This window comes from Sphaerodactylus townsendi, linkage group LG05 (assembly GCF_021028975.2).
Source record: "Sphaerodactylus townsendi isolate TG3544 linkage group LG05, MPM_Stown_v2.3, whole genome shotgun sequence".
In the NCBI taxonomy this organism is placed as follows: Eukaryota; Metazoa; Chordata; class Lepidosauria; order Squamata; family Sphaerodactylidae; genus Sphaerodactylus; species Sphaerodactylus townsendi.
Genome location: NC_059429.1, coordinates 98138429 through 98653927, shown reverse-complemented (window position 1 = coordinate 98653927; position 515499 = coordinate 98138429). Strand labels below are relative to the sequence as shown.

General features: G+C 43.8%; 8 protein-coding genes across 21 annotated transcripts; 4 read left to right on the top strand and 4 right to left on the bottom strand.

Annotated features, from left to right (window-relative positions):
- The first annotated feature begins 67207 nt into the window (after positions 1–67207).
- On the top strand, positions 67208–142138 carry LOC125433876 (adenosine receptor A1-like). 2 transcript variants are annotated; one of them, XM_048498796.1, is made up of 3 exons: positions 67208–67503; positions 71598–71967; positions 141176–142138. In XM_048498796.1, exons 2-3 carry the CDS (start codon positions 71627–71629, stop codon positions 141813–141815), a joined length of 981 nt encoding a protein of 326 aa, XP_048354753.1. In that variant the 5' UTR covers positions 67208–67503; positions 71598–71626; the 3' UTR covers positions 141816–142138. The 2 variants fall into 2 exon arrangements, with proteins under 2 accessions (XP_048354753.1, XP_048354754.1); XM_048498797.1 differs by having other exon boundaries at positions 67208–67513.
- A 19480-nt stretch (positions 142139–161618) lies between these two features.
- On the bottom strand, positions 161619–191410 carry MYBPH (myosin binding protein H). The gene is given in 11 exon segments (XM_048499056.1): positions 161619–161954; positions 162999–163050; positions 167036–167222; positions 168304–168440; positions 169211–169370; positions 174693–174832; positions 175602–175809; positions 178122–178210; positions 184264–184431; positions 186469–186603; positions 191086–191410. Coding segments are annotated over 10 exon segments (1404 nt in total). The 5' UTR covers positions 191255–191410; the 3' UTR covers positions 161619–161954; positions 162999–163039.
- A 25126-nt stretch (positions 191411–216536) lies between these two features.
- DENND2D (DENN domain containing 2D) lies at positions 216537–256081 on the top strand. Its single transcript, XM_048497438.1, has 12 exons — positions 216537–216815; positions 225805–225983; positions 230525–230637; positions 233869–233938; positions 241733–241816; positions 243118–243258; positions 246964–247112; positions 248125–248302; positions 250610–250651; positions 251651–251735; positions 253858–254097; positions 255567–256081. The coding sequence occupies exons 1-12, from the start codon at positions 216740–216742 to the stop codon at positions 255626–255628; spliced, it is 1419 nt and encodes a 472-aa protein (XP_048353395.1). The 5' UTR covers positions 216537–216739; the 3' UTR covers positions 255629–256081.
- Positions 256082–257409: 1328 nt separating this feature from the next.
- Positions 257410–288005, bottom strand: CEPT1 (choline/ethanolamine phosphotransferase 1). Of its 3 annotated transcripts, none has more exons than XM_048497016.1 (9): positions 287898–288005; positions 285081–285487; positions 278224–278371; positions 275051–275192; positions 265377–265461; positions 262056–262187; positions 260639–260797; positions 260162–260287; positions 257410–258404 (listed from the first exon to the last, which is right to left on the bottom strand). In XM_048497016.1, exons 2-9 carry the CDS (start codon positions 285417–285419, stop codon positions 258285–258287), a joined length of 1251 nt encoding a protein of 416 aa, XP_048352973.1. In that variant the 5' UTR covers positions 285420–285487; positions 287898–288005; the 3' UTR covers positions 257410–258284. The 3 variants fall into 3 exon arrangements, with proteins under 3 accessions (XP_048352973.1, XP_048352972.1, XP_048352971.1); XM_048497015.1 differs by having other exon boundaries at positions 285081–285491; positions 287898–287991; XM_048497014.1 differs by lacking the exons at positions 265377–265461; positions 287898–288005 and adding an exon at positions 272670–272754.
- A 49-nt stretch (positions 288006–288054) lies between these two features.
- DRAM2 (DNA damage regulated autophagy modulator 2) lies at positions 288055–304496 on the top strand. 2 transcript variants are annotated; one of them, XM_048498401.1, is made up of 9 exons: positions 288055–288191; positions 291333–291432; positions 292910–293054; positions 298033–298100; positions 298489–298628; positions 300522–300693; positions 301920–302002; positions 302989–303081; positions 304044–304496. In XM_048498401.1, the coding sequence occupies exons 2-9, from the start codon at positions 291411–291413 to the stop codon at positions 304146–304148; spliced, it is 828 nt and encodes a 275-aa protein (XP_048354358.1). In that variant the 5' UTR covers positions 288055–288191; positions 291333–291410; the 3' UTR covers positions 304149–304496. The 2 variants fall into 2 exon arrangements, with proteins under 2 accessions (XP_048354358.1, XP_048354359.1); XM_048498402.1 differs by lacking the exon at positions 291333–291432 and having other exon boundaries at positions 288056–288191.
- A 3912-nt stretch (positions 304497–308408) lies between these two features.
- Positions 308409–321637, bottom strand: LRIF1 (ligand dependent nuclear receptor interacting factor 1). 3 transcript variants are annotated; one of them, XR_007244648.1, is made up of 5 exons: positions 321417–321637; positions 313774–315271; positions 312619–312873; positions 310986–311582; positions 308409–309361 (listed from the first exon to the last, which is right to left on the bottom strand). XR_007244648.1 is itself a non-coding variant. In XM_048498400.1 (5 exons), exons 3-5 carry the CDS (start codon positions 315091–315093, stop codon positions 311133–311135), a joined length of 2025 nt encoding a protein of 674 aa, XP_048354357.1. In that variant the 5' UTR covers positions 315094–315271; positions 319704–319968; positions 321417–321560; the 3' UTR covers positions 308409–311132. The 3 variants fall into 3 exon arrangements, 2 of the variants coding, with proteins under 2 accessions (XP_048354357.1, XP_048354355.1); XM_048498400.1 differs by adding an exon at positions 319704–319968 and having other exon boundaries at positions 308409–311582; positions 321417–321560; XM_048498398.1 differs by having other exon boundaries at positions 308409–311582.
- A 67-nt stretch (positions 321638–321704) lies between these two features.
- UBE2T (ubiquitin conjugating enzyme E2 T) lies at positions 321705–339166 on the top strand. Of its 5 annotated transcripts, none has more exons than XM_048498403.1 (7): positions 321705–321903; positions 326920–327032; positions 329509–329578; positions 330064–330169; positions 330585–330683; positions 331723–331806; positions 338758–339166. In XM_048498403.1, exons 1-7 carry the CDS (start codon positions 321875–321877, stop codon positions 338881–338883), a joined length of 627 nt encoding a protein of 208 aa, XP_048354360.1. In that variant the 5' UTR covers positions 321705–321874; the 3' UTR covers positions 338884–339166. The 5 variants fall into 5 exon arrangements, with proteins under 5 accessions (XP_048354360.1, XP_048354364.1, XP_048354363.1 ...); XM_048498406.1 differs by lacking the exon at positions 321705–321903 and adding an exon at positions 326043–326339; XM_048498405.1 differs by lacking the exon at positions 321705–321903 and adding an exon at positions 326043–326373.
- Positions 339167–342310: 3144 nt separating this feature from the next.
- LGR6 (leucine rich repeat containing G protein-coupled receptor 6) lies at positions 342311–506973 on the bottom strand. 4 transcript variants are annotated; one of them, XM_048498394.1, is made up of 16 exons: positions 506606–506973; positions 451753–451824; positions 445618–445689; positions 426273–426344; positions 402641–402856; positions 387718–387789; positions 360804–360872; positions 359559–359630; positions 358452–358523; positions 356998–357063; positions 356194–356265; positions 354452–354523; positions 352564–352689; positions 350596–350756; positions 346978–347058; positions 342311–346227 (listed from the first exon to the last, which is right to left on the bottom strand). In XM_048498394.1, the coding sequence occupies exons 1-16, from the start codon at positions 506824–506826 to the stop codon at positions 344978–344980; spliced, it is 2766 nt and encodes a 921-aa protein (XP_048354351.1). In that variant the 5' UTR covers positions 506827–506973; the 3' UTR covers positions 342311–344977. The 4 variants fall into 4 exon arrangements, with proteins under 4 accessions (XP_048354351.1, XP_048354352.1, XP_048354354.1 ...); XM_048498395.1 differs by lacking the exon at positions 356194–356265; XM_048498397.1 differs by lacking the exon at positions 402641–402856.
- Between the last annotated feature and the right edge of the window lie 8526 nt (positions 506974–515499).

The following is a 515499-nucleotide window of genomic DNA, read 5'->3' as shown; positions in this document are numbered from 1 at the left end:
AGCATGTGTTTTAACAAGAACCTTACAGTACAACCCTAATCAGTTATACACTTCAAAACTGATTGACTTCAATAGTCTTAGAAGAGTGTAACTCTGGTTAGGATTGCACTGTGTCTTGCTTGGCAAGAACTCAGGACATTAAACTATATTATTTATTCTTCCATATGAGTCCCTCCCTTCCTCAATGACCCTGATTACTCAGTCTTTATCCTCCCAACAGTCCAGGAAGTCAAATGACTTGCCTAGAAAGTTTCATGACTAAGTAGAGACTTAAACCCAGATCTCCTTTCTTGGTTTTGCTCTATACCTCATCCCAAGCAAGGCTTTCATTTTCACGTTCTCACCACATTGCTCTCCTGTTCCCTAGGAAGCTAAGCATTCTTAACGTGAAGAAAGTCCCATTGACCTCATTGGGACTTATGAGTGGTGTAGGAACAGGGGTTGTAAGAGTTTTCCATCCATCCATTTCTTCTGGTTTCAGCATTCCTCTAGGCCAAATACCAGTCATGGGGCTGGTCAGTGGAAAGAATGTCAGCAAAAAAAGGTGATAATATTTTCCTTTCCAAATTCCCCCTCCCATTGAGAGAGTCTTTCTATTTTGCTCACATTTCTCAGCCCACAAGCTCAAAGGGGAGGCACTTGGGACAGATTTCTGACATGTTTCAAGTTTGCCCCTGCCGAGTCAGAAGTCACACTGGCCTATGATTCATCTTATAATCCTTTTTTTGGAAATTCATAACTGAGCTGCTGAAGAAGTCCAGAGTTTTATGTTTAATTTTAAACAGAGCATGAATAGTATTTCCTAGAGAATGAGTTACTCCCCATACCTGAAATTCTGGCTGGTTTCTTCTCAAGACTCTCCCTTGGGCCTTTCGCTCTGGTAGTCAGATGTTTCCTTTTGGTTGCAACTCAGCAGCAGGGTCCTCACTCAGGTTCCTATTCTTAGGATCACGCAGGGATTGGTCAGTTAAAAATGAGATTGATTTATTAGCCAGGAGAGACAGGTATGGGAGCAACTGTGTCCTGTTACACTGTGTGTAACAGACCTCCCTGTGTGATACACCTCTGAAGATGCAGGCAAAACATTAGGAACAAGATCCACCAGACCACAGCCACACAGCCCGGAAAACCCACAACAACCAGTTGAATCTGGCCGTGAAAGCCTTTGACAAGACAAGAATAGATATTGATTAGGGTAAAGAAAGGAAAGAGGTGAACTTCTTGCTGAAGCCTAGCAACTGAAGACCAATACCATGGTAAAAACTAAGACCTGGAGATACGTTTTACCTCATTACATGTTTAATTGCTGTGTTATGCTAACCTCTTACAATGTCACGGCATCTCAGCCTTCGTTTAAGGAATACTATTTGGTTGCCTGAACCATAACCTTGGATTTACAGCATTGGTTCTCCAAACCCGTATGTTTTGGACCCAGAGTGAAACATTCCACACAGCCGTCCTTTCACTTCTGGTTGAAGATACTGTGTCTGTCTGATCTCTCTTCAGTTCTATTGTACTTCACAGTAGTCTGTAGAACTTGGAAGAATCTCCCTGGTTTAAAATGGACTTAACTCTATGTCTAGTGCCTTTGTAACCCAATCCCCAGACTCAAATCCACCGTCTGCTCAGAAAACATCACATCTGACATCACAATGCAGACAGTTTTACAAGGTATGAAAACCATGAAAGGACAAAAGGAGTTTTTAAAACAGCCCAAACACCGCACTTCATGTAGAAACTGCCACTAAGATCAAAATTCCTTTTTCTTGAATAGTTATCCTAAAGGGGAGTTTGCAGTTTGTATGAATCATAATACTTTGATGATAAATTTTTCCAAGGTTTAGCTTTATGATACACAGGAAATATTAAGCTTATGTAATAACTCCAGGGGGGGTAGCCATATTAATCTGTTGTTGAAAGATATGAACAGGTGTATTCCAGTACCTTAAAAACTAACACAATTTTATTCCAGCACAAGCTTCCCAATCTAATCAAGAAAAATACAGAGACTGTTCACTATTTATGATAAACTAGTTAGCACCTGTAACAAATGAGAAATCCAAGTTTTACAAGATGATGAGATAGAAATCCCAAGTCCAAGTGCATTCAGAGGAGGGAGGTGGCATAAATGGTATCTTGGGTTTTCCAGAGCCTGGCTTCTGGGTGTGTGTCATGAGCCAGCATCTGGGTTCTTACCAGGATACAGAGGACTCTGAGGCAGAACCTGACAACACGGTGCAGCCAGCCCTTCCCTGCCTGATGATGTGCAGATGGAGGAGCCTGCAGATCCTCCTAGGAAACCCAGTAATGAGTCAGCTGTGCACAGGAGGCAGAAATAGAGGGCTGCTGCAGAAGCAAAGGAGGAGTGCTTGTATTGCAGCAAGATATAGGAAAATAGAAGTGTCTGTATCTGATGAGGATTAACTCCTTGCAGAATCCCAACCCCTTGGACAAGGCTCTCGATATAAGCCTCGCTGTGAGCTTGCTTCTGCCTGGGTGCAACAAATGTGTTTCCTGTTGACTCTGTGTGCCTGGTCTACTGCTGATTCCCAGCCTGTTTACCTGATCTCTTATGCCGTGACCTGTTGAACTGACCTGTGACTATGCCTTCACCTGCTGCCTGCCTTGACCCATTGGACTGTCTTCTGACTACACTCTTGTCTGCTGCCTGTTCTGTCCTACAAGACTGGACCTGACCACGCCCTGTCTGCCTGCAGCACAGCGTATGTGTTTGTTGGGTATTCCACTGTTTAAGAAGTTATTTTTTTCTGTAAGCAAGGAAAGTCCTGCCACCTGTGGTCAGTGAGAAAGAAGTATCATTGTCCACAATGGGCTGTATATAACTGATGACATGTTGAAACGGTTTGAGCTGGGATCTGAAGGTGTCAGCTAGTGGTATTCTGTTGTTTATCTCTTCTGGGTCTATCTTGTAATATGCTATTTTTGGATACCAATCCAACGATGTTGATCTTTCTTCACTACTTTGAGGGGATACTGTAATCCTAAGAATGTCTAAATCGTTGTCTTTACAATAGTTTAAACAGCCATAGAGAAGTCTCATAAGGCCAATCTTAGCATTAGACAGAAGAACTGTATCATCAGCATAAAGCAAGACTGATATGTGGGAGAGACCAAGTTTAGGAGCATGACTATTAATTTGGAAAGGTGCAAAATTAAGTCATTTACAAAGATGCTGAACAGGATGGGAGCCAGGACACAGCCCTGCTTTACTCCCCTATATGAAGGTATTGCTTTGGTTAAACATTCACGATTGCATTTAATCTGGTAATTAGTATTTGAATGTAATTGTCTAATCAAAATTAAAAGCCTCCTATCAATTTTTAATGCAAGCAGTTTCTTCCATATCTCTCTGGAGATGAAGTCAAATGCCTTTTTCAAATCTAGAAATGCCATAAATAATTTCCTCTTTTCTAAATGTTACAAGGGTGTGGTTTTGCCCTTGCAGAAACCAATTTGCTCCGGGCAAAATATCTGTACCTGGGTGATGCAGTTTTGTAATTTAAGAAGAAGAAGATTGGCATAGATCTACAGATAGGAGACTAACAGCATCAGTTGGTTCACCTTTTTAATACATTGGTACCAATATGGAAGAGAGCCATTTGCCTGGAATCATGCCTGACTCATTAATATGCATAAAGAGGGCAGCAAAAAGTGGATCCCACCAATCTATCTTTTACTTTAAAATTTTGGCTGTAATAATATCAGATCCAGTCACTTTACCGGTCTTTAAATTCTTTGTAATATAGCAATTTCATCAGGGAATAAGATTTGTTAAGTTCTCAGTGTCATAAAATTCTTGTCTGATTGATGCAGAACAAAATAAACTGTAAATTAGTAATGGCTCAGTGACAACACATTGAGTAAGTCTTTCAGTATTAATTGGCATCCACAACTGTGGTATGGAAAGCCATATAAAACTGAGACTGGCTCTATGCACAAAATCAGTTTTTTTCCTCCATTGGCAACACATAACGTATATAGAAGTTATGATGTGTACAGTGCTAATAAGGTGACAGCTTCGTTCACAAATGAACGCAAAGGGTGTGTGTGTGTGTGTGTGTGTGTGAATGGAAACATGTGTGTTATTCCTCCACTCCAAACATTTGTATGTTCTATTTGCAAACAGGCTGTATGAATAAGCACAAGGGCGATATCTGCTTGGGCTGGAAGAAGCATACTATAGTGCAGGTGCATGCAAACAGAGTCCCTGAAAGCAGGGAGGCTAGGCTGGGGCTGGGAGGCACAGCTTCATGCACTTTCCTTCATGCATCTATTTGTACTGCCCCACCTCCCCAAAATGTGTCTGCTGCATCCCAGCCCCTGATGCTGGTCGTTTGATAACATCAGTAGAATTTGCTGGTTCACAATCTGCCTGAGCTAATTTGAGGACTGTGCAATATAACAGGGTACATAATTGGATGGGCAGATTACAAGAATTCTAAATAAAGCAAAGCTAGTTTTACTAGGACCTTTAAAAAGCAGTATGACATACAGAAATGAGGCAGGTGAGGCATTTCCTGCCATGGGCCAAGAGTACACAGAAAAGTGCCGCCTGCTATATTACAACATGCCAAGCTGCTGTTGAAATCCCTATAAAAGCAGTTGGCAACCCTAGCAGGAATCCTCTGAAACAGTTTAACAAGCATCATACTTCCACATAGAATGGTGGGATGCAAACTGGGCATTTGTTGGCATAAAATGGCATTTCTGGCCTCCCCCACAGTAGAAATAGCATCTCATTGATGGCCATATGACTGGTGACAGTGTGGAGAGAAATACTGCTAATGATTTCTCACAATCCCACAGCATTTGTATTGCTGGCAACATTCTTAACATGCACATCTGTTTTCAGTTGCATCTTGCATAATGTGGGATAAGATGAATCAGCCCAGAATTAAAAGTGTACTTGGCTTTATCTAAACCAACATGCGGTTCATGTTGAAATGGGCAGGGGGTGCCCTGTGCACCTACAACTTGGAGAATTTGAAGAAGAATTTGAAGAAGAAGAGTTTGGATTTACACCCCACTTTTCTTTCTTGTGAGGACTCGCAAAGCAGCTTCCAAAGTCCTTTCCTTCCTCTCCCCACAACAAACACCTTGTGAAATAGGTGGGGACTGAGAGAGCTCTGTGAGAATTGTGACTATCCCAAGGTCACCCAGCAGGCTTCATGTGGAGGAGCAGAGAAACAAATCCAGCTCACATGAGTCTACCACTCATGTGGAGGAGTGAGGAGTCAGAGTCAGTTGTCCAGATAAAAGTCTACTGTTCTTAACCACTACACTATGCAGAAAACTCCTGTCACTAGACTGGCACATATCCATTTGGGAACTGCATTTGGGAATTGCTCTTGTTCCTGATTCAGGTCTAGTTCCAAACTGCAGGGAAATATCCTTACAAAGAGACCAAACAGGAAAGTTTGATAAAAGTTTGTTCTTAAAAGCAATACAATGCACATAAGTACCATTGGGATGTGTGGGCAGATGAGCTAATTTGCCAGTTACTGCAGGATCTAAGAAAAGGTCTCATGCGAATAGACCATCTAGTCCACTGATCTATTCCCATAGAGACCTTTTCTTATATCTTGCTGTAATTGGTGAAGAACTCAGGTGGCCCCAAAAGTCCTTTAAGTAGGGCATGGGGCCAAAATCTCTCCCTGTTGCCTTCCATCAAGTGCTGTTCAGTTCCTCCCCTAGTTCCTCCATCTCTGCTTTCCTTGCTTTCATGATCCTAACTTTCATTGATAAATTAGCAAATGTCTTCTCTGCAGTTCCTTCCCATATGGCTTCTGGTGGAATGCAAGGAAAAGCAATTGGGCAAATGGAATAGGAATGCCATATAATGTAATAGTCAAAGAAAGGGGGGGGGGCAGGTCCAACCTGAAAAACAAATTCATCTGATAGGTGTCTGTTAAGATATATTAAATATACATTTTATTGCACTGTGCTTGACTCATCAATAAAAAACTGTACATAAAAATGTCAATAGAAAATGTACATCTATATTTAAAATCACACACAAAGTATCACAAAATATACTACAAATAACCACAAGACATCAATTGCTAGGGTCATACACAAACTATCCCAAGATTAACCCCCCAAAAATATGATGTATCTCAATCCTATTGGATCTTCTTCAGAGGTCAATAAACAACTCCCCCCCCCCCACACACATACATAGAATTAATATCCACCCATACAATCTTACTTACAGTCCAGCATGTTAAATATAGTTCAATAATTTAATGGTGTTCATATAAATATCAAAGGTTTTATACAGAGTTCACATTCACCAAGTAACTTTCCAAAAGGACATCATTTTGCAAACTTGCCCTGGATTGAATGAAATCAACTATGGCATTTTCCCACTGACAAAATATCCTGGGATAGACCCGGGATCATGTATCCCAGGGAATTTTTATCCCGGTTTCTCCCTTCGCACAGCTGCCTGTCAGTGCGTTCAGGCTGGGAAGAAAAACTCCAGTGTATTATGCACGCTCAACCGGTTTATTTTCATTTTCCACATGAACTACGTTTACGTAGTTTGTGTATGTTTACATAGATTCTGTTTTTCTGACGGGATAAGCTGGAAAAATAAACTGGCCCATCACCCATGGTGTTTGCATGGGAGTGGGATTGGCATGGGCTCTTTCAAAAGAACCACCAATTTCATTGTTTTTTGAAAGCCACGGTGTAGTCGACCCACGCGGTCAGCGTAAGAACGAGACGAGACGCGGAGATAACATCTGGTGGAGATCGCCAGCAGCGGGAGACCGGAGGTCCGTGTTCCTAGCGAGTCTCGGCCCGCCGGGTTCCTGGCACCTTTATTGTTATCCTATTGGGGCTGGCGGTGGGAGGGAGGACCGGGGAGTTCCGGGAGGAAGCGTGGGAGGTCGGGAGAGATCATCATGCGATGCATGATCTCATCTGGCTACGCATGGAGAGGAGCCGTAGGGGCTGCCTGAGCCTAACTCTCACCTGCTGGGGCAAGACCATTGTCCCTGGGCGCCCGTGATTGAGCCAGGCAGTTCATGACCCGCGGACTCATGGGTATTGAGGAGGGGGGTGCGGTGGGCGACTACCAGCAAGGTCAGAGGGTCCATTCACTGGCCCCTAACGCTCTACTCACGGTGCTGGGCTGGGTCAGCAGTGCATTACATTACATCTCTCCTTTTTTTTTTACATTTTAGAAAAAGGGGCCGTAAACGCTTTAGGGCATGCATTTAAAGGACGCTTTGTCTCCTCCTCTACCGCTTCGGTCAAGTTTCGACCTCAAGCCGCTTGTGTGTAACATTAGAACTTGGCTGGGCCAAGGGGTAAGGGAAATTCGAGGGGCTTCTACACACGCTACAGGCAATATTGTATACTTACTTGAACGGAAACAAGATCCGGAGCAATGAGGCATACAATTAAACCAATGCAGAGCTGTACAATAGCACTAACTATCCTCCCGCAGCCAGCTCCAGAGAGGGCTGACCACCACTGGGGCAAAAACATCATAATTTCCTAGATTAGATAGCTGCTAACTTTGCAGCTCACGTGACTTTCACATGTGAATCAACTGGGAATTATCAGGAAAGATTAAAACAACATGGCATATTATGTACATTCTCACAACCTTGGTGGTGTGTAACAACAACAAGCAAATCAATAGCGTAATGCATTGACACCTAGGGTCGCTTGACGAAGTTCCTGCTGCCAGTTCGAGGCCAGGAGCTGGTTCAGAGCAATGGAGGTAGAATTGACGGCTTCTCAAGAAGGGCACAGGCCAGCCGGCCAATAGTCTTGTGTGGCAGGAACAAGTCCGGCCCGGCTCCACAAGGGAAGTTATGAGGAGACAGGTTCCGGGCCTTGGAGAGGGCTTTTACCGCTGGCCGCTTCGACAGGAGGGGACTTAAAGGCAGAGGCTGAGCTGGGCGCTGGGCGAAGCGCGCTCGGGCTCCTGGGGTAAGCCTGGGGTAGCAGAGAGAGTCCCCGCAGACACAGACAGGCGTGGAAATTTGCGCACACAATAACAAATAACATAACTCCCCGAAAATTAGGGCATGCAATAAATTCAAACCAATAAAACATGGCTAAACGATACATATAGGCTGGATGATGTATCGGAAGGAAGGCAACCCGCGGGTTACATAACTGTCCAATGCATGGCTACTCTTGATGCCTGGACTACCAAAAGCTACAGAGCGATGCATGCTAGGAGTCCATGGATTTCTCAAGAGCCGTAGGGAGAGCCATCACTGATAGTCTTTTAGCATTGCAGGTTCAGCGGATTCCTCAGGAGCAAGGCTGTGAGATACGCAGTTCCAGTCATCATTCAAGCTGCCGGGCTGAGAACAGCCGGAGAGTTCCAAGGGTTAATCTATCAGGAATGTCCCTTGGCTGTAACTCTAAGCCTCAGCCAGGGCGGCAGAGAGGGAGAGAGAGAATGATGCATTGACAGATGAGGAGCAGCAACACGCCGGGCATCAACCTCTGAGCTACAGCTGGCTCCAGGAAGGCTGCTCCCAGGTGGGGTGAGACAGCAGGGGCTGCGTGGGATCCTGTGTGGAAGAATGGGTGCGTGCTGGCTCCAGAGAGATCCCCTCCCCATCTCGCCCCAGGCTGGGGCAAGCAGCACCGGGCCCTCTCGGACAGGCTGGGCGGGCGTGGGTCGGATCCCTTCCAGGGAGGCCCCCCGCCCATCTCCGGGATGGGGCTGGTCTGGCATACGAGCTGGACTCCTGTATGGAAGAGAAAAGACAAGCAAACGCTTTTCCCCTAGGGTTTTGCAGTGGCGCGGTTGGCTGGAGTTAGTCCTTATAGATGACAGTGGGAAGGCTCAAGCCCTGGAGTGGGGGGGGGCTGGGCAATTTTTTTGGATAGAGAATAGAGAAGAGTACTTTGGATATGGTGGTCTGCTGGATGGAGACCTTGATTGGGTCAATAGGGGAACTACTCCCTTCTTTCACAGCTTGTTTTGGGCCAAGCTTTCAAGAAATGCAGCTGGCTCCATTCCGGCTAACGCATCACTTGTAAATATCCATGCTACAAAGTATGAGATACAAGGCAGGGAATTCGCCCGGGTTGGCTTAGGAGAAGGGAGAGGTCATATCCAGGCCGGGATGTTTGTTTTGTAAACAATCCCAATTCTGCCTTTCCAAGGTGTGGGTTTTTGCAAAGCAACTTGAAATAATTCACAATTATAGTCATATCGCATTATAGCCGCCTATAGGAAAGATATAGAGAAGGATGCAGCTAAGAAAACAGTTCCTGGGCTTGAGGTTTGATCACAGGAGCAAATTGAGAGGGTTTGCAAAACCCCTTTATCAGATCCTAGATCTAGAGGTAAAAGGCCAGCCCATTAGAAAGAGGGAGGGTGTGCAGAAAGGAAGGCAGGGGGAAGGGTTTGGAAGTCAGCTCTACCTTCCTCCCGTGAAGGGGACTTTGGCCGTTTGAGCCTGCTTCCTACCTTCACAGCCGAGGCTGTGTGTAAGATAGGTGTGTGGGCTGAGAGACCCCCCTTGGCACTCGTGACTCAGCCAGGGAGCGCTCAGCAGAGAATGTGGTTAGCAAGGAAATGATTTTGGTTTCGATATGTAACTTGGCGCCCACGCCAATGTGGCAGTGTAGGCCTTCGTGATGGACGAAGGAAAAGGTTCTCAAGGAGAGGTTTGAAGAAAAGCTCTTTGAAGGTTTAAACTAAGATGGAGGTGTTTCTAAAAGCAGGTCCCATCGGGTATCCTGGGGAGCACGTGACCAGCCGTGTCCCCATGAAGGCGGATGCTGTAATGGGCTAAGCCTTCAAGGCATTGGCACACATAATCAGAAGGAGAAAAACTTTAATTGAAGCACAAGATAGCATAGCTTAGAAGTAATGGAAAAATCCCCTATGAGGGGAAAAAACTTTAGGGGTCTCTTGAAAGGGGGGCAAGACATACATGAACATACATAGGCATACAGAGCACATATAAAGTAAATCGGTGAGACTGCAACTCTCGATTTGAGATTTTGCTCTCTGAGGTAGCTTAACGCATTTTGCTGCCACTGGGAGAGCTTTGAGCTTAGGGCTTTGTACAGGCTCAGAGGCTAAGTGAGATCTGGCTTGAACCTTACAGGCTGAGAGAGGCCAAGGGGGGGCCTTCTTTCCTTCACGAAGCGACTTTAGTTTAAGGCCATTGTGCGAAAGAGATCTTCCCTTCCATGCCTCTATTGTCCTGTGGTAGATTGGCTATGGGGCATTCTGAGGAGGGCTCAAAACGGCAGTCCTCCTTCTTCCGGCCAGGCATTCCTTTCTGCTGCAATTCAGTGACTGTGGACTCTGCAGAGATTTTGGAAATGCTGCTGCTATCTCCCTGGGGCACTACGGAGGCATGGGTGACTCTGGACGAGAAGGCTATCATCGAGCAGGAAGTATAGACGAGGGGGGGGAGCAAGCCGCAAGACCTCGTAGCCCAATGGTCTCAATGTGGGATGGGATCACTATACTCAGGAGCTGGGGCAGCCGGGCGATCTCATGGGGGAGCTCCGGGGAAGGGTTTGGAGGTGCGGATCTTGGTTCCGGGCTGGGGAGATGCCCGGCGCTGGGCCTCCCCAGCTGCTGGCATTGGGAGCGCCTGGGTCTTAGACTTTCCTGGGGGGGTCTTCGGCCCTCTGGGAGAGAGAGACCTCCTCCGCCAGGGTTGTAGGTTGTGGCCCCCCTCACTGGCAGCTCTTACAATTCCCTCCGAAATGTCCTGGCTTGGCCGCAGAACTGAGACACACTCGCCCTCGGGCTGTCTCATGGCAGCGGAGAGTGGGCGGGCGGCTAGGAAGGCTGGCTTGATGTGGGCGTAAAGGACCAGCATATCCTGGCAAGCTTTGGAGCATGTCGGGCCAGCTCTCGGGTTCCTTTCCTATAGGCCTGTGGACGCTTTGGCGGCATTCTCCAGCGGAGGCTGCTCTCCTTGGCAAGTTAGCGCCTTTAAGGAGTTCGCCCGGGCCTGGCCTCGTTGTCAACTCTGCTCCTCTGGAGGGCCTCCCTGGAGCCTGTTCACAAACCTTCCAGCATAGGGGCTTTTGAGGCTTCTGCCGGGCGCTGGGAAAACTTCTGGGTTGGCTGGGTTGTCCGCATTGGGGACTTTCTAAAACGCCTTCTTGTAGGCTGCGATTCAGAGGCGGTAATCGCAAGGGCATGGCCACCGCAGGGATCGAGATCTGATTGTTGGGTTTATTGAAGGCACTCAAAGCCGTAGGTGCTTAGCCGGTGCTGTAGGCCGGGCTTCGAGGCGGCTGCCCTGCTGCCAGCTTAATTGTTGGTGGAACTCTCGCTCGCTTCTCCCAGATCACAAATTGTGCAGGGGCTCAGGAGCATGCGGAAGGTGGTCTTCCAGTCGTCCGAACCATTAAGTGATTCCTCAGCGAATCGTTTCTAGCATGCCTCTCCTCTGCCATAGGGGCTGGTGACTCTAATAGCCCCAGCACCGGGCTTTTACGGAGCTCGGTGAGGATATTATAGCTCATAAGGGCGGTACTCGGCTAACCCGCCAACTATGCCATCCTCCCCACGGTATTCGTGGAAGTGGACGGGCACAATGCAAGGATATCGGCATCGTACCTTCCGCTCATTAGGGTTTCTTTCTTCTGCAGATCGTGGCTAATACGCCTCTGGCGCAGAGTTTTTTGAAACCCAAGGCCATTACGCTGGGCTTAGCATCGGATGTGCAGCCGGCTTCGAAAAATGAAGGCGAGCAGGAGGGGCGGCTGAGCCATGGGAGAGAGTTTGGGATGGGCCGGCGAGCAAGTGGGGCAGAAGGAGTGACAGTAAGGCCCAATTTAGTGGTGGATAGAGAAATTTCCGGGCTTGAAATTGAAGGTGAAAGATCGAAAAGGAGGGCGGCCTACAGCAAGGGAGCCATAGGTCTGCAGGTGGCTGATGGCTACATAACATTGTTCCTTTATCAGCCAGTAGCATGGCTATATCGGCGCTACGAGGCTCTGCAGCGTAAGAGTGCTACCATGTTCTCCCAGTCCTTAAGATTCAATGTCCCCCCCTCTGCAAATTCATGGACACTGAGCTTCCAATCTCCTCTCGAACCAATTTGGCGCAGGCTCCCTTCTTTACGGGACTCCTGCCGCATTTCGCTTAACGCCAGTTCGCCCGGCCAACGTACGTTACTGCCATAAGCCCTTGCTTTTGCAAGCTCCCATACTCACCGTGTTCCGGCCGGACGAGAGAGTGTCCTAGGATCGCTGCGGTCGCCCTGGATGCGCCTTCGATCCAGAGGACAGGGCGATAGTCGGGGAAACGGGTGGTCCTCCTGGATGCGCCTCGATCCAGCTGGACTTCGTGGTATCACGCTGCCCTTCCCCCTGGTGGGCGACATGAGCAGGGGTGGGTGGAGGTTCCGAGTGGGATTCCCGGTTTCGCACCAGCCAGGGGCTTCCAGTCGCACTCCACGGGTCAGCTGCGAAGAATCCAGACGAGACGCCGAGATAACATCTGGTGGAGATCGCCAGCAGCCGGGAGACCGGAGGTCCGTGCAATCTCTAGCGAAGTCTCGCCTCGGGGCCGGGTTCCTGGCACCTTTTATTGTTATCCCATTGGGGGGCGGTGGGAGGGAGGACCGGGGAGTTCCGGGAGAGCTGGAGGTCGGAGATCATCTGCGTGATGCATGATCTCATCTGGCTACAGGCATGGAGAGGAGCGTAAGCTGCCTGGAGCCTAATCCTCACCTGGGGGGCAAGACCATTGTCCCTGCCTACCGTGATTGAGCTTGTGGCAAAGCTCTATGACCCAAGTGTGACTCCATGGGGGGATGAGGAGTGGGGGGTGCGGTGCTACTCAGCAAAGTGGCAGCCTCGTGAGGGTCCATTGGTCTGCCCCAACGTTTCTACTACACGGCATGTGCCAGCTGGGCTGGGTCAGCAGTGCATTACTACACACGGGATAAGGGAAATCTTGCGGGGCGCCCCCAACTTAGGCCTGGAAGCCATGTGGAAGCCATGACCGAACTGGGATGTTTCTCCTCCTTATCCCAGGATATTTTGTCCATGGGGAAAACGCCTATGTGTGGTCAAACATAGGGCAAAGAGGCATGCTTCTAATGCTATGAACTGTGGCTGCAGGGCACGTGGCTAATGGGGTTCATAAGCAGGTCCTGTGGTTCAAATCTGCACTGGCATTTATCCCATAAGGATGTGTCCCTGTGTCTTTGGACATTTGCAAGTGCTAGGGTTGCCCAGTCTCCCCTGGCCACAGGCAGGGGATGTGGGGGTAGGGTTGCCAGTTCCAGGCTGGGAAAGCCCTGGAAATTTAGGGGTGGAGTCTGCGGAGGACAGGGTGCTCAGTGGAATACAATGTCACACAGCCCACCCTCCAGAGCATCCATCTTCTCCACGGGAACTGATCTTCATTGTCTGGAGATGAGCTGTAATTCTAGGAGATCCCCAAGTCCCACCTGGATGCTGGCTTCCCTAGCAAGTGCAGATGGAGATGCTCCTTCAAAAAAAGAACAAGTTCCATAGAGAATGGAATACAGTGTGGAATTTCAGGAACATGAGCCTTATTTGCCATTTTGGCCTCAAAGAATTGGAGCAGTAAAGAGGAACTAATCTTGCCATGCTTTTCACCAATGGGAGTAGGGGTGGTGGGGGTGGTTTAAGAGATGTCACCATAACTACTGGTGCCAAACAGGTTCTCTTAGAGAAGCTCCTGCTCAGGGTCTTCTGATGCTGAATGTATCCATTTGCCCTTCGATGCAAGAATCCCACCTTTCCTTCTAAAATGTGAGAGACTGGGAACTTGCGGAGAAATATATAAAACCCCAAACCAGGAATTGATTTTGCAATATGATTTTTTTTAATGAAAAAAGCCCACCACATTCTCTGAGGCCTTTCCTGAATTTTCTTGCCAGTGTTTTCCTGCCTGGATTATTTCTTTGCCTTTTTCTTACTGTACATTGTAAGTGCATCTTCAGCCAGCAGACCCCATGGGAGTATGTTGCTGCATCATCTAATTGTCACATGATTGGTGATGCTAATTGCAGATATCCTTTTGTGGTGTTGGAATACATTACCCTTTCACATCCCCCATCTTCTTCATGCTCCACTACCTTTGGCTACAATCCTCTGAATCTTTATTTAGCAATAAGTCCCACCGAAGTGAATGGGGCCTACTTTTGAGTAACTGTGGATAGCAGTGCACTGTTTTCCCCATCTTAAAACTGCCACAGTTTACACATTTATCCATTTTTCATTTCACCAAATTCTTTCCTCCTCCTCTCCTTTCCTCTCCCTTACACAGCTCCTGGCTACTTTGCAATTTCCACAATTGTTTCATAGATATCACGACTCTCAATATATGTACATGTGTGTATGATAATCACATAACAATGTCCATTTTCCCTACACTTGTGTTTATCTGTTGAGGTAAAATGCCAAGTGTGTCCTCCTTCATGCACACAGCAGGCAGTCCAGCCTTCAGCTAGCTTATTGTCTGAGCACACAGCAAGGTTGAGGGACCTGCAAAGCTCATCGGCAGCAGAGAAGCTGGAGAACCTTTGTCCGCATCAAGATGAGGCAGCTCTGTGCAGAGAAGGCTCCTGTAGCCTCGTAATTTCAAGCTGGCCTGGGGGATTAGGGCTCTGCTGCCGGCTGTCAGGTTAGACCATGATGGATGGCCACTGATGGTAACAGCACAAAGACAACACTGTGTGTGCCAGAGGCGAACGTGTTCCAATCTGTCATGGGCTGACATTCTTGTGTTAAAAGAAAGGGGGGCAGCCAGAGGGCCCTAGGTAGGGGCAGCTCACAAGCTCGCAGTCAAGGGGGGATTGCAGCCAGACGGCAAAAACTGAGCCCTGCCTTCAAATGGCTCAGGCTGTTGAGGAAACCTTAGGGAGAAAAGCTGGCTTTTAGGCCTTGAGGTGTACTCCAATTTTCTGGAGGTTCGCAGCAATGCCTGTCAATCTGTTCCTTCAGGCACCAGACTTGGATGACAGAATTAAAACAGATCCAGATTGATCTGCATGCTTCCTAGGAACGTTCTGTGAAACAAATTCATAAGCCTTGCACAGCTAAGATGTAAGGAGTTTGGTTGCCTGCCTTGATCTGCAGCTTTAAATCCCATATTTCTTTGATAAAAGCTTCCCTTGATCAGTTGGAAGATCTTTCCTGAATTTCGTGACGCAAACTCCGTTTCCCCCATGTTTTAGGAACATTTCAGCTCCCTTCAAGCCCGGAGTGTACTTTTGAAAGCAGGATATAAGCTTTAATCCAATTACTTGCTAGATTACTGTTGATTAACTCAGCATGAGCCATTTTTTAAAAAATGATGGCAAATCTGAATGGGAAAAGTAGTAATTGAGGCACATTAGTACATGTTTCTTCAATAAGGTATTTTTGAAAGGGATAATGAAGCGGGGGCTTAGACGACTAGAGCGAGTGTGGAGGAAGTCTCGTGACGAAGCTGCGCGAACATCTTATAGGACGCTTATGAAAAGCTCTATGATGATGCATGGCTGACGAAGCGAGGCGTAAGAGGGCTTTCTTCTCCTCACTCCACTCGCGTCCCCATTGCCTCGCTTAGCCCCAGCACAACTGTTTAGCGCGATAATTACGGCTGCTTGACACTCTCCCTAGCGTGAGGAAGATCCTCAAACTCTCAATTGAGCATTAGCTGTAGAGGCATTTATGAGCTTTTTTACGGATAAGGATCCACGTGCGGCCCGCCTTCATGACCTTCCGCCATCCACGCTTCACTAAGCAATTCAGCGAACTGGAGACTCCTCTTGGCCCGTCTTCGTGGGTCCTTTGTCTGGACTCCAGTTTTCCCTGCTCTCTGAAATGCCGGGCTGTTGACAGAGCCTTTAGCTGCTAAGTTAGACTCTACGCTACTCTGTCCTTCTTCTGATCCGCGGTACACCCGTCCTGGCCTTGTGTGAAAGCCTGCCGGGCGGAGCTAACGACCCGACATCTGTTGAGCATAATCAACGGTTCCCTTGAAGGCAAGGAACCTTCCCTGGATGGGTTGGAAGGAGGCAGTGGTCCAACCCACTCTTTAAAAAGACCATCAGCAAGTAGATCCTGGAGATCTGGCCAATTACCGCCTGCCGTCTCGAATCTTTTCGTTTCCTGGGGAAGGTAAATTGAGAGAGAGTGGTGCTGGAGCAGCCTTCAAGGTTTTCTGGATGACGACGTCGGCTTTTTGGACCCTTTCCCCAGTCCCCAAGCTTCCGTGCTGGGCATGGGACGGAGACTGTTCTCAAGTCGCCGTCACAGATACACTCCGTGATTCAGCTTGACTCAGGCGGATCGGCGCTCCGCTGGTGTTGTTAGGATCTCACCGCCGCGCTTTGACGTGGTCGAACCTCACTCGACCTTTTGGGCCGCACCGCTTCTGGCCAGCCTCCGAGAGTACGGGGCACTGTCCTCCAATGGATAGCCGCTCGTTCCTCCGGGCCGGACTTCAGCAAATGAGGTGCGGGGACCAGGCCTCCCGGAAGTGCCTTCCACTTCAATGCGCGTGTTATTACCCCTAGGGCGCGTTATTGTCCCCTGCTGCTATTTAATATCTACATGCCACCCCTCTGCTCCAGCTGGTATGGGAGTTTTGGGCTGATTTGCCATCAGTAATGCTGATGACACGCAGCGCTCATTCTGTTGATGGAGGGGGGAGCAGCCGCCGCCCCTGGGCGTGCTCTACAGCACCTCGTCTGGAGGCGTGTTGCTGGTTGGTTCGCGGACAGAGCAGGTTAAAATCTCGAATCCACCGAAGAGCGGAGATCCTCTGGCTTCGGCCACAGGGGGAGGGCGGGACTCCTGTTTCCAGAAATACCGCCCGGTTCTACGGGAGGGGGGGCCACATTGGCGCTCGACTCCTCCTCCGGCCCGCAGCCTGGGGGTCCACCTGGATTTGTCTCTCTCTATGGGAGACTCCCAGGTGGCCCATACAACCCGGCCTGCTTTTTTCCACTCTTCGTCACAGGGCTCCGGCGGCTGGCCCCCTTCCTCTCCCAAACGGATCTGGCCTCTGTGATCCATGCTTAACGGCTTCACCTCCAGATTAGACTATTGTGAACTTCGGCTTCTACGCTGTGGCCTTCTCTCCTTTGGCGCTTTGATCCAGAGGATTAAAACTGTGGTTCAGGGGCATGCGAAAGCGGCGCGCTTGCTGACAGGGTGCAGCGCCGCCTGGGAACACATCCAGCCTGTGCTGCGCCAGCTGCATTGGCTTCCAGTAGAGTTCCGGATCATCTTCAAAGGTACTGGTGTTGACCTTCCAAAGGCCATTCATGGCCTGGGACCATCAGTATCTTCGCAGACCGCATCACCCCCATATGTCCCTACACGGCCTCCTCCCGGATCCGGGCTGGAGGCCAATTTACTGGTGGTCCCTGGCCCTTCAGTGGTGCGTGCTGGCCTCCACATCGAGGCCAGGACCTTCTGACGGCTCCTTGGCCCCGGCCTGGAGTGGAACGCTTTCTTCCACTACAAGCTGTCCGAGGTCCCTCTGCGGGACCTTGGGGAGTCTCCGCGAGGGGCCTGTAAGACGGAGCTGTTCCGCCGGGCCTTTGGAGGAACCAGCCGCTAATAGTGCCCCCTTTCTTCGGCTCCTTGACAACTGGGGCCACCTGTCTCATCCAACAAGACTTCTCACATGCCTCCCTCCCTCTGAGGGGGGGAGGGATTTTTATTACTGGAATGCTGGACGTTTCACCTTTAATTTGTTGAGTTTTATAATTGAAATAGGAATGAAAAAACTTTTTTATCGCTGCCTTTAAATTATTACTTCTATTTTATACTGTATTTTTATATGTTGTGCACTTTTTTAGCCAGAGCCCTTCGGGGATGGAAGTATATAAGTCCAATAATAGCCACAATAATAATAATAATAGCAAATAATAATAATAATAATAATAATAATAATAATAATAATAATAATAATAATAATAATAATAATAATAATAATAATAATAATAATAATAATGATAATAATAATAATAATAATAATAATAATAATAATAATAATAATAATAATTAAAGGCTTTTTCATTCCTTCTGACAACAAATGGTAGTTTTTGTATATTAAATTGTTTTCTTCAGTATTTAAAATAGGCATCTATGTTGTAGTTTTGTTACCATGCAAATATTTTAAAATATAACTAGCATGCCCGGCCACGCGTTGCTGTGGCTTCAGTCTGGTGAAGTGGAAAAGAAAGAAAAGGGAAAGCGAACGGTTCGAACATGTGTCATTGAACAATGCTTGCAAGGGAGGGGATGGGCAAAGGGCCCCTCGCTCCCCTCCCTCTCTCCTGTTCCCTTGCATGGCACCCCACCCCTCCCTTTCTAACGTTCCCCTTTCTCTGTTAGGGTGGGTGGCCCATGTCCAGATGGCGGACCCTGTTCCTTTCATTCCGTTCCCTTGCAGGCGAAGTGTGTTGCTGTTGACGTCCATGAGATGGCACTGTTGCGGAACCATACCATGGTTCCAACTCTCACAGGTGAGGCAGGTACACAATACCTCTCACAGTTTGACTGAAACCCCTAAGAGATGTGTGTATGAAAGGTTATCCGTTTCTACTTGGCTTCGGTTCCTATGTGTGTGTGTGTGGGGGGGAGAACTGGGTGGAACGTAGCTTGTTGTCATGGTTTACCTTGGCCAGTGTGGTACATGAGCTAGGTAAGTAGCTTAAAACACACTGGGAGGCATGAGTTACGTTGTGTTCAAATTTCAGAGCGTTTGGTCCAGCAAAACCCTGGACCCTCCGTCACCTTCTCCTTCCTCCGCTAGGGTGGGTGGGGCATGTCCAGATGGCAAGACCATCTCTTTCACTCCAGATGGCAGCGGTTTTCAAAGAAGGCATGGTTGTTTCCCTTGTATCAGAGGGTGTTGCTTTGACGGCCAGCAGATGGCGCTGTTGTGGAACAGAACTGTGGTTCCAACTGTCACAGGTGTGGCATGTACACAATAACTGGCACAGTTGTGACATGTACACAACAGGAGGTATGGAAACAGTATGAAAACCTGGCCGCACGCGAATGCGACATTGTGTGAAAATTTCAAAGCAATTGGTCCAGCAGTTTGGGAGATTACCTGTCAGCAGAAAACACACTGATATATTTTTATATATATAGACTAGCAGGCCCAGCCACGTGTTGCTGTGGCGATTGTCCTTCTCATCACAGTCCGCAACCCACACAGATGTCCATGCAGGTCCAATGATCCCCAGCATAGCCTTTTGGGGTGATCAAATGGAATCCCTCTTTCCCTTTTCAATACACATCGTTATATGGTGCTGTCTTGTTTTTTTAGTGCAAGGTAACCCTTCCCATTCCACAACGGAACTATCCAGAGTGTGAATCCCGCTGTCCACAAGGCTGGTTGACACACACAGTCCTGGCTTGGGTAAGGCAGAGCTGGGGCAAGGAGGCTATCCCAGTCAGGCAGCAGAGGCAGGGTGGTGAGGCGCTCAGATCGAGGCCAGCTCCCTGGGTTCGTAAAGGGCCATGTGCAAAAGAAGCAGAGGCAGTAGTGTAGGTTCGCCCTCACCCCGCGGATTTTCTTAGAAGAAAAAGGCAAACTCCAGCTCACTTTTAGTAAAAGAGAGCTGTGGCGAATATGGGTGAGGAAGTGGGTAAGTGGTGGTTGGATGTGAGGGAGGGCAGAGGGTGGTGTGTGAGGATGAGCTGGATGTGTGTTGTGTGGTAGCAGTGGGTGAGGCACAGAGAGTGAAAGTTACCTGTGTGTGAGGGTGGGGAACGCCACCTGACGTCTCTCATGGCAAAGTGTATATGTGTTTCACTTCCACTCGTATTACCTAACAGTATTACCTATTTACTGTTTTAACTGCTCATCTCTGCCCATCTGCACGAACATTCTAAGCCCTCAGGCCACAGACAGACAGGCTGCACGGACATTCTAAGGGTGACAGTTAAACACAGCCAGCTTCATGGCCTGGTGCACCAGGAAAAAGACGTTTTACCTGGCTCAGGTATGGACTTTCGGCAGTTTGAAGGTCCGAGTACCTGCCAGCAACAGGGAGGGACGTCCTGTGAAAATTTGGGGGCGACCCGTCCAGCAGCTTCTGAGGGAGACCATCAGGGACAAACACAGTTAGATTAATGATCAACTAACTTTTCATTGGCTGACAGTCTTAAGACACAATTGGATGTGACAAATATCTCTGCCTGTAAAAGGAAAAAATAACACCTGCACACAGCTCAGCTCAACTTTGGATCATGGCTACAGTAGAAGGAGAGGAGAGTTCATTCTTCAAGTCCTGTTTAATTCTGCTAATGTGAAACCAGATTCTTTAAGGCCATTTACACACATATGGTCTCCTTTGCATTGACTCTACATTCCCTTCAGATTTGATTCTCAGTTACACGCTTTCCCCCCCTCTTCAGAACTCACTGCATTCTCAGATCTCTCTTCACAGAGAAAATGAAGATCACTGTGTGTTAAGCTTTCTTCGAGTTTTCTTGCACCTCCCCATCTTCCCCACCTATAAAGCAGAAGTTTTTCCCACTCTTCAAGCCACCATTTCAGAAAAATCAGAAAGGTTTTCTTTCTTTCATGAAAGATGGCAAAAAAGAAAAGAAAGAAAAAAGGCAGAGGCCAACCTCCTCAACTGAGTGTGGCTTGGGGGAGAGGTAGATACCCTCTTATATCCCAGTTTGGGTCTGATCCGAATAAGGACTGCACACATATGGGATTTGCCTCTTACAGACAAATGTTCTGTGATTTTCATCATGTTTTTTTTTTTGCCAGTTCTTTCTGCCTTTCTTCCTTTCTCCCTAGTATGTAATTTGTGGTCTCTCCAAACTCTCTTGCATGTCATTTCCATCTTTTACCAGAGCCTAGTTTCCTACTTTTTTTTACCTCTTCCTGCTCCACTTCCTTCTGTTTCTATTTCCTCTTCCAGTCCCAGGCTGTTGTATTTTTCCAAGTCCTGTTACTTGTAGCGTTATGTAGTCTGCACAATGAATCAGCACCTGTTCTCACATACAGAGAGTAGTGGGATGTTTTTGAAAATAACATCCATAAAGGCTGTGATGCAATGTACTGCTGACTCCCCCCTCCCTCCAACTGGAATATCATTGTGCCTAATACTCGCTAACTTATGTCAAATGTTTGCAGAAAAAGTGATCATTGTACATACCTGTTGGATGTAGATTGGAGTATAGCAAGAGCAACAGCGTGAGACTGAAAACATGCTTGTGCAGTAAGGGACAGGAAGACTGAAATCTGATTATAAACCTGAAACAAACAAAATTTAATCTACTCTTGTTCATGCATGCGTGACATGAGTGGGAGAAGATATGAATGGATGTCCTGAATGGATTTGGCTTGATAGTTGCTATAAAAGCCACTTGGAGTCCATTCAGGCAGATGGGAATAGCTGCAAGTTTCCTCTCCACTCCATACTGAGGGCTTTCTAAGTGTATGTTCTGTAAGATAAGGGTGCAGAATGGGGAGTATTAGGAACATTGATTTGTTAAGGTCCAACAATGAGCATTGTTGTCCTCAGAGCCTCAGACAGTACAGCTTTTCAGATATGTTAGAAACTTGAGTCATTTGCTCCATGCCTGCTCATGCGCCACAGGGAATGACATGGTGGATCAACAGGCAACACTTGATTTCATGTGGCTCATAAAGGAGCTTGAATGCCTGCCAGTTTTAACAGGAGGCTGGTGCCCATTCAGTTGCAGGTGGGCAATCATCATCATATGAATTATTCTTCTTACCATATAAACACATCAAACTACCATGCGCAATTAACAGTGATACAATTGGAACAGATCCCCAAGGACAGTTCCCTAGCAGCCCACTCTTAATGCAAATGAATAGCTAACCAAGCCACTTTAAGCAGACTTGTATACAAAAAGATACATGAACATCTCCCCAAGGAGTTGCTGTGGCCCAGTGTCTAAGAGAATGTGCCGTAATTTGGGAGGTTGTTGGGTCATATCTTACCTCTAGGGATGCCAGCCTCCAAGTGGGACCTGGGGATTCCCCAGATTTCCAGCTGATCTCCAGACTACAGAGATCAGTTCCCCTGGAGAATACTGATACTTTGAAGAGTGGACTCTATGACTTTGTATTCCACTGAGCTCCCTGTCCTCCCGAGCAGCGGCATAACTGCCATAGGGACATCCGGGGATAAATGCCCTGGGCACCACTCTGGGAGTCACGTGGGGTGTGTGTGGAAAAATCACACCTCACACTTCCGGGAAGAAAGAGGGGTGTGGCTGAGCCTTGGCGCGACATATACGCACCACCAAGGCCTACCCAGGCAGCATGAGGCCTGTGCTGAGGCCCAGCAACGCCCCTCCTCCTTCCCAGAAGTGGCTGGGCCTCGCCCCTCCGCAGCACCCCCATGGCATCCTGCCCCCGACCCCCTAGCCCCCCCCACTTACCTGAGAAAAGGTAGCCTGGTGGGAACCACACTTCCCAGGAGATCTTGCAAGGCAGGGTGGGTGGGGGCGCTGCAGAGGGGTGGGGGCGCAATTTGCCCTGGGCGTCATTCCCCCCCTACACTACTGCTCCCTAGGCTCCATTCTCAGATCTCCAGGAGTTTTCAAACCTGGATCTTGCAACTCTACCCCCAGCCCCTGCTGGAGGCAAGAGGAGACCTGGCAACATTGCTTTACCTCAGTTAAAAACTTGTCACTCTTTCTCAGCCTCACATCTGCTCCCATTTGCAATAACAACAGGAGTCTGTTAAAAGGCTTACTGTGGTGGTGGATAAAAGCATTTTAAGACCTAAGGGTGTGATATAAATGGTAAATATTTGTATAACAAGTTTCCCTATGTCAAGACGGACCATTTACCCATTTAGGTCGGCATTGTCTGCCTTGATGGGCAGTTGTTGCCACCAACATTCTATCTCCATTAGGTAGCCCCATTCTCTACTCCCCTTTTGTCTGTGCCCAATTTACCAGTGCTGGCCTGCCCTTGTCTAACAATTGTTTATCAAAAGGATCACATGGACCTCAGTCAGAGGGTGTATGCAAGGCAAAGGAGAACAGATTGTCCAGGACCAAGGCAAAAAGGGATGGCATTTACATGCCTGAAGGTTACTCATGGAATGTAATGATCAACTAATTTGGATGCAGGAAGGTTCATGGGTACAAAAGCCAAGGAACAAAAGAAGAGGTCTCTAGGGCAGGGGCTGTTGGGAATTGTAGTCCATGAACATCTGGAGAGCCGCAGGTTGCAGACCCCTGCTCTAGAGAGACAGTCAAGCTTGGCTGGCTACTGTTCAAGAGCAGCCACCCCACAAAACCAATGTGGTGAAGTGATTCGAGTTAGGATTGAAAAGGATTGAAAAGACCCAGGTTAAAATAATAACTCCACTGGGGTGACTTTGGGCCAGTCACACTTTCAGCATAGTCTACTTGACAGGTGATAATAAAATGGAGAAGAGAATGATATAATGTGCTTTGGATCCCCATTGGGGAGAAATAAGCAGGGTATAACTGAAGTAAATAAAATAAAGACTCATTAGGAGAATCCCATCCTTTTATTGCCCCTTCCACTTGTTGCCTCAATGGGCTACCCCCCTGTTGGCCAGCCCACCCACCTACAGCACCACCACCAATGGCTACATAGCTGGAGGTGGAAGTGAAGGGGGAGGGACAGTAGTAGTTCTGAATCTCCCCTGCTCCCCCTGCTTGCCTGCAGCACCACTAATTCCATTTGTTGGTCTAGCTCAACTGGCAAGGGGAGGAGCAGTGGTGGCAGTGGCTCCCATTCAGAAATCTGTCCCTCTGTCCCTCTATCCCTTGGGTCTTTGTACTCCTTTTTATATATTTTAAAAATATTTTATTGATATAAATATAAAGAGAGACTGTGTTGTGTAGTAGTTAGGAGTGGTGGACTCTTATATGGAGGACCAAGTTTTATTCCCCACTCCTCCACATGAACAGCAATCTCTAATTTGGTGAACTGGGTTTGTTTCCCTGCTCCTCCACATGAAACCTGCTGGGTGACCTTGGGCCAGTCACAGTTCTCTTAGAACTCTCTCAGCCCTACCTACCTCACAAGGTGTCTGTTGGGTAAAAAGGAAGGGAAGGAGTTTGTAAACTGCTTTGAGACTCCTTACAAGAGAGAAAAGCTCTTCTCAGAACAAAAAAGGAAAATGCAATCAAAACAGAAGCTATTATCAGTTCTAAAGACTTAGAAAAATAAAATTGTACATATAATATTATTAAAAAGCAATAAACAGTTGCTAATAATGACTATCAATGTCAATGATATCCTAATGACAATGAGATATTGCTTATTGTAATAACTTAATTAAATCATAAAATCCATATAAAATATCTGATTGACCTGGCAATAATATTGAAAAATTCTATAATATAAATTCAAATATTCTAAAATAGATAAAAATCACTAATGGATGGTTACTATTATAAATGTCTAGAAATTTTCTCACATAAAAATTGAGTTGGCATATTATCTTCTTTCACAATATGATTAAATGTCTATCAGCTTCTCTTCAAAATGTTTCTCAATATAATAATTATAATAAAGGTTACCGATCATTTATGTACATCATTTCAGTTATATCCTTCGGAATTCTTTAACAGTATAAATAATACACTTTTCATTTATCTTGAAACTCTTTGATTGGTTGCTTATTCAAAAGGTTTGCTAATTTTGCCATAATCTATATTCTGCTAGTTTCTTTCCCCAATTCACTTAGGCATGATGCATCTGCTAATAACTTGCAGGACCCATTTTGTTTTTGCAAAACTTCACTTGGAGAAGAGATATCTGCTTGGACTGAAGGCAGGGAGGTGCTTCAAAATCAGCTCCATTGCTCTAGAAATGCTATGTCTCTTTTTGCCTTTCCTTGCTGTCTTGCTGAAAGGCCTGTTGCTTTCTCTTTGTCAAATGTCTGCAACCTCCCCCCCCCCCCCCCCTTGTCCCAGTAACATGTAAAGTAACCACCCTGTCTTTTTTGTCTTGGCCTTTCATCTGCCACCCTTTTCTTTCCAAGGTCCAGGTTCCTGCTGTTCTCCACCCACTTAGCATATATTATTGCTTCGTTGACAATGACAAGTTGCAACATATTTTGGAGCAGCTGCTCTTATCCTGGCCCAAGATGCTAGGCTGACTCCACCCACCCCCACATCACCTCTCGAGGAATGTAGAACAAACCCTTGCCCTGTACTCAGACATAGCATTTCCAGCCGTGCTTGCCCAGGGGAGACACAGTGGAGCCTGCAGTGAAGGGAACAGATGCTCTTCTAAAATGTGCAAAAATAGTCTCTTCCTTGGGACCAAGTTGCATGCCCAGGTAACATTGTTTGACACAACAAGATATGGCCTATATGGCCTATAGTGTTACAGTCCAAACAGCCAGTGTTAATTACCTTTTCTTAAATTATACTTCACAGAAGTTTACATTAGCAATTCTTCAGATTTAGGATTAAATCCCACATTTTCCTCCCCATAGCAGTCCTTTTGCAACCCCTGAGTTGCAAATCCAGAGTTGCAATACCCATGTGAAGCAGTGGTGGGATTCAAATAATTTAACAACCGGTTCCGAACTTGTGGTGGTGGGACTCAGTGGTGGGATTACAACTGGTTCTCCAAACTAGACAAAAAATTAGCTACCGGTTTTACCGAATAGGCACGAATAGGCTGATTCCCACCAATGATGTGAAGTAACAGCCACATGGGTTGGGAGCAGTGGTGGGATTCAAATAATTTAACAACCAGTTCTGGTGGTGGGATTCAAAGAATTTAACAACTGGTTGTTTACAAGCACCATTTTAACAACCGGTTCTGCTGAAGTGGCGAATCTTCTGAATCCCACCACTGGTTGGGAGACTGCAGAAGGGGAGAAGGAAGGGGAGGAAATCTCTCTTTCTGCATCTTCTCTCAATATATCTCTACTGATGGAAGAAGAAAAAAGGAGTGATTTAACCTCCTCCACTGCCGCCTCCGAACCTGAATGTCGTGTGACCCAGGAATAAACTTTCCTAGAGTAAAAAAAGACAGCTGGGAGAAGGAGAATTTTGGAAAGATCTTGATTCTTGTATTCATGAATCATGGGGTCCAGCACATGCAGGGGGAGGGATTTGGGAAATTGGTGTGGACTCATGCCAGTGCAGGTGCCGACCTCACTTGTGTGAGTGGAAATGTGCACCAGCAGAGGAGGCAAAGAGGGTGGAAGGCAGGAGCCACGCAGCTCAATGGCACCTAACCCAGAGGTGGGCTGGGCGTCAGAGCTGTGCCGGCCCAAACCTGGATGACAGTGCAGCTGAGGGCAGGCGGGGGCATTCCCAGGGGTGGAGGAGCCTACTTGTTGGCTTCCACTAGGCTTTCAGCTTGGGAATGCCCTCAGCATAGCCCTCAGAAGTCTGTTTTGCCCTATGGGAGCTTTTGAGGCAGCCAAGGTTTTTCAGATCTTCGCTGCCTTGTTGCACTGCCCGGAAGACCTCAGGAGGTGGTGCAGCAGCAGTGCTATCCCCAGCCACCCCAGCCCTCTGGATTGGGCTGTTAGACCATTGGTTCATCAAAGTCAAAGTTATCCATTCTGCTTGGCAGTGGGTCTCCAGGGTCTCAGGTGGTGGTCTTTCACAGAGCCTACAACCTAATGCTTCTGAAGATGCCAGGGATTGAACTTGGGACCTTGTGTATGCCACACAGTTGCTCTGCTGAGGAGTTATGACCTTTCCCTGAGAGAGGATGCACACTCAACATTATTTACTACAGATTAGTTATCCTTCAACAAGTATGAACCACCCTTCTAAGCAGGGAGGTTAAAGACAGGTTGAAAGGATTAATTCCCCCCATTCTGTCAATTCCTGCTGATGGACAGAATGTCATTTTAAAAGTGTTAGAGACTAGATTGGCTGTAAGCCAACATAAAGTTAAGTGTGATTAAGTCACAATTGATTTCAAAGCTTTAAAATGCTTGTCTCTTTGTTGGATTGTGGCCTGTGAGTTTCTATATGCTTTGAAGTGGGAAATGTATCCATCGTGTGCGGTTTACCAAGGAATGATTCACATGTCTCTTTGGTCCGGTATAGCCACCTTGCGGTTCCATTTGTGGAGGGGGTGATAGTGGTATAATGGCCACTCTAGTAAATCCTTTCTGTATTTGTTGTGATCACAGTTTATGAAATCTGAACTCCGCAGGTGTTTCAAATGCATTCCAAAATGCAATGAGCTACAATTTTGAGATGGTTCAAGGCTGGGTCAAAGAGCTGATACAAAAGAGATGGTTTTGTATCAGCAGAGGAGGTAGGCTTTCATCCAGCTTTCATCCAACCCACACTACTCTCAGTCCACACTGCATTCCTCACTCTGAACTGGCTTGGTACAGGGCTGATTGGGAAGACCAGTCATCATAATGGCATCATTACCTCCGGGAGTGGACGGTATAAAAGTCGAATGAATGAATGAATGAATGAATGAATGAATGAATGAATAAATAAAAAAAAAACTTTGTTTCTGGACATCCCTAGAATTGTTTCAGGACGTCTTTCTATTTTTGTATGAAATGTTTTATCTAGAACTAGCGAGGCCTGGCCACGCGTTGCTGTGGCTTATTGTGGTGAAATGGGAAAGGAACAGTAGCAGCAAATCAATTGCAGAGGCCTGCAGTGCTCATGGAAATGCGCAGGCTGATAGTGTGTGATGTCATTGATGTGTGTGACCATATCCTCCCTCACTTCCCTTCCCCTGCATGGCACCCCTCCTTCTACCTCCCTCCCCTTTCCCTTTGCTAGAGTGGGTGGGTCATATCCAGATGCTGGGCCCCCTCCCTCCCCTCCCTTGCATGCCACCCCTCACTCTCTCCCCTCCCTAACTTCTGTTCCCTTGCATGCCTCCCCCTCCGTCCCTTCCCTCTCCCACCCTCTCTTCCCTTACATGCCACCACTCACTCTCTGTCCCCTCCCTCACTTCTCTTCCCTTGCATGCCTCCCCCTTCGTCCCTTCCCTTTCCCTCTGCTGAATGTGTATGAGAGTAGGTGTGTTGTGTGGGAGTAGTGGGTGAGGCATAGAGAGTGAAAGGTATCTGTGTGTGAGGGGGGGAACCCCACCTGACGTCTCACATGGCAACGTGTGTATGTGTTTCACGTCCACTCGAGTTATTGCCTAAGTACTGTTTTCACTGCTCATATCTGGCCATCTGAGCGAACATTCTAAGGGCACGGACATTCTAAGGGTGACAGTTACACACAGGCAGCTTCATGGCCTGGTGTGCCAGGAAAAAGATGTTTTACCTGGCTCAAGTATGTGTCTGACAGCGGGAGGTACGTAAAACACAGTCTGGGGAATGAGTAAGTGTCTGTGAAATTTTCAGAGCATTTGGGCCAGCAGGTGCAGGGTTATTCTCGAAGCAACAAACACATATCTTATTCTAAAAGGTCCTTATTTGACGACATTCCCACCACATATGAATGAAGGAACCCACTTTCTTTTTGCATTTCCAACATTTATTTTCATCTGTCTTGTTACATTTGGCTAGTTTAGCAGGGGTGTAGTACCATCTATGGAATATTTTTATAAAATTTTCTTTTAAATTGATAGCTAGGGTAAATTTGGTATGTCTTTCCCAGCATTTGTTCCATTCTTCTAGTGATATTGGCCGTTGAATATCTTCGGCCCACTTTATCATTACTTCCTTCACTGTTTCATGTTCCGTTTTGTATCCTAGTAGTATTTTATACATTTTATTTATCAATTTTGTGTCATTTTTGCATAACATTTCTTCAAATTCATTAGCATCCCAATTAAAGTCTACTTTTAAATCTTTTGTAAATTTTTCCTCTTAACTTTTTGTAAGTATTCCAATTGTTAAGAATACCGTTTTTGGTAATTCTGTTTTATCCTTCATTAATGTCTTACCATTTAAATGTCAGAGTAAGTCTCTGTAATTAGGCCAGTTTCCTTTTTCTAGGAAATCTTCAATTTGTAACGATTCTGCCCTAGATAACCATAGTGGTGTTTTGTTGTAAAATTTGTCTTTGTATTTCATCCATATTTTGTATATTGATTATCTGATTATGTGTCTATTTAGTGGTGTTGTATTTATTTTTTGTTCATTTGGCCAAAGATAAGCATGCCATCCTAATGTTATCCAGTCTTTTAACCAGGTCATTGCTCTGCCTCATGATAGGTTTAGAGATCTGGGAAACCCAAAGCTCCTCTTAATTTGACATCAATTAAATTTGTATAATTTATCCTTGCCTTTTTGTTGTCCCATAAAAATTTTAATAGGTCTTTCCCCCAATTATTTATTGGGTTGACAGATAAGATTATCTGTTGTTCAGCGCAGTTGTTGAAGAGAGCAGCTAGCCAAACGCTGTTCTTTCCTCTTCCCAGTTACTGCTGCTCTGAAGGAAGATTGCTCAGCTCTTCCTAGATTGTGCAGTTTCCAAGTGAGATAGTTCAGCTCTTCCAGCTAACAAGTTTACTCTTTCTGTTCAGTTCTTTCCAGATCCAAGCCTGTAAAACATGCTTTGCTCTTCAGAAAATACTACCTTCAGTGCTCCTCCATCAATACCCTCTTGTTTTTTTAGCTAGCCAGTCCTGCTTATACAGACTTTTAGTGTTGTGGTGCTCCTTTCAAAAGCATTCCAAATGAGCCTTTGCCAAATATGTAAACTAACATAAACCCATGTACACATCAGCTATCTGCTAGTCTTTTCTGGCCTAAGGCCTATCAAAACATCTCGGCAGACTCTTTGTTTTCAGTACAGATTACACTTGTATTCTGACTAAATGATCCCAAGGCAGGACTGCCCTTGAAGGTGGTTCAGAAGTTGCAGCTTGAACAGAAAGCTACAGTCCACTTGATGGAGGATATGCCAGGAGGACATGAGCATTTGGATCTATGCCCACTACACTGCTTTTTGTGTCTAAAGTCCACTGTGACCTTGGGGTCATCAATGCTTTGACACTACCTTTCCCCATGCAAGTTTTTTTTTTACTGAGAGCCTTGCTCTAGAATCTCATGGGTTGGGGTGGGTGGGTGCCACCTGAAAGAAGATTTGTTTTGCAAGATTTTTTTTTTAATGAGAGGGACTATATTTTCTGACGTTATATTTTCTCCATCTTGTGGGTGATTTTATTGTACTGGTTCGGTATATGTTTTAATGAGGATTTAAGCTGCACTGAGTGGCTGTGGAAAAGCAGGACTAAAATGTTTTAAATAAATACAATTATTCATTGCTGCCAAAGTGAAGGGTGTACGAGGGAAAATGAACAAGAAAGTGATACTATGCGTTCTGGTATAGGGTTGCAGAATTGGACAGATACACAGTATTGGTAGTGCAGAGATCTGAGGAAATTTACACAAACTGGAATGACTACCAGTAATAGTGGTCTACAGGTTACAAGAGTTATCAGGTTTTTAACAGCACACATTAAAATGATCACAAAAATGTCACCTAAAATAAAATGTGACAGAACATTGGTTTATCTCTGGGTGAGCCAGAGCAGTTCTGACAAGTCTAAAGTAATTTCAGGGGAACACCAGTGGCTAGTCACTTGATTGTTGCCTGGAACAAAATATGGAGTAAATTTGGAGGTCCAGCACCTAAATAATTTTAAAGGAAGCTAAGAGTGTTTCAAGAGGACTCGCAAAATGGTTCTTCAGTGTTCTGCTTATTCATTGTACATGAAAGTCCTTAAATCTGATATAGGCAGTAATAAGCACACAGGGAGGGAAAGAGATAACTAGGCTTAGCATATAATGATACCCCTTATACTCTTTTTGGGAGTGGCACACAACACCTATGACTTTTCTGTGAAGAAGTCTCCTGCCCTGCCCTTGCCACAGCCAGGAGTCTGATGGGAATTCCCCATGCATTTTCTCTTCCCCTAATCATCTCTCTCGATGGGGCAGCTGCGTTCCTGCCCTCCCTCACAGATCCAGATCTTTGGAATGATAACTAAGCTTCTGAATGTGAGCCATGCATTGGGTTCTGTCCTATACAACACAGTGCATTGTAAACATACTGAGTCATGCTGGGATTCTCAGCTGTTGGGTTGCTGAATGTGGTACCAGTGCCAACCTGGAGTCTAACTAATGCTCCAGCCCTAGTCACAACAGTATCATCCCACCGGTCAAAGCAATATTTCTGCCAGGGCTGAACAACCCCTTGCAACTTTGACTACTCTGGAAATTGGAGGACCAAATGCAGAGACAACTACTCTGGCCACATCTGCACACCAAATACCTGATCCAAGGGAAGGTGTAGCTAGCTCAAAAATAATGTTCCTTAGTCATTTTTCAAGGGTCATGATGTGTTTACATTCATCTCACTGGCTTTTATAACTGTGCTGTAGGCTATGATGTGAGCTAGTGAGACATCAGGCAACCTGGGAGCCTCCCCTCCCCAGCCTGCATCTACGGATCCAGCTCATGGGCTTATTTCTGCAGTTGCTATGGATGCCAGGAAAAGAGTAGAAAGTGCAAATGGCCCTGGAAAGCCAAGCTGAGAGGTCCCTGTGGGGCTACAAGCCAGCACTGCAGGGAGCACCCTGCTTAATGGAGCAAACAATGAGCACCAGTTCACTTACTGTCTTCTGCAAACATTATTGACTTGATACCAGCGACCATCGTTGATGAAGGGTCTGAGCCAAATAGCACCTGTGGCACTGGCAGATTGTGATTGGCACTGCTTGCTTTTGGCAACTAGTGGCCTTCATGGGAAGCAGTTGACTGAGACATTTCCCAGTAACTTAAATGGCCAGCTGCCCCAAAGGATGCAGTACTGAGGAGATGATCAGGCTTTTTGCATGACCAAAAAATGTCCTGATTGCCATGCTGCCCCACAGGTGAGAATTTGAACCAGAGTGTATAAATATCAGGATTGTCTAAAGATAGTCTCCCATGCAAGCATCAGGTCATTACCAACCCATGGGTGACATCACATCACAATGTTTATTGGCAGACTTTGTTTACTGGGTGGTTTGCCATTGCCTTCCCAAGTTGCCTGTACTTTCCTGACCTCGGAGGGATGGAAGGCTGAGTCAACCTTGAGGTGGCTACCTGAAACTGACTTCTATTGAGATCAAACTCAGGACATGAAGAAAGTTTGGACTGTAGTACTGCACCATACCACTTTGCACCACAGGCTTGTCTGGACAACCATGTATCTTGCTCACATTAAAAAATAAGCTGTGGGTGGGGTGGTTGGCCTGCAAGTTTTAGTGGAGGGAAAAAAAGAGGGACTGCTTAATCTTTAGCCTTCCCCCCACTCAAAAATTACTCCCCTCCCAGCTAACTTTCCACTATAAATATTATATTTGTAGGGGAGGCAATTCTGAATGTAAGAAAAAGGGCCAGGCTTCAGAGTAACAGCTCAGCTCAAGAGATAACTTTTATTAGGAATTAAGTCTTTCCGACACTGACTGTGACTTAAACAGATACGTCCGCATGTGTTGCTTGGGCTTTTCCCCCTTTCTACAATCCTAGCCCAACTGTATTTTTTCTTGCTAGAAATCTTTGCTGTTAGATTCAGATTTTATATCTTGGAATCTGTTCACTAATGGTCTGCTATTATCACATTTTGTAATCTGCTTACTAAGTGACTGAAAGTTTTTATTGTACTTGTAATCTACTTTGGATCCCAGTGAGAAAGGGGGACTATGGTTGACAATAATACCAGTCACATTCTTTATAAATAATTTTCAGAATCTACACCATATTAAGCACCACCCACTTCAAGTCATAATGTCCTCACAATAACGATAAAATTCTCATTTCGACTCTTTCTACTGCTGAGAGCTGTAATCTTTTGGAGCTCCTTTTTAAAACAGAAAAAAATAAATTCTTCTGACCTAACCATGAACCTCTAAGGTTTTTGGAAATTTCCTAAAAGCATGAGAACTGAATGATTTGTATTACTTTTAAAACTTTCAACTGAAGCTGCAATCAAGGCCCAACTCATTTAGCCACAGTATCCAAGTCTAGCTTATTTTAAATACTTTTTGCTCTCCAGCTAGATAGATGCCAGAGGCGGTGATGGTGATTTTTTGGTTGTTGTTTTTTATTTATTTTAATTCAGCTGCAGCACTAGGCAATTAGAAATTTGCCATCATTTGACTGAATTCGCACATAGCCCTTTTAGCCCAGCTACAGTGCCTGGCACTATGCAGATTGGCATGCATTTTTTAAAATATAGGATGAAGCAATTAGATCCAGCTCCTCACACGCCCGTCTACGTAAACACAGCTGGTGTCCCTGAGAAGCAGTCTGTCATTTCTAGTGCCCTCTAGTGGGTACAAATGCCATACTTTTATACTGCTTTGGCCTAACCAGTGCACATCTCATATCTCTATGTGGCACTTATGCATAAAACAGATCGCATCAAAGAACCCCCATGGATCTGTTTATTTGTCAATAGTTTCATTCTTCTGTGGGTTTACACAGGGACACAGGGTTTGAATAGAACTACTGTCAGGACCATGCCTGTCAGTATCTTGATGTCTTGCTGTGTGTGATTTGCAATTGTTTCCCTGTTTCCCTTTTCCCTTCCTAGCAATCTCCTGTTAACAATCTCCTGGCGCCAGCCCATCTTCAAAGAGATGCGAAAGGTTCCCAGGTCCTTTGTAGCTTTGTAGTAGAAACTGTAATGGACATTTATTTATTTATTTATTTTTATTTTATGAGGCTTTTATACCGCCCCATCCCCGAAGGGCTCTGGGCGGTGTACAGCAGGTAAAAGCAACAACACAGAATTAAAACGTTAAAAGCAGCGAACAATATTTAACAAAGAAATAGGAATACAAGTGGCGTCCAGCAGCTTAATTTTAAAATTCCCTCCCCACCCCCACCCCACCCCCCAGAGGGAGGCATAGTGGTCTCATTGGTTGGCAAACGACCCAGATGTCAGGGTCGGACGAGGGCCAGGAGGGCCAGGATGGGGGGCACCACATCAGCGGCCAGTGCCTCCAAAGGCCCGGCGGAACAGCTCCGTCTTACAGGCCCTGCGGAACTCACTGAGGTCCCGCAGGGCCCGGACCGCTGGAGGGAGAGCGTTCCACCAGGCCGGGGCCAGAGCCGTGAAGGCCCTGGCCCGCGTGGAGGCCAGCCGCATCATTGAGGGGCCAGGGACCACCAGTAAATTGGCCTCAACCGAACGGAGAGGCCGTGCAGGGACATACCGGGTGCTGCCGTCTCCAAGATACGATGGTCCCAGGCCGCGTAAAGGCCTTAAAGGTTAATACCAACACCTTGAAAATGATCCGAACTCTACTGGAAGCCAATGCAGCTGGTGTAAAATAGGCTGTATATGTTCCCAGGTGGTGCGACCCGTCAGCAGACGCGCCTCCGCATGCGGGACCAGTTTTAATCTCCGGAGCAAACGCAAGGGAAGGCCCGCGATGAAGCGAGTTACAATAGTCCAATCTGGAGATGACTGTTGCGTGGATCACGGTGGCTAGGTCCGCTTGGGAGAGGAAGGGGAGCCAGCCGTCGAGGGCCTGTCGGAGGTGGAAAAAAAGCAGTCGGGTTGTATGGGCCACCTGGGTCTCCATTGAGAGAGACAAATCCAGGTGGACCCCCAGGCTGCGGACGGAGGGGGTCGGTGCCAATGTGGCCCCCTCCCACACCGGCAGCTGGAAAAGCCCTCCCTCCCCCTCGCGGCCAAGCCAGAGGATCTCCGTCTTTGATGGGTTCAGTTGTAACCTGCTCTGTCGCAACCAACCAGCAACCGCCTCCAAACAGTGCTGTAGAGCCACAGGGGCAGCGGCTGCTCCCCCCTCCATCAACAGAATGAGCTGAGTGTCATCTGCATACTGATGACAAATCAGCCCAAAACTCCGCACCAGCTGAGCAAGGGGTTGCATATAGATATTAAACAACAGCGGGGATAATAGCGCCCCCTGGGGCACACCGCATTGAAGCGGGCACGTCCAGGAGGCCTGATCCCCTCTCCTCACTTGCTGATTCCGGCCCTGGAGAAACGAGACTATCCACTGAAGGACAGAGCCCCGCACTCCGGAGGCGGCCAGGCGGTGGGTCACAAGGTCATGGTCGACCATATCAAACACTGCGGTAAGGTCTAATAACACCAACAGTGCTGATCCGCCTCGGTCAAGCTGGATTCGGAGTGTATCTGTGATGGCGATGAGAATAGTCTCCGTCCCATGCCCAGCACGGAAGCCGGACTGGAAGGGGTCGAAAGCCGATGCGTCATCCAGAAAGCCTTGAAGCTGCTCCAGCACCACTCTCTCAATTACCTTCCCCAGAAACGAAAGATTCGAAACAGGGCGGTAATTGGCCAGATCACTCGGATCTAACGATGGTCTTTTAAGAGTGGGTGGACCACTGCCTCCTTCAACCCATCTGGGAAGACTCCTTGCTCAAGGGAACCATTGATGATACTCAACAGATGGGGTCGTAGCTCCATCGGACAAGATTTCACAAGCCTGGATGGGCACGGATCCAGAGGACAGGTAGTAGGTCTAACAGCTAAGGTCCTGTCGACAGCAGCTTCAGAGAGCAGGGAGAACCGAGCCAAACAGAGGCCTGAAGACGGCAAGGGAGTCTCCAGTTCACTAATTGTAGCAACCGTGGGTGGAAGGTCATGGCGGAGCGATGCAACCTTATCCGCAAAAAAGCTCATGAATGCCTCACAGCTGATATCCAATTGAGGATTTGATGATCTCTCCGATAAGGAGGTCAATGACCGAATTATACGGAACAATTGCGCTGGGCGGGAGCTAGCGGACGCGAGGGAGGAAGAGAAGAAAACCCTCTTCGCTTCCTTCGTCGCCATCTCATAGGCTTTCATAAACGTCCTATAAGATGTTCGCGCAGCTTCGTCACGAGTTTTCCTCCACACTCGCTCCAGACGTCTAAGTCCCCGTTTCATCCGGCGCAGCTCCTCAGTATACCATGGAGCGCGCCGAGGAAAGCGAAGGGACGTAGAGGACGCCGGGGGGCAACAACATCGATGGCATCGGAGAGTCGGGCATTCCAGTCCTCCACCTGCTCATCAAGTGTGCCGGCAGGTTCAGGGTCCCGAAGAGCGTTCAGGAAACCAAGTGGATCCATAAGTCTCCGCAGGCGGGCATAAATCAGCCCGTCGCCTAGACAGGGGCGGTGTGGCAAGTCCACCCGGACCTTCAAGGCATAGTGGTCGGACCATGGCACTCTATCAATAGAGGATACGACCAAATTTATCCCCGACCCAAAGACCAGATCCAGCGTGTGCCCAGCCTCATGGGTGGGGCCAAAGTTTATTAGGGAGAGGCCTAGCGTCGCCATGGATGACACTAGGTCCGCGGCCGCTGTACATGAAGCGGCATCGACATGGACGTTGAAGTCCCCCAAGACAACAAGTCTGGGGAACCGCAACGCCCAGTCCGACACCACCTCCAGCAGCCGTGGCAGGCTGTCTCCTGGTGCGCTAGGCGACCGGTACACCAGAAGGACAGCCAACCTCTCCGAGGCCAACCACTCCAGGCCGACACACTCCATGCCAGCGATCTCCGGGACAGGGACTGCCCTAAAGGGAATGGACTCACAGATGAACAAAGCCACACCGCCTCCCCGCCCTGTGTTCGCGATCGGTGGAGACACGCTGAAACCTAGGGGCGACGACCTGGCCGCACGGTCTCACCTTCGCGCACCCAGGTTTCCGTGATACATGCCAGGTCCACCTGGTGCGCGCCGATAATATCTCGGAGCACCGTGGTCTTATTATTGATGGACCTGGCATTAATTAACACCAAAGACGAAGCAGAGTGTCCCTGGACCCAACCACCATCGTCTCTCGGGATAGGTCGGAGGTCAGAAGGCGGACAAGCATAGCTACATCTCGTGCGTCTTCTATCATATGGCCGCCGCCTACCGCAATATCTACCCCGTCCCATCAGCACAGGGATCCCCAGCCCCAAGGTGGGTGCCCCCATAACTCTACCAGCCTCCCTCTTGTCTAACAAGTCTACCCAATGTCCCCACTAAATAATCCAGCTCAGCTGGCTAAACTAATCTTATCTACCAAATCCCAATCTAAGCTCACTAAAAATTTTTCATACAGATGCTGGTGGGCTATCTACAGTTTATACTATGAAACAGTCTGTAACAGTCAAATTAAACAATCTGGTGCCATCTAATTATGGCACTTAGGTTACAGAGCTAATATCCAGGGGTCGGGAAAAATGTCAGTTAAGGGGTGCTAGGCTATAGCAAGAGGAGACGACACCCCTTGGGGAGATGTTATTACTGCTTAGCTCTCAGTAAAATCAATGGGCGGTGATGAAAAGGTTCTGCTATACTAGAATTCCTAGTGTTAGTGGCTGGACCGGGGCTCACACCACCCGAGCCAGCCGTAATTGCACTATCCCCTCCACCGGGCCCTGGCTTCTTGGTATACCACCAAAGGCCGTTTCCGCTGATATTCGCCAAGCTCACATTGTATATGCACGATGAACAATTGCGTCAACAGCACAGCTCCTGCAGTACCAAGTTCGGCCACAGGGCCCAGCTCTCTGCCGCCACCTGTGGTGAAACACGGCACTGTCTCTGTTATGCCAAAAGTTGTTGTCCTTTGTTGGTATTATAATGCCTGGTGTTCTAGCCGGGCGGCGTTACGTGTTAGAAGGCAGGAGGGGGTCTCTCCCACCGACCCCCAATCCCACAACCGCCAGGGCTCTATGGCGTCAGTTCTAAGCACCGCTCTCCGCTGCCCTTCGGGAACCACGTTGCAGGGTCCCTGGCCGGGAGCGTCCATGCTGGAAGATGGAAAGGGGCTCCTGCCACCAGTCCCTCGGCGACGCAAAAGGGAATCTCTGCCACTGATCCCCCGCGCCACAACCGTGACCGCCGGGACGCTCCAAGGCTCCGCCAAGCCGCGTCGGGTTCAACTCTAACTTCGGGCGCTGCGCTCCGCCTCCCCTGACTACGGGGCTCCACGCTCAGTTCTCTCTGGCTGCAGGTTTCCCGGCTCAGCCAAAACGCATCGGTTTCGACTCCAGCTTCGGGCGTTGCGCTCCGCTTCCCCCGGCTACGGGGCTTCACGCTCAGCTCTCTCTGGCTGCAGGTTTCCCGGCTCGGCACAACCAAAGCAAGAAGAACAGAGAGGGTCGCTGCCACCAATCCCTCGTTGTCAAATTGCCTGTTAGCCCCGGGCCCGACCGCCAGCTCGATAGTTCTGAGGGGGAGAGCGTTACAAAGAACCCGGCCGTGGAAGCGAAAGTTGTCGTGAAAGCACAGAAAAGGCAGGTAGAAGGGGCGAGGGGCCCAATACCTCATTCCGTCGTCTCGGTCTGTTTCAGCTCAGTCTATTATTATTGCACGTAGTCCGTTGTTATTGCACTCTCCCAGTAGACATACAGTCTTCAAAAGCCCCAAATCCCCTGCCCAGAAAGTATAAAACCCCAGTGAGAGTAGATGGAAGTCTCGCTGTGGGCTAAAACGGAGGGAATTTAAATTTAAAAATCCAATTGTTGCGGAGCTCCGCTGCTGAGCTCCGACGTGGGCGCCATCTTGAATACATTTGGTGTGGGGCGAAATGGGGAGGGGGGGATTAAAAGATATAAGTCCTGGATCTGAGCTCTCTAGCTCAGATCCTGCTTTACACTGTTACTCTTCGCATCACCTGGAATAAACTGCTTTTGGACTTTCCTACGGTCTCTGTTATTTCCACGTTCGAGAGTCTGACACTACATCCATGGTTACAGCACTTACATAACAAATAGATGGGAGTTTCTTGATGAATTCAGGCTTGATAATAAAAAAAAATATTTTGGAACCCTTATAACAATTTAAAGTTTACATGCAACCAACTCTGACTTGAAAAATAACTGAATATTTATCTTTGTACGTGTGTCTGAATTTTCCAAGACCATTGAGGAAGGCCTAAGAGCTAAGAACACATCTGGTCACAGTGGTTTTATGTGTGTTACCAAACTGTATTTTATCTATAGGATGGTTTTAATGCCTCTGTGATGCTTTGGCTTTTAACCTTTTAATGAATTTGTACACACAATAACTAACCTATTGTTTTGCTCATTGATGCTAGCTCAACCTTTTTGGGGATATGCACTTTAGCATAGAATTTGGGAATATACACATGCTCTAGAGAGTCAGTACTACAGAAATACCATTGGCTTCAAAAATAAAGAAATTCAAGTGTGAGAGGCAGTGTGGGGTATCGGTTAGAGCATCAGACTAAGATCAGGGAGACCCAGGTTTGAACTCCTGCTCTGTAGTGGTAGTTTGCTGAGTGACTTTGAGCCAGTCACATACTCTCAGCCTAATCTACCTCACAGGGCTGTAGTGAGGATAAAATGGATGAGAACAGAATGACACATGCAGCTCTAGGTCCCTGTTGGAGAGATCAGTACAAATGTAGTAAACAAAGTTCAAGGCCTATCTGAATTGAGGAAAAGGAAGGTTCAAAACATTCAAAATCTCAGAAGAGCACCCCCAATCCGTTTGTCTATGAGTTTCACTCTTACAAGGAAATACCACAGCAGCGGCTCATGGAAAAGCCTAGTAGCTTTTGACTTTGATGACATATTGGAAGGAGAAGCCATCTTTGGTACAGAAAGGAGTAAACACTTTCACCTGTTTAGGCTGTACAGGGACGAGTCCTTCAAACATCCCAGAATGTTTGGATTAACCGTCCCACACTTTATAAAAAGAGCTGATTTTTATTTGGTTGTTGAGGTTATATAGATTTGATAGCCCCATGTCAAACTCATTCATTACTGGGACTAAAGTTTCTTTGTTGCTAGGGTTTTTTTTTGTCCAGATGAAAAATGCAGGAGATTCACTACTATTTTCCTTAAGCAACTAGGATCAAGCATATTCTATTTTACTACATTTTAATCTCACCATCTCCAAAGAGCTAAGAGTAGCGGAACCATGTATGCTACTCCTCCTCCTCCTGTGGAGGAAGGATAAACAGGTCATCGATATTCAAGCCCAGTGTTCAAAATCGTGCCTTGAATCTAATTTGAACACAGTGTGGATTTGTTGCTTGCATCAAATCAGCAAGGCCTTTTGCTTTAGATAACAAAATGGAAATATAAATGTATTCTTGTTTGGGCAGAAGTCTAAATGTACATTTATTATTTAAATATACATTTAGTGTTTATTTACTTCATTTATACCTCATGTTTCTCTTCATGGGGTCCCAAAATGGCTTACTTTATTCTCTTGCTCTCCACTTTATCCTTACAGGAGGAACTCTGTAAGTTACGTTAAAAGACCAAGAGGATGCAATAACTCGAGGTCACCCACCATGCTTCCACAGCAGAGTGGGGATTAGAACCTGGGGTTCCCGGATCCTCATTCAGCAATCTAACCATTACACGAAACATGCTTGCTTATTTATTTATGGCATTTATAGCCTGTCATAAGAGAAGTCCACTTCCCAGGTTCCCAGTGAGGAGGTGCCTTTTCAGGTAGTACAACATGCTTATGCAGCAACAAACAGATCCTGGATGTCATAAGTCAGGGCATTAGTCTTAAACCTTCGCTTGGTGTACAAAGGCTTCCTGCTGGCATGCTTTGGAAGCAAAAACCACAAAACCTTATCACTAAGTTTTGCTGTTTCACATGATACCACTAGAGGGTGCCAGCAGCTTATTGAAAGCAACTGAAGGTACTGTCCTTGTAGTCCACTGCACAGCTCGGTGGACTAATGCTTTAACTGGAGCCCAGATACGCATAGACCCTTGGCCATTTAGGTGAGGCGTGACCCTGTGGACACAGAACCTGGCAGTTTAACATTAAAATATAGATTTCAGTGGCTTTGTTTTGGAAAACATGGCAAACAACTTGCCTTTTACTTTAATAAATGGTTAACATTTATGGCAGAGTATGAATGTCATGATCTAAGTATGTTCTTGGATTTGATTTTCAGAAGTTGTCAGACTTGGGAAAGAGAGTTACTCTAGCAAGCCATGCTGGTTTATCATACTGATGATAAGCCCATTATCACTTGCTTTTCAAGACCAGTGAATGTTGCACAGAAACATGGCAATTTGCTACCCGCTGCATCTTAGAACTCAGGTTCCTACTATTTTAATAATCCCTAGATTGGATTACGCTCAGAATCAAATTTAGTTCAGGTGGAAAGCAACCCCATGGCCCCTTTCCTCAGCTTCCTGCTCCCCAAGGTTCTCTTGCCCCAATGCCCATGTCACAGCTGATCATTTCTGATCCGTTTGCTTAATTGTTTTTTATGAAGAAATTACTGGTGGGAGCAGAATTTCTTGGCAACCAAAGCACCTCTCAAGGTGCTTTAAAATGAGCTGGCAAACTGGAGTGCAGCTTGTTCCAGGAAAGTTGCTCTGACTCCCCTCTTGCTATGGACAGTAAGGATTTAAGCTGAAACAAGAAAGCATGGCTGGCATCATGGGTAGGTTTAGGTGGGCACCAGCTGATTAATGAGAGCTGCTGGTGGGCCCTCTCACAGTGGCAGCTTCCGTGAGTGAGGGAAGGATTATGGTGAAGGAGCTGATGGAGGGAGCCGATTCCTGAGCCGATTCGGGAGAGCGGTATATAAATTGAATAAATACGTAAATAAATATCCCCTTTACCCCTCCTTGCCTCCTTTTCCCTCCGCAGCTTTCTTCTCACAATCTGCTGTCAACACACAGCATTTGCTCTTCTGTGCTTGGGAGGAAGCACATGATATGTATTTACTGTCTCTTTTGGAGCCTCAGCTTCAGTATGATGTACGAAAACAAAGGATTGCCCATTGGGAACAATGGAAGAAGTCTGAAGGCCTATTGGATATAAAGGGAGCCAGGTATGCCAATTGACTTGCATGTGTCCCATTGAAATACATTACAGTACAAAACATTGCAATGAAAATGCAGAGTAGATTTTAATGACAATCTCTCATTCCAGATAGACTGCTCTGGGATTGGAACAATGGCCCTCAAGTGTAGCAGAAATGTTCTGGGCCTGGAATGACAGCCCCCAACGTGGAGTGGCAGTCCCTGTGATTGAGATCAGTGCTCTGTACCTGTAATCATAAATCTTAGAGTAGAATGAAACATCTTCCCTCTCTCTTTTTGTGTCAAGCCCCACAGGGTGTCATGGCAAGAGATTAGCAGATGTGGTTTGTCATTTCCTGCTTCTATGTAGTAACCCTGGTATTCCTGGTGGTCTCCTATCCAAATACTAACCAGGGCCAATCCTGCTTATCTTTAGTGATCAGGATATATTTTAAGTAATATTTCTGGAAGTTGTGTAGCCATCTGTGACTCAGCTCCGCCTCAGTAGTCCTCCTGCTTGGAGCTCCTGTTTCCTGTTAGAGTCATGATATTGGTGTCCGCCTCATCCTGCTCTATTGACAAGTATTAAAGCTTGTCCTTCTCACCCTTCCTTTTCTTCCTTAGAACCCTTCTGCTACTGTCATTCCACTCTAAGGGCTGTCATTCCAGTCCCACAATACCTTTCTTACTTTCAGAACCATAATTCCATTCCTTGAACAAGGATTCTTTTCCTAGGAACCATCATTCCACTCTGAGTTCTGCTATTCCCAGGGGTCATCATTACATTTGAAGGGTCTGTCAGTCCAGACCCAGACACTCTGACTGCTCCTAGGGGCCAGCATTCCACTTTGAGGGCTGCTATTCCAATCCACGAACACTTCTGCTACTCCAGGGAACAATACTTCTGCTCTGAGGTCTGTCATTCCAGACCAGAAATTCAGGTACCTGATGAAACTCCAAGATCTGTACACAAAAAAGGCTGAGATTTTTCAGATACATTGTACTTTTTGAGATTACCAAAATCTGAGACATTCTGAAGTAATTTTAAATTGCAGATCTATGATCAAATTCTGAGAATTTTTTTAAAAAATTCAAAATCTAGCTGTGACCATGAATCCTAATAAATTGGGCCTTTCCCTGTTATTTCTGTTTAACATTTTAATGAGCTAATATGGCCCATGAGATCTAATTTTTTAACATTCTAAATGTGACCAAAACATTATGCAATCATATTCTTTTCCATATAATAAAACACTGACCAGTAATTGTCAGTCTTTGAATTAATTTATCTACAGCATATGCTGTATTGAAATTGAAAAGCAATTAGTGAAAGACACTTGATGATAATGTTAGGCATGGACCTATCAGGCTACGTTTAAAAAATTCATCACAGCCTTAATCTAGACTCACTGTATAATCTTGACCAAGTTACTGCTGCTTCTTCTAGATTACCTCTCAGGGCTTTGAGATATTTGTTTATTTACTTCATTTATATCCTGCCTTTCTTTTTAACAGGGGCTGATTTTGCACATTAAAAGTGTCCTGTTGTTGGCATGGGGAATGCCCTGGCACAATGGGGAGTTCCCCATGGCACTCTGGCGCTGCAGTGTGTCTGCCACGCTGTTGCCCTGGTGCCACCCTACAGCAGTAGCTTTGCTACAGGGCTTTCCAGAACTGCAAAGGTTGGTGACCTTTTGGATGCCCCTCAGTTGCTCTGGTGGCTTCTGCCAAAAAACCTCCTCGACAGCAAAACGAGGCCATTTTTCCTTCTTCGCTTCTCTGCCCCCCCACCAATGAATGGGTGCCTTCCCTCCCCCTTGCAGTGGAATTAAAAACACAGAGGAAGAAACCTTGTAAAACCCTTTTGAGAAACCTTGCAGAGAAGCAGTGTGTGAAGGTGCTGCAAACGGGAGGGAGGCGATTCCCTTCCACACACAAGTTTAGACAGGGTGGGGGCATTTGAGTACCCCAATTCCCTCACACATGCAGGAATTTTAGATGGGGGGGGCAAGGGTGCTGATCCCCAGCGCCTCTTTTGTGCAGAGTTAATTAAATTGGTGAAAGTGAGTGGTGGGAGCGGGGGAAAGAGATTCGTAGATGACATTGCAAGTGGAGGAGAGCCGGGGAGCAGTGCAACGTCAACAGCAGGGTAAAGAGCATCACGGCAGCTCCGCTCCTGGATGTAGAATGGGGCGTTTTTCCTGTGCAAAATCAGCCAGGGACTAAAAGTGGGAAAGGGCCCCCAAATATATTTTCTTGCCCAGGGCTTACAAAACCTGGAACTGGCCCTGCAAGCAAGGTGTCATTCCCTTCTCTCATTCAACATTGACATCAATGCTTTCTGACCCAGAAGTCTCCTAACATATTCCTCAGTTAGTAGATTGCACTTCAAAATAGTAAAAATCTGAGAGGCTAAAGGTAGGATGAAGTTCTAAACATGCAAAAGATTACAGGCAGTAAAATGTCCTCTTTATTTCAACAAATTTTGTTTGGTAATGTATTGTTTGGTAATGTATTTGGTAACAATTAATACAGATTTGGGGACAGTTTTAGAGATGTTTTATGGGTCACACATGAGTATTCAATCCCATTTACTGATTTAAAATATGAAGGAAAGAAGATAAATCTTTTATGGCCATACAAATGACCCAGCTCCTACACTCAGCTATTTACCCTGGGGCTGGGTGTTCAACAGTGGAGGAAGGTTAAGAGAATTGATGGGCAATTCAGGCTGAGGGCCAAACAGTATATACTTGTTTTTAAAGAGTTGGTTCCTAGTTCCCCAGACCTAACTCAGCTTCCCTGCAGCCACAAAACTCTGGGAATTGCTTTTAAAAAGAAAGGAGAGCTTACCTGGCAGGTGTTACTTATTTCCCTATTTTTTGTTTCTCCCCGGGGAATATTATGTTCACAAGAAGCAACAAAAATGGGGAAATAACTCCCCAACCCCAGTGCTTTTTCTACTCAAGAAAACGGCTTATGAGGGAAGAGGCAGGAGTCCTTCCTTCTCTTGTGCCAGCATACCAAGACTGTTTGGACTCTAGTTTATTTTGAAAACAAGAACGTCACATTTGGCCCTGAGACTCAGTAATAGGAAAACAGATTCCCAACAGTATACAGATCTGATGAAATTAATATAGTGATTAGAGTGTTGGACGAGGATTTCAGAGAACCAGGTTTGTATCCCCTCTCAGCCATGGAAGTTTGCTAGGTGACCTTGGGCCAGTCACATGGTGTCAGCCTAATCTACCTCATGAGCTTGTTGTAAAGATAAAATGGAGGAGAGAAGAATGATGTAAATAGCTTTGGTTCCTCATTGGGGAGAAAGGTGGGGTATAAATGAAGTGAGTAAACAAACTGACAGCACAGTTTCACTGGGGAGCATCAGCCTCCAGAAATCTCTAGGAATTCCACTGTTAGAAAAGCAACATACCTGTAGAATACCATGTACTCTCTTGTTCCAGGTCACTCCTCACCCTGTCCATCTGCTGCAGAGAAAATCGTGTCTTCCTTCTCCAAACCTGAAAGAACTTGCCAGCTTCATTGAAGCACTGTTTTGATTTGAAACACAACTGTTCTTTTGAATATGTGACAAGCCAAGACGAGTTCCTGGGAAAATCAGGTCAGCTTCAGCCACAGATCTGCTCCAGCTCACGTCTCAGCAAAGAATCCCACCAGCTACTTCACTTCTTTGTGTGTACTATAAAATATGTGCACTTAATGATAGGAAATTCTTGGTCTGATTTTTGAAAGTCCATCTTTTAGAAACTGGTTTTGAAAGGAGCATAAAATATGAGCATATGGTTTTGAAAGGAGCATAAAATAGTATCCTTTGTTAAAGATCTCTGTCACCCCATTGCACTCCACTCTTTGCCATACTATAGATACCAGAGTTCCCTAAGAGAAAACAGGACCTGTTGAACTAGTTTAAGCCTGTAGGGCAGATAAATCCAGAAATTCAGCTGCTGTCCATTTTGTCTGATTGTGCAGAAAGGTCATGACTGCTAAATTAAGCCAATTTTCTATCACAGCTATACTGACCAGGGGCCAGAATTGTGCTCAGGCTTCCCACATTAAATGTACGTGTGATGAACAGTCAATTTGCAACTGGCGTAGAGTGATCCCAGCAAGGGGCTTTCAAGGCAAGTGAGAAGCAGAGGTGGTTTGCCATTCCCTTGTCACTCTGTATATACTTGGTGAGAAATCAAACAGGCTCACTTGAAGGACGTGTTTTTTCCTGACAGGGAGCTGAATTAAAAAGTAACAGGAGAGAGACAGCCATAGCTCAACTGATGATTGCATATTACTACCATTACTTTCCAATTACTATTCAATTTTTGCCATTACTATCCAATTTTTCAATCATGAATATTAATGTTAGAATACTTAAAATATGCTTATGCCCCAACAGATGGGGAAGAATGAGATTGCCAAGGGTTTTTGTTTTGTTTTGTTTTGATTTGTTTCCCCTGGTTGGCCCTCTGTAACTTCAACAGTGGCATGAAAAGAGAAAATTAGAAGCTTTACCCATTCTCCGTTTCTCTCCAGACCAGTAAGCCTTCACTTGTTAAAATTCTGAATGTCTTGCTGCAGCAAAAAACGTGCCAGAAAACGTAGGTAATACTAATGAATTTCTCTTTCTTCCTCACCTGTTATGTGAATTCTATTACAATGTGAAGGCAAAGGACCTTCGTTTCTAATGCACCTTTCCTAAGCAAATCACATGGTTAATCTCAGAAAATCTTTGCTGATATTTTTCTTTCTAAAGGTTTGCGTCACTCAAATCCTTTTTTCCCAGGGAAATCATTCCTCCTTCAAAATGAAGTCTAGAGCACTGTAACGCTCATCACATTCATGCCCAAAGGTCATCTGATCATGGTTTCTATTTTGCACTGTTCTAAGTCTTTAAAAATATATGAAAATAATATTATTACATGCAGCTTGTTGCAATGAACTCATTTATTCTATAAACTGCAACATGCTGATGCTTATGATGGAAATGTTTGGCCGGCTCTTGCTCGGCACCAAATATTAAATTTGTTATATACAATATTAGAAATAACTCTTGGAATCATTCCCAGTCCAATAAAGTTAATAATGTGACCTCTTCCCAGTGAGGGCTGAGATATAATAAGATTACATGATGGAAGCCATCCACAGTGCCTTCCTAAGCAGAATTAACCCTTCTAAATCAAATGAAGCCCAACCTGGATAACTCAGGCTAGTCCAGGGGTCTGCAACCTATGATTCCCATCAGCCCCTGCCAGCATGGCCAATTGTAGTCCATGAACATCTGGAGAGCCGCAGGTTGCAGACCCCTGGGCTAGTCTGATCTGGTCAGATCTCAGAAGCTAAGCAGGGTCAGCCCTGATCAGTATTTGAATGCAAGACCACCAAGGAATACCAGGGTTGCTACTATGCAGAGGCAGGCAATGGCAAATGACCTTTGTTCATCCTGTGCCTTGAAAACCCTGTGGGTTCACCATAACCTAGCAATAATTGGCAGGCAAAAAAAGGCCAGTTGAGGTCAGCAGACTCAGGAAGGTATAATTATGTTTTGGATTAAAGTCAGAAAGATAAATAGTTCTAGGGCAGAAACTGTTGACTTCTGCGGGGGTTTGTTTCCCGCTAAATAGTCTTCATTCATTCTTTGTTTCAGAATTCTCAATTCAAAGGAATGTCATGCCTAGGAACGGATGAGATAAGGATTTATTTTTGTAGACAAATCAAACAGAGCAAACCCACCCCAATAAAATTGATTTCTGATTATGGGAAGGACAGTGCCAAGTTCTTGATCGTGCCAAGGACATCTCAGGCTGAAAAGCTGCAGTATTTGGCATGTTGAAAGTTTCCTCGTTTTCCATTAACTTAGCAATTGTTCCAGACCTTCTGAGATTCTGGAGGGCATAGTGACCAAATGCACACATGGTTGCTTTACTCCTGTGCCTAGAGGGCACATGAAAGAGCCATTTGCTGAAGCTAAGCAGAGCTGGAACTGGTCAGAGCCTGAATGGGTGCCCACGTGGGAATGTTGTGTATCCCACCTCAAGTTCCATAATAGAAGAAAGGCACTAGATAAATTAGATAATTTGATAAATTACATACATATCAGGTCTCCTTTCAGTCATAGATGCTCAGCTGATGTAATGTAGTTGATCCTTATGGTAGAGTTGTCGTCTTTCCTGGAAGGCAGAAATGAAATGATTGAAGCATATTGTGTCATGGATTTCTATGCTGGGTAACTTTGCCCTTTCTAGATTTGAATCCAGTAGCACCTTAGAGACTAAAAAAGTTTTCACAGTATAAACCTTTGAGAGTCAAAGTGTCTGATAAAGCTTTGATTCACAAAAAACTCTTGTTCTCTGAGGTGCTACTTGAACATTTCTGATCTCCTTTTAGCCATGATTCCTTCTTTTGGAATGAAGTGGCATTAGGTCATATGCTGCTCCCCAGACATGAGCATGCCTGCCTTCTACAGAGAGAGACTTGATTGAATATCTGGTTTGCAAAGAGTAGTATGGTAGGAAGCATGCTGAGTTGTGCTAAGATGTTCATTAATTAAAAGATACTTAATTTGTTTAGATTGTGTTGGTTTCAAATAATGGATTTGATGACCCCTCCCCCCAATATTTATGATCCTTGACCCTTTTCTGGTTTGGTTTAACCCTTTTAAAAAGCTATCTGTGCTTATAGCCACCACTCAGTCCATTGGCAGTGAATTCCACAACTTAAATTGCACATTTCCAGCAGGGTTGAAAGTGGTCATGGTGAGGTCGCTCTTGAAAAACTATCACTGGATCCACTTGATCCATCCAATTACTGCCAAGAGCCACATCTTCCGTTCCTGAGTAAGGTAGTTGACAGAATGGCTGCAGAACAGCTTCAGAGTTTCCCAGAGGACACGTCGGCTCTGGACCCATTTCACTCCAGCTTCCAACATGTCCATGAGATGGAGATAGATTTGGTTGCCCTCAGGGATGATCTCTGGATGCAGGTTGAGCGCGTGTGTGCGTGTGTGTGTCAGTGCTGCCGTAATTACCTGATCTGACAGCAGCTTTTGACACAGTTGATCATGATCTTATAGGATTCATTGGGATTCATGTGACAGCCTTAAAGTGGCTCATCTCATTCCTCCAAGGCTGGGGACAGAAGGTAGTACAAAGGGAGAGGTTGTCACTGTGTCACTCTTTGGTGTGTGGAGTCCCACAGGAAGCAGTCCTCTCCCCCAATATTGTTTAACATCTACATGCACCCTCCTGCCCAGCTGGTTTGGAGTTTCGGGCTGGGTTTTCACCAGTAGGCTGATGATAGACAGCTATATCGATTGATGGGCAGGCAGCCAGATCCCTCCATATATTGGCTAGTGGTTTGGAAGCCATGGTGATATGGTTGAAACAGAATTGGCTGATACTAAATAAATCGAAGAGGGAGCTCCTATGGCTGAGCCAAGGAGACTTGGGGATGGGTTCAACTCTGGCCCTACTCTGGTGGAGTGCTCTTTCAAATGGCAGTCAGGTCCTACAGGATCTGCTTCAGTTCTGCAGGGCCTGTAAGACAGGGCTGTTCCACCAGGCTTATAGCTGGAGGAAGCAATGGGTTTCCAACTGATTGGCCTCCCTTTCCTTGCCCCGTCTCGTTTTAAATTTTCTTTCCTCGGATATTGATTATGTTCTTTTATTTCTGCTTATTCCTTCCACCTATTAGTTAGGGTGCCAATATATGGTTATGGAATATGTTGTGATGATAATAATTGATTTTACTGCTATATGCTACAATTGTTGTGATCTGCCCTGATACCACTGACAGGAAAGGTCAGCCTGTATATCAAATACATAAATCAGATAATAAAATCCTTAAGGCCCGGATAGATGCTGCCATGCCCCCCTGTCTAGACGACGGGCATATTTTAGCCCACCCGCGGAGACTACTGGACCCAGAGAGGTTCCAGGAAGCTCTGCGGGAGACCCCACCCACTGGCGGAACCCTTGATGAGCTGGTAGAGGGCTGGGATAACAGGCTCTCTGAAGCCATTGAGGCTGTCGCGCCAAAGCGCCCTCTCCGCTCCCGCACCAGACTGGCTCCTTGGTATACTGAGGAGCTGCGACGGATGAAGCAGGAACTGAGACGGCTGGAGCGTGTGTGGCGGCGGACCCTTGACGAGGAGACAAGACACTCGTATCGGACGTTTATGAAATCCTACGAGGGTGCCGTGAAGGCTGCAAAGAGGGTATTTTTTGCTTCCTCTTTAGCAGAAGCTAGCTCGCGTCCAGCACAATTGTTTAGGGTGATCCGGTAATTGACGACCTCAGCTATGGGTCCTAAATTAGAGAAATTGGCTGTAAGCTGTGAGACATTTGCGAGCTACTTCACGGACAAAGTGTTGGCTCTTCGCCAAACCCTACCCGCGACAGTTGATACAATAAGTGAACTAGAGGCCCCTTGGCCGTCTTTGGGTCCTCGTCTGGACCACTTCGACCGACTTGACTCATCAGATGTTGACAGAACACTGGCAGCTGTACGGTCTACCACATGTTCTTTTGACCCGTGCCCTTCCTGGCTGGTGAAAGCCAACGGAGAGGTGCTTCGGAGCCACCTGTTGGATATTATCAACAGCTCTCTTGAGCAAGGAGCTTTCCCGGGTCGGCTTAAAGAGGCAGTGGTCCGCCCGTTCCTGAAAAGACCGTTGTTAGATCCTGAGGATCCGGCCAATTACCGCCCAGTTTCTAATCTACCATTCCTGGGCAAGGTAATTGAGCGAGCGGTGGCGGAGCAGCTCCAGAGATTTCTGGATGAAGCACATGTGTTGGATCCCTCCCAGCCCGGTTTCCATGCTGGCCATGGGACCAAGACGGTGCTGGTTGCCGTTGTGGACGAACTCCGGCTTCACTTGGACAGAGGTGGGTCGGCGCTGCTGGTGTTGTTAGATCTCACCACAGCGTTCAACATGGTAGATCACGACCTTTTGGTCCACCGCCTCGCTGATATTGGGGTCTGCGGGTCAGCCTTGGATTGGCTGGCCTCATTTCTCCGAGACCGGGGACTGCAGGTGACATCGGGGGGTGAGAATTCCAGGCGCTACCCCATTGAATGTGGGGTGCCGCAGGGGGCGATCCTCTCCCCGATGCTTTTTAATATCTACATGCGCCCCCTGGCAAGTTTAGTCCGGAGTTTCGGGCTGCGGTGCTATCAGTACTCCGATGACACCCAACTCGTGTTCACGATGGAGGGCAGCCCGTCTGCGGCCCCTGGAGCTCTCCAGTGCTGTTTAGAAGCCGTAGCTGGGTGGTTGAGAGCAAGTCGGTTGAAGCTAAACCCTGCAAAGACGGAGGTCCTGTGGTTGGGACGAGGGGAGAGACCGGTGGACTTTTGCTTGCCGCCGCTAAACGGCGAGGTCTTACATCTAACCTCGACTGTTAAGAGCTTGGGCGTGGCTTTGGACCCGACATTATCAATGGAGGGCCAGGTCACTCAAACTGCCCGAATCGCTTTTTACCATCTGCGACAGGCGAGACAATTAGCCCCGTATCTGTCCCGTTCTGACCTGGCCACAGTGATCCATGCAACGGTCACCTCTAGGCTGGATTATTGTAACGTGCTCTACGCTGGCCTGCCTCTGTCGGTGATCCGGAAATTGAAACTCGTTCAACATGTGGCAGCCAGACTACTTACAGGAACAGCTAGTTGGGACCGGATTACTCCGCTCCTATACCATCTACATTGGCTGCCCATCGAGTTCCGGGCCATCTTCAAAGTGCTGGTCTTGACCTTTAAGGCCATTAGCGGCATTGGGCCTACATATCTGAGGGATCGCATCTCCCCGTACTGCCCTACTAGGGCCCTCTGTTCTTCGGAGGAGCGCCTGCTGGAAATCCCCGGCCAAAAAAAGATCCGGCTGGCCTCTACAAGGGCCAGGGCTTTTACAGCCCGGGCCCTTACCTGGTGGAACAGGCTCCCTAAGGAGACCAGGGCCCTGCGGGTCCTTCAAAGTTTCCGCAGGGCCTGCAAAATGGACCTGTTCCGCTGGACTCTTGGCCAGCCGGGATAACCATCTGACCCCCATACCATCTTGGTCTCCCGTGGGCGGGAATGGGGTTGGGATAAGTCGCCATCTGTAAATTGTAAATTGTAAATTGTTTAAATTCTATTAATTTAAAATTGTTATAGATTGTTTTATATTTGTATTATGATGTTGATGTACACCGCCCTGAGCCCTTCGGGGGAGGGCGGTTTAAAAATGAAATAAATAAATAATAAAAAATGTTGACATAATTTACTGTTAGTTGCTAAGGCTTTTTAAACCCAATGCTACTTTCCTTATCATGCACTTAAGGGACAAAAATGCTTAACTTTTACAGGCTGCCTCCCGGGACAAAAATGCTTAACTTATACAGGCTGCCTCCCATAGAAAGCAACTGTGAAAAGATGCAGATTGGTCAACTTGAATGCCACAGAAAACATCTCCCCTTGCAAGCATTGAAGACACATTGTGACAGTAAGAGGAACATAGTCAGGTGAACAGATGCACTTTGGACAAGAATGTTGTCCAATCTGAAAATGGGCATGAAAACCCCAGCAAAACTGCCCAGCCCCTCCTTTGAATTCCAATTACCTAATAACAGTTACTCTCTCACTGGTACAACTATGCACCCCCACAGAAAACAAACTCTGAAGTTCCCATGAATGTCATTCCATAACAATGTCATTCCCATGAATGTCATTCTATAGCCAAAGCATTACAGATAAATGAAAATGAAAGTAACCACACTGAACACAGATAGGCAGTTCCCCTGATAGAGTCCTCATGCTTCCACTTAGAAACTCATGACAAGACCAGACAATCAGATCTTGACGCCAGGGAGAGAACCCTTCTGCTTTCAGTGCAGTACATAAGAAGTCAATAACCTTGAGGCATAGTACAGAGTGGAGGTGGGGCCTAATATGGCCCAGAAATACTTTTCATCTGTCTTTTTCCTACATGGCTACAAAATGTCATATAGACCACATAAAGCGCCTTTAGATCCTTTCCACACCGATGATCAGGGGAAAACTCAGAGGAAACCTTTGCTGATTTCCCTCCTAGGCTGTTTTTTCACAGCAAAATTGCACCTGGGTGGACCCAGGATCTCATGTACCGGATCAATTTTGCCCTGGTCTGTGATTCTCCACAGATCCCCGCTTCTGCCCCTACACTGCTTCAGCTGTTTCTGCATGGACACAAGGTTTTTTTCATTTGCCCCACAATCTATTCTGTGCATGCGCGGACAACCTCTGTTTCCCACATTCTGATTGGCCGCTGGTTGTGTCACTCAAATGGCATCATTCTCCCCCATTCCCCCATTCACTTTCATGGAGGGAGAAATTGTGGATTTAGAAAGAGAAAGGGGGGGAGGGGGAATGAAAAGCAGTCTGCCTTTTCCAGGCAGGATGGGAGAAAAGTGTGTGAGCAAGGGCAGCAGCCCTTCTGCAACAGCTGCAGTGAAAGACTGCACTTAGGAGAGGAGGAGGGAGCCCTTTTGTGCAAATGGCTGGGAAGCCACAATTCCTTTCACGCTTACCTCTTCTCCTCTTTGCCCCCCAGCCCGTAAATCTCCCCCCTCCTCCAGCAGATGGATTTTTGCCTCTGTGGCTCAGCAGAAGGTGTCCCCCTCCCGCCTCTTTGTGATGCACACAAGCCTCTACTTAATGTGATCAAAGCACACACACACCCCTCCATCTTTGCCATTTGTATTTCCGGCTCACACTTTTGGTGTGGAAAGCATTGAGCGGGCCAGAATGGCAAGACAGAAAAAATAGAAAAGTTCTGCCCCAGATCTTCTTCTGCATTTTTTCCCATGACACTGGGGTCTCACAGGGGTATTTTAAAAGTACCACCTTGCTAGCAATTTCTGAAATTCATGGAGCAAAGGCAATACCGTAGGGCGGCTCTAGGGCCACACCGGGGCAAACACGCTGCAGCTCTGGGAGATGTGAGGAATCCTCGAATGCACAGGTATATTCCCTGTGCCCACACTGGTGCAATTTCTCCGTGAAAAACCAGCCCTAGAGTGAACAGCAACAAACGCTGCAGAGTTTTTCATACAGTGGAACAGTCAACCAAGAGCAGCATTATGTGATTTGATCATGTAACATGACCTTTAATAATAGCCACCAGTGTAATGACTGGTGGTAGGACAAAAATCACTGAGGAATGGAAGGCTGAAACTCATTCTAGTGTTCAATGGAAGTTTCAGGGCTACCAGGAAAAAAATGCGCACGTTGTGGGGAAGGAAACCTCTGGAATAAATCAGGAACATTGTGGTACCTCTTCACACAAACAAAAGCACAATCAGTTTGGAAGTGATCCCCCCCCCCCCCCAATTCGATAGCACCAACAGCTTCCCTGGTCTGAGACCAAAAGCGGATTAATTCCAATGTTTCCCACTAAAGGCAAGACTTCCAACTGCCCTTCAAAACTTTTCTCCATCTTGATAACAACAAAAACCCCTCCTACTAAATAGCTACTCTACACAATATGTCCCTCTTTTCAAAATATTCTCCCATTGTTATCTGCTTTTGCTTCACTCAGTAGTTGTATTCAGCTGCTGGTTTTCCTCCAGAGTTTCTCAAAGCAGTGAAAGGTGTTTGTATGATGAATGGGCCACCCAGACTCTCACAGAAGTCTATTATATAAAACAGCCAACCCCAAGCTAATGAAGAATTTACCAACATAAGCATGGTGATTATTTTATTCACACAATGCCCCGAATTACAGACACTTCCCAAGTAAGCCAAAAAGTAGGGGAGGCCTACACTTTTTCAATCATGTACTATTTGATTGTGTAATTAGTGATGTCTGGCACTTTTCAGAGCAGCGTAAGCAGCACAAGCGAGTTTTAGAATGAGAAGATGGTCTGTGTGTTGGGAGTGGGGGAGAGAAGCAGAGCAGCACCCCTTTGCCGTCTCTTATGAAGCTATCAGACTGCGTCCACCCGTATAAGGTCAGTGTTATTCACTCTGACTCAGAATGGCTGTTTTGTGGAGGTCTTCCAGATCACCTACAATATCTGTTTAACTGGAAATTCCAGGGATTGAACCGGGAACCCTCTGGGTGCAAAGTGGATGCTCTGCCACTGAACATAGATTTTAAGCTCCTCGGAACAGAAAGTTCTGTTTTTAATGTTACCTTGTCCAGTGCTGGGTACAATTAAAGCACTCTATCACTAAGTAATACTATTTGCAATAGTAAATGTCAACAAATGCAGTTACACAGATCTAGATTATTTTCATTCTTTGGTTTACTATCTGTAAAATGGGGGTAATAATGGCCTGTCTTCCAAGACTACAGGAAGGAATGACAAAAGAATGACAAAAGCCTTCGACAAAGCCTTCGACAATACAATGACAAAAGACCTTGGAGCTTTGATCACAAAAGGTTAAAAGCAGTTTCTTTATGCACTCAGCAAGACCAGAATAAGCCAGTGTGGGAGCTGTAGCATATGTCATAAAGGGGCCCTTCCCTTGTCACAAGCTCAACACAGTGGCGCAAGTGCACCCTCCAGTGCTGTACCAGCACATGCTGCAGCAGCTTGGGAGCATGGGAGATAATACAAAGGACACCACACATGTGCACACGACACAACAAGGAGCCAACACATGCCTGCACACATGCAGAACCCACAACATGTACCACGAAGCCTGCAGCTCCCCCAACATGAAAACAACAGCATTGCCAAATCATGAGAATACAGCGAGATGCCCGTTTCACCAGACAGCTTGCAAACATTTAGTGTGATTGTTCTCAAAAATGCAATGCCTGTAGCGCATGCTACTTTTGCTACTAGGTTAATCCGGCCCTGGCACTCAGTATTCTGGATTGAATTTTAGACTCCAGTTAACTGAACACCCATCTCCACACTTGGGTGCCCCGCTGGGCAGGTGTCTTGCTTCCCTGGATAGAACACCTGGCTGTGGTCATCATAACTCTACTCAGCTCTGGATATGATTCTCTCTCCTGAGACTGGACAGTTTACCTGGTTTCTGCTGATGATTTTCTCCTCCCATTGGTGCCCCTCCTACCACACAGTGCTATAATCTGCCTGTGTGTGGGTCATGAATAGAGCAGATCAACTTGCGAAATTCCTGGAGATTTGGGGACAGAATCTGGAGAGGGTGGAGTTTGAGGAATGGAGGGAGGTCAGCAGACCAGACTAATTTCTAGCCCAGAGTCTGAGGCAGCCATTTTCTCCAGGAGATGCAATCTCTGTAACCTGGAGATCTGTTGTAATTTCAGCACCACCATACTCTCACCTGGGGGCTGGCAAGCCTAGAACCTGTGAGATTTTAATGGGATAAAGTTAGGTGAATTGAAACACCTAACACCTTTAGGTGAACGGATTTATACATTTCCCCCCTGAAAAATTGATGATTGCCTTTGACAAGACTGAACAAAAAAGCTTTTTGAGATTAGCAAGGACTTTGGTGCAATTTTCTTGTTTTATCTTTTGTAAGGTAACTGGATTCATTCAGCTTGGAGGCCTATTTCTGGCACATGCTGTCATAGTTCTGCTCACTCCTGACCTAGTTCCTGAAAGAAGCATCAGCTATCTGAGTATTGCTTTTTCACAAGGGTCATTGACAACCTGATTAAAAAAACCAGTACTGGCAATTACAATGCAATCCTAAGCATGCTGTTACTCTCCTTAACATGACTTCTATGAGTAATAACCTACACAGGTCTTTTTCAAGAGGTGTTCATTAATATTGTGTATTGGCACCTTTGGGGGTGCTCCCCTGTGTCCTAAGGGGGAAATTGGGGGAAATGGATGAAAACTTAAATATGAGTACCAGCATTCTTTCTTTCTCTCTTATTTTTAGAAAACAAATACTGAATTGACAAATGTTACAAATGTCTCCTTTTAACAGGGAGGGTACAGGAAAGAGAGGTGAGACCAAAGTCTACACTACCATATTCCCTTTCATCTGAGTAAGCATTCGTATAGTGAAGCATTAATTTGTTTCATATGAAGAAGGGTTTTCCCCATTTCTAACCTCACTTTACTAATGTACCCTACTCCTGAAACCACTCCAGACAAAAAGGTATGACAGATCAAATAAATAAATGAGGCACAGAGCAGATTGGCAAAAGCTTTCAGCGGTGAAAACAGGTCAGAGCAAATCATGAATCTGATTGAAAATCCCAATTTGTAGGGGGAAAACACAATTCCAGTTTGTCCAGGCGTCTCCACTGGGATGCCATTGCAAACTACAATTTGATTGAAGGCTTATTACAAAAACTGGAAGGTCTTCAATCATGTTCCGCACACCAGAGGAAGGGAGAAGAGGGAGAATTCGAGCAGAGAAAGAAGCCAGGTTTGTGGGAGTGGGCTGGCTGTTTCATTTACAGGACTGTTGTCTAATACGGAGAAAACAGAACCAAGTCCCAGCAGCTCTGCCAATGCTCGAGGAGCCGCTTGCCTTAGACCATTCAGAGATGATGACAGTTTCTAGCCCACCTCTATTTGCTTGTGGAATCTAAATGCAGCTCCTTTCTAGCCTCACACAGATCTCTGCCCTCCCTCCTGACCTTCATCACAGGAAAGATCCTTCACAACTACTCTTTTTTTAAAAAGTATTCAAGACTGCACATTTTTACTTCTCTGTCATTTTCCTCTCCTTCAACTGTTTCAAAGCCTCTCTGTTACCTTGTCTGTCACGACCTGAAACGTTATCATGGCACTTAATGAGGTTGTGGCTTTATGTTTATAGACTATGCAAACTGTTTAGCCAGATAACAGTACATTGAACAAATGTAATCTCTGTAGTCTGTAGACCAGGGATGGCAAACTCTGGTGCTTCAGATGTTCATGAACTACATTTCCCATCAGCCCCTGCTGGCATGGCCATTAGGGGCTTATGGGAATTGTAGTCCATAAACATCTGAAGCACCAGAATTGGACACCCCTGCTGTAGACTATCCATTAGTGGTCATGGTCACTTTAGATTGCAGGGCCTAGATGAACACTAGAACTGGAGTTGCCATGTCCAGGTAGGACATGGAGGTTTCCAAAAATTATATGACCTCTAGACTACAGAGATCGTTCCCCTGGAGGAAATGTCTGTTTTGCAGTCATCTTTATACCCAACTGGGATCACTCCCCTCTCAAACTCTCCTCTCCCTAGGCTCCATCCCAAGTATCCAGGAATTTCCCATCTTGGAGCTGGCAACCCTAAGTCTTGAGCATCTTAAAATCCAATTTGATTTAAATTAAGCAACATCAGATTTATATGCAAGGATTTGTGTGTATGTGTGTTTCCAGTTTACTTTTGGTATTCTCCCCCTATGCCTTCCTATACCGTTGTTCCTTCTTACCATCAAATGCCTGGATTTGGGCCTGAAGACAATACTAAACTGACATTGGGACTGACTCAGCTTATGGGATTTCCATATAAAATGATGACATTAATGATGATATGCAGATGGAGGCAAGTTTCTTAGTGAGAAAATAAAGATATTTCAGTTGAACAAGGATTGGCTGTTTAAAACATTTGCAGCCCACTTTTCTCTCTGAAAAAACCCAAGGGGTGGGCATGTAAAACACTAGTTATAGTTCTATTGTAGCCAAGCAATAAGATAGGAAGTCCAGGCACATAATGAAGAGGTCAGTAGTCACTGTTGTTAACCATCCTCAAATGCCCTCCTAAATAGCTTGGACATTGAGCTGATGCCTTCCTGACCTTCTCAATAAGAGTGTTCCTATTTTCAGTTGTGACTTATTGGTCAATCTGTATTCTGTATAAAAACTGCTTGTCTATTCTCCACAGTCTTATTTGTTTTCAAGAAGCTGAAAATGAATTTGTGAACTAGAAAGGTAAGGAGCTCTGGTTTCTGCAAGCCCAATTCCCTCATTAAAATTCTTTTTTCATTAAAATTATATTTTTCCATCCCCCTTTAGCTTGAACACTGCAGAAAAGAACACAAGCAACCTCCCTATCAAAAGGAAGTTATGGTGGGTGTTAAAATTAAAGTATCATGGTTTAGGGTGTCAACATTTTTTACCAATCCCTAGGTGGACAGAGATTGTTAGCAGGTAATAATGCTTACATCTGAAATGCTTTACCTGCCATTTTCTGCTGTTCAGACATCTGTTGTAGGCATACAAGGAGGCCAAGTAAGGTTCAAGCACTGGAAGAAGGAAGAAATGTCTATGAAGGCCCCAGAGATCCAGAGGGCCCTAGTCTGGATTTCAAGCCCGTAATATTGAAATAATCTATTTAAGAAACAAAATCATGGTTCCAGTGGCTGTAATCCTTTGCAGGATTTTGCCCAAGTTAAATCTTGCGGAGCTGCTTTCCTTTGAGCCTATTTAAACCTTGGGCTGGTTGGGGAAGCTTGCTGGATCAATGTGTAAGTCTAGTGCTGCCAGTTCCCCAAGCCTAGCCAGCCCTACAGATAAGGGGCTGGTATCACTTGAGAACCTCCTGGCTGGCTCAGTCTGCAGTGTAAAGAGCAGTCTCCTTTCCTGTGTGGGGCCACGTGTCTCTTTCCCCGTGTTGCATGCCATCTTTCCGAGATCATGCACTGCCATTCTTGCCACTGGATTGGGATTCTAGGGTGAGGGGAGGCAAGAGATGGATCCACCAGAAGAAGTCTGTGGTCATAATACCCAGTCTGCTCTTAGTCTGGAGAAATTATTTTTGAGCTCTAAGGCTAGGCCTACCCTTTTCTGGCCAGATGACAGCCTCACTCAGAGTAGCAATTGTCTTCAAAGATTATTTGCTGTGGAGTACAATTTACTGATCATTGGCACCTGGAGTTTCATGTAGGGAATTTAATTCCCAGGTATGCCCAATTCATTGTGAAGGGAAAGAAAAGCTTTCCCTGCACACCATTTTCCTCACCTGAAAGAACCCAGGGAAGGTTGCTATTTGTCCCACTGGGAAACACACACATAGCTATCAGTCCATGGTAAATCTTTCCAATAGGTATGCAGAGGTGCCCTGAAGCCATTCTGGTTGGGTATGTTGGAAGTGAAGGATGATGAAACTTCTCTTTGTAGCAATCACACCAGTAAAAAGGGAGGGGGTCAGTAGAACCTACAAGGTGGATAGGTCAGCTCCTTCTGTTTGTTTTCTTTAGCCTGTTCTGCTGGTATCTCTTTGGTACGTAGATTGCTAATCATATGAGCTTCCTACCTTCCAGTTGCTCCTCCTTACACTCTTGTTCTCTCCAACTTCCAAGAAGGTAGCACACACTCTCTGTCTCTCTTCATTAGATAGTCAGTTTGAATGCCTGTCTCACCTTCCCTATCATGTCGCGGATTTCTGTATCAATAAAGAATATTGTTCCCTTTCTTAAATCAACAAGCCTTTATCTAAAGGTAGTCCCCCCCCAGCACAGCCAAGTCAAAGTAACAGGTAAAATGAGGGGAGGGAATGAGAAGGCCCCCACATATCTAGGAATTCAGTTTCCAGAAGCAAACTTCCAGAATGGAAGGAAGAAAGTTAAAATCAACAAAACCTGACTACCTGTACTAAAAAACACCAAAACCAAACACCAGAAGACTTTCCAAACAAAATTCAACAATCTACCAGATGCTACAAACTTCTTTCCTCCCCCCACTCCCCCCATTGCTCACCTCCCTCTGATTTCTGAGATGAGTCACACTCGTTCAAATCACCAGGACACCCGCATGCAAATACAAACTTGCAAATACAACTGTAAAAGAATTCCACCAAGACATATGCAAATACACCTCACCCCCATCCAACCTCAGAGGTGGACAAAACAAACACCCAACTACAAAAAACACTGCTCACTAAGCCACAGAGAGAAGCACACATCACCATGATTTGCATCTGAAGATGCCATCCCTAGATGCAGGTGCAACGGTAGGAGCAAAAACTGCCAGACCACAGCCACAGGGCCTGGAAAACCTACCACTGCCAGTTCCAGAATGTCTGTTGAACATTCATGTGAAAGACACTTAGACTTAGCAACATGTGAATGAGCTCTCATTATGTGCCAGTTTTATATCTCAGGTGGATCTCTTTTCTTTTATTCAAATTGGCCTCCCTTTGAAGCATCCTGTTCCTCCTTTTGCCTTTTGTTGGTTGCAGCTTTCAATACAAGTGCACCTGCCTAAGAGATGAATGCCTCATGCATATGATGAAGTGAGTTCTGACTTGTGAAAACCTATGCTGGAATAGATTTCATTAGTCTCTAAGATGCTCTGCACTCGTGTTTTATTTTACTGCTACAAACAAACACAGCTACCCATTGTCATCATTCAATCTCTTAACTGTACCCGCTGTTCCTTTATGAAACCCTTGAATGTTAATGCATATAGGATTGGGTCTCAAACAGGCCCCTGAAGGATTCCTTCATACTTCAACATCCTCTGATTAATAATTGTTGGGGGGAGTGCCTATGACCTTTTCAACTGGCACTCAGTTCCTTAATAGGAGTTAATTTTATACTAAGATACTTTGATTTGCTTGTGAAAATATGTCATGGAAATACTTTAAAATTCTTATGCCTGCTACCTCCCAATAGTCCATTAAGATGAGTCCTGGTTGGTAGGGTGACAAGAAGTCAAGAAAGATGGTGATCTTGCAGCTTTATCTACTTCTCCTAGGAACTATTCTTCCAGAACTTGCAAGGTCATCCTGAGCAGAGTTATGCCCTTCTCACTGAAGTCAATGGACTTAGAGATGTGTAACTCTGCTTAAAAGCACACTGATAACACACATTATTTATCTATTTATCTATTTATGGGATTTTTATACCGCCCAACCCCTGAAGGGCTCTGGGCGGTGCACAACACAGATTCCACATACAAAATATACAGACAAAAACCCCATTAAATTAAAAGGGATGCAGTGAGATGGGGACTGCACAGCCTTCTTTTGTGAAAATCAGTAACAGACTGTACAAAAATCTTTCCCATCTGGACGCTGCTAACACGAATGCAGCGTGTATAGTGAAACTTGGCACAAATCTCATTTGGGTTGTCTGCTGTTGTAACCCATTCTTGATAATTGACATTTCATCTCCAATTACCATTCTGTCACTTATGAATTTTCATATCACCATGAAAACTAATTTGCATGAAGAATGTTGTTCTGCATGTAGGCATCCAATGACAGTTGAAGCCCGATCTTCCATCGATTTTCTTTGCTTTCTGCCTTTTCCAGTTAAAATGGAATCAAGCTTTGTCATATCTTCATAAATCATCTTTTGACACTTGTTCCTACAAAGAGCATCAGGATCTTATTTGTCAAACAAGTTGCTACCTTTTTTTAATTGGCTTTTAGATGAGAGCTCACCTCAGCAATAATGCTTGGTTTGCTCTTGAATATTGAGGACTATCTCAAATAAAGTGTTAGAAATGGGAATTGACTGGATCAGGACTCTCTGGAACATCCTAAAGCTGTCTTGTGAATGCTTCAGCAATTTTCCAGCTTGCAACTCAACCTGCATTAACTGTCCCACCAATAAGCTACTGAAAATAGGTTGAATAGTGAAGCAGAAAATGTGGGTTGGATGATAAATGAGGCATGTGGTGAAGCAATCATCCAACCATTTCATCACATGATTTGCTTTGCGTGAGTCCACAACTCATAATCCCCAGCTTGTTTAGCTATAGGATGACTCCTGATAAGTAGTTTCAATAAAGTTTGGTAACATGGCAAATATGAGGGGTCTTAGCTTTTGAATTCATACAATACAGGCATAATTACCCCCAGGCATGTACATTACTTGATGTATGTAATATCCAGTAGGGACTTGATTATGAGTCTTCAAAGATTACACAACATAGGGTTTTGACATTTCCTCAAATGCAATGCTTTTCAAGCACTAATCGAGATAATCTGAACAAACCCCTGTGTATGCTTTTTCCAAAGATCATTTAATTTTGAAAATGTTCATCCAGTGACTGGGGGTGGAGGGGGGAGGTTTAAATGGGGCCTGTGATCAGACAACACTGGGGAAGCTTAGAGTAGGTATAGCAATATATTTGCTGTGATCCTCAAATTATGGGATTGTGGATTTGTGTTCCCAAAGCACTTAAAATTCCTCCTTGCCAGTGTCTGTGGTATTTATTGACAAGGAGGCAGGGGTTAAAGCTTTTTTGAAAAGTTGGGGAGGGGGAATAATTTTCTCTGGCCCTTTCCACACATGCACAATAATGCATTTTCAATCCACTTTCACAATTGTTTAAAAGCAGATTTTTCTATTCTGCACAGTAAAATCCAGCTGCAAAGTGCACTGAAAGTGGATTGAAAGTGCATTATTCTGCATGTGCAGAAGGGGCCTCTGTGTGCCTAGAGTTCTGATTTTGAAGTCTGCAAATTTTATCAAAGATCATTGTATTGAATCTCCATAAATGATAATAAATCTAATCCTATATAAGATGGAGCTAAGGGAATATGATCATCTTTTTTTTAAAAAACATCTTGATGTGATATCTGAAGGGATGTGTGTGTGACATTTTCCAAGCAACAAAAAACTATGATTTGAGTGTAGGGAATCTTACTTTCCTGAATTTGATGGAAAAAATGTCCTTAGAAGAAAAAGTCTTCACTCCTTGCAGTGAATAAAAAATGTGTATTCATCTCAAATTTAAAAACTGTTTTAAGCATGATCATATTACTTACTTACTTACTTAATTACATGGAGTATTTACACCCTTCCTTTCCTTTGTATAGTCATGCATACCCCATTTCTTCAAGCAGTGAGAATTTCCAATGACAGTCATCCTGGGTTTAGTTTTCTTTGGATGAGAAAGCACTGATGTCTTGAGGAGAGGGTATTTAATTAAACTCATTCAGATGGAGGCAAAGAGGAACTCTTACAAGTATTCAGATTGAGTACCCCCCATCAGCACTCAGGAAAGAAAGATCTGGCTCTCAAAGAGGCTTCACCTTTTGGCCAATCACAGCTCTGTCTCTCTGCTTCTCTATCTCTGTCTTTGAAACTCCATCATTCCCTCAGCTTGAAGGAGGGGTGTCACTTTCTCCAAGTCCTGATGTGTACTTGAAAAACAGAGCTATCTGGTGACCAGCTTCTGACAATTTAGTGCCCGTTGGCAAAATAGCTACAGCAGTCAAGGCATATAAACATTCTTGGGTCAAAGACCCTGCATTCAATGATGGACGCTGCAGTAAATCAGGATACTGAGAACAATATATAAAGCAATCATAGCAGCTTCCAATATTGTAAAAAAAAACTTGAAAAGTATTAGAGATAAAAATGAAAGTCGCCGCACATTTAAACCATAGTTAGAACTAATAGGCCAAAGGGCAGTGCAATCCTGAAGAGCGGGGTAATTGCAACCTGGCTGGGGACAGCATGGCTGCTTGCTATGCAATGCAGTACCTTTCCCTGAGCAAGTGGTCTATGCAAGACAATGGGTGACATCACTGATTTTGCTAGTGTAAGTATGCACGGGCAAATGAGGCTATTCTCAACCCAAAAGGGCTCAGGAAGCTGACTAAAGCCAGCTCTGTCCCAAGAAACGCCCCCTTCAGCACCGGTGTAAGTACCCCTGCACCAGTATAAATGCCCCTTTTGCCAGTGTTATTGGCATTTATACTGGTGCAGGGGTCACATCACCTTCTCAGCAGTTTCACTGCCCTCCTTTGGATTGCTCTGTTCATCGATAATGCGAAGTCATCATTTACCTGTTTCAGATGTTTCTCTGAATTCCTGGTTTTTCCCCCAAAAAATAAAGTCTCTAGCTTTATTAAGGTGCTGTTTTGTCTCAATAACATGGAAAGACTCAGGGGGAGGAAGCTTAAAATGGCTAGAGGGATAATGTTTGTATGTTGATATTGCACTATGGCTGATTTGGCACACTAAAATTGCTTCTCTGTTGGCATGGGGAATGCCCCAATGCAATCGGGAGTTCTGCACAGCTCCCGGTGCTGCAGTGTGGCTGCCATGTTTCTGCCTGGAGCTGAACCACAAAGGTTGAGGACAGGTCCTTTTGAAAACCCTTTGTTGTTCTGGAGGCTTCCACCGCCGTGCCAAACTCCTCCGTAGCAGAAACGGGGCCAATTTTCTCACCTTGCCAGTCTGGCCCACCCTACCAATGGACAGGCACTGAGAAGTGGCACCCCCCCCCCCTTGTTAAAAAAAACAGAGGGAGAAACCTTGTTTTTTAGGAAGGAGGGAGAAACCTTGGGCACAAAAGCGGCGTGTGCAGGCGCCGTGAACAGGAGGGCGGCAATTCTCTCGCACACACAAGGATTTTAGATTTACATTTTAGATGCGGGGGGTGGAATACCGTGATCCCATCACACATGCAAGAATTTTGGGTGGGGGGTGGGGGGTGGGGGTGAGGGGAAATGGTGGGGGAAAAGATTCAGCCAATCCAAATGCAGGAAATGGAGGCTGCCCACATATACGCGAAAGAGATTATGGAAGAGCTCGCTGTGCTTAAGCAATACTAATGGGAAAATCCGGGCTTGTGAGGAACCATTCAGGGCTTTCCACACCAGCCCTGACTCAAGTGAAGGAAAGAGCCGGGCAGCCGTGAAGAACGACAAGCAGAGTGAGAAGCCCCGCAGCAGGTATCCTCCCTGGCTAAGCCACGGAGCATCTAGAAAGTGCACAATCAGCCTGTCACGATCTGTGGCCACTTATCTATTTCAATTTTTCATACAACTGTTGTACTATAGTACAGGTGTGAAGAAAGCACAAGACAATGTTGGTCAGTCACCATGGCAGTGAGAAAGACCATGCCTCCGAAAACCATAGCAGAGCACACGTGGAAGGGGAAAATCAGAAAAAAGACAGGAAAGTGATCAAAAATTATTTGTGGAAGCCCTTTTGCCAAACAACATACCTCTGTATTTGCAGCAGCAATGAAAGCTGGCATGGAATGCTACTTAGAGTGTTGGACTGGGACCTAGGACAGTGATGGTGAACCTTTTGGGCTCAGCATATTAAAAATTCAGAAAATGCCTAACTTGACTCTCCTACAGCCCAATAGAAATTACACTGAAGAAGGCTTGCAGCAATTGCTGTCTGTTTTCAAATAAAGTTTTGTTATAGGTAAATTGTAACCAAAATTACCAATTTTACAAAAGTACTACAAGGTATCTGAAAAACAGATCCTAATCACATAGATAGAAATCTTGTGCAGTACAAAACATCCACTAAACTAACCAGAAGCCAGATGTGCACCGATCTCAAACAAGCTTCATGGCTTGTAGAACATAAATTCCATATGTCTGTGCTTCCAAAATGCACAAAAGTTTGTTAGAACGGCAGTGATTTGAAACCGACAGGGACCACAGTCCGCTCTGAAAATTCTGACTGCTGCAAAATGTCCGTTTGCAGCACAGGAAAAAGGTTAGAATGAAAAGGACAGGTTAGTCTCCTTGGCCAGTCATTTCTATAATTTGGGTGCAATATTCGAAAAGGCCCATGATGAGCCCCCAATCACACCCTTATTACAGGGCCCATGTAGAGCAGAGCACTACAGAACACCAGGGGGATATTGATGTCAGTGGAAGCCATTTTTCAGATGCCCCAGTCCTAAGCCATTTAGAGCTTTTAAAGTGAAGCTCTACCATTTGAAATGAGTCTGAAAATATATATTAGAGAACAGTGTAGCTGCTTATAATAGTGGAGCTATTATATTGGTCTTTCTTTAGAACTGTAGCTGCAAAACAGGTTCTGCACTAAAGTGTAGCTTCTGGACATTTTCAAAGGCTGCCCAGCACAGAGTAATAAAAATTACTCCTGGCCCCTTCTACAGCCTTGTTATCTAGAAGGTGAACCAGATTTTTGAGCACCTCCAAACTGTGAACCTGATTCTTAAGGAGGAGCACAACCTGATAAAAAACAGGCCGTCCACTTAACCCTTGACTGGTTTGCTAGACTGATCTGGCTAGTTTCCTAGATTATATTGTTTGGAGGTACTGATCTGTTGCTCATTTCAGTTCCCTTTGTGATGAGTTAGTGCAATCTGGTTTCAGTTCTGGAATTATGCTCACTCCATTCCCCTTCTGTACTCCCCCCCCCCCCGCCCCACGAGTCTCCATTCCTCTGTCTCCAACCCATTAATGCAATGAGGGTTTTTTAGTTAGCCTAACCCCCCGCCCCCCACCTTAACTGAGCTCTGAAATCCTTTGTTTTTCATCCAGGGGCTAAGTCTTGGAATTTGTGAAACAAAAGCAAACAAAAGTGTGTCTGGACATCCCTTTTCCTGGTAAGGAGCAACTACAATCACTTTCCTTACTCTCCAAATCAAGCAGGAGAGTTTTCTTGTCTTCTCTGCAGTCTTGAGAGTCCAGCAGCTTTTCCTAAAAACAAAACAAAAACCAAGTGCTGCAGCAGGTACTGAACTGGCTGGCAACCAGGCAGAGGATTTCCGTTCCCCATCTCAGGTGGGGTTCTGCCTCCCTGGTCCAGCACGTTGTTGCAATTCAGAAAACTAAGAGAGAGAGGGGGAAAAACAGGCCACTACCTCTTTAAAACGTTGCAGGCAGAGTGTACAGTGCAGTGTGCTGGACCATGTGATAAAGGCAGTTAGAATCTGCAGGAGGAAAGCAGATTGAGGCACGGGAGCTGCCTGCATCAGAGCGAAGATTCACTGCAGTGAAATAAGTACCAGCTGCAATTAAGGGAGCCAAAGTTCCCGCTCTGGAGAGGGCAGGGCAGATTGAATCTCCAGGATGCCAAGAGACTTGGGGGTTTCTAACTGATGAGCCACCAGAAAGCAGAATGGTCCTTGTGCTTCCTCAGCCTGGTTGTCCTCCCGGGTGTGAAGTATTTGCTTGGAGGAGAAAACAGTAACATTGGAGCCTGGGTAGGTCAATGTGAGTCTGAATCTTTCTGGTTTTTGCTTGCTAGTAATTTGTGTGGGGTTGTCTCTCTGCAGGGGTGATTCTTGAATTGGTGGAATTCAGCCGAGCAGCCGGGAAACGTACACAAGCAGCCAAGGCAGAAGTCTCATTCACTGAGGCGGTCGCTGTGAGGAAAGGCAGTCTTTGTTGTTTAAATCAGACCTCCTTAAGTGTCAAAAGACTTTGCTATACCTTTTGGGCTGGTAAATGTGTAGATGAGGGTAAGAAATTTTAGGAATATGGACTAGCCAGGAAGCCAGAGAGACAGTAAGAAATCCGTGAGGGTGAATGGTGAGGCAAAGTAAGTACAGAGACCAGGTGATGGGCATTATTGTGGAGGGAATTTCTTCTCTGACCTGCAATGTGCATTTTATGTACACTCTTACAGCACGATCATGCCAGTCCTTAGAAATATTGCATTATTATTTGCTTCAAAGCAAACCCAAATGGGAGAAAAATGTCAAAAGAACTGTAAAAGACAGCTGAAAAACATCAAAGGTGTTGTGTTATCTTTAAAGACTAATTGGCTTATTGAAGCTTGAGGTTTTGTTCTACTGCAAGTCAGTGTACGGATAATTATGTCCCTGGAACAATGGGAACAACTTATCTTGCTGTCTCTGTAGGTGGCACTAGCCCTGATCCAGCATTGATAGCATTATGAATGTAAAAACATAATGGAGAAGGGGGAGTGAGAAAATCTCTCTGCAGGAGGGGGGAAAGACATGTGCTCCCAGTTGGCCCTGTTCTCCTATAGAATTAGTTTAACTGAAATTGACTAGACCAGGAAGAATTTGATCTAGTCAATTTCACTATTTATTTAGCTTCAGCTACTTGAGGGAATAGGAGGATTTGCATTCAAGTGCACCAACCCCACCCCACCCCACTTTTCAAACAAAAAAAAATTAGGTCATTAGGTGTGAAGAAATGTGTGTCACTTCCTATGGCACTATCCAATAAGCACTAATGATGATGACAAGGTAAGAACAATATGTCTGTTGCAAATTGCTTCCCATACTCTTGGCAACTTGTTTCAAGGTACAACTACTTGCTTACACAATAAAACTGTATTATTCTTATTTTTGCCCTGACCTGGACGTTTCAGACTAGCTTAATCTCATCAGATTTCAGAAGCTTAGAGATTTGGCCCTGGTTGGTACTGGAATGGGAGACCATCAAGAAAGTCCAGGGTTGCTTTGCCGAGGCAGGACCATGACAAACCACATCTGAATGTCTCTTGCCTGAAAAACCTATGCATAAGTTGGCTGTGACTTGATAGTACTTTCCACCACAACCTTCCTTATTTTGGGGAGCATGTAAGCATGTCCTCTCATCATCGCATGAGTATCCAAGCACCCACAGCACAAAATATACCTGAGATCATTTCCATACCATTAACTGATATTGTGATTGATGTGTGGAATATGGTCCAAGAAATGTCTTAGATGGCAAAGATAGCATTACTAGCCACCCCTTCTGTAAGGTGCATCGAGTATATTGTACTATTGAACTAAAACTCCAGCCCTTGTTAGAAGTGTGCACACACAAAGAGAGCAAGAGCGAGTAAAGTCCTAAGGACACTTTCCCAGGAATAAGCCCCACTGAATAGACCAGAGCAGGATTCTGAATAGACTGGATTAGGATTGCTCTTGCACTCATGTGTGCTCCGTTGGCTAAAATGCACTTGTGGCATTTTTTCTGGGTTGAAGCAGAAGGATACTGAACCACCCCACATGGGGGGAAGGTCTTAAAGAATAAGGAGACAATTGCTGACCCAGGTGATGAAACTACCTGATGGATCCTAGAGGGAGACATGTTTTCCCTTAATGAAAAGTCTGGGAAGTACAGTGGAACCCTTTGGGGGAGGGCGGTATAAAAGTGGAATAAACAAACAAACAAACAAACAAACAAACCTTGCCTTTTGTTGATAATCCATCCGAAAAGAATCGATGGAAACCGAAATTGATGAAAACCGAGGCAAACTTTTCCATAGGAATCAATGTAAATCCAATTAACCCGTTCTCGGCACTCCAAAAAACATACTAAAAACACATTTTTTTTTGGTGAATAAACGTAGTGTTTAATGCTGAAAACAGTAACAAACAATAACACTAGGACCAGCTTCAGAGCCAGCGGACCAATGTTGCACCAGATTTGTCTGAAATGGGGCAAGACATTCGCATTAAACAAGTTGCAGACATGACCTGCAACAGCTTTGTCTGGGTGATTTTTCTCCACAAACCTCTGCACCTTACTGCAAATCGATGAAAACCGAGGCAAATCGATGAAAACTGAGACAAATTTTTCACTTTAAAAAATCGATGAAAACCAAAACCGATGAAAACCGAAGGCAATGAAAACCGAGGTTCCACTGTACTATTTTTTATGGTATACCGAGTTCAAAAGCAATGTTAAAAATGGCACAGGCTGGTAGAGAGACCAGGCAAACTTGCAAAAGTGAGCAGACATTGTCTGCAATATAAGATTTTTTTTTGTATTTGGGGCAAATGCAAACTGATTCACACGTAGAGTTGTATTGATCTGCTTGTTATTCCTGTGCACTCTGAGTATGCCATTTGGACGCTATTCCCATTGATCCTGATGAGACTTCCTTCCAAATGCAACTGAGACAGAACAGATTTAGTGCTGAGTCATGCGAACCACGTTTTGTGTGGGTAGGGATCAGGGACTCTGTTATAATAAAGTCTGTGAATCCCAGCAGCCTTGCCATCACAGTGATATGCTAAACTGGCAGCAGCTGGCCTGCTGTTATGGGAGCATTACGTGAAGCATCCATGCAAAGGTTAGCACTGAAAAGAATGCAAAAAAAAGGCAGCAAAAAAGGATCCATTCTGCACATGTAAAAAGTTTCTCAGGGTTTGTAAGTGCTGAATTTGGTCAAATTTCAGGGCCAATCTTAGGTTTTTCACCATTAATTTTGTAGTAGCTAAAGTAACCGAAGGTTTCTATGATTATGCCCTCCAAGGATATTGCACAACGCATCATACAGTGGTTGTTCTAATGTGATTGGTGCTATCTTAGACAAGATTGGTCTGTCCTGGAGTAATCACTTATGTACTCGTGCGGTGCGTGCCCACAGTATCCTTGAAAGCACATTTGCACTTTGCGGCCACTATAAAACCTGTGTGAAGGTTAAGATAGCTGGTTCAATGAGTTGTCAATACGGGACCTGCATATTTTAGCCTTCACTTTCTTTCTGCAGTATTCTGAAACCAACCTCTAGTGAATAACGGAAGGATGAAGGAAGGTATTCCCAGGAGCTCCTGACTTGTTTGAGAAGTTTGCTCAGTTGTGAGACTCTTATGGAACTGAAGCAGAGTATTTCTTTTAAGCAAGAATAATTCCTTTGTGAATATGAAGGCAACAACCTTTCTTAAGGACTTTTTCAGGACAGTTCGGTGACCATTCAGTGCTGCTCTCTTGGACATTACAGGACAGGTGGGGAATCAAATGAGGTAACAGGAGGGTCCTAATCTTTAGCTGAAGCAAGCAGAAGGGACAGACCCATTCTCTGTGCAGCAGCCCCGGCTCTATTGTTCTACCTTACATCTGGGTTGGCAAGGGATAGCAAATCTTTTCAGGAGCTGTGTTTTCAGCAATCCAACCACACGTGACCAGAGAGCATGCTACCTACGATCCTCCTGATACACACAGGTGCTCTTTTGTGTGGATAGAGTGTTACATGCTTGGATATGCAGGAACTCTGATGTGGATTTGTGGTTGTACATTCTAAAGCTGGAAAATACGAACATTACCCTAGTCACAAAAACAGTGACTGCACCTACAAGGAGTATCTTGGGTAGTGTGGTTGGAGTGTCCAAGATGTAATAACTGAAAAGGCCTAAATCAGAGCAGGCAACTGCAGGGCTCAGCCTGTGACTTGGGGGCAGTCTCTACTGTATGGGGAAATGTGGGATGCAGGAAAATCTTGCAAGGATTCCCAAATGTAGAACAATGGGGTTAGGCTATATGAGAAAAAAGGTTCTGTGTACTTTGGCGGCCTGTCCGTAAAACCTTTGCATCCTCTAATCATTTCCAGGACACTGAAGGTTTGGACCTGGCAACACCATGTCACAAAACATCTCCGGCTTCCAGGCTGCCTACATCACCATAGAAGTTCTGATTGCCCTTATATCCATACCTGGGAATATCCTGGTGATTTGGGCTGTTAAAGTGAACCAGGCCCTGCGAGATGCCACTTTCTGCTTTATCGTCTCACTGGCAGTTGCAGATGTTCTTGTGGGGGCCCTTGTCATCCCACTTGCCATCATCATCAACATTGGGCCACAGATACGCTTCTATAGTTGCCTGATGGTGGCGTGTCCTGTCCTCATCCTCACAGAGAGCTCCATCCTGGCTCTGTTGGCCATCGCTGTGGACCGCTACCTCCGAGTGAAGATCCCTACACGGTAAGAACCACAGCCAAGCAGATATAATATTATTGGGGTGGTCAGGACAGAAGCAAGAGCATCTCACGGCAGGAAATCTATGCTTCCGCTATGGAAGTTAGGGATTTCATCAGCATTTCTAAATATTTTTATTTAACGGACATTTCTAACTCATGGGTGTGTAATCATAATTTTTATTATTCAATTCCAGCATTTTCTGCTTAAAGTTCAGAAATGGCACAGCAGTAAGAAACAACTTTGAGCAACACAAGTCCTGTTTTATGTGAATAATGTTTGGTACGGAATATAAGAAGTATCATAATCTGCAATTATGTTCTATCCATTTAAGCAAAAAATGACAAGCCGTATGCATGCATGAATGAAGCTTTCTGAGTGAATGAGGCTTCAGATATTTGTAGGTGACTTATGCATTGATTGTAATATGTATTTATTTATGAAAATCTATACCCTGCCTCATACCCACATCTCTAGGTGGCTTACAAAGGTTAAAAACAGTTTTAAAAACCACAATAAAACATAATAAATAAAAATAAAAATAAAAACAACAGTAAAAATAAAAATAACCCCATCTCTACACTGGGGTCAGCCCCAGTTTGTTGGCCCTCATCCAGGCCATAACTGTTTCCAGGCAGTTTCCAACTCATACAGTCTGATGAAATGGAGAGATAGAACTGGATGCCATCTGTGTATTTATGACACTTGACTCCAGATCCCCTTGTGACCTCACCCAGCAGCTTCAAGTAGATGTTGAACAGTGTAGGGAACAGGACTGAGCCCTGTGGAACTCCACAAGAGAGCTCCCAGGACTGTGAGCATGAGTTCCCTCAATGCTATTTTCTGGAACTGGCTCCGAAGGTAGGAGGGAAACCACTGTAACACAGTGCCCCCCAACCCCATTTACTAGAGCCAGTCCAGCAAAATACCATGGTCTATGTTGTCAAAAGCTGCTGAGAGATGTTGTCAAAAGCTGCAAGGAGAATCAACAGGGTAGCATTCCCCTGTTCTCTCTCCTTATTAAGGTCATGTGTCAGGGTGGTCAACGCCGTTTCCATGCCATAACCAGATTGATATGGGTCCAGAAAATCAGTTTCTTCAAAGTAAGCCTGCAACTGAGTTGCCACCACTGACTCCAGGACCTTGCCCTAAAATATGATGTTGACAACTAGATGATAATTGTCCAGCACCAAAGGGTCCAAGCGTCCAGGGGATTAGTAGTAGGCTGCATCCCTGCAAGCTACTTGTTCATGTCCTCAGACCTCAAATTGAAACTGGTCTAATAAAACCAGACTAGACAGTGCTCCAGACACCCCCACTGGATGCTGTTCAATGGTAAAGTCCAATCCCGTACAGATCTGAGAAACCTTATCCCAAAAGGACACAGCAAGATCATCACAGAAGATACCAGGGGGCACCCAACAAAAGTCCTCTGAGTAGAGGACAGCAATCTGTTAACCATCCTAAATAACTCTGGTGGATGGCTGCTTGTGGATGCAATGATGGTGAATAAATACGCCTTCTTCACACTGCAACTGCCACTTGGTAGGTTTGATAATGGGCTCTCCCCACTGTCCAATCAGATCCACAACACAATTTCTGTCGCCTTCTTCTTCATTGCCCTCAGATCCCCAGTATACCATGGAGCCCGAAGGGCCCTGCCAGTGGGACAAGGGTGCTCAGGAATGGTCATGTCAATGGCCTTCCTGATCTCACCATTCCAAAGGGAGATCAGGGCCTCGACAGGAGCACTGGCCAGGTTGCCAGGAAAATCCCCCAGAGCTCTTAGGAACCCTTGAGATTCCATCCTCCTCCAAGGGCAGACTATCTTAATTGGTCCCTCACCCCTGAAGTGATATCTGCGGCCCAAACGTCACCAAGTAATGATCCATCCATGATAAGGACTAGCAGATTGCCTCCAACCAGCCTCATCGCAATGACCAGGTTGAGAGCACATGATTCAGCTGAATGTGTTGAGCCAGAATAAACTGAGACAGCCCCATGGTTGCCATGGCGGCCATGAGGTTCCCAGCTGAACCATGAGAGGCATCCTTGATGTGGAGGTTGAAATCCCCCCAAACAGGGAGCCTCCAACACTACGTCCAAGACTGCCTCCACCAGCTCAGACAGGGAGACAGCTGGGCAGTGGTGTGAGCAGTATACCAGCAGCAGCCCCAACTTGTCTCTCTGGCCAAGCACCAAGAACAAACTCTGCACCCCGACCACAAGGTGGGAGGGTCATCTGGTGAGGGTGACGAAATCTCTATGCACCACAGCCACTTCCCCACCCCACCAGCATAGGCTGGTGCTGCACACAATAACTGGGGGCAGAGCAGGTAAGAGCTGCCCACCCCCAGCTTTCCCACCCAGGCCTCTGTGATGAATACCAGGTTGGCCCCCTCATTCAGGGCCAGGTCCCAGATGAGGACAAATTTATTTTGGACTGACCTGGCATTCACGAGCAGCACCACCAGGCCTGTGGGCTGGATGACAGCTCCGCTCCTCTCCCAGATCTGGATCTTGTTTATTCTGTACTGTTTAATTAAAATTCTTGCTCATAGTGTGGATGCATGAAGATATTCACAACCCAAGAAAGCAGGTGATGATAACAAAAATGTAACAAATGGGGGGATTCTCATGCTTCCCTATAGAGAATCAAATCAAAGCAAGCAATGGAATATGTAGAAGTAATAATTTTGAAAGCCAGTTCTATCACCTTCAGTGATAAGTCGTTAGCCACCTTGGTGGCACTGATTGGGCTGAAAGGCAGGATATAAACCTTGTAGATCAGAATATAGCTTTATTGACTGGAAAACTCCCCTGGCAGTTATATACATGCCCTACAATGTATATCAATTCCTAGTCTAAAGTTGGCTGTCAAAATTAAAGGGAAAGTTGCTTCCAGTAGGAGCAAAGTGGAAAGAAAATTCTTCCACCTTCTTAGGCTTGGCAGGCACAAGGGGATAATTTACTTCTGTGTTGCCACTGGGAATGCTCTGGCATTCATATCAGCAGTGAGTGCACAGTGGGGAATTGTCCTTGAGTGGAAACAATTTTTGAGGCACCAGGTAAAGGCTGGTTAATTTTTTTTGCTATTAGTGAAACCTACCCTTTAGATTTGGATATCATGCTTGTACACTCATCAGCACATGAAGCTGACTTTGTTTCCAGTTTAGAAGTTACAATCCCTGTAGAGTTTACCCTTGATTTTTCTTCGTACATGCACTGAGTAATTTTCATGTTACATTCAAGGCATGAACAGTACCTCCAGGTACTGGTTCTCAGTTTCATTTCTAAAGTGAATGTGTGTTGACTGTTTCTTATGAGCGAGTGTATGCATGTATATACATTCTGATTGATAAAGTCTCTCCAGGTTCTCTCATCTTTCACATCATGTACTAACTCATCCTTTTAACTGGAGAGGCTGAGTACTGAACCAGGGATTTTCTGTATACTGCTCAGATGCTCTGTCCCCAGGGTTGCTTGCTGTGAGTTCAGTTACAAAATACCTGGAGATTTTGGGGGTGGGGTTTGAGGACGGGAAGGACTTCAGTGGCATAGTCTCTCTTCCAAAGCAGTCATTTTCTCCTGGTGAAATGATTGTTGCCTGGAGGAAAGTTGCAATCCCAGGAGATCTCCAGCTACCCCCTGGAAGTTGGCAACCCAGGCTGTCACTAGACCATGGCCCTTCCCCCGTGCTGTCATAAATCCCTCTAGTCTGTTAAACAATTCAGTAAAAGTCATTAGTCCACAAATATGTGTATTAGTTCATCTGTTCACACAGGCCAATGGAAGTCATGTGTGTCTGATTAAAAACCTAAGTGGATTTATGAACTGATACCATATAAACAGATCAGTAAGTTCCCATGTCCTGGGGCTAATCTTCTAATTTAAAATGGATTTTTGGGCTCTTTCTTCGGAAAAAGAAAGTGTGATTTTTTTGATGCGCAGGGAAATGTTTTTGTGTAGAGGTGTTCCGACTGAGCTTTTTGTACACTGTGACAGAGAAACGTTTGCAGTGCCCAAACACCCAGCCCATACTTGGGGAATCTGGAGAGTTGGATCTAAGGAGATGATGATTAACCGGAGATAAGGACCCTTTCCTTGAGTTGGACTTCAGTTCAGAGGTTGTTCTCTTGATTTTAAATCCTTTTAGGTTATTTGAAATGGCAGCTCAAGGTTGATCTTTCTACATGAAAGGCTTTGCCATGAAGAAGTTTAAAACTCTGGGGGAGAAGAAGATGAAAGAAGCTTATTTATTTATTTATTTAGAATATTTCCATGCTGTCTCTTCAGAGCCCAAGGTGGCTTGGCTTACAATTAAAACAATGTCACAATATTAAAAACAAGCCATTTAAAAGCAAATCATTACAACCAAGTCATTATGCTAATTCTTGTAGCAATTAATGTTGCTTGCCATACTTTAAACTCCTTGTAGTCGACCCACGTGGTCAGCGTAAGAACGAGACGAGACGCGGAGATAACATCTGGTGGAGATCGCCAGCAGCGGGAGCGCGGAGCTCCGTGTTCCTAGCGAGTCTCCCGCGTGCTGGTTCCTGGCACCTTTTATTATGATTCTAATGGGGGCGTGTAGAGGGGCGGGACGGGAGAGTCCGGGAGAGCGGGAGATCATCATGTGATGCATGATCTCACCTGGCTGCTACGTGCGGAGAAGAGCGTAAGCGTCTGGGCCTAATCCTCACCTGGGGGCAGATAATTGTCCCTTTGTCTGGGACGCCCGGTGACTGAGCCAGATAGTTCATGACCCGTGACTCATACGGGGTTGAGGAGTGGGGGTGCGGTGCGACCAGAAGGCCGTAGGTCCGTTGGTGTGCCAACGTTCTACCACGGTGCTGCTGGGTCAGCAGTGCATTACTACACTCCTTTTGTACGCATTCACTATGGGGATAGCTGGAGATACATAACCATTTGGCGGAACATGCCAAATAGTTCAAAACACGCTAAATGGTTCGAAGGCTTCAAAAAACATTTTGTATTATAGGAGCATTCTTTTATATGTGTCAGGGGTGTTTGCTTAGGATCATTGACCCCCTTATACACACATAACAAACCTTGTCAAGTATAGTTTGATCTTGTGCCCTGTGGGATGAGAACTGCTGTCAATTATGGTATCTGGAAGTACTCTTGGTTGTTGACCCAAAAGCTTGTATAAGCACCACTGCTTGCAGCATTGGAATCTAATCATCAAATTAAAATTGGCAACTGAAAGTTCCTTATAGATTATATAGCAAGTTTGGCTATCTAATAAAAGGTAAGATTTATCCACAGATTTATAATTTATTGCTTCAAAGCACAAAGCATCTGATAAATAATAAGAATACAAATGGAACTATATTAAAGATTAAATTTTTCAATTACAAGCACTCAACCATAACATTAAAACACTCAGCTTTAAACAGAATATCTGTATCAGACTGACTAAACTTGTTCCAAAAGCTAAGTAGCCTCTGCCACCTCCAGCCTCGCTCCATTAAAAACCAGACAAGCAACATATTCAAGTGAATTTCCTCAGGTGTGCAAGTGTAAAGCTGCTTTGCACAACTTCAGGTTCTTTGTGCCTCTGCTGGCAAACCATTCCACAGGGTTAGGAGTATCATATGAAATGTCGACCTTATGGAGGCTAGACAAACAAAGACCTGATCACTAATACGTGACCCTCTGACCACCTCAGCTGATGTTATGGTTGTTACACTTACAAGCGTACAGTTCATTAAGCTAAAACATTAACTAATACAGGTCATTAACCAAATATTGACTCAATTAAGAAAACCACGGTCCTCAGTTTGCAAGACCTGAGCAAGCCTGTTAATTAATGACAGAAAACTTTGGCGGTCATTAATTCATCTGGTTGCCATAAGTCGGAAGTGTCTTGAGATCACATAACACACACAAGCTAAAAGTGTGGCTGCTGTGTACACTAACTTGTTACAAGAATGACAGCTTTGCTTTGACCTTTGATTTGGGGGAGGGGCAGAGTAGATTTAAAGCCCCCAGAGGTGCAAATTTTACCTTATACCTGTATTAAGGTGAAATGTTTGGCCATGCTTTAAGGTGGAGTTGGAGGCGGAGGCAGCAATAAAACTAGGTGGTAGTTGCTGAGGATGGGGTGTCGAGCAGTTCGTTTTCCTGTGCTTCAATCCACACAGTTTGTGCTCTGCATTAACACCAAATTGCTAAAACTACAAAAGTTGCTAAAACAGCATTTGGATTGTTGTGAATATTAAACACATATGGAATTTTTGCTCCCTCTTTCCTGGGGCTGAGAGAAAATAAATCTCCATATTTAAGACATGCAGTTAACGTGGGAACAAGTTAAATGTTTGGCTAATAAACATAAAAGTGGGATGGTTTTAATGGGGGAAGGCACTGGACCAAGAGGGTTGCCTACATATTTCAGTGCAACTGAGATGCTCGGTGAAAAAGACCAGTCCAGAAAGAGCCCTGTATGGATGCAAGTTTGGTACAGAAGGAATCTATCTTTGAAAGCAAAAGCAGCAAAGACTCCTTGTTTGAGACATGTTGGGTGTCAATAAATACTGAGATCTTTCCTATAAGTCCTTTGAGCTACAGGTCTCTAAGAAGTGGCCATGCATGATTGCCATGCCATTGGTTTCAAAGGAGCAACTTCCCAGTTGCTAGTCATGTAGCCTATGTAGTTTATATTGTCCTTCTCTCAAATACCTCAGGGCAGCATACTAATCTTTCCATTACCCCTTTTATCCTCACAACAACCCTGAAGTGAGGCCGAGAAAGCATGACTAAGCCCAGATAACCCTGCAAGGCTTCATGGCATTGTAAGGATTTAATCCTGGATTCCCCAGATCTTAGTCCAACTTCTGTACACAGCACCATGCTGGCTCTCTGGTCCTCAGTATACTGGAGACACCACATATGTATTCAGTGATGCCAACCAGGACATTTTACCTGAGCAATAAACATGGAAATAATAGATTCAAGCTTTACATTTACATAGCACTTTCAAGGTGCTCTGTGCTGGCAGGGAAGTCAGTATTATCACCCCCGCCTTGCCAAAGAGAGGCTGACTGTGTGGCTTGTGTGGCACTACCTAGAGAATACATCATGGCAGGAGCCTGAGTTAGACAAGGCGACATCTTGATTCACAGCTCAATTAGTTAGCCAGTACATTACACAGCTTCTCAAATAAATGTGGAACAAATTAATATCCATCGTTCTGATCGGAAATGTTAATCTTTTGCGTTGTAACTGTCTTCTTTCCCCCAACTGTTTTCTCAGCTGCGTGGCTTCTAAATGGATAGAGGTGACAGATTTTTTCCAAAAAAAGATAAGCGAAAGTTTAATGAAAGAACCACTGTTTCCTGTGATATAGACACATACCTGTGTATCTTTTATCGTGTTGTCCCCACTGAAAAACCAATGTTAGCTTTTAAGCCCACCCCTGGGTGGTGTACATGCGCTATTGGCATGTAGCATGCGCATCAGAAGCCTCTCTATGGGGCCACTTTCAACACTGTGGCAGCTGCTATCATTCCGTAGCTGTGGGCTCTGATCTGAGTTCTGTGGCTCCTACTATGTGGCTGCTAGACAGGTTGTGAGGGACTGTCTGCTTAGGTCCCAGCTTCCCATCACCACTGCCCTAAAGATAGAGACGCAGGGCTGCAGGGAGAGGTGATAAAGTGAGTTCAACAGAGCTGTTTGTCATCAGGACACCTCCACTTCTTCGCAGCAACGAAATAATTAACTGCTCAGCCGGTGACCATGTGATGAATATTCTCCCTCGTCTGGCTGACAACCAGCAGTATAGATGCATTTGTATGGATCATTCATACATTTTCTCTCCTCATCCCCCACCCACTGACTGTTTTTTAGATGTCTAATTGAATGTTGTACAACAGCCCTGTTGGCTTCAGGCCTAAGATATTCTATTACATTATTCTCAGTGTCAGCAGAATTAATGTTTTTACTTCAGGGCTTGAAATGCTTGGCATAATACAAATTAGGGTTGCCAGGTCGCCTCTGGTTATTGGAGTGGAATGAAGAGTAGGGTTGCCAGATCCAGGTTGGGAAACTCCAGGAGATTTGGAAATTGAGCCTGGTGAGGACCTCAGTGAAGTGCGGGGCCATAGAATCCACCCTACAACACATCCATTTTCTCCGGAGGAACGGATCTCTTGAGTGTGGAGAGGAGCTGTAACTCCAGGGGATAGTTGGCATCCCTAGTACAAATATATTTATCATGCTGCTTGGAGGCTTACCAACCCTGGGTTGTGAAATTCTAGGAGGTTTGGGGTGGAATTTGGGAGCGGGAACTCAGCCAGGATGTGATGTCATGGAATTGATCCGCTGAAACTGCCAAGGGAACTGATGTCCGTGGTCCTGAGACCAATCATAATTCTAGGAGAACTCCAGGCTGCACCTGTAAATTGGCAACCCTAAATTGGATAGAGTTTTAAGCTTATCTTCTTTGCATCTTCTCAAAGCTTTTGAGAATGAAGGCCTGAACTCTGATCTGACTTAATGGTAGGATGTAGGGCTCCCCCAAAACAGTAGCATCCCTGAGAACAAAGAGGAACATGTTCAAGGAAGAAGGACAATTCATCCCCCACCTGTATATATTTCAGGCAGTTTTTATGCTGCTGACTTGTTTTCAATGACTGGTTTTTAATATCGATTATTTAGGTTGTTGTGTTTATGGTTTTATGGTTCTGTTTGTACTTGTGAGACACCTTGAGCAGGATTCTGGAGGAGTAGCATATACATCTCCTAAATAAACAGTAAAGATCATTGTAACTTTCTGCCTTAATGAACTCAGTGCCTACTTTTAAAATGCTAGAACCCTTTTGCAAGGGAAAGGGGGTGGCTTATTGCAGGTGGTGCTGCCTGCTCTTACTCCACTGCCTAAATCTGCAAACATAGATGAGGCAACATAGATGAGGCAACAGCCAGAGAGCTGAATGCAGGATTTCTAATTTGTGTATTCCGGTCAGCACTGCTCCAAGGCTGTGAGGGGCAACAATATGGCTGGGTCGTGAGAAAGAGTAGGGATTACACAGAATTGCCAGCAAACTAGAAGAGGGCAGATGGGGAACATGGCAACATGCTCTAAGCAATGCTTGTGTGCTCCAGCAGGTAGCTGGGAATCAAAAGAATAAACAGCAGGACAGGATCCTGAAATCCAGGAAATGAAAGCAGCGGCAGCAGGAGAGCATCAGAAACCCAGCAGTGATTCAGAGCAGCATTGCAAAAATGTATGCTGAGACAGGCTCCTGCTTGGGAAATTATCTGGGTGCAGCTCACAGCCCAGCTTTTCTTCACGGGCCTCATCCAAATGTTTCTCTTTGCTTGTGCTTGTCAGGGAAGGGGCTTTTGAATGAGCACTAAAATGAGTAGTAGCACAAAACGGCAAACAGCAGGGGGCACACCCATTGTCTGCCAACATATGTATGGCTTAAGTGCTGGTATCATATCCTGAGCTGTGTTGGAGCCAAGCCTGACTGAGAAGGAGTACAGTTGGCTCGTGGCCTTTTCTACAACCACCAACTCAATAAAGTGCTGTGGCTTTTCTGTATGGTACCTTTTCCACATGAGTTGTTACAACGTATCTTGCCATCAAATGCTACATTTTTCCTTTGAACTCTGCATGTTTGTTCTCCACTCTAGGTAGTTACCCAACCTCCTCTTCAGTCATTTTCTCCTCTCTCCCCACCCCCTTCTCTGTTTTAAAAAGGATTTAATTTTTTTCTCTTTGTCATATCTGAACTAGTGATGTTCAGGCAGAAATACAAAGAAGCAGGCAGGGGCGATTTGATCAGCTTTGATAATTTCAGATTGAACTGGGGATATTAACATTCAGGCAGCAATACAAAGAAGCAGAGACAATTGGATCAGCTTTGTCAATTTCATATTGAACTAGCCATGTAAGGTTAGGGCAGAAGGCAATTTTGAAGCATGGTCAATTACATCCGTGATAGAGCACTGAGATGCTGGGGCAATTGAAAAGAGTACTAGAAATAATTGCTGCATGTAATCAGGGACTGCTGCAGTAATGATTACAGCGGTGTGTGTTACTGCAGATCAAATTTGTGATTGGGAAGCTAAGTGTTTCTGTTCCTTCAAGTGATGGCATCTGCTCCAGGAGTTGTTTTGGCTGTTTTGAGTTGGTAGTTCTTCATAGCAGAAACAAAGGCTCATTCCGCACACGCAAAATAATGCACTTTCAAGCTGCTTTCACAACTGTTTTTGCCATTCCGCACAGCTTCAAAGAGCCCTGAAAGCAGCTTGAAAGTGCATTATTCTGCGTGTGCGGAATGAGCCAAAGATTGAGACATTTTTTACTTGCCACTTCAAAATGTAAACCGCTCAGTAACACTAGAGTGCCTGTGCAAAAGAAAAAAAAATGGGTGAGGATTGTTCTTCTGTGTCATGGATGACATGCCGCCACCATCAGGAAAAAATATTTTTTCAGAGTAGTGTGTAGAATAAATGGAAGGGACAAGGAGGGAAACCCCCAAAATGACTGGCGGTGGGAGTGGGAAATGTGTGGAATGGTTTCACAGAAAATGTTTCCAAGACAAGGTATGACCGCTGGGAAAATCTGTAGTAAGCTGTTCATGTGCAAAAGGTCATGATTTAGAAGTGGCGCCACATTTCCTGTGATGTTTTCATGTGGTAGGAGGCTGGGAGTCCCCGCTCTGATCCTTTGCCTTGGCCATCGGCTGCACAAAGGCTTGCTAATCGTCACAGACTCAGGAGGTGTTCCCACAGGAGCAGTGCTTTTGTGACGCATCTGCTTGCTGTCACATCCAGGTCCTTGTGAGCAGCCCAAAGTACAGTAGTTCGTAACCAGACAGATGCACAGCCTAAGGCAACAGAGCTCGACTGGCTTCGCTGACTGAACTCTGCTTGGCATTTCATGAGTCACCAAGGAGCACGGGCTCCTTGTGCTTAGGTTTGACTGAAAGGTTTGTTTCTCTGCGCATGGTGACCTTTAAGTGCAAGCTGGCGATTAAGCCCCACTGGTACCAGTGAGGGATGCTGACATCATAGGAACTGGATCATAGATGGAAAACAGAAGGCCCGAGATCAGTGCCCCCAACCTTTTGCCAATGATGTGTCACTGTTCAGGCACCCAAGAGCTCCTCCTAACAGCTGCTTTTCCCACCAACAGGAGTGTCAAATATGAGGTTGGATGAAAACTAATGCAAGAAAGAAGTATGAATTAGCACTGGGAATAGATGTTTCATCCTGAATGACCTAGGTAGTCTGTTTGCACCAGCACCATAAGAACTGACAGAACATTAAGCAGGTTGTAGGTCTTCACTGTGCCAAATCCCATTGATTCTGTGTGCTTGTCTTTGGCCAAAACCTCCATCTGAAGCACTATTAGGGTCTAACAGCATTAGGGGTGGGCAGACCTTGCTCGCTTCTCTCTCTCTCTCTCTTTTACAGAGGCTTACCAATATGCTAAATATTTTTAAGTGAGAGTGCATACTCTGGAACTCTTAATACTTAAGGTAAAACTATCAGCGTGTAAGCAGTTGAGTACAGGTTGAATCCACATGGGGAAATTCCCCATTTTGCTTTCATTGCCATTGTAAATGCAAAAACATTGAGGGTGGCAGGCCTATGGAGAGAGATTTTGTGCCTGCTTTTGCCTCAAGCAGAGTTCAGTCAGTGAAGCCCATACCCAGCAGGCTTTTTGCTGGGTGCAGTATGATGATCGATCCAGTACAGTGACTATTGCAATATACCTACTACATACCTTTTTCGAATGGTAAAAAGCCCACTGGTGGGGGAAGTGGTGGGTGTGAGGGCAAATGGCATTGGTGTGGCATCAGAAGTAGGCAGGAAGGTGTGGAAACCTGAACCTTCCCAATCATAATTTCCACAAACTTGCTTTGGGTATGATCATCACTCAAAGATTGTACCAAAGTAGGTTTGTAGAAACCTAGCACACTTGGGGAAAACCCAGAAGGTGGGCTCATGCAGAATGATCCTATGTGGAAATCCGAATAAAAAATGCTGCTGTTTGAAGGGGAAGTTTGGAGTAAGAGCTGTGTGTGGAAGCAACCAAAGTTTTGTTTAAGCCCATACAAACATAAGTACCTTGTTGAATCAGACTAAAGTTTGCATACTCTAGCAGCAAGGGAAACTTGCAGAACCTCAGACTATGCCTTTTCATGACTTTTTGTCACCCAAATCTAGTTGCCCCTTGCTTGCCTTCTATTCTCCATCAATATATCCCTCCAATGTATTCCTACAGATATGGCATGGAGGGAGAAAGTCCTTCCCTCACTGACCCTCATTTTCTTACATTTCCAATGATGCTATCATGTATAGACATTATATTTTGTAATGTACGATACTGACTTTGTAATGTACAATATTGTGACTTGTTATTTTGTTGACTTTATTGCCCATGTCTATGAATTTTTCTTGTATATTGTGATGCTTATTGATGTCTGCTAGTATTGATTTTGCTGATATTGATATTGTTACTTATACTATTGTTGTGCGCTGCCCTGAGCCCTTTGGGGGAGGGCGGGATACAAATTGAATAAACTAACTAAACTATATAGGGTTGCCAGCCAAGTGCTGGCAGCCAGCAGGAGTTGTAGAGGGCAGGGACATGCAAAACAGGCATCACATGAATTCTACATCACTTCTGGCACAAGCCCAGAAGTGATGTCAGCGCAATGTTCTAGTATTCCACCCAAAGGTCTATGGTTTTACCATGGTGTTTTAGTAGAATCCAACAGCATCATACCAATATAGTCATATCGGTTCTGGGTTTGCGCCAGAAGTGACATTGTGGCTTTGTTATGATGCCCATTGCTGGTCTACCATGCAGCTGCATCCACCCAGGCTCCAAGATGGAAGGTATCCCACTATATCAGAATATCTAGCTACCTTATGAATATACCAGGAGATCACACCATGCATTATTATCTTGATATGCACAGCCACAATTTTGTCTGACTCAGCAATGTGCATATATGCTGATTTGGCATGTATAGGCATGTACCCTGAAAATCAGGGTTTCTGATTGCATGTACCAAAACCAGTATGTAGACATATCACCTATTCAAACAAATCAGCCATCATCACATATACTGAGATGATTGTGTATACCATTCTCCTTTGGTATACATGGTAGAAGTTCTGGAAACCTTATTGAAAGGTACCTAAATCCTTCAAGGTCTGGTTTGTTAAGGCAAGATTTTATGATCTACAGAAGAGCTACAATCTGCACAAGATCTGTGCACCTAACATCGTTTTCCTCACCAAACAGGCCTAACAAGGATTGCAGGTTTGTGTGACAATGAATCTATCAAACAAGGCACAAGGAACAATAAAAAAATCCAGCTGCAGAGTTTCAAATGGAAAAACACAGATCACTGATGTCATAAATATGTCAGCCAATAGGAGAGATTTTTCTCTCTCTCCAGTTTCCAGCCAAACTTCAAAAGATCCTTTCATGAAAACTGAACCAGTTTACAATAGTGATTCTTGTGCCTTTGTTAACTGATAACTAATTAATTGATGTAATTATCAGTTAATGCTTATAGTTAAAATTTACGTTCAATCCCTATTTCAGCAGTTGCAAGCTAATCAGGAAAATCCTCTTTAGGGATCACAGAAGCTTTGGACATTTCTCCTCAGTGGCCACCTTTTTTCCTTTCACTTCACACAAATAGGTCATGGACAGTCTTGCTGGAAATGACCCAGTGTGATAAGCCCTTTCTATCAACTAAGGGGGGACTCAGACAGCCTCTTAAGTTTTGGGCAACCAGGCTGAACTGTAAACTTTCCCCTCAGTAAACTTTCCCCTTACAAATTGTTCTTTGAGTAGCTAGCAAGTGTGAAGGCTGCCATATATTTTGTGGTGAATGAGTGAGAAGAACATGGAGATTACTGATACAACAGTTGTATGTAAATAACAAAGAAGATTTGTTTATCTACAGGTTGTTTTTTAAAAAAGACAGATAGCACAGGTCTTCAGACAGTCAAAGGAGAAACCTGGCTGAGGCACATAAATTAAAGCTAGTTAAGCTAGGTTTTAGAATGTGATTTGAATTCTCTTTAATGTTTGCTGGTACAAACCGTCTTTCACTGACCCATTATGGATGGAAAGCTTACCTCAAGGCTCTTCTCTTTTCAGTGGGTTTGCAGTGGGCTCTTCTCGCGTTTTTCTGCTTATATGCAAGGAGTCTTTCCCTCCTCCTGGGCATGCAGTTTTTAAGGTCACCTAGCAAGTTTCCAAGGCAGAGTGGAGTATCAAACCTGGGACTCCCGGGGTATGCTCCTTCACACTAACCACTGCATACACCCAGTTTCTCCTGTAATCTTATTTATATCATCTCTCCATTTCTCTTTCAATTTATCCTGTGTATGGTTCTTTCGTTCCCCCCTCGTATTATCTTACTTATCCATCCACAACTTTCTGGCTCATTCCGCACATGCAGAACAATGCACTTTCAAACTGCTTTCAGTGCTCTTTGAAGCTGTGCGGAGTAGCAAAATCCACTTGCGAACAGTTGTGAAAGTGGATTGAAAACGCATTATTTTGCGTGTGCGGAAGGGGCCTATGTATCCTTCCATCACATTCTTGCCATCCTTTCTTTCCACCACCCCTTCCCCCAGGAAAAGGACAGGCCCTGGATTCCAGCTCCCCTGCCAAAATATTGGATAAGGAGCAGTCCCACCTGCTGAGAATCGCCACCATGAAAAGAAAATGTAAAAACCAACCAAGATGCCCTTTTGTGAGGGGTGGGTGTGGCAGGCTGCAGAGCAACAAATAATCAGGGGCTGACATTGGATGTAGCGCTAGCTGCTTTGCCTACCAAGTAAGGCCAGGTTGGAAGGGAGAATGCACCACAGCCCAGAGACCTTCCCTTCTGCAGCACAACTCACAGTTAAACTGGAAAGCACATACGGTTGAACTGTTCAGAAGATGGTTTCTGTATCATTTTATTGACAACAGGGGTGTGAAATAGACAAGAAGGGCAGGCAAGATGTGGTGCTCAAGGGCAGTGGGAGAGGTGACAGCCATGGCAGTCTCCAGTCTGCTTGCATCCCCACCTGCCAGCATGGCTTTACCTTGACCTTCCCTTCCTCTGGGCCATGGCACCTGCACTTAGGATGAGGAACAGCAGGATGTAGCGCAGGCTCATTCTGAATGGTGCGGCCAGACAGCCATGCTCCTGAAGTGGAGAGGCCCAAGCTCAGCTTAGCCTGCTTGTCCAGGCTCAGGGGCTGGCACCACCTTGGGGGCACCTCCTTGTCCTTCTCCTTCCTTGATTTGAACTTCCTATCTCACAAAGGGGTCATCAGAGCACTTCCAGCCAAATGGCACCTGGGGCATGCGCCCTACCCTGCCCTGGATATGCACCTGGGTAGAGCTAAACCACTCTGCCACACAGCTAGGAAAAGCTACCCTTCAAACTGTCTGCTCTTTTACTGAGGCAGACCCAAACCATGACTGCACCCAGGTGGATTTCGCACGGGCCATAAACAATGCCCCCGGAACAGTAAAAACGCTGTTCCGGGGGCACCATTTGTATGGATGCCGCCTTCCAAGTGAGTCAGTGCTGTGCTCCCCCCTGAGCTGCTGTTTTTGAGACTTGCAGCAGCGTCTACCCAGTGCTGAGCAACTGGGTGGAAGCTGCCATTTTTTGACACACCGCATTAAAACAAACTTATCTCCTCTTTCCTGCGCAGCTCCATGGGGATGAGGGGATGAGGGGACACGCCTCCCGGCCCCGACCCCTGAGGTGCCAGCATGGCCATTGGGGCAAGTCCCCTCATCTCTGCAGAGCTACACAGGGAAGAGGAGGTAAGTAAAAAAAAGTGGTGTGCCTCCATGCATTGCGGCAGCTCCAGGGCCTCATGCACAAAAGCATGCGAACGACCCTGGGGCTGCATCGGCATAAAGTATGCCAGTGCACACCACTGCTCTTAAGGCATAACTGAGGAAGACCTGAACTCCCATTTGCTCCCCTTCACCATTCTATGCCCATAGGCTCAGGGATGAAACAGCTGTGTGGCTGTTTTTCCCTTCCTGTCTGTCCAGCACTCAGTAAAACCTTTGAGAAGGAAATCCTACACATTCACTGACCCTCACATACATAAATGCCAACTCCTGCTTGAGAAATTCATGGAGATTTAGAGGTGGACCTTGGAGATGGTGAGATTTGGGGATGGGAGGGACTTCTACAGGTCATAACCATATAACCATATGCCATAGAACAAAGCATCTGTTTTCTCTAGAGGACCTTATCTATGTAGCCTGGAGATAAGTTATAATTCCAAGGGATCTCTAGGCCCACCTGGAAGTTGACAGCCATATGATAAATTGGAGAGAGGAACAAAAAATACTTTTTTCTTGGGGCAGTAGGATAGTTTGAGATGGCACCCCCCCCCCCCGCCCCAGTTCTTATCCAAGGAAACTGAGCTTTTAAAGGCATGACGTTCACCAGTGGATATGAGTGAGCCACAGCTTCACAGCACTCTTACTACTTTGCTTCCCCTGCCATGGCTCACTGCCAAAATCCTCCAAGCTAAATGAAGAGATCCACTCAGTGCTAATATCCTGTGCTTTGGAATGCCTGTAGGCCCATGTTTGAAGGAGAACAGACTACTGGCAGTAGTGGCCTTATCTGCTGCTCTCACAGGAAGTTGATAGCTGGTATTGTGTTTATTTATATGCACCCTTGCTTCAATCGCATCATTAAAAGCTGACACATATGAAGGAAAAATCTGTCAACTCAGGAGAAGGTGCCGTCATTCCAAGTGGCCAAGTGGAATTCAGGGATGTTTCTTCTCTGCTTTTTAATTCTGGGCAAAGTCAGACAGACTGATAGATTCTTTTTTTCAGTTCTTTGACCAGTATGGGGTAAAGTCAACATTTTAAGGAGCTCCAGGAGCTCTGCAGAGCATTTTTTTTCCTTTAGAAAAATGTGCAATTTTGGCTTACAGGTACTGAATTATATGCAATGATCTGCGTTGTATGCAAACTGATGAATTTTTAAACACATAAAATCCTCTATTAGAGGACTAGGAGATAGGATCCAATAGCACAACTTGTGCAAGCAGGCTTTAAGGCTTTTGTGCCCTAAATAAATGCCTCCCAACCTCCTCTGCTCGGCCAGATCCTCTCCCACTCACTGCTAGTTTTGCTACCACCAGCCAGCCCTGCAATGCAGTGTCATTTACTTATACAACCCTTTGCATGTGGAAAATGAGACCCATGCAGAACAGCAACAGAAACCAAGGCAGCAGGAACAAAATGAGCCACCCTACAGCAGCAGCCATAGTTCTGTCCATCATCATTTCAAGGCCAGCCCTGATACTGGGAAGTAACAGCCCTAGAAGAAGAATTATTGACTTCAGTAGGGAGACAGGGATGAAATGCAAACTTCTGGGGTGTTCTCCTTGTAATCTTAGTAGAAAGCAGAGTGAAGATAACTCTTAAAAGTAATGCAATTGGTGGGGGTTCCCAGTGCCCCTTTTAATTCCATCATAACTGGATTCAAGTGTGTAGTCATGATGGTCTGAAACAGTAGAAAGCAGTTTGAGTCCAGTGGCACCTTGAAAGCCCACGAAGGTTTATTCTTGGTACGAGTTTTCATGTGCACACACAGCAAAAGGCATTGGTGTGTTGGCCCATCCGTCTTTCCCTCTTCTCATTCTTGCATTTCTACACATCTCTTTTGATCCTTTGTTCAGTGTGATGTTCTCATCATCAGAACTTCATGCCCATTTGGACTGATTCATTTTAAATGCAAGGAAGACCTTGAGGTGGTGGATGTCTGCTTTTAAAGAAATCTAGTCCATCCTGAATAAATACACAGCCATACAGATTGGAAGGGGGAGAAAAGTAATGCTGCCTCCAGCTGGCGTTTGTTTGATGTAAATGAAGAAAGAGGCAGCGTAAAGCCACCAAAGCAGAATAGCCTTTGCTTGGTATTTTGCAGATTGCAACGCACAGCTGGTGAACAGCTGCTGACCCCCAACAGACATGTTCCTTCTCTGAGGAGACAGTGATTGAGTGTCCTGCGTTTGCTGCCACAAGGATCAACCTGTTTGTCTGGCCATTCTCTCTGTCAGGTCACTGATGAGCTACAGTAATGATATTTATCAGACTGAGTCTCTGTTTTTAACAGTGCAGGTATATTGTGGGGATATTTGCAAGCTGGGAGGAGGAAGAAGCATTTCTTAAACTGGCACGGCAAGGCAGACGAAGAACTGAATGAAAGTGAAGTGTTAACTGTCGCACAGGGATTGGTTACATTCTCTCTACATGTAGGACTGTCTGTAGGTTTACAAGTGAAGATGTCTTTCAGCAATATAAATGTTGCTTTTAAATAACTGAAGGTCTCTTCTGTCTCTTGGCTGCTCTTCCTGTGCTGATGCCGTGCTGCTGAATGAGCATATAAACCAAGAATATACCACGTTTTTGAATTCAAAGCAGGGGATAAAGTGATAGGAGCAATCGCTCAGGAAGAGCTTGTAACAGGAACCTGCCTCCCTACCACATTGTGCTGCAGATCTAGGATGTAAACACCTAGAAATGCTTCTTCCTTTGCCTTTGTGTACCGGGTAAATCCTGTCATTGCCTGCAGGGGTCTCATTGTTTGAAAGGAAACCACCCAGCAGATTGAAAATGGCATTTCAGGTGTGTGAAAATAAATAATATAGAGGGTTGTAATAGTACCTCTCTATTCTGCATTTGTCAGACCAATGAAGTACTCTGTCCAGTTCTGGGCACTACAATTCAAGAAGGATATTGACAAGCTGGATCAGGTCCAGAGGAGTGTGACCAAAATGGTAAAAGATCTGAAGTCCCCTATGAGGAGTGACTTAGGGAGTTGGGTATGTTTAGACTGGGAAGAGAAATTTAAGAGGTGACTTGATAGCCATGTTTCAGTATTTGAAGGAATGTGATGTTGGAGCAAGCTTGTTTTCTGCTTCTCCAAAAACTGGGACAAGGAGTAATGGATTCAAGGTACAGGAAAAGAGATTCCACCTAAATATTAGGAAGAACATATTGACAGTAAGGGTTGTTTGACAGTGGAATACACAGCCTTGGAGTGGGGTGGAGTCTCCTTCTTTGGAGGTTTTTAGACAGGTTAGATGGTCATCTGTCAGGAGTGCTTTGATTGTGTGTTCCTGCATGGCAAGGGGTTAGACTTGATGGCCCTTGTGGTCTCTTCCAACTTCATGATTCTATGATTTTTATCACTATGGGCAATGAAGCCTTTCCATTTTCTTTAAAAAGGGTTGTCAATGTGCAGCTGAAGTGTGTCTTACAGTTTGCTCTGTCCCAAGCTAGCCCCCAGATCTCTCCAATACAATTTGCATAAAATGCAAATATATGTAGCAATCATGCAAATAAAGTAATTTCAAAGAGCATGCTTAATTTGTGTCATCTCAGGCAGGTGTTTCATCCTTTTCTCTCTCAATTATGAGAGTGTCAGACACAAGTTACGCATGATCCTTGGAAGAGTCATGTGTCATTGCCCCAAGGCTGCATCTGTCTCTGTCTCACCCAAACCGAAAACATCTTATGCTGGAACAAATAAAATGTTGTTTGTCGCTAGACTTTTAATTTTAAAATTGCAGCAAGCTAGTGCATCTGTCTCTCTTGAACTATTACCAAAAATGCCAAGGATACAATCCAAGGTCCTGGTGGACACCTTATGTGAAGATCTTGCCCCACCCGCAAGATTATAAGACTGAAATTTCAGAGACCTGGCTAATAAATAGTTTCCATTTTGCTTAAAGACAGGGGAAATCTAGGATCCACTGATACAACCTGTTTCAAAAGGGAGGGATCCCATAAGGTGAAACCACAAGCTTTGACTCATGAAAGTCTTCAGCATGCCACATTTTGCTTAGTTAATATCAGAATACACATGTCATCAGGCAGTGAGATATCCATTGATTGTGTAAATATGAACTGGCCCCTTTAAAATGGCAGACAAGAATCTTCTGATTGTGAAATCTCATTCTATGTGGTTGAAGATCTTGTATCATTCTCATTGTCTGTTAAACTGTTTTGGCTATTAAGGTCTGTGCTAAGCAGGATGCTAGTCTGGGAGTGGTCATAACGGTCCCTTCTATCTTTAAAATCTTTTCCTCTATGAAAATGAGAGACAGGAAATGTAAATCTGATTATAGAGAGATACACATTCAGCCATATCCTGGAGTACAGAGGAATCAAGGACATTGAATCCCAGAGTTTATCAGGGCTTTCAAAAGGACTGAGCTCTGTAATAAACAGATGGAGAATATCACCTACTGGTGTGTGTGTGTGTGTGTGTGTGTGTGTGTGTGTGTGTGTGTGTGTGTGTGTGTGTGTGTGTGTGTGTGTGTGTGTGTGTGTGTGTGTGTGTGTGTGTGTGTGTGTGTGTGTGTGTGTGTATCACCTTCCTATGGCAGCCTTTAATGACTAAGAGGAGCTGCTAGGAATGATCCATTTTGAAATGTTTGTCTATTATCAGACACCTCCACTTGAGTCTTCAACAGAATCCACATGAACACTTTTTTCACACAGTTTGCTTGGCTTGTTGATGTTCCTGCGAACCAATGTGGTGTAGCGATTAAGAGCATTAGTTTCTAATCTGGAGAACTGGACTTGAGTCCTTACTTCTCCACATGCAGCCTGCTGGGTGACCTTGGGCTAGTCACAGTTCTGTTTGAACTCTCTCAGCCCCACCAAGGTGTCTCTTGCAATGCAGGAAGAGAAAGTGATCGTAAGCTGCTTTGAGACTCCTTATGATAGAGAACAGCAGGGTTTAAACACCAACTTTCCTTCCGGAATAAATCACACTGCATTATTTTAGCTTAATTCTTAATTTTCTTACAGAAAATCACAGCCTTTGCCATAGTGTAGCAGTTGGGCTAGGGATTGGGAGCGGCAGAGTTAAATCCTCATTGCGCTGTAAAGTTCACTTGGTGATCTTGGGCCAGCTGCTTACTGTCAGCTTAATCTACCTCACATGGTTGTTGGTGTCAAGAAGTTCCACTAAGCCAAGGAGATCCTCTTGGTCACCAGACCTTCAGCTCTACCCCAAAGTTGGGAACCAGAGCCTCTCTCCAGCCATATAGCAGGAAGGATTGGTCAGTTACTGGGTAGCGTGCACCTCAAGGGTCCTTCAAATCAAATCAAATCAAATCAAATCAAATGTAATGGATGGTCTTAGACCAGCAGCCTCAAGAGTTCTTCAATATGTACGGAAGTCACAAAAAAGTACAAAGCTTATGAGTGATGAATTTATTTAAGTAGAGTTCAAGTAACTAGACAGACCAGGCTCAGACAACAAGAAAACAAATAACCTTACTACTACCAAGTGAGGACCTTGTTTAAACACAATATAGAAAAGGCAGGCTTACTCAATAATTACCCTTTGTCTACTTCTCCAAGTTCTTGGCTGGCTTTGTGCAGCTCACAGCCTGGGCCCCAATCCAGACAGCCCTTTGGGAACTCTGGAGCTTAGTCCAAGGCCTTACAGCGCACACCTCATCAGGTATAACTTCTATTTTTATCAAGAAATCCCATGTGTGGGAGACAATCATGAGCCAATCATGAGCCAATCATAGTACTTGACTAATCTAGGTAGAATTACTGATGACATACCTTTGGAATGTCTCCCCTCTCCTAGGACATGCAAGAATCAAGATGTCATGTAGGCCAAATGGCCAACTCCCCCTCCCGCCACTGGAATGAGCACATAATTTACACTATACTACTGGGCACCAGTCCACTACAGGAAACAAGAGTCCAAGCAGATTTTCACAACTGCGGTCCTATCAATGGAATGCATGAATGTGCAAGGTCAGCCTCCCAAGGTCAGCTCAACCTTTTGTTAATCACAAGACACTAGAAATATTTACAACTCCAACAATCCTCCCATCATCTGTGATACAACAGACAGTATATCAAGACAACCCAGTCCTTATCAGAAGAGGGGAAGAAATAAATCATAAAAGGTTCCTTTGGAAAAGAAACTTTGTGACAATGAGCACTACACAGAGGAAGGGAGAACCATGTATATTGGCCACAATTCCATAGAGAAACGGCAGGATATAAATGTGAAGATGTGCTCTAAAGGGTACCAGCCTTTGGTATGAAGAATCTTATACTTCCCCTCTGCCTGGACACTGCCTCATCTCTCCCCCTTCTCCTCGGCTGTCTTGTAAAAACACTGTAACTGATTATGCATCACACCTCAAAGCATAGCTTTTGCTAGCAGACAAAAATAGTATTTGAAAAACACCTGCTTGTTTGCGTCATGATTCCGAAACCTCTTCTCCTCTCCTCTCCTCTCCCCTCCCAGAATTAGGCCAGTTTAGCTCCATTCAGTTGGATACTGTATGGACTCTGGACTAAGGTGTACTCTTATTTATTGCCTTGCTTTTCTCACAGAGGTGGATCACATGATACAAAGACAATGTAAAAAGGCAGCATAACAATGCAGAAGAGCTAAGATTACAAAGATTAGGAGAAGATGCAAAAGGAAAACAGTTTCAGAGATGAAACATCATATGCTATGCAGAAAATGGGATTCAAAAAGCAGAAGGCAATACTGTAGGAAAGGGTTCATATATACAATAAACACTGGGACAGACTACTATCCTGTTCCTTTTATTAAAGCATCTCCTAAACCCTCCGTTCCTATTCCCCTTATAAAATTTCTTCCTGAACAGTTTCATTTTGCATAAACTGTAAAACAACAGAAGTGTAGGAGCTTTCCTGAACTCTGCAGGTGGGCCATTCCACAAGGTGAAAGCTACAACAGAGAATGCATATGTATAGGCAGCTATCAATTTGACTAATTAGCAGAATTGTACATTCAGAAGGTTTTGCTCAGATGAGGAAGTTGCGTGCAGATAGGTAGAGTTCGTCCTGTTGGCACCCAATAACCACATAACATTAGCTTGGAATAAAATGGACCGCAGCCCGTTTATTAATAGAACAGAAGCTGGGGAGCGAGAGGGTCTCATCCTGCATTGGGCCAGCATCCCCCTGCTATGCCTGGACCATCCCCAACCATGTTGAGGATGGGACAGGAAGTTATTGGATGCCACCTGGGTGCAGACCCATTCGTGGCACCCCTTCCTGCTGGGGTGTCAGGCTCATTTGCAAGCACCGCGACCTGCCCTGTGAGCCCGCCACGCCCCACCCCAAGCCTCTTAAAGAGGCCCCCGACCATGGAAAGTCCAGCTCGCAGGCTTGGATTTCCAATAGTAGGATGAGGTCCTCTGCCCAATACCACCAGGCTGCGACAATTGTAAAACAATAACATAACAATACAGAACCTAAGAACATAGGGAGGGAGGATGGGGGATCCTTGATGCTCAGCCGGAGGAAGAGGCTGTGGAGCTCTGCGTGCCACCTTTTAAGGTGGGCACGCCTCTCCCCTCGCACCTGACTCGGGCTCCCCTGAGTCATGCTGGCTTGTGCGCAGCCGTGTTCCTTTCCCAGCCAGGAGGTGAGGAGCCAACCGTCTCCTTCCTGCCACAATGGCAGCCCCCGGTAATTCTGGTGCTGCTATTTGTTGCATAGCAGGAGGTGCTCCTTCAGATATTGAGTCTAAGGTCATGAAGGGCTTTGCCAGTGACACTGAATCCAGTAACTGATAGATAGTCAATTGAATGACTGCAGAATGGGTGTAAAATGCATACTATGGCTAGATCCCAATAGTAACCAATCTGAGGTATTCTGTACCAGTTTCTGAATTGACTTGAAGGGCAGACCCATGTAGACTACATCACAATAATCTAGTGTTGAGTGCATTGTGCAACAGATCAATGTAGCCAAATCAGATGAGTCAAAGTAAGGGAACCATCCTTTGGGCTAAACAGAAAGCCTCATTGTGTGGGTTAAATTTGGCCACAGCCATTTTATTGGTATGCTGGCAAAAGGAAGCAGAGGTGCAGCATAGGAGATGGATCCAGCACTGGGCAGCACGTCTGCTGTCCCCCAGTAATAACTTCCCCCCATCCTGATGCATGGGGGAAAGTTGTGTGCTATGGAAGCTACTCCTTTTCCTGATGTCTGTAGGAAGCTATATCACCTCCTCCATCTACATCCATCTTTGTACACTGAGCCAGCAGGGCTTGTGAGTGTGCCAGGTCTTCCTTCTTGGCAGGCTGCTGGTAGAAATGTTGAGCCTTCTGATCCAGCTCCTTTTTGTGCATTGCTATGAGTCAAGTCCTCTCTTCAACCTTCCTCCGTAGATCAGATTTTTGTTGAGCACTCTTTGCTGCCCATGATGGCTCTCAGGAACTCTTGCTTTATATGAAGATTCAGAGCATCTTGCTGAGATAGCCATTGTTGCAAGTGTTAAAGGCAGTCTATTCGCCATGCAACCAGATATACTAGTAATCTAGTCTGGATGTTTCTAAGGCATGGATCTCTACAAAAAGATCATTCTTTTTCAACAAGACTAATACTTGATACATCAAGCAATGATCTGAGCTAGAGACACCATTTGTGCAACTATAAGTAGTATGATATTCAATAGGTTCCTCCAAATTCTGATCCTGACCTTTTAGGGGCAGTGCAATCTTATCCAATGTTTTTTGGATACCATCTCCATGGTCCAGTGTTGCATATGAACAATATTTCTGCCTTTTCTGAATTAGTTTTCAATTTATTCAGTCTCATGATTCACTTCAGATACTGATTCAGAATTTTGAATCTTATCCGAGGCTGTTTCTGCAGGGCCAGAGGCAGCGGCTTCCCACTGGCTTAAATGAATCTGGTGGAGCATTGGGACCGTTCGCATTGTCCAGTGCGGGCAGTCCCAACGCTGATGCTGCCCACAGGGGCGGCTCCGCACGGAGCTGCCCAGGGTGTGTGCAAGGGACTTACCTTGCCTTCCTGTGCAGCTCTGGGCAGCTGGAAAGACATGCCCACACGGCCCTCTGACCCCTGGGGTCCCTTGCACACACCAGAGGGGCCAACAGCGGCGCCCTCATGAGCCGGTGCGAAGATGCCGCTTTTGAAAAACCTCACTTGGGGAGCGTGGTTTGGAAGTGGCATCTTCGCGCTACTTGGGCGGGCCCAGCACAGCGCTACTGTGATGCAGCAGCACCTGCTGTGCGAACAGTGTCTCAGGGAATGTGTTTTTACTATCCCTAGGGTGCTGTTTTCCGCCAATGCGGAAACAGCCTAAGATGAAAAGGCAAAGCAGAAATGAGCATATATGCATGCTAGTTCTGATCACTACTTCCAAGCTTTCATGTTAAATAACAGGGGCAACAAAAGAGAGCCATATGGAACTCAGTAGCATAAATGCTCTAGTGCAGAACAATAAGACTCAAGCTTCACCTGATGGAATCAACCCACCACTCGGATTCTGTGGAATGCAGTGCCACCAGTTTCCAATTCTCCAAGGTGATCCAGAGAATATTATGGTTGACAGTATTGAAACCTGCTGAGAGATCCAGGTCAACCACTAGGGTGCTTATTCCTCAGGTTTCTACTGACAGAGGTGATTAACCAGAGCAACTAAGGCTATTTTAGTTGCAAAACCAGGCCAGAAACTAGGGTGAAATTCATCTGGATAATCTGTCGAATCCAAAAATGTCTGGGTGGCTTTAAGCGACAGATATGAAATTGACTTTAGAATAGACGTGCTGGTTTAAACAGCAGAATCACAGCTGAGATGTCTCCTGGGTGTATTTCTTATAGCTCAGATGAATGTCCCTGTATATTTACAGGGATGTAGATACTGGAAATGCAATAACAGCAAAAGAGAGTCTGATGCAAACCTCTGCCGTGTAAGAGAGATTATGCATCAGTGTATATATATGTGTGAGGGTCTGACTCAGGATTAGTCCTTTCCTGTCTCGCCGGGGTTTATTTTTTTTAATTATTAAGAATTTATTTGGTATTATCAAAAACAGAAATAGCCACATAGCAGCAGACCAAACAGCCCATCCTTTCATCTATCCACAGAAGAATGGACGAAAAACATGTTTTAAAAGGCCGCCGGCAGCCAGAAAAAGCAGCCTGATGCAGCAAAAGATAAGAGAGAAGAGAAGGCTGGGTAGATAACAAGAAATAGAAGTATAGGGAAAGTAAGGATAGATAATTCCATGTGGAACCCTTTTTATGCTGCTGAAGGATTTCTTTTTGGCATTAAGGGGGCAAATAAAAGTAAAATCAGGGTTCTACAGAGCACTATATATAATACAGTGCTATATTTCCCTGGGAAATATAACAGTACTTGTCCCAACTATTCTTCAGCAAAAATATCTCTCTTCCTGCATGATTCCTTTTATCACTTTGCTTCCCCTTAGTTAGTTAATTAGTTCTCCTAGTTGTCTGCCTTTTGTGGTACTTGAGATTGAATAATTAATTAGTGCTTGCTTCCCCAGTATAAAAAACTGGGGAGGAGGCGTTAACAACTTAGATTCTGCAAAGTAACAAAAACAAAACCCCAAACACTACTCCCTCTCCCCACACACTTGATATTAACCATTTATTCATGAGTACTATATAGGGTTGCCAGCAACCTGGAGAAAAAGGTCCAGTCGCTTTAATGGAGGCTTAATGACTGGAAATGGGCAGCTGAAGCTTTTAATGCCATTTAGGTAAATAATATCCCCTAGTACATAACATCCCATGAAACCTCCATCGAAGAGATAAAAGGTAAAGCACTACAAGCACTGGGTCATTGCTGACCCATGGGGTGACGTCACATCACAACATTTATTAGGCAGATTATGTTTTATGGGGTGATTTGCCATTGGAAGTGTAAAATCAGTCCAGAAGTGGTTAATTTGACTTATGGAAGAACATTTTGCCATTTTGAAATGGAATATTTAATTCCAAATTCCACAGGCTGCAGCAGATAATGTCAGGCTTAGTTGGGTTTCCAAGAAAAGTATGATTAATATTGTCTACTTTGGACATTTTTCAGAAGACCAAATCACGAAGGGAAATTTCTGAAGCCGCAAATATCTTAGGGCTAACATCAGTCAAATGTGCTGCTTACCAGCCCTAGCCAGAAAGCTGGGTTTAGCGTGCAAGGGGTCAGAAAGCTTGACATCATTGTTCTGTCTGAATACTTGAGATATAGTCAAAGCTGAAGAATCTTTCACAAAAACTTGTATGGGCCTTAAACTGATTTCAGAATTCTGCCAAAAAATTAGGTCCAGACACATAAAACTCAGTTGTTTACCTGCCACATGCCAAACCAACCTTTCAAAGGAAACTTCAAATAGATTCAGTTTGAAGAGCAAACATATGTGACAAAGATCATGGGGCCTTGTCAACCTTAAAAAATATAAAACGTGCATACATGCAATCAACTTTGAATCAGGGTCATGCAGGGGGAAAAAAATCAAACTTTAAAAGGATCTGTCTTTCCCCCTTTTAAACCAACTGATGACAGTGGGGGAAGTCTGAATTCAATTTCTGAAATCAAAAGGAGCTTGAAGAGCTTTATCCACTCTACTGTTCCTCTTTATATCTCCAGTTTATATGCAGTCCAAATCTGAATAGTGGATGCATACACCTATCATTTGCTTTTAGCAGACTGATGAACAACTGTGATCTTTATCAAGTCTGTTTAGCTTCCAAGGTTTCTTTCATTTCTTGAGCAACCAGTAATTCCTTGAGCAGAATTCAGGAGCTAGTACCTGACTCTAGAGAGCATGAGAGCTAAATTATATTGGCATGTATTAAGAAGATTAAATTCCTTCCTGTCCTACAGGAAGTTGAAGCAGTTTACAAGCAGATCTGGGATTTATCTATTGGGTCTGATATACATTTTCTAAATATGGAATCTAATCTAATTTTAAAAACCCACATAATGAACTAGCAGCCCACATGATGTACATGGGATCACTTAGGACTGATTTGTCTCTGCAGACTCATTGTCCAGAAAGCCCCTCTGTCTAGAACTCAAGAAAGTTGATCCAGGATATTCTTCAAGTTGTTCTGACCAATGGACTGAATATTTTCCCAGAATACCCATACCTAGATTCTGGATGTAAAAGGAGGAAGCCTTTCTCTACCTGTTTCCAGTGGTACTGACTTTTCCAAAATCCAAGACTTGTTCCAGGCTCATAAACTGGTTACCAAAGCACTCAAGCTCTGACCATATGATATGAGGGCTGCTTTCACATGGGGACAATTCCCAGTTGTGTGGACTCACTGCTGCTGAGAATACAAAGTGGAACCTCTTCACAGAACAAGTCTCCGTTTTCCCCTTTTCATTCTTTCACACATGGCATTTTCCACCCTGCACACAGGATGACTTTTTTTCTGATAGTTTTTAATTGGTAATATATGGAACAAGAAATGCCAGATGTTGAAGCTGGATTCGGAAAAGGAACAGGCTCCAGAGATTATATTACAAATTTACTTTAGTTAATGAAGCATACAAGATAATTTCAGAAGAAAATTAGCTGGGGTTACACCAAAGCTTTATTCTGTGTAAATCATGAAAATTATGGTTGGTTTTAAAAGAAATGGGTGTGCCACAACATTTTATTGTTTTGATTCACAATCTGTTCTCTGGACAAGAGGCTACTGTTTGGAAGAATATGGAGAAACAAATGATTTCCAACTGGCAAAAGTGTCAGACAAGAATGTAGTTTATCTTCCTATCTCACTTGTCTATATGCAGAACATTATAACAAAATGCTGGTTTGGATTTAGATGAAGGTGGAATTCAAATTGATGGCAGGAACTTTAACAGTTTGAGATATGACACTACAGTACTGGAAGAAAATAGCAATGACTTGAAACGACTAATGCCGAAAGTTAAAGCAGGAAGTGCCGAAGCAGGATTACAGCTGAACCTAAAGATGACAGTTGTAATGACTACTGGGGGAAAACACTTTAATGGTGACAATGAAGAAATCAAAATAGTTCAATATTTTCTATTCCTTGATTCCATCATCAACCAAAGGGAGACTGTATCCAGAAAATCAGAAGGAGATTGAGAATGGGAAGAGTCACCACTAGGGAGTTAGAAAAGATTTTTAAGTGTAAAGATGTATTGCTGGCAGCCAAGATAGAATAGAATAGAATAGAATAGAATCTTTATTGGCCAAGTGTGATTGGACACACAAGGAATTTGTCTCCGGTGCATATGCTCTCAGTGTACATAAAAGAAAAATACATTTGTCAAGAATCATAAGGTACAGCACTTAATGATTGTCATATAGGTCTAGTAAGCAATCAGGAAACAATCAGTAGTAATGAAAACATAAAATCAAGTTAATTGATTTTAAGATCAACATAAGATCAAGTTAATTCATACCACAGTAGTCCCCATTACTATGTATAGGTGTAAAAGGTGAACAATGAAGACAGCTGACAGAAAGTAGAATGCTTTGAAATGTGGTGTTATAGGAGAGTTTTAGGGATACCATGAACTGCCCCCCCAACCCCCCAAATCAGTGGGTTCTAGATAAACTCAAACCTGAACTCTCCCTAGAAGCTATAATGATAAGGTGACCAGATGGTCACCTTTGTGAACTGGGATGGGCGGCCGCGCGCGCGCATGCGCACACAACCGCAGGAGCGCACAGCCTTCTGGGGTGCTCCCGTTTCCCACTCTGTGACAGGGCGGGAATTGGGAGTGCCCCAGAAGGCCGTGCGCTCCTGCGGCCGCGTGCGGAAGGCTGCCGCACTGCCTTGCGCTCCAGAAGGCAGTGCGGCAACCTTCAAAAAACCGGGACACTTGAAAAAACCCGCGGGACGCGGGACAAATTGTTTGAAGGCGGGACTGTCCCACCAAAAGCGGGACGTCTGGTCAGCCTATATAATGATTAAACTGAAGCTATCGGTCGTTGGTCACATTATGAGAAGATAAGCATCACTGAAAAAGACTATATTCTAGGAAAAAGTGAAGGCAGAAGGAAAAGAGGAAGACCCACATGAGATGGATTGACTCAGTCAAGGAAGTCTTGGCTCTCAGTTTTCAAGACCTGAGTAAGGCTGTTGATGATAGGATATTATAAGCGTCATGAATTCATATGGCTGCCATAAGTCAGAAGCGACTTGATGACACTTAACACACTCAATAAATATACCTCATGGGAGTAGACAGAATGGTGAGTGCAAGGGAATGGGAAGGGAAGGTGAAGCCTGGTGTGGAGGTTCAGAAATCTGCACCTTCCTTTCCACACACAAACTAATTCACTTTACATTTGAAGTTTCTGGAAACATCCAAATAAAGCAGCTTTGGGAACCATCAGCTCAAAGAAAGGGAAACTGCAGAAGGAGAGTGGAAAGAGGATAACATTGTGTGGCTCTTCTGGGGGAAAAAGTCCTGCAGTCTGAAAGTTGGGGTAGAGCAGATCATCTTCACAAAAGAAATCCAATTTATGTCACAGCCCCAGACTTGCTCAGAGACAGGAATCAGTACTTTAAAAGTAGAATTCTTGTTTTATTGATGAAAAGCATAGTGATAGCTTATAGTTCTATTGTCTGAACTGGTCAGACCCTTACAAGCAACAGATTATATGTTGTGTTCCCAGCAAAAATACGTCAGTTCCTCCCCATCCCCCTTGAGACACTACCCAGCCCAGTAGACACACACACACACATATACACAGTTCCCAGAGGGGAGGAGACAACGGAGGAAGGAGGGAGGATGAATGGGAAGAGGGCAGAGGAAGGTCACCCAGATATACACATTCCAAAAGCAGATAACATTCTTAACTGGATAACTCACTTTCCCAGGCTCCCAGGTCGAACGCACAAGAGGGTCCCAGTAACAAAAAAGATGGCAGGAGCTGAGCTAACACAGGGAGGGTCATGGCAGTTTATACTCATGGCTCTACTATGGCCCCTTAAAATCTGTAGCTTTTCTGATAGCACACGCATCAAACAACATAGGTAAGAGAGGGGGCTCCTAGCATTTATGCTGTGGCCCTCGAGGAAGCTGTCAGATCAAAGACCATTAAATTATTGAGAAAAAGATTTTCCCCTTTATCCAAGAAATGCGCTCTAAAGTGTACTGCTCAAAAGCTCAGCCTATCAAAGGCATTTCCACTTCTTAAAAACAAGGCCAATGAGGGAGTCATACTTATATTCCATACCATCAAATGTCAATATGGAGCCATGTCTGAACAGCACCTTGTCACTCTGTGGAACAAATCCCAATTGATTCAGATGAGACAGCTTGTGAACACTGTGGCAAAGGTGTTGTCGTCAACATTTATCAAAGACATCAGCCTGTAGCTAAAACAGGTGAGAATGCTTGTCTGGTTTTAAAAGAACTTTGAGTCATATGCTGATCCTGGTAGGATACCAGATTTTTGTGCCTGCTTTGCAATCTAGGCCAAGAGAGTATCAACAGATTGCTAAAGATGTTGAGATGGCACATCTAGATGGACAATTGTTGGCCGAAAAAAAAGCTGAATGGAATATATTGAGCTGCTCATGTACCACTTCCTAAGTAACATGGGCCCTTTGCAGCAATATAACTTCTGAATATCTACCAAAGACTAAAAGCTTATAATTTATCAACCTTTCTACAGGATTCAGTAAGTCTGTTAAAGACAAGTCAAAGCAAATTCATCTTTCAAGGAAAGCAATTTGTTGATTTCGTATATATTTCATCCTGTAATTTTGAGAGATATAAGTAGTGTTAATTTGTGGTTTCTTTGGAGTTTCAAGTTTATTCAATTTTTTATTCTATGGACTCCTTTCGTGGGAAGCATAAACATTAATGAAACTTTGCAAATATGCTGTACATATATCCCAGAGAAGAGATTACAAAGGTTTGTGTTGACATTGATAATTAAAAGCCATCAGTTTGCAATTCTGCATGAAAGCCTCTTCACAGAGAAAGAATATATTTAATGTAAGAGAAAGAGGAAAATGATCAGAAGTATTGCATATATTAATGCAGCAGGAGAGCACAATGCAGGTCTAATAAAAATATCTAAGTGATGGGAGGAGAAGATGTAAGTGCAGTCCTTTCCCATGGGGCAGAGTAGTTGACTCATGGGATAGAGTAAATACAATCTCAGATGCTGATTTTGTATTGGTGGAGCTGCATCATGTTTTACTATTTTGTTAAGAATACGATTTAAGACTTCACTAAGGTTCCTTCAGTGATCACAGAATAAAACTTCAAATTGCCTGAAAATTCTTACAATTATATGAGGGAAACAAAGGTCCTGCACAGGTTCTATAAATAATTAACAAACATAAATTTGATCTGTCCCTACTGTACTGGCAAACACAGGTAACATCCATTATTCCTGTTGCAAAATAACTTGGTCCCTTACACTGCAAATCCAGCCCAAGCTAGAAACCTAAATGGAGCTTTTAGAGGAAAATGTGATGGGGACACTGTGCTAGTTAGCAATACAAGCCTTTTAAAATTCTCCTCTAGTCTCCAACAATGCAGTGTTTTATTCTAGAGGGAATTGCAGAGAGCAAGATAAAGTTCAAGGCAGCTTTGCAGTTAAATTGTGGCATGGGAGAGAGTCTAGCCAAACAGCATGCCTCTAGGTTTTACTTAGCAGTCTCAGAAGGATGATGGAGCATTAAGGATAGTATATAATGAGAAGGCAAAGTTTGCAGATCAGATAAATTGATTCCAACTATTTTTTTAATTGTGGAATCCAGTGTCTTAGATAGGTAAAACTTCAAAGATTGTCATTTGTGAGGACAGGCCCTATTCAAAATCTTACTTTCCCATTTCTTTAAAGAACCAGTATGATGAATATTGGGGGGAATGGGTAGTGTGGTTTATACATACATACACAAAAAACCTCTCTGTGTGAAATATACAGGGGAAAATCCTACAGATTGTAAGAGATTTTGGTCATTTTGTAGCTCTGACAGAGCTTTAATTTGATTCTTCTGGAAATTCCAACCAAGCATCAAAGGAAGGCAGATTTCCCAAAATAAGATTCTTTTAACCACCACATTCAATTTTTCTTCGTCTGTTCTCTTACTTCGATGCTATCTTTGGAAGAGAAAAGCTCCAAAGCATCTTTATCAGTAATACAAACAGATCAATGAGATGTTCCAACATTCTCATTCTGGACAGGATGACTAAGAAATGAGAGCAGCTTTCATTCTTGACCCACCAGGACTGGTTAGATGTTTACAGACTTACTCTTCACTGTGGCTTGTGGCTTTTCATTCTGAAGCATCCGCTATACAATGGTTTTACTTGTTTTGCCACCCAAAGATTCCCTAAAAACATGTTTTCTGCCTGATCTGAGATAGTTGCCTGGTACCTGAGACAATCTATTATGACGATCCGAGATTCTTATCAGAAAACCTTTGTTGGACTGTTTGGTACTGGGCCAATTCTCCCTTGGAAACAAGAATGGTGACCTCATAGGTAATTTGTATTCTGTGAGAAGCAAGTATAAAGTACACAAGAGGTCTGGTGCACACACAGAAGACCCTTTAGCTACTGGTTGTGTCCTATAATCAATGATTCTTGATTTCTCCAAACCTATTGAGGTTCCAAAGCCAAGATGAAAGGCTGCAAGGACACAGATTATCAAAGCTAAATTCATTTTTGACCAGCATTGGAATGAGGATCTTGGAGAAGGAGCTTAAAGTTGATTTGCAAGCAGAGCCTTTCTGTGGTCACCAATGTTTTCACAAATGTCCTCACAGAGAAGTTTTAGGATTATTGTCAGGCTGCTTGGGGAAGGCAGGGGAATATCTGACCTACCAGCTTTTTCGGTGAATTCTTCCAGTGCACACAATGAATAATTTCTATTTTCAGATTCAGTCTCTTCAGATTCAACTAAATTATCACTTCCCTTCCTCCCCATATGCCCTGTCTAACAATTTCTGCTGTTTTGCCTCTCTAAACTCTTCCATGCAGTTCTCCCATATTTTCCATTAATATCCAACCCCTGCCAACAAAAAGAATACCTTCAGAGACAAAGCACTGCAACATTCATGCAATATAAAAGGAGAGTATATGCAGTAATCATTTTTGTTTTTACACGCCCAGTTTGAGAAGTAGGCAGAGTTTGCTAAGAAAAAGCTAAGGGTAGAGGATCAGGAGCAACTATGAGCCATAGGTCAACTTGTCCAATTCAAATCACAATGTACGAGCATAAAATATCACATGTTGATATTTGTATTAATATTAATACAAAACATCTTTCAAAAGCTATCTGAGACAGATAAGCATCTTTTTATCCCCATTTATTTCCCCATCTTTTGCCCTTCCTTTCAACTGGCCTTTGAAACTTTGTTGTTGGGAGATAATTTTGTTCAAATGCCCAACAAGGCTGGAAGAAGTGAGCTTCCTGCCCAGCAGGAGTGAGTGGTCAAGTAGGGATTTGTTGTGGATGTTAGAAATTTCATGTTGAATATATTCAACAGTCACTCTTGTTCAACTGTGAGCTGATTAGCCTGTCTGCTTGGTTCAGCCCTGAATAAGTGGAATGCCTGCTGCATAGGTTTCAATCAGGTTTATTTAAAAATTGTGCATGAGCCCCACCCCCAAAAACACTGCATATCCAGACAAATCAGCAGCATTGACATCACTAGAGGCTGCTTAGACTAACGCCATATGGTAGGATTTTTAAGCAGTATTTATTTGTGATTGAGTTATATGATTTGTGACTGCTTTAACTGTCTGTCCAAATGATTCCCTACTGAGCAGAGCAGTTGTATTGCAAGGAAAGAGGGAAGGAGAACTCATTTGGGCAGTGTGAGACTATGCAAGTGTGAAAAGTCAGTTGCATTGTGTTGTATTAGGAAGGGATATGATAAAACAATCAAAACAACCATGAACCCAGGGGCGGAGCGAGGGGAGACTGCGCTGGTGCACACGTGCACCCTACGCCCCTATTGCAGTGGTGCCCTCCCCACCCCGGAATGCCCTAGCCATGCCCCCACACCGGGGCCCGCCCAGGGCATTGAGCCCCCCTGTCCAGTGGGTGCTACGCCACTGCATGAACCAGTGGACAAACTGATAAGTAGTTTGTCAACAAATTGATATATACTATATCAATGAATGTTAGAACATTCCTAATGTTTGTTTGAGAAAACATGCTTTCAGTGTTTGCTCTTCCAAAGGGAACCAACTAGTCCCTGGAATGCCTCACCACTCAGTGAGGAAGCACACAGCACTGTTTGCCCCCAAGATTGCATGCACTCGTGCTCTTTTATACACAATGAACAATAAAATCAAATGAGAGGAGGGAGGGAGGGAGGGATGGTGGGGACAGGTATGTGAGCAAATGGGTTGGAGTATTCCTGAACAGCATTCTTAATTGATTACTGAAGCAGGAGACAACCTTCTAGCTGTAGTCTTTTGTAATCGCTTTCCTGTTTCTCATCAGATAGTTTCTCATCTTCTTTGGCTCCATCTTCACTCACTGTGGTGATCTCACCCAAACATTGGTCATTAGGAAGAATTAGGCTGGAGACAGACCGTAGATTTCAGGAGAGCAGATGGGGAGATGTCAGAGGAATCATTTCCTGTGATGAATATCTGCATTTCTTTCATGCCACTTTCATCTCCAAACAAACAGGCTTTGTTCATTATCAAAGTGCTCCAGATACTGCCATAGCCTGCAAATGGATATGCCAGTGAGATGGGTGTGTACATCATGGCCTTCAACCTTCTGAAAGAACTGATTTATGTCCTATGTGATAATTCATAGATACAGTTTTGGGAGCTCCATGGGAAAGCTACCGTAGTCACTTTAAGCCACCTCATAAGGTGGTTGTGAGGAAAAAGTTGGGAGAATGGACGATGTGCATCTCCCTGAAGGAAAGGTAAAATAAAAATCTAACCAATAAAATAAGGGGTGTTGTGAAAAACCCAGTGGCCAGGTATTTCTCTGCACAGGAACAGCTGGCAAACGTGAACATCCATATCTCAGGAGAACCTTATATTGTTTTTACAGACCTGTGAAGGCCCACTTGCACATACAAATCATCACTTAACTGACACATCCTCACATGATGAACATGTGTACTATGTGTTGAATTCAGAGCTTGCCTATAAAAAGTAGTGATTTCAGGCATTTTGGTGTAACCCTGCACCAATTTCACTCACAGTCATAAGCCGAACATTAGGTGGATACTGTTGGCTCACTCTTTCTCCTTGAACAGCACTCCACGTCAAAGTGCTGTGTGTAACTGGTGTGATTCACTCTGGACATTTTAATGTCAGAGATTAAACCTGTCTGTAGGGCTGATGAGACACAGCATGAAGAAGCTGAAACTGTGCTGTAAATGGAGCCCATGGAGGGACTTGCAATTTTTGCTTCTCTGCACGGAAACATTTTTGATAGTCATGTTTAGAATTAGGTCAGTTGTGAGAGCAGTTGAGAAAGGGAGAGATTAATCTGTACTTTAATAAGGTCGTGTTCACATTGTAATTACCTGAGATAGTTTTCCCCTTTCTATTAACAAGACTTTCTCTCGTGCAAGATACAAGACATGAGTGGCAGCAAGTGGATCGGTAGGTGCAGTTAGAGCAGGGGTAGGGAACCTTTAACACTCAAAGAGCCATTTGGACCTGTTTTCCACGGGAAAAGAAAACACTTGGAGCCGCAAATAATTTTTGACATTTAAAATAAAGATAACACTATATATATATAGGGTTTTTTTTAACCTTTTACTCCGCTCATTCTGAGAAGCGCATGGATGCACCCGCCCTGCTGCCTGCAGGGCAGGCAAGGATGAAGCCGGCGGCTCGGCCTCGCCAGCTGCCGGGAAAGCGCCCACCCCGCTCCAACGGGGTGGGCGAGAGGGGAAGCACGCGGCCCAGTCGGCCGTGGGCAATTGGTGCGCCCATCCCTGCTGCCTGCAGGGCAGGCAAGGATGGGGCCGGCAGCTCGGCTCGTGGAGCCACAGTGCAAGAGCAGAAGAGCCGCATGCGGCTCTCAAGCCGCAGGTTCCCTACCCCTGAGTTAGAGGATGACTGAAGGAAACGGTTGTTGTTTCTTCTTGCTAGTTTCAGTGTGTAATGCTCGAAAATCCATAGTGCATGATCCACCCGTCAGGATAACTGTCCTCCCTCTGCCTCCCATACCTCCCTTTTAAAATGTTGTTGGCTAACTGCCAGTCCTCCAGAACTGAATTTAATTTTAGTGATCGTATTCGTGTCAACATTGCTATATATAGTTTAGACTTTTATCTTGCTCTTTCTTTGAGGAGCTCAGAGTGCTGTATATATGGCCGTTTCCGCACGGAGGCGGAAGGGGTCGGGTTGGCACAATCCGTTCGCAATCCGTTCGCAATCCGTTCGCATGGACGGTCCCAGAAACGGTAGGGACGACGGCGCAGAGCTGCGCCGTCATCAGAGCGACTCACCTGTCCTGCGGCCCTCCGGCACGTGGCCAAGTCCAGGGGACACGCCCCCCTGCCCTGCGCGACCGCTCCAGGGTTGCAGGGCAAAGGGGGCATGTCCCCAGTTCTCGGCGACGCGCCACAGGGCTGCAGGACAGGTGAGTCGCCCGGTTGGGGGGGGGGGAAGGGAAGGCGGCTGGAAGCCGCTGCCGTTCGCACTCGCTTGCCGAGTGAGGTCAGGAAACGCCGGCTTCGCGCCGGTTGGGCGGTGCGAGGGTGGCGTGGCTGCGCAGCAGCTGCGCCCCCTGTGCGATTGGCTCCCTGGGGACGGCGTTTTTGCCTTCCCCAGGGCACCATTAACCACCCGTGCAGAAAGGGCCTATGTCCCATTTTGCCATCACAGATATTCTGTGAGGATCATTAGGCTGAGTGAAAGAGAGAGGGATGGAGGGAGAAATCAACCCAAGGTCACCTGGTAAGTTTCATGATCGAGTGGTGATGATTTGAACCCAGTCCTAATCAAACACTTTTTTGGGGTCCTCAGTTGGGCAAGGCTTTATTCTAGCCTTTTATAGCTTCTTGCCGGTGTTTATTAGCCATGCTGGCACCCTCCCAAACTTGTTTGTATCTGTTCTAATCTGTAATATACAATTCGATCTGTGTGTATATTGTAGTGATTTACAATGCCATCCATGCATTCTGAAGAAATTCAACCTACCAAACGCTTTCTCTCAACCTCCTTTAATAAGTTTCCTCTTTTGAAATTAAATGTGACCTTGTTGGACTCTGGAGCTGGCAGGGTGCCACCACAATGACACTGTCCCTGCCTGTCTGGGACCCTGGACTGGGCTGCCCAGAATGACATTTTCCAAATATTACATAATATTTGGTATTTAGACACCTGCCTGCTTTAGAGTCTTCAATTTAAGTTCCAAGTCAAACCAAGAGAGAAAGAAAAAGAAATGAAAGTGACCAGTCATCAGCAGAGTATGACAATTGTGTTTCAGAATTTTTTTCTCTTTCTGTAGTGTTTTTATTAAAGGGTTCTGGATTAGGGAGTGCCAGGAGATTGACAGAATGAGTGAGACTGTTTATTCTCTTGGACCTTTCAGCAGCTTTTGATATTATCAAGCATTGTATCCTTCTGAACTTCCAACATGACCTGGGACTGGAAGGCTCTGTTTCATAGTGGTGGTTCTGTAGGATTGCTGCTCAACCCCTTGGCCTTTGTTTTAGGTTCTACAAGTTTCCATCTTATCCCCTATGTTCTTTAACATCTACATGAAACTGCCGGGTAAAGTCCTCCAGAGAGTTGGCCATAATTGCTATTAATATCTAAATGATACAGTCCTATTTTACACTTCCAGCTGATTCCATGGAAGCTGTAGAAACCTTGAACCAACAAGGTGAAAGTGCTACTAGGGGGCAGAATGTGTGACCTGGGACTTAAGGTGTCAGCCATTCTGGATGGGGTTGCGCTCTCCTTGAAGAAACAGGTTCATAATCTGGAGGTGTTTTTGGACCCAGGCCTACTGCTGGATAAGCAGATGGCAGCTGTAGCCAGGTATGCCCTTTCCCAGTTTTGACTGGTTAGCCAGCTGTGACCTCTCCTGAGCAGTAACGATCTGCCCACTGTGGAACATGCCCAGGTTATATCTATTTTAGATTACTGATATCTGCTCTTCACAAGGCTGTCTTTGAGAACTGTTCGGAAACTTTACTTAGTACTAAATGCTGCAACCAGAATGTTGACTGGAGTGTGATATTGGAATCATATCACTCCAGTCTTAGCTGACCCACAGGGGCTCCCAATTTGTTTCCAGGCACCATTCAAAGTGCTGGTGTTGTCCTTTGGAGCTATATATTGTTTGGTATCAATATATCTGAAGGACTGCCGGCTCCTTTATGAACTCTTCCAAAGTCTTTCTGACATTAGATGGGTGGCAATCCAGGGGAAGATCCTTTTTCATCATCACACCACTGCACTGGAATTCTCTCACCAGGGAGATTTGTCTGTCCCCTTCTGTTGCAGTCTTTCACCAGTGGATGAAGCCTTTTTAGTTTCATTTGACCTTTCTTTCTTTCTTTCTTTCTTTCTTTCTTTCTTTCTTTCTTTCTTTCTTTCTTTCTTTCTTTCTTTCTTTCTTTCTTTCTTTCTTTCTTTCTTTCTTTCTTTCTTTCTTTCTTTCTTTCTTTCTTTCTTTCTTTCTACCCCGCCCTTCCCCAAGGGGCTCAGGGCAGCACAGTATTTAAAACAATCAAAACCACATACTCAGTTAAAACAATTAAAACAGTAACAACCGATTTTGAAGATAAATACCACACGGTAAAAACAGATGGCGATAAAACATACAAATGGGTGCTGTGTGGTTTCCGGGCTGTATGGCCGTGTTCTAGCAGCATTCTCTCTGTCTTAGGCGCATTCCGCACGGGCATGGGGAGCAGCTAGAACAGCTAGAACAGCTAGAACATGGCCATACAGCCCGGAAACCACACAGCACCCAAGTGATTCCGGCCGTGAAAGCCTTTGACAATACATAAAACATACAAATATCTGAACAGATAAAATATAAAGTATACATTGATAGGTTCTGATGCTTTGAAAGTTGCATAGCTGCTGTGTGACAGTGGTGTGTGAGAGATGGTGGGTATAGTTCAGTAGGAGGTGTCCCTTTCTCCCTTCAATGTTAGTTGTATAGTTCCAGTGTAGATCTTTCTATTAAATCTATTAAATTTCCAGTGGGTTTCTTCCCCACCAAGGAGACAGTGTTAGGGAGGGGTGTCTGTCACTAAGGTGGATTCTGAATGGGCTGAATACAGTGGTGTGCAGCTGTTAAAAATGACGTTATAGGGGAGGACTTTGCACAGCTGTCGCCGGAGTGAAACCACAACGATGTTATCCCCCACAATGGTGTTTTTCTGACTTGCTAAATGAGCGAATCTTTTGAAAAACAGTGGTGTCCACCTGGTGCTGAGTAAACGGCACTGGGTGGAGGACGCTGTTTCTTGGCATACCGCTGTTTTAAAAAAACTTACCTCCTCTTCCTGCATGGCTCTGTGGGGACAAGGGGACACGCCTCCTGCCCAAAACCCCCAGGGTATTGCCAGGGCCATGGGGGCATGTCCCCTCATCCTGATGGAGCTATGCAGGGAAGGGGAGATAAGTTTGTTAAAAAAACAGTGGCATGCCTTCATGCGGATGTGCGGATGCGGGCCATGGCAGCTCCCAGGCTGCCACACACAAATGTGCAATCGGCCCAAGGCCTGCACCGGTGTCATGTACACCGGTGCACTGCTGCTCCCCATGCCCGTGCGGAATGCGCCTAAGACAGGGTTGCTGTTTTAGAATTTCTTGAGAAGCCTATGTCACCCTCTGCCTCCTTCATAACTCTGCCTGCTTACTTGAGGTATAGCAGTAAAGCTCCATGCTTCAGTAAAAAGGCTACTTCTTCTAAATGGCTTGTCCATGGTATGGTGTCATTGTGATATCACTTTCTATGCCTACATCAGCATCAGATGAAAATGTGAAGGAGAAGTAAGCAAAGGCCAAAATTATAATGTCACATATTACAGGAAAGAGAAGCTCCCTTCCTTTAGTTTAGAACAATGAATTGTTTCTCTGTAGCTCTCTACCATACAGCTAGATGCTGTTATTTTTCAGCTGTTTTGTTTAGCATAAGCTAAACCTGACTAGTTAATTGGTCTCTAGTCCTGGTAGACATGCTCTTGCCTCCCTTTTGAATTTAACTTATATCAAACTGTTTTGATCCAAAGATTCCCAAGCAGGTCATGATAATGAAAAGCAATTTAAGAGAGTCACTAACAATTTAAAACCTAACTTATAAATATAGCAACAAAACCAGAACAAGAGCTAAATTTAAGAAAAAGAAAAAAAAACAGCGGAACTCTCCCTCCACATTATCTGTCTTCTGAAAGGCATCAGGGAGGGGCAAGCCAAATCAAGTCTGCTGGAGGGTTATGGAGGCAAAATAAACATTTATTAAGGGGAAAAAAATCAAAGCCCCCGTTCCAGAAAAATATATACAGGAAACAGATTTATTTTTAGACAGTGAGTGAGAAAGGTAAAATAAAATTGTGATACAAATGTGGATCGAGGAACACTCTGAAACCTTGCCTCTGTGATTAATTGTGTGTTGTTTCAGTTCCTGATGAATTTAGTTGGAAATGGGTCTATCCTTTAAAAGGGATATGAGCATACATTTAAGTCTAATAAGGCCTTGATATGGGATTTAGCAAAGAGGATGCTCTTAAAAAGAGCCACTCCCATCTTGTAATTGAAAAGATGTATTCCATTGAGGGCATTAGTTTGCCTTGAAACATTGAAGTGCCACAAGAACCAACCAAAGATTGTAGAGTGGAGTTTTGCCTCAGGATTATTGCCAAAGACCTTGTTCCTGGCCAGTGTTCAATGGAGAGGAAGAGAAAGGAGGAATGGATTGCAATTTAATATTCTTGGGCTTCTAATTACAATCCAAGTAATTTCTGTCAACTTCAATCAAATAATAAGCAAATAAACCCAAGCTTTCAGAAATCGTGAGGGACCACTAAGCACAGTCTCCTCTTTAATATATCAAGACTGGCTAAATTGCATTTGGCTAAATTTATCTCTTTTAGAAGCAAGTCCAATCTCGATCTGATGTCTTCAAGTAGTGATAGTTAATCTTCCACCTCCCTCTGCAACTAGTTTTGATGGTTAATCAGTCCCAAGAATAAATTGTGCTTTTTTCATAAATTGATTGTATTTAGCTCTGCCTCCCAAGGAGTGTGTATCATTGGTTAGATTTATGAGGTTGCAAATATTAACAAGGCTTGCAAGCTCTTTACATTTCTTCCCTGTATCATGAACAATGTTTTTGGCCATGTGAATGTTCATTCTTTATCTGTAATTAGTCTATGTGCTGATTCTTTTTTCAAATATCAATTTTATATTTGATAATTTTATATTTGATAACTTTTATAACATAATATAAAAGTAAATAAAAGAACGGATAACAATAGTGGAAAGTTACATCTAAGTATAAAATGAATCACGATGGTTACATTCTAATTTTAGAAAGCCTTTCTTAGCAATCATCCATTAAACAAATGTTGTTCTATTAATTTTAACTTTCTTTTAAAAATATCTACTACTTATTAAATGCACTGACTATGATACATACATCAGCAGATAATAAAATATCCTAAGTCATACTAGTTCCACAATTAAAATATTTTACCATCAATATTAGTGTGTCACTATACCCCACATATTTTAGTTATCTAGTTTACAAAATGTATTGTTAAGACATGTCAGCACAATACATAAAATATAACTTCCACTTCGCATAAAACTCCCGTCTGTTACATGGCTGGTAAGCTTTGCCATTACAGCATAGTATCTTATATTCTCTTCTTCCCACATTTCTTGATCCGGACAAATTTCTGCTTTCCATGTAGATGCCAGTGCCACTTTGGCTGCTGTTAATAGATACAGGAACAGTGGTTACAATTTTCCTGGTAGGTCCTTTGGCAGAATTTCCAGCAATATAGTCTTTGCATCCATTTGAAATTTAATTTTTATTTTTTTTATTTTTGCATGCATTTCTTTCCAGACTTTTTCACTTTTTTACAAGTCCACCACATATGGTTCCTTTAAAATTTTTATTCATTTTCACAATGTCTTTTGGAGTGATGTACCATCTGTAAAACATTTTATTCCAATTTTCCCTCATCTTGAGCCTGACGTTGGTTGGGAAAATTGGGGTATAAGTCTAATAACCAAACAAACAAACAAACAACAGTAATAATCGACACCCTGGGGGCCATTCTGAAAGCACTAAGGCTGCACTAGAAACATCTTCAAATTGACAAAATCAACAAGTCAGAATCAAAAGGCAGCCCTTTAATCCACACAGATATTACATTGATACATTACAATGTCCTGAGCCTCTGGGTGAGTCTTGAATTGTAATGAAAGGCCAACAACCAGCTAAAGAACTAGCAGCTGTGATATCAGACAATTTTTTTTTTAAAAAAATAACTCAGATGTGTTATAGGATTGCCAGCTAGGAGTATGCAGGGGTAGAAACTTGGAGAAATGATGCAGCCTGAAATCATGATATCACTTCAGATTGAGGGAAATCCAAGAGCATCATTCGGTGTCTTGATGTCACTTCCAGGTTGGGAGTGATGTCATAGCATTGTGATTACCCCACTCCCACTGAACACAGGGAGGACTGGAATAGTGGAAGCAGAAGTTTTCCTGCTGCTGCTGCTGCTGATCACCTGGTAATTCTGCCTAAAGAGCATCACCATTAGTGGGGGGCTTGGCTCCCCTGAAATATTGCCTCCTTCTGCACTACTGACAGTTGGTGATGAGAAAGAGGAGGCAACAGGTGAGCTGGCACCAATTATTGGCATTGCTGGACAAGTCAGAGCTGAATGGCCCCAGCACTGTCAGCCTATAGCGCTGCAACCAAGCACGTAGGTAAGGGGGGGTTTCTCGGGTTTGAACCCCCCCATTCATGTCCGAAGCTCCGCCCACCCGTTTGTGGGTTTTTAAAACATTTTTAGTGTTTTTCGGTTTTTGGCCTGCAGGGGGCGCATTGTTTGGGCTAGCAGCACCAAACTTTCAGGGATTGTTTGGGGGACTCTCCTGATGATACTACCCAGGTTTGGTGAGGTTTGGTTCAGGGGGTCCAAAGTTATGGACTCCCAAAGGGGGTGCCCCCATCCTCCATTGTTTCCAATGGGAGCTAATAGAAGATGGGGGCTACACCTTTGAGGGTCCATAACTTTGGACACCCTGAACTAAATTTCACCAAACCTGGGAGGTAAAAGTTTGGTGCTGGTAGCTTAACAATTGCACCCCTGACAGCAGGCACCCCCCAAATTTCCTTTTAAATCCACCCCCTTCGGCATGGATTTAAAGGGAGAATCTGAGGTCCTCAGTTTAGAAGAAGAAGAGTTTGGATTTATATACTCCCTTTCTCTCCTGTAGGAGACTCAAAGGAGCTTACAATCTCCTTGCCCTTCCCCCCTCACAACAAACACCCTGTGAGGTGGGTGGCGCTGAGAGAGCTCCGAAAAGGTGTGACTAGCCCAAGGTCACCCAACTGGCCTGTGTGGGAGTGTACAGGCTAATCTGAATTCCCCAGATAAGCCTCCACAGCTCAAGCAGCAGAGCAAGGAATCAAACCCGGTTCCTCCAGATTAGAAAGCACCTGCTCTTAATCACTACGCCACATTGAAAGCGATGCTGTTTCATGGTGGGGGATAATCCACCACAAAACAGCATCACTTTCAATGTTATTTAACTGGGGACCCCAGATTCTCCCTTTAAGGTGGATTTAAAAGGAGAATTTGGGCTCTCTAGTTTAAACACCATTGAAAGTGATGCTGTTTGGGGGTGGATTCTAGCATCACAGCGGCTGTCCGGGGGGCAGGGTGGGGTGGGGACTCATATTTTGCACCGGGCTCCATTTTCCCTCTACGCCTCTTCCCAGAGGGGAGGGCAGAAGGAACTGCTAGCTGCCGGCTGGGAGCCCAGCTGGTGGGGGGCAGGGGAGGGCAGGGCGGGGGAGTCTGCTGTCCCTGGCCTTGGAGAGCTGCTTTTATAAGCGCTAGGCCGGGGGCGGGGCTTGGGGAGGCGTGGCCACACCCTAGGGGCAGGTGGGGGTGTGGCCCCACCCCGAACCCCCCCATAAAAATCTATACCTACGTCCCTGGCTGCAACAGCCACTCAACTGGATTCCCAGTCCATCCATCCTAGGCTGTGTTGGTCCTTCATATCTACCTTATCCTGTCTGTCTGTAACCTGACCTAGAGGCCAAAATGGGATGTGTCTCTACCATTGAACTCTGCATCTGACTTACTCAGGAGTGACAGGCATTAAGCTGGATTTCAAAAAAACACAAAACCTAACTGGGTAAAACAGTTTCCTCTGGATTTTCATTTCTCATAAAATCTAGCAACAGAAGTATAGATCATGACACACAAGGATAAATTGGCCCTGGTAAAAAGAGATTTAGAAAATGTCAAGTTAGCATAAGTGAAATTGCAATCGTTTAGGAGTACCTAAAGGAAGTTTGGCTGCTGTACAGCTATGAGTATGAAAGGTTGATTAATGAGGGGAACTGGCCTCTGAAAGCAGCTGAGCTATTGCAACATTAAGATACTGTTTTGGAAACACAGGAAGCCAAACACCTGAGAGTACACCAAGAAAAGTAGTCAAAGCCACACAACTGTCGCCTCCTTTGGCATGGAAAATGGCTTGGAATTGGAAGGAATAAGACAGCATGGTGTAAGCCTTTTTGGGTCCCCACTGGGGAGGAATGTGGGGGGGGGGGGAATACATAAATAGATGAGCATATAAATAAATAAAATGTAATCTTGCTCACTGAGCCAAATGTGGACTGCAGGACTACAGCCTGTTCCAGTGCTTGATAACCTCCTTGTTTTTACAATCTGAGGTGAGAGTTTTTATTGAGCCCCTGCTGGGCTACCTTACATGGTTGATGGGTCACATGCTGTGCAGGTCTAAAATGGATGAATAGCAGAGGAACATTATCAAGCATTATCCAAATAGAACAAATAGAAACCCATGTTTTTCAAACCAACCACTCATTGGTTGCATATTCAATTCACATCAGTTTCTCTCCCTCCCCCACATTTCTTCACCACAGAGCCATTTCCCCAAAGCACATAAGAACATAAGAAAGAGGCTGCTGGATCAGACCAGAGTCCATCTAGTCCAGCACTCTGCTACTCGCAGTGGCCCTCCAGGTGCCCTTGGGAGCTCACATGCAGGAGGTGAAACAATGGCCTTTTGCAGCTGTTGCTCCCGAGCACCTGGTCTGTGCACAAAACTACCCTGAAAATCATGGCTATAAGGAAATGTGTATGATATGGCAATTTAATAAATAAAGTGCAAGACAGTAGTTAGAATCATAGAGTTGGAAGAGATCCCAAGGGCCATCAATCCAGCCCCCTGCAATGCAGAAACACACAATCAAAGCACTCCTGTCAGATGGCCATCCAGCCTCTCTTTGAGTTGAGACAGGTGGTTAAGTTTGCTCCTTGAATAATTCACAAGTTTCTATGGAGTTGGGAATTATGTCGATCAATCATAGATGATAGAAAAGGAACATTAAAAAAATAAAAAGGATGTCGCACTAAAGTTTTTCATTCAGCAGTTTGTACTTGCTGAGGAAAAAATGCAAAGGACGAATCCCCCGGGGCTTTGTGAGACATTTCCCTACTCTGCCGGATGCCCCCCCTGGGGAGCCGGTGGAACAAATTAATCTTGTAACTGCAGTTGGCAAGGTGGAACTTTCCTGGAAGCAGAAGAATGGTTCTACAGCATGCTCAGTAGTAAATTGGCAATGACATCTGTGAACCTTGAGGAGGCATAAAATATCCATAGAGACTGGCGGCAGACTAATAGCGTTACTTCCAGAGGCTGTCGATCAAGATGCTTGGTAGTGAAAACCCCTCATTTGCGACATCTCTAATGAGTATAGTCGCATTTGCTGAGTCCCTTCTATTGTCCTAAGGGCTCTAAATGTATTTCATTCTTAATTCTGTAGTAATAGTAGCAGCCAAATGAAACCAAAAAAGAGATCGATAGTTTGTACCCAAAGGAATTCCTTCCATTTTGAGCAACTAGTAGCTGCTGGAAGAATTTCATTTAGTCCCATGCATTGATGTTGATTAGTAGTGAAAAAAGTTTATCAGGAGAAAGAGACATCAGGATTAGAAATGGTTCTCTCAGGAAGGAATTAGACTTTACATTTGGTCTTTTACCTCTTCCTCAATCCAGACCATTCTTGCTCTAGTGACTGTGTTAAGACACACACACACACACAGATGTGTGATGCAAAAGATGTAAAGGTGGTACACAGTGGCTGACAAAACTAATAGCTTTTGCTTGTAATGAATGAATCATAGACCTCCCTGATTGCCAAGAATGCAGCACTGCTGTAATCTGAAGGGGGGGGGGGGGGGGGAACCAAACCACCATAAACATTGTGATGTTATGAATCAGCCTATAGTATTATATCGTGTGTGTTCCACTGCCTGAGTCACAATATAGCTCTACTCGTTCATTTATATATGAGTATAGTAGCTAAGATGAGCATCTTGAAAAAGTGGAGAATATTTTAAATGCACATTTGTGTGTTTAAAACATGGAATTAGAAAGTATTTCTTTCTATCAGGCTATCCTGCCCTGCTGGGAGTGGAGATTCAAGGTGAATTCACCACTAGGTGATGGGTAAGTATAGCCCAGTACCCTGGAACCATTCCTGGAGAACCCCATATTCCCTTGTACTCTTTCTTTCAACTGAGCAAGTGTGGTATAGTGGTTAGAGTGCCGGACTAGGAACTGAGACCCCATTTCAGATCACCGTTCTGTCTTGGAAACTAGCTGAATGAGCTTGGCCCAGTAGCTCCCAGCTAGACCTACTCTACAGGGTGGTTGTTAGGATAAAATGGAGGAAAGGAGAATGATGTTTTAAGCCTCTTCAGGGACCCACTGGAGAGACAAGTGAGAATTAGATAAATAAATGGGTGCTACTGTGTGAGTTAACAACATGGCTTAATACAACTTGCATCTTTGATACTGAATAATAGTTTCCAGACTGTGGTGGTGTAGAGGTTGAGACTGTGATGTAGTGGGGGCTCTTAAGAAGAGTCCATTGGGCAGGAAAAAGAGAGAATATGATGTAGTGGTTAAGAGCCAATAGATGGATGCCATCATTCCGATACAGTGCAGGAAGGCGAAATGAAATGTCCCAATGGGTGACGCACCTGCCCCCTAGACATTGTACAAGGTGTGCCACTATCTCATTGGTCCTGCGTCTGGCCAGGTCCACTTTCTCCAGGGCCAATGCCCCACGCCAAACTTGATGCTCCAATAGGTGTGACCAGAAAATAGTAGTCCCTGGCAACCAGTGTGCCATGAATTCCATGTCCAACACTATGTGGTGAGCCAGCAACATGCTCTTTTCTGCAGGCAGGTCATTCTCTCCCAGCTGGATGATTGAGGCATGAGGTGGTCCATCCCTTGCAACTGCTCCATCCAGCATTTTTGCAGCAAGGCCTCCCAATGCATCCCTCTCTGCCCCATCCAAAACACAGTTGCATGGCGGGTGAGGCCAAGGTTTCTCCCCCAACCAGAAGATGAGGCATACTTGGCAGCCCAATAGACAATGCTGTGGCTGACAATCCAGATAGTCCTGTGATGGCTTGAAAGGACTGAAAGATGAGAAACATTAGTTCTCAAGCCAGAGACTTTTAATAGAATGCGGCGTTTTAAGAGGTCACCCTGAGCCTTGGAGTATGGGTGAACTGTGACCATTCAGACCTGGTCATGGATAAGGTCCCAGTACGCAGTTTCATCATGGAATGCACTTTTTCTAAAGCTTCATCATAATTAATGGCAGCAGCATCCCTTAGTATGGATTGAGCCCATAAGACATTATATATGTGGGCTGCGAGATGCCAACCTCTGTTGGGGTAAGCAACGGAGATTAAGGCCTGATACTGCCTATAACCCTACATCCAGTTATCAAAGGTGCACTCTGCCCCCTTCTTTCTGGGTCCCTTGGCAGAAGATTTTCCTGTAGCCCCATGGAACCCATTGGCCTTCAAAAGGAAAAAGAAATCCACATAATAGTAATCTAAAGCCCACTCCCTAAGTTTGCAAGGTAGATAAGATCTGGGTGGGGGGGTGGTCTCTGGACTTACTTTCCCCAGAGTTGGGGGGGGGCTGGCCCCTGGGCCCGCTGTCAGAGTTGGACCTTCTATGCCTGGCTAGCCAGTGTGGCAACCCAGGAACTTGGACTGTAGAGGCTGGAACTATCATGGGCTCATGAATGGCAGTTGCAAGAAGCAAAGTCTTTATCCTTTCACCAAATCTGCAGGGTTCAGAATCACCTGGGGCACCTCCTCCCTTCCTTTGGACAAATTACATAGATAGCCAGAGGTGAGTCAGGACACAACTGAATGTGCCATCCAGTCTGAGCAGAGTGATTCATGGAAGCCTGGTCACATGATCCATTGATATATAAACCCTGATGCGTCAGTTGTAGTAACTGTCAACCATCAGTATGTTCAGGAGCTTAACCAAAAAGGCTAAGATTTGTCAAAGCCCTACTCCTCAGAGGAAAAAAAAAATGATGGAGCTCGCAGGATGTCTGATGAATGGCCAGATCCTTTTACCTTTCCAGTTTGCCTGTCTTCTTTACAACTAAATACTTTCCCAGCCATGATAGCATCTGTCCTCACTCCCAGAAACAGAGAAATACATCTACAGAAGTAGAATCAGTTGCACTGTTGCAGAGTGCCAGCATGACTGCCTCACTGATATAAAACCAGAGACCTTTTCAGATGTTCAGTTTTTGGTGTTCCAAATGGGAACATGAGCTATATGCAATTCTCCTAGTACATGCAGAGGTCATTGTGTGTCAGTCTATATATATATAAAGCAAACTGTGAGTTTGTTCGTGATGGTCTAGCACAGGAACTGCTGGGCCAATACCTCTGAAAATTCCCAGCCACTGTAGTCAGCCAGGTGAGAGTGCTTTTAGATGTTCACATACCTGAAATTTCACACCTGGCCCAGATAAAACTCCTTTTTCCTGGTGCTCTATGGTGAAGGACATGAAGATGGTTATGTGTAACTGTCAGCCTTAGAATGTTCGTGCCCTTAGAATGTTTGCTCAGAAGGCCACATATGAGCAGTGAAAACAGTACATAGGTAATAACTTGAGTGGAAGTGAAACACATTCACACACATAAACACGAGGGAGAGGGAAGGGAGGGAGGGGGAGGGGTGGCATGCAAGGGAAGGGAGGGAGGGGGAGGGAAGGGAAGGGATGGAGGGGGAGGGGGAGGCATGCAAGGGAAGAGAAGTGAGGGAGGAGAGAGAGTGAGGGGTGGCATGCAAGGGAGGGGAGGGAGGGGCCCCAGCATCTGGATATGACCCACCCACCCTAGCGGAGGGAGAGGGAAGGGAGGGAGGGAGGGGGAGGAGTGGCATGCAAAGGAAGAGAAGTGAGGGAGGGAAGAGAGTGTGGGGTGGCATGCAAGGGACAGGAGGGAGGGACCAGCCAGCCTAGATTTCCTGAGTACTGCGGTTTCAGTTCAGAAAACCAGGCATGCGTTACTCAGGAGTAAGCTCGTTAAAGCAACCGTGACATACTTTGAATGGCTGCGCCATGCCCCTCAGAGGGTTTACTCAGTAGCGACACCCATTGCCAACAGCCAAACTTACTCCCAGGTAAAGGATCGTGACCAGTCAGTCTAGATGTGTGGGAGGGGTGCCTTTCCATTCCTCCCCAAGGAATGTGGTCAAACACATCAATGACATCGCACAGTATCAGGCTGCGCATTTCCATGAGGACGTACTGCTGGCCTCTGCAATTGATTTGCGGCTACTGTTCCTTTCCCATTTCACCACAATAACTCACAGCAACGGGTGGCCGGGTATCGCTAGTGGAGTAATATGAATGTTTTCTAAGCATGTGTACCTTGAGTATACACAAACACATTTCTTCAAAAATCTGGGATTTTATTAAGATGCCATCTTTTCACTTCATTTCATCTAGCTTCCAAGCAGCTAGTCCTTCAGAAGAACTCTGTTTCTTCTCCAGTGGCATAGAATGTTCATGAACATTTAATGTCTGAGGGTGAAATTGGGAGCAGCAGAATGTCTGTAGTTCAGCTTCAGAGAGGGAAGCAAAGGTCAGTTTGTCTGGGGACCTAAGAGATATGAAGTGCTTTGACCAGTTTTCAGAGGAGATAGCAGAAAGTAGAGCAACTAAAAGAAAGCAGGGTGCCTAGCAAATCATGTGGTTATAGGCATTCAAATGAGAAGTCTGTGTTTGGTGAAAAGATGAGTAGAGGAAGCTGAAAGGGGAGAACCTTACAGCTAAAGGATGGAGAGTTCAAGAAAAGGTAGCTGGAAGAAGTCCATTCAAAGCCAAAGTATCAGAGGGTTCAGGTTTCACACTAAAGAAGGCATTTGCCTGGCAAGAGTTCTTCGAAACTTGTGGGCAAAGGAGCAAAGGGGGTAGACAGTTCTAAAATGTACTAAGGGAGGATTGGGTCTAGGTCCTAGGAGCATCAGGTAGAGGAGCATCAGGTTTGACCCAGCGAGCTAATTGTAATTTTCATAACCATTTTCTTCTGAATTTTGTGGATCTGTGCTAAAAGAAAAGGGTTGTGGCCTTGAAGAAGTCATGTGTTAGTTATTGAGCATTTGAGACTGTTACTGTTGTCAGGATACTCTTCAAAATAAACTTTTTGCAAGCACTATTATCTCAAAACGTTTTCCTCGTTGCATTACTCGTGATGTGAGCATCTGATGTCAAGTTCATTGATAACATTTTGAGATTTCTCCTTATGGCTTTTTGCAAGTATCTTCCTTTTTTTAGTAGTGAAGCTATAAAGCTCATCTTCCTTAACAATCATGGGTGGGTGGGTGGGTTATGAAATCTTCATGTCACTCCTCCTCCTCCTTCCTTGTGAATGCCACTAATCATGATAAACTTTGGAGCATTTCTCATTGCTTGAGTGGTATGTTACCCACATGTCTATCTGTTGCTTCCACTATTTATGTCTTGTTTATGTATTTGTGTGGGATTCCAGAGCTAACCATTCTTTTCCCGCTACAAGTTGTCATCTTCTTGATACATATCCCACTGCATTCTGGTCTTCCTTCTATTTACAAGTCTTTTCTGATCACTCAGCTTTGGTAATGTTCAGAACTCAAGGGACTAAGTTTTGAACACTGAGTATTACTGGCACACTGGCCAGTAACATGAACATCTGCTGGACCATTGATGCCAGGATTGATAGACATGTTTTACTGGATATTCATCACAATGTAGTTGAAAAAGTCACATTGTGATGGCAATATGAATCCATCCTTAGCCTTTTAAAACATGTCAGGCATGGTGAGCAGCTCCTAGGTCAGTATCCTTTTCCACACCAAGGAGATGATATATCCTTTGCACAATAACTTAAGGTGTGTACAATGTTTTGCGACATCTTCCATTCAGCATCCAAATGTAAGCAGGTGATGTAGGAAGCCAGTGATTTGATTACAGAGGTGTAGCTCCAAGGGGACGGGGGGGGCAATGTACTGGGTGGTGCCCCTGTGAGGGTGTGGTGAGGGCGTTCTGGGGGCGTGGCGGGACGGGGTGGGATGAGGCGGAGGACACACCGATGCACCAGGCGCTTTCCCCCTTCCTACGCCTCTGCTTGATTAAGCCCACCAAGAAAGCAGCACTGATGGTTTAGCTTACCTAATGATTGCAGTTCTGAGCCAAACTCTTGTGCCAGAAAATTCGAGATTTATTGAAGGTACTCTCTAAAAGAACCTAAAACATCACATCTAGTACAGCAGGAGATGGCAACATTCACCTTAATTTGAACCATGGCTTCTTGGTTACCCTTAGACAAGCCTGTGACAGATCAGTACAACACATTCCTTGTAAGGGAAGGGACTAGTCTGGCATGTGGAATTTCGATCTGGGTGGTTTTACTGTGCAGATACTGAATGCAATCACAAAGCCTGGACAAGCACCATCAGAGTCAGCAAAACTATGTTGCCTGCAGTAACTAATTATGATTCTTAGTGGTTCCTGGAAATGATATGGCACAGTACTTTTCATTAACTTTTGATCTGCGATATGCTGTGGCTATGGGGTTTTGCGACATCCTAAATTAATCTTGCATTCGTTTATGTAGCCCACTTCATATTGTTTTCTGAACGTTTTGTTTCTCTAGTTAAACTATAGGGCAGAGATGATGTAAGCTTTGTGGGTATATGTAGCTCCGAGTCTCACCATTGACAGAATCAGGGCACTCAGAACTTCACGCTGCTAGAAATAATGCTTTCACAGCAATGACATTTTCTTTGATTTTCATGAACTCATTATGCATAAAGAAGCCCTGAGGGGAAAAAATCAATAATTCTGCAGATCGGAGAAATCATCTCTCATTAGTAGTTGTTAACTTCCAGACTGCACCAAGTTTAAGCCGGGGACGGGTCCCTCCCGATACCGAAATCAATTAAAGCCGATTTCATTACACATTTCGGCTGCTTCTACATGGCAAGGATTCTTGGTGTTGCTTCCATCACTGCAGCAAATGCAAAGGCCTTAGCACTGACAGCAGAGCTTCCACACAGGATTTTTCTCCGCACACCTCTGCCATTAGTCCCTTGTAGCCACCGCTGTCCCTGCCGCACCACCAGTGAACATTTTGAGGATTAAGAGAGAAACTAATTGCTATTGAGTTATAGGAATTACAAAGTGTTATAGCAATTATTGATTTCTAAAAGTCTTTGAAATGCCTTTTGGAGAGGAAAATGGAGATCTTAAAAGGCTTACAGCGAGAAAATGGTGCCAGTGTGGGTAGAACATTGTATCTTCCTGACCACACAGAGTGACAACATGCTTGCATTGCATTTTTTTGGAAAAGGTTGAAGTAATGCAGGAAAAGATGAAGGCAGAAGGAAAAGAGGAAAACTCAGTACAAGGTGGATTGACTCCATCAAGGAAGCCACCGCCCTCAGTCTGAAAGACCCGAGCAAGGCAGTTAATGATAGGGCATTTTGGAGGACATTAATTGATAGTGTCACATAAGTCAGAAATGACTTGACGGCACTTAACACACACACAGTATAGGTTGATGGAAAGTGTACTACGCATATGGAGAAGACCTGGAAATGGGACAATTAGAGCATAATCCTGTGTGAAGCAAAGGTGGGGCAAAACCTCTGTGTGCAAGCAACCTTTGAGAAGGCCTGCACAGTTGCATTAGTTCAGCCTCCAGGAGAACTTATCTCTGTGATCTGCAGATTGGTCATAATTTTGGGAGAACTCCAGCTCCACTTGGAGGTTGGCAGGCCAATTCTGCTTAGCTACTCAATATGATTTACTCCCTTTCACTGAAGCTCAGTAAAATGCTATTTGTCTGTAAGAAACATGAATCTTTCCTTATTGCTTGATTAATTCTGGTGCATCATTTTTAGTCATTTCAGAGTACAGTAAATAAAATGTTTTTAAACTGCAATGATTTATGGAAGGCAACAAGTGCATTGTTGTGAGTTCTGCTAGGTACCCTTTTCTGTTGTGTAGAAAGATTTAGTTGTATATTGTGAATAGTATATATTGTATATTGTGAAAAAAATGAATGCTTCTTGGGATGTCTTATGGTTTGTTGGGAAAACAGCCAACTGTTTTTCCAACAAACCATAAGACATCCCAAGAAGCATTTGTAGAAGTCACAAGGAGTTTTCTGTCCAAACAAAGACTTAGGTTTAGAAATGGACCTGCATCAGTATCCTTAGAGCATTCCTTGAGCTGAATCTTATGGGTTCAATAGACCAAACACTGAGAGGTCTGTAAGGTATTGATAGCATTCCTATGGGAGCCATGACCAAGATGATTCAAACTGGGAGTATGCACAGGAAGAGTGGAGTTCAGCCCCTTCTTCTCATGCAGCAACTTTTCTGACCTCTTGGGGCTGCTGGTTGCCACATATACACCAGTTTATTCTATTGCTAGATATCAGGTGCTAAGTATATCATATGACCACTCATAAGTATATCATATGACCACTCATAAGTAAAATCTCTAATAACATTGGACTCTAAATTATTTGTATAACTTTTTAGGACCATGTGCACCAGAAAGTGATATCTGACATGAAGACATCCTGCTACAGTTTAAGTGTTTGTCATTACCAGTAGCTTTGTTGGGAGATGGGGGTGGAAAGTCAACCTTTCTGAATTAATTTTTTGTGTTTCCAAGGCACTCAAAACTGTGTATCCTATTTCCTATCCTTTGGGAAAATAGGATGTTTCCCCAATATGATCTTGTCGGATGAAATGTAGTTGCAACAATAATTGGCCCCTTCCGCACGGGCGGAATACGGTGGCCTGGGGACGGCAAAAACGCTGTCCCCAGGGAGCCGTTCGCACAGGGGGTGCAGCTGCTTCACAGCCGCCGTTTTCCAACCTCGCTTGCCCAGTGAGGTTTTTGGAAAATGGCGGCTCCACGGCGCCTTCCCTCCCCCCATGTCCAGGCGACCTATCTGTCCTGCAGCCCTCCGGCGCGTCGCCGAGGCCTGGGGACACACCCCCTCTGCCCTGCGACTCTGGAGCGGTCGCGCAGGGCAAGGGGGCGTGTCCCCTGGCCTCGGCAATGTGCCGGAGGGCCGCAGGACAGGTAGGTTGGCCTGACGACGGCGCAGCTCTGCGCTGTTGTCCCGGGAGGTTCATGCGAACTGTCCCAGAGGGGTCGGGTCGGCGTCATCTATGCCGACCTGACCCCATCCGCCGCCGTGCGGAAACGGCCATTGTTTCATGGTACCTGTGACATAAGTCCTGCTGAGCAACTCAACTTCACTTCCATTCTATACGTCTACTTAACTTCATATTTGCTCCTTATTTTGTTTTTTTCTAGATAAATTTTTATTAAGGTTTTTACATCTAGAACTACAAAACTAACATAAAAGAGACATAACAATTGTGACCCAGCAACTCTAGTCTACACCAGAATGATATAAACAAATATAATCCAAGAGACCTAAGAACCTATACCTAGATACTCCTATGTGACTTTCCACCCAAACACTGCTGTCAAAGTTATCTTTTTTCTTTGTTTTTTTTTACTTTGTTTACAAAAATGAAAACCTAAAGCCCAACATGCATTCTTCATTTTACTTGATCCTTTTAAATACATAGATTAAATTGAAAGCTCACAGCTTTAAACAATATTAGAACTAAAAACAAACTCTTCCTAATATCCCAGTAATTAAAATTACAGCTATAAACTAATAGTTCTGTTGTCCCTCATTATCCCTCTTCTCATCTCTTACATATCACATATCACAATTCCATTTTTAGTTATCTTTAAAAAAACATTATTCAAAGACAATCTTTAACTAGGCTGACTGCCCATTTTAAAGTAGCTCTTTTTTCATCTTCTTGTAGATCTCCTGGGCGCTTGCTACAGATATAATTCTCTGCTGATGTCCTTTGTAGGTAATGAACAAGCCTTCCCATCTGAGTCAAGAGAATCTTATCTGGTTTTTCTTTAAAATGTCCACTAAAAAAGCATATTCTTTTCTTTTCCGTAGGACTCTTAAAGGTATCTCTCTCTTGTCACAATGATGTCCTTATATTCTTGACTGTAGATTTCCTGTGAATTTCCTGGATTTGATCTGTCATTTCCTTGGAGGAAAAATAGATGACAATATCTCTACACAGTCCTTTTGTCTTTGGATTTTTTGATGACTCTGTATATTTTTTCAATTCTTCTGTTGTCTTTAGATAGTCGGCTAAGGCTGAGGGGATCTTCTTTATCAAAGCTTCTTTTAATGGGTCTTTTTCCTCTGGGAGTCTTAAAGCCTTCTCTCCGATCAAATATTCTAAGTGAAGAATGGTTTGATCCTGCAATTTAGCTTCAGATTGTACGAAATCCACCATTTTTTAATTTGGGGTGTTTTCTTTTTAATTTTTCTTTTTTAAAAAATTCCACTCGCAAGTTTTTGTGTGCATTTTCTCACTATGATGGAGCAATCCTTCTGTGCTAGTTTTTTAAAAAATTCTCCAATTTGTACTCTCTGTCCTCATTTTGAGAGAGAAGGTGGCATAGTATAGCTCAGTCTCATCAGATCTTGAAGTATAAATAGATTCGACACTTGGATGGGAGACTGCTAAGGAAGTCTCTGCAAAGGAAGGTGATGGCAAACCACCTCTGCTTTTCACTTGCCTTAAAAGCCCCTTGCTGAGATTGCCATGTTGGTTGCAACTTCACAACACATATGTACATATCTCCACATCCATTTGATTGGTTTTCAAACTGGGTTTTAAAAGAATTCCTTAAAAAATACAATAAATTCCTAAAAAAATACAATAAAATATGTGAAACGAGTACTGTATGCATCATTCCCTCTCTCCTGTGTTTAATTGTCAAGAGTAGTCTGGTTACCCCATCATTTCACAGCAAGACCATCAGCCTTTGCAGCCTCCCCTCCCCCACAACTCCTTCTGTTATCTGAGATGGGACATCATGTAGCTGGCAAATGGGCCAGAGCTAATTTGAATACAGCATTATGGGAAAATCCATCCTTGTCTAGATAGGCTGTAAGTGATAAGGCATCTCTGAAACTAAAAATGAAATAGGCTGTTTTTTAAGCTGACTCCTGTTTTTCTTTCCCAAATCCTACAGTGAGATATATGTTGACTTTTATATACACAGATTCCTTCTACTTATTTCCCCTTTGGTTTTTAGTATTAGGAAGAGGATTCATTGATAGCAATGACTGAGTTATCCAGTTAAAATGCACTGCTGTTTCTGTAGCTTGGGAAAGGTGCTGTTAAATCAGAGAATCAGACAACGGGGAAAAGGATATAGGAGTTCTGAAAGTCCTCTGTTTCTTTCCTTTGCACTGAGTCCTCTTCTCTAACATGTCTAAAGATATCAGAAATTAGAATTGTTCTAATAACTAAAAATAGAGAGGGAGGGGGTAAAATGAGCATAATCTAGAATAAAGAGGTGATGTGTGAATGCCTGAAAGAACAAATGATGAAGCATGCCTAGAACCCTGAGCAGATGGAACCAAGTCGCTGAAGAACATGTGGCTTAGCACTCTGGAGCAGGAGGAAGGGGGATGTCATGATGCCTTCTGATAGGCTGCTGGGTCCTAATTCCTATGGTGCATTCTTCCAACAACAATTGCACATTTTCTTCCTGATTCCATTTCTCTGCAAAGATGCTCTGGGTTTCTCTTCCTTTAAAAAAAACCCTCATTGCTTTTAAGCTGAAACAGCCCTTGTGCTTTGCCTTTGGGTTTTCCAGCACTGAACAGATGACTTTATTCCCTTGAAGCTCATCATATGATTGCAGCCGAAGTTTCTTGGTTGGAATTATTCTTTTTGCTTATTGTTGGTCCTAAGATTTCACTATCTCTTGACTATCTTTAAAAAGTTTGAGACCAAGTATTATTATTAAATATATATTCAGTCTATAGCTTTTAAAAAAACTTTATTTTATTTTTAATTTTATTCAATATGTAGGTCACCATTCACCTTGCAAGCTCAGGACAACTGCCTACAGATGATGAATACAATAAAATTAGTCATAACATATTCAGCAATCTACAACTATCTATAAAATACATCCAGATGGTGGTTACAGATTCTCATAAGTTAAAAAAACAATAACGTTTCTGATCTTTCTAAACAGAAAATAGGATGGGAAGGAGTGTGGGTGAGAGAGGATGGGCCATTGGATGGGAAACCACTGCTACTTCAGCCATAGGCCTGGTAGAAAAGCTCAATCTTACAAGCCTCGTGGAACTGCATCAAGTCCTGTAGCGCCTGAGTCTCAGAGCATTCCATCAGACTGGGCCAGGGTCCAAAATGCCTTGGCCTGGTTGAAGCCAGCCAGATAGCTTTTGGCCTGAAAATCACCAGCAGATTGTTGTTACCTGAGTGTAATGCTCTTCAGGAGACATACTGGGAGAGGCAGTCCCAAACATATGATGGCCTCAGACCATGTAGAACTTTGAAAGTAAGTGTCAAAATTTTGACCCTGATTCCAATTCGGTTCTCTACTCCAGCCAATGCAGCTGGTGAAGCACCAGTTATGGCTTATTGTTTTATTTTTCCAGCAGTCCAGAGACGAAAATGGTGTATCTCACATTCCACTCTCTGTGACATAATTTTCAAACAGGTATCAGGTTCAACAATTTGCAGGCTTCACTGAAAGTCACACAGGTTAGAAAGGATAGGTTTACAGCAGGATATTTGAGTGCAATCCATTACAATTTGTCCTGTAGCAGCCCTATTTAAATCAGTAAAAATTGTACAAGAGCAGGGCACATTGCCATGTAATATCAAGATAGCTATAATCCTTTTTAGACATTACATCCATGCATATGAGGAGCCCAGCAACTACACATATAAGGAGCTCATGCTACCCACTCCTGATATGTTGTCTGGCTCCTGATATGTTGTCTGAACAGAAGCAGCACATGTATTTTGCACACACATGCAACTTTAGTACATTTCAACCACAGCCTTGAAAAATCCACTAGTCAGTATGAGCATACCACAGTTGTTTGTGCATGCAAAATTATGTGTGTTGTCTGGATTCAGACAACATGGTGACTACACATATTGAAAGGATCTACATTTGGTTGGGATTGTCCTGGTAGACGTCATTGTAATGTCTTACCAAAACATGCAAAATGTACTCAGATGCCATTTGCAGTCCTTGTGGGTTAGGGCAGGATTAGAATGGTTGTATGAACTGAATCAACCTTCTTTTTTAAAACTGCTGTTGTGTGAATGGGTTGCGAGCTTCTGACTTCCGAGTAGCACGGCACATATCTGAAGCACAGCCAGAAATAGCAGCCAGCAGAACAAATTCCTGACCCTGAGCTCTAACAGCCAGGCTCTTTCCTTGACCCATCCCTTATATCTCTCAAAGGAATTTACAGGCTTCCACCCAACATAGCTTCAAGGAGTCCCCTGCTCATTAACTATCTTGGTGCTATGTTTATGACTGAGCAGCTGAAGTTACAGAGATTATATATAACTCAAAAGATGTCCTGTTAGCCTCCGCTCTGTTTCAGGAACAGAGGAGGAACAGACAGCTGTGAGGAAGGGGCCCTCCTGGGCTGTATCAAACAATCCATAGGAAGAGAAGGAACCCCTGGTCAGAAGTGTAAACAGCCTACAACAAAAGCTTGCTAATCTTCCTCCACCATACATTATGTTGAGCAGAGTGCATGTGGCACAGCAGAATTTGCACCCGGTTGCTGCCTAGGAACTAAAGTTCACATGGAGCCTGCTTTTATCTGTAGCAAAACAATATGCATTCTTTATTTAAAGGAACTCCATTCATGATTGGATAGAGGAGAGAGAATTCTGATCTAACTAGCTATACTAGGATTGGCAGAGATGCATGGGGCATGTCCCGCCCTCATGGCTACAAGATGGATAGAGTTTGAGGAGGGGCGGGAGGGGATGTTGGCCAGAAGGAAGATTCCCTAAGAGCAGCAGTCTACACATCAAACGGATATCATCAGAGAAGTAAAAAGGAAAGGATATACAGGACCTGACCCATCTATCACTTTTGTTCTCTAAAGTCCCCCTCTGGACTCTGAAACGAAGAGACAGCGCAAAGCTCTTTACTTCTAACACATTGCATGTGGCATATATCACATTAATCGAGGACTTTTCCTAGGCTTTCAGACAACTGGATCCCCAGCTTTTATCAATCCAGGCAATGCTGCTCACAGCAGATACAAAGTACTCCACTGCAGACATTCCCCAGAACAACTGTATCTGTACTACAGTCTTAAGCAGGTTTATGATTCCCACACCCCCAGGAAATTCTTGGAAATGGTTTGGAAAGAATGTTAAAGATTTTTTAAAAACAAAGAAGTTCCAAAAGCTCATGAAATTAAAACTACCAGATACATTTTTATCAGTTTCAAACAGTCGGTACTAATTGCCTGATATTTTTCAGGCCCCTGCTTGAGTCTGTGCTGAGTGTCCAGGAGACATTTCAGATCAGAATAAAAGATATGAACAGTAGAGGGAACAGAAACCCCAAATGATGCCAGATCAAGAGATCTCTTTTGTCAAGAGATTTCTAGATGCAGCAAAGTCTCCTGTTCAGCCTTTGGAGTTATAGAAGCATTGAGCTGCATTTCAGATCTGCTCCACTTTATTTTTGTTAAATGAGCTTGGAAGTCTTCACAGATGCTGAAAGATAGGAATTCCCATGCTGGATCACTCTAACGATGCATCCAGTGTAGTATTTTGTACTGACTATATCTATGCAGATTCTTCAGGGAGTTTCATGCACATGGCAGAAAAATAGTCATCCCACTTTTTGTAAATCCGCAGCATTGCTGAATGTGGAGTTTATTTGGGGGGTGGGGAAAATCCCTATAGCAACAGTAGACCCACCTTCCATGAAGAGGTGCCATGTTAGGCTTCATAGGGGTGGGGTGGGGTGGGGGGCTTTGGGGGTGGAGAAGGCTCTGCACATTCCAAAAGCCAGTTGTTGGATATAAAGTTACATTGTGAAAAACAATATATCTTTAAGCATGTTTGTTGTGGTTCCTTTTTATATCCCATAATAAAGACAGCAATTATCTCTGCTTGGAACAGGCTGTCATGTATCCATTTCTAAAGAAGCCTACCCTTGACCCAGGAGGGTCAGCCAGCCTCTGATGTTCCATTCCTGAGCAAGCTGATTGATTAGGTGGTAGCCGGGCACCTGCAAGCTTCTCTGGATAAGGCAAATCCTTTCCAATCTGATTTAGATCCTTTCCAACCTGATTTAAAGCCCAGTTGTGTGATTGAGACCGCCTTTGTCACCACGGTGGATGACCAGCTCTGGAAGATGGATAGAAGGAGTGCACTGCTGTTGATTCTCTTGAACAGCTTTTGATACCATCAATCGTGGCATCCTTCTGGATGGCCTTTCCAGGCTAGGATTGGGAGGCACTATTCTGCAGTGATTCCAGCCCTTCTAGGAGGTAGGCTTTTGGAAGTGATGCTGGGGGATTGTTGTCCAGCCTCTTGGCCTTTGGCAGGTGGGATCTGGCAAGGCTCCCTCTTTTCTCTTCTCTTTTCTCCTATGCTTTTAAACTTCAATATGAAATGGCTGGATGAGATCATCAGGAGATTTGGGCTGTGTTGTCACCAATATACGTATGACACTCCGTATTATTTCATGCTTCTAGTTAATTTCAGGGAGGCTGCAGAAACTCTGAACAGGTGCCTGAAGGCACTTTCGGAATGGATGTTGGCTAATAAACTGAAACTTCATCCAGAGAAGAATGAAGTGCTAACAGTAAGCAGGTGTTCTAACCTAGGATTTAAAGCATTACCCATTCTAGATAGTTTCAGAGGCAGCTTTGTTGGTATGCAGTAGAACGGTTGTATGTGAGTCCAGTAGCACCTAGAGACAATGGTGTATCTAAGAGGGGACGATGACTCATTCACCTGGGTCATGTGAGGGGTGCATTTTGATCACCTGTCCCTGCCCCCTCCCCCTCTCTCCCCCCATGCCCAGTCAAACTCCCCCTGCCCCCCCACTAGCCCGTGCCCCTGGACTCCACCCACCCCTGCAAGAAAAATCAACAAACTTTTCCTCCAACCACGTGGTGCCAAGGTTGGTAACACACGGAGGGAAGGAGCAAGGCCAGGGAGAGCCCGCTCCTTCCCTGGCCTTATCTGCACCTCCAATGTCTTGCTGGCCTCAGTGCAGTGCTGCTCATATGGAGGAAAGTAAGGTGAATTTTAAAGTACGCCACTGTTTAGAGATCAACAAGAGTTCAGAGTATTCTAGATTGGGTTGCACTCCCCATGAAAAAACAGGTTCATATAGTCTGGAGGTGCTGTTGGACCACAACGTACTACTGGATAAATGTGGAACAGGAACCTTTAAAAAAAGACAAAAATATTTTTGCATTTGCCATTTGAACTTATCACACAGAGTCAAATTTTTATGACAATGTTGTGTGGTACTAGTGTGTTACGGAGGGATGTAGGTACTCCTGGGACATAATTACTGTGAACAAGAAGGGAGGGGGTAAACTGGCTTTACATGAGCATATTATGACCCTGCCTTAAATGGTGTCAGACCACTAGTTTATCAAGGTCAGCATTATATACCCTGATGGCAGCAGCTCTCTTGGGTCCTAGATTAGAAGCCTTCATGTCTCCTACTATCTAATTCTTTTAACTGGAGATGTCAAGGATTCAACCTTTGACCTTTTGCATGCCAAACAGATACTCTGACTCATGGCTGCTCCCCTGCCATCCACTGGCTCCATGTATTTATTTAATTTGTCTGGACTCTCTTAGCAGCTCTCTCTATGAGTCCCTTGGCTTTTATGGGAAGAAGTGACCCTCAATAGAAAGTTAATTGAAGAAATGGCCTTGCATGCTCTGAAGGAGGAGAATTTAACATATTCACTCTGCCCCTGCCATTCATAATTTTATAAATTTTGTATTGTACTTCCTCAGGCATCCATTTTTGACAGGAAAAAGGCCCAACGGTGCAAGTTTTCCAAAGCTGATTTTATCCATTTTCATTAAGCCGTCGCTCCTGTTTATAGCACTGAATTTTATTTGTATAATGTGACAGACTTTACTGCTTATTTGCTGCAAGCAACGATGAAGAAAAGAGGTTATATTTGAATAAATAATAAATTTCTTCTTCAAGTAGATGACTTTCCTCTAAAGGAGAGAAAGGGGGGATATAAATCCAAACTCTTTTCCTCTTCAAAATTACTGTAGTTGCCAGTGTCACTTTGACACAGTTTTACTGGTTAGCCCCACTGATAAATTACAGAAGGTGTGGCCTTGTATGTATAACTGAAGCCCCTATACATGAGATGCCCTGCTATAAAGGCGTTATTCTCATAATAGCAGAACTAGAAAGGAGCTAAGAGATTGATCTCTGAATTGAGAGATTCCATTTTTTTTAACTTCAGCCAGGAACTCTGAAGATGGCATTTGGCAATTCACTTTTGTAGTGATGCCAATTTCCAGGTGGGAGCTGGAGATCTTCCAGAATGACAACTGAACTCTAGATGACAGAGATCTATCCCCCTGTAGAAAAAGGCTACTTTGGAGGGTGGACTGTATGGCATTATATTCAACTGAACCCTCTGCCCTTCCTAAGCCCTGCCTTCCTCAGAATCTACCAGAATCTCCAGGGATTTCTCAATCTGGAGTTGGTAACTCTACACTGTTGCCCCTGTACCTGAAAAGAAACTTGGGTTTAACAAGACTACATAGCTTTATAGACAGATCTGCAGCATAGCTCAAACAAACCTCTAAAACATTACAGTGCTGTGGGGAGTTGAAGAGGCTAAAGGCTACCTCCTTTAGCCTGTCTTAAATTAATTAGAATGTATCTGCCTGGCCAATAGGGCCCAGATGTTGGTATTCCACATTGTGCTTCCCCATTGACCCACAACTATGTCTGGAATAGTCAGGTGCTTTTCCTGGACAGTGGCCACGTTCAGGGAACTACGAGTCAGCAGGGATCCACTGGCAAAGAGGAACACTTGGTATGTTCCCAGGGGTCAAATACCCTCTGACATCAATATGCCCCCTGATTGAATGCCCTGTTTGCAGGCTTACAGTCATTTGTACCTCCCCTGGAGTCAAGGCAGTATTTGGGGGACATATGGGGCTGTAGCAGGAGGGAAGAGACAAGGCAGTCATGTCCCATGGGCAGAAACTTCCATTGCCCAGCCAGGCCCTGTGCACTGGTGGAGCCGCCAGTGGAGATATGCCATGTTTTTGGTTTTGTAATTTTTTTGTATTATTATTATTATTATTATTATTATTATTATTATTATTATTATTATTATTATTATTAATTATTATTATTATTATTATTATTATTATTATTATTGAAATAAATTTTAACACAAACATTTCATTATAATAACAACAATAAAATAACACATGAAATTGCAAGAAAGAACACCACACATCCATACATATAAACATAGCAGTACTTCTTAACTCAATGAGATGTCTATAACATATATATTATTATTTCATATATAAACTATTAGTAAGCCATAGATAAAACATAAACACCCTTCTCTTTCTTCATATAATCTACACATTCTGCCCAATTCCCTTCATTTGTTTCAAAAGGTAAGTTTCTAATTTGATGATTCATTCTGTGAAGCTTTGAACTTTGTTTTTCATGGTGTATCTCTATTCGCCCCCTAAGGGGGATTCTCAGATCAATTTAAAAAACCTTTTTGGGCCTCTCACACTGCGGGAAAGCCTTTTGGAGGGGATGGGGCTGAAACGGAAAGTCTTCATGTTTGTTGGGGAACACAAGGACTTTTTATCACATGTTCAATGGGAGTTCCGTTTCTTCCAGAATCTCACCAGCTCTTTTCAGTTTGTGGCCACACTTTGCAGGGAGAAATGGTTGTAACTTCTCTTCCTCCCACCCCCTGCTATTTTACATCCCAAAACTGCCTCATGGTGCCTACTGTAAACTAGGTCATCTATATGGTCACACGACACAATAAAGCTGATTTTTACTGTCTCTCAGTGCTTAATCTTTATAATTCTGGATGTCAGTCAGTTCCATTGCTACTTCTTTCTCAAACCTCCAGTTCTACCTTTATTTCTTACCTCTGTGAACGATTGCAGGTTTGTGGCTAGTGCTGAAGTTCAAAGTTCCTAGCACTCTGGCTACTTCAGCTTAGAAGCTGCTTTCGAAGAACATCTTGCTGGTTGCTGCTGCTCAGAGTCAGCATCATGTGTTTCCTCCCACCTCTAGGAACATGCAATAGATAAGTGTATTTGACTGTATTTGGTTGCAGGCACAGAGATAATAAGACAGGGAACGATGTCACTGGGTCTGGACGACTGCCCTTTCTGAGACTCTGAGCAATCTGATATTTGGCTTTTATTTACCATGCTGAAAACAATTTTAATTATTCCACACTGAAAAAGCCCCCATCCAGAACAGTCAGGGACCGTGACCTGCAGTTAGGTTTGGGGAATAAATACACGTCTAAGCCAATTTGGCTTTAACCACACTTCCGAGACCTTTATCCAAGTAAATACGCAAACAATATGTATTTTTTTAAAATGACAGGTTATTCAGTCATTTGGAGGCTAGGCATTTATAGAATGTCGTAGAAACAGATGCTGCACTCATAGGCCTCCCCCCACCCCCCGCAAATAAAATTCCACAAAGAGAGGGGGTGGAACCATGAAAATGAGATGATATTCAATTCACGTAACTCCCACTGTCACACGTGACTCTGCCTTCTCAAGAAAATAACAATGCAAGGAGATCCAGGATAGCTAGAGAGGCTCAGGGGGATTTATACCAGCTAATAGCCTGGCATCAGCAGGGGAGAAACCCATTGTGGAAATGCAGTCAGGTGACTTGGCTACATGCAATATCAAAGGCACTTCAGATTGTAATCCTTGTGAAAAGAGAGTCCTTTAGCAAAAATGAAGCTCATTAGCGAGTGAGATAGATGCAGGACCAGCAAGCATGAGAAGACAAAGGCACTACATGAAGGATAAGTAGGGGGTATCCATAGTCCTAACACACCCAAACACACACCTACTCTCTTTTATGGTGTCTCGAGGCATGGACTAGGGGAGGAATTAAGGCACTGGGAAGCTTAGGCTTCTAAGTCCTCTTTCTATATCAGCAAAGTAACTAACACTGAGGGCTTCTCACATGGAGAAATTTGAAAGTGTGGGAGGAACCAATGAGGGAGAAGTAGCTCATTCAGTGGGAAACCTGCCCAAGCCATCCGTCCCCTGCTGCAGACCTTCCCCTACAGCCTACAAGGAGCAGGGGGTGGGTGTTTCCTTAGGACTCTTCTCCCTAGTCTCCTTATTACCTTTTAGGTTACATGGTTTTCCTCTGAAACAATGGCTTGCCAAGCTCCAGGTGGTGCCTGGAGACCATCCAGAATTGCTACTGATCTCCAGGGGTAGGGATTGGGTCCCCAGGAGGGGATGGCTGTTTTGTAGAGCAGTCTCTATGGTATTATAACCTGCTGGGGTCTTCATCTCCCCCAAACCCCACTCTCCCTAGACATCATCCCAAATTTTGTAACCTAAGACCAAGCAACTCTTGAAGGCAGACTAAGTTGTTGCCCATCAGGGTACATTCTCCTCTGTGCTGGTCAGGCTTGATGGTTTTTCTTCTAGATCCCCCCCCATCCCCTAAGGCCAGGACTATTCTGCTTTTTTTGTATGGCACCCAGCTTCCACTGAGTCCTACTACTCACAGTTAAAATGGTGCCCAGGGTGAGCCCTGGGCACCACCTCCATGCCGCCCCCATCAAGCTGGTGCCTCTCGCTGCTGCTGAGACCTAATGCTTGGCACGCCTTCGCTGCCAGCACCTTCTCAGTCTTGTCCACAGCATGCCCTGGCCAATGGTAAGCGCAGTTGTCAGTGGCAGCAGCAAACTTCGGGCAGCAGCAGAAGATAGTTCGGGCTGAGGAATCCTGCTGATGCAGTTACCACCGTCTGCCATTTGCTTGGGTAACAGGTGTCCCCTGGCAAAGGTCACAGAGCTGAGGGGAAACTTAATTCCCCACCTCAGGCAAGTTCCACTTCTCTCTCTCTCTCTCTCTCTCTCTCTCTCTCTCCCCCTCCCTCCCTCCCTCTCTCTCTCTCTCTCTCTCTCTCTCACACACACACACACACACACAAAGGAAGGGGGAATTGGGAGACTCCCCTTTGCAATGTGCCCTCAGGCTGGGTGCCTGCTTTTTGGGCACAAAAACAACTCTGGAAGAATTAGCAGACTTTTGCAGAGAGAAAAGGGGGAACATATCTAGTTAAAATGGCTGATACCACTGCCCCACCCCCACTGAGCTCGCTTGCTCCTGTGGGGAGGACTGGGCTTCTGCCAGGCCAAGCAGGAGGGTGCCTTGCTGATGCCACTGCCCTTCCGGGCCCTTCTTGCTGCTAGGGGGAGGCTGGGGGGAGCACCCCCCACATGACACCCCCCACGTGACAATTAAACGTGGTGCCTGGGTCGTATGCCCCCTCTTTCCTGTAGATACGCCATTGACTACTAGCAATGTTTCTGCTGTACTCTCCTGGTTACTGGCAGCTTTCTGTACTACTCCCAATTTATCCAGTGTTGCAAAGGGAGAGAGGAATAAGGGGGTCTGCAGGGGGAGCCCCCACCCCAAACTGTGTAGCTTCACATGCATGATAATTATTTGGCTCAGCTCAAATCAGCGGCCTCAAATTCATAGCTTATGTTGCCACAGGCCCTTGTCTGTTAGAGATATTGAGTGAAAATAGCAAGTTTGAAAATTAGCTTTAGTTTTCAAATTTGCAAAACATGTATAAGTTTTAGCTTTTCAGCTATATTCTCAGTTCTGTCCTTAGAAAAGAGATAACTTTGAATAGATGGCCCAGAAAATCTCTGGACAGGTTGATTTATGAGTTTGCAGTTTTGATACATACATTTCTGTGAGAAACTTCTTTTAATCTCAGGGAAACACTATGTCATACAATTAGAAATGACAAATTGGAAGGTGTTTGATGTAATGAGATGGCCACATCCAAAACACCCTCTAATCTCTCAAACGTGGGTCATGTGAGACTATCTCATCTTCTTGAAAGGTCTTTGGTGAGAATTTTGGAAAATGTATTTTATCTTTTAATCTTAAAATACATGGGACAAGAGATGATATGAATGTACTGCTGTTTCTGATCTCATTTATATATGCAAGTATATTTTATATCACTATGATCCTTTCACATGTATGTTATTGTCCCTCTACCATACGTGTTCATAAACATTGTTTTCTATGTATTGTCGGAGGCTTTCGCAGCCGGGTTCAACTGGTTGTGGTGGGTTTTCCGGGCTGCGTGGCGGTGGTCTGATAGATCTTGTTCCTAATGTTTCGCCTGCATCTGTGGCTGGCATCTTCAGAGGTGTATCACAGAGGGAAAGTCTGTTAAACACTATGTCCAGTGAGAAGGGAATGTTTTAGTGGGGTATATATTGTCCATGTCCCAGGGTGGGGAACCAATCAGTAAGTGTTTGAGTGGAACTTGCTATGCAAAGGTGTGGTTCATAGTATTGTTTTCTATGTCCATATCTTGTTGCCTGTCCCTTTCCAGATTACATGAGATAGGTCATTTCATGGAGTCAGCTTTCCATCAATTTTTGTGCACACTAACATCCAGTGATTTTGAAAATGTATTTAAAAAAAACACACACAACACCTGTAAGGAAGCTTAATTATTTGAGACCTGGTGATTTTAAGAATTTCTGGGGTTGTAAGAATTTACTGGAGATGCTACTTTCCTACTATGTAAGATCATAATGTGTGTTTTCCCTCTATGTCCACAGCTACAAGAGTGTTGTGACTCCCAGGCGTGCTGGGGTGGCCATTGCTTGCTGCTGGCTGGTTTCTTTCCTTGTGGGGCTGACGCCTATGTTCGGATGGAACAACTTCAACGAAATGCAGCGAAAGGCCCTGGAGGCAAATTCCAACCAGACAGAGTTCACAGTCAGTTGCCAATTTGAGAATGTGATCAGCATGGAGTACATGGTCTATTTCAATTTCTTTGTCTGGGTGTTACCTCCGTTGGTCCTCATGCTTCTCATCTACTTGGAGGTCTTCAAGATCATCCGAAGGCAGCTTAACAAAAAGGTTGCATCCAGCACAACAGACCCTGAGAAATATTACGGGAAGGAGCTGAAAATCGCCAAGTCCCTGGCCTTGGTTCTCTTCCTGTTTGCGGTCAGCTGGCTGCCCCTGCATATGCGCAACTGCATCAGCTTTTTCTGTACATCCTGCAAAACACCTAGCGCCCTCACCTACATTGCTATATTTCTTACCCATGGGAATTCAGCCATGAACCCCATTGTTTACGCCTTCAGGATTAAAAAATTCAGGACCACATTCCTGCAAATCTGGAACCAGTATTTTTGCTGCAAATTGGACAAGAACATGAACAATATTGACAACACTGACATTGCCATCTAGGAAATCAGCCAGGGTCGGGCTGGCCCGGAGCCTTCAAGTCATATGGGGTGATCTATAAAGCATCTCTTTCATTGTCCAAATGGCCAGATTGGCTTTCTCTCCATTGTACACAGCACCTGCTCTTGGACAGGGCAGGAGAGGCCCTGGGCCAGCCAAGGGCGTTATTTATTACTAGCACCACTCATTGTATCATTTGGTATTTTAGGAACTGTTCTTGCTCTCTCTTTTTAATTTTTAAGGTGACACATATTGACGCATTTAAAGGAGAAATATATCAACAGAAAGCTGTGACATCTTTCATTCCAATAAAGAGGAAATATAGATCTCTGTGGTTTTATTAGCAGGGATTTGTTTTTCTGCTTGGCAGTAAATAGTTTATTTTATATTGACCCACGGCCATCTCAAATAGAAAACAGATGATTTACATTATATGTACAAACAGCAGAAAACGAAATGCCGTATTTTAATGAAACATCACCAGGAAAAGGGGGGGTGGATACTGCCTGCATCTAGTCCACAATCAATAGCAGAATCATCCAAATGGCTTTGGCAGCGTTAAACTGCAGCTAAAGCAAAATCATCCGCTGACCTGCTAATAACCTTACCTGGATATGCCAATAAATAGTCCATTATTTCAAAGTCTGAGCAATTAGTTTGCCTTTTCAGAAACTGAGGATGATTTTTCTCTAATATTGAACTTGAGAATAAATACCAGAGTGTGTTTTCTATAGCACGTTCCCCAAAATAAAAAAGCCAAATGAAGTATTGCACTTCAGTGCGCTATACATTTTCCATAATTAACAACAGGTGGCATAAATGTCATTCTGAGAAAGGCCTTCCTGAGTCAAAGTAGACGACGTCATGAGTTTTTTAACTTGGTGTTCAAGGTTGTAGGCGATTCAGACCACATAAGAGAATCAGAAAGAAAGGTGAGGGCAAAACAAGAAGTAGACTGACAGCCCCATCCAAACTGGGGGGGGGGGAGAGGGGGAGAAGGGCTCCAGGGAGCAGTGTGGTTTTGCACAAGCCCTCCCTGGGGCACACCCCAGTGGAGGGGGCAGATACACCAGTGGCCATCCATCCTGCAGCCCCACCGCCGCAGAACCTGGAAGTCAGAGCTGTGGCAAGTCTGCATTGGCATCCTGTTCAATTGTCAGAGTTGGGGAGGGGCAGGCTTGAGTGTTGGCCCTCAGATCCAAAAGGGTGGCCTGTAAACCCTACGGGGTTTTTCAGTGGCCAGGGGGGGGGCTTTTCTGTGTCCCCCACACCACCAGAAAGCTCTCTTGGAGGTGGTGGAGTTGGGCAGTGCCACACTGGTGCCGCATCCCAATCCCTCTGGGTTTGGATGGGGCTGCTGAGATTTTCCAGGAGCCAGACAGGAGGAAAACCCTGCATTTGAACACATCAACCACCCAATTTCTGGTTGCCAGGCCCAGATCTGTAGACGGAACTGATGAGCAGGAAGATGAACATTGCACTTCTGCTGTAAGCCCTTAATACATTTTTGTCAGATTGTTCTTTCATAGAATTGATTATTGTTCTTCTTTCCAGATGGATCACATGACTTTTCAATTTAAGGCAAACAGGATATTTACAGGGGAGAATTCAAACAGATTTTCTTGTTTTGAAAACAAGCACACAATAATTATTATGGCAATAATTACATAATGCTAAAGTAAATAATCTATCATTTGCTGGCCTTAATGTATCCAATAATCCTCGGCCCAAGGCAGCTGCTTTGCTTAAAGTTTGTAATAAATGTAATGTTGTCCAGGATGCTTCCAGTAGTGGAACTGCAAATGCTTCCATTGGTGAAGCTGGTAACATACTTGCACATTCATTTTTGTATATTTACAGCACAATCCAGAGCTGTCAGACGGGTGGGGACGGTGCCACTCCAGAGGGATTTCCCAAGGCGCAGGAAGCCCCCAAAATAAAACAAATGCCAAGAATCCCCACTAGGGGAAAGCAGAGATATGCTATGAAAATTGTGGCATATATCTGAGGCCGGCTCTGCTGTCACAAGGGAACTAAGGAGGCAATGGAAGCTGACTAAGGTTGGCTCCACCCCTGGGAACACCCCTGCCATGCCACCATCATGCTGACGCAGCTCAGGACAGTGCTGGAGTGCTTATACAGAGCTGGATGCCATGGCTGGGAATCCAAGGGCTGCTGCTGGTGGATTTGCCCTCTGCTGGGATAAGTGCCCCAGGGAGGGCAAATCTGCTGGTGTATGCCCGTGCCACCTGTAAAGAGAGATTCAGGGTGGGGTGGGGGCTCTGGATTGGGCTGTTAACTTCATAAACAGATTTTACTAAATATTGTCAAACATTTTTTAAAATTCTGAATGTATCTCAGTAGAGGTCTGAAATTCATCTCCAAAATGTGAAGATTTCAGATCTCACTACAAGAAAGGTAGATACATGAAACTTACATTGAGTCAGATCAATCATCTATCCAGGCCATTATTGTCTGCTGTGATTGGCAGTGCTCCCCAGGGTTTCAGAGGTCTATCCTGTCTCATCCTTTTCAACTGGAGAAGTTTAGGATTGGAACTGGGGCCTTCTGCATGCAAAACATCAGAAGGCGTTGTTCACCTCACCAATCCATTTTGACAATGACAAAAGGAGAAGCCTAATAAAGACCCCAAGTAATGAAATGATGTATACAGATCATATCATGGTAATCTGTGTGGAAAATGAATGAGACCTTGCGCCAGTTTGCAAAGATGTAGAAGCAGATGCCCACGTGTTGCATGGTTCCAACAACTCATCATATAACATGGCCCCAAAATGACGACAAAGGGAAGCAAACAAAGGACCCCCAACAAGGTCACTTCTAGACTTAATGGGACAATCTCTGCAGCTACTGTATCACTTTTATGTCCTCGGCCTATTATTGAATATTTTCAACTCCCACAGAAATTGCAATTTTCCATCCACATGGCAAAGAAACGATATTTGTAATATACAATGTGGCTAACATTAGACAAATACCTGCATTTGCTACCATCTAGCCTTTTATCTCCACTTTCATTTGTCCATACAATCAGCACAATGGCCTCAGGCAATCAGGAGTTACTGACCTGTAGGTCAATATAACTTATTCCTGCAAATTGAAAGAACAGTAGTACATAGAGCATAATATTAATGCAGACTTGCATGTATTGAATTGCACCTTCCTAAAAATAGATGTCCCTGGCTCCAGAGCATGGATTCAATCTTATAGTTTTAGGCAGAACATAACAGAGAACAAACTTATTTTCAACAGTACATTTTCTGCCAGAAGACAGGAAAGGAAAATATGAAAATAGCTAATTATAATGAATGCCCCTCCAAATCTCTTTTACCTGTTACTGAAGTAGACAGCTTGGAGAATCTTCATGGGTTCCAACACTAACCAGGGAATGCGGAACCTGATATATTGAGGCCTCAGAACATGAAATTAATGTGATGTATACATAAATTATGCTTACACTATGGACCCAATTAGCAAGTTATTACATTCTGCTCATGTCTCTGTTTGTCAAAGGTAGTCCCATTTGAATATTATGAGTATTATACCTCACATTCAAACACCCCTCCCATTTAATTGCCTTGACTCAATAAATATCTCTCCAGAGTATCCTAGTTGCATATGGTAGCACTTTTTTTGCCTGTGGTAAGAAGGATTGCTGTCAAGCTGTCAAGGAGAAATTGCCCAAGGTACTGAAATGAGGAAAGGTGCCATCAAATGAAAATGCTCACTGACAGGTTGAAAATGGTCTCGCAAGCAAATGAATCCAGCATCCCAGTTCTAATTAGCCCTCTGCAAATCAGCTGGGGCTTAGAAGTAGGTATCAGCTTGTAAAGAGGGTAAATGGATACATCTGGAAAGGAGCAAAGAGTTTGGGTTTCACCACTGAGGGGGGATAGATCTTCATACTCAAGCATTACAGTAGGATTGAAGTGTGGGAATTGTATGTATCCACTGTTCTGGACACTGTTGGTGACAGCTTGCTGTTGCTGTAAAGTCTCACCTTTTCCACAAGACCACGGTGCTATTCTGTTTAAAAATAGTTGATCCAATGCGGGCTCCTCCATGGCCACCATCTGTTCAGTGGGATTTGTTTAAATTTGGATTTTATTGTGCAAAGCTCATGCAGACATGAGAACTGAGAGATAATGTTGGTTTCTTAGGAGGTTTGTGCATGTGTGAGAGAGCAACATGTACTTATACTATAAAAAAAGAATCTGCCCTTCACTAAAACAAAAGCACAGGATTAAAGGTGAAGCAAAGATAAAGCATGTGAGGTATTGACAAAATAGTACCAAAAGAACACACAGCCAATATGTCAGGATGCAAATAATTCTTGTTCGCTTTAGTTACCCCTGACAAATTAATACAATCCAGCCAAACAATATGATGCAAAACACAGGCACTGGGCAATCTATATATATAAAAAGCTAACAGTGATTTTGTTAGTCATGCCCTAACAGTGCATGTTAGTCATGCCCTAACGCCAAAACGCCTGGACGGATCACCCCCAAATTTTCACATGACGTTCCTCCCTGTTGCGGGCAGGTAATTGGACCTTCAAATCGCTGAAAGTCCATATCTGAGCCAGGTAAAACATCTTTTTCCTGGCGCACCAGGCCATGAAGCTGACTGTGTTTAACTGTCACCCTTAGAATGTTTGTGCAGCCTGTCTGTCTGTGGCCTGGGGGGTTGGTATGAGGGCTTAGAATGTTCGCGCAGATGGCCAGAGATGAGCAGTGAAAACAGTAAACAGGTAATACTGTTAGATAATACAAGTGGAAGTGAAACACATACACACTTTGCCGTGTGAGACGTCAGGTGGGGTCCCCCCCCTCACACGCAGGTAACTTTCACTCTCTGTACCTCACCCACTGCTACCACATAACACACATACTCTCATAAACATCCAGCTCATCCTCACACACTTCACTCTGCCCTCCCTCACATCCAACCACCACTCACCCACTTCCTCACCCATATTCGCCACAGCTCTCTTTTACTAAAAGCGAGCTGGAGTTTGCCTTTTTCTTCTAAGAAAATCTGTGGGGTGGGGGCAAACCAACACTACTGGCTCTGCTTCTTTTGCACACGGCCCTTTAAGAACCCAGGGAGCTGGCCTCGATCTGAACACCTCACCACCCTGCCTCTGCTGCCTGACTGGGATAGCCTCCTTGCCCCAGTTCTGCCTTACCCAAGCCAGGACTGTGCGTGTCAACCAGCCTCATGGACAGCGGAATTCGCACTCTGGACAGTTCCGTTGTGGAATGGAAAGGGTTACCTTATACTAAAAAAACAAGACACCACCATATAAAAATGTGAATTGAAAAGGGAAAGAGGGATTCCATTTGACCACCCCAAAAGGCTATGCTGGGGATCATTGGACCTGCATGGACATCTGTGTGGGTTGCGGACTGTGATGAGAAGAACAATTGCCACAGCAACGCGTGGCCGGGCCCTGCTAGTTTTTTAATATTATACAATGAAGTGGCAAGATGAAATGTCACTGCAGCAACTCACAAAGTTCTCCTCTGCCAATTTGGAGTGCATGGCAGGGGCCTCCAAAGCAAAGTTTATCTGGAGGTTTAATTAACAGAGAAAGAAGAAAGGCTCACACACAAGGCCTAAGTGGAAATGTTAACCTTCAAATGACATTCCTCTTCCACTCTTATTTGCCTGCAGAAGACAAGGTGTCTATGCTGCCAGCTTCTCATTTGGAGCATTTTCTGCCCAATGCAAACTATTTACATTCCCACAAGCAGAGTTTGCTATGACCACCATGAACCGCATGCCTCTTTTTTCTCATAAAACCAGTTACCAATCAAAATACCTCCATGATGTCAACTGGTGTGCATGGGGTCTATGGCATTAATCACTTCCTCTTAATAACGTGTGAGAAAAAGGTTAAAACATGGGATGTGATCTAGTCAAGGTTAAATACTTCTAACCCCCCCCCCCCCCCACCCCCCCCCCATTTCCCCCCCCCCCCCCCACCCCCACCCTCCCCCCCCCCCACAACCCCCCCCCCCCTCCCCCCCCCCCCCCCAGCCCCCCTTTTCCCCCCCCCCCCCCTCCACCCCCCCCCCTCCCCCCCCCCCCACCCCCCCCCCCCCCCACCCCCCCCCCCCCCCACCCCCCCCCCCCCCCACCCCCCCCCCCCCCCACCCCCCCCCCCCCCCACCCCCCCCCCCCCCCACCCCCCCCCCCCCCCACCCCCCCCCCCCCCCACCCCCCCCCCCCCCCACCCCCCCCCCCCCCCACCCCCCCCCCCCCCCACCCCCCCCCCCCCCCACCCCCCCCCCCCCCCACCCCCCCCCCCCCCCACCCCCCCCCCCCCCCACCCCCCCCCCCCCCCACCCCCCCCCCCCCCCACCCCCCCCCCCCCCCACCCCCCCCCCCCCCCACCCCCCCCCCCCCCCACCCCCCCCCCCCCCCACCCCCCCCCCCCCCCACCCCCCCCCCCCCCCACCCCCCCCCCCCCCCACCCCCCCCCCCCCCCACCCCCCCCCCCCCCCACCCCCCCCCCCCCCCACCCCCCCCCCCCCCCACCCCCCCCCCCCCCCACCCCCCCCCCCCCCCACCCCCCCCCCCCCCCACCCCCCCCCCCCCCCACCCCCCCCCCCCCCCACCCCCCCCCCCCCCCACCCCCCCCCCCCCCCACCCCCCCCCCCCCCCACCCCCCCCCCCCCCCACCCCCCCCCCCCCCCACCCCCCCCCCCCCCCACCCCCCCCCCCCCCCACCCCCCCCCCCCCCCACCCCCCCCCCCCCCCACCCCCCCCCCCCCCCACCCCCCCCCCCCCCCACCCCCCCCCCCCCCCACCCCCCCCCCCCCCCACCCCCCCCCCCCCCCACCCCCCCCCCCCCCCACCCCCCCCCCCCCCCACCCCCCCCCCCCCCCACCCCCCCCCCCCCCCACCCCCCCCCCCCCCCACCCCCCCCCCCCCCCACCCCCCCCCCCCCCCACCCCCCCCCCCCCCCACCCCCCCCCCCCCCCACCCCCCCCCCCCCCCACCCCCCCCCCCCCCCACCCCCCCCCCCCCCCACCCCCCCCCCCCCCCACCCCCCCCCCCCCCCACCCCCCCCCCCCCCCACCCCCCCCCCCCCCCACCCCCCCCCCCCCCCACCCCCCCCCCCCCCCACCCCCCCCCCCCCCCACCCCCCCCCCCCCCCACCCCCCCCCCCCCCCACCCCCCCCCCCCCCCACCCCCCCCCCCCCCCACCCCCCCCCCCCCCCACCCCCCCCCCCCCCCACCCCCCCCCCCCCCCACCCCCCCCCCCCCCCACCCCCCCCCCCCCCCACCCCCCCCCCCCCCCACCCCCCCCCCCCCCCACCCCCCCCCCCCCCCACCCCCCCCCCCCCCCACCCCCCCCCCCCCCCACCCCCCCCCCCCCCCACCCCCCCCCCCCCCCACCCCCCCCCCCCCCCACCCCCCCCCCCCCCCACCCCCCCCCCCCCCCACCCCCCCCCCCCCCCACCCCCCCCCCCCCCCACCCCCCCCCCCCCCCACCCCCCCCCCCCCCCACCCCCCCCCCCCCCCACCCCCCCCCCCCCCCACCCCCCCCCCCCCCCACCCCCCCCCCCCCCCACCCCCCCCCCCCCCCACCCCCCCCCCCCCCCACCCCCCCCCCCCCCCACCCCCCCCCCCCCCCACCCCCCCCCCCCCCCACCCCCCCCCCCCCCCACCCCCCCCCCCCCCCACCCCCCCCCCCCCCCACCCCCCCCCCCCCCCACCCCCCCCCCCCCCCACCCCCCCCCCCCCCCACCCCCCCCCCCCCCCACCCCCCCCCCCCCCCACCCCCCCCCCCCCCCACCCCCCCCCCCCCCCACCCCCCCCCCCCCCCACCCCCCCCCCCCCCCACCCCCCCCCCCCCCCACCCCCCCCCCCCCCCACCCCCCCCCCCCCCCACCCCCCCCCCCCCCCACCCCCCCCCCCCCCCACCCCCCCCCCCCCCCACCCCCCCCCCCCCCCACCCCCCCCCCCCCCCACCCCCCCCCCCCCCCACCCCCCCCCCCCCCCACCCCCCCCCCCCCCCACCCCCCCCCCCCCCCACCCCCCCCCCCCCCCACCCCCCCCCCCCCCCACCCCCCCCCCCCCCCACCCCCCCCCCCCCCCACCCCCCCCCCCCCCCACCCCCCCCCCCCCCCACCCCCCCCCCCCCCCACCCCCCCCCCCCCCCACCCCCCCCCCCCCCCACCCCCCCCCCCCCCCACCCCCCCCCCCCCCCACCCCCCCCCCCCCCCACCCCCCCCCCCCCCCACCCCCCCCCCCCCCCACCCCCCCCCCCCCCCACCCCCCCCCCCCCCCACCCCCCCCCCCCCCCACCCCCCCCCCCCCCCACCCCCCCCCCCCCCCACCCCCCCCCCCCCCCACCCCCCCCCCCCCCCACCCCCCCCCCCCCCCACCCCCCCCCCCCCCCACCCCCCCCCCCCCCCACCCCCCCCCCCCCCCACCCCCCCCCCCCCCCACCCCCCCCCCCCCCCACCCCCCCCCCCCCCCACCCCCCCCCCCCCCCACCCCCCCCCCCCCCCACCCCCCCCCCCCCCCACCCCCCCCCCCCCCCACCCCCCCCCCCCCCCACCCCCCCCCCCCCCCACCCCCCCCCCCCCCCACCCCCCCCCCCCCCCACCCCCCCCCCCCCCCACCCCCCCCCCCCCCCACCCCCCCCCCCCCCCACCCCCCCCCCCCCCCACCCCCCCCCCCCCCCACCCCCCCCCCCCCCCACCCCCCCCCCCCCCCACCCCCCCCCCCCCCCACCCCCCCCCCCCCCCACCCCCCCCCCCCCCCACCCCCCCCCCCCCCCACCCCCCCCCCCCCCCACCCCCCCCCCCCCCCACCCCCCCCCCCCCCCACCCCCCCCCCCCCCCACCCCCCCCCCCCCCCACCCCCCCCCCCCCCCACCCCCCCCCCCCCCCACCCCCCCCCCCCCCCACCCCCCCCCCCCCCCACCCCCCCCCCCCCCCACCCCCCCCCCCCCCCACCCCCCCCCCCCCCCACCCCCCCCCCCCCCCACCCCCCCCCCCCCCCACCCCCCCCCCCCCCCACCCCCCCCCCCCCCCACCCCCCCCCCCCCCCACCCCCCCCCCCCCCCACCCCCCCCCCCCCCCACCCCCCCCCCCCCCCACCCCCCCCCCCCCCCACCCCCCCCCCCCCCCACCCCCCCCCCCCCCCACCCCCCCCCCCCCCCACCCCCCCCCCCCCCCACCCCCCCCCCCCCCCACCCCCCCCCCCCCCCACCCCCCCCCCCCCCCACCCCCCCCCCCCCCCACCCCCCCCCCCCCCCACCCCCCCCCCCCCCCACCCCCCCCCCCCCCCACCCCCCCCCCCCCCCACCCCCCCCCCCCCCCACCCCCCCCCCCCCCCACCCCCCCCCCCCCCCACCCCCCCCCCCCCCCACCCCCCCCCCCCCCCACCCCCCCCCCCCCCCACCCCCCCCCCCCCCCACCCCCCCCCCCCCCCACCCCCCCCCCCCCCCACCCCCCCCCCCCCCCACCCCCCCCCCCCCCCACCCCCCCCCCCCCCCACCCCCCCCCCCCCCCACCCCCCCCCCCCCCCACCCCCCCCCCCCCCCACCCCCCCCCCCCCCCACCCCCCCCCCCCCCCACCCCCCCCCCCCCCCACCCCCCCCCCCCCCCACCCCCCCCCCCCCCCACCCCCCCCCCCCCCCACCCCCCCCCCCCCCCACCCCCCCCCCCCCCCACCCCCCCCCCCCCCCACCCCCCCCCCCCCCCACCCCCCCCCCCCCCCACCCCCCCCCCCCCCCACCCCCCCCCCCCCCCACCCCCCCCCCCCCCCACCCCCCCCCCCCCCCACCCCCCCCCCCCCCCACCCCCCCCCCCCCCCACCCCCCCCCCCCCCCACCCCCCCCCCCCCCCACCCCCCCCCCCCCCCACCCCCCCCCCCCCCCACCCCCCCCCCCCCCCACCCCCCCCCCCCCCCACCCCCCCCCCCCCCCACCCCCCCCCCCCCCCACCCCCCCCCCCCCCCACCCCCCCCCCCCCCCACCCCCCCCCCCCCCCACCCCCCCCCCCCCCCACCCCCCCCCCCCCCCACCCCCCCCCCCCCCCACCCCCCCCCCCCCCCACCCCCCCCCCCCCCCACCCCCCCCCCCCCCCACCCCCCCCCCCCCCCACCCCCCCCCCCCCCCACCCCCCCCCCCCCCCACCCCCCCCCCCCCCCACCCCCCCCCCCCCCCACCCCCCCCCCCCCCCACCCCCCCCCCCCCCCACCCCCCCCCCCCCCCACCCCCCCCCCCCCCCACCCCCCCCCCCCCCCACCCCCCCCCCCCCCCACCCCCCCCCCCCCCCACCCCCCCCCCCCCCCACCCCCCCCCCCCCCCACCCCCCCCCCCCCCCACCCCCCCCCCCCCCCACCCCCCCCCCCCCCCACCCCCCCCCCCCCCCACCCCCCCCCCCCCCCACCCCCCCCCCCCCCCACCCCCCCCCCCCCCCACCCCCCCCCCCCCCCACCCCCCCCCCCCCCCACCCCCCCCCCCCCCCACCCCCCCCCCCCCCCACCCCCCCCCCCCCCCACCCCCCCCCCCCCCCACCCCCCCCCCCCCCCACCCCCCCCCCCCCCCACCCCCCCCCCCCCCCACCCCCCCCCCCCCCCACCCCCCCCCCCCCCCACCCCCCCCCCCCCCCACCCCCCCCCCCCCCCACCCCCCCCCCCCCCCACCCCCCCCCCCCCCCACCCCCCCCCCCCCCCACCCCCCCCCCCCCCCACCCCCCCCCCCCCCCACCCCCCCCCCCCCCCACCCCCCCCCCCCCCCACCCCCCCCCCCCCCCACCCCCCCCCCCCCCCACCCCCCCCCCCCCCCACCCCCCCCCCCCCCCACCCCCCCCCCCCCCCACCCCCCCCCCCCCCCACCCCCCCCCCCCCCCACCCCCCCCCCCCCCCACCCCCCCCCCCCCCCACCCCCCCCCCCCCCCACCCCCCCCCCCCCCCACCCCCCCCAGGCTAGTCACAGCTTTTCGGAGCTCTCTCAGCCCCACCCACCTCACAAGGTGTTTGTTGTGAGGGAACAGCAGGAAGGAGATTGTAAACACCTTTGAGTCTCCTACAGGAGAGAAAGGGAGGATATAAATCCAAACTCTTCTTCTTCTTCTAAACTGAGGGACCTCAGATTCTCCCTTTAAATCCATGCCGAAGAGGGTGGATTTAAAGCGAGAATCCTAGGGGAAGTCTGAGGGGTGCCACCTGCTGTCAGGGGTGCAATTGTTAAATAGAAGCGCAAACTTTCCAGGTATCTTTAGAGGTCTCTCCCTAATGATACCACCCAGGTTTGGTGAAGTTTGGTTCAGGGGGTCCAAAGTTATGGACCCTCAAAAGTGTAACCCCATCTTCTGTAGCTCCCATTGAAAACAATGGAGGATGGGGCACTCCCTTTGGGAGTCCATAGCTTTGGACCCCCTGGACCAAACTTCACAAAACCTGGGTAGTATCAGTAAGAGACTCTCCTGATAATACATCCCAGGTTTGGTGAAGTTTGGTTCAGGGGGTCCAAAGTTATGGACCCTCAAAGATGTAGCCCCCATCTTCTATTAGCTCCCATTGGAAACAATGGAGGATGGGGGCACCCCCTTTGGGAGTCCATAACTTTGGACCCCCTGAACCAAATCTCACCAAACCCGGCTAGTATCATCAGGAGAGTCCCCCAAACAATCCCTGAAAGTTTGGTGCTGCTAGTCCAAACAATGCGCCCCCTGCAGGCCAAAAACCGAAAAAGCACTAAAATGCTTTAAAAACCCACAAACGGGTGGGCGGAGCTTCGGACATGAATGGGGGGGGGGGTTTTCAAACCCAAGAACCCCCCTTACCTACGTGCATGCCTGCAACAATGACACTGATCAAAATGGGAGAGTATTGTGAGCTAAATTCCACATTATGAAATCAGTCATGAATGCCCAATATCAAATAAGTCAGGACAGCCTCGCTGACCCACAGATCCTGTTCTGTCATGCCCTTTGATGGGCCTGGGCACCGTTGGTTATCCAAGTCTCTACCTGACACTATTCCAGGTTTCCCAACCCTCAGCGGGAGGGGGAATTTCTTTGCCTCTTGCAGTATACCTGCTGCCATCATCTGCCCTCTAATCCTGTTTAAACAATTTGGCTCTCACTGGGCCTTTCCCCACTTACCGTAAGCCCCGCGCTACTTGAGGAGAGTAGCGCGGGGTTCCTCCTCCCTCCCCACGGCAGGGGCGGCCACAGCGCAGCCGCCCCGACGCTGCCGCTGTCGCGCCCCCTTAGCACGCAGCATCCCAGACGCTCTTCCGAACGGCGCCTTTTGACGACCCCGCACAGAGCGCGGGATCGTGGGGACGCCTGGGCACGCGCCTGGGATGCCGCGCGCTGAGAGCAGCGCGCGGCATAGGGGAGATGGAAGGGAGTGGGGAAAGGCCCACTAACTGGAGATGTTTCTTTTGGTAATGATACAGGCAAACCAAATGGTTTAACCACCTAAGGAGAAAATGAAAACAGGAATGTTCTGGTTCTCTGAGAGGCTGAGTATGTTCAACAGAATAGGCCTAACAACTTGGAAAGATGCATAATTTAATTCTATGCTAGTCCATCATTAAGATTCAAACTCACAAGGGGACACAAGTCTGGAACACTTGGGATAATTGTAGGAATTCAGCATATACCACCAGCCAAAAGGCCAGTCAGATTGGCAATACGCTCCTGAACTACAATAGGCCCTGCCTGGACATGTGACAATAGCTACCCCACCCCCTAAGAGTGTTCAGACTAGGCCTGTTTTTTTGGTTTGAGTAATTAGAAAACAGTTTGTTGATGCTCCTTGCCCCAGATATGGCCTTTATGCACCTTTCTCTGCATATGGGCTGGACTATGTGGTCAGCTTGGTGAGAGCTAGATCTTTACAAGCTTGGATATAAAAGAAAGTGTCTGTTTTAAAAACTGGCTTTTCCTGTAACTCAATCCAGCTGAGAACTTTCCATGTTCATTATTCCTTCCAAGTTATTTGTGGCATTCACTTTACCTTAGAAACAATGACAAATAAAGGAGATAATGTTAGAAGATCAGGGCAGTTTTATATACTCGATTATGACCCATAAACATAGTGAGCAGAGCCATTGATACCAGAAAGAAATATTTGTGGCTGGTTACTTTTGTTGTTTTCAATTGAGATACTTTGCAGCTCACCATACAAATAAATGGGTTATCTTCATTCAAGGTTTCCTAATCAGAAGTCTGTAAGTCTAGTTCTTTAATAGGATTATGCATGAATGCTGCCTCTTTCTCACTACTGTGGGGGTGAAGGAATCTAAATCAAAATGAGTTCATGCAGCGTACAGGTGTCTGACTTCATTTGCAGAAAGGCAGCTCTGACCTGTGAAGTACCTGATGCATTTCAGCAGGGGCTCTCCCTCAAGCTGTTTTCCTTGTTTGCAGTGCCAACATTGTTTAAGCCTTTCCATGTTCAAGCCAAATAAGTTCTTCATAACAACCGGCAGGGCCCATGAGTTCTGTGATTGAAAGCTATGGATTGTGTCCCCCCCCCCCTCCTCCGTTCCTTGAAATGAAATCAAACAGTTGGGAAAAACTGATGTTGTAATTCAGCTCATATACTGAATCAAATTATGTGCTAATACCCTTGATAGGAATATTAATCAAGCAGGAACAGCTTCGTCTCTGGAAAAAAATAAACATTGAAACATATTTTCCAGCCTTGTGCAACAATTCCCCTGCTCTGTGAAAAGAATGATGAGGTCCAGGGACAATATCAAGCCTTTCTTCCAAGTCTGTGTTGACTGGAATAGGTAATAGTTTGTTTCCAGCCTTTTTCTATCACAAATGGTATTCTCTACCACATTTCAACACACATAAAATCATTCCTGTGTCTGTCTTTGCAGTCATACATACTGACATGATCTCAACTGCACAGGAAAAGAGGGTTACTAACTTCCATGTGGGGCCTGAATTCTTCTAGAAGCACAACTGATTTCAGGAGGAGGGCATCTTTTGAGGGTGAGCTTTATAGAATCAAATCCCGCCTTCTTCCCCTCCCTGCCCCAAACATAAGAACATAAGACCAAGCCTGCTGGATCAGATCAGAATCCATCTAGTCCAGCACTCTGCTACTCGCAGTGGCCCACCAGGTGCCCTTGGGAGCTCACATGCAGGATGTGAAAGCAATGGCCTTCTGCTGCTGTTGCTCCCGAGCACCTGGTCTGCAAAGGCATTTGCAATCTCAGATCAAGGAAAATCAAGATTGGTAGCCAAAGATCGACTTCTCCTCCATAAATCTATCCAAGCCCCTTTTAAAGCTATCCAGGTTAGTGGCCATCACCACCTCCTGTGGCAACATATTCCAAACACCAATCACATGTTGCGTGAAGAAATGTTTCCTTTTATTAGTGAAGAAATGTTTCCTTTTATTAGTCCTAATTCTACCCCCAAAAATTTATCTGTCAACATTTTCTACCCCATGCATAATTTTATAGACTTCAATCATATCCTACCTCAGACGTCTCCTCTCCAAACTAAAGAGTCCCAAACGCTGCAGCCTCTCCCCATAAGGAAGCTGCTCCAATCCCTCAATCATCCTCATTGCCCTTCTTTGCACTTTTTCTATCTCTTTGATATCCTTTTTGAGATGTGGTGACCAGAACTGAACACACTACTCCAAGTGCAGTCACACCACTGCTTTATATAAGGGCATGACAATCTTTGCAGTTTTATTCTCAATTCCTTTCCTAATCATCCCCAGCACAGAGTTTGCCTTTTTCACAGCTGCCATGCATTGAGTTGACATTCCCATGGAACTATCAACTAAGACGCCAAAATCCCTTTCCTGGTCTGTGACTGATAGCACTGCCCCTTGTAGTGTGTATGTGAAGTTTGGATTTTTTGACCCTATGTGCATCCCTTTACATTTTGCTACATTGAACTGCATTCGCCATTTCTTAGCCCACTCACCTAATTTATCAAGGTCTGCTTGGAGCCCTTCGCAATCCGTTGTGGTTCTCACCACCCTACATAATTTGGTATCATCTGCAAACTTGGCCACCATTGCTACTCCACTCCCTAACCAATTTTTTCATAAGCCATCGCACTTATGAATAGGTTAAAGAGCTCTGGTCCCAAAACGGATCCTTGGGGGACACCACTCCCTACATCTCTCCATTGTGAGAATTTCCCATTTACACCCACCCTTTGCTTCCTGTTTCTCAACCACGAAGGACTTCCCCTCTTGTTCCCTGCCCTATGCAAGCTCCCCCCTATAAAAAAACCTCCAAGAACTTCCCAGCCCTAAACTCTGAATATTGCAGTATCAACACTCACCTTGCCTATGTGCACATGTCTTTCACTTCATAACACAAAGCTGAAGCTATGCCACAAAGGCTGTGGTTTGCTTTCAAAGTGACTGTTCAGTCCTGTTTGTGTGATGGTATAATGGAGTTCTGATGACTCCCAGAAGCTATAAGTGGGGATCTGTTGAGAAACTCATGGGGAAATTCTCTCATTGGTCCCTGTTTTCCGCTCTGGCTTCTGACACCACTACCCCTCCCAGCCATTTTTCTTTACTTGTTTTTCCCACTGCCACCTCTGCCTCCCCTCTTGTTCCTTCCACAACATATTCCTCCCCCTTACTTCAATACTACTAGTCCCCACCTCCCTTGGTCCTCTGACTGCCCCCTCTTTCTTCTTACTTCTCCAACCCCCACCTCATCACTTGGCCTACACATTCACCCCTCTCTTCCATGTTTTGCCTGCCCCCTTCCCCTTTGCCACTGACCTAGCCACCCCCCCTCCTTGCCAAAACCTCCACACAGGGCTTACTCCACATCATCCTATCTTTTGCCCTATGCCAGTGGTGGCGAACCTTTGGCACTCCAGATATTATGGACTACAATTCCCATCAGCCCCTTCCAGCATGGCCAACTGGCCATGCTGAAAGGGGCTGATGGGAATTGTAGTCCATAACATCTGGAGTGCCAAAGGTTCGCCACCACGGCCCTATGCCAACCATGGCAGCACAATCCCCAGAATGTTTTCACTCAATCCACAGGTTGCTCAGTCACGGGCCCACCAGGGGAGGAGAAGGAAGTAGCAGCAAAGCAGATACTTGGCTCTCAGACTTGTGGTCAGAGGCTTTTTTACCCTCTTCAGAAAAGGGAAAGAGAGGAAGCAGTGGCAATGACTCCAAGTCCCACAGAGGCGTGTTGTGTGCACACATGCAAATGATCATCTGTTTTGGGTAATTCCACACACACTTTCCCTTCAAGTTTCCAATTTTTCTGCAGACCCGGGGTGGATGGGGGGAATGTCTGTAGCCTGTACAAATCCCCCATCCCCTCCAAAAAAAATTTGGACTTGCTCCTGGAAGGAAGGACTCTAGCGAGACATGAATGAATGAATGAATGAATGAATGAATGAATGAATGAATGAATGAATGAATGAACAATTCTATCTACTGCTGAGAAGAGAGGATCTTTTTTGCTGGGTGGGCAAACATGCTTACAAATTGACCTTGAGAGAAATGAGTTAAAATCAATAATTTCCCTGTAATCCACAGAAACAGCTAAAACCCTTCCTTTAAGTGTGTAGGTCCATGTGTATTTTAGAGTTTAGGAGATGTTGTGGCAGGAATAAATTGAATAAAAACTGGGTTTTTTTTAAAGGTTGGAAGCATGACAAATGATTCTGACTTAAGCAATAACTCTTCAGGTTACCCTTTCCCTCATCCAAGCCTATAGTCCAAGTACATAAAAGGGAATTTTCCAGGATTGTTTGATGGGAGTGACAGTGACCTTAAAAGATCCTCCGGGGGAATTCTGTGTGAGTGGGGAAGGAGATCTCACAGATTTTTTAAAACCAGTTATTTTCCCGTTCTAAAAACAATCTCTCCACCTTTAATAGAAGCTTTTCTATCACACATTTAGAAGGCTACTTTTAAAAAGTCTTATGTTGAATAATACAGCATTGCAAGTAGAATGATGGCCCTACCAGCCAAACCTAGGTTAATGCACTCGAACATAGCACGCATCGAGTACGCAGAAGCAAATATGGCTTCCTTGCCAAAGAGGAGTCCAAAGACATCTGTGGACATGAACCAGCTATGATCCAATGACTGAGGATGAAAAACTCATCCAGTTATCAATACAAATCTTGCTAAAAACCAGTCATTACTTCCAAGCTTCTGCAATGCCCTACAAAAGCAAACCTCAACAAATTTCCTTTATTGTTCTGATATTTCCTCCTATAATTGGCTGCTGAGGGCTAAACTGCATGTACAAACACATTTATCAGGAGCCTATTGCTCTCCTCCCCATTTTTTCCGGAAAAGCCACTTTTTCTGGCGCTACTGGGGGTAGAGAAACTGTGAGATGCAAAATGATGAAATATTCTTCTCCACATCCAACTCTTGTCTCCCATTTGTCCCTGTAAAAAATGAGTATTGTGGCATGTATGGAGAGAACAATTAACGCTTAGGAACCTTCCATTTTCCAACCTGGCTTTTGATCTACCATAACTTTCACTAATACAGTTAGTTGCCTGTATAAAATTGCTCCCTTACAGTTGTCAGATACAAATGGGAGGAAGAAAAGAAAATATTGTTCAATACTGTAGTGATATTTTTACAATATAGCCCCTTTACCATTTTTAAATATACCGAAGTCCCCGTAAATTCACTGATAGGTGCCATCATTTGGACTGTACCTTTTGGAATTGAGCTGGCTTTGTTGTTGTTGTTAGATCAGTGCAGTTATCAATAACAATGTCATTTCTGTACAGCAAATATAGATTTAGTGTATCACCCACAGTGTTTGCCTGGGAAAAGGGCAGGCCTTCCCCATTAAATGGCCACCCTAGAGAATTTGTTTCTTTCCTGGTATCCCAGAAGCTCTTGAGTTTCATTATGAACATGACTTGTGGAATGCATAAGACTGGCCTATTGGCTGAAAATAAAACACTAGTTGGGATTTGTAAAGGTGTTCACAGACCTCAGGACTGGGTTGCCCATAAATCAAGGGCTGTTCTCAGCAAAACCCTATCAGATTTTACTGGATGTTGCCCTGTGAAGGTGACTCCTGAGGGAATACTACTCTATTTGGGGAAGGAGGTCAGGACCTTCACCTATGGCTTTAGCCTGCTGCTCATTTACGTGAAATGAAAGAACAAGTGGTGATGACCTTACAAGGGTCCAACAGGGGCAAGAAAACAAACAGACACAGAAGATAAACAGCATTAATATTCAAGCCAGAACCAACCTCCCCCCCACCCCCCTCATAATTTCTGATCACTGGCAGATTGTACCTAATGAACACATTTCTCTGTGTGGAGTGGGGACAGCCAAGAGGAACCCTGACCTCAGATGGAATTTGGTGCTGTAGTGCCACCTGCTGACCAAAACACTGCAGAAATAATTCTGGGGGTGGGTGGGGGGAGATATTCCTGTGAGTATGTGATAGGCTGTGGAGTCAAACATGATGCACTGTCCACATGGAAACGGCGGACAAGCTTTTTCTCATCACTGTGTCAGTCTCAACTCTGTCTGTTCTGCTACTGCCGTGAAACATTTCCTCTCCCACTCACAAGAAGCCTCATTTGGGCCTCCCAAGAATGGGTTCAGAGGCCTCTCAAAGACCCTAGAGAAGCTCCTCAAGGAGAAATCGACACAGCACAGCTGATAACATAATGTGACAAAATACAACTGTTTGGGCCAGGAAGCAAAACCTGACAACCTTTTCAAAGGTCATTTTCACTAATCACTCAAACTATTTTTTCCATTTTTCCACTGTCTGCAAACATAATGAAAAAGTGATGTGAATCAAAACGTGTATTGCACTTCAAAAGGGCTCTTTCCTGCTATCTATCTCCCACTGTGCAAAAGAGGCACATTCCAGACTGAATAGTGTCCCTAATATCACCTGTAAAGATGCCCAGAAGGCAGCTGAGCCAAAGAATTATTTTTTAATTGAGGGGGCTGCTTTCCTGAACACTGTTTAGTAGTAAAATCTCTAAAAGGTAAAAAAGAATACCTCTTCAGGTGTTTGAAGGAGAGGGATGAATGCACATGGGAGACAGGTGGCAAAAGCCACATGGACACCTTGGATTCAAAATTACATAGAAAGTGCTATACACACATTCTTGTGTTAATGCACAGGTTTAAATGAACAGGTGCAGACTGAGAACAGAGCTTGCATACTGAGTTTCCAACCTTATTTGGAAGGACTACAGTGGAAACTGTTGTGAAAAATCTGTATTTACCGTAACTCACAAGCCAAAAGAATTCTCAGATTGTCAAGACAAAGGATAAGAAATACCAGTTCACACTTCCTGTGTCCCACATGTCAGGCACAAAATCTGATCTCAACTTCATTTTTCAAGTGGTACCTTATTACTTGTACAATCTCCCTAATGGTTTATCCACTGGATTTTTTTCCTCTGTGTTATTCTTCACCAAACTTACATATCTCTAATTCATCTCTTAATTTGCTGCAGCAGACAATCTGCATCTAGAGACTAATGGGGAGTCATGACCTTTTTTGATAGGCCACTCTAGTCCTTAAATATTTCTGAAAGTTTGCATTGTTAATGATGGTTGCTCTCCCTCCACCCCCACCCCCACCCTCAGCAGGTAAAGCTGTTGGACTTCTGCTCTATACTTCTGGAGCTAACTTGTGGGGTTCAGTATCTACATGCAGCCACTCAAGCTTTGGAAGAGTAATTTGTCATCAGCATGCAGATGATACTGTGTAGGGATGATACAAATGTATAGTATATCAGTGAGAAACAATGACTTAAAAGGGCCTTCCAATTTCTCCAGATAAATTATTTTATTGTCATGGTTAATAGCACATTTATTCAGGACTGGTAAAGGTTGTACTGTCAGGCCAAAGACCAGAGAGGAGTAAATGACAGACACCGTGTCATAGGAGACATAGTCACTTTTCTCTGTAAAGCCAACCCAAGACCAAGTATATCCCTCTGCAAAGCTTCTGTTTTGGAGACACATGGCAGCAGCATCTCTTCCAAGCTGCAGGCTCGTCTAGGAACTGCAAATTTAAGTGTGCAAGTAAGGAAGCGGGTCTCCACGGCAGGGAGATCAAAAGGGAGTTTTATAAGAAGTCTAGCTGGCCTTGAATAGAAAACTCTGAAAGAGAAACCAATGCTGAGTCAGCAGGAAGGGACTGATTCTAGGCAGCCAGAACATTTTCCCACCTCACTCAATCTAGGGCTTGTTGTCATCAGACTGTGGTTCACTAACTACGTGCTTTTGCACAGAAACATGTCTATTTTTGAAAAATTATGTCCCATACAGGCATGCACAAATGAACCCCCTCAGCCATGCCGATGTTCCACGATACGACCATCTCACCTGCATAGCTATGCAGATGCAAGCCACATTTTTTAAAAAAGGAAAAGGGAGGCAAATAAAGCGCCTCTTGGCTAGCTGTTTCCTTGTGAGTGGCTGCAACCTGGGATTTTTTGAAAAGGATCGCTTCTTTAGCAATTTTCAAAAAAACCAGGGGAAAACAACATGGGGCAGACTCTTTTGAGGATGGGATCTCTGCAAAGCCCCCCCCCCCCACAAACCAGGTTATTTAGCATCATACACCCGTGTTTATTGGCTCAGGCAGAAGGGGCCTAACCCTCCAATCCTAGTTTGGGATGCTCTTAGCCCAGTTCCTTTGCTTTTTAATTATGCTTTAGAGTATAGGCTCAGGTAGAGAAGTTGGGACAAACAGAAGAACATGTGGCAAGAGATTAGCCTTCCTTCCTCATCCTCCCAGACTGGAGGGTGATATGTCTACCCTGTGTAAAGTACTGTCAAGTTGCAGCCAACTTACGGTGACCCAATAGGATTTCCAAGGCAAGAGAATAACTGTTTCTGTTTGCTATTGCCTTCTTCTGCAGAGCAATCCTGGACTTTCCTGGTGGTCTTTCATCCAAGTACTAACCAGGGCCGACTCAGCTTCTGAGAGCCAACAAAATCAGGTTAGCCCAGGCTATCCAAGTTACCTTTTGCTAAATCTCTGTTCCTGCCTCACATAGCCAAATGCACAGGCAGAAACACCACATGTTGCAGTACTGTTGTCTCCAACATAAGTAAGTCTGATACAGACCCTCTGAGCCAAACTCATTTTGGGGGATATTTGAAGCCTGATGTGCTCTGATTGACTGAGCTGAATCTTACCTCAAGCTCATTTGCTCTTCATAAGCCATTTTGTACCATCTTCATTCCGGGACTGTAAAAGATGCAAGAAAGGTTATAACCATTATGCAAAAGCAGAACTTGTGCATCGCTTCATACAACCTGCAGGAGAGGCCATGACTTGGGGAGAGGTTGTGGCTCAATGGTAGAACTTCTCCTTTGAATGCAGAAGGCCCCAGGTTCATTCCCTGCTATTTCTAGCTATAATAGGTGATGTAAAAGTCCTTTACTGAAGACTCTGGTAGAACACTGCCATTCTTGATAGACAGAAGTGACCCTAGTAGAGCAGTGGTCTGATGCAGTATGAAGAAGTTTCATGTATGTTCATGTGTTCACTGTACACTTGGCAACATTAATGAAAGCACAAGTTCTCCCCCTCAGGAAGTGGGAAAAGCTAGAAAAGCAGCCCATCAGCCAAACTTCAGCTGGCGCCTCTGCAAAAAGCTTCATGCTTGTAAAAATGTTCCCTTAAATCCTCCACAATGTACCAGATAGCTGCAAAAATGTACCAGATAGCTGCTTTTAGGGTGGTATTCAGAGATGGTGTGCTACATTTAAACCACAGTACACTTAAAAAGCTGTTTTGTAGACACTCTCAACTGGCTATTCTCTGCTTCATCTCTTCAAAGTAAGTGGAGATTGTTCTATGCACAAGAGATTTCCTCTCCTAGTGCACGTAGTGCTTGAGCAAATATTGAAGAACTTTTGCCAGTTCTAGAATTTCTTTCTGGCTTGCCTGTGTCACTAGCAGTCATTCAGAAACATCTGCTGCAGCAGCAACAAAGCATCTAAACAAGTCACTTTCCTTCCTCACTCTACTTCCATGGGCTTTTTTCAGGCTTTCATAAAAATGGTAACTGACAGATCATTATGGTGCCATAATCTTATAACAGTCTATTGCATCTGTGCAGTATGTGTCCAGCTTTAAATTTTAAAATGATTCTTTGTAGAATTATTTGGGAAAACTTGCAGCCCACAAGTTTTGCCTTAGACCTCTGCAAAGAAAAGAAGTAGAGATTTATTTTATTTTTATCATAGCTGGGAAATTTCATGCTGTTGCAAAAGTTCGTTACAGACTATGCTATACCATCTCTTACCACTTTTTTTTTAAAGCCTTATAAAATTCCTCTAGAGGAGGCAGGGAATGGGAGCTATGAAGCAAATGGATGGAAAATGGTTGGGACTTGCAAATCTGCACACCTTCTCATCCAGATGGTATGTGAAGGCACTCGGACTGATCTTTCCAAAAATACTGTGACAAATCAGGTTTGGGAAAGATCACAGCAAAGGGAGGGGGGAGGAGATGCTGAAATAGAAGAATAAAGGATGTCACCTGGATACTCCTGAACACAGCACTGCTGGAAGAAAGCCAAGATAGAGCAAAACATCCATGTTGAAACTAATCACAGAGAGGATCCCTAACTGATTCTTATGTTGGCTGTTATGAGAACATGACCTAGTTCTCACAAGTAGCAAAGAAGGGGTGGGTGGGATACCTATTTCCCAATGGTATCACTTAAGACTGCAGATCAGAGCTCACTTAACTGAGTGCTCCTCTGTCCAAGAAAATCCTAGCACATAAGAAGCTAGATGTCAGGAAGAGGGATTCTAGCCTAGCCTTTTCCTTGACCCACTTGTCCTTTCTGTGAAGCAAGTATTTCCATGGAAAGCTATTCAGTCAGGTGAACTCCTTCACATGCAATCCGAAGTAGTACCAAGGAGAAATAGGCTTACTAACTCCCCTCCTGTGTGTAAGAACTAGACATTTGCATAGTGAAGGAACCTTTCAGGATATACCAAATTCTGTTGGGGCAGGAAAAGAGGTAGCATGAGATTCAAAAACTTGCACACCTATGTATTTCAAATAATTTTCACTGAATTATGTATACTGTAATTACTGAATATAATAAAGTTATTTTTTTCTTCTAAAAAAAACTTGCTACACTGTTTTGTCAATTGAGTTGACCTGATAGACGGAATGTTTTTGAATTATTTGGGCACTTGTCTTTAAAGTGCAATCACAAAGTATGCAAATCACACACTGCCAGCAGGTTCCCCTTCCTCCCATGCCTTTTCTGGGAATGCTGGCAAATGTTTGATACACAACATGACTCACTTCTCAACAAGATCAGAGTGTTCCCTGCCACAGGGCAGTTTGGAACAAACAGGCTATGGCTGTTTATACAGGAATAGGAAGCCCCCAATGCCAGCTGTTAATAGTGAAGTGTGAAATACCAGTTGTTCTCTAATCTCATGAACTTTGCCATTCAGGTATCTTGAAGGCTTGGGCTATGCCCAATCTTGAAGGCTTGGGCTATGCTCTAGTTTGGGCTAAGTTTTTGCCCTGAGAGCAGCAAATCTCTCTGCGTGTTTCAGTGTTTCACTTTGCTCAGGAAGCCATGCCTTCACCAACCTGCAAGTAGAAGAGCACCTCTTTGCTGAAGCAAGGAAATGTGAGCAGCAAACCTTGTGCAACCAATAAATTATGGCCATTCAGCTGAGATGTGACTGTTGCAGATGCAGAGGGCCAGTCGACCTGCCTTGCAGGAGGCACTCAGCCATTAATAGAGTTGTGGAGAAATTAATACCTCAGCTGCATAGTTCAGCTTAAAAGGATCCTATTAGTGAAATGCTACAAGGCTGCAGGATTCCAGGGACTGGAAACTTGATCAGGGTGTAACATATGGTCTTTTATCATTTCAATTGCCAGATCTGCCAATAGAAAGACATTGCTCTCTGTCTTTCTTAGGCAGTTTAAATCTTCTCCCTGTTTTAGCTGCATTGTTGATTTGGGACCTGTAGCTACAGTGGATCCTGTCACAGAGGCAAACAAAAACTTGAAGCATCACCAACTAATGCTTTACAAAGTCTTCTTGAAGCCTCAGAGGAAGAGATTTTACAATCTCTTCTTTAGCTAGCTGCTGACCCTGCTGCTATTGCCTATAGGCAGGTGTGGCTTTTTGTAATGTTTAAGCAAAAGCTACTTTCCTCTAGTTTCAAACCCCAAGGTCATACTGGTGTGTAGCACAGGAAGCTATCGATCTGGATAGCTGTGGCTTGAATCTTGCCTCTGCTAAGTAATCACCAGGTGGCCTCAGGTAATGTTTCATCTTTGTAACAGAGGCAAAATAATATGGCAAACTTTATGAACATACTTAAATGATTGCAAAAAAGAAAAAAGACATTTAAAGTGATTTCAGCACGCTAAAGCCTTGTTGTAAAGGAATATTATGATTATGATTTATTACAAGCTGGAGGCCTCAGCAATGTAAGCCAGGCAACATTCCTTATCCTTCTTTGTTTCTTCTTTTAATGTCTTTAGCTGTCTTGCAGTTCAAGATTCTGGGGGCAATGATCTTGCTTCAGCTGAGGTTTCCAGGCTGGGTTTTCGTGAGCAGTGGGTTTTTTTTTTAATTTAAAAAGCAAGTGTTTTTCGGAATACCTAGAGAGTCTCCAGTAAATATGCAGAAATCTGGGTCTTCTCTACAAGTGGGTCTCTTCCACTGCCTCTGTAGCAGTACCATTAGGAGAAACAAGCCCCCCCCAAGCAATTGCAAGGGGAGATAAACTATTCAGACATTTTCAGCTGTGTTTTCTCCTGTGCACTTATAACATGTGTGTTGTTCTTACCTCATCAAAGGGTTTTTCTGTTTGTGCTTCCTAGCAAATGGTGTTGTTTGTAAGACAGCTTGGTGGGATATAAATATTTTAGATAAATAATCTCCCCCCCCCAGGATTCTGCAAGCAGGTCAATTTCTCCTTCTCCTCCTGTGTCTTCCCCTGTAGCTGATTTGATTGCTCCCAATATTCTCTGCTTCCTAGTGGATGCTTAGTCTCCATCAAGCCATTTTAGACAGTTCCTCCCTCTTTTTGTCTTTTTGACTGATTTAAAAATGTACCCAGAACCACCACTTAATTCCTGTTGAAAATCTTAGCAATTGCATTAGAACAGGGCAGTCCACAGTAATCATCTTCTGGACAGACAGAGCAGAGTCCTATCTGAAATCCTGGCTATGTACCTTTGACATTCAGTCTGCAGTCCACTGTGGCTTCTCCAAAAGGGTTCACAGCTTTGCAGGTATAGACACCACCATCAAAAGGACTGGGCTTGCGTATTTCCAGGGAGCATACACCTTGGTTCATGAGAGCTACGTACTTAGGGTCTTCTCGAATCTCCATTTGATTTTTCATCCAGATCACTTTGGGCTGAAGCACAATTAAAAGTATTGGATTAGCAGGACTAAACAGACACCTCCTTCCCCCCAAAAATGGAAGGGAGGCTCATGGTTTGTGGCTGCTTTAATTTCTGGATCTCTGCCTCTCATTACTTTTCCAGCCTCTTGCCTGTAAACAAAGACCAAAGCTAAATGTTGTTTTGCAACTTCCATCCATGATCAATGTTCCCAAGTATGTACATTTCTTTTCAAATTACAGGCATACAGATTTCCCACTCAGATTGGAACTGGGAATGGTGGTAGAATTAGCCTGTTCCCCATGTGCCATTTTCCTGACTTGAAACAGGTCTGTGGGGTGATTTGCCTCATTAAGGCAAACTTGCAGGCAATTCTGTGTACTGGTTGTGCATTTGCCCCAACAGAAAAAAAACAGCAGCCCTGTACAGCTGTTTCAGGCCAAGGAAATGAGGTTGAGCTAACATGTGAACCATGTCAGTTCTGATCCAAATCAGAGCTCAGTGCATTGCCATTAAAAAGGGGTCGGAATGGGACATCTTTTCACAGACCACCCAGCATCACTTCTAGTTTTGCCCTATCTAGGACTATGCTGTGTAGGATTATATTGCCAGCTCTCAGTAAAGGTAGGCCCACCAGGCATTTATAGCCAGCCACTTCCCCAGAACTTGTCAGAGTTGTCATAGATTGAAACACCCTGTAGCATGCCCCTTGACAAACTGTGCTCCTGATTTCACTCCATCCAGATTCTCAGTTAACAGGTCCTTTATAACCAATTATGTGATCACTACCCAGATCGGAGGCACTCTTTAAAATGAATGAAGAGTCAGTAACACTGGATTGAGAGTCAGCAGAAAGAGGGTCTTCTTTCTGACATTCGAATATTTCCTGGAAAGCCACATTCCCAGTGGCATGTCCAGTGTATGAGTTGTTTAGGATGATGACCTGGAAGTATTCCCCTGAAGCAAAACCTAATGTGCACCCTGGGATAATGAGTCATGCTCGTCCACCCCTTCACAATGAGGTCATCAGACCTCTTTCTCTGTACTCAGTCTGGATAAGTTTCCAGTGACCTTCCAATCCACAGCAATACTCACTTTAGGGAAGCCCCGGACTGAGCAGACAAGCTGAGTGCTGTAGCCCCGGGTGGTAGTTCTATCTGACAGAGGCTGGGTGAATTGTGGAGGTTCAGAGAAATCGTGAACATTGTACTTCTCAGGCTTGTATACAATTGCTAAAAAGAAAGGCATACGTCAGTGTGAGTTACGAAATAAATAAGAACTAAACCTTCTCGATCTTGGCCAAGGCACTTGTTCTGATCCCTCGGGTGACTGAGTTTCTCCAATTATTCAGAAGTGTAATGGCTGAAAACAGTGGCAAGGTAAGTATACAAGGGCACAGAATTCCCAAAGACTTAAAAACAGAGACGGCCAAGGACCCCAGGTGGAGGTGGCACAAGCTTTTTCTCAGACAGCTGGCACTCCATTAACTTTTCCTAAGCTAAAGCCAGAGTTGGTGATGGAGGAAGAAACAAACAGGAAGAGTTAAGGCTGATGGGTTTCCATCAGGGTTTGTGTTATTAATCTGTATACCTTGCCAATTTATTTATGAAGGCAGGATCTCTGCTGAAGGCAGCAATTCAAGCTCTTGGGGGTTTTAAGTGTGCCTGCAACTCAAGAAAGCTAAGAATGCTTTGTGATGCATTGCTTTCATGGTACACATTCATTAAGCTTATTTGAAACAATGCCAGCCCCCGGCCCCCCCAAGACTTGCATAAAACCTTGAAGGTGGTTCATGAACCATAAGCAGTGGCTGCTTTTTGAGGCCACATTCAACTCTATGAAAATCCAACACTATATACTTTTAATTGATTCGAGACAAAACATTCCTGTGCTTCCCTCATCTCTCCCTGTCCGTAATCTGTGGCCTTCATAGTCTCTGCCCAGATGAGCTGACTGGAACAGTTTGGGACTCTGACCATTAGTTTTCCTGCTGCGTTTGCACCTGTTTTCTTGATGTGTGCTACATCCTTGGTGGTGGCAGCTTTCTCACTTAGGCCACAGGGGTTCTCTGAGAAGACCTGGAAGGAGTAGCTGTTGCCCATGATTAAATCGGATATAGTGCAGTTGGTACGGTTGTAATGTTCCAGGACTGTGAACCATTGCTGAAAAGAAGAAAAGAGCAACCATAAATCATGAAGGTGTCCCAGGCAGGACATTTGATTGCCCTTAATACTAGAACATTTGTTTACTAAAAATGCTGGCACTATGGCCAAAACCCTTCCAAGCCAAGAATTACAGAACCCCTACAGGCAACCAGTCCAGTAGCGAGAATGTAATGGAGTGGCAGAAGTCATGTCCAAATTACCTAAGGGTATGGTGGTTTTATGGCGTTGTACAGTTGGGGAAGATCTAATTTTTGCACATAAGGTACCCATGACTCATGATGGAAACAGAATCCTGCAATCATTATCCAACAGTTACTCCCAGCCTACATCACTTCCAGCAGTGAAGTTGGACTGGTAGAAAAATGCCTGACGTGACTGACTGCAGCAGGAAAATACAGAGCAGGAAGAAGGAAGATTCACTCATGCGCTCTTTTAAAGTTAAAATATGTCATTTCACTCTCATTTACGGTAATACATGAATCACAGAGATACGTGAGTAGCAAACATGCCTGCTCTCATCACATCTAGTTGGAACCCAGAGTGCATGGTAACCATCCTTCTGTTCAGAGGTCCACCAGCTTTGTTAAAATACACAGTTCAGAAGGCTTTGTTTAAAATTTTAACAAACCATTAAAATGACATATGTAATCATTCCATATCAGTTCAGAAAAGGTATTTCAATGTTTCAAAACTTAAACTTTGTAATCCCAGAGTTCCCAAATACTCAAAAAAAAAAATATTCAGCACTCTAGGGATATTTGGGTGATGTGGTTTCCGGGCTGTATGGCCGTGTTCTAGCAACACGGCCATACAGCCCGGAAACCACACAGCACCCAAGTGATTCCGGCCGTGAAAGCCTTCGACAATACTCTAGGGATAGCATGCATATACCAAAATTTTAGAAACTACCACATGAAATGGCTGTGAGCATCTGGATTTATACATGCATACACGAACAACATCCACTGAACAGCTGAAAAAAAAGCACACAACACCGGTTGCTGCGGGGTTTACAGAAACAGATGAGGGAGGCCATCTTTCAGAAGAAAAGTGAACAGACTCCAGGAATGGTTTCCTCTTACAGAGACAACCTGAGCTGATCTACTGCCATTTCTGGAGTAAATGCAGCTGATGGAGGATCAGAGAAGACAACATTCTCAAGGAAAGATCCGTTGTACTAAATGTGAATAAATTTAGAGAATGACATAGGTTGCCACACAACTGGGAAAACCCACAACAGTCATTTGATTCCGACCCTGAAGCCTTTGGCAACATACTGCTTATAGTTTTTTAAAAAAATTTAAAGTGCATAAACTAAATGTTCCAACTATTCCATAATCCTAACTAGTGCTGCTTTTCTGCCTTTCCGGATTTCCATTATCTAAAATGGAATTTCCATTATCTAAAATGGAATTATCTAAAATGGAAATTTCCGGATTTCCATTATCTAAAATGGAATTATCTTATGTTGTTCACCGCCCTGAGCCCTTAGGGGGAGGGCGGTTTATAAACCGAATGAATGAATGAATGAATGAATGAATGAATGAATGAATGAATAAATAAATAAATAAATAAATAAATAAATAAATAAATAAATAAAATGAGGATGGTCAAATTCTGTATTTCCGTGGACATTTTATTCTTCAGATTGTGGTTTGGTTCTATGACACAATTCCCTTTCAGGGCCCAAAGCCTTTCTAGGGGATAAGGTCTATAATACATCAAGCTCCTTCATTAAGATATAACGTCCTCATAGTTATGCAGCACATCAATTCAGGCATGCGCAGGACACTCAAAGAGTAACATAACATTCTAAGCAATAGAAACTTGCACTCCTGTCTCTGTATAAGCTACTCCATGAGTTGGACCCAACATCAAACAGAAACACAAAGGATGTTTCAGCATGAGCACAAATTTGCAGACAGGCTGGGCATTAGCTTCTTGCGTATTTGTAATCAATTTTATCTCTGCATTGGTGCTGTCAGAGACAGACTCTATGGAGGAAGTCCAGCATCCAAGTTTACAGTCTCAGCAAGGAGACCCAAAAGCAGGCCACACCTTTGCATCAGGGAAAGGAGAGATGGCTGGGAAGGCTACATTTTCAATAACTCACTAATTACAGTCAAAGTTTTGTTATCCAGCATTCATAGAGAATGGGGGTTGCCAATCAATCAAGAATGCAGGATACTCAAACTTATCACTCTACCCATTCCCTACTCAGAGGAATATGGAGAGACCAAACTCAGTCCCATTAGGAATGCCATGACAACAGCACCTTTGCCAACTGAGAGAGCAGCAGTGGCGTAGGAGGTTAAGAGCTCGTGTATCTAATCTGGAGGAACCGGGTTTGATTCCCAGCTCTGCCACCTGAGCTGTGGAGGCTTATCTGGGGAATTCAGATTAGCCTGTACACTCCCACACATGCCAGCTGGGTGACCTTGGGCTAGTCACAGCAGCTTCTCGGAGCTCTCTCAGCCCCACCTACCTCACAGGGTGTTTGTTGTGAGGGGGGAAGGGCAAGGAGATTGTAAGCCCCTTTGAGTCTCCTGCAGGAGAGAAAGGGGGGATATAAATCCAAACTCTTCTTCTTCTCTTCTACTGTGAACCTTCCCCTAGTCATCCTATGCAGCAGGCAAGTAAACAGGCTGACTACCCCAGAATCCTCTGACAGAGCTGGCATCCAGCACCTGAAGGCAGGCTGAGGGGGAAAGGGGGCATCTGAAGATGGTGTCAGCCAGCAGTGCCAACTGTCAGAAGCCCAGCAACAGTTATAGGAATCAATCAAGCAAGCAAGCTAGCTAGCTGGCTGGCTGGCTGGCTGGCTGGCTGGCTGGCTGGCTGGCTGGCTGGCTGGCTGGCTGGCTGGCTGGCTGGCTGGCTGGCTGGCTGGCTGGCTGGCTGGAGAGATGGGAGTGGGATGTACATACCTAAAGATGCTAAGGTACGTTAGCTGAGGGGCAGCAGTCTGCCCTTGAGGTGATGCTGGTTAACTGAACATTCAGGATCATCATGCTGGATAATGAAGCTTTTGCTGTAGCACATTTTTACTTGTTATTCCCTCACAGCAATTTTTTAAACTGCTAAATTTTCATCTAAAAATGTCATCAGCGCTGGCAACATCTTATTTTGAAGGTGGCGAGGTGAGCTGTGGCCCCCAATTCTTTGACAGCTTCTGATCCTCATACATAAGCTCTGCTTTCATACAAGTCACACCTACCAAGGCAGAAAGGAAACTACCCTCACTGACTCTATCCCACATGCTTCCAATATGCCTGTCATGCTGGGCAGGGTCCTCCTAGCCTTCATTAAGCAATTCAGTGGCATTTGAAACATGCACTGTGAACCTCACAGTAGCAGCGAACCTGAACGTTTTGTCCTTCTTCAGCATCTGCCATGGGCATACGCTTGGCATCGTTGCTGCATCTCCGCTCTGCCACCTCAAGAGAGGAAAAGGAGCAAAGCTATGCCAGGAGCCTTTGCCCGGACAAACAGCATCAACTGCCAGATGTCCTGAGTTGTCCCACAAGGCCTTGGACAACTTAAGCTTGTAATGCTGAGGGGCATCCTTGCATGTGGAGAGTCAGCAGTTGCTGCTGACATAACAGACAACAGTTGTCCACAAATTCAGCTCACGGGCTCTTGCCATTACATTAGCCTTGCAACCCAGCACCCCAGATATCATTCATCTTTGAACAGATGCCTGAAGGGGTCAGGAAGAGAATGTTATTGTTCCAACCACACATTTGGAGCTCGGCTGCCTGCTCTGCTGCTCCGACTGCTTCAGTCAGCCCACATTCATTCTTAGCTATTCCCATCTCTGCGGTCCTCACTGCTTTGGATGCAAATCTGATCTCCGTGCCTGTCAGAGCAGCAGCCAGTTCAGCAACATTTTTGATCCTTCTGTGTTGGATCACAGATTTTACGTTGAGTTTAACAACTTGGAAACTATTACCTTGGAATTCAGACATAAAGTGAAGACCGAAGCTATCTTCTTGATCAAAAACAGAAAGTCTTGGAATTCCTGGACTTTATGGATATGAAAGATGTTAAGCAAGTCAGAACTCCTACCTGAACCAGGAAAGAAACAGTGAACTTCTACCCGACAACAAGTGCTACAGAGAAGCAATTGGGAAGTTATACATAAGCACACTGACACATCCTGACATAGCAGCTGTAGGGATGTTGTGCAGACTGAGTCACCAAACACAAGAGACTGTAATGCAGTCCAGAGACTTTCCAGACATCTACATGGCGCTACTCATCTGAAACGAAAGCTGCCAATGAGTGTCAATCCCAGGCTGGTGGGATACACATGGATGCAGACTGCGCAGGAGATAGAAGAGACAGAAAGTCAACCAGTGGACCCCTGTCCTTTCATGGAGGCAGAACAATCATCTGGAGAAGCAGAAAGCAAGAATATGTAGCTGTGTCATCAACTGAAGCCAAATATGTGTCTGCAAACAACTCCCAGTGGATATTGCAACTGATGCAGGACTTTGGGATAGATGAACCCAAATCCATTTGACTTATTGAAGTCAGCGAAGGATGCATAAAGCTTGCACAGATAGAGAAGATAAACTCCGGAACCAAGCATATGGATGTAAAGCATCATCTTGTTGTACAGGAGAAATGATTGCAGATGCATTCACCAAGCCTTACCCGGAGATAAATTTGAAAGTCAACAAAAGAAAATGAATCTTGTGGACTTCATACATTAAACCTTGAGAAGGGGTGTTGGAAGTGGCAATGCCTAGCAAGAAGAAAACCCAGCTGGGGGTGGGCAACTGGTCAGCTAGATAGCGATGTAAGGTTAAAGACATCTCTGTCCTTTTGTCTCACCTCTTGTTTGTCCCTAGACCGATAATCTCTGGTCTAATTTCCTGCTTCTTCTCAGAAGTTAAATGTCCTTTTTCTTCCCTAGCTAGCAAGGTAGCAGCAAGCTATCTTTGTCTGTCTTCTTTCCTATCTGAAATGTAATTTCCTAATAAACATTTAATGTTTACCATTTTAATCAGTGTAACACCTCTATGTGGCATAATCCTTCAATGAAAACATGGGCTAGGGTATAACAATCAATTCTTGCAATTCCCAGTTTGCAGGGTTTTCCCTCTTAGTCCCCAACTGCCTTATATTAAATAAAAATATTGGTCTATCAAAGTCAGCGTGGACTATTCTGAACTGGCAGCAGCTTTCTAGGGCCCAAAGTAGAGGCCTTTCACATCACATGCTGCCTGGTCTTTTCAAAATGGAGGTGCCAGAGACTAAACCAGAGACCTTTTGCATGCAAAGCAGACACTCTACCATTATGCCATTGCCCACCTTAGTCTTCAAATCTGCCTTTTGGACCGTGTAACCTTTGAGATCGGCATTGCCATTATCTTTGGGTGGGCTCCACTCCAGTGCAACATTAAAACCCCACACATCCGTTAGCTTCAGGTTCTCAGGAGGACTGGGTCTCTCTGAAAAGGAGACGTACTATGTTACTTAATTGTCAAATCATTATAGAAATGTTATTAATATACAAGGTAGTGCAATGTAGCAGAAGGCACCAGACAACATGTACAGCAGCCACTCAACCATTGAGCACAAGTGGAAAAACTATATGTTGGAATATATTCTTCGCTGCCCCTTCAGTCCCATTTTCTGCCACTTTACTTTGTTATAGCCTTCACACTGGAAACAAGTCCTTTAATGTCTTTTTCACAAGACCACCCTCCCACTTAATAACATAATCCCCTAAAAGAGAAACCATCACTGTTAACAATTTCCTGACATCATAAGAGTCATATAATCCAATGTCCTGTCATACCAGATCTAGATAATTATTAAACATGAAATAATATTCTGGGGACTTTAGCTACTGAGCTCACAGTCCTTTAGATGAGGGGTCCCCAACCTTTCTTGATCCTGTGCAATTCTGAGAGAGGGTGGTGAGTGCCATCCCAAAACGGCTGCCTCAGAAGATAGAGTCAAACAGAATACCTCCCTTCTCACACCTCCTGGGAACAAGGAAATACCGAATGGGCAGTGAAATCACACTGGTTAAAGAAAGCCCAATCTATCAGTCCTCTTGATTCTCCAGTGGAAAACTCTAACAAGCCCAGACTTACAATGCCCTTTCTACTTTCTGAAAATCTTGGAGGGAAGTACTGGCAGGCACTAATGGTACCCCCGGACTCCATGCTGGGAAACTGTGCTTTAGACAGTTAACACTGCTGCAGTCCTTACCAATCACAAGGAGATCAATGGTGGCCTTGTCTTCTAACTCATCTAAGATCCTAACGGTTACATCATATTTCCCAGAATCAGTACGCTGTGCTTGGCGGATGAAAGAAAGCCTTGGAATCACACAGAGTTAGATATGTTCCCTTTCGCTTGGGATCCCTGGAGGGGCACGGCCTCCTTTGGTCCAGGTCACCTGTGGCTTTGGTTTTCCCTGAGGAAGGTACATGGGGAGATAATTGCAAAAGTTCAGTACTGGTCTGTTCAACTAGCTATTATTGGTTAGATAGGGTATCTGCTAGTGTTTCATGATGGCCCAGAGCAAAACACTAGTGAGCAAGTTTTTAGAGGCTATCTTATAATGTGACTCTCAAGGCAGAACTACACATTACTTTTAGTGGCTTGATTGTTTTTAAAGATTTTGGCTTGGATCACTTTTTTTGTTAATGAAAACCATTTCCATCAGAGGAATAGAATTCTCCTGTTTCCGCCCCACCTGTTGCCACTGATCTCCCAACAATGTTTCTCCTGGGGGACAAGGGACAATTTTGGAGAGCTGATAGGGCAGCAGCAAGAGAGGAGAGACAGAAACACTCTATTCCATCAGCAGAAACTGAACTTTGCATCCAACCTTACATGTACTTTCCCAAATACCCACATTTGGGCTGTTTTCTGGAAGAGGAGAATTTGGGGGGGGGGGGCAAATTATTTTTCTTGTAGTTTTACTATACTCTTTTCCACCTAAAGATGAAAGTAGAATTGTATATTCGTCTGCCAGATGCTGGCCCTTTTTTGTTCTAGAATGCCCCGCTTGGGTCCTAGTGCCTTGGGGACAGAACTAGGTATACACTAGGACCAAGCGAAGCATTCTAGAACAAAGACGGTCCAGGAAATGGCAGGTGAATACACAATTTTACTGTCATATTTCAGTGGAAAAGAGGATAGCAGTTCCCTCCCACCCATATAAGTGGATCAATGGTGGGTTTTTCCTTGTGAAAAATGGCAGTGAAGGAAAAAGTTTAAAACTTTCCCATTAACTCTTCCCCTCACAGGTGTTCTCTCCTTCTAAAAACCAGCTCTAGAGGTTGTATTTGAAAAAATAAAAAAGTCATTTAAAATAACAACAGAAGTAAATGTAGCGTGCAGTTCCACCCTAAACCAGACAAGTGCACAAATATTTTATCCTAAAGAGTGTGTGCATAGTGGTTGAAGTTCTGGACAAGGATCTGGGAAACTCAGGTTCAAAGCCTCGCTCTGCCATGGAAGCCTTGGACTAGTTAAACACTGTCAGCCTAACCTACAAATGATGTATGCTGCTTTGGGTCCTCCTCACTGGGGAGAAAGGGAAAGAAGGAAGGATTCTGATTGCCACAACTGTTTGACGGTAAAAACATTACCCACTATTGCTCTGAGTTTCTTGCTGTGACTTAGTTGTGTGTGTGTGTTTTAAAAAAGGCCTACATTTTTTGGATTTCAATTCACTAAGGGAGAACAGCGGCAGACATTTATTTTAACACCACACATATTCAAGATGCCTTGAACAGCAGCCATATATCCATCCCAGCAACAGGGGCTGCATTTTATCAACATCTTGTGGATTACCAGCATCAAATGTGTGTCTGGAGGCTGCCTCTTTAAGGAAGGGGTGTGAATTCATAGCAGCCTCTAACTACAGATGCATCTGTCCAAGAACCAAGGAAAGACATGGAGTGCTATCAGTTCCATACCATACTGTAAGCCATATGGCTTGCTATTTCTGACAGGGAGTTATTTTAGGCTCTGGCCCCTGGCCCCAGGGAGTTGGACTGAAGCATCTTGCCTCTTCCTTCTGAACATACATAACCAACTTGATTCCACTGCTGAAACATTTTGTCCTGCAAGGGTTGTTTAAATCAGAAGATGGAGAAAAAAAGGAACTGTGTCAGAACAGAGTGCTGAGATAATTCAAATGTGATATTTTAAAAACAATGTTCTGGGATTAGGAGGTTGACAAGAAGTCTGGTGACAGATTTTACATTACTTGCAGTATAACAATAGAACACCTTTCTGAAATGTTTGTGTTAGCCCCACACTGCTTGGGATTGTTCACATAGTACCCTCCCAGATTCAGTAGTTTTTGCAGAGCTGTTTACAGTCCTGGGTTTTCCAGACATTAATCTCTTCTCAAGCTCCATAATTTCCTTTTATGCCTTCCCTGTAGGCCTTCTCTCTCTTGCTTGACACCTGGGGCCATATGCAAACCTAGCTGGGTTTCTTTCCAGAACATCAATAAATCCCCATTTTAAGTTTGTCAAACTGGTCAGTTTATCATGCCTCAGCAGCTGAAATCTTCTACCCAAAGAAACCCACACAGGACTTTGCTAAAAGTCTGCATCGTTTCTGTTGTTGTCCTCTCTCTCTCTCTCTCTCTCTCTCTCTCTCTCTCTCTCTCTCTGATTCATTATTTTCTTAATTCATATTAAAAAGTTTTTCTCAAACTGGGACCAAATTACAACAAGCCGTTAATTGGAAACACTGTCCACTTACCCGGAAAGGAATCAGCAGGTTCACAGACTGTCCCACAGTCCTCATATATGTCTCTCTCAAGTTGCGTGGCATCCGGATCTTGGGATGCTCTGCACAAAGCAGAATTATACCAGATTGTCAATGGTACTGTAGACCTCTTACCTTGGAATCGCTTGAAAACCCCTTCAGCCTGGGATCCTCAAGGAAGTGTTAAGAGAGGCCTCCCAAATATACATATTGCCATCATTTTTCAGATGGGTTCCACAACATTATAATGGAAGTGGAATCTAACTTTTTCCCTTTATTTTATAGAATGGATCAGCAAACTTTTATTCTTAAAGAAATAAACTACATCAAGATTCAAAGCAAGAGATCCACAAAGATCCAGTATAAGAAAGTCTATCTGCATACCTGAAAACATACAATTAAACATCACTGAAAATTGACATGTTGATTAATAACATGTATAGTTTCTGCAGGCCGTACAGTGTGTGTTTTGAGCACTATTTGGAAGAGGCATACTCGAGGACTCATAAATAAGTAGTAAATATATGCAGGAGCACTTTAAGCAATTGTTTAGTGCACTTGCATAACATTTGTGCTGTTTAGTGCAAGGGCATGGTCTGCCCTTGGATTTTTGGCATCTGTTCACCTCTGTAATTTCCCTTTCTCCAGAGCATCACTTAAGCTCTTCAGCCTCATAAAAATCCTTTTTAATTTTTTTTATTGTATAGAATGTTTATATAACCGTTAAATACAATACATTTTTCTAACTATACATTTCCCCCCTATTTTCCCTCCCTCCCTCCCCCTCTTCTTTTTCTCTGTTGTTCAAGCAAGCAGCAGAAGATCCATTCTCCGTATTCTCTTTTTTCAGATTTCTTCGTTAAATCCGGCTTCTCTCATCCAGGTCACAAACATTGTCCATATCTTCGTAATATCTCTTAATTTCTCTTGCCATGGCACATTTTTGCCATCATCTCAAAAAATTTCTAACTGTATTTGTTTCCATACATATTCCAACCATTTTGAGATTGTCCATTTCTTATTATCTTTCCAGCCCAATGCTATCACTGCATGTGCAGCTCTAATCATAATTTTGTCCTCATAAAAATCCTTGCCTACCATTCCTCTCACATACTGGTTGTTTTAACTTTCCTCCCACCCCTCCAATATTCCTTAACTTTAAAATTTCTTTTTTTGGGGCCCCTTCCGCACATGCAGAATAATGCACTTTCAATCCACTTTCACAATTGTTTGCAAGTGGATTTTGCTATTCTGCACAGTACAATTCAGCTCAAAGTTCATTGAAAGTGGATTGAAAGTGCATTATTCTGCAAGTGCAGAAGGGGCCTTAAGGAGACATCTTTGGTTCTATACTAAGCCACCTTTGGCTTTAGAGGTTGCAGACTTCTATTTTATAGTATGGCTAACCCAATAGGGCTAAGAGGATTTTTGGCAGTACTTTTTCTTTTGTGAAGTGACCATTTCAGTTATTGAAATCAGTAGGTGTAGACTGGAGTAAATCTGCATGAGATTGCACTGTAATGCTTGCAACTTCACTATACGGTCATAGTTCAGGAAACCTTGGGCATGGATCTTATGACATCATTCCCTTGGCATAGCATCAGCTCCTCAATGGAGTGGTTTTTTGTCTGCAGAACAGAATACCCTTCCTAATGCGGACTTTTAATTCCCACACACATTTCTGCTCATCAATTTCCCTCCTTCCACTTTCAAACATCGCTGTTCCTATGCTGTTGCTAAAGATTTGCTGATCCAGAAATATTTCAGGGAGGTCAGTTGGCTGGAACAGGAGATGGGAAAATCCCATTCAGCAAGCTCTACTCTAATTGCCTATCTTATAGGATATAAGCAACATTCCTCAGAAAATTATCTTCCTAGTGTTAAGATTTTGTATTAATCTATAATGGAACTGAAATACATATTCACCCAATGCAGCATTTCTGCCCCTCCAAATGCAGATACATCACCTTGGAACTCAGTAATCAAGTATATTTAAAAGGCTATGATACTAGTAGATTTGGGAGATACAAGTAGATTTTTAGCATGACTCCACTTACTTTATTAAGCCTGCAACAAATGTTTTTTACAATCTTTTGGTAGGAGATATGAGGAAACCATTTTGTCTTTGTATATGCGAACAGGGAGTCTCAGAAATGTACACAATGCTCATAAACCAGGGGTGCATATGTGCTTACATGCATTGCTATAGCAAAGTGTTTCTATCAACATTCTTGGGGAATTGATTCAGTGCCTAAATATCAAGGACAGCCTGCCCTTCACCCTACAGCACATTCCTGCAATATCTGAATTCCTAGGCTTAACTCTAAGGCAAGAGGTTGTGCGCATATGAGCCAAGAACACATGGAGGAACTGTACATTTATACATTCCCTTGAGAAGCAGAAGATAGTTATATCTGTTTAATAGCTTGTCATCACCTTCCGTAGAATCCAAATAACAGAGATGCAACTCTAGCTAGTTCCATTTGCAAGCAGTCCCCTGAGTGTAAAAGGAATCATGCTGGGTTTAATAAAAGTTCCATGTGTGCCTCAGAGGCATAAACGTTCCAAAGCAATCATATGCAGAAGAGCCCAGGATTAAAAGGTAGGGGGATAAAATTTCAGCAATAATATTCAGTGTGCATAATGCACAGGCAATGCAAGAAAGGAGCCTGACAAATTCAAATGGTGCAGCCAACAATTAAACCAGCATTTTCACTCACTCATCTAACTAGCTCTAGGATCCTTTGCTGACACTTCTCTATATCAGTCTTGAGAAATCTTATATCCCAACTGAAAAGAGCTGATTTATATATAACTTTGCAGACCTCTGCATGTCCCACATGCATAATTTAGCCATAGTTAAAGGTGACACACTAGTTCTTTATCTGTGCACCCCAAGAATTCTTTCTATGCTAATGTCATGGTACCACATAGCAGCTTACAGGGTGGAGCTGAATCCATGCGTTTTGGCTTCTAATCCCAGGTGTGCCATGAAGCTCTCTTGGTGGTCTTAATCCAGTCACTTTTTCTTTTCAGATTAGATCACCACACAGAGTTGTTGTGAGAATTAGTGTGTAAATTAGTGTGTTTCTTTGACACCAGTCACTAGACCATAGTCCATAGACCAGTGGTGGCGAACCTTTGGCACTCCAGATGTTATGGACTACAATTCCCATCAGCCCCTTCCAGCATGGTCAATTGGCCATGTTGGAAGGGGCTGATGGGAATTGTAGTCCATAACATCTGGAGTGCCAAAGGTTCGCCACCATGGCCATAGACCATAATCCAGACCATAGACACCAGTCAAGATACCAAATGAGAAAGAGCTCCTTTAGTATATGAGTGTGAAATCTCCATGATGGGCAGATACTCCAGTACTGGTACTGTATGACAGAGATGTTAAAGTTCTTTCATTGAACCCAAAGGCAAGGCTATATAGTCAAATTTCATGACTTAAAAGCATCTGCACTTGCATTTATGTATTTATATCCTGCTTGTCTCTCCAGTGAGGACTCAAAATGACTTTTGTTGTTCTCCTCTCCTCCACTTTCCTGTGAGAAGAATTTGTAAAGGGCCCAATGTCACCCAGAAAGTGAGGTGGGGATCCAAATCTGGTCATTCAGAGTCCTAGTCCACCACTCTCCATTATACCACAATGGCATTAAGCAGGTTCTACAAGAAGATTCCCCCCTCCTTCACATGAGCATCAGGCTACACACAAAGCCTGCTGGGTGACCTTTGGCTACTCATAGTTCTTCGGAATTCTCTCAGCCCCACCTACCTCACAAGGTGTCTGTGGTGGGGAGAGGAAGGTAAGAAGTTAGTAAGCAATTCTGAAACTCCTTACAGTTGAGAAAAGCGGGGTATAAATCCAAACTCTTCTTCTTCTTTCCTTCTACAACAGGGGTCTGCAACCTGCGGCTCTCCAGATGTTCATGGACTACAATTCTACAAGATGTACAATAGCATAATTTGTTCTTGATTTTCTAGTTGCAAATCAAGAACATAAAAACTACAACACCAATTACAATCTGTTGTATAATTTAGCCAAACCATACTTTTCTTAAACTCAGTTCTGAATTTAAATCACTGAAGGAAAAAGAAACCATTTCTCCAATACACTTACCCACTTCCAACACAGGCATAGGTGGGAGAAGTTACTGAATGATTTCATGGCCGATAGATAACCTTAAAGGGACTTCTGATACCCAAGTTTTTTGCACATGAACTGGGATCAGTGTGTAGAAATGAGTTGCCTGTATTCTGAATAAATTCATTAAGATCTGGGCCCCCAACTAATTTAATTTTTAGGAATGTATGCACCAATGTCAAAATGCTTCTCATAGTTTATTATGTGGGACAATGCCACAATTATGATTGCTGCAAGAACAGTTCGTGAGTTCTCCCAGTATAGTGCTTTGTGTTTTCTAAAGTATGTACTTAGAACCATATTTTGATACAGATGTAAGTCAAATATAGCCAGGGCACATGATTTTCTCTCATCAAGACATTTTGTTAAAATGCTCAGCTTTGCCAGTGACAACGTGACTGACAGGAGAAGTCTTGCCAATATCTTAAAAGTAACCCTCCATTAGACTCAATCAGGCCAGATTTTAAAACACCGCCTTCGACGTTTACAAAGAAATGTGTTGCTGCACCCTTCTTTGCCTACTGTTTGAGGTGTACAAGTGAGCAGTCCTTCAGTAAACCCAGTCTGTGCTCAGTGACATGCTCAGTGACAAGCCACATTTCAGCAGAACACCCAACCACACACTAGCTGACAGATAAGGATGTCCATCACCAGCATTCATCATTTTCCACTAACAGGTTTGTCTAAAAATAATTCCTTTCCACAGTGGAAACTGAAATTCAGTTAGTCAGAAGTATGATCCTGTTATCTAGGTTATACAGGGTCGCATCCCACACAAGATACTTTCTCCCCCCAGGGACAGTAATACTCAGAAAAGTGCTTTTAAACATAAAATGTAATAAAGATCGTGCAAAGCCTTGCCATAATACAAATTGAAAGAATCAGGGAGACTGAATGCAGAGGAAGACAGGGCTCTTGTACTCTTGAATAGTTGTGTAAAGAAGAGGGTAGTGGCAAATGTAGCCTTTCATGCAGAGGAAGGAAAAACTGTAATTTCTACAAAGTTCTCCTCTGTATAGCTCCTTCATATTTGGTTCCTAATTGGTGAATATTTATAGATACAGCTTCCAAAGCAATTACAGCATTCACAAAATTGCTGTTGCTGCTTTATTAGGTATGATTTTAAAATGGAGTGAATTTATTCTCATATTATTGTGCTGACCTTACGTTGTCAATGTTGCCCTGGTTAGGTAGGTAATGTATCTAAAAGTCAAGAAGGAATTAGGGCCACTAAATTAAAAACTACTATATAGCAAAAATACAAATGCATTTTTCTCAAATTAAAAGTCATAATTTGATAGTAGAAGGCCCATAATAGCCTGCCTTACATGTATAAAATCACAATAAATTAACATATACAGTTCTGTGTCACACTTTATGACCCAAAACTGAACACGTTTTGGCCCTTTGGCCTTCTTCAGTGATCAAAAGTGGTAATACAAAATGTTTTTACCCAACAAAAAGTACAAATGAAACATTTAAATGACTGAGATAAGTAATTAGAATGTTATACACTAGGGGCACCCTGGACTTCAACATGAAACCAGTGTCTACTCAAGAGATATAAAATGGTGTGCCAATCTTGCCAAATTCTGTTATGGCAGCATCCTTTAAGTTTAATACCTCAGACCAATGGATGTTTGGGTTAAGCTCCCCCCCCCCCTTCCTGTGTTGGAGATAGGTAATGCACCAGAACTCTAGGCCAGGTTGATCTTGCAATTTTTGTTTGACGGCACAGAGGATGTAACTTCCCAGAACTTATTTTCAGAACTGGACTACATTTATGAGTGCACATGGTCTTGATCTGCTCTTCTGTTGCCTGCATTACTGGTGGTAGATGAAGGAGCATTTAAAACCAGCCCACAGATGACCAAAACAAATTTCTCATATGTCAGTATTAATGCATACAATTCACCAAGGTGTAAATCAAATAGTGACATTTTCTAATACACTGCATATGTACATGTCTGCATTGAAGATACATACCAAGAATCTCTCTGATAAGTAGTGGCTGGTCCAGGCCAGCAGGTTCACTAATTCCACCATCCTTCACAGATTTGACATGAATGTGAAGTTTGTCTCCAGATGTTAGGTTGCGGATTACGTAGCGAGTAGAAAGGAAAGGCTTGTCATTGGCAGCCACCCAGTCTGTAGCTAGTGCGAAAAAACAAAGACAGGGAAGGCAAGTAATTAAAAGGAAGTGGTTCCTTGGCAAAGAATATATGAAAAACAAAATGATGAGGAATCTGCTCTAAAACATCATCATGACAGCCAGCACAGTCTAGTGATTACAGCATCAAGATTAGGAAAAGGGAGACCCAGGTTCAAGTTCAAGTTCACAGAAGCTCATGGAGTGTCCTTAGGCTAGTTGCATTCTCTCAGCCTAACCTATTTCAGAGGGTTGTGAGGAATGGAGGAGAGGAGATGCAAGCCCTTTGGGACTTACACTGAGGAGAAAGGAGGATATAAATTGAGTAATTAAATGAATAAAATAATAAAATGTCCATTTAGAAATGTCCATCTGCAGAATTTTTTCCTGGCAATGAGAAGTGAAGTCTACAGTTTTATGCAAGTTACACTAGAATAAACCCCATCCATTCAATGGGACTTGGATCCAAATAAATATGCAAAGGAACAGGATTAAAAACAAAAACCTAACCATATCTCACTAGGCAGATCTATCTTCTTCCAACCAAATCTGATGCAGCAAGATGTCCAAAAGAAGCACATTTGGCTTCCTTCTTACTTTCCATCTATCCTTATTGGAGATGGAACATTCTCTTGTCGACATCTGGACATGTTTCTTCCATGATCATGTCTAGTCCATGTAAACATCTGCGCTACACTCACAACAGATATTTTCAGGATCACGTTCAATAGATTCTTACCACAATAAAGCTAAGTTTTACAATGGTATCAATTAAGCAAATGGTTATGACAAAAAACTACGACAAAGACCTCTAAATACATTAGGCAGCGATGAAATTATATATATAGGATGATGCATTTATGAAGGTTGAATCTGGTTCAAATAAAATATTCAACAAATAATCTGAAAAACAGAAAGCAATCTGCAAGCATGAAAGAGTAAAATGAAAAATAATTTATTTATGAGAACTTGAATTCATCCAGCTGTAACTCATCAGACACCCCCAACTAGCCAACCCACTCAAATCAATCAGTTTTTTGGAATTAAATTTTATTTTCAGAATAAATTGTCCAATTCAAAGAGCAGGGATGATTATTTATAATAATGGTACATTCCTTCTGGAAGCCTAAACCTTGTGTGTGTGTACGGGTAAGTCAACCATGATCAATCCATCATTGGTCTGTAAACATAACTGCTCACAAATGTAACATATGAGCTTTTAGTATTATTCAGCTTTTAAACTGACAGAATCTACACTTTCACAATATAAAATATAGCCACATTGTGTTTTCTATGCTTCAGGGAAGAAACATTGCTTGGGAGCAAATCTTGCATTGTACCTACCACTGCTATACAAAAGGTTCTGGCCTCAAAAAAAGACGGAGACAAGAAAGACTTATTCCCTTCCTTTTGAAAGCCCCTTCTACTGAAAGGCCATGCAAGAGGTTGCACACTATTATAGGTGTGATGCACATATAGTAGCCTCCGGAGTGACAGGTAGGTTTTCTTTTTTAAAAAATAATTCCACAGTATGCAACATTTCCTGCCCCAGCCTGCCAGTTCTGTTTAACACACACTGGAGAGAAGTACTGCAAACCCTTAAGCAGCTGTCTACTCAGTTATAAGTCCCATTTTGTTCAACAGAGCTTATTCCCAGGAAGATGTTTTAAATTACACCTGTCTAAGACCCACTGATTTCAATAGGCTTTCAAGGGTATATTTCTTCTTATGAATGTACTGTCAACAGAAGAAACTGCCCTATGTAGTATCTCCTTACCTCAGAAGTTTCAGTTCTATGGTTTGCTTCATTTGGCATTCTAAGCTTTCCTCTTCTTAAGCTCACACTATGTCAGTAATGCACCAATTCTTTTGCACTCCTCACCAAACCGTTTTTAAGATTTCAGCAAACATCACTCAAAAACTATAATGCATTTTTTCCCAATTGTAGTTTCTGGATACATCAATACAATAACATTCAACACACAATGCTATCTTCCACCTTAATGCATGCAGCTCCATGCTTACAAGGGAGTAAAGCCTACTTCCATCTTTGCAGTATTCCACGATGTATCCATCCAGGCCCTTGGGGCCCACTTGTTCCGGTGCATCCCACGTCAGAGTCACGGAGCTGTCATTCACATCATCCACTGTCAGATTCACTGGTTGACCAGGAGATGCTGCCACCACAGACAAAAAGACATCGGACATTTGCTCTTCTTTTCCCACCAATTCATCCTTTATCTTGTGCTAAACCACAGTACTCTCCTCCTAGAAATCTCCTTTATGTGGGGGTACCAGCTCTTGGTTGGGAAATATCTGGAGCTTTTGGGGGTATGAGAAATTTTTTAGAAAGTTGTAATAGAAGGTGTTGTCGAAGGCTTTCACGGCCGGAATCACTTGGGTGCTGTGTGGTTTCGAGGACAGTATTCTAGCAGTATTCTCTCCTGACGTTGGCCACTGTGGCTGGCATCTTCAGAGGATCATCCTCTGAAGATGCCAGCCACAGTTGCAGGCGAAACGTCAGGAGAGAATGCTGCTAGAACACGGCCATACGGCCCGGAAACCACACAGCACGTTTTTATATACTTTGGGTTATTAGGATTTATATTAAGAATAGCCATCATTAATCATAGTTCATCTTTTTTTAATTTTTATATAGTATTACATGTAGAATTTGGTTCTCAGCCCCATCCACGAGCCAGGTGCCTGGCCGTGGCGCCGCAGTTACTCCCAGCTGCCGCCTCCAAAGAGGCTCCCCAACAATGTGGGGAAGTCATAAAGTTTTCCTGCCACCAAGAAACCTCAGTGCGCTGCAACTGACTTTCAACAGTCAAAAGGTGGCTTAAGTGTGGATTGCAGCCTGCCAGTGTAACACCGGCAAAGGCCAGGAGGCACCCGACTAACATCAGCTCAGGGGCGTAACGAGGCAGCCCTGGGCAAACTGTAGCCGTGGGCAAAACCTGAGTTGGATGCCCCCCCCCCCATGGGCGGCCACTCCACCACGACCAATTTTGTTTTGCACCAGGACATTGGTGCCTGCAGGGGGTGCATTTTTAGACATATCAGCACCGAAATTTCAGCATATCATCAGGTGACTGTCCTTATGCTGAACCAACTTCACCAAACCTGGGGGTATCATCAGGGCAGTCTCCTGATGAGACCCTGAAAGTTTTGAGACTGTGCATTCAGAAATGTGCCCCCCTCAGCCTTCAACCCCCATTGACATTGACAGAAAACTCAATGAACAAAGATTCTTGGGCAAATTTCTGGGATGTTCCTGAAGGGGGCGCATTTTTGGATGTATTGGCACCACAATTTCAGGGTATCATCTGGAAACTGTCCTGATGGGACCCCCCATGTTTGGTGCAGTTTGGTTCAGGGGGTCCAAAGTTATGGACCCTCAAAGGGGGTACCGCACCCCACATTATTTGTTAAGGAGAAGGGGGATACCCTTTTGAGGGTCCATAACTTTGGACCCCCTGAACCAAACTGCAATTCAAACCCAAAAGCTTACCGCGACAGTCTCCAGATGATAAATTCTGAAATTTTGGTGATGATACATCCAAGAATGCCCTCCCTGCAAGAACATCCCAGAAATTTGCCCAAGAATCTTTGTTCTGTATTGAGTTTTCTGCATTGCTGTCAATGGGGGATGCAGGCTGAGGGGGGCACATTTCTGAATGCACAGTCTCAAAACTTTCAGAGTCTCATTAGGAGACTGCCCTAATGATACCCCCCAAGTTTTGTGCAGTTTGGTTCAGGGGGGCAAAGTTATGGACCCTCAAAACTGTAGCCCTCATCTCCTATTAGCTCCCATTGGAAACAATGGGGGATAGGGGCACCCCCTTTGGGAGTCCATAACTTTGGACTCCCTGAACCAAACCTCACCAAACTTGGGGGGTAGCATAAGGACAGTCTCCTGATGATACGCTGAAATTTTGGTGTCGCTAGCCTAAAAACAGCGCCCCCTGCAGGCCAAAAATGGAAAACCACTAAAATACCCAAAAACGAACCCAGCATTTTGATGCTCCCCCAAGGTGATGCCCTGGGCAGCTGCCCACCTTGCCCAATGGGCATTATGCCAGTGCATCAGCTCCTGTCCTGGCCCACCCTTACCCACCCTGCTGCAGCAGCACTGGGACGCAGACTCAACATCCAGCACCACGTTCCAGTGCCAGGGGGTGGAAAGGGTGACAGTGGCTGCACCCTGGCAGGATCACCCCTTTGCTGGGGTAAGTGCCCTGAGGAGGGCAAATCTGTCTGCACACCTGGCAGATTCGTACCCCTCACCTTTGGATGGGGCTATTTGTCTTTTAAACTTTGGAACTAACAGTAACTATGACTTGATTCTGATTTCTTTGTTAATTTCTATCAATAAAGAAAAAGAAAAAACAGTAAACAGCTCAGCTGCCCCAATCATTTTTTGTTTTTAGATTTTTCATGATACTCATGAAAATTCCTTTTCCTAAGTACTCCATGATAAACATAATCTCAACAGTCCTCACAATTCATAAAGTCTGAGACAAAGGCCCCTTCCGCACATGCAAAATATTGCATTTTCAAACCACTTTCACAACTGTTTTCAAGTGGATTTTGCCATTCTGCACAGCTTCAAAGAGCATTGAAAGCAGTTTGAAAGTGCATTATTCTGCATGTGCGGAATGAGCCAAAGAGATAGTGACTCGCCTTTTGTTTGCTGCGATTTGTATTACAGACCTCCAACTCTAAACTTCTCGTGCCCTCCCAACCATAACGTGATGCAAACCATGATCCCTCTTCATAGTCCAGAGTACATAAACCAGTTCAAACATAATGAATCTGGGAAGGAGCGGAGTAAGAAAAGGCTTGCTGCTGGTGAGGAAAAGGGAAAACTGTTGATGATTCTCACAGAAGGAGCAATTTACCAGTTGTGGCTTCCCCTCTCACACTACAACAATGGAGGAAGAAACCAGATTAATAAAGTTTCCCTTCTATGTATGTCTTAGAATACTATCACTGAGTTAAGATGATGCCTTTTAGGTGAAAATACATCACTTACCAAAAAAAGAGAGAGCTATTTAAATCATACACAAATTCCTCATATATATAGAAAGCTGATCCATAAGTAACCCTTTTAAAAAGGTTATTCCACTTTTTTCACATATGTAAAGCCCATGCAGGATAGAATCACATTTTGACTTTTAAATTGTATTTGGGCTTAGGAAAAGGAATAATGTAAGAGGAAGAGATGTGCCTTTTCCCAATACCTCTAGCTCAATATTTTTGGGGGGTGTGTGGGAAGGGAGCTAGCAAAGCCAGGCATGAAATTCCAGCATGTACACACAGCCCAGGCAACTGGGCTTCTGGTCATTTCTAGGCATTTTGTTGTTATTTATTCTTCTGATTTTGCTGTTGACTGTTTTGAAAGTTATGCTTGCTAACAGCTATTTATCCTAGTTTGGCTGCTGTTTTAAAATGTTTTTAGTTAAGGATTTGTTTTAATGTTTGATTTGAATGTGTCTTAACATTGGCTGGCTTCCGCACAGCTCAAATATAATGGCCTGAGGAAAGTATTTATCCCATTTTGGGGAAGACCTTCACACAGGGCTCTCCCCCAAAATGGGTTCAGGCAGTCATATTTCCCTCAACCCAGGTTTTCCAAAAATCGCTAAACTAGCAATCTTTATGGAGAAACCAAAGGAACCACACCACAGCAACCCAGACTGTTTGCAATTGTCTCCAGGAGGGGTGAAATCTCCAGTGTGAGGGCAAAGGGGGAAACCGGGGTTGTTAATAACATGTTATGTGAATTATTAGTGTGCTGTGCAGAAACCACCATTGAGTTACTGGTGAGTATGTGTTTTATTCTGTAAACCCCCCTGAGTTTTTACAGATTGTGGTTGAGATGGAGGGTCCCCATGGTTCTTGACATATCTCCAATTAAATAATAATAAAAAAGGCTTTCCTGACTTGCTTTATGGAGCTCCTGTAAAGGTAGAGGTAAAGTTTCCCCTTCAGTCCTGTCGGACCCTGGGGTTCCATTGCAAGCAGTGATTTCATAGGCAAGCCCCTTTTGTGGGGTAGTTTGTCATTGCTTTCCCTGGCTATTTTTTACTCATTTACTGACCAAGGAATGGATGGATGGCCGAGTTGACCATCAGCCAGCTGCCAGGATATCTGACCCACAGGGGGCTCCAACTCCTGATCGTGTGAGTGGCAGTGCAAGCACTTAACCACTTCGCCACGCGGCTCAATCGCAATAAGTATGTCCCTCTCATTGCAGAGATAAGAGCAGTCAGGGGTGGTGGCGTGTCAATTTTAGCGAGGAAACAAGCAAGGCTAGAGAAAAATGGCACGACTTCGACGCCACAACCAAGGCGCTCCCACCTCCCGCTGGCTCTCTTCGAGGGCGAAGCGCACGTCGGGAGTTGAAATCTAGGATCTCGCGCAATCGAGCCTTCCAGAGCCAGTTTCCGCTTGGCACGTGCGAAGGAGCATAAGAGCCTTTTGGAGCGCTTAGCATTTAGGGCTTCCCAAACGTTTAAAAACCGAAGGCACCAGCGGCAAAAAAGAACCTCGCGTCCGCCCCACGCGCCCAGCTTGGCGCTTGGCAAGAGGAGGCGCACCTGGCCCCGCTTCCCTCCCCCTCTCCAGCCCCACCTCCGTCCGGCTTCACTCACGTCCTTTGGGCTTCTTCGGCTCGGGGGCCGGCGGGGCCGGGGTAGCAGGCTCGGGGGCTGGTGGGGCGGCCTCCGGTTCGGGAGCAGCTACTGGCTCTGGCGCTGGCGCCGGCGGAGCTTCGGACGGGGCGGCCTCTGATGCCGCCGGGGCCACCTCCTGGTCGGACATCAGTAGCAATGGGGCTGCCGCTCTCTGCCTCGGGGGAGACGGGGGTGATGCTGTCGCTGGGTGCGGAGGGGAAGCTGCGCTGTGGTGGGATCTCTGTCCTGCGGCTCAGCTCTCCAGGGGATCCCTTTGCGCTTAGCAGGGGCATGTGGGGGGTTTTATATGGCGCGCCCCCCGTCCAGGCCTCCCCCTTCTCTCCCCTTCCCACTGGCCCACCTGTCTAGGCGGGAGGGGGAGCCAGGAATAGCCGTCCAGCAGCTGCGAGCTGCAAATTCAGCACCTCCTCGGGAGTAGCTGCGGTCTGCGGGGCACCGGGACTAGCCCGCGGGTAATTTCCTACAGCCCTCAGTAAACAGACCTTGTCTGGCACCAAAACAAGGCTGAACCCGAGCTGGGGTTTAGCGAGGATTAATCTGAGCTTCCACTCGCCAGGATTTAGTTCTGCAACCTGCTTTTCTTTCTTTTTATAATGCCAGAGCTGAGCCATGGAGCAGATAACAGATAGAAAATTGACTCAGAGAATGCGCTGTATATCTTTGCTTTATGAATATGTGTCAAATATGAGGTCAGGGCTTAACATCCAGGATGACTTTTAAAGTTAATAAATCAACCTTTCCATTCAGGCATGGGAAGCGGTCAACTGGAGATGCCCACAGATTGATGCGCTGGTGGCTGACAGGGACCTTCACAATCTCTGGGCTCATCATTTTTGCATAAAATGCATGGAGCGTTTTCCTCAAAAGACTGTTGGGTAGGAGTTTGTGCATCGTTTTCTACCATGTAGTGAGCCACCTAAGATAACTCCACAATTACATGGACTGGCATGCAAACTCAATAATTTGTCAAAAGAGGCAGATTGCAAGCTACAGCACCACTTGTACTTTGGCCTGCTGTCCATCTTAGTTACTGAAATTGTGTATCACATCACTGACACACTGATATCCATCACAAATCACTCACTGACTTGGGGTACTTTTTCCCAGTCAATAGAACAGCCATCTGTCCACCACTTACTGAATCCTTGTTAGGGTGACAATGATGTGACCAAGTATCCCCCACTCTCTAATTTGCCCTTTGTTGGAAGGACAATCAAAGCAGTAATGACATAACAACTCCAGGTCTTTCTGGATGGCTCATTGTCTCCATACTCTGGGGTAGTGGGACAGAAACAGCACTGGTGGCTTTCTTTGACAATCTCTTTGAAATGTGGACAAAGGTTATGCCAGTATGTTTCTGGATATATCAGCCATCTTGTTGAGACATCTAGAAACAGAAGCAGGGATTAGGGGTTTGCCTTAAGGTTGGCTTAAATAATTTCTTATGGGTTCAGAGGATCGTTTCTCATGAGCAGGCTTCAGAGGATAGCAAACATCAGTGCATGACTTACCTTGCACATTTCCTTGGTGCTCATTCTTATACCCTTTTCTATTCAATCTCTGCATAAAGCCCCTAGGAGAAATCATTTGTGGATTTGGAGTAGGCTGCCATAAATATTCTGATGACTTTCAGCTCTATATTTCTTTATCAAAATTGCCTGAGGTTTTATATTTCTTTATCCAAAAAAGCCATCTTCCAACTTTATCTAATCTTGACTCAGCTGATCAGACCACGTGGGTACCTAGTTTTTAGTCTATTTTAATGCATTCTACATGGGCCTGCCCGTACAGACAGCTTGGAAATTCCAATTGAAGTTTGTTGTTCACATTGTTCCTTACTTCAGTAATCGTAGTCCTGTTGCATTGTTCTCTGGTTGTCTGATGCTGCCTGACTGTACTGATCCTGTACTCCACCGTGAGACCAAGTGAGAAAGGTGGACGATAAATAAAGTAAATGATCCCTTTGGAATGAGCTAGTATAAGCAACAGCCAATGCAAAAGAAATATACCTTAAAATAAGGACCTGCAAAATCTTATAAACAATCAAATTATAAAATTCCAAAAGGCACCAGTGTTGCACCAGTGTTGCAATCCTGAAAAAGTATTACATCCTTCTAATCACACTAATATCAATGAGTTTAGTAAGGTGCTACACTGTTTAGGATTCTACAAGCTGTCTGCTAAAAAACAAAACAAAAACAAAGAGCACTTTAATGACTTAAATTAAAGGCTGAGAGCTCACAGTATATAAATCTTTTGAGCAGACAAATAACTGTAGCATTAGCTTTCATGGACTAAAAGTGCCACAAAAATGGTTCTTTCTCATGCATCAATAGCAAATAAGAAATAGATTAAAACGATCTTACAGTGCATGGAGAGCTATTAGTCTTTGTGCCAATGTGGGGGGAGAGGGCGGGGCAGAGCAGTGCATGCATAAATTGAGTGTTTTTATAAAGCTTGGAATGTCAAAGAGAGCAGAAATTATCTTAAGCTACATTTCCTGAAGGATAGGATGTTTGATATGTGTAAAGGTTTTGAACTGTATGTGAAAGACAGGATATTTTTGACATACAGTGGTACTGGAGTAAGAGGAGGCCGATTACATTATTAATAAGGTCTTTCCCTTTGAGCTGCTCCTTGCTTGTAATATTGTAGAACAGGGTATAGCAAAAACCTCACTGTTGTGGCATACCGGCACAATTTCTTAGTTTTGCCCTGTGATACGTGCACTGGTCTCTAGCATTGATATGTGCTCTGGTTTCTAGTATCTGTAAAAATATCTGTTACAGAAATTATACTACAGACTGAATGCCTTGGCATATATTTGGCACTGAGTAGTCTGACATCCTTGGGCTGAACTAGATAGTTCTGACCCAAATATCAAGTATTGTTCTTGAAATAATGTTTCTTGAATTGATTATAAAATAGAGAAACAAAGGACCACTTCAGCTAAATTTGCTTCTGATTTTTCAAAAATGCAATCCTAAGCAGTGGGGCTTACTCCCAGGAAATGATTTTTAGGATGGAACTATAAGCTACTATGTGCAGAAGCCTCCCACCCGTCTGACTTCCTGGGCATATGTCTAACTCTGCACTAGCAATCTAACAGGTGTTTGATTTGATATGTTCGTGTCCAGTGGCTCAGTTAAGATGCAGCCAGCAGTTTTTCTGTAGCTTGAGAAAGCACTTGATGAATGAGCGGTTAAAAGTCAAAAGGTCAAAAACACCTCTGAGGGTTCATAGTTACCCTCTAACAAAACTTTTTTTCAAATCAGGCTCAGTGTTTACAAACTGACTAAACCTAATTTGGTTCTGAATATAGAGTCCAGGTAGCCAAGGTGGCTACTTTTTGGTACATCATATGGAGGTAAGCATTAAATGTCTCCAGGAGTCAGAGCCAAATTTTTCATTATGGCCAAACCTGAGATCTCACTGGGATATGTAGCACCTCTCAGTGCTTCTGCCTGGGGGTGTGGGGTGGGGGAGGAAGAGATCCAAAATAGGGCAAGAGAATTGTGATACCAAAATACTGTGGCTTAAGCTTTCTAGTACAGTATTCTGACCCCAATGCCTAAAATAAATGAGGGGCTTGTTATGTTTGTGGGATTAATCTCTGGAGTTCATTCTGTTACAGAAAAGGTTAATTAGAAACTGGTCTATAACTAACATTCTCATCCTTAGCCAGTCAAGGTTTATGAAGCAAAGATCTAATAACTGCCACCCTCAACTTCTACCCCTGCTTTTCCCACTTAGCTGAAGATCTCAAGACACGTAAAGTGGGCACTGGAAGTCTTTGGCTGCTTTTCTTCAGTGTTAAACACAGTAGCCAATGCTCACATGGCCTTAATAAAACCTTACAATAGACTAAACAGCTGATAACCTAGGAAATTTGGGATTTTATGATCCTCTGTGGCTTTTTAAGCAGTCACAATGGGAAAAGAGGCAGTGTTTGGATTAAGATGCAGAGTTCATATCCCTTTTGATTCCCAAGCATTTTGAGCCCTTGTTTGGTTTTTAAAAGGGATTAAACTGATTAACAAACCCATCAATGGTGAATAGCCATAGTGAAAGGGAACCTCCATATTGAGAGGCACCAAACCTTTGATTACCACTGGTGGAAAGCAATATTAGGGGAGGGCCTTGGCCTTTATGCCTGTTTTTGGCCTCCAGGGCAACTGGTTGACCACTGTTGAAATAAGACACAGGACTAGATAGTCCACTGGACTAATCTAGCAAGGCTCATGTTCCTGGACATTTTCTTCTCCCCTTGCTTTTCTGCATTAATGTCAAAAAAGTTATTTAAAACAGAAGAGATCATGAGGGAAATTCACAAATATTGTCTGAAAGTGCCACTGCCAGAAGGGATTCCTTATATGTAAAACTGAGCATTGTTCCATTTTTCTCTGGGCATAGAGAATCAGCATTGAGGACATCACAAATTTGAGGACAGGCTTAGACGTATTCTCTGGAATACTCAGCAGGTTGACCCATAAACAGAATTGTGGGAGAGACACAATTAGTTACCTCACTTTGAGAACCATGATGGCAGGTGTAAGCCTGGGCAATATGACAGAGCCTGTTATTCAGAAGTTTGCCTCTGGGAACATTCTGGCCTTTCCTCAGTGTTTGTATTGGGGAACTGACATTTTAAAAATTCATGATCTTATCAACAACAGAATTCACAATGCGGTGCAGCTGGAACAGTAAGTTTTAAGCCAACAGGTCACCAGTGAGTGAATAGGATTGTTCTCTGAAAATCATACTACGGTAAATGATATGATTAGATGAAGGGAAATGATAAATAGACAATGAGACAAAAAAGTCACAGAACCCATTATTATATAGTTCTCTATCCTGATGGTATAGAATATATACTAACTTGATTTTCATCTGTGGTCTTGAAATACAATTATAGATTGCTAGAACGTAGAGCCATTCGGCAATGCAAACATCTGCTCTTGCAAGGCATCCATGTAAAGTGATGAGCATGTCCAAACAGTTTGGTTTTTTTCTGGTTAGTAGCAAACTAATGGCACCTACTATTCTGGATATAGAAACCCTTTCCTGCAGCTATTTTCAGCCAATCATACAACAGCAAATACATCCTACTAACTCTGCATTCTTCTTTTCCATTCTGCTGAGTTCTTATGGCCTTTGCTAGAGCTTGCGTGACTTAATATCATAGTTTGTTGCAAGGTTTTACATGTTTTCTGGGATACATCTTGGACTTTTTCAGACTGGGGAAATGACACATGAAATTCCCTCCCCATGTACACCCTGGTTCTGATCCTAATTGGGCACAGGGCATGCAGGAACCTGCAACTCATATCTGATCGTGTTCTTCCAACACAAGGTGGGAACCTCAGACCAAACCTGAGTATAGCACGTTGTGTAGAGAAGCATCTTTAGAGTCTCTTGCTGGCATAGATCCACTCTGCTTGTCCTTCTTACTTAGACCACCTCAATCCTATGTAACACTGAACCCAAGGCAGCAGCTGGGAACTGTAATAAGGGTCTGACGCATAGAAGCACTGCCAAGGAACTGAACTTTGTTTTTTGTTTGGATTCAGCTATATGACCTGAGCAATAGGTCTCAGGTCAAATTATACCCCTGCCTCCTGCATGATAGTGTGCATTGACAGAAGGCTAAACAGGCAGTTTCTCTATAGAAAAGGAGGCAAATGGCAATTGTTAGCCTAATTCTGATCTCATTTTCCATGTGTTGTTGCAAACATCCGATGACAGTCAAGGAGACACTGATGGGAAGGAGGCAATGCCCTCATTTTTACAAAAATAGTCTGTGATGGGTTGGGATGGGGTGAACAAGGACAGCTCTCTGCACCATCCAGGACATACTGACTCATTGCTCCAGCTTCTTGTTGGTATGGCTGATGGCACTGACTCTGCCCCTACCTTATATGTACCTGACAGAGTTGTAGCAGTGCATTATGATTCTCAGTTTTGTTTCAACCATATTTCCTAGCCTTTAATATATAGACCTAGAGATGTCACAAGATAGTGTCACTTGAATCAATGTTTTGATCTTATTTTTCATTTGTATTTATTTCATGTATACCCTCCCTTTCTGCCCAGTGGGGATCCAAAACAGCTTACATAATTCTCCTCTCCATTTTATCCTCAAAATAGTCCTGTAAGGTAGGTTAAGCTAAGAATATGTGGCTGCCCAAGGTCACCCAGCAATCTTCCTCAGCAGAGTGGAGACTCAAACCTGGATTCTCCCAGTTCCTAATCCACATGAACACATAACGCTTCTACAGCATTGAATCAGATCATTGGTCTATCAAGGTAACTACTGTCTACTCAGATTAGCAGCAGTTCCACGGGGCCTTAAGTAGAGCTCTTTCATATATCACCTACTGCCTGGTCCTTCTTTAACTGGTCCCTCATGAACCAAGCATTATACCACACTGGACATTTCCTGCACAAAGCCCATGACTCAGATGCAGTTTCCTGATGGGAACAATTTCAAGTTCAACTGCACCAATCAGACTAAATAGGCACAACAGCCCCCTGTACTTGCAGGTTGTGAATATGTATTTTTTAAAACTAGTTTGTGCAACCTGATTTGTTTAACCATATATTTTTGCTGAGATCATAGTACAATTTCAGACACTGAACAAAATCTCATTGAGCATGTCAAAGAAAGAGGGAATTTGGGGCATGCATTATTGCATATGCTGCCATCTGGACTTCATTCATACATTTCTGAACATACATCTGTCTGGATTGCTAAGCCTTAAAACATTGAAACACTCCCAAGCATGAGGTTGACATGGGTGGGTGAGAATTGATAGCTGGAATAAGGCTGTGCCATATACAAAAAATGACAAAGACCAACGTGTTTTTCTTAGAGAGCTGTTTCATAAAGTAATTTACAAAAACATCAAGTTCATAAGACATGAAAAAGGACATTTAAAAATCTCCTTAAAGCAGAAAAAAACCCAAAAACAGTTAAAACACTAAAATGCATTTTAAAAGAAATAACTCTATCTTTTGCCAGCTTAACCATGATCTACAAAATGCCAACAAAAACAGATTTTACAAGATATTGACAATATGTAATTCTCGTCCATTTTGTTTTCCATTCCTACAGCTCTCTCAGTATGTCTTGAAAAACATTTAGGAATTACTGCATTACAGCTCTGAAGGAGCAATCCTAAACTCAGGAATATCCTACCTACTATATTCTGCAACTCTCAATAACAATTAAGGATTTGCTATCCTAAGATGGAAATTTTCAAGAGATAATCATAGCTGTGGGGAGAACCAGAGGATCATATACAGAGCAATCCTATGCTGAGTTATGCCAGTTTAAGCTCATTGACTCTGCACCGAGTTGCATTGTTAGTTTTCTAAACAAGAGGCAGCTGTGGCAAAAAATTCTACATGCATTTATTTATTTATAACCTGTGTGAAGCATTTCTTTTGGGTCTGTGTGAAGCGTTTTTTTTTCTAAACGCAAATGGAAGGGTGGATCACAATCTAAAAGGCTTTATTGATGAAAGCAACCAAAAGCAATAGAAAGAACATTTAATAGACACACGGTTATTTCCACAAATGCCCAAATACTTACACCACCATATATATAACTTTTAAAAAGAGCCATTATCAACAGGGCACTGCTTCCTGCAGGCAAATACCTGCTAAATGGCTATTGGTTTAACAGGAACTGTAGAGTGGTGTGGACTGGGTGGGAACCAAAGCCTTGTAATGTAGCCTTGTAATGACATCCATAGAGCTCTGCCAAGGAAGTAACTAGGTCTTCAACTCCAGGCCCCAGAGTGCTAGTCCTCTCCAGCAACACCACCATCCATTAATGGCATCTGATAGGAAAGACAGTTCAGTATGGAATTCATACAGAGTAGAATAAATGGGAATCAGAGCTCAGTCCACACTTTTTACATCGAAAATTATTGAGGAGATGTGGAGTCTGTCATTCCAAAATATTCCAGTGGGCAGGGAGTGGACTGGAGAGCCACAATGACCTTGGAAAAGGGCCACACCCCATCCACTGCCACACTATATCCCACTGCCACACTTTCTTCTCTGAGGGAGGGCTGCAAAGCCAACTGAAGAAAAAGGCAACACTACATCATGTAGCAAAGGGGCAGCATTGTTTAAATAAGCCCTTGTTACTTCTCTGTCCAAGGCTAACCTTAAGGGAAGCATCCCGCATAGCACCTTTCTTTATTTTTGGTTGGGCCCTATAATGTACAAGCAGATACAGAAGATAAACTTCCTTTCCTATAGGATGATTTATGTGATCATCAGACCTGATTAACAAACCTTTTGAATGTAGTCATGTGTACTAGTAGCCTACCAAACATTTCTAGATCTTCTCAATAACTTGTAGTCAATGTGTTGTTTGGGAACAAGTATTGTGTGTATTTACCATGTACATATAGCTCTGAGATGTGAATGGACCACTGGATTTTTTGTGGTACATATTCACATATACCAAGGCTGCACACACATAGAAAATATACATGTTGCTCTTGTTCATACAATGTGGTGACTAGGGTAAAGTCACAGGTACTGTACTCTCTCTTGATATGTGTGAATGATAGGCTCCTAGTAAGCATGATTGTAATATATGAAAAGAGTTAACTTGAATCACTAAATGAAACAGAACCCAACTGTATTGTGAACTGCCAAAGGCTTGACAACCTCCCTATTTTAGTCATCTGAGACAGGCAGCAAAACCAGTCTCTGCTGAGCTACCATATGTGGTACACTACATTGGGTCACAAGTTTAGCATGACTATGGAAAAGAATTCCTGACAATAGCAGCTTGGGCACAGTACAACCCACTCTCAGAGACTGAGTCCATACAGTATAATTTTTTTGGTGGTGTTCAGGGAGATCTGCCTAGATGACTGTCACATTTCCTCAAGCAGCGGTTTCCATTTTCAGACACGTGGACCGGATGAGACCTCCAGCTTTGTAACTCTGTTAATGATCCACAGTTAATGTGCAAACAGCGAACTCTTACACCTTCCCTATGGAGCAATGGATAAATACCAATTTCTTCTACAGTTTACTAATCTCCCTGCAGATTTTTTTGTGATTTTAAAAGATGATTGTGACATTATCCTCTCCACTGAGCTGGCATTCAGTTTCAATTCTGGGTCAAAGGAGGCCACATCGGGAGGGCAAACAGGAAATAGAAGCCCTGTGGATGGAAAGCTGCTGAGAAAGAACGTGTTAAATAACTCATACCCTGCTTGCTGCTTCTCCGCTTCTGGTGATGACCCCTTTTGAAACAACGATAGGAAACAAAAAGGAGAGCATTATGGGAATGGATGCCATTTTGATATTCGTCTGTAGGCATCAAGCTACTCTTATTTCAGTATTACTTTTTGAAACATTTGTATAGCCCTTTGTTATCCTGACACAAGCACAACCAGATGTAGGTGACAACAAAGTAGACATGACAAAAATGGTCATCTAATTAATTGAATTAATTAAAATACATAACAAAAATGAATAATTAAAGGAGATAATGAAAACAGTTAAGTGAGCATGGCATTGGGAAGCCTTTTGCTCAATCTCTTGTAAACTGAAGGATGCCTGTTTTGTACTAACTGACAGACCTGTTAATGGTGAAGGACTGCTGGTTATTACAAGATCTATAAATGTCTCGGTCCCTTGCCAAAAAGAAGTCTGGGCAGGAATGCCAGAGACAAGTTTTGCTTCACAGCCCGTAAAGCCCTTTGGGATCTTGTAGGGTGAGAACTGCAGGAATGCAGTTCCTGTATTATTATCCACACTGTAAATCTCTGGGATCCTTGGGGGAAGTGTCATTTAATTTTAGTAGCTGATTCATTTTTGAAGTGCTGAAAGCCCCTCAACCCTAGCTCTGGAGGCAAGAGATGGGGTTAAGGAGGGGCATATGTGATAGGAGCAAATGTATAAAAAATCCAAATACGTCAATAATGAGATTCATTTTAATGTTTAGAGCCAGTGAGGCTCTGAAGTACCCTATAAAGTACCCAGTTTTCTTTGCAGCCACAGTCTCATGTGGAAACTTAAGACTTAACTTTTCAGTTGATATTTTCATGGGAGTCACTATTTCAGTTTGTATTAGTTCTCCTTTGTACATATATGCATGTCTCCCACCTGTTTTCTCACAGAATGTACCAGTTGTTCATATTAGCAGTGTGTATTGTGCAGAGAAAGACAAAGAAGTCGGTCAGGCAAACTAACCTTTTCACACAAAAAATGGCCAAGTATATATAGAAAAACAGGGCTTTATTACTCCCCTTCCCATCTACCCCATCACCTTTATTTTACAATGCCAAAGAAATATTTTAATTTTAAATATCAGGAAACAGTATCAATATATACTTTGGTCTCTGTAGAATCCAAGTCTACTAACTGGAGAGTACCAGCTTTCCTGTGAAGATATTACTCAAACTCCAACCAATTGATTTCGGATTAAATTCAGATCTTATTACAAATCCTGGTATTTTTAAGGAACTTTCCTGTACTAATTTTGAAAAATCTGAAAATGAAAGTTCATGCCAATGCAAAAATAGATTTTTCAAGATTTCTATCCATCTGTTGAAACACACATATAGCAAGCGCAGAAGGTCTGTGCATCTTTTGGCAATCGAAAATGGATCTGGTCAGAACAGCAGGCATCTGTGAGGCAGAAGCCTCCTCTGAAATTCATCACCGGCAAGATTAAAAAACTGATATATATATGATCTGCAACACCAAATGAAACTCAGATTTACAAGATACCACTATACTGTTGGCATAACTGTAATGAGATAGGATGGGCTCTGTTGAAAGCTTATCCCATAATAAATTTGCTCATCTTTAAGTTGCCAAAAGAATCTCTCCATGGTGCGTATTCTTTTTAGCCTACAATGTTTAGAAGCACTGAGCATGTAGAGCCAACTATCATATCAGGAATATTCATAGGAAATGCCTGTCTTTTTTCTCTTCCAGTGTAGGGTGAGCTCCGCGAACCCAGCAGAGCCTCAGACAGAGTGCAGGAATGCCTGTGCCATCTGTGCCCTTCTGGGGGCACACGCTCACCTGTCACAAGACCCCCATGAGTCATAGGTCATGAGAGACCTGACTCACTGTCACAAGATGTCCCGGACAAAGGGGTGCATACCCTCAGGCATGGATTAGGCCCAGACAGGAACGTTTCCTCTCTCACGTACGCAGCCCCATGAGTCATGTACTGTACAATATTCTCCCGCTCTCCCGCCTCCCGACCCGCCTCTCGGCAAACCCTAATAAAAGGTGCCAGGGACCAAACCACGGCAGAGTTGCCAGATCCACGGATCATGCTTCCTGCCACTGGCTCTCTCCACTGGATGATATCGCTGCGTCTCGCCTCTTCCTTGCGACCCTCGTGGGCTGACTTCATTCCAGTACCAGAAGTAGCCCATGTTCAGTCTACGAACGCCTAAGCAAGGACAAATTAAAAACTCTTTGCTCAGTTCCACAGTCCTGACCCAGACACAAACACCCTGCGTTTTAGAACTGGCTGAGTTCCACACTTTTCTAAATCCAGTGAAGTCAATGGGCTCAGAAGGGTGTACCTCTGCTTAGGATTTTATAGAAAGGTGTACTATGCAAAGGACTGCATGATATATGAGGGTTGCATACCCACATTGTTGGATATTGTGCTATTGCTTCAATACAACAATGTTTTGCAACTGAAATTCATCCATATATGAACAAGAGAATGCACTTGCAAGTTATTGCTATAATGCAATGATCTAAGATGGCACCCGGAGCAAACTGGCAGCTCAGTGCTCCTGTAGTTAGATTTTTCTCGAGCCTGGGAAAGGTCAGGTGTGAGTTTTTTATTGACTTGGGGTTACTAGCTTAGTTGGTGTTAGTTAGCAGTGGCCACATTAGGATTTTGATTGGATTGGGTTGTAATGGCCCAACTTATCTATGGAAGGCATCTGCAGTCAGTTCTGGATCTGATGAACGGCAGGCCAGACAATGCGGTTTTGAACCAAGAGAAGCCGCGGAGATTCCTGGATGTGCTAGACAAGGGGGATCAGTGGCAAAGATCTCTCGGCAATGCCCGATTGAGACCTCTAGACGACAACCGGCTGGGCAGATCTGGATGGATCTGCCTGTGAGCAAGTGAGTGTGTCATGCCAGACAACGTCTGTTTCAACCCTGGAGGAGCCCGGACGGCAGTGGGGGCTTATGGCAGGGGCCCCATATAATGAGAGGAGCCTCCCATGCAGGGTTGGGACACAGCTGCAGAGATGGGGGCCCCCAAACAACCTCTAAGGAACTCTGACTCAAGCCCCCAAACCTCCAAGGAATTCTTACTATCTTCTTACTCCGACTCAGAAACAGAAGGCGGGCATGCTGGCAAAAACATGGTGGCAGCGAATCCATGAAAAAACACTGAACCTGATTGCATTCAGAGTCTGTTGGACATTATTTTCAAGTAACTAGCTAATTCTGGGGTAGTGGGATATTTGATGAAGGATGCTTTACCATAGTACTTGATCTTTTTGCCATGTGATGATAATTAGGCTGTTTTCTTAGGCAAGGTATAGTTTTTGGTAGTGAGTTGTATAACTGGTTAGAGTAGGTAGTGTTGTTAATTTTTTAGGCAGTAGTATTTTAGATTCTTGATAGGAAGCCACTATCTGATTTTCCTAAGGTTGTATTATGCTAACCTTGCTATAATATGATTTTTGCTGTCCTCCTGGTTGGGTTCTTACCGTTTTTCACTATGTACTATATGGTGGTGTTATTATTATGTGATGCTATAGGGATATTAGGATGTTATTTTACTGTCATGTTGTGTGATGATGTTATATTGTGATATAACATTACTGAGGATTGTGATAGATTATATTTTGGACATTGTTATAGTAAGAATTGTTATGTTGTTCTGATGTATGATGTTGATTATGTTTTGTTATGAGGGTTGTTATAATATGTTATTATGTTGATTATGTTGAGTATTGCTGAAATTGAAATATTGTCCATGGTTTATTGATTGTTGTTTATTACCGATGTTGCCGATGTAATGACCATTGTATACGTACTGTATTATTATCTTGTTGTGCACTGCCCTGAGCCCTTCGGGGGAGTGTGGTACAGAAATTAAACATAACATACCACAATATCCAGTGATTTATGAATACAACCTGAGAGTTCCAATCAAATACATATATTCCCTTGTGCTTTCGTTAAAATGACATTATTAGCATCAGCAGAATAGCCTTAGGTCACTGAGAAAATATCACTCCCAATTTTTTTTCATAAAGTACTTCAAAAGATGAATTGTAAGGATTTCCAGCTTTCTAAGTACACTAATATAATGGTCAGTGCCCTCTTATAGACTCAAATCTGCTTAGATGACAGAAAGCAGACAGAGGAATAAATTGATCGATCTCACAATGGAGAAGAGCAAGCAGTGAGGTCCCATAACAATCAGACGAGGATTGGTACTATTTTGTTTGTTCATAGAGGTTTTGGAATTGGGGATGAGCTATGCAGTGGCCAATTTCGCAGATCATATCGAAATGTTCAGGATGAATTTTGGAGGTCAATCCATGCAATAATTCAAAAGACTTTAAAGACTAGTGTACAAATGAAATATGAGGTTAATCTGTTGGGACTTATGGACAGATCTCTGGAATGAAAACATTGGACTTTGTTTTTATATATGAAGGCAGCAGCAAGAATAGTATATGCACAGAAATGGAAAACTACAACTATTCCTGCAATTGAAGAATGGTGGGTGAAGACGCTAGAGTTGATCAAGACGGCCAAGTTGACTTTGCTACTAAAAGAAAATAATTAAGTTCAGCGACAACTGGAAACTCTTCCTAGAATATCTAGATAAAACAAAAAAATTAATTGGTGACTAGTGCTTTTGAGGGTTAAGGATTGTTAAATTAAGATCTAATAGAGAAAACTGAGTGTTGTTTATTAATAATGATGTTAAAGATTTAGCTTCATTTAGATGCTTAATGGTCCAGTGCTGAGGGTTAATATTTGATGTAGAAGAAACTGAAAGTCAATATGAAATACTTTATAATTTGGTAAATTTCTGCCTTTGTGTATATTTTTAATTTTGATTTTGAAGTACAAGTAAAAACTTTTTTTTAAAAAAAAAATCCAAAGTATTCAAAATGATAAAAACCTATGCCAACTGTAAACAATTCCAATCGGGTAAGTGGGCAACAACCACATTGCAAATGAAGTATTTTATTGCAGGCAAGGGTAAGGCCAAATACATCAGAATAAAAATGCTAACTTTAAATATATGTTGACAGGATCTGAACTGGCTGAACTTGAGAGACAGAGAAATGTTGGAGTTATAGTAGATAGCTCAATGAAAACATTAATCCAATGTGGAGCAGCAATGAAAAAGGCAAACTCCATGGTAGTATATATTTAGAGAGGAACTGGAAATAAAAGTCAATACTGTAATGCCCTTGTATACTGCTGTATATTATTTATACCTTGTCTTTCTCTCCCCTGGGCTCCCACAGCAGTTTACAGTATTCTTCTCTCTTATATGTGGAGTAGCAAAAGCGTATAGAGAACTTTTTCCTCCTCTCCCATAATAGATTCATGGAGCACAGCGTTTTTAAAGGGAACCTCTATAAGCAGAGGCAGCAAACCTGTGAAAATTCAGTGCTAGCACTCAACATCAAGGGAAAGCCTTGGTCTCTCTCTGCCCTGTTGGTTGGCCATCCAGAGTAACTGGCCGGCTGCTGAGTGAAACAGGGTGACAAATTAGATGGAATACTGATCAGATCCAGCAGAGCTCTTCTTATGTGAGAAAAAAAATTATCTTGCAGCTTTTCTGTTTGACCAGGTAGTTACGGGCATAGGTGACTTGCAGACACGACCCTAACCGTAAACACAATTAAATGCATGAAGCTGCCTTACACGGAGTCAGATCACCTAGACTATCCAGTTTAGTGATTGGCAGTGACTCTTCAAGTGTCTGTCAGATATCTTTCACATCACCCACTATGTAATCCTACTCACTGGAGATGACAGATTACACCTGGGACCTTCTGCAAGCAAAGCAGATGCTCTGCCATTGAGACACAAACCCTCTCTCCCTTCCTCATTGCATGGTGTGGGAGGCCCCCAACATACTTCTTTAATGGTTACTTTACCTCTGCAACTTCTGCAAATTGCAATCCTCATTAAACGATAATTATTAAATTTTATGGTGCTATACCACATGCAATCTCTGATGCATAGATGGGAAGAGCTAGGGACTAGTTTTATATTGGAGCTCCCCCGTCTGCCTTGGGCCCTCCTAAAGGGGATTCCACAGCATCATTTTTTCCAGCAGAACTCTGTAAGGCAGCTTAGTTTGTAGGATAATGTGCCGTTTATGCTGCCACTACAAACCGTGCCAAGCCAGAGCATGCAAGGAGAAAGCCACACCACGATACCTGATCTCATCAACTCCAGAGTAAAGTTAGCATGGCCTTTCAGAAAGCACTCCATGTAGCTAGGGGCACAGTAAACTACTGCTTCAAATGCCAACAAATACTTAGGGATTATCAAAACTGTTTAAATGGCTCAGACTAGAGTTCCAAGCCCGATTGGCACAGGAGGCTTCCAACAGCAGCACTCATCTCCTGGCAAACTGAGGCAGAAAGACCATGGAGCCTCCCACCCCTCCCTCCATTCCACAGGGAACTCTAGGAAACCACTGGCAGGCAGTGATGGTTTCCTGTTTGTGCCCTTGCTGCATTTCACTTGAAGAGGATGATACTAACGGGGGTTTCAAAAACCTTTCGAGAAGACAGCAGAAGATTGTCAACCTGCAGCGGGACCTGGAGATCACTCAGAATTACTACAGATCTTCAGACTACAGAGGTAATCCCCGCCCCCGCCATTTCCAGGAATGTTCTAACCTACAGTTATTAACCTACAGTTGTTAACCTACAGTTGCTATTAACTGCCTCCTGCCAATGAGCCATTGAGCCATAGTAGCCAGCCATGCACAACTTGCTGTGCAACTACATCTAATTTGATTAGCTAATTTGATTAATTTTATGGTGTTATGCCACATGCAGCCTCCGACTCATAGAGTGGGTGAGTAGGTGCCTCACATTTACACACCAGCAAAGCATTTCGAGACCCACAGAACTTATATTGCATTAGATATTTGGTCATTGACTGTAAATAAAGTCGTCGTCGTCGTCGTCGTCGTCGTCGTCGTCGTCGTCGTCGTCGTCTTCTTCTTCTTCTATATTGCATTAGCATGTGTCACCTGGAAAAATCTGCATGCAAAATGAAAGTGTAAGAATCACTTATGCGTAAAAAGGAGCTCCAGTTCCGTGAAAGATCATACTGAAATAAACTGTTGGATGCTTCCAAATGAAACTTTTTGCTCCGTGTTGTGTTCCCACAATCACACACACACAAAAATCCACAAAGCCTTGTAGCAGGGTCTCTTTTAAAAAGTTTTTGTATGTTGTTCCCTGCCTCACAATGAATTTTTTCAAACCTACTTTATATTCTTTCCAGAAAGACTGAGTAAGATGAAACCTGATTAAATCCAATTTTCTCCCTGTCCCTAACTTACCCATAAGCAAATTGGGTGGTGGTGCTGGTTGACAATGCCCCTTATCACATGGACCACCATACAAAAATGCATGCAGTGCAAATGACACTGTTTCTCTTCTGAATAGTCACCAACTGGTTGCACAGAAAGGAAACAATTTATTTCACTTTCCGCCACTGTCTTAGTTATATAATCTTAATTACCGTATACTGAAGGTAAAACTACAACGAAACTGCTAATGGTCAAGCCAACAAATTTAGAATGGAGTAAAACTGCATGGGATTACACTGTGAGACTGCTGCCATCTGGTGGTAAGGAAATATACTGCATAATTGCTTTTGCGGGAGTGGGGCTGTCAAGTCACAGCTGACTTATGGGGACGATGCGAAGTTTTCATTTGGAGTTGGTGTGCCATTGCCTGCCTCCATGTCCCAACCCTGGTATTCTTTGGAGGGCTCTCATCCAAATATTAGGTAGGGTCAGAGATTAGAAGGTGTGACTGGCCCAAGATCACCCAGTGAACTTCCATTGGAGGAGTTTGGATTTGAAATTGGGTGTCCAAGGTCCTAGTCTGACACCTTAACTGCTACACCATGCTGGCACTCTCAGCTGCATTAAGGATAAAGTTCAAGGTTGCTTTTACATTTAATGGAGCCTTCCAAATCAAGTATTGATTGACTGTATTGTATTTAAATAACTTAGCAACTCTTTGAGTGACTAGAGACAATCATTTACCACTAGTGCATGTCACTGCTTGGCAGACTAGTTATTCAGATCTGTCATGCTTCTCACGAACAATGTGAGAACCACTTTCCATGCTGTAGGTATTTGCATAAATCTGTTACATTTCACATGAGTTCACCATAAGGACTTGCAGACACACTGCAGCAGTCAGCTTCGCTCCCCCAACCCCTTTTTTGTGCCACCAGAGCTTTTTCAGTTTTAAAAAAATCAGCAATGAAATATTGCTATATTGTTATAACAATCTATGTATTAAGTTATCTGAATTCTGAATTTTCATTTTATAAAATGAACCCTTTTCCTTGCAGAGATCTCCAATTTTCTTCTTATCTGACAATGAAAAGGGCTAGAGACTTATTCTTTTTTAAAATGATAACTGGGAGTTCAGAAAACCTTATGTTATTACAGTGATATAATGTTACTCATTTGCTGATTAAAAACCCAGTGATTTAAGCCCAGTGGTGGGCGGGAATAGCCGCTAAGGAAAAGGGGCAGGTAAATGGCCACTGTGTGGGGCAGGGCAGGGAAGATCCAAATATTCCCAGCCAAATGGAGCTGCCCAGATTTTGCTGTTATATTTCTTGAAAGTTTGCAGCAAGGCAAGTTTGGAAAAGATCAGAGAAAAATGGGGGAAATCCTGGGAGATGCAGGAATACACCATGATGCTGTGAGAAAGCAAGGGAAAAACTTACTTCATACTGGATCAAACCTGGGGCAAATAACCTGTGCAAAAATGGCATCTGTTAAGAGCTTGGGAATTTTTCTAGATACTGGCCTCCTCTAGGAGAAAGGTGTCTTTAGAGCAAAAAGCACTGTACTTTTAGTTAGGAACCCAATTCCCAATTTGCAGATACCTGGCCTTGCTGATTCATACTTCAGTTACCTCATCTATCTTGATGAGGCTTTTGGAGGCAGAAGTTGGTATGAGGCTCCAATTGTTCCTCATGATTCAGACTCAAAGAGTTGCCATTGGAATCCATCTGTCTTCAGTGTGGGAGATGCAATCTTATGCAATCTTATCCCTGCAGTTATTCAACCTCTGTGTAAAGTCTTCTGGAGAAATGATTCAAAGCGTTGAAATTGGATGTCACCAATATGTGGATGACATTCAGCTATTTATCTCTATATCCAAATCCCCTGGTGATGCTGTAGAGGTCTTCAGACCTGGTTGAAAGTGGACAAACTGAAACTGAACACAGACAAGACAGAAGTCATGCTGGTTGAAAAGGTGAACCTCTTGAAAGGAGTGCCTCTCACTTTCAACAGGGTTCAGCTTGCCTTTGCTGACTCGGTTAAGAACCTAGGGGTTACACCGGATCCATCAATGCTGATGGAGAAGCAAGTTAATGCAGTTGCAAAAATGCTTTCTTTGAGCTCATCCAGCATGCAAGATGGCCTCTTATCCTAACATGCCTTATATGGCCACCTGAGTACACACCATGGTAACATTTAGCCTGCCATAACAAACTCTACCTAGGTTTCCCAAAGTCAGCATGGAGACTCCAGTTGGTACAGAACAGAATGCCACAGTTCAGTTATTATTAGGAACTAGGAGGAGCATTGGCCTGGATGGCTGAGGTTAGCCCAGTCTCGTCAGATTTTGGAAGCTAAGCAGGATTGGTCCTGGCTAGCATTTGGTTGGGTGACCACCAAGGAATCCCAGGGTCACTATGCAGAAGAAGGCAAAGGCAATCCTCCTCTGAACATCTCTAGCTTTGAAAACCCTACATGGTTACCATATGTCAGATACACTTTGATAGCACTTTATACACATACAAGTGGAGCATGTATATTACTCCCATTCTGCAGTCACTCCATTGGCTGTCCTTCAGTTGCCAGGCTCAGTTCAAGATAAAAACTGGTCCATCACACCTGTAGGACTGCCTCTCTCCTGTGTGTCATGTTTAAATACCTTTTATTTGTTTCAGCTCTGTTTCAGATTTCTGCTTACCATTTTCATAGTTTAGATGTTTGCAATCTAGACCCCATTGTATTGCTTATTGGAAGTCCCATCCTGTTGATTATGTTTGACCTGCACTATGAAATCCACCTAGAGTCTCAGAGAGAAAGGCTGTTTATAAAGAATGTAAATAAAATAAGAAGATCTGGTCAGGGGGGTTACTTTCAGGAAAGTATTCTTAGAATTGCATGTCAGATCTTGTTGTATCCCAAGAGTGAGAGGAATTTACCTAGGGCAGCACAGTGTTTGCAGAAAATACTCACTGTCTATTAGTTCTAGAGAAATATCTCCCTTCCTGTGTATATTAGTGGAGAAAGTGATTTTGCTGACCATTCAGCTGCTTTGGCTGCCAGCCCAGTGAGACACAAGGCATGTTCTGTGAGGGGGGCATTCTTCTTTCACACTGAGGAGGGCTGTTATCACCCCAGAAAGAGATTTCAGGACAGTTGTTCAAACTGTAAACTTCAGCTCTTTTAGTACATTGAGATTTGCTCAGCTGTACAGCCTGCACCAAGGGAACCCTTTTCCCACAGTAGCAGAATAAGAAACATTGGTCTGTTCTTTAAGAACCAGAGGAAACCTTAAAAATTAATCTTCAAATTGAAAGAAATTTGGAGTATTTTCACATAAGAATAAGAAGAGTTGGATTTATATGCCCCCTTTGACTCAAAGGGGCTTACAAACTCCTTTCCCTTCTTCCCTCACAACAAACACCCTGTGAGGTAGATGGGGATGAGAGAGCTCAGAAGAACTATGACTAGCCCAAGGTCACCCAGCTGGTGAGTGTTGGAATGCACAGGCTAATCTGAATTCCCCAGATAAGCCTCCACAGCTCAAGTGGCAGAGCGGGGAATAAAACCTGGTTCCTCCAGATTAGAGTACACCTGCTCTTAAACACTACGCCACTGCTGCTTCCACACACACCCTTAGTAGTGAATTGCAACAATTCATTCACTCCGCTTCAACACAGAATCTAGATTATGTTGTGGGCAACCTGCTGCATTCCAGTTTTCCCTTTTGGCCTCCCCCTTTTTTCCAAGCCTGGTTCAGGGCACTTTTGAAAACATAAGGTGGGAGATTGTCTAGCGTGGAAGTCAAAACACTAGTGAGATTTCTCATCATCGATATATCTAATTCTCAATGTGGCAAAACCTGGCAATACAAATCCAGAGATGGGAGAAAACAGATCTTTCTGTAAATCTGAGAAAGTCCCCGCATTTGCAGAAAAATCTAAGATCTAAAAGCAATGGAGGAGGGGGTTAATCTTTAAAACATCTAAAAAAGAAATTTTAAAAAATCTAAAATCTAAAAGCAATGAGGGGCTAAAATCCCTCAAAACAATAGCAGCACCTTTCGGTTTTGCGGGGTTAGGGTTAGGGTGGGGGAGAGGACCTCTGCAGCCACTTCTAGACAACCACGATGGTGTTGCCAGTTTAGTTCTTGGTTTCTGTCAACAAAAGGCAAGGGGGTGTTTTGGCTTTTGAGGGAGGATGTATCACGCCAAGTCTGGTAGCATCCACTAGGCAAACTGATACTATGGAAGTCTCATTGCTCACTCAGCACTGCTACTGTTCAACAGCACTAATCAAAAAGGTACACAGTACTGTTTAACAGCAGCCAACTCATCAAAGCCAGTGTGGTATAGTGGTTGGGGTGTGGGACTAGGATCTCAGAGGCCCGGGTTTGAAAGGTTGCTGAGTGACTGCCTTGGGCTAGGCACACACTCTCCAGCTAATCAACATCACAGGGTCACTGACATTCCAGTCAGTTCCCAAGATGGCTGTGGGATGGAGACAGCTCTGAATGCCTTTACACATAACCGCTAGAGACACCTGGACTGAGGCAGGTCAGCACTGCTGTTATTACTTGATGTAAAAGCAGCATTTGACTAGATTGACCATGACTTCTTAGCCAACCGCTGTGTTGATGTGGGGATCTGTGGGTCAGCCTTACACTGGCTACGTTAATTTCTCCAGGGTCAGGGAACAGAGGGTAGCAATCAGTGAGAGAACTCCCACAGGCCATTCTTTGGAGTACAGTTTCACAAGGAGTAGTTCTCTTGTCATTATTATTTAACATCTTCTATATGCACCCTCTTGCTGGGTTGATCCAGAGGTTTGGTCTGAATTCTCACCAATACGTAGGTGATACCTAGCTATATCTGCTGATGGACAGTCATTTGGATAATGCCCCAGCTGTACTGGCCAGCTAGTTGGAAACTGCAGTGGAATGGTTTAAAAGGAGCCAGCTGAAACTAAATCCAGCAAAGATGGAGGTCTTGTGACTGGGCCAAGAAGTTTTGAGTTGAGGATGCCAATTGTCAAGTCTTGATGGTGTGCAGTTGAACCTTATACCAACCGTCAGGAGTCTGAGAGCGCTCCTTGATGCCTCCTTGACAATGGAGGCTCAGGGTGCATGGGTAACTAACCTGGCGTTCTATCATCTATGCCAGGTGAGACAATTGGCATCTTTCCTATCCCAAACTGACTTTGTCATAGTGATCCATGCAAGAGTCACCTCTAGACTAGATTACTGCAACTCGCTCTACGTAAGGCTACCCTTGGACCTGCTCCAGAGGCTCCAACTGCAAAATGCAGAACCATGGGCTTTCAGGAGGACACCACCAACTCTGGGTGGAATACTGGATCCCGTTCAAAGTTTTGGTACTCACCTTCAAAGCCCTAAATGGTGTATGGTCAGTGTACATGTGAAACCGTCTCTCCTGGTACATCCCTCAAAGAGTGCTGCAATCCACAAATGAAAACTTATTGGTGATCCCTGACCCAAAAGATGCCCAGCTAGCCTCAACCTGATGGAACACCCTGTCCAGTGAAATCAGGGTCCTGTGAGATCTGATGCAGTTCCTCAGGGCCTATAAGGCAGAGTTGTTCAACCAGTGTACGGTTGAGGCACCTGCAGGTTTCCATCAGTCTAGCCTCCCCACCCCCTTCTTTATTCTTCTTCCATCCTGTTAGGAATTATCTATATATATAAAAACTAGCGGGGCCCAGCCACACATTGCTGTGGCTTATTGTGGTGAAATGGGAAAGGAACAGTAGCAGCAAATCAATTGCAGAGGCCAGCAGTACGTGCTCATGCAAACATGCAGCCTGATACTGTGCGATGTCATTGATGTGTGTGACCACATTCCTTGCGGGGGGGAGGAATGGAAAGGCACCCCTCCCACACATCTAGGCTGGCTGGTCATGATCCTTTACCTGGGAGTAAGTTTGGTTGGTGGCAATGGGTGTTGCTTCTGAGGAAACCCTCTGAGGCGCGCGACGCAGCCATTCAAAGTATGTCACAGTTGCTGTACCGAGCTTACTCCTGAGTAATGCGTGCCTGGTTTTCTTAACTGTAACTGCAGTATTCAGGGAATCTAGGGTGCCCGGCCGCTCCTTCCCGTCCCTTGCATGTCGCCCCTCACTCTCTTCCCTCTCTCACTTCTCTTCCCTTGCATGGCACCCCTCCCCCTCCTTCCCTTCCCTTTTCCTCCGCTAGGGTGGGTGGGTCATATCAAGATGCTGGGCCCCCTGCCTCCCCTCCCTTGCATGCCACCCCTCACTGTTTCCCCTCTCTCACTTCTCTTCCCTTGCATGCCTCCCACTCCGTCCCTTTCCTCTCCCTCCCTCTCTTCCCTTGCATGCCAGCCCTCCCTCTCCCTCCCTTCCCTCTCCCTCGTGTTTATGTGTGTGTATGTGTTTCACTTCCACTCGAGTTACTGCCTGTGTACTGTTTCCACTGCTCATATCTGGCCGTCTGAGTGAACATTCTAAGCAGCACGAACATTCTAAGGGTGACAGTTACACACAGGCAGCTGCATGTCCTTCACCAGGGAGCGCCAGGAAAAAGACATTTTACCTGGGCCAGGTGTGAAATTTCTGGTATGTGAACATCAAAAACACTCTTGCCTGGCTGACTATAGTGGCTGGGAATTTTCAGAGGAATTGGCCCAGCAGTTACTGAGGTATACTGTCATCAACAAAAACACTGTTAGCTTTATATATATATAGATCTAACAGTGTGTTTGTCCCTGATGGTCTCCCTCAGAAGCTGCTGAACGGATCACCCCCAAATTTTCACAGGACGTCCCTCCCTGTTGCAGGCAGGTAATCGGACCTTCAAACCACTGAAAGTCCATACCTGAGCCAGGTAAAACATCTTTTTCCTGGCGCACCAGGCCATGAAGCTGACTGTGTTTAACTGTCACCCTTAGAATGTCCATGCAGCCTGTCTGTTTGTGGCCTGAGGGCTTGGTATGAGGGCTTAGAATGTTCGTGCAGATGGGCAGAGATGAGCAGTGAAAACAATAAATAGGTAATACTGTTAGGTAATACGAGTGGAAGTGAAACACATACACACTTTGCCATGTGAGACGTCAGGTGGGGTTCCCCCCCACACACACATGCAGGTAAATTTCACTCTCTGTGCCTCACCCACTGCTACCACACAATACACATCCAGCTCATCCTCACACACCTCACTCTGCCCTCCCTCACATCCAACCACCACTTACCCACTTCCTCACCCATATTCGCCACAGCTCTCTTTTACTAAAAGCGAGCTGGAGTTTGCCTTTTTCTTCTAAGAAAATCTGCAGGGTTGGGGGCGAACCAACACTACCGGCTCCGTTTCTTTTGCACGTGCCCCTTTAAGAACCCAGGGAGCTGGCCTCGATCTGAGCGCCTCACCACCCTGCCTCTGCTGCCTGACTGGGATAGCCTCCTTGCCCCAGTTCTGCCTTACCCAAGCCAGGACTGTGCGTGTCAACCAGCCTCATGGACAGCAGGATTCACACTCTGGTCAGTTCCGTTGTGGAATGGAAAGGGTTACCTTATACAAAAAAAACCAAGACAGCACCATATAACGATGTGCATTGAAAAGGGAAAGAGGGATTCCATTTGACCACCCCAAAAGGCTATGCTGGGGATCATTGGACCTGCATGGACATCTGTGTGGGTTGCGGACTGTGATGAGAAGGACAATCGCCACAGCAACGCGTGGCTGGGCCTGCTAGTTGTGACATTCAGTGACATTAAATCTAAAATAATTTTAAATGTTTTTAATCTGCAATTATATTGTTTTTATGTTTTGTTGAGTATGCTGGAAGCCATCCTGAGCCTGCTGAGGAAGGGAGGCATACAAGATTAACAAATAATATAACAGAGTTGCACTTACCTGTCACTGCTATTCATTGAGGCCTTCTGGGCATAAGAGAGAACCTGAAAGTGGTTTATAAAATAATGCATGAGGTGCAATAATAGAGAATGCTTCTTGGGGAGGGGGATGGACTTCTCAAGTGATTAAAATGTGGAAATCAGCGCCAAAGCAACATTAAAAAAAAAATGCTATTCAAATCTCCAGTAGCAGTCAGAAACCTTGTTGGGGAAAAGCCATACCTAGTCCTTCCCACTCTCTATGAACACTTCACAGGCACTAGGAAAAGTGTTGGCAGGTGTCACAACACATCAGATATGTTATTTTTGTGGTCAGATCCAGGGCTAAAGAAATGTAATGTGATCTGATGGTGACTTTGGGATGACCTGGTGCAAAAATCATGAGGATCCATGAAGATCCGTGCTTTTCAACCATGTTTTTGCACCACTACAGAGCCAGGAAGCATTGGATGCGATATTTTTTGTTGTTCTGCTTATAGAATAAGACATGCTCTACAGTATCATGGCGGTTTCATTTCATTTCAATGTAAAAATCATATGAATTCATTAGGATCTGTGCTGGTACAATGCCACAAAGTGTTGGATCCACGTTTTTACAGTCCATCCCATAGTCCTGACTTCCACATACTATTTAATAGTAGTTTGGGGAAAAGTTCTCCATTAAAAAGTGGATGATCCAAGTGGATCGCTACAGGCCCGCCTTTTGCCATTTTCCAGTGGCCTAATCAGGAGAAGGGGGGCTCCAGACATCTTTGCTGGGCAATTGAGCCGCCCCCACCTCCTGCCACTGCCCCCTCTATGCCCACTAGCTAGCTAGGGCAATTGCAACTGCATTAACTTGCTTCTCGCAGCTCTCTTTGGGCCAGGTGTTCTTCCTTCCTCCTGCAGGGGCTGCTGCTCCCCTCGCAGCGCTTCTCTCCCTTTTCTCAGGGAAGCAACAGCGCTCCTCCCAGTCCCAGGTGAAGGTCGCTCCAATTTCCACGCAGAGGAACAGCAGGCAGGCTCCGCTGCCCCCCCCCCTCTCTCTCCCACTCCCGCCCAGGTGTGAAGCCCTCTCTGCCGAAAGTGAAACCGCGACAGGCGGACCAGAAGTGGAGGGGAGGGAGGAGGAAGGAGCCCGCCGCAACCCAGAGTGATCAGGAGGCTGGGAGCTGAGCGGCGGCACTGATGGCGGTGGAGGGGATCGTCCGCCTTTTCCGAAATAGTATACGGAATAGCCTACGGCGGAGATCGTCCCGGACAGGTAAGCAAAGGGGCACTAATCCCCCCGCCCCGCAATTCGGACACTTGTCAGACAGTCCGGCGCCCCACTCCCCCCGTTTGCTCTGTCCTCCCGACCTGATCTCCTGCGATCCCTTTGGCCCCCCTCTGCAGTTAGCCCTTCGGTTGTGACAGGGCCACGGATTGTTCTCACTTCTCCCAAGGAGACACCGCCCCGCCCCCCGTGCAGGATCGGGCCCGTGAGCGCCTGGAAAACTTTCAGAAAGTTATTGGAGAAGTGAGGCGCGCGTTTTGGGGTCAGAAGGCCAGCCAGCCCCCGTCCCGACCTCTTCAGGGGAATTCAGCAGAACTCGGACAGTGGAAAGTCCCGTGTCCTCCCGCCTCTCCCCTTGTGGAAATTGCAATGGTCACTCTGGGAATGACCACCGAGGCAATGCGACGAGAATGAATGAAAATAGGCGAGAAAGGAAAAAGGAAGCAGATTTAGGATCACTGAGGGCAGATTCATCAGGGTGCATGATCCAGATCAATTAATCTGGATTAGCTGCCCCCCCCCCCCCGCCCCAATCTTCACAGGCCAGTAAAATTCTTGTTCTTCTAATGCATCTTCTTCCAGTCCAGGTTACTATTCCTCCCAAACAGGTGATATTTGTTGTGGATTAAGACAAAGTACGATGGTGTGATCATGAGTTTATATTGTAGTATACGAATAGTTTTCAAAAGTTGGCTTTTCGTCCCTTTCAATGAATGCTGCGGCATGCAGTGGGGAGTCCTATTACCATACAGAATGAAGGAATTACTGGAAAGGAAGCTGATTGTGATAATGAGAAGATTCCCCCTTTATAAATGATTTTGACACTTTAGGTTTTTACTGTTGTACACAGCAGTAAAGGAGCCAGCATGGTGTAACAGCTGAGGTGGCAGACTGGGGCCTGTTCATTCCATGGAATCCTGCTGGTTGGGTGACCCTGGGCCAGCCATCCACTCACAAGATGTGGAAGCAGGCACTGGCAAACCATCTTTAGATGCTTCTCTCTTGTCTCGGGAACCTTATGGGGACGGCAAAAACAAAACAAGCCCCCAAACACCGTACACAACACTAACTTGTATGTAAATGTAAGATGCCTTTCTCCCCTTTTTTGCTTGACACACATGGAGAAAAAATAAACTAGTATTGCTTTAAAGTCATTAGGGTAGTTAATCTCGGTAGATTAATCCAAGTAAAATGGTCTCTAGTAAAATATGCAATGTTTTTGTAAGGTGCTTTGGGTCCAACTTGTGTGTGTGTGTGGGGGAGGGTTAGAAGTATTTTAAATGATATCTGAATATAGAATAAGGAGAAAACTAACAATTACACGGCACGCAATAGTGGCATGCAGAGGACTTTTGGATTTCTGCATGAAAGAGGAAATAATCTGGTATGCATATATTTTTCCCCAAACAGTGTCTGTTTTAGATGTTAATGAATGGCAGTTTAACCTCTTGCATGGTGGTGCCCAAAGGGCAAGTTACCAGCCTGGTTCTTTACACATTCACCAGGCAGATAAAAGCCTTGGTGTGTTGTAAGACCAGGAAGTATCCCTTCTCCACTGCCACACAAATGACACAGTTGTTTCAGGAACAGATCTGATCATCTTGACTCTAGATTAGAGAAATTTGCCTCCATCTTAAAATGCAGTGGGGGAGCTATGCAGACTGAGCATCCACATGACTGGGCCGCAGTACTCATGACTTGTTTACTGGTGAAGGCTGGAGGTGCACTTGCTTCTTCGCCATTCAAAATGCCTGTCTTGTAAAAAGTCTAAACTATTCCCACAGCTCCCATAGGTGTGGGAGCCTTTTGACTAGGATGAATGTCTAGGATGATACAAAATAAAATGCTGGGGACTTCTGTGTTGGCCAACATTACTGTCATGTATTCCCTGACCAAATTAATATTCTACTGGTAATAAACTGGGGAACACTACATATTCTGTAGCTTTAGGTGAGTGCCTTAATAATTCAGCGGACAACTGGGCATGAGCAAATGCTCCTTTGAATCCAGCTGTACCCAGGATGTCTCTGGTATTTGGTCCAGGAACCTGGGGCAGGAGTGGGGCAAAGATGTGTGTCTTCTTGTATCTTCTGATCAAAATCTGAAGCCCAAACTAGCCCTATACCTGGCAAGAAAACAAATGAGACAAAGCAAATTCTTAAGACTGGAAGAATATATCAATCAATCAGTCAATCAATCAATCATTTATTTACAGTCAAAGACCAGTACAACAGAACAAAAGTACATCAATTTCATGGTACCATTTGCATAGACTATATGTGTACAGGAAAAAAGCACTAGAAACACAGATCAAAGGTAATACGTAGTCTGTGGTATATACAAAGAGGGTATTCACGTGAACTGAATATTATAATTATTACCATATTAGTTTGCAGTCAATGACTAGTACTTAAAATCCCATCTCACCATAGTAGCGAAACACTAGGTAAAATACATTGATTGGAACAGGGATTAAACTTTTAAAATTCCCAGACTTATAAAGTGCCTATGCAGTCTTTCTAAAAAGTGCCTATGGGGACTTACTAAAAACCCAAACTTCCGGCCAGGTTGTCTAAAGATTGAAACTAATTTACTCTTCCTATCCCCTTATCATTCAGCCGCCAGATGTCTCTTTTTGTATTTACAAATAAATGAACAGAAACGGGCCGTTTCCCATGTGATTTTCTGGTCCCTGCCCATCAGTATGTAGGCCAGTATATTTTTGTGATTTAGGCCAGTTAGGCCTGTCAGGACTGGGCTGAGGATTTCCTTTCGGGGCTTTTCCTAAGTAGGGCATCTAAAGAACATATGTTCTATGGTGTCTATTTTGCCTAGAGGGCAGGGGCAAAGCCTCTTTTCATATGGAATTTTCTTATATTTTCCCTCTAACAATAAGGAGGGAAGAGAATTACATCAGGCCAATGTGAAAGATCTTCTCATATTGCTGTTTTCGAGGAAGAACAGATATGGTGCTATAGTTACTTGCCATCTTAGATGTTTCGGTGTTAAGAATTTGGGTGACTTCAAAAATTTTCTGTTTGACCAGCACACGGGCCCTTTCAGCTCCCATAGCTATAAGAGTTTGTATGGAGAGTCCCATCTGTTGTATGGTAATTTGGACTGTCCTATGCCAGCTGGATTGAAAGTTGTCCTGGAGAACCAAGGGGAGAAGACCCTGTGGGTTATGAAAGCAGCCTAGCCATTTTTAATTGATAATAGGCAAATTAGGGCTTCAACTTTTAGCATCCCAGTTTCAAGCCTAATCCATGAGTTGGAAACATTTTTGGGGACTTGTACTAGAGATCTTAGAAACTTAGATTGTACTCTTTCTAGTGGAGCGAATGATGAGGAGGGAGATCCTAGAAAGGATCCAAAGACTAGTTGCGGAATTGTTTTTGCTTTGAACAGTTTCGGCGCTGCTGGAACATAGGAACCTCCTCTTGTGTAAAAGAATTTTAAGATGCTATTTGTGGACCTCTCACTGTCATTTGCCATTTGAGTATGATGGGCAGATTTGGAGCCCGAAGCCTGGAGTACCACCCCTAGGTATTTGAAACTGCGAACCTGTTCAATCTTGTTTCCTGCTAACTGCCAATTTCTGGGTCTGGGACAATTTCCAAATGCAAGTATCATGGTTTTTTGGAAATTTATTGTTAGATGTTCATCCTGGCAATAATGTGTAAATTTATTTAGAGCTCTTTTTAAGCCAATAGGGGTCCTTGAGAGAATTACTGCATCATCTGCTGGAAGAATATATAATTTAGTATACTGCTTAGTGTGCTCCCTGTTTTGTTTTGTTTTTGCCTAGAGCTCCTAGCTTTTTGTCCCTTTTGACAAAGGCCATTGCAATGAAAACAGCTACCCATTGCACCTTTGTATAATTGTTACAAACAAGATTTACACCCTGATGTAAGACTGAAATTGAGCTTCCTTATGCGCTATATTTCAGGCATGTACCTAATATATTTTGTGTACAGCAAAAGAATGTGTGAAGGTGACCAACTTGTACCTTACAAGGTCACTCATTAGGGAGATCAGCAGCAGGTCTGGTTTTACCTGAAGCAGGGAGCTTAATAACCCTTTTACAACCTGCTCTTCTGTTGCCAAAGAAAAGACTTCTCATTTAGTATCTCTTATTGACATGCTGCAATATTTGAAGTGATGCACATTAGGCTTGTTTTCACAGCGATATAAATGGCAGCTTGGAAACAAGCTCAGTTAACTGCACTGGTAGTTGGGCTGCTGTACAGCTGTTCCCTCTACACCCACACACTGATATCAAGGCCTCACACAGGATCTGGCATAAGCATTCATATTCCAGAGTTCTTGTTGTTTGCTGTCACCTGCCTAAGGCAAATAAGAAAGGGATTTCCCTTGGATACTTTGTGCCTGGAAGACTGACTCCACCTTTTTTTCTGCTCAAGCTGCTGACTGTAACTATCCATGTAAGCCACTTTATATCTCTTTTCTGCTTGGCAGGATTTAGAAGGGCCTCTTTGCAAGGTAAAATGGATCTGTTTCTGCACGCATTTTGGTTGTTCTCACTGTAGCCCACAGGCACAGATTTTCCCCTCCTTTCTGTTCCAAAGACAGAGTAGATCAGTGGTGGCGAACCTTTGGCACGGGTGCCAGAGGTGGCACTCAGAGCCCTCTCTGTGGGCACGCGCAAATAGAGTTCATCATGGGGGGGGGGAATCACCCCCCCACCCACACACACACACCTAGGCTGGCCTGGGCTCGCCATCACTGGAGTAGATCATTACTAAATAAGATCATTACTAATGCACTGGATGCAACTGCATTAAAAATGTTTGATGAGCCAGAAGCCAGCACATCACAGGTAAGCCAGCAATGATGCTCATTGGAACAACAGGATGCCCAAAAGCTTCCATTTTTGGCAAGCCTTTAAAAGCACTGTGGAAAAGCTCAAGAAAGCTGTATGAAAAAGTAGGCATCTTCGCAGGGCTGCCTGGTGCTTCCAGGTTGGATTCCAGTATCTAAACTAGACGGTATTTGAACTCATTGCCAAGGCACAGAAGAGGTACAGGAGCTATCAGTGAGAATCACTTTCAATGGTGTTTAAACTAGGGAGCCCAGATTATCCTTTTATATCCACCTTAAAGGGAGAATCTGGGGTCCCCAGTTAAAACAACATTGAAAGTGATGATGTTTTGAGGTGGATTATGCCCCACCCTGAAATAGCATCACTTTCAGTGTTTAAACTGGGGACCTCACATTCTCCCTTTAAATCTATGCTGAAGGGGGTGGATTTAAAAGAAGAATCTGGGGAAATTTGGGGAGTGCCTGTTGTTAGGGGTGCAATTGTTAAGCTAGCAGCATCAAACTTTCAGGGTATCTTTAGGAGACTCTCCTGATGATACCACCCAGGTTTGGTGAAGTTTGGTTCAGGGGGTCCAAAGTTATGGATCCTCAAAGTGTAACCCCCATCTTCTATTAGCTCCCATCGGAAACAATGGGGGATGGGGCACTTCCTTTGGGAGTCCATAACTTTGGATCTCCTGAACCAAACCTGGGTGGTATCATCAGGAGAGTCTCCCAACAACTCCCTGAAATTCTGGTGCTGCTAGCCTAAAAGCTGCCCCCCCCCACAGGCCCAAAACTGAAAAGAAACACTAAAAAAATGCAAAAAAACCACAAACGGGGGGTGGAGCTTCAGACATGAAGTGGGAGGGGTTAAACCCTCCTTACCTACGTCCTTACCCTCCCCCTCCTTACCTACGTCCTTGCACAGAACATTGCTCTAGTGAATATTAAACTCTGAACGTGTCTCCACTTCCATAGGGCAACTGTCATGTTCTAACAATTTGATGCCAGTTCTTAGGGGCCTCAAGGGTTAACCATAGGAAGGCCATATCTCTAGCAGGGTTCTGGTGCAACTGGGGTCATTCTGTGGAAATATAGAACTTTAGTGTGGAAAAGGATCTTGCTTGCTGCTGCTCCTCTTCTGCAGTTTGTTCTTGATGTGTTTCTGGAACTTATTTCTCTGAAGAGTCTCCCTTTAGGCAAGGGGAGAAAACTACAGCCACAGCCGAAATCTAGACCTGAACCTGATCCCTGGCTGTAGAGTTGTTTCCAGAACTGCTGTAACAAATGCTGCAATTGTTGCTGTTTGCTCTGTTTCCTTTCTGGGTGCATTGAAGCTAATTCACTTCCTGGGTGTTGCTAATCTTTCATTCCTGCATCCAACCTGTCTGACGCAACTGTGGCTATTCTTTTCTGTTGTGCTGGAGATTGGACTTGGTGAACCCTGACAACTTTGCCGCAAGCAGGCTTCTGCACAAACAGCTGTAAGGTTTCAGGAGGCATTGTTGAAGATTTCTATCACAAATGTGCAGGTTATTTGACTATTTGGCACCATGTCTTGTATTAACTCTGGGCATTCCCGTACCGCATGATTATTCTCAGGAAAGAAATGTTCCTTTTTATAGAGGCCACATAGTTTGGAAAACCCATAAGTTGAAGAACCTAAACAGTTTATAACAGAGACGTAGCTGGGCCAAACTGTGCCCGTTGCACATTCTACATTTTCTTGTGAGCCCCAAGGTCTCCTGGGAACTGTAGTTCCTCAGGCTGCTTTTATCGAGAACAGGCCTTTTGCAGCCTGAAAAGGTTTTGAAAAAGGAAAGGAACTAAAGTAAGTGTGGGAGGAGGGTGGGGGGCACCGCGGGGGTGTTGGGGGCTGCCTGGGGGAAGGGGGAGGCTCCTGGGGGTGATTTTTGCACCCCCAGGCATGCGCCCAGTGCACGGCGCACCCCCTGTCCCCTTGTAGCTCCACGACTGGTTTATAAACAATTGACTGTACACTATGCCACAGAGAGAAACACATCCTATCATGATATGCTTCTGAAGATGCCAGTCATACATGCAGGCAAAATGTTAGGAGCAACAACTACCAGACCATAGCCACATCCCAGAAAACCCGCAACAACCAGTTGATTCCGGCCATGCAAGTCTTTGACAGTACAAAAGTAGTTTTATTTATTATAGGAGAACCAGAATGCTATAGTTATTACAGTGCTGAATTAGAATCTAGGAGATCCAGATTCGAATGTCTGCTCTACTATGGAACCTTGTTGAGTGACCTTGGGGAAGTCACAGACTCTCAACTTAACCTACCTCATGGGGTTGTTGTGAGGATAAAATGGAGAGAGCAATGTAAGCCACTTTGGGTTCCTATTGGGGAGAAAGGTGAGGTACAAATGAAGTAAATAAATGAATTCCCAAGTATTGTATGAGCAAATTAATAAATTATAAAATAATTTGGAATTCCCTGTAATGCACTGCAGTGTACACCATAAAGAATGTAAATAATGGGATGATCTCATCAAGGGTAAATACTTCTTAGTTCTGTTGATTTCAGCTGGAGAGATATTTCCAAACATGTTTTAATCAGAAGCCCAATGATGCCCAGAGGCTCCTAGCCTTGTTGAATTCATGGGCACTTTGGGGATTTTGAGAACAGGTAGTGGGAGGTGTTACAAATATTACAAAATGTCATGGGGGTGTGTGTAAACAGTCACAAAATGGCTACCATAAGGACTGCATCCATCACAAAATGTGGGAGGTTCCACAAAATAAAGTTCCTAATCCCACAGCCACCTAAGATGGAAGCAGGTTTTTCTAAATGGGTGCTCCCTGTGGATGCAAATGTGATACCTCCTAGGCTGCTCTGAAAAAACCTCTGTCCTTTAGAAACGGAAAGAACAGCACAATTGGCTGTTTGCTTTGGAGAAGAGATGCTTTGAGGAAGAAGCGGCCAATTACCAGAAATACAGTGATGGGCAGTGCCATGTTGGGGACCACAGGTTTAGCCATTAAGCTCATGTTTTAAGCAGATCATGTGCAAAATATATAAAAGTAACATTAAGACATTAAGCAGCAGAAAGATGATGGAAACACGGTGCAACCCAGTTTCTGGATTTTCACTGGATTCTGATATCCAATTCTGCTTGCATAAAGCTCAGCATTTCAGATGGTTGATTTGTATAACTTCTCATTCCGTTGACTTTGGAACATGGTACTTACACCGTCCTGGGATGTGGTCATCGTATTCCTTGGCCTGCAGGCACTTTAGGGATGGTACAGCTTTTTCCTCCCTGTACTTTTCTTGCAGCAAACACTGGGAAGGTATGTGATAATGAGCAGTTAAGTAGTATAAAATATAGCTCCCTAATTAGAATAGATTGCCTTCAGGCTGTTCTAATTTACAACTGTGTGTTTCGAAACTAATTCCAAGCGTATGTTCCTTCCAGGGGATACCAGCGTGTATCTTATAAGAGAATTGCTAGTGTGAGCCCAAAGTACTTATTCACCTAGAGCCAGACTCCTGTATCACTGCATGAATAAAATCAGCTTCTTTATGTGCTCTCTGGGGATGATTTCAGTTGTTCTTCTGCCTTGGTCATTACTTTAGGCTTGTCTCCTTCCAATCAGGAGATATTTTTAGATCACTGACTCAGTGGTTTCTCTTTTTGCACCCTAAAAATATACTTTATTTATATTGGTTATGGTTTAAGTGATTTTATCATGCATTATGGAAATGTTGTGAGCCGCCCTGGGCCCATTGGAAAACATAGCATACAACACAAATAAACACAAATGCTACCAGTATGTTTTTCTCCTGCTCTCACAATATATTTCTATTTACATAATACCATTTCTTACATTATTGAATATGTTATGCTTAATACTTATGCCTTGTTTTAGGTTTCTACAGTCCTAATCTTACTACTTTGTTTATTAAGTGTCTCCACGTTCTATTTATTGAACTGAAACAGTTTAATCTGCCTTTGGTATCAGTGAGAAAGGCAGACTATAAATAACAAATTAAAAATAGGGCCTAACCACATTATGTCACTTAAACACACATCAGTAGATCACTGTGATTTCACTGACACTCTTTGTGCCTCAATACTGCAATTATTTTAGTTTGTGTGACTATAATTATGCATTTCAGATGAACTCCAGAATGCCCTTCCTACAGAAAGCAAAATTGACACTGGTGGGAGGCCAGGAGACAGATCCAGCTTCCCTTATTTCACAGGACAGCTGTTTTTTGAGTATTTGGTTGTGGTGTCGCTTAAAAAGAACTCTCAGGGAAATTATGAACCCAAGATTACTTACCAGTTTCCCAAGGTAAGAAAACTTGCATGTCTGTCTGGTTATTAATTGGCTCCTAATAAAGTGATTTACTTGAAAACAGGAAGTAGTCTGACTGAAGGTTTGATTGCTTTTGCTGTTGTCTGATATTAAGGTTGTCATCCTCCAGGTGGGGCCTGGAGATTCCTAGAATTATAACTAATCTCCAAATGACTGACATTAGTTCTCCTGGAGAAAATGGCAGTTTCGTAGGGCAAATTCTATGGCATTACGTGTTGCTGAAGCCCCTCCCATTACCAACCCCCTCCCCCAGGTTCTAGGAATTTTCTGATTCAGAGTTGGCAACCTATCTGGTAAGTTCAACTACCTCCAGAAAATGGAAGCCCCCCCCCCCCCCCGCATTGTAACTCGTTCAAAATCTGAAAAGTACGCTTCACTGAGCATAGACCATGGGCAGCCCAATCCAGAGGGAGAGGGCTTACCTACCTGAGGAAGCAACACAGCCCTGCGCTGGTACTGGTGCCCAGCCAGCCAGCGCAAGGGGCAAATATGTCAGGGGAGGGGGAGATGTGTGGGTATTTGGGCCCCAAGGCGCCCAACTCGGAAGCTGCCACCATTCTCTAGTCGCACTGGTGCAGAAAGCTGTGCCAGAATGGCTGGGAACATTATGGAGGTGGGCCGGGGGGTGAAGCCAGTGGTGGGATTCAAATAATTTAACAACCGGTTCCGGTGGTCGGATTCAAATAATTTAACAATTGGTTGTTTACAAGCACCATTTTAACAACCGGTTCTACCGAAGTGATGTGAAACACTTTTTGATAGTAGTTATCAAACTATAAAGTTGGTTAAAGTTTCATGGCAGGCTTAGCAAGAAATTCACCCATTTACTAGAATCAAAGAACAGAGCATGGAATTAATGTATCCAATGAAGAGGGCAGGTTGTGCTAATGTGCTAGGTTTGGACCCTGGTTCTGTAGTCATTGAGACCCTCTTATTTCTCAAAGTGCAGTCTGGGCCTGACATTCTCTTCTTGCCTCATCAAAAAAATGGCTCCTGCTTTCTTCACTACCAAGGAAACCTTTTCTCTAAAACAGCTTTAAGAGATAAGGAGAAGGTGCACTACAAAGCAAAGCAATGAGGGAATCTTCAAAGACAAAGATGCAGCAGATATCAGCTCCCTGTAAACAAGATTTTCTGCCTCTCCAAAGACAAACCAATTCCACTGACGTTTCATAAATATCATAACTCAAGGGAAACTCTTTGGAACAAGAGAATAAGGAAGAAAAAGAGAGTTTAACAACCCAATCCAGACCCCTTGGGTGGTGGGACATGGCACCACTGCAGCACTGTCACACCGCTTCCAAAGGGCCTCTCCACTGTGCAGAAATCCCAAAACAAAAAACCTGAACCCTGGCCAGCCAAAATCCCCCATAGGGGATAATGGATGTACACCACAAAAAATATGGCAGACGTCCCAAGCCAGCTGCATGGATACGTGGGAGTGGAAAGGGAAGTTGAAGCAGACTAAGGTTGGCTTCAACCAGTGGTGGGATTTAGCAGGTTCCCCTAAACATGTTTTAGATTCTGAGTAACTGTGCATATCCTTCAAAAACAAAGAAAAAATCTTTGTGGTTTTTTTTTAATAGAGATGGTCCATTGCACTACTATGTTGCAAGATATTCAGGATTTCTACTGAGCTTTGGTACATAGAATATCCAAAGTTCATGACACTCCAATTAAAAGGATCAGGTCATAGCTAATATAAAGCACCTTCTTCTGAGATCCTGGGGGTGTCATTGCCTGTCAGAGTAAACAATACTGACTTTGATAGACCAGTGGTCTAGCTCATTATAAGACTGATACATGTGTTCATACTAGGACGGGATCTCATTTTCTGGACTCTGTTCCAGTACTCTGGAAACCATACATGCTATGTATTTCCTTTTATCTACTGGTAGCACGTCCAGATTCCTGCCCACTCACATAGTTGGAAAAAATAACGATATATGGGGTGTCAGGAAGAAAACTACTTGCCATGGTAACTTTCTGTGTGCTTAGATTTTTCTTTAAATAGGAAGGAGCATTCAGTGATGTGTGCTTCCATATCCAGTCCAAGTTTATCCCCTCACTGAGGGCTGGCCAGTAGAATGTCAAAAGTAGCCAAACTGGAACTGAAAGAAGACTGACTGCTTGGGCAAATACAGAATCACCTAGGAGCAGTGCAAAAGGGCACTCAGTAGCTGGTGGTGTCCCTAGGGAAGTGGTACCAGGCTTGTGAGCAAACCATATCCAGGTTAAAGCCATATCTAAGGCTTCTTAGCTGAAGATTTTATATTGTCTAAAAATGTTCTTTTTTGTGTATTTATTTTCCTCCATATCTGATGCCTCAGAGTTGAGAATAAGTGGCTCATTAAGTCTAGTTGATGTTTCTGGTCTAGCAGGGAATGCTGGGTTTGATCCAGGAGTAGATGGCCTCCAATGAAACCAGGGATGTGGTGGGGGGGGGGGGAGGATGAATTGAACCAAGTATCTCCTTCTACTGGAGACCTCTGACTAACCCTTTGTGCCATTCCTGGCAGTCCCCTGCATAAGCAGTATTTCAGGCAGAGGGATGGGGTTGGGGGGGAGGTGAGAAAAGGCCATTCCACTGTCAGGAAAATCCTTCCATCAGCAGAAATTGCTGCTGGATCCAATCCATTCACTGAATTCAGTGTTATCCTGACCTAATATTGTGTTCACCAGATTAATTCTGTCTGATTCAGAGTGCACAGAATACTAGAATTTGCGCCTCTGGGAGGTGGCAGATCCTTGGAAAACAAGACTTAATGCTGGTGCAGGTGCAAAAGTCTGCAGTCAGTGCTGTGTAGAAACCCAAACAATATCCTGTTTGGATTTGCTTAGTATAGTTTCATTTTACACTTCAGCAAGCGTGGTTTTGACAACTTTGTTTCAGTGTGACTGACATTCTTCAGCTCCTCTAACCACTTACCACAAATCTGTAGTATGAGAAAATTACAGAATTGCTTCACAGTAAAAGAAAGGTTTCTCTTCTATCTGTGCTCCAGGCATTGTAGTGAGATCAGCTACTGTTCAGTGCAGAATTAATCAGCTGCACCTCATGCAACTTTCAGCTCTAGCTGGAGGCTACCTTCATAGGAGACTCTGCCAGTATCCTTAAATCCCACAGCCAACCTTGTGCCCAAGACATTTAGTGAGCTCTTAAAAAGAGGTCTTGGCTTCTTTTTCGTGACCAAATTAAGCCTCTGCAGCTCAGTGGGAAGAGGAGGAGGGTTCCAGTGTTTATGGCCTGGATGGTTCATTCTCACCTTCATCCTGTTTCATAAATTTGGTGTGGGAGTAGGCTTAATGGCCCTAGTCAAAATAAACCAGGAAAATGAAGGGATAATCTTTGTTGCCACATTATGATGTCACTTTCAGCACACTCTGGAAGTGCCAGCATCGCAATGGGGCAACGCTCTAGCATTTGTCCAGGAGCTCTATAGAGTTTTGGGTCAAGTACTAGAATGCTAATGAAAATTGCATGGCACAGTAAGTACACACCTTCCCCCATCTCCCACAAGTCACCAAATCATTCCTAGGAATCTTGTGTGGGAGCTTAGCTCAGTAGCCAACAATGTGCTCCTACTAATCAGTAACTGGATGTTATACATGGGCCAGTGGGTTTTCTTTAACTTCACATTTATTTGTTTAAATATGTTTCAATTCTACTTATAATAAATGATTCACATGGCTCACAAAATTAAAAAACCTGCAGTTTATATAATCCAATTGAGAATCAGTACACCCTTTAACATGAATCCCAGGATAACAGAATTACCACATGGGCGGTGCTTCCAGAGACCTTGGGCCGTTATATATGGAATCCTTACCTTGGGGTTCTTAGCTATGCAGTGGAGCTGTAGTGTGGTCTCCTTGTGGCTCTCTGTTTACACACAAGTAGGCAGCCCAGTGCCTGCCCTGCAGCAGCTTGCTGAAGCCTCAGTCCGCCTCTGCTTTTCCTGTGTCTCTTAGCTCACCTTCCTCTTAAAGGCACAGATCTCAACGCACCCAGTAGCTGCAAGATAAAGGGCTTTGTTACAGCCCTTTAAATTTCAGTTATATTGATATAACTTCCCAGAAATATTCCCTATGGAACAGGCATGTTTTTTCTTACCTACAAAAAGAGGCAGGAAATTTAAACCCTTCGGGCACACATACTGAGAAGGCCCTTCCCGCAAGTTGATTTCAACCTTGTTTAGGTCTACAAATAATTGTACCATAAGCAGGATCTCTTTGGTCTTAAGCAGCAGAAGTGTGCATGTACACACTTGCTTTGACCACCTACATCTAGGTCCGAGCTATAGGTGCAACTTCAGTATGCATCTTGATAGATTTTCCTTTGAGTAACGTTTATGATGCTGACAAGCCCGCTTGAAAATGGGGATGTGTACATGTGTTTCTTTGCTTCTGGTTGCGGGGGGGGGGGGGGCCTGGAAATTGATGGGCCACTCGCTAATAATAATACTTGACATTTATTTTAGAACTTCTACTTGCTTGATAGTGTTCATTTTTCACAGCGTGAAAATTTGCTGAGAGGTCAGCGTGAAGAGGAAGAGAGATTGCTGCAGGCTATTCCTCTTTTCTGCTTCCCTGATGGTAATGAATGGGCACCCCTCATGGAGTATACCAGGTACGTGTCCTGTGACCCTGGGCCAGCACACACAGGAATGCAAAAAGATACCCTTATACTTTGCCTGGATGAACAAAACTCCCCAATGCCATTTTTGGGCACAGATTCTTTTTAGGAATTCTGCAAAACCACCAGCTGATGATATACGATTACTGGGCCTAATTTTAGTCAGTAGTGAAAATTTGCAATCCTGGCCCTGGTTTATCCAGTTTCTGTTAGTGTTTAGGGAGTGCTTTTGTTTGTAGTGCTGTTCTACAAAAGGCTGAACTCATTATAGTTTCACTGTGATTATTGTTACTGGCATTCCATTGCTTTGTACTATGTGATATTGTTAAGGTTGCTGCATATAGTGCTTAATATTCTGGCATGTTAGTTTCTTGAGAGACAGAGTGGTGTAGTGTTTAAGGTGACAGACTAGGATCTAGGAAACCCAGATTCGAATACCCACCTCACAACATGGAAAGTCGCTGGGTGATCTTAGCCTCAACTGCTGTTTTTAATGAAATCCAGTATATTTTAACGATGGAGCCTCTGTGGGTTGCTGTTGTTTTAATTGTATAGTTTGCTCCTGAACTTGATTTGTATTAGTTTTGTTGTACACCGCCCGGAGCCCCTCGGGGATAGGGCGGTATAAAAATCTAAATAATAAATAAATAAATAAACCCTGGCAAGCATTTGGATGCGAGACCTCTAAAGAATACCGGGGGAATGATGCAAAGGCATGCAGTCACAAGCCACTGTGAATGTCTTGCCTTGAAAATGTTACACGGTTGCCATAAGCCTGTTGTGAGTTGAAGGCAAAAAGATTGTTTCTCATAGTATCACAATGTGTTCTTGTTTTGAAGGTCTTGAGATGGCAACTTTACTTAAAGGCTATTATGGCCCTTTCTCCACTTACCCTTTTCCGAGGGTTGCTGCGCGCAATCCCCAGCGCGCGGCATCCCTGGCGCGCACCTGGGTGTCCCCACAACCCCGCGCTCTGCACGGGGTCATCAAAAGGCGCCCTTTGAAAGAGCGCCAGGAATGCCTTGCGCTGAGGGGCACGACAGCAGCAGCGTCAGGGGCGGCTGCGCTGTCGCCGCCCCTCTCAGTGGGGAGTGCCGAGGGACCCCGCGCTACTCTCCTCGAGTAGCGCGGAGCTTAAGGTAAGTGGGGAAAGGGCCTATAACTGGCTAGAATCAGCATACAACTCTGAGAGTTTAAATAGGGACCTTTTCCCAATGTATTCTATCCACTGGCCTCTGAAATATACAGGTAAATGTAAGCTGTGGTGACTTTGGATGAACAGTACATATCCTTGCAAGAGGAGATAACGCTTTACCTGACATGGTTTAACTGGCCACAGCTCAGTGGTAAATCATCTGCCTTGAATGTAAAAGAGCCCAGGCTTAATCCTGACACTTCCAGTTAAAGAATTCGTGATGTAATGTTTTGGGAAAGAACTCTACCCCAGACTGCCCATTAGAGTAGACAAAACTGACCGTGAGAGGCCAAGCAGGTTCGTGTGTATTGAAGCAAGGCCAGTGGTACTGTTGAATATGACAGATTTCCTTTTTGACTTATTATTTGCAAATGTTTGGTCAGGTATAGGCAACTCTCTTGGAGTTGGCAGGTCCTTGCTGCCGATTCTTCCACTGAATCCTTTGCCCACCTCCTCTCACACCTGCTGCAGGGCACAAAGACTTCATATTCAGATGGCTGTTTTAAATTTAGTTAAGTTAAAGTCTGTACAAACCCATCTTATTGTGTGGCTCTTGCCTCCACTTTATTCTCCTCTCTTTTCTTTCACAGAATGTGATGAAGGATCCCAGTTAGAAATATGTTGTTACTTGTGACGTGCAAATGCAAACTCATGTGCAGGGGCATAACGAGGCAAACTGTAGCCCTGGGCAAAACCTGAGTTGGATGCCGCCCCCCATGGGTGGCCACTCCACCACGACCGAATTTTTTTTGCACCAGGACATTGGTGCCTGCAGCGGGTGCATTTTTAGACATATCAGCACCAAAATTTCAGCGTATCATCAGGAGACTGTCCTTATGCTAACTCCCCCCCCCCAGGTTTGGTGAGACCCTGAAAGTTTTGAGACTGTGCCCCCCCCCCAGCCTGCAACCCCCATTGACAGCAATACAGAAAACTCAATGCAGAACAAAGATTCTTGGGCAAATTTCTGGGATGGCACCAAAATTTCAGGGTATCATCTGGAAACTGTCCTGATGGGACCCCCCCCCCCAAGTTTGGTGCAGTTTGGTTTAGGGGGTCCAAAGTTATGGACCCTCAAAGGGGGTGCCCCATCCCCCATTCTTTGCAATCAAGACACCACGACGGCAGCAGCCACATTCGCAGAACGCGTTGCGCACTAGTCCACATTTTCAATAGTAATTTCTTCAGTGCGCTGAGGTGAATATAGTTGTAATAGCTGCATAAATATACATACTGTCATTTTAAATGTTATTTAAAATTGTGTTGGACATTATACATGTTACATCTTATATCAATATGGTAACATATTGCTTTCATAAAAGCTACAAAATAAAGAAGCAATTTACTGTCATAAATAAATATGTTAACCTATATAAAAATGTTAACATTTTAGCAGATATAATGAAGTAAATATGTACGATACGGTAATCCAGTGACAGGTGTAGTGCCGTCGTGGTGTCTTCATCCACTTGTTGGAGCTGCTGCTGTTTTCTACCGTGATTCGCTTTGATACTTTTGACTCATTGAACATTGGTGATACTGACTCTTTCAATTCATTGGAATGAACCGTGAATGTTACAGGTTTCTTGCCTTATGTACAATGTTTATGAGATCTTATACAATGTTTATGAGAATTTGTTACTAAGTACTGTCCCATTACGCTTCTTAGGTTGCCCAAGTGTCCTATTCATTGTCCTATTCAATAGCAATACATGGTTAATACATTGTCCTTCATTGTCCTATTCAATAGCAATACATGGTTAATTTCTTTTAATTGCCGAGAATATGTTGACAAAAGAATAATTGTGACTGGAACTGCCCTGCTAGCTGATGCAGCAACTGCATGGCTGGCAAAAGGTGGGAAGGGGGACTGGTAAGAATAAATTTTGGAGGGTGTATCATGTTGCTGTGCTATAATATCTGGGCTTTCCAAATAGTACTTTCATTTCAACATCCTTGGCATCATTCTTTCTGCTTTTCCCCTATAAAATTCAGAAGGCTGTTAATCTCCACATCTTTTATCTTTGCAGTGAAACGTTCTCTTTTGTCCTCACCAATGTGGATGGGAGTAGAAAGATTGGCTACTGCAGGCGACTATTGGTGAATATTCCTTTTTTTCACTTTGCTGTATGTGTGTGTTTAGTGCTATCAAGTCTCTTCCCACATATGGTGCCTTAATGAATTAATATCCTCCAAAAGCTCCTATCATAGTCAGATCTTGCAGGCTGAGGGGCCATCACATCCTTTAAGGAATCAATCCATCTCATGTTGAGTCTTCCTCTTTTCCTGCTGCCTACACATTATTGCCGGTGACTCTTGTCTTCTCACAATGTGACCAAAGTAACCTCAGTTTAGTTATTTTAGCTTCTAGGGAGAGCTCAGGCTTGATTTGATCTACAACCCACTTATTTGTCTGGTTTCTGGTGGGTTTTCTGGGTTGTGTGGCCGTGGTCTGGTGGATTTTTTTCCTAACGTTTCACCTGCATCTGTGGCTGGCATCTTTAGAGGTATATCACAGAGCCAGCCACAGATGCAGGCAAAACGTTAGGAACAAAATCCACCAGACCACGGTTCACACAACAGCTCCCACCAAGAACCAGTTGAATCCAGCTGTGAAAGCCTTCCACTTTTTTGTCTTTTTGTTGGTCCTCGTTACCCATAAAACTCTCCTCCAACACCATATTTTAAAGGAATAAACTTTTTTCCTGTCCGTTTTCCTCATTGTCCAACTTTCATCCAGGTACATAGTAATGGGGAATATTATGACATGAATTAATTTGGTCTTGGTCTCCAGCAGCACATCATTCACTTGAGAATCTTTTCTAACTCCCTTCAAGACTGCCTTTCCCAGTCTCCTGATTTCTTGGTTGCAGTCTCCCTTTTTGTTATTGATGGAGCCAAGGAACAGAAGCTCTTGAACAATTGCTGTTTCTTCTTTGTCAACCTTAAAGTTGTGTAATTCCTCAGAAGTCATTACTTTTGTCTTCTTGATGTAATTCTGCTTTAACCTTTAGCAGTAATCATTTCAAGTCTTTGTTGTCTTCTGCCAGTAATGCGGTTTCATCTGCTTATCTCAAATTGTTCCTTCCATGAAATTGCATTCCATCTACATCTAATGCAGACTGAACCGATAGTTAGGTTAGGTACTGTTAGGTTATTTGTTAGGACCAGAGGGTGATCGTTTATTAGGTCCAAAGGGGATGGTTTTAAGGTATCAGAGCAGGGATACCATTCACATTTGCACTAGAAAATGGCTAATGCATGTTTGAATCAGAGGCCTCATTCTCACCACCAGTGATTGGTCTGTAGCACATGCAAGGGCAGGTTAACATGGCTAAATGCTCCTCCATGCACACACAAATCTTTTCTTATTGAAATCTGGCAGCCATTTGTCCTTGTATCTGTCTCTTGTCTAGAATCAATATCATGCCAGATTCTCTATACAGACTTGAATTCTTGTTCTCCATATTTCTTCCTTGTTAGACCGTTTTGTTGCAGGTGATGTTTATTCTCCAAAAATGTGTGAATTGCATAGCTCTCATTTCCCTACTAAGTTTAAAGTAACTGAGGGGAAACTTTTTCTGATTAGACCCCACAGTTTTCAGTCTGATTGCCACATAAGAGAAACCATCATAGCTATGCCCAAGGCTGAGCTTCTGCTAGGATCCAAGCACAAAGCCTAACTAGTGGGTATAAGCCAATCAGTTATGTAAGCAAACTTCTCGTCTTCACTTTCACCAAGCTCATAGATCTTTTGTTTGCTTTGGGAACTGGCCTCCTGCCAAGAACAATGATCATGCAAAGTGTACAGTAGATTTTGCAGAAGAATATCTGGAAGTAGATGCAAAACATAGGAAAAATAAATACCATGGGGGACAAGAACTGATGGTGTTTCTTTTTGAGATCAGTGTCAGTCAAAGACTTTTAATTTTTTATGATTTTGAATCTTTGCTGTCACACTTTTTAGATCTGAATCCATTTCCAACTTTGTTCTTGTCAGAGTTCGGGAGGGCAGCTGCTTTGGTCACCCTGATACATTACCTTCTGTAATAAGAGAGATGTTGTAACTGGTCCTCCACTCGCAGGTTAATTGTGCTGCATGTTCCGTCTTAATAGTGATCCACTCAAGATAAAGGGATAAACAGTAGCTCCCGCTCACAGATTACGCCTATCTTACTTATCCAAAAGAAGTTCTAAAAGATCAGCTGTTTTTTAGGGAGTTGCAGGATTTTTTAAAAGTCAGTTTAGAAGAGACAGAAGGAAAGTCAAGTTGTAGAAGGTAGGCAAAAATTCAGATTAGAAAACTGACATAAAATAGTAATGATAATAAGGAAGTAAACCATGTTACCAAGAATTAGGTAGGTTTCATAGATATTCTTCAACTGGACACACTTCTGCAAAATATCTTGTTATTCAAACTATAAGTTTCATAAGGTGTGAGTACAGGGATTGTCTTCTGTTCTACTTTATCTTTTGCACTAGATCACAACTTCAGTGAATACTTGAGCATATAAGCCCATTACCCATGGAATGCTTATTTCAAAGCTGTTCTTTGCACTCTGGCCTTGCAGCGGACTCTCCTCGTGTTTCTCTTTTTACATGTGAGAAGGCCGACCATGGCCGACCATTGCAGCAGTTTGCTGAAGCCTCAAATGGGCTCTGCTTCTTCCCATTCTCTTAATTCTGCCCATCAGCAGCTTTAAAGGCACAGATTTCATTACACGGGGGAGTCTCAACATTAGAGCTGATATTTTCCCCCACCCCTTCCCCTCCACTCTCTCTCTCTTTCTCTCTGGCTGCTGCTATCACAAAAGAAGAAAAGAGAGAGGCTTGTCTGAAGTACAGTTTTAAAAGCCCTTCTGAGGGTGGGAGCAGAGCAGGGGAGGTGGGGTGAAGCCCTGCTTGTATTATGCCTTGCAAAAGTCCATTCTGTTGTTATTTTATATCGAGAGATCAAGATTTTAATCTCTGGATATATGCACATAGAGAAGCAAGAAGGAGCCAGAAGCAGGGGGAGGGGCAAGGGGGAAGCATGCAAAGCGGTATAAAAATCTAATAAATAAAATAAATAAAGTGGTGCGAGAGAGTGGGAGGGCTGGTTCTGAGTGGAGGAAACATGGCCAGGACAAAGCTGTGCTCACTGGCAAATCTCCCTATTCTGGTAGAGAAAATTAAATTCATGCTATAAGTGGTTTTGCTTGCTGCAGTGAAAATGAAAGCGGGGCTTGAAGAAATACATCTGTACAAGAAATCTTGCTGTGACAAACTTTCATCCCTACCACGCAGCAAATGCATTTTGTGTAATTGGCCATAGTCTCTGTTTTGCACTTCCACTAAGTTATCTTAGTGTTTCCTTTGGCATTAAAAGTCTGTAGCTATGTAAGCATCCATGGTATGTGCATGAAACATCCACAGATCTCTAAAGCTTTTAAACTTCTCTTTTGCAGACCATTCAGGTAGCCTCTTCTAAAGAGAATGGGAAAGAAATGAGCAAGAACACACAGCTACATTTAGGGCTTGACTGGCTCTGAGTTTTTAGTGGTGGGAGCAAGATGGCCAGAGCAGAGAATGTGGGTATTCTTTCTTGGCAAGTAGCTTGGATCCTGTCCAGTTCTACAGTAAGTCAAAAATGATCAGCCTAGTGCTGAATGTAACAAAGGGCATTTGGATTGCGTCCAAAGGCCTTTACCACTGGAAGGCTCTGGGCCTCCATTCTGAGGCACTCTGGGGCAGCTTCTGATAAACTAAACAAAGGCGGTTTTGATTGCAACAGAAACAGTACAGTAGCTGTTGAGTTATTCGTGGTTTGTTGATTTATTAATTATGTTTATTCATTCAAGGGACCGATCAAGAATACAGCTCTGTTGTGAACGAGTTGATCAAATGCTGAGGGAAAAGAAGCTGGAAGAATGTACTGTCTGAAAGGGTGAGACATAGAGAGGAGACAAATACTGGCTTGGGACAGCTAGCTGACATTCTCCCTAGCGAGGATGTGAGGCTTGAAAGGTTTCTTTCTTGAAATGCAGGGATTAGTTGGAATTCTTTAGGGACAGGTAAAGTGAGAAAAAAGAGAGAGAGAAAGGGAGAGGATTGAGCAAGAAATGGGGAGGGAAGAAATAAACAAAGACATGAGAAACAGCCAGTCAGGACAAAAAAGGGCAGAATGTGAAATATAAAAACAGGCAGCACATTTTATGTCTGTTTAAAGCCCTTAATTTCTAGAAAGCATTTGTCCTCCATTCCGAGGAACTTTAGAGTGGTTTTTTCACTTCCAACTTCCCACTTCCCCCTCCTTTCCCCCCCTTTTTTGTCCTTTTCTTCTTCTTCTTTTCCTTTTCCTTCCTCTTTCCCTTTCCCTGTCCCTATTTCCTTCTGCTAGTATTTTTATCATTGGCCCATCTGAAATATGTAAGCTATTTCAGAGATGGAGCGCTTGGCTTAGATTAGAATCATTAGAGGAAATGCTAAATTCTAAACTGCCAACTTTTCATATTTTAATTCTAAATTGTTATTTATATTTGTATTTATCTTTAACATTCCATGTTTATAAAGGTTGGAAATTGCCCTGAGTCTGAAAAGGATAGAATGGTTTAAAAACCTCTTTAATGAAATAAAGGTGGATTTTACTGCAACAAAAACTGGACAGCAGCTGTTGAGTTATTTGTAGTTTGTTGATTTACTAATTATTGTCACACTTGTCATTAATCCTTTTATTGAGCCCAGATATCTTCTAGAAGGCAATTCACAAGTGGTTGGTTGTGAGGGAATTTGGTGTGTGGTTTGTGGCATGGCTTTTAGAGCCACTTCCCATGATGGCAAGCTGTTGAATCCATTGCCTACCCCACTTTTATTCTCAGAGCTGCCTCACATATGATAGCATACTTTCGCAGTGAACTCTAATGCACGAGGCAGCCACAAACATTTATATTATCATATATCCTCATGAAATCACACTGCGGAAACCTGGGGCCTGTTGTGGCTTCCTGTAGCATGTTGTAGCTGAGAACAAATAGCATAAGCACGTGTCTGCCTCTAACGCTGTAGAGTTTACTGGGAAAATGAACCTTAACAATGCAGCTCAGTTGCTGTTTCAGCGTTGTTTTGTATCTTTTCTCTTTACTGACCTCTTTCACATCTCTCCTGACAGATAATTCATTTTAGCAGCTCTTCAAGCTTGCCAGCTTCCTCTCACTCAATTTTTTTGTGTGCCTGACCTTCAAACTCCTGGCTTTCAAAGATGACTTTCTTCCTCAGGGACTGGTTTTACTCCTTAATCATGCCTCCTGAGCTCACATTAAAATGGCCTCCACAGATAAAACAAAATACTTTCTTCAACTGTCTATATAGCATTGGTTGGTTTGTTGCCTGTCCAGTGACCTCACAGAACGCACTGAAAAAGCAAGGTGTCAGCTGCCTCCTGGTTTTCTGAATGAACGCAAATCAGTAAGACTTTTTGGAGGGACAGGGCAGTTATGCAATATTCAAGTTTGCCACTTCAGAGTTCTTCCAAATATATTTTTTGCATCTTGCAGCATCGACCAGGCATCCCTTTTTCTCACTACAGTATTGATATTTGAACACCCCACTTATCATTTTTTTCTTTTCTGGGGGTCAATTAATAAGAGCTCAGTTATTTTCTGAAGGCATTCCTTGAACATGAAGAATGTAAGCCAGGTTGGGGCCATCTTATTTCATTTGTGTGATTATCCTTGGCCTTGTCTATTATTTCATTGGTGTGCAATATTACACTGTCCTATTCTATCTTGAGTGCATTGCCATTACCAGTTGAAACATTTTCTGAATATACATATGGTAAACTATCACAGATCAGATTGGAATCAGTTTTTGAGATGCAATGTGTAGGCCTCTGTCCTAAAACTAAGGTATCTCAAACACACTAAGGTGGTCATGGAGCAGCTGTGGACTGTTCCTTACCATGATGAACTGGCATTTGCTATGATCCAAGAGCACATTGTAGTGGAAATCTGATGCAAACTTTTTCTTCTTCAAGAATCTTTAATCTCTGCATTGTCATAAAGGAAATAATTGCATTCATTCTCGTCTCCTTTATTGGCATAAAATCAATACACATGTACGACGTATCGTGAATTTAACACAAACATTAAGAAAGGAGATCTAAAATATAGGTACAGGGATAATGAAATTAGTAGTAGCCTGTTAGACCTTTTCATGATGTAATTTTATAGCACTTCTCTGAAATTTTGCAACTTTCTGAAATTTTGCCACTTGAAATAACTGATTGTAATGCAGAAATATATTGAACAGAACTTCAACACATTTTTTAAAGACAGTTGGGAAAAGGAACAATTTTGAGCAGAGAAAAAGGGATGGTGAGGATGCGCTTAACACATTCCTTGCCCATAATTTCTCTAGTCCAAATTATCTGCATATATACATGACTTTTTCCCCACTGGGTTTTAAAAAGACTTCTTTTGAACCCCAGTTAGAGAAAAGCCACTGGAAGGGGCAGAGCAGGGAGAATTTGGAGCAGAGAAATTATGTATCTTTGCTCAATGTCCCATACCCTCAGAGATACCTCATTTTCTGTGGGACTCCATAGAACCATGCCAAGTGTTACGTCAGAGTGCGAATAATTTCATGGCTGAACCTTCCTTGTGTGAGGGTTTTCATGCTTAGCATGTGGAGCTGTGTCTCTTTGCAGTGAACCTCCTTGTGGAGTACTTCTCTGGCCCGAAGCTCAGGGAAGGGTGCTTATATTCAAAAGGGGGTATAGCGACCCTTCAGGATCAAGTTAAGCTAAGTGGCTCCTTCTGTGTTGGCAGTTCTTCAGGGCGCGCTTTGCTCAGTCTGCGGCAGTGGTGATTATGGGAACAGATGTGGCTTGCCTACCAGTTGCCATCATTACCACAGCGTAAGTCCGAGCTTGAATGGACCCTGATCCACGGCCAACACCGGAGGGGTCCCTTGGTTCAGCTTGCTCCAGGGCTGTGTTAACATTCCAGTTTGTTCCTGGAAGAAGGCACTGGATTTCCCAAACTGATATTCTCTGGTTAGTAATATGACCTTCCAAGGAGCCATGGGGACAGAAGGGTGCTGGGTAGTGCACAATGATAGGATGCTCTCCAGTAGTGTGCGAGAGCTCCAGGCGTACTTTCTCCCGACATCCAGGCTTCCTCAAATGCTTGTTGAATGAGGCTTAGCTCCTTTTCTTAGGGATAGAGAACATGTAAGCCCCCTGTCGCCACCTAATCATCATATTGCTCTGTATCTGCTGAATTCTCACTGTTCCAAAATAGATGGTCTATGAATTGGGTCACTTGTGAGGCTTGCTTTCTGAAACGAGGATGCTGCTTGGAAGAGATGGGTTCTTACCATACCATATTTAGAAATAAACTCTGTTGGACTTAGCTAGTTCACGAAAAAGAGGAGCTTTTGGGGCTCGCTCTGTAGGTGTGCTTTCTCCCTGCAGTTAAATCCAATTTGCACATTCTGTGGGAGATTTTGGCAAGACAGAGCCATCCAGAATTTTCCCTAGTCGCCTTGCTCTGTGGCTGTTGATCTGGGACAGAGGGAGGAAAGGGGGTCTAGAGTGGCCAGGGCACTGATCTGGGGATTTGGGTTCTATTTTTGTCTTTCCCTGTACATTCTGACTGACCAAATGTGTGGCTACAGAGATCCAGTTGCTATAGAGATAATAAAATGTACCCGTCATTCCAAATAACCCTTCATTTTTTGTTTGGCCGCTGTAGCTAATGTCAGTTTAGAGAGCTTAACCTCGTGCACAACTTCAGGCATCTACTCTTGCTGCCTTATGGGAACATTTTGTGCATTTGAATAATAAAGTTAAATAGCCAGAAAAATGAAACTTTGTTGGCGATAGTTAGCCTTTTATAGCATGGGAATTGTTTTCAGCCAATATGGCACTGTGTATTTCGTCTCCCAAGAAGGGTTTACTGTATTATAAGCTGCCTGGGCTGCTTTGGCCTGTTCTCAAAGGTAAGCATTCTGGACTCTCTCTCTCTCTCTCTCTCTCTCTCTCTCTCTCTCTCTCTCTCTCTCTATTGTGTGTGTGTGTGTGTGTGTGTGTGTGTGTGTGTGTGTGTGTGTGTGTGTGTGTGTGTGACCCTCTCATTTTCTCCTCCCACCTCGTTTGTTGTCAAGATATACAGCCTTTAAATTGGCCCAGAGTTCCAGTTTTTATTATTCCATGATATAAAACTATCTGATATATTTATTTCTCAGGTGCTTAATTTCTTTTGGGATAGAGAACTCAAGGCTCAGTACAGCCTAGAAGCTATGGCCATAAGTGTCAGATGTTAGGTGGTTTGGTGCTCTTTGTTTTTCCTCTGTGATGTAGGAAAATGCTCTTTGCACATGCACAGAAGTACATGATTTTTAGAGTTAAGAGCCGTGTTTTTAGAGCATCTTGGTCATTCATTACTTGATGTATACCCTGACTTTCTCTCCAGTAGAGACCCAAAGTGGTTTACATTGTTTTCTCCTTCATTTAATCTTCACCCTACAACCCCCGCATAGCAGGTAGGATTAGGTTGAGAGAGCAGTGTGACTGGTCCATGAGTGACCCAAGCTTAGATGGCAAAATGTGGGTTTTAGGAATCTGGATCCTCCCACTATCCCTGTGGAGTCCAGTGGTAGAAGTGAGACCTTTTGACTCCAGATGTTATGGAGTTCTATATTCCCATCAGCCCCTGCCAGCATGGCCAATTGGCCATGCTGGTAGGGGCTGATGGGAATTGTAGTCCATAACATCTGGAGTGCCAAAGGTTCGCCACCACGGTCCTAGTCCAAAACTAATCACTGCACCATATTGGCAAATAATATGACAAAACATTTTGCACACACATCCCGAACCAGACAGGACAGCTCATGCAAAGCTTGTGTCTCTCAGACTAACCTGCCTTGCAGTATGAAAAGATGAAATGCCCTTGAACGAAAAGCAGGATACAAGAAATACCAAGGAGATAACAAGATATTGAGGAAAATAAAGCCTCGCCTCTTGCACTGTGGCTTCCTCACTTCTTTCTTTGTTAGCTTAGTCCTTGTAGTGGTGCCAGTCACTGAGGTGGATCCAAACAACTTTCCCAGTGATGAGAAGGGACCACCCAAAAAGGTTATTCTGGGGATCATGGGACCTCCATGGATAAAAGCCATGTGGGGCAACAGCTGCAGTAAGAGGCGAATTGGGCAAGGCCGAGTGAAAAAGCTGGTGGGATGCATCCCATTGCCAGAAACAGTAGTGGCAACTAGGTTGATCAAAGTTCCTCTTTTTCCTTTAGATATTGGACGAGGTAGAGAAGAGGCGGCAGATCTCTGCAGCAGTCATCTATCCCTTCATGCAGGGTCTGCGGGAATCCCCCTTTCCAGCACCTGGGAAAACAGTCACCATTAAGAGCTTCATCCCTGACTCAGGGACAGAGGTTGGTACCTGCTTAATGATCTTGGTTCTATCTGAGCAAGTGAGCAACAGTGGCAATAGCTGAGCTGCAAGTGCAATGAGGTTAAAGCCGGTACTCTCAGAACACTTTCTGTGTGGCCTACCTTGTTTCGTCCATCTGGGTTTCAACATCCTCTTGGTAAATGAATCGTCTGTCTTGAGCACATACCACAGGTTTTCACATCAAGGAGGCATGCAGAATGGCAGGTTGTCCTTTTGGGAAATGACTCGAAGGACCTGATGGCTAGGGAACTTATTGCTGTCAGAATAGAGGATAATAGCAGTTCTGTCCAAGAAAGAGTTGCACCCTTTTAAGTCAATTGAAGTTAGCTGGCTTAAAAGGGTGTAACTCTGTTTAGGACTGTGTGGTAAAGCATCTGACCCTGGGCAAGTTATTCAGTGTGTGCTTTGAATGGAGCAAATGCTCACTGAGCTTTTGCTAAATGACCAAGACAATGTATGCATACTACATTTACCTCAGGGACAGTCATGGCTCCTCACACTACCATTTAGGGGAACCAGATGAAAAAGGATAGTGCTTCTGGACAACCTGTTGCTTTCTGCAGCTTTCCTCACCTTTGCATGGCAGGTAGGTTACCAATCTCAAGGTATGATCTGGAGTTCTCCAGGAACCACAGCTGATCTACAGACTACAGCAATCAGTTGAAGGGCAGACTGTGAGCCTCACATCCCTCCTTTCCCCTATATTTGCCCTGCCCAGGCACCACATCTAGATCACAGGGATTTCTCAAGCTGAGGGTGGCAGCACTCATGGCACATGCCATGTATTTTGTGAGGTTGTTAAAGGCACTGGAGCCCTCTCCTGTTTTACATGTGATTGTCCTTCTGGCATTGCTTGTCTGGGCACGGCAACAGGGTGTTGGCACTGAGTTCGTGTTTTGGATCACAAGTTCTTGCAATGAGTCACATCACATCTCTTTTGCCTTGATAGAGTTGCGTAGAAGAGGGAATTTGGAAAGATGCAGCTTTTCTACTGTGACACAATAATCTGCATCTGTCCTAATTCCTTCTTCTGAGCAGCTGGTACAGGGACTCAGTCTTGCAGGGCACATGGCTGCTCTGGTGGCAGCTGACTTTGTCCCTGGGGAAATGCCCCTGTTACTTAACAATATGTGGTGGGCCACAGGACAGAACTTGACTTGCTCTGCTGGTCTTTCTTCTAAGCTCATTTACTAGTGAGAGTTTGACTTCCTGTTCATGTGTTAGAAGCATCTCTGTTTTCATTCCAGAGAATGTAGACTTGGTCTGATTTCCTGGCTTGCATAACGCTCTAAGCAGCTGAGGGAATGAGATAGTGGGTGATGAGTGCTTATTCTTCAGAAGCATCAGAAACTAGCGTCTTCGCATTACCCTTAAATGGACATAGCATTATCTGTTTTCCACCAGACATTTTTTGACTTGCTGGGAAAGGAAGAGCCGTGGACTGTAAACAGATCATTTCAATGTATTGTCGAAGGCTTTCATGGGCAAATTCAACTGGTTGTTGTGGGTTTTTTGGGCTTTGTGGCTGTGGTCTGGTAGATCTTGTTCCTAACGTTTCACCTGCATCTATGGCTGGCATCTTCAGAGGTGTATCACAGAGGGAAGTCTGTTACACACTGTGTCCAGTGGGACAAGATCTACCAGACCACGGCCACACAGCCTGAAAAACCCACAACAACCAGATCATTTCAACATCGAGCTGCTATGGATGTGCAGTGCAACCACCATATTTTCTCTATAGAATTAACCTCCAGGAAACCAATTTTGTGTATTCCTGGTTAAAGATGACTGTGCCCTATGCCATTGACTGGCAAACCTGCAACATCACTAACCCACTTCCCCTCTCCTCCCGGATCAGATTTCCAGAGTTTTAAAAACTTCTGCTTTCAAACTTGCAAAAGTACAAGGGTGTGCACATGTGAGAAAATGTGAATGTACATTTAAGTTAATAAATGTGCAGGCACTGCTTTAAAAAGAAAAAGGCAGACAGCCTGAAGTGCTGGGGAGAAGGGAGGAGTCAGAATAGACCACAGACTCTTAATGTTCTTGATTAGCTGGTTAATCTACATTGCAAAAGCTTGCAGAAATCAAGCTTGAGATTGGGGCTGCAGAAATCAAGCTGAGATTGGGGACTAGCGACTGCACATAAGTAGTGATTGGCACGTGTGTGTCTATCAATTCAAAAAGATTTGGGGTTTGTGGCTCTGCAGAAAAAATGAATTGTTTGGCCTTTTTTTCTGGTCTAGGGTAGATTGTGGGATGCATTGGACTGGTGTGATATTTTGTAAGTCCTTGGAATGAAATTTGGCAAGATGAGCCAAAGTAATTAGCTCATTCTGCGTGTTAGCAGCTATTTCTGTGAAGTGTGGCAAATAATCCCAAGCTATTTTGTCTCTAGCCATTCAAAAGAAAGACTTATTTTGTCCCATTTTGGTAGCCTAAGATCTGTGCACTGCATACAAGTAAGGAAGAGCAAGTGAAGAGGTGGAGAGAAGGCGCTAGATGAACCGTCCAGTGCTCAGCATGGTTTCCTGGAAGTAAAACCCACTGGATTGAATGGGACTTTCTCCCAAATGATATACGTAGGATCACAACCTGAGTTTGTGTGTTCCACCCTATATTTTTCTCCTCTCCTTGTTCGCTGACCACTGAGGGCAGCAAACAGTGAAAGCCATCCCCACACAAAGCTTCCCTTCTCTGCACCCATTCCCACTTACAGGATATCCTGATTCTGAGCCTCCACTCTTCTTTAGGAGACAGCAGGGGCGGAGCAAGGGGAAATTGCGCCCGGGGCACACATGCCCCCTGCATCCCCACCACTGTGCCCTCCGCCCTGGAACACCCCCGTCACGCCTCCTCCATGCCCCTTCCACGGCCCACTATGGCTCCACCCAGGGCATTGCACCCTCCACCCCGTTGGCGCTACACCACTTGGAGACAGCAAGTATAAAAGCCAAAGCTTTACTGACCACACAGTTTATTCTTGTTCTTAGAATAAGAATATATATGTGTGTATATATAGGGGCTGGGTTGTTGGGTGCCACACAGTGCAGGGGAGTGGAAAGCCTAGGATTAGGTTTTGACGTTCGGTTTCTCTGTGGCAGGAGTTTCTTCATGCTTATGTCCCTGTGCCCTTAAATAAGAAACCTGATCGTTTCTAATAACTGGTTCTGTAAAGTAGTATTAAAAATCCTGACTTGGAAAGTTGTTTTCTAAAATCAAAATAAAACTTAGGTGTTAACTACGATCAAGGATAAGTAATATTCACAACAGTTTAATAAATAGGTTCTTGATCTCAATCTGAGATCTTGAAATGAACCTGGTGGAGCACAATGGTTCCTAAATGTTATGCTTTGGAATCCTAATTGTTGTTTCCTGTAGTGCCATGCCCTTCTCCGTCGTGGAGACAGTTGTCCATTATGGTGCGTGAGTCTCCAGGGCTAAGCATTTTTGCCGACAATGTTTTTTCAGTGTTTTCCTGTGAGCCTGACAGTACCTAGCCTTAGAAGAACGTGCTCTGCAGAGCAGGCTCACCTCCACAGAAGATGAAGAAGGGGTGAAGTGGAAACACGGATTAGGATCCAAGCCTGTGGGAGAAAAGAATATTTCTGTCCAGCAAAACATTTTCACCCTCTTGTGTGTACATATGTTAATACCTTGCTGTGCCTTGGTTTCTTTCACATAGCTCCTTGAGCTAACCCGGCCCCTGGAATCTCGACTGGAACATGTGGAATTTCAGGTACTTTTACAGTGCCTCAGTCCTGAAAAGATCCTCCAGATATTTGCCTCTGCAGCTCTGGAGAGACGGATAGTCTTCCTGGCAGAAGACCTCAGGTAGAAACACTCTGACTCTAATCTCAAAGAAATTATCTTTTAATGGTTGATGTAGGGGCAGTAGGTTTTTGCTGCCATTTGAAGATGGTTCACTGCTATGATGTGTGCTTTCTTTGCTGAGTATTGTTTTATGGTTTTTAATGTGTTGTTCTTTTTTTAAAAATAGTAAATTAACATCCAGTGGAGGATACTCGTTTAACCAGTATATCTACAAAATAAATATAATGTTAATGGCCAGGCTGTTTAGGAAAACAAATGATAATGTTGCACAGGGAGCCGTTATTTATGGCTGCTTTACTTTGGGTTGCAACTTGGAGAACTCCCCTGTTTCATGAATTTCCTAACAACAACGATTGAGGCTACAATCAGGGTTTCTCAATACTCTGGGTTTCTCAGTGCTCTGTTTCCTGTTAGTGGTTGACTCACCATGCTGGCCTGCTGGATCAATCATCAGGGCCCAGGGAAGATTAACAGAAGAAGCTGTGACTGCAGCTCCTTCTTGGCTGTTGGGAAATCAGACACAGGTTGTAAACCACAGTCCTAACCTTTTGCAAGACAGACTTGAGACTGAAGCCATTTCTGATTTTCTTTTTTTATTTGAGTCTGGCTTTAGGAGCCAGGTTGATACAAAATGTCTGAGATGAGGACCCAAGCAGCTTACAATGTTGTTCTCCTAATTTCTTTTCTAGGCTCACAACAACCCTGTGAGGTAGGTTAAGATGAGATAGTGGCTGTCAGAGTAGAGATTATAAACTGGGTCTCCCAGATCCTTATCTAACACCAACTACTATACTACATTGGCTTTCAATAGGATGTTTTACATTTTTTAAATTGATAATGACATTGTAACCTTTTCAAATTCTCAAAATTCAGCAGGTAGTATATTTAAATAACAATGTAATAAAGATCAACAGGACATTCTTCGGATGTACACATATTGGTGTATGTGCCTTATCTTTTAGTATCTTCCCATATTCGATTCTGTTTTGTTCAGTTTGTGTTTCCCTTTCAGCTCCCTCTCCAAGGGCATCCATGCAACAGCTGCTCTTCTTTATCCTTTTACCTGGTGCCATACATACATCCCGGTGGTTCCAGAGCAGCTCTTGAGCACTGTCTGCTGCCCCACACCCTTCATGGTTGGCGTCCAAAAACGCTACCTGGACGAGATTTTGGATCAACCCATGGAAGAGGTGCTGTTTTCATCTTGTGTTTCTTTTGAGTGGACAAGAAAACAAAATGTTAAGATCTCCTCAGAGGCAGCAGCTAGGATTTGCATTTATGATTATATCTGCATCAGTTATTCCCAACCTTGCTGAACCTGAGGGCACTTCATCAGTTTAAGTGCAGATCGTAGATGCCTAGACAAAATGACTTCCATGTGAGATGCAGCTGATTACAAAATGGCTGCCATGGGGCCAATCATGGAAGATTGAGAGATTCCAAGCTGAGTGTCTTCATGTGATGGAGGCGGTTACTGGGTGCACAATGCATACATTATTCCTCTTGGGGCCTTCTGAGCAGGGACATAGGTATAGATTTTTTATGGGGGGGGTTCGGGGGGCCACACCCCCACCCGCCCCTAGAGCATGGCCACGCCTCCCCAAGCCCCGCCCTTGGCCTATCGCTTATAAAAGCAGCTCTCCAAGGATGGGGACGGCAGACTCCCCCGCCCAGCCCTCCCCTGCCCCCCATAAGCTGGGCTCCCAGCCGGCAGCTGGTAGTTCCCTCTGCCCTCGCCTCTGGGCAGAGGCATAGAGGGAAAATGGAGCCCGGTGCAAAATCTGAGTTTTGCGCCCCCCCCCCCCCGCCCTGCAGCCATTGTGATGCTGGAATCCACCCCCAAACAGCATCACTTTCAATGGTGTTTAAACTAAAGAGCCCAAATTCTCCTTTTAAATCCACCTTAAAGGGAGAATCTGGGGTCCCCAGTTAAACAACGTTGAAAGTGATTCTGTTTTGGAGTGGATTATCCCCCACTGAGAAACAGCATCACTTTCAATGTGGCGTAGTGGTTAAGAGCAGGTGCATTCTAATCTGGAGGAACCGGGTTTGTTTCCCTGCTCTGCCACTTGAGCTGTGGAGGCTTATCTGGGGAATTCAGATTAGCCTGTGAACTCCCACACAGGCCAGCTGGGTGACCTTGAGCTAGTCACAGCTTTTCAGAGCTCTCTCAGCCCCACCCACTTCACAGGGTGGTTGTTGTGAGGGGGGAAGGTCAAGGAGATTGTAAGCTCCTTTGAGTCTCCTACAGGAGAGAAAGGGGGGATATAAATCCAAACTCTTCTTCTTCTTCTAAACTGAGAACCTCAGATTCTCCCTTTAAATCCATGCCCGAAAGGGGTGGATTTAAAAGGAGAATCTGGGGAAATTTGGGGGGTGCCTGCTGTCAGGGGTGCAATTGTTAAGCTAGCAGCACCAAACTTTAGGAGACTCTCCTAATGATACCACCCAGGTTGGTGAAGTTTGGTTCAGGGGGTCCAACGTTATGGACCCTCAAAATGATAGCCCCATCTCCTATTACCTCCCATTGGAAACAATGGAGGATGGGGGCACCCCCTTTGAGAGTCCATAACTTTGGACCCCCTGAACCAAACCTCACCAAACCTGGCAGGTATCATCAGGAGATTCCCCCAAACAATCCATGAAAGTTTGGTGCTGCTAGCCCAATTGGCCATGCTGACAGAGGCTGGTGGGAATTGTAGTTCCTGAACATCTGGAGAGCCGCAGGTTCCCTACCCCTGTGCTAGCCTAAACAATGCGCCCCCTGCAGGCAAAAAACTGAAAAACACTAAAATGTTTTAAAAACCCAAAAACGGGTGGGTGGAGCTTCGGACATGAATGGGGGGGGGGCTTGAACCCAAGAACCCCCCCTTACCTATGTCCTTGCTTCTGAGGCACCCCCTCTTTCAATGTGTGTGGGGGGCGGGAATTGGGAAGTATTAAGAAGAGATGTTGGGTGTGTGTGAAATGGGTACATGGAAATGCATCAGATACAGTAGTACTACACTGGGGATTAGTGTCGTAGGTGGTGTTTCCATTGGCAAAGGAATGATAGTCAGTTTCATGAATTTCTGAGTGTTTGGTATCAACATTTGCTTCTTATTAGAATACTATAGATTGCACCAGCCAGATGCAACTTCAGTGGCACATTTAGGTGCTTTCAGCATATATACTGCCAATCAGTATATATCTAACATGCAAATTGCTTGACCTTATAATGTAAAACAGCCTTAAAAAGAAACATGTAATCATGTAAAAAAACCCAAACCTTAAATCTACTTCAAGTGCATATGACCTCAGAATGTGCACAAACACTTTACCCGCTCTTGGATGGAATCAAGTGTCTTCTGATGCTGTGAGAAGTTCCAGAGTTCTCTGCCCTCTTTGACTCCTTCCCTTCCTCATCCAGTATTGAACATGCTGTTGCTTTCCCTTGTTAGTTTGCTAGTCATTAGAGCAGTCTTGGATGGATAAAGATGGATGTTTTTGCCCTTTAGGTGTTACTTGTTGATCTGAGTGAAGGAAAGTTCTTGAAATTGGTAAGTACAATTCAGTCTTACTGGGAGCTGCAGGACTATGGTGGGCCTTTCCCGGCAATGCTGCTGTACTAAAGCCTGCCTCTACCCCTCCCTGTTGCTTAGGTCTCTCTTTTTTCTGACTAGTGCTTTATCTCTTGCTTTAGTGATAAGCTCAGCTTTATCCATTGCAGACTTTCCCACATTTCACTCTGTCCCTCTTTTTTGTGTATCTGATGGCATGTCTAGAAATAAGCACAGTTGTGCCTGAAGTGAAGTGCCACATATTCCCCAAACATCTATCTATAAATGGAAGATACTTACAGATTCTAGAGAGGCTGAGGCATGGGTACAGAAATGAGATAGATGCCCATCCCCACTCCAATCTGACCTACCAAATGATTTATCTCAATGTGGCCCTCAGGCCAAAACGTTTGGATCCTCCTCATCACTAGCTGTATCTCTTTATATAACTTGTCCTCCTCTGTCCAATCTGACATCTCTGCAGACCTACCTATCATAGTCATTCGGATGTCTCTTCACCACCTCAAATTTCACGTGCCCCAAACTGATCTTTCCTCTCAGTTTGTTAATGTGGATTTCTGCAGAGGCCAGCCTGTAAATGGACAAAATCAACAGCTGCCTGTCCATGTTCCTTCTCCATTGTGGCTCCCGCCTTGTGGAATGGGTTGCCTGAGGTGGTCGGAGGCTCCCACTCTCCTGGACTTCTGCAAACTATGCAGTGCTGAACTGTTCAAGAAGGCATTTCTGCTCAGGTTATAGGGCTGCACTGCAAAACTGGTTTCACAAAGTTGCTTGGATAAATGATTAGAGACTAGTCTATGCTGCTGTTTGTAGCTTATCGTAAGCAGGATCCTATTCATGCCATTTATGTACCACTTAATGTATTGTGTGTTTTTAAGCATGGTCCCCCTCTTAATTACACTCCCATGTCCAGCATGCCTCCTTGCTCCAGAGGATGTTCTTTTCCCACCTTACCTCACCATTTATACTTCTCTACAGGTTGGTGACGAAGAAGAGATCTTGCCTGGCAAGCTACAAAGCGAGATGCTGGCCTCCCTGCCAACAATGAACAACAACATAAAGAGTAAGCACAACCTTCTGACTGCCCACCTCTCCCTATACACCAAAAATAGGAGTCTTTTTACAAGCTATACTCGCAGTGAAGATAAGGGTTCCTTGGGCAGATGAGCTAAGAAAGGAGATTCTTGTTCTAATAGTGTCACAAATGGAGGAAATGGTGGGTCTGAGTTTCAGGCTTACCCCAGTGGACTAGAAGAAGAAGAGTTTGGATTTATATCCCACTTTTCTCTCCTGTAAGGAGACTCAAGGTGACTTACAAGCTCCTTTCCCTTCCTCTCTCCACAACAGACACCTTGTGAGGTAGGTGGGGCTGAGAGAGTTCTGAAGAACTGTGACTAGCCCAAGGTCATCCAGCAGGAATGTAGGAGTGTGGAAACACATCTGGTTCACCAGATAAGCCTCTGCCACTCAGGTGGAGGAGTGGGGAATCAAAACCCGTTCTCCAGATTTGAATCCACCTGCTCTTAACCACTACACCAATGACCTTTTGTCGTGTCTCTACATTGCTGTAGCACTTGAGAAAAAAATTAAGAGTACAGAAAGTTGGCGTGGTCTTCAACTGTTTGCAGTCAACTTGCCTGCAGCATGTTTTAAAAAACATGTCAGCCAACCTTGGGCTAGGTGACCTTGACCCCAGAGGGCTAATGGTATGGAATTTCTCCCAGTATGTCTGTGGGTGGAATACTGGGGAAATAAAAGGTTGAGTGAATGGCACAGTTTTCCATGTAAATCTTAAAAACACAAGAATATAAGAGGAGTCATGCTGGATCAGACAAAGGCCCATCTAGTCCAGTTTCACATAGTGGCCAATCGGCTACATCATGGAAGCCCACAGCATCTTAAGCAACCAGAAATACAACACAGGACTGTCAGGGTTGCATTTAATGATAAAGAGAATCCCAAAAATATAGGATGATGGGTGGATCTAGATACTGGATTTTTGGAGTCCATAAACATACTAAATTCTTTTATGGATTGCATTCCATTCCATTCTGGTTTCTGGCCCAGTTGGGATCCATTTTGTTATGTTGCCTTCTAGAAGCCAGCAGTGATGGAACTGCTGCTCAGAATACCTCATTTTGTGACATTTTGGGGTCGGTTAAATAGAAGGCCTCTAGATTTTAGTATTTTGTTTTTTATATCTACTATTGTAGATCTATGCAAGCCAGCAAAGTCTTCCTTCTGGAGCCAGATGCGGGCGTATTTTATAGCCTCTTAACATTTAAACGCAGGGAATTGGATTTTCTATCTCAAGAACACCACAGTTGCTCGAATAGTTAATACTCCACACTGTCTGTATGAATATAAGCGGTAAACATTTCTCATTAATTAATGCATAGTCAGAGTTTCTAAAGCACTTCATTAAAGGTGCTGATGAGTATCTTTTTCACATCAATTCCCCACAATCCCCATGAAAAATTAGTGTCTGAGAACTCAGTCCTGTCTAGCTGAGTCAGCTGTGTTTGCTCACAACCACTTACAAGCATATGAAATGGTCACCATTTAGAAGATGAATGAGATTACGTGGGTTGCTTTTCCCATGCAATGACCCATTTATGTGCAAGGTTCACTGGGTGAATTGGCTGACTGTCTGCTTGCAATAACCAAGAAACTAGCTCGAATGGTGTTCAGAAAAAAATGCTCACTCTACCAAAATCATCAGCACACAAACCATTCGCTGGGTTCTGTCAGGTGGGGTGATTTTAAATCAAACTTCATGTTCACTGTCCCTAAGAAAATATGAGTTAGGGAATTGTATTGTTGAAGGCTTTCATGGCCAGAGTCAACTGGCTGTTGTGGGTTTACCAGGTTGTATGGCCATGGTCTGACAGCTTTTGCTCCTAATGTTTTGCCTGCATTTGTGCCTGGTTTCTTCACAGGCATGGAAAGATAAGATGTGTTTCTCTCCATGGCCACACCGTGCCATAGATGCAAATGAAATGTTAGGAGCAAAAACTACTAGACCATGGCAACGTAGTCGGAAAAACCACAACAGCCACTTAGAGAATTCCCTATCAGTGAGCTGGAGAAAAGTTAGTTTTGTTAAAATATGTAAATTTGGGTCTTTGAAAGGGACAACATTTCTCCTGTAATTGAATGTTAAATACCTCTTTTCTTCTTTCCAGCTTCTGAGGAGCTCAATGCACATGTTTCAGATGCTTTTGTGCAGTTTTTTGTCAAAACCATTGGCCATTACCCAGCGCACATCAAATGGAACAGAAGCGGTCAAGGTTGCTTCCAGGAGCGGCCGTTCTGCAAAGCCCCCACCTCCAGGGCCTGCCGCAGGTTTCTGAAAAGATTTGTGAAGACTCAAATGTTCTCATTATTTATTCAGGAAGCAGAAAGGAACAGAAAGTGTGCAGAAGGTAAACTCTGGCCCTGCTATAACAACAATGTGCCATTATTCCTCCTCTTACAGACCTAGGCCTATCAGTGGCTCAGGTGTTCAAATGTATTTATTGGAAAAATATGAATCCGTAAGATTTATTGTCAGCTTTTTCGATGATGTAGGGTTTAAGAAAGGAAGGCTCTAATCTGCAGAACCTGGTTTGTTTCTCAGCTCCTCCACATGAAGCCTGGTGGGTGACGTTGGACCAGTCACAGTTCTCTCAGGACTCTCTCTCCTCTCCTACCTCACAAGGGAGGGGAAGGGAAGGTGGCTGTAAGCTGATTTGAGATTACTTAAAGGCAGAGAAAAGCAAGGTATAAAACCAACAACTTCTAAGCAAGGGAGGAGGACCACCCAAAAGGAGACCTGTAGTAAGGTGGAGAATTAGACAAGACTGTTACAGTGTGTGCCCCATGTGCTAACTGCAGATGCATCTTGTTTACTGTACTAGAACCTTTGGAAGCAAGGCAATTGCAAGTTGTAGTAACTTTACAAATTCTCTTCTTCCTCTGAGATGAGTCCCTGCTCTTAGTACTAGAAAACTGAGAGGACTCCATTTTCATATTAGCTGGATAGATATGACAGGGCTCAGACTTAGCGTTTCCAAGCATGGCATAGCATAGCATGGACAATAGTGGGAGATGGAGGAATGCAGGAACTTATAATCAGCAGCACTTTAGCACATGGCCCAAAACTTTGACCGAGTGCTGAAGCGCCACATTGATTTGGCCTTATTACATAGGGACAGCTGCAGTGACTTGCTTAAAAAAAATCAGGAGAGATGCATGTTCTAGCACATACCACTTTTAAAAAACTGTGCAAAAGGCACTGTTGGTTTTTAAAAATCTCATGACATGTTAAGACACCAGTGAAAAAGCACTGCATAAATGCGTAGTACTGAAGGTACTTCATCTGTATTTACTGCAGCAGTCTTTAGTACAACAACATTTCCATTTGACATTGCTGAGGGTGAGGGTGAAAGGTAGTTGGTTATCTGAAAATCCACCTGGCACATTTTGAGATGAGCCCTGATAAAAGCCCTGCTGTTGCAGTCAGGAGGAGGTTGCAACAGTGTCATTTTTATGAGCTTCCTTGTTTGAATGGACCACTTTAAAGGCTCAAATAAAAAACACAGCCATGGGAAGTTGTGTTGAAATTGGAACTATTTGGACAAGATTGAGTTAATTTGCTGGCTTGCAACATCTGAATCTCCAGCAAAGCATGAATGGTATAAAAAAACCATCCCATCCCATAAAACTTTGGAGCTTTCTGCCCTTTGAATTCCTAGATCCTGCTAGCTCCCACACCTCTATTATATGGCAACATTTTCCTTGAGTTTACTGCACCTTGAACATAGTTTTGCCACCCAGAAAAAGAACATCTCTTGTCAATTAGCCAGCAATGAGCTGTGCCAGAAAATATAGTGACAAGCTTTTCTGTTCACAGGTTATTTTCAGCAGAAATTAAATGAATATCAAGAACAAAAGAAGCCAAGACGACTCTCCTGAATCTGTGTTCAACATTATGAGGTACGTTGGCCACCAGATAAGCACACCTCTATCTACAGACACCATCTATTCCGACCAAGACCCAAGTAGAGGAGCATCTTGGCTTCACCAGACTGATGATATCATGGCAGTGCCTTCGCCTGTAGACCACGAAAGGCCAGAGTAGCCTCAGACTCCAATTCCTCCATTTTCCTTGACTTGCACTACAAGCTGCTTTTCCATAGTTAAAAGTTTGGCTGTGATTTGTAACCCAACTGACAGAAGAATGAAGCTGCAGTTCTTCTACAAAATGGCAGCATAAAAAGAATGAGCCAAGTGATCATCCTGATCAGATTAGGATTCTAGATAGTTCTAGAAATGAAATGGTGCAGTAGAACGATAATAAAGAATGTAGAGAAATTAATTGTTTCTAGGAAACAATTTTGTAGGTATTAAAATGGTTTCCATTCCAAACGCTTAAAACTGAAAGTTTGTTTTATGGGTTCCCATTTCTGATGCATTATGTGCTCTTATTTCTGTTTTGTAAAGGCACAGTTCTATACCCCGCCAAGTACTTTCTCCAAGATAATTGGTAGTCCAAAGAGAAGCCAAACAATAGAACGCAATCAATGAAAAAAAAATCAAAGTGGTTTGTAAAAATGGAAGAAGGGGGAAGACAAGCAGAATACCTTACCTTCATCTAATATCTATGCAATAAAGGATGGCAGTACAACCTAATCCTATTAGTTGCAGCATACTCTTCCTGGTACGGGAGGAATTCAACTAGTACATTGAATGAACCATGATATTGGTACACAAGGGCACTAGAAGCCAATGGGAACAGGTCCATATTTCCAATTCTGGGGGCTGCTATAGTCCTCCACCCTCTTTCACATATTCCTTTATTCAGCACTGCAGCCTAAAAACAAAGGCCAGGATAACCACTGTTTTGTGCGTGACCATAAGCTAATACTCAGCTGCTTTAGTGGGAAGAGGAAGTATTTTCCAACACAGGTATCCTACATAATCCATTTAAAAACTCTAAACAAAATGCTTAATCTTTGACATATGACTTCTGGTGGGATGTGTTAAATAATCTCAGAGGAAGTAGTATAGTTATTCTTAGAGAACAGTCATACATTGTAACAAATTTGGCCATTGTGAAGAGCTCTTATTTTACTTACAGACTAAAGGAGCCATTGCAGCTCCCATTGGGCAAATTCTACGGTGTCCAATCTGTTTGACTGTGATTGATATGAATCTGTGCACTTTGCACAACTGAACTAGCCACAATGGCAGTGAAAGCCACATTTTCTCAGCTGTGTAGTGTGCTCCTTGCTGCCAGCCATTTGGGTTGCATAAAGACCTACATTTTCATCTCGTTCCAGTTGCTTATCCTAAAGCAGGGGTCTGCAACCTGCAGCTCTCCAGATGTTCATGGACTACAAATCCCATCAGCCCCTGCCAATTGGCTGTGGTGGCAGGGGCTGATGGAATTTGTAGTCCATGAACATCTGGAGAGCCGCAGGTTGCAGACCCCTGCCCTAAAGTCTGTCCTATGAGAATCTAGGCTTCCTGCCTTTATAACATCTGCAAAAGTTATGGAGACTTCAACAGCAGGAATACATTTCAGTAGTTTGAATTAACATTTCTAGAGAACTGCTCAAATTAGCACATGAACACAAGGATGGTCATAGTTAAGATAATTTTCTTATTTATTAAAGAGCAGAAATAATTTTTGCATAAATTTTATACAAAAAAAATAAATTTTGTGTATGCCTCCCATTGAAGAAACTGAGAAATAAATTCTTTAAATGTTTATTTTTTTAAAAAAATCAAATAAATTGACAGAGATACCACACTATACCGCATGCTGACCATCACCCCACCCCCTCTCCCACCTCACTGGGCACTGGGGGTAGATGTTAAAGACAAAAGGTGCAGTTCATCAAGCACAGTGGCTGAGCAATTTGCATCCAGCAGACCAACACCACTCCTATTGTAATGAACAGAGCCTGTCCAGCCACGGTGGATTGCTTCTAAAGATGGCACTTGTATACACCCAGCTTCCAGAGACAATGGGAGTAATGTGCCTAAGAGTCAGTTTGAGCTTTTAAAAATCTACCTCAGTCATCAGCAACAGGTGAATGACAAGATCACAGTCTATACTCAAATGTCAAACATGTTCCAGCCCAATACGCTAGTGGGATATCTGTGTGTTACAAGCTTAACTGTTTAGTAAATAAATTCTGGGTTGGGTACTAATGAGTATCTTAATAAGAGATGATTAAAATTAGAAAGCAAATTTGTCTTATAGCTTGTAATTACACTGTATTAGAAATCTCTGTTGTTGGGAATCCATTTGCCCCAAGACTTTATTCTGTAATTGTGGTCATTACAAAGCCAAAGCTTCACTCTCTGCATGCTTTCCAGGGCACACAACCAGCAGAGCGGAAAATGTGCGTGTTCGACGGGAGAGTGCTTGCGATTCCCCTTTCATTGGAGGAGACTAGCTAAGGAGTGTTGTCAGTCACCAAGAGTAGAAGTTATACAACATTATTATAAATTAGACTTGTTCCTATCTGCTCCCGTTTTCATAGTCTCCTCAGTATGCTTGAATCCTCTCCAGTAGAAAATAGCTGTCAGTTGATTCTTGTCTGTGGTGACGACCAAGTAACTAGTGATGATTAAAATGTGTGGAAGGGGTCTTGATCCTGAAGACATGGATGTGAAGATGGGAGGCGATCTGATTGCACACACTGACACAGTACCGCAGCAAATCAAAAAGAGAGAAGATCTGAAAGGAGAACACAAAAGCATGCAAGATAAACGCTTTGAAATCAGTTGTTTCATATCAGTTCTCTGAAGCACCGGGATTGTAAGTATTAGCATTTATTTTATTGTCTTGCAACAATATTGTCTCTCTGGTCTCCGCAAGCAACAGTCTCCTTTGTCCTTTGCCAATAATATGACAACCACTGGCTAAAGTGGTGGACTAGGACCACAAAAATCTAGGTTCAACTCCCACAATGCCAATCATGCTCTTAGGGCAACCATGGATGTTGCCTTCAGCTTCTTAAAAGGAAAGACCAGCATGAAGATGTTAAAAATAAAGCCTATCTATATGATAAAAATGTGAAGTAACCTATTAATACAGATACTATTTCAAAAGCAAAATTCTGATCCACTTTCCTAAAAAAGAACTGACCAATGGTGAATGAGAGTATAAGGGTATTTTACTTACTGATAATCAAATGAATTCTTAAATGCCAATCATGCCCTTAAAGCAGTGGTCCCCAACATAGCACCCATAGGTGCCATGGTACTCCCATAGCCACCTTTCCGGAGGCATGAATGTTTTTAGAAAGAGGTGGGCCAGGGGCTTTTTAGCATTTGATGTTTATGGGTTAATACAGATGGCGTACTCTACCTGGGCAAACAGCAGAATGATATTCTGAAAACACAAGTTGGACTTGATTCTGATCAAATACAGTTGGGCTATGGCATAAAACAAATTATGCACTTAACGGAACCTTTTAGTGAAATCATTAGATCTTATCAGTTTTATTGTACCATTATAACTCAGGTGGAAGTTGACAAAAATATGACTACCTCAAATTTTGTTCTCTTTTCAAAGAGCATTTGTGTACCTACCAAAATCTGGTCAGAATTTCTCTCTTACTGTACACATGTACAAGGAGTTCTTATCAGCCCTTCAGCACCAGCTATGTTTGTTACAAGTAATGGGGTAGATTAAAAACGGCAACAAAGGCTCATGTAAAGGAAATTTTTCCCCTTTCCCTTTTGCGTGAGAAGCCTAAAAGATGAAGATATATGGCTAGATGAGCATTGATTAGCTAGTCAAAAGGTATACTTATTTTGTGTGTTTGCAAGAAAATATTTTAAACTATATGTTCATTTTAAAAAGGCATCCTGTTAAACAGTTTCTGCCTGAAACATTGCAGATGTGCTATCACAGTGATGCACAGAATGTCTCTTCCTGCTGTTCTGTGGTGGACTCTGCTTTGCCTCCTGTGACAGCCATTCTGTAGTTGCACCCACCACTCTGCATCAGAATTCTAAAGGTGCCTGCAGGCTGAAAAAGGTTGGGGACCCCTGCCATTTACACGAAGGTTATGCCTGTGCTTGTATATCAGCCTGTTTAAAAAGAATATGAACTAGAACATTATTTCTTAGTGGCTTAACATAACTTTCATAATCCAAATGATGACTCCTGAATATTCAGCGCCTGGGTGGCATTGCAGTCCTTTATGCATGGAGATCTATGTGCTGTTCTTCATGGAGTCATGAAACATCCGATGTATGCAATGGGATTGCAAGGGCAAAGCACTGCTCAACTCACTGCATGCATAAGAATATGAGTGCACGCCCTAGTTATGGACCTTGCCAAATAAGGGGTAACTAGTCAAGGTTTTCTCATCAGTTGACTCTGGCTGACTTGAGACTTGTTGCAAAAATTTAAGATTGTGCATGTGTGTGAGAAAGAATGGACAAAGGTATTTTTAATGGCCAGAAAAATCAGGAAATACTTACCAGAGCAATCCAAAGCACAATATACTCATCAATAAAGCTGTTAAAATATTGATCCAGAAACAAGAGTGCCGGGCCTATGAATGCTGTGTCATGCAAATGCATTTCACTTTTGGTCATATGTGCAACCTGTAGGAACAAATGAGTTAATTTTCTGTGAGATGAATATTCTATGAGATTAATATCCTGTTTCAGTATTTCTATGAACGATTGGTAATTTATTGGTGCCACCAAAATTAATTTTGACTATAATACCAGCAAAGTTTCTTTACATAGACTGGGCTATGGCCAAGGCTCCCAGACAAAATTGGGAGGAGGCAAGTGAGAAAAACTATTATGTACATCACTAACCAGGGAAAGAGAAAAGCTGCTTTGAGAATTCAACATGCTTCAGCAGCGCATACAGCAGAAGAAAGGAAGTGAGTGTTTAATGGCAAAATTAAACGTAAAAAAGATTCTAAAAGATGATGAAGCACTTACCACCAGTTTGTTAGTTATCTTAGCAGATACAAAACCAAAAGTTAGTATGTAGAGACAAGGGTGTTTTTCAAAGAGCTCCACAGCAGATTTCTTGTAGATCATAGCAGCTAACGCAATGACTGATCCAATGTGAAGAAATGGTGAAAGGACACTTGTTCCCTATGCAAAGAAGACACATTACTTTATCATGAAGGACACATTGGTTAAATACAAATGTCAACATGGTATGCCCAAATGATGTGGAGGCTGACAACCTTTTACATTAAAACATCTGGAATCCAATCATCTGCTACCAAAAAAACGTATGGAAGGGCATTATCTGACTCTGCATACATCACAAATTGAATGCTGCATTTACAACCCATGTATAATTTCAGACTTTGAATGGAACTACAGTTATGATACAGATGTAATTTTTAAAGCACAGGGGGTCTAAAATTGTTCATGTACACCACAAGCTATTTTTGTTGGTTTCAATAGCATGCCTTAGCTACATATCGTGCAAATTTTAAGAAGCACAAGATCCATCCGAAAAGAACTCTGATGGTCCCATCTGGATGGGGGGAAGGGAAGAGTTTGGGGGAGTGGTGCAGCTTTGTCCCCTCTGCAACATAAGAGAGCAAACACACTGTGTCCAGCTGCCCCTCAGATGACAGTGGGGGGGAGGCAAGTCAGGGCATTCCCAGGGGTACAGCCAACATTAGTCAGCTTCCACCTGGGGTTTACAGCTGGAAGCACAGCACCTGCGCCCTCGGACTTATGCCACCCAAAAGGATGGTGTAAGTTCATTTAGCCAAGAGGAGGGCTTTCTGGCAGCGGGGGTAGCAGCTGGTTTCCCTGCCTCCTTGCACTGCTGGAAAAACCCCTGGAAGTGGTGAGGCAATGTGGTAGCAGTGTTGTTTCCAGTCACCTCAGGCTTTCAGTGGAATTGACCGAAAGACTAGCTTTATCTTTATCCATTTCTGGAAGATTGTCAAGAATGACATGCTTCTCAAATGGACAAAAAGTGTTGTGAATCAAAGAAACTGTTGTCTTTTTACTGAGAAGTGGGGCATGCACAAAATTGTATTCCAGCAATCAATTTTGGACTCCTAGTCCTAACACGCTGTTCACTCAATGTCGTATATGGTATGATTCCCCCTCCCTTTTCTGTATGCTAATCTGCCTTGAGTCTCAAAGTGAAAAGTAGACTACAAATAGGATAAATAAATGTTAAAACTCAGAAAATCACAGATTTATTATTTTGCAAAATGTTTTTGGATAATTGTATTTTCTTTGGGCTGGGAACCAGTGTACAAATTACGATAATAAAATGGAATATGGAATCTTGGGTGAGCATATGTCAACACTCTGAAGGCTGAAAGAAAAGAACAAAACCCTGAATTGCTCAAGCAAGAAGAAAATAACAAATACTCACTGCAATTGTTGATCCATTTTTGCCAACACCACCTGTGAAGATCACACCAAAGTAGTTTGTACATGAGAATATAGTTCCTGCTACTGTACAAAGAGCTGGAAGTATTTTCACTGGGATGTTCAGCACTGGAATCTTAACAGGAAAAGGGGGAAAATTAACATGGTTTCAGTCAACCTGAAATGTTCTTTCTAGCTACCATGTAAACTCAGGGCCAAAACAGACTAGAAACTAGAATATCTGTCAATAGACCGTCCCAATATTTTAAGTTATGCTGCAGCTGTGTGTCAGCCCAGTTTAAATTGGGGTGAAACAGGGAGAAAGAAAAACCTCTGCATAGTTTTTTTCCCTGCCTTACCTGTGCTGCCATTAGCCCAATAAGGGAATAAAGATAACAACAGTAGCATGGGGAAGAAGGCACAGCCATTCTAGCCTGACTTTGGTTGGGAAAGAGTGGCATGAAAATCAAATCAAACCAATCAGTCAATCAAATTTCAATAACTGAAACCATGCAGAAGTGAAGAAATAAACTCTTTGTATGGTCCCAGTCATAATTAGGGCTACATGTAGCTGCTATTTAGTTTTCGGAAAATGCTGGTAAGGTCTAATAATTGATCTCCAGCATTCAGCTTAACCCTCAAACATTCCACTTTTAAGCAAGTTACCTGGAGACAACAGGGGAGAACAGTTTTTTCTTCATATTACCTTTGAGAAAGGTAGAGATTTTTATTCAAGGTGACACACACACCAAATACCAGAATTTGAGTACTTTTGGGAGCAAGTACATAGTACTGAAAGGAAGATGGGTATGTCACATAACGGCTCCCTGTTTTGAGAAACTTTGTTTTAAAATCCATAACGTTAAACTGGATGTGACATTTTAGGGCAGATCTGATCAAATGAAAAATCTAGCCCAAATATGGTCAGAGGAAGACAAACGGAAGAAATTAAGTTAGTACAAAGACCATGATGTTTGGTTATATTCCACAAACTTATAAATGAAGTAAAGCAAATGGAAGAATCAATAAGAACACAAGATTGCAGAGCCAGGTGAAAAAATGTCCCATTTCCCATGCTTGAGGTTCACAAACAAAACTGTGCACACATTCCTCGCTATTTGGTATCCCTGGCATTTTGTAATGTTTTCTGAAACATGGCAGTTACATTATCATAAGTAACAGCTGTTTGAACAGTCTTCCATTATTTTATCTTTTTAAAAATTGTTAAAGCTAGTTATACTTGTGGCCATCATTATATCTTGTAGTAAATTCTCTCCGTCAAAAGCATTATATGAAGTATTTGCTTTTGTCAGTCTTGAATTACCACGACTTATTTGCAAAATTTGCCTGTCACTTTCAAACTCCGCATAGTATGAACTACACAAGACAAACACAGAACATGAATCTATAAAGTTCTAAAATGTATCCACTCAAAATGTGAAACCAGTTTTTTTTAATACAAACATGGATATTAAGGGATATGAAGAACCATAAATTTGGATTTCTAGCTTAATTTTGAAAAGTTTAGAAATTTATCAACAAGTTTTTCAACCTTAGCTTCAATTATAAGAGTTACATACATTTAAGAGGAAAAAATGGAAATCAGCTGCAGAAAACACTGAGGATATATGCTATTTATATTAAGACAAAAGAACATAAAAAGTTATTCCAATTTATATAACATATAATATCCATCAGTGGACTCCCTCATATATTAAGACCTCCATGCAATCTCACCCCCAACTCCTACTAAAAGTTCTACCTGTAGCTAGAATTGATTTTTACTGGTAATTTAATACAATGATCATTTGAAAAATCCTTGCATATGAGTAGTAGGAAAACACCACACAATTAATTTAGTGGGCTCCAAAGGTAACAGCAGCAATGTGCCTCTGTATGCCACAACTTATCATAATTATCCTTCTTTTTATTATGCAATAAATGGTCAATGGACAGTTGTATCTTGATGATTATGCACAGTTCATTTGTTTGCCCTCAAGGTATTATCAACACATCTCCTATTCCCACACCACTTTTGAACATTTTAATCTACAATGGTTACATCCCACAGCACTGTGGAACTTCAACATGTGTGTGCTCATTTACCAATTTGTTTTTAAAACAGAAGCAGCAGGGCTGCATCTCCCCTACCATATTTCAGCATTTCACAAATTCATCTATTGCATTGTTCTTTGGAGACTGTGCACTTGGCATCTTCTGTGCTGAAGTGCACATCTAGAAAGCTTCACAAAAGGGAGGGGAAGCAACAACACCAGACCTGTCCTATGTCTCTTCGCTCCCCACCCCACCCCAGATACCTGCCCTTTTGCCATTATGTGCAGACAAGATATTTGCATGATCATGACTGTTATGCAAATACTGAAGTGTGAAAATACCAGAAAGAGAGAAAAGTGGAATGTTTGAGTAGATATTCTCTTAATTAACATAAATTCCAGTAGAATATTTATACATGATGAACCATAAGGTTTTTCCAGTGTAAGAAACAATTTATTACTGAATCAAGATACACCAGTCAGGACATACTACAAAACAAATGGTATAAAAATACTGCTTGAAATACTTGTGCATTTTCTACTTCAAAAAAATCTTCTGGTTCCTTTAAATCCATGGAATATCTTTTTCTGAAATAACACTTTTGACATTATAAAGAGTACTGGAAAACTATCAATTATTTATTTTTGTAATAATTACATTACAACAAAGATGTAGCCAATTAGTTTTTGCTTTTAATGGTAATTTATATACAAGACACGCAACTGTTGTGTTATAACATTAAATGTTATGTTTTAGTAGACACGTATACCATGCTCAAGCATCTGTGGCTGCCAAACCATCCTGGGTAAGTGCTTTTGGCCGAATCATGTCATAAAATGTTAATTTCACCATTTGAACAGCATTCTGTTAAATTGCTCACGGCTCGGGGTTTGATGACCTTTCCAATTGAAGCAGCTACATTTTGCAGATTTGGGATGAAATATATAGTACCACCAAGTTGTGAATATTTTGTTAAATTGGCACAGAAAATAATGCTTTACAAACAAAAGGAATAGTTGGGGTTCTTTTGGTTGAACGACAGCAAAAGAATAAACTGCTTTAAACATTGCTAGGAATGCACCAAGGGTCAGTATTAAATATATACTTCAATACAATACTTTATTTACTCCACTGGAAAGTGGTAAGATTTGCCAATAAAATTAATGTGGTACTCTTCTAGCTGAATAACAAAATGTTTAAAATGGCAGTTTAAAGATATATATATATATATATATATTTTACATGTGATACACAAGATGAACAGATTTACCATAGTGTGCCAAAAAGTTGGTCCTCCGATCATTGCCAGTAAATGCATGATTATTATGAAGATTTGCACTTCAGTCACATCAATTCTGATTAGGTACAAAAAAGCCAAGAAAGCAGAATTACTTAAAGCAAGTTTAATCATTTTGCAAGCTTGGCAGCTCCCTTCTATCATGCACAAAGTAAAAAAATTTTAAAATTGAGGAAAAAATTGAAAATTAAGGAGAAAATATGTTTATTGACATATCCTTGCTTTACTTTAGGTCGAACTTCACAGCAGAGAATAACAGAGTTATGGTTAAAGGCATCAATTCTAGACAGCCACCGAATAGGCAGGAGACAAGCACAAATGCAGCTAGTGGGTTTCAAATGCTTCTACTGAAATACTGGCTGCATGGGCAATCTGATTTTAAATAGTCAAATGGCTTACACAGTCCTCTGTGTGATGGTCTGCAGTAAAAACGTCCACTTCTGGCTGTGCAAATACTTCTCTCCACACCATGGCTGTCTAGAACTGTGGCCAAATCAGTAGTTGGAACTTTTTTTCTTCTTCTTTTAACTGGCCATAAATAGCTGCAGAAACATAAACATTAACCTTGCCCACCAACAAAAAGAATTTTGAGTTAACTCTGCAGAATCCCTCACCACAGTTTTTGCCCTCTGACTTTGCAATGTAGTTGACATAAGGCCTGAAGTTTAGATGCAATGCTACTAATCTCTCACGTATGGCCACGAAATCGGGGGGGGGGGGGGGGGACAGGCATTAATTTCTTCTCTTCTTGGGCATGAATTTCTACCTCCCTTGCCCCATTTGCTTTAACCATGGTTTACTGGCACCATCTGCACTAGCGCTAACTAGTTCTCCTTGTAATCAATCTGAACTCAAAGTGCAAAGAGAATATGCAAACTATGATTAAGCATTAAACATGGTTCATTCATTGGACTTGTAGCCTGCTCTCCCCCAGAGACAAAACTAAGCCACTTAACATAGACAAAGAGGGAGTTGCACCAGAGAGGAACAGGAATACTGTCTGTAAGTCACAACCTTTTTGTCTCTTAGGCCGTTTCCGCACGGCCTCCTTGCGCCCCCACGCAGCCAAGAGTGCGGGCGGCGTGGGGAGCATAAACCCGTTAAGCATCTACAAGCATGCGAGCGGGAGAAGCGGAAGAACTGACAGACGGCAGGAAATCCGCATGGAGCCGCCTCTGCGCCCTCGCCCCTTCCGCGATTATCCCTCTCGTGATAGCCTGCCCGAGCGTCGCGGCCCATGCGGCTGCCCTCCGACCCCTGGAGGTGGGAGGGGCAAGCGTCGGGCGGGCTTTCAACTGCTACTGGCGGCGAAAACCAAACCGTGAATTAAGCGGAGATGGGCTACAGCGTCTTCCCGGAGCGCAGTTAGCGCAGCGCCGCCCAGGGAAGACGCTCCCTCCCTAACAACAACCCTTTAAAAAAAGAGGTTGTTGTTTAGGGAAACTTAGCGCCCGCCCTGGGGGGAGGGAAGAAGAGTCAGGTAAACGCTTTCGCTGTTGCGCTTGAAGCAGCTGGCGCTATCTGCGCGAACGGCAATGACCTGGGGGCACCTTTTGGCTTTGGCGCGCCCAGTCACTCATGGAAACGCGTCTTGAGAAGCGGCCTTAGAGACTGATGACATCACACCACACTTCAGCAACCACACTTGCTATCTCTTTGCTACAATTGTTTTTGAGCAGCAGAGAATTTGGACTAAATTGAATTACTGAGGTTTCTAGGTATATATCTCATGACCACTTGGAGCTTTACATTTTACAATGTAATGGCTGTATGCAATAGACACATGTGTCACCACCACATGTACTGTACGGGTAGATATGACAGGGGGCCATGAGTAGCTGTGGGGCACAGAGCTCTAGTCAAACACACAATCACATGGGGAGCTGCGAGAACTGATTCCAAACTACCATCCCCTTCTCTGAACCCAAGGTTGACCAGGATTGTCAAAACTGACAGCAACAACGACTTGCTAGTTGCACAAATGGTGTTCGAAGTGACAAACAAAACTATTGGAAAGAATTCCGCTTTACATTTTTGTTTATAGGAAGAATTAGTATATCTCTTTTTATGCTCTTTAGGAGTAACAAGATGACACCTGTGGGCACAGTGATTTGCCAGTGATCCCCAAGATGACACCTGTGGGCACAATGGTGTCCATCAATGTGTTTTCTGGAGTCCAGTGCTTCTCCCCCCAAATGCCCTTTCCCTTAACCCTCACCATTTTTCTCAAAATTTCAATTATGCCCACACAGGCTCAGCAAGGCTGAGGGCCTCCCCCACCCCCAGTCTACATTCTTTTATTTCTGCTTGCAATCATATGATCTTGTTCTTTCTATAAAGACCCAAGTCTCCAAAACAACCTGAAGACATTTGCCTTGATCCATAAACCAATCATGGAAGAAACCAATTTGCACATACTTCCAGTTCAAACGTTTAACTGCGGTTTTCATCTTTCACTTCTTCTTGTAACACTGTTACAAGACTAACACTGTGATGGAGAGTTTAAAATGACTGCAAGATTCCAATCCAGCAGCATCATAAAGACAAACAAGATTTTTGGTACAAGTCGGGGTCCCCAATCTTTTTAAGTATGTTGGCGTTTTTGACATAAGGTGGTGGGTCTAAGGTGGTGGGCAAAACCATGAAATGACTGGAAGAGGAGGCATGCTCTAATGACAAAATAGCTACCACAAGAGGCAGAGCCAACCAGAAAGTGTCAGGGAGTGGGCGGTAAGCATAACACTAACAGTAACTCTTCAATATTTCAAGCAGAAGCTCGGTTTAGCAGGATGCCTTTAAAACAGAACATATAATTTAGAAATATTTTCTTGTATACATACAGCTTCACTGCATGGGGCAACTACTGCCAAAGTATTTTTTTTTAATCTACACAGCCAAACAGAAGCGCTGCAGGAAAAAAACCTCACTCAAATCTGCCCATTTTCTCAAAACATTTGTTGGGTGCGAGTGAAGGTGTTGGTGGGCACCATGGCACTCATGGGCACCACTCTGAGGACTCCAGGATAAACTTGTGAAAAGCAAAGCTCCCTTCATCAGAAACTCGAAAACAGTTGTTTGTGATGCTATATCATATTTACTTAACAATGATGGGTTGCCTGCTCTGGGCTGGGAAACACGTGGAGATTTTGAGGATGGAGACTGAGGAGGGCGGGATTTGGGGAAGGGAGGGACTTCTATGGGGTACAATGGGGCATAAAGTCCACCTTCCAAAGCAGCCATTTTTTCTAGGTGAACTGATCTGTCATCTGGAGATTAGTTGTAATAGCACAAGAACTTCAGCACCCATTCAGAGATTGGCTATCCTAATTTATCATGACAGAAAAATATGTACACCCGAGAGCAGAGAAGAGATTAAGAAATCTTGCATAAATCACACCATTAGTGAAACAAAAATTAAGGTAGTAGAAATTAAGGTAATAGAAAAATTAAGGTAGTAGAACACAAGAATGATAACTGAGTAAGAACAAGGCAGGTTTGCAAGAGAATATGATGTATTATCATGATGACAATAAAGAGACACTATGACATCTGGGCTTTTTAAATTGAAGTATTTAAAATATACGCTAAGGTTTAAGATCAGACTCTGAGAAACACAGAGGTATTATTGCCATTTTTATCTGTATCTTAATGGAACTTGGGGATGGGGGAGAGTGACCTCTCCTATGTCACACTTGACTATATTCTATCTTACAATATTTCAGATATAAAAATAGGGACATGTTGATAACACTCCTATTGTCACGGCAACATTAAAGGTCTTAACCTTTTGCCTTCAAATTATACACTGCTTAATACTGCACTCTGCCTTCTCTAGGTTTTATTCATTTATTCTGCAATAGCCTGCCTTCCAGTAATTTAAATGTCAAAATGGCAGGCTCTTTTGGTTAATGATACATTAGAAACACATAAACTGTCTCCAAATATGGTATCACAATTCAAAATTTCAGGTTTTGCTATGTAAAAAATGGCAGTCTGTGCTCTGTTGGGTGGCAGATCATTCATGCACGTGCTTTTTTCTACATGTGCACTAGAGAAAAGGTGCATCCCTCAATACCCACTCAGAAATGTAGTTTTATAGAGATCCTGTGGAGGGAAGCAAACACTGAAGAATGACAGCTTCAGCAATTCATACTAACACAACCATTAAAAAGCACTAAAAAAAGCAAAAATAGGAGCAGTGATTTAGGAGGCCCAAATAACAAAAATCAGAGACTGTCCCTGGAATACGGTGAAGCTGGAGCCCATGCAATATTTCATTTTACTCCCGGCATTAAAATAACTGCTTGCCTCCCTCACCAAAACAATGGTTAAGAGAGATTTTCCACCTCTGGATTCCTACTGAAAAGTGATGCCATTGTTAACTGTCTGTGGCATACCATTGGTTCATGGTTTCAAAATTAATTTTAAAGTTAAAAAAAAAACAATTACTTGATTAAACAGGAAGTGTGATATTTCCTGTGTAATACTTTTTATTTAAAACATAGCTGCATTTAATTTGACATTAGGCACACTATATTGGGTTCCTACTACTAACAACAACTTGATTAATTACCCATTTCAGCATTAAGTAGAAGTACTGGATGTCTGAAGAGATTAAAAGCCTTTAAAATTTGATGAGTTTTAATTTTTTGCTGTTGTTTTCTATATAGTCAGAAAAAATAAATTATTTTGTGATCAACCATTATCATCCCCTAACAGTTTCTCTGGAGGTAAAATAAATGCTTATCCTATGCTTTATCTTATCTATCTTGATTGTGTGGCAGCTGTTGTGGCAGCTGCTGCAAAAGCAACATTTAAAAAAATCTGTACAGCCAATCAAATCTCCAGTAGTCTCTCTTGGGATCTACTATGTGAAAAAACATGGTAGGTTCCATAAAAGGTTTTGGTGGACACCATGGCACCCACAGCCACCACTTTGGGGACCCCTGCTTTTGGTAACCCCCACCCTTTTTCAGTCTTAGTCCCCCGCCCACCCAACAGAAATACCCACATATCAAGTCCACCGGGTGGGGAGGAGGTGATGGCAGCAAGGGATATTAGACGAGCAGTTCCATAAATATTGGGGGAGGGGGGTTTCTTTTTCCTATATCCCCTTTATTATTGTGCTTTTTTTAAACAACAAACTGGCATAATTTGTTTTTAACAGCAAGGCACTTGCTGCCAGTGGTTATCTGTGTTTTAGGACTTTGTGACTGTTAATTACGCAGAATGAGGTTACACCTGACTAATTCAAACCTCCAATCCTCTATTTGTTTAAAATTGTCCTTATCTATTTGCTTGCTTTGACTATATTTATGGCTTTTGGGAAACGGCAAAGAGATATAGAAGAACATAGCCCACCCCCTGCGAGGAAAGTCAAAAATTGAAGATTACTTCATAGCCAGCGCAACAGGACCCAAAGCAGTCAATTTCCAGATACCGACCACCAATCATTTTGCTTCACTAATGCAAGAGAACCTTCCTAGCTGTGTGTCCTCAGTATCTAGTGTTGATAATAAAGATATTCCCGTGGAATCTCAATTAGCTAGTACTGCTGCACCTTTAAGAACAGAGAACTCTTCCAAACTATGCCATATATCAGAGCCTCTGAATGGAAACAGCCATAAGACCCAGGAGAGGAGGGAGATAAATCAGGACACCTAAACTATTTGCAATGCCCACATATCTTATATTGTTACAGAGATTGTATGTGAATCACTCAGAACAGTCAACAACACATCATAAACATCGCATTATGGCTTATCATCATTAACTCTCTGAATTAGACTTGCTCATTATAATAGACTGTTTTAAACATTTTACTTGGTACTCCACATGTCAACCAGGTCTGCAATCAGTGTTGTCCACAGCAAACAAATAGTCTGACCAATATTTATACATCCTTAGAGTGCAATCCAGATTAGGGGGAAACTCTGTGGCAGTTGGGGCAAAGGCAGTGGAAAGGAAGGTAATTTGAAAACCCTCCTGCTGCCCAAATCACCCTACAGCCCAAACAGGCTTATGCCGCACAAATGCCACTCCAACACCAATGTAGTTGTACAGCAGCGCCCACTCCCCGTTTTACCCACTGTGGAACTGTGAGGCAGCCAGATGCCAATGCATTTGTTCTCTCACCAGCATGGGTGTCCCTTATGCCAGCAAAGGGGGCAAACAAGTGGGTGCGGCCCTCTGCTGCTCCCAAAGGGTATTCATCTCCCCCCATCTAGACTGGTCTCTTAAACATTTAAGAACATGTGTCTAAGACCACTGATCACTAAGAGCACTGATTGTACACAGCACCTTGTCATTCATACTTCATCTGTCTGCTGTGGGTACATTGGTATTCCTGTAATAAATGTGACTGCCATGTAAAATATGAAGCATTTCTTGATTCCTATGGCCAGCAACTCCTAAAGCAACTCCTATATACTCAGACTTGATTGGGAAATCCTCTATATTATTTCCTCCACCTTCATATGTAATATCAATAGAGAGGGATTCAAAGAGAGGACAGTAGTTATGCAAGATCTTGGAAAAAAATCAGAAGACCAAGCTGATTAAACTGTAATAAAATGATATTTAAATAAAACACAATTTGCAAGCATTTTAAGGAAATATCTAACCCAGATTGATTCAGCAACAGAAAGATGAAAAAACCCACATTAGCACTTAATTTTCCTAATATTTACATAAGGAATTGAATGGTGAAACTTTGACTTTATTAGAAATCTACATGACTAACAGAATCTTAGGAAAGAGCCCTATAAGATCTTTCCTAAGTTTGAGGGCAAGGAACTCTAGGAGATCACTAAGAATATTTTTCTAACATTAACATCTCACAACTAGCTAGCTAAACAATTCTTTTTCCTGGTGGAAAGGTTTCTAGTTAAAGAGGAAGGAAATATTCCAAAGGTAGTTCCAACAAAAGTAATCCAGACCTTGTGTACAGAGATGCTTCCATACTCTGGCATTCTTCTCTCCAAAGAGGTGAAGTCAGTTCTGCCCGTTTTACAATAGTCAATAGGGGGGGAAAAACAACACCATCGTTTCAAAACAAAGGTATTTATGTTTTAGAGCAAATATGTGGGGACAGCTTCACAATCAAAATGAATTTTTATTTCCCATGTAGGCATTATTTGTTGCCTTCTACTGAAACAAACGTCAAAGAACAATTGTCATTTTTCCAGTTGTGCATGACAAAAGGTGCTGTCTCAACAGAATTCACGCCATTATTCACTGAGCGTAACATTGCCTTGTTTCAGTTACCGTGTCATTCCAGAACTCAGGTCCCAGAGTCCCTGTGAGAAGGTGCGTTATTACAATACAGAGTTCAGACTCTGTAACATCAAATCTATGCATGAGGGAAAGAAACATTTAAAAACATTGTACTCAGAGATCATTAACCTAACAGTTCCATGGAACAGATTTTCACTGATAATAATACAAACTTGAAATCAAACCCAAAGCACTTTTAAATGTCGCAAACGGTTAGTACAGATGCTGTTAGGTGGACTGAAAAGTGGTAATGAATACAATCCACATTCAACTGAAGTCAGTGGCAAACGTTGCAGTGTGTTCAATGGTCCTGGACTGCACTCCTGAAAAGGAGTTTGAACATATTCCAAAAACAATAATAAACTAAACTTCACACAAATCCAAAGGAAAAGTTTACATTTTCAACAACAACAATTTCATATAAAGCAAATACTATCCATCAGGTTCAGCCCCGGTTCTGAAATAATTTACATACACCCAGTGGTGGGATTCAAATAATTTAACAACCAGTTCCGATGGTGGGATTCAACTAATTTAATAACTGGTTGTTTACAAGCACCTTTTTAACACCTGGTTCTGCCGAAGAGGTGCGAACCTGTTGAATCCCACACTGCATACATACTGCTAACACACATCAACACATGCAAACCTTAATTACATTAAGTTATGTTAAATGAGTGACATGGTAAATGATTTTGAATTCTATGTAAAGTATGGTATACAACAAGAAGAATGCTCCTTTATGATTGCATAAACTGTAAGGAACTTATAGCATAGTAAAGTCTGATCCATGCAATTACATGAAACCAATGACCAGGATATACTTTAGGCTCTGCAGTGCTCTTTGAATTTTATGAGTTGGACCTTGTGACTCACAAACAGAATGAGTTCATGAAACGGATCTCCCACCCTCCCCTCTGTAACCCCCACTGCTCCCAAAGCAGTTTGAGAGGGTCAGAGGACTCTTGAGAACAGAGCAGGATGTGGCACAGAGGCTGCAGCAAAAGCGGGATTCACTCGACACCAGTAAAGCTCATGCAAGAGAAGGTACTTCTAATTTCTGCTAACTTCCTGTCAAGCTGCAGCTCTATGGCCTCTTCCGCACATGCAGAATAATGCACTTTCAATGCACTTTGCAGCTGTGTGGTATAGCAAAATTCCCTTGCAAACAAAAGTGGATTGAACGTGCATTATTCTGCATGTGTGGAAGGGGCCTACATGCTATTCCCTGACTCACAGCGGCATCTTTTTAGAAGGAAGAAAGGGGAGAGACGTTTTCCATTAACACATTCTGTTCATGGTTCATAGGCTCCAACCCAATACTTTTATCTGCAATATTTTAATCGTATTATTTTGGTGCCTGATCATTAGCCAAGACCACAGATTTGCAACTAGATGGCTTGAACATGTGTATAACTTAAGAATTATCTCTGACAAGAGAAACAATAAGAAGGAAGTTTTATCAACAGAAAATCTTACTGTGCTCTATTTTACCAATTTGTAGGACAAACCATAAGCTAACCTTGCAAAGTTTTTGTATCTAAAATTCAGATCAAGTTTAACACAAAATAGCACCAGGCCATAATCACATTCCTGACTTTTGGTGCTTCCAAACTCTAGCAGCTCTTCCAATATAGTGTGTGAACATCTTTCACTCTTCCGTTTTGAACTCATTTATAACCCAGATTATTTTCAGGCATGTAATCTTCACATACTGCTCCAGTAAGTCTTACTTTGCTTTTAAAAAACTTTGTTTTGAACCATATACTATTGCCTCTCGATTCAAAACCAGCTATTTTCAACTTCACAATTAATAGTCTGTCCTTTAAAAAAATCACTCTGCACAGAGCCAACTAGCATTACTGCTCTGGAAAGTTCTAAGCATCAGAAGACTGTGAGATCACATCATATTACACTAGCTCAGATTTCAGGACAGACATTAAATAATCAAGTGTTCACCCTGTCCCTGGCCTGAAGCTCAGTAAGTACACTTGAGGTGCAGATATGTGGGCCAAAGACCACTGCACAGAACAAGGACAACATTTATCTTAAGCCAAACTAGGTAAACTCTAGGAAGTAGAAAGATTGGAGATGAAAGATGAAGCAAGCTGATGTGCACTTACCTAGAAGTAAGTCCAACTGAGTTCACATATATATCTAACTCTGAACCTGGCCCCAGAGTATAGATCAGAAATCTACACAGAGAGGCCAACGACAGAAAGGGGGATGCTTCTACAAATCTGGCAATACCCTCAAGTTTGTAGAAAAATCTCAAATTAAAAAAGGTGACAAAACAATAAATGCACACTAACTGACTTGACTTAGAAATACGTATGATAATATTCAACTTAGTTCTTAGCTTGTTTACTTACATTCCAAAGCGCAATGTTCCAGAGACATACGTCTGCCAATGTGCACAGTAAAACATAAATGTCCCAGCAAAACAGCAAAAGAACATCCAGTCAGGATTTGTCCCCAGCTGCACAGCAATACACGTTCCCAAGACCACAAAAACTGCAGGGAAAAATCAGTTACAATGAGCAAAAGCTACAGTTTCTGGAATCAAAGCCAGGAGAAATAAATAAGCATAAGCATAAGCATTTTTATTGTCATTGTGCACGCACAACGAAATTTACATGAGCATTCCTCGATGAACACAATTTCAGACTCATACATCATACTCATACAATTTCAGATTCATACATCATCCGCACTTCCCCCTTCCTCCACCCATCCCTACACAGCCCCAAACACATCAACACGAAATGTGTGTGTCAATATGGTATTCAATACAGAGGTGTAGCTCCAAGGGGACGGGGTGTGTGTGATGCACTGGGCGCACGCCCCGGGGGGGGGGTGTGTGTTGAGGGCGTTCCGGGGCGGGACGGGGGCAGAGGATGCACCAGTGCACTGGGCGCTTTCCCCCCTTGCTATGCCTCTGATTCAATATACTGTGATATGAAACAGATGCTTTTATTTATGACTTGGTGGATTTGTTAAAGCATAGCACTGGTATGTCAAAATTTGAACTTTCTAAGAGATAAGTAAAACGTACACCTGGAAGCACACAATTTCATCAGAGTTTACATTAATTTGGCTTATGTCTCAGAATTATACCATTTAAAAACTGAACATAAAATGTATATATGTTTTTAAAACCCTAAAATATTTATATCAACAATAATAGTATTACTCATAGTAATCATGATTACACCAATAGTAAAAACTAATGGGCAACCGGATCATATCTTTCGACACAGGTTTGCAACAGGCTATCAACAGGTGATTATTTCTACAGAGCAACAAACCCTGCACCACATCTAAACAGTGATTTCTCCCATCGGATCCTCTCCTTAAAACTAATCCTTAACAAGCTTCAATAGCTTGTTCATTCCACAAATATACCAAGGGAAAAGGGAAACAAGGGGGGAAACTTGTTTTATTTCCCTGTATCCCAGTTCCAACTACTTTCTACAGAAGTCAACAAACTTTAGAAAACGGTTTCCATAGCTGAGTTTCACAGAAATCAATGAAAGACTTATATGTGGAAATATTATTTGTAAGTATTGTAATGCTATAAATTTCAATATTTTTTGTTTGAAAATAAAATTTTAACATGAATCAACAGAGCTGAAGCTGACTACGAATAGATTCTTGTCTAAACAGTTTTATTACGAAAAACTCTGGTAAGAGTAAGTATTTTGAATGCACACACCATGCATGGATTTTAAGAAGGCAGTCCTGAAACAGTGAGGCACTGCTCAATGGGAGTGCACTTAGCCATGGACTCTTTTTAAAAGCTACAGGCTCATGTCAATAAACTTTTTGTTCTATTATGCAAAGCCTACCCAGGCATGGTGTAGCCTAATCACAACACACTCTAATGGGGTTGGCTGGTTCAAGCAGAGAGAATCCAAATTACAGCACTTTATTGTAAATGCACTTATGAGAGTTTGCTGTCTGCGCAACTGGAAGGTCATTTTAGTGTTTTTTTCTAAGTATTACTGAAGTGCAGCAAAGTTAACACAATCAGATACAAAATTTATATTAAAAGAATTTAGATGGGTAAGCTTTAGCCCAGTTGCCTTGAAGGAAGAAATTAGGGATTGTACAACTCTTTTGCTTCCAAGATTTGGGAACTTCCTTGATCCACTGTCTATCACCTAGGTCAGAGAGTACACAGAACTTTAAAGCCAGCATTTGGGAGCTTTTACACACTTAATTATAACCTTTAGGACATGCATAAGAAACACGCAAAACTTCAAAGAGGCAGTTGAAAGCACACTGAAATGGGCAGCCCAATCCATTAGCCCCCAGGGGCCAGGGACTGCCATGCAGTCTACACGGGGCTTTCAGGCAGTGCTGGAAGGCAGCAGGAAAAAAACCCAGATGTCTGAAAGCCCCCCCGGGAATGCACCAGCCCACCTGCTCCCTTGCACCAGTGTCTGTTCAGACACCAGCATAACTCCGCAGTGGTATCCCCTTCTGGGTTTTGCCACAGTTTATTTATTTATTTATTTATACTTTGGGCTTCTAGACCGCCCCATCCCCGAGGGGCTCTGGGCGGTGTACAGCAGATAATAAATACAATTTTAAAACATCATAAATAGGCTAAAACTTATAAAAGCAGCGAAAACTAGCTAAACATTAGCATTTAAATGTAAAATAAATATAGGCATAGGTGTAGGTGGCGCCCGGTGCCTAATATTAAATTCTTCCACCCCCAGGGAGAACGGTAGGTCTAGATAGATGTTATAGGCCCAGATGTAGAGGCCGGCGGAAGGGCCAGCGAAAGGGGCCAGCGGAAGGGGGCCAGCGGAAAAGATGTGGGGAACCTGGACACCTTGCACTCTCCACTGGTGGGCCCCCCCTTACCCTGGCAGAGAGTGCAAATGCACAGGTATAGCCCTGTACCGCATCTAAACAGTTATTTCTCCCAGCAGATTGAGCTGTGTTTTTCAACAATGAAAGTGAAAACAAATCCAACCCCCGCCCCTGCTCCCCCCCCCAAAAAACAAACTCCTGCTTCAGTTCAGGGAGGATTGCTTATTTAAATATAAAATATATATATTTAAAATATTTTGAGTGGTAATACAATTTTGTTAACTAGGATTTAACAATAAAAACCTTGACAGAGTTACTCATGTCTAAGACCAATTCTTTTGATAGGTTTAGACTTGTGTTTAAGACTGCACTGTACATTAATGAATATGAAGTTACTAACCAAATTTATATACTGTGTTAAACATACAATCAAAATCTCCAAAATGTGGCAACAATAACATCACAATTCCAGAAGGATAGCTATGTTAATCTGCAATAGCAAAACTAAACAGGAGTGTAATTGTACCTTACAGACTAACAAAATCTATTCTACCGTAAGCTTTTGCAAATCATGAAAACTTATGCTGGGACTCCAATATAATCACAGTGCATTATTTTCATTTTGCAAAAACATCCAAGGATTTTTTTTCCAGTTTTGTACTCTACATATACTCCAGAGTATAAATCATTCAATCAACAAGTATATTTTAGTAGTAAATACCTGTAGACAGTGAGTCACAGCCATGGTCAAAAAGTTCTCCCAAAGGGCTACTAGTATTTGTTCTTCTTGCCTGTTTTCCATCTATGGCATCCAAGGACTGGTATATGAAAAGACCACAAGCACATGCAATATACGCCCAAGCAGGTGCCTGAGAGAACAGCAATGAAATGTAAATTAGCCATATTTCTCACATGTGAAAAAACCCTCCTTAATTTTCTGTAGTTGAATACAAATACTGACACTTGTATGATACAGTGGTGCATTAAATGAATAAAGCAAATTAAATCAAAACATATTTCACGAAAAAAGTGGCAACAGCCTGCTAATTTAGTAAACTGTCTGATAAATAATAATTGTACCTTAATGCTGCCTATGGAAAATGAGACTAAATGTTTTCTATAAATTAATTTTAACAACTTTGGTATGTTAAATCTGCTGATTTTTCCTCTCTCTGCTAACAAGGAAGTAAATTTTACAGCTTTCAGAATGGGCATGGTTTGTTTCTTGAGTCCTCTGTGAAGCATTAAAGTACTCACTCACTTTCTGCCGGTGGCTCACCATAACCTAGATAGGAACAGTGACTTTGTTAGTCACTCCCTAACGTCAAAATGGCTGGACGGATCGCCCCCAAATTTTCACATGACGTTCCTCCCTGTTGCGGGCAGGTAATCAGACCTTCAAATCGCCGAAAGTCCATACCTGAGCCAGGTAAAACATCTTTTTCCTGGCGCACCAGGCCGTGAAGCTGGATGTGTTTAACTGTCACCCTTAGAATGTTCGTGCAGCCTGTCTGTCTGTGGCCTAAGGGCTTAGAATGTTTGTCCAGATGGGCAGAGATGAGCATTGAAAACAGTAAATAGGTAACACTGTTAGGTAATACGACAGGAAGTGAAACACACACACACACTTTGCCGTGTGAGACACCAGGTGGGGTCCCCCCCCACATGCAGGTAACTTTCACTCTCTGTGCCTCACCCACTGCTACCACATAACACACATACTTTCATACACATCCAGCTCATCCCCACACACATCACTCTACCCTCCCTCACATCCAACCACCACTTACCCACTTCCTCACCCATATTCGCCACAGCTCTCTTTTACTAAAAGCGAGCTGGAGTTTGCCTTTTTCTTCTAAGAAAATCCACAGGGTGGGGGCGAACCAACTCTACTGGCTCCGCTTCTTTTGCACATGGCCCTTTAAGAACCTAGGGAGCTGGCCTCGATCTGAGCGCCTCACCACCCTGCCTCTGCTGCCTGACTGGGATAGCCTCCTTGCCCCAGTTCTGCCTTACCCAAGCCAGGACTGTGCGTGTCAACCAGCCTCATGGACAGCGAGATTCGCACTCTGGACAGTTCTGTTGTGGAATGGAAAGGGTTACCTTATACTAAAAAAACAAGACACCACCACATAACAATGTGCATTGAAAAGGGAAAGAGGGATTCCATTTGACCACCCCAAAAGGCTATGCTGCAGATCATTGGACCAGCATGGACATCTGTGTGGGTTGCAGACTGTGATGAGAAGGACAGTTGCCACAGCAACGTGTGGCCGGGCCCCGCTAGTTTTAATAGAAGAAGTAATCTGTTGTTCAACTTTAACAGGTATATTTATATAACCTTCCAAATCCCCAAGATTAAAAAAAATAATTGATAAATGACAAACTCCCCAATGAGCACGTGTTCACCCAAACTGCCTGGGCAAACACTTAATCAGTTCTGCTGTGGGATATCCACATTTTGATATGCTGGAACCTTATGAATACTTCAGAAATATGAGGTTGCAGGGGGTCAGCACTTTTATAATGATCTCTTAACACTTTCCTCCTTGCTTTGCTCAACCATGACAGTAAGTAAATAAACCATTATAACCAAATATACAGGGATTTTCAAATAAGACCTTTAGCTGAGCTTCAAGCAGTCTACATTATTACTTCATAACATTTTCAAAACTGTTAAGAAAATTTCAAGTGTCCTGTAGTCAAGTGGAAATATTTTATTCTTGTATTTTATTACTGTGGTATTCTTGGTAACAGTCAAAGTATTATTAAGCACCTGTTTTCCTACCAATCCCATCCTTGAATATGGTACCATATAACTATAAATATGTATTGAAATGAATTACAATAAGGGAGTTTTTCAGGAAATCTAAATATAAGAGAAGCTTGATATTCCACAGATAAATTTTCTCATTATAACAAAACAATAGTTAACACTTATTATTTTGTGGAACATATGGCAAAGGTTTGTTTGTTGAGGATTCCATGGAATGCAGAATTAGCGTAGGGCCCACCTGCAGGTCAGTATTATGCTTTTAAAAAAAAGATAATAATCTCCAAATTTATCTTAAAACCTTAAAATGTACAGAATTATTATTGTCTGAAGCTGGCATTGGATTGCAAACTTTCATGAAAGTATTTTACAGTGTCTACAGATGTGTGTGTGTGTTAAGTGGTGTCAAGCTGCTTCCTATTCAAGGCGATCCTATGCATCAATGCCCTCCAAAACATCGTATTGTTTGCTCAGGTCTTGCAAACTGAGAACCATGGCTTCTTCTACAGAGTCAACAGTAAACATTCATCAATGTTTTCTCACTTATTCTGGATTATTAGAATTTATATCAACAATGGCCAGTCTGGTGTTTTTTGTTTGTGTTGGTTTTTATATAACATTTCACATATAATCTTGTAATCTCTCTTATAGCCTCATCCACAAGTTCACTGCACTGCTGCTCCCAAAGGCGTTTCCCGGCAGCGTAGGGAGGCTGCACAAGCGTGAAAGCCTCCCCGCCAGCAAGAAGCCCCCACTGGTCTTCACAAACCCCACCAGGTTTCATACCCAAAAGGTAAATCTCAATAGCAGTTTACCAGCATATCATGCTGAATGGCTGGGAGGGAACCGCCTATTGTCCGTTCCTCCCAGGCCACACACCCACTACACCCTGCCATGCCTCCTGTGGGGAAGAGGTGCTGGCAATGTGTTCAGCACTGGGAGGGGAGGGGGTGCGATGGCTACATGCTGCTGGATTCTCTCTTTTGCTGGGCAAGCGCAAATCCTTGGGGAGGGAAAATCTGCCAGGCAGCCAGTGTGCCACTCCCACAAGTGGATTCGCGCACCCCCCCCCCCTTTGGATGAGGCTATTGCTCTTTAGAACTAATTGTAACTAAGATTTGATTCCATTTTCTTTTTTCCCTGATCTGCTAATTCTTATCCAGTAATATAGAGCCAATCCATTTCATTTGGGGTCTTCCTCTTTTCCTAACGCTTTCAACATCTCCTAGTGTTATTGTCTATAGACATGAGATTACAGAATCATATACAACAGAGACCAACATAATGGGGCAAAATAATAACAACCATAGACTACAGAAAACTATCTATGGAGACCCAGGTGACTCACATGGTCCAAGTGGCGTTTTTCCATCTAAGTCAAGCTTGATGCTTGGCCCCCTATCACTCCCAGACTGACCTGGCCACAGAGGTCCATGCCATGGACACCTCCAGGGTAGACTGTTGCAACTCGCTCTACGCGGGCCTTCGCTTGCGTTGATCCGGAAATTGGTCCAGCATGCAGAAGCATGACTTCTATGGGGGCTTCTATGTGGGATCACATCTCCCCCATTTTGCCCCGCTTGCATTGACTCCCAATTGAAAACCAGATCACCTTCAAGGTATTTGTGCTAACCTTTAAGGCACTCCATGGCCTGGGACCCTCATATCTACAGAATTGTCTCCTCCCCTATGTCCCCACTTGGCCTCTGTGCTCTGCAGAGGCCAATTTACTGGTGGTCTCTGGCCCCTCTATGATGTGGCTGGCCTGCATCCAGGCCAGGGCCTTCAGTGCCCTGACCCCAGCCTGGTGGAACACTTTGCCTCTGACCATCCGGGCCCTGTGGGAACTTGGGCAGTTCTGCAGGGCCTGCAAAACAGAGTTGTTCTGCCCTTTGGGGGAGACAGTTGCTGATGTGTGTGCCATTCCCTATATTGAAGGAGGTATTGATTCTGACTGCTCCAGTTTGTAGAGTTGTTTTCGCCATCTGTTAAGTGTTTATGTGGTCTGATGTACAATTTTAACATTTAAAAATTTATGTATTATTTGTTGTTTTAGACTGTGCACAACTCAGAGCCCTTCGGGGTGGCCAGTATAGCAAATGTAAGTGATGAATAAAATAAATAAATAAATAAAACTTGGCAAAGCTTTTCCTTTCTCTGCATTTTCCATGTGTGGCTGGTTAGAAAGAATACAGGATATGGCATAGCTGCATTAGTTTGCAGAACGATTTTTAATTCAAAAACCTCTTAAGTAGAGGGCATAATACAGAATAATATGGTGACTGATCGAAAAGTAAGCCAGCCAGGATAGTGATTGGCAGTAGACCAAACTTCCATCAGTGCTTATCTGCCCTTGCTACCAGAAAGATTAAAGTTTACATTTCATCTAACTATACATGACTATACAAATAAATACCTACAACTTTATTACAGAGGCAGGCATTAGTATTTGAAGTTCTCTAGTTTTCCCCTTAATTTGTCATATGTAAGCAAAACTATGAATGGTAACGTTAATAAGAACTATTCTGATGTGCAATTAGTCTGTCAGGAAAGATGAAGATACACAGCACACTGCAGTTTTGCTCCTCCTCCTCACTGTATATATTACTTCAATGACATCCTAAAATGTCCTCTCTAACTATAACGACAGCATGTATTCAGTTAATCTCATGTTCTATGCAAGCATCATAGAAACACAAGCATACCCTCTGTCAGGAGCATACATACACAGTGCGGTGTGAATGTGACTACAGACGGCTACTCAGAGTTTGATCAGCATTTTAACTGTAACCCAATATATGGAAACTTACAATTCTCATAGTTATTGCTCATATGACTGTTTGCTAAATACCATGTTTCATACTGGCACTTGCTTGTAAAGCAACATTCTCTACATTATTTTAAAAGCAGCATAAATCATACTTATGTACTGAGAATGTGCAAGGCTGACATCAGCAAATTCTGGTGCTTTCCTGAGCAATTACCCCATACAGGAGTTCCCATGAAGTAGCATAAATATGTAAAGCAAGCAGTGCAAGATAAGGGGTCCAGTTTCTGGGGCTTTGAGGTTGTATGTCTTGAGAGTAATATATCACTCCTCCTCGATTTCTGTTTGAGAAAAAATGCCAGTGTTGCTAATGCTAGCTGTAGTAATGAATGACAATATGAAAGAGAATCTTATAAAATGCTGGATGTTTAAACTGTGATGTTTCAGTTACTGAGGGTCGATCTAGTGCAGGGGTCTGCAACCTGCGGCTCTCCAGATGTTCATGGACTACAAATCCCATCAGCCCCTGCCAGCATGGCCAATTGCAGGGGGCTGATGGGATTTGTAGTCCATGAACATCTGGAGAGCCGCAGGTTGCAGACCCCTGATCTAGTACCATTAGTTACTAGCACTCGTATAGCCCCATTCAAAGTGGGGGAAAGGTGGGAGTGGCGCATGGCTGCGCAGGTAGACTGCTCTCCCTAGAGCACTTGCCCAGGCAGAGGGGTGAGGCCACTGGTGGGCAGATGCTGTGCCCACCCTCAAGTGCTCGGATGCAGGGCCAAACACAGTGCCAGTGTCCCAGAACCCCTGCTGCTGGCATAGTGGAGGCAAGCGTGGCCATGGCCAGGGGATGAGCCAACGTTAGTCAGCTTCCTCTCAGCCATTTGCTGCCATGCCGGTGGTCAGGACTTCAGACTTGAGCCACCAAATAGGTGACGCAAATCTAATAAGCCCGATGGGACTTCTCTGCGGTGAGGAGACTTTTTCACTTTGGGAACCTTCCCATGCCACTGGGAAGCCTCTTTAGTTCAAATCTAGTTTGGAAAGTCTAAGAGTCAGCATCTGTCCGGGAATTCTGAGTTAAAAACCAGCCCGCATCTCTTTGAATTTTTTCAAATAATTCACACATGGTCATACATATACTGAATCAAACCATTAGTCCATCAAGGTCTATCAAAGTCTATCAAGGTCAGTGGCTCAGCAGTGGGTTTCAGGTTTTTCACATCACCTGTCGCTTGGTACTTTTAACTGGGACCTTATATATGCAAAGCAAAGACACTTTCACGGAGCCTCAGCCCCACTAGCTTGACCACACACCCTCATCACACAATCCGTTACAAATCAGTAGCAATCTCTCTGTTGCAAGTGAGTCTGAAATGACCAATCTTTCTTAACAGCTGCTAAGCACTATGTCAACACAGGCAGATAAACAGGTATCTCAAAATGAACACGGTTTACTAGTGTAGTACTGAATAGCTTAGGACTTATTTTGTAGAAATTTCATAACAATACAAAGGTATAGCTGAGATTAAACTTCTTGTATTTAAAGGAGTCTCCTGAAACAATATTCTAAATTTAGACTCTTGAGCAATTCCCCATATTTCAGGGCTGCTTTCCATCAGCATAAAAAAATACCCTCAACGTGTCTAATCTTGAGGGTGACTAATGCTGGCATTCAAAAGTAATGTATTTTCCATTTGTATGTTTGATACACTGGGACTCTTTCAGTTTCTGTGACCACAATTCTACGTTTTCTCCAAATCCTTTCTTCTATCACAGACATACGTTAGCAGATATTTCAATGGTACTAATGTTAGAAAAAGCTTGTGCAAATTACACCACATTTTGAAATCATTGTGGCTTGATTTAAAGTTCCTTACATACTGATGTTCTGAAATTTCTCATTTCTCAATTACAAAGGCATAAACTACAACCACAATACCTAATTCCAAAGCAAAAATATAATACTGCATCATTTAAGAAAAGCACAACCCGTTCTCTCAAAAGAAATTGTCAGGGACCTTTTGCTTACCTGCTCTGTAGCTGTTGGACAATAACACACTAATATTACAGTTGTACAGATGTTTATTATCAGTCCAACTATTGTAATCAGATTAGGAGCGATCCAAGCTGGTATTCTTCTAACTAACCATTCCCAATAACCTTGCATTAACGGTTCAAGCAGGGACCGTCCAGCACTTTGATACCTGTGTTCTTCTAACCGTTTTAATTGGTGCTTTGACAAAGGTGGTGTCGGCAACTGAATCAACTTGCTTAATGAACATCCTGCAGAAGGAACGTGACCATAACGCACAGGGGATTCCAAATGCAATTCCCCACATCGTTTCTTCAGGGATCGATTCCCACTCATGGATTTGTTAGCCTTGAAGTTAATATCTGACAGATTTCAATCGCTGACAAGTTTTGTAAGATCCTGGTCTACCTGGAACATAAAGTATTTGGATCAATATAAGAGGCAGAAACTTTTCTGTACCAAGTTATCCTGCTTAGAAACAGAAAAATAGAGTTGGCAGGGACCACCAAGGTCACCTAGTCCAGCCCCCTGCACAATGCAGGAAAATCACAACTACAACCCCCCCCCCCTCCATCCTGCTCTATGCTCAAAGGAAGGAAAAACCCTCCAGGATCCCTGGCCAATTTGGCCTGGAGGAAAATTCCTTCCAGACTCAGAAGTGACAATGAGCATTTAAAAATTAATCTCACCTTTTCTCAACCAAGGTCATGCAAGAAAGGGCCATGAGAACTGAACATTATCTCATTTCTTTCTGACCTCCCACTCATGGTCTGCCTAAATTCACAGAATAAGCACTGTTGTCCGATAACTATCTATCTTCTGCTTAAAAACATCCAAAGAGGAACAGCCCCCTATCTTCGGCAGAAATTCACTGAGGAAACTTATTTCACTGAGGAACCACATCAGGAAGATCTGTCTAATATTTAGCTAAAACCTCTTTTGATTTAATTTCAACCCATCTGTTAGTTCAGGTCCAACCCTCTGGGGCAACAGAAAACAACTCTGCACCATCCTCTTTATGACAGCCCTTCAAATACTTGAAGATGACTATCATGTCAACATGCTTCTCATGTTGTTTTGCTAGTCACTGAAACGGTTTCATTTAACCACTAGGCACAGCTATAAATACATTCAGGAGAATATGGGAAGAATCAGGAATTTTCCAAAATGAATTACAAGACAGAGCAACATAGTTCTAAAAAAAGATTCTATGCTATTAGGAATATAAGAAGAGAAAGAAGTGGCAACTGCTCTGCTATCTTCAATTAGGAAAAAAATCCAAAGTAGAACACTAATTGATTAGTTCCTTTCTACTAATGCAGGACCCAGTCACATGATGGAAACAATTGTATAACCCCCCCCCCCCCGAAAACAATTGCATAAAGGGGGTGTGTGCTACCAAAACAAATAGATACAATGGAAGAAAGTGATATAAACTTTTTTGGGTTTATACAAAACATATATTGCAAACGCTCTATGTCTGCAGCTCTAAGAATTTTGAAATTTCATAATAATTTCTGGAAGGTTTGAGTGAGAAAAGATTTACATAGAAGGTTACCAATACGCTGCAATTTACAACACACTGCAGTTGTGAGCCAGTGTGGGATAGTGGTTCAAGTACTGGATTCGTATCTGGGAGACCCAGGTTAAAATACCCATTATGCCATGGAAGTTTGCTGGGTCACCTTGGGCCAATCACACACTCACCATAAGCTACCTCATAAAGTTGTTGTGAGAATAAAATGGAGGATACAAAAATTATTTGTCACAGGCTTTCATGGCCGGAATCACTGGGGTATTGTGTGGTTTCTGGGCTGTATGGCCGTGTTCTAGTAGTGATCCTCTGAAGATGCCAGCTACAGATGCAGGCAAAATGTCAGGAGAAAATGCTACTAGAACACGACCATACAGCCCGGAAACCACCCAACACCACAATGATTTAAGTTGCTTTAGGTCCCCATTGGGGAAAAGGCAGGGTATAGATAGGTAAATTTTGAATACTACAGTTGGGGATGCGTGGAATCCAGAACATTAAAAAATATTAGGGAAGTATAGAGCCTAGTCTAAGGTCGGCTGTATTGAGTCACCACCCCACAACCAGGACATAGAAAATATCTCTCAATAGAGCAATGAGGTAATCCTGGGATTGATTTTGAAAGAAAGCATAACACTATTGTTGTCCAAGAGACACAATGCAAAGGACTTGAGAGCAGCCATAAACGAGGGACATGGCACCTGCTCTCTACATGGTCTCGGACTCAAGACTCTGATAGGGGAAAAGATATCAGCCGGAGACCTTGAAGGGTCCTGACAGTAAGGCTAAACTGCCCGGCGGGTCTGACTCAGGATAAGGCAGTTACTGACACGGTGTTAACTCCAGGACGAGTCCTCTGACCGAGTCATGCCTGTACCTGACAGACACCTGGTGCGGTGCCTGCACGCACTGGAGGGAGGTGCTTGTTGCTGGGACTTTTCCTGGAGCTCGAAGACGGGCTGCTTTGATTACAGGAGTCCCAAGACTGACAAGCAGGGCGCGAACTCAAAAGCCTCACAGCCACCCCCGGCGAAAGGGGCAAAACAAGGGCGAAGGCAGCCTCCGAGGTCCAACCCAGTGCAAGCCGCCCTCACCCCTGCGCAAGAGCCCGCGGGCGCGGAGAAGAGAAAGCACACCCACCCCCCGCCCGATGAACCTGAAAGGACGAGGCGAACTCCCACCCCAGCCTCCGCTCAGCCTGAAGGGCGCTCAGCGCCGACGGAAGCCAAGCCCCCGCCCCCCTCTTCCCCCCAAGTACACGAAGAACCACTGGCATCTACCTCAACCAGCCTCCTCGCCCAGGCGGCGCTTTTACGTCTCTTTTGCGGCTGCCGTAAACAAGGGCAGGCACCGGTTGCTTAGGGAGGGAGCGCGCCAGGACTGGTGGGAGACTGAGTTGAGGACCACGCATGCGCAGTTGGGAGGAGTTGGTGGTGCACGCGCGCTTCCTTTCATCTGCCTCGGTCAGTCCCGCCGGCTGGGGTCAGGCACTCCCTTACAAGGGAGGCGACCATGGCCGGAGGAACTGCGAGGAGATGAGGCAGCCGCGGGAGAGCGAGCGAGCGGGCGGGACGGTAAATAACGCGTCTCCTTAACCTCGCCTGGGACGGGTCGAGTTTCAGTTGCTCCTTAATGGGGAAGAGGAGGCGGATGACGGGGTCATCTCAGGTGCCATCAGCCTCCTCGTCCCTCTTTTGGGTTGTCAGAGGAACACAAGCAGAACACCTCTAATGCTGAATATCGCCTGTGCTGGGGACTGTTTTTAGAGCACACAGCAACCATATTAGCTACTGGAGAATGGCAATGGGTCTCCATGGGCAATGGGTCTCAGCCACAGTCGTCTGATTTCAAGCCAGAGGTTTAAGACATGCAAACCATTCATTGTCACGAAGTCACACTGAAAATGAAATGTTCCTCGTATTTGATCCTAGAGTAGAAGTAAGGCCCTCCCGCGCGCTCTTGCGCTGTGCAGAGACTGTTTGTCTTTAACAGTGACTCGCATGGAAAGATTCAACACGCGATCACATCTTCATGCAGGGAAAAGTTCCGTGTTGATTTTCTGACTGTTGTTTAACTGTTCAAAGGAGGAGGGAGGGAAGAGGTGCAACTGTGCCTTTATCACAACACCAAGAGGAGAAAACCAAGAGGAGAAAAGAGGAAGGCCTCACTTCTACTCTAGGATCAAATAGAAGGAACTTTTCATTTTTAGTCTGTGGCAGTGAATGGTTTTGCATCTCTTAAGCCTCTGGTTTGTAAACAGATGACTGGCTTTGGAAGAATCCATTGGCATTCTCTGTAGGCTAATATGGTGGTTGTGTTCTCTGGTTTGCTGCTCTGTCCAGCTTGAAGCTTCCTTTGTATTGCAGCACATGTTTGGGGAAAGTAGCTGAGTTACACCCCCCACCCCAAGTCCCCTTAAAGTTGAGCACATTTATATCCCCAGTTTTTCGAAAGCATACAGTATTACATTCAATTAGCTGAGATTTTTATACTGAAACAGAAAGAGGGGCAAAAGAGTGATTAGAAAAAGAGATCAGAAGGCCCAGGAGGTATGAAAGTTGCAGAGCACACTTGAAATAAGATCCACTCAAAAGAGTAAATGATCCAGGATAGGCATCTGCTGTTAACTCTTGAGTAGCGTATAGAAGCCTATTCTTTGTAGTGAGCTGACAATTCCTGTTGAACCCAACAGTATAAAATCTGTATATGAACTTCAGTTTAATTTTCTTAATGAATCCAGGGACATAGAAATGCTCCCCATTGTGTACATTCTCTTTGTGATGTATACAGAAAACTAAAGTATTATTTTAGCAAAGTATTAAAGCTCCTGGCAAGTTTGGAAAAAGCACTGAGATCTTGATAGATCAGACTGCAGTTTAAGGGAACACCCCTTCCTGTGCATTTTCATAACAAACTCATCTTCTGCTACTTATTTGTTGATGCTTATATCAGCACCAACAGAATAGACCATTTTATTTTTTTAAGTCAGAGCAATATTGTAGTACTGTTTTTCAGCTATGCCAATACATAAGTCCCACTTTTCTGGTGCAGGTGGTTAACCCATGTAGTGACTGTGTGCTGCCCTCCATGGGTGTGTGAGGATGTGAGTAGCACCAAGTCCTTAATGTCTATTTGACACCCATTTACATTTTTTTCTCTTATGTATTACAGTGCAATGGCACTATTCTGGGCACATCAAACAACTGCAGTATAATATTCGGGATTGTATAACTTGCACACAATAGCAACTTTTGTAGGAAAAGAGATGGCAAGAGGAGGGCCCTTTTTTGCAAAGCCAGGGTAATGCTGAAGAATATAAAGAGCTATCTGCTTGTATTTGTGTATTTTAATTTAATATTTTATTTTACATAATTTCAATCTGCAATGTGTTAATGTGTAAGATGCCTTGAACCAAGAAGGAATGCAGGGTACAATTATTTTAATAAATTAACTGAAACCAGATGGTTAAAATCCAAGAGAATGCACAAAAGAAGGAGGCATGATTAGGGCTTAATTATACATTATCTGCAAATGAGGTGGGAAAGAAATGACTTTGGAAAGGTTTGGGGTGAAGAAGAGATGAGCAGAATAACGGTTTAGCTCTGTATCCTCCTCAAAGCTTCTTTTCCCGTGAGAAAAACAGTCATTGGCCTTATTAGTTAGCCATAAGCACACGCCCATGCAATGTGCAGTTCTTCCATTAGATACATAGGTCAGAAGTAGAAGAGCAAGTTTTACCACAGTCACCTGTAATCAAAGGTCAGTCAGCCATTTCAGATCAGGAAGTAGAATTCCAAGAGCCAGGGCTGTGGAGGAAGGGCAAGAGATACAAATACTGGGCACTGAGTGACTCCTAGTGGAGGGCAGGCTGGCCACATGCTCAGATGTCAGTGGAAGGTAAGTTATGCACTGGCGTAGTTGAACTGCCTGTTCTGAAGTAAACACAAGCTTTATTTAAGCACACTAAGATCCTCCTTTCTTGGTCTTGTGTAAACAGCAGCGCTAGCTCAAGATGAAGGGCAGTCAACACCAGAGTCTAGCATGCAAGGAACTTGTTCATATGATTCAAATCAAAATAACTAACAAGGAATAAGCAAGCATTCAGATGGGAAAGAGTACCATAGGACATTTTGGAATCATTGATGCATAGGGTCCCCAGAGGTCAGAAGCAATGTGACGGCACTTAATGCACACGCCGTAGGTCAAATGTTCATTGTTTGCTGTGTAACTTTTTAAAATCACTTTCAAAAAAAGCAACCAGCTTGTATTGTTTGTAGACTTAAAGGTCTACAAACCTAGAGGATAGGCTGTGAGAAAGTCTCACAGAACAAATATTGACAAAAAGCTCCTGAAGCAGGTGAATGTACTATATACCAATACTGATAAAAGAGAATGGGGCTTAGAGGACTTTGTAACCTTAACACAGATAGGGATAAATCACCTGCTCAGAAAGGTTTGGACTGCTGTATGCAAGAACGTATAACAATAAATCACAAGACTATGTTTATGATCTTTGGAACAAGACGAAACGATTGATAATATTCAGTAGACGTACCTGTAGCCTCTGTAGGGTGCCTTTAGGAGAACTGTGGAGGAGGCTATTCAGCACCAGTGACTATAGCATATCTTAGCATTTGATCAATTCATATGCTACAGTAATATATAAGTTAAAACAAAGCTCCAAGCTCATTCACAGATATCTTTGATATTCACAGATATTCCAGTTCAGAGTAAGGTTTGATGGTTCTCCGGTGGTTGGCCAGGCTGGCAGGAGGTGATGGGAATTGTAGTCCATGAACATCTGGAGCACCATAGGTTGGCCACCCCTAGATCTTTTGTCTTTTCTGGGGGGGGGGGTGTCAGTTTTTGATTGGCTAGTCATAGAGCTGTTGTTCTGTTGTGAATTCTGATAGATATTTGCATAGCTGTGGTTTTGTTGACTTTTACTGTAATGTAGTCTGTATTTTTGTTGTTGTTTGCTGGTTGCTCCTGTAAATTAATTTGCTCTGAGGAAAACATTTGAATGTGTATATGTTTAAACAGATCATTTTAAGAATCTGGTGTTATTATACAGAACAAATTATTTACTGGGTTCTCTCCATTATGTCTGACTTCTAATTTCAAAAGCCTTCTAAAGTTGCCACCCTGCAAATGGATAAAATTGGCAGCTATCTGTTGATGTGCATTTTCAGTGGTGGTGAGGACATGATTGCTTCTACACTTCTGCAGAATGTATGAAACAGTTCAAGATGGCATTTTTAAAAAGAGATTAGAACTACAATAGAATGGAACAGCCCAAGAGAGTATCTTTACAATGGAATAGCATTGTGCTCCATTGCAATGATTACTGCAGGTATCATCTACTTCTACTGTGTTGTCTTATCCATTGTAATCCACAGTATGTATTGTTTTAGTATGCCTTTCTTAGATGGTTTGTTGTTCCTAGTATGCTGTAATCCTACACCAGAATGGTATAGTGGTTAAGAGTGGTAGACTCTCATCTGGAAAACTGGGTTTGATTCTCCACTCCTCCACATGAGCAGTAGACTCTAATTGGGTGAACCAGGTTTGTTTCTTTAGTCCTACATACAAAGCTTGCTTGGACTAGTTCTCTCATAACTCTCTCAGCCCCACCTACCTTGCAAGGTGTCTGTGTTTGGGGGAGGAAGGGAAGGAGTTTGTAAGCCACTTGGACATTCCTTATAGTTGCGAACAGTGAGGTATAAATCCAAACTCTTCCTCTTCTTTTCCTTCTATTGCATTGCCCATTGGTTAATGTTGTAGGGGCTTATTAGTTGGTTTATGCTGAATGTACTGTTTTATAACCTGTTGTCTACCATGAACCTAAGCAAGAAAGGCAGACTAAAAATAAACTAAACTAAAATATTGTTTTAACAGGAAACACGGAGAATATGACTGCTAAAAGAGTGATACCTCTGGCATCTCCTAATAAATGTGCTGAGAAAGAAAGGAGAATGGACATTGTTGATTGTTTCCATTTGCTAGCTTACAAAACTATTTGTAGCAAATTATGGTTGAATGTATTCAGAATAAGTTTCAGCTTTCCATTTGGGCTTCTATAACTGCAGCATCTTTCAGTTTCCTCATTCAAGCAAGCACTGCAAGACTGCCCTGAAACGAAACTGAATCCAGTCAAGCTGAATAGCAGCGGGAAGAGGGTGTGTTTCTGAATGTAGGAAACAAAAAGAGTAATATAAAAGGACTGTTGTTTTCAAGAGGGAAAAGGGGAAGGCAAAGAAAAGATGACTTAATTTGTATTCATTCCTTACAGGCTTAGGATTTGACATGTGGTGGTTCCAGCAAGGGCTGAGTATCTTGCCTTCAGCCCTTGTAGTCTGGTCATCTGCTTCATTTATATTTTCCTATGTTACTGCAGTCCTTCTTCGTCACGTTGACCCTTTGGTGCCTTACATCAGGTCAGTAATCCTCCTATTTTTGCACAGTTATCTGTACCCCACTATTACTCTGCAGGAGGACTTTCCCTTTTTTTTAAGTAATATAAATGTAAATGAAAAGCTATGGGATCAAACTGCTGTCCATTTTTATAAAGTGAAATATCAGATTGAATGTAAAGTTGACAGTTTCATAGACAAATGGTAGTTGGTCATAGTGTTGACAGTATTTCCCTGTATATTTAAAAGATATCATGGGATAGGAAAAAAAGTAGAAGCCAGATCTACACGGATCCTCTAGTGCTGTGTTGTCATTTTTTACAGAACTCCCCCAAATCCAACGTCCAATCAGGAAAGTAAATGTCCAAACCCAGAGACCATGAAATTGGAAGCTTATAAAAACACCAGATGCAATGATACTTAGCGGTAAAGCAATGAAAGATTTGCAAGAAACAAAGGAACTGATCATCCCATAGAACTCAAATGAGATTTTTTTCAAGCTAGAAAGAGAAATAAAAAAGAAACTTACAATCATATTGTAGATTGTGTCATAGTCTATATAGGTAGCACCACAAAAATCATGCATCCAGTCCTTTTCATTGGGTCACCCCAAATTTAAATGTCAAACTGCATATCATGTCTATAGCTACAGATTACACCAGAAAAATCATGGATCCACTGCTTTGTAGTACCTCCATGGTGCAAAAACTAGGGTCCTAGATACAAATCTTAACGGATGAGGATTTTTGCACTGGGTCACCCCAAATTTTTCATGTAATCACGTATCATGCCTATGTCCACAGACTGTGCCACAAAATTAACAGATCCATTTTTTTCATGGTGCTCCCATGGCACAAAAATATGAATTAACATTGATATTATCTGGGACTGTGTGGTCTATATTGGAATATTCCATGAAGAAATAATGAAAGTGCAAGAGGATCTGCTTCTTGGATCCATGTTATTATATTATTGTGATTCTACAGAGCAGAAAATTGTCTGTTTTGTGATCAGTCCATGAACATATGTGATTTGATAGTGAGTTTGGGGTGACCCAGTGCAAAAATCCTGAGAATCTATGAGGATCCATGTTTTGGAACCATGTTTTTATGCCATCGTGGCAGCACACAGTGATGAATGTGTGATTTTTGTGGTGCTGCTTAGAGACTAAGACATGATCTACAATATGATGGTGATTTCATTTTGTGTCTTTGTAAAAATCATATGAATTCATGAGATATTTTATTTATTTATTTATTTATTTATTTATTTCTTAGGTTTCTATACCGCCCCATCCCCGAAGGGCTCTGGGCGGTGTACAGCTGAGCCCTTCGGGGGTAGGGCGGTTTATCAAATTGAATAAATAATAATAATAATAATAGCATTCAAAATCATTTGGATCAGACTTTTACCCAGTCCCTACAGTGCGTAGTGTAGGATAATAATTGATAGTGGGTTTTTCCAGAAAATCTGACTCAGAAAACTTTCCAATACAAACGTAAATAAATAATGTAAATGTTTACATTATATAAGCAAAAGGGAGACACATCATGTACAAGCATTGGGGTTTGTCCATGCTTCAAATTTACCCTCTTTAATATGATTGATTTGCAACACAACAGCCCTGACAACTGCCGATAAACAGACTGTTTTGACATATACACAGTATATATTTTTCCACAGAAAAATATAACTTTGGAAAATTTTCTGGCAAATGTTCTCTCCCACATAATTGATGATAATTATAGGCATGATGCATTTGGGTCTTTTCCCTTGTAAGCTCTGAGAAAGGGTTTTCATAGAACATGTGTGTTCAATAATAATAATTTAAAAATTAAAAGTTTAGTTTAGTTAGTTTAGTTTATTCAATTTATATCCCGCCCTACCCCGAAAGGCTTAGGGCGGTGCACAACAATAGTATAAGTAACAATATCAATATCAGCAATATCAATACTTGCAAACATCAATAAGCATCTCAATATACAAAAAAATTTCATAGACATGGGGAATAAAGTCAGCAAAATAACAAATCACAATATCGTACATTACAAAGTATACCATCACACAAAATTTATCAATAACATGACACATCAGCATATAATGTAACAGTATCAGCAAAATAACAACAATCATGACATATACATACCCTGTTTCCCCAAATATAAGTTGTCGGAGGAAAATAGAAAGGCATTGGTAGAGGTTTTGCTGAAGTCTGAGAATATAAGGCATCCTCCAAAAAGTAAGGCGGTAACAAAGTTTTGGTTTTAGAGCATTTTTCAGCCAGACGAACAGAATACAGAAATATAAGACATCCCCTGAAAATAAGACATAGCGCATCTTTGGGAGCAAAAATTAATATAAGACACTGTCTTATATTCGGGGAAACACGGTAGCTACATACCAATGGATATCAAGGAGACTACCCAGAAAAGATTTCAAGTGTGTTGCATCCAAGGTGTTCCTAGGCCCTGTGCATTCAATTGCACAAGGAGCACATAATCCTAGAGTGTTGATTCTTCTGCTTTAGACCTGTTCTATAGCCACTTTGCTGCTCCTATCCTCTGTTTTTTTTAACTAGAAACTGATTTTCAGCTTACTGATTCTTTCACCACCTTTCCAGTTCTTTATGAATGATTGCCAATAAATGGATCCCATGTAAAACTACATGCGACTTTTTTTGTATCAAATACAGAACGTAAGAATAATCTGTAAAATATATAAACCCTGTTGCTTGTGGGGGCTATAGCTGCTTAAGGCTGAAATCCATCAGAATTTATTTTGTTGCCAGAACCACTAATCATATGCCTTTAGATCACTAAGCTGACCTTTGGCTACTCCTCATTGCTGTAATCTATGGAAGCCATGAGGCTGGCAGGAGTGCACATCCCCCTCAACACTATATGTCACTAAGTTCCAGCTACAAGCCTTAGAAGTCAGTTGGACATGATGTATATAAAACTAATGAACGGAGGTCTATAAATACCTGCTACAGTTTAAATGAACTATATACTTTTAGCTGCTATTGGTTAATTATAAAATGTGGATGAAAAACACTGCAAGGAAACCAACATTTTAGCACATGAAATCCCACACCATTAACCTTCCAGAAAACAAATACCATATATACTTGTGTGAAAGTCGACCCGAACATAAGTCGAGGCACCTAATTTTACCACAACAAACTGGGAAAACTTATTGACTCTTGTATAAGTCTAGGGTGAGAAATGCAGCAGCTAGTGGTAAATTTCAAAAATAAAAATAGATGCAAAAAAAGGTTTTTAAATATTTATTTCAAAGAAAAACAGTATGGTATCAACAATAACTTTAAAAGTTCTGAAGTGGAATATATGACTCTCACAGACAGTATCTCTTCAGAGTTTCATAGGGAAGATGCTCAACAAGATCCCCCTTTTAAAAAGTCCCTACAGGTTCTCCTTTAACACGGATAGCTTATCATTACACAGTGAAGATGCTTGCATGGTGATGGCAGCCGCTGCCCCAAGCAAGTCTTTTTTGCAGGTCTGCAAGCTCAGCTGGACAGAAGTTCCACCTGCTTTCCAAAAACACTGGGTGGGGGCCGAGAAAGGTGCTGGCAGTGGCTGCACCTCAGGGCACCCTGTGTGTGTGTGTGTGTGGGAGGGGGATTCCTGCCACCATGGGCTCCAATGGTGCGGATTTCCCAATGAGTATGGCTCCCTAGCATTCATGGAGCTTCCTGGCCTGAACAAAAATTCTGTAACATATAAATTTAATTAATATTCACACCTATTCACTGAGTATTCACTGTGAATTAAGCTACTGGCCACCTGTAGTGCAGCGAAACAACAGCCCAAGGCTTACCTGGGAGCTGCCTTTGTGTCCACATAGCAGGGTGCAAGTGTGGAAAAACACCCTCAGGTCCCAGCCTTTTTTTGCTCGCCACCCGTTCCCCCCACCCGCTCACCACCCATTCACTAGCGTATAAGTCGAGGGGGGCTTTTTTCAGCACAAAAAATGTGCTGAAAAAGTAGACTTATGCACGAGTATATAAGGTATGTAGCTGTGCAAAATATATATTTTTCTTTGCTTAGAAAGATAAAATAATCATGTCACTGTTCGTTCATACCATGAATATATAAAGTGAGAGTCTGAGATAAGGCTTAAGACCGAGGTGTTTGCAGAGTAATTCTGACATCCACTGTATAATGCTATAGATCAAAGAGCATGTCTAAACAGAGATATGAGACTGCTCGCCAAGATGTTCAGCCTGCAATTTGCAAGGTAAAGAGAGTGAGATAGGGCCTCTCTTTCTGAATGCATGTTCAGTGATAGTATATACGGGCATCCTGATTTTAACATGTTGAGTCCTAATTTGTTTTTATTATTTGTAGCTGTAAAATTGGGCTGTAATTTGTAAGAGCTGTAAAATTACCTCTTCTTTGTGCATCCCTAAATTTATGGGCAAAACCACCTTGACTCCGAGCCTTGAGACATCATGGTCATACAGCTCAGGCTCCTCCAGGCCAAGCCTTCATGATGCTTGAGGGAGGTGTGCTACTTCTGCTCCTCTAGCCTCTGGGCTGAGAATAATGATATGACTCAAGAACTTCCTGTCCCAGGTCCCCAGGCCACAGATGCTCCACTGGAGATGCCAACATTTTTTTGTGTTGGTCCTGCACTGATATACTTTAGATCATTAGTATTAATTGCATTCATATAAACATTAAGACCGCTGTTAGTATCTTTTAAGCATATTGAAGTCTCACTGAAGGACCTATATATGGCAAGCAGTCATTTCCTGTTCTTGAAGAACATGACATTCTTTAGAAGAGATAATTGTGCTGGAAAACTAATGACTAATGTCTTACATATTACATGTTTCCTGTTTCTCTTGCTTCCCTATCAGTGGCCATATTTGTTTGTTATAGAAATCAGCATATGTATATGTGGATTCATTCTAAATTTTGGATCTATTGAATGGTAGAAACCTATATCAAAATACTAAATATTGCTTTTCTTTCAGTGATACAGGGACAGTACCTCCTGAAAGATGTTTGTTTGGGATTATGTTAAACGTTTCTGCTCTTTTGGGTAAGTACTGAAAAATGGGCTTCTAAAAGGTGGCTATAAATTGGGCTATAGGTATAGGATAGCTACTTAGAACCCAGCCTTGGTTGTTGGTGGAGCTTGAGGATTGTACTAGAAAATTCAGCCAACCACATGTGTTTGATTATTTATCACTCCATGAATAATCCTATTGAGTCGTATTATGGAAAAATATTACAATACTATATGTACTAAAATATTACCATTATCTCAGGTTACAGCCTTCATTTCTGCATTCTTTTAATTGAGTTCTGGGTACTTGATTGGCTGCTTTTCTTTGGCAACAATACTGCTGTTAGCTTCTGCTATATTTTGATCCTAAAGGAATATCCTTATATTCCATCCTTAATGCATTTGGCTTGTTTATTTACAGGCATTGCTACCATGTATGTCCGATACAAGCAAGTCTTTTATTTGAATCTTGAAGAAGCTGCAATCCTCAAGTTAAATAAAGCTGGCTTGGTGTTAGGAATGGTCAGTTGCTTTGGGCTTTGCGTCATTGCAAACTTCCAGGTTTGTCTTTCATTTATAATAATATTCTGGGAATTACAGGGCGACATGTGCTAATCACAAGCACATCTTTTTCCAGTGAGAAGCTGAAGATTGGTTGGTTTCTGCTATGGAGGACAGTAATTATTAGGCTTGGTCAATACCCTAGAAAACTTGGATTCTGATTTATTGGGGCATTAAATTATCTGTATGCCCAAATAAGACAAATAACATATTTGGATATATTTGAGTATCTGGGTATACCCGAAAAATCCGTCTGATTTTTTAAAAATTGTTTTGATGGTTTTTGCGTTTGTGTCTGCAAGGGGAGCATTTTTAAAGCTAGCAGCACCACAATTTCAGGGTATCATCCGGAGACTGACCTGATGATACCAACCAAGTTTGGGATGGGGACTACCCTTTTGAGGGTCCATAACTTTGGGGCCCCTGAACCACACTTCACCAAACTCAGGTGCTATCATCAGTACAGCCTCCAGATAATACCCTGAAATTTTAGTGCCACTAGCTTTAAAAATGCGCCCCTGACAGGCACCCCAATAAATTGTCCAAGATTCTCTGCTCTCCAGTGCCTTGGCACCATTGTACCCAATGAGGAATTTCTATGCAGGCTGCACATTTTTTTGGAGGCACCAGACGTTGAAGGTGGCTCCAGAAGGGCCTCCTGGTAATAGCATCCAGGCTTGGTGAACTTTGCTTCTGGGGGTTCAATTTTATGGGCCCCAAAAAGGCTTATTTTGTTTCCCCTCTCCTACACATGAAGCCAGCTGGCTGAGTTCTCTCAGAACTCTCTCAACCCCCCTAGAAGAAGCCTCTATCTTCAAAAATGTGCAGCCTGCACAAAAATTCCCCATAGGGTATAATGCAGCCACTGCAGAGCACAGAATCTGCTAAGCTCTTCAGCAAGTTCTATGGTGGGAAAAATTAATTAACTTTTCCCACCATAGACTTCAATGGGGCTTGCTGGTATGCCTGGCTGGCTCTGTGCTGGAGATTTGGGGGGGACCTCTGGGGTGGATTGTTCTGGGCAGGGGCACTAATTTCCTGCATGGCTGCTGGTGTGAGTCTCCTGAAAGGAACCAGCCAACTTTGCTAAAGTTTGGATGGCTGGGCACTCGTTCTGTGGACATCAGGTTCACCTTCAACTGGATGCCCACAGCATTTGCACCTCCCAAGCAAACTTTAGGGAAAAGTAACTGCAATAAGATTTGTCCTGGCTCATCTACTGCAAGCTCTGCAATCCCAGATAATTGAGATGAGCTTTTCTGCAAAGTTCAGCTACAGCCTGAATTAGGACTGCAGCGGCATAGCAAAAATGCAATGTGAAATGCTAAACATTAGGAGAACCTCCTAACAGCTAGAGCAGTTCCTCATTGGACCAGACTTCCTTGGGTGGTGGTGGGCTCTCCTTCTTTGGAGGCTTTTAATCAGAGGCTAGATAGAGTTTGCAGTAATGCCGATTCTATGGACTTAGACAAATCATGAGAGGGAAAGCAGGAAAGGAGAAGTCTGCTTGGTTCTCGTGGCCCGTTCTTATATGCCCAGTGCAATTCTGATTGCCACTTTGTAGACAAGAGGCAGTTTCCTTCAGGCCATATTGTCCAAGGATCCTAGAGGTTTTCTGCCCATCTTCTGGGTATGCAGCAGGGGTCAAGGGGGTGGGGTAGTTGTTTATTTCCTGCATTGTGCGGGAGGAGGGTGGTATGCTTCATCTGAAAAAGCAGTCTTACAGAAACTTATAAAGGTTTATTGAGAAAACCATCTAACATCAGATAAAATTTTTGACCAATGTGAATTCTCCTTGGGAAGTCTCCTATTCAAAGGTTCAGTTCAAATTGGTGACCATACTTATCAGGTATCTCCATCTAATGTGAAATCCGCTGTTGTCTTTTCCTCTAGAAAAGCACTCTGATTGTCATGCATGTAGTTGGAGCTTGTCTCACATTTGGAGTAGGAACCTTTTACATGATCGTTCAGACCATTCTTTCCTATAAGATGCAACTCACAAAAAAGAGTGTCTTCAGGATCAGATTGGTGGTTCTGTTGTGGTGTGCAGCCAGCATAGTGAGTAGTATCCTTTGTTGTGAAATAAAACTGAAACAGTGAACATAGCCTATGCCTTTCCATTAAAGCATCATTTATATTAGAAGAAACAATGACTAAGAATTGCCAGTTACCAAGCAAAATACCACAGAATGTGTATACTTCACTAGCTATTAAATATAGAGCTATGCACTTCATTCCTATTATGCATGTGAAGTCCCATCAGAAATAAACAAATCTTGAGTTCAGTGGAATTTGTGTATAAGACTGCAGTCCAGTCCTATCTGCATTTATTGTACACAGTAGTAGGTCCAATTTCATTGGGAGGTTCCCAAAGTAAGGATTGTAGCCATGCAGCCTGATCCTGTGAAGAATTAGGCTTACCTAAACCTATTGATTTAAAATTGCTTAAATAATGGTTACAGCTGTGCAGCCCATTCTTATGCATGCTTACTTGGAATAAACTCACAGTGGCCGTTTCCTTTGGCTGGCGGAAAGCGGCGAGTCAGCGCGATTCGCGCGCCGACCTGAAGAGCGCTAAGGACCGTCCGCATGGGGCGGTCGCTTGAAAACAACTTCGGAGCAGCCGGCGGCGGAGCATGTAAGCGCCAGCCGACCCGGCCTGTCCCGGGCCTCCGGCGCGTCGCCGAGGAGCCTGGGGTCGCGCCTGGCCCTGGCGCCTGAAGCGAAGCGGCGCAGGAGCCAGGCGTATCCCCAAACCTCGGCGACTAACGCCAACCGAGAATGAGTGCCGAGGTGGGGGAGGCATGAAGCAGCTGCCGTTCGCTTCGGCAAGCGGCTTCATGCAGCGGCGTTTCCCCAAAAAGAGCGCTGGGAAGCGCTCTGGGGAAACGCCGCCTTCAGGCCGGCCGGGCGGCACGAGGGCGGCGCGGCTGCGTTGCAGCTGCGCCCCCCGTGCGAATGGCGGCCTGGAGACGGTGTTTTTACCGTCTCCAGGCCGCCATGAATTGCCCGTGCAGAAACGGCCAGTGTGATTTATTCTGAAAGAAATGTGGAAAGGCTTGTATTTTTTCTGGCCTCACATGCAATTACACCAAGTTAAAAGAAACCTCCAAAAGCTGGGTGGTGAAAAACGATGGGAAGACAACAAGGAATGCAGTGAGGTAGCCAGGATGCCATTTGCATTGCCATTAAACTGAGTGTATAAATGATATCCCAATGCACTAGTATGGAAGTGACATAAGATGCGAGAACTCCCCGTGTGACTGAGATATTCCTTAACCTTTTAAAAAGTGTTTATTTCTTCAGTCATTTTATATAGTGGCTGGTATGGAGTGGATTTAATACAGAAGCTGCACTGGAACTCCAACGAGAAAGTAAGTTGGATTGCTATGAGCAAACATGAATCAAGAGAAAACAAAGAATAGATTTGTTATCTGCAAGTGTTTTATTGCATTCCCAAAAGCTACCAACAGCAGTTTTCAAAGACACTGAAAAGGAAGGCAAGATATCTCAAGAACAGAGATGAAGGCCATAGCTGGTTTCATTCTTGTGAATGAAAGAATAGTGGAGTGTCTTTAATCCAAGGGAGAATCATGACATTTGTCCCGCATGAGTGTCTGCCAGCCTATTAACATCCTTGAATGGGTTTTTCTCCTATGAAAAAATTAAATCAAAATCAAAGCATTGAAATCTATGACCTGAGGCAGTCGGGCGGGGGGGGGGGGGGGGTGTGGAGAGTAGTTTCTTAAATTATCGAAGGCTTTCATGGCCGGAATCACTGGGATGTTGTGTGGTTTCTCAGCTGTATGGCCGTGTTCCAGTAGCACTTTCTCCTGACATTTTGCTTGCATCTGTGGCTGGCAACTTCAGAGGATTTTTAATAAAAACTGGCAGTCACCGTTTCAGCAAGAAAATAATTACGTTGGCCCAATTTATATATATCAAAAGTACCTCTATTAAATCAAAAGTACCTCTATTAAATCAAAATACTTCTATTTGAAACACAGGGTTCTCTGCAAAAGAACTTAATAGCATGAAAAGATTTTTCAGAACCAAGCCCTAAATTACTCCATTAAATACAGTCATTATGATTATCTGAGAACCACTGGCAGAAAATGGGCAGGAGAGAAAAAGAATCCTCCTTTGTTAGCTCACTATTCAGTGCCGGCTGTACTGATTGTTCCCTTCAGTGATATTAATGATCTTTTCAGAGGTATCTTATAGAAATCCCAAACTTCCTACATGTTTTTTGTTTTTCGGTGAAGTTGTCAACTGAACAACAAATTCCACGTTGAAATATAGAACAAAGAGTGTCACCACTGAAAAACACTCCATACACTCTTTATTCTGTTCTTTACAGGGATACAGTATTCACATGACAAGCACAGTCTCTGAGTGGTCTTTGGCTTTCTCTTTCCTTGGTTTTTTTCTTACTTACATCCGTGACTTCCAGGTAAATTAGTGCTTCTTAGTTAAATATATTTTAAATTAAGAGACTTGGGGCTAGAGAGACACTAATTGGGGGGAGGGGGTCAGAGGTTAATTATTCCTATGGCATTACCAGAAGATGCATCAGGTTTCATTTGAATTCTAAATCTGTGGAAAATTTTTAGAGGCCTCAAGTGTAACAAGTGAATTCTAAATCAAGTGAATTCTAAATCTGTGGAAAATTTTTAGAGGCCCCAAGTGTAACATATCATGGTTTTTTAAATCTGCATTTTTGTGGCAATAATAATGTCTTGAATCCCAACATGCTTGCTATTTCACAGTTCCCCTTCAGTGTCTGTGGGCCAGACTAGATGTGACAGCATCCATGGGTCAGACCCATAGACACTACTGCCATTTCAAAGAGATTTAAACATGCTGTTGAGGCCTCCAGCACAGTGGGCTAACCCACCCTCCTAGTACTTTTTCAAATGTCAAAACAGCTGTATACTGGCACAGCTATTTCAGCACTTGAAAAGGCATGATGCGTGAGACACAAGAAGAGGACCTCGACTGCCAGTACTTCCGGCCTGATCTGATTGAGCCCCCACAGCTTCTTAAAATCTATTTAAAATGGTAGAAGTGTCCTGTGGCCAGACCTATGAATTCAAGTCACATCTAGTTTGGCCATGTGAAAACTGTGACCATCCCAGGCTTCATGTGGAGGAATGGGGAAACAAATCCAGTCCTTCAAATTAAAGTCTGCCACTCTTAGCCACTGAACCACACTGGCCTTCTCTCAGCTGCTGTCCTTAGCAAGCCAGAACCTAAGCTGGTCTACAAGTTCCCACCTGGAGAACAAGAAGTGGAAAGTTTAGTCCTGCCTTCCTGGGCAGCCAGTGAAAATCACCCAAGTCTACCAAATGCCTTCCTCCTCCGAGTGAGAATTAATTTTTCTTTCTTCATTTCTCCTTGTTTTTTTAACTGCAGAAAATTACCTTGCATGTAGTAGTGCAGCTGGATGGATACAGTCTTAACTGTACAAATCCACAGTTTACTGATGAACCACGACAGCCAATCTCAGGAAACTTGTGAGAAACGATTAATAGGATGTGTTCTTACTCTCAGTAACTCAGGAATTTTGACATCTGCCCTACTAGCAAGTCCTAACCAAGAGATGCCTGAAAGTGTCCTTTTCACTAGCCTGGCAAATGTAACAGTTTTTAGGATTGAGCCTAAAATGCAAGAAGTGCAAATATGACATGTTGTGTATTTTATATGAAAATAATGAAGGAATATGACTGAATACTGTTAATCATGTATGTGAAAGAAGCTTTTAATTAATGTACAAAACTGTGCAATTCTTAACGTGTAGTAATATTGTCAGCAACTAGCTGGAACACATTTTAATTTTTTTTAATGACTATTAAATGTACAGATTCAGTTTATTGACTTGGGTGCATGAATTCTGCATACACAAGTTGGGAAGAAAGGGGAGGAGGCCACAGCTGGCAAAGCATTTGCTTTGAATGCAAGAGCTTAAATCTTCAGACATCATTTTTGTCTAAGGACGGTCTAAGTAGTGGATGGATAACCAGTTTCAGTAACAGAGGGAAGGTGCCCTGGGTTAGTGACTGATTAATGAGTGTAGTCAAGGGCTCATTTATGTGGTTCTTACATTTTAGAAGCCAGGATGGCAAGGGTCCAGTGTACATGGGGTGGCCTTCACAGATTTAATGATCTTGTCAGTATCCGTCATAGCAACTGGGACAACATGGTCAGAAGCAAGCAAGACAACGTATTAAGCGTTCCTTCCGCTAGGCCTGTCTTATAGGCAGCACCCAGGTCACAGTGCCGTTGCCTTATTTTATCAGCAAAGAACGCAGCAAAGGTGTCATAGCTAATTGTCAGTTCCAGAAATAGGAAAGGGTCAGATTTAGGAGTCAGCAGGTAACAAGATACTCTGAACAGCTGGGAGGGTAGCTAATATGATAAGATGCATTTCTTTGCTGCAATCGCTGCCATTTCATACGTTTTCCAGTGGGCTCTGTAGCACACTCTGCTGGATTCAGTGTGAGTTTTCCACCAGTGTCTTTCCAGACGTCTTCCAGCCCCTTTTAGGTCTCCCAGCACCTCAGTAAACAACATGGCTGGCTATCTCCCCCAGGGCAGGAGAGGTTGATAAGAAGCAATCTCATCAATAGTTTCAAGGAGCTTCATATTCCAAGCTCCCACTGCAGCCTCAACAGGGCTCCCAAAGGGATCCCAAAGAATTTTGGAATCCAGAAAATCCATAAGCTTCTGCACGGGGACCATTTTAACTGACCCGCTATTTGTAGGGTGTTGATGCCATTTTCATTCTTGCCTTCAGTAGGTGACGGCCAGACAATGGTTCCAGCATAACCTGTAATCCAGAAGCAAAACCTTCCCTCAGAGGCTCAGTACAAAAAGGTTAAGTGCAGTGTGGCTTTTTTCATCTATTAAAAGAGGACCCAGGCAGTCAGAGAAGCTATAAAAAGCCAGCCATAGAGAGAAGCAGTCAGCATAAATGTTGAAATCACCTAGAACAATGAGTTCAAGTATCTTCATTGCCACAACTGAGATCTCTTCTGCCAACTCAGAGAGGATGCCCACAAGGGAACTAGATGGTCGGTAAACAAGCAGAATGCAAAGAGCATATAATCACTGCCAGCCATAGTTTGTACCAGAATTCTGAAAAAATTGAAAGACTCACAGAGGATCATGGCAACCATGTCTCCTCACCATTCTTAAAATATTGTACCATATCTCTTTACTGATGTCAGATAATTCATGCTTCAAACCACCTCTTTCTTAATTAATTTACCTTCTTCCTTGAACTTTTATTTTCACTGCCCAAGAGTGCCTAGAACAGAGAGTGCCAGGCATCTGTGCAACCCCTCCCCTTCTGAAACATTAAAACAAGGCAGACAAATTTTCTTTCTTTCCATTGTATCTGAGGAAGTCACTTAGATTTCCAAAAGTGGAATAAAAATGTTGTTAGTCTTTAAGGTGCCATTAGACTTCTTTAAGACACCCACAAGAGGCCATGGTGAGAGTCAAAAACATCAGAGCTTCTGACACATTGCTTGACATTCTTGTAAAAAGCAAAAACTCAAAATTGTATGTTTCAATGGCACATTCAAAATAGTACATGTATTACAAGCGAGTTTAGACATAAAAGCAAATAATTTTGAATGAAACTTTCAGACAAAACTGGATACATCAACGCTCCCAGTTTTGTTGTCTGGGTATGAGAAGACTGGATCAACAAGTGCCATGACAAGAGGCATCCAGAATAAGTTTGCATTGTTTGATTTTTGGTGAGAGGCAAACCACATATCAGGAAATACATCACTTGGGATGATTCCCTGAATTTTTAATAGGAAACAGGCTCACTACAAACCCTGATTCAGTTTGGGTGGCAGGGAGGGGGTATAATCTTTTGTACCTCTTTCTTGTGTATTTGCTCATCAAAACAACTACTGCCATTCATTCTGTCATTAGCCCTGGAAGGGAGATCGAGACAGGCAGTACAATCCTAAGAACACTTTCCTAGGAGTAAGCCCCACTGAATAGACTTCAGTATGATTCTGAGTGCACCTGCTTAGGATCACACTGAGAATTTCTTCCCTTCCAAGGCGTACTGCAATACAAGTATCTCTGTACTCAACCTTGACTGTCAGACATAAAGAAGAGAAGAAGAAGAGTTTGGATTTATATCCCCCTTTCTCTCCTGTAGGAGACTCAAAGGGGCTTACAACCTCCTTGCCCTTCCCCCCTCACAACAAACACCCTGTGAGGTGGGTGGGGCTGAGAGAGCTCCAAAAAGCTGTGACTAGCCCAAGGTCACCCAGCTGGCATGTGTGGGAGTGCACAGGCTAATCTGAATTCCCCAGATAAGCCTCCACAGCTCAAGTGGCAGAGCGGGGAATCAAACCCAGTTCCTCCAGATTAGAATGCACTTGCTCTTAATCACTACGCCACTTCTGACTCTCTTTTGTAAAGCACCCTTCCCACCCTTCTGATCAAAATCAGGTCCCTTACACAACCATCTGTCTTTAAATAATTCTGACAAGGATCCATTCACTGCTCTCCCAGCATCTCCGGTTCAATCTCTGAAAGTGAAACTAAAAAGGCGAGGGGCATCATATTGAATCCAATAAACAACAACAATAAAGTTAAATCAGATAAGATAGAACTATTACGGATCAGAAGGAAAACCAGTTCAGAAACATTTCTACAAGCTGGCCTGGTCACAGTTGCAGCTTCTCTAACAGTTGGCAGTTCAAGATTGCTTCTGGATTTGCTACTGGAAAACTTGTTATGGAGGTGTTTTGATAGCAGTAAATTTTTAATTTTGCGCTGGTGTATTTATAATTGATTGAGATTTTACCTGGGTTCTTGTTTTACTATTGATGCTTCTCTGATTCTTAATGAACATAAGCTCCTAAGATTGTTTTTCTGAAGCAGTAACGTGGGATAAGTCAAAAGTAATGGTATTTATCACAGTTATTATTCGCATGCCGCTGCCAAGCTTGGCACTTGCACTAATTTCCCAAGGAGATTGGATTCATGGGGAGAACTTTATCCAATTTGGCTCCTTCTATCCAAACTGGATAAAAACCAGAAAAAGGCCACTGCTCAAGAAATTCCAGTTACTGGAATTTTCATAGTATAATATTGAAAGTGATACAGTTGGATGTAGTGTAAAGTTTCCAATTATGTGCAACTCTTGTATAAGAAAAAAAATGGAACAAAAAGACTGCAGTAGCCATTTGTACCGTCAGACTTATATTCCTAATTGCATCTCTGCTTATGCAAGACCTTGTGAAACCAGTTCCTGGCCACTATAATACACAGGGAAGAAAGTACTAAGTGTTGCACACATTCTTGCACAAGCATAACTATATTAAGTCAATTCAAAGGGTAGCCATGTTAATCTGCAGTAAAACAGATTGTAGTCCACACAGCCCATCTTCTGGTTGGGATATAAGGATTCAGATATCTCCACTCCAACTCATATTTGAAGACGGGATCTTTGACTCTTGAAGGTTTATACCCCAAAAACCTTGCTGGTCTCTACAGTACAACTGGATTTGAAACTAGCTAAGTCCATTTATGTTTCCACTTGTGTATCACTAGATCCAAGCCACAATCTTTGGTCCACCTCAGCTGGAGTTATGTGCATGAGAAAGGATTTTGAGTTTACTCTTCCCAGCCCTAGTGCTTCCCTCCCCACTGCTCATGTCTTTACATAGCCTGAGTTACTTCTGGGTGTAAGTGGGCTGATGTAATTCATTCTAAAGGGATTCCTTTCCTCCAAGGACCAGACACTTTGGTTTCTAAAACAGCTTTATTGCAGCAATTTTTAGTTAAGCAGGGAGCACAGTTAGTTAGGAGACAACTTACAGAAAATGAAACTATGGTAAGGTTGACTGGAGAAAACAAACATAAAACAATGCTTCTTGTTACCTGAACATAATCCAGACCTCTTCATACCTCTGAGGTTCATTGCCCTGTGGTTCTAGGACTTGATTAGACTATCAAAGACTAGAGTAGGCAGAGATAGAAAAATAATGGACAAGGGGCATATACAGTGGAACATCTGTATATCTTAGATTACAGACTGGGAGTCACCCCATGTTTGCAAAAGTAATAACGTGGGGGGGGGGGGGGGGGGGAAGATTTACTCACCATTTCCCACCACAACCCAATTCATCAATAATATTCCCAGTTACAAATCAGAAGTTCACTGGCTGCACCCTTCTCTTTGGGTTTTGGCACTTTGGCTCTAGGGCCTTAAGAGACAAAAAAGCAGCATCTCCCGTCAGAGGAGAAAGGACAGCAAGTAGATGTTTTATTGCCCCTTGTCTGGGTTTCTCTAAATCATACATCACACTAAAATGCTACATGTTCCTCTCTACTGCAGATGGGCTATGATTACCTATTCCAGAAAATAAACTTGTATTGCTTTAGCACCAGAATGATCCCATTCACAAAAATAATGGGCGAGGACTGTTATGTGACTTCGAGTTTCTGGAATGGTATCATTTTGAACTATCAAACTCTTCTCACATTCAGTACAGGGCTAATGTTTCAATATTCTTTTACAAACCTTCTGTCAAAGAAAAAAAGATTTTTTCCTTGGAAGCTCAAATGCATGACTCTTGCTCACCTTTCTGAAACAAGTAGGAATCTTCTCTCTTCAGGTCATCTTGTTGAATGATAATTATCTCCTTTCTCAAAGCAATGAAGCTGGGTTTTTTTTCTCATTCCAATTTCATCTTCTACAGGCGCGGACAAAATGAAGGTATTATTCAGCCCCATTGTTGGAGAAAAACTATATATATATATATGTTGTAATTTTTCAATCAAACATGGTCAGCTCAACTCAACTGAGCTCTGGAGACAAGAACTCACTTCCAAATTCCACACAACCAATTCCACACAAACACTGACAGGATGTATGCTCTATGAGCTAAAAAAAGGGGGCAGCTAAGAAAAGAATAATTGAAATAATAAAAACAATGGCTCATTCCGCACATGCAGAATAATGCACTAAAGCTGTGCGGAATGGCAAAATCCACTAGCAAACAGTTGTGAAAGTGGTTTGAAAACGCATTATTTTGCGTGTGCGGAAGGGGCCATAGCGTCAAAGGGTATTTTTAGAGTCATCTAGTCCAACCCCCTACACAATGCAGGAAATTCACAACTACCTTATCACTTACAATCTCAGTAACCTCTGCTCCATGCCCAGAAGATGGGGGGGGGGGACACCCCCTCCAGGTTCACTGGTCAATCAGGCCTAAAAGAAAATTGCTTCCTGACTCCACAGTGGTGATCAGCATTATTCTGATCACGTAACAAAGGGCCATGAGAGCTGACCACTGATGCAATCCTTCCTGCCCATTCTCATGATCTAAGTTCCTAAAATCAGCATTGCTATCAGAGATCCATCTAGCCTCTGCTTAAAAACCTCCACAGGAGAGCCACCACCTCCCAGGAAAGCCTGTTCCACTGAGAAACTGCTCTGTCAGGAAGTTCTTCCTAACGTTTAGCTGAAAATTCTCTTAACCCACTGGTTCTGGTCCAACCTTCTGGGGCAACAGAAAACAACTTTGCACCATCCTCTATAATGGAACTTTAATCCATTTAAATAATTTTAAGTTGAAAGAATGTAAATGGATACATGGATACAAAGTAATGCAACAATCAAGTGAACTTGAACTAAATAATCACATAGCTATAGGAACTGTTTTCTCTTCTGGAATACTGCAAGACAGGTTTTGCAGAAAATTTCCTAAAGATCAACTGTTTTCATTACCCATGCATCTAAAGCACCTGCCTGTTTTAACATATCTATCCCAAAGCTTTTTGTCTGGCATGGTCTCCTGAATAAGGCAGAATCTCACAGTTGATCTTAATATTATTCCAGGCCTTCACAGATGAATACTGAATAGCTAAAATATGTAGCGTCCAAACATAGATGAATACTGAATAGTAAAAATATGCATAAAATATCTGTTCCAAAGATACTGAACACTAATTGGGCAAACAATTACATTGGATGAACACACTACTGTTTTTTTTTTAATCTAAATGTTATTCTATACGGAACAGTTCAAAATTTATTTCTATAATGAGGAAAAAACAAAATTAGATCCACATATCCATTCCACAAATAAATGTCTGTGAATTTATTTTCATCAACAAATATATTCCAGCACGATTATAAAACATACCAACCTAGATGAACAGGAATCAGATTTAAAGGGATATAAATTTTGAAAAGGAAGGGAAAAGACAGCAAAAATTTCTTGGTACATTCTATCAGCTTCAGAGAAAGTAGAAATACTTATTGCTACTTAAAAAATTAAATTTCTCATGTGAAACATTCCAAAAGTAACATACCAGTGATTCAACAGGGTTGAGGTTTATTATCAACTGGTTATCATCAAAAGGAATTACAATCATCCGATTTATGTGACTACTTGTATTCCTTTTCTCAATTATTCTGTTCAAATAATGATTAAATTTCTGTACTATGTACTTGTTCTCTCACGTTTCTTGCAGTTTTTTGCGCATCTCCTCCAGTGCTTTCTCTTGTTTCTTCAGAAGGACTTTAAGTCTTTCTATTCTTTCATCTTTTATTGTTTCTTCTAGGTCTGGGGGACTGGACAGAAAACTATCTTCTCCAAGAGAACATGCAGTAAAAGAGGTGTTATTTTTAATTCCATGTAAAGCAGGACACATAACTTCACTTTCTTCATTACTCTGCATACAAGGATTTGAGTCAGAATCCCCACTTGGAAAACACTGCAGTGAATTTGTAGCTTTTTCTTGCTGTGATATCACTTGTCCACAAGAACTACTTGGGTTATTCATCACGGACGAACAGTCATCGTGATCTAAACTTGGACTTGAGGTTTTCCTCCGCTTTGTAGTTTCCAGCGCTGGCTCAGGTAGTTCAGCTTTCCTCTTTATGTCTAGATCCTGTTTCCCAAGTACCTGTGTGCCAAGAAAAAGAATTAGATGGCATTGGAGTACAATAGCATTATAAACTAATCCTAAAGTTAACACACACACCCTCATCCATTTGCTAAATTGATGCATCACTGGGTTGGACACAACCAGGTCTTCTGCTAGTGAGTATGGGAGGAAGAGTCCTTTTTGACTGCCCAAAGTGTGGGATCTGCATGAACAAAGGGCATTCAGAAAGGGGGCTGTAGTAAGGAGAACAGGGCAAGACTGAGTGAAAAAACCTGGCTGGACTCAACCCTTTATTTAGAAACTCTGATTTAATCATTGTCATGTTCTGAATTGTAGCTTCTCTACTTCACTTGCCATCAGTGTGTTATTTGCCTTGAGTTCAAACAGATTTCTATAGCCTGTTAAAAATCATGAGAAAATATAGGTCTGGAATTTTTTTGAAAACACCCATATACCTTCCAAAAACATGCCTTACCAAATTTTATAAATGAATGATCATGGACATCCACACACTTCCAAAACCCAGTAAACTTTCACATTCTTTACTTCCAACTTTAAAGACAAAATATTTCCAAAGATAACATCTTTCCTGTGTGTCTGGCAACATCTCAGTGTCCACCTTCTTTAAAGTCCCTGCCTCATTAGCTCTTCCTCCCTACTGTTATTTTTTTCATGTCCTCTATTTGCTTATTCACCTCAAATTCCTTCTTCTTAGTCTATTATTTACCCTGTGCTTCCTTCCTTTAGTGACCTTGCCTTCTGAGCTCTTTCCTCCTCACTACACTTTCAATCACCATTTCCAATTGGCTTTCTAGTTCTCAGCATCCCTATTTGCCCAGTTCCCCGAACACCTATGACCAACTAGAGTCTTTCCAAGTGTTCTCATGCTTTCATCACAAATTCTGGTTTGTTTGCTCAACAGTCAGAATAACTGTGAACATTTCATTACATCACACTGGTTCAGCAAATCTCCCGTCTGAGACTTCACAGTCCTTTATACACTACAATATAGGTGAAGACTACTAATATAAATATATGTAAATGTTTCAGATACCATTTCCTCTTCTTCGGGTCCAGGTTTCACAGTTATTGCCTCTAGCAATTGGCAAGAGTCATTTAAAGGTACATTACTGGACCACTCAGTTTCTTCCATTTTTACAACAGAATTTAGCAAAGGTATTCTCTCGAGATGTACTCTTTCTTCTTTTACCAGACCAAATTTTTTTCTGATCTCAGTGTCCTGTTTTCTGTGTTGCACTTCCTTTTGTTTGTTCTGAAAAGCCATTCCTGTTGAGTTTATCTTCTCAATCTGAAATAATAAGCATTCAACATATTAGCAATCATTTGCCAGGATATCAGAACGTTTAAACTACGTTTAAACTCCATTGGCTTCTGGTTCCCCTGCCGTTACTGGAAACAGAACCAACATTCTGAGATTCTGCAGTTTCCTAAGAGTGAACAGTCATGGCTGTGAGGCACGTTTGAACAAGAGAATCGCACGATTCTTGAAAAACCCTTCCCCGGCTCCCATCTGCGGAGCCACGCAGGGGAAATGGGCTGTATTATGGCCTGGGGGGGGTCAGGCAGGGAAGAAAAAAAGGCTGGCAGGGAAGGAAAAAAGATGTGCCGTCGTGTGAAGGCATGCGCCCTGGTGCGGAGGTGCACATCCTGGCCAGTGCACTGGTTTTCAGCCATGAGAAGGGGCCGGGGCAAGGGCGGATTCATGTAACTTGCTTTCCCCCCGCTTTCATTAGCCTGTGTGGAAAGGGCCAAAGTGCTTGTGGTCACCTTTACATCTACTGGCAATGAATTCCACATTAATTTTGTTTGTAACTCTCACTAGTCCTGCTAGTAGGCATAACAAAAATGTTCTTTAGTAGCTAGTGAGGAACTTAAATTAGTCATTTTTGACTGCAACAATTTTTATATTGGCAGAATACTGAAAACATGCTTGAAGTTTCCAGCCTGACACACTTGGGTTCGGGCCAAAGTTGCGTTGGGCAAAAGGGAGGGTATTTCTATTCCTGCAAAAAAAGAGCAGGGCTATTTCTCTCCAGTCCCTTTTCTCCTGCAGCCCCTGTACCACATTCCATGCTGCTTCCACAGGTTTCCTGGTTCTCAGGAGCAGCTTTAAGGGCTCAACATTCTATAGTGCAAAGGGGGAGATAGAAAGACCGAAGTACTTTTTTTCCCCAGCAAGTAAAATTACCTTTTGTTCTTCCTCATTGGAAGCATCATAATTTGCAGATGATTCTAAGGCAGTAGTTTCAGGAGAGTTAGTTTTCTGAATGATGTTGATGTTCACATTTTCTTCTGTCACTGTTTTAGTATCAGCTTTTATTCCAACGGGAACGTTTTCTGATGCTGACACAGCCTCCTGTTGCTCGACAGAGCCTATCTGCATATTCCCTTGTGGTGATATTACAAGAAAAGGTGCAACTTGTAAGTTCTTGTTCAGGTTGGGCCACAGAGGAGGTTTAACATTCTCCCATAACTTTGAATCCTTTGCACTAAGCGCAATCCTTTTATTTTTTGACAATACTAGATTGACAACTTGATTGGTTATTGAGTTAGCTGAAACTGAATTAGTTAACTGTGATGCGTGTTTTCTGACGTTTGTGTCAGCCGTGGCTGATGTCTGTCTGTCATCCTGGGCTGACCCGGCACTGGATCCTTTCCTTGTCAGCAGATAGACCTTCCCATTATACAACACCAAGGCATTATCTTTAACAGAATTTAATTTTTCTTGGCTTTCACTAAGACTATTAGAACAGGCAGGCAGAATGCCAGAAGGACTGTTTTTTATATTCTCCCTATCAGCCAAAGTTTTTAACATCTTCGATATCATGTAATTTGATGACTTCACAGGAACAAGGCAAGAGGCTGACGACTGTGGGTTTTTCTGGACGACCCATTTCATAGGAGTTTCCTGGGGTTTTTGGCTATCACATGATACCTCATCTGGAACAAAACTATTGACCGCTGTGTGTGCAGATGTTGGTACTAAAGGTTTCCCCACTTCTGCAGCAGCTGTTGGAGTTGTATTTTGCAAGCATTTGGAAGAAGGTGTTTTCACTGTTCTTACTGGCGACACATAAATAATATTTGGTGGCTTTTCAGGTTTGGATGTCACAGAGGCATTTGTGACTGCCATAGCCAATATCTTCTGTTGGACAGCAAGGGGCAAGCAAGATGTTGGGACAGATTTCACCTCTGCATTAGCTGGTATCTGCAGGTGATGTCCAGGAGGCAGAATTGAAGAATTAACAGTCAGTGGAAGGTTTTTGGTATTTGTTAAAACATCGTTTTTGACTGATGACATTGAAGAAGTATCCTTTTGCAAGCATAATTTATCAGGTGAAACATAATTATTCTGAACAAAAGGGCTTGTTACAGTTGGATTAACAACGGAGGTTACTTTCACTAGTTCTACTTCATCCAACTGTTTTCGGAGGATTAACTTTCCAGGAGCTGCTGTCAGAACAGTAGGTATCTTATCAAGTGGCGATGTTAAAATATTTGAGAACATAGTCTTCAAAGAAACAAAACCAGGAACAGAAGCATTTACGTTTGTATTATCAGACACAACCGGAGAATGTATGACAGGCCCCACATTTCCCAAAATGTTAGAAATGGGAAGCAGCTTCAGAAATTGTTTTCCATCCTGCCCAGTGGTCTCAACTATTCGGTATGCATCACTTGCAACCCTAAAAGGGGAAAAGGATCACATAAGCAATAGGCACTAATATATATGCTGTGAATACAATGAACAAGTCAAAGTAAGGCTATAATCTGTTTCACATAAAGATGTTAGTTTGGTCAGTTGAGGTGCAGTGGTTGAAAAAATTGTTTGCTTCCACATCAGAATATAGTCTTGAATGAATATGAGAATAATGATTCATTTTTACACACTGCCTTTATCAAAACCATTATTTTGTGCATTACTGAACGTGGTACTTTGATACACAACCGTCTGTGCCAAAAGGGAGTGTTCTACAACAAATAAGGTCCGGCAAGCTTTGTTCTGTGGGAGAGGAATATGCAATCTACTAACATGTTTATGTGAAACAGAGTATAACAGTGAAAAATAGTCTTCGAGTGGGGGCAGGGAGACCAATGCTCACTTAGTTTGTGTATGTGAATAACTTAGTGAGTCCAGAACAACTGAGTTTATAGGTTGCTTTTAAGTTACAGCCAGGATTTTAAAGCACATGAAAAACACTCCCTGTGTACTTCATGCAATTTTAAACACACTGGCACAGTGTGGGAAAAACTGCATGGGCTCATATGAGGAGCTGGTTCACACAAACTATTTCCCCAGTGGCCAGATGCCTTTGTTTATTTATCTGAGTTATACCCACTCCCAGCCAAGGCTGGGATCAGGGAGTCTTACAAGGTTAAAATTCAATATTAATAAACAAGTTAACATCGTTTGTTAAGCTCAGCAATGGTTACACCACCACCACCTAATAATAGATTTGCAAACTTCAGTAACAGATGGACTGTTAAGTGCCTGACAGGCCATTGTATGCCCTAATGGTGGTGAGGGAAAGCAGAAGAAAAAAGGCTGGGCACCTGAGTTGACAACCCAGCTTGTAACAACTTAATGTTGAATCACCTCCTTTGACTGCCTCATTGTCAGGCATCTTTATTTAAGGGAAAGTTCATACTGAGGCGTGAACCATGGGACAAGAGCCAAAGGGTTCTTGGCCTCGCTGTCTTGAAAATCAAGAATCCTTGACACAGTGTGTTTTGAAGTGGTGATCACATAATGCTGCTTTAATGTGCCTTGCACTGAGGCAGAAAGACCCAAGCAGAGAGGAGACTGGGATGTCTGAGTTGTTGGTTTGGGAGAAAAGAGAATGAGGACATGCCGTTCTGTTTGTTTATTCTTCCCCAGTGTGGAGGGGTCTGTTTCGGTGTATTCATTTTGTTCAGACTCAGGTGAGAACGGGGTCTGGGTTTATGTCTACTGTTTGGAGTGTGTGTTCTTGCTATGTTTGATTGTTTTCTGTTGTCTGACCTACAGGTTGGAGTAAAGCTCCTGAAGAAAGGCAGGGTGACATGGGGGGATGGGTCCACAATTAATAGTGAAGGGGCCAGGGTCCCCAATGTGGGGTCTGTGGATGCCATGGCACCCACTCACACCTTTGTTTGTGCCCACTTAGAGGGTTATCTAACATGAGGCAGCCATTGCGACTTGAAGGGGTGCCCTTGGTCACCCCATCTCAGGAGCTCAGGGTGCAGCAAGGTTGGGAGTGCTGCTGTTGACCCTGTCCCAAGTACGTTGCTTCTTGTGCGCCCTATAGTTCCTGAAGAACATCCTCCCTGTGTGTGCTGAGGAGGATGGCTCTTCTCTTGGTCAGTGTGCGTGTGCGCCCAGTCAGCCCTGCAGCCGCCTCCCACTCACAGCCTGCTGGAGCCAACCCACTTCCAGCACTGCACTTTACATGCATGGCATGCAGGGGCTCAGCAGGCCCCAGCACATGGCCTCCTCCAGGGTGATGACTCAGAATCCTGCAGAGCCGCCCCTGCCTGGGGTGGTGGGGCAACCAGCAGGGCCTCGACAGCTGCAAGCACAGGTGGGGAAATAGTTTCGGGGGAGGGGGGGGGCTTCCCCATGGGCTCACCATATCCACCTTATGCTCTCTGGCACCACTCTTTAGACACATAGCAGACTATCAGCTTGCCCACGAAGACGCAGGTTCAGGGCTGCTTTCCTGCCATGCGCCACAATCCAGCATGAGTAATACTGCAGATGCCCAGTTCCTGCCAAAGGTAGACCACAGTTGTGACTCCTCCAGGCAGCGAGGCTAGGCCTGGCCACACAAGTGCACCCAGCTGCCATTGCAAAAACAGCCACAAAAAGGCAAAAGGCTCTGCGTGGAGCAGAGCCACTGGCTTCCTGCCTGGCCAGGAGAATGTGGGCAGGAAGAGGAGAGGGGCTTGGAAGTGTCAAGCTGAGCCAGACCCGGAATGGCAACATGGGCAGGCTGCCACTTACACTCCCTCCAGGGTCCCAAGTAGATTGCCGCTGACCAGGGATGCCCACTCCAGCCCCGGCATTTCTACCTGTCCTGTTTTTGATCCACTGACAAGACGAGTGTGCTGGGGAAGAGAAATTGCAGTTCAGCAAACCCAGAGGTATAACCGCTTTGGGAGGAAGGAATTGTCCTCCAAGCCAGACTGACCCACGGATTGGATTTTTTCTTTCTCTTTTGCCTTTGAAGTAGAAACTTTTCCTCAGGTGCCTAAAGCATCTCCCTGGTTTCAGGGAGGGATGGGGTTTGAAATTGATTGTGGGAAGAATAGATGCATTCTTGGTGTAATACTTCATTTTTCCTTCCAGTGGAGGCTCAAGTCACACTCGTGGCTTGCTAGGCTTCCTATCATCTATACCAGATGAGATTATTGGCACCCTATTTGTCCCAAACTGATTTAGCTATAGTGTTCCATGCACCAGTCACGTCTAGATTAGATTACTGCAACTCACTTTATGCAGGAATGCCCTTGGGTTTATTTTGGAAGCTCCAACTGGTGCAAAATGTGGCAGCAGAGGTCTTAAGAACATAAGAACATAAGAACAAGCCAGCTGGATCAGACCATAGTCCATCTAGTCCAGCTCTCTGCTACTCGCAGTGGCCCACCAGGTGCCATTTGGAGCTCACATGCAGGATGTGAACGCAATGGCCTTCTGCGGCTGTTGCTCCCGAGCACCTGGACTGTTAAGGCATTTGCAATCTCAGATCAAAGAGGATCAAGATTGGTAGCCATAAATCGACTTCTCCTCCATAAATCTGTCCAAGCCCCTTTTAAAGCTATCCAGGTTAATGGCCATCACCACCTCCTGTGGCAGCATATTCCAAACACCAATCACACGTTGCGTGAAGAAGTGTTTCCTTTTATTAGTCCTAATTCTTCCCCCCAGCATTTTCAATGTATGCCCCCTGGTTCTAGTATTGTGAGAAAGAGAGAAAAATTTCTCCCATCAACATTTTCTACCCCATGCATAATTTTATAGACTTCAATCATATCCCCCCTCAGACGTCTCCTCTCCAAACTAAGGAGTCCCAAACGCTGCAGCCTCTCCTCAGGTCTTTACTGGGACCCTGTGGTGGGCACATATGTAACCTGTGCTCTGCCATCTGCACTGGCTCTATGTGGAGGATGAAATCAAGTTCAAGGTTTTAGTATTGACTTTCAAAGCCCTAAATGGTCTGGGGCCATTGTATCTGCTAGGGGAGGGGTTAACCTTTCTATTGGTGTCTCCCACAATATTTGGTGATACATCAGCAGAGTCTGGGCATGTAGGAAGGAGGTGTTCCCACCAGCAGAAGTGAGGCAGGTGGAAAGCAGGGAGAGCTTTGTGAAAGATGGCAAATCACTTTTCCCATACCCTCCCCCTTGAGGTTTGTCTAGTGTCAACTTTATCGTACTTCAGGCTTGTAACTGAAGAGTTCCTTCTCTTTCGGCTGTTTTTATGTTTTTTTATGAATGGGAAATGTTTATTTATAGCAGTTGAAGACTGTTTTTTGCTGTTTTTATGGATTTGTGCTAGAGTGACCTCAAGGCTAACCTTTACCATGCCCTTTACATGGATCTATCCTTGAAATCAATTTAGAAAATTCTGCAGGTGAAGAACACCACGAACATATTCCTATCTAGAACTAGGTCAAGTTTCCATATGACAGTTGTTCTTTAGTCATTCGACTGTTTACCAATTAGTTTCTGCCTTTTTCTGCACAAGCTGTTTATAACGTATCTTGCCACCAAATTCTACTTTTTTTACTTTTAATTCTGTATGATTTTTCCTCCATTTGGTTCTGAAAATGTTTTTCCTTCATTTTTCTTTCACTGTTTTCTTTAAGAACTTTTACTGTGATTTCTAAAATCTACGAGTCAGCTTCCAGTAGCCATGCGATCATGTTGAAACAGTCTTCATTTCTCCACCCCATCATGCACATAGCCGTTGTCTGCGCCTACATGTAGTTGACCAGACTCCCCCTCAGCCATTTCCTCCTCTCCCTCATTCCATAATCTTGAAAGGAATACTTTAAAAAGAATCTCCTTGTTACATCACATTAGCAATGTAACTTTACTGCACAGAACAAGCCAGGATGATTCAATTAACAATATTACCTAAAGAAGAGTTTGTAGTTAGGAGCAAGTGAAACTGACAAAGGAAGTAGATTTTGCAGCAGGAAATTGACAAAGGACTGCTGCAGAAATGAAAATGTGGTTCTTTGGCAGGACTATGTGTTTCTTTTCCTCCAAGTAATGGCACCTGCTCCAGGAGTTGTTTTGGTTTCTATTTTGGGTTGGCAGTTCTCAATAGTAGAAATGGAGGCTCAACCTTTTTTGAACTACCACTTCAAAATGTAATTGCACATTAATGCCAGAGCGCCTGCACAAAGAAAAAAGGAGAGGGGTTGGTCTTCTGTGTCATAGATGATATCCCATCACCATTAGGAACATTTCCAGCAGTAGCATGTGGAATAAATTTAACTGAAAAGGGGGGGGGGCGCAAAACAATGGGTGTTGGGAGGTATGCGAAGTGATTTCACAAGAAAATATTTCCAGGACACAAGATTAGACCACTGGGGAAATCTGTGGTAAACTGTGCATACAGAAAAGGCCTCTGAAACAGTTCAAGGCGTTAAGTTTCACCCATCACATTATGGAATGACTTGAATAAGTAACTTAGGTAGGTGCTCACATTTCAATCATTGTCCCCCTCCCTTCCTTTGCTTGCCACCCCTCCCTCCCTCCCCCTACGCTAGAGTGGGTAGGGCAGGTCCAGCTGCTGGGCTCCCTCCCCTCCCCCTCTGATGATGTTAGGGTTGGGGGTTTTTTATGAAGGCATTTTTATGAAGAACCAGCCTGCATGAGAAGCAGATTATAGATAGTAATTTAAAAAAAATTAATGTGTTGGTTTTTGTAATTATACTGTATTGCTTTTATTTTGTGACCTGCCGATTCAGTCTTATGCTTCTGTTTAAGATTCCAAAGATGATGCCAATCCACCCCAATGAGGACACCCTTATCTTGGGAACTGCCAGTGTTGTTATAGAGGTTAGTGTTGGAAATGCTGAGGAGACCCAGGTTTCAATCCCCACTCTGCCACGGAAGCTAGCGGGATGACCTTGGGCCAGTCCCACATTCTTAGCCTAACCTACCTCACTTTACTGTTGGGATAATTAAACAGAGAGGAGGACAGGTGAGTCATTTTGGCTACCCACTAAGAAGAAAGGCAAGGGATAAATTAAGTAACTAAATAAAAATGTCCAAAGTATCAAAGTAAAAAACTATCCGAGGACATCCCTATTATAAATTCAATGAGGACCCCTGCCTCAGGCCAGAGACTCTGGGACACCGTTAAGGAAACCAAACCCTCGAGGTCTTTGGTTGTTATGATTTCGCCCATTAGGGAGCTGCTCTGTGGATTTCCATCATCACCTCTGAAACGTCTCTTTTCGCCTTCGCTTCTTCACTCTCTCAACCCTTGCGCGTATAGGCGACTCAGAACAAGAGCCTCTCCGAGGTCCCCGCCCCGCCGCGCCGCGAGCCGCGCAATCAAGCCCTGCAAGCAGGGAAAAAGCGGGTTTCGCCAGACAATCTGGGGAAAGAGGCCGCTAGAGGGAGCCAATCGCCTCCCTGAACAGCCGGCTCGAAAGAAGCCGCCACCAGGGGGCGCTGCAAAAGGTCCGCCGCCAGGCTCCGGAGAGAAAGGCGACGTTTCGTGAAAAGTTTCCAACCCAACCTCGCCAAGTGCCGGAGCCCAACGCTACTCTCGAGTCGCCCCGGCCAAAAACGCGAGCAAGTCCTGAAGAGAAGCTGAACCACGTTACTCACGAAGGCGAGGCTGCGGCCTCTCCGGGATGCTCCGTCCTTTCCAACTGCCCGTCCACACTCTGAGCGCCATCCACCATTCTTCCGGACATCGCGACCAGAAGACTCCAGGCGCAAAACCACTTGTTTCGCTCAAACTGGACACCTCTTTCGTGCCTTAAAGCTAAACATTATGACGCACTTCCGGCCTTTAGAATGTTCTCGACCAGATACCCCTCAGTCCCCCTAGCGCCAGAAAGAAGTAACTTCCTGTTTATCCGCTTCCGGTGAGGCGGATAGGGCTGCTAGGGCTTTTTTCCTCAATCAAGTTGTCTCTCTGCGCATGCGCTTGAAGGATAACATCCGAGATCTCTTTACAGGAAGTTCCGGGTTGCTTCTAGCACTTCCTGTCTGGAAATTTTTTGTGTGAATTGTTTAAAAATCATACTGTTGTCTCTTTGTTGTAGATACAAACACCAATTATGTATTCTCTTGACATCTTTGTATCCAGGTAATAACCAAATTAGAGACTGGGGAATTTTGAGGCTATTGCATGGAAATTTAGAATATTTTCTAAATTGGAAAAATTTAGATTTTCTGAAAGAATCAATAAAATACATTTATTTAAGTTTCAATATTTTAGTTAAATTTTGATGCATTGTAATAGCATGAATGTCAATTTTCTAGAGATCTTCAAAGTCAACAATTTAAATTCTCAAAAAGGAATAATTGGGCATAAAGTTATATCTCAAACCTAGTGATAACCAGTATATAGAAAAAAGTGTAATGCTGATGTAAGTGAAGCATTATATTTCTCCACATTTAGTTCCAGTTCTGTATAGGTGAATCCAGTGATGGGATTCAAATGATTACAACTGGTTCTGGTGGCTGGATTCAAATAATTTAACAACTGGTTGTTTACAAGCACCATTTTAACAACCGCTTCTGCTGAAGTGGTGCGAACTTGCTGAATCCCACCACTGGGTGAATCTCACAGAATTTTAAAATTCATCTTGACTGTGAGTCAAAATTATTTCAAATCGCTTCCGTGACGATAAATGTTTTTAATTAAAACATTTTTTTCCAATTGCACTGAATGAACAGTACCTCTTCAGTTAACTAAAGCTGGAGCCATGTTAAAGACTAATTGTTTATGTGTATTTGCTTTCTCAAACAGAAATTGGCTTACATTGAGCTATAAAGTTGTTCAAAGTTTTGCAAAGACAAGGAATGAATAATTAATTATGATACATCAAATATAATTTTTACATGTTGTGCAGGTCTACTAAAGTTAATTGGACAGTGGATGATCAGAAACTGGAGCAGATACAACAATTTAAATATCTTGGGCTCCTTTGTAGGTATAATTTAAGTTGAAAATATCATTGGATGGGTGCTGTGTGGTTTCCGGGCTGTATGGCCATGTTCTAGCAGCATTCTCTCCTGACGTTTTGCCTGCGTCATAGATTATTCCTCTGAAGATGCCAGCCACAGACGCAGGCAAAACGTCAGGAGAGAATGCTGCTAGAACACGGCCATACAGCCCGGAAACCACACAGCACCCAAGTGATTCCGGCCGTGAAAGCCTTCGACAATACAATATCATTGGACATTAGAACTAGGGAAGATTACAATAACAGCCAACACTATCCCAAGATATCACTGTAAGGATGGAGAACATAATATCTCCTCAGAGCTGCCTGTATTTAGTGACATACGGTGGGGACATAGGTTGAGGAAGATGGGGACATAGGTTGAGGAAGATAATGAAAAAATTGATCAACCTGTAACCCTCTTTGCGAAAACAATTCTGGGGGCTTGGAGGAGGCAGGGTGGCACCGGAGCTGTGCCATCCCCACCCTCCCAACAGCTCTGGATTGGGCTGTAAAGCAGCTAACAAAACATACAAATTAAAATATTCTCTTAAAACCTATTTACAGCAACATGCATATTAAAATTAGTTAAAACCAAAGCTTAGAATAGGTACAAAAGATAAAAACAGTTAAAACACTGGGGAGGAAGGAGAGATAGTTGAGGAAATGTCAAGCAAGACAAAACAAAAAGTCTTCACCTGCTGGCAAAGTTCCTCACCAGAGACTGTTGAGAAAACTCAGCAATGAAGGAATAAGAGGGAAAGTCCTCCTATGGATTAAAAACTGGTTGAGAAACAGGAAACAAAGAGTGGGTGTAAATGGGAAGTTCTCACAATGGAGAGATGTCGGGAGTGGTGTCCCCCAAGGATCCGTTTTGGGACCAGTGCTCTTTAACCTATTCATAAATGACCTGGAAGTAGGGGTGGGTAGCGTGGTGGCCAAGTTTGCAGATGATACCAAATTATGTAGGGTGGTAGGGAACCACAAAGGATTACTTGAAGAGCTCCAAGCGGACCTTGATAAATTAGGTGAGTGGGCTCAGAAATGGCAAATGCAGTTCAATGTAGCAAAATGTAGAGTGATGCACATAGGGGCAAAAAATCCAAACTTCACATACACAGCTACAGGGGGTCAGTGCTATCAGTCACAGACCAGGAAAGGGATTTAGGCGTCTTAGTTGATAGTTCCATGGGAATGTCAACTCAATGCATGGCAGCTGTGAAAAAGGCAAACTCTATGCTGGGGATCATGAGGAAAGGAATTGATAATAAAACTGCAAAGATTGTCATGCCCTTATATAAAGCAGTGGTGCGACCGCACTTGGAGTACTGTGTCCAGTTCTGGTCGCCGCATCTCAAAAAGGATATTGAGGAGATAGAAAAAGTGCAGAGAAGGGCAACAAGGATGATTGAGGGACTAGAGCACCTTCCCTATGAGGAGAGGCTGCAGCGTTTGGGACTCTTTAGTTTGGAGAGGAGACGTCTGAGGGGGGATATGATTGAAGTCTACAAAATTATGCATGTGGTAGAAAATGTTGACAGAGAGAAATTTTTCTCTCTTTCTCACAATACTAGAACCAGGGGGCATTCATTGAAAATGCTGGGGGGAAGAATTAGGACTAATAAAAGGAAACACTTCTTCACGCAACGTGTGATTGGTGTTTGGAATATGCTGCCACAGGAGGTGGTGATGGCCACTAACTTGGATAACTTTAAAAGGGGCTTGGACAGATTTATGGAGGAGAAGTTGATTTATGGCTACCAATCTTGATCCTCTTTGATCTGAGATTGCAAATGCCTTAACAGACCAGGTGATCGGGAGCAACAGCCACAGAAGGCCATTGCGTTCACATCCTACATGTGAGCTCCCAAAGGCACCTGGTGGGCCACTGCGAGTAGCAGAGAGCTGGACTAGATGGACTATGGTCTGATCCAGCTGGCTTGTTCTTATGTTCTTATGTTCTTAAGCAACAGAAGGGGCAGGCACATTGCAGTAATATATCTAGATGTAACCAGGGCATGTACCACTGTGGCCAGATCTTTTGTGCCCAGGACAAGCCATACAGACTGACCAGTTGAAACTGGTAAAAGGCACGCTTAGCTACAGCTGCCATCTGCTTATCCAGCAGAAGGTCTAGGTCCAGGGCACCCCAGACTATGGGCTTGTTCTTTCAAGGGGAGTGCAATCCATCTAGAATGGGTGAAAGCTTAAACCATGGGTCAGACCCTCCACTCACCACTAGCATTTCTATCTTGTTGGGATTAAACTTCAGTTTATTAGCCTGCATTCAGCTGCAAGTGAGCACAAAGCAAAGAAGCTGAGCAAGAGCCTGTGACCTGGGCTCCAATATGGGATTTTGCAAAAGGATTGCTGGTTTAGCGATTTTCTAAAATCCCACGTTGAGGGAAATAAAACAAGGCAGACTCATTTGGGGGACAGGACCTGTGCGAAGTCCTCCCCCCCCCCAAACACACACACAATGGTTTTGTATTGTGTCCTGCACCCATTATATTTGCCCTTTTCAGAATACACCTCTAAGACTAATAAACTTCATTCTGAATGCTTATGTGGTGCAGAGGACAGAGAGTGTGTATCTAAAGGGAAGTTCAGATTTTGGAAGAAACCTATTTGTAGCTTTATAAAGTGAAAACCTATTGATATTAAAAATTTAATTACAACAATAATTGTAATTACAATAATTGTTACAACCAAGTTGAGTTTTGAAAGGAAGTGATGAGCAGAGGTGGTTTGGTGTACCATTGCCTTCCTCTGCATAGCAACCATATGTAGCCCCCTTAATGATTTTCCAACAAATATTAACTGTAGGCAACTTAGCTTCCAACTTCTAATGAGCTTGGGCTACTGCGGCTGAACAGTTACGACTTGTTTGTGTAATCCTAACTCACTGGATATCCCTAAATGATTAAAATTCAACCTTCGTTATCAAAAGAATTGCACGTGAATCCTAAGGCTCACGCTGACAACATACTTATCAGTCAGAACAGAGAACTGTCACACCAGGATTCACCAGAAAATCGCAATTGATTGAACACCTCTGTTTGCAGGTGTTATAGTAACCAGAACCTCTCCTACGCGTTGCAACACAAAAGGAACAAGACTTCAATTTTAAACCGGAACTATGACGACTAACTAGGGCTTGCGCCTCCTTGCCTCCATCCAGCCAATTGGAGTATCTAACTGGGGATCATAATGGCCAATCAGCGCTGCATTTCATCTTGACGAACATCGTATTTGGCCATTCGGAGTGCAGTGGGTTGGGTGCTGGGCTGTTTCGACTGTGTGGCGCGTTTCCTGAAGCTTCCTGAGCCCTGCGCGTTGCCCGGGCGGGAGTTTTTGGGGCCGGGAGGCGGCTCTACCAGCTCCCGCCTCCGCCTTGAAAGAGGAGGACGCCGTTTCCCTTCCCGTGAGGCGGAGAGTTCCGGGCACCGTGGGTCAGGGGCGCTCCCTCTGCCCCAGCATCCTTTTTTTGCAGGGTGGGAAACGGTATTTGCCTCCCCTATGTGAGCGCAGGCTGAGGGTCAGATCTGGTCTGGAGCCCTTCGCTTCGAGTGGGGTAACCGGAGTGTAAAAATAATACCCCCCCCCCGGTATGATTTTTTTTTACGTCCCGGCTAAGGGCTTGACTCTTTCAAACGCTGTCTGAACCTTCCGAAGCCTTCAATATTGCATGCCTCCACCGCCCTGGTCACCTCACAGAGCGCTACAGAAAAGGCGTGGTCTGTCTGCGCAAACCGAACTCCTCTGAAGAACTGATCCTGCCTTAAAAATACTACATTGCTTCGTCCATCTAGCATTTGGGGACCTCCAAATTAGTGTGTAGAGCACAAGCCCCTTTCAGGTGGCTTATGGTGGTCTTATGTAAATTGCAAATGAAGTATTCTTTAGCAAAGGAACTATCACTGTAACTGCATCAGCAAGTCATGACTAGATGGGAGTGTTCGTAGGGTATGATGAGCTGTTGCTCAAAACTTTTGTCTTAGTCTGAAACATTGTTTAATGCAAAGTAAAAGCATTTGACAGCTGTTTAAAAATGCTTCTAGTTTGGTGCTATCTGTATCATTCACAGCTGAGGAGTGATTTATTGGAGCTGAACTGGCAGTCTGAATGATTCAGTGTTTTCATTGTTGTTATAGGAGAATGCAAAGAACATCGCGATTAAAGCGGGAGCTGCATCTACTGACTACGGAGCCACCCCCAGGCATCACCTGCTGGCAGAATGAAAGTCACATAGATTATCTTCAAGCTCGTACGTGTCTGTCTTGATTTGACACCCCCCGCCCCGACTTTAAGTAGCTGTTGCATCAATTTTAAATATGTAGGAAAATTTATTAACTATTTTTAAGTGGCTTGGCATTGCCAAGGAATGAATAGCTTAGTAATGTTTGTTTACTTTTTCTGTTTTGTCTTCCCCACCAAACAATGGTGAGTTGACTTAAATGAAGGTGATTTATTTGTTACATTTTTATTTATGTCATTTTATTTACTTTCCATTAATTGGAGATTCGTATTGGGTTACAACATTCTCCCGTTATCCATTTTATCATTTAAAAAACCATGCAAAGTAGATTAGGCTGAGGGTTGATAATAGACCCAAAGTCACATAGTGAGCACCCATAGCAGAGCAGGGATTTGAGCCTCAGTCTCCAAGACTTTTACCATATATGGAATGAGAACTGCCAGATGAATTCTGTAAAAGAAAAAGCACTAGAGATCCTGCTGAAAATGTATGTCAGTTGTTGGAACACACAAGAAGAAGAAGAAGAGGAGTTTGGATTTATATCCCCCCTTTCTCTCCTGCAGGAGACTCAAAGGGGCTTACAATCTCCTTGCCCTTCCCCCCTCACAACAAACACCCTGTGAGGTAGGTGGGACTGAGAGAGCTCCGAGAAGCTGTGACTATCCCAAGGTCACCCAGCTGGCATGTGTGGGAGTGTACAGGCTAATCTGAATTCCCCAGATAAGCCTCCACAGCTCAGGCGGCAGAGCTGGGAATCAAACCCGGTTCCTCCAGATTAGATACATGAGCTCTTAACCTCCTATGCCACTGCTGCAAGAGATGTTCAGAAGAAAATCAGCTTGTGTTTCACAGATTACAGCAAAGCTTTTGACTGAGTGGATCATGAAGATCAGTGGTTTGATTTAAAATAAATGGGTGTGTCACAGCATCTGATTGGTTTTTTGTGTAACCTGTACTCTAGACACGAGACTACTGCTGGGACAGAATATGGAGAAACAGAATGATTTCTAATTGGCCAATGTGTCAGACAAAGATGTATTTTGACTCCTTATCCCTTTAGTCCTTATGCAGAACATACCATAAGGAAAGCTGAGCATAGAACTGGAACTGTAGCCTGGTTTCAGAAGAACTAACAGTGAAGAACAAACAGCGTTCGCCTAATAATTAGGTTCTTTGGGATTGATAATGTCAGTTAACAGTTGAGTCAATTAGTACTTTTTCAAAACTAAAAATAGTGATGATATGTGAAAAGTGTCCAGAGTTCTTGTATAGTAACACTGTTTAAGTGATAACAGACTGGAAGCCTCATTAAATTTGGATTGGGGATATGTAAAATTTTTCTGCCCAAGTAAGTCAAGTTTTGTATGGTGAAAATCTGGGGTTTGTGACCTTAATAAATTATACAAATTAAATCTATTTGCATACATTAGGTAATTTTGCTCCACTGATTTTGGGTACAGGAGAATGGAGGTATCTGGAAGGTACCTCTTGCACTTCACCCTCCACTGTGGAAAACCTTGTCTAGCTAATGCATTGGCTTCAGAGAGAAAACAAGGCATCTCCAGCATACTTTCAAACCAGTGTTTGTAAGGATTGGATCGTATTTTGATTTTAAATAAAGAGAGCTAAATTTCTCAGGGTCAGATTTTTGTAGCCAGTACCACAGCATTATTTTTTGTTCTTGCTTAGAATGGTGGAACACAGAATTCCAATCAATTAAAAGCAAAATATTGGATTTTTGCTTTTATTTCTTGCTCATTTAATTTTATTAACTTTTAGAGGTTAGATACTCGGAAGCCAGTGAAGTAACATACAGCAGCCTGACTTTAGTCTTCAGATCTTTTGGATCTAAGAAGTTGCTTTGTGTTTTAGCATGAGATGCCATCTTAGTCTGTTAGTACTAGATGGAACTAACTGGACTATTTGTTTCATCTATTAGTTGATAATTTGTTATGCTATACCAGGGGTCTGCAACCTGCGGCTCTCCAGATGTTCATGGACTGGCAGGGGCTGATGGGAATTGTAGTCCATGAACATCTGGAGAGCCGCAGGTTGCAGACCCCTGTGCTATACCTAAAGCTGAATCTGAAAATTCTGCTGAAAAACTGGGATTATTTTCAATGCCGCAGGAGAGTCTATCAAGATATTTAAAAATGTAACCGGAAACTGTTCCTTTTCTTACCCAGATGTTCTGTTAAGCATCACATTAAATACTTATTTTATAATTTTTGTTCAGTCAGAAATTTATTTTACGTTTGTTTCCAAGTAGGGACTTTCACGGCAGCAATCTCTACTTCTTGATCCAAAGTCTTCAAGGCAAAATACTAACTCTGAACAGTAACAGTCAGACCCTTTCAAACTCTGTTTGACATTTAAAATTCATTATAATGAAGCTGTCATTGCTGTGACTTTCAATTAATTCAGTGCCTTCAGCAATCACCTAAAGGGGGCAGTGTTAACATTTTAAAAAATCTGTCTTTTTCAGAAATCTTGGGTTCTGCAGATACACCATATGAAAAAGGCGTTTTTGACTTGGAAGTAGTTGTGCCTGTGAGGTAAGCAGATAATTTTTATTGTTAACGAGGTATGCTGAGGAAAGATGATCTTGGAATAGAATGAACTGATTGATATTGATGACACATTAGTCTGCAAATCTCTAGGATCACTAAGTAAGAGCTGTCATATCTCTTTTCAATAATTATGTCCTACTATGCATGTGGTTCTCATTTGTGTGTACTGAGGTTCAAGATATTCATGCTGTTCCTTTCAGATAAAAATAGTGACTGCAAATCTGGGAATTGTGTGTAAGCACATTCTCTCCATAAGCCTGATAAAACATAATGAACAGAAAAGGTCTAGTGTCTAATGTGGAGAATTTGAGGCCAGGCTAAAAGTTTGACATTTCTTCTAGAAACTAGATTTTAGACTGGTTTAAAAATGGAGAGGTAGATTCAGTAGGCACTAAGTTGTGAAACACCATGTTTGATTCTTTTTAAAAACTGGATGATTTCTTATATATTTAAAATTGTTTCTTAAATAGGTATCCATTTGAACCCCCAAAGATGCGCTTTCTGACTCCCATTTACCATCCCAACATTGACTCGTCTGGAAGAATTTGCCTAGATGTTCTCAGATTGCCACCCAAAGTAAAGAAATGCTGCTTTTAGAGAAAAAATTGACAGCAACTCTAGTTGCCAAACCAAGTGTTTCTGCGCACGAATGGAAATCCTAGCACGTATATTGTGCAAAGAGATCTTTTGCTATATTTATTGGTGGGAGTCAATAAATGTAATGTTACTCCACTGACTTGAATGGGAATTACTATGCTGGTTTGACTGGACCAGGCTGTTTTATGTTGCCTTGCCTTTAACACTTGCAAAAACTTTACGGTATGTCTTTATGGTTGCAGACATTGCTTGATATTTTGATTGCTGCTTCCTTATCTATTGCAATGATGCCTGGAAAACCTGATTGGAGAAGTCTTGTTTGTGTCTGCTTTTTAAACTATATTCTTGTTTCTGCTCCCTTCCTCCCAGTAATACTGTGTTTGTTTCTGTGAAGGGTGCATGGAGGCCATCACTGAATATTGCAACTTTGCTGACCTCCATACAAATGCTTATGAATGAGCCCAATCCTGATGACCCTCTCATGGCTGACATAGTAAGTTTCTTCCTTTTAATTTGATGGAATGTGTGTTTGATTTTGAGCATTAGGCCCCTTCTGCACACGCAAAATAATGCGTTTTCAAACCACTTTCACAACTGTTTGCAAGTGGATTTTGCTATTCCGCACAGCTTCAAAGAGCACTGAAAGCAGTTTGAAAGTGCATTATTCTGCTTGTGCAGAATGAGCCTTAGATTGCCATATCTTTATTTGCTGTGCAAGGAGATATGAAGGTCTGTAGGATCTATCTAAAGAACTCATGTGACTTTTAAGCTTTCAAACACTGTGTTTGGGAGATTGGGTGAATAGGACAAAAGCAGGAAATAAGGTAACGTGTTATCTAATTCTACTGAACACTCTAGTTTGTCTGCTTTTTTTGCAGTATGTAACTTTTAGGAACAAAATTGATAAATACTAATTCTAGCAGTGCATCTAAGCAAAATTTGTGTTAATTCTGAAGTAATGAATAATGTGCAAATACAGAGATCCAGCAGAATTAGTAGCAGAAAGAAAAAGGTGGTTTGTTGTGCTTCCCTCCCCCCGCTGTCCTTTCTGACCTTAGCAAGTTGATTTGCAGGACTGCAAGATGCCACATGAGTTAGAAGGGTACAGTGAGACAGAAAAATGGGGGTAAAGTTGGTCCCTTCCACTGTCTCCTGCGAGCATGGCTATGCAGCCTTTTATATTTTCTTTTGTAAATTCTCTTGGTCCCAGGCGATATCCATCTGGGTCTTGCAATCCTGGGAATTAGTTTTCCTGAAAGGATTGCTGGGGAAGAAGAATGCAGCAAAGATATACATCCATTAGCACCTTCTGATGAGGACTGCTGGATCCAGCCCAGAATTCTGAAACTGCCTGATATTTGCATGCTCTATATAAAACTCTAGGGCTTCTTTGAAAGATTAGTCTTCTGTTCTTAAGTAGAGTTAAACAATTGTCTGTGCTGTCTAGTAAATCTGCCATCAAACATAAGTATGGTTTATGATTGAGAAGCCATAATTACCCTTTGTCTCTTTGGTTTTTTAATTATGTCTAGTCCTCTGAGTATAAATACAACAAGCAAGCATTCCTGAGAAATGCCAGACAGTGGACTGAGAAATATGCAAGCCAGACAACTATAGTAAGAAATATACATCATTTGTCATAAAGGGTGTGTGTGCGCACGCACAGGTTAATCTTCTTCACATGTGCAGTCTTGCTGTGCCCAATGAAAAATTTCAGATCTGCGTCACTTAATTGTCTTCCTATACTTAAGTTTGTGGGACTGAAGTATTGTAAATGTGCCATAGTACACAAGTGTCTGGATTTAGCTCCTCCTTTCCAGTATACGTTATTTTTGGCTGGATAAGTTTTGTCTTGGTTTTCTCGCCATGTTGCTATAGTGAAAAAGTCACAGAAAAATGCAGGAATTTTCAGGTGAGGGTTCGTTGTAGTTTATGTCTGCCTGATCTCGTAAAACATGCCCTGAGTAAGTGTTCTGGGACTTTACCTTGTTCCAATAATATTTGTAATTCTGGCTTGCAACTTGGTCCTAAAACCTGTGACAACATGCACATGCTTAGTGTTGATGTAGAGGGGAAAATGGATCAGTGGAGATGAAAGGGTTTTTGTGGAAATGAAAAGGTTTCCTAGCTCCCAAAAATACATTTGAAGGATTCAGAGAAACCTGTTGATTCTAGGGAGATCTGAAACATCTGTTCACTGTTGCCAGACTTGGAGATCAACAAGTTGTCTCTGGAAACCCAACCTCTCAGTTCTCACTTGATTAGTGGTCTCTCCTGGTTTATGTATGGCCAGTACAGTGATTGTAATATGTGCTGGGAGAACAGCATGCTTAAATTGTCATTGCTTTCCCACATTTTCCACAGTGAAATTAGATGCAAAAAATTCATTCTGTTTCTCTGCTGTCTCCCCATCTTCCTTAAGCAAACCTTTTATTCCCTTGTCATCCAAAGTCCCAACAATCTCCCTCACAGTTTCTTGCCCCTTATTGTTTCTCCAACAACACAGCCCTGTTCCCAGAGGCAGCCAGGGATGGCATTGCTGCCTCCCCGCCCTGCCGCCATTAAAGGGCTTTCTGGTGCAAACGATGTAAAGATATGCCAAATAGATGCTGGAAATGTAAAAAACACGAGGGACCTTTTTCCTAGGTGATGGTTGTGTACAGATGTCAGATCCTTTTGGGATAAAATATTTTGAAAATAACAATTATTTAGAAAGCTAACGTTTTTTTTTATTGGGAGCTCATATTCCAAATCAATACAGACTTCTTTTCAAGTACCTGTCTACAGCAGCAACAATGTTGTATGTGAAGAAATAGAGAGAGAATAAAATGCCAACAAAGGAAGACTGAATATTGAAAGTCACAGAATATTCAGAAATGCTGAAATTGGCAACTTTAATAAGATACTTCAATACAGAGAAGTTTGTAGAAAACTGGAAACCTTTTATGGACTATCTATTGAAAACATATGGTAGTGCAGAAATAATTGGAGGCTTTGAGATCTAAAAGAAAACATCAGAATGAATTAGAATATTAGTAATGAAGCAGAGTGTATTTGATAAATTGTTTTTTTTTTAATGTATGCACAAACCTAGAATGGATTAGAATTCAACAATGAGATAGCTGGAAGTCGCTGTATGATGTATGGTGTTTAGTTAGTTATAATTAGTTGTGTTTAGATATTGTCAAATTTGTGTTTTATTCATTCCTGTGGTTTTTGTATTCTTTCTATCTATTTTTTTATTAGTGTAACTTTAGATGTGGGGGTGTATAGTGGTATATGTATTTTTGTGTTGTCTTACAGCAACCGAGGCAGCATGTCGTTTCGTGGACTGAGAGAAGCGCGGGCAACTCTGCCGTAGTGCTTCCCTTCCAGCCTTTTTATTGACAGTTACAGGTGGAAAATCAAACACGGCATAGGTGGGGGGAAGCACAACACAATGGATGGGGCAAAGAGCACAGGGGGATTTGAGCAGGAGAATTGGCATTTGCACGTGCACACATTGGGGCCAGAGAGTCTGCAATGTCAGCAGGTTTCTTCAAAACCACCTTTGGAAGGAGAGGTCAGTTGCAGGTGAGAGGCCTTTTTCCAAGCAGTCTATTGCTGTACTCGGGCACCCCCCTGGGTGTTGGGGGGTCCTTTTCCAAGCAAGGTGCTGCCGTACTCGAGAGCCTCCCGGGCGCTGTGAGACCCGTTTCCAAGCAGAATGGCTGCCGTACTCGGGAGCCTCCCAGGCGCTGTGCCCCCCAACATTTTTGTTTTTCCCTTGTGTTGGAAAAAGACAAGTGTATTAATTTAAAAAGGAAGAAAAAATAAATGGCTTTTTTGCCAGCGCAGGGAGTGGAAAACATCTGAAAAGCCTCCCCGCTACTGGAAAACCCTCCGTAGAGGTCAACGGACATATAGGACAGTTCAGCGCAATTGGCCACAAGACCAGGTTGGAAGCCACCTGATGTTGACTCCATCCCAGGAACCCCAGCCCCGCCCCTCACTTTGGCATTCAAATGGATGCCAGCATTGCTGCACCATGGTTAGGACCTCTGACTTTCACCACAGTGGAGCTCAGGGGCACACTGGTGCCTCTGCCTCCTGTGCCAGTGAGGATGCCCATTGTACTGGTCGACGGGGCAAACACACTGGTGCAGCCCTCCGCCAGTTCCTATGCCCAATTGCCCCCCCCCCCCTCCGGGTTTGGATTGCACTGTTAATGTTTTTGACCATCCGCTTCTCAGATTCTCATTTTGCCTGTCTTATTTGTTTTGCCAGAATTTGTGATCTTTTCTGTTTGCCCTGATTGGGGAAACTTTCCACTTTTTCAAAGAAGCTTTTTTTGTCTTTTGTGATTTCCTTCATTTGAGTCTTTATTCACAATGGCATCTTTCTAGGCTTGGTACTCTTCATGATTTGAAGTATGTGTTCCATCTCCCCTCGATCAGTGCAGTTTTAAATGGTTTCCAGGTATCTTGGAAGGATTTGATCGACTTAATCTTTGCTTTTAACTATTTTTGGACTAGTCACCTTATTTTGAAAACATAAGTGATTTTTGTGGACTTTGTGGGCACCTTCTTGTTGATGAGAATGCTGAATTTCATATAATTGTGGTCACTGTTCCCACTCAGTGCTACATTTGTATCTTGTACTAGGTCTTAACCACTTAGAACCAGGTCCAGAGTTGTTGTACTCCTAGTCAGTTCTGCAGTCAAGTACTCCAAAGCACAGTCATCTGTGCTGTCTATAAAGCTTGTTTCTATGGTATAACAAGCACATATTTGCCCAATCAACATGAGAGGAGCTGGAGTCACCCAATATTTTGCCCTTTGATCACCTCCCTTATTTCACAGTACATCTCCTGGTTTTACTGGGGGGCAAGAATACATACCCAGTAACTCTACACATAGAGAGTCTGAGAGGGAATTTCTCCTCTAATGTTTCTAGCTTATTAGACTCTATTCTGTTTTTGATATACAGTGCAGCACCATCTTCAACCTATCTCTCTGTCTCCTGTTTATAGAGTTTATATCCCATCCTGCTGATTTTTCTGATTCTATTAGGTTTCTGAAAAGCCGTCAATATCTAAAATGCCATTTACAACCAACACTTAATCTTGGCTTGGAGATTTCTAGGATTGGCTTGCCTGACCCTCATTTCCCTCTCTTAAGTGTCCCTTGGCCCTCAGGTTTCCTCACATGGCTCTCCTTTACTGCCCTATTTTTATTCTCAAATTCTAGCTGTCTCCTACCAATATTTTCCCAAGCATTTGGGACATTTGAGGTGAGACATTCTGAACTCTTGTCAGCTTTCCCCTAGAAGGTAGTTGGAAAGATGCTCAGCTATCTTTTTGATATTAAGTTGCTGCCTTTTGACTCAAGTGAAACCTGCATCTTTTTTTTTACAGGTTTGACTTGATCCAGAAAAGTTCTCCAGTGCTCAACAAATCTAAACCCTTCCTTCTGACCCTGCTTTCTCATCCATATATTGAGTCGACTAGTCTGTCCCTGTGTGGAACAGGTAGCAATTCTGAAAATGCTGCCTTGGAGTTTCCAGCATTTAGGATTTAGCCTTCTGTCTGGAAAAGAGGAGTGCAGGGCCAAGGCAAAGCTTTATAAAGGAGAGATTCTAAATTCAGGAGCTAAGGTCAAGAAAGCTATGGACACATGCCCCGTTTGTCTCACCTCTGTTAATGTAGATATGGTAATTAGGACCATATCTGATCAGAGATTTTTTAATAGCGAATTAAGATACAGTTTGGTTTCTTCCAATAAAGTACTAAGTGGTCTTCCGTGCCATAACACTTATGTCATCTTCTTGTAATTAAACTATCATTCATCAGTTTGGGATGAAAATAAAATCTGTGGTTACTCAGTTAAAACACAAGGGGGCATCTAGGCCTTGAATAATGTAATTCCTTCAAGAAGCTGTGTTTGAAAGTATATATGAGCACAAAATGAAGAGACAGATGAACTGCATAAATTCAGTCTGTCTGTGGTCTTTTCTGCACAACACAAATAAAATGTCTTGAGGACACTAAAAAAAATGTTTTGGGGAGGAAGTTTGCATCGATTTTTTCCCCAAGACATCCTTAGGACGTTTTATTTCTGCTCAATCCAGGGGTTCTTGAAAATGCTAAATTAGTTATCTTTTTTCCCTGAGACAGATTGAAGATGTTTCCTGCTTGTTATACGAAGATCGGAAACATTTTGGGGTCCATAACTTTGGCCCCCCTGAACCTAACTTCACCAAACTCGGGTGGTATCATCAGGACAGTCTCCGGATGACACCCTGAAAGTTTGGTGTCACTAGTTTTAAAAATGCATCCCTGATAAGCATCCCAAGAAATTGCCTGGTCTGCAGTGCCTTGGCTCCATTGTAGCCAATGGGGAATTTCTGAATGTGTAAGCAGGCTGCACATTTTTGAAGATAGAGGCACCAGACTTTCAAGGTGGCTCCAGGAGGGCCTCCTGGTAATAGCATGCAGGTTTGGTAAACTTAGCTTCTGGGGGTTCAATTTTATGGGCCCCAAAAGGCTTATTTTGTTTCCCCACTCCTGCATGTGAAGCCTGCTGTCTGAGTTCCCTCAGAACTCTCTCAACACGTCCCTCACCCCCAGAAGCAAAGTTCACCAAGCCTGAATGCTATTACCAGGAGGCCTCCTGAAGCCACCTTGAATGTCTGGCACCTCTATCTTCAAAAATGTGCAGCTAGTTATGGACCATCAAATGGGTAGCCCCCATCTCCTGTTAGCTCTCATTGGAAACAATGGGGAATGGGGGCACCCCCTTTGAGGGTCCATAACTTTTGCCTCCCTGAACCAAACTTCACCAAATTCAGTTGGTATCATCAGGACAGTCTCCGGGATGATACTCTGAATTTTGGTGCTACTAGCTTTAAAATGTGCCTCCTGCTGGCCGAAATGTGAAAAACACACCAAAAAAGCCCGAATACCTTGCATTCGGATTCGTTCATATTCGGGCAGGACATATTCAGCCGATTTTGGCCCGAATTTGCCCAGATTTGGGCCGAATCCAGTATTTGTTGCACCCAAATCTCCAAGCCTAGACATGATATGAGAATCTATCTCATATCATAGCTTCAAAGACATGTCATTGAAAAAAAAGGAGGAAAGTCACATGTATGTCATTGGCAGGGAAAGCTTATTCCTGTACTTTAGAAGATGAAATAGTGACTGGCTGTGATTCAAGCAAAGGAAACAGCTCTGGGAAAACTTTCAGCTAATTGTAGGTGACACGGAGAATCTCTGAAGCAGCAGAAAACATTGGAAAGAGACCTGTTTTCGCAGGCAGCACTTGATTTTTCTGCACCATGTGAACAAAAAAAGCAAAAACAGTTCTTTTAAAACATCTGCCTGACTTTTTATTTGAAGGACTTTAATGGAGACTAAAGGATCATTTTATCAGATATGAACATGCCCGATAGTTAAATTCTTTGCCAGGTTCCTTTAGAGCTGAAGTGGATGGCCAGAGGGCTTTGTTCACTGTGATGATCTGATCATGGAAATATTGTACTGACCTCTTCACCTGATAAGTTTAAGTGCCAGGTGAAAACATGCTTGTTTTTCTAGGCTTTGGTTGATGATTGTTTTATTGCTTTAGACAGCTTGTGGTATTCCACTGATTGTTCTTAGGGGTTATGTATTTATTGGTTTTATTGTATTTTAATATCCTCTATGCTGTCTAGAGAACTTGCTTTGTTAGAATTGTAACACACAAATATTTTACAGGAAGTACTGCAGGAGTTTCCAAAATAGTCTGCCTGGTTCCAGAACAGACAAAAATAGCCCATTGTAAGATATAATAATGGAGGAAAATGAAGTTTTACTTTCCTGTAGTACCATGAACCTGGCTGGTAAGCCACGCAGTGTGGTAAACGGTAGTTGTGCTGGACAGTTTGACCAGTTGTAACTACTGGTAACTGAAGGAGTTGAGAGTTGTTGGATTTTGGTGGGAGAAGGGACAGGGGGAACTGTTGGTTAGGCAAGGAGTTTATTAAATACTTCAGGTATTTTGAAAATAGTTAAGATTTGAGTTCTGATCTTTTCAAAAAGAGTTAAAAGCCTTTCTGTCCCATGTTACTGTAAGCTGAAGAAAAGGAAAACACATATACCATTGAGGTAAACCTATTTCTTAGTTTTTTCATTACGCCTACTGTGTGGTTCCTTCATGCTTAAAATCCCTTTATAGTAGACCAAGTGCATGCTGGGTACCACCCTGAGACCAGGAGCTGCTATGCTCATTGAGGACTAGAAGTCTAAGCAGTCCCAAAAGCACCAATTATAAAAATAAAACTATAAGGAGGGGAGAATTGTGTAGGGTGTCCCTAGTTTCCAGGTCTGCAGACAGATGCTGCAGAGTAGTGTCAAGCAGGCTGAGAAAACGGATAGCAAGAACAGGATGTCAGGTGGGTTGACTGGCCTCAGTTCATGAAGTCCTTGACTAGAGAACTTGAGTATCTCCTGATGCGATTTAAGAAAGCTTTGGTTCTTTGAGCTGTGTGAACACAGAAACCAAGATTTTTTTTTTCTCACTTGCTTTTCTCTGATACTATTCCAGACTTCGAAAACCTTAGATGAAGAGAACCAAAGTGAGGCCAACCTGCTCAAAGATTCTAACACTTCCCAGAAAAGGAAAGGAGGCGATATTAGTGGATGCTCCAAAAAACCTCGCTCAGAAACATAGAGGCCTTGCTGCTGTGCAGTATCCCTGTCTGTGTCTATGTTTACTTTTAATTTTACTTTCCATCTCTTAAAAAGGCTTGACATGCTTAATGTGCTGTTTACAAATTATGTAATACTTCTCCAGTGGCTTCAGTGATATCGTTATATCCAGTACTGCTTATGTGTTTTTAAAGCCATTCTGCAGTTTTTCTTGTAGAATTCTTAAATGATCCTTTGTCTCTTCTTGAATTTTGTGCATGTTCTACATGAAAACACATGACAATAAACAACAGATATTTAATCTTGCTATGACTAATGGTCATTTATAGATCGGGGCCAGTTACTTTTGAGAGAGTGGTATATGTGTATATATGTGATTTCAGTCTCATTACTGAGGTAAGGATTAGGATAAATAATACCAGCCTTTCCTTTCTCCAACTCTGGAAACTGTGACACACTTTCAGTATAGTGAATGTGAAACTGAAGAACATAGAAGGGTGTATTTTCATGAATAAGGTTACAGGTAGCATGACTAGGCTGAGATATTGGAAAGTTGCAGAAAATTCTGATGGAGGTACATCATTGGTAGCAAATGTGGAGCTGGAAATGCCAACTGCTACTTCTCTGCTCCATTGGCCCACTGATCTGAAGCAAAGTAATAAGGCACAGGGGAAAATAATTTTTCCTTTGGCTGGTAATTTTTACTCCTGTGCCCCAAACTGTGGGAAACTGGCCAAAGCTATTGGTATGGATTTTCCACTCAAGTGGCATCCTGTCCAACAGACTCATCATGTGATTGTGATATTCATGCATCATCTCCAGGGTATGGGACTTTACCACAGGGAAGATGTCATCTGATGTGCTTCCCCATTTTGGCATGTTGGGAATGAAAAAGTTTTTCCATTTGCAATTGCTGACCGTCAGACTGTTGGTAACTGTGTGCACCGGGAAGGAATCCTTTTGTTCTGGGAGATTTATAATCTGTATTTACTTAGGGGTTTTTTTGCCGTCAAGTCCCAGCTGATTTATGCCTACCCCGTAGGTTTTTCAAGGCAAGAGACTAATAGAGGTGTTTGCCTTCATATAGGTAGGTCACGACCAGGTATTCCTTAGAGGTCTCCCGCCCAAATAATTGCTAGAGTTGACTCTGCTTCTGACATCTGATGAGATCAGGCGAGAATATTTATTTGGAATAGTAACATGAATAAATAATGGCCCTTTTTTGAAGTCAACCGTCATTGATTGTACAGGACAATTTACTCCTTTATACCTCAGTTGAAAAATAGCTCACTATTATTGGTTTATGTGGAACAGAGCTTACTGTTGTGTTAAGCATTTTAGGGCTTAATTTCTAACACAGTTAAACATTTGTCTACTGTTTTAACTAACCTTTTTGTTAAGTGTTCAGTAATCAGATACTCGAAATGGACATTACTTTAACAGCTATTGATCGCTTTGGAGCATAAAGAATGTTATATTTATTCATTAATCAGAACTTTAATCCGTTTTTGTGTAACTTCTTGGGAAGGGGGGGATATGATATGGCCCTCTTCAGTCAGGTAAGTGCGCCTCTCCATTTTTATGCTTCTGGTGATGCAGAGTGAATACACACAGCTTTTCATCTGTCCCTCAGATTCCCTGTCCCAACCAGCATGTTGATCCCATGCATTCCCTTGGGTTTTAAAAGGAAAAATAACAGCTGTGTGGTCAGAGGGGGCTTAAACTCTGATAAATGTCCATTTTGCTACCAAATTCATGCAGATTTTAAATGCACACATTTCTAATTTATCGTTTGTTCCACCTGTGAATTTTCCTAGTGTAGATGTTGGCTTGAATCAGGGGCGTAATGCCCATTGGGCAAGGTGGGCAGCTGTCCAGAGCACCACCTTATGGGGGGCATCAAAATGCAGGGTTCGTTTTTGGGTATTTTTAGTGGTTTTCCATTTTTGGCCTGCAGGTGGCACAGTTTTTAGGCTAGCGGCACCAAAATTTCAGCGTATCATCAGGAGACTGTCCTTATGCTACCCCCCAAGTTTGGTGAGGTTTGGTTCAGGGAGTCCAAAGTTATGGACTCCCAAAGGGGTGCCCATCCCCCATTGTTTCCAATGGGAGCTAATAGGAGATGGGGGCTACAGTTTTGAGGGTCCATAACTTTGGCCCCCCTGAACCAAACTGCACCAAACCTGGGGGGTATCATCAGGGCAGTCTCCTGATGAGACCCTGAAAGTTTTGAGACTGTGCCTTCAGAAATGTACCCCCCCCCCTGCAACCCCCATTGACAGCAATACAGAAAACTCAATGCAGAACAAAGATTCTTGGGCAAATTTCTGTGATGTTCCTGCAGGGGGTGCATTTTTTGATGTATCGGCACCAAAATTTCAGGGTATCATCTGGAAACTGTCCTGATGGGACCCCCAAGTTTGGTGCAGTTTGGTTTAGGGGGTCCAGAGTTATGGAACCTCAAAGGGGGTGCCTCATCCCCCATTCTTTGGACTCCTTGAACCAAACCTCACCAAACCTGGGGGGTAGCATGAGGACAGTCTCCTGATGAGATGCTGAAATTTTGGTGCTGATATGTCTGAAAATGCACCCCCTGCAGGCACCAATGTCCTGGTGCAAAAAAAAATTTGGTCGTGGTGGAGTGGCCGCCATGGGGCGGGGGAGCATCCAACTCAGGTTTTGCCCAGGGCTGCAGTTTGCGTTGTTACGCCCCTGGCTTGAATAAATGTAGAATGAGAGATTCAATGTGAAATGTGAGGGGGTGTCTAAGTGCATGCACATGTGACTTTTCTTTGGCTACGGTACTAAAGTAAAACTTTCAAAATCTAAAGGATGTCTGATGGGCTTAATTAACATTCCAAACCTTGTGGGTCAGTCATCTGTATGGCTTTTTAAAGAAATGTTGATTCACTTTTTGGGTTTCTTGAGTTATCTTGAGTCACAAGCAATTGATAATGCGGGGAGACATGCCTTAAAGCACTCTGAAAATTAAAGTGAGTTTGTCTATTATGTCTGATGGCCTTGATATAAAGTCCTGAACTCTAAGTTTTTGTGAGATAAGAATTTTCTTTTCCAATTTCCCCAAAGAACTGGTGTAATGTCTCAACAGCTACTTTGTCTCTGTTGCTGTCAAGGCAAGCTACCTTCTTATTAAAATACATCCTTTCTCTGATTCTAAGGTAGTTTCTGTCTGTCTCTTCTGTGTTCCCCAAACCTCACTTTTTGAGAAGCTAGCCATTACTGGATCTTCCAGCACATTTTGCAGAGCTAATTTGCACATTGTACATTTTTATCCATCAACTGTTTACATGATTGCTGCTAAACGTGTGAATGCACTGTGACTGAGATGGTGTGAAAGTTCTCTTCATACATGCATCATAAAATATGTGTGTGTGTGTGAATCAGCCCAAAGTTTTTTAAACAACTTCACAAAACAGCTTGAAAACTAGTTGGTTTTAAAATCATAATTTTAAATTTTCTACATGGTTTTCAATTGTGAATGCTTTACAAATCAATATACAAAAAGGAAAGCAGAATCGCAACACAGGATCGGTAAGAGGGAAAGTGACTATATTTCTCTATATATAAATATACACATAATATACAAAACACACACATGCTGGATATTGCATATATGGCATCATGTATGTACAAATAACATATACAGGTTGTGGAAGGCACTTGGTGCGGTATATTTATTTGCCTCAATGTGGAATGGGAGCTTGGTTATGATTTATTTTGGAAATGATATTGGTTGTAAGAGTTACATGTATTTTGTATTTTTAGGTCTGGGCTAAGCTAGACTTGAGCTGTCAGGATGATGGTTCTTTCTGAGTATAGATATCCCAGTTTTAGAGATTACAAGAATCAAATAACTCTTTCCACTGTGAGATGTGTAGAACAGAGAGCAGCAGGAGAATCAAAGTAGCCCAAAAGTTCACATAAAAACCAAAAGGCCCTGGCATTGTGAGGCTATGGCTAGGTTAGCAAGGGTCACCTTTGTGTTTGGAGACCAGGCTGGCCACTTGAAGAGCACATGGCAAAAACTTTTCCTTTTGCATAGTCACGAATCAACCTACATAACGGTCAGAGGGAAAGAATCCTTGGTCCACACAGTGTATCCTGCATTGGTCTGTACTCACAGACAAACTGCCCTCTGTTTTTTTGTTAGTGGTGATCACAGAATCTATCTGGAACTAGTTCGGAGTAGACCATGTTTTCAAAAGACACTTAATACCTTTTAGTCTAGAATGTGTTACTTAATGGAATTTTAGTACTTTAGAATACAGAAGAGCACCACAGTTAATTGTAATGTATATTCCAATGTATATTAGATATGCAGAAACAGTTAATTCTGTAAACTGCCTTTCTGTAAATCTTGCTTTTGAAGATTCAACCCTTCGGGAATCCTGGAGAAGTTGAAAACTCCTTTTAGAGATTGAATGTTATGTGGCAGATAAAGAATATTTTGGTTCTCCAGAGCTTTTGGATTCTATGATCCATGCTGTATAGTCTGCAAGGACTGTGCAAAATATGCAGGTCACGTATTTTATGCAAACACATAAGCACGATTTTCTTCAGGCATTAATGTAGAACTAACTATACATGCATTTGGTAATATGGAAGTCTAAATATAGTATTATGAATTTTCCTAAGATCTAATATTTTGGAGCAAATTTCCAAAATACTCAATTTACAGTGCTTCAAAGTTTCTGGAGTGTTTTAACTGTATCTAATGAAGAAGGCCGTTTCTTATTAAAGCTCATATCCAAGAAGAAATCATCAAAAGTGTCAAATGTCTTGTCTTAAGAATAGTGAATGGATGCATAACTGTCTTACGGGCAGGGGTGAGGCTCTGGATTGGGCTGCAACAGCAGCAGATTCTAATCTGGAGAAGCAGGTTCAATTCTCTGTTCTTCCATAGAATCACATTAGAGACTCCTAAAGGTATAGAGAAAAGCAGGGTATTAAAACCTACTTTCTCTTCTTAATACACGCCTCATTTTCTGCTGCAACAGTAAATTATGGGAGTGCTACTGAGCAGAGGAATATCTGCATGTTTGATTCCCCTATGAGATCAGAGGTACCATCTTGCACTGATTTCAGCCCATTGGCTCAAATACTGGTAAGTTTTGGTAGCACCCAATGAAAAGAAGTATGCTTCTTTTACATCAGTTGCCGGGGAGCACAGGCAGGAGGATGCTATTGCTTCCCGTTTGTAGGCTCTTAAAGGCATCTCCTTGACCATTGTCAAGTTGCCCGACTTGATAGTCTGATCCACCATGGCTGTTCCTATGTTCTTAAGTTTGTGCTGTGGGGTGCGCTAGGGAACACAGCATACACAGGTTCTTAGCAGAATCTTGTGAGTTCCAATTAGTTGCTGACTTTGGATATGTGTCCAGCCACATTGAATACTGGGTGCTTTAATATTTTTGGTGTGTCTGGGGTGAGCTAAGCTTTAATTATCTGCTGCCTGGGTAGGTACATCATCCCCTAGAAAACCAGGCTGTAGGAAACTGAAGCATCCTAAACTGAGCACTTGCCTGTTAACCTGTAGCTTCTCTCTTCCACTTGAACAGAATTGTTAGAGAATCTCAATAGAGGAAAGGGCAGTGTGAGACCCCAAATGTCCAGCATGTGATAGGCCCTGTCAGTTCTCAGCAGGTGCAGAGGTGACATTATCCTGAATTGTTAATGCCTTTCACTGTTTAGGGTGAGATTCTTTGGGAATATGACTCCATTCTTGTTTGATGGTCTGTTCCACACGATGTTAAAAGGTTAAATGTTCCAGGAAGTTGAGTATTTTATTGATTAGGCAGCAGCTTCTGTCTTTCCCTCTCAAAATGCTGCCTTGTAATAGGTTGACTTCCTAGTTCAGAGAACACGGACTCATTTGTTTCCTAGTTTCCCTTCCTTGATGGAACTCTGCTTTGGCAGGAGAGGAGGTTCTTTCACCCACATTGAGCAGTTCTGGTAGTGCTTGGCATTTGAGAAATGGTGCTTCAGCAAGCTAGGTTACATGTCATTGGCAGCACCCTGGCTTTTTTCTGAAGAAGTGATATACTGGACCATGTTTTCCCCAAAACAGCTCCACTGAGGGAACTGGAAGACTGCTTTTATAAGTGAGAGGTAAAGGCTGGTGCTGGTGACGTGGGAAACAAGGTGGTCTGAAGGCTGTTCCTTGCTGCGTCTTTGCTTTCTGAATCAATGAGTAGCTCATTGTCGGCAAGGCAAGAGAGATGAGTGGAGAAGTCACTATTATGCCTTCTGGTACCTGCCTTTTGTTGGCATGGGATGAGAGTCACTGAGGGGAAGTTGTAAGCATCCAGGACTGGTGGGCATCTAGATGGCATTCTGAAGATGTCTGGTGCCTCAAATACATGATCCGTGTCAGAGAAAGGAACAAGGGCCTGGGTAGAGTCATACGAGCTCTTCTCTGTGTCATCGGACACATAAGACTGGACACAGCTTTCCTGGGTCTGGCTCTTCTGCCTCAGTAGCCTCAAGTCATCTCTGAAGTGGGGGTTAAAGAGGAGGTAGAGCAGGGGATTCAAACAGGCTGGAAGGGGCAGGACCACCAACAGGACAGACTTGATGACTTCAGGGGTGATGAGGAAGAGGCTGAGCATGGAAGAGAAGGTGAGGAAGGCCACTGGACAATAGAGAAGGCAATTGATAAAGATAAGCCAGGCCACATGCTTAATCATAGCACAGTCCCAGACTGAGTCAAATTCACCTTTCAGCAGGTTGCAATAGAGACCGATGTATGTGCCGGTGATTATGAGGAAACAAAGGGTGTTGACCAGCACCAGGCCCACCATGAAGCCCAGCATGGAAGGCTTCCCATCAGGGAGGGCGTAAGGCAGGCAAAGAGGGGATGTACCATACTCCCCTACAGAAAAGAGTGGGAGAGCTGCAGCCACAGAGGAGAGTGTCAGGCAACACATGGCTCCGGCCTTGACAGTGCCGAAAGAAGGCACTTTACCATAAGTCTTCATGCATGACACTGACAGACTGCACTGAATAGCAGCCAGTGTTAGGAGGAGGATGGAAGCCTCTGAAGCAAACACTGACAAGAATCCAGTGACCTGGCACCCTGCACCGGTCTCCCACCTGGCTCCATATTTGGCAAAATGCCCGAAGGTGATGGTGTCCACAAAAGCCAGGATGGCGCAATACATGCCTGTCAGCAGGTTGGTTCCAGCGATGCTGCCAATGACAAATTTGACTGGAGACAGATAGCCGGGCGAGGCAAAGACAACCACCATGACAAGCCCGTTGCACAGTATGGAGACCAGCATGATCAGCCAGACACCCAGGCGGATTACCCAGCTCTCAAACAGGTGGTCACATGGCTTGAAGGGACCTGAAAAGGGGGAAGAAACGAGTCCAATCAAAGCCTGGCTGAAGGAGGGACTATAGCAAAGCAAATAGAAATATGTTGCCAAACCATTGGCCACTGAGCCCTGCTTGTCTTAACTGCTGATGGAACAAGGGAAGTCAATTAGGTAAGAAAACAGAAGTCACACTGGGGTGAAGTGGGCAGAAGTAGGGAGGTACGCAGCAAAAACCAAAGCAGTGATGCAGCTGTTGGCACTTTTAACCTAACAACTAAAACTAGCTGCTGCATCTCTGTCTTCTTTTCTGTATTTTATCCTTCTGCTAGTTCCAGGAAAGTGCAGAATGCTCAGTTAAATAGGACCCAGCATCCTGGAAATGCTACACATTCCTGCCCCTTGAGTCTGCAACAAATACAGCATCCTCTCATTATTATTATTATTTTTGCTGCAATAAGAGATGGAAATTTGTATTGTTGAAAGCTTTAACGACCAGAATCAACTAGCTGTTGTGGGCTCTCCGGGCTGCGTGGTCGTTTTGGTTCCGATCGTTTTGCCTGTATCTATGGCTGGCATCTCTGGAGGCATGCGACAGCAAGATGTGTTTAGGAACAAAAACTGCCGGACCACGGCCACACAGCCTTGAAAGCTTACAACAGCCAGATGGAAATTTGCTTAAAAAAAACCCAAAACCTGATTCTCAGGATGCTGATTTCTTCACCTGTTCTGAATTCTGTGCTTGCATAGTAAGTTTATCTGTCTTTGAGAAGGCTTCTTACCAGGGCTGGGTGTGCACTGGGTATTTGGACGTAGCTTTGAATCTTCCATTTCCAACTGGAAATCTTCCATGTCCAGGTCATCTAGACATTAAAGCAGAAAGCAAGATCACAGGCATGGCAATACTCATATTTGGTACTATAAGCCAGAGATCTAGATTTTTTTAAATTAAAGTAATGGCTTCTGAAGTTTTATTTTATTTTGTTAATTGACACGGTATCTTAATTTTCTCCCCAGTGGGGACTCAAACTAGCTCACACAACATTTTCTTTCTTTCTCACTTTTATCAGCACAGCAATCCTATGAGGTAAGTTAAGCTGAGAGTCCGTGACTAGCCCCGGGTCACTCAGCAAACTTCCAGAGTAGACAAGGATTTGAACCTGGGGATCCTTCGTCTGACACTCTGACCTCTATATCATGCTGGCAAGAATACCATGGCAGTTACAAATTCTGAGGCTTGTGGCTATTTTGACAGAAGCAGCAAAGAAGATTGGCATGACATCCTTGCCAAGAAATACTAAGGTATCATTTCACAAAGTCTGTAAAAATCAATATTGTAATTCTGATGGAGTCTCCTGACTTCTGAAACTTTCAGAGTAGCTGCACTCCACTAATCAATGAACAATCAGATGTTGTCTATAATCCAGATCTGTGAGTCTGAGAAATCAAACTGGAATCCTGCATGTGAGCTCCCAAAGGCACCTAGTGGGCCACTGCGAGTAGCAGGGAGCTGGTCTAGATGGACTCTGGTCTGATCCAGCTGGCTTGTTCTTATGTTCTTATGAAGCTTCTTGCCCAATGACTGTTTCTTCCTTCCAGTCATTTATGGCATGAAGTAACTACTATTTTCAGGTACTCTACAAATGGCTCAGCTTAGTCACTCCTCCAGTCAACCTGGGCCTACATAGGGAGCAGTCGATTTTGTTCCTTGGTAAATGTACATACTTTGCTCTGTTGGTTTCAAGGGTCATATTCTTTTTGCCTAGTGTGTATCTTATTTATTCTCCTCCAGGCCATTGGGTATGGGCTCTGAGCAGATCTATACCATTAATGCAACATTGCTGGGAAGTGTTCATTAGAATGTTTACAAGGAGTTCTATTGGGCACTGCTGAGCCATTAACTAACTGAAGAAGCCACCAAATCAAGCAGAGCTAGGATGCTTTTTCAGTGATAGAAGGGTTGTGCTTTTAAACAAACACAGAAATTCAATAGGTGCAGCTTTCCCTATCCTGGAGGTACAGTAATGAGCAAAAAGCCTAATTTGTCAGCTTTATGCCTGCCATGCAACTGTTAAAAGCACAGATCCTTCAGCTGAAAAAAAAACACAGCAGCTCTATAATTAACCATGTTTCACTTCAATAAAATTTGTTTTCTGCCTTAAAGAGGAGTCTCACAGCACCCCGAGTATTATGAATAGTGGCTTAAGGAATGTGGGGGAGGGGGGGTCAGTGGCCATGAGCTGCGCAGCATCACTGGTGCCTTCTCCCTGCGTGGAACCTAGGCCCATCCAGTGTGTGCTAGGAGTGTGCTTGCAACTGAGAGAGGGACCTGTCGCCCAGAAGTCTAGACAGCTCAGTGCTGTTTGTTTTACAGGCGGTGTCAAGAACATGACTAGGGCAGTCTCAGGAGAAGTGCATTTTCTTTTTCCCACAAATATCCTACCATCAAAACATCTTGGTGCACAAAGGGAACCACACAGAGCTTCCATTGAAACTTTTAAGGAAAAAACGACTCTGCACTGCTGGATGCAGGGTGATGTCCAAGAGCGTGGAAACATAGAAAGTAAGCAAGATCCTATTTCCTGTTAAAATATTCTGTTTTCCACCTGTGACTGTGACTGCGGCAAAGCTTTTCCAGGAGGAGAGGGGGAGTATTTTTTTTTCCTCTGGCAAAAGCATGCCAGATCTGCTCACTGTGCTGTAGAGAAGATAAAAGTGCCCCCTCTTAGGTTTTACTGCCTGCATTATAGCAACCCTTGGAGTTGATATAGCAGGGTTTCACAGGGGAAGGTGGTGCCTATGTCAGGGTGTGGAAAATTGCCTAAGAATTTTAAGGATGTTTTGCAAGTATCCCCTGTTCTTCATACTCGGCAACTAAAGATAGGTGGGGATGGGAAGTAATCACTGGAGCAGAGAGCATTTCTCAAGATTTTCTTATAGAGGAAAAAACAACAGAATTCCAAGTCAAGTGCCTCCCCCACCCCATACACGCACACCAAAAATTGGAATCTACCAAGATGGTAACTCCAGACTGAAGTGGTTGTCCATCTCCCCATAGGTCAGGGTCCTACTTCACAAGAAGTGAAAGGAGTAAGAACATAAGAACAAGCCAGCTGGATCAGACCAAAGTCCATCTAGTCCAGCTCTCTGCTACTCGCAGTGGCCCACCAGGTGCCTTTGGGAGCTCACATGTAGGATGTGAACGCAATGGCCTTCTGCTGCTGCTGCTCCCGATCACCTCGTCTGTTAAGGCATTTGCAATCTGAGATCAAGGAGGATCAAGATTAGTAGCCATAAATCGACTTCTCCTCCATAAATCTGTCCAAGCCCCTTTTAAAGCTATCCAGGTTAGTGGCCATCACCACCTCCTGTGGCAGCATATTCCAAACACCAATCACACGTTGCGTGAAGAAGTGTTTCCTTTTATTAGTTCTAATTCTTCCCCCCAGCATTTTCAATGTATGCCCCCTGGTTCTAGTATTGTGAGAAAGAGAGAAAAATTTCTCTCTGTCAACATTTTCTACCCCATGCATAATTTTGTAGACTTCAATCATATCCCCCCTCAGCCTCCTCCTCTCCAAACTAAAGAGTCCCAAACGCTGCAGCCTCTCCTCATAGGGAAGGTGCTCCAGTCCCTCAATCATCCTTGTTGCCCTTCTCTGCACTTTTTCTATCTCCTCAATATCCTTTTTGAGATGCGGCGACCAGAACTGGACACAGTACTCCACAGTACTCCACAGTACACAGGGGATGAACACAGTACTCCAAGTATCTGTGTTCATCCCCTCCCCCAGAGCTATTACAACTGTTTCACATGCAAGACAAGGCCACTATAATCTAGGGCAGAAGGGCGCCCCAGCAGATGAAGAGATAACAAATTCTGCTCTCCCCATCGTAGGCTGTGTCAAAATGTATTTCTCATTTCTGCTAAAGTCTCAGCCTTGTCAGCATGTGTGGGCCATGTGTTTATACAATCATGTCATGAAGCAAACAAACAATCCAAGCTGTGGTTTGGGAATCCATGTACTTTCTTCAATGCCTTTTGCATGTGACTGCAGTCGTACAGAAATCCCACCGCTGCACAATGATCCCTTTATGCAACATTTATAGAATCCTTAAACTGATCCACTTTTGGTTGCTACTGTACCTCGCTTCTTCCCGTGTGTCTTAGCATTGGAAAAGTCCCTCTTAAAAGTGCAAATGAGTCAGGAATATTAGGATAGCAACTACAGAAGTGCATACTAAGGGGATCATATTTTCCCCAAAGCGGGGGGGGGGGGGGGGGGGGATCAAGCTCTGCTTCACTTCTTGGGTCATTAGTGCTTTGACTCATCCTTATCTCCAGAAAATCAGAATGGTAAGAGGGATAATGGTTTCACTCACAAATAATTCTTACTCACAATGATTATCAGCATGGCTTGGAAACTGTCCCGAGCTCCTCTTGTGGCCATCTTCATCCTCAGGACTCACATCCTCAGAGTCCCACTGACTGGAAGCTTTGAAGAAGTTGCCACACGCTCCATAGGCACAGCACTGGTAGGCATAGGGCACTTCCAAGACTCTGGAGGGGAGAATACAAGGCTACTGGTTACTTGCTGCACTTGGACCTGTGATCTATAGATGTAAAAGGTATCCTATGGACCTACAATACTTTTAATAACTGGATAGACGAAATAATGTTGGTAGGTGCAGCTGGCCAGGCAGAGATGAGAGAAATCACAACTGGTAACATCCCTTTTACACAGCTAATATAGGAATCAGGAGGCCACCCTCCTATTCATTGGGGCAGGAACTAAAACACAAAGTTATGTGGTATAATGCAATAGCCTGTGCATGAAGGCAATCGAAAGCTAATACATCTTCTGTACTTACAGCCATACACACAATTAAAGCAGAAAATTAACGTCCTGCCTACTCATACATGGGATCAAATGCCACATGATGACAGCAAGATCCTGGAACAGCAGGAGCTAAGCAATTTCACAAAGATGCACTTAGGACTGTAGGAATTAATTTAAGAAGCAGAGGTACAATTCACAAGCTGTTAAGGCAACCATGAAATTATGGGAACTTAAATTTTATGAATAGAAGAGAATTCTTCATGGCCTAATCAAGCTATAGTTTTTTAATTTTTTTTGGGGGGGGGGCATAAGTTATACTGCTGTAGGCTCCTAATGGGTTGGATCCAGAACAAGGTCCACGCAAGAATCCCTGATCTTCCCAGCTTTTCCTTCCCTCCATCAGTCCTTTCTGGGCTTGATTCCTCACTATGAAGTCTGTTAGGTGGCCTTGGGCTAGTCACATTTCTTTCACAACTCTCTCAGTCCCACCCACCTCACAAGTTGCCTGTTGTTGGGGGTGGAGAGGGAAGGTGATTGTAAGCCACTTTGAGTCTCCTTATGGCAAAGTGGCATATAAAAACCAACTCTTTTGTTGTTAGTGGACCTCTGTTCACATGATAAACCAGAGAAGGTGATTTTGTCCACTCCCAATCATATGGCTATTCCATATGGCTCCTGTGACCATGGAAATACACTTTTCCAGGATAGGGAAAGACTGCCAGGAGAGGGAGGAAATCAGTGACTATCAGTGCCTTCTAATGGATTCTGGGATTTGTCCCAGGATTTCTGAATTCCTTGTGTGGTACTTCTCCTATCCTGCTTTCAGTTTCTTTTATCTTCTTGTGAATACACAGATCCATCAGACTGCAACTGCTCCCATGTGTTAGCGGTTTATGATAAATAATACTCAGTACCTGATGGTCTAGAATCCAGCACTGCTGACAATGATCAGATCTGAATGCGACATGGGATTTGTTCAATGCACAGTAGTACGCATAGGCACTGAAATAGATGGGGCATTGTGAAGGATTCCCTACAAACCTATTACTGGCACTTCTGCAACTGTGTTCTCCTCATGGCACATTGTTAGCTGCTTACTCTAACCCCTTCAGGCTGCTCATTAATACACAGCAGACAAGACATGGCCACACAAATAGCATTTACTGTAGGAAGGCTGGATATCATTAGCTGAGGTTGGCTTTGCAAAGGTTTTCTGCTCTGGTGAGCCCCAGGCGTGAACCCCCTGCTTCCAAGGCCCCAGCCCATGTGTGAGTTTGGATGGTGCCAGCAGTGAGACATTCAGTGGCTCATCGATTTCTCAAAGCAAAATCCCAAGAATGGATTCGGAGCGTTTGCAGGAAGTCACGCTTGCTCAAACCTCTAGGCTAACAAATTACATGGACATGTCTAGTAAACAGGGAGAGTGGTAGGTGGATCAAAGCAAATAAATAAACTCCATTCTAAAAGAGAGGGTGAGCATGCATGCTTTGTCAAGCCAGAAACTAGTCACTGCAGAAAGGTACCCACCTCATCTTGGGAAAGTTTTCTTTAGGGAAGGACTCAGACAGTGCAGGGTTGCCTTTCAGTTTCAGGTGAGTTAGGGCACTCAAACCAGATGATGGCAGTGTCACCAGCTGATTGTCAGTCAAATCCCTATTGGAGCAGGAGGCAGAGGAGAATGGGCTAGTGAGACGGGGTTCTAGGCCAAAGAGATGGGCTGCTCACAAGATTTCAGCTAGGTTTTGGACTGTTCAGAATTTGTTTTGCAACTCTTAACAATGACTTTGATGGCCTTTTGTCTCTCAACTGGGCAAGGAAATGGAATAGGGGTTTCCGTATGTTAAGAACATAAGAACAAGCCTGCTGGATCAGACCAGAGTCCATCTAGTCCAGCACTGCTACTCGCAGTGGCCCACCAGGTGCCTTTGGGAGCTCACATGCAGGATGTGAAAGAATGGCCTTCTGCTGCTGTTGCTCTCAAGCACCTGGTCTGCTAAGGCATTTGCAATCTCAGATCAATGAGGATCTGATCAAAAATTTCTGATCAAAAGTTCAGAGGACTTTCCATCCAGTTTAGCCAGACAAGCACTGAGCGTATTCATTGTCCACAAGAGTCATGGGATTTTTTCTTAAATGAAGATTTTATGTTTTATATAAATATAAACAGAACATGATAAAGAAATAGAAACAATATCATAACAGTTACAATTATACTGAAAGAAAAAACAAAAGGAAAATGAATACATTTAATAATAAATTATGATAGCAATCGTTAAGAGTAGTAAATAGAGATATAATAATGAGCATTGAATGGTGATTACCATATCATAATAAATATTACCATAAACTATAAGAGACTGTACAATATTTAATAAACATGATAACAATGTTATACAATATTATATGATAAATTGTGATAAAACAGAATAGCTAAAAAAAGCTTACAATGGTAATTACTGTTATAAATTTCTAAAAATAATTCCTGAATATTGAAAGTTGGGTTCACATATAATCATCTTTCCATAATATAGCTGAATGCTCCCCCCTCTGTTTTATCTCTTTTAATACAATATATAAAAAAGATTATTAATAATTAATATTTATAATTTTAACCATCTCCTTCTCTGCTCCTCATTTTTAAAGAGTAATAGAAATACTTATGAGTCATGGGTTGTTGAGGATAATTGATCAGAAATGAGAGGGTGGTGTGGATAATAGGACTCCCTTGGCCCTTAGCTGTTTACAATAACCTGGCCAAGAGATTAGATCGTTAATACTCTGTGTCAGTCCAGCATACTGTAAAACTTCAAGAACTCTAACTGCTTAAAATCTAAATGATAGCTGGAAGTGGTGGTGAAATTACTTAGGGACAGAGGAAAAGTATTATCCTAAGCAGATATAGCATTCCCCCAGCACCTTTTCAACTGTCAAAAAGCAGCAGAGATACAGGCTCCACCTGGCCTAGCCGGGGTGGAGGGGGAGGAAGGCTGGCAGACTTCACAAGGAGGGGCTTCCAGTCCACCTGGCCCTGGTATAGGCTGATTCCACCCCTTTGAGACTCCCATTGCCTCATGGCTTTTTCCTCCCATCCCTCCTTATATGGGTAGCGTTGTATGGCTTGTTGCATCAGGTTCTCTTGGCTATTTCAATTTTGGAAAGGGACTGAGAGGGAAGAAGAGTGGCTCAGCCTGCTGTGCTGAGAGCCCTTGTAGAATTTTTAAATCACTTAAAAATGGCAGTTGAGTCTTTATAGTGTATACAAGAATACCATCAGGTCTGGTTTGGCCCCAAGGCCCCTTGGGAATGTCCTAGCACTTTCCCTGTTCCTCCTCCCCTTTCTCTGTGGGCAGTCCTGATTAAGGGTAATTATGCTTAGCTTCACACATGACATGTAAAAACCACTAGTGCAGCTTACAGCTTAATGAGAGATGGGAGGGTCACAAAGGCTTCTGGGTGGATGGTCCGAATGGAATTCCAGCTCAAGTCTCTGTAAGGCAAAAGGATATAAAATGGTGAAAGAAATATGCTGAGGAATTTGCAAGTAGTACAGATATAGTACTCTATTCTATAACTCTTGAACAGTCTGGTGGGTCTCAAAGCATGTGATGCTAGTTGTCACTGGAAACCCTTCATCAGCCCAGCTTCCACACCAGACTTGGTACGCACTCCATGTTTCATACGTAAACACTGAATTACGCAAGTTAGTAGAAAGTGGGGCTGTAGTCTGCCTGGGGTATAGATAATGGGAAGAGTTACTTGGGAATTGTAATGGAGGTGTGGTGTGATAGCTATTCCAGTAGAACCTCAGATGTATGAATCGTAGGAACACAAATTGGCAGGTCACACTGGATGGAACGTGGCTCAGCAGCAGAGCATCTGCTCAGCATGCAGAAGATCCCAGGTTAAATCTCCTGCATTTCCAGTTGAATGGACCAGGCAGTAGCTGATGTGAAAGATCTCCGCCTGAGACTGTAGGGTTTGCTGCCAATCTGACTTTAACACACCAAGAATCTGATTCAATATAAGGCAACTTCATGTTTATACACACAAAGCTCTTTATGAAAGTTGGGGGCATAAGGAGCCATCTAGCTTATAGTAATGTGGGTAAGTTCAGAAGGACAGAAAGAGTGTTGAAGGGGGGCATGAAGTACCAAGCAGAGAAGATAGGTAAAAATTAGGAAACCTTCAGTCTGAAACAGTGCAAAGTTCAACTCAGTTGATTTTCTCCATCTGTTGGTAATTCTTACAGAACTGATATATCGGAAAACTTTCTGTGTTAGTTCATCTGTACCTGGTACTTTTATTAGTCCAATTCTGTGCCTAGTATAGTTAACCACATACCCCATTCAGTGCTGCTCATTCTAGGGTAAAATAAATGCCATAATAAGAATTTCAGCTCACATCTATATTGTAATGTGACATATTTATTTTGGAGAAATGTTTATGACCCTTGGATGGGTCTGAAATCATGCCCAGAGCATCCTGTGTGACACCATTCATCATATCCTGACTTGCTTTCACTATGACAGCGCAATCCAAAGAGGGGCCCAAAAGTGCTGTGGATGTGGCATGACCCTGGCACGGGCATAAATGCCACTTGGACCAGCATAAAGGGCATTTACAATGGTACTGGGACACATACCCAGCACTAGGGCAATGGGGCAGGTCCTATCCTGGAGGGAGGAGCTAGCTATCTTGGGGGTCTGGGTTCCTCTGTCTGAGGTATCTTTCCCCCTGCCCTTGGGTTTTGAACTCACCTCCCCGACACACACACACCTTCTCTTCATTCCTTTCAGGGGTCAGGGATCAGATGGCAGCTGGGAGTTCACCTGCCTACTCCTACCCCTCCCTGCCACTGGCTACATCTGCCTCTCCTTCCCCATTCCTCTGCCCCCACAATGGATGGCAGCTGTCCTGTCTGCCAGGGTTCCTGCCCTGCTACCTCCATGCCAGTGCTGCTGTGCCGCTGTTCCAGGTCCACAGATTGGATTTTTGCTCTGCTGTCCTGTGGCTGGCTGAGGCGCAGCAAACCAGTTAGGAGGCAGCTCAGCTGCTCTGTTGCTGCGCTGCCCCCAGGCGCAGTTCAGCTCTCCTCTCCCCCGATCATGCTGCCCATAATTTTAACAGCTTCCGGTAGTCCTCAGAAACAGCACTTACATGGAACGCAAGGCTGTAAGCTGCCAAAAGGTATCTGCTCTGATTTCATGAATCTGGTTGTGCTGGAGGCCACTGCAGAGACAGAAAGGCAACTATGAGAGCGGATCTCCCTTTACAGAGTTCTCTACCCTCCCTGGCAGCGGAAGAAAGCAAGGCTGCCATGAAGGTTACTTCCATCAGAGTTTGCAAAGCAGGTTCAAATATCAAGGAGAGAGTGGGTCAAGAAGCAAAACAATCAAATCCCACCCACCCTGAGTGTAGCCTTGGGCCTGGGACAGTACCCTATTCAAATCAAAGGGGCTTTTGTTGGGGATTTTAAAAGAGCCAAGGCTTCATTATGCTAACCATTCCCAGGCCTCTTCACCATCTGCTCCTGCTGTGGAGCCTGGAGGGCTCAAGGTCACCAGCTGGCTATCTCACCCAAGGGAATCTGGTGCCCTAGTAACGTACATGAAGGAAAGGGAAGAGAAGACTTGGGAAAGCTCGGTGCCTTTATACTTCCATGACTCTTTCACATAAGACTCCTTCAACTGGCCCTCTTCAAGAATTATTTATGATGCCTCCAAAATTTCCAGTGCAGGATGGCATCATGCTGCCAGGCCAGACACTCAACACTGAGCGCAAGTCAGAAAACGGGACATTATTAATCAAAGAGATACGGAAGCTCTAACCAACGGCTGACTTAGTGCTTGTGCTCCGACACCCACATCTCAGAGGTTTGTTTATTCCCAAAGAACGTTCCTTAGGCTGCTCTGACTTGGGATTCCACCTCAGCCTGCCCTCCCACACACAACCATCACTTACATTTCCTCCAACTTCTGGCAGCGGTGAAAACTGGGCAGCTCCTCAATTTGATTGTGTGAGAGCTCACTGAAAGGAAAATAACACAGAGACATCACACAGTTAGAACAAAGGCAGGCGTCTAAAAGGCCCCACTGGAATGTATCTGATGCTAAGGGAGTGGGTAACCTCAGGCTATGCAGCTGGGGAAGCACGAAACCCCATTGACAGGTAATATCCGCTCTGTACCCACTTGATGCTTGGCACCGGTATTTCATTCTTCCTGTGCCCAATTTTCTAATATTACTGTTCCCCCTAATTCACTCATCTTCTTTCTGTACCTTTTCATTGCACTCACTTGGCCAAGAAAGGCAATGTTAAACTGTTTTTGCTAATTGGTGTTTATCTAAAGTGTCTTGCACAGTCATCTCCACCACACAGGGACTGGCACGTAATATATTTCTGTATTACATTTAGTAATGATGATATATTTATGTCATGGGAGGAAAAATGGCATGATATAGCCTGATTTCAGAAGCTAAGCAGGGTCGTTCCTTGGAAAGGAGTCCACCAAGGAAGATCCTGCAATCGAAGGCAACAGCAAGGCATCTCTGCTTCTCACTTTCCTTGAAAGCTCCTTGCTGGGGTAACCACAAGTCAGCTGCAACTTGACATTATTTTACATGCATACTAAATATTACACAGTTTACCTGGGATCCATGCACAAGTGACAGATTTTGTGATTTTCCATCACAGAGCTTCCATGACCTTGCACCATAATTTTATTCCCCTCCCCTCAGACATTTTCTTTTGTACCCATGGACATGGTCAACTCTCAGCCCAAGACTGGTGTAAGTGGCTGTCAAGGACCAGAATAATGATGTGATGTGATCACAGACAGTGCCGTACCTGCAGGAAACGGTGCCTGGGGAGCTCTTCTCCCCAAATTGCCTTCCCTCCCCGCAATTGAGGCAGGTGAGCTGCAGGCCAGTGGGTGAGTGGGTGGGTGAGCCGCAGGCAAAACAAGAGGCGGACAAGTGGGTGGCAAGCAGCAGGAGAGTGGTAGGCAGGAGAGCGGCAAGCAGAGGACAGGTGAGTGGGCGGGCAAGTGGCGGGCAGGCAAGGTGGCAGTGAGCGGAGGCGGGAGGTACAGGAGGAGGTGGGGAAAGAGGCAGCCAAATGCACCCCCCATGTGACACTCGCAAATGGCGCCTGGGACGTTGGCCCACTTTGTCCCCCCCCCCCCCCGACACGTCACTGATCACAGAATCAATCTAAATAATACCAATTTTACCCCAGCAATTCCTTTACTGTAATTTCCCTGGATTGCAAAAATATGCAAGGTAGAAAATGTGCCATAGCTGCACAGTAGGTTCTAGTCTGCTAGTAAACACAGAAACTGTGATCAATCAGTAGGCTGGAGGTAACTGCATTTCCCAAGAAACCCATTATGTAGGGAAAATGTGTATATAACTCACAGAACTCGCAGACTGGGCAACTGCTGGCACATTCCTCCAGGAAGCAAATGGATCCCAGCCCGGGTCAAGGTCCTGTAATGGAGAAGATGATATTGTTAAGCAGCAGGAAGTTTAAAGATCTTGTGTGTCTCTGACCTTTTGACAGTGGGAGTGTTGCTAAGAGACCACTCATGAAGCTGCCGTGGAATGAATGAGACCCTGGCTCCTTCAAGCTTAGTTGTATCTACTCAGAATGGCAGTGGTTCTCCAGCATCTCAGGCAGAGGTCTTTCACATTACCTACTACTTGGTCTTTTCCACTAGAGATGCTGAGGATCGAACCTGGGACCTCCTGCATGTCAATCAGATGCTCTACAACTGAGCAACAATCCCTCCTTTTCAGAGAGATCACTGGAGCAGAATTAAAAGGTATGTCCATTACACATGGGAGAATGGTGTGACAAGGGAGGGAAAAGCTTGAGTAATTTTGTCACTGCCTTGTAAGAGTGTGGAGAAAGACAAGAGATGTTGTCATTACAAACCCAAGTAACATTTTTTAATTTTTAAGTCAAATCTCTGTGATAAAACTGAAGCAGCTGAGCCAAGCTGCAGGCCTTTACAGACTGCCATACGGCTCATTCATTGTACTAAAAAAGAAACGATTTGTTAAATGTGTGACCTGCCCTATTACCTGGTTCTCAAATGCTTTCAGAACCAGATAATTAGGCTGCTACAGCATCCCTCCTAAAAAGTGTTATGATGAAGGAAAGAGAAAACTTCCTGAAAAACAGATTTGGACAGCTCCTTCAGCAGTTCCCTTTATACCTCATATAAACCTTAATATTGTCCTGTGGCAGAAGAGAATTATTACCCTGGATAGCTATGAATAAGGACAGTCCCAATAATCTGACTACCATTTTTTCTTCATTTCCCCAATGGACCACGCTCAGAAATAGGTGAAATGAACTCAAGGTACACATTTTTAACTAATCCAGATGTTATTTTCTTAGTGTTCCTTCCTAATGAACAGAGTATAACCTTTAGAATTATGAATCGTATCCCTCATGATTAGTGCGGCGTAGGGATAAGGAGCAAGTATCACTATAGTCCTGGTAGCCTCATTTCTTACATAATTTGGAGTAATGGATTCCCAGCAAATGCTTTCTCTGGAATAGCCTTGATGTTGTTGTTATGGAAGCCCCTGTAAAGAAAGAAGACACCAAGGGGGTTAAGGATTAGTCTACAGAAGGAATGTTGTTTTATATGAAATGTCTGTGGACCGCTTCATACAAAATGAAATGTCCTCCCTGGCTTGTGTGTGGATCCTTTTTTTGTCTATCACATGTGGCAAATGCATAGGATTCTGTTTTTGATGCATGTCACTGGCAGGATTTGGAAGATGTCACTAATGGCTTCCCTGCTGTGTTGATGTACTGCAAAATAGGTGTGTCCATCAGGAAAGTTATGTTTGAACTTCACCCATCCACCACACAGCTGAGAGTATATTTAGCCACATAATTGATTTGTATGATATGTGTGCATGAATGAGAGAAAGAGAACGATGGAGTCCTTTGAGATGCAAAGATATACATCATTCAACATAGTCAGCTTAACTATCAGTATATATAAACCTCATATCACCAACAGGATTTATAGAGAAGCTATGCAAGTGAGTACAAGGAACACTCCATGTGTTCATCATGAACACCCAACACTCACAGCCCACACTACTATTCTGTAACTATAGTTATTTAGTGGGAACCAGAGTAACTGAAACACCCCAAATGCCTGGACAGTAGGAACTGAAAGTGCATTCCATTTCCCCAAATTAAGACCATCTGAATATACTCTAAAGTTTGGGAAATCTATTACCCATAATGCATGGCTATCTCTTGGGAAGCAACAAATTGTTCATATCCTGGAGAAATGAATGGAACATCAGTCAGGTGGAAAATGAAAAAATTCAATTAAAGGTAATAATAAGAGACTCAGAAATTCTTCTAAAGGGACCTAACCATAGATGTAGGAAACAGTGGGAGCTAGGAAAACTGTCCTTTTAGTTCTGTGAACCTTTGAAAGTCTTTGGGAGATGTGGGAAGTTATAAGTATGTCTCATCCTTTGAGTCAAAGGCCATTGTTTTTAAAGGCTGTGGCAAATTGCCTTATGTTATCATAAAGAAATGCTATTTTGACACTAATGATCTCTGTGAGGCTTTTACTGCCATGCAGGAGAGAAGTATGCTGACTTTATGATAGAAATGGTGAAAGAGGAATGCACGTTGGGATTTGGGATGGCAGTTTTGTCCACATCAAAGTTGGGTCCATATTATCTATTTGAGAATTCTTCCCATAAAAAGGAAAATAAATGCCTTACAGCTCTTGAAGTTGGCTGAGGGTCCTAATGGCCACTGGAAATTCCACCAGCTCATTATAGTTTAGGTCCCTAGGAGAGAGGAAAGCAAAGGCATCATTAAGAAAGTTGGGAAAGCAGAGCTGAGTTTGTCACATTTCTAATGGTTGGAAAGTTGTTAACTCATGCTGGGGATTAGCTTTCCAAGTTCATTTATCCAGCCCCGCTCTCCCCCACACCCGGCTGGAAAAATAAATCCAAAGCGATGCTGTTATATTTCCTGTTCGCAGATTTCATGGAGCCTGAGCCCTGGCAGTTTCTAAGGCTGCTTTCCCTGATCCGCTTCTCCTGGTTGTGCAGCACTATAAACAGTATAGAAAAGGTCAACCACCACAATAATCAATATGTTGGAGCACCTAGAAGGAAAGGCGAAGGGACTGTTTAGTTCAGTGAAAAGGGAACTAAGAATGAACATAATAGAGATTTATAAAATAGCGAATGGAGTGGAGAAGATGAAGTAGAACTTTTCTCCCCTCTTCCAAAATGCTGGAACTCATAGTCTCCCAGTGAGGTTGTTGGGTGATAGACTCAGGACAGACAGGAGGAAGTAGTTCATCAGTCAAAGAATAATTAACATGTGGGATTCACTGCCACAGGTTATAGTAATGAACACGGGTTTCGCTAATTTTAAATTGGATCAGTCAGATTGCAGAATAGGTCTTCCAATAACTAGTCATTACAACAGCTAAGTGGAATCTCCATGTTCCATGTTCCTTGTATTTGTTTGGCCACTGTATGATACACTATTGGCAACACAGATGGCAAATTGCAACTATGATAAAGCTGATCAGAATTCATCTATTGTCATAAGGACCTTAATTAAGAGTTTAATATAAAATAATAATTGATTCTTTGGGCCTCAATGATAAAATTATCAAACAACATACAGTTGGAAAAGCCTCTGTGCACACCACACCTTGTTTAAAGCAAACTGCAAATCATGGTATCTCCTTGTAGGGTTATAATATAGTGTCAGTTAGTGTTTACAGTTAATTCCCTACAATGCACTGTTTGTACTGGGGACCTGGTTCCGCACAATTAAAGCAATATTCACATTACAAACAAATCCAAAATTAAATGCTTCACAGAAATATATCATTACATACAAAATGCACCAGCAATGATTCCACAAACAAAATCACTCCCTCAGACTAGAAGTACTAGCTTTTATGTACTGGACTACATGGACCACTAGTCTGATCTAGCACGACTGCTCTTATGTTTTAGTGGCTCCTCCATAGCATAAGCTATACTAGGACCTTTGTCCCTGACATGTTTCTGTTGCTGAAATCTGAACCCAAGACTTACCCAGATGTGTTGCAAAACATCAAACTGCTTTGTTGGAATAACATTAGCAGTCCCTAGAAGACATTTAAAATTATCAGCCTAATAATTACCTCAGGTGGTTCGTGGACCAATTTGCAAGGGATGAAGGCATAACAAATTGTTTTTCACTGTAGAGCAGGGGTGTCAAACATTTGTTACAAGGGTCAGATATGAAATGTGACTTGGTCAGGCCAGATGCAGGAGGAGGGGTGGCTGCCTTGGCTGGTGAATCCCCAGCAGGCTCCCCAGCCCATATCAGCACTGAGGAGGGGTGGTGGTGGCTGTCTCAGCTAGTGACATTGCAGCAGGTTCACCAGCTCGGATCAGTTCCCCTTGAGAGGGCTTATCAAGTCAGGAGGAGGGGGTTGCCTCAGCTGGCTTGTGGGCCTGATAAGCCCTCTGGAGGGGTTGGATCTGGCCCCTGGGCCACATGTTTGGCACCCCTGCTGTAGAACATGCCTGCCTGATATGCTGTAAAATAATGCACTGTGTAAGGAGAGTGCTGAATGTTGCTCCACAGTGAAATTCTTTGAGGTCCTGAGACTCTTAGGCCCCTTCTGCACACACAAAATAATGCGTTTTCAAACCACTTTCACAACTGTTTGCAAGTGGATTTTGCCATTCCGCACAGCTTCAAAGAGCACTGAAAGCAGTTTGAAAGTGCATTATTCTGCATGTGCGGAACGAGCCTCAGAGAAAGGGGCACTGTACCTTAAGCGGTGCAATGATAATAACATCCTTGTATTGTTTATTTAGGTCAATACAATGGAATGCACAGGGAAACTGTGTATACAGAGAACTAACCTGAGGAATAAATTTCATGTGACCCTTTCTAGTTACATGGCAGTTCAGTGGGTTGTAATTGGCAAATATCTTGGAATATTAGAGTAATTACTGGCTTATGTGGATTACTTCATAATTGCACTTAATGGACCCCCTAGTAATTACCACATGAATGAGATTACAGTTTAAAAGACAGAAATAACCATGAATTTACTTTGGAATTAAATGGGATTAGCCATCTAATTGCTTAGTAACGCCCACTCTCCCACATCCCTACCCCCCCTTCCCCGCATCGTGTGGTAATTCCTCAGTAACTCTCCTGTGTTTTATCCATAGTATGTAGAGCTCCATATAACTGGCTTTAGCAATTGAAAGAAGGGACAGGTAACACAAATTGGCATCAAAAGTGTTCATGTACAATATCAAATTTCATAAAAATATAGCAAGGAAATAGTCACTTGAACTCAAAAATACTGGTTAGAATAGAATAGGATCTGGAAGAACCATGTTCAAATCCTCACTCTGCCATTAAGCTTACTGGGTAACCTGGAGCCAGTCAGTGTCTCTCAACCTAACTTACCTCACAGGGTTGTTGTGAGGATGAATGGAGACGGGGAAGAACAAGGCACACTGCTCTAAACTTTTGGAGGGATGATAGGATAAAAATATACAAAATAGAAAATGAAAGGGTGTTTAAGGTGACTGATTTCAAAAGACATTAGGTAGCTGTTTTACCCTGCATTAGATTGTACCCTGAAATATTTCCTAGGTTTATAAAGGCATCAGTCTTCTGCAATACACTGTTCTGCATTCAAATACTGCTATTCTAAGATTTTAACACGCATCATGAGGAACACCTTCTAGTTGTGAATGCAGCTCCTGAAAATACTGTTAAGAGGAGATAGAAAATGAAAAAAGGAATTATTTTAAAATTGAACGTATATTTTTGCTGATACACTTCTTATTCAAATTACAGGCAATGCAAAACCAAACTTAAATACTTTTGAATAAACGGCATAAAGCTGATATGACAAGCAAACAAATTTGTAAATATATTTCTCGAGGGGACTGATTTTTGTTGGTGCACTGGGATCCACAAATGTGTCAAAGCCTAAAACAGCTTATTTAAAATGTTTGGGAGATATCAGGAAAAAGAGAGAGGCATACAGATGAATGTGTATAGTAAAAATGAAACATAAATCTTACATGATATGCTACGATCAGTTTAGTTTAGTTTATTGGATTTATATACTGCCCTTGCTCATCCAAGGACAGGCTAAGGGTGGCTTACCAAAAAAAAGATAGTACAAAATAAAAAATATACATATTCCATATAAACAATAACATTCCCAGTAGCTCTCAAAAGGTTAGAAACTACTTCTCTAGGGGATTTCATGGAGAAGTGAATCTTCTTGTGGTGACTTACTGCAGACATCAGGAAGAGGGATTGGCAGTGAGCAATATTCCTGAAGAAAAGGAGTGTAAAGGGGGAGGGAGGGATATTTAATAAGGCAGTGAACCCAGGGAAGCAGAAGAGCCCAGAAAAAGAATGGAAGAAACATTTGTCCACAAAAATAAGGGGAAAAGAAGTTCAAAGAGATCACTGCCCCCTCCTCTAATAAGGTGTGAATGATAGTAGCCATAGCAAACCAGGTAAAATGTTTAAAAATGCAAAAGGAACAGGCTTTTCAACCAATAGGGGTTTGGAAACCAGAGTGGATTGTGAGTCACCAGTCTTTTTTTCTCTTTTTTGGAAGGACTTGCTGCCAGGGTAGATGTGTGTCCTCCTCTGAGCACTTTCTGAGAAGCAGTAATGATATGAGGTTACTTAGCAGTGAAGAGGATTCCTTCAGAGCAGTGGTTCTCAACCTGGGGGTCGGGACCCCTTTGGGGGTTGAATGACCCTTGCACAGGGGTCACCTAAGACTCTCTGCATCAGTGTTCTCCGTCTGTAAAATGGATAAATTAGGGTTGGGGGTCACCAAAACATGAGGAACTGTATTAAAGGGTCACGGCATTAGGAAGGTTGAGAACCACTGCTTCAGAGCCTTTGATTTGTTTCTCACTACAAGACACCTTCTGGTTCAGTCCTTGGCGTTCTGGCGGGTGAGGTCATAACACTGCATCCACCCCTTCAACAGATTCTTCATTAATTGGTCATTCCTGGTAGGATCCATGATAAAAATGTAAGGAAAAATGAAGTGTCAACTGATAGCCAATTTAATTAACATCATGTAAGCTGCTTGTTTTCTTATTCAGTTGTTCTTCCAGGAACTCTGTTTCAAAGACTTTCTTCAACTAACAGTTGTAATTTTTGTTTGGATATCAAGAAGTGTGCAAGTACATACAGGAATAGTTCTTCCTGAATGAGGGTTGGCATTCTCTGCAGTATTGGGAGCCTAGCTGGATAAAGCCCCAGTATCTGCTTGGCAGAGAGAGAAAGCATTGTATTCCTGTGCTGAAGCTCTGGGTAGGGGAGCAATCACTGAGTGATCTGGGAATGCACTTGCTGCAGGGGCAAAAATTAAACCAGATGCAAACAAGCTCAGATATACAAAAGGCCTTTCTAAGAGCCTGCTGCTGGAAAAGTGAGGCAATGCAATGTTAGGCAATGCAAAAAATCAAAGAGCCACTTGTGAAACAACTGAGGTGTGAGTCCTCAGGAAAATCATAATGATACCCTTGAAGAAGAAAGGGAGCGAGAGAGAAAGCAAGCTTCTAAAAGAGGAGGAATGCCCTTGCAGTGAATGCGCTCACAGTTCAGTTTGTAAAAGGAGAGAAAATATTGGAGGCACAAGCAAACAGGGAAGGCAGTACCGGGGGAAGAGAATGGAGAAGAGAGCCAGAGTGGTGTAGTGGTTAGGAGTGATGCACTCTAACTTGGAAAACTGGGTTTGATTCCCCACTCCTCCACATGAGCAGCGGACTCTTATCTGGTGAACCGGATTTGTTCCCCAACTCCTGCATTCCTGCTGGGTGACCTTGGACTAGTCACAGTTCTTCAGAACTCTCTCAGCCCCACCTACCTCACAAGGTGTCTGTTGCGGGGAGAGGAAGGGAAAGGAGTTTGTAAGCCACCTTGAGTCTCCTTGCAGGTCAGAAAGGCGGGGTATAAATCCAAACTCTTCCTCCTCCTTTTTTAAAAATTCTGTATAGCACTATGGCACATGCATGGAACTCCCACTTTTCTGCATCTTTCCTAAACCTGATTTACCACAGTGTTAGAAAGATAGCAGCCAAATTGCAGGGTATGCAGTGTGGATGAGAAAATGTGGATCTTTTCCAACAGCGTCAGTTCCACTGCCCCAATCCATTGCTGCAGCCGCTGCCACCTGTATGCCACTGGAAAGCTTACAGGTTCTTTCAAATCAGTCATTGACCTGTCACTGGAGCATTACAGCACTATAGCAATATGTCATTTACAAAAATATATCATTTACGAAAATGACACACAAAAAGACCGCTGCCTTTTACTCCCCTCACCCCCCCCCCAAAAAAAACCTTCAATGGGAGAAGAATGGTGGCTATTATGGGCTAGGGCAGGGTGAGTGAGGGGGAAGGTGCCGTGTGGAAGCTCCGCTGCTGCTATACTTAATTTGCAGCAGAAGTGGCAATGTCATCACCATGTGGAGGACCCTGGGGCACTTTAGTGGGAAAAGAAGGTGTTATTTGCATTAAAGAGCTTTTTGCAACCCAGTTATCCTGTCGGGGTTATGGGGAATGAGGTGTGACCATAAAACAGCTACTTAACCACATTCACAATTGCCAGCTCAGGTTTTACAGCCAGTTCCACTTTAAAATAGGAGCCTCTTAAAAATCCTCCTAGTCTCATGGAGATGCATCGAGCTAACTTAATTTGTTATTGTACTGGATATTTTCTGCGTATCCATATGTAGAACACCCCAATCAGTGTTTGTTTAGGAGTAAAACTAAATTGGCAGAAACAAACCATGATTGCCAGATTGGGCTGGCATGGTGATTTGAACCAATGACACACAGACTGGAACTATTAATAACTCGTAAGGGGCTGGAGGCGGGGGAGTGACAGATAGCCTCAGCTCAATTTACTAACCTCTTAAGGGCTATTAGTGGTTTTGCCTAGGAAGCCAAGAAAAAAAAATTATATGTAACCATAAATTCTTCCACAAAATACCACAGGTTTGCAGCTAATAAACTTTGAGATGCAATAAGAACAGAAAATGGAGCTGGAACTTTTCTGGCTATTTTCATCCTCGTCCAAGTGCCTTCCAATAATTCAGACTGTCACTGCAACTCTGTGACAGTCCTGTCCAATCCACAGAAAAAGGATGCTCAGCCCTTCCAAATGTTTTGATTATTTTGGTATTCGTAGCTAATATTTTCCCTAGCTGCAAATAATTTTGTCTGTTACCAGGAGCCTGGCAAGTGCTTGATTAGGGGTAGGTACATGCCAACAATTCAGCAATGCAAATATCATGGGATGGTGCAACATGCAAGAACTACAACAATTTGGGTTATAATTGTCAATAATGGGGGTGGCTTGTGGATTTACAGGCATGTGGTCCAAAATTGCATTAGCAAGTGAACCACTCAAAATTGGCTAAAATTTCCGGGGAAATAGTACAAAAGGAGTCCAGTGACTGTGATGAAAAGTACCCTATTCACCTCATTTCACTGCTGCAGATCAGCTTGTCGAAGACTGAAAACAAAGGCAGATTCCCATCCTTATTCACCATCCTCATCCTGCCATCTTCCTCATCTTACCATCTCAAAAGACTCACAATATAAAATGGATTATTCAGCATTTCCAAAAGCATCACTGGCTACACAAAACCATGCAGACATGGCAAATTGTACTTCAGAAGCAGATGCCACATTTTTAGAAAAATCCAGAAGAAAGGTAGTGATTTCTGCCAATACAATATATATTTATTTGTTCATTCATTCAAAACAGTAGAGGAAATTAATCCCATCAAAGATGAAGCTGGGATTGTGGCTCACCTGTGTCATCAGCTTTCCCTCTGTTTGGGAAACAACATGCTACTAACAGAAAGAGTGCCAAATATTTGGCTTTGGGGAAGATAGTAGGAGGCATGGTTAACCAGAATGGAACATTTTCTCATACATGTCAACCATCATATCATCCAGATCGCTTAAGGAGGTACCAGAAACAATCTTGGAGTAGCCCACACTATTCCAAAGAAGATCAAAGCTCAGCTGTCTCCTCTTTGTCCGCGGGCTATTCCCTCCCACTAAGGCATCTTTCTCTACTACTTGCAGAAGGCATTTTTTCTCCTATGCTCCATTGTATAGGAAGCTTCTGAATTCCATATGGTTTCAATCTCAGCTGAATTTATTTAACAAGTTGAAAGTAAGCCTTAGAGAGCGGGACTCTCCTGGGGGGTCCTTCACCATACAGATGCAAGACAAAACAAAAAGAAAAGACTAGACCATAAGTAGGAGAAAGTGTAGCCAGAGATGCAGTCCAAGAACACAGAAAATAAGTGTGGGACTGATTACTTAGCACTGTATGATACTCAGAATTACCACACAAGATTAGGAGGCGAATGGCGGACTTCTATCCACCTTTACTGTGCACGATTGTTTTTGTTTGCATGATGCTCTTCACTAGCACATGCTCACAAAGTCAGTAAAATGCCTACTGATACTGTATCACATGATATAGTAATTGTTAACACCCCTCTCACCTGACTGGAATTAAAGGACTTTATCTCCATTCCTACTCATGTCTGATGAAGGCACCTTTGTCTCTCAAAAACTTATACCATGAAACTCTTGTTCTTTAAGGTGCTACTGGAATCAAATCTAACTGTAATAGTTAACTATAAACACCTTTTGGATGTACTGTTCATATAAAATGCTACAGATTTCTCTGATAAGAGAAACTCCAGCTTGATTTAGTTCTTGCAAGAGCAGTATAGAAAGAATAAATGAACCTGGTTGTGGAAATCTACATCAATGCACGCTTAGACTACATCATGAGGACAGAAAGGGGAATACAGCTTAAGAGGCACACTTGAGCAGGAGTGGAACCATCTGCAAGACTTAGTGTGATGTACTGAAATATTCAGAGAGCTCTAGATATTTCTCTGGTTGGTACTAAATGCTCCTCCCTCTCAAAAATATGAAATTCACTCTCATGGCAGAAGAGGAGAACAGGTGTGCCCTGCTTGTACAGATGCCTTGAAAGGTGGAATAGATGGAGAGAAGGGAGCCTATTCCAAATGATATTTCAGGCTTCTCATACAAATGTAGACAAATACCATATTTCTTTGTTGCTGTTACTGGACTTCTGATACAGTTTAGTGTTGAGGCTTTGGACTGGTTCAAATATTCCTCACAGACTGGACTCAAATGGTTGCTATTGGAGACCAATTGTCATCAGTAGGGGACCTGTCCTATGAGGTTCCACAGGTGTAGTCCTATCCCCAATTCTATTCAAACTTTATGCAAAGGCCTTAGGGAACAGTACCTCTAAACTCTAACCACGGTAGGGAACTGCGTAGAAGTTCCCTACCTCTGCGCTGGAAGTCAGTCACTTGCAGCAGCTCCCCCTGCTGGCAGCCACCTGAGCTGTGTGGCACCAATATGGTGTCTTCATGGCAGTGTAGTTTACAGGGAACATTGCCTTTAGGACAAATCATTTGTGGTTTGGGTGTCATCAATATGCTGACAACACCCAACTCCATATCTCCTCATCCAAATCTCCTGGTGATGCAGAAGACGTCCCGAATCACTGCCTGTCTGCTGTAGTTAAATGGCTTAGAGTGAACAAATTAAAACTAAATCCTGATAAGGTGAGGCTAATGCTGGTTGGAAAGGAAGAAATCTTCAAGGACATTGTGCTTCCCGCCTTCAGTGGGATTCAGCTGACTTGCCGTTTCATCCAGAGCTTAAGGGTTATAATGGATCCAATATTATTGCTGGAGAAGCAAATTAATGCAGTTGCAAAAAACCTCTTACTACTAAGTTTAGCCCAGAAGATGATGTGGCCAATCTGGTCACCTGGATCTATGCCACAGTAAAATCAAGACTAGACAACTGTGATGCATTGTACATAGATCTTCCCTCAAAGTCAACTCAAAGACCTCAGTCAGTGCAGAATGCCACAGCTTGGTAATCATCAGGAACTTGGCAGAACATACATAATAGCCCCATTCTGTACTCACTCCATTGGTTGCCCATCATTTACAATTGTGTTTAATTCAAGATATTGGTTATCATATAAAAATGAGAGCCAGCATGATGTATTGGTTAACAGTGGCAGGCTCTAATCTGGAAAACTGGGTGTGATTCCCCACACCTCCATATGAGCAGCGGACTCTAATCTGGTGAACCGCGGGTGTTTTCCCTGCTCCTCCACAAGAAACCTGCTGGGTGACCTTGGACTAGTCACAGTTCTCTTCCAACTCTCTCTGCTTCACCTACCTCACAAGGTATCTGTTGGGGAGAGGGGAAGGGAAGGCAATTGTAAATTGTTTTGAGACTCCTTAAAGGTTGAGAAAAGTGGGGTATAAAAAGCAACTTTTCTTCTTGATGGACTTGGATCCTCATATCTGCAGGACCACTTCTTCCCCTATGCTCCACCACAACAGTTTCCTTTAGACAGAGTCTTCAACTAAAGACAGAGTCTTCTGCAGGCATCACCATGCAAGTAGACAACTGCCTGTTCACATGCATTCTGATGTAACCCCCACCTTATGGAATGGCCTGCCTGATGAAATCAGGAAGAGTCCCACTCTCCTGGCTTTCTGCAAATTATACAAAACAATTATTCAGTATTTTTATACTTTGTACTCTCTGTTGCTGTATGTATTAACCTTGGTATGTTATTTCTGCATAGTTTAAAACTAACGGTTTGTTTCAGCTTGTTCCAGATTTTTACTTAGTTTTAATTTCTGCAGTCCTAGTGCTATTACACTGCTTATTGGACATCCCAGCCTATTGACTGCAATTGACTTAAAATATACAATCTGCCTTGAGTCTCAATGAGAAAGGCAGGCTATAAATAACATATACATAACATAAATAAGTAAGTAATACAAACAGGGGTGGGGGACTATGGGACTGTAAATGCCTTGCTTCACAATGCAGGCTATATTCTACGTAATAATTGACAAGGCTGACCTAACAGAACAAACGTTTCACACTTCTCTCCCTTTCCTTTGTCACCCTTAGCAAGAAGTGAATGATTATCAAGTTGTTAAAGCACTACTCTCTCAACTTTGAAGCATACATTTCTTCAGAGTAAACTCAGGAAATAATTATGCACCAAAGATAACTGAAGTTCCTGTGCAGCAATATAGCCACCACCTGATTATGAAAGTTGTTGTTATGCAGTACATGAAAGCAGTTGAGGTAGGGCTAGCATTTGATGATGACATCCTTGGATAATTGCTGGGTCTCCATAATCCTACTCTTGACCTACTCCTATTCCACAATCTTATTCTTGAACAAGCTACCTTTATCACCACATGACCCAAAGAGGAGCACCTGCTGCCTCTTTTGGGGCAGAAGCAAAGAGGGAGGACCTGTCTTCCCTACCTTCATGCAGCTTCTAGTCTTCTTTTTCATAATCAGGCTATATGATGGAAAGAAGGCGGGCATTGACTATTGCTTCCATCACAGCCTGACTTGGGCCAATTCCGCACTTGCGTTATCGACCTAAGTTCGAGCTGTGTTCGACCTAAGTGCTCCGCACAACCACTGGGATCGACGTGGTTTTGTACCAGCTTCGCCCCGTGTAAAGGTCAAATTTCTGACTCCAGTTGGGAACTACTACTTTTTCAGGGAACCACGCTCGAACTCAGCTCGATTCCAGTAAAGCGCAGAATCACTGGTGCCAGGAGTCCCCCATTCAGCCAGCTGAGTGTTTCGGGCATGCGTACAGCTGGCCAATCAAAAAACGGCACCTTCGTCCCTCCATTCCTGTGGCAGGTTTTTTTTGTAACATGTGTGGGGATAGACAGAACATGGCTGTAGAACAGTAGCCAATTGGAACGGAGCGGCGAAGAGGCGCAGGATGATCCCGCCCTCCGAGCTGGGATCAAGCTGGTTGCAGTGGGGAACAACAATGGCTTCGACCTAGGTTAGTACCCTTCTCAGGGAACTGGGTTGAACCTATTTTACTCGTGTGCGGAATCGCCCTTGGTTACTCACTAGCTACCCATTCATTTGTGTGCTGGCTACTGGCTTTTTCCAATTCACAGCCATGTTGTCAATGCCAGTCACCTTCCCACTCAGTTACTTAGATAGCCTCTGGTACTGTGTGGCTTACTGCTCGCTGGCCAGGGGCTTGCTTATTAGTTAGCTACTCTCTTGTTGCCCTTTTTTCTGCCTGGGTGAGTACCTTTTGGCTGCTGTTGGGTATTTATTCAACCTCTTGGCCAAGTGAAAACCAATAGGCAAGATCAGCAGTGACAGCTGCCTTTTGTCGCTTCCCTACTCTTCCTCTGAGAGGAAGACATTTTGAAGGCCCTTGTGGAAGTTTTTAGCCAACCACAGCATAGTCCACATTTAGTTATATTTAATTATATTTTTCTTATGTTCATTTATTCTAGGACATCTAGTTGCTCCTTTGGAAACAATTCATGTTTGTCTATTATTTTGTCTTCTCACAGAAGTGAAACAGATTTGGATGGTTTAAATCAATTCCTTAGAAGTTTCTCAGTTTATGATGATATACAATATACAAGTATTCTGAACCTTTCCAACTCAACAGTGATTTCTAATGTGGCCTTTAAAACTGAACAGGCTGCTTGCTTCTGAAACTGAAACATGGACATTATCCATGAATGGAATTCAAACAACAGTTAATTCCTTTTAGACTATAACCAAAACCAAAGATTACATTCCACGAGTATCTGTCAAATTATATCAATCACCAAACAGCATAGCATTGCTTTACAGCTCATATCTCAAAGGCATAAACTATAAAATAGGGCATACCCAGGGATTGGCAAAGCCTAATGAACTGCAGTTTCAGTGACTCAACTGATCCTATTGAAGCAACAGTGCCCAGGAGGAGGATGAAGGATGGAAGATGTTTATAGTAAACTATAACAGTTAGATTCGAGTCCTTAAAGAATAAGAGTTTCGTGGTATAAGTTCTCAAGAGACAAAAGTCCCTTCATCAGACATGAGTAGGAATGGAGGCAAAGTCTTTTGGCATGGCTTGAGATTTGGCACATGTGGTATATTTGCTGTATGCATTACAATGGAATAGTCTCTCTCTTCCTACCCCTGTGATATTAAGGTGTGTGTTTAGTTTCTTGGGGTGGAGATGCTGCTCAGTCAGTTCTGCTTGTCAGTTAGAATGACACACAACATGAGCCAGAGGCGTATCGGGGGGAAATGGTGCCAGGGGACAACACCTGCTCTGGATGCCCCCTGCCCCCGCACCTGCACCCCCTGAGCTTGGGAACGGGGCTTAGGGATATGGGCGGCTTGGACAGGTACTGCAGTGGTAGGTCGGCTCCTGGGCCGACCTGCTGCCACAGCGCCCATTCAAGCCACCCCCCTGCCTCCCTGCAGGCTGCCTCCTGTCCTCCCCAAGCCAAATTGGCGTGGGGGAGAAGGGGGGAAAGTTTGTGCCCCCTGCTGGTATGCCCGGGGTCATTTGTACCTCCTGTCCCTGTAGGCAGTACACCCCTGGCATGAGCTCCCTTGTCCTGAAACAATCGTTGTATGTCCTTGCTTATAAATGGATGTTGTTTTGAACACACTCATCTCTATTGCTTGAGCCTAAGAACCTGAGTTAGGACACTGCTCCTGAGTTATAAGTGAAAGTGAACATCACAGCATGAAGGGCAGTGACTGAGCAATGAATAAGCAACAAAGCAGCACAGCTTGTAAGAACTTTTCTTTAAATGCCCAATAATAGAAGAGATATATATTATTTTTTCCTTCTTGCTACAGCTCCTTTCTCCACTTTCCATACCATTCTCAAGGGTTTCTTGACCTGTAGCAGCAGCAGCTTGTAGGAAAACATGGGACCGGGAAGGGACAGGCCTTCCTTAAACTTCCCTCTGTTCATGGCTTCCTTAGGATCCAAGCCAAGAGTTTCTCAAGCTCCACGACTTGTGGGCTGCCTAATGAGTCATCAACTGTCTATGTCTGGCCTAAGATAATTAACTTTCTTTGAAATAAAGATGTAAAGGCCCAGGGAAAAAATGGAAAAAAAATCAGAAAAAAAGGCTATTCTCAAGGCCTGACATGAAAAGACTTGAGATTTTATGAGGGGGAGAGGTGAAATTGTAATAAAGGAATATGTTTCTCATTCAGGATAAGTACAAATACTTTATAAAAGAGCAGGTTAAAATAGTATTTCCACAAAGGCAATTCACAATTGCAAGTTTGCATATCAATAAATGTGGACAGGAACAGTAGACATGGTTTATTTGAACTTCCAGAAGGTTTTTGACAAGGACCCTCACCAAAGACTCCTGAGCAAACTTTAGTCATGGGCTAAGACCAGTCAATTTATGAATTGGAAACTGGCTAAAAACAGGAACCAGAGTGTTGGAATGAATGCTCAGGTCTGACAATGGAGGAATGTGAACAGTGAGGTCCTCAGGGATCAGCATTGGGATTTGTGCTTTTCAACTTGTTCACAAATGGCCTGAGTTTAGCGATGAGCAGTGAGTGAGGTGGCCAAGTTTGCAGATGACACCAACATATTATTGGCAAAAAATGCATTGTGAAGAGCTCCAAAAAGATCTCTTCCAACTGGGAAAATGGGCATTAAAAGGGTAAATGGATTAATTGTAAGTGTAATATGATACATATTGAGGCTACATATCCCAAGTTCACATATATATTGATGGGGTCTGAACTGACAACAACAGACCAAGGAAGGTAACTTGAGGTGATAGTAGTTAGCTTGAGGAATATGTTCACCTAGTGTACAATTATTGGCCATAATTAGAATAGGAATCATACTGCCCTTATAGAAATGTATGTTGAGTCTATACTTGGTGCACTGTGTACAGTTCTAGTCAACAATCTGAAAAAGGATATTGCAGAGCTTAAAAAGGTACATAAAAGGAGCAAATAAAATGATTGGGGGCTATAGCAGCTGCCCTATGTTTAAACATAAACATAGAAGGATTGGTTAAAACACTTAGAAAAAAAGGTGAGTAGGAGGAGACATGATAGACATTTATGAAACCATGCAATGGCATAGAGAGAGTGGACTGGGAGATACTTTTCCCGCTTTCCCAGAGTTCTGGAACCCAGGGTCATCTACTGAAGCTGAACGGTGGGAGATTCAGGACAAAAAGAAGTATTTCTTCACACAGAGCATAGTTAATTTGTGGAGCTCACTGCCACAGGATGTGATCATAGCTGTCAACTAGGAAGACTTTAAAAGGGGAATGAACAAAATCATGGAGGACTGGGCTGGGCTATCATTGGCTAGTAACCATGATGGATATTTACTCACTCCAGTAACAGGGGCTGTGTGCCTCTTGAAATCAGTTGCTGGAGAGCACAGGCAGGATGATGCTGTTTCTGTCTTCCTGATGGTGGTCTTCACAGAGGTAGCTGATGGGCCACAGCATACTGGGCTAAATGGGACTTTTTTCCTGATTCAGCATGGCTATTCTTATGTTCTTAGGTTTATCAGATACTGGCTTTAAACAGATGTCACAGTAGCATTTCTGCTGCACTTGACTGGATTACAATGCAAACATAGAACTTTAAACTGGAAAATTGTTCTCAAATGCTGAGATATTTCGTGCAGGAGTGCAGTCTGGAGCCATTTATGCACTTGTGGTTTCTTTCGTATTGAATGTACATTCCCTTTGGATTGGAAATCAGTTGTGGGAAGCTCTCCACTGACAGCCCTTACTCTGTCTGGAGGTTGACAACCCTAACTCTGTCTGGGTTTCCTCTAGAGCACTAGCTTGATATCACATTAGTGGAAACACTGACACAAGTATTAATACTCATACTGAACCCTCCTGCCTGTCTTCCAATATACCCACACAGCCACTGTGCAGCTTAGGATCCCAACCAGTTTGCCACTGATCACGGCTAAGAACGATATAAGAACTATACAAACCCCCAACAAACCCTAAGAACTGTATAAACCCCAACAATGTCTCAGGGCCGCTGCCATCACTGCTGGCTAGAGTTGGCGATTCGGTCCTAATCGCCTCCGATTCGGGCAGATTCGGACTGAGTCAGGTCCGAATCAATGGCATCTGATTCGGAGCTATTCAAATCAATGGCGTCCGATTCGGTGCCATTACTGAATCAGGCCTCGGACGGCCCAACTCGTTTTTTAAAAAAGCCCTCCAACGAAAAAACCCTTCCCTCCCGAGTCCCCAATAAAAACCTTCCCTCCCTCTGCCCAAGTATGTCACTTGCTTGAAGTGTGTTGCAGAATGGCTTCATTTTAAGAGGTGAAGGTTCTGTAGGGTTTTCCGGGCTGTGTGGCCATGGTCTGGTAGATCTTGTTCTTAACAAGTTGCCTGCATTTTTGGCTGGCATCTTCAGAGGTATATCACAGAGAGAAGTCTGTTACACACTGTCCAGTGACTGAGCAGGCTTCATGTGTAGGAGTGGTGGTAAAACCTAGTAAGCCTCTTCAAGTTCTATGGTGGAAAGACTAAAGAGCTGGGAGATTCTGTGCTCTGAAGTGGCTCCATTGCAGCCAATCAGCCAATCCATCCATCCATCCATCCATCCATCCATCCATCCATCCATCCATCCATCCATCCATCCATCCATCCATCCATCCATCCATCCATCCATCCATCCATCCATCCATCCATCCATCCATCCATCCATCCATCCATCCATCCATCCATCCATCCATCCATCCATCTATCTATCTGGATTTGGGTGTCTTAGTTGATAGTTCCATGGGAATGTCGACTCAGTGCATGGCAGCTGTGAAAAAGGCAAACTCTATGCTGGGGATAATCAGGAAAGGAATTGATAATAAAACTGCAAAGATTGTCATGCCCTTATATAAAGCAGTGGTTTAATCAAAGACTTAAAGTACTGTGTTCAGTTCTGGTCGCCACATCTCAAAAAGGATATTGAAGAGATAGAAAAAGTGCAGAGAAGGGCAACGAGGATGACTGAGGGATTGGAGCACCTTTCTCCTTAGTGAAGACAGGGCATTGCAGCTGTTTGGGGATTCTTTTTCTTTAGTTTGGAGAGGAGACGTCTGAGGGGGGATATGATTGAAGTCTATAAAATTATGCATGGGATAAAAAATGTTGACAGTGAGAAATTTTTCTCTCTTTCTCATAATACTAGAACCAGGGGGCATACATTGAAAATGCTGGGGGGAAGAATAAGGACTAATAAAAGGAAACATTTTTTCACGCAACGTGTGATTGGTGTTTGGAATATGCTGCCACAGGAGGTGGTGATGGCCACTAACCTGGATAGCTTTAAAAAGGGCTTGGACAGATTTATGGAGGAGAAGTCGATCTATGGCTACCAATCTTGATCCTTCTTGATCTGAGATTGTAAATGCTTTAACAGACCAGGTGCTCAGGAGCAACAGCCGCAGAAGGCCATTGCTTTCACATCCTGAATGTGAGCTCCCAAAGGCACCAGGTGGGCCACTGAGAGTAGCAGAGAGCTGGACTAGATGGACTCTGGTCTGATCCAGCTGGCTTGTTCTTATGTTGTTATCCATCCATCCATCCATCCATCCATCCATCCATCCATCCATCCATCCATCCATCCATCCATCCATCCATCCATCCATCCATCCACCCATCCATCCATCCACCCATCCATCCATCCATCCATCCATCCATCCATCCATCCATCCATCCATCCATCCATCCATCCATCCATCCATCCATCCATCCATCCATCCATCCATCCATCCATCCATCCATCCATCCATCCATCCCTCTCCCTCCCTCCCTCCCTCCCTCCCTCCATCCATCCATCCATCCATCCATCCATCCATCCATCCATCCATCCATCCATCCATCCATCCATCCATCCATCCATCCATCCATCCATCCATCCTATGATTGTCGTTAGATGCCCTGAGGCAGGAAAGGGTGGGTGTAGAAACCTAATAAAATAAAAGGCTGGTGGACTGCAGTGAGGGCAAAGAGAATGAAATGACTCTTTCTGTTCTGTCAGCAGCTATTATTCCCCTGCATGATATAATTGGTTATTGCTTATAGTCAGAGGTGGGATCCAGCAGGTTCTCACAGGTTCCCGAGAGTAGGTGACTAATTATTTGTGTGTGCCGAGAGGGGGTTACTAATTGGTGATTTTGTCATGTGATTTTTGCCTTAGTTACGCCCCTCCTCCGCTCCTCAGCAGTAGTGCACAGAACTTGAAGCAGTCTCGGTGGTGCACCAGTGTGTGTGGCAGCCTGCACCTGCGTACATTTGTTTCCCGTCCAAGAACCGGCACAGTGGCTGCATCCTTCCCACAGCCCTGCCCAGCAATGCCCCGCCCCCAGAATGCCCTGCCACGCCCCATCGTGCCCCACCCATCCCCATTGGCACTTCACCACTGTTTGAATCCCACCACCATGGGAACCTGTTACTAAAATTTTTGGATCCCACCACTGCTTATAGTATATTATTGTGATCCATTATTATGCTGTTGATATTGTTGTGTTATGATTTATTGTTGTTGCTGTTTATGCTATGCTTTATTGTTTGTTCACTTTTGTTGTTTGCCACCCTGAGCCCTCCAGGGGAGGGCAGGATATAAATTAAATGTGAAATGAAATGTTCTGTGACCCTGGGAATTAACTGGGGCAATTAGGACTGCTTGGGGATAGGGGAAAATGAGGAAGATCCATGATCCTTGCATGAGAGGGTTGCTGGATCCAGCCCACTGTGATGTGGGCAGTATGAATTGAATTATAATCTCTCTTTTGCTTCTTCTTGTCTCTATACCTATGTTAGGCCTGGCACAACATTTTTGCGCTCTGCCTATTCCTTCCATTATGTTGAAGCTTTTATGGGGGCAAAGGACAAACTATATTTGACACTGAGTCTAGCACTGCAGGTGTCAACAGCATTCCTGTGCAGTGTAGATTCCACATTGAGGTGCAATCAAATTGTGGCCCAAAGCACATCATTCTGGATAGCTGTGTATCAGATGTGAAACTTAAAATAAGGGATTCAAGTTAAAACAAATGACAAATGAAGGTGGCAAACACTAAGGAATGCAAAATGCCCAACCTCTGCAGTTCAATCTTTCTGTGCTTTCCATGTTGCAATGTTATATGCTAGTACAAGTTGCTACACTTGATTTCTATGTCCACTCTTTTACCTATCTGCTTATGAACAACATTTTTTTCTTTTGTTCTATTTTTCCCCTCTATTTTCCCTTCTATTGCATAAAAGACTCCTCTCGCTTTTGCTGAGGCCCACTCTGGAACCCCACATTCCTACCTTCCTTCTCATGCAGCACAGACTTTAGATCTGGCACTATAAACTTGGATTATCCGTTTGGTTCATTCCTGTGACTATTCTTTTGTTGTTTCCATTTTGTTTCACATGATGGCTTGAACTCTGTGATTTAATGTCAGTTTCGGTAGAAGTCTTGGCAAGCACTTTCAAAAACTAACTCATATCAATCAACTTGCTAGAATAAAGCTTGGCTCTGAGACCACTGTGCCCTCGGGGCGGTGCAGTTTCTTCTTTGCATGTATTGTCTTCTATCCCCAGGTGAACTGGCTAGGCTGCTTGATGATGACTCTGGAGGAAAGATGCCAAACCGCACAAAAGAGAAAGAACTTGGAGGTTCCCCTCTTTCTTCCTGTTATCTCACAAGGGAGGAGATGTCTTGGTGGCAAGATCAGCCGTTGCTACAGGGGGAGATACTTTGCCAGCTAGTTGCACAAGAGCAATGGGGGGTGGGGGAGGGGAGGCTCACTGCGGCTCACCTAGAAGTCAAACACTCACATCCCATTCTTGCTGCTGTCATGTGCCAGTGTTCCTGTTCCCTTTCTCCCTGGCATACAAAATGCAAAAGATATATCTCCTAGGTAACCATGTTAATCTACCATTGTTTGGTGCACGGGCAAAGCAGGAGTTCAATAGCTTCTGGACTTTTAATCTAATAATCTTTGTGCTGCCAAGAAAGAACGGCCTGTGATTTACCTCCTAGAGGCACCATTGCTGGCCAGGAGTCGAAGGGGGGTGGTGGTTCAAGGGCTGTCCTCCACACCAGCCGCATGGTGCCCTGAGGCGATTAGAGTCCCGGCTGGCCTGGCCCTTTGAGGTGACTTGGGCGGAGCTAGAGGTGCTTGGCTATTTAAGGCCAGGCAATGCAGATTTCTGCCTCTGTTGCTCAGCACTGCCCCAGCTTATGATTTGCTCTCTTTGTTGATCTTTGGCTTCTGGGCATTGGGTCTTCTGCAACTGTGCACTGTCGTACTTGACATTTTGGCAACATTCATGGATCTTCATGGGATCTTCCACTTCTCTTTAGGTTTTGCACTTGTGCTGTGCGGCACCTGACACCCATTAGGCAATGGTGCCTGGCTTCTCTCCTGGCCTGTCCAGCAGAGGTGCCTGGCAGCAGAGCAACGGCTGGTTCGGATTGGCAGTGTCAGGGGCTTGGAAGCAACAAGCTCCAGTGATCACCAGGATCCAGGGAATCCCAAAACTGGGGGGGGGGGGGGCGCGAGCTGGAAGTGGTGCAGGCTTTTTAAAAACTGGCACTTGGTATGCATTTGTCCATGGCTCCAAAGGGGACAAAAGCGGGATGTGGGACAGTGGCACAGCCCTGCAGGGGAGAAACATCCTCGCTTGGCCCTCTGAGCATTTGTGGTGATCAGGCGGTCCAGAGAGAAGCATCCCCTCAAGGGGCTACTGCCAAGCCATCTGGCTTCACTGAGTGGGCAAGGAGGAAGAGAACCTCCTCAGGGTCTAGTTCCTCTGGCCCCCCAAATGCACCCAGGCTTGGCCATTGTGGTTTTGGGGGGGCTTGCAAGGGGGGCAACTCAACTCGCTGGGAGGGGCCTCAGAGGCTGAGCCCAGTCAGCACAAGGTGCCTTCTGCAGTTCAGCCAAGCTCAGGAGTGGGGAGCACCATTGGCCTCATTCGTGGCATGTGGAGGGAGTTCCAGGGGTTCCCCCAGCTTGCACATGGCCACAGGCAGTGTAGCCTCTGGGGCAATGGGTGCAGGGACAGGGAATAGCAGCCACCCTGGTCATTGGGAGACCTTCACTGGCTCCACGTCTTCCTGTCCACAGGGCACAGACATTATGGACCTCAACCATTCTAGCTACTGGGGGAACTGCCTGGCAGTCCTGGCCCACCTTCCTTATGAGGAGAGGCTGCAGCGTTTGGGACTCTTTAGTTTGGAGAGGAGACGTCTGAGGGGAGAGCTCCAAGCGGACCATTGATGCACATAGGGGCAAAAAATCCAAACTTCACATACACGCTACAGGGGTCAGTGCTATCAGTCACAGACCAGGAAAGGGATTTAGGCGTCTTAGTTGATAGTTCCATGGGAATGTCAACTCAATGCATGGCAGCTGTGAAAAAGGCAAACTCTATGCTGGGGATCATTAGAAAAGGAATTGAGAATAAAACTGCAAAGATTGTCATGCCCTTATATAAAGCAGTGGTGCGACCGCACTTGGAGTACTGTGTCCAGTTCTGGTCGCAGCATCTCAAAAAGGATATTGAGGAGATAGAAAAAGTGCAGAGAAGGGCAACAAGGATGATTGAGGGACTGGAGCACCTTCCCTATGAGGAGAGGCTGCAGCGTTTGGGACTCTTTAGTTTGGAGAGGAGGCGGCTGAGGGGGGATATGATTGAAGTCTACAAAATTATGCATGGGTAGAAAATGTTGACAGAGAGAAATTTTTCTCTCTTTCTCACAATACTAGAAACCAGGGGGCATTCATTGAAAATGCTGGGGGGAAGAATTAGGACTAATAAAAGGAAACACTTCTTCACGCAACGTGTGATTGGTGTTTGGAATATGCTGCCACAGGAGGTGGTGATGGCCACTAACCTGGATAGCTTTAAAAGGGGCTTGGACAGATTTATGGAGGAGAAGTTGATTTATGGCTACCAATCTTGATCCTCTTTGATCTGAGATTGCAAATGCCTTAACAGACCAGGTGATCGGGAGCAACAGCCGCAGAAGGCCATTGCGTTCACATCCTACATGTGAGCTCCCAAAGGCACCTGGTGGGCCACTGCGAGTAGCAGAGAGCTGGACTAGATGGACTTTGGTCTGATCCAGCTGGCTTGTTCTTATGTTCTTATGTTCTTATATGACTGAAGTCTATAAAATTATGCATGAGGTAGAAAGAAAAAGAAGAAGAGTTTGGATTTATATCCCCCCTTTCTCTCCTGGAGGAGACTCAAAGGGGCTTACAATCTCCTTGCCCTTCCCCCCTCACAGCAAACACCCTGTGAGGTGGTTGGGGCTGAGAGAGCTCCGAGAAGCTGTGACTAGCCCAAGGTCACCCAGCTGGCGTGTGTGGGAGTGCACAGGCTAATCTGAATTCCCCAGATAAGCCTCCACAGCTCAGGCGGCAGAGCTGGGAATCAAACCCGGTTCCTCCAGATTAGATACACGAGCTCTTAACCTCATACACCACAGTGAGAAATTTTTCTCTCTTTCTCACAATACAAGAACCAGGGGGCATAAATTGAAAATGCTGGGGGGAAGAATTAGGACTAATAAAAGGAAACACTTCTTCATGCAACGTGTGATTGGTGTTTGAAATATGCTGCCACAGGAGGGGGTGATGGCCACTAACCTGGATAGCTTTAAAAAGGGCTTGGACAGATTTATGGAGGAGAAGTCGATCTATGGCTACCTATCTTGATCCTCTTTGATCTGAGATTGCAAATGCCTTCGCAGACCAGGTGCTTGGAAGCAGCAGCAGCAGAAGGCCATTGCTTTCACATCCTGCATGTGAGCTCCCAAAGGCAGAGGTGTTCCTCCCATTGGGCAAAGTGGGCAGTTGCCCTGGGCGCAGCCCTGTGGGGGGCGCAGGTTGGGATTTTTTGTATTTTCAGTGTTTTTCCATTTTTGGCGTGCAGAGGGCGCAGTTTTTAGGCTAGCAGCACCAAAATTTCAGGGATGTTTTGGGAGATTCTCCTGATGCTATCACCCAGGTTTGGTGAGGTTTGGTTCAGGGAGTCCAAAGTTATGGACTCCCAAAGGGGGTGCCCCATCCCCCATTGTTTCCAATGGGAACTAATAGGAGATGAGGCTACACCTTTGAGGGTCGATAACTTTGGACCCCCTGAACCAAACTTCACCAAACCTGGGTAGTATCTTTAGGGGAGTCTCCTAAAGATACCCTGAAAGTTTGGTGCTGCTAGCTTAACAATTGCACCCCTGCCAGATTTTCCTTTTGAATCACCCCGCCTTTGACATGGATTTAAAGGGAGAATCTGAGGTTCCCAGTTTAAACATTGCACGTGATGCTGTTTCAGGGTGGGGGAGAATCAACCCCAAAATAGCATCACTTCCAATGTTGTTTAAACTGGGAACCCCAGATTCTCCCTTTAAGGTGGATTTAAAAGGAGAATCTGGGCTCCCTAGTTTAAACACCATTGAAAATGATGCTGTTTGGGGGTGGATTCCAGCATCACTTGTTTAAACTAGGGAGCCCAGATTCTTCTTTGAAACATTGAAAGTGATGCTGTTTCCCCCAATTGGGATTACTGGATACAACACCATAAAATGTTTTCATAGCAGTAATAAAACATTTTGAAAGCATTTTGAAAATAAGTTTTCAAAAAATTATTTCTGCTGTCAGTGGCATGGCTTAGTGCTGTGCCCAGATTTCCAGTGAGCTGGGCATGTCTCTATAAATGTGATGGTAAGGACTCTTGAAACAACCTGGTGTAAAAAATCATTGTTTCTTGGTCACAGGTGGGGGAGGGTGCGCTGTTCCCTGGGGTGGGCTGGGCCAAACCCAGTTTGCCTAGATACACCACTGGACGTAGCTACAAGGGGGGTGTGCGCGTTGCATTGGGCACGCGTCTCGGGTGGCATCAAACTCAGGTTTTGCCCAGGGCTCTAGTTTGCCTAGTTACGCCACTGCCCAAAGGCACCTGGTGGGCCACTGCGAGTAGCAGAGTGCTGGACTAGATGGACTCTGGTCTGATCCAGCAGGCTCTTTCTTATGTTCTTATGTTCTAATGGTCTGGCAATCAGCTTGGGCGTGCACAGTGGGTGGGGCTGAGTGAGTCTGGCCTTGGCATTGGGGCAGCTGGGCTTGGGAACGCTGCTGACACAGGTTTCAGCCTACCTGGCTCTCATGACTTGACACCTGGACTCCAAGGTATGAGGGCTGGGCTTTGGCCTCCCTGGCCATTTGGGTGGGGAGTGCCTTGGCCTCGGTTTCCTGGCCAGCAGATGTGGTGCCTCTAGCACCTGGTTGGGGTGGGGCTACTGGGCCCAGGGGTCTATGGGTAAGTGGGGAATGGTCCGGGGCCCCCTCCATGGGCAGTACTAACAATGTCTTTTTCCAGGGCATTTCATGAACCTTACTGCAGCCAAATATTAACTTTGGAAGTTCCCACCCACAGGTCCTTCAGAGCCAGGGCCCCTCTACTGCATTTGTCCTGTGAACTCGATACTAGTTCACTGCAATGGAAGACTCAAAAAAAGGCAACACAGAACAAGATAATTTCAAAAGGTGAGGAACAGACCTGTGGCAGATGGTGCAATAGACCTATGAGCACGACCAGGGCAATCGGCCTGCAGATATCACTGCTAGATGTAGTGGTGCGGGGCAGAGGCCTTGGACAAAGCCCTTGCCAGCCAGGTGCAGAACACGTGTCCAGATAACACAACCCAGTGTAACACAATCCAAGCTAAGGTGCCCAGGATTGCCTGCAGCTCCCTGAGGGTACATTTTTGGCTTCTCAAGAGTCTCTGAATGAGCTTCTAAAGGGCTGTCAGCCTATCCCCTGGAAGGCACAATGTGCCTTGTACCATGTGCAGCAGACACCAAAGAGCATGGGGCATGAGGGTACTGCTTGGGGCATCTCCCCCAGGGAAGCCCTTTCCTATGAAGGATACAGTCGAATACCTCTCATTATGGCCAGTGGGTTATGGTTGTCATGTTTCCAGTTCACCAACATACTGCATGCTGGCATAGCTAGCTTGAGGAGGCCACCAACGGAATTTGGCCCACACTAGGTCCAAATCAGGGCAGTCACCACAGCAGCTGAACTGGTGCTTAGAAGAATCATAAAATCACAGAGTTGGAAGAGACCACAAGGGCCATCAAATTTAATCCCCGGCCATGCAGGAACACATAATCAAAGCACTCCTGACAGACGGTCATCCAGCCTCTCTTTAAAAACCTCCAAAGAAGGAAACGGCACCATGCTCTAAGGCAGTGCACTGTCAAACAGCCCTTACTGTCAGAATGTTCTTCCGAATGTTTAGGTGGAATCTCTTTTCCTGTACATTGAATCCATTACTCCTTGTCCTAGTCCCTGAACCAGCAGAAAACAAGCTTGCTCCATCTTCAACATGACATCTCTTCAAATATTTAAACTGGCTTTCATGTCACACCTTAACCTTCTCTTCTCCAGACTAAACATCCCCAGCTCCCTAAGTCTCATCTTGTAGCACATAGATTCCAGACCTTTTACCATTTTGGTCACCCTCCTCTGGACCCATTCCAGCTGGTCAATATCCTTCTTGAATTGTGGTGCCGAGAACTGGACATTGTATTCCAGGTCTCACAGAACAGATAAGGTCTATCGGCTGCAGGTACTCAGCAGTCTACAGGGAACTGATCCATCTTGGGGAGGAGGAGCCTGCGTGCTGTTCTCCCCATTAGTGGGAGCCCCCATAAAAGGCCTTGGGGTGGGGCAAGCCTTGGTGCCATATGCCCAGGGAGATTTGTTTACAGGCCAGCACCCAAATGGCTCCCACTGGCTTGCTGCTCCTTGGTTCTCCCATCACTTGGGTCTGGGGGAAGGGTGTCACCAGAGGGCAGCAAGGTTGCTGCTCAGTAACCAGATCCATCCCCCATGGTGCATCTCTGCTTCCTCAGCCAGCAAACCAATAAACAAGCTGTGGTCAGTTTTATTTCACAAAATGGTGTTTGGTGTGTTATTGGGCTCTTAGGATCTCTCTCGGTTCCTTGGTCGGCAATGCCGATGTCAAGCTAAATTGTAAATCATTGCTGTGATCTTGAGATCAATTCAAGGACAATGGTGGATTTGTGTGTGTGTGAGCATTACAATGAGGTTGGTCCAAGATATTTCGCACCAAAAGGAACTATGCTATATGATCCAAGGTGTTGTTGCCTAGATCTCTTGCATTATCACCAAAGGTGCTAATATATCTTGGAGCTTGAACATACCAATGACCATCTTTCCTGCCATACTGAGACTGAGACTGCAGTCTCTGAAACTTTCCCAGAGAGGGCAGTAGTAACTATAATGTATGAGGTACAATCCCTCACTGCCTCCCCTCCCTAAAAGGAACCTCCAGGAATAGCCTGACAAAAATGCTATATCTTTACTGTCTGGAAATCTTATTCCCTAATGTTATCCTCTCCCTAATCCCTGACTCAGATTCTCTAGGGACAAGATACATTGTGTTCTTGGCAAAATTTCATATCTGGGTGGCATTTTTATCTCCTTGAGTGACAATTTTATGCTGGGATAGTTTCTTTCTCTCTTTCTTCCTGTTTTGTTCTCTCTTATGTCCCACTTATTCTTTTGACAATGTGTTCCAATAATTAAAGCCATGACCATTTTATTGGGGTTGAGGAAAAGGTCTCTGGACAACCAAAGACAAGAATCTTTTGGACTGACATTCTGGAATTCTGATTTATCACATTGTTTGTTTGTGCAGGCCATCATATACAAAGCGGGCAATATCCATCATGGCCTGGCAAATTAATTTGTTTCTGAGTGTGGAGATGTGGCATTTAACTCTTAGCTTTCTAGACAGTCTCCGGTTTCAGTGATGTGGAAAAGACTTTCCCACACTGCAGTCCCATTCTACAGTGGAATATCTGGACAGAGAAAAACTACATGGACAGGGCAAATGATGTAGTCCCTTCTCATGGCAGTTTCAACCTTCTTAATCCCACGTAAGTTTTACGAAATTTATATGAAAAATTATCACATAATTTTCTCTGCCCCTGTGGTTTCTCCATCAAGCTGTTTCTAGAAAAGCATATGGAAGCACCACACTATCTATGGTAATACATGAATCAACTTTTTGTTTTTTGTGGCAAGAAAAGGACAGACCAAAAAGATTTCTGATGGGACTCTAATGTACCTCTGGCCTCCCAGTATTTCAAAACGTTTATGTCTACCCCTATTACTTGTGCCTTTTATTCCACTGCACATAGTTTGATACAGATGAATAATTACAGCTCCTGCAGCTAAATACCACATTCATTGTTCTTCCATGACATCAGCTCAAATTCTCTCAGACACATCCATATATTCTTTTTCCCAAGTCTCTAAAATAAAAAGACAACCTCTAAAATAAAAAGACAAGTCTCTAAAATAAAAAGATACAGCACACTTTTGCTTGGAGAACTTTCATGACCAGGTTTTCCTGATTCTTCTGGAGTTAGGTAACACTGTTAAATAACATCAAAAATATGTTTGTTCTGAGGATGGGTTAGCACAACTATTTCCAAGCTCAGCAATAAGGTGGAATAGTTCTCTATGAGCAGAGCCTGAAAAATCTACTCTTTTCGAAGTTTGTAGAGAAATGGAAGAAATCTACCACACAATTACCTCAGTCTTTTGAGGAGTGTGATTTAGAGTAGGTACAAACAAAGCAAACCACTCACAGAGTTTCCAGGCTGTGGAGTCCTTCAAAGCCCTGCATTCCCAGGCTCTGGATCTGGTTATTATGGAGGTGTCTGCAGAGGACAGAAAAAGCAATTCTTAAATTCTGAATATCAGTAAACCGGGTTTTTTTCAGCTTTGTTGCCTACCGAGGCACTGCAAGCCTAATGCTGCTAAGGCAAACCTGCCCCAAGTCCATGAAGTTTCAAAGAGATCATGCGTATGTTGCCCAAACAGATGTACTCAGAATAACAAGGGAATAAGGAACAAACCCAGTGCTTGTGCTTTGTAAGCTGTGAGCCCTGTTAACACACTCCAAGACCAAATCACACTATGATCCACTGTTCAAACAGGTGCATGTACTAGAGGCTTAACACATGGCTACTTGAAATTAAGTTCCTTTGAGATCAATCAGTACATTTTGCATATAATCGCAAGTAAATTTGCATACAGTTACAAGCTGCCTGTCATTCATATACTTTAACAAGTATATCTTGTTACTCTACTACATTTTTTTAATATACTGCATTATGAAAACGATATGGGGTAATAGCTGTACAGAACGGTATGCCAGCTATATCAGTCTTATGTGGGGAATCTTTCACACAGCCTGATCTATGCTATTAGCTACGCCAGTGGTTCTCAACCTGTGGGTCGCTACCCCTTTGGGTCGCCTAAGACTCTCTGCATCAGTGTTCTCCATCTGTAAAATGGATAAATGTTAGGGTTGGGGGTCACCACAACATAAGGAACTGTATTAAAGGGTCGCGGCATTAGGAAGGTTGAGAACCACTGAGCTATACAGAGAAAAAAGGAGAGAAGATAAAGATAGAATGGGATGAAATGTTACTCCAAAACAGAGTTTTCTTCCACAGACTTCATGCCAAATAATTGCTGGAACTTCTGTTTCATATACAGTTTCAAGTGCTTTCCCCTAATAAATTATGTCCCTTATTAATTTTTTTCTGACTCCAGTTTCTCAAAGAAAAATAAAGCACAACAAACACCAATGCTACAATACTGAGTGATACTGGGTAGAAAATTATTTTAGTGTTCAGTAACAATATTTTGTTGCAAATGAAGAAAGAAGGGCAAAAAATAGACCAAGCAAATTAAAGCTTGCTTTACTCGGTCATTTAATAGTTACATATATTTTATGGCCCTGATTTGTTCCTTGTTTTAACACTGGTAATTCTTTGTTTGTTGTTGTTTTTATGATTTTATTATATTGTTTTTACTTTTTTAGAGACACCTCTGGAGAGGTGGTATATATATTTTCTAAATAATAATATTCCCTGAGCCGGATGGCCGAGGCTAGCCTCATCTCGTCAGATCTCAGAAGCTAAGCAGGGCTGTCCCTAGTGAGTACTTGAATGAGATGCCTCCAAGGAAGTCTGGGTCATTTTGCAGAGAAAGGCAATGACAAACCACCTCTGAATGTCTCTTATCTTGAAAACCCTACCAGAAGTCACCGGAAGTGAGATGTGACTTGACAGCACTTTATGCTGCTAAATAATAATATATATGTTGTGTCTTTAAGAAGTACACAGCAATGTTATTTAAAGTACACAAAACTCCAAACAGTAACAATTCAAACCTGAGTGTCCCACATTCACTCCTACCATTGGAACCTCTAAAGTACATTCATTCATTCATTCATTCATTCATTCATTCATTCATTCATTCATTCATTCATTCATTCATTCATTCATTCATTCATTCATTTATTTATTTATATACCGCCCTCCCCCAAAGGGCTCAGGGCGGTGAACATGAACATACAAATAGAGCACAAAATAAAATCAACAAATCATCAAATAGTCACCGGAAGTGAGATGTGACTTGACAGCACTCCACCCCCTCGCAACATGGGTTCTATCTGTGTGTGTTCGTGTTAAGTGACATGAAGTTGCTTCCAACTGATAATGACCTTGTGAATTAATGGCCTCCAAAATGTCCTCATCTCCCTATAATCCTTCTTTACTGGCATGCTGCAGAAGTGTGAAAAAAACCAACAAAAGTTCTTCCTGTGTTGTCAGTGCAGAATATGAAATGGATAGAATAGTTAACAGAAATGTTTTCAGAGTGTGGCTGAATTGGTTTCCAGTAGAAGAGCTAGATTTAAGCCCAATTCAAAAGACAGTAACGGTAGGAAAAGTTAAGGGCAGCAAGAAAAGAGGAAGACCCAACACAAGATGGATTGACTCAGTTAAGTGTGCCATGACCCTTTGTTTGCAAGATCTAAGCAAGACTGTTGACAATAGGATGTTTTGGAAGACATTGATTCTAAGGGCAGCCATGAGTTGGAAATGACTTGACAGCACTTAACACATACAGAACCTTGGAGACCAGCAAGGCTTTCAGGACAAAAGCTTTTGAGAGTCTAAGCTCCCTTTGTCAAACTTTCCAAATAAGACTCTTGGGCACGTTTGCATCATGTTATGGTTCCATGTGTTACTTTATTTTATGTAGTTTGCATTGTATTTTCATTGTTTTACATTCTAATCGGATTTCCAGGTTGCTTCTTATGCTATATTTTCATTCATAGCAGTGGTAACAAAGGATCAGCAGCTCTGTCTGATTTAAAAATACAAGAGTTTGGGAGCCCTCAGCAGCAGGAGAAAAGGCAATGCATCCTTATCATCACGATGCTACAATTCTGTTGTGTTGTTTTTGCACTGTACCAGCATGCTACCTTTTTCTTTCCATTGTCACAACTGTGTTTTGGAGGTATCAGCATGGAGAAAGGTCCATTTTGGGAGAAAATGCAGCCCGTGTGCTCATTTTTCCCACCTTTAGGGATTCTCTTCAGGGACTTTGTTGTGAGGGCTTGCAGGTGACATGCCCAGCTCTGGGGCTGTTGAGATTCCCTCACTGGCAGAGAGAACCAGGCAGTGGCCTGTACCCATGAGCAGTTGTGGATCCTACATGTCACAGTGTCCCACAGCAGGCAGGCTTGGGATTTGCATATTCATCGGTTAGCAGGTGAGTCAATCAATTCCAAGATTCACTGTTACCACACTGTGCCAAGGCTGTGTCCAGTTGTAGCCAATAAAGTTGTGGCAAGTTTACTCCAACAATGTGTTGATTGGTTCTTGCATGTTCTTGCCTCCTTCTTGCCCCTTAGGTGCTGAGACTGCAAATCTTTCCCATTCACATGAACATCTTAGGAGTTTTTGCTTTGAAGAGAGAAAGTTGCTGGGAAAGGATCCCTACCTCAGAGAACTCAGGGATCATACCACTGTTGCTTGATGTGAGCATGCTCACTTAGAAAAGAATCCTACTCACAGCCTGTTACTATGCATTTTATTTATTTATTTTATTTGCTTTATAGTTCACCTTTTTCAATGAGACTCAAAACAGATCACACAGTGTAAATCAATGCAATCAATCAGATGAGATATCTATAAACAATGCAATAAGACTAGGATTATAGCAATTTGAAACAGAGCAAAAATCATGACACATATCTCAAACAATGCATAAAATAGTATTACAAAGGTAGAAAGTGATGCAACAAGAACAGGATAATACATACAGCAAACAGCTAATACATTACATATGATGATACAATCCACAGTCCTGTTGCTTTTATAAATACACCTTCCTGAATTATTTCATTATCATGTAGCTCTATTATCTTTATAAAAATGCCCTCTTGAATCATTCTGCTTTACAAAGTTTGCAGAATGACAAAAGTTTAGGAGCTTTCCTGACATCCTCAGAAAGGTCATTCCACAGAAATTGTGGCTATATGCACTTGTATATCTTATGTATTTGTTGGATGGCACCATTCGAATTCTTGACCTAATGATTCAGTTGTGAGTTCAGTTTGTCAATCACTTAATAAAATTTCTATAACTGGGACTTGAATAGTGGGAGCTTCATTTGACATAATTATGTAATCCTGTAAAAAAATTGAAAGGTTCCTAACTATAACGATAGCTCAATTTCAAACATAAAACTACAGCAGAGACCAAGAGTTTTTAGAGAATTAAATTTAGAAAATCCACTGATGGAAGCAGCACAGGGCTGTACTGGGGGATTTGCCGTCCCCAGGACACTTACCCCAGCAGAGGGGCAAATCCACCAGGGGGCAGCTGCGGCACCCCTCCACAGCAGGCAAACAAGGCATAAATCATCACAGTGGCACACCTCTGTGCCTGCCACCTCTGCTGGCATTTTAAAGGTGTTTTGGGGGCAGGGCAGGGGTAGAGATGACATTAGTTGGCATCCTCCCAGCCTTTGCCTGTCAGAATGCCAGTGCTGGGGGTTTGGGCTTACTCCACCCTTTTAGGTGGCATAAGCCTGTAGAGCTTTTGGAGGCCTCTTCAGCAGCCTGGAAGCCCATTTTGGAGGAGGCGGGGCAGCGCTGAAGCAGCACTACGTCCCACTGCTGGAGACTCTGGATTGGGATGCCCAGTACAGAAAATCAACACCTCAGCTTGTTTACCCCAAAACAAAATAAGAGCTCTGAACAGTTTACAGATGAGATGATGAGCATTCTTCATTTGAAAATCCTATTTTGAGTGACAGGGGTTTCTGTTTCCTTTGCAGAAAATTTATGGAGAAAAGGTCGTATTTGCAGTTTCAGGTGTCAACAACTGTAAAAGTGGTTCCTGAACTTTCTCAAAGTTGAAAATGGGTTTATAAGTATAGCACATAATGATGGCTGCCCCCCCCCCCATATACTCACTCTCACCCCCCACCCCCCACTGGTAAACAATTTCTGACAACATGCCTGAGTGTAGACTCAAGGCACTCACTTTATTGTACACACTATGTAAACAAAGAGGTAGCCAGACATTATATGTCTTGTGGGCATGTGAATGCTCACAGTCAATATACCCCTTTCAGTGGAATACAAGCAATCCTAATCCTATTACAGTGGTTATTGCACTTCCCATCCTGTTGACTGCATTGACTTCCGCTGTGTAATCCACCTTGAGTCTCAATGAGAAAGGCAGACTATAAACATGAATAAAAATAAATACATGTAATTCTATAATAACTAATTTCGGCAGTGTCATGCTGTTCCAATGTAACCCTCAGGGAGATTCTAGCCACCTTCAATGACATTTCTGTTATTTGTGTTTGGTCTGAACAAGTGTCAACTTTTTTAAAAAATCCCATTCCACTTGGTCTCAAATACTGGAGGTTTGGCAGCTTCAAATGCCAAATGTTCCATGGTAGTGGCAGCTTGGATTTATGAGGAGGAGAGTAAATAGGCTCTCTGTGGTAGTTTAATAGAAGCCCGTGATATTCCTGAAAGTTTCTGAGGAACACTTAAACATTTTGCTTTTTTTTTTCTTTTGCAGAAAAAAAAATTTATTGCTTGCCCCTTTGAGGTAAGTGTGGAATAGAGAGAAACAGCTGCTTGAGAGAAACCTGGATTCACTCAAAGGAGAAGATCAATTTCAGTCAAGATCTAAATTCGGAGACTAGAGCATTAAAAAATTGTTCCACACTGTAGAAAAGCGATACGCTCCAAATCCAGATGGTTTCCTTGATCAAATTTTATAGGGCATTTCCAAATCAGACTGCCCTGACATCACCTTGGACCTTAACATGAAGATAACACCTGCAGAGTTCTTCTGAATGTTGGATACCAGGTTTGGCAATACAGAATTCTAATATATTATAACTAGTCTCACTTGGTATATTGCCATATGTGGGAAATGTCAAAAGACAGTAATACAAGCAACTGAAACAGCTTTGGATTCACCTTTTCAAATGCAGAACTAGGATGGGTAAGAATTAAGTACAGTAATAATGCATATAGCAGACACAACACTGGAACACTACAGATTTCCATCTGGGAATGCATCCATTCTGTATTCATGCCCCAGTTCCCAATTACTGATCTGCAGGTCATTACAGAAGAGTCTTCCCATGCTCTTCACAGTTTATTTTGTCCTAAAACTGGAGAAATGTGGAACAAATGTGTCCATCATCATAGATCAATGTTGATTACCTTTCAAACAATTTAACTGAGAAAATTTATGTATTACCTTTCCATTCCTGTTTAGTTTTGTTCACAAAATAAAATAAGAAGTCAACAAAAATAATTCATGCTGTTAAAAGCAAGACAGTTTAAAGAATCAATAAAAACAAACAAGGGCATAAAAGAACTAAAACACAACAATATAAAATGACATTGATAAAACAGTCCTTGGGCTAGTAGAAGACAATAAAACAGCCAAAAAACAATGGAACCTATTTACTAACAGCTTGGGTAAAGAGAAATGGTTGAGCCTGAACACTTATTTTCCTTTATTTGAGGAAAATAAAGTAGATATAAAAGGCACACCACCACAGAAGCCCTTTCTCTGGTAAATTTTTGTTCATCGCTTCAAGTCTATAAGGAATGCACATTAAAAAAACAGTATATTATGGGCATGCTTGTATGAAGCCATCTTGAACATGCTTGTATGAAGTTCCCAGAAATGTGATGGTTTATTACTTTGCAATATATGCAAAAAGCATTCCTTAATAAATGTGCCTTTTCCCCAAAAGATTCCCAGATGTTTTACACACATGGGTTCTCCTTTGAATCATAGGATCATAGAGTTGGAAAAGACCACAAGGGCCATCAAGTCCAATCCCTGCAATGCATGTATTTAAAATGTATTTATTTATTTAAAACACTCTTGACAGATGGTCATGTAGCCTCTGTTTAAAAGCCTCCAATGAAGGAGACTCCACCACCACTTTTTTTCAGTGTACATTCCTGTCAGGTTTTATCCATATACAAATTTTGAATTTAGAAAAGCAGAGTGAAATAGCTGGCTCTGGTAATGTGGGCCAGGTCTTGGTGTGTCTTTATTTTTTTAGCCATAATATTGAACAAGGTCCAAACAAATACAACAGAAAATACCACACAAATCCGAATTTATATCCCATTCAACATGTCTTTCTTCACAGATTCGAATGAAAAGTTGATATTCCAAAATTCAACAGAAAGATCAGGACTACATAAATTAGTCCTGTGTTTGAGTCTTTTAAGGCTAATTTTGTTCCAGCATTGACATTTTATCCATTAATATGACAAACCACAATTTATGGATCCATATCTCAATTTTTGGTAGGGTATACCATCTTCAGGTCTGAGCTAACAACATACTGGTTTTTAAATCGACATCTGGACCTGCTGTATGGCTCAAAACATTCAGCCTTCCAAACATGACCTTATATTTCTTTGAAATGAAAGTTTGTTCCAGTTCAGCTATTCTTCTATGGCAGTGGTGGCGAACCTATGGCACGGGTGCCAGAGTTGGCACTCAGAGCCTCTGTGGGCACGCGTGCACAGAGTTCATCATGTGATAATAGTGTAATTATTTCAGGGAGATTATTAGCATTAAACCTTAGTTTTGGGGAAGCAGTGTAGGTAACCCTGTTAAGCGCTGTTAAACCCTATTGATTTTCATGGGAAGAACGAAAGCGTGATCCTTTGCCTGGGAGTAAGCTCGCTTGCTGGTAATGGGACTTGCTTCTGAGTAAACCCTCCTAGGGTTGTGATTCACCCATTCGAAGAGTTACACAGTTGCTTAAAGCAAAGTCACCGACTACCACCAAGCTTACTCCCGAGTAACGTGCACCTTGGAGCCAACTGTTTTTTCTAAACTAAAACCTCAGTATTCATGTCAAATTGCCATGTTGGCACTTTGCGATAAATACGTGGTTTTTGGGTTGCAATTTGGGCACTCAGTCTTGAAAAGGTTCACCATCACTGTTCTATGGCTATAGGTTGTAGGACAGCAGAATCTCTGTTATACTGTACAAAACCCTACGTTTAAATTTCCCTCTTCCTTTCCCTTTCTGATTTTTGTTGCATGTTATTCTTATGATATGTGAGCCATTACAAGGGATATAAAGTTTTTATGCATTCTGAACAACTAGAATTATTGTCGATATTAAATACATATTTACAAACATTAACATACAGCAATAATGCCAAAATTTACTTTACATTCACCTGAAATTCTGATAGTCTCATTTGGATGCTGCTCAGTTGGACAAATTACATCATGCTAAATTTTAAATAAATGAAGGAAATCTTGAAGGAACAACTGAGCATAGAATCACCTGGGAAACAGATAAGTCTGCAAACTGGGAAAAAAATTAAATGGGAAATGTCAGAGTTGCACCTCCTCACACAAATTTAATCATGTCATGGCAGAAAGATGTAAAAATTGAACTGTTTTTGGCTGACACTTGGAATGTTGTTTTCTTTCGTTGTGAAGTGGAGCAAGCCATGATCATTCCAGTCCCCAAAAACATTTATAATCTACAAGCATTTGAAAGAGAAACTCTCATGGAAAATGGAATCTAGTCTTTGCCACCAGTTTCATAAAAGCATAAGCAAAGGGAACTTGACTCACAGTACAAGCTGAAATGGTAAATATTTGAGGAGAGAAACTCCCCTTCCCTCGTTCCATCCTCTCATCCATGTTAAACAAATTACTTTAACAAGTAGAATCACAGTTACTCCCCCAGTCCCTGCCAAACTAACGTCTGCTCACACAGAGTCATTACTCCTGGTAAGGTACAGATGCTTTGACAGTACCTACGCCTGTAAATGGCAAAAGCAAAAATGGTCAAAACACGCAAAATGAGGACACTCGCGTCATTCAGGTGTCTACAGAAATTACTGACCATACTTCCTCCACTAAGTCAGTCCCAAACAGGATGGGGCCATTTTATAAAGTATAACATATTAAAATTCTAAATTGGAATTTTATCCCAAAAGGAAAACAGCTTTTAGAATAGCAATGACTGAATTTTCTTGTACAAAATAAGAGCAGGAGCAGACATTACACCGCTCACAAGATGTTCCTACAAATGGACTCCCTGTGGTGAGTTTCTCAACATTATCATGTTGACCAGACCTACATATGCTTAATGGAACACAAGAAGACTGAAATGCAACTGTAAATCACTTCTTGCACGGTAATCCATCTGTCAGATTAATGCTACAAGTGCCATGATTTTTAAACAACAACTATTTATTGTAAATATAAAACAGAACAACTTTTTGCTCTGAGTTCCTTTCCTGTGTGTTGTTTCTTTTTTCCTTTATTCCACCAGGGCTACTGGCATGTTCCCTCTTTCTTAGGCCGAGTGGAGGATCACATTCCACTACACCATCTATTCAGAAATCCATCCAAGCATATTTAAAACTGCCTTTCTGTTTTTCATGCTTCCCAAACCTGATAACTCATGCATTTAGAATTGTCTTTCTGTTTTTCACATATGCACATCAACAGTTGGGAAAGGTCTAAAAAATGCTTTGAATTAAGTGGCATGCGTGATTTGAAAGTTGTGACTTTCCTGGCCTCACTAATATTGAGAGGTAATACAAAACCCAAAATGTGCAAAATCATATCATAGAATTATTGAAAATAACCATCATTGGAGAGAGGGACAAATTGGTCAGGTAGAATGTTATGCTATGGGTGACTTCTCGTGCAACATTCTATGTTCAAGTGCAGTTAGCCAAGTACAAAATACATGTGCTATGCCATTTGTGCCAAGTGCAGATATGGTTCAATGATAAAATAAATGCTTTGCATGAAAATCCCAGTTTCAAGCCCTGGCATCTCCAATTAAAAAGGATTAGGTAGAAGGTGAGTTGAAAAGCTTCTGCAAAGCAGGGGGTTGGGATAGATGGCCTGTATGGCTCCTTTCAACTGTATGGTTCTACACTTCTACCTGAGAATCTGGAGAGCTGCTGGTAGTCAGGGCTAGGGATGCCAGCCTCCAGGTAGAGCCTGGAAAGCTTCCAGATTTACAACTGATCTCCAGATAATGGAGATTTGTTTATCTGGAGAAAATGGCTACTTTGTAGGGGGGATTCCATGACATTATACCCTGTAGAGGTTCCTCCTCTCTTCTTCCCAAATCTATGAGAAGTGATTTCCCCTCAGTAATTTCTAACCTCTGATTAGGGTTGCCATTCCCAAGATCCATCCCCCAAAGTCTCCAGGTAGTTCCCAAGCAGGAGTTGGCAACCCTAATCAGAGGATATCTCATTGACCTTGAAAGACCGATGGTTTGACTCAAAACAAGGCAGCTTTACGAGCACAGGAGTGTATAAAGTTCTTTCTGCTTGAAGATACATGGAAGTGAAGGCCCCATCCTTCCCTATACCCTGCATCAACTTTAAAGGAAAATCTAAGGAATTATTCATGTGAGCACTTCACTGTCTTGCATTTGTGTATCTAACCCAAGTACAAAATCAAAATGAAAAGCATGAAATATTATTTCCACGCACAATTTCTCCTGAGGCATTTCGCTAATATTTTGGAGAAAGAGAACTCAAGTTGACTGTCTAAATCTCTGAATGTTCTTCTTAGAAGCCAAAAGAAGGAGGTGGGGGAAGTTGTTCAGTGCTTCAGCTATAAACAGGAGATACTAAAAATCACTTGTGACTAAGGATGAGTAATTTCATTTCATATTTGTTCATTTTTTTGTAAATGGTGTCTCTATTCTGTTTTTGTCCTTTGTTTTATAGATTAACTTGTATTGTATGCATGTGTAGAGTTTTTATACTTCATTTATACAATGTTTATATACTACATATATCATTTACATGTGAAATAGATGTGTGCTGATTTGCAAGTGCAAAAACTTTTGGAAAAATGTATGTTTCACTTGGAAAAAATTGGTAAGAGGTATAATAACTTTGCAGCATCTAGTAGCAAAACAGGGAATAAAAATGGAAATGGAATTATGGGGGCTAAAACATCAAGGATAATAAATATATTTCAGTAACTATTAAGAAACTGATCAAAAATCTCTTTCCAACTTTTTTCCAAGCTACTGTTTCAGTTTTCCTTTTAAAAGCAATGATTAACATTGACTGGAAAAAGATCTTTTTAAAAATGTTGAAAGCGGACATAGAATAAGGAATTAACCGGGAAAGGTTTTTTTAAAATCCTTATTTCTAGATTGTGTAAAAGCTATTCTTTCTCAAAGTTAGAAGCCCAGGAAATCTCATAACCATGGAGTGATGTTCTGTCCCTTCCATTTTGGGTCAGGTCCTAGATATTTCAATGCCCCTTGGCCAGTCTCCCAGACAATGAGGCTAAACAACTTTTCTCCCTTCAACCAGGCATGAATAAAATTTTGCTGTACATCAAGTCACAACCTCTAGACAGGATAGCTGAAGAAAGGCTGCTTTCTATAGTTCCTGTTAACAAAGTGTAGGTCTTCCAAGACTTTCTCTTGCTTAGAAAGTATTCCACGACCTTTGTTACAAACCTACATGAGAAATGGATGGGAACTGGTACATTCAATTCCTTTGTGGGGGTATAATTTATTAGCAGAGAGTGATGCCCATAACTTGTTCCAGATTGGAGCTTGTATATTTTGATGTTGGCTTTTCCCACCATCAGTAGATGATCAGCCATGCAGCTCCCAGAGGCCCAAGGTGTGCGCAGCAGGAAAGCATATTGCTGCACCTGGGAAGGTCATGTCCTCAGCTATGAAACTGCTGATCAGAGGTATCCAGAAGTATTAATCAGGCTATAAATGACATCTTCCCCCAGTACCCCTCCACAGCTGTTCCCTGCTCCCTCCTCCCCACAGTGGGTGTTTCAGTAACTCCCATATTAGAACGGTACTTAAGTTTATGGCAGTGACAAGCCCTCCTTCAGCTTTCACATGCCTGGGTTTTAGCTCATTCATATTGTACACTGTCCTGATGCCAACACCTGGTTTTCACATATTTTTCAGGGAAAGTATCCTGCAAATTAAAGTAGCTCATCTGAGAAGAATCTATGGAAAAATTTCCAGAAATACAATTTTTTCCTTATGAAGGTCAATTCCTATCCTTCTCATGAAGGCACTGGAAATGTGACCGATACAGGGATGAAACATTGTTATGTGGTTTGTTTGAACAGATGTAGAGTTTCCACTGCAACAGTGTGTGTTTGTAGCTATGCCTGATGCAGGCAAAACAATGCTCAATATGATTTGGGCAGAAAACATCTCTTCTGCAAAAAAATTCTGCCAGTTACCTTAGCCAAATGTCTTGTGACATACCGTCTTTCCAAAAGAGCTACCTACTCCCACACAAAGACAATAAATATACATGGTAAAGTGATCTAGATGCTATAGACCAAAAAAAATGTGGATTAGTAGCCATACAGAGGTTCTTTCCAATGCACTCCAAATGGTATGCATAACTTCTAGAGCACTTTTTAGTCTAGGTGTCAAACTTGCAGCCCTCCAGATGTTATGGACTACAGTTCCCATTATCCCCTGCCATCATGATGCTGACACCTATGAAGATCATAGGCCACAGGCTGGATCTAAGAAATTACCAAGTATTTTCTTAATTTGTGCAAAGGTACTGACAATGTCCCTGGAGAAATTCCCTTGGAAAAGGATTTAAAGTTCACACAGAAATTGTGGGGACTGTGTATGCATGAGCGCACACACACAATCCCTGCAAACAATGTTCATTCAGGTCTTAGACTAGCTGCCAACTACCTACACAGTCATAAACAGCACTGCCAATTGAGCCTAGAAGTGAACTGATAGCCAGTGTTAATGTTTTTAGCACAAGTGAACTATATGGTGTGTAATTTGTTACCTAGTAATCTCGCTGCTGGATTTTGAACTAGTTAAAGCTTCTCAGTTATCTCAAAGGTCAGTCACAGCATGCATAACTATGTCTCAAGCCTAAACAAGTCTTCTCAGAATCTTACTCTGGAGAGCCAGCCTGGTGTAGTGCTTATTAAGGCCAGTGGTCTCTAATCTGGAGAACTGGGTTTGATTCTTCCTCCCCTCCACATGAGCAGTGGACTCTACAACTGCACCTACCTCACAAGGTGCCTGTGGGGGAGTGAAGGCTTTGATCAGCCGCTATGAGACTCCTTATGGTAGAGGAAGGAGGGGATTAAAAATAAACTCTTCTTCTTTAGTTAATGGGAACCTAGGGCTTACTTCCAGGAAAGTGTTTTTAGAATTTCACTCTAAATCTTCTTTCTGAAGAAAGGGCTACAACTAGTGAATCAACCAAAGCTGGACAAAAACATGCCACAGAGGAGATCAGAGATCCTAGATGTACAAATGGAACAAATAACACCCAAAGCTAAACCTTTCCCCAACAGGCTGATTTATCAATCCTTGACTTGGTACAGCACTGACCCATAGCCCCTTTGCCTTCTCTTGACTGAGCTTCAATTATTGGCTTTCATCTAGTCCATTACTATCTTCAGACACCTGTTCAGAATATCCACTGCTTCACCTGATGATGCTGAAAAAGCAGAGATATTGGCCAATGCACTGGTGCTCTGTCCCACACCAAAGTGAGATTCTCTTCGAGGCAAAGCTTCTGTTATGGACACCGTTCTCTCCCTTTTACACTGACTGTATGGCAGATCCCATAATTTTCTATGCAATCCAAAGGTGAGTGGGGCTGGGGTGGGGGATGGGACTGAAGCCACACTGGAAGTGGTGGAAGGATTGTGTTGGCATTCATGCCAACAGCACTGTGCAAAATGGAATGGACACCAGCACTGAGGGACTTACTTTGCCAGCTGGCAATCACAGCGTCCAAACCCAGAAGCTTGGACCTGTGGCAGATGGCTACCACTGAAAATTCCCATACCAGCATGGAGGGGAGAATTCCAGGGGCATTCCTGAAGGTACTTTCTGCCTTGGAATGCCCCTTCCCAATGGTGCAGACTTACACCACCAAAAAAGGGGGCGTAAGTCATTTTTCACTATGGGCTTCCCTGGAGGAGGCAGTTTGGCGACACCATCCCTCTTCATGTCTCTACCACCCCCACCGCCACCTCTGAACTGAGTGTAAATCTCCATACAACTCCTCACTGCAGATTCATGTACACGAGATGTTAAACAGTACAGGAGATAGAACAAAGCCTTGGGGAGATCCAGAGTATAAATGCCTGCTAAGTAATTTTAATTTCCAATATTTGAACCCCAGTCTGCCCAAGCTAAATCTAGCAGTCTATTCTCTAACAGTGAGCTCCCAGTGTGTTGTCATGAAATGATGGCATTTTAGCTATTTGTCCTGAGAAGGGTATTCCTGCATACGTTTAGTACTGAGCAATAAAACTAACCATTGTCCTTTTTCTAACGCAGCAGCAAAACTCTCAATTTGTCATTATTGTAGACAATTTTCAGAAAATGCCCTTTGCCCCATTCGACTCTTTTAAAGTGTAGATTTACTTTTGCTCAACTTTTGCTTAATAATGGTAGTTTTAATAGCCTGATCCCAAAACATATGTGTTTTCAGACTGGAAAGTGCTGTTTTAAATGTGTCTCATAATGAAGCTTTTAAACTAAAGCGGAAGTTCTAGGGCAACAAGGAAGCTCAGTAATTACACGGAAACTTACTGATCAACACCAAACAATAAATTGCTAACTAATTTAAAGACAAAAGCTTCTATATTTAGAAGATGAATAATATAACAAACCACTAGGTCATGCAACAGATGCAATTTACAAACTAGGCCATTACAAAGGTACTAGTTAGCCATATAATTGCTGACTGGAGAGTGTTTACTCTTTCTTATTTGCCTGTGAAACAAATGTGTTCCATCTGGATGACTACTGGAAGCAATGTAGTTTGCTTAATTTGTTCAATGTAGTGTAGAATAGGATTTCACATTTAAACTACACAATTATGAAGAATTAGAAGTATTGGGGGAAAAGGACACCACAGAAATTTTTGGGTTCTCAGACAATAATATATCATGCTCCTAAAGCCACACCTCTTTGTGAACATAACTGGCTACTGTTTGGACTGAGGAGATTTCCTTTACAAGGCATTGCCCAGAGAGAAGCAATGACCTTTTGATTCTCTAGTCAGCACATTATGTTATGTTATGTTCAAGGGTTTTTTTTTTTAAAAAAGAAAGCTTTAATTTAAATATAAAAGAAAACACTTACAGCACCACAAGGCTGGTGAGGTTCTGGAAGGCATAGTCAGGAATGTGCCAGATTTGGTTGAGTGCCAAAGTCATGGCTTGTAGTGCAGGGAGATTGTTGAGTGCTTTGACAGGGATTTCTGTCAGGGCATTATCATCCAACCAAAGGTGACGTAAGGAGGGGAGCCCCTCAAAGCTCTTCTCTGGTACCACAGAAATCAAATTGGCATCCAGGCGCCTGCAGGAGAGAAAGAGAAAACCAACCAGCCCTGAGTGCTTTGGATACCATGTACCATTAATAAAATAACTAATTTAGCTCTCAAACGTCTGCTTCTGCAGAATAAATAGATAGTTGGCTGCATGTACAAGAACCAAGGAATCAAGAATTTTCCCAGCCGTATTCACCATCCCCATCACCAAACTGAGTGATGAACAATAAAAGAGAGACTCTTGGCCAAAAAAGAGAGAAGACTCTTGATGCAGAATAGACTGCAGTGGGATAAATTTTGCAGAAGAACTGTTCATCAGAATTTTTAACTCTCTTAAGGACAGAAGAACTAAAGAAGAAAAATATGCTTCTGGTAGGACTAGGTTTAATTCCCATGTCTGCTTTAGAGTGCCATCTGTTAGGATTGTCTAACACCCACTTCCTTCAATAGAATTAGATGGGAGTAACTCTGAAAGTTTGCACTTCAAGTTTGGGATGATGGGATGTTTTTTCGCTCCTACTGTCCTCGATCTTCATAATGAAACATGACTGTTTGAGTTCTTCATCCACACTGACGATTCTTAAGGGGGAGACTATTTTTTTCCCATAGTGAATGTTAGAATTTCTAGAACAGGGGTCTGCAACCTGCGGCTCTCCAGATGTTCATGGACTACAATTCCCATCAGCCCCTGCCAATTGGCCATGCTGGCAGGGGCTGATGAGATTTGAAGTCCATGAACATCTGGAGAGCCGCAGGTTGCAGACCCCTGTTCTAGAATAACATAGAAGAGATACATAGGTGTAACTCAGGGGTGTCCAATTCTGGCCCTCCAAATGTTCATGGACTACAATGCCCATCAGCCCCAATTAGACATGCTGGCAGGGTCTGACGGGAATTGTAGTACATGAACATTTGGAGGGCTAGAGTTGGACACCCCAGGAGTAAGAGATAGCAAAACTTTGGTTCTGTGGTATACTAATATAGTCTCTGTTGTCCACTGCTATTCCTCTGGGATTCTCACTTTTCCAGTTAAAGCTCAGTAAATATGGAAGGATGGCACTGCACTGAGAACAATATGGCTGCCATAGTACCCCCATAACATTACTTTCAAGATGCTCCCTTTACTGTCCTGTGTTCTCTCAGCCTCCTTCTATTTTAGCAGCTGAATTGGGGTTGCAAACTAGGTCCCCGAGTCCTGGCTCATGCAAGGTGTGCCCCACCCCTACTTCAATTAAAGTGCAAAAAAGATGAGGAATAACAAGTTGCTTTGGAAAATTGATTCATGCAGATAGGTGATTAGTAATGATGTGTAACAACTTCCTGATAATACCACAATTTGTTTATACTACTTCTGCTTCCTCTTGCCTCATATGCATTTCAGTTCTGCAATTCCCATGTGGAGGAAAATCATGCTGTACAAAATCCTTAGCACAACACCCATTAAAATTCTTGCCAATAGTCTGGCCACTGCTTGTATCCAATTTGCAAAAATAGCCAGGTTTAACATAGAGTGTGAACAGCAATTTCCCTGCCACCCACACACACTTGCAAAATATAGGGCTGGAGATATATACTTGTAAGATGCCCAAGTCTGAGAGAATAATTTGAAAAGATGTTTCATAACCAAAGAACCATGCAGTTTCCAAGATTCAAGAAATGTAGCATTTATCATATAGTTCCAGTCTCCCAGGATCTGTCCTACAGTTCCAGAGAAAGTTGCATCAGACTTAAACATGACTGCAGATAAATCTACTAAATAATAATAAAACCCAACTACTATATACAGTTTCCCAATCATGTGAAGTGGCGGAATCACTTTCCTTTGCTCTAGCTAAACCTTATTTTTAGTATTGTATTTAGTTTTGGGTGCCATAGTTTAAGAAGGATGTTGACAAGCTGGAATGTGTCCAGAGAAGGGCAACAAAGATGGTGAGGAGTCTGGAGACCAAATCCTATGAGGAAAGGTTGAAGGAGCTGGATATGTTTAGCCTAGAGATGAGACAACGGAGAGGTGATATGACAGATATCTTCAAGCATTTGAAATGCTGTCTTATTGAAAACTAGCAGTACCTGGCCACGTGTTGCTGTGGGTTATTGTGGTGAAATGGGAAAGGAACAGTAGCCACAAATCAATTGCAGAGGCCAACAGTACGTGCTCATGAAAACGCACAGCCTGATACTATGCAATGTCATTGAAGTGTGTGCCCGCATTCCTTGAGGGGGAATGGAAAGGCACCTTTCCCACACATCTAGGCTGGCTGGTCACGATCCTTTACCTGGAGTAAGTTTGGTTGGTGGCAATGGGTGTTGCTTCTCAGTAAACCCTCTGAGGGGCGCGCTGCAGCCATTCAAAGTATGTCACAGTTGCTTTACCGAGCTTACTCCTGAGTAACGCGTGCCTGGTTTTCTGAACTGTAACCTCAGTATTCAGAGAATCTAGGCTGGCTGGCCTCTCCCTCCCGTCCCTTGCATGCCACCCCTCACTCCCTTCCCTCCCTCACTTCTCTTCCCTTGCATGCCACCCCTCCCCCTCCCTCCCTTCCCTCTCCCTCTGCTAGGGCGGGTGGGTCATATCCAGATGCTGGGGCCCCTCCTTCCCCTCCCTTGCATGCCACTCCCCACTTTCTCCCCTCCCTGACTTCTCCTCCCTTGCATGCCTCCCCCTCTGTCCCTTCCCTCTCCCTCCCTCTCTTCCCTTGCATGCCACCCCTCCCCCTCCCTCCCTCCCTTCCCTCTCCCTCTGCTAGGGTGGGTGGGTCATATCCAGATGCTGGGGCCCCTCCCTCCCCTCCGTTGCATGCCACCCCTCCCTCTCTCCCCTTTCTCATTTTTCTTCCCTTGCAAGCCTCCCCCTCTGTCCCTTCCCTCTCCCTCCCTCCAGCTGTCTTTTACATTCAAGCTTGTTCAATATGGGTGTGGAATATGGGTGAGGAAGTAGTTAAGTGGAGGTTGGATGTGAGGGAGGGCAGAGTGAGGAGTGTGAGGATGAGCTGAATGTGTATGAGAGTATGTGTGTTGTGTGGTAGCAGTGGGTGAGGCACAGAGAGTGAAAGGTACCAGGAACCCCACCTGACATCTCACACGGCAAAGGTTGTATGTGTTTCACTTCCACTCGAGTTATTACCTATGTACTGTTTTCACTGCTCATATCTGGCCATCTGAGCGAACATTCTAAGCTGCACGAACATTCTAAGGCTGACAGTTACACACAGACAGCTTCATGTCCTTCACCATGGAGCTCCAGGAAAAAGACGTTTTACCTGGGTCAGGTGTAAAATTTCAGGTATGTGAACATCTAAAAACACTCTCGCCTGGCTGACTACAGTGGCTGGGAATTTTCAGAGGAATTGGCCCAGCAGCTCCTGTGCTAGACCATCAGGAACAAACTCATGGTTTGCTTTTTATATATATAGATGGAGATGAGTTATCTTCTGTTGCCTCTGAAGGTCAGACCAGAACCGGTGAGTTTAGCCAGTGCTCAGTTCTTGTGGCTCCTTCTTATTTGCCCAGGGTAACGACGATGGGCAGTTTGGGGTCAGGAAGGGATTTTCCTCCACGCCAGATTGGACAGCAATCCAAGAGGTTTTTGGGATGGATTTTTACCTTCTTCTGGGCATAGAGCAGGGATCACTGAGGGGAGGCATCTGTGAATTTCCTGCATTGTGAAGGGAGTTGGGCTAGATGACCATTAGGGCACCTTCCAGCTCTATGTTTCTATATAATATACAAAAAGAGCTTGCATTTGTCTTCTTTGTATTTCTCTGGATAGGCAGACACCATAATACCAGGAGATCCCCAGGTGCCACCTGGTGGCTGGCATCCCTATTAGAATATAACTGTTAAAATCAGTTTGAATTTAGCCAGATAAAAAGAAGACCTCATTTTGTTTGTGTTGGTTGATGAGGCAGGCTGGGGGTGGGGGTGTGTGCAGTTACTTTGGGATTAATGAGACCCAAATTCAAATGTCTCAACCTAATCCACTTCACAGGGTTCCTGTGAGGATACAATGGAGAACAGGATGATGGGTCTCCATTAGGGAGAAAGGCATGAAATATACATGAACTAAATACATTAATGATGCTGGCCCTTTCCACACAAACCTTTCCTCTATGGAGTTCCGCATTGTTTTCATCCCCATTTTATTTGCAATTTCAAAATATTTTAAATAAATGTCCTTTTAAAATGATTCTTTGGTTGAAACATTTTTTAAAACGTTGCCTGTGTGTTCCATTTATGACGTTTTCCATGCCTTTGTGCCATCCCCAGACTTCCTTCTTGGACCATTTTCTCCCTTCCCCCTCACCTGTTTATTTGCACCATTTCTGTTTGTTTGTTTTTATTTTGAGGGGGCTAATCTTGAAAGCATTGAGTATATGAGGTGTAGCAAATTGGAGCACAAGGCTGTGAAGCATTGATTCAACATCTACCTCAAAAAAAGGCAGGGGAAGTCACATAATGGTGGCCATGGATCATTTCAAAGGGTGAGTGTGGACATACACCATGGAAAGGAGGGAGGGGTTGAAAACATTTTAGAAACTTTTTAGCTAATTTGTGCAGAAAGGGCCAGTGCTGTTTTTCAGTGCACAGTGTTTGCATGTGCCTTGCCACCCGTCCAACCTGTGTATTTGTAATAAACTTTTTCTTATAAAATTATCCAATGCTCCTCTTATTCAAAAGGGAAATGATCCAGGATAACTGCATTGGGTCTTCTTACCACAAGGGGTGGGGGTGGGGAATGAAAACAAAAACTTCAACATCCTTACACAAACTGTAGCCTGGTAACAGTTACTTGGCTTGCTGAAGTCAAGTTGTATTGTTCCAAAAACATGCAGGAGAGTTCAGGATCCCAAATTGCTATGACTCCTAAATGCAACTCTTTTCTTGAAGAAAGGGACAGGGAGGATATAAAACTCTGCTCCCTTGGCACCAAGAAGCTGCTAATTATAACAATTAAGCAAAACAAAAAAAGCAACCACATGGCTCTCCTCTTTCTGCACTGTATGATTATGACTTCTTAAACACTTTCTATTATGGTTTAAACCTAGGATAATTGGGCAGATTAAGAGACCTGTGCCAGCTTGTTCCATTTGCACAGAGATGTTTAAATTTTAGTGTGCTTCTCTAGTGTGCTAAGATCACACAGGAGGACTGAGATAAAATGCCAGCTGCATGTAGGAGAAAGCTGTCAAATTCTCATTGCCTGACCCAGAAGTGCCTATCGGTGCTACCTAAGCAAAGTTACGTTAAGGTCTTTGAGTCCTGGAAATCCAACGATTTTCTAACTCTTACAGGCTGTCTAGATATGTTCTGTTGGTTCCTGTGCCACAGACCAGACCCCTGTTCTCTAAAAATGGCAGAAGGCAACCTATCTAATCTATTGTCTAACACCAGAAGTAACAAGCTGCAAATGGCTATCGTCAGTCTCAAACCAGTTTCCCTTGCTTTTATAATTTTGGAAATTTAACCCCAAACATTGCATTGACTATGATACTGTCCACTCACAAAATCCCATAGCTCTTGAATGGTGTCCCAAAACTGCCATCTGAGGTAACCACTTCATTCTGCCTCACAGTAAGTCTCTTGCCAAAGCAATTAGTTCCATTTGTTTTATTCTACCCAGCTATTTTTTTTCCAATTGTGATTAATACAGCCCGCTAGAAACTATGAATTCTATACCATTATTTGGCACAAGTCTTCCAGCCCTTTTTAAAATGCCACAAACATGACTAGTCTAACTGCCAGCCCTGTGCAACAAGACAATCTTTTTCTACTTTTCTTACATGAAGATGATGTTGTGGATGAGAGGCAGTGGGGAAGAGATGCTATGATGGTTACAGTGATCTGTGTGCATACTGGCATTACTGTGATTGGGAGAATATAGGAAAGGGCTCTTCTCCAGATAGAGAGTATCCTGTACTACTGACAGGGAAATCACACCACTTCTTTGTTGTGTTAATGTCTCTTGGTTGGAGGGTCCATGTTCTGGCAGGCTTGAGCCCCCAGACCTGGCATCCAGGAATCCACATGTGGAGGGGTCTGAAAAGGGGAGCTGTTATTTTGCTTGGAGAGTTCCCTTGGGGGAGTTGTTGTTTTGTCCTTTGGGGGCTGACTCACCTGTGTGCATTGACAATGAAGGATGACAGAAGGGAATGATGCTAAAAATGCTTGCAGATGCACCAGGGAGGGGGGCATCATGCAACTAATGAAGACTAGATATGCCATGAACTGTGGGCACCTAGTTAGTCTATTTCCTTTTGCACCTAGATCTGTCTTGAAGTATCCCAGGTTTGTACATTCTAGAAATAAATTATTTAGAGAACTGATGTTTTGTTTCAAAGTTCTAAATTTCCTTCTAGACTACAGGCACATCTGAACTATAGACACATCTATATCACAAATTACAACAGTTTCAATCCAACATAAACCTTCAAAGTTCTTACAAAGGACTTCTGGGAACTGTAATTACATGAAGAGATTAGAACTTCACAACAATTCTCTCAAAGACTACAATTCCCTTTGTTCTGTGGGAAATAATTCTCCATTTAAATATGAGCACGTGCCATTTTTGATTTTCATCATAACATGCATGAACAACAGATTTCCAAACCTTCAACAAACTGACTGATTTGGAATGCTCAGGGTTGCCAGTTCAGGTTGGTTTTGTTTGGTCGTTTTGTTGTCGTTTTGCTTTATTTTGGTAACCATCTTGCTTCCTTATCTTGCTTCTTAGATTGAGTGATAAAAAAAGAAAATGAGCCTCAGTGTTCCCATGTCTCAATCAGTGTCATCTTTAGATGATGTCATGTCTGAAGCAAAAAATCATGATCCCTAATATGCTTTGGTCCAGAAGCAAAATATGGGCCCACAATGGAATCTGCTTAGTATTTCTTCGTGGTAAGGCTGCCCTTGGTGTCAGTGTTAAATATGCTTTTATGGAAGGATGAAATCACTCAGGCATTCACCATAATATATGCTTACTGATCATCCTGCTGTGCTAATTTCTGTGCAACCTCACTTCCTCAAAAATTCTTGCATTCATAGGGTAAAGCACTGGGTCATTACTAACCCATGGGGTGACATCCCATCATGACATTTATTAGGAAGACTTTGTTCCCAGTTGTCCCCCCAGCCATCCACACTTTAACCCCAGCAAGCTGGGGGGATCATTTTTACCGACCTGGGGAGAATGGAAGGCTGAGTCAACCTTGAGCCAGCTACCTGAAACTGACTTCTGAAAGATTTGAACTCGGGGCATACACAGAGCTTGGACTGCAGTACTGTAGCTTACCATTCTGCACCACAGGGCTCCTTGCATTCATAGCCCGATACACATCACCATCATAAGCATATGAATCCCATGAGTGCTGTCCAATATAATGCCCAATACACTTGTCTTTCCCCCTCACTATGTATCCATTGTCAGAAAAGGCCTTGTCTGTTGACTGTTTGCCTGTTTGCCTGTTGTGGAGCTGTTAAAATAAAAGCACACGATCACGGAAAGACAGAAAGGTGGCCATTCTAGTCAAGCCACTGGTTTCCTAAGTCACAATTTCACATAATTACATGCACAGCACTAAAGTTTAGCTTTTATGATGCTTTCCACCCGCCTGGTGCTTAGCAGACATCCAAGACAATGCCACTATTGCATAGTCTTTTGTACACCTTCAAAAGCAGCTCAGGATTCCCTTTCAGGCTGGCCCTGTGTCCTCCTACCAGTTCTGCTTCAGGCCCTTCAGTAACAATAACAACAGATCTCATGTGCACACGCTAAAGGATATTAGTAATATGATGAAGTCCCAATGTGCTTTCTATTGACCTTGATTAGAGAGATTCATGACCCTGAACCTTCTTACTCAAGCACACGACTTGTTACATTTCCCTTAATGACAAGCCAAAGAACAGGGAAGAAGGGTGATTGTTCCCAGATGCTCCACACAGTAGATGTGTCTGTGCAGCTGGGCTGATAGGTCCCAGATGTTAAATACAGTAGATCTGTCAGAGCAGTACGGAAACTGACAGAGGTTCCCATATGCTGACTACAGTAGGAAAAACTGCAACAGGCAATAGTGAGGAGTCTTAGAATAAGGTGAAGGAAGACATGTATACAATTTAGCCTCTCTAAGCTACTTATTTGTCTTTGTATCTAATCACTCTGACCAAGTTTACATTCAATGGAATTGAATAGTAAAGCTTTTCCTGAACTGTTAACACTTCTAGCTGTGCAAATGTACTGTGCTCCTCCTCCCCCAACTGAAAAAACCTTCATGCATGTAGAAGAAAACAGTTTGCCAATGAGAAAGTGAGGCCAAACTTTTATCCCAGGCATGCTAGTTTCCTGCATGTGGAACGGGGATTGTCAGGGGACTGAAGGCATGCAAGTGTTTCCCCCTCAGTACAACCTGTGGCAAGTTTTATTCCTCGATGCTGCAAACAGTATACACTGGGCATAATATCAAAACACAGGAGGGCAGATTTTTTTTTTGAGAAAAAAACACCCCTGGCTGGTAAAAATGTGTCTAAGCACCCCCCACCCCCATCACATCACAGCTGACTTATGGTGACCCTGTAAGATTTCAAGCCAAGACATGGTTTGGAGGTGGTTTGACATTGTCATAAGACTGTACTATTATACTTTCACGTAATGAAAAAGTGATTGGCAGATGCAGGGTGGCACTGAAGCTACAATCCTATGCACCTTGCACTGGGCATGTGCTTCATTAAAATATCAGGGCTTCGTTCCAAGTAAACACATCAAAACTGAGCTGCAACATGCAAAGGAAGGCAGAGGCTTAGGTCCTACCACTCTAATCAGTGAAGGGAGTGCATTCCGTCAGTACATCCCATTAATGCAGGAGGCTCCTCTGGTTGTGGAATGTGCTGGTGGAACGCACCTTGCAGTGATGACCCTCAGTTAAGAGGAGCAGTAGGAACTCAGTTGACTGGGAGTTGTGTCAGGGAAGACTATGAAAGCCAGCAACATAAGTTAAGCCCCCATCCAAAGGTTAGAATGATTGATGGAGGAATCAGAATACCAATATCTGTAAATAACACATGTCAATGCAATAGGAAATCCCTGTATGAATGAAAGCAGGAATGAGTCACTATTTAATTTAATGGGGCTGGCCAAAGGTATAGAAAAGATTCTGAGCTTGATGGTTTATTTGTGAAGCTCTGTATATACGTTAGTTATGATTACCGCCCTTTTATCTTAATGCAGCCATGAACAGCTACATGATAGCCAAATGTTTATTTAATATGTACACCTCTTCAGGGTCTGGTGATAAAGTCATGAGATGTTATTTTTTAAGGCAAAAGGCACAGAAGTGTAACAGACAATGGGGTCAGATGGGGGTTTCCAGGCAGATTTGATTCCTTTATTTAGCATTTGGCTACTTTATCCTTAGCTTCCTTGTCTGAATCTACTTTGCTCTGATTTCTCAGCTACTCAGTTACTCAATAGATTTTTTTTCACTCTAACCAGAAGCTTCACTTTTCTCATGTTGTAGGTCATTACTTATCTCCTGCTTTGACACAAATCAGGTGCATGTCAATAAAACGAGAATTTATGCTAAATTCTCTCAATTCTGTTTCTGTAGATTTCTATCCTTTAAATAGTGAGTGGAAGTTATTTCTTTCTCCCTGTCCCCAAACCCAAGGCATATTGTATTAAATATGATTTATATGGAGCAATGAGCTGTCACATTTCAGATCAAAGGTGGTCTATGAAAGCAGGAACATGCTCTCAGGCTATGCTAGTTCCAAAGTGATTTCTTTCCTTCCTTCATCTGACATCAGAAAATATATGCTCACAACAGCCCCATGAAGTAGAGAGGCTTTCTTCTTTGTGAACATCAAAGCACTTGTTCCCACAACTTCCAAGAAGTCACTCCTTACATTTTAATCTTCATCAATCATGATGATAACTATCTTCTTCATGAATTTAAAAATTAGGAGCTCTTTTACTTTATTTCCATCTGTCTCCAAAGTGTTTCTCTGCAGACATAAAGATAGAAGGCCAACATACTTGCTTGAAGGATCAGGATGTGACCCTGGGGGCCCAGCGACACATTATGGTGTCCCGGATTTGAAAGATCAAACAGTAATTGTGAATTGCTTTGTGGGAACCATATCCCAGGCACACACAGGCCTAATTTGGATTAGGACCATGGCATGTGAAGAGAAGAGACTCAAGACCTTCCATTGTTCTGTTTTCCTTACCTGAAATGGCCCACAGGTTATTATTTGACCATTGGATAAATCTAGGTATACCCCATTTAGTGGAGCAAAGAGCACCCCTGGGCCTTTTCAGATTGGGTAAAAGGGTATGGAGTGGGGGGAGTCTAAAGCCGCCTTTATCTGTGCATTGTGGTCCCAGCACAGGACTCACAATACCACATGAGGGCAGTCAACTCCAGGTTGGGAAATTCCTGGAGATTATGGGCAGGGGCTTCAACAGGGTAAAATGCCATCAAACCCACACTCCAAAGCAGCCATTTTCTCCAGAAGAATTGATCTTTGCTTCCTGGAAACCACTTGTACTTTGAGCCTTTCCTGGAGGCTGGCAATTCTAAACCATTGAGTTTCTACGGAAAAAAATGTGACATGTAGTTAGGCCCTCATTCTATGCACATAGGCCGATTCCCCACGCTCAATTAATCATGTGATATTCACACGAAATATCAAGGATTCAGGAAGAACTCCCCACTGCCTGATCAACGAACAAGGATTCACCCTGGTTCTAGCACTCATTCTCTCCCTTATCCCGCGTCTTTGCCAAATCTTCTTGAAAGTACTACTTAAAAAAAACACGTCATAGATCCAGTTTGGAGGGGAGGATCGGGGGTCTTCAAATTTCCTGCCGTGGAGAGTGACGCAAATGCCTTACAACCTATCAGTGCGCGTGGTGCTGTTCTCATGAGAGCATGAGAGAACGAGAACCAACCAGAAACTTGGGCAGGGGAGACGTGATGACATAACATCAGCACGTTTTTGCGGGGGGGGGGGGAAGTCCTGCCCCAACACAGCACAACAGTCTATCAGAAGAGACCCACCAAGCTGATCACATAGTAGTGGGGATTGTTACATTTCTTGAATTCGAGATAGGCCTAGATGTCTTCACTGGAAACATGCTACGGTGGGGAGGTTGAAACCTCAATGAAAGGTGTAGTTTATTTTCAAACTTGGTTTTATTTAGATTGAATTTCCCGGTGGGGATTTAGCCATATTGTAATAACAGAGTTCAAAATGTGCATTTATTTATTTTATTTTTATTCTGCCTTTTCCCCAAAGCAGCTTAGTTTTTTCCATTTTATCCTCACAATAACTCTGTGATACAGACTATCTGAGAGCATGTGGCTGACCCAAAGGTATCTAGAAAGCTTCCACAGCAAAGTGTGGATGCAAATCTGGGTCTTCCAGAGCCTTGTCCAACATTTCTAAGACTAAAACAGAAACATGGTAACGCACACTATTTTACAGCACCTGAGTGGTGCCCATAACTCATTGCTGAAATCTCAACCTGGCATTGTATTTAGTATCCTGTTCTCTAAAGATTAAAATGCAAAAACAAAACTCAGTGTTCAAACATAACAATAAAGCATGTTTGCACTCACCAGTTTGACTTCTAAAACCCCAAATCATTTGTTGTTGTTTTTTTAATGTCTAGGACTCTCTCTGATCATGGATACTGGGATCAGTTATAGATACTCATAGATATCGGCCATGGATACTGGCTTTATTCAGCTTTACCAAAAAAAATTCAGGTTAAAAAAACCCGAATCCAACATTTACTGATAATTTTTATTGGTACAGATGCCTACCCATATATAAACCAAATTGTCTACTCTGATTGTTTATGCTGGACTTTAGAAGAAGAGTTTGGATTTATACCCCACCTTTCTCTCCTGTAAGGAGACTCAAGGTGACTTACAAACTCCTTTCCTTTCCTCTCCCCATAACAGACACCTTGTGAGGTAGGTGGGGCTGAGAGCGTTCCAAAGAACTGTGAGTAGTCCAAGGTCACCCAGCAGGCTTCATGTGGAGGTGCGGGGAAACAAACCCAGTTCTCCAGATTAGAGTCTACCACTCTTAACCACTACACCATGATGACTCTCTCTTCAACCCTCATCTGACCAACAGCATCAAGGGTATGTATGTGTTATATGCCGTCACGTCAATTCCAACATATAGCAACCTTATGACTCCATGACCTCTGAAACACTTTAGTGTTATGAGCTCTGCTCAGGTCTTGCAAACTGAAGGCCGTGACTCCCTTTATTGAATCAATCCATGTCATGTTGGGTCTTCTTACTGCCTTCTACTTCTCCTAGCATTATGGTTTTTTTCCAGTGACTCTTGTCTTCTCATGAAGTGACTGAAGTACAATAGTCTCAGTTTAGTCATTTTAGGTTTTTGGGACATTTCAAATGAACCAGTATTCTTGCTGTCAGCTTTTTTTCGCTGTCCAATTTTCACGTTCATACACAGTAATGCAGAATACCATGGCATGAATTATCTTGATCTTGTTCCCCAGTGACACTTTGATACACTTAAGGATGTTTTCTAGTTTCTTCATAGTTGTCCTACAAGTCTCCAGGGCAATGAGAACAAATAATCTCTCTATATAAAAAGCTAACCATCCGTTTGTTGGTGACTCCCTAACGTCGAAACAGCTGGACGGATTGCCCCCAAATTTTCACATGATGTCCCTCCCTGTTGCAGGCAGGTAATCGGACCTTCAAATCGCCAAAAGTCCATACCTGAGCCAGGTAAAACGTCTTTTTCCTGGTGCACCAGACCATGAAGCTGGCTGTGTTTAACTGTCACCCTTAGAATGTTCATGCAGCCTGTCTGTGGCCTGAGGGCTTGGGATGCCCTTAGAATGTTCGCAGAGATGGCCAGAGATGAGCAGTGAAAACAGTAAATAGGTAATACTGATAGGTAATACGAGTGGAAGTGAAATACATACACACTTTGCCATGTGAGACGTCAGGTGGGATCCCCCCCCCAACACACATGCAGGTAACTTTCACTCTCTGTACCTCACCCACTACTACCACACAACACACATACTCTCATCCACATCCAGCTCATCCTCACATACCTCACTCTGTCCTCCCTCACATCCAACCACCACTCACCCACTTCCTCACCCATATTCGCCACAGCTCTCTTTTACTAAAAGCGAGCTGGAGTTTGCCTTTTTCTTCTAAAAAAAAATCCAAGTGGGTGGGGGGCAAACCAGCTTACTGCACTGCCTCTGCTTCTTTTTGCACATGGTCCTTTAAAAACCCAGGGAGCTGGCCCCTCGATCTGAGGCACCTCACCACCTCTGCCTCCTGCTGCCTGACTGGGATAGCCTCCTTCCCCCATTCTGCCTTACCCAAGCCAGGACTGTGCGTGTCAACCAGCCTCATGGACAGTGGGATTCACACTCTGGACAGTTCCGTTGTGGAATGGAAAGGGTTACCTTATACTAAAAACCAAGCCAGCACCATATAATAATGTGAATTGAAAAGGGAAAAAGGGATTCCATTTGACCACCCCAAAAGAAGAGGAGGAGGAGGAGGAGGAGGAGGAGGAGGAGGAGGAGGAGGAGGAGGAGGAGGAGGAGGAGGAGGAGGAGGAGGAAGAAGAAGAAGAGGAGGAGGAGGAGGAGGAGGAGGAAGGAGGAGGAAGAAGAAGACACAGAAGAAGGAGGAGGGAGGGAGGGAGGAGTTTGGATTTATATCCCCCCCTTCCCTCTCCTATAGTAAGAGAACTCAAAAGGGGCTTACAACATCGCTTGCCCTTCACCACCCTCACAACAAACACCCTGCAGAGGTGGGTGGGGCTGAGAGAGCTCCGAAAACCTGTGACTATCCCAAGATCACCCAGCTGGTGTGTGTGGGAGTGCACAAGCTAATCTGAATTCCCCAGATAAGCCTCCATAACTCAAGCTGCAGAGCTGGGAATCAAACCCGGTTCCTCCAGATCAGAGTGCACCTGCTCTTAGCCACTATGCCACTGCTGCTCCCAAAAGGCTATGCTGGGGATCATTGGACCTGCATGGACATCTGTGTGGGTTGCGGACTGTGATGAGAAGGACAATTGCCACAGCAACGCGTGGCCGGGCCCCGCTAGTTATATCATAAAAGACATTAGCTGATCTTGTATATGTAGAGATCATCTTCCTATCTTGTAAAATATCCAGTTGGACTATTTTACATGGGCACAAACCAGATCATCTAAAATGGTCAGTGCCATACAAATAATTTACAGAAATATGTCAGGCATAGTTGTCTTTCATATCACATCAGCATTTTTACATCTTTATTTGTTGGTTTACTGAGAGAATGAAAGAGATTAGTGTCCTTTACTAACTCCAGTTTAGGCAGGGATATTACAAGTTAGGATAGTAGGAGTAGTTCAAGCACTTACATGGTATCAGCATCTGCAGTTCAACCTATTGCAATTGACTGTGAAAGCAATAGACCATGTCAATTTCATGTGTCTATTGCTCCACTAATAGACCTACACTGTAAATTAAAAACAACAACAATGCAGCCCTTTTGAGCGTGGCTGGAAGAGGTGTTGTGTAAGCAGGGAAAGGCAGGGAGGAGCTGGAAAACCCAAAGGAGGTATAACACATGCTAATTCTCTTCACCTTCCCTGCAAAAGGAAGGAAAATTCACACCTTGCCAAGTTTCAGAAACTGCAGAGCCTCTCTGATCTGAGAGCTTTTTCTGATCCAAAGGGTGACTTCCAAAGTTGTCAAAATGAGTGCATAATCAAAAATCCAACCCAAAGGAAATGTGCACTCAATGCTAGGCAGACTGTAAGTGCATAAAAGACCAATATTTAATAGATCAAATACCACAGCAACTTGAATTGCTTCCAGAAGGCTACAGGTAGCTAACACAAACCTGGGCTCACAGTCAGTCACAATGCATGGATTACTACAATAAGCACCACTCCACAGCCTTTAAACATGGATATTTTAATAGCTAGTCGTTAAGATTCCAAAGAACTCCAGTCCCAATATGGCAGAAATAATTGCACCCTTTTCACCAAATGGACTTGATAATATGCATTCTTGGTCATCAGTGTAATGGGAAAATCCAGATAGTGTTGCGCCCATGAGAATCCTGACTGAGCAGAGAATTTCAAAATCCAACAGGGCCAAGCAACATACCAAAAATGGTAAAGGAAATCTCTCCCCTCCCTATTTCTTGAAAATTGTGCACAAGAAACCATATTCTAATCTGGCATGTGTATTTGGAGACTAGGAAAGCTACAGAAAATCGAAGCTGTTTCCATAGCCTTTGATTTTCATTTGATAGATAAAACTCAAGGGTTTACCCTGATCTTTTAATCCAATCAGACTCTCTTCTCTTTCTCATTCTTACTAAAAGTGCAGTAATTATAACTTATAGCACCTGCTTGCTTTGAAAGTCTTTGGCTGGCTCTCGGCTGGCAGAGGAACAGACAGAGTACCCATCTGCTTTAGGTAAGAACTTGTAACCACAAAGTTATTAATTAGCCTGACACACGACTCTTTCAGAGTACTCATGGTGAGTTGTTACCACACCTATAAAATTGCTGGTAGCCAGATATTCTGCCAAGGCATCACAACTGGATCACTGTATTACATAAGGCCTGGAATCCAGCATGCAGTTTACAAATTTTGCCATCAAGTGTAGATGTGCTTCTTCAAATCCTTTCATTTTGTGCAGATCACAGATGAAGATCAGATAAATGTAGAAGAGGTGCATTGCTTTAGTAGTAAATATGACGATGCACAAGGCTTTGTATCTCTCTGCAGAAACTCCCCCCCTTCCCCCCTCCCTGGGTCTCCTCATCTTTTCATACCAGTTAACAGAAGAAGCTGCACCTTGGAGACGAACAAGATTTTTAGGGTATAAACTTTGGAGAGTCAAAGCTCCCATCATAAAGTACCTTAGTTATCATAAGGCGATACTTTGTCTCTCATCAATGACTCATGTGACAGCATGCAGATTGCTCAAAGCCATGTGCATTTTCAAGAAATCCTAAATCTCTTCAAAAGCAATCAATTTCAAGTAGTATGTCGAGGAGAGAGTTTGATCCATGAAGTATAATGAATTCTGAGGGCCAATTTACACACAGTGTGGGAGGATACTTGATTGGACCTCTGAACTTGCCTCAAAATATATACACCTCTTCAACTTCCACAATACATTCTGCAACTCAGACCTCATTTCCTTTCAGGCAGTTCTGGGCTCAGCACAGCAATATGTTGATATAAATCCCAAGCTGCATGTGACCATGGATGTTGGAAAACGCTGCTCATGTGCATCACGCATCAAACATATAGGAGTTTGGGGTTGTCTTGAGATAGAAATAAAGTATGCCATTAAACGTTTTTGATTTGATATAAGGAATCCATGATAAGGAATCCAAAAGGCATGTTGCAGTGCAGTGCAGGGGAAGATAGTCAGTATAGAACATGTCTTTCAGTGAGCCTTATGTGCCAGTATTGATTTTCCCATTGGAAATCCTTAATAAGTATCCAGGAACACAATCAGAAACCCACCACTCCATTAATACTGTAAGCCTGTACAGTCACTCACTCTAAATCCACTGAAATCAATTGGCTTGGAAATAATTCAGGAAAGGATTGTACTGGAAACACTTCGGAGTTGCTGAGTATTTCTCCTAAAATGTTCAGGCATCATCATGCAGCATGGAAGTTTTACCTGTTGAAATCCTGCTCCCAGCATTAGCTGAATGCTAGAAGCATCAGGATCTCTAGTTCAAAAGATTCACTGATAACAATAGAGGTTTTTATTACAAGCTAGAAATATGCTAAGCTGCCAGACTTACTGGCATTGCTTTCAAGGGTGGTTTTGTGTTAAGATTTTTCAGGAGGCTGTTGTCAAGTGTTGAAAACACCCAGGTGCTTTGCCAGATGCCTCTTTGCTGAAAATCCAATGAAATAAAATATTGAAACTCTTGTACTACATCATTTTAAACCGTATTTCTCTACAACAGCACATTTCCCATAGAATTGCTAAACTCATTTTTCAGTATTTGCTGCCCTAGTGGTTATTACCCTCCTAGGTGAAAGATTACTTGTAGTCATGCATAAGGAACAATAAACCCTGGTGCTAGTTGCAATTCACATGGCCCAGTTTATTTCAACATACTGGGTTGGATCCTGCAGCTCTTGCATCGAGGAAACCGCATTCCACCAAAAGCAGAATGGATCCATGGAATCCAACCCAATAGTTCACTTTGTTTTAATCTACTTGCAGGTTATTTCACTCTGTTTTACTCTACTTGCAGGTTGTTAGAGACAGTCAGTTGTGTTGGTGTGTGTATATGCTTGCGTGCCATCAAGTCACAGTTGACATGGCAACCCTGTAAAGTTTTCTGGGAAAGAGACGTTTGAAGGCAGTTTGCCATTGCCTGAGCTGAGAGAGTTCTGAGAGAACTGTGACTTTCCCATGGGTTCCCAGCAGGCTTCATGTGGAAGAGTGGGGAATCGTACCTGGTTCTTAAGATGAGAGTCCGTTGCTTGTAACCACTATACCACGCTGGCTCTCAGCCAGTCATATACAGCCATCCTAAAATCTATGCATCTAGACTGTATCTTTATGATTAAAATTGTAATTTTAATCATCCATTTATCCAATTACCATTTTTGTGGTAATTGGAGCTTGGATTCCAATCCTTAGAAAATTTGGTTGTGAAAACTTTCCAAGCACCTTCTCCAAGACGAGACAGAGGATCTGGACATTACTTTCCTATTCATTCTGCCTCAAATCAGAAATTTGTTAGAAGTATACACACAAGATAATTAAAACATCAAGCAAAAAAAATCACAGTGCTTCTCTTAACAACTGAGGTAATCTTTACATAAGTTAAGCAATACATGAATTATTGCTAAACTTTATGCTTGGGGATTCCTGCATACATGAATTTGTCTTCACAATCCCAGCTGATTTTGATATATTATAACTCCATAAATACAAACATCAGCCTGCTCAATATTTAATGTGCTGCAATTTATGCTATGTTTCAGCCCCAGAAATGTTCACATCACTTTCAGTTTTGAGTTGTTATTATTGTATTATCTATCACTGGATTTTGTTGTATTGTAATGGTCTTTGGCCATATATAATGAATACCTACTACCTACCTACAAAAATTAAAATATGATAAATATGCCTTTAGCACAACTGATGCACATTTTTCCCAATTCAAAGATGAAAAGATGTGCAAATATAGTAAAGATAACGCTTTATAATTCCTTATTATATTGTATATTTGAATTTGCTCACATCCTGCAAACCTTACATTTCCCCTGCCAATAGGAAATACTATATAGACTGACGCCTGATTTAGCATTCTATGAAATGTCACACGAGCCCTACAACTCAGGGCAAATGGGCAAAACCCTTCTGAGCTATGCAAATAGGCCTCAGATTCCCCTACACTGCCTGTAATCTTTGGAAGCCACTCGTCAGTGATATATGGATGTTTCATGTTGGCACTAAATATAAAGAAGAGTTCTGGGAAATTGCTCATAGACAGTCAAACAGGAAAAATATCCTATTACAGACCTAACCTTTCTTGTGAAAAATGGCAAGAACAGAGGGACATTTGGCATAAGACCACTTTGAATAAGGAAGGAATGGCAGTCTCTGTGATGTCTGAAAAAAATAAGATTAGCTCTAGAGCTTCCTTAACTCACAAAGCAGCCTACTAAGAGAGAAGCAACGTTTAGGCAACTGTTTTTCATCTTCTCAAATCAGGCCTGAGTTAACCTAATCACTACTAGTCTAATGGGTCTTAATCAGGGCAGTAAGCTCTCCAAAAAGGTTTTTTTTTCTATTAAATCTAGATTTAGGACCAGAAGAAAATTGTGGAGGAAAGAATAAGAAGGCTGTGGTTTCTCTTTTGTGTTGAAGGGTACAATTAAAAGGCATCTGACCACACTGCCTTCTTTTCTGCATTGTTTATGATATGCCATGTCTTGTACTGTTTTTGTACGCCTTGTAAGCCCTGCCTTGGATGATCTTGTCCCATCTCAGAAACTAGGCAGGGTCAGCTCTGCTTACTAATTGGATGGGCAACCTGTGCAGAAGAAGGCAGAGCAAACCACCTGTCAGTTTCTTGCTTGAAAATCCTATGGCAGTGGTGGGATTCGGCAGGTTCGCACCACTTCAGCAGAACCGGTTGTTAAAATGGTGCTTATAAACAACCAGTTGTTAAAAAATTAGAATCCCACCACTGGAATCGGTTGTTAAATTATTTTAATTCCACCACTGTCCTATGGGGTTGACCGTTGCCATAAATTGGCTGCAACATCATGGCACACATGCATTGTTCTATAATTTGTAATTGTTAATTGAGTATGTTATGATTCAAGTTGCATTGTTTTATATTTTATAATCTACCTTGAGTTTCTGTGAGGAAGGTAGGCAAGAAACCAATAAACAAAAGGTGGATGAGTCACTGTTCTTTGTGTGCTGGTCCATACAGTTAAAATGACTGCTATGTAACGTGTCCCATCCATCCCAGGAATTGCAATTGCATGAGGAATATAATGTGTGATCGGCTCTATCAATGCGCATCACCCCAGGAATATGGCATAAGTTGCTGTCAGCATGATTGCTTGAACAGGTTCTTCAGTGAAAGCTGAAATGTCAGCGGTTGGAAGTGCATCACTTTGGCTACTTCCACACAAGAGATGCTTCTCTGTGTAGTTCTTGATGATGCAGCAGAGCATCCAAGCAGCAAATTCTTCCACACTTCTAAGGCCTCAGCCTACTGTGGTCATCCTCTCCTTCTCTCTACCAGGGGGCATTTTTTTAAAAAAAATCGGGAATCTCTAGATCAGTATAGTGCTATGATCATCATTTCCCTATCTTGTCCTTCTGTGTGCTTTCATATTACATTGAGCACTAATAATTGTAACAATGAATCAAACAAAAAACAATGAAACAGAATGATGATGGAACATACTGTTGAAAAAGTAGTAAAAACTGAGCAGATCAAAATATTGTTGAACTTCTGAATATGGACATATAGAGGCAGTGGTGGGATTAAAATAATTTAACAACCGGTTCCGGTGGTGGGATTCTAATTTTTTAACAACTGGTTGTTTATAAGCACCATTTTAACAACTGGTTCTGCTGAAGTGGTGCGAACCTGCTGAATCCCACCACTGTACAGAGGTATATAGTATACTGAATATATAGAGGTATTGGTGCATAATACACCAAACATTATTTGTTTATTTATTTGTATTTATATGTTGGCCTTTCCCTTGAAGTCTCAGGGCTGCTTCCAACATATCACAGTACAACCAAAAACATAAAACTATTAATAGGCAACTAGTTAAAAACCCAGATGGCAAATATGATCAGATTCCATTAAAATACCACATTAAGTAACCCTGCCAATATGAGTAGTCGAGAGGAGGAGAAGTGTTTGAAAAGAAAAAAAAGTGTGGCTAATTGATGTAGCATTATCTGGTGACAGTAGGGTTGAAGAAAAGAACTGGAAAAGATGAGAATAGAAGTAGAGAAGTTATGCCACAAACCAGCAGTTATGGTTCCAGTGATTATTGCCACACTGGATGCCATGCCAAAAAAACCCTGGACAGCACCTAAACCGTCTACATTGACTAAATCTTCACCTATCGATTGCAAAAGGCCACATTGCTTGGATCTATAAATATACTGTACCAATACATTATGACATTCTAGGTCTTTGTGAAGAACCCAATGTATATGAAGGCCAACACCAGCTGAAAATCTGGCAGCTATGATTTCGTAATAATAACGAATACACGTGATGTTGCAATGAGGGCATCATGTTGTCCATATCAAGCTAACTATTAGATTTGATTACACAGGGTAAAAACTTGGCAACTGCCAGGCCATTTATGCACATGTAGTTTCCTCTGCAGTGAGCATTTATTCCCTTTGTGGGAATCTTACCATAATGCCAGAGGTGGGATCCATTCACACAGCATCTAAAGACAATTTGATTGAGATCTTTACAAAATGAACACATCCAGGTTTTGGAAAGATTGCAGCAAAATGGAGGAAAACAAAAAAGCAGAATGAATGTAAGATGATGTCATGTAGATGCTGTCATAAACAACATTATTGTAAGGAAGCCAAAGTAGAGCAAAACACTTGTGTGGAAATAGCCTTGGAGGCAATTTTGCAGATATAGAATTCATTTTCATTTCTGAACATTCACTCTGAGTAAGCAAGGATTTCTCATAGTGAGATCCATATCTTGAGATGACTTAGAACACAGATATTCCTTCATGAGCTTCAGCATTACTGGTAATGTCAGAAGTGGAGAGTCAGTCTGCAAACTGCCGCCATTTGGCTCTAGGATTCTGCCAAAAGAAACCACCTCCCACTGTGATCACTGAATGGCTGTAGTCCATGAAAGTTTATGCTTCAGTAAAGCTGTTAGTTTTTCACATGCCACAAGACTCCTATTTGGTTTTGTTGCAACAGACTAATACTACTCCACAAAAGGAATCTGCTACCACACTGTGCCATTGACTGGTACCCAACAAACAATCAGTAATGCTACATTTTCTCATATGCCAGGTTGAACTGGTGCTAGAAAAAAGGAAGAATATTCAGTATACATTTTGTAGTTTAGTAAAGCACCAAATTCCAAAGGATCCAATAGTCTGCACAAAACATTTCTCCCTTCTCTTGTATCAGTGCTGCCTCTATATACGACCAGTCCTTGCTGTCCTAGTGTTAAGCCTTATCCATACAGGCGATTTCCCACAGGAAGGCTGAAAATTGGAGGCACTTTGGTGCGAAGCTGGGATTCTAAGAGAGTCACCATATTGCCACTTCAAATGGGAGATGTGTGTGCTTGTTGTTATAGCGCAGTATTACTTCCTGAACAGAGGCTTGAATGGTGTTAACACAGCTTTACAGAACGCTGTTTCTCCTCTGCATATACTAGACATATAGTGCACTTTAGTAGAAAAAAAACATGTTAGGAGGTCCCTCCGCTTCAAATATCAGCCAAGACGTTACAACTCATTGTTGAGGGGAAAAATAGTGCTGAACATGCTTGGATGCTGTCCAGACCACATGGTTGTAGGAGAAAATTCAAAATCACTTCTTGAGTATGGAACAGCATACTTGTAAAAGACAAGGTGCAAAAATCTGAAGGGCAATTCAGCTGTAGAAAAATGACACTCTTTGCTTTGAGGAGACAGTTCTAGAGATCAAAGCACAACACAGTTTCCTTATGACCATTTATCCAGCAAAAAGATTCATACATCACACTGCTTCGATGTAGAGTCATCACTGGGTTAGATTATTTGAACAGCACAGGTATATATCCAAACATAAATTATTAGAAGGGCTCTATGAAACAGGAACCACAGAGGAAACGGCATAATAGCATATGTCCCATGCACTTCTTGTTTAATGCTATCATTGGTGGAAGAAGCTGCTGCTATATTGCTGAGAGTTTCTTATACATCAAAAAGAGTTAGAATTTGTGTAATGCTAGCAGTGGCATAGGAGAGCAAATGGCACCGCCACATTCATGCACATGAAGGGATGCTTAGCAGAGCAGTGCTGATTATGGGACAGAGTAGGGAGCAGAAAAGAACATCCAAAGATTCACAATAGCTGGTTAAGGGCCACAGGACCACTCAGCTGTTCTTTTAATTGCACCATTGAGAGTAAGTGTTGGTGAATAAATGCAAGGTGACATTATTGAGTCGGCTGCAAAACACTGCTCTCTGCTGGACAAGAGAAGAAGTTAAAAACAAGTACATTATCCCACTAAATGCGAACTAGCTTCTGCTGGTGTGGGTCACTGTCACAGTTGTTCGGAGGATTTCTCTAAAGCACTTAATACATCAGTTCCAAATCATGAGAAATACATATTCATGATGGGGCAGTTTGAACCGGTTCTATTTCTTTTGAAAGAGATTGAAAGTTTTTTATACTGGCCTTTAGAGCGTGGAACGACTTTTATGTAAAATGCACCCACTGACTGATACGTGCAAATTTAGCTGTTCCAGTTAACAAACCAGGGATTACTAGAAATTATTTTATCTGAGTCAATAAAAAAACTGTTGTTAATTGGACTCCTGCCTTATTAGTGAATGCACCTGTGCTGTGTAACAGGCTTCCTGGGACCTCGCAGCACAGATTTTCAAAGCTCTGTAAAGCAGAACTTTTCCAGTCAGCTTTTGGTAGCCCAAGAGTGGAGGCTACAGTTGCTTCCTCTTATTTGTATTTATGCTAGTGTTTATTTTGAAGAAAGAAAAGAAATCCTGAAGGAAGAGCTTGAGACACAGATGAGCTGAGCAGGTGGATGGCTGTCCCAGTAAACTATAGCACTGAGATTCTACTGTACCTTGGAAAATATCTTGCTTAAAAGACTGCACAGTACCAATCCATAAGAACTTACAGCGACTGAAGGTTTGGAAGATCACACAGAGCCTCTGCTGGGATCCGACTAAGCTGATTGTTCTGTAACATCCTATAATCAGGAAAAAAAAGTTTTTTTCAAAACAAACCCTAAACACAATGAAAATATACATAATTTTCTCCAAACAAGATTTCAGAGTATAGATGCTGCTTGAGATGAAAAACCCTTTTATTAAAAAGAACACACTACTAAATAATGTAGGAATAGAATTAGTATTCTAAAGACCTTTTGTCCGAAGGTCACATTCTTCTGGGTTAGCATGTGAGTGATGGAAGATTCAGGCAGAAATACAAATATATTCAAATGTATAGCCTATGACAGTGGTGGCGAACCTTTGGCACTCCAGATGTTATGGACTACAATTCCCATCAGCCCTTGCCAGCACAACCAATTGGCCATGCTGGCAGGGGCTGATGGGAATTGTAGTCCATAACATCTGGAGTGCCAAAGGTTCGCCACCACGGGCCTATGAAATAGTGGCGTCATTTATGGTTCCTGTGGATTGTTACATTTTATGCACTTACCTGTTAATGATTGAGATACATGGGGGAGTGAGACAAAGAAGAGGCTACTCAACACGGAAAGAGAATATGTCATATATAATTGGTTTATTACGCATGGAATGCTTACCTCGGGACTCATCTCTGCACAATGGGCTTGCAAAGGGCCCTCCTCACATTTCTCTTACACACAAGGAGGCACTCCCTCCTTTCCCCTGAGTTTTCTGCAGAGAACTGTCCAGGCCTGGCTCCTTAACTCTGCCTGTCAAGTGATTCTTAAAGGCACAAATCTCATTACACCCAGTAGTCAAGATGGCTGGCTTAGCTATTTAAGCTGCACTTATGTCAATATTACTGTTCCAAAAGTAAACACCTCCCCCCTCACCATGAAAGAGACAAAGCAATTTGATGGACCACAGGCTGCTAAAGAAGGGGACATTGTGCTATACCTGATGTTCTCTACCCTCCCTTTCCCTCCACACAACATTTCCTGCTGCTGGTCCCACTGCCAATGGAAAACAGAGGCTTGTTATTTCCAAGCTTTCTTTACATCATTATCTCAAAATATAAAGAGAATTAGAGGTCGGTGTTGTATGAGTGAGCTTCTTTTCTGTTACTTGAAGCAGTCAGCAACATAGAAGGGGGGTGAGGGGAAAGGCATGCAAAGAGGCGTGAGGGAGAGGGAAGGCTGGCCATGGGTGGAGGGAAGCTCTCCAGGGCAAAGCGGTGCTCACTGGCAAATCTGTCCTGCTCTGGTGGTGAAGCAAATTAAAAGTCTTGCTAAAAGTGGTCTCATTTTCCACAGAGAGAATGGAAAGCGGGACTTGAGGAAACAGGTCTGTGCAAGAAATCTTGCTGCGATGGACATTCGCCCCATCACACAACAAGCACATTGTGCATAATCGGCCCTTGTGAAGAATACTGATTCTATGAAATGCTTCAGTTTCATGTTAGAAGTCTTGGCCACTTGACATGAATGAGCTAGACATCAAAAATGAGGTCATTGTACCCCAGACTGAACAAAATACTTGCATTTTATACTCCAAGCATGCAATCTCAAATTATTGTGCCCACACACTACCTGTAACAAAACTAAAGGGCACCCGGTGTCAGAATGAAGTAGTAGAATCCTTTTGGGATTCTTCAAGCTGGAAACACATCTTTCTTAATGCTCATTCACATTAAGATTATACTTCACATGTCAAAATCTAGCACACCAGGGAGAAAAGGTTCAGGCTAACAATGTTCCTTGTATGCAAGTTTTCTACATGATGTAGGAAACCTTCAGACCAGGATTACCAAAGAATTTCTACACTGGGTTGCCCAGTGTATGATTTTCATACTACAAAAGTTTCTGTTCTCATGTAAAATTTATCAAGTACCATTTTATTTCATATGCTATCATATGTACAATATATTGTCCTCATGATGGTGCATGTACCATTGACTATTCTGTCTCATTGATGGAATACTTTAATTTAGCATTGTTTACGAAACAGATGCTCTGGTGGATGAATGCAAAAGGTTCTTGTTTTACTGCAGAAAGGAAAGGTGCTTTGGTTTCTCACTATAAGTTAATTAATCTTTGAAGTGTTAAAACGTTCTGGTCATTTATGCACTTGTGAACTCCTTTGCATTATTATTATTATTGTTGTTGTTATGATGATGACGATGACGATGACGATGACGATGGCGATGATTAATTGTATTTATAAACCGCCCTCCCCCGAAGGGCTCATTGAGCGAACATTCCCTAAGGGTCTGATTTGTAGTTATGCACACATTTCCCCTTCTTTGGCCCTTGCCCCACTTTCAGATCAGAGAATTCTCACAGTTTCTGAAAGCTCTGAAAGTGGATTTTTTCTTCTACCTTTGCAGGGATAGCGGATGAGATCAGCCTGCATTTAGCTTTCTTCAGGTTTTCTTGCTCCTCTCTGCTTTCCCCCACCCGCACCACAGCAGTTCCTCCCACTCTTTGGGGCACCATTTCAGAAGGATCAGAACAGCTTTTTTTCACCCTGAAGATGACCCAGTGAAATTGCCAAGAAATTGACATGGTAGACCAAAGATGGCAGGGGGGGAAAGGCAACAGGCAACCTTCCCAAATGGAGCTTGCACAGAAACAACAAGGAAGTGGGGCATGGACAAAATGGTGGATCAGCTTGGCTAGGAACAATCTGCATGAGGAGAATCTCTGTACAAACAAACAAAAAGGGAAATCCCACACTGTGAAGCAAACAGCCATGGGGTAAGTAGAGCATGAATAAATGCACTCAGCTGTTTTTGCTGCATCAGGCTAATTACTGTTTTTCTAGACTATGTCACTTAGGCCGTTTCCGCATGGCCAGAGGCAGCGGTTTCCCACCAGCTTTGATTAAGCCGGTGGAGCGTCGGGACCATTCACATGGTCCCATGCGGGCAGTCCCGCTGCCGCCACTCAGGGTTTTTGCGAGGGACTTACCTTGCATTCCTCTGCAGCTCCAGGCAGCTGGGAAGACACGCCCATGGTGCCCTCCGACCCTCAGGGGTAACAGGGCAGCATGGGCATGTCATTCCAGCTGCCTGGAGCTGCAGAGGAACAAAAGTTAAGTCCCTTGCAGATAGTGGAGGGGCCAAAAGCGATGCCCTCATGCCAGTGCGGTTTGCGCCGTGCCGGTGGGAAGACGCCGCTTTTCAAAAACCTCGCTCAATGAGTGAGATTTAAAAGCAGCGTCTTCGCACCGCTTGGGGGGGCGAGGATGGTGCTGCTGTGATGCAGCAGCGCCTCCTGTGCGAACAGCACCCTAGGGACGGCGTTTTTTCCATCCCTAGGGTGCTGTTATTTGGCTGTGCGAAAACGGCCTAAGAGAAAAAACTGCAGTTGCTGTGGCAGCCTACCTTGAATTCTGATGTATTATAATATGAATAGAACATTCCCAGGGTAGGACAGATCAGGCCTGAGTAAGTCCGTGTGATTCGTTCACCATTACAGTGAAGAACTGTTTCCCATTTAGGAACTATTGTTGTATGGGCTGGTCATGGTCGAATCACAGTTTTTGTGAATCCAGGATAAAATCCCAATAATTCCAACCTTTAATTCATTTTTATACGAAGCAGCAGGTTCCATGGTGACCATCATACAGAACTTTCCACATTTATCTTTCTGATAATAAAACCATGGGGCGAGCATCTCATGGCTCTGCACTACAGCTGTTCATTTAGTTCCTTTTACTTATATGCATCTAACTCATAAATCCTCTGCACAACAAGACAGGGATACAGCCATAACAGAGTTATAAAACATCTCTGTATTTGGAATTACATTATGCAGCTCAATGGAACTAAAACATTGCTTAACTCAAGCAAAAATCTTACACATTTATAAAGTTAAGCAACAATATTTTTATTGCTTACTGTAGTATAATGTACAGCGTCATGGGATTATCTACCTACCAGTCCCCTCCATAGATGGGGCACATTTGAGAGTCTGGGTCAAAGAAGTGGAAGATTATATAAAAGGCAGAAGCCTTGTATTTAAAAAATTGTATCACTAAAGTATTTTTGAAGTTTTTGCAAGAACTTAGATGACATTCTCTCTCTCTCACACACACACACACACACATGAACACACAAACTGGCTTTTATCTGACACTCTGAAAGCAAAGATGGTGCTCCTTTTTCTTTTTTAACTATACAATCTGAATACACACTGGCTGGGCATTGTATGAACAGTCAGGGTGAACTCAGTACAACACAGGCAAAGGGAAAACAAGAAATAAACTACCCTGTGTGGGGCCAAGCAGTTCATTGCTCTCTGAGGAACAATGGCTCTAATCATAGGGTTTAGTGGACATGGTGCTGTTTACACTGGGAGTAGCCTGCCAGCCCCACTGCTTTTAGTAAACATTTTAGGCTAATGATAGTCATTTGCATTTACCCAAGTAAACACCAAAAACACAACGTGTACAGATGTAGCCCCTACGTTTTCCTGTGTTTTTTCTCTTTTAGTATCAAAACAATAGATGAATAAAATATAAATCCCACTGAAGTGCTACTAAGAGTATTACTTCAGGAATTACCCTAATGAAAGAATTACACATGATGTGCAAAAATAATGCAATATATCATACAGTGGCACAGAATATTTGTGTATATAAGTATTATACCCCACCTGGTTCCTGGGATGGCTATATAATATATAGCATGAAATAGATGAAGGTAGGTCATATCACAGTGTTTACTTCACAGACAATGTTTACTGGGTTGTTTGCCATTCCCTTTCTCAGTCATCTACTCTTGACCCCCACCAAGCTGGGCGGGCACTCATTTTGCCTGCCTTGGAAGGATGGAAGGCTGAGTCAATCGTGAGCCAGCTACCTGAATCTGACTTCCATGAACAGAGCTTTGACTGCAGTAGAGCTCTTTGCTATTGTATATAATAGTATATAATAGAACTATTTGAACATATAAAATAAAATACCAATCAGTATAAAAACAGCAGAAAAAAAGAAATAGAAAACATTAAAACATCAGTAATTGTATAACAAGAACAAACCATTGAAATCTGGACTTTTTGTAGTTCTTTTTGACTGCTGGTGGGAGAGATGTGCTGGGTTGAGACATGGTACCATTATTCATAGAATATGGGGTACAGGAGACAGTGTGGTAGGCAGTGGCATACCGGGCCTAAATGGCACCCAAGGGCATGACCGCCTCCCTGCGGCCCCTCACCTGGCTCCCCGCTCCCTCTTGCGCCCCACTTATGGGAGCCAGCAGGGAGGCCAGGGGAAGATGGGGATAGGGGGAGCGACTTGGACGGGTGCCATGGTGGTAGGAGAAGAGCTGACTGGGTAAGAATAAGTAACAACACACAGGCATCTGTTTGCTGTTGCCCTTTCTAGCTCTTCTTGCACTCAAGGTGATGCTGCTACCTCACAAACAACCCACCAGTCTCTAAAATCCTGCTTAGTGGATGAATTGCTTTGTCCTGGATAGATAACTACTTGCTTGAGTTTAGACTTAGGCAGATTCTGCATGGGCCAAAAACAGCGGTGTGAAAATGGTGTGAAAATGGTTTAAAAGGGTTTTTAAAGGTTTACACGGTTTTCACACCATTTTCACCTCGCTGTTTTTGGCCCATGCAGAATTTGCCTTACAGAGATACCGAAACTCTGCGGATATATTAAAACAAATGGAGGCCCACAACACTTGTGGTGGGAATCCCTCCAGAGCCCAGGCTAGGGTTGCCTGTAGGTGCAGGGGGTTTATTAAGTCTGAGGATGTGGACAGGATCCTTGGAGGTTGGAGACTTACTTCTTGCTTATATGATCTTTACAATTCCTGGTTATTTAAATCTATTTGGATGGTATGCTACCTCTGAGAGTTAGTTAATACTTCTTGGAGAGAGGTGGTAATTGTACAGCTTCCACATTCCTTGCTGTGGAAGTTTACCCTGTACCTTGGAGATTTCAATAACTGCTGACAACTGAAATGTTCCATTCTTGAGCAAGATGATTGAATGGGTGGTGGCTGGGTAATTTGTATTGATGAAGGAGACTGTTTGGATTCTTTCCAATCTGGTTTTGCACCTGGTTGTGGAGCTAAACCAGCCTTACTCACCCTGTACCAGAAGATCAATACAGGGAATGAAACTGTGCTGATTCTTCTAGATGTCTCAGCAGCTTTTGACACCATTGATCATTGTATCCTTCTGGACCCCTTTTCAAGCTGGGGCTGGGAGGCGCTGTTTTGCATTGGTTCTGGACCTATGTGGAGATTTCAGAAGATAGTGTGGAGAGATCACAGCTCAGTCCCTTAGCCTTTGGCCTGTGGGATCCTGCAGGGTTCCATCTTGTCACCTATACTTGTCAACATCTACATTAAACCACTGAGTGTGTTCATCTGGATATCTGAACTGGGTTGTCACACATGGGTAGATGATACTCAATCCTATCTAACAATAAAACTAGTAGCTAGTTTATATATAGCTTATATATATAACTTATATATATCGCGGCTTGGGGCCCTCATACCTGTGGGAACGTCTTACCCCAGATGTCCCAAATAGGCTGCTGTGTTCGGCGACGGCGGAATTACTGGAAGTCCCCGGCCCTTCAATGATGTGGCTGGCCTCTACCCGGGCCAGGGCCTTTACATCCCTAGCCCCTGCCTGGTGGAACGATCTTCCTCCAGCTGTCTGTGCCCTGCGGGACCTTGGCGAGTTCTGCAGGGCCTGCAAGACTAAACTGTTCCACCGGGCTTTTGGTGAGGCTGGCCGCAGATTGGCTGCCCCCTCATGAGACCCCTGCAGTATTTTGTCATCCCTAGCAGTGCCCTATATTGGCAACATGTATTTTATGTAATTTATTGGACATGATATTATATTGTGAACTGCCTAGACTAGCCCTTTGGGGATAAGGCGATCTGTAAAATCCAATAAACAAACAAACAAACAAACAAACAATATATAACTTATATATAGAGCTGCAGGGCAACATGTCAAAAACAATTTGTATAATTACAGCAATTCATTCAGATGTATTAGTACCAAACTGCAAGATGGTGAACAAATGTAAATATATTACAGTCCATCAGAATTCAAAAGTCCTCCTCTGTAGCAATGACTAATCAGATGCAATAAATCTTCACAGTCCTTTCAGTGAGGGAGAACCATTTACCAGTAACCAATCAGATCTGGTGGACTATTAGATGTACATCTTTGTTTACCATCTTGCAGATTGTTACTAATGTCTTAATAAGCTGCTGTAATGATGTGAATAGTTTTCGACCTATTACTCAGGCCTATCTTTCACTTCTGGTTGATCAGAGGAAAGCTGTAGCAATCCCAAACCTGTGCCTGCAGGCAGTTTTGGAGTAGATATGAGCAAATAAACTGAAGCTTAATCTTGACAAGGTGGTAGTGCTACTAATGAGTGGAAAGTCTGACTCAGGACTTATGGAGTCACTAATTCTGGGTGAGATTCTACCTTCCTTGGTGGGGCATATGTGCAGTTTTGGAGTGCTCGTGGACACAGGCTTACTGCTGGATAAGCAGCAGGCAGCTGTGGCCAGGAATGCCTTTGACCAACTTCAACAGGTTACCCAGGTGAAGCCTTTCCTGGATAGAAAAATATCTGGTCACTGTGGTGCATGCCCTGGTCACATCCAGATTAGTTTACTGTAACACACTCTACATAGAACTGCCCTGAGAAATAGTCAGAAACTTAAATGGTAAAAAAAAAAGCTGGAGCCAGGGTACTGATTGGAAGGATCATAAGAGCCATTTCTCTCCAGTCTTGGTCCAACTACATTGGTTCCCAGTTTGTTTCTGGGCTCAATTCAAGGTGTTCGTGTTCACCTTTTAAAGGCCTACATGGCTTGGGACCAGGATACCTGAAGGATTGCCTACTCCCTTATGAATCTATTGGACTTCTGAGATCAGGTGAACAGCAACCTGGGAGATGGTTTTTCCAAGTGTGGGACCAAAACACTGGAACTCTTTCCCCAGAGAGAATTGCCTGTCTCCTTCTGTTGCTGTCTTTTTCCAGTGAAACCTTCTTTTATTTTGTCTATTGTTCCTGCAGTGGTCATTCCTTCTTGCTCTGTTTTTAATTGTGTGTCTGTTTCAATTTGGTTTTAATTGTTTGAGTAATGTGTTTTTGCTTTTTTAATGTTTTAAAGATGTTTTAATTATTTATGTTTTTAACCTGATGAAGGCAGAAAGTGGGGCACACAGTTTGTAATTAATTAATTAAAAATAATTAGCCAGTATAATGCAGAAAGGCAGGAGAAACCAAATCAAACCAAATTCACTTAAAACATTGGGGAATAAAAATATATGCTTTTACTGGAAACACAGTAAATTTGGCACTAGGAACTTCTCCATGAGACAATGGTTCAGAGCTGGGACTCTACAACTGACAAGGCTCTGCTCCTAGCTGCTACCTGCCTCTCTCTGAAAAAAATAGTGGTAGAACAAGACTTTGAACAATAACCTCAAAGGATGGGCAGGTACCTCTGGAAGGAGGCAGTCCTATGTATTTCTTGGTTCCAGATCATTTAAGGCTTCAAGGATGCAATCCAAAGGGGAGATGAAGCCACATTGGATATGACATGATCCTAGCATCATCATCTGTACCACTTTACAGGGCACAAGTGGCATGGATGCCAGTGCCAAGGTAGTTAGATCGGCGCAGGGGAGTGGCGCAGTTTTAAAGTACACAAACCCAGAATTTAGGCTGGACACCGTCACTGCTGCACCATTCAGGCCTGCACTGGTGTCCAGGGGGTGCACTGGGGATAGAGCCAACTTTAGTCAGCTCCCAGTGCAGTTGAATCCCGGGACCGCCCCCCTTTTTGCAGCACACATGCAAAATCATGGTGTAAGTCATTCAGGAGCATGGGTTACCCTGCACTGCCAATTTCCCCATTGGAGGTGGTGATGAAGCTATCCCTGACCACTGCTCTTCTCCCCCTTTTTGGGGGGGTTGGCTGCCTGAATAATGCTCCGAACTTTGAAACAGGTCCATAAAATAAGAAAATAAAGATGTTTTAATATCAGGAACATAAAACCTCTATACCTAGAGCCATTCACCATCATCTTCAAAAGCTGCCTCATGTGAAGCACATCATAACAACTATCTATGGTCAAGGGACAAAAAATAAAAGTATGAAAATACATAATAACCGTACAATAAGAAAAGTCTTAATTAAAGTGTGGGAAAAAAATATAAGGAAAGATTCTATGACAAAACTCCAAGGTGGATCTCTAGAGCTGAAGCTCTCCAAATCACAGAATGTTATGAAAATGAAAGGTGGTCTAAATATGAAGACATAATTGAGAAAGTTAATGGTGAAATAAGACTCACATAGATCAGAACTTCAAAAACAAAATATATTTAATCATTGCCTCAGTTATGAATGAATACGAGAAGCTTTTAGGGAAGATTTAAAAGATTCAGACATACAGATATCTAAAGCAGAATTTGAGGAAAAGTTATATAAAGATGATGTAAAATTAATAAGTAAAATGTACAAATTACTTCTATGGTTTAAAACTGAGCAGGAAGAGGTAGAAAATGTAATGATAAAATAGGCCACAGATGAAAAACGCCAGATCTATTTTGAAGAATGGGAGGAAACTTGGAAAAGACATAATAAATTCACACTGGCAATGAATTTGAAAGAAAATTTCATATTTTTTTTCCACAGATGGTATTATACCCCTGTTGGAATAGAAAAGATGCATAAGAAGAAAGGAAATAGATGTTGGAAATGTAAAAAAAGGAAGGACATTTATTCATGTGTGGCGGGAATGTAAAAAAAATAAAAAATGTTGGGATATGATATTGAAAGAAATGGATATCATATTTAAAACTAAAATTGAAAGGAAACCAGAAGTAGTATTGTTAGGCTTATTTAAAAAATGTTAAAAATATTAACCTCTTTATATACTTGTTAATGGCTGCAAAAAACGAAATAGCAAGACTATGGAAGTCAAAGGAAATACCAAAAATAGATGAAGGGGAATGGAAAATAAAAAAATATATAATGAGAATGTATAGACTAACTTGGAAACTAAAAGAAAACCTGGAGAAATTTAATAACAAATGGGAACTATATGTTCAATACCTGAACAAATAAGAATTAAATTTATTACTGAGAAAAAAGAAATACAGAAGACATATTTCCGCTTTATAAATGTATTTAATTTAGAATGTTAAGTAACCTTAACTATTTTCTCTTCTATCTATTTTACTTTATAGTTTGTGTAAGAAATAATAGCTTCATTTTCTCTTTGAAAATGTTAACTGTTATTGGAAAGAAAAATGTTAATAACTCTTTTTTACATTGATTATTGTCTCCTCTCTAAATATCTCCAATTCTCTTGATTTCAATTTCTTTTTCTTCATTGAAAACAAATTGTTATCATAAAATTAGAAGAAAATTAGAAAAATAAGTAAAATAGAGTGTATTTGTTATAAAATTAGTGTTTAGAATTATAATAATTATTTTCTTTATAAATATGTTTTTATTATATACAAATATTACATATTGTATTCAAATGTTTTCATATTAATAAAATCGTTAAAAAAATAACAACATCACCTGGATGGATTGCTAGGTAACTGGTTCGACAGCCATAATCATGAGCAATAATTGCAGTGTCATATGTTGGTAGCATGGAAAAAACAACCACGGAGATCTGCGGGTGAAGTATTGGGAGGGTGAGGTAATACCATAGACTGCACCCTCCAAAGCAGCCATTTTATCCAGAGGACTGTTCTCTGGGGATTGTTGTAATTCTGGGTGATCTCCAGCCCTCACCAGAAGGTGGAAAACCTGTTCTCCTGGAAGAAAAGGCTGCTTTGGAGGGTGGAGTTGATGGCATTATACCCCTCTGAGGTTCCTCCCCTCCTCAAATCTTACTTGCTCCAGGCTCTCCCCCTCAAATCTCCAGGAATTTCCCAACCTGGACTTGGCAACTTTATTTCCTACCCACCCAACAGCCAACCTATAATTATCTGACCATTTGTCTTAAGTTACCCATCTCCTCATCTCCTGCAGCCTCTTTCTTAGGAAATTACAGTCTTTCTCCATGGTGGGGATCAAACCAGCTTACATTAGTCTCCTCTCCTCCTTTTTATCTGTACAACAACCCTGTGAGGTAGTAGGTTAGGGTGAAAATATGTGCCTGGTTCAAAATCACTCAGTGAGCTTCCACAGCAGGATGGGGATTTGAACTTGGGTTTTGCAAACCCTATTGCGATGCTGTAATCCAGTGGTTCTCAGCCTTCCTAATGCTGCGACCCTTTAATACAGTTCCTCATGTTGTGGTGACCCCCAACCCTAACATTTATCCATTTTACAGATGGAGAACACTGATGCAGAGAGTCTTTGGCAACCCCTGTGAAAGGGTCGTTTGACCCCCAAAGGGGTCCCGACCCGCAGGTTGAGAACCACTGCTGTAATCACTACACATCACTATCTTTTATAGGGAGACTGCTGCAAGTCACTAAAGTCAAGTGATGTCAAGTCATCTAGAGGTTACTGCCCAGCTTAGGGTGGCCAGCCTCTGGATAGGAAATCCCCTAGAACTTCAACTGAACTTCAGAACAACAGAGCTGTCTCCATAGAGAAAATGGCTGCTTTGCAGGGTGGACTCTGCCCTGTTTCCTCCCCTTATCTCTTACTCACAGAAACTGAAGTCTGGAATGTTGTGGTTGCCCAGCAACAGCTACTGAGAGAAGTTGCTTAAAGTGACAAGGATTCTTTCATCATTTTCAGGGACTTTAAACCCCCTCCCCCCCATTTTTTATTTTTAGATTTCACATTTTTTAAAACCTGTGGCCCTTTCAGGCTTGGAGAAAGATCTGTCTTGTCCGTTCAAAGCTACAGTCACCGGATTTAAGTATCCAAAGATTTGGCCAACTTTCTTATTAGAATATGAAATATTTTGTTTTGATGAGGTTTTAAACACCTCTCTCCTCTGACTCTTAGCCATATTGCTGCAGGCAGAGATACACGCCAAGGAGCTCTCATTGAGGCTGAAACTGAAACAAATCTATGCCTACCTGTTGACACTAACTACATTAGGAGTCTCCATGGAATTTTTTCCATGGCAGGACACTCAGCTTGGACAGTCAGCCATAACCAAGAATGAAAGGAAAGCCCTGTAGGTTCTTGGCTGCCCCCCATATGTGTCAGCATTGCTGCAACATGAAGGTTTCCATAAAGGAAGAAAATGCAGACAGCTGTGGACTTTTTTGCTCCAGTGGCTTCTTCAAAGGTAGCTCTTTAGTAGAGATGAAAACAGCTTCTCATTCTTTACACAGGATTTTGGAGCTGTTCTCCTTCCCAGTTTGGCAGGTCCCCGGATAAGGGGGCCTTAGTTGATTAGACAGAAACCTTCTGATGTGGGGCCTGCGTGGGAAAACATTCCTGTGATTAAATGAATAACTGGGGATTTTTAAATATCTCACATTTAACATTCTTGGGCTCTACCTTCTTTCTTCCCTGACAAACTGCAGAGTAACTCTTCCATCTTACCGGATAAGAACATAAGAACAAGCCAGCTGGATCAGACCAGAGTCCATCTAGTCCAGCTCTCTGCTACTCGCAGTGGCCCACCAGGATACTCAGCTCATCTCTTCATAACAAATAGTGTCATTGGTGTCCGTCATACAAGCACAGCATCTAGCTATGCTCCTGTACTGTACTTTAGAACATGTATTTTTGTTTGGGTGTAACAGAGGTGGGGCAGGACTCTGGAGCTGATACACTTTGCCCTGAGAATGCTTCAATATATTCATTCACTTTCTTTGGTTCTAATGACTGCGCAAGATGAAAGGGAGAGAAGTATATAGATCAAGGGCTGCTCGCCCGCCACTCCAGGGAGGGATTTAAAGACACAGCATCAATTCAAATGCCTTCCCATGCCTTCTGGGGAAAGCTATTCATTTAATCAGAGGAATGCTTTCCCACACGGCCTCCACATCTAAGCAGCCTCACCCACATAATTGACTGACACTTCATGAATCCTATCTCCTTGACTCCTTGCATGCTCAATCTAATAAAAACATTCTCATCCTATGCCCAGAGATCCTGCATCGCTCTGACTCAGCCAAGTGGCCTGAACCGTGTCCTCCACTCCATTCTGATGACAATCAGAGATTTATAGTAATGTATGTCCAGATCCACCACTACTGTTATTGTATTTCTGTCTTTATGTATATTTTTCTTAAGTTTTTTCCTTTGTTTTTTTTCCTGATTTTTGAAGGAAATATAAGGGGGGGGGGGACAAAATATTGCTGCAGCTCCACTGTCAGTAAACCATTCACACGTGAACAATTATCAGCCATTGCTTATCTGGTCAGTGGATTCTTGTTATTGTACCAATTTTTCTCTGCTTCTTCCCACTTAAACATTGCAGATGTTTCAGACTGGGGTGGTTTCACAGGAAAATTTAAATTAGTTCATAACCAAGTTGCACAGGGGACATAGACTTCTTCACATGAACCAAACTGGCATGCTGAAAATGTGGGGATAAATGAATTTGCTGATATGGCACAGAGTACAATCCTAAATAAGGATACATTCTTCTAAATCCATTTAAGGCAATTGGTTTAGAATAGTGTAATTCTGCCTAGGGTAGCTCTGACAATGAATGATTGATGAGAATGTGATAAATCAGCCACTCTAAGCAATTTGCCACATTTTGAACTCCCATGGGCACAGGCAGCTCAACATCATTATAATTGGCACTCTATGTAAACATGCCCTCTTACAGTTAATGAAAAGAGACAGTGGAGTACAAAGAAATTATACCCAAGTCATTGGGCCACTTGTATTTACATCTCAGGAATTCTCAGTGGCAACAGTTATAGAATTCTTGCAAAAAAATACTTGCTATTCAAAATTTCACAGAGAGGGACCAATGCCTAGCTACCTTCAGGAAGGTTATACAACATGAAGGTGAGAACAGGAGTAGGAGTGAGTTTTTATGCTTTGACACTCCCTGCCCTTGCTCCTTTGCTGACACATTCCCATTTTTGTACCCTAGCATGGCTTTTCACCACTCCCCCAAACTTCAGAAAGGCTTTTTGCTTTTATTCCCCCCCTCCCCTTGTTAAACATTCATTTTATACTCTTCTTAAAAAGCCACTCCTGCTTTTTTTATTTGAAAAAAAGCTTAAATATTTCTCTGGGCATTGGGGAGCATAAAGTGATACGATTGGCACAAGAGCCAGCCAGTGAGCACTCTGTGCAGGCACCTTGTCCTCGAATGCAAGCAGTGGTGGGATCCAAAAATTTTAGTAACAGGTTCCCATGGTGGTGGGATTCAAACTGTGGTGTAGCCCCAATGGGGCTGGGCGGGGCACGATGGGGGTGTGGCCGGGCATTCCGGGGGCAGGGCATTCCTGGGCGGGGCTGTGGCAAGGATGCAGCCACTGCGCCAGTCCTTGGGCGGGAAACGAATGCACGCAGGCGCAGGCTGCCACACACGCCAGTGCACCTCCTGCTAGACTGCTTCAAGTTCTGCGTGCTACTGCTTGAGGAGGAGTGGGGCGTGAAAACTATAGGCCAAATCACGTGGCAAAATCACCAATTAGTAACCCCCTCTCAGCACACACAAATAATTAGTAACCTACTCTTGGGAACCTATGAGAATCTGCTGGATCCCACCTCTGAATGCAAGGATCTCCTTCTTATTTAGCTCAGTTCATTTCGGTGGCCACTAGGGCCCCTTCGACACAGGCAGAATAATACACTTTCAATCCACTTTCAATCCACTTTGCAGCTGGATTTTACTGTGTAGAATAGCAAAATCCACTTGCAAACAATTGTGAAAGAGGATTGAAAGTGCATTATTCTGCCTGTGTGGAAGGGGCCTAGGTCTGTCCAAAAAGGGGTAATTTCCTATTACCTAGCAGTCGAAGACTTATAAAATTTAGCAATCATGAATAATATTACTAAGCAAATATCATCAATGAACAACTACAGTCAATAGTCAATGAAAATCCCTACTAACGCTTTTGAAAATAATGTTTTCAATTGCCGAGAACCTACAAACATATCTAGATGGCAGTTTCTTCGACCCAAAAAGTCTGTCCCTGAAGATTCAGTGTGGTAGCAATGGCTCTGAGTGTCAAGAAAAATGCACACTGCATATGTTTAAATATGGTTATTAGTTACTGCCATTACTTTCAAAGTTTAATTTGTATTAAGATGCAACCTTTTTATTGGTTACTAGCCCTGAAATGAATTTTGAATATTTGAAGCAATAATAGAGAAAAATGCATCTAAATAGGAATGCCTTTGCCTGGGCAACAAGTAACTGCAGTTTTTTCTGGAAAGACATTCAGAAGATGGACTTCTGGAGAAGATGGCTATAAAATTCCAGGGGTGTAACACTGTAAGTCTGCTGTATCCAAAACAAAAAAGAGTCTTAAAGCAACTTAAAGACTAGCAGATTTACCTAAGCATGTGCTATAGGATCACGGATGTTTCTTCTAAAGATGGCATCCTGGGAAAGTGTTGAACTGTGTGCCCCCAACCCCCCAACTCCACATGGCATTCAGGGGGGCAGGTGCAGATCAAGGCTGGGTTTGGCCAGGTCTAGCTTTAAACTGCAGACCCCACCTCTAAAGCCTGAAGTTTAAAGTCAGACCAACCCAGGCCAAGTCCAGTCTTCAACTGCAGGCTCGAGTCCAGCTTTATACTGCTGACTCCACCTCCAAAGCTCTGCTTCTGAAGTCTCATGATCTTTGGAGGTGGAGCCAGCAGTATAACGTTGAACCAGCCACTACAGAGCCTGCAGTTGAAGGCTGGCCTCCACCAGGCTGGGTCCAGTTTTAAACTGCCAGCAAAACCCAGTCTTGAATTATGCCCTGCCTTGAACTCCGTGTGGAATTCAGGGACGGGGAGCAGTGGAACACTAGACCCAAGCCCAGTTTTGAACTGTGCCCCTGCCTGTGAACTCCATGTGGAGTTCAGGGGTGAGAGCATAGCTGGCCCTGATCCCCCAAATTCAATGTGATGTTCAGGGCAGGGCACAGTTCAATGGTGGGGGGCAGGGATTGTAGGGAGCTCTGGGCTGCCTGGCATCCCTCTCAAGCAGCCCCCAGGGCACAACCCCTTGCTTGTCCAATCCTAGTTATGCCCTTGCATGGGATAGAATCTACTTCATTACCTACAAATGAAGCTCCTAGGTAGATTGGAGCCGAATGAAGAACATAGCTCCTAGGTAGATCAGAGCCTTTACCTCTCTCTGCTATAAGAAAGCACGTGTTTCAAGACAGAGTTCTAGTACTCAAAACAGGTTCTGTTTCTGTGCCTTATGACCAATCTTTTGGCTCACATTAAGCCCTACATAGTTTAGTGCCTGAGCAACAGGTGGAAGAAAGGCATTAAAAGAAAGGCTCAGGACAAGACTACCAAAGGAGAACTGAGCTAGAGGTGTCCCCTGTTAGAGATGGGACAGATCAGGACAGACAGTCTGGAAAAATTATTTTGTGCTTCTCTGCGTCTGAGAGGGATGTTTAATTTGCATCCCTTGCCTGGATTGCTTGGATTTGATGAAAGCAGGAGTCTTCCCGCACCCCCTGCTCGGTGCTTTTTCAAGCCTCGTTCCAACAGGTCTCAAGAAAGATTAGCTTCTATGCCTTACGGCTTCCTCAGCACGTGCCTTCCCCTGCTTCTCTGTTGCTGTCACTCCAAGAAATAGCGAAACAAGCAAAAGGTTGTAGCAAGTGTTCCCACAGAAACAGAGGAAAGATGTCAGACTCCAGGAGAATCACAGTCCAAGCTACCTGCCTTCCAACGAGCTCACTCAGAGAGTTCCCACTGTGTCATCAATGTAAGCCTTTCTCTAGGTTTTTAGCAAGAAACACTAAAATAAGTCTGTAAACGCATCTGCAAGCCTAACACACCCTTGCAAATAGGATCAGTCTTATTATGAAATTGTGTGAAGCACTTTGCTTCAGGCAGCAGATTTCAGGCGAGGGTACTACATTCCACCTTTTATCTCTTTTCAAAAACATGTTCCAGTTCTCCAGAACGGGGCACAATTTGTATTTTTTCCTTCACATGCAAATCTGTCTAAAGCTCCTTAAATGTCTGCAAACATGGCAAGAAACGGTAGTAAAAATATGAAGTTTTAGGTGGGCTTGTGGCTAATTATTCACTGTTTTTTTTTCTGTTAGGAATAAGATTCTTCCTCTTTCTTACTCCTTACATCTCGAAGTGAGATGCATTGGATGTTGTCCTGTATAAATTTCCCTTCCACTTCAGTCATCTTAGCTGCAGTGTACTATATGATTTTAACCCCAAGAGAAGACTGCTAGAATTCTTCTCAAAATTGCCCTGAATCTTTTGCTACTGCTGTCATTATCTGGAGAAGGTGCTGTTTTAGTTTCAGTAAAGCCTGTATGTTTCCTACATTTTTTAGTTCATTCACTGGGAAATGCTCCAATATAAACTGATAAAAAGAGGCTTTCAAAGGCCATGAGTTCCCAAAGCATACAGATGCCCTTGTTGAAACAGGGTGGGTTTTCTGTGGTTTTCTTGGTTTCTTTGATATAGTGCCTAATGCAGAGTATGGATAAAGCAGCGACTCATCTTTAAACCCAGGGATTTAGGGCAGGATTCTTTAGAAGGCCTAGTAAACAGTGCCGCACTCTCTAATCCCAGCAGCAGGTTACTACCTGTTTGCTTCATATAAACTTTGCCGGCTATGGCAATTTCACATTGTGGTTGGTTCCAAGCATGCCCTCAGGACTGAAATGTTTATTGCAGGAGAAAAGGGATTGTAAAGTACCTCCTTGGAAAGAGCGAAGAGGAAGAATTCAGCACCTAAATAGATGCCATACTGGACTACAATGCTTGCCAGAACCAGTTTTATTATTGTTGGAGTTCCACTGGGGCATCTGGTGCAACACATAAATAAACAAAAATGAGTTTTAAAAATTCATCTTGCTATCTGGCAATATATTTGTTATGAAGATGACCAGAAGTGGTTGGAGGAAGAATTCCTCAGTGCAGGACAAGTAGTAGAGATGGAGTCATATCGGGGAAAGAGAGAGGAGAGAAAGAGGAAACAGGATACTATACAACCAATACCACTGTATTGCTTCCAAAATAGTGACTAGCAATTACACAACTAGAAACTACACACTAACACTTATCCAGCCAAGAACTTGTCTAGTTCCCTTACCACTATTTTCTACCCAATGCACTCCATTTACCACTGATGTCCACCTATGTACTCCACTTCTGTAAGTGCACAAAAGTCAGGAGTCATTATCATACACTCAACTGAATGAGTCAAAATGGGAAACGATGTGAAGACTATTGCTTTGTATTTGAATAACTGTATCCCATTATCTACGCTCCCTTACAACTGCTCCAGTAGCCATGCTCCCTCATAGCTGGTATCTAGATGGGTTTCACTTTTTCAACTACTCAGTAAAGGTCTCAGCATTGAATAAGACTTAAGTGAAATATTGCAGGGATGAAATATGTTGGATAAACAAAGCAAACATGAATTGTCCCAAGTCCTTTGGAGAGACAACATATAATTTTTAAAAATATGCTGTAAATGCTGAACTAATCAGGAAGTATTGAGTACTGGATGCGATTGGCTACATTGGAAACCATATAATTCCAGTGATACTTCAGGATTTGGAGTTTATTTAACTGCCATAAACATGCTTTATTGCTATCTAGAAATGCTTTTTCTAATGGAAAAGGGGCAGCTGCATGAGTTCCTCATACTAGGAATATATGAAAATTCTCCGTGTTTATGACTGTCTGTTAAGTGAATCTCAACATAGACTGAGCGTAAGAGAGATAAAAACCATGTAAATCAAATAACAAAAACATTGGCAGCCCCACCCAACAGGCCGGGTGCCCGACTGAGGAGTCACAGCCATGTCAGCCCACCGCTGTCATGGAGGCTTCCCAGCAGCATGGGGAAGGCAAAAGAGCCTCCACACCGCTTGAAAGGCAAAAGAGCCTCCACACCGCTTGGAAGCCCCTATTGAGCTTAGTGGACTTACGCCACCTTTTTGGTGGCATAAGTTCTAGGCCCAGCCCGCCAGCACACTGCAGTCAATGGCCAGGAGGTAGGGCCAGGGAGGGCTATTGCAGTCACATGCTGGTGAATTCACCCCTCTGCCAGGGAAAGTGCCACATGCCACTCCCTCCAGTGGATTCCCCCCCACCACCACCACCAATAGGGCAGTTAAAGGCCTTTGAACTAGGAAAAACCAATGGAATCAAATCCTGATTTCTCATAATAATGATAATAGCATAATACTAGCATATTGGGGAAAAATGCAACTTACAGAATTTTTAAATTGTAGAGGCCAGAAAATGTTTCTCCTGGGATCTTAGAGAGCTGATTTCCAGACAGGCGCCTGTAATAAACAAAAGAGGCAATAATGGAAATGTTATATGTGCCAGGATATAAATCCAGTAGTGTCTTCTCTAAGGAAATATAATGATGACCTGGAGCAAAACACCTTGTTAAGCTTCCAGACCAGACACAGCTTTGTGAGAAGAAGGAGGGATCAACTCAGGAGGAAAAACTTGTATTCAGATTATATTTTTATATGTAAGCAGCTAAGATTCTTGAGTGTGGAAGACAAGTGGAGTATAAATGCTTAAATAAACAAAGGCATTTTCCCCACAGCCAATATATCCTGGGATAAGGAGGTGAAACATCCCGGTTTGGCCATGACTTCTGTATGACTTCCGGGTCTAACTTGGGCCCACCCCGTGAGATTTCCCATATCCCCCGCCTTTCAAAAAATGATTAAATTGCGGTTCTTTTTTTTAAAATTGCACCACTCCCACTCCCATGCACACACCACAGGAGATGGGGCATCTTATTTTTCCCGCCTCGCCACCTGAAGCCAATCAGAGCGTCAGAAAAACAGGACAGTTTGGCAATGTCGGCAAGGAAAATTAAACTAAATCGGAGGCTATGCAACTTCTTCCTCCTGGCCCGAACGCGCTGACAGGCTGCCAAGCAGAGGGGGAAACCGAGATAGAAACATCCCGGTATGTATGATCCCAGTTTTCCCCCGATATATTTTGTACGGAAAACACCAAATAAGACAATCCTACACAATTACTTTAATCTGTCCTTTGATTTCTATGGACTTAGATTGGAACAACTCTACATAGAATTGCTTTGTTAAAGTCACTATGTGGGAGTATATGCTGGATGGATGGATGGATGGATGGATGGATGGATGGATGGATGGATGGATGGATGGATGGATGGATGGATGGATGGATGGATGGATGGATGGATGGATGAATACGTAAACCAGGCTATATTTTACTTTATGATTTATAAGGAGGTTTAAAAAGATTGCTCTTAGCTTTGCAATCAAATCAAAATCTCAGTAGGGCAAAGAGAAGATTTTAAGGTAAGACTCAAAGCAACTTACAAAGAACTGTTTACAAAGAGACCTGAAATGTGTTTGTAAGTCAGCTCCTATCAACTGATTCAGAAACTTTACATTCATGTATTTAGAAGTGCCTTTCTCTTTTCCAGATTAGCAGGGACAGAGCGAGAGGGAACTGAGCCCGGGGCGTGCATGTGCCCTGCATCACTGCCACAGTGCTGTCTGCCCCGCCCTGCCCCAGAACGCCCCCAGCACGCCGCACCCCCGGGGGAATTGCGCCTCCCCACCTCCACTGCAGATATGCACTACAACTGCAGAAGAAGCCTAAAAACACTTCAAATTGTATATATAAATTGGCCTACAGATTAGAAAAAAAATCATTGAATATAGATTTGTCAAAGACAATAACTTCATAATTTCATAGATTTGTCAAAGACAATAATACCTTCATAAGCAATTGACCTCTGAATAACAAATGATGGGACAAACAATGGGAAAGAGAAGTTACTTCATGCCCTAAAGCCTCTGAGAGAAATTGACTTGGTGGCAGCTGGAGTCTTTTGTCCTGTTCCGTAAGTACCTGCACAGCTTCTAGAACCTTAAAATAATAATGTCATATATATGACATTAATCTTACTCTCCTTGACAACCCTTGACTACCTTGTGCCAAAAGTTTACCCTGCACTGTCCTTGCCCCATGCCTTTATGACTGCCATTTCCTCCTGTCCCAACTTCAGAGGGTTTTTGTCAGTAGTTTTGGTTTGTTTTTAATCAACAGCTACATTACTATAGCACAGTGGTGGCGAATCTTTGGCACGGGTGCCAGAGGTGGCACTCAGAGCCCTCTCTGTGGACATGCGCAAACAGAGTGCCCATTGGGCCACTGGGCTCAATTAGCATTAAACCTAAGACCTAGTTTTGGGGAAGCAGTGTAGGTAACCCTGTTAAACGCTGTTAAACCTCACTGATTTTCATGCGAAGAACTAAAGCACTATCCTTTACCTGGGAGTAAGCTCGGTTGCTGGCAATGGAGCTTGCTTCTGAGTAAACCCTCCTAGGGCTGTGATTCACCCGTTAGAAGAGTTGCATGGTTGCTTCAAAGCAAAGCCACTGACTACCACCAAGCTTACTCCCGAGTAACGCATGCCTCGGAGTCAACTTTTTTTCTAAACTAAAACTTCAGTATTCAGGTTAAATTGCTGTGTTGGCACTTTGCAATAAATAACTGAGTTTTGGTTGCAATTTGGGCACTCGGCCTCAAAAAGGTTTGCTATCACTGCTATAGCATCATAATGTTACACTGTGTGAACTAGAAGTGGCATTGCCATGATGGCCAGCAACACTGACCTTTGCCTGTTTTTGCTGTCCTTAAGTTCCCCCACCAGGCAAATGATTGTTGGGGTGGGGGGGGCAGGGATAGCAGGGAAGGGGTTTCCCCATGTCCAATCGGTGTAGGGATGCCAGCCTTCCAGTGGAACTTGGAGATTCCCTAGCATTACAGCCAGTGGTGGGATCCAAAAATTTTAATAACAGGTTCCGATGGTGATGGGATTCAAACAGTGGCACCGCTGCACACACGCACCTCCAGTCCCTGTTGGGCAGGGAGGTTGCTTTAGTAACCCCTTCTCAGCACTCAGAAAAAATTAGTAACCATTTCTAGAGAAGTGGTGAGAACTGGTTGGATCCCACCTCTGATTACAGCTCATCTTCAGACTACAGAGGACAATCCCCCCGGAAAACAGGGATGCTTTGAAGGAGGTTTCCAACCTGGATCTGACAATCCTACCCCATCCCACACCAATGGCCAGGGGGGAGCTGGCAATCTTAAGAAGGTGTCTTGCAATTCTATCCCATTCTCTGCCCTCTCTAGAGTCCACCCCTATATTCCCAAGAATTTTCCAACCTGGAGTTGACAACACTGGAAGTTTGGAGAGAGATAGTCCGTATAAGCTGCTCAGTCAACATCCTGGCTCCAGCATTCTGCAGCAACTGAAATTTCTGAACACTTTTCGGGAGCAGCTCCACATAGAGTCTATTACAATAATTGAATCTAGATGTAACCAGAGCATAAACCACTGCGGCCAGATCCGTGGTGTCCAGGAAATGCCACAGCTGGCTACCAGTCAAAGCTTGTTAAATGTTCTTCTGGCCAAAGCTGCCTCCTGCTCCTCCAGAAGTTGGCCTGGGTCCAGCAGCACCCCCAAACCACAATATGAACTCAAAAGGATGAACGGCTGCTTAGGATTGCACTGTATGTTTGGATCCAATTTCTTGTTGTGAGTCTAGCCATCTCCACCTTCTGGTGGTTATTTTTTTTGGGGGGGGGGATTATTCATGAAATATGCTCTGTGAGCTTCTAACCTTTGCATCCCACAAACCTTATTTCATCTTCAGTCCAAAATACTATAAACTGTAAGGGGTTCTTACCTCTTTGCATAAGGAATTCCTGGTATGGTCATTAGAATTAATGGTAGGAAGCACTTTTCTTCCAACTCCAATTAATCTTCCTGCCAGAAATCTGACCAAATCTCAGACCCAGCATGGTATAGTGGTTAAGAGCAGTGGACTCTAATCCAGGGAACCGGGTTTGATTCTCCTCTCCTCCACATAAGCAGCAGATTCTTATCCAGTGAACTGGATTTGTTTCCCTGTTTCTACACATGAAGCCTCCTGGGTGACCTTGGGCTAGTCATAGTTTGTTCAGAACTCTCTCAGCTCCACCTACTTCACAAGGTGTCAATTGTGTGGAGAGGAAGGGAAAGGAGTTTGTAAGCTGCCTTGAGTCTCCTTACAGGACAGAAAGGTGGGGTATAAATCCAAACTCTTCTTCTTCCTCCTCCTCCTCCTCCTCCTCCTCCTCCTCTTCTGCTTCATTTATTTCAAAATATATTTAGCCAAGCAGAGCAGTAGGATTTCCTTGGATTTATTTAAAAGGCATAGAGTTGGTTTATACATGAAGCACCAAGTTGATGGCTAGCAGGTGTGAAACAGCCATAACAGAGAAAAAATCACAGAATCTGACAGGACGTCTATATCACTTCCCACACAAATTATCCATGGCATCGGTCCATGATTTCATCCATCAGTCATCAAGTGATGAGAAATTAAGCAATGTTCATGCATGTAACCGATTTGGTGAAACAAAAAAAAGCATCTAACAAAAAATGTTACCATTTTGTTTTGGTGGTACTACCATGTGTTAGAAGATATGTATGACAGTTCCTGGCCAACACTTTTATCAGGCATGTTACTTGTCATAAAATATAAAGTTATTACCTGTTTCAGGTCCTTTTTTTGGATCATATGATATAAAAATATCACATGCTTACTTAATAATGAAAAGAATTTAAGGAACTAGGAGCAAGTCTATTTTAACATAATCTTACATGAATTTCTTTGTTCTGAAGGTCAACAAGCTCATTCAGGTAACCCTAAGCCTGGGTCTATAACAAGTTCTTTTGTTTGTTTGTTTGTTTGTTTGTTTGTTTGTTTAACCATGTATACCACCAGAAACATACATATTAACAACATGCAATGTTTAAACTGAAAATATGATGTAATAAAAGTCACCTGACATCCTGTTATATCAGTCAGCTATCTAATTGGCCATCTTGTGGGTCCAACATAGCTATAAAGAATTTATCCATTCATTCTAGGGAACCCAGTTATGAGTCAGCTGTGCACAGGAGGCAGAAGCAGAGGGCTGCTGCAGAAGCAAAGGAAGAGTGCTTGTATTGCAGCAAGATATGGGAAGATAAAAGTGTCTGCATCTGATGAGGATTAACTCCTTGAAGAATCCCAACCTCTTGGACAAGGCTCTCTACATAAGCTCTGCTGTGAGCTTGTTTCTGCCTGGGTGCAACAAGTGTGTTTCCTGTTGCCTCCGTGTGCCTGGTCTACTGCTGATTCCCAGTCTGTTTACCTGATCTCCTGTGCCGTGATCTGTTGAAATGACCTGTGACTACGCCTTTACCTGCCGCCTGCCTTGACCCATTGGACTGTCTCCTGACTATACTCTTGTCTGCTGCCTGTTCTGTCCTGTGAGACTGGACCTGACCACGCCCTGCCTGCCTGCCTGCAGCACAGTTGCTACTATGAAAAGTTATTTCCTTAGCAAGTGCATCCATTGTGACTGTGAGTTTTGTTTAGAATGTGATTGTGTGGGTGTTGTGGGCACATGGAGGGTATTTCCCCCTTACCCTGAGCCCCTCGGGGATAGGGCGGTATATTAAATTAAATAAATAATAAAAATTATCACCCTCTCCCCATTATTTCCGCTTTCCCTCCTCCTGCCATCCCCACAACCTCTACCCTTTCTCCACCTCATTCTCTCCTTCTCAGCTATTCACCAACCTATTCTTTACTTACTTTGTTTATGGCTGTTTCCGCATAAAGCATTTAAAATATTTGCCAAACATTTTGGAAACTTTTGAAAAAAATCGTTTTTATGGGTTTTGTCTGCACAGCCCAGAAAAATAAAGCCTTTCAGTTGAAAATGGTCCCTTAAAACACACACACACACACACACACACACACACACACACACGTATCTTTGAAGCTACTGAGACTCAATATATGTACAGAAATATCTACCTTGCCTGATCACAGCTCCAGTCACTGGATTTATGTATACTCAGATTTGGTCAAAGTGGCTATTAGAAAAATGATAAATACCAGCAAGACTATCCACTTCCTTGCAATTATCACCAACCATTTCATGGAGGTTTTGCTTTATTTTTAAAAAAATTTGATCTTTGGCTGTTTTGAAAATGATAAAGTATTATCCCCTACAACACATTTACCTTAGCGATCTCCCCTACAGCATGTGTAGCCGCTCACTTCCATTACGTTTGATGGAATGTAGCACTACTGGTTTTTATCAGCCAACGCAAAGGGCTAAAGGGAAAATGTCCGAAAATAACTGATTGAACTGAACATTTGAAAGCAATTTAAGCAGAATACTTTCATTTGATGGTGTTGCAGACATGGTCTTGCCCAAAACTGGGGTGGGGGGTGGGGGTAATAATTCAACCCAGGAGATACTACATGCTCAGTTATACTTACAATTCCTCTAGAAAGCGCAAGTGACGGAAGTCACCAGGAAACAGCTCGCTGATGTTATTCATGCTTAAATCCCTGAGAGACAAAAAGAACAGAAACTGTATCACTTGCAATGCAGGCCCTACTCTAATTAAACATCTAGACTGTGTAAACAGGATGCAGGATGAATCATATTAGATCGAAGCTTTACAGGTTAGACCCCATGCTGAAGGCTTCTTGCAATGGAGGAAAGCACGACTCTGGCTCAGTAGTTTCAGTCTGGCCTTCAAAAATGATAAAAAATACTGGAATATCACATAGAAACCCACACAAAAAGAAGTGTCCCTCCATCTCCTTCACCACCCCAAGCACTGCCATATTTTAGGATGCTAACTAAAACTGCAGCCAATTATATCACTTCCATAGTGGGGAATCACAGCTCCCTTGGCTGTTACTTAAAATTCAGATAATAGGTGACGCTCTGGCCTATGCCGTGAATACCTGAGAGCACAGAACCTTTAACCAAACAGCCAAAGGACAGAACTAATGTTGTTGCATTTGCCTAAGACCGCTCTGCCTAGGACACAGACGTTAAAGACAAGACCCTTCTCCTGCACATGAGCTGCAAGGACAATGTGCTATGCACAGATAATCAAGAAAGGAAGAGTCCCAGCCCCCACCTAGAACTGCCACAAACATTGCCTCCATTCGTTTGTACCCTTTGGATTGTGCACCATCCCCTCCATACTGTATCCCAATAACTCTGACTTCCCACAATTGTGGCTAGCAGTACAGAAGTAGAGTTGAAAGGGAGCCTGTCAGATCTGAACCCCTCAGTATCTGGCTTTCACCACAATCCTGTGGGAGGGTGCGGGGGAATCACAAGAAGTACAATTGCAGTCTGAATCTCTCCATAAGAGAGGAGGAGGAGGAGGAATTATTTGGATTTATACCCCCTTTCTCTCCTGTAAGGGAGGGGCTTACAAACTCCTTTCCTTTCCTCTCCCCACAACAGACTTCCTATGAGGTAGGTGGGGCTTAGAGAGTTCTAAAGAACTGTGACTAGCCCAAGGTCTCCCAGCTGGAATGCAGATGTGTGGAAGCAAATCTGGTTCACCAGATAAGACTCTGCCGCTCATGTAGAGGAGTGGGGAAATCAAATCCTGTCCTCCAGATTAGAATCCGCCTGCTCTTAACCACTACCCAGTACCTGCTGAGCTTGTGGCATGACCAACAGCAGCAGCTATGAGAGGTCAGGGGGCTATTGCTACTTTGGTTAACTAGCAGTTGGCTGTGATAGCATATGTCATGGGGACATGAGTGGCAGGCTGCTCCATAATTGGTGGATTTTGGCAGAACTGTTATGGATGCTAGTGCCATCACCATTGCTATGCTGGCTGTGAATGTTTTCTTTCAGTTATTTTCCCTAAGTGCAACAGACACAGGAAGCCAATCAGTGTTGTGCCAGCACCGTGTTGGCATGGGTGCACCACACCGTTGATCGTTTACCATCTTGAAGGTTGGTGCTAATATGTCTTACTAAACTGCTGAGATAATGTAAGTAGTTCTTGACCTATTGTCCGACAGCCGTGTATTCTGTACTTTGTTTACACGTTTGATGTGGCTTAGTTGCTAGTATTACTGTTAGTATCGGTGCATCATGGACATTGGGGTGTTAGGCTCGAACTGTTCCAGACTTTTATTCACTTCCTTTATATTTCATAAATTTGCAAGAGAACTCCTCATTTCTGTATGCCATAAGAATTCCAAACCTGTATACACCGGAAAAATAAGACAAAATTCCTGGAAACTTATAATTCAGGCTTCATAATTCATCTGTCCCTCAAGGGGTTCCTTAAGTCAGAAGCTTTGATGTCCTTCATCTCTCATTACTAAGAATTCATTTTATTTGTCTTTAGTTAGAATTCTAGTTTGCCTAAAAGGCAAAATGAGGCTATGTTCTGATATTTCCCAATACTATATAAAGTTCGCAGAACATTTTCTGCCTCAGCTATGTATTTATTAATATTAGGATACCAAACGCCTCAAGGCAGCTTCTAATGTACACTCGCCACACTAGAGGCTGCGTTCCTGTGTGCTTTATGCCACTGCTTCTGAATAATTCTAGTATCACGAGATCTTTGGGACATTTAACACTTAAAAACACATTTGAACCTTATTTGAACAATGTGTGGGTGAAAGCTGGTGTGACTGCATAATTCATGATCAAATCTTCCATGGATTTTAAAGTGTTAAATGCAGCTGGGGAGGGCAGAATTCAGACTGGGACTGGATGTGAAGGAGAAAGGGTTAGCTCTCACCATCCTCTACTACTTTCCTGATGCCTGGTTACCCACAGAGTACCTCCCAAGATGCCTGGTTACCCACAGAGTAAATATATAAGTGCCCATTTGGTATTTGTCTGGGAGGACTGTTTGCTAGAAAAATGGGATGTGGAGAAAGAACTAACTCCTCTCCCATGTCTAACCTCCCACTGTTGCAGATCTGTTGATAGGTCTTCTCCTATCTCATATATTATGGCGCCCACATAGAAAGCAAAAGAAGAATTATAACCATCCTATATTCTAGCCAACATAGGACACTTTTGTGGTACAGGTCAGTTATAGTCTGAAGTGCGATAAAATGCATTAAGACTATCAAACCACTGAAAAAGAAATCTATGAACATAAAATTCTGTCGGGTGTCTAGCAGTATTTTGCAAGTGACCAAGTACTGTAAAAGAGTTTTTTTCAATTTCCCAGTGCTCCAGATGCTCTGTATCCCATAAATCATTGCTGAGATAGTCTAATCATGGCTAGATAGTCTGTTCTTTCAGACAGTTTGGAATCAAAACTCAGTGATGGAATGTACCAAAAGCTTAATGCCCTGGGAGCATAATGCAAATGTTGTCACAGGCTAAAAAATTTTTTTACGGAATCATCACAGAATTCTTCAGGTGGGATTCCTGAGGTGGCAAGCTTATACCAAATGCATGTTATTTCCTTTCTAAGTAAACAAATATTTCACTTGAAAAGACAAACTTCCCCAAAATGGCTGTATTATCAAGTCTAAATTCAGTCAATAAGTTGGGGTGGAACAACAGCAAATAGAATAGAAAATCAAGCATGGCTAGATGTATTGCAGGACTTTTAACACAATCTATGAAATGAGTAAACTTCTGTAAAAATGGGAGCTGATTCATGATAAAGCCAAGGTGGTAAACCTCCCATTATAGTGAAAATAATCATCATCAACCGCAAAGCAGTGGCTTCCCAAAAGCTGACTCAAGCCAATTACACACAAGGTGTTTGCTGCGTGGTGGACACAAAAGTCAGCCGTGGCAAGATTTCTTCTATGGATGTATTTCCTCCAGTCCTGCTTTCACTTTCCACTCTCTTGGCAGCAAGCATGTCCACTCATAGCACTATTTTAATTTTGCTTCGCTGGCAGAGCGGGACAGATTTGCCAGAGGGCACAGTTTGCCCTGGACTTCTTCCCTCTGCCCGCAGGCAGCCCACCTAGTTTTACCCCACCCCTTGTGCTGCTTTACATGCTTCCCTCTTACTCTCCTCCCTGTTGCTGACTCCTTCCCGCTTCTTCTCCTGCCATATAATTTCTATTGCCCCTTGCCTCCCCGCTCCTGTATATCTTTAGATTTAAAAAAATGTAAATAATCAGATCGATAAATTGATGCTAATACTAAAAAGAAGTAAAAATAATAAGACTGGTCGATCAGTCCTGTAGTAATGCACTGCCGACCCAGCAGCTTTTAACCGATGGTGCAGAAACGTTGGGGCCTTAAGGACCCTACAGTACTGCAGTCGCCACCGCACCCCTCCCTCATCCCCATGGGTCATGGGTCGTAGGCTGTCTGGCTCAATCACGGGCGCTTAGGAACAATGGTCTTGCCCCCCCAGGTGGAGGGAATTGGAAGCTCAGGCAGCTTACGCTCCTTTCATGCGTAGCCAGGTGAGATCATGCATCACATGGTGATCTCCCGACCTCCCGCCTCCCAGCTCTCCCGGAACTCCCCGGTCCTCCCTCCTACTGCGCCCCGATAGAATAACAATAAAGGTGCCAGGAACCGGCATGCGGGGAGACTTCGCTAGGAACCACCGGACCTCCGGTCTCCAGCTGCTGGCGATCTCCCACCCGAATGTTATCTCCCGCGTCTCGATCACCGTTCTTGCAGCTGACGGTGATCGAGTCAGGACGGGTTGGTGTTATGCCGAGGAATCTCAGACCTCGACCCTGCTCACGTGTCGCCTGGGGTTGGGCGCGATGCGAAATCCACTGGTTGGGCATCCAGGGACCACCGTTTCGGTATCGCCTCAGTCCTCTAGATCGGCGCATCCAGAACCGCGTGGGACCACTCGTCCGGTGAACACCGGTGAGTATAGGGAGCTTGCAAAAGCAGGAGCTTATGACAAACACGTTGGCGAACTGGCGTTAGCGCCCGAAATGCACAGCAGGAGTCCCGTAAAGAGAGGAGCTGCGCCAAATTGGATTGAGAGATTGAAGCTCAGTGTCCATGGTGCCCAGAGGGGGGACATTGAATCTCTGGGACTGGGAAAACATGAGCACTCTTAGCACAGAGCCTCGTAGCGCCGATATGCATACTACTGACGGTGGGAGACAATGTTTTGTAGCCATCAGCCTGCAGACCTATAGCTCCCACTTGCTGTAGGCCGCCCTCCTTTCGATCTTTCACCTTCAATTTCAACCCGAATTTTTCTCTATCCACTAGAATTGGGCGCCTGTCCTCCTTCACCTTGCCCTAAGCTCCTTCACCCCAATTCCAAACTCTCAGCGGCTCAGCCCCCCCCTCCTGCTCCGCCTTCATTTTCCGAAGCCACTGCACCTCCGTCGAAGCGCCACATAATGGCCGGGGTTTCAAAAAAACTCGCCAGAGCGGTATTAGCCACGATCTGCAGAGAAAACCCTGGCCGGAAGGCGATACCGAGATTCTTGCATTGTGCCCGATCCACTTCACGGATACTGAGGGGGGGAGGGTGGCGTCATTCGAGGTTTAGCCGAATTACCGCCAGCTAGCCTATAACATCCTCACTGAGCTCCCGCCAAAGCAATGCGGGCGTGAGTCACTAGCCCCTACATTGAGAGGCATGCTGGAGGCCATCATGAGAGAACCACCTAATGGTTCCAGACGACTGGAAGACCACCTTTCGCATGCTCCTGAGCCCTGCACAATTTGTGGTCTGGGAAAGTGAGTTCCGCCAGCAGTGCTTCAACAAGAGCAGCCACCTCTGGCGGCCACCACACCGCCAGCGCAGCTTTAAACCCGATGCTTCGCCAACCCTAACGATCAGATTGTCCTGCCTGAAAGGGGAATACACCCGCTACGGTCGCCTCTGGGGTGCGCCACAAGGCATTTGTTGAAGGTCCCCAACGCCGGCCAGCCAACCCAGAGTTTCTCACTCCATCCGGCCAAAAACCCCAAGAGCCCTATGCTGAGTTTGTGAACGGAGCTCCAGAGCTCAGAGAGCGGGTAGATGGCGAGGAAGCCCAAAGCAGGCTCCTCATGCGCCTACATAGAGAGCATTACTCCCACCCGGGTGCCAGCGGGGGCGATCACCGGGCCTGGGCAAAATCCTGAGCAGCGACATGCTTAAGGCTTGCCAGGACAGCCGGGTCCTCCGCCCACCAAAGCTAGCCTCCCTACGCCGCCAGCACTCCACCCGGCGGGAGGCAGCTATCAGGATGACTGCCCCAACTCGCGGCAGCAACCCGGACGCACTTCCGAAGGGGAGTGTAGGCAGCCTGGTGGGGGGGCTTACAACCCGATGGAGGAGGTCCTCCCCAGGGAGGAGGCCACCCTAAGACCCGATGCCGTTGCCAGAAAGGCTTCCACTGGAGAAACGACACCCGACCGGAAAACTCCCAGCCAGTCTCCCAACCAGGACCAGGAGGAGGAGAGTACTAGAGCAGACCCAAACACCAAGGCCCCTGCCAAAACCACCCCCCCCTCTGCGTGGCATCTGCGGCTCGCATGCACCCAGCCCATCTCCTTTAAGTTCCCCACGAGGTTCTTGTCGCCCCAACCCGGTATGGCAGAGCCCATCCCTACCCGGGACTATTGGGCTGGTGCTGCCAAAAGAGCCTCTGCCGCTGAACAGGGGACTGTTCATGCGTCCCGAATTGATAGACTCCCGCTTGGGATTATCCATCTCCAGGTCTGGACAAACATCCCACAGGAGTTGCCTGCGGAGCCAGCTGGCTCAAGCTGTTCTCTTACCCCATCGCGGCTGCCAGCTGCCGACCCAATAAAGACTGAGCCCATTTGCTTAGCCAACGTAAAACGGCCCTTCACCACCCGTCGCTTCGCCGGTGGAGAGCGCTTCTCGGGGCTCCCGCCTATACCTGGAGCTTGCCATAGAGAAGGATGTAAGTTCAAGGGCCTGGTGGACACCGGCTGATGTTGCCGTCATCAGAGCAGCCGGAGTGGCCCGACCAGTGGCCGACGAGGCACTGCACCCGCTTTATCTGGGGGGGTGGGGAGACAGAACGGCGAGGAGCGGAGCATCCGCCCAGCTCCACGGTCCAACAGCCCAGGGCTCAGCTGACAGCTCACAGTCTACTTATGCGTGCTATAGACATCCACGTCAATCTCTGGGAAGGGACCTCCTTGAGTCAGGTCAAAGCGACTTTGGTCTGGGATGGGTAAGGCTATCCTGGTCCGTTGATCCCCAACTGTGAAGCTTCAGAGTTCACTTTCTATCTCCCGTGAAAGTATTTCCCTCCCCTCCTTTCGCCTGCTGTTTTCGACCGGTAGAGGCGGGAGGCCAATTAGCCTGACTAGCCCTCCCTGGACGGATTAAAATCTGGGCCCGTCCTGGTACCGCAGCACTGCCAGAACAGGCCCCAGTTTAAGGGGGAAGTGGTGATGGCATTATAGCACTATCATCACTTCTAAGATGCTTAGGCAGTGGTTTTGTGGCATCTTAAAGATAATTAGATCAAAATTTTAGCACCATCCAGCTTCCTGCATTAGCCACAAGAGTCGCGGTAGAGTGCAACTCCCTTGCAAGAACCCCCCTCGCTTTTTTCCTTTGTGCACATTTGAGGAATTTGCCTCCTGAGTACTTGTTAGCTTCATTTCCCCGGATGCACCATCCCCCCAAAGGGTGCTTCCAGCCCCTATTGTGTTGCTGATTAAGCATGCATACCCACAATCCCCAGGACCCGCCTGTTTCCCTCCCCTCGAGGGGCTCGGACTCTGCCTTGGCCTAGCACCTGATGGTGGCTCTGAAGCCAATTCCCACCAGGGTCGCCCTACCTCCTACCCTCCCTGTCAAACAACTAAAGAGAGGTAAGAAGGCCCCAGGAATTGCATGAAAAGCAACCTTCACGGGCTGCAAAACAAACCTTCTTCCTTCTTATTAAATTCCACAAACTCTAAGCCGATCCGATATCCTGTCCATCTAGAACTGAGCCTGGCGGGGACCCGGCCCCCATAACCTGGGAAAGGGGTGTGTTTCAGTCCCCTCTTCCTACAGGTCCCTGGACTCCGATTAAGCTACATGACAGATAGCCGGAATGGCGGAAGAAACCAACCCCATCAGTGGAACACATCTCTCAGGGATCCCGCCCAGCGATCTCAACAGAGCGCCCGTCGCCAATGCCCAAAGACCGAATGACCTGGGGGGGGGAGGCGTCAGAGGCTACCAGCCAAGCTAGAACTGCTGCGTAGCCAGGAACCACCCGAGACACCCGAGGGAACCTCTGTGCAGCTCTGCTGCAATCATCGCCGCCAGCTTCGGTGACCCACCGTCCTTGCCTGCTGCACTCCTGCACCTGGTGGGCCACCCTGGCGAACTTCCACCAGACCAACATCACGGGAGCGTTTGCTGCCGCTGCCAGCGTCTCATCTTTCTGCCTGGGCCAGTACCCACCAGGAGTGGGAACCTGCTAGCTCCTGCCTGCTCCCCGTCTACCGCCGAGGAGACTTCATGAGTCTGGGCTAAACCTTCATGAATGCCTCATCCATCTGGGTACTCTGAAGCCGACTGGGGACCCATAGTCCAGACCCTCCCGGCTGTTTCTCCCTTGTCCCTGGGACTGTAAGCTAACCGCGGTCTAACACTCGCCCGCATGCCAGGCTGGCAATAGCTGAGAGAACCGACCAGACCCATTCGCCGGCTCGGCCAGTTGGGCTACTGCGGAGACATTCCCCAGTGTTGGAAACATCCTGCTCCCCAGGGGCTGGTTCTGGACCTCACCCGGGGAAGCGTTTAATTATATTCCTGCCGGCTCTCTGCAGACTCTGTGCCTCGAGTCAGCCTCACCAGCCGTCCACCGGAAGCCACCGGGGGGCGGACGCCCGCCGCCAGCAGCTCCGGCTCACCCACTTGCTTTTAGAGCCCCTCCCTGTCGGACGGCGGTCGCCCTCTCAGGCGGAGTTAGGTCTCCGCCCAGCTTCCCTAGTGGAGTCCCGGACCTACGCTGCTTACAATGCTAAAGACTGTGGCGGCTGGCCTGTGCCCTTCTTGAGGATCCATCCAACTCTACCTCCACCGCTCTGGATGCCCTGGCCTCCGAGCAGCGGGAGTTTCGTCAAGCGACCCTGAACAATGCGTGCAGCTGGCCGATTCCACCTGTTGTTGTTACTCCGCAAGGTTGTGAGAATGTACATGGCATGTGTTGTTTCGTGCTGCGATAATTCCCAGTTGATTCACATGAGAATCACATTGAGCTGCAAGAAGTTGTATCTAATCTGAAGTTATGATGTTTTGCCCCATTGGTGGTCCAGCCCTCTGGAGCTGGCAGCTGCGGGAGGATGGTTGAGTACTGTTGTACAGCTCTGCATTGGATTTGTGTGTACCCCGTTATGGATCTGTTTCGTTCAATGCGTGTCTAATATTGCCTGTAGCGATGTGGCGAAGCCCCTCGAATTTCCCTTACCCATAACTGAAGTTCTAATGTTACACAAGCAGCTTGGTCCAGCTTGACCGAGAGCGGTAGGAGACAAAGCGCGTCCCTTAAATGCATATAGCATTTGGTCCCCATACAAAATGTAAAAGATGTGGTAATGCACTGCCGATAACAGCACCGTGGTAGAGCGTTGGGGCGTAGCGGACCCTACGACCTTGCCCGTGCGCGCCCCACTCCTCATCCCCATGGGTCATGGGTCATGAACTGTCTGGCTCCAATCGAGCAGGACAATGAATGCCCCCCAGGTGGAATTGAACTCAGGCAGCTTACGCTCCCTTTCATACGTGGGGTGAGATCGTACATCACATGATGATGCCGACCTCCCTTCCAGCTCTCGGACTTCCCCGGTCCTCCCTGCGCCCCGATGGGAATAACAATAAAAGGTGCCAGGAACCCGGCATGGGAGACTTCGCTAGAACCACGGACCTCCGGTCTCCAGCTGCTAGCGATCTCCGCAGATGTTATCTCGGCGTCTCGTCCTACGTTCTTGCAGCTGACCAGCGTGCTGAATCGACTACAAGTCCAAACACCTGATTTGCCCCTGCATTTGATCAACAAACTGGGATGTTTCCAGCCTCATAGTTTTATTCGCAAGCAATCAGTGATTCCAAACCAGACCGGGAAATGCCTGTCGGTTTTGATGTGTGGGTCATTGGGAGACAGATAATTGTGAACCTGGGGAGCTTATCAAATGGCAGTTCATGTTGTCCTTTTGAGGTTTTGCAGTTTGCATGGTGCCATTACACCCCCCTCACTTTCCACTGTAAAAGACAATCAGTGTTTGGGCAAAGTATTCAGATGCCATATTCAAGACTTTTCTTTAATAGTTCACCCTTTTCATCCTCACTGGATGCAAGCAAAAAGCCAGCTCATGAGTAATGCCTGTGTAACCTCAGCTTGTGGGTTCTGTGGGGCAGTACTTGGAATGAGTTGCAACAACAATTTTTAAACAACAAAATGGTTTACTTTTCTTTACAATTAACACTTTTAAAACATCAACATTTAAAGTTACAATTCAAGGTCCTGTTCAGGTTGCATTTCAAGTCCTTCTATTTACAGTCTACTGATATTGCCAAGTCCAATTCTTCTTTGCAAGTGGGTTGGCTCCTGAAGACTCCAAGGGCTTGATGAACAGGTTGCAACATGATGAAGGTCTCCAGGAGAACTCTCACCCATTACAACCACAAAAGAAACCCTGAAACAATAAACTCCAACATTTACAACACAGCAAAACAACAACTACCTTCCCAGTAGTTCCCAACAATATTGAAATTACCTTAACAAGGGTATTGGAGACTTGCTCAGAAATCAAGGGTCGAGTCCTGGTAGCCTTGACAGCTGCAACAGAGCTCACCAGCCTCTCTGCTGCTCCGAGTCTCCACCCCTTACTGGGTCAACCCATTCTGGGCATGGGGGTTACACCTGCACCACTGCAAACAGGGCAGTGGGTAATAATGCCAAGCATGCCCCAAAACAAAGACTCCCTGGCCAATTCCCTTTGAAGTCGCAGGAACCTCACTGTGCCTAATTGCCCTAAGAGTAGCTGGCAAAGCATAACATTTTTCTTCAGGAACACCAGCTGTTCTCACCTGATATGAAATTTATCCTCACATCCTTTAGCAGGTGACAACTGGTGTTAAACTCACAAAGCTCTGGTTTCCTTATCATTTGGGACAGCATCAGTGGGCTGGCATAAACACATTTCCACACAGACAGAAAGGTCCACATCAGCAAATGGAAGTGCCAGCTTTCATCTTTAAAATATATTCCCCACAATGCACTTCCACAAACTCCCACCTAGTTTAGTTACTTGCAGGGTGAAGTGCATCCACTATAGGACTTTCTCTGCAAGTCTGTTTACAGGTCCTCAAACTGTTGTTTCCTCAGTTTCAATGGTGTCTATCAACTCCACTTCCCTCCAGAAGTAAAAATAAAAGATGTCTTTTTCATTCAGGCTGACTCTAGGCGAACAGACTGGAGTGGAATATATATATTTAAGGCATGAAAAAAGGACATGGTGTTTAACTTTGTAAATAAACATTCCCAGGGAAGGGAGTTATTAAAATAAGAAAAAAAGGATTCACCTGAGCAGGTGTAGATTACACAATGTTTGCTAATCCTTTAATCCCACAAGGCTGCTTCATGATTTGTTGGAACATCCAAAGATCACAGGCACAGCCCCCCCCCCCCGCCTCTCCCCCACCTTGGATGAATCTACAATTCTTCCTCCCTCTTCCTTCCTGAACAGTACTCTATATTTTACACTCCTCACACTGTATGCCAGCTGCCTCTCCCCTAGGATGGTTGGATCAGGGCATCTCCCTGGTATTATAGTACATTTCCAGATTACAGAGATCAGTTCCCCTGGAGAAAATAGCTGCTTTGGAGAGTGGACTTTGTGATATTGTACCCCACTGAGGTCCTTGTTCTCCTCAGGCTCCATCCCCAAATCTCCAGGAATTTCCCAACCTAGATCCAGCAACCTTATCCCCCCACCCCACCCCCAATCCTCTGCCAGTGGCCCTGGCAACCCTACCCTCCGCTACTACCTAAGCATAGGATGGAACTCACTTTTGAAACAATTTGCGCACATTTTGACATCCAGTGATTAAAGAAATTATTCAACAAAGGTACCTGCTTTTAAAACAAAACAGTGTAATAAGATTCATTAACCAGACATTTAAAAAAACATGCTATCAATTTGCTTATGGACTGACATATTTCTAGTGGGAGTTTTTTTTAACACCCACGTTGTTGCCTTGACGACCCTATTTGGTTGGAGAGGCCAGTTTTAAATAAAATTACAAGTACAATTTTGTGAAGCCAAACAGCATGAAACACAGGTTTGGGGGTGAAGAGATAGCTGATATAAGGACAAATCTGTATTGGGACTCTGTAATGTTTTGCTTTAAATGCTGATTCTAATCAGTTCAGATAGTCTGTGTCAACTATGAAGTTATCTATAATGAATTTACACAAGACTAGTACTTTTTTTTAGTAAAAAGGCAAAACTTTTAAAAGGTTCAGTATTTTTGTAGGTCATGAGACAGCTAGTTCCTCAGTCTCTTTAAGTTCAATGAGCATCTACTATGTATTTACTCAACAGCTCCTTCATTTCTCAACAGTTGCTAGCAGTAGCTCCATACAGGGAGCACATGGTAAGTATGCACAATGCAGAAATCCACATCTGTTGCAGATAAGTTGTCAGAATCTCAAAGCAATGACATGCCTCATGCACAAGTGGTGGAAACAAGAAAAACAAGCACATTTTTGGGTGACTGACAACCACTTCAACCATGGCTAGTATTTTCTTCCTTATATGTTCAGACCCTCATGGATCATTCCAAATGGAAAATGCAAAGAGCGTTCACCTAAAACAGGGGTAGGGAACCTGCGGCTCTCCAGATGTTCAGGAACTACAATTCCCATCAGCCCCTACCAGCATGGCCAATTGGCCATGCTGACAGAGGCTGATGGGAATTGTAGTTCCTGAACATCTGGAGAGCCGCAGGTTCCCTACCCCTGACCTAAAAGGAGCAGGCAAATATCTGCCCAATGACTCTTCTTCCAATAGCTGCATTCTACAGGATGGGAATCCCCTTGGGTACAGGTATAGGACTTGAAAGAGCATCTATGTCCGTAGCAGATGTGTACCAAGGGGGAAAAGCGCCTGGTGCACTGGTACATCCTCCGCCCCGTCCCACCCCAGAATGCCTCCATCCCACCCCGGAACGTCTCCATCCCACCCCGAAATGCCCCCACCATGCCCTTGGAATGCCCTTACCACACCCCGACAGGAGTGCGCACTCAGTGCATCGTGCCCTCCCCACCCCTTTGGAGCTATGCCTCTGGACAGTAGTCCCCAACGTGGTGCCCTGGGGCAGCATGGTACCTGCTGAGACCTTTCTTAGCACCCATCAAATGTCTTTAGAAAGTGGACAGCACCATGAGGCTTTCTGAGCTTCTGATGTTTACAGTGTAATGCTGACAGTACAAATAGAGATTTATATTCTGAAAACACATTGGGACTTCCTTTTGACCAGGGGTCTTCAAACTATGGCCCTCCAGATGTTCATGGACTACAATTCCCATCAGCCCCTGCCAGCATGGCCAAGTAATAGGGCTCATGGGAATTGTAGTCTATGCACATCTGGAGGGCCATAGTTTGAAGACCCATGCTTTTGACTAAACATGATAGGTCAGCACAGCTAACTGGAACTTCTACTGAAATCATCAAATCTTTCCAATTTGGATATATTTTTATAATTCAGGTGAAAGTTGATAACATTGAATTTTGGTACCTTTTCAAAAATAATTTATATTCCTATCAAAATCTGACCAGAATCTCTCTTACTTAGTGTTTCCAGCTTCCAAGTGGTGGCTGGATATCTGCTATTACAATTGATCTCTTGTCAACAGAAATCAGTTCACCTGAAGAAAATGGCCATTTTGGAAGGTGGAATCTATGGTATTATACCTCACCCTCCTCAGGCCCCACTCATAAAATCTCCAGGTATTACTTGCTCTGGACGTGGCAACTGTGCTTGTACATATCACATGAGTAACAAGCTGTTACCAGCCCTTTAGTAACAATTATAATTGTTATAGTAAATAAAGCAGGCAGAAAATGTCTGAGCTTATGAAAGAAGGGCTCGTCTAAAGTACAGAAGAAGTCGCAAGAAGAGTTTTGGAGGCTCTGTGCTGCCATGGGAAACAAAATGGCAAGCACAACTGTTTAGAAACAAAAACGTTACTAACAGCTGCCTGGAGCACTATAAATGCTCTCAAATCAAAGTGTTATGTTTAACAGCACAGACAATAATGGTTTTGACAGAGCTGATGCATAAGTAAGATTCTTTAAAGCTAAAAGAGGATCTCACGGGGGGAGGGGCAGGGACAGGAAGATGTGGTGGTTTCATTCACATCCTTCTGTCATCTTTGCCTGAGAAAGGGTATAGCTACCTATGTTGACCCAATTCCAGCAGTGTAGCAGTGTGTAGTGTGTAGGTCTGAGCAATTGTAGTTTTCCCCATGAATTCAGCTCTTCATCTGAATATGAGTTGAAATAAAACTAAGCTGTAGCAGCTAACCAGTTCTTCCTGTCTGATGGTAGGATTATATATAGTAAATTATGTGATTCAAACATTTCCCAGAATTGCAGAGGAAGCATCTTCGCTTTTTCTAGATATACCCGTGCACATGAGAAAGGGAGAGATGTCTGAAGACTTGTGTCGCCTATTGGCTAATTAAAATATGTTATGACGCACACTTTTGTTTACATGAGCTTTTGGTGGGAGTTGTTTGGGATTCTTTTCCTACTTGCTGAACTTTCGATTAAGCTCTGGTACTGCTCTGTCTCTGTGTATGCAGGTTACTTTATTTAGGATTTTTAAAGTTTTTTCGTTGAATTGTATTTTTGTTAGCTGCTTCAAGGACTGTAGCATTAAATGGCAATGTAGAACTTTGAACAATGCAGAAAGGGTGCTTTGATTGTGTATTCCTGTATGGCAGAGGGTTGGACTTGATGGCCTTTGTGGTCTCTTCCAACTCTTTGATTCTATGATTCTCAACAAACATATCCAAAGATTTCTACTCTTAATGAAGATCAAATTGCTTAGGATTTAACATGGCTTTGACTTTACTTTAATGATACTGCTCATGTAATCTACAAGCCTTGAGCAATGTCACACTAGATACTACTACATATAAATAGTTTAAATAACCAACCAGTCACCAAACTTGAAGTGCTTTGAATGTAAATATATGAGAAAATAAATAAATAAATAAAAATTGGCAATAGACAGTACTAGGCATTACATTGGTTTGTGCTTGTCTTCTTATACTGTCTTCTGTAACCTGTGTTACTTTTTTACTCTGTTAATTTTCTGGCCCTGTCTGCTTCTGTTTGGTTTGGAGTTTCCTCCAGTTTTTGCAGTCTCTGATGCAGTAGTTCAGAAGTTTCAAGCTTGGCAGAATCTGAGAGTTTTGTCAGAAGTGTGTTCAAGACCTTCCAGTAATATATTGTTGATCATGGTGTTTCTGAGGCCCTTCCGCACATACAGAATAATGCACTTTCAATCCACTTTCAATGCACTTTGCAGCAGGATTTTACTGTGCGAAATAGCAAAATCCACTTGCAAACAATCGTGAAAGTGGATTGAAAGTGCATTATTCTGCATGTGCGGAAGGCGCCTGATATTCTCTACCACCTTTCCCTAGCTGCAGGGTTGACTCTAGAGCGTGAGACCAGTCCCAGATTCCTGTATAATTCCACTGCTATCTGTGAATCTTCTTGTTCTGCAATTCCACTGGACCTACTATGTAGAGCTGATTGTTTGTTTATATTTCTTCCAGTGTTCAGCTGCATTGGTAGACATCTTTATCCACCCAGATCTTAATGTTTCCTTTCCTTCAGATCTTCATTCTGTAGCTCTCCACTTTGGTATCGTGTGTTTGGAAATAAATGACGCCAATTGCAGGAAAATCCAGCAAGATAACGCAAAAACTCAGAGAGATAAAATGGAACCAGTCATGTTGACTCCCACTAGCCTCTTCCTCTACACAACCCTTAGCTCCCTACTAAATACCAAGCAAATGTGTCCAGGTGATGTGTCTCTGAACTCTTTTAAAACTATATCAGCACAGAGATATCAAAAAGCATCTCTAGCAGTTTCAGACATCTCATGCCTGGAATCCAATGCATTTCCCGCCTCGCCCCCCCCCCCCTTTCCAGAGATATCCAGAGCCAATCATGTAGCCCTTTGTTTGCAAACAACCCTCTTTGATCTCTGTTGTTCCCAACTTGGGTTCAAAATGTGCTTCTGGCAAATCAGTTATGTGATGGATTTGTTGAAATTTTGAACCTCACCTTAGGAATGATTTAGGCTACCTTGCAAAAGTTGAAGCATGTAATAATCACAATTAACCACTTATATACAGGACTGCTATTGCCCTCTGCCCATGGGCAAGGCCAGTCCTATGTAAACCACTATTGTGAAAGACGTCCGAGGAGCTACCTTAGTCTGAGGACAGTTCTAGCCTAGCTGTAGTCATTAGACAGCTGGGCCTCATTACGCCTTTGGCTGGTAGAGAAGGGGACTCACCTCATCTTTGGCACATTTGTTTTTCCCTCTGCTCCATGGTCAGTCCTTTAAAATGGTGAGCCCTGTCAAAAATTCATGTTTGCACAGGAGTGTCTTTTGTTTCACGCTATTGTCTCTCACAATTTTGTTTATTCCAGCTGGGCTAGCTGCATGCTAGACATACCACAGAACTGATAGTAGCACAAATTCTGAGAGGTGCTCAACAGACAGCAACTCAATTGCTGAAGTTTTCCTTTTACAGCATGGAGATACAATGAGAGGAGAGCTGTGCCTGTTGAATTTCTTTCTGTCACATAACTGTTAAAAGGCTTACTGGAATGAATGATGGCAATGTACTACTCCTACAGCAGAAGGCACCAGCAGCAGACCTCTGGCAAGCTGCTGTTAAAGAGGCTTAGAGTGCTCACAGTAGCTTGCTGAAAGCCACTCTAGGATGATTACGGCATGTGCCATCAATGTGTGCTCAGAGAGCTTAGCCTGTAATCATCATGGCTGAGTGAAAACCACAATCATGAAGAGGCCCTGAATGTTTGCACATTTTGAATACCAACCTCTTCTCTCCAAGAGTCCTCATTGCAAGACAGAAGCTGGAAATGTTTTCCCCTTTCATTATGGAGGCAGAAAACCAAGCAACTTCCCTCAGTTTTTCTCTGTTTCTCTCAGCTAGAGAGAACAGTCTCCCTACCCCCCACATGCCTTGCTGAAGCGTTACCACAGATGTATGTGCCCAATAAGCAAATTGCCCATTCTACAAAGCTCTGACAGGGCTTTACCTCTGATCTCTTGCCAACTGCTTCCAGGTAAATTGGCAAAGAGTGGTCTGGTGTGAACAGAAACTGTCACAACATACACTGGGCAGGAATACTACACAAACAGCTGCTATTTCCATCAAGTTTCATGCCGTTCCTATGCAAAGTTTTCCAAATAACACAAAGTATGGAGGGGAAGGTTATTGATGTGGCTGCACGAGTATGATTCAAAATGTCAAAATCTTTCAACTCAGAAGGGGTTATAATGAGGTTCAACAGGCCTCTGTGAGTCTTATGGCCTCTGTGAGTAAATTGATCATCCCCAAGAATCTTCTGTAATGTGCCATGGTACTGTGGAGAAATTCAGCTAACACAGAACAGGTTGTCTATAGGTAATAAGATCTGAATCCCACCTGCTAAAAGGAAAACTCTTGACTTGCTCACCTTCTGGTCCAGCTTCTAGCAAAAGCAATGGATCTTTGTTTAGAAAGAATGCAAAATAAATAAATAAATAAACCACAATGTAGTAAGTTCTTCTTACTACTCTCCTCTTCTAGGAGAGGTAGGTCAGTTGTTCTACTGCCTTCTCTCTCATCCTTGGCAAAATTTGTCTGTGACTGTTCACGCTGTACTTTGTACAGGATCAGCCTTAGAATCTCCCCAGTTTATACTGGTGGATCAAGATGCCGAGATGAAGTCAAGCACCACAAAAAGCAAAGGAGTCCATTAACCAGACTTTCACCAACTATCAAAGTTCAGCCCTCGCCAAGAATGCTTTTGTCCATTCCTCAATTAAACTCCTTCCAAACTTTTCAATTACAGTTGCGCTGAAGGAAGAAGAAGAAGAAGAGTTTGGATTTATATCCCCCCTTTCTCTCCTGCAGGAGACTCAAAGGGGCTTACAATCTCCTTGCCCTTCCCCCCTCACAACAAACACCCTGTGAGGTAGGTGGGGCTGAGAGAGCTCCAAGAAGCTGTGACTAGCCCAAGGTCACCCAGCTGGTGTGTGTGGGAGTGTACAGGCTAATCTGAATTCCCCAGATAAGCCTCCACAGCTCAGTCGGCAGAGCTGGGAATCAAACCCGGTTCCTCCAGATTAGATACACGAGCTCTTAACCTCCTACGCCACTGCTGCGTAAGGAAGATGTTGCTGCAGGGTATCCAGAGTAGTTTGAAAGCTTCACGGGTCTAGGATTGCCACCTTTTTACGGCACACAGGAATTTAGCAGATAAAACTTTTTTCATCATATTTATACACCACAAAAAAAAAATCTCCTGATAAATTTCTTTCTGTCAGGCTGATGTACAGTAGCAGAGTCCTTAAAAAGACGATACAACCACCTTTGATAAAAATACATTTTGCTTTGCACCTGAAGAGTTCATCAAGACTAATTCCAGTTTGTTTCCAGGAACAATGAATTAATAGCTGGGGGGTAGAGAACAGTTTATGAAATAAGATGGTGCTGTTTTGATAAATTGTTTTTAAATGCCCTTTAATGAGACTTTCTTCAATTTATAGTACAAGGCCCTTCCAAATTAAATGTCAGTGGGGCCAAAGTATGCATCTCCAAGGTGTGATTCTGGGGAATGATGCTTAAATCAAGAGAATAAACTTTTTGCATGACAAAACTCTGAAGAGAATGCGTGGAAAAGGCCACAGATTTCAAGATGAAATTGCCTCATTTATTTCCAATAAGAACAAGGTTTGCTGCATATATCACATGCACCAGATGCATACTTAAACCACATCCAAATGCATGGGGCATTACTCATATTTTCACAATATGTCACCTCCTCATCTGAAATGAAGCATTATCTCTCCGTGTACTTTTTCAAGACTCCTTGGTGGCCTGCAACATGTATATACTGGTAATCCTTACATGATCAATAAGTGGTTATTGACCACATAAGCTAGAAGAGAAAGTTCCTCTTCCCAATTTTTTTGTCCTCATTTATTTCTGTTTCTGTCACTTCACAATGCTGCTTCTGTTTTTGAAGGGAACTGGTGTTGATACAAATTGCTGTTGGATCTGGGTCAGAGTTTGCTGTTGGATCTGGGTTTGCTGTTGGATCTGGGTCAGAGTCATTCACTTTGATATCATCTCCAACATGGGAAACATTTTCTGTCCTTTTAGTAACATGAATAAATTCCCCCAGATGTGGTTTTTCTCAGTGCTTCAGTACAATAGTGGGGAAAACAAACGTGGAAACTTTATTCTTGTCTACTCAACTGCTAAAATTAAAGTTACTACTAAACTTTTAATGGGAGGCTAGGTTTTATAAATGCTGTATTTTGTCTGACTGTACTGCATTTTACATGTATATTTGTAATCCTCCTGAATACTAAGCATGAGGCAGACTTGAAGTCTAAAAGCATGACCCGTACATATAAAAGCCAGCTCCTGTTCCATCTCTTTGTCATGTTCTAGTTTGAACACACACACACACACACACACACACACACACACACACACACACACACACACACACACACACACACAGGTTTCTCTTAAACAGAAAATGGAAAAGTACAATGTACCAGAAAGATTGTGTTCACAGGAATACATTCAAAGTAGAATTGCAACTCAAATATTAAACAGTGGTGCAAGTACACAACAATAAAATTCACATGAATAAATTTATAAATTATGAAAATATAAAATGTGAATAGAATATATGCATTTCAAAATATTGATAATAGATTAAGGAATGTTGATGAAAGACCAATTTCTTTAGGTTCTCAGAACTCACTACTCCTGACTCTGGGTTCATTCTGGACTTAATGTTCAAAGTGGTGGTATCTGATAGCTGCAGCTCTACCAATTTTATGATATTATAGTAACAGTGAAGAGAAGACAGTGACTTGTTTTAAAACAGAGTCTTGTCTGAAATAAACTTTTAAAAGTCCTCTCAGCAGGGCCGGAGCGAGGGGGAACTGCACCTGGGGCATGCGTGTGCCCTGCACCCCTGCCATGTCCCCACCCCCGCCACGCCATGTCCCCGCACCGCTGCACACCCGGTGCGTTACACACACACCCATCCCCCTGGCGCTACGCCACTACCTCTCAGTCATTGGGTAGGGCAGACACAGAGCAGGATAGGTGAGGTGGAGCCAAAAAGACACCTGCTTGTACTGCAAAACCCTTCTTTATTGTTACTTTGTATCAAAAGATTGATTTCTTGATCTCTCAATATGTGCACTTTAGAGACGCAGGAAGGACCCAGCAGCATGAAGAGGGGGGCGAGGAGGAAGGCTCCAAGGCACCTGGCAACTGATGTCCTGAGACTGTGTTGGTGGAGGAGAGACTGAACATAGACGTTAGAGGTTGGGGGGGTGGGTCTCCCCATTGCCACAGCAATGATAAATTGATCTATCGACCTCTTGATCAGTGCACTTAGGGAATCAGAAAGGAGCCGACCGCATGAAGCAGAGGTGAGGGGGAAGGTGTGCAAAGTACTGCAAGGAAGTGGGAAGTGGGAAAATTGGCCATGGCAGAGAGAAGAGGTCTCTTCCCTCAGTGCCCACTGGCAAATCTGTCCTGCTGTGGCGGTGAAGCAAGATTTAAATCGTGCTATAAGTGGTTTCACTTGGAGAAATGTTTGATTCTAAAATGTGAGCTAAAGTACAGCATGAGAGTGTGGATGGTTTTGTTATATCTTATAGTTGCTGCTCCTGCACCCACACATAACTCTATTGGTATGAAATGAAGACTTTAGCTCTGCCTATTCTTCTATGCATTGCTGAAGTGACTTCCTAATTCTTTAGTTGCAGAAGTAGATGATTGGCTGGAAGATTAAAACAAGCTATTCCTTCAAAGAAGACTGTGGCTGTGAAATGCTGTTGCTTGGGGGAATAAATTTCCAACCCAGTGCTACCAGACATCTTATATTCTAACAGCGAAGTTAGCAAATTTTTGAATACTTATATCTGGAATTGTGAACAGGTCCCCAGGTTTGCAGAAAAATCTGAAATTTAAAAAAGAGGGGGGGGGATTTTTAAAAAGCGGAAAATGATAAAAGCAGTGTCTGCAACTTTAATCATCACATTCCCTCAGTGACAGTTGCTGGGCAACTGCATGTCCCAGGTTGGGTTCTGCCAGTAAAAGGCAAGTCCTTTCCATGCCTATTTTGGCTTTTGAGGGAGGACTCACCAGGACTAGGGTTGCCAACTGCAGGTCTGGGAAATTCCTGCAGATTTGTGGTGAAGTCTGAGAAGGGCAGGGTTTGGGGAGGGAAGAAGCTTCAGCATGGTGTAATGTCATAGAGTCCACCTTGCAAAGCAGCTGTTTTCTCCAGGGGGAAAGTCCTCTGTTATCTTGAGTCCAGTTGTAATTCCAGGGGATCCCCAAGTCTCACCTGGAAGCTGACAACCCTAGGCCTGGCAGCAACCTCTGGTGGCTTGATACCACCCAACTTGTATGACTCTGCTAGGCCTGGCTTTTCATTGGTGTTCAGTTCTCAATAGAATTGCACTGTAATTGAGTACAACGATAGCTTGATTGGGGGCAATATTTGGGATGGTTGTTTATTTTATTATGTTTATTTCTGTGCCTACTCCTGTCATCTCTGGCCAACTTATGAGTCAGTCATAAAAAGAGAAAGTAATCTAAAGCTGTACAGTAAAAAATTATATTTTGGATATTCATAACTGCACCTCCACTGATTCTTAATACTGTGATTTCTAAAAGTAAAGGTATGTGTGTGTTAGGCTTGTGAGCTTATAGCAGGGAGTAAAAGGGTCCACCACCACCCCTTTAAATGCTCAAGTCAGGAAATGTCTATTGTATGATTTTTGGGCTCAGTGGCTCTGTGCCTGCCCATCCTCTGTCTAGAATCCAAGAGCAGCCTGCCTTTTGATGCTCTGCATTGCTATTTTTTCCAAGCTTGACTCATGGCACTTTTCTAAGACTTTGTTCCTCCCTTAGATCAGATGATGTGGAACTAAACAAAGATTTCTCTGAGGCTCAGCATATAAAAGCAACTCCTGCAGGAAAATGAACCCCTATTTAGCAGGTTATATCCAGAAGTGCTAACTCTACAAGAAATTGAGTGCGTGTGTATATGGACAACTCACTGGCTATAAAGAACCCAGCAGCCAAATGCGTCTGGTCAAGGGCTTTCCGAACCATTCAGTCTCTTTAGAAATAACGGGACATCTGCAGAACACTTGCACCGAGAAGGAAAAAACATATAATTTGACACCTGCTTGAAAAGCGAGACAGTGCCTGAGTCTGGCTTTTTGAAATCACTCTTCTTCCAGACACTGCACCCTCTGCCAAAATAAGTAAGAGAAGGAGCACTCCAGTACTGAAAACATATGCACCATATTCAAGTAGAAAGAGAAAGCAATAATTCACTCAGAGGTGTGAACTAGTTTGCATGGATCTTAACACTCCAGAGTGATTTATATGGCGAGAAAAGCTTGGCAGGTATCTCTGTGCAACATGACATGGGATTTGTGTTTCTGCTTTATAAAGCATTGTTAGCATTTCCCAAGGTAGTTTTAAAACCCGCTTGCTTCAAAGGTGTAAAACAATCCCCAACTACTTTTGCAGTAAGAATATATGAAGAACTGAATGCTTCTTTATCCTCATAAGAGAAGGCAGTAAATTGGACAAAATCCAATTGGAAATAAGGTACACATTCTGAAGTCGGGTTGCATGAACAGCTGGAGCAGACTGATGGCATGGATTCTCTATAATCTACAATGGAGTGGCACTAGGATAAGGCCATTTAGAAGAAATGCAATGCCAGAATCCAGAGTCTGCATGCACAGAAAATTCTGCTGGGCATTTGAAGGCTCGTCCAGCTAACTTGTTCATGTTAACAGTGTTCATGTAAATATACACCCACTAAGAGGATGTGCTATCCTATGGACCACCAAATATTAGCTGAAATGCCTCCCAAGACACAATAGCATTGCATTCTAATAAGCCATTTCAGTAGTGAATTGTCCAGAAACTGTTGCAGACAGCACTTGGTTTTGGTTTTGGTTTTGGTTGTTTTTTTTTTGCAAAATAAAGTTGTTATTGTTGCAAAGAATCTATTCACCTTTTCAAACTTGTTTTGGACAAGAAATCCAGACATTCCCAGGTCTCACTGCACAATATTTTATATATGGTGAAATTGCAACACTCTTGTCAGACACAGATGAAACAGTACATTTGTATTGTAGACCATGCTTGCACTGATATAATGGGCAACTCCTAGATGGTCCCTATGTTGACATCAGTGAGTGAACACAAGTTCTTCCCACCCCACCCCACTGCTTTGCCCATACCTTTCCCAACCAAGTTTCTAAGACTGACTGCTGCTCTGCTGTGTCCACTTAGACACAGGAGCCCTTTTCAGACAATACATTCCTGGTGCTGTGCCCATGCATCTCAGACAAACAACCCAGACACAATCCTCCAGATACACGCAATTGATATTTCCTCTGATAGGGACAGTTTGTGCATATTCCAGTTATGCTGTCCATTTCCATTACATCAGGAACTCCGTACAAAGCAACGATTTCTTTAAAGAGAATTGCAAGAATATTGCTCTAAGCCTAAAATGCAGTTCAGACTTGCTCTCTTTGATCATGCAGGAAAAGCCGCTCCATACCTCCCAAAGATATATCCATTATGTCAAAACAATTATGGGGTTTCAGCACCCAGTGAGATACCCTCTTTGCCAAGGTTACAATATAATATCTATCAACCTAAGATCTAAGGAAATTTTAGATCATGACAAGAGAAAATATATAACTACATAGACTGGACTCCTTTGGGGGGGGGGTTTCCCTGCATTCTCCCCCTCCTCAATTTCCCATCCATAATAAACTGGGACTTTTAACTTTGCCTGTACATGTTTCCATGACTGTTGAAAAGTCAGGACAATAATGGCATCTTCTAAAGCAGTGAATGCATGCCCCTTGGCCAACCCACCCACAGCAGTAAATCTTTCCCCTTTCTTTTGCAGTCATCAGTGAGTCTGCCCATTGTCAGGCAGCTCAGCTTCCTGCCCCAGCACAAATGGGAAAACAAACAGTGTTTTTGGGTGGCATCCGATGGACTGGAAAACAGAGAGAATCAAAGAAGGTAAAGAGGGTGGGGAGGAGTGTCAAGAGAATCAGTTCCTTTGTGGTGCTGCCTTAACATCCGCCCTTATTCAATCCATGTTTACTCAGCACAGGTAGCAGACAGGTTAGCTAGGTCCTGTTTGTCTCGGCCCGTTCCGATCTCTTTCTCTTTCTTTAAGAGTATGCATAAACACTCATGCAAATCAAGGCTTGCTTTGTCTCCTTTACAGCCTGAGTCTGTGTACCAAACAGAAGTACTGGCCAGATACACGAACACTGATTCAGTGATGTACTGCTCTCCATCACCACTTATCTTTATAGTATACCAGGTATATTTGCTCCCTTAAATGTGCATTGATCCTGTAAGGGGGGGGGGGAATGCACTACCCATTTCTAGCTCAATCAGAGCTTGCTGTGGGGGGAGGTCACTGAGAAAGTAGTAGTACTATTTTCTAGCCAATCAGTGCTGTGTATGGTTGGCTTCTGCTGTATACCCACACACATACAGCTGGTGTCACTTGAGCCTGAAGAGAAGGATTGTATGTCTAAAACCAGTGCACTTTCACAGTGAACCTGAATTATGTACCTCTCAAATTATGTACTCCTGTAACCTCCCAGAGTTGCTCACATGATGAATAATAAGTGAGCCCTGGCCTGATAGCCCAGGAAAGCACAATCTCATCAGATTACAGAAGATAAGCAAGGTCAACCCGGATTAATAACTGGGTTGGAGACCACCAAAGAAGTCTAGGGTTTCTACACAGAGATAGATAATGGCAAACCACCTATGTTTTTGCCTTGCCTTGAAAAACTCTCCAGTCACCATAAGTCAGCTGCAACTTGACAGAATCATCAACATCAGCATCATTAATGGTGCAATAATGCTGCAAAGTAGGATTTCTCAAGTACCGGACTAAGCACTGTCAATCAATTACAAAGTTGGTGTCCCTGGTGAATGATTTACCATGGTGGTCGTAGCTCGATACCAGATGAGGGGGATGGAGATTTAATTAGAAATACAGAAGATGCTACAGCCTGGGCAGAAGGAAGACTGAAGCCCAAACAAGTCCTCATGCTTCACCTGGGTTGTATCAAGAGATCCAAATGTCCTGGCCATGCTTCAGAAGGTCTTCACTGGAAATGCTGCTGTAATCTTGTGCTGCTTGAATGCCATTGTATATACAAGATGGTTGGGAGCTTACCTGTCAAACTCCCCTTGTGCAGTCCTGCCTGTTTTGGCAAAGCCCAATGGAATAACAGCTCCCCTTATTGTTGAAAACCTCACCATGTGGCTTAGATGCACAGCTTCCATGCTGTGGTTAAACTCGGCATTCCTATTGGAAGATTCCTGCCCACTTTGGTGATTACATTCTTTGAGCAGCAATAACTGGGCATTGTTTATCTCTATCTATATTAAGAAGAAGAAGAAGAAGAGTTTGGATTTATATCCCCTCTTTCTCTCCTTCAGGAGACTCAAAGGGGCTTACAATCTCCTTGCCCTTCCCCCCTCACAACAAACACCCTGTGAGGTGGGTGGGGCTGAGAGAGCTCCGAGAAGCTGTGACTAGCCCAAGGTCACCCAGCTGGCGTGTGTGGGAGTGCACAGGCTAATCTGAATTCCCCAGATAAGCCTCCACAGCTCAGGCGGCAGAGCTGGGAATCAAACCCGGTTCCTCCAGATTAGATACACGAGCTCTTAACCTTCTACGCCACTGCTGCTCCTTAAGGCCAGAATGTACTGAGTTGCCAAATCGTTTCACCAACTAGAATCTGCACAATTTGTGATGTCTGAAACCACATTTATATGTAGGCATATGGTGATATAGTGGAATGGACAACATAAAAATTATGCCAGCAGCCGTCCTCAAAAGAAGTTCTTATTAGCCTATCTTATAGGGAAAAATACAAGTCAAGAAGCCATCATTCCATCAATTGCATTTTTATCCCATACTTCCTCAGAAGTGCTCAAGCAGGCATATATGCTTCTCCATTCATCATTTTATCAGATAGTTTGAATGGTCTCTCCCTTTGCCATTCCACATAACTGAATGGCAGCCATTATCAATTCCTTTAATAAAAAGAAAAGTACTGCACTCGGAGACACCCTGTGAAGCCCATCCCACTCCTGAAACCAGGCTCACAAACGCCAGCATAAAAATTCTACAGGAGAAGTATCCATTGGCCTTTTATGACCCAAAGGATCTCTGCAATAGACATCTTCCTATACTTCATCTTTCCCTATCATAAAAACAGCCATTTCACTAACCATGCAGTAATAATAGAGGCCCCTTCCGCACATGCAAAATAATGCATTTTCAAACCACTTTCACAACTGTTTGCAAGTGGATTTTGCTATTCCATACAGCTTCAAAGAGCACTGAAAGCAGTTTGAAAGTGCATTATTCTGCATGTGCGGAATGAGCCAGAGAAAAAGAAGAACAGCATTCTCTCCTGACGTTTCGCCTGCATCTGTGGCTGGCATCTTCAGAGGATCCTCTGAAGATGCCAGCCACAGATGCAGGTGAAACATCAGGAGAGAATGCTGCTAGAACACAGCCATACAGCCCGGAAACCACACAGCACCCAAGTGATTCCGGCCGTGAAAGCCTTTGACAATAAAAAGAAGAACAGTTTGTTGATGTGCATTGGAGACAAGTGGTACATTCTAATGTGCTCAAGACTTGAAATGTCAGCAGAATGGATACTACCCCTCTCCTACCCCTCCACTGAGCACTGTTTGATGCCTTCTTCCATCCTAAGGAGCCTTCTTCCAGCTAAAATGGCTCTTTCCCCAATGGAATGGAGAAAAGCAACATGGAAGAAAACTGGATGCACACCAGTATTTACAGAAGTTATCAACCAAGGGGTACCCAGCATGCAAAGTGAGAAACACATCTGCTTTACTGACAGTGTACAAGGCAGAGAGCATGTCTGCACCTGCCTCCCTGCTCTTTTGAGTCCCTCCTTTACTGCAAAGCAGGATTAATTATCCACTTTTTGTCTTGCGCTACAAGATCTGCTAATGGGCATGACTGTGCATTTGCACTTGAGAGTCCAACTCAAGCTTTCCATGTCTCTAAGCAGTGTCTTCTGTGTTTGGGATCTCTGGACATGGGGTTTCTGGCTCTGGCCCATGTTAATGAATACAAAGGTTTTGACTGAAATGGGCTTTTATCCTCAAATACCAGATCTGAGATGCAGCTTGGCAGGGAAATGTTAAAAGACTGACCTACAATGACTCTATACCCTCTGGGCCTGCCAGAAGCTTTCTATTCATTTTAATTTGCCTTTTCAAAGGGATTTTTTAAAAGCCAAAATAAATCAATAGCCTCTCACAATAGGCCATAAATTCATCCAGAAGGAATGAGAGAATAGAGTGAAAACAACAGATCCATCATCTACAGAAAGAAAATTAATCACACACTGTCATGAGAGGAAACAAAAAGAAGAAAGGACCTGAGATTCTTACAGGCAGCTCTGCTTTATAACTCTCCTTCTCTCACAGCTGGTAAGATGGCCATCCTCACACTTTTATCTCTAAGTCCCCATTTCAATATTCGCTGGGAGAGCAATCCCATCTTTTTGCCAGATGACCACATTCATCAACACAATAGCTAGAATGTTGGCCTCATCCCTTGCAAGAACCCCAAAACACCCACGTGGGCCAGCGGGAAAACAAATCTAGTCCACTATCCTAGACCAGGCATATTATTCGCACTTCAGATGTCACAAGAAGCAGCAGTCTTCAGAGCAGTTATGGCACACTACATCCTTGCTTTTTATTATAAACTCCCAGAACCAAAGGTTTAATAAAAGTCTGAGCAACAAGACTCCAGCTTTGTTTCCACTCCTTGGTCCAGGTTTCTCAGAGCCAACTCACTCCCTCAACTGTATTTAAGCAGCCCAGAATAACTCATTATTGATCACTTTCTTTTCAAGTCCATTCCTTTTGTTCCTGGGATGAATATGTGTTTGCAAACATGTGCATCATGTAATAGGAAGCCAGAGCTTGTCATAGCTAAGCTCCCAGGTTCACGAACTGCATTGGTCCTGTATTGGTTGTAGCTTTCAGATGCATTTACATGTAGCACCTTGATACTTAAGCTTCTGGCCCACTCCTGAAGTTCTGGACTTATTAATATTCTGTATGTGGCAGACACATACTTGGTTTGGGCTTTGCAATGACAAAAATAAAACCCTCTTAGATGTAATTATTACCATGATATAACCCTGACCCAGCACCACCAATGTAGTGACTTGTCATATATAAGTTATGGTGCACAATCATACAGCAGGGAGAATAACCTTGCTGTACATACCGGTAGCATCTTTTTGCATCACGGCTTTTAAAAAAGGGGTGGTGGAAATTTGCTGTGCTGCTCTAGATAAGGAAAAGGAATAAAGCTTACAAAATGATGGTGCATTTTTCTTGGGCAATACGTTTCACTGCTTGTGTTAGTCTGGGGTTAAGAGTCTTCATGAGCAGACTTGTAGATATAGATTTTACAACAGAGAAGTACTCAGTCACTAAAGAAAAAGTAAACATTTTAAAAGACAGCAAGGTCATGAATGCATAGGAAAAGGTTTGTCATCCAACAACATGTCACAGGTGTTATCTGGTAGGTCCAGAATGCCACAAATGATCCCTGTGACACTTGAGGAATGTGCATTTGGATAATCTATATATATAAAAAGCAAACAGTGACTTTGTTAGTCACGCCCTAACGCCGAAACGGCTGGACAGATCGCCCCCAAATTTTTTCATTAATACAGGTGGACTGGTTCCCTCCCTGTTGCGGGCAGGTAATCGGACCTACAAATCGCTGAAAGTCCATACCTGAGCCAGGTAAAAAGTCTTTTTCCTGGCACACCAGGCCATGAAGCTGGATGTGATTAACTGTCACCCTTAGAATGTTCGTGCAACATGTCTGTGGCCTGAGGGCTTAGAATGTTCACGCAGATGGGCAGAGATGAGCATTGAAAACAGTAAATAGGTAACACTGTTAGGTAATACGACTGGAAGTGAAACACGTACACACTTTGCCGTGTGAGACACCAGGTGGGGTCCCCCCCCCCCCCTCACACGCAGGTAACTTTCACTCTCTGTGCCTCACCCACTGCTACCACACTTACATAAACACACATGCACTTTCATACACACATCCAGCTCCATCCCTCACACATCAACCTCACTCTCCTGCCCTCCCACCTTACATCCAGCTAAACCACCCACCTCCTACCCACTTCCCTCACCACCCATATCTCGGCCACAGCTCTCTTTTACTAAAAGCAGGCTGGAGCTTTGCCTTTTTCTTCTAAGAAAATCAGCGGAGGTGGGAGGCTAATCCAACACTACCCGGCTCCACTTCTGTTGCACGGGGCCCAGCAAAAACCCAGGGAGGTGGCCTTGATCTATAGAGCGCCTCACCCATCCTGCCCCTCTTGCTGCCTTGCAGCTGGGATAGCCTCCTTGCCCCAGTTCTGCCTTACCCAAGCCAGGACTGTGCGTGTCAACCAACCTCATGGACAGCGGGATTCACACTCTGAACAGTTCCGTTGTGGAATGGAAAGGGTTACCTTATACTAAAAACACAAGGCACCTCCATATAACAATGTGAATTGAAAAGGGAAAGAGGGATTCCATTTGACCACCCCAAAAGGCTATGCTGGGGATCATTGGACCTGCATGGACATCTGTGTGGGTTGTGGACTGTGATGAGAAGGACAATTGCCACAGCAACGCATGGCCGGGCCCCGCTAGTAGCTAATATGAATCTTAAACATAACATACCACATTCTTTCGTATTCTAATTCAGCGAAGCTGAAAATCTGATAACATTCCTATATGATGCGGGAAAGTCATCAGACCTCTTGTGATCAAGTGCCCTTCATCAGTTCAGATGAGCAGGAAGAGAGAGTAAATGAGCAGCATACCTACCAGAAAAGTGTATCATTACTCTCTAAAAGAGATCACCACCAATCGCTGCTGAGTTAGAGAGTGTTTTCAGATTTCATTTAAACACAGAATATTACTGTTGCCCGACAGTGTTGATTACTCTCTCTACAAGACTACATTTATGGATTTACTGTTGCATTCTTTGCATTGCTATTACTTTGCAATGGTTAAAATTATTTATGAGAGAATGCATTTTAGTGCCTGCCTTCAGGGTGTCAAATACAAAGCTCTGTGCCTGGGTAATTCTGTCTGACTTTTTGGGGTATCCAGTGGGTCCCCAAGCCTATGAAGTTATGTGTGAATTTTAATAGAACATACTTGAATATTTACAGTAAATGAGGGGTACATTTCCTAAAAATTGGTTGATGAGCTTGATAGCTAGAAATGTGTTGTGCCTTTAACAGCCTATAAAATTGGGATGCTTTCTCCTACCTGCCTGAAATGTGGCAGGGAAGATCTCACTGATGAGCAACACAGTCTGAAAATTTTCATCCCTAAAAGTGTTTTAAAAAAGCTATATTCACAAAGAATTTTCTGTTGAAAACACTTAAACTATATGAAGCACAGGAGAGAAAAAATCCCAATGTGCGAAAAACAAAAACAAATGAACAAATAAAATTACTAAAGACTAAGCATATAAATTGAATTTTACCGTACAGCCCACCTGAATATAAAGGGACAAGGGTATGTGACTTTTTTCTCAACACAAAATATTGCTATTTGAATGTTAGGGAAATGAGATTTTTCCAAAACAGAAATGATGAAGCAAAGACATTTGGAATCCAGCACAGCAAGTATCAACTACTCACGTAGATTTTAGTGGAGATCTGCCTCCATTTATGATGTTACTAGCAGGGCACCCGTGCTTCACTACGCATACTTCATCACAGGCTCTCTATGAATTTTGGGGTGACATTCAACATACTTCTTTACAGCCTGTTTGTGAACTTTGGGGTGACATGCAGCATATTTTCTCACAGCCTGTCTGTGGACTAATGGGTTTGTTTTCACATTATTTTGCAGCAGCTTCCTGTAGTTGTCTTTTTCTAATGCAATGTGTTATTGCTCTCTTTCACCTGGTGGGCTCCAAAAGACGTCATTTGGAAGCAGCCATTGTATTTTCAGGATGCAGAAAGGAAGTGTTCTGCCATTGGATGCTTATGAGTGAGAAGGCTGGGAAGAGGTTCAGGGTACGATTGAAGGGCAGGGAGCTGGACTGTACCACCACTTTAGCACATTCCTGGGGACTCATCCCTCCACTTCAGAGCACGACACCAAGCACAGGGTGATCGGAGGCGGAGAGCAATAAACTTGTCTCCACAGTAATCAATCTGATGTCCATATGCAAAACCTGACAAATGTTTAGTAGTCCAAATGTTTAGTAGTGTAGTTTGTAATCTATTTTGATAGTATTTGGCTGTAGTGGTGTTGTTCACGTGAGGTTGGGTGGAGGAGTACTTTTTCACAGCCTGACTGTTAACTTCGAGGTGACATTCAGCATACTTTTTTGCAGCCTGTTTGTGAACTTTGGTGTGGGTGACATGCAGCATATTTCCTTACCACCTGTCTGTGGACTGATGGGTTTGTTTTCAAATAGGTTCACATGCGTTGTGGAAGGTGGCGTTAGAGTGGCGTACCATGGTGAAGGACATGAAGCTGGTAGTGTTGAACTGTCACCCTTAGAATGTTCGTGCAGCATACCTGTGGACTGAGGGGCTGGTTTGCCCTTAGAATGTTCGTGCAGATGGCCAGAGATTAGCAGTTAGAACAGTAAACAGGTAATAAATCAAGTGGAAGTGAATATTTTTGGAAATCCTTTCTTAGTGAACACCTAAACCACATAATGAACCGGTGTGCCAAATTTCAACTTTGTAGGTTTGGTGGTTTTTGAGTTCTTTTGATGAGTCAGTCAGTGAGTCAGCCAGTGGTATTTCGCGTTTATAGATACAGATTAAACCTGTGGTTCTGTTGCCATAGAAAAATCATCTAACATCAATTTTTTAAAAGTCTCCTTTCTCTTTCTCCCAACAAGCAATGCTATTGATTCAGCTTGCTGTTCTCACCAGCGAACTCTAGCTCAAACAAAAATTTTAACTAGGCATCTCGTAGCATTGAATTGCTTGTGACTCTTTTCTCTTGGGAACTACAGAATGACATTTCTCCTGTGATGCTTAGCCTTCTGAGTCGTGTTCAAAGTGTTCTTTATGTGCTGTTTTACATTCATCCTTTTCCTGGTAACCACTAGATGTCACCACTATGCCAGACAGACTTCTAATGAAGGAGTCCTTGTGGAGAGGCATGTTTGAACCCCACGTCGGTGAGATTATACATTAGGTGCTTTGAGCATGTAGGGAAGTGCTTTATAAATGCTAAGTATTGTTATACACATTACTTCTCTGTAAAGGTGCATCCCTAGAAAAGATGATAAACCAGTAAACAGGATAAATATCCTCAGAGAGTGGGACCCATAATGAAAAACAGTGTGTGTGCCTGGAGTTCACCAGAACTGAAAACACTTCATCTGCAGGGAGTGTTAAGAAATTGTCACTATTTGGCAAGAGGAAAACTGGCAAATGTTATTATTTTAAAATTCCATCTTCAGTAATAAACACAGTAGGGAAATCTGCTTCTTTCAGCAGCTCCTCATAGTGTTTAAGTGAACTGTTAATATTTTATTAATTGCAGAGATTGCCAGCTGGCCAGTTCACATTTGGCCAAGCAGCAAAGGCTAAGCTGTTGTCTCCAAGGACCCACAACTTTTGATCAGCTTTCTAAGAAGCTGCAGCCACACAGAGGTTTTTTCTCTGCATTGTCTTCCAAAGTGCAGGGTTTTTTTTTATATTGGTGTGTGTGTGTGTGTGTGTGTGTGTGTGTGTGTGTGTGTGTGTGTGTGTGTGTGTGTGTGTGTGTTTTACTATCTACACAATGCCACCCTCTCATTGTCTACTTCCCATCCTTTTTCTGTCCTCAGTATGTTCTTTTCCATATCTGGTTTGGTATGATCTTTCTGGAAAGAATGCAGTCCAAGCACATTAGAAAGTTGTCTGGATGGGAATGTGCTCATTTTCAAAGTTCAACTGAAGTTTGCAAACTAAGCAGGGTTGACCATCACCAGTGTTTGGATGGGAGACCACCAAGGGAGACAGATTTGCCATGCAGAAATAAACTGGTAAACAATCTCTGCTTGATTTTTATTATTATTATTTTGGGTTCTGAGGGTGTTGCTATAAACCAAGGTTGTGGTGCAACTTCTGACAGCCAACTTCCCCATGCTTAATCCAGAATCACAGTGGCTCCCCTTCCAGCTTTTACATGCCAAGAATATTGCACTCTTCTAAACTGCTTTCAGTGCTCTCTTTTGAAGCACTAAAGTGAGACCAAGCAAAATCCCACTTGCAAACAGTTGTGAAAGTGGTTTGAAAACGCATTATTTTGCGTGTGCGGAAGGGGCCACAGTCTCCCATTGCTGCTATCAAAGAAAGAAAAACAGGCTGGAAATCTGGTCATGGTTCTTCCCCAGCCTTTTCTGAGTTGGCCCTACTTCTGCAAAAGAGCTATATATACTGAGGAGAGGAGATTTACACAACAAATGTGTATAATTTCATATCATTTTAACTCTCATAGATTGTCCCAAAAATCCTGAAAAATGCAGTTTGTTGAATGAGAGTGCTGACAATTCTGTTAAGGCATCTGTCCTTCCTGACATACCTGCAACTCTCAAGGTGCTCCAGGGAGAGGAAATTATCACTATACCAGTCTAAGCTAAGCTGTTGTACAAAAGACATGCTCTGAGAACACTGGAGATCAGCAACATTTGCATCTTTCTGAGAAACTTTACCAATGTCTATTCCTGCAAATGATCTTACCCAATACATTTTTAGATACAGAAGTACTGCACAGGTGAGAAGTACAGCAAAAGTGTAAACCAGGGATGTCTAACTCTGAACCTCCAGATGTTCATGAACTCGTAGTTCATGAGCATCTGGAGGACCAGAGTTAGACATATTTGTTGATTCTTTGTGGACCTTTTGTTTTGTTTACACTATATATAGAATGAAAAAGTGGTTAAAATATTTACAAATAAAAAAAATGAAAAGTGACGGGAACAAGCATAATGGGACCATATCTGGTTTTTGTTTGGAACAAAATACTGTACTGCAGTAAGCAATTTCTTCTTATTTTGCCTGACAAAAAATGTATAGATTTGTAGAATCCGAAAGCTGAGAGTTTTCGTTAATGTTATCCAATGTTATCCAATGAACTTGAAGTCAAAGGGGGGGTGGATTTGAACCTAATCTTCTCAGGCTATGTACAGTGCTCTAGCCACTACAAAGCATTGCCATTAATGTTGTGGTGGAAGTCTTTCCAACCTCACAGAGCCTCCTAAAGGTCTTCAAGGATGTTGCTCCTCTCACCTCTTTGAGGACCCCATTCCATAATGCGAGAGCAGCCACTGGGGAAGTAGCTGGGCCCTTTAGTGAGACTGCAAGCTGAAGAATGTGACTTGGGCATGTATCGGGGAGAAATGAGTTTTTGCTACCGTACTGTATGGTGGCTTCAGTTCAAACAAAGGCCATATGGTGGTGCGGTAGAAAGGGCAGATCCCTTTTATGCTGCACAGTTTCCCTAACCAAAAAGGTCTCCCATGCCCTTTAAAGGAAAAAACAATAAGTGCAAGATATAACAACATCAGAAGGGAACAGTTTTGATTGTGAAATCACGCAAGGGTGAAGGGGTTAATGCCCCTTCTTTTCCATGTTTGGCTGTGGCCCAAGTCATGTGCTCTCAGAATCTCTTTTCTCTTTATAGTTAGATAGCTATAATGCCTTTCCTATCACAGTATGCATTTCAGTAATAATAAAGAATATCCATTTATCTTCCTGTGGACTTTAAAAGCCATCTCTTCCTTTCACAAATGCACTGTCAGCTCTTACTAAACAACATGTACAAACCATGCACATCATAGCATAGTTTCATGCAATCAGTAACTCTGTTTTTATAGTCTTTCTTGTTGTCAGTACAAATACCATGCATGCATTGGTTGCACGTGTACACAGACTAGTCTGTGGAGTGTAATAACTCCACAGCACCTGTTACCAAAACAAAACAGAACTTTATTAGAACGTAAGCAAGGTCTGGTCTTTCCTAGGCCATCACCAGCCACAGCAACCAACAACACAAGTGAAACAAAAGCAAAAGCAAAAACTTTTACCTTAAGGGATCATGTTAAAATATCTATATCATACAATAAGGGATTATCAACAAGTTCACAACTGCCCATGATAAATACCACCAGGGAATCCACATAGGGTAGTAGCTTGACATCACAATCCTCCAGTCCCATGCAGTCACATTACATATACAGCCGTTTGAAAAGGGCTATTGTTATTATAGGGAGCAAATCCCTATTCACTCCTTCAATATCGTATGTAATTTTATGAATTTAATTGTGTCACCCTTTTGTTTTTTAATTAAATCCTCCTCCTGCCCCAGCTTCAGCATTTCCTCATTAAAAAAAGCTGCTCCAACCTTTTGTTACCCTTTTCTACAACAGGCATATCATAAAAATGGCAAACCCATATTTTTTTCCTTGCAGATATTTTGAAGATTAGAAAAAAGGAAGGACAAGTTTTCATAGAGACGGGGATCTTCTAACAATGAGGAGAAGCTCTGTCCCTAAATACAAGGACTCAGCATTCTTGCTTCAGCTGTTACAAAGTTCATATAATGCTGGACGCGCAAGCACCATAATGATGAATTGTTCCATTGTTAACTGTTAATGGGAAAGTTGTGTTAATTACATTTAAGATAGGGGGTTTATTTTGGCCATGTGCAAACCTGATTATGTGAATTTTTTTTTGAGGCTCCAGAAAGGCCTTCCAAGTTGGGAAGATGCAGGCAGAGTTTATACAAATCTTCTCAGCCTGTTCTGTCCCTAATTATAAGAACACAACAGTATTCCCACTGGGTCACACCAATGGGCCACCAAGCCAAGTACCCTATTTCTAATTACAGTATACTGGCCCAGGTCCAAGAAAACTTCACTCAACATTCATTTTGTCCTTGTTCCTGCAGTTATGCCTCTCGAAGGAGAGCCCTCATAAACATTGGATTCAGTACTTCTTTCAGTGTGAGGTTTCTTGGATTTCCCAACCTGACATCCTCAGTTAAACAAGAATTAATCAGCTTTGTTCCTTATGCCTGTGTAAGTACTCTGATTTCTCACACCTCAGGTAAGATTGCCAAGAACTACCTCATCTGTCAAAGACTTTCCTGCCCAGTTGGAAAGTCAGTGTTAAGTCCAAGAAGAGCACAAATTGGCTTGACCCTACCCTTCTGCAATCCAGTTTATCTGGTGAGGCTGGTGAGATAGATGCCTTTGTCTGCCCTAATTCCTCATGTATGCAGCCCACATTCAGAGCGTCTCCCCTATCTCTAGAATGTGGAAATATAGCCAAGCTTGCTCCCTCTCTACGGGTGAGTCATTTATTGCCTGCTACAAATATTTTTTGCAAAGATAGAGCCACTAAGCTGACTTTCTAGTGCCATCTCCAGTCCCTCTAAAATATCCATCTAGTTTATCCTAATCTAGGACTGGAAATCTCAGACTATAAGTCTATTTTAGAACTGCTGACCAGAACATTGCAGTGAACACATGTAAGCTTGCCAGAGAGCCAGTAACACTTTCTTGTGACAAGTAACCAGTACTGTAGTTTGTGGCTATAGGGAGATAACAAAGCACTGTCCATATTCACCCTTTGGGAGCTTCTGGCAAGGACAAAGGCAGTTATTCTAGTTTCTCAAATATGCATCTGTTTGGGTGCTTCTGCCACTACTCTCTCATATTTATTTATTCATGCAATAGGAATGCCATCAGTACTGTATCAGATTAAACAGCAGACTGGAATTATCTGCAACCCCAATAATATCACAGCGTTCAGGAAGCGAAGGAGTTATTTTGTAGATATTACAATTCACTGCCTCTGAGAATGGTGGAGTCTCCTTTGGAGGTTTTTAAACAAAGGCTGGATCAGCATATGTTGGGAGTGCTTTGATTGTGTGTTGCAGGGGTTGGACTTGATGGCCTTGTGGTCTCTTCCAACTCTATGATTCTATGATTAATGTTTCCTTGAAAGAAAGGGGAGACTGGGAGTGGATAGTAAATGGCCATACTGATAGTGAATGCTTTTGTGTGTTTGTGTGCATGGAATTAAATGCAGATTGGAAAACATCCTACATCCTTTTATTCAGGGGGGCTCAGTGGTAGAGAATTTGCTTGGCATGCATGTCCAATCCCTGGCGTTTCCAGTAAGGACTAGGTAGCAGGTGACATAAAAGACCTCTGTCTGAGACTCTAGAGGGCTACTGTCAATCTGAGTAGATAATACTGACTTTGATGGACCAATGGTCTGATTCAGTATAAGGCAACATCATGTGTTCATAAGTCTGAGAGCTTCAAAGAGATCAACTTTTCCTAACTGACTTGCTCCAGCCAAAATGTACATAGGTTCTTCTTCCACATCTCTGGCCAATGTCAGTGGAAACGATCCAAATTGTTATCAAATTGGTAGTCAGTACATTGAGCCAAACATGTGAGGTTCCCATCTGCAAAGTAGGTGGTAAATTCATCATGGTGGGCAGGATATGACTCAGTCTCTGGGCAAAGGCAGCTTATATTTTTATCAGGCTGTTTACCATCTCTGTTGGACACTATTTGGCATTTGCTATGAATCTCATTTCCTACACAGATGCATAAGTTGGTATATATATAAAATTTCTGTTCAATTTAATTTGACGCATTCCTCTGAAGTTACAAATACTGACCGCTGCTGAAAGTATTATTTTGGGCACAGTGAAGTTTGACAAAGATCAGAAGCTCAAACTGTACATGCTGAAGGTCTGCTATCCATTCCACTCTTCCTAACCACTTCCCAAAAATAAGAGATTGCACCAGTGGACTTTTCTGAACACTTCAAGGCCAGTTCCATGTAGAGTGCATTGCAGTAATCTTATCTAGATGTAACCTGAGCATGTACCGCAACGGCCAGATCTTTTCTGCCCAGGATAGGCCACGGCTGACTACCAGTCAAAGCTGGGAAAAGTTCATTCTTTGACACATTCATCTGTTTATTGCTGAATGGTAGTCACAACTGTATAGCAGCCTCCAACAATACATAGCAACATTACTTAGGAGTTAATGGGGCAAAACTTTACTGCCTATTACCAAGGTCACACCAAATCTAAGCAAGGCCTCTTTTCAATGCTCCTCCTTCCCAGCCTCCTGGCAAGCCACTACTCTGGAGCTCAACTTGAAGCCCAAGGAAGTCACTGCAGAGATTCATGTTGATTTTGCCTTGCCCCCAGGCTGGCTAGAAACAAACATCCTGAATGCCATCAAAGTTTCACACACCAAGCTAAGGATAATTAAAACAAAGATGAAATCCAAGCCATTCTGGGAAGGACAGTCCAATCTGGGTGCCGGGGTGAAACATGAGCTTTGGCCCTCCAAGGTTTTGCAATGGTTGTGGAGTCTGACTCAATCAACACTGATGCTGTCATAACTGGGTCAGAGCCATGCCCGGTGCCTGTTTCAGCTTAAGTCTTCCAGTCCTAATAAGATCTGAATGATGTACAAGAGGAAGGGAAATGTATTTAGATTGAGTGGCAACGTCTTTGTAGTGCCACATGCCCCATTGATTATCAGAAGACAAAGACAAAGTTAATTACCATCTTCTCAGTTCTAAGGATGCCTGGCTTCTAGACTGAGGGAAGGATATGATCAGAGGCACAAATTGAGATGTCAGTTGCAATATCCTGGATCCACCCAAAGCTGGAAAATGAAAACTGGCAAATGGGAACCAGGAGGCTACAAACAACTCAAATGTTTATCTGCTACTTTTCTTTCAAGAGCAAAGTAAGGCCGTCCTCTACTATACCTGATCTATGACATTCTGTACCATTCATAATAATTATTATATGTGTCTGTGCAAACTGCCGTCAAGTTGCAGCCGATCTGTGATGATCCCATCGGGTTTTCAGGGGGTGGGGAGCAGTACTAGTCTCACATTAAGTCACTGTGGTTGGTTGATCAGTCTGGAAGGTCCTTATTTGCTTGTGTTGATTGTCCATATATTACCTGATTTCTTTTTGCATGTTTAGTTCCTATCCTTATGGTTCCTTTCATTGTAAAAAAAGCAAGAGCCATACTTCTTGTCCTGTCCTCAGTAAAGGCTCTGAACAATTGTACTTTAGAGGTCCATTAAGTACTAGCATACTGGTAAGATGCCCCCAATCTTTCTTTTCTCTAAGTTAAACTTACTAAGTTCCCTCCATTTTCTTTTATATTACTAGCCTTTACCTCTATATGTTATCTAATAATCTGGGACACAACACTGCTGGCCAGACCCAGCATAAGAAGTTCCAAAAAGCAGAAATTACTGAGTTCTCCTTTTTCATTGGGGATTAACCAATTCATACTGCATTTTGCACTTTGCTATCAGAACTAACGTGCCAAATGTCTCATACATCATAGGCATTAAAAAAAACAATAATACTGCTGTGGTTTGAAAAGTGAGCCCAGTATCCTGTTTCAGTCATTATCAAAACAATGGACAAAGACTGTTTGAGAATAGCTGCCACAGGGTGAAAGAGAGAGACGTAGTATAATTTTGCATTGAGAGAGGTACTAAACAGTGGTGGGATTCAGCAGGTTCACACCACTTCGGCAGAACCAGTTGTTAAAATGGTGCTTGTAAATAACCAGTTGTTAAATTATTTGAATCTCGCCACCGGAACCAGTTGTTAAATTGTTTGAATCCCACCACTGGTACTAAATTCGAGTGATGATGAACAAGCTTAGCCTAGAAGAAAACTAGCTAGGATACATACAGGAAGATGTCTTATATTGGGTCAGAACTTTGAGTCAACAATGGTTAGAACTGTCTATTCTGGCTGGCAAGGTTTCTCCAGGGTCCTAAGTAGTAGTCTCTCACATCATGTACTACCTGATCATTGTAACTGGTATACCTGACAACTTGCCTGGAGAAAAATGTCCTGTCTCTTTTACAGACACTTAATGTATGGAAATAAGCAATTAAAGTAAGATTCCAAATTGCCCGGTTATGGCAGGCAATTGCCTCTGCTGCCTGCCGACTCTCAGCTGGCTGATGGGCAGATGCAGTGGCATAGCTAGGAGGCACGGGGAAGGGCTGGATTCCCTGGATGCCACTTCCTGTGGTCACATGAGTGGGGTTCATTGCAGGGCTGTGCCCCTCCTGCAGCAACTGCACTCCAGCCTTGAACTTCATGTGGAGTTTGGGACAGGGACACAGTGAACACCAACCAGCCTGGCTGGCCCCACCCTCAAGCTCCATGTGGAACGTGGGAGTGGGGCTAGCTGTGGAATTTGGGAGCAGTGAGGTCCCATTTGATCCTGGCCTTGATCCAAGCCTCACTGAAGCCAAGAGCAAAGTGAGTGGGGGAGGGGACCGGCTCCAGCTTTCTACTGCTGGCTCCACTTCTGGTCAGGATTGTTCTGTTTGTCAGACTAGTATCTGGGAAATCTGGGTTCAAATGCCCACTCACGGAAACCTGCTGGGTGACCTTGGGCCAGTCAGGAATGGAGAACAATGTAAGCCATTTTGGGTCCCTATTTGGGAGAAAGGTGGGCTATAAATTAATTAAATAAATAAATACATGGAGATAGTAGCAACAGCGTATTTATTAGAATCCATACAATCACAAATTAGTGAACAGCCAACGAAGAAATGTTGCTGGGCATGATGAATTATTTTAAAATGAAATGGTGAGGAAATTTAGTGGTTATTAGTGTAGATTTCATAGACAGATCTGCAAAACTCTTTTTTCAGAACATCTAAAAACTTAGGAGCTACTCACTGGAGTTCATGGTCAATAACATCTTTCACAGTCTCTTCCTTTCATTTAATATTCAGTCGAAAATAAAAGTTCTGGCAAACACTTAAGCTTACAGTTTGAGATTTTTGAGCAGCCCTAATCAAAGTATTCCTTTACCATCTCTGCATGGAATTACAAACGTTGGGCCAGCATAATTTTTTTTTTCAAATGGAGCAAACTCCTCCGTACTTTGCTACTAGCTATAAACACAGTTCCCAAACTACAGACACTCCATAGACATAATAGAAAGATGACAAACCGATGGACATTCTGGTGCCAGAACAGAACTTGGGGCTTATAAGAGGCAGTGCCCTGAACCTAGCTTCATCCACCTACTCCCATTCCTCTCTGTCCTTTTCAGTCTTTTTCTCCCCTCAAACACCTTAGTCAACAGGTGGTATTTCCTTTCTGTTTTCAATCTCATGCAGTTCTCTTTCGCAGCAGGCTGGGCCCTGACAAGATGCTGCCTTGCCTGAACCTCGCCTTTCCTTTGAACATGGGGGAATGTTATTAATTGCCTGCCCTGGGGGGACATTCTTGGTTGGAAACTATTCAGTCTCCCCAGGGTCCCTTTGTAGTGGGACCTGCGGCTGCTCCTGCCGGGAGCCAGGAGGTTCCAGGAACGGCTCCCACACCTACAGGTGTGTCTGACTCACTCCCCCCATAGGGGCTCCTTTCATTTGAAAAATGCTCTCCCTTCAAGCAGAGTTTGAGCAGCTACAAAAAAGATCTGGGATGAAGGTAGGAGGAGGGCGGCGGTGTACTTTCCTCTCTGAAGACAAGGCTTTCCTGTGTAATGCTCTGTTTAAAGCCCCTGTGTGTTATGACGATGAGGAGAAAAAATCTGGGACCACTGATTCTGTTTGTATTTCACCTTTCTGTCGTGTTTCAGACACCTTTCAAAATAGTGTCATGTCCTCAAAGAAGCCTTGTGAGGTAGATTAGACTGGGGTGCGGTTGTGCATTAGAATGACATGCTTGTGGCTTCTCACCATAAGTTTGGAATCCTTCCCATTCTGAAACCTTCACTGCCACCTAACAAATTCAAGACTGACCCACAAAAGTACTTTTTCACAAAACACATAATGGAATTCATAATGGAATTCACTATCACAAGATGTGGCGATGACCCATTCTGAGCTGGTTGTTGGAAGGATTTGGCATATTCACCAAGGGCACCTTCGCTACAATAAATAACTGGGATTTCCATGAATGGAGGAATGCAGTATGCAGATAGGGTTGCCAGCTCTGGCCTGGGAAATTTCTGAAGATTTCTGTGGGTGTGGTATCGGATGGGTGGGGTTTTCAGAAGGCAGGACCTCAGAAGGATATGATTCCATACAGGCCCCCCTCCAAAGCAGCCATTTTCTCCAGAGGAATTTTGTAATCTCAAGATTGGTTGTAATTCTGTGAGTTTTCCAGGCCCCACTTGGAGGTTGACAGTCCTCTATATAGAATCATTCAGTGGGCAGGAGGGTCATTTTGGCCTTCACAAACTGAGGCCGTTTCCGCATGGGCTGTTTCCGCATGGGCCGCCCCCAGGCCACCGTTCGCACAGGCGGCGCTGCTGAAACGCAGCAGCGCCGACCTGGCTGCCCTTCCCCTCCCTCAGGGCGGCATCAGGCCGTCCTAAAAAACATAACTTACTTTACTAAAGGGTTGTTTGAGGGAACAGCGATCTTGCTTCCGAGTGGTCGCGAACCAGCACCGCCCGGGGAACCACCGCTGTTTCCCCGCCTCTCCCACTTACCTCTCGCTGCCGTCGTCCTGCTGGCCTCCCTAAGTCCCTCCCTGCAGCTGTCCTCCGACCCCTGGAGGTGGGAGGGCAGCGAGGGCAGCAGGAGCCAGCAACGGCATTGCTGACTGAGGCAAGTGGGAAGAGAAAGGGGAAGAGGCGACTCCGTGTGGAGCCGCCTCTCCTGCGGCGGCCTCTGCTGGGGCCGCTCGCACGCTTGCGAATTCTTGCCGGCGTGGGGGCGCATAGAGGCCCATGCGGAAACGGTCTCAGTGAAGTCTAAAATTTACACTTGTTTTTTGAATGTTTTTTGAATGTTGGGGTGAGATCTGATACATTTTGTGCTCTCTCTCTCTCTCCCCCCCCTCTGTCTCTCTGTCTCTGTCTCTCTCTCTCTCACACACACACACAATGCTTGATGAACTCAAATTTCAGACCTCTGGTTTTATATAAGAGGCTGGCAGTATTCCAGATCCTTGGGACAAACAAGAAGGGATGACCATCACCTTCTTGCTTTACCTGTGCTACCATGGACAAAGTCTGAGGTCCTACTTACACTATCCAACCCACATGTCATATGAAAGGGAAACATGGGACTTCCTGTCAGTGTAATCCATAATAACAGTGTGTTTCTGTTCTATCGCGATTTGATTCTATTTGTCACATATTTATTTATTTTATTTATTTAAAACATTTTCATGCCTTCTTTCTATCCAATCAGGGTCTACAAGGCAACGTACATAGAAATTATTAAAATGCTGTTAAAAATATAAAATGCATTTAAAAGTCCATAAGCAAACAACATTAGAAGGGGAGGGGGGGAACCATTATTGGAAGTATGTCAGATGAAAAAAAAAGTCTTCACCTGCTGGTGAAAGACACCAATACAGGGGCATAGATAATGTGATGCAGTCCACTGTATCATCTCATTCCTACTCCATTTTCTTACATATGTTGATCAGGCTTTCATTAGACTTCTATGTTATCCTAGGACAGTCACAGTTCTTCTAGTTCAAAAAGTATGAGAGGAGAGGACTGTATACCTTGAGATCTTTGGAGGAAGGGTCAGTGGTATGTGTGTATGTGTGTTTATGTATGTATATATATATTTTAGCCCGTTCACAGCTTGCAGTTGTTCTTTAGATTTGTATGTTTATTGGCTAATGCATTCTCAGAAACTCTAAATATAACATTTGTAAACGTTCCCCAAAGTCAGGCAATCCAGTTCCTTTCCAAGGCCTCCAACACACTTAACTACAGCAAAGTTGGCTCTTTTCTCTTGCCATGATAGTATTCATATTCACTCACTCAGATATATCCCAAATTCAGCTCTGATATTTTTCCATTTAACAGTACTGACATTTAACAATGCTGTCTTCTCTGTTCTTTCACATTTCCTTTCATTTCCAATGTATCCACAGCATGCCATTAAGTTTTCCTCTTCTGGCCTATCACATCCTTGTTTATTACTTCTGATATAGTGCTGCAATGGTCAGTCCACTCAGCCAAACACACTGTTAATTAAAAAATGATGCAAATATCCTTTACATTCTTCCTGCCATTGCTTACAACAAAGGGGGTCAGTTTGTTGGCGTGTTTACATTGTTAACTTGAACAGGCTGTGTGCACGCTTAGGGGAGAATGCCTTAAGATAAAGGCCACATAAGAATTATTGCTTTAAGAAAGGGAAGGATTTATGGTGAAGAAATCTTCAGTGTGATAGGAAAGGAGAGATAGGCATTCTGACTAGCATGGACAGAGAGCATATGCTGCCTTCCTAGAGGATGGAAATAGATAGGAGGAACTGCTGGAAGGAAGTTCCTACAATGAGCAAACCAGGAACCAAAATCAGAACAGACTAGAACAAAGCAGACAGAAGGCATGACCGGTCCATTATGAGTGCATTTGTCCCTCTCCCACAAAACAAGTGTGTTTGCTGCCAGCATTGTGTAGTGGTTAAGAGTGGTGCATTCTAATCTGGAGAACTGAGTCTGATTCCTTACTCCTCTGCATGAGTGGCGGACTCTTATCTGGTGAACTGGAGTAGCAGTGGCGTAGTGGCTAAGAGCAGTGGCTAAGAGCAGGTGCACTCTGATCTGGAGGAACCAGGTTTGATTCCCAGTTCTGTCGCTTGAGATGTGGAGGCTTATCTGGGGAATTCAGATTAGCCTGTGCACTCCCACACACGCCAGCTGGGTGACCTTGGGCTAGTCACAGCTTCTCGGAGCTCTCTCAGCCCCGCCCACCTCACAGGGTGTTTGTTGTGAGGGGGGAATGACAAGGAGATTGTAAGCCCCTTTGAGTCTCCTGCAGGAGAGAAAGGGGGGATATAAATCCAAACTCTTCTCTTCTTCTTCTTCTATTTCCACACTCCTATATTCCTGCTGGGAGACCTTGGGCTAGTCACAGTTCTTCGGAACTCTCTAAGCCCGACATGCCTCACAAGGTGTCTGTTGTGGGGAGAGGACGGGAAGGATTTTATAAGCTGCCTTGAGTCACCTTACAGGAGAGAAAGAAAGACAGGGTATAAATCCACACTCTTCTTCAAAGAGACATTGCATTGTCCTTCACTTCCAAAAGACTTCACAACGTAGCAAGCAGTTTATAACATTCTCATGTTTCTTTATGCCGCCTTGCTGGATTTCTCCTCATGTTCATCTATGGTAGCTTCTAGCTGCTCTGAAGTTGCATGCATGTTCACTAAATATGCACATTTAGTGAGTGGTATGAAGGTGGCTGTTATAGAAATGCATAGTTAGGTAGGTAAATTTATATGCACAGGGCTCCAGACTCAGTTCCTGGAATTATCAATTAAATGATCTAATTAGGGTCAAACCAGATATCACATCAGGAGATGGTAGGCTCATTCCACACAGCATATTTATAATGAACTGCAGTCTTTGCAAAGGAGTTTGTTTTCCATTTGTTTTCCATTTGATTTCATTTATAATGACTGCAACTCATTTTAAATGTGTTGTGCAGAATGAGCCCTAGTGGGGTAACTTGTAACTGGGCTGCTGGATGAAGTCAGGAAAATAGGGTAGGTGTTAAGTCCTGGGCCCATGTCAGGAGCTCCAGCAACAGACACCCAGGTAGGAGATGATGGGTGGGAGAAGAAGCAGGTAGGACGCTGAATCCACCTGTGTTTTTCCATTTGAATCCCTCTCTTCTCAGATGCTTTTCTCATGGCAAGCCATCAAGACTGGAAGTAAATCCCTCTGGAAGAAAACTGGCTGAGGAAGGCAGTTCCTGCTGAATTATGCAGGCAGGGAAGGATTTGGCAGTTTCTTCCCACTTGCATCTTCTCTGTTTCCAGACTCCCCTGCTTGCTGTTTGTTTAGCAGGACCTTTGTCAGACTGCATGGCCATCAGATGTAGCAAGGCTTTAATACTGAGTTTGAAATTGTATCATCTGGGGGATGCCATTCAGTAAGCATGATTGTGAGCCACTTATGGGATGTACCACTGGGTGCATTCCTACTTCCTACTACTGGGTGCATTTCTCAAAGATTGTTTCCAGGTGAGCCAAAAGCAATGAGCTTAGAATTATCCTGAGGTTCACAGCCTCCAACTCACTCACTTTGAAGCTGGTATTTATGTTTTAATGAGAGAGCCAATTGCTTGGTTAACTTTGTTCATTTGAAATAGGATCCAGTGGACAGAAGGGGCAGGAAAGACTAAACTTTTCAAACTGAAACCACTTTGGAAACATAAAGCTGTTGTTTTTAGCGGCTTCTTGAACCCCTACGCAGGTGCATCAGGGAAAGCGGTGCGCATGATAGGGCCTTAGAAGCTGCTTTATGCCCCTTTCCATTCACCCTTTGGCATCCCATGATCTGCCAAAATAAAGAACTTTTCAAAGCAAGTATTAAATCCCTATAATCACCAGTTAGAGCTCCTCCTGTGCAAATCTAAGGGCATGGGTTCAGTCCCTGGGCAGATGCGTTACATTTCTCCTCCAAAAGGGAAAGGGGACTAGGGAGCTGCCAGACATGGTTTATGCATGAGCTGAGCAAAGAATTGATCAGAAATCCATTCCCAGTTGAAGGAATGGTGCAAACTGCTCTGGTTTTCCCAAGTTACTTCCACAAGGTGATGATTCTTTGTGCAACTGTCATTGTCACTGCAAATGCAGAGGAATTAACTGCATCAACCAAACTTCTATATGGTAGTTTTCTGCACACTTTACTTGGTTTGCCTATGCTAGCTCCCCCAAAGTGTATTTGTATATATTTGGTGATTTAAGTTTGTAAATTTGGTGGCTTCATAGCACTTAACTCCTGTATTCCTGTATAAATGCTAACCTTTTGAAAAATGTTAAAAATTAAGAAATCACTAGGAAAACATGAGATAAAGTTCCCAAGGGAAGCATACTGCACTGCACTGATGGAATGATACGACCAGTGCCATGTTAATCTCTGGTACTGGCCCTTAACACCTGATTAAATGAGAACTTGAATTTTTCTTAGGTACTCCATTAATTAGGGAATTCAAAATGCACTTTCTACTTCTGTTTTTGTGTCTCTCCTGCAGCTACTTCGGCTTATCAGTAATCTACTACATTACTGGGTGAAACATTATTACTTCCATTGAGGATTTTGCAACCATATACTTATGAACATAAACATTATTCAGTCAGATACCGCAGCACTAAATGATTTAACCTTTCAGGGTTGGATGGGATATCTGTTAGTGAGATCAAATTTCCTGAACTGTCCAATGGAATTTAAATATCTCCCATCAAATTTTGTTTCTCCGTAAAAGGAAATGACTCTGTTAAGTCTTTATTTTCACACCAGTTTCTCTTTCCTTGCAGTAAATTTGTCTGGATAAATTTTATTTCAATATTGTCATGGCATCTGTGTAATTTGTGTATTGAAAATAATTGACAGCAATTTAAATGAGGCAAACCAAAACTGATGATAACAACAGCATACATAATTTAAAAAAAACATAGCTGTATCAGTCCATTGTTAGTGATCAACCTAAAAACTCTGATGGTGTCACTGAAGTGACGTGTCTCTTAAAACACAGTTCCATTTCAATTAACAATTTGTTTGTTTGTTTGTTTGATTGATTTCTAAACCACCCTCCCCTAGAGGGCTCAGGGCAGTGTACAACACAACTATAAAAGTATTAAAATTATTTCAATTTAAAACTGTTTTAAACACCAACAATAAATACCAGGGGAAATTTAATTGTAAAAGATGGCAATACCCCCCCCCCCCCCAATCTTAAGCAGAATTTCACTCTTCAAAATCCTTTGAAGGGTATCATTCTGTTTATGGCTGTAAATTTAAACATCTTAGACACATGTTGTTTTTTACTGTTTCAAGGTGACTCTTGTCCCTTCAGTACATCTTAGGCCCCTCTTGCCATAACATTTGTGGCTACAAGCCTGAAAAGATTTAAAGGTTCCTCTAGGCATACTTACTTGGGTGTAAATCTCCCTTAAGTCAATGGGGCTTACTTCCTCGTAGAAAAATGTACAGCCAAACTGAACATCTGTTGCTAAAAAGGCTGTGGCAGTGGCAAGAGAGGTGGAAATGTGCGGTATAACTTCCATGTCTCAGCAATAACTGATTAAATAGCAAAGACATTTGGAGGTGGCATGCTCATCTTGTCTCATGCTTTGGTGCTTGCTTGAGGGGATATTTTTAAGGGGTTTAATGGCAGGGCAGAACCCAATGTTGCCTTTTTGCCTTTGAGAAAAGGGCTCAAGGGAGCATTGCACAGAGCAAAAATAAAATGCAGTGTGGGAATGATTTGAGTGACTGCCCAGAGAATCCCTTAATGACACTTGGACTTAGTGCTATATTATGAAGCTTGCATCATAGCAATGTCTGCTGTAGGAACTCTACCTTTAAGAACATAAGAACAAGCCAGCTGGATCAGACCAAAGTCCATCTAGTCCAGCTCTCTGCTACTCGCAGTGGCCCACTAGGTGCCTTTGGGAGCTCACATGTAGGATGTGAACGCAATGGCCTTCTGCGGCTGTTGCTCCCGATCACCTGGTCTGTTAAGGCATTTGCAATCTCAGATCAAAGAGGATCAAGATTGGTAGCCATAAATCGACTTCTCCTCCATAAATCTGTCCAAGCCCCTTTTGTAAACCTTTGCACTGCCTTCAGCCATCTGAACCGCTCCCTCAAATGTCCCCCCTCCTTTCCCTTTTGCTTCTTCTTATGCCTGGAATTGCCTCCCAGGCTGCCTGTGTGATGCCACCTCTTTTTCAGTTCTCTCCTCAAGCCCTACCATTGCCATAAACCTTCTGGCAAAAGGCACTGGAGCCTTGATACGCTTCCTGTACTATTTCCCTTAAGTCACATTTTAGACTTCAGAGTCCTCCTCGGGTCGTGGATTTGCCTTCCTGTTCTTGGTAACAACAATGATACCAGGCAGATAAATAAATGCATTACTGTGATGTCGGGCCTTTCCCCACTCCCTTCCATCCCCCCTATGCCGCGCGCTGCTCTCAGCGCGCGGCATCTCAGGCGTGCGCCCAGGTGTCCCCATGACCCCGCGCTCTGTGGTCGTCAAAAGGCGCCATTCGGAAGAGCGCCTGGGATGCCACGCGCTAAGGGGGCACAACAGCGGCAGCGTCGGGGCAGCTGCGCTGTGGCCGCCCCTGCCGTGGGGAGGGAGGAGGAACCCCGCGCTACTCTCCTCAAGTAGCACAGGGCTTACGGTAAGTGGGGAAAGGCCCATAAACACACAGATGCCCTGTGGCAAAATGCAAAGTTTATTTGAATATGTCCCACTTATGGGATTCATGCCGTAGTAAGTGCACAAAACCGCCATCTTAACGTGAAAACTGAAAGGACATATTTTGGTAAAATCTATAAGAAGTTGCAAACTGACTGAAACTGATGAAGCAATCAGCATGAATAGGTACATCTCATATAGTAAATGGGGGAGGGTCCTCAAACTTGTTGAACTTTTGGGTGATTTTGGAATTTTATGGAAGTGCAGAGGTTACTACCACAAAATGATTTCCAGGCAAGTTGCAGCAATCACATAATGGCTGCTACAGAGGGGATTAAAAATGTTTCAAGCCAAGCTTCTTCCTATGAGGGAGGCGTCAGTTTCTAAATGGGTGCTCCCCCAGCAAACCCAAAGGTCTCCTGAAGCCCCTCCTCCTCCAATAAGGGGGTGGCTATGAACCCCCATAATTATGTTGTTGTGCCAAACCCTAGTAAGTCACCCTGCAATCTGCAAGTTAAAACCAGCTGGTAAAGGCACTAACACTTGAAGGTGGCCATAATTATTTCTGTTCCTCCCTAGGAATGGGGTAAACTTGGTTCTTGGCTATGCTGTGACTACTCCACAACCCAATCTGGTAAAAGAGTTTGCAGCTCTCTTTGATTTCTTGTGCCAAATTCTTGTCATAGTTCCATCCCAGTATGTTCCTTGCCTCAGTGCTGGACATCAGAAGAAAAGGGCAAAGCAAGTCAAAAGCTACAGGTTTAACTTTGGGGAAGGCACTAGGATGTGCTGCTTGCGCCAGCATTCACATTTGGTTGAAGAAGCATGACGGCAGTAAACACTGGCACATGGGTTTTAGATCTGAAGTCAGGTTGTGAAATTCCAGAAACCAGTGCAGAATCTTGAAGCCATTTGCAAAATATTTAAGAACTACTAGTGAACTGAATTCCTTTTAGAATTGCACAGGAGTGAAAAACGTATCCCATATGTGAAGGGAGATTAAGAAAAAGGCATCAGGTTTGAACTCCTGTTTTCGGGCTTAAACACAGAATGAGCATTTGCAGATCTCAGTGCCCTACCAATGTAAGAAACACAAAGCTGGCTACCCTCCGTACTGCTGGCTTGGATTCAGCAGTGTATGGGCAGAAATGTAAATGGATTTAGCCCAATGCAAAATTTTGTGTGCTTTCTTCCCCATACCTTATAGTGCCCACAAATTGCTTTGTACAGTTGTGGAAATGGGAAATGGGTTTGGTTTATACTAAATTTACCCTTGCTCAAGAGACTGACATGCTGTTTTCTCATACTTCCACTTGCATAAGGACCATAGCATATGCTGAAATCCTCCAGTGGCTCCACGCCATTATATTGCATTGTGCAGTGACTGCTCAATTCATCTCCAATATTCTTCCTTCTCAATTTGGAAGCTGTCAGGAGTTTTGCTATTAAAGAAGGTCAGGCTTTCAGTCCCACTGAATACATCTATATATAAAAAGCTAACCATTCGTTTCTTGGTGACTCCCTAACGCCGAAACGGCTGGACGGATCACCCCCAATTTTTCACATGACGTCTCTCCCTGTTGCGGGCAGGTAATCGGACCTTCAAATCGCCAAACATCCACACCTGAGCCAGGTAAAACGTCTTTTTCCTAGCTCACCAAGCCATGAAGCTGGCTGTGTTTAACTGTCACCCTTAGAATGTTCATGCAGCATGTCTGTCTGTGGCCTGAGGGCTTGGTATGAGGGCTTAGAATGTTTGTGCAGATGGGCAGAGATGAGCAGTGAAAACAGTAAATAGGTAATACTGTTAGGTAATACGAGGGGAAGTGAAACACATACACACTTTGCCGTGTGAGACGTCAGGTGGGGTACCCCCACACACACACATGCAGGTAAATTTCACTCTCTGTGCCTCACCCACTGCTACCACACAATACATATCCAGCTCATCCTCACACACCTCACTCTGCCCTCCCTCACATCCAACCACCACTTACCCACTTCCTCACCCATATTCGCCACAGCTCTCTTTTACTAAAAGCGAGCTGGAGTTTGCCTTTTTCTTCTAAGAAAATCAGCGGGGTGGGGGTGAACCAACACTACCGGCTCCACTTCTTTTGCACGTGCCCCTTTAAGAACCCAGGGAGCTGGCCTCGATCTGAGCGCCTCACCATCCTGCCTCTGCTGCCTGACTGGGATAGCCTCCTTGCCCCCGTTCTGCCTTACCCAAGCCAGGACTGTGCGTGGCAACCAGCATCATGGACAGCGGGATTCACACTCTGAACAGTTCCATTGTGGAATGGAAAGGGTTACCTTATACTAAAAACCAAGCCAGCACCATATAATAATGTGAATTGAAAAGGGAAAGAGGGATTCCATTTGACCACCCAAGAAGAAGAAGAAGAAGAAGAAGAAGAAGAAGAAGAAGAAGAAGAAGAAGAAGAAGAAGAAGAAGAAGAAGAAGAAGAAGAAGAAGAAGAAGAAGAAGAAGAAGAGGAGGAGGAGGAGGAGGAGGAGGAGGAGGAGGAGGAGGAGGAGGAGTTTGGATTTATATCCCCCCTTTCTCTCCTGTGGGAGACTCAAAGGGGCTTACAACCTCCTTGCCCTTCACCCCTCACAACAAACACCCTGAGAGGTGGCTGGGGCTGAGAGAGCTCCGGAAATCTGTGACTATCCCAAGGTCACACAGTTGGTGTGTGTGGGAATGCACAGGCTAATCTGAATTCCCCAGATAAGCCTCCACAACTCAAGCTGCAGAGCTGGAAATCAAACCCAGTTCCTCCAGATCAGAGTGCACCTGCTCTTAGCCACTATGCCACTGCTGCTCCCAAAAGGCTATGCTGGGGATCATTGGTCCTGCATGGACATCTGTGTGGGTTGCAGACTGTGATGAGAAGGACAATTGCCACAGCAACACGTGGCCGGGCCCCGCTAGTTCGCTATATTTGGGAAACAGTGTTTGGAAATATTGGCTCCGAAATACAGAAATAAACCAGGAACAGCATCATGAAGGAACACAAACCTCTTCTCAAATTTGTGCCTGCATGGACAGGGATGCGTTCCTTACAAAGGGAAAGTGTGCAATAGAGGGATGGCTTCCACAAAAAGCTGTCAATGGCGCCACCCCATGCCCAAAATAGGTTACTGTTTGCAGGAGGGAAGCATGCTGGAAAAGCAGGATTCAATTGACTTTGCACAATCCATCCTCCGACTCCATGAAAATGACCTTGTTCAGAATGAAAGAAGAGGATAAAGTAGGAGAAACATGTGCTGAAATGGAACAGAAAGCCTACATGTAGCCCCCTCCACCCCTCCACTGTAACCCTCTTGGCCACTGGATAAGTCTTTCAGTTGCAGCACCTTTCTCACTTTAAAGCCCTGCATCTCCTCCAGGGCATCTCACTGTGAAAAGGAAACATGGGGGGGGGGGGGGTTCTGTTGCATTCTCCAACAGATGGAAGAACAAGTCAAACACTCTGCCTCTTTGGCTCATCCGGTCAGGAATAAGTTGTGTAGGATTTTGGCAGTCTTGCTAAAACTATTATCAAACCATGTGATTATTAAGATGCAAGCTGAACATTGCATGCTAATGCATAAACGTGCATTAACAACATTTTTGTTTAATGCAAAGCTGCTTCCGGAGGAGAAAAACAAGCGTGAACTAAAGTGGTGCTTAAAACCTCTCCCCCACACGTACTGTTTTCCCCTCACTACATGGTCCCCAAGATGTTCTTGACCCTCGAGATCCTAGATATGCATTGTTCTTTCTGCATGGTGCAGCATGCCTAACTCTGAGACTGTGCACACTGGCAAAACCAACTATTCCCAGATGCTTACTAGGTGTAACTTCTACATTCCTGTTCTCTGTAGTCTGGATTATACAGGTTCACCTGTGGGGAGCACAAAGCTGCATATCCCATCTGGGGATTGGTTGTGATGAACTTCTGATCACTTCCAGCCCCACGTCCCAAATCTAGCAATGCTATCCCAAGCATTGCACAAAACACGACATTTGTTCCTGGTTTTGCAAGGGGTGCTACTACTAGACACCTTTACTTCTACTATTAGCACCCTCCTGCCATCATGTCTAGTTGTGAACACCCCAAAGAAACTATGAAATGGGCAGCAGCAGAATCAGTTGGGAAATAAGGGAATGGAAGGGTGAGCGTGGAAATCTGGACTCTGACCAGAGGAATCCCATGTCTAGATCTGTCCTTGGTCTTGTCTAAGACAAGGATTTTACCAGAGCTCTCTGGAAATAAGAGACTGTGAGGCATCTTGGGGCCCTTGAGAGCCCTTTTTAAGCAGCTGCAGACCGTCCAACACACAACTGAGTATGCCCTTCCTCAGAAAGCTTCTGTTCCTTTGCTTGAGTTATGATTCAGTCAAACTAGTTTGCAGCACATCTTTGGATGCAATGTTCCCACTTCTAAGACACGCTCTGTGGGGCCAATATCCTCAGGGTACCATGGGTGTGTATGGCTTATTCCAGCAGAATCCTTGTGTGTCACGCTTCCCCATCAGCTATGAAAGCATCCTTCTGAAATTGTATCTTTCCTCCCTGACTCTTTCCAGGGGGATCAACACAGCATTACAACACAAAGCAGTCTCCCACTGAGACAGACAGAAAGACAGCACTGAGGAGGGTAAAGACCTTGGGGACAGGGAAAAAGACACTGGGATATCCTCAGGGGTGAGGAGCTGTGGGGGGAAGAAATGTATCCACCCTCTAAGAATATTAGTACTCTCTTCTCAGTAAGTACCCCACTTTGGGGAGATACGTTTGGTGGTGAGTAACCTCCCGCTAAAGAGTCAAGACTCTAAGCCTAGTGCTTTCACCAAGTTATCTGCTGGAAGCACTAGGAAATGCTGCCGAGCCTCATGGGCAGCCTTCCAAGACCTTCAGTTCTGTCCAGCAAAGGTCTGTGTTTTCTAAATCTTCAGTGAATAAATATACAAAGTGTCTTTTCTCCCATTCAAAGAAAAAGCACCATTCCTGAGGGGCTCCCCAGACTTTCGAAGCTGTTCCTTAGTCCCTGATAAATAAGCTTCTAGAAAACAACTCTTTCGTGGGGTGGGGGAGAGGCACATTAAGGCCAACACATAATGCCTTGGTGCCGCTTGAAAGCAAAATGTCAAACCTCCTTCCCCTTAACCTTCCAGGTTTGTTGTCACTGGCAGAGCTGGAAAATGTTTCCCAAAGTTCACTTAACTTTCCAAGTCCCTGGGAACAAACTGGATCCTGACATTCCCTGAGCCTGCAAAGCCCTGAGTTATCGCTGTGTCTTGAAATGTTTGAAAAGAGGGGATCCCATAGCAGTTTGCAGTAATTACTCAGTATAAATACTCCATTATGCTCCCAAACAATCAGAATCAGTCCAGCAAACAAGCTCTGTCTCCTCTGATCCGTAGCAATCAAGAACTAAAGCATGCAGAACATCACAATATAAACAGGCTTTCCAGAGGACCACAAGGGGAGTGTCTGTGTGTGGTGCTGGGAAAGAAAAAATAAGTGTTCATAATAGCTGCCGCCTATTAAAAAGTTATTCTTAGTCCTCATTTGTAAGTGGAAACGCTTTTTTTTCTTTTTAGGAAAATGTGGCACCAAAATGCCAGCTGGTCAGGCAAACCTGCGCTTCCCTCTCACCCAGTGTGTCTCTCTGGAGAAAGCAAAACAAAGGATAGGACTGGTGGTGTACTTACAGGTAGGCTGTGAAGGAGCTCAGGCTGTCTGGAACAGAAGTGAGGGACAGCTCTGAGCAGTCTACCGACAGCATGATGCCATCTTCCTCGCAGTGGCATTGGGGTGGGCAGGCAGGCACAGCACCTTGCTCCATAGACACCATCTGGAGCGTGGCAGAGAAGGACAGGAAAAGCCACCAGGGGGATGGCTTGGCCATCTGCCGTCCAGCTGTAGCAAGCATGCTGCGTGGAAAGCCTTCTTCCCCAGCTCTGTCTGCCTCTGGTCTTTGGGGGGAAAGCAAGCCGGCTCCTTAAAGACAACTCCCTTTCACTCTCCGGTGCTCTTCCTTGGTGCAGAAAGGATGCAGCTAGTGAAGGGAAAGCATTGTTGAATGATCGTGGTTATTGGGTTTCACACCGGGCTGGGCTGGGCTGGGCTGGGCAGGGCAGAGAGTTAGAGACTCATTTGGGAGGAGTTAGAGGAAACTTTCTCCGCACTCCCTCTCCCTCCTTGAGAGCTGGCAGGAATTTCATTCAAAAGGGGAGAGAGAGAGAAAATAAAAGACCTGTTAGTAGCTCAGGAACTTGTTTGAAAACATTAAAAAAAAGATATTGGCACTGTAAAAGAAGAATGAAAAGCCTTTCAGGGGAAAGCATAGATGCATCACAGATCCCTGCTGCTGTCCCATTCATCACATGGTGATTAGGCACCACTGTGTACATTTTGTGTGCAGTGTCCATGTGTGTGTTGTATGTGGGGATGTATATCTGCCAAATGTGAAAAACACTCCATGCTTCTAACAAAGTTGGCTCCAGTCCACAACTGGCTGTGCCACATATCTGTTGTTCTTGATTGTTTTCTGTGAAAGAACAGAACTTTATTGTTTCTCTTCAAATGCAACCCAACATAATTTATTTATTTATTTATTTATTTATTCATTCATTTATTTATTTATTTATTTATTTATTTATTTATTTATTTCTTTCTTTCTTTCTTTCTTTCTTTCTTTCTTTCTTTCTTTCTTTCTTTCTTTCTTTCTTTCCTTCCTTCCTTCCTTCCTTCCTTCCTTCCTTCCTTCCTTCCTTCCTTCCTTCCTTCCTTCCTTCCTTCCTTCCTACCTGCCTGCCTGCCTGCCTGCCTGCCTGCCTGCCTGCCTGCCTGCCTGCCTGCCTGCCTGCCTGCCTGTCTGTCTGTCTGTCTGTCTGTCTATCATCTATCTATCTATCTATCTATCTATCTATCTATCTATCTATCTATCTATCTATCTATCTATCTATCTATCTATCTATCTATCTATCTATCTATCTATCTATCTATCTATCTATCTATCTATCTATCTATCTAATCTTTTACAAATTCACAGTGGATACTGTTGTTCCTCTCTTCTTCACACAAGCCCAGGGATGTCTGATGCCAACTCCACCCTACATGGCTGACCAACAGGAGCAGACTAATGACCACAAGATCATGGCCTGGAACAACTATTTGCTCTCCCACTTGCCCCTTTTAAATATTTTCTGATGTGGAGCTCTGGAGAACTCAAAAGCTGGCACATTGTCTTGTGTCATTTTGATCATTTGGGGAATTTTCGTTGGACCAACATAATGTTCACTTAGACATTCCTAACCCTGAGAAAGGTTCAGAGATATGGTTTACTTGTAAGCCATACAGAGCATCGTGAATGCCTACAGTCATGCATGTTCTTTCACTTTCCCTTGCATGCACAAAGTCCATTAATGGCTTCCTCATCAGTGCAAATCACAGTGCAAACCACTAAATTCAAACTGCAAACTATGGTCTGTACCCATTTCTCAATCACAGTTTGATCCTTGTTTGCTGCACAAGTCCAAATATTGGATTACTGACTTGGCTGAAATGACAAACTGTGGTCTGGGTGAAAGTGAAAGCCACTGATTGATTCTGAATGCATAAGAATGAGAGCACATGTTGGTTCATGTATCACCAAGGCATAGTTTGGTGCTGTGTCTGAACCATGCCAGCCTCATTTTGGTTGCAGCACCGTGATTTGTGTATGTTCGCACATACGTGAGTTATTTGGTTAGACGGGGAGGTGGAATAAGAAATAAATAATTAGAATGACCCTGTGAACATACAGAGTATGTCTACTGTTTGAGGCCTGATAAAGAAGAACATTTCTTGTGCTACTTTTTCCATTTTTATGGCTATACCTGCCAAGTGGCTGATTCATCCAGTCCCTCCCCCACACCCCATGGTATTCCCTTGCAAAAATATTGATGTCTTCCTAAGTCAAGGTGAGGGACCTAATCTTGTCATCCAAGGGACAAGGAAAAGGACAGTTTGCTTTATACTAGCTGATTAAGAGAAGGATGCTGATATTGCAACTGAGTATTCTTCTTTAAAGACGGAATCTGGAATGTTTGTGGCTTGGGCCACTGGCCCAATGAATTCTGAGCCATCTTGGGCCATGTGAGAGCCTGTTGAGCATTTGTACTGTTTTGAGCCTGTGTTTACATCTCTGAATGGCCCCAGGAGTCTCTGATGGGGCTGCCTGTGACATTTAAACCCTGGATGGCCCTGCTGGGATCAGTGGCTTTCCATCCCTCTTTGGTCCAGTAAATGGCTCTCCTACGGCATTCTCAAAGCCACACACAGCGCAAGCACATAAACAAAGAAAGCCCCAGGCATCTGGCTTCCCCCCACCCCTCCATCCATGTCACTTATCGACAAGCCTTGCTCTGCTTTCTGAAGAACCTGAAGGCAGAAGCCCTAAAATAGCAGAGAAATGAGCCAGGACTTCAGTGCTGTGTGCTTGGGACACAGAACACAGAGCTTCTAGCCAAGCCACAAGAATGCAAGCAACAACATTCACAACAAGTGCCCAAAGAAGAAAGCGGGAACAGAGGTTGCTGTGGGGGGCGGGGGGAGAAAAAGCATTCACTCTAGTTACGTGTACAGCAAGGACACCACATATGCTCTGGACTGGAGACACATCAGAGAGCTCAGAGCTAACAGTAATCTAATAAACCAGCTGACGGCAGCAGTGCCAGATCCTAAGCTGATCACAGCAAGTGGCAGGCACCTTGTTTTATGTCTACAAACTGTTCGGGGGCTGGGGGAATCTCAACATAGTTGCCCACAAAAGGTCTGTTTCAAATCAGCCACACAACTAAGGGTCTAAGTAGGTATTAGTTGCTAACTCCTCATGGTTAGTGAGCCATGGCTGTCACATTCATAGGGCATATCTGCCCTACAACTTCACCCAGATCAAATCATCACCTCTTCCCAAGAAAAATGGGCAGAGGTGCTAACACAGATTTCTAAACACCAGAGGCGGAGCTAGGGGAAACTATGCCCAGGGTGCGCACCCTGCATCCCTGCTGCGGCATCGCCCATCCCCGCCCTGAAATGCCCCCAGAATGCCCCCAGAATGCCTCCACCATGCCCCCTCAATGGCCCGGCCACACCTCCACTGCTGCTCCACCCGAGGCATCGCACTCCCTTCCTCATGGGTGCTATGCCACTGCTAAACATATGAAGATGCTTTCCACCAAGTCAGACTATTGGTCAGTCTAGGTCAGCACTGCCTACTCAAACCTCCTACTCTCCAGGGTGTCAGACAGAGATTTCACATCACCTCCTGTCTGGCCCTTTTGAACTGGTGATTCCAGTACAGAACCTGGGACCTTTGGCATGCCAAGCACTCTACCACTGAGCCACAGATCCTCCCTTAAGCAAACTGCAATTCCAGGATTAGCAAAACTGTACATATTTATATACATTTGTAGTGTGCACAGGGTCTGTAGTTCTCTGAGCCAGCCTCTGTTTCCCAGGCTCTACCAGGCGTCATACAGCTGATCATACAGCTGATAGTTCTTCCAAAAGGAACGTTGCTTAGCCAGATGTTTTATGGATATTTTCTGCTTCGTATTCAGGGATACATCATGACAAGAAGCTGTGGCAGTCCTAGTCCCTGCTCTCATCATACTTTAAATTCTTTAAGAAAATAGCATTTTCATCACTCCAAAAATCCATTCCTCCAAATGATACTGGTGATGATGGAATAGTTCCCATGGTACATTTTCCTCTTTACTGGATGCATGTACATGTTTGAAGAAGTCAACACAGAGGAGTTATAGAAATCTTTCTGAAGTGCCATGCCACTGCTATACCACAAGTGATAATCAATATACTAGTCTGCAAAATGTTTCCTTTAAATGATAGAATAGTAAATCATTTGTATATAGGCAACATATGGAGGGTGTGAGTGGGATTGCACTTGCAAGACACCCCCCCCCCCACACACACACACACCTGAATGCAAAAGTTTAAAACTCATGTGCTTGCAAATGATCAGGGTGTAGATTTTTTTCCATGTGCAAGGCAGCTGTGTGCCAATGTTTGGCTGCGCATGCATAGGCAGAGGCAGGCCTAGCAGATGCAGTTTTTCTGCTTCCCCTTCTATATACACTGTTTGAACACAGAAGTCCTGTTCACAAGTTACACTGAATGCACATATAATATATGTACAGTGTACGCTTGATTTTTCTTGATATGTCTGTTGAGTAATTCTCATATTATATTCAACCTGTATGCAGCTGCATGTGTGATTGGAACCACATATTTATCCAGGTACTGGTTCCCAGTTTTGTTTGTAATGCTAATTCTTTCTTACAACAGATGTATCGATATACATGCATGCACTTCTACTTGTGAACAGGGTTAGGTATGCTGTCACAGGTTGGTTGACTCCAGTTCTCTCTGCCTTTCTTTGGAGTTTCTTGCTTTGAGCACAGTCAGATTTATTTAATCTGAGTCAACTGCATAGCACTGTTCCCAACCATTGTTGATTTGGGGTCATGGAGACACAGAGCAAACACCTTCATGGTTCTAATGGCTGCTAAAAGTGCTCAGTGATGGAAACACAGCCCAGACATGAGCTAACTGTTGTGTCTCATGTCAAGACATAATCCTTTATATGAGGCCCCAGGTTCTTCACAGCAATGTTTTGTCTGCCGTCCTTATCTCTGTTCTGGTGTCTGAGAGCAGTGTGAACTCAAGTGAGTATCTGGTTGCCATCTATATAAGTTGGGATCGGAAGCTCTGCTCTGTTTGCTCTGATTCTCTCCAAGTTGCAAATGAAGCTCTGTGAATGAGACCATTTGTAACTTTGGTTTATATCAGTCCATGAATGAATGGGAGTGGGGCATTGAAAATTGTCTATAATGCCAGAACTGTTCCAAAGTACAAGATGGATGATCCATGACGATCTGGGTTATCAGAGATCTGTTTGAACCACAGCTAATTAAATAGATGATAGTAACACAGTTTTTAAAATACATCTGGATCTCATCTGCTCAAACAGAATTTGTCCAAAACGTTGTGTGGCCTCTTTGCAATATTTCTCTATATGAGGGCCTTGCCAAATGACTCATAAAAGTGCTTGTTTCTGCAACAATGAACATCACACTATTTCTTACGCATTCAGTGCCAGTATCAGTATATCATGACCTCTCGTACGTAAGTGGGCAGGAGCAGATGGACTGTGAGAGATGGCTACTTCCTAGTCGAGAAGAATGAATACTGTGGCACTAAAGAGGGGCAAAGCATGGCTATGAAGTTGAGTGACATGGAAATTAGAAACTGGTTGCCAACAGCCTGAAGGGGGAAAAAAGTTCTCCTCTATTTTTATTTTGTTGTGTTTTTTGCTGTCAAGCCACAGCTGATTTACTTCAACCCACAGGGTTTCCAAGGTGAGAAACATTTGCGGTAATTTGCCATTGCCTGCCTCTGTATCATGACCCTGGTATTCTTTAGAGGACTCCAAATACTAGCCAGGGTCAGGACTGAGAGTGGGTGACTGGCCCAAGGTCACCCAGCAAGTGACCTTGGGCATGAGTGGGGATTTGAACTTGGTTTTCCCAGGTCCTAGTAGTCTGACACTTTAACCGCTACACTACACTGGCTCTCTGTGTTCTTTAATGGAGGCTTAATGTGTATAAACGGAAAGCTGAATCTTTTCCTAGCATGGAGGTAAATATCATCGCTTGGTAAATAACATCCCATTAAGCCTCTGCTCGGCCTCTGTTTTTCTGCAGGCCTGTTGGGAACCCTAGTTGGCAATCTTTGAAAGAACATTTTTCTGAGATTTAACTTTTTTTTGGCGGGATGGTGATGTGTTGGCACTTCTTTGGCAAATCATGCTTGCATTAATAGATTTTGGTCTTTAAAAGAGGGGGAACTCAGCTGAAATTTAACTCTTTCCCATCACCCTCACTATCCCTGCCCTGCCTCCTTGCCTTTTAAAATCTGCCAACAGTTTCTGTTTGGTTCAGCCTAGAATCTCTACAAGCTGTTTCCACCAGTGGTAGCTGCCATCTTTTTGGGGGCGGGGGCAGAATCTCTATGCTTTTAGAGTGGCCACAGTCAGACATAGCTTGAGTGATGATACATCACCACTTCATTTATTTACTTCATTTATACCCTGCCTTTCTCCCCAGTAGGGACCCTATGGGCCTTATATCCTTCTTCTCTTGTCTATTTTACCTTCACAACAACCCCATGAAGCAGATCAGTCTGAAAGAATGACTGGGCCAAGGTCACACAGCAAGCTTTCATGGCAGAGTGGGGATGCAAACCCGAGATCCTAATCAAGGGGTGGCCAACCTATGGTGCTCAAGATGTTCATGGACTACAATTCCAATCAGTCCCTGCCAGCATGGCCAATAGTGCAGTATCAAGTATGTGCAGATGCAGCCCAGATTACAGATTTTGAATCTGAATTCAGACCATGAATTCTCTGTATTTCCTTGAGACAGTGGATCTTCTATATGCTAAATAAATGGATCCCAAAGCCACTTCTCTCCTGCTCACTTAAACTAATGATTCAAAATTTTAAAACCATTAAAAAGTATGAGACAAACATTTAAATAGATATATAGATTGGATACCTAACAATAGTGATACTGATAAAGACAGCGACAACAATAATAGTGTGCTATCAAATCACAACCGACTCATGACGACCGCAGGATCATTGGGTATCAAGGCAAGAGATGAGAGAGGTGGTTTGCCATTGCCTTCCTCTGCATAGCAACCCCAATTTTCCTTGGTAGTCTCTCATCCAAGTACTGATCATGGCTGACCCTGCTTAACTCCAATGAGAGAAGGGCCAAGCAGGACTGACAAGAAAGGGGTTGAAAACCCAAAAGCTCGGATGGAGCAGCAAAATCCAGTACTGGAGCCAAGTGAGTGTGTCAGTAAAGGAACAAGTGTGGGGAGGAGCAGAACTGCAAGGGAAAACTCTGCCCCCTTCCCCACACCTGGAGCAGGAGATGTCTGATGTGCAACACAGGTAGCTTTTCCATCGCTGTATCATTCTACGAGCAAACTTCACCTATTTGATTTCCCTTTGAGCAGAATTTTATTGTGCATCGTTTTCTTAGAACGTAAAGTTTACAAAAAGCTTTATCAGCCTTACTTATTTCTTCTCAGAAAACCTGTGCAGTAAGCTAGGCTGCAAGATAGGTTGCCTGGAGAGATTCACAGCCGAGCAGAGATTGGAATCTCACTCTCCCATGGTGCCATGCACCTCCCCAACTTCCCAAATGGTGAGATGTTCCAGGGTAGCAGCTTACCTGGGGTGATTTGCTTTATAACAGTGAGCACTGGAAATGTGATATTTTGTAGTCTTTGTCTCAGTTTCAAATGCACAAGTACAGCATAGAGCACAAGCAAAAGTAACGAGGCACTCCTACATGGATACAGATCTGCTGACCCATACCAAATCTCTAGGGTATCCTGCATCCCTCAAGGAGCTTCAGCCAGTTCACAGTAGGTTTTTTCCCCCCTAATCTCTTCCAGCATCTAAAATGTGCTTTCTTTTCATATAGACACTCACTTACTGCTTCCCTACAGCCAAGAGGGAAGGTCATCTTTTCCCTTGATTTCCATTCCCATTGGGTGCCACCTTGACTTTGCTGTAGTCTTTAAAAAACAACATAGCAAAGCAGGTTTTATCATAAATGCAGAAAAGCTGTGGGAAACCTGATGTGCACAAAAGGACCATGACAGTGTGGAGAAGTAGGAAACAATCTTGCATCCCAACAGCATCTAAGCTGAACAAACAACTTTTGTATAAGACTGCAGAGTCTAGCCCTAACAATGCCTTTTAAATTGGCATCTACTTTTCCTATATAGTTACCATTTGGATCCCCCAGAAAAATGTGTCAGAAACTTCTTCAGAGGTGACAGCCCAATACTCAGCAGTGGCTAAGTAGTATATATCAGCCTTCCAGCCCTGTTTTTAATTGTTGCTGTTGTATGTGTGTATTTTATTGTATGTATATTTTAAGTTGTTTTTAATTATTTAGATGATGGGGTTGGGGTTGGTTTTAATGTTTTTTAAGATGTGTTTTTATTCTGTAGTTTTGAATCTTCTAACTGCCTTGGTGGTCCTGGTGAAGGCAGAAAGGCAGGTTATAAATTTAGTAAATAAAATACATAGATATTACCATTCCTTATATAGGATAGATTGATCCACAGCTATCAAAGGCCAGGTTGGCAACACTATGTGCTGTCATCTATGTCATACTGTGGAGTAAGTTTTTAGGATGCTCAGACACCCTGTGATCTGCCTGCATCTTTAGTAGATACTAGGTGGGTGATGACCTGAAAAACAAGTCCTGGAGCTTATGATCAACAAGTTTATTTGTGTCATGGTCAATCATCAAGAAACATTACTGTTTCTTTTGTCATGTGAGATAGCCCCAACCACAGTGGTCAGTCTAAGGCCATAAGGGTATAGCTGTGTAACTGACGTTGCACAATACACATGCGTGAAGAAGCAACAGAATGTGCATATAGTCTAAGGATGATATTATTGGTGGCTTCTTTTTGTGTCAGTGTCCTTCGTTTCCTTGTGAGAGCGGTCGGT

Excerpts from the sequence above, each read along its gene's own strand:
- UBE2T (XM_048498403.1), top strand. The coding sequence starts at position 321,875 with ATGTATTCTCTTGACATCTTTGTATCCAG. Across the intron at positions 321,904-326,919 it reads CTTGACATCTTTGTATCCAG|GAGAATGCAAAGAACATCGC; the intron begins GTAATAACCAAA and ends TTGTTGTTATAG. Across the intron at positions 329,579-330,063 it reads GAAGTAGTTGTGCCTGTGAG|GTATCCATTTGAACCCCCAA; the intron begins GTAAGCAGATAA and ends TTTCTTAAATAG.
- DENND2D (XM_048497438.1), top strand. The coding sequence starts at position 216,740 with ATGGCGGTGGAGGGGATCGTCCGCCTTTTCCGAAATAGTATACGGAAT. Across the intron at positions 230,638-233,868 it reads CCCCTCATGGAGTATACCAG|TGAAACGTTCTCTTTTGTCC; the intron begins GTACGTGTCCTG and ends TTATCTTTGCAG. Across the intron at positions 248,303-250,609 it reads TGGATCAACCCATGGAAGAG|GTGTTACTTGTTGATCTGAG; the intron begins GTGCTGTTTTCA and ends TTTGCCCTTTAG.
- CEPT1 (XM_048497016.1), bottom strand. The coding sequence starts at position 285,419 with ATGAGTGGGAATCGATCCCTGAAGAAACGATGTGGGGAATTGCATTTG. Across the intron at positions 275,193-278,223 it reads CTGTGACTCACTGTCTACAG|TTTTTGTGGTCTTGGGAACG; the intron begins GTATTTACTACT and ends TTTTCCCTGCAG. Across the intron at positions 260,798-262,055 it reads AAAATGGATCAACAATTGCA|GGAACAAGTGTCCTTTCACC; the intron begins GTGAGTATTTGT and ends TTCTTTGCATAG.
- LRIF1 (XM_048498398.1), bottom strand. The coding sequence starts at position 321,505 with ATGTCCGGAAGAATGGTGGATGGCGCTCAGAGTGTGGACGGGCAGTTG. Across the intron at positions 315,272-321,416 it reads GAGGCCGCAGCCTCGCCTTC|GGTTGCAAGTGATGCATACC; the intron begins GTGAGTAACGTG and ends TTCCCCTTTTAG. Across the intron at positions 312,874-313,773 it reads CCAATGAGGAAGAACAAAAG|ATTGAGAAGATAAACTCAAC; the intron begins GTAATTTTACTT and ends TTATTATTTCAG.
- LGR6 (XM_048498394.1), bottom strand. The coding sequence starts at position 506,826 with ATGCTTGCTACAGCTGGACGGCAGATGGCCAAGCCATCCCCCTGGTGG. Across the intron at positions 350,757-352,563 it reads GAAAACTTTCCCAAGATGAG|AGTCTTGGAAGTGCCCTATG; the intron begins GTGGGTACCTTT and ends TCTCCCCTCCAG. Across the intron at positions 346,228-346,977 it reads CCAGTGCACACCCAGCCCTG|GTCCCTTCAAGCCATGTGAC; the intron begins GTAAGAAGCCTT and ends CCCCCTTTTCAG.
- DRAM2 (XM_048498401.1), top strand. The coding sequence starts at position 291,411 with ATGAACATCTGGAGCACCATAG. Across the intron at positions 300,694-301,919 it reads TGCAGCCAGCATAGTGAGTA|TGTTTATTTCTTCAGTCATT; the intron begins GTATCCTTTGTT and ends CCTTTTAAAAAG. Across the intron at positions 302,003-302,988 it reads ACTGGAACTCCAACGAGAAA|GGATACAGTATTCACATGAC; the intron begins GTAAGTTGGATT and ends TGTTCTTTACAG.
- LOC125433876 (XM_048498796.1), top strand. The coding sequence starts at position 71,627 with ATGTCACAAAACATCTCCGGCTTCCAGGCTGCCTACATCACCATAGAA. Across the intron at positions 71,968-141,175 it reads CGAGTGAAGATCCCTACACG|CTACAAGAGTGTTGTGACTC; the intron begins GTAAGAACCACA and ends CTATGTCCACAG.